The sequence below is a fragment of the Symphalangus syndactylus genome, chromosome 19, assembly GCF_028878055.3.
Source record: "Symphalangus syndactylus isolate Jambi chromosome 19, NHGRI_mSymSyn1-v2.1_pri, whole genome shotgun sequence".
Lineage (NCBI taxonomy): Eukaryota > Metazoa > Chordata > Mammalia > Primates > Hylobatidae > Symphalangus > Symphalangus syndactylus.
In genome coordinates this window covers 16,413,137-16,947,024 of record NC_072434.2, presented here as the reverse complement: position 1 = coordinate 16,947,024, position 533,888 = coordinate 16,413,137, and the positions used below count along the sequence as shown (strand labels likewise).

At 44.6% G+C, this 533,888-nt stretch overlaps 9 protein-coding genes, 2 long non-coding RNA genes and 1 pseudogene across 36 annotated transcripts; 6 read left to right on the top strand and 6 right to left on the bottom strand.

The window, feature by feature from the left end:
* Positions 1-4,474: 4,474 nt before the first annotated feature.
* On the bottom strand, positions 4,475-14,818 carry AVPR1B (arginine vasopressin receptor 1B). Of its 3 annotated transcripts, XR_008649697.2 has the most exons (3): positions 13,383-14,818; positions 6,520-7,896; positions 4,875-4,939 (listed from the first exon to the last, which is right to left on the bottom strand). XR_008649697.2 is itself a non-coding variant. In XM_055234728.2 (2 exons), the coding sequence occupies exons 1-2, from the start codon at positions 14,320-14,322 to the stop codon at positions 4,818-4,820; spliced, it is 1,062 nt and encodes a 353-aa protein (XP_055090703.1). In that variant the 5' UTR covers positions 14,323-14,818; the 3' UTR covers positions 4,475-4,817. The 3 variants fall into 3 exon arrangements, 2 of the variants coding, with proteins under 2 accessions (XP_055090703.1, XP_055090702.1); XM_055234728.2 differs by lacking the exon at positions 6,520-7,896 and having other exon boundaries at positions 4,475-4,935; positions 13,379-14,818; XM_055234727.2 differs by having other exon boundaries at positions 4,817-7,896.
* A 446-nt stretch (positions 14,819-15,264) lies between these two features.
* Positions 15,265-24,703, top strand: LOC134731928 (uncharacterized). Its single transcript, XR_010114655.1, has 3 exons — positions 15,265-15,307; positions 15,555-15,825; positions 24,387-24,703. It is a non-coding gene; the product is annotated as an uncharacterized lncRNA (long non-coding RNA).
* Positions 24,704-51,682: 26,979 nt separating this feature from the next.
* On the bottom strand, positions 51,683-52,067 carry LOC129458665 (large ribosomal subunit protein eL22-like; annotated as a pseudogene).
* Positions 52,068-77,308: 25,241 nt separating this feature from the next.
* FAM72A (family with sequence similarity 72 member A) lies at positions 77,309-95,167 on the bottom strand. The gene is given in 5 exon segments (XM_055234732.2): positions 77,309-78,428; positions 86,797-86,921; positions 90,930-91,007; positions 94,951-95,020; positions 95,023-95,167. Coding segments are annotated over 5 exon segments (447 nt in total). The 5' UTR covers positions 95,102-95,167; the 3' UTR covers positions 77,309-78,333.
* SRGAP2 (SLIT-ROBO Rho GTPase activating protein 2) lies at positions 94,519-348,288 on the top strand. Of its 9 annotated transcripts, none has more exons than XM_055234718.2 (23): positions 94,519-94,757; positions 96,541-97,149; positions 198,370-198,562; positions 230,485-230,647; positions 268,639-268,701; positions 277,592-277,807; positions 278,446-278,574; positions 286,328-286,552; positions 290,151-290,252; positions 291,279-291,476; positions 299,803-299,887; positions 303,283-303,310; positions 305,156-305,180; positions 314,156-314,216; positions 320,944-321,021; positions 321,942-322,076; positions 323,951-324,056; positions 330,041-330,265; positions 334,308-334,387; positions 337,101-337,281; positions 338,750-338,896; positions 342,482-342,806; positions 344,893-348,288. In XM_055234718.2, exons 2-23 carry the CDS (start codon positions 97,083-97,085, stop codon positions 345,274-345,276), a joined length of 3,216 nt encoding a protein of 1,071 aa, XP_055090693.1. In that variant the 5' UTR covers positions 94,519-94,757; positions 96,541-97,082; the 3' UTR covers positions 345,277-348,288. The 9 variants fall into 9 exon arrangements, with proteins under 9 accessions (XP_055090693.1, XP_055090698.1, XP_055090700.1 ...); XM_055234719.2 differs by having other exon boundaries at positions 94,604-94,757; positions 286,331-286,552; XM_063613643.1 differs by lacking the exon at positions 94,519-94,757 and adding an exon at positions 95,159-95,790.
* Positions 348,289-354,216: 5,928 nt separating this feature from the next.
* On the top strand, positions 354,217-379,827 carry IKBKE (inhibitor of nuclear factor kappa B kinase subunit epsilon). 3 transcript variants are annotated; one of them, XM_063613639.1, is made up of 23 exons: positions 354,305-354,870; positions 355,328-355,417; positions 357,378-357,496; positions 358,507-358,647; positions 359,043-359,172; positions 360,349-360,530; positions 360,850-361,010; positions 361,924-362,034; positions 362,341-362,520; positions 363,124-363,314; positions 364,052-364,116; positions 364,204-364,295; positions 364,600-364,686; positions 368,763-368,838; positions 368,960-369,055; positions 369,262-369,340; positions 371,379-371,492; positions 373,777-373,816; positions 374,608-374,709; positions 375,975-376,071; positions 376,218-376,330; positions 376,863-376,934; positions 379,051-379,827. In XM_063613639.1, the coding sequence occupies exons 3-23, from the start codon at positions 357,410-357,412 to the stop codon at positions 379,082-379,084; spliced, it is 2,250 nt and encodes a 749-aa protein (XP_063469709.1). In that variant the 5' UTR covers positions 354,305-354,870; positions 355,328-355,417; positions 357,378-357,409; the 3' UTR covers positions 379,085-379,827. The 3 variants fall into 3 exon arrangements, with proteins under 3 accessions (XP_055090048.1, XP_063469709.1, XP_055090050.1); XM_055234073.2 differs by lacking the exon at positions 369,262-369,340 and having other exon boundaries at positions 354,217-354,870; positions 368,960-369,072; positions 371,416-371,492; XM_055234075.2 differs by lacking the exon at positions 369,262-369,340 and having other exon boundaries at positions 354,319-354,870; positions 357,382-357,496; positions 368,960-369,072; positions 371,416-371,492.
* A 6,448-nt stretch (positions 379,828-386,275) lies between these two features.
* Positions 386,276-390,458, bottom strand: LOC129458817 (uncharacterized). Its single transcript, XM_055235096.2, has 3 exons — positions 390,448-390,458; positions 389,719-390,342; positions 386,276-388,012 (listed from the first exon to the last, which is right to left on the bottom strand). The coding sequence occupies exons 1-3, from the start codon at positions 390,456-390,458 to the stop codon at positions 387,799-387,801; spliced, it is 849 nt and encodes a 282-aa protein (XP_055091071.1). The 3' UTR covers positions 386,276-387,798.
* On the top strand, positions 390,384-485,548 carry RASSF5 (Ras association domain family member 5). 7 transcript variants are annotated; one of them, XR_010114700.1, is made up of 8 exons: positions 390,389-390,916; positions 420,749-420,870; positions 466,532-466,642; positions 467,651-467,948; positions 468,461-468,576; positions 472,803-472,908; positions 485,123-485,217; positions 485,412-485,548. XR_010114700.1 is itself a non-coding variant. In XM_063613640.1 (7 exons), the coding sequence occupies exons 1-6, from the start codon at positions 390,457-390,459 to the stop codon at positions 472,875-472,877; spliced, it is 1,182 nt and encodes a 393-aa protein (XP_063469710.1). In that variant the 5' UTR covers positions 390,389-390,456; the 3' UTR covers positions 472,878-472,908; positions 485,123-485,548. The 7 variants fall into 7 exon arrangements, 6 of the variants coding, with proteins under 6 accessions (XP_055089617.1, XP_055089618.1, XP_063469710.1 ...); XM_063613640.1 differs by having other exon boundaries at positions 485,123-485,548; XM_063613642.1 differs by lacking the exons at positions 485,123-485,217; positions 485,412-485,548 and adding an exon at positions 474,334-477,274.
* On the top strand, positions 408,727-412,305 carry LOC129458088 (large ribosomal subunit protein eL8). Its single transcript, XM_063613579.1, has one exon. It carries the CDS (start codon positions 411,203-411,205, stop codon positions 411,986-411,988), a length of 786 nt encoding a protein of 261 aa, XP_063469649.1. The 5' UTR covers positions 408,727-411,202; the 3' UTR covers positions 411,989-412,305.
* Positions 474,930-495,939, bottom strand: EIF2D (eukaryotic translation initiation factor 2D). 3 transcript variants are annotated; one of them, XM_055233637.2, is made up of 15 exons: positions 495,667-495,939; positions 494,567-494,757; positions 492,769-492,852; positions 491,700-491,790; positions 488,864-488,971; positions 486,129-486,382; positions 485,518-485,635; positions 483,462-483,507; positions 482,932-483,035; positions 482,662-482,811; positions 482,202-482,291; positions 480,290-480,385; positions 478,906-479,026; positions 476,876-477,050; positions 474,930-475,133 (listed from the first exon to the last, which is right to left on the bottom strand). In XM_055233637.2, the coding sequence occupies exons 1-15, from the start codon at positions 495,720-495,722 to the stop codon at positions 475,063-475,065; spliced, it is 1,755 nt and encodes a 584-aa protein (XP_055089612.1). In that variant the 5' UTR covers positions 495,723-495,939; the 3' UTR covers positions 474,930-475,062. The 3 variants fall into 3 exon arrangements, with proteins under 3 accessions (XP_055089612.1, XP_055089614.1, XP_055089615.1); XM_055233639.2 differs by lacking the exon at positions 482,662-482,811 and having other exon boundaries at positions 495,667-495,926; XM_055233640.2 differs by lacking the exons at positions 485,518-485,635; positions 486,129-486,382 and having other exon boundaries at positions 495,667-495,926.
* A 16,360-nt stretch (positions 495,940-512,299) lies between these two features.
* Positions 512,300-513,808, bottom strand: LOC129458371 (uncharacterized). Its single transcript, XR_008649602.1, has 3 exons — positions 513,716-513,808; positions 513,207-513,241; positions 512,300-513,094 (listed from the first exon to the last, which is right to left on the bottom strand). It is a non-coding gene; the product is annotated as an uncharacterized lncRNA (long non-coding RNA).
* Positions 513,596-527,456, top strand: DYRK3 (dual specificity tyrosine phosphorylation regulated kinase 3). 6 transcript variants are annotated; one of them, XM_055234136.2, is made up of 4 exons: positions 513,647-514,176; positions 514,990-515,083; positions 515,762-515,873; positions 525,651-527,456. In XM_055234136.2, exons 2-4 carry the CDS (start codon positions 515,067-515,069, stop codon positions 527,226-527,228), a joined length of 1,707 nt encoding a protein of 568 aa, XP_055090111.1. In that variant the 5' UTR covers positions 513,647-514,176; positions 514,990-515,066; the 3' UTR covers positions 527,229-527,456. The 6 variants fall into 6 exon arrangements, with proteins under 6 accessions (XP_055090109.1, XP_055090111.1, XP_063469707.1 ...); XM_063613637.1 differs by having other exon boundaries at positions 513,657-513,753; XM_055234135.2 differs by having other exon boundaries at positions 513,771-513,897.
* Positions 527,457-533,888: the final 6,432 nt, after the last annotated feature.

Genomic DNA, 533,888 nt, shown 5'->3' with positions numbered 1-533,888 from the left:
GTGGTGCAATGCCTGTAATCTCAGCACTTTGGGAGGCTGAAGCAGGTGGATCACTTGAGGTTAGGAGTTTGAGACCAAACTGGCCAACGTGGTGAAACCCCGTCTCTACTAAAAATACAAAAATGTGCTGGGCGTGCTGGTGGGCACCTGTAATCCCAGCTACTTGGGAGGCTGAGGCAGGAGAATCACCTGAACCCGGGATTTGGAGGCTGAGTGAGCCAAGATCGTGGCACCGCACTCCAGCCTGGGTGACAGAGCAAGACTCTGTCTCAAAAAAAAAAAAAAAAAAAAAAAAATAGAAATGAGGAATAATTTGTCAACCTTTTCAGATATCCTAGCCCTAGAAAACCAGAGAATTAAAATGCTTTAAAATTGATAACATGAGTAACCAGTGACTAGAGAAATATTTTTCTCCAACAGCTAATTTAAGACATGAAGTAAAAACAAATTTTGCTCATAATAGCTAAACAAACATGCCCCCAAAATTGAAACCCTAGGTTTACTCCTAGCCAAATTCAAACCCAAGATCAGTGGCATTCAGGTCTTAGACACCTGAGATTTATTAACTGTGCTCCATTTGCTGGCTGTGGATGACCCTCCCAGCCCTGGTGCTGAGAGCAGCAGGTAGGCTTTCCTCCTCCTGAGTTCTTCTTCCCCAAGATGATCTAAGGGGATGATTCTGGTTTGGGTTTCTGGGGTTGGAAAATGTTGCTGGTTTGTTTGTCTCTTCACCTTTTAGCTACCATTGTCATTCCTCTCCTTACAAATCTTTTCCTAATGGGGCACAACAGAGTCTACTATTAGACAGGCAGAATGAGGAATAAATACCAAAAATAATAACAGCAACATTGTCCCATCAAGAAGTGAAACTCTACTTCTTATTGATTTCTTCTATTTATTATTTATCTAATTATTTACTTTTAGAGACAGGGTCTCTGTCACTCAAACGGGAGTGCAGGAGTATGATCATTACTCAGTGTAACCTCAGATTCCTGGGCTCAAGTGATCCTCCTGCCAAAGCCTCTCAAGTAGCTGGGACTACAGGTGCATGCCATGATGCCCAGTTAATTTTAAAAATTGTTTTGTAGAGAGGGTTTCACTATGTTGCCCAGGCTGCTCTTGAACTCCTGACCTCAAGAGATCCTCCTACCTCGGCATCCCAAAGCACTGGGATTACAGGCATGAACCACTGCACCCAGCCTGTTCTCTTAAAAAAAGGGGAAAAAAAATGCCAGGTGCAGTGGCTCATGCCTATAATTCCAGTACTTTGGGAGGCCAAGGAGGTTGGATCATTTCAGGTCAGGAGTTCGAGACCAGCCCCTGACCAGCATGATGAAACCCCGTCTCTACTAAAAATACAAAAATTAGCTGGTTGTGGTGGTGCACGCCTGTAATCCCAGCTACTCGGGAGACTGAGGCAGGAGAACGGCTTAAACCGGGCTGCAGAGGTTGCAGTGAGCCGAGACGTGCCATTGTACTCCTGCCTGGGCGACAGAGCAAGACTCCATCTCAAAAAAAAAAAAAAAGAAAAGAAAAGAAAAAGAAAATGCAAGCGTGTACTGAAGAGATTCAGACAAGTTACACTGCACCCAAGAGACACTGCAGGGACACTGCTGAGACAGTTCCCACCAGGATAGGGGATGAGAGTAAACAGACCGCCTGCTTTCCGCAGAATTCTGGGACAGGCCTTGGGTGTTGAGAGGAGAGATCAACAAAAAGAAGATTGGGTGGGGTCAAGGCATCTATGACCTAATTGTGGGGACAGGAAAGAGCCAGAGAACATGTACAAAACAACATGTAACAAACAATGAACACAGAGCAATGAAACCAGAGCCTATCAGTATTTACACAGATCCGGGGAATAGGATGTTAGAATCAGCCAGGTTTAATCAGAAAAAACATCCCAGAAAGAGGTGATTTCTGACCTCGGTTTAGAAAAAAAGGGTGGAGGCTGGGCGTGGTGGCTCACGCCTGTAATCCCAGCACTTTGGGAGGCCGAGGTGGGCGGATCACAAGGTCAGGATATCAAGACCATCCTGGCTAACATGGTGAAACCCCGTCGCTACTAAAAATAAAAAAAAATTAGCCAGGCGTGGTGGCGGACACCTGTAGTCCCAGCTACTTGGGAGGCTGAGGCAGGAGAATGGTGTGAACCCGGGAGGCGGAGCTTGTAGTGAGCCGAGATCGTGCCACTGCACTCCAGCCTGGGGACAGAGTGAGACTCCATCTCAAAAAAAAAGAGAAAAAAGAAAAAAACGGTGGAAAATCAACTGATGGGAGAAAAGGCAGAAGGAAAAGGAACAGATCTGACCTGCTGCAGGCTCTCAATAAATGCCTGAGGGGCGGCCCTGAGTGGCACTGTCTGGAGAACTGTCTGTGTCTGGGCTCAGAGGCTGCTGTGATACTCTGGCGCAGGGAGTTGACGTCAGGGGAACCGGAGACCAGAGGCTGTAGAATGATTGTAGACCATCTGATTAAGCTCTGTAATAAACTCTGCTTCAGAAATATGGCATTCAATAGTGAATATATCATTGGAAGTTAACATTAGAACCCTCCCTGATTGCTTATAAAGTGAAGGCATTCTTGGAGACTGCTGTTAGATTTAACAGTTAGATTTAACAGTAGATTTAAACGTGTGACTCTACCAAGTGACTTACAGAGCTTAGAACTTCAATAGTGCACATGATTGTTCAGATGCCCTCATAAGTACAGAGAAAGGCTGATGTCACCTCCTGAGGAGTTTGAGCCAATAAGCTAATGATTAGGGCCAGCTAACAAATTGAGCTAATCCTCAAAGTCATTGCAAGCCACATAGAAATAGAATGGCCTTTTGTTTGTCATATTTCCATGAGCTTCAAGTGTGAGCTGTCTAAATCAGTACAAATAGTCACCTGTATCAGTAACCACCCTTTGAGGAGCATAGCTTCCAGTTCAGTGAAGTCACATTCTCCCACGTTATATGTCATTGGTACCTCCCAGGAACAATCGTACTGTTTCACACTGGGTTTCTCCATGGACGTGGACTGAACAAAGATTTTTCCAAAATTATCTGATAATAAGACACAGAAAAACTGATTTGCTATTGGCAACCAGTAGATGGTGGATTACATGCCAACAATGACCTAGGAATATAAACCACAGTAGACCATAATAAATATGACCTGTTTTCAATGAATTCTTATTCTAAAGGAGCAAGCATCCAAATGCTCACCATGGGAACTGCAGCAAAATTCCACGAGCATCTTATTAGCCACCAACACGTGCTAGGGTGAGGAGGTATTTTATGCTCAACATCAGTGGGTTTCTTTGCTTCTGGAATTGGGACAGATTGCTGGGCTCCGAGGCACTCTCAAAGAAGCCTCCTAACCCATGCCCCCAGATTCTAAACCAGAACCCGTAAAGTAACTATAGCTCATGTGGCTTTTTGAGGTCCTACTAGGGCCCTCAAACACTGACTCATGTGTCTTGCTGCCTTTTGGGCAGGAATTCCTATACTCATTTCCTCACCTTGCAGTAGAAACCTCTTGTTCTTTGCCTTGCCAAATCTCTGTGGGTTTAGAGAGAATCCAGTGTGTGTCCAGATATCTCAGGAGAACCGGGTCAAGTGAGGGACCAAGACTCTTTGGAACTTGAGGACTCACAAGCTAAGAGGCTGGGTGACTTTCCTAGCCTTCCCTGTGAGTCATTACTGCTTCATATCCTCCAGTAGAGTTAAAGAATGTGTACTGGATCTCAGCAATATTTGGTTAGAGAAAGGGCCTTACCCTGATTCTTAGGCAGGAGCTGCCAAGTCAAGCCCAGCGGAAGCCAGGCCCACTTTTGGCTCCACACTGCCACCTTGTGGCCCTGTGGCAAACTCAAAGACACTCTGCTTTTCCCACTTAAACTGGACGCAGGGTGGCGGCCCCTTTCCCCAACAACCTCACCCCTTCATTCAAGACAAACTTTAATTTTATCTTGCACATCCAATTATCATTGCCCCTAGAAAACTAAAGATGCACAGGAATTTCCTGGATATTAAATCTTTTTATTGGTGAATTTCAACCTGGGTTTCTGACCCAGGAATGAACTGCTACAGCCTGGGCTGAATCTATAGCCCTGTAGTAGATAAAAGATCTATTTACATACAAAACACAGACACATTATATGGGAAAGTACTGGCCTGTACCAAACAACATAAGAAACGCGCGGTGGCTCACGCTTGTAATCCCAGCACTTTGGGAGGCCGAGGCGGGCGGATCACGAGGTCAGGAGATCGAGACCACGGTGAAACCCCGTCTCTACTAAAAATACAAAAAAATTAGCCGGGCGTAGTGGCGGGCGCCTGTAGTCCCAGCTACTCGGAGAGGCTGAGGCAGGAGAATGGCGTGAACCCGGGAGGCGGAGCTTGCAGTGAGCCGAGAGGGCGCCACTGCACTCCAGCCTGGGCGACAGAGCGAGACTCCGTCTCAAAAAAAAAAAAAAAAAAAAAAAAAAAAAGAAACGATTCTGAGAAATCCCCGTAGTCAACCGATGAACCCCTCCTGCCCTCCTCTCTGTCCCGTGTGCCCCTCATGTCTTGCTTGTACATAGGTTTTAAGGGACTAAAGTACTGTCATTCACAGTCACAGGGTGGCATAAACAATTTACACAAGTGCCCAGCCAGAGACGGCATTGTTCAGTTTCTCCTGGGGTTAGCCGTCAGAAATGGGATTCACCCCAGAGAGCACAGGACCTCCTTCTTGCTTCCACAGGGCCCCTCCTCCTTGAACCCTGTCCAAGGCTCTTGCACTGGCCCAGACTGTCCAGGAGAGCCTCCTACAGGTCCTTCAGAACTTTCACTCATAGATCCGATGAGAACCACCATTTCCTTCAGGAGCTTCCTGGAATGGGTTCCCGAGGCCCTCAGCCAGTGTGCAGTCGCTCCTCACTGGCCATATCACGGGACAGAACCAGCTTTCTGGAAAAGATCAAGTGTAGCCTTTCCATGGGAGGAACAACGAGGGCTCCAAAGCCACCACCCCAAGTAAATTATTCTTGTGCAATGAAAAACAGAAAATACCACAGCGGTAAGAGGGGATCTATAGAAGGCAAAGGGTAGACAAGAAAGGTGCTTTAGTCAGCCTTGATCTCAGGTCTGTCTCCTCTTTTCCTCTCTGAACTGTAGACTCTCCTGGGTCAGGACCCTGGAGGCCATCTACCAGATGCAATCTGGAGCCAGGCCATTGTTCCCCTCTCTAACATCTGTTGAGTGCTCTATCTCTAGTCTACAGACTTACAAATCCCTCCCAACAAAGTGGACATTGCTATTTCTATTTAATAAATGAAGAAAGCATTGCTCAGGGAGATTGGATAACTTGCTTAAGTTGATACAGGTAGAAAAGGGGTGAGACCAAGATGCAAACCCAGGTCTTTGGGGCACACAGCTGGTGTTCCTTCTACCTCCCAGTCATCATGAAGAACAAAGATTTACCAACTCTGGGCATTAGGTTCAGAAACTGTGGTCTAAAGATGGGGCAAGGGGGTGGGGAGGCCACTTATGCAAGCAGGGGAAGGAGCAGATTCAACAGCTCTGGCTGGCATGGGAGGCTTCTAAGCCCACTTCACCAGGGCAGATAGACAGGGAAGTATTGGATGTCAGGGGCTGACATGGGCAACAGAACTCAGTGAGAGGGAGACTGTAGGTCCTCCTATCTGCCTGAGCCTTGGTCCTATTAGGGTCTCACTCTCCAGTTCTCTAGCACTGAAGGAATGGGACTCTTTGTTCACTCACAACATTCAGCAAGGCTCTTTTCTTTTTAGAAAGCCTCAGGAGGCTTCTTAGAGCTGAGTGGCCTCTTAAAGAAGTACATCCGCAAAGCCACAGTCATTCCTCAAAGTTTCCCTGGGAGTCGGGGTAGAGACTGAAAGTGTTCCCTAGAGCTTCCCTCAGGAGCTCTTAATTAGATTAGTAATTCCTTACATTAGTATAGAGCTCATGACTTTACAAATGACTTTTATATCCACAGTCCTATTTGATTCTCAGAACCAAGCTAGCAAGGACTGGCCAGCCTTTTATTGATGTGTGTCATTAGTGGTGGCAGAACCAGGATGCAGCTCTCCTGATGTTTCAGCTGATGTCTTTTCTACCAGCAAGGCTCTCTCTTCAATTGGAATCAGAATTGAGGTGGGGAAGCTACGCCATAACAAAAGTCCCCTGGAGATAATGAGCATGTGCCATGCTTTTCCTCTACCTCGGTCTACCTTGGCCTGCAGCCTCTCCCAGCCTTGGAGGAGGATTCAGCATCCCGGATGAGGACAAAAGTGGACAGTATGGCCATGGTGGGACCCACCGTCACCAGAATTGAGTCAAAGAGTATATCAATGTCATTGTCATTAAAATCCAACAATTCTTCTAGACCCTGTTGGTTACAATATCCTTTGTGTTTCTCTGTAACACCCTTTCCAGTATTGCAGAGTCATGGAAGGTTGGAGCTTAGAGATCATCTCACCTATTATACAGGTGAAGAGACTGGGTCCTGGAAAGGGATGGTGACTCACCCAAGGTCACAGAGATACTGAAGGCAGAGCTGAGATTCAAACCCGGGCTCCTAACTGGATCACAGCATCCATATGGTTCATGGTGGAAGCTCTGAAGAGCCTGGAGGGTGTCCAGAGCCATGACGATGTCACCTTTTCTCAAAGGAGGTCTCTTCTGTGTAGCCCCCCCGGGAAAGAGCAGGCTGGATTCCCGGGGGGGTGGGTTGGGGAAAGGAGGGAGGGCCACAAGTCCCTGCTGCCCTTGAGGCTTATTCTTGCTGTTAATTTTGTGATGACCATTTTCATCTTCTCCTTCTCTCCCTCTTTCTTCCCACCCACACTCACAGTGGACCAGACCACAGAGAATATACAACACTTTCCCCTGTCATCCACGCTGTTATGGGGGGTGGCATGAGGAGAAGAGGAACTGGCATTTGCAGAGTTCCTGCTAGGGACCAGGTACTGTATCGAATCCTGCATCTCCATCAGACCATCTCCCTTCAACAGACAGCTGAGCACAGCAGGGTAATCCCTACATACCCATTCACTTTTCTTCATGAAACAATTTTCTCTCTAACAACAACAACAACAAAAGAAATCCAGGATCCAAATAGAGTCCTCCTCACAGTTTTTCACTTCTCCCCTCTCCTGATTAGGCTGAGATATGCCAGTCAGGTTCGAATGGAGACAGGTAGCCACGGCACAAGGCCAGCCTCTGAATTCCTGCCACCCATGGACCCCTAGACAGCACCATCCTAGGCCTGCCTAGATCTGGGACACCATGTGTGCATGGACACCCTGTGAATATGGCAGGACCAGGGAGGCAGGCAGTTTGATTCTCCCTAACTGCCAGTGTCTGAGACTGGGAGCTCATGAGGCAGCCCTCACAGTAGGGGCAGCTGTGACACCAGGGTAGAGGGCCCATTCTGGCCTTTTCACTCCGCTTTAGACAGGGCTCCTCTAACTCCCACCCTTACCCTCCCAGCTCTCATGTCCAGTGCCCGAGGTGGGCAGAGAACCTCCACTAGTCCTGGGGGCAGTACCAGACCCCAGAGAGTCTTTCCTAAAAGATGATGGTCTCAGCAGTGCCTTCCCCATCCGCCAGCTCCAACTCCCTTGGTGACTCTTCAGGCCTGGGCCTCCCACTGAGGGTTAGGCTGAGGCTGAGGCGGATGGTGGCCGGGCAGCTGGAGCGGGTGAGCAGCGTGGTGTGGCGGCTCGAGAGGCTGCCGTCGGAGAGCCGCCGGCGCATCCTGGGCTGGGGACCCCCACAGCAGGCAAGGTGACGCAGGGGCCGCGGTAACAGGTGGCTGTTGAAGCCCATGTAGATCCAGGGGTTGCAGCAGCTGTTGAGGTTGCCCAAAAGCATAGAGATGGTGAAAGCCACATTGGTGGAATCTACCAAGAGAGAAGCATGAGAAGCCTCAGAATGGCAGCTTGAAGGGACCCGGGAGAGCATCCAGGCCCCACAGATGAGGAACAGATGAGGAAACTGAGTCCTAGAGAGGAGAAAGGAGTCACTCAGGTCCTATAATTAGAGAGACACACACAGCTGAGACTTGAACCTGGGACTCCTGGCTCCAGCGTCTTACCATGCTGATTTTGTTTGTTTGTTTTTGTTGTGTAACTGCAGGGTGAAGGTAGGAGCTGAGGTTTGCTTCAAGTTAAATTGAGAAGAAGGAATGTTGTCAGGGATAGGATCAGCCCAGATAGGAGAAACTGACTTTGTTCCAAAACCTAGACCTTGAGCCCCCTAATGGATGTAGATCTAGAATGAGACAACTTCTGTAAAACAGGCAGGGAAAATAACCAAGCTCAGGCCCTGTCCGTCTCTATCCCCACTTACATTATAGATCATGGATTCACATGGCTTCCTGGACTCTGTCCTCTTCTATCCCTCAGGGGCAGGCCCACTCATTCTACATTCAGTCATTGAGTGTGTGACCATCAACTCTGCCTGACCCTATGCTGGGGACCTGATGGGGCAATCAATGGAGCCTGACTGCCCTATTGACACCTATGCCATCATTGCCCCCTACAGCCGAGGGGGCAGCTTTTACGTACTGGGCCTCCCAGCATCCCTCTCCAGACCAGAACTTGTTCTGTGTTCTTAGATTGTGCCTAGGAAATGCACCTTTCTGCAGGGAAAAACTAGTTTCTCTCTTGGGCAGTCAAAATATGAGGATGCCAAGGCTATAAGATTCCTTCCAGACAAAATCTTCTTTGTAAAGACTAAGTGAAACCCTCATGGCAACAGGAAAGCTGCTAGGATGAGCTTTGGCCTCCTGCTGGATCTGTCATGGTTATAGCCATGGCATAGGTGGCATACTGAGTCACCTCACTCTTCAGTGGAGGTTGTAGAATCATTGAAAGCAATTTCAGAACTGGAAGGAACCTTAGAAGTAAGCTTTCTAGTTTTTATAGCGCAGTTAGTAAGAGCTGCAACTCGAAGTCTTTCAGCTGTAAGGTAGAGATGCTATACTCCACCAGAACTTCAACGAGTAAAATAAAAGGCAAAGCTCAAGTGCCCACTCTGCAAAGCACTGTGAAAGCTTCAGATGCACAGGCTCTTTGTGCATGTGTCCCAGGGGCATGCTCATGGATGTGGCAACTCATGGCTCAAGAGAAGGGAAGACATAGGCCGAGAACATTTGATAGAGGACATAAGTCATAGGAGCAGGAAGCTGAAGCTATCTGGGCCTGGATGGACTGGTTCAGGGGAGAGAAGTGAAAGTAGAGTGGCAAGCACCTGGAAGTGGAAGAGGGATGATATGGTTTGGATGTCGGCTGGGCACAGTGGCTCATGCCTGTAATCCCAACACTTTGGGAGGTCGAGGCAGATGGATCACCTGAGGTCAGGAGTTCAAGACCAGCCTGGCCAATATGGTGAAACCCCGTCTCTACTAAAAATACAGAAAATTAGCCAGGTGTGGTGATGCACACCTGTAGTCCCAGCTACTTGGGAGGCTGAGGCAGGAGAATCGCTTGAACCCAAGAGGCAGAGATTGCAGTGAGCTGAGATCGCGCCATTGCACTCCGGCCTGGGCAACATGAGCAAGACTCTGTCTTAAGAAAAAAAAAGAGAGAGAGAGAGAGAGTTTGGATGTTTGTGCCCTCCAAATCTCATGTTGAAATGTAGCCCCCAGTGTTGGACATGGGCCTGATGGGAGGTGATTGGATCACAGGGGTGGATCCCTCATAGATGGCTTAATGCCATTCCCTTGGTAACAGTGAGTTCTCGCTCAGTTAGTTCACATGAGATCTGGTTGTTTGAAAGAGTCTGGGACCTCTCCCTTCTCTCTCTTGTTCTTTCTCACCATGTGATACGCTGGCTTCCCCCTTCACCTTCTGCCATGATTGGAAGCTTCCTGAGGCCCTTGCTAGAAGCGGATGCTGGCACTATGCTTCTTTTTAATTTTCTTTTTGAGACAGGGTCTCACTCTGACCCTCAGGCTGGAGTGCAGTGTGTGATTATGGCTCACTGCAGCCCTGACCTCCTGTGCTCAAGCAATCCTTCTACCTCAGCCTCCTCAGTAGATGGGACCACAGGGGTGAACCAGTGTGCCACCATGCCTGGCTAATTCTTTTTATATTTAGTAGAGATGAGGTCTCACTGTTTCCCAGGCTGGTTTTGAACTCCTGGAATCAGTTGATCCCCCTGCCTCAGCTTCGCAAAGTGCTGGGATTACAGGCATGAGCCACCACACCCAGCCTGGCACCATGCTACTTGTACAGCCTGCAGAACTGTAAGCCAAAATAAACCTCTTTTCTTTATAAATTTCTCAGTTTCAGATACTCCTTTATAACAATGCAAATGGACTAACGCAAGGGACAAGCCTCAAAAACAAACTCAGCCTTCCTTCCGTTTTGCCTGGGTTCTGGCCTGCTCCCTAGTTAATGTGTAACTACAGGTTGCGGAAGATTTGGGAAATGGCTTTGGCTGAGGGGACAGTATTCATCCTGTCTGCTCTATCGATGCACATTTAGTGTCCAGATTAAGCCAGGGACAAAGGAGTTCCACAGGTTCCTTCATTTAGGAAGTGCCTGTTTGGTTTGGCTCACCTGAGCCAGGCCTTGGTAGGGGCTGGAGATGTGCCACAGAGGAGGTGCTGCAGAGCAGGTGCCAGAGGCAGTGGAGACTGCACTTCCCAGCCCTTGAGGATAATCTACCACACCCAGTCCTGGCCTCCGTTGCCGCCTGCCAGAAACTCAGTTGATGGTTGGGGACAGGGGCAAGGAGAAGGAAACAAGCAGGCTCTGACCAAAGACTTGGGGCCAGGGGGCCAACAGGCCAGCTCGCAGTGGAGGGGAACTGCATGTACTGGAAAGCAAGTTTAAAGTAATGAATTTCTCCCTCAAGGGCTTTCATTTTTCTGGGAGCACATTGAATGTCTGTAAGATAACCCTTTGGGACAAGCCACTGTCCCATGCATTCCTTGACCAGAGAGGTCCTTGATAAGTGGTGAATCACTCTACACAAGTGAGGGCTGAGGTGTTGAGGGACAGGCTGATGATGATGGTTGATACAACAGGCAAGCAGGAAAGTCTGCACTGGCTGAGTGGCAGGAGCACCATCTTCTCCTCAATAAAGAGGCAGATGACCATCTCACCCCGGTGCCACTGGCTAAGCCAAAATGTTGGGAGTAAAGCCATGACCTGGATAAATCTTGGCCCATAAAGACCTCAATTCAAGCCCAAGCTCTATCTCTCACTAGCAGTGGCATTTTGGACCAGTTATTTTACCTTGATGAGTCTCAAGTGACTCAAATTTAAAATACAGAAGGCCACTCCTCAGTAGCACAAGGGCTGAATGTGCCTGTGCCTAGGAAACCCTCCTTCCTTCTATTCTGTGCTTGGCTAGAGCAGGGAGGTCCCTACAGCTGGCTAGAATTAATTAGAATTGCCCATTGCTTAAAGGATAATCTGCAAATAGTCTCTTGCCCAGACGATGTCAAAAGGGCGATTAAGAAGGGATATTGTATTAAGAAGGGATATTGTATTAAGAAGGAAGTTTGGTATTACTTTTGCAAGTCTCTTGCATGGTTGTGTTAAATTCATGAATGGCTCTCCTCTATTTCATCTTTCCAGAAAAGCAAAGCATTTGGCTTGAGCATGTCCTGGGATAAGCAAAATGAGATCAGAAACAACAATACAAAGGAAGGGGAATTGGTGGCCTGAGACTGCTGCTTAGTGAACTCTCAGGAAGCTTCCAGAGGAACCTGTGCGCAGGACCTGCCTAGGACACTTGCAGGCGGTACCCACTATACGTCCTGAGCTGTGCACACTATGAGATGCACTGCAGGGCACAATCACCCCTCTTCATAGCCACCCAGACAGGTCAGCATGCACTTGTTCCCATGACTCACTCCTGCTTAGGGGAGCAGGAGCAGCTGTTCTGAATACTGCTCTCCAACACATAGGCTGCCTAGACACAGCTCCTGCCTTCCTGAGAACAAGTTCATCTCTGGGCAGCCAGACCATCAGGCACTGTCTAAAGCTCAGGAGGACGCTGTCTACCACACCCCAGAAAAATGATGAGGGCCAGGCCTCTCATGTGCCAACTGGAGCACAGTCCTCTTAGAGGTTCCCATTTTGTTTTTCACACAGGAGAAAGGTCTCCCTCCTTTTAGAACCACTTTTAAAATCAGAGTTATTAATGGGGTTGAGGAAAAAGACAAGGAGACAGAAGACCTGGGCTTTATTCTTCACTTTGTCACTCCCTAGCTGTGAGGTCCGGGGCAAGTCATGGTTCTGAGGTAGGAAAACAGCATAGGGAATTAGAGGTTGGATAAAAAGCAGAATGAGTAGGAGCAGAAGCAGGATAAAGAGGAGGGTGAGCAAGAGGCAAGATAAGAAGCAGAAGCTGAGCCAAAACAAAAGTTATATGAAGTGAGTCAAGAGCCCCCATGGTTGGCTAGATCCAGACCAACCCAGTAAGGGGCAGCTCCTCAGAGATGGGCATGTGTATTAAAGAGAAAAAGTATCCCTAAAATGACCCCATTTGAGAATTGGCCCATTAAAGCTCATGCGTAGGTACTGCACAGCATGCATGCACTTAAAATTATGAGATGAAGGTCACGTGCAAGTGCACAAGGGCCAAAGTAACTAAGCAACCCACCTATCAATCAAAAGGCAGATGCTGGTTAACGATTAGGCAGCTCGGGGAAGAGAAAAAAAAAACATATAAAAAGGCCCAAAGTACACCAAACTGACACCGATCTCATTTCACAGAGGTCAGCCTGCTCTCCGCTCTCTGAGAGTGTTACTGTGCTTAATAAACTTTTGCTACTTTGCTATTTGTGTGTGTCACATCCAATACTTTGTTCGTGGCACCAAGAACCTGGGACTTCACTACATCAGCTGGTAACAGTTCCTCTCTGAGCCTCTGTTTCCTCATTAGTAACATGAAGAGGTTGAACCAGAAATTTCAGGGTTTTCATGTGCCAACCCTAATTAACTGGAAGTGTCTGTTGAGAAGGAGCTCAAAGGCATGTCCAGGTGCAGGAGGGATGAGGCTGAGAAAGCAAGTTCATAGGCCACAAATTGCTATCATTCTATGATTTTAAAGCCCATCTAGTAAACTGGTAGTTGGTGGCCAAATGTGCTAATGGTCATATTTCATTAGTACCACATAGCATTTTAAAATTGTTAGTTACCAAAATTTTTAAAACTAGAACTTTCACGTAAAAGATACTGACATGGCATCTGTAGGCTGAACGGAAATCATAACTGCCCCTTTTCACTTGGAGCAGGCACCATCTTCCTTCATTGCCCCACTAGTTTGTCACCTGCCTGGCCCTGGGAGGCATTGTAACCCTGACCTAATCCCCCATCCTCTCTTCCTGTCTCTCCCACCTCACTGCCCCCACATAGACCCCACTTGCCTTCATCAGGGGCATTCTCGTCCCACACCGACCACATCTGGACACTGAAGAAGGGAGCCCAGCAAGCGATGTAGGCCAGCACAATGACAAAGGTCATCTTCACTGTTCGGATCTTGGCCCGTGAAATGGTGTTGATGCTGCTGACCCGAGATGGCAGCCCCCAAGTGGTGGCAGCTGAGGCGGAAGGTGAGGACCTGTCCCAAGTCCTCCAGCTCCCTCCTCCCACCCGCCAGGCCTGTGTCTTGACTTTTAGGTTTTTACAGATCTCATGGCAGATGAGGCTATAGCAGGCAGTGAGCATGGTCACCGGCAGGACGAAGATAGCCAGGGTGGTCCAGGTGAGGTAGGCCCGTGGCCCCCAAGGGAAGCGGAAGTCTGCCCAGCAGTCCAGCACCCCTGAGCCCTGGATCACCTCCCGTAGGGAAAAAATGAAGACTTGAGGGAGGCTGAAGATGGCGGCCAGCAGCCAGGGAACAGCGATGAGCAGGTAGGTGGACTGGCCGGGCTGCTGGAGGCTGCGCAGGGGGTGACAGACAGCCAGGTAGCGGTCCAGCGTCATGGCCAGCAGCATGTAGGTGGAGGCGAACATGCTGAGCACCTGCAGGTACTTGACGGCCCTGCACAGGAGGTCGGGGCCCTGGAAACGGTAGGTGACGTCCCACAGCAGCTGGGGCAGCACCTGGAAGAGCGCCACTGCCAGGTCTGTCAGGGCTAAGTGTAGCACGAACAGGTGCATGCGGGAGCGCTTGCGGCCCAGCTGGCCCAGGGTCAGCAGCACAGCCAGGTTGCCCCCAGTGGCCAGCACCAGGACAGTGGCCAGGACTCCGATCTCCACCTTGGCCAGCTCCTCATCCCGGCCCAGCCAGGGTGTTGTGGCATTGGGGGCAGAGAGGGTGCCCCCAGGAGTGGGGTTGGCATCCCACAGAGGCCCAGAATCCATGAGCAAGGTTTGCTGGGAGGGAAGGATGGAGGGAGGGTGTGGATGCAAGTGGAGAGGTTTAATGGATAAAATGGAGTGGCAAGAGAGGTGGAGAGAAAGGAGAAGCCTGAAGGTGGAGAGAAATGGGAAGCGTGAGAATGACAGGAAGAAGGCTTGCAAATAGGTGGAAATCGTTCAGTGGACAGGGATAGAGAGGAGGAGGGAGGATGAGATTCAGAAGGAGAAAATGTGACTGGGATTGCTGATCCCAGTGAGGAGAGGGGACCCAGGAGAGGGAGAAGGAGGGGTCAGGAAGACGGGGAATCAGGACGGGAAGAATTGGGGAGGCTGTGCAGAGGGAGGCTTCTGGAAGGGAAAGAAGGCTGGGGAGGGGCTACCACCCTCCAATCCACCTCAAATTCACTTTCTCCAAACTTTTCTGGAAGCCAAGAGCGGAAGCCCTTCAGCCTGCTTGGAGGCGCCGTCCGGGGCTGTCGGCGTCGCTCTCAGGGCTGGAAGCCCCAGCCAAGCCCGCTCGCTCTGCCTGGTGAGCAGCGGCGGGAGCGCAGCGGCGCGGCCCGGGCGGGTTTTATGGGCTCCCAGGTCCAGCCCGGCAGCCTGCGGCTCGCCAGTTGGCTCCTGCAGAGGAGGGCGGAGTGAGGCTCGCAGGCACCCACCCGGCGGGAGGACCGAGAGGCCGGCTGCTGGAGGGAGGGGGGCCAGAGGGGGTAGCGGACGAGGGACAGGGAGCGAGACAAGCAGGCGACGCAGGCCAGCGCCCAGCAGCCGGCAGGACCCACCGACCCGCAGGCAGGCAGATAAGCGCCTCTGCGCACTCACACTGGAACTCTCTAGGGCCGTCTCTCCACAGGTGCATCCCCGGGGGATGGTGAGAGGCAGTCACTCCTCCCACCTACGCGGGGGCACTTCGGCTGGCGGCTCTGTTGGTGCGCCCCCTGCCAGCCGGCTAGCCGGCGCAGGATCCACAGTCTTCAAGGGTGGCCAGGTGGGCGAGGCGGCATCCCTGATTGCCAGTCACCTGGGAGTGACGTCTGACCGCAGACCCTGTTGAGGGACTGCGAGACATAGGGAGAGGAAGAAAAAGTGAGGATATTTGTGGAGGTGGCGGGTGGAAGGAGCTAGACCTGAGAGCCCTGGTGCGCTTGATGGACGGGGACAGCGGGAGAAATTCCCGGTATTTTCGTCCCCAAGGGACGTCTTAACTTCTGGCCTATGTGCTTTTCCTGCGTTAGGTGCTTCCAATATCCTAAACGCAGTTAACCACTCTGCAAGGTAGAAAATAGGCCCAGAGAAGTTCAAGAACTTGCTCTAGAAGACTACTGAACGAGTAAGCAGCAGAGGCCGGTCTAGAACCAGCCCCGTGTGCCATTCTGATAGCGCAGCAGCAGCACTTAACACCTAACCGGCTTGGCTAAATTCTATGTGAGAGGCACTGGTGCTGAGGGTAAAAATAAAAACAAAACACCATCCAGTCCAGAGGCAGCTTACAGCCCAGTAGAGAAGGTATTGTGTGGTGTTGGCTGTGAAATTCACTTAATCTTCAGTATGCAAGATGGACTATTGGGACTCTCCCTAGAGCAGATTAGAAGTTAGGAGTGACAGAATGGGCGCGATGGCTCACGTCTGTAATCCCAGCACTTTGGGAGGCCGAGGCCGGCGGATCACGAGGTCAGGAAATCGAGACCATCCTGGCTAACAGGGTGAAACCCCGTCTCTACTAAAAATACAAAAAATTAGCCGGGCGTAGTGGCGGGCGCCTGTAGTCCCAGCTACTCGGGATGCTGAGGCAGGAGAACGGCGTGAACCCGGGAGGCGGAGCTTGCAGTGAGCCGAGAACGCGCCACTGCACTCCAGCCTGGGCGACAGAGTGAAACTCTGTCTCAAAAAAAAAAAAAAAAGTTAGCAGTGACAATAGTACGGGTCCCAGACTCTCAGACAGGGCAGAGTCTGTGACGGGAGGGAGGTCCTTTTGTCTTGCCTTTTTTTTTTTTTTTTTTTTTGAGACAGAGTCTCGCTCTGTCGCCAGGCTGGAGCGCAGTGGCACAATCTCGGCTCACTGCAACCTCTGCCTCCCAGGCTCAAGCGATTCTCCCTCCTTAGCCTCCCAAATAGCTGGGATCACAGGCACCCGAACCACGCCCAGCTAATTTTGTATTTTTAGTAGACGGGGTTTCGCCATGTTGGCCAGGCTGGTCTCGAGCTCCTGATGATCAGGTGATCCACCTGTCTTGGCCTCCCAAAGTGCTGGGATTACAGGCGTGAGCCACCGCATCCGGCCTTTGTCCTGCCTTTTCACCAGACTCCCCTTTATAATGTCACCAGACATCCAATTAGCATTACTTCTTGAAGGTTCTACCTCCGCAACAGCCTACAAATTCAGCGCCTTCATTCCATCCCATGACCACTTACCATTTAGCTGCCTAAAATATAGTAGCATTCTCCTTTTGTGCTTTGGAGCCCAAGCTTCCACCTTCCCAAGGATTTTGCCCTTTATGAGTAATTTTCAGTCTGTCATTCCCACCCATTTGCAAACAAGCTGTAGTAATATTTATTTTAAAAAAAATTATAACTCTCCTCAGCCACTATACTCCCACTTCCAGCTGTTACAATTCCTACCATTTCACAGCAGAACTTCTCAAAACAGCTGTCTATGCTTGCCCCCATTCTCTTACTCTCAATAAATGATACCTTGTACTATTCTGGAAATTGCTTTTTAAACTCTACACTATGGTGGGGCATGGTGGCTCACGCCTGTAATCCCAGCACTTTGGGAGGCTAAGATGGGTGGATCACCTGAGGTCAGGAGTTCGAGACCAGCCTGGCCAATATGGTGAAAGCCCATCTCTACTAAAAATACAAAAATTAGCTGGGCTTGGTGGCAGGCACCTGTTATCCCAGTTGCTCGGGAGGCTGAGGCAGGAGAATCACTTGAACCCAAGAGGAGGAGGTTGCAGTGAGCTGAGATCACGCCATTGCACTCCAGCCTGGACAACAAGAACGAAGCTTTGTCTCCAAAAATAAATAAATAAATAAATTCTACATTATTTTTGACATCTGTCTATGCTGATACGTAGGCTAGATCTAGTTCATTCATTTTTAACTACTGCATAGTATTTAAGCATATGGATATAGCGCATTTTGTTCACCAGAAATTTATCCAACTTTTCTAATTTATTTCCAGCTTTTCCCCCTATTTATTTTTATTTTAAAATGCTACAGTGAATGTTCTCATATGCCTCTTTGTGTTCATGTGTCAGAATTTCTCCCAGGTGTATATCTAGAAGTATATGCTGAGTATAAGTATTGTTGTATCATATAATGTATGAGTTTTCAACTAAATAGGACCATATCCTGAATTTTATCTCTAAATTAGTTGTACTAAATTAGTTGTCCAACCAGCTGCATTTTAGTTTCCCAACATCTTCACATTCAGACTTTTTAATTTTTATCAATCTGGTAGGTGTAAAAATAGCATCTCACTTTGCTTTTTTATTTCTCTGATTACTGAGTATTTTGATCTTCCCTTGTATTTATTTGTTGTTTGGATTTTCTCTTCTGTAAATCGTTCATATCTTCTGCTCAACTTTTTATTAGGTTGTTTTTCTTATCAAATTGTAGGACCTCTATATATTCTGATATGTTGAAAATATCTTCTCTAATCTGTCACTATCTTTCTGCTTTGGATGGGGTCTTTTGTTACACAGAAAATTTAAATTATGATGCAATCAATTCCTCCTTTTATTATTTTGGCTTTTTGTGTCTTGTGTTCTGCACCTTGAGAGTAGAAATATTTCCCCCTGTATGTTCTTCTAACAAATTTAACTTTTGTTTTTCATATTTATTTTTTTTTTTTTGAGGCGGAGCCTCGCTCTGTCGCCCAGGCTGGAGTGCAGTGGCGCGATCTTGGCTCACTGCAAGCTCTGCCTCCCGGGTTCACGCCATTCTCCTGCCTCAGCCTCTCCGAGTAGCTGGGACTACAGGCGCCCACCACCACGCCCGGCTAATTTTTTGTATTTTTTAGTAGAGACGGGGTTTCACCGTGGTCTCGATCTCCTGACCTCGTGATCCGCCTGCCTCGTCCTCCCAAAGTGCTGGGATTACAAGCGTGAGCCACCGCGCCCGGCCTTGTTTTTCATATTTAGAGCTTTAATCCAACTGGAATTTATTTTTGTGTTATGTGTGGAGTAAGAATCTAACTTCATTTTTTCCCTAGCAGGGCAAACCAGTTACTCCATTTATTGAATTGTCCATAATTTCTCAACTATCATCTGTATAATATATTATTTCAAATTCTATATGAGGCTATTTCTGGAATCTCTGGCCTATTCTATTAATTTATTTTTCTATCCCTGTCCCAATATTTCACTATTTTAGGTACAACAGCTTTCTTTCTTTTTTTTTTTTTTTTTTTTTTAAGAATCTTGGTTTAAACACTGCTCTCCAAGTTCTTTTTTTTTTTAATTTTTTTTATTATTATACTTTAGGTTTTAGGGTACACGTGCACAATGTGCAGGTTTGTTACATATGTATCCATGTGCCATGGGTACAACAGCTTTCTAATGAGCCTTAATACTTGGTAAAAACAAGCCTCCCTTTGTTCTTATTTTTAAAATATTTCTCACAATTTTGAAATGGTGAAATTTGGTATCAGTTTATTGAGTTCCAAAAAAGTTCTGTTGTTGAGTTTTTGATTTGAGGCATTGACTTTAGAGATTAAGTTGGGAGATAATTTATACATTTATGATTTCATTCAGGTCTATTCTTATGTCCTTCAATAATGTTTTATAATTTTCTTCAAAAATGTCTTCCCACCTTTTGATAGATTTATTTCTATGTACCTTACAGTTTCTGTTGCCATTGTGTATATAATTCTGTTATACCACATTTTCTAGTTACTATTGGTTATTGCCAGTATATGGGAACAATGTTGATTTTTGTGTCTTGCTCTTATATCCAGCAGTTTTCCTGCAGTTTATAAATAATTTTGGATTATCTATACATACAGTATTGTCTGCAAACAACAATAATTTTTTTCTCCCATTCTATTTAGCTCTTCTTTTTCTTGTCTTATTGCGAAGGCTAAGTCTCCAGTACAATGTCAAAGAGCAGGCATTGTTGATGTTTCTACCTTTAATGAGAATGCATCTAAAGTTTCACCATTACATATTATATTTATGGTAGGTCCTCTTCACTTTTTAATTTTTAAAAGATACTTATTTTTACACACACATATTATAAAGAGTCAAATGATTCTATAGTAGCTGTTATGAGAAAAAGTAATTCCCCCATACTACTAATATTTTTCAATTTCCTATTTTTCATTTTCTTCCATTTTTTACTAAAGAAAACTTTATCCGTATACAAAAGCAGAGAGAATAGTATGAGGAAACCCCATGCTTCCATCACCCAGCTTTAACAATTACCAACAGATAGCCATTCTGTTTCATCTAAATCTTTAACCATTTCCTTCCATCCTAAGATTATTTTGAAGCAAATGTCAGACATCATATCATTTTATCTGTAAGTATTTCATATATTTATTTCTAAAGGATGAGGACTCTTAAATATAACTACAACACCTTACCATCCCTGTATTAGTCAGGGTTCTCCAGAGAAATAGAGCCAATAGGAGACTGTGTGTGTGTGTGTGTGTGTGTGTGTGTGTGTGTATAGAGAGAGAGAGAGAGATTTGTTATAAGACATTAGGTACGTAATTTATAGAGGCTGAGACATCCCAAAATCTACAGTTGGCAAGCTGGAGACCAAGGAGAGGCAAAACATAGTTCCAGTCTGAGTCTGAAAGCTTGAGAACCAGGAGAGCTAATGGTGTCAGTTCCTGTCTGAAAGCCAGCAGGCTTGAGATGACCGAAGGAGAGCAGATTTTCCAACTGGGGCTTCAAGGTGGGAAAACAACAATTTCCCAGTGTAAGCAGTAAGGCACAAAGAGTTCCCTTTTATTCGAGGGAGGATCTGCCTGTTTGTTCTATTCAGGCCTTTACTGATGGGATGAGGCCCACCCGCATCAAAGAAGAGCAATCTGCCTTATTCAGCTTATTGATTTAACTGTTAACCTCATCCAAAAACACACCCAGAATAATGTTTAACAAACATACTCGTTTGACCAAATATTTGGACCCCCATGGCCCAGTCAAGTTGATACATAAAATTAACCATCACAATCTCTAAAACTATTAATAATTCATTAACATTGTCACATATTTTGTCAGGGTTCATAATTTCTTAATTGTCTAAAAACAATGTTTTATTGTCTTTAAATTTTTAGTGGTTTATTTGTTTGAATCCAGATTCAAATAAGGTTCACGCATTGGCATTGGTTAATGTGTCTCTTAGGTCTGTGATTTGTAGATTACACTGCCATCCCTTTGTATGCTTTGTTCTTGCAGTGTTGTTGCTGAAGAAACCAGATTGTTTTGTAGAATTTCCCACGATGTATGTTTTTAAAATTGCATCCCTGTTAAGTTGTTTAACAAGTTTTTTTGTTTGCTGATGCCTGATCAGATTCTGGTTAGATTTGTTTAGTTTAGTATTTTAGCAAGAGTGTTTCATAGGTGTTATTGGGTGCATCCATCAGGGATATGTAATGTGTGATTGTCTCTCTTTTTGTGATGTTATCAGCCATTGTTAATTATTGCACAGATCCAATAATTCATCAGCATTGCAAAATGATCATATTCTATTATTCCTTCATTGATTATTACTTTAAATAATTCTGTAAAGAGAATCTTCTCTCATCAACTATTTGGTTATCCTTAGGCATAGTTTGTACAGAAAAGACAGAATAAATGCTTCTTTTTCTATTATTAATAGTTTTCAAGATAATAAATTTGTTTTCTGGAATTCTTCAAATCATGGATTTTTTTTTTTTTTTTTTTGAGGCAGAGTCTTGCTCTGTCACCCAGGCTGGAGTGCAGTGGCACGATCTTGGCTCACTGCAACCTCCGTCCTTCCAGGTTTAAGCAATTCTCTGCCTCAGCCTCTGGAGTAGCTAGGATTACAGGCGCATGCCACCATGCCCGGCTAATTTTTTTTGTATTTTTAGTAGAGATGGGGTTTCACCATCTTGGCCAGGCTGGTCTTGAACTCTTGACCTCGTGATCCACCCGCCTCAGCCTCCCAAAGTGCTAGGATTACAGACATGTGCCACCACTCCTGGCCAAATCATGGATTTAAACATATTTTATACATTTGAGTCACTTATAGTTATTACTTTGATGCTCAAATTGTCCTGACTTTGGCAAATGGAGCTGATTTATGTTGGTACCTTAGTCCTTTTGTGTTGTTGTTTATCGATGAATATTTACTTTAAAAATTTAATGTATATATCTTTTTATTTTTTTTTTTGAGACATTTTTGCTCTGTTGCCCAGGCTGGAGTTCACCTGCACGATCTCGGTTCACTGCAACCTCAACCTCCCGGGTTCAAGCGATTCTTCTGCCTCAGCCTCCTGAGTCTGAGATTACAGGTGCCCACCACCATGCCCCCGCTAATTTTTGTATTTTTAGTAGAGATGGGATTTCACCGTATTGGCCAGGCTGGTCTCGAACTCCTGATCTCAAGTTGTCTTCCTGCCTCAGCCCCCCAGAGTGCTGGGATTACAGGCATGAGCCACCACGCCCAGCCCTAAAGTATATACCTTTTTAATTGAGAAACAATTCAATATACCATAAAAGTCACCCTTTTAAAAAGTACAGTTCAATGGTTTTTTTTTTTTTTTGTGGTGGGGAGTCTGGTTCTGTCACCCAGGCTGGAGTGCAGTGGCACGATCTCGGCTCACTGCCAGCTCCGCCTCCCGGGTTCACGCCATTCTCCTGCCTCAGTCTCCTGAGTAGCTGGGACTACAGGCGCCTGCCAACACGCCCGGCTAATTTTTTGTATTTTTAGTAGAGACGGGGTTTCACTGTGTTAGCCAGGATGGTCTCAATCTCCTGACCTTGTGATCCGCCCACCTCGGCCTCCCAAAGTGCTGGGATTACAGGCGTGAGCCACCGTGCCCGGCCAATGGTTTTTAGTATATTCAAAAAGTTGTGCAACTGTCACCACCATCTAATTTCAGGATAATTGCCTTACCCGAAGAAGAAATCACATACCCATTAGCAGTCACTACCCATTCCCCCTCCCACTCCCAGCTCCTGACAACCACCAATCTACTTTCTGTCTCTACAGATTTTCCTGTTCTGGGTGTTTCATGCAAATGGAATCATACAATATGTGGCCTCTTGTGACTGGCTTCTTTCACTTAGCAGAGTGTTTTCAAGGTTCATCCATATTTTAACATGTAGCAGTACTTCCTTTCTATGGATAAATAATATTCCCTTGTATGGATATACCACATTTTATCTTTTATCAATCAATAGACATTTGGGTTGTTTCCACCTTGGGCAGGTTACAAATAATGCTGCTAATGAACATTCATGTACAAGTTTTCATGTGGACATATGTTGTTAATTTTGGGGGTATACACCTAGGAATGGAATTGCTGGGTTATGTGGTAACTCTGTTCACGTTTTTGAGGAACTGCCAAACTTTTTCAAAATTGGCTGTACCATTTTATCCTGAGTCCTTTTTATAAAGTCTTAGTATTCTTTGATAGCTCTATTGCTTTCTGGCATGGCAAGGCATTTTTGATGTAAGTGGCATACTGTATATTTTTTGTAATCCTTTTTTTCATTTAACATATCCTGCAGACCACTTCATGGGAGAATTCAGAGATGTTTCTCTTTCCTTTTTGCAGTTTTTAAATACTCCAGTGTATGGAAGTACCATACTTTATTCATCCAGTCACTTTTGACAGGCATTCTGATTGTATCCAGTCTTGCTGTTACAAATAGTGCTATAATAAATTGCCTCTTTCTATAGATAGATAGATAGATCTATGTATAAAGATATATATGTATATATGTTTGTGTGTGTGTGTGTGTGTATCTTTTCATATTTCACTAGTATAGTCTTTGTGATAGGCGCCTAGAAGTGAGATTCCTGGGTTAAGTGTACATGCATAAACAATTCTGCTATATATTGCCAAATTATCCTCTGTAGGGATTGAACCTATTTGCATTATGACTAGGAATGCATAAGAGTGTCTGTTTTCCCAGTCTTGCCAACAGTGTATTCTTAAATTTTGGATTTTTGCCAATTTGATAAGTCAAAAATAATATCTCAGTTTAGCTTTGATTTGAATGCCTTTTAAGTGAGGTTGAACATCTTTTCATAATGTTAAAGGCCATTTGCATTTCTTTTTCTAATAATTATTGATATCTCTAGCTGATTCTTCTATGATTGTTGACCTTTTTAATTATCCTTTTTGAGAAACTTTATATACCATGGAAATTAACCTTTGTCTGACATTTAAGTTGCAAATATTTTTTCCCATTTTGTCACTGATCTTTTCACTTGACTTATGGTATTTCTTGACGTAGATCACCATTTTAAACTCAATTTAGTAGATTTATTTGCTATTAACCTTGATATTTTTAAATAACAAATATATAATGCCACTTCTTGATTTTTTAGTTTTAGGAATTTTCTACTCACCTTCCCTTTGGTAGATGAGCAGATAGTACCCTTCTAGCAAAGACTCACCACTCACAGTGCATATTTTCGGAACCCCACCCTCCCAATATAGTAATGGGAAGAGTGACTTGTGCATCCTCATCTGAAACTGATGTCATAAGAACCAAAAGTTGGATCTTAAGGGAATAATAAAGAGTTTGTGAAGCTCCCTCCCAAAAATATAGTTAAAAATAAAAAAACAAGGCACAATTGATCCTCAGATAATTTAATCAAATCTTTTAAAAAAGGATTTGCTTCCCTGGATTTGAATGTTGGTTTCTACATTATCAAGTAGTAGACATAAGAGGCAGAGAAATCTAAATCCAAATTGTTAGGTGTCACTTCCATTGAAGAAGAAAGAAGTTCTGTTTTTGTACGTTCAACTTGAACACCACGTTTTCAGGAACAGACCTATCATGAAAAATAAAATGTGTTTCTCAGAATACATATTTATCAATGTATCTTTATTGAACAATCTTCCATTTTAGCCAAAGGGTGAGTTCAAAATTCTTCTGGCATTATTATTTGCCAAAGAAGAGTGAGGACATGTGTCCTTCTTCTGCCATACTGTGACCTGGACAGAAGAAAGTGAATAAGGACATTTTTCTCCCTGAAGCCTTTGGGAGCTTGGCCCTGCAGAAGCCTCTTCTTGGTTAGGACTCACAACCCTCTCAGAACATTGTGACCTGCCAGAGCTGGCATTGCACAGAGACCTTCCTGGGCAACCCTTGATTCACCATCCCATAAATGTCCAGATGGAGGAAGTGGTCTGGGGAACATGGACCATTACGAAGATTAGTGCACCTTTTATAGCTAGGAGCAGCCTTTGGTGTTGCCATTGCCTTCTGTTAGGTTGGTTTAACACTGAGTTTCATGGCCAGTAAACAGGTAAAAGGAACTGAATGAAGGACAGGAGGGTTAGCCTGGCCAGTTTTGACTTCAGGGACTCCCAGAAAGTCTCCATTTGGCTCTTCTAATCATAAGATAACTTGTACAATCACAAAATGTTGCAGTTGAAAGAGACTCATCTTTTGGTTCTGGCCAAGAGGCTGAGGACTATGGAAAGGACCTCGAAGATCATCAAGTCCCATTCTCTCATTTTCCAGAAGTCCAAACTGAAAGCCAAAGAGACAAGTGGAGTTCTTTTTTTTTTTTTTTTAGACAGAGTTTCGCTCTTGTCTCCCAGGCTGGAGTGCAATGGTAGGATCTCAGCTCACCGCAACCTCCGCCTCCCGGGTTCAAGCGATTCTTCTGCCTCAGCCTCCCGAGTAGCTGGGATCACAGGCATGCACCACCACACCCAGCTAATTTTTGTATTTTTAGTAGAGACTGGGTTTCTCCATGTTGGTCAGGCTGGTCTCGAACTCCCAACCTCAGGTGATCTGCCTGCCTCGGCCTCCCAAAGTGCTGGGATTACAAGCTTGAGACACCACGCCCAGCCTACAAATGGCGTTCTTAACATGGCGCAGAGATGGTCTAGCCTGGAGCAGGGGAGGGCCGAGACCTAAGTCTCTTTTTTCCCCTTCTGTGCACCGCTCCGTGAGGGCAGCAGTTCCCCACCCTGGTTACACATTCAAATCTCCCGGACAAATTCTAAAATGCCTAAGCCTCACCCACAGTCATTCTGATTCACTGTTTTAGGGCAAAACATTCAGCCCTGGAGCCAATAAAGCCAACTAAACTTCTACGATGGGCTGTGTAATAATTTGTATAGTATATGATTTGTGTTTTTATAGGGGCTTTTTAGAGAGTAGAGAAATGACTTGAATAGTGGTAAGAATTTCAGTCACCCCATTGGATCAGGAGTATATGTGTGTACAGTGGTTTTGGGAAGCTCTCAGGCCTGTGAGGGGATCCAGTGCCTAGGCATCCTGGCAGCCAGAAACACAGCGAAATTCTATAAAGGGCTTTCCCTCTCTAGTGCCTAGGCATCCTGGAATCTAGAGAGGGGTAGCCCTTTATAGAATAGGAACACTCTCCCTGGAAGCCCCCCGGCAGACCTCAGCTCCAAGTGGGGAGAGGCAGAGTTAGTATAAGATAGTTTCATTGGCAATGGGGCTGGAGTCTCCAGGGGTACGTACTTAGCTCTCTGACATGACTTCTTAGAAGAGGAGGCGATCTTACTATGCTCAAGTAACACCACCCTTGACTCCTTTGGGAGAACAGTTGAAACTTTCAACTAGTTATTATCAGTTCATGAAAAAGTTTTAGTTTTTCTCTTAAGCTCCTTGTAGCTATCAGATCTCCAATAAGTTTCCTTAATGACCTGAGGGCAGTGATTCACAGAGGATAGATGCATAGCATAGCTTTCTAGTTTCTGGGAAAGCTGGCCCCCAGCCAACTTGTGAGCTTGACTGTTTGAGGCTGGGAGCCCTGTGGAGAGAGGGGCCCAGGGTGCAGGAGCAGGGAGGTGCACAGCTGCTGAGCCCAAGAGGTGGGAGGCTGGGGACGGCTGCTGAGTCCAGCTTCCTCCTATTCTTGTATTCAGTGCCAGAGCTTCCTTGATCCTCTAGAGAAGTAGAGTCTTAAGCAAGACTCATCATTAAGCTGGCTCAAGTACACGCCTGGTTCCTCTCCTTCAGCTACAACAGGAGGAGGGAAGTTTGGCCTCAGTGTCTTCCTAAGCCTGCTTTCAGAGACTTGTGCTTCTTTTTTCCTTCTACTTCCTGCCCTACAACTGCTCCTCCGCAAACACACTCCTGCCATGTTCCCAATATTCTCATGTGCATTCCGCCATAGTAAGTGTTACTGCTCAGGTTGGGTTGGTGGATGGGTAAGTGACAGCCTGTGTTAGAGACATCCTTCTTCATTTATCTTCCCATCAACACTTACCGATTCTGTGCCCACTGATGGTGGCAGAGGGCAGGGGAGTTCATTAATCCATGTAGCCAATGTGCATTGGCAGGCAGCATGAAGGCCAAGTTGTCTATTAGGCACCTCTGTATCCCCAGCTCTCACCATAATTCCTGGCACATAATGGGTTCTCAATAGCCCTTTATTGGAATGAGGGATGGATGGCAGATATGGGGGAAAAAACACTGGACCTGAAATGGGGAAACCTGAGTTCTCCTCTCGGTACTGCCAATGATTCAGTATACCCTTGATAAAGTCACTTCATCACTCTGGCCTCAGTTTTCTCTTATATAAAACAAGGTAGTTAGATTGGTTGATCACTAAGGTCCTTGCAGTACCTCTTTTAGGGTCCTATGATGGTACAATTCCACAATATCCTGACCCATGCTGAGCTGTTAGGGCTACGTGCTGAGGAATATATGCTGAGCTGTTACTCTTCTCAGGTGATACCGGTGTTTAAAACAGGCCTTCTGAAAAATAACACCCAACCTAAGGAGGGACTCTAATTCTGAAAATTCAGAGCTAAAGGGGGAAGTCGTGGGCCAGATTTGTGGGCACAGATTCCAAGTCAGAGTTCCACTCAACAACCAGGATTGGCAACTGCCCGGACAGAGGATGTCTGAATGTTGTACAGCAGGCCAGGCTTCAGGGCGGTGGGATCGTAGGTGAGCAATCTCATTCAGAAAGATAATGTCCCTCTCTGAGATGCCTCCCATACTGGTCCATGCCATGTTCCCTTCCTGTGATCTGGCTTAGATTCAAGTCTGGTCTTTAACATACTTCTACCTTCAGAATCTGGTGTCCTGATCCCCTCAATGAAAAAAAAAAAGTCATTGTATAGCCAAAACCATATTTTTAAAGGACCAGTCTAAAATGGAATTGCTGGTACATTTCCATAGTGAACTTTTGATGAAATAAAGATATTCCTGACAAAATATTGCATAGGAGGGCAGATTTAAGTGAACCAGTACGTTGGAGAGAAGCACAGACTAGATTTTGTTTGCTTTTTAGTATCTATCTGGTGCCAGCTCTATCAAGGCATGATTCCAGATTCTTGCTATAAGCCTGGAAAATAAACCCTGTATTATTTTCCTTTTTTCCCCCACAATGGTGAGTAAATTGAGATGATTCAGAGAGGTTGAGTGACTTACCCAATGCTCTTACAGTCAGTAAGTGGGGGATTACAATTCCAAGTCTTTTCCAGATAAGACTCCAAAATTCAGTCTTTCTTGCTGCTCCTGGGTACTTAGAGAAGGTGACATACAGCTGCAGCATATCCATTATCTCCTTAATAGAACCAATAATACTAATAACAACTAATATTTACATAACCCTTCAGAATTGAAAAATTACTTTGATCTTACATTATCTCATTTAATTCTCACCGTAGTCCTTCCTAGTGGATATTTCAGTCCTAATTTTAAGAAAGACATTGAGGTTCAGAGGAGCTAATTACTACACCAAGATCACACAGCATATAAAGACTGATATAAGGGACAAGAACAAAAATCCTTTGGGGTTCTCCTAGGGAGTATAAAGGGATTCTGAGTGTAAAAATCTTGAGAATCACCATTCCAAGCCAAGCGTTCTTCTCAGCTTTGCATTTCTGCCTGCTTTTTTCAGTCACACAGACTTGAAATCCAGGAATCATAGACTCATAGAGCTTGAAACATGGAAAGGCTCTCAAAAATGATCTAGCCTGGCTGGGCACAGTGGCTTATGCCTGTAATCCCAGCACTTTGGGAAGCTAAGGTGGGAGGATCACTTTAACTCAGGACCAGTCTGTTGTCAAGACCAGCCTGGACAACATAGTGAAACCCATTTCTACCAAAAAAAAAATTAGCTGGAGATAGTGGTGCACACCTATAGTCCAGCTACTTGGGAGGCTGAGGCCAGAGGATCACTTGAGCCCTGGGGATCACTTGAGCCTGGGAGATTGAGGCTGCAGTTAGCCTTGGATGTGCCACTGCACTCCAGCCTAGGTGACAGAGCAAGCCCCTTGTCTCAAAAAAAAGTAAAAAGTAATCTAGCCCATCAGTTTTCAAAGTGGAACCCAAGCGTTCCCCAAAGGTGCTCCAGGGGCTCCCTTGGGGGCAAAGGCTAGGCCAAGTGGGTGAGGTTCCTAGAAAAATTGCTATTCATGAAACTAACACTAGGATCTCTCTTAGAAAAGAATTGCCTTTGCTTAGGAAAAGACCTAATAAGCTCCAGGGAGATAGAGGTAAGGCCCTAGTGGTATGGTCTGGAAGGCAGCAAGGAAGAGATGGTTAAACCAGTAACATGAATAATTAACAGGATTTGGAAAGTGAGGAGGACTTAGAGAGAGGAGGAGGGAGAGAGGGCCGGCACTGTGGCTGAACGCCAGAGCGGAGTCAGCAGGAATGGTACCTGTGCTTTTTAAGAACTGGGAAGTTTAATTTTAGCTGTGTGCTCTAATGGCCCTGTGATGTACACATGCCATCCCTGGCTCCCCTCCACACATAGATGCCTCATGTAGACACGTTTGAGAAGACGGGGAGGGGATTGAGAAAAAGTCATGTCCTATATTTCTGCCAATGTTGAGGCAGAGAGGAAGAAGAAATTGCAAAATGCAGAATGTGGCAGAGCTACACATTGGAGCCAAGGTGACAGGGAGTAAGCAAGCGCATATGGATTCACAGAGTGTATGGGGTGGGGGTTCCAGAGGGTCTTCTCCAGATCCTGAGGAGCAGGCGACCTAGTGATATCAAGACTAGCACAGGCCTGGTGCAGTGGCTCATGGCTATAATCCCAGCACTTTGGGAGGCCTAGGTGGGTGGATCACCTGAGTGCAGGAGTTCAAGACCAGCCTGGACAACATGGCGAAAATCTGTCTCTACTAAAAATACAAAAATTATCCAGGCATGGTGGCACACACCTTTAGTCCCAGCTACTCGGGAGGCTGAGGCAGGAGAATCGCTTGAACCCAGGAGGCGGAGGTTGCAGTGAGCCAAGATCGCACCACTGTACTCCAGCCTGGGGGACAGAGTGAGACTCTGTCTCAAAAAAAAAAAAAAAAAAAGCAATACTGAAAGCTCATATGCATACTGAAATTTTACAAGCTTCTCTCTAGATATTCTAGTTGCAGTATTCTGGATAAATTTACTAAAGCTGCTCTTTTCTATTTTTTTGTATTCCTCTCCTTTGCTGAGCCCTAAATATGGACCTAGTCTTCCTATAGAGTAGTCAGGACTAGCTAGGGAGGCATAGTGGGTGAAATAAGTCAGGAGATCCTTTGGGAGGGGTTGTTGGTGGTGAGCTTTTAGCCGGATTTCACATGGGATGTTGAATACGGAATGAAAGTAAGAAGGGGGAAGACACTGACAGGAGATGAGGCTGACAGGGGCAGAGGGCCTGCCACTTCTGGGTAAAGTTGAACTCAGCCCAGACTGTTCTAGAATCTAGAAAAGTGAGCTGCACAAAAGAAAATGTGAATATCCCTCCAGAGCTGGGGCAGTTTGCTTCCGCTCCTGTGTTCCTCTGCAGTCAGCATCAGGTGTGCAGGGCTGAGTCCTCAGAGAATGCATCCCTTGACTTAGAGGAAAGGGCCAGAAAACGTCATTGGCTGACACAAAGCCAAAGGATCACCTGGAAATGGCTGCACGTGGCAGTCTTTAGATACTGACCTGAGGAGATGCTGTGACTGAGTGAAGCCAATGAGACTGAATTGGAGCTTCAAACACACACCGCTCTCTGAAAGGCCCTCAGAATGTCTATGATTAAAAAACAACAAAAATCTGTCCATATTTTTCTATTTTTTTTTTTGAAATCAGCATTTCCTAAAACATTTAATCACGGGGTCCTTTTATATATAAGGCAGAAGTTGCATGCTGAATCTGGCCTGGATATGTTTTGTTTTCTTTAATGAAGTTTTTTTTGGCTTTGTATCTGTTTTTTGTTTTTTGAGATGGCATCTCGCTCTGTCACCCAGGCTGGAGTACATCGTGTGATCTTGGCTCACTGCAACCTCCGCTTCCCAGGTACAAGTGATTCTCCTGCCTCAGGCTCCCGAGTAGCTGGAACTATTGGCACGAACCATCATGCCTGGCTAATTTTTGTATTTTTAGTAGAGACGGGGTTTTGCCATGTTGACCAGGCTGGTCTCAAACTCCTGACTTCCGGTGATCCGCCCACTTCAATCTCCCAAAGTGCTGGGATTACAGGTGTGAGCCACCATGCCCAGCATCATGAAGCATTTTTAAAATTAGTTTGAGTTGACTGCCAACATTTAAAAATCAAGTGATTTCACCTAAAAATCCAGTTTACCAACTTCTCTTGAAAAAAAAATTAGACCTGGTAACTTCAGGGCCTCGTTCTCACCTGGCCACAGTCTGCTGGAGTTGAGCAGTAGTCATCTTGCAAAGGGTCGTGCCTGCCCCAGCTTACCAGAGTCCCCAGAACTCACCACCGCCCACTCACCCCACTGAGCATTCATTGCCATTATCTTCATGTCTGTATTATTTTTTTCTTGTAGTAAAGAGCATGAAAGTCTGGGCATGGTGGCTCATGCCTATAATCCCAGCACGTTGGGAGGCCGAGGCGGGTGGATCACTTGAGGTCAGGAGTTCAAGACCAGCCTGGCCAACATGGTGAAACTCCATCTCTACTAAAAAATACAAAAAATTAGCTAAGCATGATGGCACGTGCCTGTAATCCCAGCTACTCAGGAGACTGAGGCAGGAGAATTGCTTGAACCCGGGAGGCAGAGGTTGCAGCGAGCCGAGATCATGCCACTGCACTCCTGCCTGGGTGACAGAGTGAGATGCTATCTCAAAAAAAAAAAAAAAAAAAAAAGAAAGAAAAGAAAAGAAAAAGAGCACAAAGAAGCATATTTATATTCAAGTTTCTATTGAGATTGTTTTATTCAGCTTGTTTCCTTTATGCTACGTACCTGGACCCCATTGCATTTACATTTATGAGCCCTGTTATAACAGCTGTCAACATCACATAGATCTAGAAAAAGGGAAGAGTTGCCAAACTGTCTCCTCTGCCCCCACTCCCACCCCTATACATCTGTATACAAATACCAGAACTAGTACTGAAGAAAGCCCTGGGCTATGGTGCTGTCCAGGATACAGTCACCTACCCACCCCCAGAGTAACAAGGAGACCTCAGGAAAACACAATGAGAAATATAGCTGATATGAAGAAAGTTGTAACCTTTTGAGATGGTGTTATGTGGCTATCAGAAAAGGCATATCAAGGAAAAGAGTCCACTCAAGGGAAACCCCGTTTATGGAAACAGGTATTCTGTTGTAAAGTCCAAGGGTAGCTCTCTCTCAGCTTCTTCCACAGCCCTCCCCGCCCTTTGAGCTAATTTCATGCTCACCAAGCAACCTCCTAGTTATAAATTCCATACCAGGAAATGTGTGTCTTGGAAAGCAAACATGAATATTCTGGTTGCTGGACAGCTGTGCTTGTTCATGACTCATTTGTAAATTGGCCTCTTAGCATGCATGTTTCTTTTTTTCTTTTCTTTTCTTTTTTTTTTTTTGAGACAGAGTCTCGCTATGTTGCCCAGGCTGGAATGCAGTGGCACGATCTCAGCTCACTGCAACCTCCGCCTCCCGGGTTCAAGTGATTCTCCTGCCTCAGCCTCCCGAGTAGCTAGGACTACAGTCGTGAGCCACCACGCCTGGCTAATTTTTTGTATTTTTAGTAGAGATGGGGTTTCACCATGTTAGCCAGGATGGTCTCAATCTCCTGACCTCGATCCGCCCGCCTCAGTCTCCCAAAGTGCTGAGATTACAGGTGTGAGCCACCGCGCCTGGCCAGCATGCATGTTTCTTATGAGGTTAGGTTATCACAGGTCTATAACCCCCAGGACCATTAATAAAACTGAGCTCCTGGTATTATAAAACTGAGGAGCTAATCAGGCAAAACTCAAACAGTGGCATCCTTACCAAGGGATAGATTCATCTGCCAGCCAGCCACCTTTTTGCTACTAGAGAGAGATTGGCCTGCCCGGAGTTTTGGGTGCTGTGGCTTCCAGCCCCCGCTGCGGAGGTCTGCAGTAGGAGACTGGTGGGTCCTGGTGCAGTTTGCTACTGAGCTCTCACTGTCCCTGGGCTCTGACCCTGATTAGTGCCTTCCTCTGTGCCTGACCCAGAGGAGTACTATGTAAATGTTTGTGGAAACAATCTCCAATGGAAACATTTCAGCAGGGACCAGGTGACCGCCCATCAGAGATGCCTGCAGGGATCCTCGCTCTGTTTGGGAGGCTGCACTTCTTGATTTCATAAGTCTCTTCCCTCTCTGATGCTACATCTCAGCTTCCTGGGCTGGCTGGTGGCAGAGGGCAGAGCAAGGAGATGTGAGAACAGTGCTGGCGTTCGGCCACTGAGCAGTCTCGGGTGGATCTCTGAAATGAGAAAACAGTACTATTGCCCAGTACGCATCTAGCAGCTTCCTAGTAACCAGAGGTGCTCTCCTCAGATCCTTGAATGCCCAGGAGAGGGAGATGAGGTACGGGAGGGGAGAAGGAACACTTTTATTAGCTCAGTATTTCTTTGAGGCAGCAGGTGCTAGCTTAGGGGAGGGCATATAGGGAATGGCGGCGTGCTGGGTAGGGAGAGGGGATTTTGCCCACTCAAACAAGACAGGCAGGAGGCGCCAGACAGCTGCAGGGGGTGGGGATGGATGTGCATGGAGTTAGCCCTGCTGCTAATGTTAAAAAATGTTACACATCCTTTAATTAGGTTGAGTAAAGAGTTACACTGGGGGAGAGTTTTAGGGTATAGTTTGATGCCCTGCCAGCACCCATGGGTGGTGAGTGAGCAGATGAATGTAGCTGACCCCTGTATTCCCTCTGTGCCCTGCTCTAGACTGGCACCCAAAGTCGCAAAGGAAAACTGTGCCAATAAACCTATCCCTCCTAGGATGCCTATGACTACCAGCTTGAAGCATTGCTTTTACATTTTTCAGAGAGAAGATTATAATGAGCCTATAACCCACCACCTCAACTTAACATTATTTTCATTTTGCCATATTCACTTCATTTTCGTTTTTTTCTTTTGTTCTGTTTTGGAGACGAAGTCTCGCTCTGTCGCCCAGGCTGGAGGGCAGTGGTGTGATCTCGGTTCACTGCAACCTCTGCTTCCCAGGTTCAAGCGATTCTCTTGCCTCAGCCTCACAAGTAGCTGGGATCACAAGCGTGCACCACCACACCTGGCTAATTTTTGTATTTTTACTAGAGACGGGGTTTCACCGTGTTGGCCAGGCTAGTCTCAAACTCCTGATCTCAACTGATCCACCCACCTCGGCCTCCAAAACTATTGGGATTATAGGCATGAGCCACTGTGCCCAGCGCATATGCACTTCATTTTTTTGCAGATCTCAAGTATCATGAAATAAGAAGCTTTAAAAAAATCAGGATGTTGTCTCACATAACCATTATAGCATTATCACATCTGACAAAATGAGCAATAATTCCTAAACATCCTCTAACACCCAGTCAATACTCAAATTTCCCCAACTGTCCCAATAATGAGTTTGTATGGTTGGTTGGTTTGCAGCAAAGCTTTTGAAACAGCTTTCCTGGAAGCCTCTGGCTTCCATCCAAGTGTCTCAAGGGCCAGCAAGGGTGAGGCTAAGGGGGAAGGCCCAGGCCCCTGCCCCTGCTTCGGCCAGAGCAGTTTTTATTATTAGGGACAAAAAGGGAGTTTTCTGTTAAAAGAAAAAAACAGAAAATCATTTCCATAAGGCACTATTTCTCTTATATTTTTCAAAGAGAATGCCTGGTGCTATAAATATCTTAAACCTGAGGGATAACTTCCTAGTGGTGGGACAGTGGGATCCCTTGGCAGTGCAGAGTGGGGATGGAATGAAAGGATTTGGGAGAGAGTTGGACAGCTATAAAAGGAAGAATTTTATTCCCGCTGGGAATGACTCTGGATTCACAAACCAGACTTTCCCAGTACAAACAGAATACTTTGGATTTGCTTGGTAGTTTCTCCCTGACTGCTAATACATCTAATGCTTCACCTTTGCCCTTTCTAGCTACCTAGATCCCATTCTATAGAATCCCACCTAGTTCTTGCTCATTCATAGGGCAGAGTTGTACAATCCGAGTCCAGTGAATTTTGAAACCCTCCCCTGCTCTGTTTATACTTTCCACTTTCCCAGGTATACTCCAGAGAACCTGACCTCAGGGAAATGGTCTTCCAAAATTCTAATCATTACCGTTTGATATTAACAAAACAAATAGTAACACAGAGTATCCATAACACAAACCTATCAGTAGCAAAGCAAGGGTTATTCTTCCAAGAAGCAACAAATCAGCAATCTGACCCGGCAAGGGGCTACAGCTACTGTTATACCAGCCTAAAAAAGAAAAGCATGGATAACAAGAAAAATGAGCAATTCTAGGAAATTCTGACCTTTTCAGGGAAACTTAATAATCACAGCTTTCAATAATAGTTAAAGGCCAGGTGCGGTGCCTCACGCCTGTAATCCCAGCACTTTGGGAAGCCGAGGCAGGCGGATCATCTGAGGTCAGAAGTTTTGAGACCAGCCTAGCCAACATGGTGAAACCCTGTCTCTATTAAAATACAAAAATTAGCCGGGCATGGTGGCAGGCACCTGTAATCCTAGCTACTCAGGAGCTGAAGCACGAGAATTGCTTGAACCCGGCTGGCAGAGGTTGCAGTGAGCCAAGATCTCACCACCGCACTCCAGCCTGGGCAACAGAGTGAGACTTTGTCTCAAAAAAAAAAAAATAATAATAATAATAATAATAGCTAGAGACCTTTCTCCTCCTTCGGGGAATGTGCCCAGATTAACCTGGCAAAATACTCAATATGCTTTCGAGACTCTTGAGGTCATCAACTGAAGTTATCATCAACTAATAATGCTTGGCTGTATTGTCTGTCTTATTCAACTGCAGAATTGTAAGCTCCATAAACATGGTGACAATGTCTATGTTATATACACACACATGTGCCCTGTAGATAATCAGTTAACACATGTTTTTCCACTAATATGCAGATTATACACAAATAAGCTCAGCTTGGGCAGACAAAAAACTTGGGAACATTTCACATGAGTCTCATCCTTTCCCATCACCAATATTTGTGTAGCTTTTCAGTAAGGATGGATAAGACTCTAGATTGCCCTTGAATCTAACTGACATGTATGATCATTTACTAAGTGCCTAGTTCTCTTTGTGTGTTAGTCCATTTTGTGTTGCTATAAAGGAATACCTGAGGCTGGGTAATTTATTTTTAAAAGATGTTTCTTTGGCTCATGGTTCCACAGGCTGGACAAGCATGGCACCAGCATCCACTCAGCTTCTGGTGAGGCCTCAGGAAGCTTTTAGTCATGGCGGAAGGGAAGAGGAGCTGGCCTGTCTTGTGGCAAAAGAGGGAGCAAGAGAGAGAGGAGGAGGTGCCAGCCTCCTTGAAACAGCCAACTCTTGCATGAACTAACAGATCAAGAACTCACTCATTGCCATGGGGAGGGGACCAAGTCATTCATGAGGGATCCGCCCCTATTATCCAACATCTCCTGCTAGGCTCCACCTCCAACATTGAGAATCACATTTCAACACGTGATGTGGAGGGGACACACATCCACACCATATCAATTTGGCTATAAACGATGCATAAAATATGGTCCATGTAAGGTAGTTGGTGACACCAACCTGCATGCAAAAAACATGAAGGAAGGCAAGATAGTGTATGCTTTTCCCTCTTTATCCAAACATGACCCTGCCTTTCAGGTCCAAATCAAATCTTCCCCACTCACTAAGCATTTATCATTCATTCCTATACTTGGTCAGACTTTAATGAGGACTTACTGAATCCCAGGAATAATACTCAGGATTCAGAGTATTAACAATACTCAGGAATCAGAGACAGGGCAATACTGTCTCTGATATACAGGGCAATAACAATACTCAGGAATCAGAGACAGGGCAGTGAACAAGATAGCCACAGTTCCTATTCAAGGACTTAACAAACCAACGATCTTGAAAAGTTATGTAACTGTTACAGATGTAGGTATGCTGACAACAAAACTGTAAGCTCCTGAAAGGTCATGATCATATCTTACATTCTTTTGCCATCTCCATACCAGCTAACATTTTTCCATAGAACTTATTGAATAAAGTTTGAAGGGCTGGGTTGGGTGGAATTTTTAGTAAATGTGAAAAGCTATAAATTGATAGTAAAATCTCAACACAGAGAAATCTTAAAACACTAAGAACTCTTTCCCACTCCTCAAAACTCAAAACTCAAATGTCACTTCCTCCATGATGCCTTCCCTTAACTATTCAGGCAGGGTTCGACCCTTTCTTCTCTGAGTCCACACCATTGGGTGAAGACCATGGATAAAACTTAGCACAGTTATTGTAATTACTAGTTTACTTGCTTCCCCTCAGATAAGTAGTGGGGTGTTTGGAGGAAAGGGGAGAGGGTCCCCAAGCCCTCCCAGGGAGACAGCTCCTCTCTGTTTCTTGAATGGAGAGAGAGTAGAAAATGCACGTGCCCAGCAGCCTTTTTCCTGATAGAATGACAGACATACAAATGAACATTCACAAAATTACCACTCCATGTAAACATATGAATGATGGTCCTCCCAACCCCTTTCCTGAGAAGTTAAGGATAAAGTGTTCAACTGTACATTTTAAGATAACTTAAAGAGTGTAATTGGATTGTAACTCAAAGGATAATGGTTGAGGGAAAGAATACCCTATTCCCCACGATGTGCTTATTTCACATTGCATGCCTGTATCAAAACATCTCATGTACCCCATAAATATGTACACCTACTATGTACCCACAAAAATTTTTTAAATTTTAAAAATATATAAATAAATAAATAAATCTAGCTCAAGAAGAACTAGAAAAAAAAAAAAAAAGAATAAATTGCTCTAGACCTTTGTGAAAGGGAAATGGCATAATTGGAGACCACAGACCGGGAGGTTGAGTACCCCCATCAGAGTGGGGTAAGGAGACTTGGGGCTGTCCTCATTCCGCGTTATGAGAAATAAGGAAGATGGTAGTAGTAGATAGTACTGGCTGTTTGGTAAAGGGGGATACATCTCAAAAGAAACCACTAGTAGCGGGTAGGGAAAAATTTTAACTGAGAAGGTAGAAATTTTACCCAAAGGAGAGAATTCTGGCAGCCATAGATAGTGAGTGGTTTAGCTAACAGGCCCCTTAGTGAAGGAGAGGTTGTGGTCATGAGCTGAGGGCAGCAGGGATCTAATCAGAGTCAGAGACGAGAATGTCCTGAAGGGATGGGAGAAACCAAGCAGGTCCAGAATTCCAGGAACTTCAGTACCAGACAAATAACCCAGGCAGGAATTCAACCTTGAGAAAAAGAGAGGAGATTCAGGCATGGCATTTGGTTAGGAGGGCACTATATGATAGCTATTTTAGAGCTCAGTCTTCACAGCCAAATGGACCAAGGCTCAAACCTCAGCTTGATCAGGCAAGTTACTTAACCTCTCTAAGTCTCAGTCCACATCCCTATGAAATGAGGCTGTTGAGAGGAATAAATGAGATTACGTGTGAATAGGGTTTAGGACTATGCCTGGTTCATAGTAAATACTAAAATAGTCATTGCAAATGTCATGGTAATGGGGGAGGAATTAACAAGAGTAGAGGTAATAGTAAGAGTGGTGATGGTGGTAGTAACAAGGAAATATTCCAGAATCTGATTGCTGGAATTAAGATAGCTGTCAGTTGGCACTGAACTGGAAGTCAGGACATCAGATTCCAATCCTACTTTTGCTGAATGCTAGATATGTGATCTTGTTCAAGTCAAAGAACTTCTTTGAGCCTCGGTTTTCTCACCTGTCAAGTGGAGGTGTTCACACTGGTTGTGCACTCCTCCCAGAATTCCTGTGAGAATTTCATCAGATGCAGCATCTGCAACCACCAACACAGACACTTGATGAATGTTGACCCACTCCAATGGTCAGGATTCGCCAACAAGACTGACCTGAAACTGAATCAAATGTTCTCACCTTTCCTTTTCTGAAGCAGGGTAAGGCCCAGAGTTTGGACCAGGTTGAACTTGCCAATGTGTTTGTGATATAGACAGGAGACAGGGAAATACTGGGTAGAAGAGGATAGTTCCCTGGCAAAGGCCCCACCCTCAAGCCTGGAAATCCATGGCCCTAAATGGAAACAGGCATTCCTGTTTTCATGCTCCAAAGTTGATAAACCCCAGGCTTCAGAGGGAGATGAGGAGACAAACAGAAAAGCAGAAGAAGGGCAGAACCATGCGGCAGAGGGAAGGAAAGGAATGTCTGAATATCAAGAGGAATTCAGCTGGGGGCATTCGGAGAGGAGATCAGCCACTGGACATTCAAATTCCAGAGGAAGATCATCTTCCCACTCCATCCCCCTTCAAACTCCCCATCCATCCCACTGAGAGCTACCTCCACCACTCAATAAAACCCCTGCATTCATCCTTCAAGTCTGTGTGTGACCTGATTCTTCCTGGACACCGGACAATGACCTGGGTACCAAGAATGTCTACTGAGCTGTCTAACACTTAAGCCATCCCTGGACAGCAAGGCTAAAAGAGAACACTGTAACACGTGCCCACTTGGGCTTTGGGAGTCGCAGACACCCACCCATAGACACAACCATGGGCTAGAGCCCAAAAAGCGCTCACCCTGACTCCTGCACCTGACTGTCTGCATGCTCCGCTTCCTGTAAGCGGTTTGAGCACCCAGCGGCTGAACATATGAGCCACCCCGATCACACATCCTGCGAGGGGGCGTCAGAGAACTCTCTCATTTCATCTGTTTGAGTGGTCTCAGCTGAGAGACTGGTTTTCTGGAGGGCAGAGAATTAGGCAGGTCATCATTTTCTCCCTTGGTCATAAACCACCTCCAAATAATCTTAGCTGTCACCATCAGAAAGCTTAAATTCACCTTGAATCCAGCCTTTGAGTTAAAAGAACTTGGAATTCTTTCTTTGCTCCCTTGGGCATTTAGGTTTTAAATTCATTTGTAAACATCGGTTTGGAGAGAAGTCAGGTAGATCCAGGTTTGCAATTTTAATCTGAAGCCACGTTTCTGGGCTTCCCTGTAGCATACCCAGCTAACTGGAAAATCTAAAAGTAAATACATTTTGAAGAGAGAGGGAGAAAAAAAAAAAATAAGTTCCTGCTGCTCTCAGATGAGGCCTTTGCAACCTGTGAACAATGTCATCATTTTGTTGCCTGTACAAGAAATAGACAGCTCTATTTTCACTTTATTCTAAGTCATTTATGTGACTACAAAGGTGGCAGTGGGAGTCTCTAAGAATTGTTTTATAATGCTGTGGTGCCCTCCTTTGAAAAACAAAACCAAATTATCCACGTATAGCACTAAGTGAGGTGGTCCTAAGCAAGGGATAGCAATGTTTGCTTTCTGCAGACATCTGAAGTGGGAGCCATGGTGACCAAGCATACCTGATGGCCACACAGCTATCCCCCAGCACTCAGAGGAGCCATCACAGGGATATTAGATCACATTAACATTTTAAAACCTACTACTGCACTTATCACACTTTACTCAACTTGCCCGGTGGATCTGGTATTTCAATCAAAAGAGTTCTAAATAGTAGGGGGACCAACTGTCTTGGTTGCTGGGGAATGAGGGATTTCCTGGGATGTGAAACTTTCAGTAAAACAGGGACAGTCCCCCACAAACTGGGACAGTGGTCATCCTGCTAAAGAATGTCCCATTTTCCTATTGTTGATGCCAAAAAATGTGACCAGGCGAAGAGTAGAGACAGTACGAGCCCTTCTTTAAAGCAGTGGTTATCAAACTTTAGCCTGCCGCAGAATCCCCTGGAGGGCTCAGGAAAGTGGCTTGACTAGAGTTTCTGACTCAGTAGATCTGGGTAGGACCTAAGAATGTGCATATCTAATGAGTCCCCACATGAGGCTGATACTGCTATTCCAGGACTACATGTAAGAAGCACTGCTGTAAACACTGGGTTCTTAGCTGCACATTGGAATCACCTGAAGACTTTTTAAAAAATGGGTGCTTTGGTCTCACCCCTTAGAGGTTGTGATTTAATGGCTATGGAGGTATTTTTAAACCTCTCCAGGTGACTCTAATGTGCAACAAAGTCTGAGACCACTGCCCTAAAAGGCACTGAATTCAGGAAATGACTGATATTTGTTTCCTGACATTTGTTCATTTGACATTCAACACATACTTGTTAAGCAACTACTACGTGCCATGCACTATGCCAGAGGCTGTGTGGTTAGATTATATATGATCCTTTCCTCAAGGAGCTTACTGTTTCAGGGAAAACACAAGATCAACAAGTCAACAAAAAATAATATACAATTAAAAATTGAGATAAGAGCCCTGGAAAAAAAAAGAGCAGGGAGCTAGGGATCTGGGGGAATAAGGGTGTGGGGAGAACTATTCTGGACAGAGATGTCATTGAGGATGTCTCCAAGATGGCATTTAAGCCAAAACCAGAAAAATGAAGGCCAGCCATCCTGCATATGGAGAGAAAAGCACTCCAAGGAAGAGAAAAAGTTCTCAGAACTGCCGGGAGGGGAGTGCTCCTGGAGGACGGAGAGCTGGGCAGGGCGACCTGAGACAAAGTCATGGGTGGGGTGGACAGGGCCACATCCCTGCTAGACCATGGGAACCAGCTGGAGTCATATTCTAATTGCACTGGCAAGCACTGAGGGAGAACATTTCTGTTTTCATTTTATATTTGAAAGTATATACATTTTTAAGGCTGCCGTGTGGAAAAGAGATTGGAAGCCTCTGAACTCAGGTTCTTCACCAGAGACAGATGAGAGGGAGGGATTCAGATGGTGACGAGTCATGAGAATGTCTCCCGAGGGTTGCTGAGAAGGGCTGCATGGGGTACACTGTGTGCAGCTGTAGCTTTCGGGAGGAGAAGAACTGTGAGTGCCAGTCACATACGGTGGCTGAGTGCGCGTCTCTTGTGCACTGCGTGGGTGAATTCACCAGATATTAAGTTACAGGCATCAGTTTAGCACCTCCACCTCTTTTCAGTGTGGACTTGGGCTGCAGGCTGTTCTAATGAGGGGCTGGCTTTACAGTTCCCTGTTAGATGAACTGGAGGTTCCAAGGCTGTCAGCCAAGCAGGGAAGTCCAACGCCAGGTCCTGCGGCCCAGGGATTCGGGACTCCCAGGTGCACGGCCATCTGTAGTGGCCCTTTGCATTGTGGGGGATTTTTAATCTGTTGGCCAGATGGAGGGTCGGAATAAATGGTTCTGGCAGTAACCAGACACCTGAGGTGGGAGGACAGCAGGGAGGACAGTCTGTGGAAAAGCCTGTCCTGAGTAAGCAGGTGCAAACTCCCTCAGGGCAAGAGAAGGGAGCTGTCTCGCAACACATACACGACCTCTTTGTCACTGTGAAATCCTTGCAGAATGCATTTGAGCTGAAACAAAATCCTTCTAAAGAGTACATTAATAGTCCTCATGAGGCCTTTCACAGCTAAGAACCTCCACCTGGTCCTAAACTGCATGCAGGGGAAGGAGAGAAGGGCAGGCCTTGCTTCAGAGTTTTACAGCCAGGGAAACAGAAATGGGGAGGAAGCGCAGGGCTGCCAGGGAAACAGAGACTTGGAGGAGGGCTGGGACTGCCTTAGGCTTAGAGAATGAGGACATCAGAGCAGATGCCTAGTTCCCTGTTCTCAATGGTATCCTAGGACCCATACATTGCCTCCCTTGGGGATAGGAAGGATTTTGTGCCAGAGGATGCAGCTCAAGAAACCTTATCTGGGGCTGGAAGTGGGGCAGGATTGCATGCCATGCAATAATAGGGCTACGGCAGAAGAGAACCTGAAACCTGCACTGAGCACCTCTGAGATTAAATCACTGTGCCATGGGTTTAAATAGGGATGACACCAGGATCATCCCTATTTAAGCAACATTCGGGGGAGATGAGTGAAGATGGGCCTGAAAAATGGGTCCAATAATGTTCTCAACAATAAATATTTACTAAGGGCCACCCATGTGCTAAGTACTGGGCTAGGTACCAGGAACAAGAGAGATCCTGACCCAGGTGAGGGAAAGAGACAGGGTAGCTACTTGGGCACAAACGCTATATTTTATTTATCTCTGTATTATTCATGCATGGCACTCAGCATATGGTTATTGAAAGCAATGACTTAATGACTTCATAAATTAACTGAAGCAGGTCTGGCTATCAGTGGGCACTCCATGTCTATTTTTAAACAAATGAATGTGTTCCTTCTACAAAGGACTCTGTGTACAAGATCTCTGGGAAGAAAGGTGGCAGATAAAATAGGTGAGATGATGGAGGTTTGGAGAGAAGAGAATGCGGCAAGGATCAAGGCAAATAGTATGAGGAAAAAGAAAGAAATGTTGAAATTAGGGGCAGAGAAAAGCTAGAGAGGAAAAGAAATGTAATCATGGCATAGTGCATACTTATTCTGGGGTCAACAGTAGTTCAGGGTCATAAAAGCCTAGATATTATATTAGGAAGATGGAAGAGAAGAGCTGAGAAGCATCAGTGTGTGAAAGAGTTACCTACCATTGCGGAAAATAAATAGATAACGTCCAAAATTGATAAGTGAAGAAAAAGCACTAGAAGTTTATGTTTCGGGCATATGAAGGACAAAGAGTTAAAACGCGGTGGCTCTCGCCTGTAATCCCAGTACTTTGGGAGGCCGAGGCGGACAGATCACGAGGTCAGGAGATCGAGAGCATCCTGGCTAACACGGTGAAACTCCGTCACTACTAAAAATATAAAAAATTAGCTGGGCGTGGTGGCGGGCACCTGTAGTCTCGCTACTCGGGAGGCTGAGGCAGGAGAATGGCGTGAACCCGGGAGGTGGAGCTTGCAGTGAGCCAAGATCGTGCCACTGCACTCTAGCCTGGGGGACAGAGAGACTCCATCTGGGGGTGGGGGGCAGGGCGGGAGGGGAGTGGTTACCCTCAGGCAAAAGGACAGGAGATGCCCTAACAACTCCCCCAACTCTTTGGTTAGTCTGATTCCCTCCCCTGGCCCTAATAGCCTCCCCTGCTTAGATCCAAGTGGCAATAGGACCTGAGTCCCTTAGGCAGTCAACCCCACCCAAGCAGAAAGAAGAGTCCAGGACATGAGCTGTAAAATGGAAAACAAGAACAGGCCTTTGAATAGAGAGGGATCGTGTGGCACCCCAGGCAGCTATGAGGCTAACTCCAAAGTCAGGATCTTTTAAAATGCTATTGGATTTTCTGGGTTGAATGGGACACTTCAACCAAATACAAAAATCTCTTCCATGGCCAACAGCTGAAATAATGGAGGAAACCACAGGAGGGAGGAGGGTGTCAGGGCAGGATCAAAGCTAATCTCCTTGTTGCTCCTTGCTTAGATGGCTCGATATGCCCCAGACCAATTCAGTCTCACGCTGCTCAAAGACAAGAAGAGGCTCTTAATAAAGAGAAGCATAACATAGAGGCAGAGAACAGAATGCCAGGGCTGGAACTGGTCTCAGCAACCATCTTGTCTGACTCCCCCTTTGCGTGAAAAGGGGGGTGGTAAAGTTCAATGGGATTGGGCCATCTGTCTAAGGGCAACAGAGGCAGACAGGACAGACAGGGCAATGCTGTCAACAGACTTTGCATGTTCTGACTCCTGTCCACCTGTCTAGTTCTCTTTTCCCTCGCTACACCATTCTCAAGAAAGATAAGCAGAACAACCATCTCTATAGTGAGCACTGGCTGAGAATCAGGAGACCTGGATTCCATCCCCAGCTCCACAGAAAATCAATTGTTTAACCTTGGAAAAGTCACTTAACCTTACCCTGAATTTTTTTACTTGTGGGCTAGATGGCACTTCAGGAGGTTCTGGTTCCACCCTCACAAGGCAGGTTCTAAGTTTGGAGAGAGAGATTTCATACTCATGTTATGCTCGAAAGGTCTAATTCAATAACTGTATCACCAAGGCATACATATAGAAGCCCAGATTCCACAACTAAAGAATCAGGTTTTATACCTAGAGAGGCAGGATTCACATCAGGAGCTACTTTCCAACCCTGGAAAGTCAGGTTTCATAATTGGAAACCCAATTTCCATGTTTATAGAGCCAGGTTTTATGTGGAAAAGCAGATTATATATGCATAAAAAGGCAGGATTTACACCTAGGAGAGCTAAATATATCTCTGAAAGTCCATGTTTCATAAATGGAGTATAGGTTCCATGTTTATATGGTCAGGTTCAATGGCTGGGGATTGATATTCCACACACAGAGTTCCAGATTCCATATCTGGGAGACCAGGTTCCATGCATGTAGAGCTGGCTTCTGTGACTCAAATGCCAGGTTCCATGCCTGGAATTTTAGCTAGAGTGACAGATTCCACAGTTGTAAGGGCATGTTCCATATTTGGAGATTGAGAATTCATATACAGAGTGCCAGTTTCCATGTTTGTAGGGGTGGGGCTTATATGGAGATCCCAATTAATGAAATGCTTGCAAGTCTAGGTTTCATACATGGAGTGCAAGATTCCATGATGGTAAGGCCAGCTTTCATGGATGGAGTTTTGAGATTCTATACATATAATGCTAAGTTACCTGCTTTTAGGGCCAGGTCCCGTGCTTGAGTATTGAGGTTCTTATATAGTAAGTACCAATTGCAGCATTAGTAGTTCAAGTTTCACACTCAGAGATTAAGAATTCATTCATGCATTGCCAGGTTCCACGCCTGGGGAAATAGGTTTTTAAGTCTTGGAGAGCCAAATTCTATGACTAAAACCCAAGGTTTCATGCCTGGAATACCAGATTCCACATTTATAAGGCCATGTTATACTAGAAGATTGAGATTCCACACATGGGGTGCCATGTCGAATGCTCATAGGGCCAAGTTTCACGCTTTAAGTATATAGATTCTATGCTTGGAGATTGAAATTCCATAAATGCAGTACCAGATTCCATGAATGGACCGCAAGGTTAGATGATTATTGAAATCCATACATGGGGTGCCAGATTTTATGCTTGTAGGGCCAAATTCCATACCTAGATATTGAAGTATCATACATGGATTCCTGGGTTCCATAGTATGACCATGTTCCATATTAGAGTAGAGATTCCAAACAGCTGGTGCCAGGTTCATTGTTTGGGGGCCAAGCTTCATGTTTTAGTGAGCAAACTTCTACAACTGAAACTCTAGGTTTCATGTCTGGGGTGACAGGTCATACACTTGTGAAGCCATGTTCCATGCTTAGAGTTAGAGATTTAATACATTGAGTCCCAGTTCTGTGCTACTAGGGCCAGGTTCAATTTTTGGAGATTGAGTTTCTGTACACGGACTGCCAGTTTCCCTGTATGGGAAATTAGGTTCCTGATCTTGGAAAGCCAAGATCTATAATAAATATGCCAAGTGCCATGACTGGAGCACCAGATTCCACACTTTTAAGGTCATGTTCCATGCTCGACACTGAGATTCCAAATATGAAGTGTTAGGTTTTATGCTTGTGGGGCTGTTCCATGTTGAAGATTGAGATTCCACACATAGAGTGCCATGTCGCATGCTTGCAGGGCCAGATTTTATGCATGGATATTGTGATTCCATATGGAGTCCCTGGTTCTATGCCTGGCATAACAGATTCCATGCAAGGAAATCCAATTTCTGTGAATGGCACACAAGTTCTGTGTGTGTAATTTCAGGTTTCAGCCTATTATGATTATTTTCCATGCTTTGAGATTTTGACTCTGAATATGGATTGCTAGGTTCCATGCTTGTATAGTCAGGATCCATCCTTGGAGGTTGAGATTACAGTCATGGTGTGCCAGGTTCTATACCTGGAGGTAGAGTTTTACAAATGGAGGATGAAGTAATAGCTTGGAAGTTTACATTTCCACACTCTGCAAGACAGGTTTTACCTATAGATGGTAAAGTTCTTGCAATAGTTAATTTTATGTGTCAACTTGACTGAGCTAAGGAATGCCCAGACAGCTGGTAAAACATTATTTCTGGGTGTATCTGTGTGAGGGTATTTCTGGAAGAGGTTAACATTTAAATTGATAGACTGAGTAAAGAAGACCATTGTCATCAATGTGGGTGGGCATCATCCAATCCACAACAGCCCAATAGAACACAAAGGTTAAGAAAAGACAAAGTTCTCTCTCTTATGGAGCTGGAACATCCATTTTCTCCTGCCCTTAGACACCGGAGCTTCTGCTTCTCTGGCCTTTGGACTCTGGGACGTAAATATATATCCTATTGGTTCTGTTTCTCTGGGGAATTCTAACTAACACAAATCCCAACATGAAGCGTAAGATTCCACTTCTGTAGATCAGGATTCATTACTTTCTTGGCCATATTTCATGCCTAGAAATACAGATTCCATACTTGGAATGTCAAATTCTAGGCCTAATGCCCACCACATTGTATAATTGGAGGTCCAGGTGATTGCCTTATGATTCGGGTTCTATAGAACAGGTTTCATGATGGCTAATCCTTGTTTCATACTTGGAAGTCTGGATTCTATATTTGGAGAGTAAGATTCCAGGCCTGGATGGTGAGATTCAATACCTGGTAGGCCAGATGACATTAAGGTTATACACGAATTCCACAGAAGTCCAGGCCAGGTTACAAACTGAAAGAGAGAAATTTCACACAGTTTACAATGCATGCCATGCTTAAAGCCTAATTTCATATCTACATGGCCTGAATCCACACATAAAAGCACTGGTTCCACACCTACTGTGCAGATTACATGCTGGTAAACCAGTTGCCATGCTTGGAGAACCAAATTCTGTGACAGAAGTGCCACACTCCATATCTGAAGCTCCAGTCTCTTTGTGTGTATGGTCATGTTCCATGCTTGAACATTAAGATTCAGGTTCATACTTGGAAGGCCAGTCTCCATGCTTAGAGATTGAGATTCTACACATGGAGTGCTAAGTTCCAGTTTTATTAGTGGGTCTCAAATTACTTTCATATTTACCTTTCTGCTCACAGAAAATCAGATTTTTTTCCCATTTTAGGCCAAGTTCCTTACTTGGAGAACCAGATTCCTCTTCTACAGATCAGTTCTCATGAATACAACGTCTTGTTTCCTACTTAAAATTCCAAGTTCCATACTTGGAAGGTGAGATTTTGTACCAAGTTAGCTAGGTTTCATACCTGGTGGGCCAGGTGACATGCCACGAGATTCGGGTTCCAACCTAGAAGGTCAGGTTCCAAGCCTGGAGAGAGGGATTTCTCACAGGCTCCCACGGCATGCCTGGAAGTCCTAATTCCATGCCTAAAAGGTCAAGTTCCATATCTAAAAGTAAAGGTTTCAATCCTAGAGTGTTATATTTAATGCCTGGGGAAGATCACAAGTGGGGAGACTCTTCATGTCTAGACATTCAGAATCCATGTGGGAAGGCCAGGTTCCACGTTTTAAGGGCCACATTCTACACAGAAGGAGCAAGTATTTATGTTTAGATGTCTAGATGTCATGCCTAGAGGTTCAAGTTCCATGCCTGTAGGGTTGGGGCTCATGGATTTCTACATTATATACTTGGAAAGGTAGACTTCACATCTAAAACATGTAAATCAGTTCCAGATTTCACACATGAAATGCCATATTACATGCTTTTGGGGCCAGATTCCATGCTCAGAGGTTGAGATTTCTTTCATGGAATGCCAAGTTCCATGATTGTTGCATGTTTCCATTCTTGGATATTCTTAGATTCTATACATGAAGTGCCATCTTCCATGCATGTGGAGCACCAGGTTTCATGTCTTGGGTGACCAACTTCTATGACTGAGACACAAGCTTAATGTCTGGAGTGCCAAGCAACATACTTATTAAGCCATGTTCCATATGGGGAGATTGAGATTCCACACATTGTGGTCCATTCCATTCCTGAAAGTTTAAATTTCATGCTTGGAGATAGAGATCCTTACATGGGGTGCCAGGTTCCATGCTTTTAGGGTCAAAATCCATTCTGGAAATTGGGATTCCACACATGGAGTGCCAGATTTCATGTTTGTAGGGCCAGCTTCCATGTTTGGATATTGGGATTCCACACACAGAGTAGCAGATTCCATGCCTGGAGGCATGGTTTTATAAATGGAGGGTCAATTCAGTGCCTGGAAAGCTACATTTCTACTCAGAAATTCAGGTTTTACCCATAGGTAAAACACCCTAGGGACTTCTGCCTCTCCTCACCCTTTAGCAATATAAGTGGGCAAGGAGAAAGTCCCCAAATACAGTGATGCACCACTTAAAAATGCATTCTGAGAGATGCATTGATAGGTGATTTTGTCATTGTGTGAACCTTATAGCATGTGCTTACACAAACGTAGATGATGGAGCCTACTACACACCTAGCCTGTATGGCGTTGCTTATTGCTCCCAGGTGGCAAACACGTATAGCAGGCTACTGTACTGAATACTGTAGGCAATTGTAATACAATGGTAAGTATTTGCATATCCAAACATATCTAAACATAGAAAAGGTACAGTAAAAATATGGTATATGTGATATTTTGGTATACATATTGGCTTTCGTCCACAGTTCCTGACTCATAACTCCCATAGCCCTTGTTATATAATGTTGGGGTGCTTTAGGCCTCAGAAAACAGAATATTTGTCTCTCTGGCCTTCTGACCACCTCCTGCCCTCCTTTTTCTCCCTAAGGCAGGACTATTCTCTCAACTCTCTTGGAGGTGACCATAAAGAAATTCTCTTACCTACCCTATCTGATTGTAGGTCATAAGAACCCCCAATTCGGAAGGAGTCCTGCCCACACCCAGGAGGAACGAATGCTGCACAGAGATGCCAAGAAGAATCTGAACAGACAGGCCTTGCTGAGTTTCTCCACTCAGTCTAGTAGTATTAGACCATACCCTTCTTGCCCATTCCTGCATGGTTGTCAATCATGACTACCCAATGAAGTCTCCATAAAGGCACAAGAGGACTGGGTACAGGGTATTTCCAGGTAGCTGAGCACATGGAGGTTTCTGGAGAGTGGCACACCCAAGCAGGGCATGGAAGCTCCGAGCCCCTTCCCCATACCTCGCCCTGTGCATCTCTGCATCTGCATCCTTTGTGGTATTCTTTATAATATATAACTTTTTATATATTATAAAGAATATACAAATGTGTTTCCCTGAGTGCTGTGAACAGCACTGGCAGATTAATTGAGCCTAAGGAGGAGGATGTAGGAATCTCAACTTAAAGCCAGTTGGTCAGAAGTTCCAGAGGTCCAGACTTGTGACAGGTATCTGAAGTAGGGGCAGTCTTGGGGACTGTGTGATCTGACACTATCTCCAGGTAGAGAGCATCAGAATGAATTGAACTGGAGGACACCAAGCTAGCACGTCTGTAGAATCGACTGCTTGCTTGGTGGTGGCGAGAAACCGCCATACATTTGGTCTCAGGAATCTTTTGTGGTTGTGATGTGAGAGGAGAGTAAAAACAGTTTTTGTTTTTTCCACTCAGTATAAAAGATAAAAACGTATACTCCTGTATAGGGCACTTACCATAAATAGAGTTTGCAGGACTCAACGCTGTTCTGGGTGAGTCAGTGAGTCAGTGGTGAGTGAATGTGAAGGGCTAGGACATTACTATACACTACTGTGGACTTTATAAACACTCTATACTTAGGCTACACTAAATTTATTTTAACACATTTTTTCTTTAATGATAAATTAACCTTAGCTTACTGTAAATTTTTTACTTTATAAACTTTTTAATTTTTTAAACTTTTTGACTCTTTTGTAATAACACTTAGCATAACACAAACACATTGTACAGCTGTACAAAAATACTTTCTTTGTTTATATCTTTATTCTATAATCTTTATTCTATTATCTTAAATTTTTAATTTTTTCTTATTTTTTCAACTTTTTTTTTGTTAAAAACTAGGACACAAAGACACACATTAGCCTAGGCCTACACAGGGTCAGGATCATCAATATCACTGTCTTCCACCTCCACATCTTGTCCCACTCTGAGGTCTTTAGGGACAATACCATGCATGGAGCTGTCATCTCCTATGATTACAATGCCTTCTTCTGGAATACTTCCTGAAGGACATCCCAGAGGCTGTTTAACAGTTACCTTTTTTTTTTTTTTAATAAGTAGGAATACACTCTAAAACAACAAAATATGTAGTAAATACATAAACCAGTAACATGGTCATTTGTTATCATTCCCAAGTATTATGTACTGTACATAACTGTATGTGCTAGACTCTTATATGACTGGCAGCAAGTGGGTCTGTTTATACTGGCATCACCATAGGTGATGCATTGTGCTAGGACTTTATGACAGCTACAGGGTTATTAGGCTACAGGAATTTTTCAGCTCCATGATAATCTTTTGGGACCCCATGATATATGTGGTCCATTTGACCGAAATGTCATTATGCAGTGCTTGACTATAATCCTGCTTACAGTATTTTGTACCCCAGCCATACCCTCAGGTTGATATGCCTGGAGAAATTCCAGTTACACCTGGCCATACCACCCACAGTCTTGGTTCATGTTCTCATCATCACAGTTGCATTAGATGCCTTAATGATCACCCTCCTCTATTTGGGCCATGGAGCCCTTTGAGAATCCAACAATATCTCTGAACCTCTCCACGGAAGAATCACATGGTCACATAAGCACAAAATTTTACATATAACAGACAACCCTTAAAAGCTAATCTACAGACCCTAGCTCTCATCTTAATCCTTTCTAAATTTTTCTCGATAGTGCTGCCAGGGTGAACTTGAAAAATAAATTTTATTGCATTGTTGGATTTTTATTACCTTCAGGGAAGACTTCAAGCTCCCTAATAAAGTACATGAGACACCTCCCACATACTGCTCACATTCATTACCTACCTTTTTACTCCACCACTGCTGCAGCAATGAGCTGATGTGACCCATTTCTTTGTAGAAATGTCTGCTCAGATCCTTTGCCCATGTTTTTTGGTTCCCAAGTTTTATTCAAGAATTCATTCAAAATATTCCAGATAAATAAAATTTAATCCTCATCTTTCTCTTCTTCTTTGTCCTGGTTAATTTGGAAATAACGTAATTCATAACTCTCTTTACTGTTAGCAACTATGCACAACCAATCACATAGATTATTGTTCTTCAAATATTTTTTGGTGAGATATTTCAAATACCTTCTGGAAAAAGGCACTTCCAGTGTTACGGTGAGCTTGCTCTTGCTCCTTTCAATGGTCACCACTCCTTCACCAAGATTCACAGCTTTTCCGTTCACTTTGATCCTCTCTTGCAAAAACTGCTCAAAACTGATAGCATCCATGATTCCATCTTCCATGGGGTGGATGCAACCAAGAGTGAACTTCAGAACCTGCTTCTTTTTTGGCCCCTTTCACCACAAGCTTTTTCACAGGCGCCATGGTGGCAATGGAGGCAGAAAAGCCCTTTGCCCATTTTTAAAATTGGGTTATTTGTTCTTCTGCTATTGAGTTGTAAGAGTTCCTTATCTATCTTCGATATTAATTCCTTATCAGATATGTGGTTTGCAATTATATTTTCCTAGTCCATAGGTTGCTTTTTAAGTTTGTTGATTGTTTCCTCTGCTGTGCAGAATTTTTTAGTTTGATGTAGTCCCCTTTATTTATTTTTGTTTTTGTAGCCTGAGCTTCTGATGTGATATTAAAAAAAAGAAAAATCAGGCCGGGCGCATTGGCTCACATCTGTAATCTCAGCACTTTGGGAGGCCAAGGTGGGTGGATCATTTGAGGTCTGTAGTTCGAGACCAGCCTGGCCAACATGGTGAAACCCCATCTCTACTAAAAATACAAAAATTAGCCAGGCATGGTGGCACACGCCTGAAGTCCCAGCTACTCGGGAGGCTGAGGCAGGAGAATTGCTTGAACCCGGGAGGCAGAAGTTGCAGTGAACCAAGATTACACCACTGCACTCCAGCCTGGGTGACAGAACGAGAGACTCCGTTTCAAGAAACAATCATTGTCGAGGCAAATGTTGAGAGGTTTTTCACCTGTGTTCTCTTCTAGGCGTTTTATGGTTTCAGGTCCACAGTACACTGTTAGTGGGAACGTAGATTGGTACGGTCATTATAGGAAACAGTATGGAGGTTCCTAAAGAAATTAAAAATGGAACTACCATATGATGCAGCAATCCCTCTCCTGAGTATATGCCCAAAGGAGATGAAATCATCACCTTGTAAACATGTCTGCACTCCCCTGTTCATTGTCATGTTATTCACAATAGCCAAGATAAGGAAACAAACTAAGCGCCCATTGACATTTAGGGTGGATAAAGAAAATGAGTATTGTGGTGTACATACAAGGTATTTTCAAAAAGTTCATGGAAAGTCTGTATTATTAAAAAAAACAAAACAAAACAAAAAAAACGATGTGGCCAGGCGCAGTGGCTCAGGCCTGTAATCTCAGCACTTTAGGAGGCCGAGGCGGGCGGATCATGAGGTCAGGAGATCGAGACTATCCTGGCTAACACGGTGAAACAATGTCTCTACTAAAAAATACAAAAAAAATTAGCCAAGCGTGATGGCGAGTGCCTGTAGTCCCAGCTACTCCGGAGGCTGAGGCAGGACAATGGCGTGAACCCGGGAGGCGGAGCTTGCAGTGAGCCGAGATCGCGCCACTGCACTCCAGCCTGGGCGACAGAGCGAGACTCCGTCTCAAAAAAAAAAAACAAAAAAACTATGTATGGATTTCAAAATTGTTCACAACAAAATAAACTAGTACCAACTTGTTTATAACATGTCTGGTCAGGATCTAGTTAGAGACACTAAGGATAACACATCAGTTTGAAAAGAGTCCCTGTCTGAGCAACATGAATTCTGCTAAAATTGAAGCAAGAACAAGCATCAAATGTATGGTGAAGCTTGTGTGAAAGAATGATCAAATCACTGATTCTTTACAAAAAGTTTATGGAAACAATCCCCAAAGAAATCAGCAGTTTACAAATGGATAACTTGTTTTAAAAACAGATGAGGCAATGTTGAAGATGAAGCCCATAGTGACAGACCATCCACATCAATTTTCAAGGAAAAAATTAATCTTGTTCATGCCCTAATTGAAGAGAATTGATGACTAACAGCAAAAACAATAGCCAACACCAGAGACATCTCAACTGGTTCCACTTACGTAAATCTGACCAAAGAATTCAAGTTGAATAAACTTTCCACTCAATGGGTGCCAAAACCGTTGCACCCAGATCAGCTGCAGGCAAGAGCAGAGCTTTCAATCCAAATTTTAAAGAAGTGACATCAAGCTCCTAAAGCAAAACAATTGTAATGGGAGATGAAACATGGCTTTACAGGTACGATCTTGAAGACAAAGCCCAAAGCAATGGCCACCAAGAGGTGGAAATGGTCGCGTCAAAGCAAAAGTGGATTGGTCAAAAGAAAAGGTGATGACGACAGTTTTGTGGGATGCTCAAGGCATTTTGCTTGTTGGCATTCTGGAGGGCCAAAGAACAATAACATCTGCGTATTATGAGAGTGTTTTGAGAAAGTTAGCCAAAGCTTTAGCAGAAAAATCCCTGGGAAAGCTTCACCAAAGAGTCCTTCTCCACCATGGCAATGTCCCTGCTCATTTCTCTCATCAAACAAGGACAATCTTTTTAGAGTTTCATTGGGAAATCATTAGGCATCCACCTTACAGTCCTGATTTGGCTTCTTCTGACATTTTTTGGTTTCCTACTCTTAAAAAAACCCTATAAGGTACACCCATTTTTCTTCAGTTAATAATGTAAAAAGGACTGCATTGATGTGGTTAAATTCCCAAGACCCTCAGTTCTTCAGAGATGGACTAAATGGCTGGTATCATTGCTTTCAAAAGCATCTTGAACTTGATAGAGATTATGTTGAGAAATAGTTTATATTTTCAATTTTTATCTTTTTTCCATGAACCTTTTGAAGCTCCCCCCATACAACGGAACATTATGCAGTCAAAAAAAGGAGACCCTGTCACTTGCCACAACACGGGTGGACTTGGAGGACATTAGGCTAAGTGAAATAACCCAGATACAGAGAGAAAAACATTGCATGATCTCACTCATACATGGCATTTTAAAAAGAGCTCAAATACACAGACAGAAGGAAACAGTGGTTACCATGATTGGGTGGTGGGGAGAGGAAATGAGGCACTGTAGGTCAAAGGATACAAAATATGAAAAGTCTCCACATCTAAGGTCCAAAATGAAGACTAAAGTTAAAAAAATTGCATCATACTGGGAATTCGTGTTAAATAAGTAGATTTTAGCTGCCCTTGTCACAAAAAAGTAACTATTTGAGATGATAGAAACATTAATCTGCTTCATAAATGTAATCATATTACTATTTATATGTATCCCACAGCATTGCGCTATAAACCTCAAATATACACAATTTAAAATTTTTTTTGGCTGCGCACAGTGGTTCACGCCTGTAATCCCAGCACTTTGGGAGGCCGAGGTGGGCAGATCACGTGAGGTCAGGAGTTCAAGACCAACCTGATCAACGTGGTGAAACCCTGTCTCTACTAAAAATACAAAAATTAGCTGGGCATGGTGGTGCGTGCCTGTAATCCCAGCTATTCAGAGGCTGAGGCAGGAGAATCGTTTGAACCCTGGAGGTGGAGGTTGCAGTGAGCTACGATTGTGCCATTGCACCCCAGCCTAGGCAACAAGAGTGAAACTCCATCTCAAAAAAAAAAAAAAAAAAAAAAAAGATTTTTTTTAAAATGACCTCTCCCCAATTTTCATTACTTGACCTTCCTCTAGGATCTCATGGTCTTGGGCTCCCCTCTTCATAGCACTTACTGCTGTGCTGTAAATATCCATTTACCTGTTGCCTCCCTCACTGGACTGTAAAATTCTTGAGGCAGAACCAGTAGGTTTTATCTATTTATCCTTCTCAAGCCTAGGACAGTGCCTGAGACCCCAAATTGAAACTCGTGATTGTTGGTTGACAGGTTGAATGAGTGATGTATGAGATTTCTGAATCAAGCCTGGGACAGGTAATTTTGGGGTCTTGATAACATCTGTATCTGAATGAATCTGGGGGAAAGTCTAATTGAGCTGGATTCCCCTGTGACCTGCAGAGGCAGGAGTCCCAGCTTTACTGGTAAAGTGGGTGGGGAAGGCCTCTTCTACAGCACAGCCACAAAAAATCTGGAATTGTGACATTTTCCCCTAATGGGCCTCCTGGGACTTTACATGTCCTGTTGTGGGGAGTTGATTTTAACACAGAATCTGTCAATGCTCTATCCTTTTCAGGTCCAGCTTCATAAAAATATTCAAGGAATCATTTCTTCTGATTTTGCTTTATGATCCTTCTTGGGAGCCATATTTGAAAGGTTACAGTTTGCATTTTCGACATTAAAGTTCACTTTTTAATTTAAAAAAAAGTTACAAAGATGTAGGACATTTGGCTTCTTCAATACTTCTTTGCTAGAAGTCTTTGGGCAAGTTACCTAAACTCTCTGGGCTTCAATGTCCCCCCGTACATGTAAGCTAAATGTTTCAGGGCCACCCATGCCCATGGGTAACAGTGAGGCCAGCACAATAATATGCTGACCACTTGATTCCTGGCTGCATAACCACAGAATCTCCTCTGTTATTTCTATGTGCCTAGAGGAGGTCTCTCATAGATGCCCACGTTCTCTTGACAAGCTATTTGGGAAGGACCCCTGGCTACTGCCACCACTGCCATGCCTGCCAGGAGGGGGCACCTTTCTGACACTTCACTGCTGCTGCTCAGCAGGCCTGCCAGGTGGTTCTGCTGTGTTCTAGGAGAAACAGGAAAAATGCCTCTCCTTTCACTTTGCACTGTGCTTTTGTCACCTGGGCCCTGAAACACCATTGCCTGCCCCTGATGCCCCCACAGCTCCCTCTACCAAACCGAGGCTAGGCTGGGAGACTAGGCACCATACCATTCCATGCTCCCTTCCCTTCTTCCATTCTCCCTTCCCTCCCTCTCTTCTTCCCACTGCCTCCAAGACACCTGTTCTGGAACTTTCTCCATTCTTACACTCTCACACACACACACACATGCACATGCATATGTGCACACAGAAAAGTCTCTTGTCCATCAGATCATACAACTATATGCTTGGGACAGGGGTGATCACATGTCCCACATGCCCAGTGGACATTTAGGCTCAGATAGGACAATTCTGCTACAGGGATGACAAAATCTACCTTCCGTGGTTGCTGTGAGAACAAGAAATTGTACATACAGTGCGCATTCTGCAGCAAACCTAACAATGAATTAAAATCCACAATAGGCTGCACGCGATGGCTCACGCCTGTAATCCCAGTACTTTGGTGGGCCAAGACAGGCAGATCACGAGGTCAGGAGATCAAGACCATCCTGGCTAACATGGTGAAACCCCGTCTCTATTAAAAATATAAAAAATTAGCCGGGCGTGGTGGCAGGCGCCTGTAGTCCCAGCTACTTGGGAGGCTGAGGCGGGAGAATGGCGTGAACCCAGGATGCGAAGCTTGCAGTGAGCCAAGATCATGCCACTGCACTCCAGCCTGGGCGACAGAGCAAGACTCCATCTCAAAAAAAAAAAAAAAAGAAAAATTCCAGAATATATAGAGAGCACCTAAGAGTCAATAAGAAAAAAAGACAAAGCAATATACAAAAAGTGAGCAAAAGATATCAACAATTAATGGAAAATACAAATAACCAATAAACATATGAAAATATATTCTTAATCTTATTAAGTAAGCAGGGAAAGACAAATTAAAACAATGAAATACCAATTTTTATTCATCAGATTGGCCGAAACTAAAGCCTGAAAATATAAAGTGTCCATCTTGCTGTGTGTAAATGGGAAATCTGAATCCGATGGTGGAGGCGTAAATTGGGCAGCTTTTTGAAAAGGATGATTTAGCAGTATCTATTACAATGAAAAACATAGATACCTTTGCCTCAGTAAGTTTACCTCCAGGTGTGTATCCTAAAGAAATACTCAGAAATGTACCTCCAAGAGACATGTACAAGGAAGTTCCCTTACACATTGTTTGTAAAAGTAAAACAGTGATGATCTCAATGCCCACTAATAGGAGAAAGGTTTAATTCACCATGATTCATAAATACAGTGAAATTCTATATTAAGTGGAATAGATTTGTGTGGCATGGAAGGATCGCCAAAAAGTATTTTAAGATTAAAAAAAAACAAGTAAAAAATATGTGCAGAATTATGCCTTCTTTTCATAGAAAAAAGTCTAGGGGATTCACTGCTCAGCAGGCCATCCTGGCTATCTGGGCATAACCACCACACAGAGTGTAATTTCTTCAAAGGCAATCACCCAAGTCTTTCACATTTTATACCTTCACAGCTCTCACAAAAACTGCTACATAATAAACACTAAACAAATGCCTATGAAAGGCAAGAAGGACATAAGAGAGGGAAAGAAGCAAAGAAATGAACAATCGTAGCACCTGAGGCCTGATTAAAGAAAGGAAAAAAGCTTGTATGGGTCTTTTCATATTCACAAAGCTTTAGTGGAACACTCTTTTGGTGGGTTTTCAAGGGATCAGAACTTTTAGGCAGAAAACAGAAAAATACAGACATAAAGAAGAGACCTAAATATATAAGCATAGCGTTGGGAAAAAGCCTTTTCAGAACTGCAACTCATGCCTTATTCGAACATGTTCTGAACAAGGTCTCTTATCCAAAATTGTTTCTGGCTTCAGACAGCAGGTGGCAGCAGAATCAAGCTTTCTGGTTGCAGAAACTTGAGCCAGCCAGCTGTATAACGTTTCAAATGGTTTTCGGAGGAGAAGCAGCTTTTGAGTAAAAACCTTTAATCTAAAAATCTAAACTCGACACAAAACAAAAACAAAACAGAGTGAGGAACTGGTGCCATTGGCCCCTGCCACGACAGATCCCGATGTCATTCCCTTCCTGCCATCTACAGAGCCACACCTTGTCCTTTGAAGAAATTCTGGGATTTCTACTGGCAGCGGCCAGGAAAGGAACCCAAGGTTGGTCTGTCCTGTTCTGACGTTGTCCTTGTCACATGTGGAAGCTGGTTCGCCAGGAAACAGGCTCTGGTCAAGGTTGGGCTCACTGGAGAGGTCAGCCCAAATTCAAAACACATTTATGAATAAAGGAAGGGTTTTTTAAAGGAGACTTTGCAGGCAATAAAAAGAAATATAGTATTGATATATGCCACAATGTGGATGAACCTCAAAAACATCATGTTAAGTCAAAGAAGCCAGTCACAAAAATACCACATTAACGCATGAAACCATTTATAGGAAATCTTCAGAATAAGCAAATCTAAACACAGAAAATAGATTAGTGGTTGTCTAGGGCTCAGGAGGTGGTGATTGGGGAATGACTGCTAATGAGTACACAATTTCTTTGGGGAGTGATGAAAATATTCTAAAATTAGATTATGGTGATGATGCACAATTCTTTAAATAAAAACCATTGAGTTGTATGTTTTAAACAGGTGAACTTTATGGTATGTAAGTTATCTCAATAAAGCTGTTTAAAAAAGGGCCCAGCACTTTGGGAGGCTGAGGCTGGAGGATTGCTTGAAACCAGGATTTCAAGACCAGCCTGGACAACATAGTGAGACCCCCATCTCTAGAAAAAATAAAAACTAGCCAGGCATGGTGGCAAGTGCTTGTATTCCTGGCTACTCTGGAGGCTGAGACTAGAGGACTGCTTGAGCCCAGGAGTTCGAAGACACGGTGAACTATGATTGTGCCACTGCACTTCAGTCTGGGATAAGCATTCAATGCTGGGGGGCGAAGAGAGAGAGAGAGAAAGAAAGTCTGTGCAGTTGCTACAGAAAAGAATTGGAGATTAGTTAGAGATATGACTGGTACATTGATGAATTTTACTTTTTGATCAGATTGTGATATGATGGTAGCATAATTCGCTTCCTGATTTGGACACATACACTTCCTATCCCTAAGAACTGCAAATACTTACCTGAAAGAGTGGATGATGTGTGTTGCCATCTCACTTTTTTAGGGGATTGTGCTCTCCCTGGAAAGAAGGCAATAACAGGCCAGTGAAATAGCAGACATCTGAAGTCACACAGACCTGGTTTCAAATTCCGGTTCTTCCTCTTATTAGCTATGAGCCCTCAGTTTCTTTTCCATACCCACATCTCAAGGTTAAGTAAGAATTCTATAACATAAAATATAAAAGTGCCCAGCCCAGAGTAAACTTGAAATTTATTTGATATTCTTGGAATGTCCATCCTGAGCAGTAAGATGACATTTTATCTCAAAACACAGCTGTGTCATGTTTTGCTATTGGTGCACCTCTAAAGATCTCTGCCCCCACCCCAAGTCCATGTGCCATCAATAACCTCACTTATTATCACTTTTTACAACGATGAGAAGCCTCTGAGAATGGAAAAATAAGTCAATGGTAATATTGTGTTAGGAAGGATCTGAATAGGAGGGAACCCGTCCCCTGGCTACCAGAAACACAGGACTAGAACCAGTAATAAACACCTAGAATATAAGCCTGGATAACAACAGTGCAGGGGAAACACTGTCCTCACCAGGACAGCTTTTATATGCAAGAATTTAGGTATTATAATCAGAAGCATTTCTAGAAACTATGAAATATTAGGGGAAAAAGCCAACACATTAGCCAACATTGTACTTTACATTTATGCAAATTTTAAACTCCATAGGCACCTCCTAGTAGCTTTGGGGGAAAATAATACTCTGTGCATCGTGTAATGGATGAGAAAATGAGTTAAAGGGCCGGGTGCGGTGGCTCACGCTGTAATCCCAGCACTTTGGAAGGCCGAGGCAGGTGGATCACCTGAGGTCAGGCGTTCGAGACCAACCTGATCGACATGGTGAAAACCCGCCGCTACTAAAAACACAAAATTAGCTGGGGGTGGTGGTGCATGCCTGTAATCCCAGCTACTCAGGAGGCTGAGGCAGGAGAATTGCTTGAACCTGAGAGGCGGAGGTTGCAGTGAGCTGAGATCGCACCCTTGCACTCCAGCCTGGGCAACGACAGCAAAAACTCCACCTCAAAAAAAAAAAAAAAAAAAGAAAAGAAAATGAGCTAAGGAGCTAGGCTGCCTTATTTCACAACCTTGGCTCTGTCTCCTATGAAACCAGGGCAACTATTTAACCCCTCCATGTCTGAGTTTTCTCATGTATAAATAAATGAAGGGAGTAATAGTACCTAGCTTATAGGGCCATTACAAGGATTTTAAGTTAATCTAAAGTGCTTAGGACAGTGTATGGCATAGAGCAAGCACTCAGTAAATCCATTCATTCAATAAATGTTTATTGAATATAGGTGTGGCTGCTGTTTTAGCTGCTAAGTGTACTAAAGTCAATGAAACAGACAAAATCTGTGGAGCTTTCTTCCTTGGGGGAGGAAGCCAAAAACAACAACGAATACATACAGAGGAAGAGCAATGGAATGAATTGTGTTCCCTCTCCTCCCAAATTCATACATTGAAGCCCTAACTGCCAACATGATGGTATCTGGAGATGGGGCATTTGGGAAATAATTAGATTTAGAAGAGATCATGAAGGTGGGGGACTCGTGATGGGATTAGTGCCCTTTTAAGAAGAGAAAGAGCCAGGTGCAGTGGCTCTTGCCTGTAATCTCAGCACTTCGGGAGGCCAAAGCAGGAGGATCGCTTGAGCCCAGAGTTTGAGACCAGCCTGGGCAACGTGGTGAGATGCCATCTCTATAAAAATAAAAAAAAAAATTAGCCCAGTGTGATGGCACGCACCTGTAGTCTCAGCTGCTTGGGAGGCTGAGGCGGGAGGTTGAGGCTGCAGTGAGCTATGGTTCTCACCAGTGCACTCCAGCATGGGTGACAGAGCAAGACTGTCTCAAAATGAAAGAAAAAACAAGAGAGAGAGAGAGATACACCAGGGCTCTCTCTATGTCCTATGAGGACACAGCAAGAAGGCAGCTGACTGCAAGCCAGGAAGAGAGCCCTTACCAGGAACTGAAGCTGTCAGCACCTTTATCTTGGACTTCCCAACCTACAGAACTGGGAGAACTAAATGTCTGTTGTTTCACAGACATTTTGTCTGTGGCATTTTGTTTGTTGTTGGTATTTGTTGATATTTTGGTATTGGTGTGTTGTTTGTTGGTATTTTGCTATCAGCAACCTCGCAGACTAATACAGATTTATATGTAAACATATCTTTGAATAGGAACCTTGCAGAAGCCACATAGCTGGTTTTACTGATGCAAAGAGCCCTATGCTACAGTATGATGAGGTGAAGAGCTTACATTTCCCTTTCAGCAGTGGTATCCACTCTCCACAGTTTAGCCTTGGAGAAGCCACTTGACTCTCATCTTAGATTCCTGCATCTGTAAAATGATGAACTAGATTATACCCAAAATTTTAGATTCTACCCATCTTATGGTTGGGATAACAGCCCACCTTCTAGGTCAATTACACACACAGGTGTGCTGATGCTTAGGGTGGCAGAGAGGGTGTCCCGCAAATAGATACTGATTATCCTAACTGTAACTTTCAAATGGAAAATTAATTAAATCTCTAAATTTGGATTTGGCTTCTTAGTGAGCACTGTTTCCTTCCTGGAAAAGAAATAGTATGTGTCAGACAGAACAGCCCCTTCTGATCAGTTTCTTCCTTGCATTATTGTTAGCTCTGACTGTGCAGTTCTCCTGGTGTCTCTTCCTTTCTAGACAACAGCCTAGAAAAGGGAGCTTATGGTTTCCCTGAGGTTCTTTTGATAAATGGCTGACATTTGATTGAACCATTCTCATTTCACTTATTTTTCACTTTCACAGAAAAACTGTAGTAGGTATAACAGCACAAGGTAATCATTTTTAAATTATTCAGACATTTAAAAAAATTCTATTCTGCTTCTCTCACCTTTGAAAGCTGTTACTGGAGTGTCTTGGTTGCAAAGATTCATTCAAGTTCTTTTGCTTTTGGATTCTCCGTATTCTCTGAGGAAGTGACTGCATCTAAGAATGTGTCCAAGGAAGCATCTTATCACTTTCATCCTTTGATCCTTGGGCGCCTTTCACTACCAGATATACTAAAGGAAACAAAAATCTTCTCTTAGCTCCCTGGTGCAGTGGAATTGAGGGATAACCACAAAGAATTCAGAGTACATCACATAATGGAACTGTCAGGAAGCTTGTGATGGCAGAAACATATTTTCTTGGTGATGAGATTAGAAGGATCTTCATATAACCATCAGATATGTTATTGTCACTTCTGAACAATGCTTTTTATAGCAGTTTGTTTCTCATAAAGGAAATAGAAATGGGATTTTAAAATATGAAAAATATGTTCAATCTCATTATTAAGATAAATGCAAATATGAATTATAAGAGGACTTAACAGATTGGCAAACATTAGAAAAGTGAACAACCTCCTCCGTTGGCATTCTTTTTTTTTTTTTTTGAGACGGAGTTTCACTCTTGTTGCCCAGGCTAGAGTGCAGTGGTATGATCTCAGCTCACTGCAGCCTCCACCTTCCAGTTTCAAGCAATTCTCCTGACTCAGCCTCCCGAGTAGCTGGGATTACAGGCTCCTGCCATCACGCCCAGCTAATTTTTGCATTTTCAGTAAAGATGGGGTTTCACCATGTTGGCCAGGCTTGTCTCAAACTCCTGACCTCGTGATCTGCCCGCCTTGGCCTCGGGAGTATAATTTGCTGTATGGAGGGCAATTTGACAGTATCTATCAGATTTTATAATGTACAGAGCCTTGAATTCAGTAATTCTATGTTTAGGAACTTATCCCACAGATATTCCAGACATGCTCTAAGATGTAGGTACAAAGATTTTATTGCAGTATTATTTGTAAGAGTAAAAAACCAGTCCATGAGGAAGACTAGTTCAATAAGTTAATAATCTAGAATATATCCATATAATGGAATACTATCAAAAAACAATTTTCACAATGTATTGTTAAGGGGGGGAAAGGTGCAGAAACATATGTAAGGAGTTTCATTTGTTTAATATACAATTAGTGACACAGGTTGCATCTGGGGAGGAAAATTAGGGAACAATTTTTTGTTGTACACCTTTATCTTTCATTGTATCTCTTTTAAAACCTTTTGTACCATTTGTGTGTACTGTGTATTTTAAAAATTAATTTAAATTTCAACAACCGTTATAGTGATGCAAAAAACCCTATAGAAATAATAGTTTACATTCATTTAATTTTGCTATATGTCAGGTACTGATTTTTCAACCACAACCTTGTAAGATACGTACTATTATCATCCCCACTTCACGGGGGGAAACCTGTGGTAGAGAGAGGCTGAATAACTTGTACAAGGATTCATACCTAATCAGTAGCAGAGCTCAGATTTGAACCCAGGCAGCCTGTTTCCAGAGACCATACTTTACCCACCATTCTATACTGCTCTGAGATCACAGACCTCCATGATGAACTCTTAATTAGAGTGCAGCAATAGGAAACTCAGATAAACTCAGATGTGCAAGAAATATCTCACTTCTTCATTTGCTTTTCACCTACTTAACTCTGACTCTGAGTCCCCATCCAGCTTGATTGGCAGAAATTGTAATCTCAGTCATTATTTGGACTCCCCACTGCAAGGGTTTTGCAAGGTCCTGGAATCTTATATGGCACCAAAGCCTGGCAGAGATCCTGCCAGTTGTCAATACATACTGGTTACCACTGACATGTCCATTGCAGTCCAGTACTCTCCTGTGGCCATGTGTAGTCCTACTCACCCTCACCCATAGACTGAAAACTTCTTTATATTCTTGGGAAATTTCCTCCTTTCCTTCTCCTGCTGCCTTCAAAGACGTTGATAATACTATCTTCATTGAGTTCAGGTTTTATCTGCAGACAGCTAGATCATTCTGCAAAATATCTCTAAGGTAAGAAATTACTAAGGGCCTACCTAACTCACTTAGATCAAAGGGGTAGAGAAAGTATGGAAAGTAGACAAAGAAATTAATATCTCAATAGATTATCCTGCCAGAGTCATAGCCACGAAAAACAGAATAACTTTGGATTTGGACTTTACCTCCTATGTCAAGTTTCCCTCTGCAAGTGTTTGGACTTGCGTGTTATGGAATGATGATTGTAATAAACCATGCCTTCTATTGGTAGCAGATTTTGACTGAGATATAGGACAGTTAACAACTGCAGTTTGAATGCAAAGGCAGACAGAGTACACTTTGCACAAGGGACAAAGAACTGATAGGGAAACAAGGACAGTCTCCCTTTACACCTTAAAAATCCTCAAATAAGAAACTGGCTTCTGCTCAGCTAACCAACACATAAGTGCAGAGAAAAAGACAAGATTGGAATCCAAGGAAGGAAATGTTAGAATCCAAGGGCCTGGAATCAAAGAGAATATATTTAAATAGAAACCAGGTTGATACCAGAACTTTGGGGTGCCTAGAGTAGGCGGGAAAAAGATGTATGATCTAAGCATAGGATATTTCGAATACAGGAGCTTGGATAAGAGGTCTGTCCCAAATTCCATCTGCCACCAATGAAAGCAGAAAGGAAATATGTAATGAGAGCCAAGCCATGGGGAAATAGTCCAAGATGGGTGTGCCTCCTGTGTATTTAGTAATCATGTCCAGCTCAGCAAATCTGAGTTTCTTTATTCCTTGAGCTACTGTCCATTTTAATGAACAGGGAACATTTGATCTCAAGCAGCTTCAGAAACTCTATTTTCCCCCAGCCTTTGTCTAGGTTTTATAGAGGAAAAGGTATAGCTGCAGTACTGGTTGATATTTGCTTGTGAGAGCTCTTGGGCAGCTAATTCCTGATCCTTTGCTCCACCTAGTGGATTTCCAGGCTAGAGAGACTCTGGAAAAGAGATCAGTGATCAGAAGGGTGTACATTTGCTGATAAATGAGACTTACCAGTCAGTTTCTGGATTATCGTCCGTTTCTTTACTAACGATGCCCTATTCCATCCCAACGTGTCCTTGTTTGAATTGATTGAAATCTTTCATTTATTTCCATTAATGCCAGATGTGTAGCTGTGAGTCATCAAAATCTAATGCATTCCTTTTCTTTCTTCTTAATATATAAATAATATTATATAATCAGGAGATCCATATCAGCACAGGAAAGCATATTCCACTTATAATTATATCCTCTGAGGGCCAAGCTCAATCAAATCTCAACAGGGTCATTTAATTAAACAATGACCTACCTACTTAACACTTTGGGGACTCCTTTGAACAATAATTGGTTAAAGAGTCATAGGACCCTTTCTCAAGAAGTTTCACATCCAATTATAAAAACAGATGAAATAACATTGGAAAGCAGGGCAACGCTGAAAAATTTCAGGTAGAAGAGAATTCAGAGCTGACTCTTACACAATATCCATATGTGGAGATAAAATTAGTGTTAATGTAGGTTTAAGCCATTAGAGTTACAACATAAATTTGACAATCTATGCTTACTTGCTGGCTGACCATGTCCCTGTCCGTTACCAGCCTTAAAGGCCACCAAAGCATTATTCTTTATTCCTTACCTATATTTAATACTTACTTTTTGTTATGGGTTGAATTGTGTCCCCCAAGTATTCATATGTTAAAGTGCTAACCCTCAGTCCCTCAGAATGTGACCTTATTTGGAGATAGGGTCTTTATAGAGGTAATCAAGTTAAAATGAGGTCGTTAGGGCATCTCTTCTCCAATATGACTGCTATCCGTATAAAAAGGGGAAATTTGGACACAGATGCACACAAAGGAAGAACACCATATGAAGATGAAGATGGCCCTCTACAGGCCAAGGAGAGCAGCCTGAAATGGATTCCTTCCTCACTTCCCTCAGAAAGAACCAACTCTGCTAATACCTTGATCTTAGGTTCCCAGCCTCCAGAACGGTGAGAAGATAAATTTCTGTTGCTTATGTCACCCAGTTTGAAGAAATTTGAGTGGCAGCCCTAGTGAATTAGTTCAATTGCCTCCGGCAAATGAATAAGAAGCTCACTGCAAAAATGAAATTAATCCACCGAGTGCTAGAGTTGGACGGGATCTCAGAAAATGTATTGCTCAATCCCCTTGTTTTGAAATAAATGCCCAAGGTCACACAGCAAGTTGGTGACTTAGTCACTCTTTTAGCTCAACTTTCAGTCCATCAATGTTCTATCGCCGTCTGCCAACTATTTCAAAGATGGTGGCAAAATCAGCCAATGATGGTGATTAGATCCAAAACTTTGTTGCAAATAATTTTTCGGGGAACTATATGCAAGCATAGGTCCTTCCTAAATATTTGCTAATGGAAGCATGTGCTAAATAGGATGCCTGCCAGAAGACTGATACCCAGCAGAATAGCTAGACAGGTAATTTGACCTCTGGCTGGGCCCGTAGGATTCATCATCCCTCCAGACAAGCACTTGGTTGTGGTAAAGATCTGGCTGTGGTTGGAAGGCTGCCCCATCCCAGTGAGGGTGATTCACCAGAGCAACTTAATCATCTATGGGTCAGAAGCTCAGGTTCATGTGAGCAGGGTGGGGGTTAAGGGAAAGAGAGTCTGAGTAATGCTTCACAGTGGGTGTGGGGACTTGTTATAATAGTAGGCACGCTGTTGATTAAAGTACATGACAGAAGTAATTGCCAGAGATCCCAAACCAGCCATCACCTAGCATTACAGAGATGTATCTAATATCAGACAGAAAGCCTAGTTTCAGCTCTGCAGCAGAGGCCTTTGAAAAGTCTCCAGAAGTAATTGGCACTTAATCAATGCAATCATTATTACAGCACATGGCTACTGCAGCTTCAGGCCCTCTTGCAACCACTGAACTGCAAAAGAGGAGACTATGTCTGTATAATTTTACCACCAACACAACATTTGATTCACAGTCTCAGACTAGATAGGAGTGAACATATTTTCATATTTATATATTTTAGAAATACAGGTTCACTGTCAATAAGAATTCAGCCTTGTATCAATGATGGCATGAACAGGGAGGTGCATTTTCCTTTTATAGAGGCTTAATCAGCATTAATTTTGAGAGATAGGAAAGTAAAATCTACAGCAGGCTGTTAAGCATTTGTTTTTCATCCAATCTTCTCAACCCTCCATTCAATATTTGGGGGAGTATGACTGTTTATCACTTGCTGAGATATGCAAGGTGCACATGCTGCTTATAATTAAGGAACAAAGAAATGTTGACTTTGCTCTTGGTCTTGCTTCGTAAAGTGTTACCACTGGGCATCAAATTGGGTGTTTAAAGGAGAATATACCTCTCTTAGAGAGTAGACACAATTTTTAGGCCTAGGTCGTCTCTTCTTTTCCCAGCAGGAGTTCGTAGTTAACTTTCCATCACTCTGTAAAAGGCAATTAGAAAAAAGATAAAGGCCAAGTTCCCCTCTTGGCATCTTGCAGAAGTCTTTCGTGCATAATGGATGAGAGGAAATGGGGAGAAAGAAAAGAAACATCCTGAAATTTAAGGACCCGTAAATGTTTTCATAGATGATGGTAGTGTATTTCAGTGTTTTTCAAAGGATATTCCCAGATTACCCACTTCAGGATAACCTGCATTATTGACTATGCAGTTTGCCAGGCCTCAATAGTAGACCTGAATCAGAATTTATGGGACCAGGACCCTGGAATCTACATTGTTAGCAAGTGTCTCCAGGGATTCCTGTATACACTGAAATGGAGCCTACTCATCTACCTTCCATACATCTAAACATTGCTGTGCTCAGTATCTCCCTCCCTACACCTCTCCGTTGTTAATCAAATCAAGTCTCTCATATTTAAATGTCTTTTTGTATGCAGATGGCTCTCAAATTTATATCTACAGCCCAAACCTCTTCCCTAAAACTCCAGAATCCTATACCCTACTGCCTGATTGACATTTAATAGGCATATTCAAAAACAAACTCTTGAATTTTCTCTCCAAACTTGTCCTTCCTCATCTCCATAAATAGCACCATGATTACCATAAAACCTTGAAGTCACTGTTGACTCCATCCTTGGCATCTTCCTCACTTTCTGTCATATTCACTTCCAATCCATCAGAGTACTGTCAGCTCTACTTTCGAAATATGCCCCAAATCTTCCTCTATCTCGAAGACCAGATAGGAGGCTGCTATCAAAACATGATATTTTGATTATATTATATATATTATAGACTTGATATATTATATTGTATACTCACATCTACACATTTGGCATTAGTGGAAATAAATGAAAGATTTCAATCAATTCAAACAAGGACACGTTGGGATGGAATAGGTTATCGTCAGCAAAGAAACTGACAATAATCCAGAAACAGGCTGGTAGGTCTCATTTATCAGCTAATGTACACACTTCTGATAGCAGCCTCTTATCTGGTCTCACTGCATGCTTTCTGTATTAGCCAGAGTTCATTTGCAGATAACAGAAGCCATTCTAGCTATTTGAAGCAGAAAGGGATTCAAAACAGTTGTGGTAGATTGATGTTACAAAAATCCTTCCTGTTTCACACACCTTTTTGCAATTGCCACAACTCCCATAAAGAGATGAAGTCTATTTTTCTCTCCTTGTAAATCTGGGCTAGCCCTCGGTTTAATTCTGACCAATGGAATGAGGGAGAAGTGATGCTGTGTCACTTCCAGACGTAGCCTTAAGAGGCTTTGCGGCTCCCACTCTCACCCTCTTAGAAGAAGGCAGCCATCCTGTAAGGAAGCTCAGGCTAGATTACTGAAAGATGAGAGACCACAGGAGAGAGAGGGCTCAGGCTTTCAAGGCATCCTTGCCAAAATCCTAGACATGCAAGTGAGACAAAGTAGGGCCACTGACAGCTGAATACACCCACATATGTGGGGCCAGGCAGGATCAGCAGAATTGCCCAGCCAAACTAAGTTTTTGGGGTGCTTATTACACAGCAAGAGATAACTAAAATGTCACTAAATTTAGGGATTGCAAAACCATTGGAGGGTTGGTGGGGCAGGCTGTAAATGTGGCCTCCAGGAATGACTCACAGAATAACACTGCAGAACTGGCCTGTTAGAAGAATTGCCGCTCCTACCACAGTCTAGAAGCTAAGGATCAAGAAGCCATCAACCACTTTCTAGCTTCAGAAACACACTATCTTAGTCATGCTCTGGACATCAGGAAGTCTCCACAAGTCTGTTGCCTTCAGAATCATACCACACATCAATTTTAGATAGCAAAATGGATAAAGTGTTGTGACCACTTTTCCCCACTGAAGTTTGTTCTGGAATCAAGACTTATGCAAATGCATATAACTAGGAAAAAGTAAATTATATAAACCCCTAGCTGCAAGAGAATCTTTTTAGCTTTTTTATTTTTTATGTTTATTTTTTGTGGCAGGGTCTTGCTCTGCTGCCTAGGCTGGAATGCATTGGTGCAAACATGGCTCACTGCAGCCTTGAGCTTCTGGGCTCAGATCTTCCTCCCACCTCAGTCTCCCATGTAGTTGGGACCACAAGTGCATGTCACCATGCCCCACTAATTTCTTGATTTTTTGTAGAGACTGGGGTCTCACTTTGTGGCCCTGAATGGTCTCGAACTCCTGGGCTCAAGCAGTCCTCCTGTCTTGGACTCCCAAATTGTGGGATTAACAGGTATGAGCTACAGCACCCAGCCCACTTTTAGCTTTTTGGCCTAGGCAGTGTGGGAAGGCACAGAAGAAAGAATTTTTTAAAAAATGCTTTGTTCACTATGTAACACTCACAACAGTGTTCACACAAAAGGGATGCTCATTAAATATTTGTTAAATGATTGAACTAAAGTTTGATAAAGCAAAGGCATAATTTAGAAATGACTGTCTCGGCCGGGTGCGGTGGCTCACGCTTGTAATCCCAGCACTTTGGGAGGCCGAGGCGGGCAGATCACGAGGTCAGGAGATCGAGACCACGGTGAAACCCCGTATCTACTAAAATACAAAAAATTAGCCGGGCGTGGTGGTGGGCGCCTCTAGTCCCAGCTACTCGGAGAAGCTGAGGCAGGAGAATGGCGTGAACCCGGGAGGCAGAGCTTGCAGTGAGCCGAGATCGCGCCACTGCACTCGAGCCTGGGTGAAAAAGCGAGACTCCGTCTCAAAAAAAAAAAAAAAAAAAAAGAAATGACTGTCTCTAGTTAGCCCAAAGTATGAAATTCTGTATGCCTAAAACTCTCTTTCTGTAATTCTCTTTTATGAATATATTCTGGAATATCAAGAAAGATCTAGGATTCAGGATTTTTTTCAGCCCAGTATTTACCATCTTTACTATAAGTGTACAACCATCCCAAGTCAGACATGCTGAGTCTATTTGTTTTTTTTTTTTTTTTTGGTAATAAATTTTAATTGGAAAAGATGAATTTGGGAGAATGGGAAGAAGGTTTCGAAGGGCAAGCCCTTCAATCTTTTCTGCTTCCTATGGCTTTGGCCACCATCTCCCTTTGAGGGCTTGTTCTTCAGGATACTGACAGCTTGATTTCTCTGGGTAATGTCACACAAAGGAAATTAGCTCAGTATGCCTTCTACTGAATTCCATCTGTAGCTCAATGTTTGAAGGTATTTGTGAACATGACTACAGAGCAATTTTGATAAGACAAGGCAATGTTCCAGTCTCTGAGAATATTTTCCCCAAAGAACCATTTTTTAAAATACCATTGAACAGCCTGAAAACCCACCCACACATGAGCAATCTCCTGCAATATACAGAAAGCTTTTCAGGTGTCACAGCCATAATAGCAGGTGGTTCCTCTGGGTAGAAAAATTATGGCAAGAATATAGCGACAGAAAGCAAACTGTTTTGATATTCTGGGTACAACTTTCCCCAAGTGAATCATTCCCATATGCCTACTTTTACCACGGGCGCCTTTCCAGAGGAAGTGATTTGTGTGAACGGAGGTGTAGAGATGCATTCTGGTGGGCACACTTCATTGGTGCCCATATTTAGCAGATCCAATTAATCGTCAGCTATTTGTCAATGCATTCCTCTGTAAGTCTCAAAATTCGAATATGAATTTGATACCTATTTTTGCTTTCCACATAACAAATACATAATCTTGTTATGAAGATTCAGTAGTGCTCATTTAAGGCAAGGCTGCTTCTGAAATTCCATATAAATAGATTTTTAAATACAAGCTTATAAAGAAGGCTGAGATTAGAGCAATTTGCAAAAGGCAGTCATTTAATTCACTTTTTATTATGAAATATTTGAGACATACAAATAGCTTAAAGAGCTTATTTACTCTGCTGTAAACTTTTGTTGCTTGTAAGATAAAAATCTGGACTAGTAAAAAAGACTTTGTTTCTAGATAGAACAGCAAAGTTGTAAAGTAAGAGTTTTGCATAATTTTTTTCTTTCTCTATAGTGTATAAGACTAACATTTTTATTGTTTACAGATAAACCAAATCTCCCTTACTGAAAAAGGAGATGTTGTTGTCCCCATCTCAATTTAAAACAAAAATCAACTAAGGTCTAATAGGAAAAGATGTGTACAGGAAGATTGCTAATGGAAAACTTTTATTTTTACATTTTATTTGTATTTAATTTTTAAATTTTTATTTGTTTGTTTTATTTGAATAGAAGACGAAAAATAAAAAGAGCTGGGTGCGGTGGCTCATGCCTGTAATCCCAGCACTTTGGGAGGCCGAGGTGGGTGGATCACTTGAGGTCAGGAGTTCAAGACCAGCTGAGCCAACATGGTGAAACCCTGTCTCTACTAAAAATACAAAAAAATTAGCCGGGCATTGTGGCATGTGCCTGTAATCCCTGCTACTCAGGAGGCTAAGGCAGGAGAATTGCTTGAACTCAGGAGGTGGAGGTTGCAGTGAGCTGAGATCATGCCACTGCACTCTAGCCTGGGCAGCAGAGCAAGACTCCATCTCAAAAAAAAAAAAATAAAAATAAAAATAAAAGAAAAGAAAAAAAGAAAAAGAAAGCAGTTATTAAGCTACTTAATTCTGGGCTTTCCAAATCTTAGAGTGGTGTCATTTGCTAGCTGGGTGACCACGAACAATCTCTCTGTGCCTCAGTTTCCTGATATTTAGGGGGAGGATAGGATCCATCAGTTAGGGGTTACATGTGAAGCACTTGGAACAATGCCTGGCACACAGTAAGCCCTCTATCAATGGTAACTCATTTTCTTCTTTACCCTCAACTAGAAAGTCAGATCCACATGAGAGCAGCGATTCTGTCTTACTTAGTTCTGTATCCCCAGCATCTATTTTGCCCATAGTAGGCACTGAATAAATATTCGTTGAACTAATTGATTAATGAAAAATAACTGGGCTTTGAGGTTGAAAGTCAAAGGAAATTTCTCCTAAGTTTTATAGCTAGTGAGGGAAGAATGGACAGCAGTTTAGAGTCAGGGAGGTAGAAGAAAACCCTAAACTAAGATGAGAAGCCTGATTAAAGTTCAGATTCTACCAACTCTCTGGGTATTGCAACCAGGATTTTATTTCTTAATTTTCTCATTTATTTATTTACTTATTATTATTATTTTTTGAGACAGGGTCTCATTTTGTCACCCAGGCTGGAATGCAGTGGCACAATCACAGCTCACTGCAGCCTTGATGTCCCGGCTCAAGTGATCCTTCCACCTCTGCCTCCCGAGTAGCTGGACTACAGGCACGCACCACCACACCTGGCTAATTTTTAAAATTTTTGTAGACACTAGGCCTCACTTTGTTGCCCAGGCTGGTCTCAAACTCCTGGCCTCAGGTGATCCTCTGGCCTCAGCCTCTTAAAGTGTTGGGATTACAGACGTGAGCTACCATGCCTGGCCTCTGTCTTAATTTGTAAAATGAGAATGATAGCTCCCAAGGTTATTCTGAGGAGTAAATGACACTGTATGTGAAAGCTCTTAATAAACTGTAAAGGAATATACAAAAGCATGATATTGTTAATTTCTATCTCAGTAGGTTTTTCCATTGGATGACAAGGGATTCTTTGAGAGTGTTGGAAAAAGGAATCTTTAGCTAAAGATTTTGGTACTAAAAATATTCAACCCCAGAGGTACCACAGACATAGACTAATTTTTTCCATCTGTGCAGTTTAGGGTAGATTTGGCATACACTCAATACCAGGCAAGAAAGAAACTATGGTTTAGGCTGCTTTTAAAGTTAAAAAAAAAAAAAAAGGCAGAAAAGGAAACTATTTCCTTTTATAAGCAGGAATGTTAAAATAGGGAAAGCTTTCATCAAGCAATTCACTACTGAATCAAGACTATTTGATCCATATTCTCACCTACCTCCTCTCACTCCCTATTTGCGTTGTGGTTAGTTGTTTTCTAGATCATGGTTTATATATCATGGTCACTTCCTCACTAAAGTTAAACAATATAGATTATTCTTAACAAGCCACATGTGACTCAGAGGTCATAAAAGCATTCTTTTTGGGTAATCTCTCTAAATTACTAATATTTAAGGACCTGTTTTTCAGAGCCATTGATTATTTAAAATGTATGTCTTTAAGATTAGGCTGCACCCAAGATGCCTCCTCAGAGGCTAAGTTTGAGGTTGAGAAACTAGCTTAAGGAGAAAGATAAAGTAGCAAAAATGTCATGGCGGGTGAGCTGATGACTCACTGCCCCTTCCTTGAACTGCAGGAATGACAAAATGGAAAAGGGGGAAAAAAAAGGCAATGCCCTACTGCAGACTAGAGGCTCCATGAAACCCAAGAAATTCCGAGAACTTAAAGAACTACGTGGGTTCTTAGGGTAAAGGCAGTAAGTTTAATTTCCATGGTCAAGTTGTTAAGTGCATCAAAGAAAGGACATTAGGAAAGCTAAACTTGATTATACTTTACCATCAGAGCCATCATCCTCAATCTGATCATTTTATTCTCCTGCTTAAAAACTTCAATAACTCCACATTGCTACTGGACCAAGTCTAAACTTACAATCATATAGAATATTCTTCATAACATATAACTTTCCTTGTTAACTTCACCTTGTAATTAATTCTTTTTTTAAAAAAAAATTATTTATTTATTTTTTAACTTTTGAGACAGGGTCTCACTCTGTCACCCAGGCTGGAGTGGAGTGGTCCAATCATGGCTCACTGCAGCCTCAGCCTCCTGGGTTCAAGTGATCCTCCCACCCCAACCTCCCAAGTACCTGGGACTACAAGCCTGTGCCATTACCCTGGGCTTATTTTTGTATTTTTTGGTAGAGATGTGTTCCCACTATCTTGCCCAGGCTGGTCTCAAACTCCTGGCCTCAAGCAATCCTTCCTCCTCAGCCTCCCAAAGTGCTGGTATTATAGGCGTGGGTCACCATGCCTGGCTGAATTAATTCTTACTACATGTCTTGGAAGGTATGGGGGACAACTTAGAACTTCCCAAATAAGCAAGATACTTTTAAATTCCCATCAATTTGTTTACACTATTCCCTCTGCTCAAAACTCTCATCCCAGCTGGCAACTCCTAACTGCTTCAAAGCCTGCCTCAAGTATCATTTCTTCTTAGTAGCTTTCTCAATTCCTACACTCTCTTGCTCAACTCCCACTCTCTCCTGCTACTCAGAATGATTGCTCTTTCATCTCTGGAGTCATAGCACTTTAAGCATGCCTTTGTTAAATCACTTAACCCAATGAAATAGATGGACTCATAGAGTTCTATCCTTTCCTCAACTTACTGTGTACTCCCTGAAGGCAAGTGTGAGCATGTCATTGTACAATTCTTGCCACACTCTTGGAGAATAATACAGGTATGTTGAATTGAATCAAATATTAAAAGAGGACCAAAGAATAGATGGATCTTCTAGGCCTAGGAATTATACTAGGAGTAGAAGGTGTATCCTAAATCCACATATGTGATTTTGCTTTTGTCTTACCAGAGTGAATGTAATTTGCTTTTATTTAAAAACAGTGTTGAAAGGCCGGGCACGGTGGCTCGTGCCTGTAATCCCAGCACTTTGGGAGGCCAATGCGGGAGGATCACCTGAGATTAGGAGTTCGAGACCAGCCTAACCAACATGGAGAAACTCCATCTGTACTAAAAATACAAAATGAGCTGGGCATGATGGTGCATGCCTGTAATCCCAGCTACTTGGGAGGCTGAGGCTGGAGAATCGCTTGAACCTGGGAGGCGGAGGTTGCAGTGAGCCGAGATCATGCCATTGCGCTCCAGCCTGGGCAACGAGTGTGAAACTGTGCCTAAAAAAAAAAAAAAAAAAAAAAAAAAAAATCCCAAAAACAGTGTTGGATTCACACTCATGCGTGTAATCCCAATACTTTGGGAGGCTGAGGCGGGTGGATCACTTAAGGCCAAGAGTTCAAGACCAGGCTGGCCAACATGGCAAAACTCCTTCTACTAAAACTACAAAAATTAGCCAGGCATGGTGGTGCATGCCTGTAGTCCCAGCTACTCGGGGGTGCTGAGGCATGAGAATCACTTGAACCCTGGAGGCGGAAGTTGCAGTGAGCTGAGATCACATCACTGCACTCCAGTCTGGGTAACAGAGCCAGACCCTCTCTTAAAAACAAAAACAAAACAAACAAACAAAAAAACCGCACAAACCAGTGTCATTTAGCCAGGTGTGGTGCATGCCTGTGGTCCTAGCTACAGGGGAGGCTAAGGCAGGAGGATCGCTTGAGTCCAGGACTTCAAGGCTGTAGTGAGCTATGATCACACCACTGCACTCCAGCCTGGGCAACAAAGCGAGACCCTGTCTCTAAAGAAAACAACAACAACAACAAAAAACCCTTGAACCACACTAGTGTCATGAATATATTTCTTTAGATAAAATTTTATTAATCAGCTTTCTGTTTAGAACTGGCTTTCCCATAATCCAGTTAACCAAAGGTAGTTGAGTAATTTGAAATATTCCGCAGCTGGAGTAGAATCACATTTGGGGCTTGCTTCAATCAGTGCACCTCTATCTTGCTTTTGCTCTTCAAAGAGACCCTAGGTCAACCAGAGCCTTTGAAGGCATGAGCTGAACGGAAACCAGATGAACTCTATTGAATTTTAAACTTGCCACATTTCCTAGTCTAGTATTAGACTTTTCTTCTCTAGTTGAGCAAGTTAACCAAAGAAGTATATATATATTTTTCTCTTATAGATTATGCTCACCTAAGAACTTGAGGTTAAAACACACACACACACACACATACCCAAAAAACCAAATTGGGAAACAAATTATTCCACGCTCATTCCGTTGGTTCTTTTGATGGCCTTCTGTTGGTTCTTTTGATGGCCTTCTGTCAGTGTTAATGGTTGGTGTGAAAGATTTTTGGAAAAGTTTTCCAGGTGGGAGTAACAGCATTTCCTGAAGCACCCTTTATCTTGGTTTGTGGCAAATGATTCTTTCAGTGCCCTCAGGTCACTTATACCCTAAGACCCTGCATGAGTTTATTCAACCTTCAAATCAGTCACTTCTGCCCTCATCTAGGGCACATAACAATGTAGTTAGTTACCCAGCAGGTATCCTGGCTAAGTAAGACCATAAATAAATGATATGAGCAGGAGCTTTTGGAGTCAGTCTTCTGTCTGAGCACCTCTAACCGGTTATGCTACCTTAAACAAATTACTTAACTTCTCTCTGTCTCACCTGATTTACCAGTTAAAAAAAAAAAGGAATAATAATGGTACCTACCTCATAGGTTTGTTGTGAGGAGTTAAATGTCTAAAGCACTTAGGACAGTGTCTGGCATATGGTAAGTATTCAATAAACATTAGCCTTATATTCTATACTTTAAGTACTATTTATTTATATTTTTACATATGATATGTGAGTATAACAAAAGATTAAAGGAAGAATGGTCATTTTTAGAAAAAACTTTATTTACAAAACCACAACTCAGTCTGCTTTGGTATTGACAAAATCCCTACAACTGAGATATTAAAGAGATACATTTATTTTAGCTTTACATAAAACCAGAATCCAACACTATCCTACTTTCCTATTCCTTTGTGGCTCTGAGCGCAGCTTTAAAAAAACAAAACAAAGCAAAGCAAAGCAAAACAAAACAAAACAGCTCTTTATAATGTACAATGGCTTAAGCAATCGCTTCTTTAGTTTTTTTTCTATTTAAGATTTAGGACAGACTACTCGTCTAAAATTCGCTATTTACAGAGAAAGTCCTAGGGAACAGGATAACTTATTTAGGTTTAGCTCTCATAATACAATATCCGTAATGGCTTTAGAAGAATGTAAATAAATAACATTGGTAAACAGTGTATACTGATATTTTCTGACAAACTCATTTATCTAACATCATACTGAGCAATCAAGAGGATTCCTCCATATATTTTAAATTTTAATTTATTCTATTTCCTGATTCACAAACTCTTGCTCCATATTAAAGCAGTTATCACCAATAGAACCTATGAGAACCAGTGCCCATGGAAACCTAACAGCTTGTTTTTTTAATCCCCTATTAAAACTCGGTTGAGCTTGATATATGCATGGTGGAAATATGCGTGGGTACTAGGCCTTTATTCAGGAATGTAAAATTAATGGTATCTGGTATCAAGTTGTAAGAAAAACTCCCCCAGATTGGGAGGTAACTGAGCGATATGTGAAAGAATCTTCTCCTGTCTGAATTTAAGAATACACCTACACTGGGCAGAAGAAGGTGGGGGAGAGGAAGTAGAAGTAGAGGAAAAGCACAACTCCACTGGCTTCAATCAAACTGAGGTAATTAATTAGAGACGGAAAATAAATAAATCAACAGATGCCCCATTTTTGTTTTCCAAAAAAGATCACTGGCAAACTAACAAAGTTGATCCGTTAATATATTTTTAAATAGAAAAAAGTTTGTATATCATATATATCATAATTCCATTTATCTAATACACTCCTCTGCTGAGATATTTAACACATCTTCATCTGTACTCTCTTCTATCTCTGGCAAGTTGCCCCAAAGTAGGACGTTTACACCTGAAAATAAAAAGTCATAAAAATTCTTTAATGCTCACTACTGTTATAACTCAGAACACGAATTATGAAACTTCATATGTTAATATTCTTATATAAACCATAGTGTTAGCAGTAAAAAGAGTAGCTATTAAATAATGTACTACAAATAAAATTCTCTAATATTATCCATCTAGGACATAAACTTTATTTATTTATTTTGAGATAAATTCTCTCTCTGTTGCCCAAGCTGGAGTGCCTGGCAGGATCATGGTTCACAATCACAGCTCACTGCAGCCTGAACCTCCAGGGCTCAAGTGATCCTCCTACCTCAGCCTCCCAAGTCACTGGGACTACAGGCGTGTACTACCACACATGGCTAATTTTATTTTGTAGATACAGGTTCCCACTATGTTGCCCAGGCTAGTCTCAAACTCCTGGGCTCAAGCAATCCTCTCTCCTTGACCTCCCAAACTGTTGGGATTACAGGCATGAGCCACCATGCCTGGCAAACACTTTTTTTAAGGGGTAGGACATAAACATTCTTTAAATCCTTTTAAGCAAGGGCTTGAATTCTAGAATTTTACAGCTCAAAGGGCTCTCAGGAGTCCATTTACTCAAACCCTGCCTCCAGCTGCATTATAACATAATCACTGTACACTGATAATTTTCTGATCTATTTTAATGATGTTTAAGAATGGAGATCTCACAAGATGCTTTTAGATTAAGTGCCTCTTTTGAGGGTTCAGGGAGAAGTCCTGAATAAGTCTCCTCATCCCTTCAATAAGCAGAGAAGTAGCTGGTGCCATTTTTCTGATTCAGAAAAAAAGCAAGAGTTCGGAGCCAGTTACAGTATGAACTGCAATCCTTGATACCAGTGGGTTTCAGTCCACAGGCAGAGCTTTAAACTAAACTTTAGGGCCAGGTTGCAGCAGTCACTATAATAAACAAAAGAATAATTAAAAGCTTCACTGAGAAAGAATAGTCAGATTTCATATTGAAGAATGCAGCATGGGTATACAGTAAATGACTAAACATACAGTAGAGGATAATGACAAGTTTATTACTCTGGGTATATTTTACATTATAAGTTAAAAGCACTAAATAGAAAATAACTGACCTCTAGGATAGCCAATTAACTTCACAAGAAAAGCAAATCTTTTTTATTTTTTTGAGTCAGAGTCTCACTCTATTGCCCAGGCTGGAGTCGAGTGGTGTAATCTTGGCTCACTGCAACCTCTGCCTCCCAGGTTCAAGTGATTCTTGTGCCTCAGCCTCCCGAGTAGCTGGGACTACAGGCGAATGCCACCATGCCCAGGTAATTTTTGTATTTTTAGTAGAGATGGGGTTTCACCATGTTGGTCAGGGTGGTCTTGAACTCCTGACCTCAGGTGATCCCCCCCGCCTCGGCCTCCCAAAGTGCTGGGATTACAGATGTGAGCCACCACGCTTGGCCAGAAAAACAAATCTTAAGCTGTCCAGTTATCAGTGTGGACACAAAGAGGACCCAGCAATTCAGGATATCCACTCCATACACAGTGAGATAGCAGCCACATGGTAGAATGGAATGAGCCAGGATTTGGAGATTTGATTTGAATCCAGTGTTCACCACTGCTAGTACACCATGCATGGTTTTACTACAAATGCATGCAACATAAACAATATATATTACTGTTTTGTGTATTTAAATTTTGTATATAATGTTATTACACTACATGTTGTTTTCTAATTTTTTTTTTCACTCATTATGTTTTTGAGGTTAATCTATGTTGACTTGTGTAGATTTTGCTCATTTATTTTTACTTCTGGAGAGTATTCCATTTTGTGAATTTTTAAAAATGTTGCAAATACAGCCCATTGTTCATCCCTTCCTCAGCTGCCCATCTTGCATAGGTGGTTCAAGGAGACATGCACAGGGATGTGTAGTGTGACATTGTTGAAACAGTAGAAATAATCAACTGTTTACCTTGACTGAGGGAGATACTGGAATCTAATCTGGCAAGAAGTTAGCATGTGTTTGATGCTGGTGGGGATACAGATGTGTATCTTATTATCTTCTATAATCTTTTTGTGTTTGAATTGTTTATAATAGAAAACGCTATCCCACCCCCACCCTAAGAATGAATGGTGTTCTGCTCCTGGTAAATGTCACGGAAGAGCTGACAGGAAGAGCTGTAAGGAATTGCGAGGCAAAAATCAAAGTGAAAATTAGAACCCATAAATGTAAATGGAGGGCTGAAGCCATTTTGCCTCTGAGGGCATTTGCCAATTTCAGGAAATTTGAGCTGAGGTTTCCCAAGGCTCCTCCAGAAAGTTCTGGGAAATCAAGTCTCTGAATGAAGACTAGCCTAGAAAACAGACCTCCAGGAGTCCTTTTCAGTTTAAACATTCTAGAATTTATAAAGCTTGTCTATGCATTCCTTTGACACTGCTGGTTCAGGTGATTCAAGGACAGTTGTGACGCCATTAGAAACTTGCTTTGATACCAAGCATCTAGAAAATCTTGCTTGAAATCACAATATTAGGGTTACAAAGCAGAAGCTTGATATTCTTGGAGTCAGTACTCAGAGACATGAAGCAGCTCAGCACAATTGGTTCAAAGGAGGAAAAATAAACTAAGAGATTGGATCTGACAGAAGCAGCACCTTCCTTTCTCTGTTAAGAAGGGAGGAAGGAAATCCTGTGATACATCTGTTTCTTATGGATTAGATTCAGTGCAAATGGAAGAACGTGGGGCTTTTATCTTTGAAAAATTGACCAATATTAAAAAGTAAATCAAACTTGAAAAATCTCCACCCTGTGTTTTGAATTCTGTAAAGCAGGAAAAATACTATCAAAGCAGAAACTTCCTTTAATGGGTCCCATGGGCAACACAAATATAAAACTGGAGGCTTAAATTAGGAGACTGTATCCCACTTAGGGGAGTTCAGATAAGTCCTTACATGAAAATGGCCTTCTTAACATACCAAAGTTTTAAATTAAGACCCCATAAATGATAGATTGAGAGCCACAGTTGAATCCCAGATGATAAAAAAATCAAATCTATAAAAATCTAAGCATAATTGGAGGATTTAAAGACCCTTGACAACCTAGCTTGCAATTCGTGATCTTTTGGTCTGTGAAGGCAAATCATGTATTTAAAAAATACATTTAAGTTCTAAAGAAGACTAAAACATGCATTTAGGAACCTAAGAATGCTAGTGTCAACTTAGATTGTCAAGTTCCTTAAAGTCAGCTGGTGAGGTGTCTCAGGCCTGTAATCCCAGCCCTTTGGAGGCCAAGGTGGACAGATCACTTGAGGACAGGAGTTCGAGACCAGCCTGGGCAAAATGACAAAAACCAGTCTCTACGAAAAATACAAAAAATTAGACAGGGATGGTGGCACACACCTGTGGTCCTACCTATTGAGAAGGCTGAGGTGGGAGAATCGCTTGAGCCTGGGAGGTCGTGGCTGCAGTGAGCCGAGATTGTGCCACTGCACTCCAGCCTGGGTGACAGAGCAAGACCCTGTCTCCAAAAAAAAAAAGTTCCTTATAATCAACTTGATCTATTGTGTAAATAGATGTTAGACATTGAGAACATGTGTCTTAAAACTCAATGGCTTCAGGCAATATAAAAAGTATTATATAAATCCCCTTTAAAAATTGGTACTTTGGCCAGTGCAGTGGCTCACACCTATAATCCCAGCACTTTGGGAGGCTGAGGTGGGTGGATCACCTGAGGTCAGGAGGTCGAGACCAGCCTGGGCAACGTGGCAAAACTCCGTCCCTACTAAAAATACAAAAATTAGCCAGGTGTAGTGGTGTGCACCTATAATCCCAGCCACTCAGAAGGCTGGGGCAGGAGAATCACTTGAACCCGGGAGGTGGAGATTGTGGTGAGCCGAGATCATGCCACTGCTCTCCAGCCTGGGTGACAGAATGACTCCATCTCAAAAAAAAAAGGTACTTCAGGCCAGGCATGGTGACTCATATCTGTAATCCCATGTAATCCCAGCACTTTGGGAGGCTGAGGCGGGCAGATCCCCTAAGGTCAGGTGTTCAAGACCAGCCTGACCAACATGGTAAAACCCTGTCTCTACTAAAAATACAAAAAAATTAGCTGGGCGTATGCCTGTAATCCCAGCTACTCGGGAGGCTGAGGCATGAGAATCGCTTGAATCCAGGAGGCAGAGGCTGCAGTGAGCCAAGATGACACCATTGCACATCAGCCTGGGAAACAAGAGTGAAACTCTGTCTCAAAAAAAAAAAAAAGAATTAGTATTTCAGTGCCTCAGCACCTTAACACGAGGAAAAATAAATTTTTTTTTTTAAAGAATTGGTAGTATACTTTCTTACTAAAATAATTTTTTTTTGTTTTTTTTTGAGACAGGGTCTTACTGTGTTGCCCAGGCTGGAGTGCAGTGGTGCCATCTCGGCTTACTGCAACCTCCACCTCCCAGGCTCAAGGCGGGGGTTTCATCATATTGGCCAGGCTGGTCTCGAACCCCTGACCTCAAGTGATCATCTGTCTTGGCCTCCCAAAGTGTGGGATTACAGGTGTGAGCCACCATGCCTGGCCTTGCTAAAATAATTAGTATAGGCATACCTCAATTGTGCTTTAGTTTATTGCACACCATAGATATTGGGCTTTATATAAAGGGAAGGTTTTGGCAATCCTGCATTGAGTAAGTCTAACAGCATATGCTTACCTTGTGTCTGTTACATTTTGATAATTCTCTCAATATTTCAACCTTTTTCATTATTATTATATCTATTATGGTGATCTGTGATCTTTGATGTTACTGTTATAATTGTTTCAGGGTGCTATGAACCACACCCACTTAAGACCACACCCACTTAAGACTGCAAACTTAATCGATAAATATTTTGTGTGTTCTGACTGCTCCTCCACTGATCAGCTGTTCTCTCTCTCTTTCCTGGGGCCTCTCTATTTCCTAAGATACAACAATATTGAAATTGGGCCAGTTAATATCCCTACAATGACCTCTAAGTGTTCAAGTGAAAGAGAGAGGCATGTCTCTCACTTTAAATCAAAAGCTAGAAATGATTAAGCATAGTGAGGAAGACATACTGAAAGCTGAGACAGGCTGAAAGTTGGGCCTTTTATGCCCAATTGTTAGCCAACTTGTGACTGCAAAGAAAAGTTCTTAAAGGACATAAGAAGTGCTACTCCAGTGAAAACATGAATAAGAAAGTGAAACAGCCTTATTGATGATACAGAGAAAGTTTTAGTGACCTAGATAGAAGATTAAACCAGCCATGATATTCTCTTAAGCGAAAACCTAATCCAGAGCTAGGTCTTAACTCTCTGCAATTTTATGAAGAGCAAGAAAGTTGAGGAAACTGTAGAAGAAAGTTTGAAGCTAGCAGAGGTTGGTTTATAAAGTTTAAGTAAAGAAGCCATTTCTACAACATACAAGTGCAGGTGAAGCAAAAAGTGCTGATGTAGAAGCTGCAGCATGTTATCCAGAAGATCTAGCTAAGATCATTGATGAAGGTGGCTACACTAAACAACAGATTTTTCTTTTCTTTTTGTTTTTTTTTTTTGAGACGGAGTTTCACTTTTGTTGCCCAGGCTGGAGTGCAATGGCGTGATCTTGGCTCACCGCAACCGCTGCCTCCCAGGTTCAAGCCATTCTCCTGCCTCAGCCTCCCAAGTAGCTGGGATTACAGGCATGCGCCACCATGCCCAGCTAATTTTGTATTTTTAGTAGAGACAGGGTTTCTCCATGTTGGTCAGGCTGGTCTCGAACTCTCAACATCAGGTGATCTGCCCGCCTTGGCCTCCCAAAGTGCTGGGATTACAGGCATGAGCCACCACACCTGGCCTCTTACTACCTTTTTTTTTTGAGATGGAGTTTCACTCTTGGTGCAATGGTGCGATCTCGGCTCACTTCAAACTCCGCCTCCTGGGTTCAAATGATTCTTCTGCCTCAGTCCCCCAAGTAGCTGGGCATGTACCACCATGCCCAGCTAATTTTTTATTTTTAGTAGAGACAGAGTTCTACTATATTGGTCAGGCTGGTCTTAAGCTCCTGACCTCAGGTGATCCATCCACCTCGGCCTCCCAAAGTCCTGGGATTATAGGCGTGAACCACTGCGTCCGGCAGAGATTTTTAATATACACAAAACAGCCTTCTATTGGAAGTAGATGCCATCTAGGACTTTCATAGCTAGAGAGGAGAAGTAATACTTGGCTTCAAAGCTTCAAAGTACAGGCTGAATCTCTTGTTAGAGGATAATGCAGCTGATGACTTTAAGTTGAATCCAATGCTCATTTACCATTCTGAAATTTCTAGGGTTCTTAGGAATTATGCTAAATATACTTTGTCTGTGTGCTGTCAATGAAACAGCAAAGCCTGGATGACAGCAAATCTGTTTACAGCATGTTTTACTAAATATTTTAAGCCCATTGTTAAGACCTACTGCTCAGAAAAATCCCTTTGAAAATATTATTGTTCATTGACAATGCACCTAGTCACCCAGGAGCTCTGATGGCATTGTACAAGGAGATAAATGTTGCTTTAATGCCTTAACATAACATCTATTTGGCAGCCCGTGGATCAAGAAGTAATTTAATCTTTCAAGTCTTATTATTTAAGAGATAGATTTCATAAGGCTATAGCTGCCATAGATAGTAATTCTTCTGATGGATGTGGGCAAAGTACATTGAAAACCTGGAAAAGCACATTCCTGATTCATGGGAGGAAGTCAAAATATCAACCTTAACAGGAGTTTGAAAGAAGTTGATTCCAACCCTCATGGGTAACTTTGAGAGCTTTTAAACTTCAGTGGAGGAAGTAACTGCAGATGTGGTAGAAATAGCAAGAAAACTTCACTTAGAAATGGAGCCTGAAGACGTGACTGCATTGCTGCAATCTCATGATGAAACTTTAATGGATGAGGAGTTGCTTTTTAAGAAAGAGCAAAGAAAATGGTTTCTTGAGGTGAAATCTACTCTTGATGAAGATGCTGTAAATATTGTTGAAATGAAAACAAAGGATTTAGAATATTACATAAACATAGTTGGTAAAGTAGTAGAATTTGAGAGGATTGACTCCAATTTTGAAAGAGGTTCTACTATGTGTAAAATTCTATCAAATGGCATCACATGCTACAGAGAAATCTTTTGTGAAAGGAAGGGTCAATCCATATGGCAAACCTCATTGTTGTCTTATTTTAAGAAATTGCCACAGCCATCCTAACCTCCAGCAACCACCACCCTGATCAGTTTGTAGTCATCAACATCAAGGCAAGACCCTCCACCAGCAGAAAGATTATGACTTGCTGAAGGTTCAGACGATCATTAGCAGTTTTTAGCAATAAAGCATTTTTTTTCTTTTTTGAGACAGGGTCTCATATTGTTGCCCAGGCTGAAATGCGGTGGCATGATCATTACAGCTCACTGCAGCCTCTACCTCCCAAATTCAAGTGATCCTCCCACCTCAGCCTCTTGGGTAGCTGGGACGACAGTATGCACCACAATGCCTGGATAATTTTTGTATTTTTTTGTAGAGATGAGGTCTCAGCATGCTGCCCAGGCTGGTCTCAAACTCCTGGGCTCAAGTCATCCTCCCGCCTTGGACTGCCAAAGTGCTGGGATTACAGGCATGAGCCACTGCTCTCAGCCGAATAAGTATTTTTTGATTAAGGTATGCACATTGTTTTTTAAATGTCCTGCTATTGCACACTTAATAGACTAAAATATATTGTAAACATAACTTTTATATACACTGGGAAATCAAAAAATTCTGTGACTTGCTTTAATTGTGATATTTGCTTGCTTTATTATGGTGGTCTGGAATTGAACCCACAATATCTCCAATTGTGCCTGTACAACATACTCTATACTTTGGTGTTAAATATTTCCCTTGACTAAAATTCTGTCATAACGTATTAACATAGATGTCGAAATGCCTGTTTTTATTCTGAAGCATCACCAAATACAGAGGTTACTTAGTCCTCCTCCTCTCAATTCCCACTGCCCTAGGACTGGCCTCTCCCTTTCTTACACACACACAGACACACAAATACACACACACACACACACACACACACACATTAGACTATCAAATCTAAAATCTTCAAAAATTCTCTGGAGTCAGAATATGTATCAAGGCAGCAGTTGAGAGCAATTATAATATTCATTTTAAAAGACCAAGAAATTCAGCCAAGTTTGAGGCCTTAAGTACAAGGGTGAACATAGAAATGACAATGAATTTTGCCTAATAGTTTTCATAAGTGAATGTCTGGGAAAAAAGAATTGAAGTTTCACTCTAGCTGATCCAGCTAAGAAGATCTAAAAGGAATCCTGAAATGCTCTGTTGGGAATTTTACTCAGGTATTGATAGAGAAATGTTACAGGAATGTCCAAGTCAATTGTTTCTTACCTGTGGAGTCTAGTCTGTTAATATCATAAACTGCCTGGCTGTGAAACATCCAGAAGTGTCCGTTGTTGCAGGAAAGAAGACAGGAACTACATGGAACAATCACATGATAACCTACAATGTTCCCACTAGAAAAGAAAGTAAATGTTACCAGATACCGTGTAATAACTGGCTAGATAAGTCTTTTCATGTGCTTATATAAATAGACCATATAATTTAGACCTCATTTCCTCCTAACAACTTTCATTGCTGAGATCTTTGGGATGGGATGGGGGTGCAGTTCTACCATCAAGTGGGAAAGCAGTCTTTAAGTGAATAATAGTAACATATTCTCACATTTCTTTGCTAGTATTATTATTATTATTATTATTATTATTATTGAGACCGAGTTTTGCTCCTGTCACCCAGGCTGGAGTGTAATGGCGCCAATCTCAGCTCACTGCAACTTCCGCCTCCCAGGTTCAAGTGATTCTCCTGCCTCAGCCTCCAGAATAGCTGGGATTACAGGTGTGTGCCACCATGCCCAGCTAATTTTTGTGTTATTAGTAGAGATGGGGTTTTACCATGTTGGCCAGGCTGGTCTCAAACACCTGACCTCAGGCGATCCACCTGCCTTGGCCTCCCAAAGTGCTGGGATTACAGGCGTGAGCCACCACGCTTGTCCTGCTAGTATTATTTTATGCATTCTCCCTTCAGAAGTTAGCTTCTAGATGCCATAATGTTGTGATTTGTTTTATAAACCACCCAAACTGATGTGCTGTACAGACAAAATAAATTAAATAAACTCATTTCTGTGGGTAAAGGTTTTTGCTATCCCAGGACTGTGGCAAGTTGGGTTCTTACATGTTCTAGTTTCATGCCAGCACCTAAAAACTGTTTCAACAGATGGAGAGGTAGGAAGACAGCATGAGTCCCTGTAAACCAAATACAATCTGGCTGCTCTAATTTTAGTCTCAGTGTTTTTGAAGGAATTCAGAAATAAAGCAATCTACAGCCTCCAGAGAAAGTTGCAAAAGTTTTTACAGTTTTCAGAATTATCCAGCTGATTATAAGTACCTCAGTCTTTCACAATTTTTTTTTTTAACTAGCTAGTCACATATTAAATAGAGTGAACCTACAGGGAACGTTTTCGCTAGTACTTTAAAAAAAATAGCAACATGAACTGTTTATACCTTGAGTTGTAAAAATTCTTATTGAAGCTTAGTCTTACTCTGTGAGATTTGTGAGTCAGTCATTTTTATGAGACCCAATAAAGATTACTATAAAAGGTACCATTCCACCTAAAATATGTCTTCTAATTATAACTTGCTTGAAAGGCAAACAAATGAAAACAAAAGTTGTTTTTGAACTAGGAGTGCCAGTTATTTGTAAGACTATATTGAAAGAGTAAATTCCATGACTTTAATTACCGCCTATATTCATTCATTCATCCATTGATGCATCACTTAACTAACATTTATTGAGTATCTACTATCTTTCAGGCACTGCTCTAGGTGCTAGGAATACGGCGGTAAACAAAACAAAGCCCTTGTTCTCACGGAGCTAACATTCTAGTGGGGCTACATCAGATCATTCTGCTCCCTGGTTAAAACCCCTTCAATAGCCAAAAATGAAAATAAAAACCTCTCCATACCAAGGTCCAGATCTATGCTGTCAAGAATAATAGCCACTAGCCACATATGGCTGTTGTACACTTGAAGTGGGGCTGGCCTGAATTGAGATGTGCTGTTAAGTGTAAAATGTACACCAGATTTCAAAGAGTAAGAACAAAAAATGGAATATAAAATATTACATTAGTAGTTTATGTTGGTTACATGTTGAAATAATATTTTGGATACATTGGGTTAGACAAAATATATGATTAAAATTAACTTCCCTGTTTTGGTTTTCTTTTGAAAATGTTGTTCGGGTGCGGTGGCTCATGCCTGTAGTCCCAGCACTTTGGGAGGCTGAGGTGGGTGGATCACTTGAGGTCAGGAGTTCGAGACCAGCCTGGCCAACATGGCGAAACCCCGCCTCTACTAAAAATACGAAAATTAACTGGGCGTGGTGGCACGTGCCTGTAGTCCCAGCTACTCGGGAGGCAGAGGTGAGAGAATCACTTGAACCCAGAAGACGGAGGTTCCAGTGAGCCAAGATCATGCCATTGCACTCCAGCCTGGGCAACAGAGCAAGACTCCATCTCAAAACAAAACAAAAAAATGTTGTTGCCCAGGTGCGGTGGCTCACACCTACAATCCCACACTTTGGGAGGCCAAGGCATGTGATCACTTGAGGTCAGGAGTTTGAGACCAGCCTGGCTAACATGGCGAAATCCTGTCTCTACTAAAAATACAAAAATTAGCCAGGTGGGCTCGGTGCGGTGGCTCACGCCTGTAATCCTAGCACTTAGGGAGGCCAAGGTGGGCGGACTGCCTGAGCTCAGGAGTTCGAGACCAGCCTGGGCAACACGGTGAAACCCTGTCTCTACTAAAATACAAAAAATTAGCTGGGCATGGTAGTGCGTGCCTGTAGTCTCAGCTACTCAGGAGGCTGAGGCAGGAGAATCGCTTGAACCTGGGAGGTGGAGGTTGCAGTGAGCTGAGATCACGCCACTGCACTCTAGCCTGGGTGACAGAGCAAGATTCTGTCTCAAAAAAAAAGAAAGAAAGAAAGAAAGAAAGAAAGAAAGAAAGAAAGAAAGAAAGAAAGAAAGAAAGAAAGAAAATAATGTCCAAAGGCCAGTGACTTCATCTAGTTTTTGTTGTATTTCCAGCCCTTGTAACCCTTGTAACAAAGACTACCACATACTAGCTCCTCAATACAAGTATAGCTTAAATAAAGGAATGAAATCAAATAGCACATAAGAAGAGTTTGCCAATTTAAATTATTAGGATTGTTATTTATAATACAAACCCCTTCTAAATACAAACCCCATCTAAATGAGAAAATTTCAACTTTTATCCTCCTAAAATGAAAATAATAACACGTCTACTTCTCAAAAGATTATAGTAATAGCTCTCAGCTGTGTTGTAATTTATAGTTTATTGAGACTTTTAACATTCATATTTGATCTTTATAATAACTTGATAAGGTAAACACAGAAGATTATTAAATTTCTATCTTAATAAGACAGAATGGCCAGGTGCAGTGGCTCACTAATCCCGGCACTTTGGCAGGCCGAGGCAGGCAGATCACAACAGCAGCCTGACCAACATGGAGAAATCCTGTCTCTACTAAAAATACAAAAAAAAAAAAAAAAAAAAAAAAAAAAAAAAAATTAGCTGGGCACGGTGGTGCACGCCTGTAATCCCAGCTACTCAGGAGGCTGAGGCAGGAGAATCGCTTGAACCTGGGAGATGGAGGTTGTGGTGAGCTTAGATCACGCCATTGCACTCCAGCCTTGGCAACAAGAGCAAAAACTCCTTCTCAAACAAAAAAAAGAAAGAAAGAAATTAAGGTAGGATGCAGTGGCTCACACCTGTAATCCCAGCCTTTTGGGAAGCTGAGGGGGGAGGATCACTTGAGGCCAGGAGTTTGAGATCAGCCTGGGCAACATAGCAAGACCCTATTGCTACAAAAAATAAAAAACTTAGCCAGGCATGGTGGTGCCTGCCTGTAGTCCCAGCTACTCAGGAGGCTGAGGTAGGAGAATCACTTGAGCCCTGGAGTTCAAGGCTATAGTGAGCTATGATCATGCCACTGCACTCCAGCCTGAGCAACAGTATTGAGACCCCTCTAAAAACAAAGAAAGAAAGAGTAATAACCTAGAAATTAAATAAGAACACAGAGGTTCAGCAGTTTAGAGGCTTAAGGAGTTCACTCAAGATCACATAGAGAGTAAGGGTAGGGTCAGACCTCAAACATGATTTTTACTATTGTAAATCCAAGTGTTTTTCCCCCCTAACCTCCATTGCCTTGTTCTGAAAATTGAAGCGGATACTGTGAATACACTTTGAAAATTGTAAAATTATATACTAATGTGAAGCATCACAAAACCCTTTTAAAAAATAGCTCTAAGTAATAAATTATTTTTCAATGGCTCATTGCATGCTTTATACCAGTCCTTGTTGCAGCCCACTGAACCTTTCTCTATGCTTTGGTGTCAATATCCATCTTCCAAACCCAGGGCTATCCAGAATAGTGCCACAAATTACCATTTCAAACATGCGATGTCCTTCAGTTTACATTTGCAGATTTTGGTGAAATAGCATCTTCCAGTGAAGTCCACTGCGCTGGAGAGAGAAAGGTATAAAAAGACAGTCAGATGTACTTTACAAAAAATTTAATTGTGGCAAAAAATTAACAAAATTTACCAACATAACAAGTTTTATGTGTGCAGAGCAGATGTGTTAAATATAATCACATTGCTGTGTAATGAATCTCCTGGGTTCAAGTGACCCTCCTACCAGAGTTTCCTGAGTAAGTGGAACTATAGGCGCCCTATACCACATTTTGTTTATCTGTTCATCTGTAGAGTCAATGGACATTTGGATTGCTTCCACCTCTTGGCTATTGTGAATAATGCTGTTAGTGAACATGGGTGTGCAAATATCTCTTCCAAGATCCAGTTTTGAGTTCTTTTGGATATGTACCCAGAAATACTGGATCAGATAGTAATTCTATGCTTGATTTAGCACAAATTTTGTCAATCCAAAGAGCTGAAAGCTAACATAGAACTATAGTATATTTTTAAAGAGGCAGTTCATATTTGTGAGCTCAACATAAACATCTGACAAATTTTCCATTAAAAAAATTTTTATGTGTTCATTGATTCACACACATCTTAGCATCCTAATTCATTACTATTTTAACCCCTACAAAGAAGAGTAGAAAATAGGAAAAACCTGATTGTATTCTAGACTTGGGTCTAACCTGTAACAATTCACCGCCTTCCTTATGACTGCCTTCTTACTTACCATAGCTATTGCAAAGATGAATGGGTTAATATTTTAAGTTTGTGTATGAGCTACTAAAAAGAAAAAGCAGTGGACAATGAATCACAGAACTTTGTAGCAGTAGGTTCTATGATTTATTTTCTAATGTTTTTCCTTTTTTGAAATACATATATGATGTACACACACACAAATGTAAAATATTAACTTAGAATTTAAAAAAATTATAAAGATTTTAAAATAACCCATTTATCTCTGCAATAAATGAGAGCCTTTGGCTTTGCTGTTAGGCATGATTACACTTAGACCAATTCAGAAAACATTTCAAGAAAGGAAGAGTACACAGCTTTACCTGGGTAAATTAAAAAACTTGTAAAGTTTCTATCATTATCATGAAATTCATTTAAAATGAATTGTGGTTATTAACCTGCTTCCTCTGGCTCTATATCCAAAGGCTTAGAGAATAACTGTCCACTGATATTTTGGATAATTACTTTCCTTTTAATAATAAAATTTCAATAAAGAACTAAATTTTGAAGATTCATGTAGGGCATATATATGTTGACTATGGAAAGGGAAAGTACTATTTAGAGCTAGAAAAAGGTTTATTTGAGTCATAATGGCTATTTTACCAAATAGGAAGCAAATTCTTAAGGACTCAAAGCAGTTAGTGGCTGAAAACAAACAGATTTTAAAAGGGTTCAATTATGGGAACAAATGTGTAATGTCCAAAATAGGCTTTATTGGAGATAAAGATTAAGGCTAAGTCTCTATTTTTCATCCCATAAAAATCTATTTACATCTCTTTCAGAGAAAGAGTTTTGAGGAAAGAAAACTGAATTTGATGAACAACCGATCTGATTTAGGATGCCAATTGCAAATAATGATAGAAAATGGATTTTGTTTTTTTTGGTTCAAAATTTCACGGATAAAAATGAAAAACTTAAATGACCTCTCCTCTCCAACAGTACAGAAAATTTTGCCTGAATTTACCTAAAGTCTACGCCATGGACTTGATTCAGTGAAATAGGATGGTTGGGCAGGGCACTGAACCAGGGATCAAACTTAAGAGATGTGTGGTCGCATGACTGTAATTGAACTAGAAGCATTACATCAGGACTGACCACCTTGGCTAAACTACAGACTTTGTCCAGACAGTCTGCCCACTTAGATATATTCCAAGAGGATCATCAAACTGGTGGGAGTGGCTGGAACACCGAAATGATAACCTCCTTGTTGACTCCCACAGATCCAAGCCATAAGTGTTCCCATTTAGTTAAAAGCTACCGTTGCCCGCCACTAGCACGACTTACTTGGTAGGAGGGATGTCTGTAGAGAAAAGGTCTATTTCAGTATCAGCCAGCAAAACAGCCTTCATTCCCCTAGAGCTGAGCACTTGTTTACAGAATTTACAACACAGGATGGACACGCACCTGTCCTTGAAACTACAAATGTTGGTAGACATGGCGTCGCAGGAAAGATGAGGTGTGGAATTTTGAAAAAGGAAACAAGAGTAATGCTCCTACTACTTTGATTCCCCTAGGCTAAAATTCAAATTGCGAGACCTAGAGCTTTTCTAAGTCCTAATATTGGGAAGGAAATTAGTTTTTTTTTTTTCCTGTTTTCCCGGTGGCGGAGTAGAAGTATTTATTGAGTAGGAACAGGGGAGCGCGGCAAACTTGGCTTTCCTTTTAACTTTTGGAGAAGGGAGTGGAGTTTGAATTGGAGAAGAGGCAGGTGGAGTTTGAAGGGAACTTCTCAACAGCTTTCCCTTTCTGCTGTCTAAAGGAGTCCTCTACTCTTCAGCTCCCGCCCCTTCATAGCAATTCCCGCAGCCTTCTCCGATAGTCTAATTTAAAGCTTCTCCTCTTTTAAGACATCCCTTCCCTAGCATTAAGCCCCTCCCCCGGAGCGGTCCCGTTCCCTGCTGTCGGATCTCGGGCTAAGCGTCCCTACCCACGCCTCCTCTTCCCAGGATTCAGAAACTCCCTTCTCTTTTTCTGCCAGGCGATCCCGGATTCTCCTCCGTCAAGCCCCTCTCTCCCGGACCTTTCTCCGCTCTGCGGGTCCGCGGGCCCCTCTCCTGGCAACCCCCGGCCCTCAGCGTGCTCGCGCTGTGTCTCTCGCGTCTTCCCTTCCCTCAGCTGTCCCTCGTGCCCCCCGCAGTCCCCTCAGGTCTCTTCCCGGAGCGGCTGTTCCCGGGCGCGCGGTGGTGTTGGTGGGGCAGGGCTGAAGTCGCTTTAGGGGCTCAGTCGGCGCTGGGGTCTGTCACCGAACACGTTGGTTTTCGCTCCCTCTTCCGCTTTTCCTGCGTCTCCAACCCGGTGTCAGTTTGAATTGCCAGCGCCGCGCACCGATTGGAAGAACTAGAGTTCGCCCCAGTCCCTCATTGGAAGGCTCCGGGGCCTCCCCTGACGAGAGCTTAGTGGCTTGAAGACCGTAGGCACCGCCCCAGTAACGGTGCTGAGATCAGTTCGGCTTTCTGGTTGGCTGAGTTTGGCTCCGCCTCCGATCTCATTGGCCGGCTTCGGGAGGTTTCGGCAAACCCTGCCTTCGCCCTAGTGGAAGTGGCACGGCACGCCCTTCCCGCTTCTTATTGGAAGAGGGTCTACAGTCTCCACCGGTCTCTACTCTTTATTGGCTAAAAATCTCCGCAACACCCCTCCTCTCTACCCCGGCCCAATTGGCCGTGCCTTAGCTCAAGAGTTTGTGTTTGGTCGTCGGTTCCATCTTAATCCTGCCCATCAGTTCTACTTAGGGGTTCAACAACCCGGGGTGGAGCTTAATCTGTGACCACGCCTCGGCAGTGCTAGTCACACCTCCAAGTTTTGCCAGCTCCTCCCCCTCATTCCGGGCCTCTCGGGATCAGCTCTTCCTATTGGCTATGGGCCCCATCGGTCGATAGAAAACGGGCGGTGATTGGTAAAGGGGTGGGCTCTACTTCCCGGCGGGGTCCTGCGGAGTTGGCGGAGGCTCCTCCAGGGACTGGGGCACCGATCTGCGTAGAAACGGGTGGCGGGGAAGAGAGGGGAGGAGAGCTCTGAGTGGGAAGCGGAGCCGGGGGCCTGGGACCCGTCGCGTCAGAGCCAGGTAAAGGCTCCTTCCCTCTTCCTTTTCTTCCTCCCGGCCGCCGGGCTGGAGCCCTGACTGAACAAACCCGGGCTGGGGCGGGAAGGAGAGGGCGCGGATGCTGCTCGCGGCATCGCCTTAGCGGTGCCGCCCGGAATCCCTCAGACCGCCCCCCCTCCACCCTCTCCAAATCTCCCAGTACAGCCCATAATACTTCTCAGGACTGCGAGTCTCTCCGCCCATCACTGTACAGCCTGGGACTCCGTCCTGGCTCACGGACCGCGGGCAGCCCGCACCCAGCCGCCTCTCCCGTTCCTCCGCGAACGGGCAGCCGCGGTCCACCGTGGGGCAGTCGTCGTTGGCATCGCGCGTAACCATCGGCCGGCCTCCTCCAGTGTCTCCCAGCCCTGGCGGACAGCCCGGGTCCCAGCCTAGGATCCAAGAGGATGGGTGTTCCGCGCAGCTTCCGGGGCTCTCCCCCAGTCCCACCCCCCCGGCCCGCCCCGATGGACTTCTCTTCGCCCACTCCCATTCCTAGACCACATCTCGGTCCCCACAGTTCCTGACATCCTTGCGCTTCACGCAACATCGCGGCCCATGATCATGCCCCAATTCCCCTCACCTCTAAGGCAGCCTTCTCCTTGCCCCCTCCCGCCTTCCGAGCGTGTGCAACTCCAGTTGTCCCCGGGCTCCCTTCCAGCCTCAGGACCCCATCTCACACCCGCTTCTCGCTTCCCGCTTCCCGCCCGCCTGAACCCCGCCGCCTCTGCTGCCTGTCTTGCTCCCTCAGCGTGGCCCCTTCCTCCAGCCGAGGGAAGTGGGAGACGCTAGCGGGAGCTTCCTCCTCCCGGCGCTCGGAGGAAAAGGAACGACCAAGTAGGAAGGGTCGCCGCTGCGGCACGCGGGGGAGCTAGACGCCGGGATCCGCGCTCCCGCTTGCGTCCCTCCAGCCCCCTGGGCCTCGTCCGGGGCAGGATCTTCTCGGGCACCGCCTGGTGCGAGGAGTCAGGACTGCGACCTCACCGACCTCCTCCCATCCCCAGCCTGGGATTGGGTGCGATATCTGGGATCTCTGGGCTTGGGTGGCAAAAAAATATTGGGGGTGGCATTTATAGTCATTATCGTCCCTAGCTTGGGGGAGGCGACGGCTGCCTTCCACTCGCCGCCCCCCGGTTTTCCCGGCTCCGACCCTATCCTCTAACCCGTTTCCTGCTTCCGCTGACCACATTGTTTTCCTGGATGTGTCCCGTGCCGAGCAGGCTTTTTCCTGCAGATTTGCCCCCCCCCACCCCCCCACCAACATTTTGCTGCCAAGAGAAGCTAGTAACCAAAAACAAAACAACTGGGAGGAGGGGCGGGAGGGGAAGAAAAGTTGTGCCCGGGTGGTTTGTCCCTCCCCGGCTTAGATCCCCTTTGATGTATAGGGAGGTGCCCCGGCCGGGGGTCTGGGGCCACGTCGGGGGCTGGGTCGGGAGGGCGCCCTCGGGCTGGCCGCTGCCCAGCGCTGGCGGGGCTCAGGAGGCCGCCGAGGTGCCGCAGTCCCCGCCCGGTGCCCCGCGTTCCTGCAGTCCCAGCCCGGAGCCCGCGCAGGCGGCTGCTCCAAAGTGTTTTCTTTCAGCCTTAAAATCCGGAGGGAGCTTCCTTCCTCCCCACCTCGCAGCGCCGGCTCTGCGGGCCGGGAGGCGTTAAGCGGACAGGAATGGGCCCAGGGCGGGCTCGGAACGACGTCCCCTACCCCACCCCCGCCGCGATTAGGATCTGCGCTCTGGCTGATCGCCCCCTCCCCCTTTTCCTGCATTTACAGGCAAGTGAACCAGAGCAAACGACTTCCGATCCAGTCTGCGCTGCTGCGGCTCCCGTTTGGGATTTGATTTGCAGCATCTTTGAGTCTCTACGACAAAAAACCGCGAAGCACGCCGAGCCCTCCCCCGGCACCCCGAAAAGCACCCACTCCCTCCCGGGGACACAGCTGGGCGCGTCCACACCCCCGCAGCCCCACACCATGTTGTGCGGAAGGACTTCCACTCCCCGCCTGTGTCGTTGATGTCAGACCCCAGGCCAGCCTCCGGGCGCTGCAGTTCTCCCGGCTAATGCTGAGGCTGCGGCTCCGGCTCTAGCACAGGCACCAGCCGCCGCCGCACCTGGCCCCAGCGCCCACCGTCTGCATGTGCCCGCCGTAGCCGTCTGCCCAGCCCGCAGCCCGCGCTCCACGGAGCGCTGGAGACCACCGTGGGGGGCCCCTTCTGCCCTCGAGAGAAGCGGTCTTGGAGGTATTGATTTAGGTGGTTGGATTTTTTCCGTGGATCTATCAATTCACAATTCGAATTTGGAAGAAAGAAGGAAAACATGACGTCTCCAGCCAAATTCAAAAAGGATAAGGAGATCATAGCAGAGTACGATACTCAGGTCAAAGGTAAGGGCTTTGAAAAACAGCACACTGCAAATGCTCTGTGGACTGGTGAGGCGTGTATTTCCACCGTGATTTGCAGGTTGTTCATTTCTTTGGGTGGAGCAGATGGGGGCAGGCTGACCCCAGAGGTGGTTTCATAGATAGGTCTGAACCTCCAAAGGATGGGCAGTGCCAGGGGTCCACTGACACTGGAAAGGAATTTTTGCAGTGGACTGTAGGAGTATCTTTGTGTGACTGACCATGATTTTGGCAGCCCTTTCCCCCAAGCCAGACAGGGTGGGGGGAGGGGCAGGAGACTCTTAGAGAAAGGCACAGTTTGCCTCTGGTTCTCTGGGTCAGGTTTCCTTGAAAGACAACTGAAATCTGACAGGTGTTTGGACATTTGTTTCAGAGATTGAAGAGGAGTCCAGACAGAAAGGCAACCTTGAGAAGGTGTACCATTTGGAGAGCCTTGGGAAAGGCGGGGTTTTTCGAATGCACTATATTAAAACATGAGATTTGCTATGGCATTGGCACCAAAAGTCCATTGCCACCTTGGGTGTACCTTGTACCTGCCTGGTCTCTGGTCGGCCTGCATACAATCAGAGATCAGAGAATAAGGCCACCCACGCCCGGTCTCCGCCCTCACCTAAATCTGAATAGAGTTGGGAGGATGTTAGGGTAGCCGGTTGGTGCTGATTCTGGAAAATGGGAAGACATAATTGTTTAACCCTTCTGTGCTGTGGCCCTCTGCTCCGGAAGACATGCTTTTAAAGCCCCATTTCCCTCTCCTGAAAAATGTGAAGGGTAAAGCAAAATGTGGACTAGGAGAAACCAAGTGACCTGTCTTCTCATCTAGTCGACTGTCTGACTTGACTCATGAATAAGAGCCCTTACTCAGATAGCGTTTTTTAAACCAGCAATTCCCATAGGAAGGGTTCCTGCCTGTTAAAGAGCTGCAGCATGTGTTTGTGCAAGGCACTGTCCCTTCCTGGTCAGTCACTGGAAAAAGCCATGTGGCTCCAGCCCATTGAGACCTTAGCTGGGGAGTGGAAGAGGTGGGTGGCCTTGAATGTTACACCACATGGTTGGAGCTCTGGGTTTTCCTTTGTTTCAGAGTACAGAGGGAGGGGCCCCTCCTTTCCCTGCACCAGTGCAAGGAGACCTTTTCCTATCTGAGAGGACTTGGGAAGGGCCATGTCTCCCCTCTAATGATTGCTGGGGGGTGGGGGCAGGCGTAGAGTGTGAAATGGGCAGCTCCCTTATCTCTTGGAAGGTTGGAAGGTAGTCTGAAGTCCTCATTGTACCTACAGGATCTTTTCCATGTCATTAGTTTGGTCAGTGCTGGAGGTGCCCTAAGGGGCCTTCTATCCACTTGGCTGCAAATATTGGTAGGTTTATTACAGAGATGGGGGAGTTGACTGATTGATAGCTTCAGTTGAACTGGGATTGAGAGAGGTGTGGTTGTGAGTTATAATTGAGGTCTTGGCCTCTTGTCACTGTTCATAATCCAGGCCTGTTTTTGTAAACAATAGGCCACTGGCCTCCGTGTCCTGTCCAGATGCATTGCATTTGCTCTTGGAATCCCCCCTGCAGTTTTAACCAGATATGTCTTTTTTTTTTTTTTTTTTTAACACATCCTATTCTTAAACTGTTGCCATCGGAGTGTTAATAACTTTGATCTTCCCAGATTTCTCTCCAGAAGCACACTATTTGACTAAGGTGCAAAGTGATTTTAAATGTTTATTTTTTGGAAGGTTCAAGGCTGATAGGTATTAATAGAACCATATCTGCCAATTTCTTATTGGCAAAGGATTTCTCAAGAGTGTCTCAAAATTAAACACTTTGGATATTTACAAACATTGCTCATTGAGATGATGTAATGCAGTCGGCTATTTGGGTTTTCTCTTCAACCTTGCCACAAGCAGACTATTTTGCTTTGCTCTGATATTTTCCCATTGATACTATTCAGGATCATAGAATTTTATAGGTGGCTGCACATGATGTCTTACTCAGATAAGGTGCCTGATGAATGCTTATGGAACTGATTTGAATAGTTTAGTCCTTCATTTTACAGCTGAGGAGAATACAGAGAACTGAAGAGGCTTGTCCAAGGTCACACAGCTAGATGGTGGCAGATCTGAAACTAGAAGCAGATTTACCAACTCTCAATTCTCTATTCTGTATCTTTACTATGAAACATCATCTGACCAGGGTGGGAAAAAATAAAAAATTCTTAAGGAGCCCAAATCTGTCAATGAATAATAGTAGTAATAATGATAATGATAATAGTAGATTACATTTTGGTTGCTCATTATGTTCCAGTCTGTCCCAAGTGCTTTAAATGAATGGTCTGGTTTAATCCTCACCTCAACCCAGGAAATGGGTATTATTGTCACCTTCCATTCACCATATAAGGAAACTGAGGCTTAGAGAGGATGAGAAGCCCTTCCAAGGTCACACAGCCAAACCATGGCAGCTTGACTTCATTCCTTTATTCATTAACTATTTATTGAGTGCTTGCTGTGTGTTCTGGGGATTGGCCATACAGCTGTGAAGAAGAAAAAGTCTCCACCCTCGTGGAGCTTATATTCTGGAAGCTGGGCTCTCTGTGGAACAGCACAGAACTTGGAGACAAAGGGCCTGCGATCTGGTTTGGCTCTGCCCTCCACTAGCTAGAAGCCCTGGGTCAGAATTATTATGAGTGTCAGCTTTTTATGTGTTATATGGGACTCATGGTGCTGCCAGACTTACTTCTCCTACAGATGCCAAGGTAAAAAGAAAACTGCTGTAACAGCTATGCAGTTTGGTTTGGTGGTTAAGTGCAATTTTTAGAGTCAAAGCGATTCAGGTTTAAATCTTGGTTCTGCCACTAGCTAGCCTTTCACTTCGGGCAAGTTACATGACTTGTCTGAGGCTCAGTTTCCTTATTTGGAAAATAGGTAAAATAAAATAGATTTCCTAAGATAGTACTGAGTTGTTGATGAGATATATAAATTGTTTAGAACAGTATCTGGCACTTGTAAGTGCTCAATAATGGTACGGTCTACTTCTCTGTGAGCCTTTCTTTTGCTGAATTGGGCTGACTATTGAGGCTGCATTGCATATTCACTCCCAAAGTGCCAGCTATTAAATGATAGGAAATAAGTAAGGAATGAAACTGAGTTCTAGCTTAAGTTCATTTAGTCGTAACAAAAGATCTTGGGTCAGTCACTTAAACCCTGTGGACATCAGTTTCTTTTTCTGTCAGTGAACAAGTAAACTAATTATTGGCCACTGTGGTTCTGCCTGTCTTTGACCAGAGTCCCAGGTCCTGTTTTTTCAATCAGAATTGTTTGAGTCAAATGGACTCTAAATGGGACCCTCATCTCATGGGACTCTTTCTGGGACCCTCTCTATCCCTTGATTTTTGCCTCCCTATAAACCACCTGCTTGCATATGCCCTGAGGAACTCCTCAGGCTTCAGCCCCAACCCTACCCCAGAGTGGTTTTATGAGGGGTGTGCCTCCTTAGTCGGCCTGCCTTGTAGTGTCTTCTTAAAAACCATTATTGTTTCTGGTTTGTGGGTGCCCAGATTCCTTTGAAAGTTCATGCCTCTCAATGTCTGACTTGAAAGCAATAATATTCTTAGTCTTTTTACATAGCTCTTTCCAATTTACAATGTGCTTTCATATGTAGTTGTCCCTCAGTATCCTCAGGGGATTGGTTTAAGGACTGCCCCCACTTCCCCCAGGATACCAAAATCTGCAGATGCTCAAGTCCCTGATAAATAATGGTGTAGTATTTGCGTATAACCTATGTACACACATCCTTCTGTATACTTTAAATCATCTCTAGATTACTTATAATACCTAATACAGTGTAAATGCTATGTAAATAGTTGTTATACTGCTTTTAAAATTTGTATTATTTTAAATTGTTGTATTGGTATTTTTATTGTTTTTTTTTTCCTGAATATTTTCCATTCCCATTTGGTTGAATCTGCGGATATGGAACCTGCAGGTATGGAGGGCTGATGTACATTAATCTCTGGAAATTCATTACAACCCTGGTCAGATTCATGGTCATAACCTGAAGCCTTTGGCCTCTCTAGCCTGTTAGCTTGTTGCTGGGATTGGAGCAGCGAAGGTGGTAAGGTGCTAACCTGGTAATGGTTACCAGGGTTGTGAATCTAGGTGATATTTGGGTGAATACACATGATTGTATACAGTCCCAGCTATTGATCTTTCCTTATTTAAGGCCCGTTTCCTTTATCCTCTCTATACCTTGAGTTTTTACAGTCTCCCAGAAAGCTTGAGATTGACAGTTCATGCAAATATTCCAGAAGAAATAGTTTGAAACAGAGTGGCACTGTATGCTGAGCAGTCACATTTTCTTTCTTGAGAACATTAGGGGTCTTGTCTTTTTTTTTTTTTTTTTTTTTTTTTTTAATGTCTTAGGAGAACAGTGTGTGTGCACCACAGAGCTGGAAGTGAAATTTTGTAATTTCCATCTGGAGCATTTTGATAGAAAAAGTGCAGGCCTTTGCCTGGAACAGTTTAACCCTTTCAAGACCCTTCAAGAGCAGGAGATGAAATTTAAAACTGGAGTCATATTGTGTATGTATATATACTTGGGAATGTTGATGGCTGGTGTATAAACAAGCTCTTTCCCTTGGGAGGTCTGAGCAATTTTTCATTCATGCCAACAAAGGTCTTCTCCAAAGCTTCTTTCCTCACAGCTCCCATTCCCCAAGGGAGCTTTAAATAGAATCAGTTAATCAGTTTTAAATATAATCAGTTTGAAAAGCTGCAGTAAAACATTTAGTTGGAATCCTCAAGCAGATGCTATCATTTTCCTGCAAGATGATGGAGGGCTCCTGTCCCTTGCTCAGGGGAAAAAACAACAACAAAAAAAGCTACTCTGCAGCAGTAAGGTGAACTCCTGGAAGAAAATGAAACTCTTGGAAACATTCAAGTACCATACTCTACATCTTGCAATTGAAAGACCCTAGAGGAAGGTGGTGGGCAAGGAGTCAAGGGATGCAGTGTACTGTGCAAAGAAGCAGTAGTTGGAAACAGTGTTCATGAGGGGTCCTTAGCTTTTTCAATTTCAGGTGTTCTTGGGGAATGAGAACAGAAATTTCCTTTGAAGAAGCCTATCTGGTAATTATGGCCATATCTGTTATGTATCATGCAGGTTGAAAGCTTAGACAGGCTCTGATCATTTCTCTGCTATGAGGTGTCCAGAGATGGACCCGGCTGCAGTATGTAGGCGCCCTCACTATTAAAATCAGCAGGTGCCCAGACCCTGACTCTCATTATTCACTCCAGATAAACTGGGCTACCCAGTGGCACCTGTAGAGTTGTCCTTCCAGAAGTGAGAATGCTTCATGGGAATTGTGCTTACCTTATACCCTTGACCTCTGACATCTACGTTAGGAAAATATGTCATATTGCAGGGAAAAAGCAGTTGATATGTAGATTTCTGGTAGTAATAAAATTCAGATGAACAGTTTTAACCTGGTGTCAGCTCCAGAATTGACTTTTTGGGGAATCTGGGAAAGTCTTGGAAGTTGTTTGGTTTAAAAATAAGTAATAGCAGCACTTAAAAGCATTTTAAAAAATTACAAAATTAACACCCTTACTGATTTTACAATAATATGTAGGAACTCTCATATCTCCCTTACTCTCTGTAATTGTGGTAGAATACACAGGAGATTGACCATCTTAACCATTCTAGAGTACAGTTCAGTAGCATTAAGTGCATTCACATTGTTGTGCAGCCATCACTACCATCCATCTAAATGACTCTTTTCATCTTGCAAAACTGAAACTTTATACCCATTAAACAACAGCTCCCTATTCCCTCCTGCCCCTGTCTCTGGCAAGCACCATTGTACTTTGTCTCTATGTGATAACTCCAGATACTGCAGGTAAGTGGAATCATATTGTATTTATTTTTTGTTACTGGCTTATTTCGCTTCCTATAATCTCCTCAAAGTTCATCCATGTTGTAGCGTATGTCCAAAGTTCTTTTTTAAGGTTGAATAATATGTAATTGTATGTATATACCCCATTTTGTTTACCCATTCATTCACTGATGAACACTTGGGTTGTTTCTACCTTTTGCCTATTTTGAATAATGCTGCTGTGAACATAGGTGTAACATAGGTGTGTTGTTTTTTCTTTATTTTCAGATGGGGTCTCACTCTGTCACCCAGGCTGGATTGCAGTGGCTTGATCACGGCTCACTGCAGCCTTGACCTCCTGGGCTCAAGTGATCCTCCCACCTCAGCCTCCCAAGTAGCTGGGGCTATAGGCACATGCTACCACACCCAGCTAGTTTTAAAATTTTTTGTAGAGATGAAGTCTCCCTACATTGCCCAGGCTGGTTATTTTTTTCAAAAGGTACACTATACCAAAGTTTTACAAGCCTGTATATACATTTGTATATAATCACTTGTCCTGAGAAATTTTTTAAACTTAAGGTTTTAATATGTGTATTAGCTTGTATATTAGTATATTATTAATTATAAAGTTGTACACCTTTTAATAATTACATGAATTACTAAACTTTTACCATATTTTTAATAGCTTTATTGAGATTTAATTGACATTTGATAAATTGCACATATTTAAGATATACAGTTTGATAGGCTTTGACATATATAATACCCATGAAACCAACACAATCAAGATAGTGAATCTAATCATTACCCCCAAAGTTTCTTCATTATAATGTATTAATAGACCAGTACTATTGGCCAGGCACAGTGGCTCATATCTGTAATCCCAGCACTTTGGGAGGCCAAGGTGGGAGGATTGCTTGAGCCCAGGAGTTCAAGACCAAGCTGGGAAACATAGTGGGATCCCATCTTTGCAAAAAAAAAAAAAACCTGGCTGGGCACGGTGGCTTACACCTGTAATCCCAGGATTTTGGGAGGCTAAGGTGGGCAGAGCACCTGAGGTCAGGAGTTCAAGACCAGCCTGGCCAATATGGTGAAACTCCGTCTCTATTAAAAATAAAAAAATTAGCCGGGTGTGGTGGCAGGCACCTGTAATCCCAGCTACACGGGAGGCTGAGGCACGAGAATCACTTGAACCCGGAAGGCAGAGGTTGCAATGAGCCGAGATCTCGCCATCGCACTGCAGCCTGGGCAACAAGAGCGAGACTCCATTTCAAAAAAAAAAAAAAAATTATCTGGGTGTGATGGCACATACCTGTAGTCCTAGGCTCTCTTAGGAGGATGAAGCAGGAGGATTGCTTGAATCCAGGAGTTCGAGATTGCAGGGAGCCATGATTGATTGCACCATTGCACTATAGCCTAGGTGATAGAGCTAATAATTATGTTATAGAAGAGGCATTAGCTTCAAGATAACTAAGTGAAAGCCTGGTATTAACAAATTTTAAAAAGTAACAAATAAATAATGATCTAAGCTACCCAGATTAGTTTCTGGAAAATTTGTTTAACCAAGACAATATCCAAGGGAAGTCAGGCTAATAATTGTGTCTCAGCCATTACTCTGCTTTTAGGAGGGAAGGTACAGGAATGGAGCGAGAAAGAAAAGAAAAAAAATCATGGGCATGTTAGGAGTGGACAAATGACAGTGTCTGTTTTCATATAGAGCTGGCTTGGCTGGGCGTGGTAGCTTACACCTGTAATCCCAGCACTTTGGGAGGCCGAGGCAGACAGATCACCTGAGGTCAGGAGTTCGAGACCAGCCTGGCCAACATGGTAAAACCTCATCTCTACAAAAATACAAAAATTAGCTGGGCATGGTGGTGGGTGCCTGTAATCCCAGCTACTCGGGAGGCTGAGGGAGGAGAATCTCTTGAACCCGGGAGGCGGAGGTTGCAGTGAGCCAAGATCGTGCCGCTGCACTCCAGCCTGGGTGACAGAGCAAGCCTCTGTCTCAAAAACAAAAAACAAACAAACGAAAAAGTAGATCTGGCTTGAACTAGTCCTAGGGCCTCATGCCTTTTTAGAAGGGGTCACAAATGAGCCAGATGTCAAGGAGAGGGGCTAGGGGCTCCCACTGGAGATCTACTCAAAATGTTCTTAATATGGCTTCTTTCTTCTAGTGATTGACTCCCTATTGCCTGCTAAATACAGACCAACTTTCTAAGGTAGACATGAACTTCATTCTCAATCTGACTGCAACCTCTTGTTTCAACCACATTTCTTACTTTGCTTTAAGAGGACTGGAAGCCTAACTTGACTGCTTACCATTCTTTAAACACATAGACTACTAGCTAACATTTGCTGTTTGTTGGATGTTTACCACTTACTAAGCATTATGCTAAATACTTTATATAGATTATTCGATAATCCTTACTCCAATTTTAGGAAAAAGATGTTACTAGTATCCCATTTTACTGATGAAGAAAGTGAGGTGTAGGACATTCAGTTATTCCCCCAGGGTCTGCAGCTGGTGAATGATGGAATAGGAACCTTGGTTGTCGCCAGAGTCTAAGTTCTGCGTGTTGTTCATGGAATGCCCCTTTTTTGCTGCCCAGTCCCGTATCTTCACCTATTGAAATCTCACCCTTCTGCCGGGGGCGGTGGATCACCTGAGGTCGGGAGTTCAAGACCAGCCTAACCAACATGGTGAAACCCTGTCTCTACTTACAATATAAAATTAGCTGAGGGTGGTGGCACTTGCCTGTAATCCCAGCTACTTGGGAGGCTGAGGCAGGAGAATGGCTGGAAGCCAGGAGTTGGAGGTTGCTGTGAGCCAAGATCGCACCATTGCACTCCAGCGTGGGCAACAAGAGTGAAACTCTATCTCAAAAATAAATAAATAAATAAAAGAAAGAAAGAAATCTCACCTTTCTTTTAAGGTAAAACATTGGGTAAAGCCCAACGTTTCTGGGATTCCTTCCTTAATTGCTCTGACCAGAAATAACCCTTCTCTCTGTTTCACCCACACAGTGCTTCTCTTAATAGATCTCATATGGCATTGATCTCATACTGCCTTATGTTTGGAATATTTGTATTTCATTCTTTTTTCTTCTACCAGACTTCTGAATGTAGGAATGTTTTGAAGTTGTGTAGTGCAATGCAAAGAATACAGGCTCTGGAACCAGCCCTCAGTTGGAGTCTTGTCAACATCACCTCCTTGCTGTGTGACCTTGCTGAAGTCACTTAACTTCTCTTCCAAGCCTCCTTTTCTGTGACATGAAGATGATGAGACCTGCCTTGCTATTAATTGCAGTTGTGTTAAGAGTACTGGCTCAGTGTATGGCAAATATTAAATGCTAAATAAATAGCTTATTATAAGGTCCCTTCAGATAGGAAACGTGTCTGGAAGACTATTGTAGCTCAAATGGTGGCTCTCAGTAAACACTTATTGTCTGTAGTACTGAATGAATAAATGGATGATCTAACTACTAAAAATAATCTTTTAGAAATAGTTTAATTGTATCTTGACACTGTATCTTGCACAATGTCACCAGAGTGATTTTTAAAAACTCATTTTTTTTGCTAACATCATAGCATAAAAGACTTAATGTTAATCACTTCCCACTTACCCTGCTTACATTTTATACTGCCTTACAGCTGAACTGCCTCTAGTTTCCTTTCTTTATCATGTTGTGTCATGGTTTGTGCTTTATCCATGCAGTGCCCTCTCTTTGGAATGGGTCCTCTTCCTTGAACCTGTAAAACTTATTCATCCTTTAAAGCAGCTCAGATGCCACCCTTCCAGGAAGCCTTCCCTGCTCCCCTGTGCAGGATCCCAAGCAGGATTCCTCAGCATCTCCCCTTGCCTTCTGCACAGAGTTCATCAGTGCGCTCTCAGCATCTCCTCTGCAGTGTCTGTACACTCTTGTATTATTGCACTCGTCATATTACATTGCAGTTTCTTCATTTACATCTCTTTGTTGACAACTCACTGAGAACCTTCAGGAAAGAACGGTCTTTTATTCATTTCTGCATGTCCAGCTCCTGACACATAGTAAGCACTACAATGTTTATAAGTTGAATTGAACTTCTGAGTTGAGTTTGGATGTGATAGTGCCATGATGGCACGCTTCTGCATTTCTCCCCCACTCCAGTAAGAAACGCATGCCCTATGTTAATATTATTTGAAATTTGATATAGATTAAACATTGTGAATATATTTGCATTATACAAGGACAAGTACAAACTACATAGCCTTATGGATCCTCCCCCACGGGGGTGTGTTTCTCCTTAAATTTACTGCTGGCACGGCCCTCTTTAGAATCACTGCCCTCTTTAGAGTGACTGACCTAGAGCTATACTTGAGTTGACCAAATTTCTTCAGTCACATCTCTTACCTTGGAAACCAAGAAAAATGTTAACACTGAAATTCCCGAGAGTTTAAAACAAACATAAGGCTTTCTGTAATTGAAGCAAAAACACATTCTACATTTGTCCAGGATTTATTCACCATTTTAATCAGGCACTAAAAGTCTAAGTTTGAGAAAGTTTGTCTGTCTTGACCTGGAGTTAAAACTGGGTTGACCTGAAAAAGGAACTGTTTTGTTACTTTTTCAAAGCACGGTGTGGCGAGAGCTACTGCCTGGTTAGAAGCAGCTGTGAGATCTTTGGTAAATGGTGAAGGAGAGGTCCTAAGGAACAAGCAGGAAAATGGTCCCTTATGGTTTTTCAAGTCATTTGGTATGAAATAGCCTTGACCTTATTTATACGTTGTGAATGAATGGTTCTGAACTTGAAATATGTATTCGTGAGGAAGGAAAAACAGTTGGGACATGTTCCTCCATTTTGGTGTATATTTTAGGATATCATCCTTTAGGGAGAAGGCATATTCTCTTTGTTTTTTGTTTTTTGTTTTGTTTTGTTTTTTTCTTAACCATATCTTCTAAATGCATTAATCAGTGGAGAGGTGACCCAGAAATCACTGTGAAAGTTGGGACCTTATCTTTGCTGTTTGAGCCCAGATCTTGCGTTTAGAATCATGGCATGGTGGGCAGGATCTGAATACTCTCCCTGGAGAAGATGACCCTGGCAGCCATGGGTGGCTGGGTGGCCAGGGCTCCACAGGAGGACAAAGCACAGAAAACAAAGGGACTCAAGAGCATGAGCTGGCCATGACAAGCCATGCCATAAGCTTTATGAAATATGTCTTGTTTCTGAAGAGTTGGCTGTTGCCAACTCTTCTGCAAACATTGAAATCCCTTAGAAACCTGCTTCCTTTTCCTATTAGATTTTGTGTGTGCATGTGTTTATTACTTTGGTAGGCAGTGGAGATACTGCACCAGAGCTTGTCAGATGAGTAAGCTGCTCTTTGGGAAGACATCTTGACTGAGGTACCTATTCTGGAGCAACATTTCTTTTGGGCCAATACAGTACTTTGTTACATGTTGAGCTACAGGATTCTACACAGGCAGAATGATGCTAACGGAAAGAGTGCTGGATTGGGAGGCAGAGAGCTTGGGTTCTAGTTTAGCTTTGTCACTGACTACTGTGATTTTGGAGATAACTCACCTAAGGTCTCAAAATCCCTAGTTTCCCTATAAAATCCCTATAAGATGGGAACAACAATTCTTGGCCCTTACAATAATGATGATGATGATGGCTAGCGTTTATCAAGTGCCTCTTATGTCTTAGCTCTGTTTTAGGTGCTTTACATATATGAACTCATGAATTTCTCAACAGCCCTGTGAGGTAGCTGCTATTATTATCCCCATTTTACAGATGACGCACAATGAGGTTAAATAACTTGCTCTGAAGCACATGGCTAGTAAGTGATGAGGACAGATTATGAACCCAAGCTGACTTAACACTGGTGTGAAGCTGAAATGAAAGAATTCAGTTGAAACTATGAGATGCTGTACATACTCAGTTGATTGTCCTCATTTCCTCGTAACTTGGTACAATAAAGAATGAATGGAGTGTTTTAAATGTCTTTCTGTTACATACCTACTGTGTACCTCCCTACGCCTTGGTATTCTCATCTAAGATACTAGGGGTTAACATTAGAAACTTTATAAAGTCCTTCCAGCTTTCAAGGTTCATGATTTTTGCTTATTAATATGTTGAAGATTGGCCGAGGTGGGTGGCTCAATCCTGTAATCCCAGCACTTTGGGAGGCCGAGGTGGGCGGATCACCTAAGGTCAGGAGTTCAAGACCAGCCTGGCCAACATGGTGAAACCCCATCTCTACTAAAAATACAAAAATTAGCTGGGCATGGTGGCGGGTGCCTGTAATTAATCTCAGCTACTTGGGAGCCTGAGGCAGGAGAATCGCTTGAACCTGGGACGCGGGGGTTGCAGTGAGCCCAGATCGCACCATTGCACTCCAGCCTAGGTGACAGAGCAAGACTCCGTCTCGAAAACAAACAAACAACAAAAAAGATGTTGAAGATGATGATTTGTCCCTTTTAAGTAGACACACTTTGAAGTACAAAAACCATTATATTCTCTGAATGACATTCCACCCCCAGAACTTGCCATGCCTGCATGGCTGCAGCACACTTACGGAGGGTAGGCCCCAGGTGGTAGGTAGTACCAGAGTGGCAGCTGGCCTGGAAAGCAGTTGAAGTGATACTTGTTGAAGTATCACGATCTAATAGGAAGATGTGCCTCACAGCTGGAGAAAAATCGAGGGGAGAGAGAGTTACTTGGTGGGCCTGCAGGTGAACTTGTGACTGGATTACTTTAATCAGGACGCTTTAATCAGGATAACTGTTAAACTTTGGACTTCCAGTAAGCTCAGAGACTTCTAGAGTTAGAAAATTCCCTGCTGTAACTGGTTTGTATGGTTTTCCCCATCCATGTTGGTGGGCCAGAAATGGAATTTGTGTAACTCTTAGTATTATAGATATTTATGTTGTTGTGTGCAGTACTTAAATTTAAAAGAAAAAGGAAGTTGATTGATTGTCCTTAATGAAAATTAAAGAAATAAGGAAGTGGGAGGCTCTTAATCTCTGCCATCTGGTCTGGGACAAACCTGGGGGAGGCAGTGTGGTTATGGAACTGGTATAGGGTTGATCTAGACATCTGGGTTGTTCGGGAAGTGACTTCAGGCCGTTTTAGGATGTGGAGTGGCCTCTTGCCTCTTACATTGCTCTTTATATATTAGGCCTTTTGTCAACTAAGGATTTCTTTGAGGATTGTGATGAAGCATGCTGTAATGCGGAATTGAAATGTTTTCATGTTTATGTTTGTTTTCCTTTCGCCTAATGAATAGGCTAGTAACAGTCTGTTGTTTTAAATGAGTACTATTAATAATAATGACAGCTCATATTTTTATCATTACAGCATTTAAAAAATATCGTTCATAGGGAGGAAGAAATGTAGGGTAATGGAGGACCAGCTATGTAATGTTGAAGGTGTCATTCCACCTTTGGGATTCTCAGCTTCTCAGCTGGAAAGTGGAAAGATGGATTACTAGTTCCTTGCTTCATGATTTTTAGGACATATGAACAAAAAATGGTTATTGTTGGGTGAGTTGTCACATAGAGTCTAGATGTTGATTATTGTCCTGAGGGAAGGATAGAAACCAGAGAATAGATAGCACAGGTTCTTCCTACTCCCCTCTCCTACTTCTGGTTTAAGGTTTCATCTTTTTTTTTCTTTGTTTTCTTCTTAAAGTTTTCATCTTTAAATGACATTAATTAGGCTTTGTGTTTTTAGCCATTTTTAGAGTCCGTTGTGCTGTATCTCTTGATCTCTCTTATTTATTCAGTGATTTGTGGTTATGTATCTCCGTTCTTTGCTGTCAGCAATTTTAAATCAAACATTGAAGCATTTTGGGTGGATGACGTGTTACTTTGATTAATGAGGTTCTTGATCTGGATATTTTAAGGCTAGTAACAACACAATGTGGAAACACCTAATTCTTAAAACTACAATAGTGTTCTCACTGTCAAAGCTGAAACCGATTTGTGCCAGTTACTTCTTTCTAAGGGTGAATGTGTGTGTATGAGCTTTCTTTTGCTGTTTTGGAGCAGGACTACCAGTCCGGAAAGGCCAGCTCTTCTGGATTCAGTAGCAAAAGAGTTAATCATTAAGCAGAAACAGAAACCTCCCAAGTTTCTAACCTTCTCTTGCATTAAATCTCCATACTCTTATTAGAAGAAAAGGCATATGCACACTTACGCATGCGTGTGCGCATACACACACACAAACACTGTACACACAAATACTCTAACAAAACTTAATGTAAAATGATCTCATGTTTATGAGAGCTGGAATTACTTGGGAGAGATACTTGTGTTCTCCAGGCTTAGTGGGCATGATCTGAAAGCAAGGCTATGTGGCCTGTGGAGATTGAAGATAAGAGCGTGATATGTAATTGAGTAAGAATTTGAAAAATTATCCGATAACGTTAGGAGCAGCAAAGCAACTGCTTGTACTTTTTTATGCTTGAAACTATTTGGGGTAGGAGTGAGGAGTTAGCATTGTTTTCAGGGCATGGGAACCCCCTCCCCACCTCACTAGCCAAATATGTTTGCCTAGGCCGAGAGTGTCAAGTCTCTGAGAGATCTTGACAGAGTATTTAAATACATTCTGCCCTCGGACAATTCTTCAGTCTTAATCATTTCAGGAAAAGTGTTGTCAGCTAACCTTTAAAATCCTTTCTAGAATAGTATACCACAGCCCACCTTCCCATCTCGTTCCAGTGACCCAATCTATAAATGGTCAGTTCCTTCATTTGCAGAACTTGAAATAGTTTAAAGAAGAGACTTGATGAATTGAACTCATGTTTTTGCTGCTGTGGCCACACCTTCTGTACAGACCTTTGCTTCATTTGGGTTCTCAGCAACTTGGGAAGGAGGAAGCTATTGATGAAACTTTCAAGGCGTTGGCTTATAGCTACTGGAGTGTTCTTCTTTCCTGTCCCCTCCCCTCCTCGCTTCCTGCAGTGTTGGGACACTTTGTATTGAACAAGAAGATCATGAGCTAATTTCAACCTGGCAGCCATTTATTTAGCACCTACTGTATGTTTTCTTTTTTTTTTTTTTGAGGCGGAGTCTTGCTCTGTCACTCAGGCTGGAGTGCAGTGATGTGATCTTGGCTCACTGCAACCTGCGACTCCCAGGTTCAAGCGATTCTCTGCCTCAGTCTCCTGAGTAGCTGGGATTACAGGCATGTGCCACCATGCCCGGCTAATTTTTTAATTTTTAGTAGAGACAGGGTTTCACCATGTTGTTCAGGCTGGTCTCGAACTCCTGACCTCATGATCCGTCTGCCTCAGCCTCCCAAAGTGCTGGGATTATAGGTGTGAGCCACCGCGCCTGGCCTGTATGTTTTATACTATGCTAAGCTGTGGGCATAGAGAGATACAGAGAAAAGTTTCTGCCTTCAAGGAGCTGCAGTCTATTAGAAATGTCTTAGTCCGTTTTCTGTTGATTATAACACAATCCTGAAACTGGGTAATTTGCAAAGAAACAGTTTTGTTTTTTTTTTTTCTGGTTCTGGAGGCTGGGAAGTCCAAGATTGAGGGCCGAATCTGGTGAGGGCCTTCTTGCTGATGGGAACTCTCCACAGAGTCCCAAGGTGGCATAGGATATCACATAGAGAGGGAGCTGAGTGTATAAACTTGCCAGCTCAGGTCCCTCTTCCTCTTCTTAAAAAGCCACTAGTTTCACTGCCAAGATAACCCATTAATCTATTAATCCATTCATGATGACATGCCTTCATGAGCCAGTCACCTCTTGAAGGCCCCACCATGGGGATTAATTTCAACATGAGTTTTGGAGGGGACATTCAAACAATAGCAAGAGGGGTGATTGGATTACACAAGTACAATGATAGGGTCACAGCAGAGTGATATTGAAGGTTCTGTGGATAAGGAATAGTCTAACAGTGAGTAATGCTAATGAGACTGGTTGATAGAGGAAGATGATGATGTTACCTAGTATTTACAGGGCACAAGGCAGTCTATGAAGTGCCTTGCCATACTTCATCTCATTTAACCTCAGAATTGTACAACACAGGGCAGGATGATATCCGGCCTTTTTTTTTTTTTAAATATTTTATTTTGAGATAATTATGCATTCACATGCAGTTGTAAGAAATAATGCAGAGAGATTGCACATACCTGTTACTTAGATTCCTCTGATGGTTAACATCTTGCAAAACTATAACACAGTATCATAATCAGGACCTTGACATTGATACAGTCAAAATTTTAAACAGTTCCATCACTGCAAGGATCACTCATGTTGTCCTTTTCTAGTCCTGCCCCTCCCAGTTCACTCCTTCATCTCACCCCACTTTAGTCCTTAGTCCTTAACTGCTGGCAACCACTAATCTGTTGTCCATGCTTATAATATTGTCGTTTCAAGAATATTATAAAAATGGAACCATTTGCATGTAGCTTTTTAGGATTGGCCTTTTTTTTTCACTCAGCACAAGTCTCTGAAGACTCATTCAGGTTGTTGTGCATATCAATAGTGCATTCCTTTTTATTGCTGAGCAGTATTCTATGGTATGAATGTATGATGGTTTGGACATATGGGTTGTTTCCTATTTTAGGCTGTTATGAATGAAGCTGCTCTGAACATTCATGTGTAGATTTTTGTGTAAACAGGTATTTTTTAGAAAATAGAGGTAAGCCAGGCATGGTGATGTGTACCTATAGTCCCAGCTACTCTGGAGGCTGAGGCAGGAGAATCTCTTGAGCCCAGGGGTTCAAGATGAGCCTGGGCAACATAGTGAGATCCTGTCTCCAAAAAAAAAGATGGAGGTAGTTTTTTGTAATGGCAAGATTGTACATTAGAAGATAGAAAAGTAGGTTTTGCATCTTACTAGGGAAGGTACATGTATATTTCTCTCCCTTTGGACTGATCATTTAAGTTGTCTCAATTTCCTTATCAAGAAACTGGCATAATATATGTTCTGCCTATATCCCAGGGTGGTTGTATAGATAAACTGAGATAATATATGGCCTCCTCCCAAGTAACTGGGATTACAGGTGCATGCCACCACGCTGGGCTAATTTTTGTATTTTTAGTAGAGACGGGGTTTCACTGTGTTGGCCAGGCTGGTCTTGAACTCCTGACCTCAAGTGATCCTCCCACCTTGGGCTCCCAAAGTGCTGGGATTACAGGTGTGAGCCACCGTGCCTGGCCCCAGAGTAGTTCTTAAATTGCAATCTAGAGACAACTGTTTTAGGCCATCTTGCTTTTTCTAATAATTGATGTGTAGATGTTCCTTATATATTCTAGTTACTCATTGTTGATGATTATAGGTTGCAATATGTGCTCCCAGATTTAGTTTATCATCTTACTTTTAATTGAATTATTTGATATATAAGAAATTCCAAGTCCATGCATGGTGGCTAACACCTGCAATCCCAGCACTTTGGGAGGCCATGGTGGGAGGATCACCTGAGTCCAGGAGTTTGAGACCAGCCTAGGCAACATATTAAGACTCTGTCTCTACCAAAAATACAAATAAGTTAGCTGGGCATGGTGATGTGCTCCTATAATCCCAGCTACTCAGGAGGCTGAGGTGGGAGGATCACTTGAGCTCTAAAGGCCAAGGCTGCAGTGAGCCGTGATCATGCCACTGCACCCCAGTCTGGGTGACAGAAGGAGACCCTGTCTAAAAAAAAAAAAAATTCCAAATTTTAATATAGTCAAATTTACTTTTTGTTAAAGAAATTAACTTTTTCTTTCCCGTTTTGATTTATTTAAAAGACAATCACACACAATCAGAAGGATATTCTTCTATATTTTCACCTACAAGTTTTGCCTTTCACATAATGTCTTGAATAAACAAGGAGTAAATTTTCGTGAACAGTGTGAGGTAGGGATCTAACTTTATTTTATATTCCATGTGGCTATATTTATTAAAGGGTTCATCTTTCCCCCCATTGATTTGTAATGTCTCATTTGTACATACATTAAGTTTATTATACATCTTTTTGGGCAAGATGAGTTCTCCATCATGCTGTAGTGGTGCTGCCCTGGGATGTGCATCAGGGGTTGCTGATGAGGGAGTCGAATGTTTTCCCCTTTGAGGTAGCGGCACTAGGCTGTCCCCACAGCTCCAACCAGAATAGCTCTGCTTTTATGTTCATGATATTGGGTGTCCCGCTAAGATTTTATTTGAATAGCTTTTTAGATGGAACAATTTTAAAAGTTAAAAACTACCATTTTTAAACAAATTACATTTTGGATAGTTTTTTGAGATAGCAAGGGTTTCGTCTCTCATCTTGGGTTGGATGAAAAGTGTAAGACACGCAGAACTCAGGACCTAGCAGCGAGGGAAGTGCATGTTTTTCAAAGGGAAAGGAATGTGTTATTTTGCAGTTGTCAGTAGTTCCAAATATATCAACTATTCCACAAATAATGAGTATGTAGTTTCCATGAGAGACTTAGAACTGTCTAGAGCCTAGTCCTTATCGTCTGTGATCATAGAAACCATGGAGAAAAAAAGCCTACCTATACGAAAGTAATTAAAAAAAAATTAACCCACAGCAATACAAGAAATGACATCAGCCAGCGGATGACTGAAAATGAGTGGTGTTGATAAGAACTTGAGGAATTTTGAGATGGGAGAGGTGTGGGCCAGAATGAATAAGACCTTGATTTATGGACTAGGATTTGGCTAAGTCGAGAGTAGGAGGAAAGAACAGAGGCAGTGTGTCTTCCCTCAGTGGAGTTCCCACAGCCCCCACCGTGCTTACCACTCCTGCATCACTTCCTACACCCTAATACAATGATGGTTTTATACACCCTCACCCCCACGCTCCTTCCCCCAGACCACACTCACTACCAGAAAGCTTGTGAGTTCTTTGAGGGTGGGCAGTGGGCAGCCTGTCATTTCAACATTCCCAGCCTCCTGCACCATGTTTGCATGTGGTAGGCACCCAATAAATGTGTGCTGAGTGAGTGAGTAGACTCTTGGGCTGGAGCAGAGGAGTTATAGACAGAGGAGTAAGATCGAACTGGATAGTTTTTGATGACCTTGAAGATCAGCCAGAGTCTGGCTTCATACTGGTGCAACAAAGAACAGTGGGGGCACTCTGAGTTGAGGAGTGATGAAGTGTGATGAAGTCGTTTCAGAGGGACTCCCTGGTTGCTCTGAGTTGCCTGGCTGGGGGCAAGAGGCTTGTTCCTGCCCACACAACATACCAGGCCTTGTGGTGGGTGCTGCAAACATGCTGTTAAATGTGATCAATTACTAGAGTCACCTATGAGGGAATTGCGAGTCCCCATTTACTGAACAAGAAAGTTGAGTCAGGCAGATGATCCGAGGTGATGGTGACCCATGATGGAATGGGGACTGCAGCTCAGGTCTGTCCAACTCTAAAGCCTGCTGGTTCTTTTATCTTGGATATTATGTTTGACCACACTGTAACCAAGAGATACCACTAATATGGAAAGATGAGCTGCCGAGATGGGTGTGGGGCCTAGGGGTGAAGTAAGAGTCAGGAATGCCTGAGGTTTTTAGTTTGGGAGACAGGGAGAACGATGGTGGCAATGGCAGAAATAGACATATGGAAGCCAGGAAGAGGTGCAGCAGTTGGTGAGAGAATGAGCATTATTTTAGACACCCTGAGTTTGAGATGACAGTTCCATTCAAGCAGGAATTTCATTAGGCAAGTGACAATGCCACCCCCATCCGCCTTTCATTAAATCTGTCATTTTCTTTTCTTCTAAGTTGGGAATGTTGCAGAGAAACTGTGAAATAGATGACACCCCCTGTATGTGCCAAATACCTGACCTCCTTTTGCAGCTTCTTACCTTTCACTTTGAGAAATATTCTCCCTTGAAGGGGCTTCGTGTTTGTGTGCAGGAATTAATAGCATTTTCTTTCCCTGTGCCCTGTAGGGAAAGAGCACAGCTAAACAAGGAGAAAACTGGAGTTCTGAGCTGCCTTGCTTTGAGTTTGGTTGGAGGCCCCTTATGAGGGTCAGCTGGGAATGAAAGAAAAGTCAAGTCAAGCCCTGCCAGCACCCTCCACCACCTGACCTCCCATGGGTGACTGAAGAACCCGCTAATGAACAAGTTCCTTTAAAGGCAGCCTGGGGAGTGTGGGAGAGGCTGAGTTCAGCAAAACATGACTGGGTGGTGCTGGTGCTGTTTCGGGGTGTGGAGGCGGGAGTGGTTAATCTCCTTAATTTGAATAACTTCGGGATGGTGAGATGGCTCTTTGATAGAGGATTTGATTGGAGATTTTGATTGTAGGATATGTTGAAAGAGGGGATCAGGCTAAAGCCATTTATAGGAAATTATATTTCAGATATTGGCAGTTGAACTTAATGTATTCCATTCTCACTTCTAAAGGCTTTGAATTTTTAGTGTTATTTCTATTTTGAGGAGAGTGGCCTGTGAGTACTTCTCATCCAATGTGTTCAATCCAAGGAGACTATAGGAGTTATTACTCTCCTCCTTTTTAAATTCTTTCTGTGTAACAGAGATTACCCATAGTTGGCTTGAGAGTTTTACGCCACAGTTTGGTAGAAAAAAGACCACTCAGCTGGAGGTCAGAGGCTTGGGTACCGGTGGTAGCTCTGACCCTTGCCATCAACTATGTGGCCCTGGGTAAGTCTCTAACCTCTCCTGCCTCAGCCTCTTCAGATATAGGATGAACATATAATTCCTACATCTAGGAGTTGCTGTGTTGACTAAATGAAGTAATGCTTGTATATCGGCTTTGCAAATTATATACCCCAAACAAATTAAGATTTTATTTGCTGCAACAGAAGAAAGTGGACCATCTCTTGGTGTTTGTTTTGAGGAGACTTGACCTATATAACATTGGCTCAAGTATGTTTGTTAAAGTGAATCACCTGTTGCTTTCCAGGCCATACTTGAAATGACGTGCCATGTTACAGTGAACCCCTTTTGCACCGCCCCAAGTTCAGGTTGCCCTTACACAATTTGGGCGAGATAGATGAACACACACCTTCCTCCTTCTTAGAAACAAAACAGTGACTTGGGTAGGGTAGACATTAGGAAAGTGACTTAGCTGGTAAATATGTGATTAATAATGGAGATTTGGCCTAAGTATGAGTGCGAGCCTCTGAATACGGATGGGTAAATGATAAATAGCAAGTCTGCCAAGTTGAGCACGTTGGGGAACCTCTTGGGCTCTGTTCATGCTTGAAGTATGACTGTGCCAATACTGTACTTGCTATTTAACAAAATGAGGTCATACCAATCACACTATTTTGCACGTATTTGTTTACACATCTCTCGTCTGCTAAGCTATGAGCTCTTTGAGAGCAGGGACTGTTTCTGTTTATCTTTGTTTTCTAGCATCTAGCAGAGTGCTTAGCATATAATAAATGTGTATTGGATGAATGAATGAATGAATGAAATTCTTTGCATTTTTATTCAGTTAGAGAGATTTTTTGAAAGGCATATATGTGGGATTATTTTCGCTGTCATCTGCTAATTTCACAGATGCCTTCTCAACTGTAGACCTTCATATAAGGGAAAGACCTATTTATGCATAGTTGGGTTGTAGCTGCTGCTGCCCTGGCCTGATGGCACAGTGGTGAGGGCTATCTCAACATCTGTCCCATGTCTCTTTCATAGAATAATACCCTCCCTCAGCCCCTTTTCCCTGTACCTTCCTTTCAAGGGTTGCTGTGTGGTTAACTCTGCTTCAGGCAATTTATCTTATCTGTACTTTTGTCTTCCTCATTCCTCTTCTCTTTTCCACTGCTTATCCAGTAACCTCAAGGAAATCTGTTCCAACCCTTCTTTGCTGTTGGTGTATTCCTATTCATGAGTTAAATCCCAAACAAAACATACTCTAATCAGGGCAGTTGAACTTGAAAAGAGTCAGTGAGAAATCTGAAAGGAGGAAAAGCCTGGCCACAAGGCTCCAAGTGAAATGAAAGCCGTAAACACCAGCTTCGTCAACCTTGAAAGCTTCTAAAAGTGCCCCTAAGCCTCCTTTTGAATCACTAAAAGTTTTCACTTACCTCCCTGTCTTTCTCAGATAAAATTTCCTCTTTCTCAGCCACCAGTCTTAAAAAACAAAGCAAAATAAAACACTTCACACCTCCTTCTTATTCAGTTTTACACTAGTGGAAGGAGAACGAGATTTAGAGTTGGAAGGCCAACGTGAGCGTCCTGCTGCCACTTAGTAGCTGTGTGACTCTGGATAAGCTTCTAGGCTTTCTGTGCCTCATTTAATTCAAGTTGACAATATGACTGTGTATCATCAAATAATACACTATGATTTGAAGTTTATGTATATGAAGAACTCTTTCAAGCTCACAAAGCACCAGATACATGTCAGATATTTCTAATGTTACACCAGTTTTTAATATCGTGTTTCATTTCACATACAGTACTTGATATCTCAATTATATTAGAGGCTAAGACAGTTTTCTACCAGCATGAGAACTGAAACACGATAGCATGCCTTTTATGGCGAAATGTGTTTGAACTTCAAACAACAAATTTATAAAACTTATGCAATACACCCTATCAGTAAATTAATTGAAGGCTGCCTCTAGATTGTTAGGTGTGGATGACAGGAACTTTATTTCATACTTCTTTTGTACGTGCCATTGGTGTTTAACAGTGTTGGGTTCATAACAGGTGATTAGACAGCCTTGTTGATAGTTTGGAGAACCATCTTAATCATGACCTAGAATCATTCTTATTTCACAGCAACCTAAGTGTCTTGACTAATGTTAAACTGACTAATTTGTTTTGAAGCTGAGAATGAGAAATTGGAGGTCGTTCTCATAGATCTGAGATTCCTTTTTATTCCCAAGTTGGATAAAATAGGGTAAACAAAATCAAATACTTGTAAAAATACTGTACAAAGGAATGACATATGTATGCTGGTTCCCTAGCAGGGTAATTCTATCTATTTAAAAAAAAAAAAAAAAGATTACATTCCTTCTCAACCAGCCAAGGGAGCCATTTTCCAATCTCTTATCTTGTTGGGGTGTGTTAGAAAAATATACCAAGTGCAAGAACCTGTAAGCCTGGGGTTCATTAACCTGCTTAAAACCAGTTTTACTTCAAATAGGTAATCTTTAATGTCAACCATTGTACTTTTGTCTGCAGGGAGCAACTCAAGTTTCGTCCTGTCCTCAGTAAGCAGATGAGAGGTAGGGTTGACATTAGAAGCCAAGCTTTTGTGGAACAATAAGGTAAAATTATGAAGGAAGCCTATTGAATTCCAGGAGAGTTTAAAGAAAAGGGTAGAATACTTTCTTAGCAAGGATATGAGTGGGCTTCTGAGTGGAGGCAGCAGGCTAGACCTTGGGATGTTCCAGTCCAAATTCTGTTTCGGAAGCTCCCTAAATGTATGCAGAGGTTGTGTAATTGTATTCATCACTGTTGAATGTATTATTGGTTTGGTTTCACTGCTCCTAAGTTCCTTTTGTCTTATCTTGCAAGCATATCACTGTGAGTACTTAAATCATTAACAACTCATTAAAACTCTTGACCATTTTCATTTTCTACCAAGCTGAAGCCTGGGTGTGGTGGAAACTTGTGCAGGCCTGCTTGGCTGTGCCGCACCTGAGCAGCTCCTAGCAGTTTGGCTGTCAAAAGGCCACTGAATAAACAAATTGATAGGAATGGCAGACATAATCTCTGCAGTTCCATGAAAAGAAGGAAGGGGCTGCAGGATACAGGATAGTCAAGGATCCTTCTCTTCAACCTGAAGGACTCTTCAGCAGTTAACACCTTGACTCTCTTTTTATGCAACACTTTTTTTTTTGTCCTGTCAGAGACTATTTGTACTTGTTCTTGTCTTCTTTCAGGATTTCTATAGCTTCTTTTAGAGACTCAAAATGCTTCCAGTTTTGTTACCTCATTTATTCTCTAGGGGCAGGAATTAAGGTCTTGATGGAGATGAAGTGGTACATCACTTACTGGGCTGTGGAGGCAGTCTACCACAGGCAGTTGCAGCAGTTCTTCTGGTTACGTGTTGAGAGAGAGATATATATGTACACATACACACACACACACACACACACACATACATCTTACCTTATTTAGGATCTCCCAGAAGAGAATTTTAAGTATTTGTAATTTGTATATATTTTAAATAGCTTATTTATGCCTCATAAGTAAAGAAAAAAGGTTTCTCAGCTTTTGACTTGAATTGTTGAACTATTTGTCCCTTGGTAAACTGATCAATTGCCGTGCAGATTGAGAGGAAGCCATTCAATCAATCAAAATGTTTCTACTACATTGGCATGCTTTGTAATGGAAATGAAAATGACAGCCTATTTTTGTCAGTTTAAATGAATAGGTTTCCTTTAGATCGATGCTGAAGTTGGTATTATAGGTATCTAGCCTATGAATGCTAATAATTAATTATGGAAATGCCTCATGGAAGCACTTGAACTTACCCCTGCATCTTACAGATATATCTGCCTGTTGGTGAAGTGTATGCCAGTGTTGACATTTGTTGTGAGTGCTGGCATGACCCATGACACAGCCTCTGTGGTACCAGAGGGCCCTACACTGTCTTCAGAGACATTCAGTTCAGTGCATTTTAAAAAATTCATTCATTCAATCACTAATTCATTCATGTACTCAACACATGATTATGTATGGCTACTATGTACCAGGCTCTGGTCTGGTGCTAGAGATAGAGTTATTAACAAGACAGAGGAAGTCCCTGCTTTCGTGGAGCTGTATTTTTTTTTTTTTTTTGAGACAGAATCTCGCTCTGTTGCCCAGGCTAGAGTGCAGTGGTGCGATGTCTGCTCACTGCAACCTCCACCTCCCGAGTTCAAGCGATTCTCCTTCCTCAGCCTCCCAAGTAGCTGGGACTACAGGCGCCCGCCACCACACTTGGCTAATTTTTGTATTTTTTAGTAGAGATGGGGTTTCACCATATTGGCCAGGCTGGTCTCAAACACCTGACCTCATGATCCGCTTGCCTTAGCCTCTCAGAGTGCTGGGATTACAGGCGTGAGCCACCATACCCAGCCCAGAATGGTATTCTTAACGTATGGACTTAAAAGGAGCATTTGCAAGGAAGAGTGGCAGTGGCAGCATTGTATGGGGAGCTCTGATTCTCATTTATGCAAGATGTGTAATGCCTTTCTAAAGAATAGTGTTGCTACTTACAGCTCGGGCTTGGAGATAAGACCCACCACTCTGCAGGTCCACTTGAACTTCTTTGTAAGCCCACTTGAACTAATCTGGAAGAGTTTCAAGCTTTGGTACCCCATTTGCCGACAGCTGGGTACAAAACCACCTATTGGGTATGATTTTAGGGCTATTGTCACGGTCCCCTGAAGGTGGATAGACTGAAGACATCTCTTCTACTGGTAGCTTTATCTCTTTAAAACATTCTTTTATTGTATCTCACTCAAAAGACTAGCTGTTTATTTATACTTTAGTATGAGATTCCATTTGTTTCTTTACAAGGTTTTGATAAGGGTCTAAGACTACTAGTGCCAGTTTAGTGAGGGAGGGCACTCTGGGGGAAGTAAGCAGGTATATGGGGCTAAAATCAAAAGGTTGAAGCACCTCCAGTTGGACCTACTTAACAATTTTGCTTAGCCTTGAACTCTTGGCCTCTCTGATAATTAGTTTTCTCATTTTTTTTTTTTTTTTTTTTTTTTTGAGACAGAGTCTTGTTCTGTTGCCCAGGCTGGAGTGCAATGGCATGATCTCAGCTCACTGCAACCTCTGCCTCCCAGGTTCAAATGAATTTTGTGCCTCAGCCACCCCAGTAGCTGGGATTACAAGCGTGTGTCACCATGCTCTTGTAATCTTTGTATTTTTAGTAGAGACAGAGCTTCGCCATGTTGGGCAGGCTGGTCTTGAACTCCCGGCCTTGAGCAATCCACCCGCCTCCACCTTCCAAAGTGCTGGGAGTACAGATGTAAGCCATCATGCCCGGCCTCGTTCCTAATTTTAAAAATGAAATTGTTGGAGTAGATCATCATAGTCCCTTTTAGTTAAGTCTGCTCACTGGGTAGATTTGTACCTAACTGCCCAGCTGCCCAGGCTTTGGTGTTTTTCTCCATTCTGTGCTTTGGTGAGGAGATCCTGCATTTTCTTTCCGTTTCCTTTGCCAGAAAGAGCTCTCTGTGGCAACATAGAAAATATCAACTCACTGATTTCCCCAGAAAGGGAAGAGTCCACAGCTTCAGAATGGTATCTGCCCTGGTGTCTGCATTCTGGTCAGGCGGCTGTGTTCAGCGTCTGTGCTCCCAGGCTGAGGTGCTTATCTGTAGTAGCCAGACAGGCCTGGGTGCCCACAGTAAGTTACGTTTACATAGTGGAGAGGTGAGCAAGCAGATAGTCTGAAGCAAGTAGGAAGAACACTCCGGTCAAGGTTTTCCAGAGGAAAGATTTTGAACCATCATCAATTAAATAGAACAGAATCTTCTCAAGATCACCAGAAAATACATAGCCAGGGAGATCCCAAGTATCGTGGAACCAACCTAATTATAGTTACCTCCTATTTGCTTAGCATTTTGTGCTTTTAAAAATGGGTCTCATTTCATATCTCATCTGATCTTAAATATCCTGTGAGGTAAGCAGGTCAGAAATTATCATTATTATTATTTTTTGAGACGGAGTCTCACTCTGTTGCCCAGGCTGGAGTACAGTGGCGTGATCTTGGCTTACTGCAACCTCCACCTCCTGGGTTCAAGCGATTCTTCTTCCTCAGCCTCCCAAGTAGCTGGGATTACAGGTGTGTGCCACCACGCCCAGCTAATTTTTGTGTTTTTACTAGAGATGGGGTTTTACCATGTTACCCAGGCTGGTCTCGAACTGATCTCAGGTAATCCACTAGCCTCAGCCTCCCAAAGTGCTGGGATTACAGGCATGAGCCATCTCGCCTGGCCAGCAGGTCAGAAATTAGTAATCCCATTTAAAATATGAGAAAACTGAAGCATTAGGTAGGCTAAGTGACATGGCCAAGGTCACACAGTTAATACGGCAGGATCAGAATTTAGAATGCATGTTTTTTCTTTTAAAAACAACTTTATTCAGGTATAATTTATGTGCAATAAAATTCACTATTTGAAACTTATAGTTCAATGAGTTTTGACAAATGGTATATAGTTGTGTAGCCACAATTATAATCAATAGGTTGAACATTTCTGTCACCCCAAAAAGTCCTTTCATGGTCCTTGGCTTTAATCTTCCTCTTTCCTTCCCCAATTCCCGCTGTCTTTTGATGTCTAATGCAATGCTCTTTTGACTGACCCACACTCGGACTTGACAGCCCTTCAGCCGTATCCTTCTGGAGAGAGTCCTGGCTGGCAGCCAGCCCGCCTCATCATGTTGAGTTATGAGAGTGAATGGGAAGTTAGTGGGTTGCTTACTCCATTGTTAGTTCCTTCCTTCCCTTCTTTTACCAGCTCCAGGCTATAGAAAAATTATGTGGGTTCTCCTTCCCAGGAGAGCTTGAAAAACAGGACACCAGCTCACCTGTCTGCTCTTGCTTCCTGGTAGCCTGCTGCTCGGGAGGGGTGTGAGTGAGCAGGAGTTGGTGGGGTGGTGGACTAGGCGACCTCTAGAGGATGCTCTACTTCTGTATCGTCTGCTCAGTCTCCTCCTTAGAAACCAGCTAGCTCTCTGCTGCCTAGTTGCAGTTCCCCAAGGCTTTAAGCAGTCTGAATTCCATATCTGATGAATGAATCCCAAAGGTGTTGAAGATCCCAGTTCTGAAAAATGAGCAAACCCCAAGTTTTATAATAGAAACTTTCATAGCAGATCAGGTCCTAGACAGATCCCTCCCTCTGTAACTGAGTTAGGTTTTGAGGGAAGATATTCCCCATTATACTGTTCCTAAATCCTAGATTTCGACTGTAGTGTTCGGGACATTCCGGAGAGTCACATTGTTTGCCCAGGTGCTGGACCAGAGTTGCTCCCTGGCGTTGCTCTGTGGCATCCAGCAAAGGCAGGTTGGGAGCCTGCTCCTTTTCATAGCCAGCTTTGCCTCCATACCAGCAAGATGGAAGATAGGTGCCTTCACTAAGCCCCTCAGGTGGCCACAGGATATGATCCAGAATGGCGGTCTCTACTTTTCTATTTGCTCCTATTTAGCCACCCAGTTTGGGAGTAGCCCTGTGTATTATGATTATCTCTTTCATTCATTTTGGGCTATTTGAGTTTTTAGGGCCCTTTCCTATCCATTATCTCCTGTTTTCAATAAGTCTGGTATCTTCTGTTAGAGTAAAAGTTCCATCTCCTCTGATCCAAGACAGCTGCAAGGACAGGACAGACTCAGATTTCTTCTCTGCAAAGGCTCATCTTAAATCTTGGGCCCTATGGTATTGATTTTCTTCTAGTTATCTCTACAAATTTTTCTGGCTTTGCTGAAGCGGGAAGAAATCACCAGACTGCATGCTTGAGCTTCAGGTTTCTCCTTAGCTGGCAGCCTCAACCAGAAAAAAATTCTATTTGAGAGCACTGAGCCTCAGGCACTGGTTTTGCCCTGTACTCCCCAGTGTCTAACTCTTAACAGCTGGTGGCCATCCCTGGCCTCCATCTTTACTTTGCTGCATACCTCAGCTTGATGAGTCCTTGATGTTGCCTCCTTGACCTTTCTGTCATCTTCTTTCCCCTGCAGGGGCCTCTTGAACTATGGGGAGCTTAGAAAACAGTGGGCTTCCTGTGTTTTGTCTGCCAGCAAAGCTGGGTACCTGAATCCCCATGTGACAGTCCGGCATGGCTTACTCCAGTATTCTTCAGGAGACACAGGAGCAGGAACAAAGACTTAGTTGAAAGCCCCAAGTGTGTATATCTGAAGTGTTTGTACAGAGATGGGGGCAGAGAGCTGCTCATGTCTGCAAAGAGGGACAGTCCCACTTTTGCAGAGGTGACAGTCCATAGCAATGCTGTCTCTTCCATTTCTCATTGGGGTTAGGTTTCCAAAGGTCCATGAAGGTTTTATTCGTTTTCATGCCCCAAGAGAGCTTTCCATAGTAATGAAAGAAATGGTAAGAACTTCAGGAAATGGGTAAGATTATAGATGGCCAAAGAAAGTGGCAAGGAACAAAAAAAGACTATGTATTTTTAAGGAAAACTTTTTGGAGCTATTTCATGGATGCTGCTGGTCACCTGGGGAAATCTTGGATTTATTTGACAGTTCCCATTTTCCACTTAGGCTTCATGTACACATGGGTTTGGGAGCTAGGAAGGGGAATAATACCCTCCCCAAGGAGCTGTGGCTGAGCTCCCAGTCCCCAGGACCAAATTGAGCTGCTGCAGCTGGGAAGCAGATTGGCGCAGCCCTCCCCAAAGAGCTCACAGCCCTGTGGTTATTTCCTGTCTTTTTCCCCTTGTAGATTCCTCTTTGCAGCTTGTATCTTCCCTTTCTACAGGAAATCTCAGCCGCCTAGCCCATGAACCTGGTTGGGCTGCTATCTCCTTCCTTTATTCTTCATAGCCCTTAATCACTTCTCATTAATGGACTCCCTGGGAGGGAGGGAAGAAGGGTTTTGTTCTGATGCCGGCCTCCTGGAAGGGCTGTATCCCACCAAGACAGATGGCTGCCTAGCCTATTTTTAACTGTCTCTGGGGAAGAAGATTCCACAACCTATTTTGAAACCTGTTTCATTGATTGACAGCTTTCAAATTAGGAATTTCTTGCTGATACCTGACTTAAAATTTGACAGCTATAGTTGAAACTCATTTCCTTTTGTTTCTTTGAAATCATACTTTGAGAAAGAGAGGGATTTTAGAAGTCATCTAGGCCTACCCCTAATTAAGAAAATAAGTTGAAGTTGAAACTGAAAATGCCTCCTCATCCTCTCATTGAGGATCCCATCAGTTTTGGGATCTGCCTTTGAAATCACACATTTGGGTACCATTCTGCGTAAGAACCAATTTAATTTTCGGGGACAAAAAAAAGTGATTCTGGAGTTGGAAGTTTAGAGTGCAAGGCATTAACGACTTACTCTATTTTGTTTCTAGTGAGAAAGTTAAATGATGCTTATAGAATTACCTTGCCTCTATTGGCAGAGAATAAAAATAAACTGAGCTCTCAATATACAAAGCTTCCCCAGTTCTTTTCCTTTCGCTCATATCAATGCCTGTCTTTAAAGAAAAAAAAGGGTTATTTTTCTTTCCTCCATCAGTGGGATTCTCTGTATTTTAAATATCTTTTTTAAGACTAATGTCAGGTGACTCAAATTCCACTGAAGTCTCCCTTTTTACTTGTCTTTCTGCTGCTGCAGACTTCTCTTGACATGAGACTCTGTGCTGCTTCTCTTGACAGACTGCATCTCAAAGGCAGAACACTGGTGAGAAGCTAATGATGTTGGTTCCGTTTCAGTGTGTGGAATCTTGTTATGTGGTATAGAAGTCCAGCATTCTAGGCGAATAAACTGAAAGGTATTAGACTGACTATAAAGGGGTCTTGGGAAGGGATCTTACTCTTCTTTGATAGTTGGTACTTGTACCTTTTCTCAACATCTGCGACATTTTCTTTTTCCAGAGATAGCATCGCATGTCAAGGTGGAACATCAGATGCTTGGATCAACCAATGAGTTGCATCCAGACCTGTGACCAAAACTGAGGTGGCATTTGGGATATCCTTCACCTTTTGGTCTGTGCTTCAGGCCATGAGTAGTTAGTGTATAGCGCATGTTCACAGGCATTAGCATCTCCGTCTTTTGAAATATGGCTAAAATTTAGTATTCCACCTGCACTTGGTCTACTTGAGAAGTATTTAACAGGTCTATTTTATAAAATCCCAGGGCAGCCTTTTCTGCTACCTGGTTGGATTGGGCTACATGAATATAAACTCATTTTGCTATCAGCCTGAGAAATAGGCAGGTATACTGGAAACACCTTCTTATCTGGGGCAATTGGACTAGTAATTGGTCAGTTAATTCCAAAAGTCAATTAAAACAGAGAGTCTTTAAAAACGAAGACAAAACAGTTCTCAAGCATTTTATTTATTTTAATTTTTTTGAGACAAGGTCTCTCTATTATTGCCTCCGCTGGTCTCTAACTCCTGGGCTCAAGCCATCCTACAGTCTCAGCCTCCTGAGTAGCTGGGATTACAGGCACATGTCATCATGCAGCTGGCATTTTATTTTAACTTAAAAATACGTAAGTGCCAGCCTGGCCGACATGGTGAAACCCCGTCTCTACTAAAAAAAAAAAAAAAAAATACAAAAATTAGCCAGGTGGGTGGCGGGTGCCCGTAATCCCAGCTACTCGGGAGGCTGAGGCACGAGAATGGCTTGAACCCGGGAGGTGAAGGTTGCAGTGAGCTGAGATCACACCACTGCAGTCCAGTCTGGGCGACAGACTGAGACCCTGTCTCAGGGAAAACCAAAAAAAAAGAGAATGTACATGTATTCACAAATCTTTTTATGTGGGCCAGGGCTTTTTCTTAAAGTGTGGATCCTTCAAGTAGAGTTCGGTTGACTTTCTTTCATAAATTATACACTTAACAATTTGATCTGTGATTTCCAGTTTCAGTTTAAGTGAACCAAGTTCTTAAATACATTTGAGAAATGAAGGGCAGAATTCTTCCAGATTTTAAAGCTCCACCACTACAACCTTTTACTGTTGTCTCGCCCGTATCTAATTCAGCAGCAATTTTTTTTCGCAACTTGCCTTCAAATTCCTTCCAAGCATTCAACCTCTTTTTCATAGAAATACCTTTTTTTATACTCATAATTCACTGGTTTGTATTATATAATAATTTAATATGTAATTAAAATGACAAGTATACCTAGTGTGAACTAACTACTGACCCTGAAGCAGCCATCCTGGCTGGTGGGAGTAGATGTGAGTAATACACAACCAGCCTCCAGTGTGCTATGCAACTCAGCCAGTTTATTTTGAAGCGTAGTTGGTATGTCACGTAAGTTGGCAAGTCAGTTAAGAAAGTATCACCTGTATGTTTCTCTCCTTTTTGCATCTACTGATTGCTATGGGAATTTTATCTTAGCACCGGTTATCATAATTCCTCTATTAGACTATAAGCTTTTGGACGGCAGGGCCCTTGTCTTACTTATGTGTGTATCTCCAGTGTCTCCTGATACAGTGTCTGGCCTATAGTAGGTGCTCAGAAGTACTAACTAGATATATATATATATCTTAGTTCAGTGCTATATATTTGTTGGTGCCAAACAGCTCTTTATTGAATAGATGGATATATGTATGTATTACTGCACATAATGTACTCAAAATCCAAATGAGAACCTATAGAGTATCTATTTTTTAGGATTTTTGCCATACTGGTTCCTTGTGTTTGCATGAAAAACTGAAAATTGACTGTGGAGCCTTTAGGCTTGGGTTGGAACAATATGTCTTTTAGAAAGATTACTCTCTTAATAATAACTACAACTCATTCTTAGAATAATAAAAATCATATCAGTACTAAGTAACATTTATCGACCGCTTACTGTGTGCCAGGCAGTATGCTAAGTGTGTGTTATCTTAGTTCATATCCACAGCCCTGAAAGAAGACACAACAAGGCATGTTGTGTTATTATTTCCATTTATAGATGAGGACTCTTTGGGAGCCAGCAAGGAGGTGGTACAAGGTCTAATCTTTGAACAGTTGAGAAACGGGTAGTTTGTTTTCATAGTGCTGCTTCTTGTTTTCAAGGTTGAGGGCCCTTCTAGGCAGGGTGAAAGGAACCCTTAAATCTAGAGACTGCCTAGAGGGAGAAACTGACACTTGCTTTTGGCTTTCTGGGAATCAGGGTGGGTCATCTCTTGATTGAAGAGAGTTAATAGGATCCTGTGGCTGGGCATTGGGCAGAGTGTTTGAATATCTTCTGGCCATGGTAGGTAAAGCCAAAGTGGCAGTGAAAACAAGCTACTGTGGGACATTAGACCCTGCCTGTCACTTTTCTTCCCAGGCCACTCCCTTGTTGGAGGGCCCTTCTGAAACTCCTCTTGCTCTGTAGTCTGGATGCTTGTGAACAAGCTGCTTGCAGGTGCCAAAACAAACAGCAGTGTGGGTCTCAGGGCCTGGGCTTGGAAGCTGGGCAGAGGGTGGAAGGGCTCCATCTGGGAGCAGTGTTGATGGAAGTAATTTTTCTAGCTGAGGTGTGAGGTTGGTTCTGAGCTGAATTTAAGAGAAGGCTATGGTCTTTTGTCCTTCCACACTTTTGGGACCCAGCAGATACTACAAATGCAATCCTTACAAATCCACTCACTGCCAGAAATAAATCTAAAAAAGTGCTAGTCTGTGGGCCTCTTGGTCAGGAAGGTGACAGCAGTGGCAACAGCAGAAAAACCAATCAAACAAACAAAATGCCTGTGGGCTGGCAAACAGAATTTCTTTGCAAGGTTAATTCTGAATGTCAGACTGTTTCCTTTTTTGTAGGTTGGAAGGAGGCAGCAGCAAAGGGAAAGAGACAGCAGTTGGAGGCCACCTTCTTTAGTCCCCCTTCCCCAAAGAAGAGCAGTAGCAGTATTGTGGTTGGCATTAAATTGATATAAAGACACCCTGCCCTGGAAGTTAAATGAAAAGATTTTTTTTCTTTCTTTTTTGAGACAGAGTCTTGCTCTGTCGCCCAGGCTGGAATGCAGTGGCATGATCTTGGCTCACTGCAACCTCCGCCTCCTGGGTTCAAGCAGTTCTTGTGCCTCAGCCTCCTGAGTAGCTGGGACTACAGGCATGCACCACCATGCCCGGCTGATTTTTTTATTTTTAGTAGAGACGGAGTTTCACCATGTTGGCCAGGCTGGTCTTCAACTCTCAACCTTAGGTGATCTGACTGCCTCAGCCTCCCGAAGTGCTGGGAATTATAGGCGTAAGCCATTGCTCTCAGCCAAATGAAAAGATTTTTGATGTACTTTTTAGCCAGAGGGAGTTTATGCTGCTGTGTGGCCAGTTTTTCCACATGTCTGCAGCAGGTACAATTTTTGACAGATATCTTGAGAAGAGTATAGATTTTGATAGAGGGAGTAACTTTATTAGCAAGACTGATTTCATGTTAGAATGAATTCTCTGGGTCTTTTTTGGGTTACTTTATGTTCCTTAAAAAGAAAGACATTGGGCCGGGCACGGTGGCTTACACCTGTAATCCCAGCACTTTGGGAGGCCAAGGCGGGCGGATAACGAGATCAGGAGTTCGAGACCAGCCTGACTAACATAGTGAAACCTCGTCTCTACTAAAAATATAAAAAAATTAGCTGGGCGTGGTGGCGGGCGCCTGTAGTCCCAGCTACTCAGGAGGCTGAGGCAGGAGAGCTGCTTGAACCCGGGAGGCAGAGGTTGCAATGAGCTGAGGTCGCACCATTGCACTCCAGCCTGGGCAACAAAGTGAGACAATGTCTCAAAAAAAAAAAAAAAAAAAAAAAGACATTGACTGGTCTTGGCAGTCTTTGGATTTTATTCTGAACTGTGTAGAGTTGGCCAACTCAGGAATTCTAGAATAGGGAGAGAATTTTGCAGTGCTTTTGAGCATGTCTGTGGAAATGTGCTGTACTCATCACTGTGGAATGGTTCTCCAGTTTGGCTGTAAACTCATGGAGCTGGTTTCTTGAAATGCTAGCATCCTAGCCATGCATGCATGCAAGCAAGCAAGCAGAATTTGTTCACGCCTAGGCCATATGTGGATGTCACTCTTCTTCAGTTTCATATCCAGTTTCTGCTTGCCTGAGCTAGAAATGAAGTCATCCAGCACTCACAAAACCTCTGGCCTTAGAGGCTTAAAAACAAAAACAAAACAAACACAGCAACTATCCCATACCAACTTAGTGAGGTGGATATTATTGTCCTCTTTTCAGAAGTGAGGAAACTAAGGCTCAGAAATTAAGATACGTGCTCATGGTCACACAGGTCCTAAGAACTGGGATCCAGGATCCCAAAGTCTGCCTCTAAAGCCTATGCTTTTCCCATAGGGCTGCTGAACCTGACATTTGCACTTTGCCATTTATGTCACTTCTTCCATTACTTGGAAGTAAATTGAAATGGGTTTGGGTTGGCGCTGTGGCTCATACCTGTAATCCCACCACTTTGGGAGGGTGAGGTGGGTGGATTGCTTGAGCCCAGGAGTTCAAGACCAGCCTGGGCAACATAAGGAGACCCCATCTCTACAGATAATTTAAAAATTAGCTGGACTTGGTGGCGCCAGTCTACTTGGGAGGCTGAGGCAGGAGGATCACCTAAGCCCGGGAGGTCGAGGCTATGGTGAGCTGTGATCATGCCTCTACACTCTGGCCTGGGTGAAAGAGCAAGACCCTGTCTCAAAAACAAGCTAACAAAAAACCCCCTAAAAAACAAAAGAAATGGGTTTGAGAGAGAAGAAGAGAGAGAAACTTAATTGTGGGTATTTGTAGTTAGGTACTCGTGGAGGACCCCCTACCATCAGACGGGAGTGGCTAGCCCTTGTTTTCATTTATGCAGACAGACTTCCTTTTCTACCTCTGCTGGTTGTACCAGGTACAAATAGGGATGCTGCAGTAGAGCAGAGGAGCTAAACGTGGCTTCCTCTGACTTACATAATAAAATAAGAATCTCCCCAATGGCCCTTTCCTGTCTGCTGGTCACTGTGATGAAGTGGGCCACCCTAGGGACAGCTTCACTTAAGGGCCTCCCCAGGGTTATCAGGTCCACAAAGGGTCTTGGGATCAAATGTGCAGCTAAATTGATAAGATCAATTCATTAAGATAAAGACTTCTACTTCCAAAGCAGTATGGTGCTTGGGTCAGTGTCTCTTTAGAAATTAATGTATAGATAAAATATTTCATATTAGGGAGAGCTCTGTGCTGCCTTTTCCCAAAGCTTTGGTTATTTGATGGGAGGGAAAGACTTCTTGAACCTATGTCAGAATATTCAGCTTTGAAAGATGAGGGTTTTTCTTGAGGCTAGTTTTGTACCTGCTGTTTCTTTTAGAAATGATTGCTGTATGGGTTTAAAAGGTGACCCAAATGACTTTTTTATTATCATTATTTTTTAACTTTGGGAGGAGTTTGCATGTGTGCGTGTGTGTGTGTGTGTGTGTGTGTGTATGTGTATTTTATCTCCTTCAACTCTGACCACCTAGCAGTCAGCCTAATCTCTGCCCTTGTGTTGATCTTTAATTCAACATTTAATTACCTATCTTGGTATCCATATGAATTTGATTGTTTTTTTGGCTTTTTTTGAACTCACAAAAGGTATCCCAGTTCCTAGAGGATATAGTGTGCATCTCCTCCCATCCACCAGTGGACACTCCTTTCCAAAAGACACATGGCAAGTACCCCTCACACCTGAGCTGTGGTGGTTTGGGTTTGTCCCCTTTGCTTTTGTTTGCAGAACACCTTTTACTCCTTTTGCACTTGATGGTTCTGTTGTACTTGTAAGGAAAATCGGTTGAAATAAAAAGATATTAAATTGAGAGACAAAAAGATGCTGCCACACTCCCAGTTAGAGGCAGACTTTAGTCTATATTTTCAGATTTATTTTGATTATAAAGTGTAGTCTCCCTCCGCCACCCCCTGTCTGCTTTTCTTTGTAGTTCTGTAATCAGGAGTCTGTTATTCTCTTTCCAGTGCTATAATTAATAGTCTGGTCTAAAATATAAAAACCTGAAAGTTACTAATGGAAATGTCACTACTCACCTCATTTTTACAGAGGCCACTTGGCCTCTAAGTCATTGAGTCTTTGGACAAACATCATTTAGCATTGACTATGTGCAAGAACTGTGCTGTATGCTGGGGATTTAAAGACAAAGAAATACAGTTCCTGCCTCTGATCATGCATCATTTCACTGGTGAGGCTCACATACAAACAACCAGGCAGAATTCAGTGTAATTGAGAAATGTTGTAATTGAGTTATATATAGGGTTATTATTTTGCACTTCTCTGTAGAGTAGTAGTTTCCATACTGTGTGGTATTTGCCTGTTCACTTGCTTGTTCCTTTGTGAGCTCTTGAGGGCCAGGAACAAATATGGATATAAACATGGAACCATGAGCGAATAGATGTTTCTTATCAATGCTAGGCCTGTCTTACAAGGTGTTCCGTAGTGGAACCACCTGGGAAACAATTGATTTTGCCTTCTTGTTAGCTAAATGCCTGATTTGCTTTTTAGGATTCTGTTAGGTTAAATCATATGAAATTACCATTTTGTTGATAATTTCACATGGTTCCATGTAATAAAAAAAGATCAGTTTTACAGACTTCTGGTTTTAGGTCATGCACAGAGGTGAAGTTCTGCACAGGTACTGGGCATCCTATATGTATTCCCACTAGGTTACTATTTCCGAGTGTGAGTCTCTATTTGGAACTTCAGAGAGGGAGCCTGTGGCCCAGCTATTCCTGTGTCACTCAGCTCTGGAGTGGAATTCTTCTAGGTAGTGCCTGTTTGTAGACTGGACAGGGAATAAAACCACTACTCTGTGCCTATTTATAAATATTTACATTTACCTTGGAGAATGTACAAGACCCGGGCTTCATGCGTGTGTGAGAGAAAATAGCAAGTGAAAAGGATGTGTACACAGCAGCATGAATGGGGTGCTATTCTTAGCTGGGTCTCTAACCTAGAGAACAGGAAACAAGATGCTTCTGAATGTGGACTACGGCTGCCCTATGCTAGAGCCAAGAGGCTTCGAGTCATAGGGAAACTCATGACAGTTGCTAGTGTCCTTCAGACCTTCCTCTTTTGTAGAAAGTTTCATTCTTTGTGTGTCTCAGACTGAGGTGGAGGAGGGGATGGCTCTCTTTTCTAAGGGATCTAGAGAGAAAGGGCAGATGTAGTCTTGAGCAGTGGGCTTCTCAGCTGTGCTGCTTCTTCCATAGAGACAATCTATTGGTTGATGGAGCAGCTCCTCTCATTCTGAGTGGGTTTAGCATTTGAGAAATAGAGGGGCACCTTGGCTGACTGGACTAAACCTTCTTTGGCAATTTATAATAAATGCTCTCTGATTTATTGTTTATTCTTTCACATTGAGGTTGAACTTGATTTGCCTTTGAAAGTTAAGAGCAGGACTAGGACTAGAAATGCCTGATGTATACTGTAGCACACAGTGGAGTGTTGTCCACTTTTTAATCACTTGGTGACTACTGATTAATTGATTTGAATATATAAATGTCTGGCAATTGGACCAATTACTCAGCTTCCCAATCTGATGGTGTGGTTGATAGATATGTTTCCTGGTGGCATTTTCCCACAGGATTAGGATGGTGGTGGCATTAGCCAGGATCTCTTTTGTCACTGCCACTGTTACTGAATGATCTGTATTTTGAACTTTCTTGACTTAGTATAGTATTATACATCCAGCCCTTACCCTAAATGCTTATTATTTAATATTGACAACTTACAGGTTAATGTTTTAAATCTTTTTTTTTTTTTTTAAGGCGGAGTCATGCTCCGTCACCCAGGCTGGAGTGTGATCTCAGCTCACTGCAACCTCTGCCTCCCAGGTTCAAGTGATTCTCCTGCCTCAGCCTCCCGAGTAACTGGGATTACAGGCACCTGCCACCACGCCCAGCTAATTTTTGTATTTTTAGTAGGGACGGGTTTTCACCAGGTTGGCCAGGCTGGTCTCAAACTTCTGACCTCAGGTGATCCACCTGCCTTGGCCTCCCAAAGTGCTGGGATTACAGGTGTGAGCCACCACACCTGGCAAAACAGCATATCTTTAATTAGAACCCAACATGAAATGGTATTTCTTCAAAGAGGGCCTGAAATTGTGGTGTTACCTCCAAGCGAACTTTATGAAAGGGATCGGGTCTGTATATAAACCATTTAATTTCTCCATTTCTCTAAATGGGAAAAAAAATTTGTTTTTGTTTCTTTTTTACTCAGAACACCAAGCCCATTCAGCCACCTCAAAAGAGGTTATAGCCAGGGCGCCCCTCTTAGAAGAAAAGACATTTTTTTTTCCTTAAGATTGGTGCATGGAAGCTTAGAGCCTCATTTCACCATCTCTCCTGATTTGATATAGATTTTTGAGAAATGAGTACAGGGAAAATACTGGCTGTAGACTTGACAACTGTTAACTTGGTGAACAGCATATTCTTGTTTATGTTAACTGTGTGCTTTGACTATTCAAGATCCCCATTACTTTTCACTTGTCATGCCACATCATTGCTACAAGTTAGCCTCCTTAGATAAGATACATGGCAGTTAGCTATCTTCACCTGATGGGGAGGAATAGGGTAGAGAAAAGAATGTGACCAGCTGTTGTCAGCTTCTCTGTGGAAGTGGTAACCATGTCAGAGCCAGGCCCTGGAGACCTGGCTTGGAAAAGCATGAAGTTTTCCTACCAGGAACTTCTGTAGAGCCCTAGACCTTTCCATTTTAGTGCCGAGTTAAATGAGTCACGTAGCCTTCAGGTAAAGTCATTTCCAAGGGATTGTGAGAATGTGCCCAGGTTGGTTTGGACTGTGTCACACTTACTTGAACTGGCTTATCTTTGCTAATTTTTTTTTGTGTGTGTGTTATTGTTCTTCTAACTATTGTTGATGGTTTGAGTGATGCTAAAGATTTTGATGATGGTAACTTTCTACAAGAGATGTAGAAGCAAGAGGCCCAGAGAATTGATCTTGCCCTTCATCTGACACATTGTGACCAGTTTGTTGAACATGGTAAGGCCTGGAATTGTCACTTCGAATGTGTTCTTAATCTGGGAAATTTGAAGAGGTCTGCAAGAGGGAGGCTGGTCAGGGAAGTAGCTTTGCAAAATAAAATCTTCATACTGATGCAATCCCAGAGAACTTGCCTTTGGGTTTGTGATTGCAAAGTGTTGAATCAGTCTTTGGTGTGGATACAGAATATTTGAAGCTAGTTGAAGTGTAGGGGTGTCGGGACAGGAGAAATGATGAGATGAAGTCTTATCAGAGGCTGAAGGTCACCTGATTTTTTCCTAGTAAAAGTTCCTTTGATGTGGAATTTATCCGTTTAGCCCACCTAATTGGAGTTATCTGGTTTCTGTCCCCAAAGACTCTGCTGTTGGCCCTGGACTACTTAATTCTGTTTGCTCACCAAATCGATGACATAAGTTACAAGTTATGAGATTTAATGTTTAGAGTATGGTTTTGGATTATAGGTTCCTTGCATTCTTAAGTTAGCAGAAAGAAACCAAGAGAAGCAGCATGGTACAAACAAAACCCCAAACAAGTGCTAATGTCAGAGAGACCTGGGTTCAAATCCTAGCTGTGCCACGTATAAGTTTTATCATGAGAGTAAATTGCGTAATCTCCCAGAACCTCAGTGTTCTTGTTGCTAAATGTGCACAAAATAACTGGCTATCTTATACAGACGTTGTGAAGTTAGAGCGAGTGAAGGTGACATGCCTAGTAAGGACCTGGCACATAGAAGCACACAATCAGCTTTAGCTGTTTCTGTTATTAGCAGTGGACTTAGCACTGTATAAATCTGTCCCTCCATGCTTCCCACTTGCCCATTTGTCAAACGGACTTGACATTCCTTGCTCAATGGTTGACAGGGAGCCAAGTGAGATATGTGAGCTGTTGAGGATGGATGTGTATCTCAAGATCCTGGCATCCAAACTGGGGCTCTACAAGTTGCAGTATATTTGCAAGTTGTAGCAGAACTATATTAAAAACATGCCCTGCCTGTTTCTCCTCGTTGGTCCTCCCATTCAGAGAGGGGCTTTCTGGCCTTGTGCTTTAAATAGTCCTCAGATGGTAATGTGGATAGTAGATGAACACAATTCTTGTGAATCCATTTGCCTTGTGCTTGGGAGTTCTATTCTTAGACCACAATCACCGGAATAGAAAGCCTCCGACCCCACATCCGAACTGAAGCCATGTGGGCCTGGCTAATGGATTTCTTTGGGAAGCTGGGACAAAGGACTGGGTCTGCTTCTATCATTGACTAGGCCAGGTATGGAGCAGTCCATTAGAAACCAGTCTCCTCCCAATTGTCTGGAGTTTATGAGCCTGGCTTACCTGGGATCATTTTCATGTTATGGTCCTAATTAAAGTTCAGCCTGTTTACTCTGCTCCAGTCGAGGAGTTACAGGGGAATCAAGGCAGATAAGATGTTTATGGGTGAACTCTGTTTCATTTTCCTCGGATCCACAATTAAAGAATTAACAGCACTTGTTATTTATTGAGCAGAACCGTGGGAGGGAGGAGGGCTTTAGTGCTTGTTTTGCTTCTTCTGTGAGCCCAGGGCTGCGCCAGCAGCATTTCACTTTTAATCCTTAGTATTGTTAGCCCTATACTTCCACCTACAGAAGTGGCAATTGAGGATCTTAACTTGCCCAGGGGTTCATGATCACGAAGCTTCTACTACTTCATTCCTTGAACACCATCTCTTCTAATAGATGGGCCACAGTATGGTCATTTCTGTGAAGATACTGGTGACTCTAAAGCATTACTAAATGTTTATTAAACACTTGAATATAGTTACTATATATGTGAGAATGGACTCACATCTAGGGCTCCTGACAGTATCTGTCAAGATGCTGGCCCCAAACCCTGAGTTTGTCATGTTATGTGGGCATATTTGGTTGCCCAACTGTGAAGCCAAATGATGCCAGGGAGAGGGAGCCTCCATACTGTGGGGGTGTTTCTAAGAGCAGCCTGATCCTTAATTATCCTGTGAAAGACAGTGTCCTCTGTGATCTCAGCCTCATAACATCCCTGTTAAGATAGCAGAGGGCTGAAATCATTTGTTCTCCTTCACATTGAGGGGAGACTCAGGCACAGATGAGAGACAGAGGCACAGAAGTTAAATAATTAGTCCAAGGTCACATCAAATGATTTCCAACTCAGCTGATGAATCTGTCTAGGTCTCGGTCTCCCAAATATTGCAGCTTCCCTTACAATGTAATTTGATCTCAAACACTTTACATGTCTTATTTTTCTTCCTCCTTTTTCTATTTTGGTAAATAAGATGTTTTTTACACCTACTGCCTGATTAATGTTGGGTTTTAATTTAGCCCTTCAAGATGATCAATGACTTAACCGAGAAAACTGCTGCCAGAATGTAGTTTATAATGTGCCTTTTTTCCTATGCTTGGTTTTCTGCTTCTATATTTTGTACATTGTCAGTCTCTGTGGGTTAAGAACTTTGGGACTCTCAAGGATCATCTTGACAGAGGAGCTTCTGCAGTTGGGAATTGTCACCTTTCTCAGAGCAGTGCTATTGGGAAAAAAAAATCTAGACATTTTTGTTCTTAGCTTCACAGAGGAAGTGGAGCACATTCAAGGGTAGCCCATTGGCTTCTCGTATAGGAATAGTATAGATTTGGCTTATTTTATTCCTTGCTTATTATAATATTATTATTCATAAGCATACCTTTTTAGTTACCCTCATGATTTACTATCTATAAGAACATGAGCTTACTGTTTGTGTAATATTTGTCCCTGTATTTTAGATGGGAGTTGCTGAGGTGATATAAGGTTTGGTGACTACGTCTGGCCTCTCAGGGAAATGGCCAAGTTGTTCAGATTCTTAGCTGTATTATGTGAAGTTGTTTGTCAGCGTCATTGCTTACTACTGTGAAATAAGTTATAAAGAGGAACTTTTAATAAAAATAGATTCACTCAGGGGAGGGGTATTCGTTGTTGGTGAAATATGTCTAGTACCAGATGCTTTTTGGTCTCCCAATGACTTATCAAACTGCAGATCTTTTGGCTTTGTAATATATTCAGTTCCACATTTATTCATTCAAGATTTTTTGTATCCTCATTATGTGCCAAGTACTGGATTGGACACTGGGTGACAGAGATGAACAAATCCCTAATCATAGGATTTCACAGTGGATGTTGGAATTTAGTGCCGTTTAGCTTCATTAGGTTCTGCAGTAGTCCCAAGATTTTCCAAGACCATCCTGTCCTCCAGTGTTCTATTGATTCAACTTCAGAATATATCCCAGACTCTGTCCCTCTTTACTCCTCACTGCTGTTGCCCTGGGTCCATCTGCCATCATCTCTCACCTGGATTATCTCAGTAGTTTCCCAACTGGTTTCCTTGTTTCCATTCTTGCCTCCTTCAGTCTACTCTCAGTATAACAGCTAGAACAATCCTTTTACAATGGAGTTCAGATCACATTTACCCCTCTGTTCAAATTATCCAGTGACTTTCCATTTTTTACATGATCTGGCTCCTACTACCTGTCTCACTGTGTTTCCTACTACTCTCCTGCTCTTTCTCCTCTTAATAAACACTGGGCTTATGGTGTTTCCTCTCATGCCAGGCATGCTTGACCCTGTCCTGTGTCAGGGCCTTGCTGTTCCCTCTGCCTGGAGCATTCTTCCCATAGTATCTGCATGGCTAACTCTCTCACTGCTTTGGATTGCTGCTCAAAAGTCACCTTATCAAAGGCCTTTCTCAAAGGTTTAAAAATCATTCTACTGTAAAGACACATGCATACGTATGTTTATGGCAGCACTATTCACAATAGCAAAGACTTGGAACCAACCCAAATGCACATCAATGATAGACTGGATAAAGAAAATAAGGCACGTAAACACCATGGAATACTATGCAGCCATAAAAAAATGAGTTCATGTCCTTTGCAGGGACATGGATGAAGCTGGAAACCATTATTCTCAGCAAACTAACACAGGAACAGAAAACCAAACACTGCATGTTCTCACTCATAAGTGGGAGTTGAACAATGAGAACATATGGGCACAGGGAGGGGAACATCACACACCGGGGCCTGTCGGGGGGTGGGAGGCAAGGGAAGGTATAGCATTAGGAGAAATACCTAATGTAGATAATGGGTTGATGGGGGCAGCAAACCACCACGGCGCATGTGTACCTATGTAACAAACCTGCACATTCTGCACATATATTCCAGAACTTTAAGTATAATTAAAGAAAAAGAAAAAAAAAAGTCACCTTATCAAGACCCTCTAGGCTACTCTGCATAAAATATACCCCACTTCATATTTCCTATTTGATGTCTGACTCCCCCTCCTCCTTCACTAAAATGTAAGCTCCATAAGGGAAGGGATTTTGTCTGTTTTGTTCTGTTGTATCCCTAAATACCTAGAAGGTGCTCAGTAAATATTTGTTGGTTGAATGAATAAATCAGCCTATTGTTTAATCAGTCAATGTCCTCTGTAAAAAGGACTTCTCATACCAGTGGCACATATCTGTATGATGGTCGGTATAGGGAGGGACATGGTCAGAATGGCTCTGTCTGTGTAGAATAGTTTTTCTTAGTATAATCCCAGAAGACTCCTATTGGGGTTAAGCCACAGATTTAGCCTTATTAGTACCACTCTTTAATCATAAAGTCAGAGGATGTTATGATTGGAAGGGATCTGGGGGACTGTTTGGTCCACTTTTCTCGTTATTGATGTGAGAATAACAGCCTAGAGAAAGTAAGTGAATTGCTCACAGTCATAAAGCTGTAGGGGTCAATCTGAAATTAGGCTTCTGACATCCGATTCTGTAGTCTTTCCTACATGTGTTCCCTCTGACTGAGACAGTTCGTGGGCTTTCAGACTTGACAATTTTCTCTCCAGTCTCTAAAGAGGAGCTTTTATCTGGACATTCTAGGTTAGCATAGATGGACAATGATCCTGTAATGTGTGGAAAATCCCAAAGGGTGAGCACTGTGAATGGGAACTACCCCAGATGTGTCAGGAGCACCACAGGCATGCTCACTCTTCCATTGGCAGGAGATGTGTAGGGTGGAAAGGAAACCAAAATCAAGACCCTTTGTTGCTCCAGTTCTTTTATTACATGTCACAGTCGAATGTCTCTCCATTTAAATTCAGATTTTTTGATGAATGGCCAGACCAGCTGCAGGCCCTTTGGGCCAGAAGCCTTGATCTCGCCAACTGTTCATTTTCTTGATGGACTTCCTTATTTCAGGCATTTGTGTATAGCTGGTCTATTGTGGAGTTGTCAGAGGGGTGTAGAGCCCCCTCTTTGGGACAGTCAGTCCTCCCTGTGCAGCATGTCCTGAAGCTGGCCTGCCTCCATCCTCTTTCTAAGTGTGTGAGGTCTTTTGTTAAACAGGAAAAAGTGAAAGAGGACTCCTAAAGAGAGAAAAACTCCTCCAGCATTTGCTGGAACATGTTTGTGAACTGACCAAGATGTAATTGGGATGGCATAAAAAAAGACTTACATTTACTTAATTTCTTGCTGTCTGGTTTGTGATATATGGTGCCCCAAATTGAGTTTAGAAGGAGCTTTGATCATATGTCAAGAAGGTGTCATATTTAATTCTACTCCCTGTGGCCTCTCTTACAATACCAGTCATGCATAAAGCCCGTGGTTTTGCTGCATCTAGTTTTACTGAAGCAAAGGCTCTGGACTTTCATAGTTTACACTGACATATTTCTAGTTTGCATCTGAAATGTACTCTGAGGATGCTGACTGCTAGATAGCCATTTTTGGGTTAAGGGAAGTTCAAATCTCCTGAGTATAGTAGCCACAGCACCTGGAGAGCTTCATTTTGGTTTGGTGACAAAATTTATTTTAGCTTAGTTTTCTTACATTAGGTGGGCAAAATAAGAAAGGCCAGAAAAGTTTAGGGCAGTTTTCTGAGACACTCAGCAAAACTATGAGGCCTAGAATTGAGAACTGGGTATTACTCTGCAGATGATGTCTTTTCAAGCTGGGCTAGTGGAGTTTCTGAGCAGCAGCTACATTCTCCTTGTACATCTTCAGGTTTTGTAAGATTACCTTTAGCCCTCTAAGTGATCAGATCTGCCTCACCGTCACTCATGGGAGCCCTTGATCTGGACAAGGTGGACCTTGAGTAGCTGAGTTCAAACAACTGAGGTGGCAAGAGGGATCTCCCGCTTGGTTCTTTTTTTTTTTTTTGAGACAGAGTCTTGCTCTATTGCCCAGTCTGGGGTGCAGTGGCACGATCTTGGCTCATTGCAGCCTCCGCCTCCCGGGTTCAAGTGTTTCTCCTGCCTCAGCCTCCTAAGTAGCTGAGATTACAGGCGCCCACCACCATGGCTGGCTAATTTTTTTATTTGTAGTAGAGATGGGGTTTCGCCATGTGGGCCAGGCTGTTCTCGAACTCCTGACCTCAGGTGATCCACCCGCCTCAGTCTTCCGAAGTGCTGGGATTACAGACATGAGCCACCGTGCCCAGCCCTTATATATTTTATTAATTGAAGAACTAGAGGAGTAATCTCAAGGTCAGGGCAACTCACCCTGAGGTTCTTCTCACTTGTCAGGGATTGTGCTGGATTCTGACTTAGGTTCTGCCATCAAACACAGAATGCCCTGATCCTTAGAGGCAGAGGCACCTCTTCAGCCTACAGGGTAAATAACCGGGAATGGAATTCTCACCAATTCTTATTTTCTATGCTAAAAGTTTTACTTTAAGATTTGGGCCTGCTTTTTTCTTTCTCTCTCTCTCTCTTTTTTTCCCCCAGTAACAGTTTAAAATTGGTGCCTTAGACACAAGCAAAAGGATATTAGCCCAGCTTTAGAAATAAGTGTGAGTCCACATGTAATTTTTTAGTTTCTCCTCTCCCTTCACTTTTTGCTTTCTTGGTAGTATGCTAATTGTATTCTTTTTCTGCATCTTTTTTCCCCATTCTTTGGCAGATATTATTACTTGTCTTGAAAGAGTAGGTGAAGAGCTGCTTTTAGGACTCTTTGAAAGGGTACAGTATGGATGACAGTCTTGGCTAAATGTAATCAGATCCAGGAAGCTGGAGTCAGTGTGAGCTGGAATCACTTCAAATTAGCAAAGCACTGGCGCTCAGTGGCAGGAATACAAGTGACCACAAAGTGTTAAACACATCTGGAAAGGGATTCTGACATCATCCTGAGAATCTTTGGGGAATACATATAACCTGTAGACCCATTCCTCTTTGACCCTATAAAGATTCTTTAAAGAGTAATACCCTGAGTGGTTTTCTGGCCAGCTCGCCTGCTCATTTATCTTTGAGGAGATGGAAGGAGACAATATGCCTCGTGGAGATCCACAGGCCCCAGAGGTGTATGGATTGTGCGTTTGGAAGTGCTGACGCTGAGAGACTGGGTCTCTTGGTGGACCCCAAGAGATCTGCTTTTCCTCTACTCATTGTCCCTACACAACTTTTCCTGGCAGCCGGCATTTCTGTTTAGATGGGTTGTTCTTTGCTGTTTAAGTTGTTTGGCAGTGGTGTGTCAGGATGCGGGTTTTCTGAATACTTTCCCAGCTGGTTACTTGAGTGGTGGTTAGGGAGGGGCTGTTCTGGGGCTGCTCTGGAGCTGTCGAGGTCGGGTGTCTGTCTGGATACTCACAGCTGGTCTGTAGAGGAGAATGCTGTTCTCATTCTGCTGCCTTTGGTGGTGCTGTGTGTGGCTCTTTAGCTGTGGGTGGAGATGAGTTGGGGGAGTTAATGAGATCTTTTTTTAGCTGCTTTTGATAAAGTAGTCTGCACTACAGGATTCATTGTGACTTTTTCCCTTAACCTGTGCATACTTCTCTGCTAGCCTTTGTGAAGAAGAGTTCAGCCCCTCTTGCCCTTTTGCTCTTTCGCTCTCTCTTGCCCTTCTGCCTTCTGCCATGGGATGATACAGCAAGAAGACCCTCACCAGAGGCAGCTTCCTTGACCTTGGACTTCCTAGCCTCCAGAACTGTAAGAAATTCTTTTCTCTTTTCTTTCCTTCCTCCCTCCTTCCCTCCCTTCCTTCTCTCTCTCTTTCTCTCTTTCTTTCTTTCTTTCTTTTCTTTCTTTCTTTTCTTTCTCTCTTTTTTTTTTTTTTAATTATGCAATCTGTGGCATTCTGTTATAACAGCATGAAATGGACAAAGGCTCCATTTTCAAGAGCAAGCCGTTTTGTAGTTTCTGAGCTAATTAGTTTCTGAGCTAATTTCTGAGCAAAGGAAGTTCTATAGGTAGCCTCAGATCTACCACCTGGAGTAAATCTGCTACTAACCAGACCTAGAATCTAGGATTCTAGATCAAGTGCTGGGCAACATGATACCTCTGCAACTTGGCACCTCCCTATATCCCTCCAGTTGGTTTGGCCCATCAGGGCTAACATTACCCCTTGTATCCTAGTCTCTCTTGTAGGCAGAAGCCTTGCCTAAACCCTAAGCTGCTTAGCTCACATTCTGTCTTGCTTTTTTTTTTGGGGGGGGGAGGGGGTTCAAATATAAAATATACAGGAAAGAAATATAATGAACCTCCATGTACCCAACACCCGGATTAAACAGTTATCTCAATTTTGCCAGATTTGTTTCATCTACTTCAATCTCCCTAAACATTTATGTTTGTACAGGAAAAACTGGATAAATACCTAATTCTCCACTCTATCTCCCATTTTAAGTCATTTTTCAGAATAATGAGTTAGTGACAAGTAACCTCCACTGTAGTGACCAATAGTTTTTTTTCCTGAATATCGTTATGAACTCATAGATTATTGTTTGCATTTGATGTGTTTCGGCCCATTGTAGTCACTATTAATTGTTTTAGATGCTCATATTGTCTCATCTTAGGTTAATAAGTATCTCTTCAAGTTGACTCCCATGGCCTTTTGACATGATCCTGTTGGACTTTGATGGCTTCCTTGCTTTCTGGTAAAAAAAAAAAAAAAAAAGATGTTCCAGGATCTATATCCTGTACCATACGTGGAGTCAGCCATTTCTCTAGGGGGTCTTGATTCCTTTTACTAGAGAATACAGTTTGGGCTCTAGGACTGAATTACTTTTGTGAACCTCCTCTCCTGCGATTATAGCCTGCACCCCTGCTTATAGCCAGTAGAAGCTCTTGTTGGGCATCAACAGATCGAAAACCACCATGTAGTTCTGCCTCACTCTTACGAAGATTCATCTCTTGAGAATTTTGTGCTCTACCCCCGTTGTAGTCTTTATGGTTCTGAAACTTTTGCTTTAATCACCCTGAATTTTGCCAGCCATATGCATGCCATACCTTGGATTGCCAAACTGCCCCCACTGGAGCCAATTTCTCTGGTTGGAATAGTTGTCCCAACTCATGCTTAATACTCTAGTAAGCAAGGTTCCACCTGGGCTCAGGTTAACTTTTCTCCTTTGGGCCCTGTGTTCTACCAGCATTCCATTTATCTGAAACCCGCCCTCACCTCATCAAGATCTTATCTGGTCTTTAATGATTTACTCTGCTGCTTCCTGGGTTCTAAAGAACCCAGTTCAGGAGTTCCTGTTTCAGTTCGAGATCTTACTGGCCTGTCTCGTCAGGTTGGTGTCAGCCCAACTAGCATTAAGCAGAGTGGGGTAGGGGGTTGTAGTGCACTTTTGGCACAGCGTGTACCTGGCTGACTGCTTCTCTGTCTTTTCTTTCCTATTGCAATTCATGAGTCTCAGCATCTTCTGAATGGTATTTAGTAGGTCATCATGTTGATTTCCTGCTCTAGGGAGTAGCATACACTGGCTCTTTATCATTGGCAAAGGGATTTAAGGTTAGATGATAGGCTGCAGTTTTGTTAAATGGAACAATATGAAGAGATGGCATTATAAAGAAGCTTGGCAGCAGGGCCCATTTGGATGGTTGGTTCTTGGTTCCCATGTTGATATAGGCAGATCCTTGACAGGAATTTTGAATGGCCCCAAATGTGGTAAATCGCTGGTACATCAAGTCGTCCTCAAAGATGTCTGTGTAACTGTCTTGAATGCAGTTTTGTGAATCTCTGGAGATTGTCTGTGTAGGTCTTAATCGTTTAGTTATTTTAGTTAAGCCTGTTTAGCTTCTTCAAAAGAAGATAAGAAATGTGAAAGAGATGCAGACAGTAGGGGAAAAGCTAGGAGCTTTGCTCCCCCATCCTCTACTTGGGTTCTGGAACTGGACTCATAGGTGAGTAGTGAGGAGCTGGGCTCAAGCGAATTAATCCCGGATCTAGCTCTGCTTTGTGCTCGCTCCAGTCCTCGTGTCAAAGTTCACTTTGAGCCACTCAGAGTGGCATGTAGAGTGGTCATTCAGTACTCTGCTGACTTACACCTCATTGTATCAAATGGGAGACCCAGTAATTTATAGTCTATTATTTCTGGAGTCTGGAGATGACTGTGTATAAGCTTTGCTGAAGCAGATTTTATTACATTAAAAGAGAACCTAGCTGGCTGCAGCCAACACCAGAAGCTTTTAGATGCTAAGTAAAGAGGTCATAGTAAAGGTAACAGAATGACTCTGGAACCCATTACCCCACCCAAGAAGGAGAGTAATGAATTCCGGGTTGCCCTCTTTTCATTTCCCTTTGATTTTGCGTAATAAATTCCCTCCTTACTTCCCAGCTGAACAATTTGGGAGTCTGTATTCCCTAGAAAGAGTCTGTTCACATACCCATCAGACTAAATTAGGTGAAAAGTCTTTGGCCTTAATGAATGTTGAAGGATTTTAAAGGGCTAATGGAAATTCTTCTGGAAGTAACAATTCCCATTCTATTGGTGAGGCAGTTCTGAAGAAATTCCCTAAACCTCTTAGGTTATTTTATACAGCAAAAGAACCAGCATTGGGTTTTCTTTGCTAATAGATGATAGGGAGAATGTAGACACTTGGAATCCATGGAGAATCCCTAAGTTGCATTTTAGCCTTCGTGTTATGTCTCCTTTCCTAACGTTTTTACCAGAGCTGATCACAGGAAACAGCATGATAGATTTGCATGACTTATCTCCCTGCCTTCTCCTGCCATTCTTTTAGAAAGTGGTGAGTGGCTGCCTGCCAGGTAAAATCTGGGTGACAAAATCCAAAGTTAGATTCAGAGTTATAAGCATAGCCCCCAGCCAAGCTGCTTCCAAAGAAAAGGAAGGAAGAGTGTTGTGCAAAATCTTGCTTCCTTGCCTTTAAATTGGGTACTTATCGAGTTACCACATTAGAATCATGCATTGTGCTAGTTGTTGTACTCCTGTTGATTGATTAATTTCATTCTACATTCATGGAACACCAACAATGTGCTGGTACTATGCTGAGTACCTGAGATAAAAAGATAAACAGGAGTTGGTCCTTACCACTTAGAGCTCACAGTCTACTACTGGGAGAGTGTGGGAAGGTGTGATAAGAGCTATAGTGATCTTGCCACATAATTTGCATTTGTATCTTAAAGCCAGTGGGGAACCATGAAAATATTTTAAGCAGGAGAATGACATGATTCATTTGCATTTTACTTTTTTTTTTTTTTATGAGACAGAGTCTTGCTGTGTCGCCCAGGCTTGAGTGCAGTAGTGTGATCATAGCTCACTGTAACCTCAGACTCCTGGGCTCAAGTGATCCTCTTGCCTCAGCCTGTTAAGTAGCAGGGACTATAGTTATGCACCACTACACGCTGCTATTGTTTTTTTTTTTTTTTTTTTGAGACGGGGTCTCACTCTTGTTTCCCAGGATGGAGTGCAGTGGCGTGATCATGGCTCGCTGCAGCCTCACCTACCTGGGTTCAAGTGATCCTACTGCCTCAGCCTCCCAAGGTGCTGTGATTACAGGCGTGAGCCACTATATTTGGTCCCGTTTGTATTTTTGAAAGATCACTGGTGGCAGTGAAGATACCAGTGGGTTGGAGGGAGGGAGACTAGAGGCAATAACAGTTTAGATAACAGATATTTATTGAGCCCCTGCAAAGTGCCAGGCACCGATCCAGGTGCTGGGAACCTAGGGGGTGAGTGAATAAGACAGTCTCTGCCCTCATGGAGCTTACATTCTAGTAGTGGTGGAGTAGTGTGGTGGTAGGAAAGCAGACTATATACATGCAACAAATGATATTTTTTCAGATGGTGATAAGTAATTTGAAAAAATAAATAAATAGAGCTATGGGAGTTAGAGTGTTTGGGCATTGGGATGGGTACTGATGGGGGTGGGCAGTGAAGGCCTCTCTGAGGAGGTGATATTTGAGCTGAGGCAGCTATGAGAAGACCTAGGCAAGAGTGGTCCTGATGGGTAGAACGGCAAGTGCAGGGACCTAAGATGTGAACAGGCTTGGCACAGTGTGTAAGCACCATAAAGATGATCAGAGTGGCTGGAGCATGGTAGAGCCCAGAGGAGCAAGTAATAGTCAGATGAGGATGGAGCACATTCTAAGCCATGGGAAGGAATCTGGATTAATTCCAGTGGAGTAAGAAGCACTGTGATTAATTAAATCAGGGGTCAGCAAACTACAGCCCATGGGTCAAATCTGTCCTGCTGCCTATTTTTATGAATAAGCCATGTTGGAACACAGTCACACCCATGGGTTTGCATATCGTCCATGGCTATTTTTAATGTTACAAGAGCAGAGTTGAGTAGTTTCAACAGAGAACATATGGCCCAGAAGCCTAAGATATTTACTGTCTGGCCCTTATAGAAAAAGTTTACTATCCCTGAATTAAATGATCTAATTTAAGTTTTGAGGAGACACTCTGGCTACTGTTGAGAGAATTAATGGTAGGAGACAAGAGTATATCTGAATAGTTCAGATAAGAAATAACTAGATGTTGAGCCACCAGAAAGCAAAGATCACACCATGTTTGTTCTGTTTAAAAACACCTAGCTACGCTTTATACTCATTAAATATTGTTGAATGAATGATGAGGTGCTGAATAAGGAAGTATCAGTGAATATGAAGGGGAAGTGAGGTTTTGAGAAATATTTAGGAGGTAAAAAATCAGTGCAGCTTATTGTTGACAAGGTGAATAGAAGTAGGAGTAGGACAGAAGGAGGACTGTAGATGACCTTCAGGCTTCTGGTTCAGGGATCTTGGTGCATGGTTGGTGTTCCATGAACGTAGAATGAAATTGATCAATCAACAGGCTATTAACTGAGACAGGAGAAGTGGAGATACAAAGAGCATATACTGCCAGGAAGAAGGAGTTAATCTTTGGACATGAGACTCCCGGGACATCCAGGTAGAGATGTCCAAAAGGTAGTTGGAAAGACAGAGCTCAGTGGCATGATGCCTAGACTTATGGTAACCAGAATTCCAGAGTCGTCAGCTAGTGTGGGCTTTCCTAAGAAGGGTGTGTGATGAGGAGGGCAGGGATAGGTTTCATAAGGCATTCATTTCCATTACATTTTGGATCCAGAGAGGAGGCAAAGGTAAACTAGCTGTGTGGACAGTATGCATCAGTCAGTCAGGTCATCCCATGACCATGGAATATTTTTTTCTGCAGAAGCTGATAGGCTCAGATGAAGCCTTGCCTTATCTGTTCCTCTGGCCGCCAACCTCTTTCTCTTAGTTGGGTTGACTGGGGCAGCTGTGGAGGTTTCTTCCCAGACTCCCTGCTAACGTTGGAACATTTGTGGCCTTTTAATTCTGTAGGTGATTCATATTTGCATTTATCCTTTTTTTTTTTTTTTTTTTAAAGAGACAGGGTCTCATCCTGTCACCCAGGCTGGAGTGTGATGGCATGATCATAGCTCACTGCAGCCTCGACCTTCCAGGCTCGAGCGATTCTCCCACCCCAGCCTCCCAAGTAACTGGGACCACAGGTGCATGCCACCAAGCCCAGCTAATTTTTTATTTTTTGTAGAGACAGGGTCTCCCTATGTTCCCCAGGCTGATCTCAAACTCCTGGGCTCAAGTGTTCCTCTCACTTTGGCTTTCCAAAGTGCTGGGATTACAGGAGTGAGCCAACATGTTTGCATTTATCTAGTTGAGGCTATGGGTAGGTAGAAGTGTCTAGTTGTTCTTGGTGTTTTGTTAGAGCAAGAATTCTCTGACACAAGCATTAGGGAAGTGGCTAAATTTTGTTAAACATTGTTAAATATTAATAAATTTATTAAATATTATTAAATTTATTAAATATTGTGGATCCTTTTAACCCACAAAGCTAGATAAACCCCTTACATGTCCTGAACAATAGCTTCCCCTTTCCTTTTTGTCTGGGGAAGGGGAACCACAGAAATACTTAATAAAAAAGCACTTGTGCTGAAAGTGGTCTGAAAACTGGATGCAAATCTCTGCTTTACAAAAGTCCATTATGAAAACCCAAGGATGAAATCAACATTGTAAAGGGAGTAGGGAAGGAGGATCACTCTCTATCCTGCTCTTCTACTCCCCTTATATTTTTTTCAGCATACTGTCACACCTCTGTTGTTTGTACATTTTTAGAAGACATTTTTTGAACACATTTTAACCCAGTCTTATATATAATATTCAAATTTTAGGGTCCCATATGTTTTATGAGTTTCTCCTTTTCTAAGGAAACAGTTGAGTAATAGTTTTGTTACTCCTCTAACCTAAATTATTCCTGTCATGAGGTTAGTGACTTCTGACAGGCAGAGGTAAGTAGTCTAAAGCCTGATTACCTAGTCCCAAAGTGGAGGAAATGGAGCCTTGAACCAAATAAATAGGTAGTAAAGGTAAATTTAAAATACGGAAAAAAATTTTTTTGAAAGGCGTATGTTGACGAGTATTATTTCTACCCCTGTCTGGTCCACCCTGTAGAACCCCTGCTACTTATTGTGGGTGTCACTCTTAATAGTTCCTTATATATCTGTGCAGTGTTTCTTTATGTAAATAAAAGGAGATATGAACATATGTTCTTACCCCTCTCACATTCTTTTACATGAAAGGTAACTCATTGTATAACCTGTTCTGTACTATTTTGTCCTTAACAGTATGTCTTGGGGATCTTTCCTTGTTGGTACAGAGAAAGCTTTCTCATTCATATATCAGAGCTGCATAGTATTCCATTGTGTGGATGGCTGCCTCCTACTTTACTGAATCAGTTCCTTACAAATGTGCACTTGAGTTGTTTCCAGTATTTGCTATTACAAGCAATACTTCAGTGAACAAAGGCAGCTTTTTAAAGGGTTGCACAGCACTGCCTATGCTACTTAAAATGAGATTATTATTCTTCATTCTTAGAATGCCAGTTGGTTTTGTTGGTTGATAAATTCCCAATTACCCGTATTCACGAGTGCAACATTGATGATGAATGTGACATCCCTTCATAACTTAAGAATCATTAGTATGACTGCCCCATGGAGGCATACTGTTCTATCTCAGGTTTATTTCAATAATAAAACCTTTGGAAATTTTAATAATGAAACCTACTTAAGGCCCTTTGCTTAAGAAGTCTGAATCACTGATCACTGCAATTACTGCCATGGCAGCTGTAGAGCAATTTAACAGGATAATAGTGAATAAGATAAATTACACTTCAGATTCTTAATGGATTGATGTGCAGAAGTATGCAAGGGAAGACGGGGGTGGGAGAGGAGCGCCTTTAAAATTTCAGCACACAGTAATAAAATAGGGAACTGGGCCATTGTAGCCATTACTACTAGGAGTTAGTCATCTCGTACAAACCTCTAGGGCTCTGTGGTGGGTAGAACGTCCTGTTTATTATAGACAACAAATTGGGTTAATTCTCTGGTTTGTGTGCCTCTGTGGAGTGGGTGGAAATTCTAGGTGACTTGCTAATTGTCTTATTTGGAATACTCCCATTTCTACTAAAGAATTAGTATCTTTGGTATAAAAATAGGGAGGCAGACCAGTTTTACAAATAGCTGCTGGCCAGGAGAATAACAGTTTCTGCCAGGTGAGTGGTTAAAAAAAAAGGCAGACTGGAAAAATAACTGTGGAATGGTGTTTCTTATTTACAAGGCTAACATAAAGTCCCCCTGTGTGTTGGGATGGGGGAGGGAATGGATTGGTTAAGAAGTAAGCACAGTGCTTGCTTTGTATGTCCCTCGATTTGTGTTTAGGGGAGAATAGTGAGGATGTGGTCATATGGGTAGGCGTGGGGCCCAAGGAAGGGGCCCAAGGAAGCAAATCCAGGAGACTTGGCTGCAGTTCTACCCTTATGGACATTCCTTGGCACCTGGTCAAATTGTGGACACCTCAATATCTGCTGGGTATTGATCTTGTATACCTTCATTCTCAGTAAAATCACTTAGCACCTATTATCTCATTCTTCCCCACCAAAGCCCTTGGAGATGAAGAGCAGGAGAATGAAGTCTTTTCTCTCTTAATGTTTAATCAGCATTAACACACCTTTAAGTGCCATTGGATTTAGAGCGGTGTTGTGTTGATATTAAAGCAAATTAAATTGTCTTGAAGTGTAGAAAGCACTTTTAGAAAAAGGAGCAAGGTTAGGCTGAGAGAACAAGACAGATGAGGTTACTCCTCTAAGCTGGAAAAGATCTTGTGTCAAAGGAGGAAGCCTCAGAGATAATCTGGGCCAGAAGATTCTGTGTTTAAATCCTGGTTCTGCCTCTGGGTTAAGTTATATAACCTCTGATTTATAATTATTTTAACCTGTAAAATAAAGAGAGTGATATCTACCATGCAGTGTTTTTTTTTTTTTTTTGAAATGATTAAATAAGATAATAGAAATAAAGTTGGCCCTCAGTAGGTGGTAGCTGATACTATTAATATTATTAACAGAGAGTCTTCTAAAGAATCTCATTATAGTTTTGGAGCAAAGGAAGGCACTCTCTTTTACATGAGGAGATTGGTACTTCTGGCAGTAAATCAGGAGGGCTGCCTTTAGGGTTGGGAAGCATATTGACAGTATTGGAGGAAGGTGTTAGTTGCCATGGCAACTTGGGAATTCATTTGGAGGGAGAGTTGTGACTGGAGGTTATCTCACTGTAAGAGACTGACTGCTGGAGATAAAAAAAAAAAAAAAAAAGCTTGTCTGGCAGGAATGAAATCTTGCTTGCTGTATATCTGCAGGAAATACCAAGAGATGTGCTCTAGAGAAAGTTCCAAACATGAGTCAGAATGATGTGCAGGCCTTCTTCGGTAATGAGTGGTTGTGTCTTAGTGGGCCTAAATGCTGCCACCAGTTGATTGCTTTTGTTCACATGTATTGCTTTGGTAAAAAATAAATGTATGAATGGGATTTCAGTGAACTGGGTTTTTTCGTGGGTTTTTTTTTTTTTTTTTTTTTTTTTTTTGTCTTCTGAAAACATGACATCAAATTGTTGCATATTTTCCTACAGATGGTTTAGTCCCCAAGAAGGTTTTAGTAAAAGAGCATGAATACAGAGCGTACCTGAATCATTAACCTTGTTCCTAAGGTAAATGACATAACGAATACAAGTATTTCCTTTCGATTGGGCAATTAAGACTTTTTTTCCTGTAAATGTTCTTCTGATAGTGCCACTTGATTACTGATTTTGAAAAGCCTCTTGGTATGATGTACATAATGTCCATTGTTAGTTTGTCTGCTTGTTTAGTACATCTGCTGTTATCTGTTACCTTCTGATTGCAGCCTTGCCTGGAAACAGGGCTGGACCAAATGAACCCCTTACAATGGCAAGATTCTGGAGTCGCTATTTAATTTTTTACAGGCTTCCAGTGCTTAATCACATCTATTTCCTTCCTTCTCTTTCAAGTTAGAGGTAGCCATTTGACTTGCATTGGCTGGCAAAATGTGGCCGTACATGGCAATTCTGGGCAGAAGCAGTTGCCAGTATGGGACAGTTCAGTGCTCTCTTTTCTTGCCTTGGTGATTGTGAAAGTTTGTGAGCAGGTGGAACCTCTGTCAATCTGAGCTCTTGAACTGCAATGATGGACAGATTGCCCCTCCCTGACCCTTGTTGGACACACAGCATAAAAAATAAATGAGCTTTTGTGAGGTTAAGCCACTGAGATATTGGGGGTTACTTGTTTATGCAGCAGAACCCAGCCCATTCTTACTGCCTTAATAGTCATTTAATACATATGTATTGAGTATTTAACTTTGTGCTTGGCACTGTTAGGTTGGGGATATAACAGTGAACAACACAGAAGTCTCTTCTGTAATGGAGATTACATCTATGAGGGAGACATAATAAATAAACAAAGATAATTAAATATTGAGATAAGTGCTATAAAAGAAAATAAACAAGATCATGTGATAGAAAAATCTCCAAAGAACAAAGAGGCTATGAGAAGGAAATGGGAATCCCCCAGGACTCTTATTAATGACTTTTAATATTTCCCTATATGTCTTAAGACTCTGGATACTTCTAGAGTAGTTTCTTATGCCTTGGAAAGGGGATAACACTGAAGGCAAGAAAGCAATGTGTTGTATTACTTGGTAGCATGTGACAAAATTAAACAACTAGTGTACTCCAAAATAAATGACAGCCAAGAATGATATTAGTTTGCTCTGCATCTTTAGAAACTCATTAGTGTCCCACTGGGTTTAGTGGAAGATGAAATCTGAGCTTTGTTTATGTGCTGTGTTAAGCCCCTCCCCGAGGGCATCCATCTTCAGCATTCAGACTTTCCAGAGATCTAGTTGCTTAGTAGGTACTGGTCCAATTTAATTGTATTAACCAGACTCTTACACTGGGGAGAAGTGAATGTAAATTGATGCATAATGCTTATATCTTGCATAATATAATTTTGGAAGGAAATAGAATGATGACATATTTCCTTAAATCTTAAATGCTCTCTGGTGAAAACTTTGAGAATGGTTATAACTTTTCTGGAAGAAACACAGGGATAGAGCTCAGGTCTGATCATTGAGGAACATTAGGTTCAGTGCCAGTTGGAAATGATGATTTACTTTATGTGATTGTAAGAAATCTCTTGGTACGAGGGTGGGCAGCACCTATTCTGCCTTGACAGGAAGAAATGAGAAAAGTGTTACTTGGGAGTTGTAATGGGGAAAGGAGAGCTTTATCTGCTTTTCTTTTCTTCCTTTTCTTCGGGGCAAACCAAAGCAACAAACATAGGAGAAGGTCAGGAGAGGAGGCATGTCTAAATGACAGTTATAAGGAAGAATCAATTCATTCAAAAACTTTGGGCACTGGAAGAGTATGGGCTGTTTAATTCTATGTCCAAACTCAGAAACATGCTTTTTGCAACTGCAATGAAGGGAATTCAGAGTGATGTGCATGGTGACATTTGCCCCTCATCCGTCAAGCCAGTCTTATGATCATCCCTGGAGGAAGATTGAGAATCTCTAAACTGGGGCTCAGATTTTTCTTTCTGTCTCGAATATTTTAGTCATCTCATGTTGGCACATACTCTAAAAATCTGATCTGGATGAAACTCCAGGGAAGTAGGAAAAATTGATCAAAGTAAGAACAGCACTGAAGACACATGCATCCTTGCAAATATATGGGTTTATTGATATAGTGTAAAGTTCCGTGCCAGGACACATGCCAACAGTTTAATGATGTGTATATAGCAAAGTCCCTTGTTAGCCACATTCAGAAACTCTAAAATGAGTTGCAAGGCTGAAAGTATTGAAGCCGAAGGCCAAAAACAATGATCATGTTACCTAGGATCTCATGAATAATTCAGCTGAGTTTAATGCTTTTTCCATGGTGAAAATAAAAAGCTGAAATATTTGGCATAATGTAGACAAATTGTACCCCCCTTCCTTTTGGGAGGATGGTTGGTCATGAGGAATGTAAGGAAGGGTGGAGAAAAATAAGGAATCTTTTCATATTTCTTTTAACCAAATATATGGAATCTCTCAACATTCCACCTCTAAAGAAGTAAAAATATAAAAATTCAAGTTGGGGATTTAAAGATGTTCTCTTTGAATGTTCATTAATAGCTGAAGATTTGGGCTTGGGAGGCGCTTAGAAAATTGCTCCTAAAGTCATAGAAAGATGGTCACAGAAATACCAAGAGAGAAGGAATGCTTGATATTCTTGGTGATAGGAATCACCAAGAATGGCGTATTGGTCTGTTTCAGAAAAATAATAGTAATTAGACATGAACAAAAGAGCACGTGGATATTATTGAAAGTTGTGTGCAAATTGAATTATGTAAATCTAAGCATAATTTAAAGGCATTAGAAAAGCATTATCACAAAACCTGCCAGAAGATTTGAATTATTTTTCATAAAGTGAATGTGTTTCCTTCTCTCCAGTTCAATTTTTAAACCTAGGTTTTGGTATATTGATTTAACTTAACTTGAGACCTCTGCCATTCAGGGGATAAACCTCTGGACATTCTACATCCTTAGACTTCAGTTCTTGCCTCTTAAATAGGTAAACTCTCCTATCTATTTCTTTCTACTTTTCTCCTAAAAATAATGAGAAGATAAGCAAGTTAATAGAATCTAAGAATGTTTTTGAGCTGGAAGGTGCTTAGAGATCATCTAGTGCAGGTCACTCATTTGACTGAAACTAAGACCTAAAGAGGTTATGTGACTCTTCAGAGTCTCCAGTAATAAAAGAGAAGGCAAATTATTTTTTTTTGCTTGTTTGTTTTTATCTTTGTTTTTTTATTAATATTATTATACTTTAGGTTTTAGGGTACATGTGCACAATGTGCAGGTTTGTTACATATGTATCCATGTGCCATGTTATTTTGCTGCACCCATTAACTGGTCATTTAGCATTAGGTGTATCTCCTAATGCTGTCCCTCCCCCCTCCCCCCACCCCACAACAGTCCCCGGAGTGTGATGTTCCCCTTCCTGTGTCCGTGAGTTCTCATCGTTCAATTCCCACCTATGAGTGAGAACATGCGGTGTTTGGTTTTTTGTCCTTGCGATAGTTTACTGAGAATGATGTTTTCCAGTTTCATCCATGTCCCTACAAAGGACATGAACTCATCATTTTTTATGGCTGCATAGTATTCCATGGTGTATATGTGCCACATTTTCTTAATCCAGTCTATCATTGTTGGACATTTGGGTTGGTTCCAAGTCTTTGCTATTGTGAATAGTGCCGCAATAAACATACGTGTGCATGTGTCTTTATAGCAGCATGATTTATAGTCCTTTGGGTATATACCCAGTAATGGGATGGCTGGGTCAAATGGTATTTCTAGTTCTAGATCCCTGAGGAATCGCCACACTGACTTCCACAATGGTTGAACTAGTTTACAGTCCCACCAACAGTGTAAAAGTGTTCCTATTTCTCTACATCCTCTCCAGCACCTGTTGTTTCCTGACTTTTTAATGATGGCCATTTTAACTGGTGTGAGATAGTATCTCACTGTGGTTTTGATTTGCGTTTCTCTGATGGCCAGGGATGATGAGCATTTTTTCATGTGTTTTTTGGCTGCATAAATGTCTTCTTTTGAGAAGTGTCTGTTCATGTCCTTCGCCCACTTTTTGATGGGGTTTTTTCTTGTAAATTTGTTTGAGTTCATTGTAGATTCTGGATATTAGCCCTTTGTCAGATGAGTAGGTTGCAAAAATTTTCTCCCATTCTGTAGGTTGCCTGTTCACTCTGATGGTAGTTTCTTTTGCTGTGCAGAAGCTCTTTAGTTTAATTAGATCCCATTTGTCAATTTTGGCTTTTGTTGCCATTGCTTTTGCTGTTTTAGACATGAAGTCCTTGCCCACGCCTATGTCCTGAATGGTACTGCCTAGGTTTTCTTGTAGGATTTTAATGGTTTTAGGTCTAACATTTAAGTCTTTAATCCATCTTGAATTAATTTTTGTATAAGGTGTAAGGAAGGGATCCAGTTTCAGCTTTCTACATATGGCTAGCCAGTTTTCCCAGCACCATTTATTAAATAGGGAATCCTTTCCCCATTTCTTGTTTTTGTCAGGTTTATCAAAGATCAGATAGTTGTAGATATGTGGCATCATTTCTGAGGACTCTGTTCTGTTCCATTGATCTATGTCTCTGTTGTGGTACCAGTACCATGCTGTTTTGGTTACTGTAGCCTTGTAGTATAGTTTGAAGTCAGGTATCGTGATGCCTCCAGCTTTGTTCTTCTGGCTTAGGATTGACTTGGCGGTGCGGGCTCTTTTTTGGTTCCATATGAACTTTAAAGTAGTTTTTTCCAATTCTGTGAAGAAAGTCATTGGTAGCTTGATGGGGATGGCATTGAATCTATAAATTACCTTGGGCAGTATGTCCATTTTCACGATACTGATTCTTCCAACCCATGAGCATGGAATGTTCTTCCATTTGTTTGTATCCTCTTTTATTTCATTGAGCAGTGGTTTGTAGTTCTCCTTGAAGAGGTCCTTCACATCCCTTGTAAGTTGGATTCCTAGGTATTTTATTCTCTTTGAAGCAATTGTGAATGGGAGTTCACTCATGATTTGGCTCTCTGTTTGTCTGTGATTGGTGTACAGGAATGCTTGTGATTTTTGTACATTGATTTTGTATCCTGAGACTTTGCTGAAGTTGCTAATCAGCTTACGGAGATTTTGGGCTGAGACAATGGGGTTTTCTAGATATACAATCATGTCATCTGCAAACAGGGACAATTTGACTTCCTCTTTTCCTAATTGAATACCCTTTATTTCCTTCTCCTGCCTGATTGCCCTGGCCAGAACTTCCAGCACTATGTTGAATAGGAGTGGTGAGAGAGGGCATCCCTGTCTTGTGCCAGTTTTCAAAGGGAATGCTTCCAGTGTTTGTCCATTCAGTATGATATTGGCTGTGGGTTTGTCATAGATAGCTCTTATTATTTTGAGATACGTCCCATCAATACCTAATTTATTGAGAGTTTTTAGCATGAAGGGTTGTTGAATTTTGTCAAAGGCCTTTTCTGTATCTATTGAGATAATCATGTGGTTTTTGTCTTTGGTTCTGTTTATATGCTGGATTACATTTATTGATTTGCATATGTTGAACCAGCCTTGCATCCCAGGGATGAAGCCCACTTGATCATGGTGGATAAGCTTTTTGATGTGCTGCTGGATTCAGTTTGCCAGTATTTTATTGAGGATTTTTGCATCAATGTTAATCAAGGATATTGGTCTGAAATTCTCTTTTTTGGTTATGTCCCTGCCAGGCTTTGGTATCAGGATGATGCTGGCCTCATAAAATGTGTTAGGGAGGATTCCCTCTTTTTCTATCGATTGGAATAGTTTCAGAAGGAATGGTACCAGTTCCTCCTTGTACCTCTGGTAGAATTCGGCTGTGAATCCATCAGGTCCTGGACTCTTTTTGGTTGGTAAGCTATTGATTATTGCCACAATTTCACAGCCTGTTATTGGTCTATTCAGAGATTCAACTTCTTCCTGGTTTAGTCTTGGGAGGGTGTATTTGTCGAGGAATTTATCCATTTCTTCTAGATTTTCTAGTTTATTTGCATAGAGGTGTTTGTAGTATTCTCTGATGGTAGATTGTATTTCTGTGGGATCGGTGGTGATATCCCCTTTTTTGTTTTTTATTGCATCTATTTGATTCTTCTCTCTTTTCTTCTTTATTAGTCTTGCTAGCGGTCTATCAATTTTGTTGATCTTTTCAAAAAACCAGCTCCTGGATTCATTAACTTTTTGAAGGGTTTTTTTGTGTCTCTATTTCCTTCAGTTCTGCTCTGATTTTAGTTATTTCTTGCCTTCTGCTAGCTTTTGAATGTGTTTGCTCTTGCTTTTCTAGTTCTTTTAATTGTGATGTTAGGGTGTCAATTTTGGATCTTTCCTGCTTTCTCTTTTGGGCATTTAGTGCTATAAATTTCCCTCTACACACTGCTTTGAATGTGTCCCAGAGATTCTGGTATGTTGTGTCTTTGTTCTCGTTGGTTTCAAAGAACATCTTTATTTCTGCCTTCATTTCATTATGTACCCAATAGTCATTCAGGAGCAGGTTGTTCAGTTTCCATGTAGTTGAGCAGTTTTGAGTGAGTTTCTTAATCCTGAGTTCTAGTTTGATTGCACTGTGGTCTGAGAGACAGTTTGTTATAATTTCTGTTCTTTTCCATTTGCTGAGGAGAGCTTTACTTCCAACTATGTGGTCAATTTTGGAATAGGTGTGGTGTGGTGCTGAAAAAAATGTATATTCTGTTGATTTGGGGTGGAGAGTTCTGTAGATGTCTATTAGGTCCACTTTGTGCAGAGCTGAGTTCAATTCCTAGATATCCTTGTTAACTTTCTGTCTCGTTGATCTGTCTAATGTTGACAGTGGGGTGTTAAAATCTCCCATTATTATTGTGTGGGAGTTTAAGTCCCTTTGTAGGTCACTCAGGACTTGCTTTATGAATCTGGGTGCTCCTGTGTTGGGTGCATATATATTTAGGATAGTTAGCTCTTCTTGTTGAATTGATCCCTTTACCATTATGTAATGGCCTTCTTTGTCTCTTTTGATCTTTGTTGGTTTAAAGCCTATTTTATCAGAGACTAGGATTGCAACCCCTGCCTTTTTTTGTTTTCCATTTGCTTGATAGATCTTCCTCCATCCCTTTATTTTGAGTCTATGTGTGTCTCTGCACATGAGATGGGTTTCCTGAATACAGCACACTGATGGGTCTTGACTCCTTATCCAGTTTGCCAGTCTGTGTCTTTTAATTGGAGCATTTAGCCCATTTACATTTAAAGTTAATATTGTTATGTGTGAATCTGATCCTGTCATTATGATGTTAGTTGGTTATTTTGCTCGTTAATTGATGCAGTTTCTTCCTAGCCTCGATGGTCTTTACAATTTGGCATGTTTTTGCAGGGGTTGATACCGGTTGTTCCTTTCCATGTTTAGTGCTTCCTTCAGGAGCTCTTTTAGGGCAGGCCTGGTGGTGACAAAATCACTCAGCGTTTGCTTGTCTGTAAAGTATTTTATTTCTTGAGAAGGCAAATTATTATGAATAGGGCAAACATAACTCAAAGAAGGCATTCTTTTTGTTAAAAAATATGGGAAAGGAAACAGACCTGGCTGGCATGGCCCATTTTTTTCATTCTGTATGTTTTTTTTTTTTTTTTTTTTGTGAGATGGAGTCTTGCTCTTGTTGCCCAGGCTGGAGTGCAATGGTGCGATCTTGGCTCACTGCACCCTCTGCCTCCCGGTTTCAAGGGATTCTCTTGCCTCATCCTCTCGAGTAGCTAGGATTATAGGCATGTGCCACCACGCCCAGCTAATTTTTAGTAGAGACAGAGTTTCTCCATGTTGGTCAGGCTGGTCTTGGACTCCTGACCTCAGGTGATCCTCCTGCCTCAGCCTCCCAAAGTGCTGGGATTACAGGCGTGAGCCACCGCGCCTGACCTTCTATATTTTTTATTGCTTAAAATATGATGAGTTGCCTGGACATTCAGCTGCCATCTTGTGATGTAAAGTGCTGTGTTAACTCACTGAAGAAAAATAGATGGAGCCCTGCATCCTTAATGACAATCATCAAGCTGCCTTACCAGCTATGCTTGTCCCTCCTCCAGGTTTCTTCATTGGAGTACCTTCATGGACAAGGTAATTCCATAAGGAGCAACCCAAAATTGGGACAAAATTTTGGTAATCTGTTTGAAGTCAGTGGAGAGCTAACAAAGCAGCAGGATATTATGGAGCCAAGATCTTGGAGAACAAGGAAATTTGAGAGTGGCATTGGGACAAACTTTCCCCTAGAGGCATATCTTCTGATTCTTAAAGAGGCAGCTGAGAGGCTAGAAATCTTTCCAGCAAAACTTTCAAACATTCATGGCACTAGAGGCTCAAAATTTAGGACCTGCCAAGGAGAGTGGGCCGTGGCAAGTATCTTTGGCTTTGGGTTGATATTCTGAGGTGCTGAACTTTAGGATCGAGTATGAACGGAAAATTGACTAGCCCTCATAGAGACTGAGGCCCGTCTTCATACCTTCTCATTCCCTGACTGGGTTAAGGATCTTGATTGGATGGCCAGTTTTCTTAGCTCCATCTCAGAAGCAAAGGACAATCCTCTTTGGGGAAGTCTTAAATTATTTCTCTAATTTCTATATTTTTTCCATATAAAATGTCCAGTATGCAGTTAAAAACAGCCAGGCATATGAGGTAACATAACAATATAATTTGAAACTAAGAGATGTAATAAATAATAGAAACAGATCCACAGATTATCCAGATAATGGAGTCATCAGATATGGATTTAAAAATAACTTTTCAAAATATGTTTAAGGGTAAGATAAAAACAAGATATATTATTTTGGCAGAGAACTGGAAATTCAAAACTGGATAAAGTGACAAGTATAACACTAAAAATATAATAAATGAAAGTAAGAATTTAGTGGATGGGTTTTATGCAGAGTGAATAGAAAAGAGTGATGGATGAATTCTCAATAGAAAAAAAAGGAATCCAGAAAAAAATGGCTTTGTATCTTCAAAATAAAGAAAATAACATATAAATAAAATTCTATACAGTGTGAAAATATCCTTTAAAATGAAGGTGACAAGTTCTTCCATGCAAATATGATGTGGGAAAATTTTAACAAAAGGGCTAATATGAACATGGAATATATATATATATATTTTTAATTATACTTTAAGTTCTAGAGTACATATGCACAATGTGCAGGTTTGTTACATATGTATACATGTGCCATGTTGGTGTGCTGCACCCACTAACTCTTCATTTACAATAAGTATATCTCCTAATGCTATCCCTCCCACCTCCCCACACCCCACGACAGGCCCCGGTGTGTGATATTCCCCATCCTGTGTCCAAGTGTTCTCATTGTTCAGTTCCCACCTATGAGTGAGAACATGCGGTGTTTGGTTTTCTGTCCTTGCGATAGTTTGCTCAGAATGATGGTTTCCGGCTTCATCCATGTCCCTACAAAGGACATGAACTCATCCTTTTTTATGGCTGTATAGTATTCGAACATGGAATATATTTTAAGATAGATATAAGACTAAAGCAAAGGTAAGGAAAGGGTGGAAGAATAATGTATGTAAATGATATATGTTCTGAAAAATAGAAATAAAGCCAATAAAAATGGGAGCAGAATGGAGGAAGGCAGGTAAAAAGGGGAGATTAGAATCAGACTGTCACAAAGTTAATAAATAATTGGGAGTGAAAGGATTCATTATTGAAAACTGACAAACCAGATAGTAGGAGAGTAAGAACAAAAGGGGGCTAAGGACATTATAAAAAGTGTTAGTATAAAGATAACCACTAGAACAAAAATGCGGACTCCCCTAAATAGAAAAACAGGCAAAGAAAACAAATCACAGAGTGAATTTAACATAATAGAAACAGTAAAAATAATATAAAATAATATGACAGGCTTGAGACTAAATATATCAGTAATATAAATATATAAATGAGCTGAAAATCACCTAATAAAAGGAAAATATTTTCAGATTGACTTTCAAGCAAAACCAATTCATTGCTCTGTACAAGAGACATACCTAAAACAAAAGAATTCAGAAAGGATAAAACTAGTAGGATGACTTAAAGACATACAAAGATGCTCTTAGCAGTGTTAATTATAAGACCCAAATAACTACCAAAATGCTCTTCAGAAGCAGAATGAATAAACAAAGTGTGGTGTATTCATACAGTGGAATGCTACTGTATATAATGAGAGTATGAATATGAATTTTATAAAACAACATGGATGAATCTCATAATTAGGAGTGAAAGAGGCATGAAACAAGAGTGCATCCTATATGATTCCATTTATATGAAATTTTAAAAGAGGCAGGACCAATCAATCTATGGTGATAGTAATCTGTATCATGGTCACCCTTATGGAAGTGTAATGACTGGAAGGGAACCCAAAGGGGCTTTCAGAGCACTAGCGATGCGCTATTTTTTATCTGGGTGCTGGTTGCATGATTTTGTTAGTTTTGTGAAAATTCTTTAAGCTGGATAATTAAGAGTTGTGTACCTTTCTGTATCTACGTTACATTTTAATAAAAGGTTTACATTTAAAAATATAAACTATTTACAAGCAGAAGATGAGGCTTGGGGTAAAGTCCCATGGAATAGTTGGACTTAAAGTCATCAGAGAGAACGATTTTCAATTCCGATTTCTATGAACACTGCCTCTAGGCTCTAAAGGCCATTTTCTTTTCTTTATGACACCGCAAGGTTGCTCCCTAGATCTGTTTTTGCCATCTCCAAATTAAAAATAGAGTCTAGAAAAACAGGATAGAGAATGCAGAAGTACAGCTGAATACACAAAGGCATTTGGCATAGAGTAAACCATGGTAGTTCAAATTGGTGGGATAGGTGAGAGGAATGGATTTTTCAATAACCGGTTTTGAGACAACTGGGTAGCCATTTGGGAAAAAATTAAGTTGGATCCTTGTCTTTCTCCTTATATGGAAGTAAATTTTATATTGATTAAAATATACATGTACAAAATGAAACCATAAAAATATTAAAAGAAAATATAGAGGTATATATTTTTAAACCATGGAATATAATGTAAGCCTGACTGAAAATTCAGGAGCTATGTAAGAAAAGATTGACAAATTTTCAAAGTTCTACATGGTTAAAAATAATATCATAAAACCAAAAGATGAACTGGGAAAAATACTTGCAACACATGAGAAGGGGCTAATTTCCTTTATAAAGTGTTCACACAGTCAACAAAAAGTCAGAAAAGATCAGTAATCCAAAGAAAAAATGAGTAGAGAACATGAACTGTTGTTTCAAACAGACTAACTAAATAACTAACACCCACAAAGACTTATTGCAACGTGGAAACCTATGAACATAGGAAATGAATGATGCCAGGTCTTCTTCATAATAGAGGAATACAAATTAAATTGCAAGTACAGTATGTAGTCATTTTTCACATATTAGATAAAAAAACATTTGCTCATACATTGCATTCTAAGTACAGAGTAGCAAGAAGTCTCCTATATTGTTGGATGGGCAGTATTAGAAATAATTAAAAACGTATATACCCTTTGACTTACTGGTTTCCTTCTATCACTTTGTTCTGTAGATACACCCACATCTACATTCATTACAGCATTGTTTATGGCAGCAAAAAATTGGAAACAATGGCAGGTACCACCAAAAAGGGACTGGTTGAATAAATAAAAGCATAGCTATGCAGTGGAATGCTATGTAGCTGGTAGAAAGAAGGGACAGACTGATATGTATTAATACAAAAAATCTCCAAGACACACTGTTAAATGAAAAAAATGTGGCACATGTGCCACGTTTTAAAAAGGGAAGGGGCATATACACAGATGCTTGTATACACAGATAATATTTCTTGAAGGATATATAAGAAAATGGTTTCCTCAGAGGTATAGAGCTTTGGGGGAGGGTAGGGATGAGAGGGAAACTTGTCATTGTTTACTGTTTTGTATTGAGAATGTTTCCCCCAGGTGAATGAATGTTATACCCATTTAGGAAAACAGACAAAACCAATCAAACCAAACCATTTCTATACAGTGATTATTAGCAGAGATGCCATTGGCATTTTAGATGCATTTTGGGACTGTTCCACACATTTAGGACATTACATTCCTCTCCCTTTGCACTCAATGCCAGTAGCACTTCCCTAGACACTGACAAACAAAAAGTGCCCCTGTAGATTTCTGAAAAGGCCAGGGTGTGGATTGGGGTGGTGGTGGTGTTTGAGTCTAAAAGAATGTAACTTCTCTTCAGGGTTTCCCAGTTTCCAGGTTATGTTGGCCTGGCAGGGTCTTGACTGACACAGATGGTTATGGACCTTTACTTAGCGAAAAACTGGAATGAACTTCCTTTCTGGAACTCATGGTTTTCATTCAGTGACACTGGACTTTGCTCTGGAGCAGTGACTGGTCAGGAAGCTGTATCTAAGTGGGAGTTGCACCTGTGTGGGCAAAAGTGTGGCACTCAGATTTTCGTAACAATGGGCAAGATTTCAGGAAGCAGGATTTTGGTTCCCTTACTTTAAAAAGCATGGAGAATGGCTGGGTGTGGTGGCTCACACCTGTAATCCTAGCACTTTGGGAGGCTGAGGTGGGCAGATCACCTGAGGCCAGGAGTTCGAGACCAGCCTGGCCAACCTGGCAAAACTCCGTCTCTACGAAAAATACAAAGCCTAGCATGGTGGAACATGCCTGTAGTCCCAGCTACTCGGGAGGCTGCGGCACGAGAATCACTTGAGCCCAGGAGGCAGGAGTTGCAGCAAGCCGGGATCACACCACTGCACTCCAGCCTGGAAAACAGACCGAGACTCCATCTCAAAAAAAAAAAAAAATTAAAAAAACCATAGAGGATTGGTTGTATCCTAATAGCACTGGTCCATTTTTCTGTGGTGTGCATTTTAGCTTTTTTCCTAACAAAAAAATCTTACCACATGATTCTCTGCCAACAGATTTTCCTGAGCTGGAAGGAACAGATGTTTCTGTTGGTAATGGGCATCTGTTTCTCCCCTCACTGTGGCGTGTGCTTCCTATGAGCCCAGGCCCATGTAACAGTGAATTATCATTAGAAGGCTCTCTCGTAAGACTCATGGGGAAGAACCTATAAGACCCTAGTCTTCCAGGAGGCCAGAAGGAGAGTAGAATGGAGGGTGAGCTTCAGAGCACTGAGGACTGCAAGGGGGAACAGAGCTGCTGTCCTGTCTGCTTGGCAGTGACCAGCAGCTGCTTCTGGCCCTCCTGAAATAGGAGGCGAGTTACTGAGACAGTAGAGAAACCCTGAGTCTTTTTTTTTTTTTTTTTTGAGACGGAGTCTCGCTCTGTCGCCTAGGCTGGAGTGCAGTGGCGCAATCTCGGCTCACTGCAAGCTCCGCCTCCCGGGTTCACGCCATTCTCCTGCCTCAGCCTCTCCGAGCAGCTGGGACTACAGGCGCCCGCCACCACGCCCGGCTAATTTTTTTGTATTTTTAGTAGAGACAGGGTTTCACCGTGGTCTCGATCTCCTGACCTCGTGATCCGCTCGCCTCGGCCTCCCAAAGCCTGAGTCTTTAGAACTGTATTATCTACCTGGGCCTTACAACCTCGACATGCCCAGGGGTAAAATATATCCAAGTAGAAATCTTCCTTCTCAGAACATACCCAGAAATAATGATTCTCTATTTTGAGTACTTTCTTGTGCAGTATACTAACCAGGTGCCTACTGCTATAAATTAATTTTTTTCTTTTTTGTTTTTCTCTTTTTCGATGGAGTCTCGCTCTGTCACCCAGGCTGGAGTGCAGTGGCACGATCTCGGCTCTTTGCAGTTTCAACCTCCTGGGTTCAAGCAATTCTCCTGCCTCAGCTTCCTGAGTAGCTGGGACTGCAGGCATGTGCCACCATGCCCAGCTAATTTTTGCATTTTTGGTAGAGATGGGGTTTCACCGTGTTTGCCAGGCTGGTCTTGAACTCCTGAGCTCAGGTCCTCCACTCACCTCAGCCTCCCAAAGAGCTGGGATTGCAGGCGTGAGCCACTGTGCCCAGCAATTTTTTTCTTTAGTCTAAGTGTGCACATTAATGCATAGGAAATCCCCACCTTTCCCCAACCCCCTAGTTTTTCTTTTCCTTTTTTTAAAAACTGGATGTTCTTTCATTCTTTCTCTTTCCGCCTCCCATCCCCTGCCCTCCCCAAGGGGTATTGTAGGTACCCCCAGACCATTGCCTTAAAGCATTCAGGATAGTGCTCTGCTGATTTTAAAAAAACATTTAAAATAACATTTCCTGCTTTTTCTAATTAGAAAAGCAACCTGTTTATCATAGACAGTTTGGAAAATACAGAAAAGCAAAGTGAAGAAAATAATTATCAAGGAAAACGATATGCTTTTCTTTTAAGCCATCATTTTCTCTCCATCTTTGCAGCCACAAACTCCTTTGTTCCACTTTTTACGTCTTAGAGTAGCTGGGGGTTGGCACACAGATGGTTAGAAGTCCTTGGATCTCACTGTGTTGTGAGAGTACGGAAATACAGCAGGCAGCTCTTTGGCTTTGTTTTGAAGCCCTGCAGAATGGGAGAATGCTCTGCATCACTGGAGAACATTTGACTGCATTCATCTCCCAAGAAGAGTGGTTGCTGGGAGGAATGAGCAGAAGGAGTGGCGTGTACCAGACTGTACAGGAGTCTTTCCTCCCTAGGCCTGGTCAGCTTTTGCCCTTGGACAGGGGAAGAGGATATCTGGGGATTTATATTTTCTACCAGAATTTGAGCCTTGTCACCTTGGCTGTCCCCCTGTGTCCTTGGGTTTTTAAAATGGAACCTCTTTGTTGTAAAATATTAGTTGTACAGTTGAATTTTTCAGAGTAGAATTGGGATCCAGAGTGAGAAACTTTCTCCCTGAAGGGACTCCCTGGACTTTTGCTCTTGGTGAGTTGCTGGCAGATACTGACACTAGAAATAAGTGTCAGAGAGGTCTGATATCACTTCAGTTTCAGACTGACCCCGGAGCACCCCTTGAGGACAGCAGTGTGTAATCTCAAAAGAGATTGTTCTAATTTTGATGACCCTCAGAGTTAAGGCTTCTAGGGGAACTCTTCATTTTTGTAAAAACACGTCTGTGGGTGGTCACTGTGTTGAGAGATGACAATTTATGGATTGAAGTTGTTTTTATGATATCAGAATAAGTGCTTCTACAACGGGATATTGGGCTTGGGAGTGTAGACGTTGTGGGACCAGGAGCTTTGCAGACTTCCCTTGTTCCCAATTTCTTGGATTTTTTTTTTCTATCCCTTTATTTAGTTGATTCTGATGCCCTAGTATTTTTTCCTAGATCCCAGATCAAGAGATACTTTTATTCCTAATTCTCCCTCTGAAAATTCTATGTCTTTCAGAACAAGATAGGGGAAAAGAGAAATGAGCTTATTAAAAACTATGATATCACAAGGTCAGGAGTTCAAGACCAGCCTAACTAACATGGTGAAACCCCGTCTCTACTAAAAATACAAAAATTATCTGGGCGTGGTGTCATGTGCCTGTAATCCCAGCTACTCAGGAGGCTAAGGCAGGAGAATCGCTTGAACCCGGGAGGCATAGGTTGCAGTGAGCCAAGATTGTATCACTGCACTCCAGCCTGGGTGACAAAGCAACACTCAGTCTCAAAAACAAAAACAAACTACTATGGGCTGGGCATGGTGGCTCACGCCTGTAATCCCAGCACTTTGGGAGGCCAAGGCAGGAGGATCACTTGAGCCTAGGAGTTGAAGACCAACCTGGACAATGTAGTGAGACCTTATCTCTACTAAAAATAAAAAATAAAAAATTCACCGGGTGTGATGGTGTGTGCCTGTAGTCCCTGCTAATCCCGGAGGCTGGAGTGGGATGATTGCCTTACCCCAGGAGTTCAAGCTTGTAGTGAGCTATGATCATGCCACTGCACTCCAGCCTGGGTGACACAGCAAGATCCTGACTAAAACAAACAAACAAAAAACTAGGGTGGTTTAAAAAAAATCTTGGTGAACAACCTCTCTTGTGGATTGTAATTTCTCAAAGAAAAATATGATGTAAAGATTCTTTCTCTTACTCTCCCTTCTGGGTGTCTCATCAAAAAGCGTATATTCCTGAGCTTTGCTGGCAACCGTATGATTTTTTCTCTTTGCCTCAGTTCCTGTAACTTTCCTCTTTGTTCATTCTGGAGTTGTGGGGGTGATAAATGGGTCCAAAAATGCTGTTAAGAGTGATCTTTAGGTGGGCACAGGTTCTTTATGATATATCCCTAATCAAGAGCCTTTACAGGTTCTCCCCAAAGTCTCTTTGTGCAGGAATAGGAGCCTGCTGTGTTTTAGACTGGATGGGGCTCTGACCAATTATTTTTTGTCTTTCCCCACAGGGCATAGTAGTAGGTGCTCAGTGAAGATTTGTTGGATTGAAGTGGTTTGAATTAAATATGATTTGTATGTAATTTTATATTCAAATAAAGTCTGTTCCTGGTCTGAGTTACTTTTCAAATTATATATTGTTATTCTGAAGATTGTCATTTCCTGAATTTTATTTTCTTTGTTCCTTTTCACCCACTTGCTTCCATTGTTCCAAATTTAGTCGTGTTGGAAATGAGACTAGGTAGGTGTGGAAATAACTGTCGAATTAAATTGTTCAGTCAGGGGAAGGTGGTGGGGGGTAGTTGGCTAAAGACATCAGAATCTTTTGTCTGGGTTTTAGGGTCAGAAAATGGAAACTGGTAGAGCAAAAAGGTCAAAAAGTATCAGGAATACCCTGCTTTGCTTTAAATCTCTATTTGCCTTAGAGCAGTCATCTGTAGTGTGGTGACCACGGGCTTTCTAATGTCTATGGGTTTAACCCCCTAGAGAGCAATTCCTTTGGGGTGAGGAGAGTGGGGGGGATCTTCTTCCCATTGCCTTCTTTTTAATTTTTTAATTTTTTTAATTAAAAAAAAATTTTTTTTTTGAGACGGAGTCTGGCTCTGTCACCAGGCTGGAGTGCAGTGGCGCGATCTCAGCTCACTGCAACCTCCGCCTCCTGGGTTCAAGTGATTCTCCTGCCTCAGCCTCCCAAGTAGCTGAGACTACAGGCACGCATCACCATGCCAAGCTAATTTTTGTATTTTTAGTAGAGATGGGGCTTCACCACATTTGCCAGGATGATCTTGATCTCTTGACCTCATGATCCATCCACCCGGGCCTCCCAAAGCGCTGGGATTACAAGTGTGAGCCACCACACCAGGCCCCATTGCCTTCTAATAGCCCTTTTGTCTTCCCCTTTAGCTCTTGGCACTTGACTTCCTATGTCTATTCCCAACACCCCTACTCCATGAAAGTGAGGTGAAAATGCCATCATCTTTCTGCCTGTCCTGCTTTTAATCATCTTCCAAGGCAGCAGCAAGTGCAATTCTAGTCCCTTTCAACCCCTTCCATGTGGGTGTTAGACTGAATGTTTAGCTTCTTTATGAAAATGCACATTAGCCATTCAGAAACTTAATCTCCTAATGATTTGTGTGTATTGGTAAAAAAGAAAAGCCATCATCTCTGACTGGTATACTCAGATGTTCCCTTTGGTACACTGATGGCAGGATTTCAGAAGCAAAGGACCATTTAATTTAATTTTGCAGATGGCAGGAGGTAAGCAGGAAAGCTTGGTCACAATATGCCCCCTCCTGGGAGAGTGGCTTCAGTAAATTCAGGTTGCCGAGAGCCTAAGGTGTGAGAAATTTAACCCTCTGCTTTCTTTCCACTTCCCTTCCCTTATATAAAACTTGGTTGTTGTTTTGTGTGTGTGTGTGTGTGGGGGGTGGGGTAGAGGGTGGAGTTGAGGAAGGGTGGGAAGGTGGAGTGAAGAAAATTGCCTGGATTGAAAAGCCAGTGACTGATGTGAGATTACCTTGCAGTGATGCTGCTTTGGGCATATGGATTATGACCAGATACAGATTAACCCGTTCCTCTATAATTGTTTTATGGCCTCATCCTTCTGAAATTGCCTCCTTGTGGCCTGAAATCCTTTCTGGGGTTTTCCTTAGGCTGGGAACTCTGCTTGCAGATGAGAAATAAACCTACCTCTCTCCAGGGCATGAGTTCCACAGTGAAACTGAGGAGTAGATGGATGAGGAATCTTCTTTTATTTTTAGAGTGGTGCCCTTCCCACAGGGAAGCAAGCTCAGGATTCTGAATTTGTTAATGCACAGCAGCTGGGTATTTGTTGCCTAGTCCTGTTGAAGTTCCAGGATTGGATATCCAAGCTGTTGGCTTTTAGGATACATCCCCAAGTGGCTTTTAGGATACATCTCCAAATGGTCATCTATCACTCTTTTTTTTTGAGACGGAGTTTTGCTCCTGTTGCCCAGGCTGGAGTGCAATGGCGTGACCTCAGCTCACGGCAACCTCTGCCTCCTGGGTTCAAGAAATTCTCCTGCCTCAGCCTCCCGAGTAGCTGGGATTACAGGCATGTGCCACCACACCCGGCTAATTTTTGTATTTTTAGTAGAGACGAGATGTCTCCATGTTGGTCAGGCCATCTATCACTCTTTATGGCCAGTAGTCACACCCAAAATTTTGGTGACTTTCACAGTCTGGCTATTGGATAAATTTGGTTTCAGATCTTGCCAAAATGAGGCAAAATCGTTTTTCTTCGTGCTTCAGAGCCATGCTGCTCTATAAGGAAGTCTATATTAAACAGGTAAAGACATATTTCTTAATAAATCATTCTAGATGATGGTATTCAGAAGCTTGACAAAATTATCTTCCTAAAACTTGTTTGTTCCTGCTTCGCTAAAGGTTAATAGAAATAACTCATGGATAAGTAGTAAACTTTTTAAAGTTTCTGTTTTTTTCTTAAATCCCTCCTGTCTTTGCTCTTTTCCCTTCCTTTGTGGTGGCTGCCAGTCCTACCTTGCAGATAACTTCTCCCTCATGAAAACAGAGGAGGATCTGATACTATTAATTTATCCTGGTAGTTTGACCATTGTAATGCTGTCAGTGAACATTTGCATTTCAGTTGTTTATCTGTGAGTAGAAGGCCCTCTGGCTGGGAGTGGTGGCTCTTGCCTGTAATCCCAGCACTTTGGGACGCTGAGGTAGACAGATCACTTGAGGTCAGGAGTTCTAGACCAACCTGGACAACTTGGTGAAAAATACTAAAAATGCAAAAATAAAAAAATAAAAAAAATTAGCCGGGCATGGTGGTGCACGCTTGTAATCCCAGCTACTTGGGAAGCTGAGGCATGAGAATTGCTTGAACCGGAGAGTCAGGGTTTGCAGTGAGCCGAGATCATGCCACTGCACTCCAGCCTGGGTGACAGAGTGAGACTGTCTCAAAAAAAAAGAGAAGAAAATAGAGTAGAAGACCCTCTTTTTCTTTTAGCCACTACCAAGTAGGTAAAGAGATACTTACATGTTTTACAATTATTCATTCATTTATTCATTCACTCATCTGTGCAACAGGTATTTTTTGATGATCATGTATCAGACACTACTCTAGATGCTTTATTTCAGTCAATACAATAAAGATCTCTGTGAGTTAACATTTCAGTTGGGGAAGAGGGAGACAAACAATAAACATGATGAATATATAAATTGCTAGTATTTAGAAGGTAATAAGTACAGTAAGGAGCATCAAGAATGCTGGGTAGTTGTGAGGGGAGTTGCTTTTGTAAATTTCTTCTTCTTTCTTCTTCTTCTTTTTTTTAAAGAGACAAGGTCTCTCTCTCTTGCCCAGGCTGGCGTGCAGTGGCACCATGATAGCTCATTGCAGCCTCCAACTCCTGGGCTCAAGGGATCCTCCTGCCTCAGCCTCCTGAAGTACTTGGGACCACAGTCACATACCACTATGCCTGGCTAATTTTTTAATTTTTAATTTTTATTTTGTAGAGACAGGGTCTCATTTTGTTGCCCAGGCTGGTCTCAAACTCCTGGCTTCAAGCAATCCTCCCACCTCAGCTTCCTAAAGTACTGGGATTACAGGTGTGAGCTACCTGTGCCCGGCCCAGGTTGCATTTTAAAATAAGGGGTAGGGAGCTTTTAGATGAGGCCTCATGGAATAGGTCACATTTGTGCAAAAATTTAAAGGAGGTAAGAGTGTAAGCTGTGTGGATATTGGGGAAGGGCATTTCAGGCAGTGGGAACTGCCAGTTTAAAGGCCTTAAGGTGGAGCCCTAAGGCTCAAGTGTGCTTGGTGTATTTGAGGAATGGCAAGAAGGCCACTGTGGCTGAAGCAGAGTGGTCTGGTGGGAATGAGGTGGAAGTACTAGGAGATGAGGTCAGAGAGGAGAGGGTGAGAGGTTTTTAGGAGGAAGGGAGGAGATGCCTGATCACATCATACCATGTTAGGCTGTTGGCTTTTATTCTGTAAATATCTATATCTACATCAATTATATCTCTATCATGGTTTCAGGACTTACAACTTTCCATCTTTATCGTCTTCCGGACTCCATACAATCTTTCTAAGAATTGAGGGGAAAGTTGATTATAAGGGAGAATATACAAAACCTTGCATCGAAGGCTTACGAGAGACCTGGAACCTACTCTTTTTGGGACTTGGTAAATTGATGAGATTCCATGCACCCCCACCCCCCATTCTCTGGCATACAGAACAGGAATACTTATATAGCTTACTCTCAACCCAACCGTTCCCTTCATCTGCTTCAAGAATCTCAAATACTTATGATTTTTGGCATATTTGACATTATTTTAGTTAATTTCTGAACGTGTTTTCCCACTGTTAACCCTCTTACCCCAGACAGCATTTTGAAACACTTTTTTCTTTTTTTGGCCGGGTCTCTCTCTGTCACCTAGGCTGGAGTGCAGTGGTGTGATCATGGCTTACTACAGCCTTGACCTGGGCTCAGGCAATCCTCCCACCTCAGCCTCCCGAGTAGCTGGGACCACAGACATGCACCACCACACCTGGCTATTATTTTTTTTTTTTTGTAGAGACAAGGTCTCCTTATGTTGCCCAGGCTGGTCTCGAACCCCTGGACTCAAGCAATGCTCCTGCCTCAGCTTCCCAAAAGTGCTGGGATTATAGGCATAAGCCACCGTGCTCGGCCCTGAAACACTTTTCTGTACCATCTAATACTTTCCAGTTCTGGAAATGAACTTTCTGACAGCATCTGATTAACTGAAATAATAGAAGTGAAAGCGCTTTGAAACTCAGAAAGTCCAGGAAGAAATCAGCAGGCTGTCTCCACTCTCTTCATTACCCACCTGCATGCTAGAGGATGTACATAGCCAGAGGATCACTTTGGAGGCATTTCATTTCATTGGCAGGGTCGGGGGGCAGTTCTTTTGGCCTAGTTGAATATTGGGCATTTCTGGATCTAGTCTAGCCCCGACCTCCTTACAAGTCCCTGGATTTCTTTGTGCTACAAAGTCCAGCACTGGTGTAGTTTTTCAAAGAAGAATATAGAATGGTTTATTTTGGATGAGAATTTCATTTTGTGTACCTGATTTTGTATTTTTTTTCTTCTTCTTAAGACAAGGTTTTTATGTTGTCCCAGCTGGTCGCCGGCTCCAAGGCTCAAGCGGTTCTCCCCTGTCAGCCTCCTGAATAGCTGGGATTACAGGAACGTACCATTGCGCCCAGCCCTTGTTTTGTTTTTGAAAGCTGTCGTGTTACTGCTTAAAGTCTCCAAACTGTTATTGAGAACACTGACCAGAGCCCTGTCCATAGACCTGTGTTTTTCCAAGTGCAGATTGCAACTCCTTTGCAGAGTAGGTTGTGGAGCCATTTTAGCTGACTACTCACCAGCTTTCTTCAAAATGTAAATGGAATAGGATAGAAAAAGAATGAAAAATTGTAAAGTGAATTGGATGCAAAAAGGGTATTGTTGTGTCAAACTTTTTTTGGTGGGTGTGCATGTGTTCACATACTGGGTCACATTATAACATGTATTGCTCATTATGGGCTGTGGTCAGAAAAAATTCCGAAAACACAGTCTCAGACTGTCCCAAAGTTGTATTTGCTTATTATGGGACTGATGAGGATAGAAGACGAGTGGCTCAGAGGGTTGTATCTTGGTGAGATAAAAGAAGACATCAAATGACAGTTTTAGTTAGAAAAATAATCCCGCCGGGCGCGGTGGCTCAAGCCTGTAATCCAGCACTTTGGAAGGCCGAGGCGGGCGGATCACGAGGTCAGGAGATCGAGACCATCCTGGTTAACACGGTGAAACCCCGTCTCTACTAAAAATACAAAAAATTAGCCGGGCGTGTTGGCGGGCGCCTGTAGTCCCAGCTACTCGGGAGGCTGAGGCAGGAGAATGGCGTGAACCCGGGGGGCGGAGCTTGCAGTGAGCTGAGATCGCGCCACTGCACTCCAGCCTGGGGGGCAGAGAAAGACTCTGTCTCAAAAAAAAAAAAAAAAAAAAAGAAAGAAAAATAATCCCAATTGAGTTTTGTTACTCTTCTATGAAGGTGGAAGATCCTGTGCCAGAACATTATGCTCTTCAGGTCAACAGGAACTAAGCTTGTTGTTTCTCTCTGCACAAAGAATTGTGCAATTTCCAGCGGGAACTCCCCTCTGGATGTGGAAAGGGAAGGGGAAGGAAGAGTGGAGATAGAGGCAATTAGGCAGAAATCTTTATTGTGAGTCTTAGCTGACCCAGGATCTGCATACAGTTAACTCTGAGGCTTTGTTGGAATCCGCCAAAGATTCATTGTTAAAGACAGGGAAAGCGCAACTCATTTCCATTTATTTTAGTTCAACATTTATGTCAGCTCTGCGCTAGGTGCTGGGATGTAACAATGAATAAGACATGGTCTTGGACTTAATGGTGCCCCTAACCTGGCAGGGAAGACAGATGTAAATTGCTAATTATTGTACATTGTGCTGAGTGTCATAATACAGTGTAAAATGCTCCAGTTTATGAATTAGAGGAACTGTGCTTTCAGCCTTTTATTCTGAGAAATGTGCCATTTAATAATAAAGAACTGGGATACGGGTTTTTTTTCTAAAATTTGGGGAAGACTGCTTTGTTGAAAAGGAAAATGAAATTTCCAAGGGAATCAGGTTCATCCAGTCAAGCTATTGTGTTGTTTTGTGTCTTTTCCTCTAAAAGTATTCTAATTTCAAAAATTTTTTTAAATCAACTTGACATAATACACACCTGCCCAGGGAACCTGGAGACCTGTAAAATAATTTAAAACAATTTTTTTTATCATATCCTTAAAAAATACTGGCAAACATAGTAATAAGAACTTGAGACTGGGTGCGGTGGCTCATGCCTGTAATCCCAGCACTTTGGGAGGCTGAGTTGGGCAGATCACTTGAGGTCAGGAGTTTGAGACCAGCCTGGCTAACATAGCGAAATCCTATCTCTACTAAAATACTTATAATCCTAGCTACTCCAGAGGCTGAGGCATGGGAATCGCTTGAGCCCAGGAGGTGGAGGTTGCAGCCAGCTGAGATCACACCACTGCACTCTAGCCTGGGTGACAAAGCAAGACTCTGTCTCAAAAAACAAACAAACAAACAAAAAACTTGAACCCGGGAGGCGGAGCTTGCGGTGAGCAGAGATCGCACCACTGCACTCCAGCCTGGGCGACAGAGTGAGACTCCATCTCAAAAACAAACAAACAAACAAAAAAAAACTTGAGTGCTTTTCTTTGATGGAACCTGTAACACTTTGCTTTTACGTTCTCATTGATCTTTAAAATTACTAATAACTTTTTGAGACATGTAAAATCATGACAAATTCTACAGAAGTTCTATCAAAGCAAGTCATGTAGTGTGTTCAGGGTCCAGAACCTGAGTTCACCAGCTCCAGGCTGATTCACTTTTGTCAGCTGCATCCAACCTAAGCCTGGAACCAGATTGAATCAAATGCTAAGTTTTAATGTCTTTCATTTGGTTCTTTTATTTAGTTCAGTGTTTCTTACTGCTAGCTGACTTGGCTGTGAATTTTGTTCCTGCCTCAAGCAAATTCTGAATATGCCCATCTATGGATTTGAACAGTAGGATGTTTTTTCAGAGGTGTGAAATGATCAGGCAGCTTGATAACTTTAGACATACTGTACGTTATGAAGCATTTGCTTGCTTCTTGTTGTCTTTTTCTGGTGGATTGAGTCAATGCAGTTGGTAGAATCTTTTCCACTTATGTTATTGAGGCATGTGGTTGAAAAGTGGCCTTTAAATGGGTGAGGTGGGTAGGCAGGGGATAAATTCTTACCACAGTTTCTCGGATGAGGAAAGTGAAACTCAGAGGCCCAAATCTTCTGACTCACACAGTGATTCTGGGGCTGTCTCTAATATGTAAACGATGAGACTGATCTACTTGCAAGGTCAGGGCATGTGGTCATTTTCTTGCTAGCCTTTGGATCACCAGGCTGTCAGCATTTTGAGGGGGAGTATTTGCATTTTGCTTTATTTGGAAGATTCAGCTTGAGGGAGTCATTATTAGAAGATTCTTAGAACCCTCGAGCCCTCAGAAAATGAAAAGTCTCGCCTTTCCCTTCTACTTTGGCTCTCTGTTGGAGGGGAACATTTATGTCATTAAAAACATTGTACTTTGCTTATCTAATTCCCACTCTGTGTTCACATTAATAGCTTCCCATTGCTCTTAGGAACAATTCCATACTTCTTCAGACTATTTGCAATACTCACCAGAGCTTGACCCCTGCCTCTTTCAACAGTCTCATCTTTTTTTCATCTTCTCATTTAAATTCTATGCTCCAGTTACCCTGAGTTTCTTCGATTATTTCAGTTCCTTGCATGCAGCTTCTTTTCTCTTGCCTCTGGGCCTTTGAACTTGCTGTTGGCTGGAGTACTTTTCCTGCCTTCTTCCCATAGGTAATTCCAATCCTTTAAGTCTAGCTCCTCTGGGAGCCCCTTGCTGAGCCCTAGACCAATTTCTATATATTCCTACAGCATCGTCTTTTTCCCTGATAATGAGCTTTTTACATTGCAATTACTTCTTATGGTAGTCTGTCTTCTCTGGTAGACTAGATTCCTTTGGAAGGCAGGCCCAAGAAGCTGGTTTAAATTACTGGAGTCTGATTAAAAAGACTTTTATATTAGACTGGTATTTCTCAACATTTAAAAATTTATGAACTTGGGCCAGGCATGGTGGCTCATGCCGGTAATCTCAGCACTTCGGGAGGCCGAGGCAGCTGGATCACTTGAGACCAGAAGTTCAAGACCAACCTGGCCAACATGGTGTAACCCCATCTCTACTAAAAATACAAAAATTAGCCGGGCATGGTGGCACACCATTGTAATTCCAGTTACTCGGGAGGCTGAGGCGCACTAGAATCGCTTGAACCCAGGAGGCAGAGGCCGCAGTGAGCCACTGCACTCCAGCCTGGGCAACCAAGTGGGACTCTGTTTCCAAAAAAAAAAAAATGAACTTCTTTCAGAGTAATATAATTTTGTGAACCCTCTCAGGAATTTAAAAAATAATGTCATTACTTTTATAAACTATTATAAAGCAAATTTATGTAAAATATTTTCTTTTACATCAACATTATTAAATTATTATACAGCTTATTTTAATACACACTTTAAAATTTAATAGCGTCCCTTTTATATAAAGATGTTTTCTCATTTAATAGGTGATATACATTATTTAATTTATTTAAATGAATTATGTAAGAGTGTGATTTGTTTACAATTTATAATAAAATATAGTGCTTACTTTGAGACCAAATATACATTAAAAATATAGTTGGAAATTTAATTACTTGCTAACACACTTTTTAAAAATAAGAGAAACCTGCATTCTTGACCTAATGTTTGGAATTTTTGCATTTCACACTCTAAAATGACTGCTTCTTACATGTAATTTTTAAGTTTTGTTTCTACATGGTAGGGGTTACCACAGAGAGATTCAACTGCGTATCTACAAGGGAGTAACACCTTGCAGCTATGGAATGCCTTTCCTCTAACAGTTACAAAGCCAATTTGGATATGATTATCTCTATATCTTATGTCTTTAATATTGGATTTTGAAATACTAAAGATTTAATCAGATAAACGTAACAGTGATCGGGTGAAAATCATCTAGATGTGAACTGGATGGCTTGGTACTGTTTTTATGCTTCTAGCTGACAATTGGGTTTTATCAATGTCTTAGACTTCTTGTTGTTGGTTTTTTTGTTTGTTTGTTGTTGTTTTTGAGATGGAGTCTCACTCTGTCGCCCAGGCTGGATGCAATGGTGCAATCTCTGCTCACTGCAACCTTTGCCTCCTGGGTTCAAGCAATTGTCATGCCTCAGACTCCCAAGTAGCTGGAATTACAGGTGCCTACCACCACACCTGGCTAATTTTTGTATTGTTTTGTAGAGATGGGGTTTCGCCATGTTGGCCAGGCTGGTCTGGAACTCCTGACTTCAAGTGGTCCTCCCGCCTCGGCCTCCCAAAGCGCTGGGATTATAGGCTTGAGCCACCATGCCCAGCCAACTTCTTGTTTTTAATCCACAGTCCACTATGATTGTACATTTTATGATATATGACAAAGAATAAGAGCAGTGAAAAACTGTAGAATGCTCATACCATCTTGGCCTAAGTGGTGGTTGCAAAACCACCATGGCCTAGTTAATGATGTTTATTAGCTCATCGCCCCAATCGTTGTGCACACTCACTTGATATATCTGAGGCTCTAAACTGCCCAATTATAAAGGGATAATTGGGAAAACAATAAGGTTGTTGATTTTTTAAAAAAGGAAACGAAGGAGTTGCCATGATTAGGGTTAGCAGTGTGAAGACCCTAGAAGACCTGCTTGAACTTCTGGGGTATTCACAGTCTATTGCTTGGTCAGGAGCCTTAGAAAACTTAGACATATGTGTTAGGAGAACAGGTTTTGAAACCTGCTCAGGGTTGCATAAACTTCTACATTAAGTTCCATGATGCCAGATTAGTAGTCCACATTTGCATAGTAGACATGCTGTTGCTGTTCCTTTTCTTATCACGAAAAGAGCAGAAGATGCAGATTATACCTGAGACAGAAAGATATAGGGGAAACACTGAGCTTGTCGCCTACCTTTGGGCGCCTCTCATGCCTTGTATTTCACATTGAGCCTCACTTATCAGTGACACAGGGAATGGTCCTTTTGCTCTCCACCTTCCCCGTGGCTGCCTGGAAGTGGGGGAGGCAGATTGTGCCACTTGCTGACATTGTGTTGCTGTGGATTAGTTGGAGGGACAGGGACAGGAAATGTTCCTGGTGGTGCATGTGTCACTGGGGCTCACACGGGTACTTTTAAATCTTCTCACTGGCCTCTGTGATTCTGTGACCCTCGTTATTACATGTTCAAAAAATGTCAGCTTATTTGAAAGGGATATTCTTATTTTGTATTTAAACATTACAAAAGACCATCACACTTTAAAAAAAAATTTTTTTTTTTTTTTTTTTAATTTTTTTGGAGACAGAGTGTTGCTCTGTCACCCAGGCTGGAGTGCAGTGGCGTGATCTTGGCTCACTGCAATCTTTGCCTTGTGGGCTCAAGCAGTTCTCATGGCTTGGCTTCCTGAGTAGCTAGGATTACAGGTGTGCACCACCATGCCTGGCTACTTTTTGTATTTTTAGTAGAGATGGGGTTCTGCCATGTTGGCCAGGCTGGTCTTGAACTCCTGGCCTGAAGTGATCTGCCTGCCTCAGCCTCCTAAAGTACTGGGATTACACGTGTGAGCCACCATGAATGGCCTATCACGCTTTTTGGGTTTCAGGATGCCAACAAATCCTGGATTCTGGCATCTGGATTATGGTAGCAATATTGAAAAAAATATTATAGTGGGGAGTAAAATTTAGGAAAACCTTGCAAATTTTTATTCTTACTTAGGAGCTTTGTCTTCATACTCCATGGTCAGCCCTGGGCAATTAAAACTTTTGTTCCAGTAAAGGTTTCATTCTAAAGAGGTTTCATTAATTATGAAAAATTCCCTGTGGGCATTACATTGTGAATCCTTTTGTAGCTATCATAAATAATGAAGGAAAAACACTTGTCAAAATATAGCAGAGCTGACTAGATAATGCATCTCTCTTTTGACTTTTGATTGGTTTCCTTTTTTAATTTTTAAAGGAATAACTCTTGCTTATTTTTTAAAAAAGTAAATACTCGTTATAAAAAATTCAAACAAAACTGAAAAGTAAAAAGAAGCCAGCAATAAATTGCTCCAAATCCCATCACACAAAAACAGCTCTTGATTCTTTCATTCAATGTGGCTTCATTGAGTGCTTACTCTGTGTTAGGTACTGTGGCATTGGGGATCAGCAGGGAACAAAGCGAAGTCCCTACCGTCATGGAACTTACACTCTAGTGGGAGGAGAAAATGATAAACACCTAAGTAGATTTACAAGTGGCATGAATAAAAATAAAAATGAGGTAAAGGCATAGAGAGTGTCAGGGGCACTTTCAGATGGAGTGGCCGCAAAGGCTGCTGTGAGCAGAGAGCTGAATGAAGTGAGGGAGCTAACCATGTGACTGTGGGGAAGTGTGCTTCCAGCCAAGGGAAGCATATGCAAAGGCCCTGAGGTGGGTGTTTGCTTGCCATGTTCTATGACCAGAGAGGCCAGTGTAGCTGGGGGCCAGTGAGTAAGGGTGAACTGGGCCATATAAGGTTTTGGAAAGCCGTTAAGTTTTCTCCACTGGGAAGCCATTGAAAGATGATGAGCAGGGCTGCAATGCGGAGAGTAGACTGCAGGGAAGCAAGGGAGGAGGCAGCAAGACCAGTTAGAAGCTGCCACAGCAATTCAGAACAAAATGAGGCTGAGTTGCAATGTTCGAAAGGTGGAAGGGATAGGAAGGGTTGAATTCTAGACTCATTTTGAAGGTAGAGCTGATAGGATTTGCTCATGAATTTGGATTGGGAATTTGTAAGAGAAGAGTCAATAATAACTCTGGTTTGTGGCCTGGCAGGTGAATGGTGGTACTGTTACTGGGGTAGGGAACATGCCGGGGGTGGGGTCAGGATGGGGTGTCAAGAGTTCAGGTTCAGGCATGTTAAGTTCAGATACCTGTTAGATGGCTATGAGGAAATGGTAAGTCAGTTGGAGGCTGGAGTTGAGTGAGAGATCTAGACTGTAGATACACATTTGGGAATCACCAGACATAGAATGGAATGGGATCTGATAGGAAACAAGGAGACATAGAAAACAGATCCTACGACTGAGTCATGCATGGGGCATTTCAGCATTTAGATGTTGGAAAAGGAGAGGGCCCAACAAAGGAGGCAGAATGTGTGTCTGTAGCATATCAAGAGAGGGTGGTGTTCTGAGGCCAGTGGTGGTGGTGGTGGTGGTGGAGTCTCAAGAGTTGGCAGTATTTAGCCATGTGCAGGTCATTGCCACCCACCACAAGAGTGGTAGAAGCGAGGGCCTGGTTACAGTGGCCTAAAGAGAAAAAGGGAAGAAAAAAGGTGGAGGCAGGGAGTATGGACACCATTTTGAGTCTTAATGTAAAGAGAAGCCACGATGAAAAGGTAGGTGGGTTGGGAGAAGGGAAGAGATCAAGGAAAATATATGTGTTTGTTTGTTTAATAAGATGGGAGAAAATACAGCATGTTTGATTGCTGATGGTAATGGGCCAGTAGAGATGGAAAATGATGATAAGGAAAATAAGAGTGTATAATTTTAGGAGCAAAGGGCTTGAGTAAGCAAGAAAGGGTGGGTTCTGGTTTGCAGGCAGAAAGATAAACCTAGAGTAGGGGCTGAGACAGGGCAGGCAGGTAGGAGGGGAAGGCTCTGGATTTGGTAATGGCGCATATGGACTTTCTCTTCCAGTGTTAACATTTGGTACACATAAACAGAAGGGTGGCTGGTGAGGGTGAAATAATTCTATAAGAATGGCATTATACCGTATGTACTATAAAAATAAAAATAACTGAATTTCTTTTTACTTGAATTTAACAGAAGAAAAGAAAACTGAAATGAAAGTGAAAAAGCTGCTGTACTTAATTTTTCTCCACCACAGATAATAGTTCCTAAAAGTTTTCTCTAAGGTTAAAAAAACGATTATGAAAACCATTAGGAGGGTAAAGTCATAATTAATATTTTTAAAGACATTTTTAGTTATATCTTCACTTTAGATGATTGTCTGGAAGAATTTGGTAATTCATGTTTTTAAAATTCCTTGCACTTCTCTTCCGTATCTCTCAATTTTCATAGCTTATCTTTTTTTTATTGTTTCTTTTTTTGCCTTGGCAATTTTCTAACATTTACATTCCAACTTGCATTCTCCCATTTTTTGGTCTTGGTGCCATATGTAGCCACTTGTTCTTTGATCATGGCTTTCCTGTTCCTGTGGTTTTTGTTTTGATTGATCTACTGGGTGCAAGATTTCTGTTTCTCAAGACGAGTTCGTGGGTGCTACATAGGCTGAGATCTTTCAAGTTGCAGAGGAAGAGAGATGTCTGAACCTTTTTTACACTTGAGTGATGACTCAGCTTCTCCTAATATTCTTGGATCACAGTTGCTTTCTATCAGGATTTTTTTAGACATGGCTACATTATCTTCAGGCCTTGAATATTGCTATGGAGAAGTCTGAGACCAGTCTGGGTTTCTCCTGTATTTTGTTAGCAATCCATTGATTCTTTTTTTTTTTTTTTTTTTTTTTGAGACGGAGTCTCGCTCTGTCGCCCAGGCTGGAGTGCAGTGGTGCAATCTCGGCTCACTGCAAGCTCCGCCTCCCGGGTTCACGCCATTCTCCTGCCTCAGCCTCTCCGAGTAGCTGGGACTACAGGCGCCCGCCACCATGCCCGGCTAATTTTTTTGTATTTTTAATAGAGACAGGGTTTCACTGTGGTCTCGATCTCCTGACCTCGTGATCCGCCCGCCTCGGCCTCCCAAAGTGCTGGGATTACAAGTGTGAGCCACTGCACCCGGCCTCCATTGATTCTTAAATAACTCTTTCTTTATCCTTGAAGGGCAAAAATTTAAACATTATAAGTCTTTGTTGATTTTTTTGTGTTCATTTCATGATGTATTATGGCCCTTTTCTATTCACAGATTTAGTTCTCTGGATATTTTTTTCTGTTTTATTTATCGTCTTCCTCTGCATTTATTGTGAGTCTCTTAAGCCTTTTTTTTACACACCATTAATTAGATTTTACAAAACTTTTTATTATAAAAAATTTCAAACATATACAGTAGAGAGACTAGTGTTATGGATTCTCATGTATCCATCATGCTACTTTGATAATCATCAGCTCGTGGCCAATTTTGTTTTATCTGTATCCCTCACTCATTCCCACTCTCCTCCATTACTTTGAAACAATAGCAGATATAATTTATCTTTGAATATTTCAATATTTATCTCTAAGAGATAAGAAGGTTTTTTTTTTTTTGAGATGGAGTCTCGCTCTGTCGCCCAGGCTGGAGTGCAGTGGTGCCATCTCAGCTCACTGCAAGCTCCACCTCCCAGATTCACGCCATTCTCCTGCCTCAGCCTCCTGAGTAGCTGGGACTACAGGCACCCGCCACCATGCCTGGCTACTTTTTTTGTATTTTTTTTTTTAGTAGAGACGGGGTTTCACCGTGTTAGCCAGGATGGTCTCAATCTCCTGACCTCGTGATCCGCCTGCCTTGGCCTCCCAAAGTGCTGAGATTATAGGCGTGAGCCACTGCACCCAGCTGGACTGTTTTTGTTTTGTTTTGTTTTTTAAACTTAACCACTAATAAGTTTTGTCTAGTCTGTTTATAATCTTTTTACTAAATATATAACAACATTGCCTTGTGGTGTTTAGATCAGCAACTTCTTTGCTCCAAAGGTACAGTGAATGATGACGGTTGCTGGACCTCAAAATAAGGAAGACAAAACTAAGAGAACAGGCCACAGGACTCTCCCTGATGTTGAATGGCAGCACCTTAGATTGGGCAACAGTAACATGAGTTGCATACATAGGAAGTGCCCACTGGTTCCTGGGTGTTCTCTGAATTTCTAGTGCTCACGTGAACTGTGGAGGGCAAAGGAGGAGGATACGGAATGTACAGTTTCTTTTACAGCAAGAAGTGAAACTTAGGCCCTTTCTGATTTAATAATAACCCATGAAGAAGGAGCTGAGTGGTTTGAAAACTGTTGTAGTTCTGCCTTTGGTGGCCATGTGGTTTATTTCACAGCTTTTCAAACTGCAGGTTGAGACCTTTTACTAAATCATGAAAGCAAATTAGTGAGCCACAACCAGTATTTAAAAAGATATAGAAAATATCAGAGTTCATGACTAAGGATAAATGTTGTTTCATGACACTTTTCAGTTGTGTGTGTATGTGTGTGTGCATGTGTGTTGGATTGCCAAAGTTTGAAGCCACTAATTTTGTTGAATTCCTATCACTTTCTGTACCTTCTTTATCGAAAAGTTAAAGGATCAAAGAACCTATGGGATAGATTTTATGTATTATCATTAATGTATATAAGTCGGGCACGGTGGCTCATGCCTGTAATCCCAGCACTTTGGGAGGCCAAGGCAGGTAGATCACCAGAGGTCAGGAGTTCGAGACCAGCCTGACCAACATGGTGAAACCTTGTCTCTATACAAAAAAATTGGCCGGGCATGGTGGCAGGCACCTGTAATCCCAGCTACTTGGAAGGCTGAGGCAGGAGAATTGCTTGAGGCTGGGAGGCAGAGGTTGCAGTGGGCCGAGATTGCTCTATTGCACTCCAGCCTGGGCAACAGAGCGAGACTCCGTCTCAAAAAAAAAAAAAAAAAAGAAGAAGAAGAAATGTATATAGTGCTTACAATGTAATGTACCAGGAATTGTTCTAATAACTTTACAAATATTAACTCATAAAAACTCTGTGAGGTAGATACTGTTATTATCAAAATTTTACAGAATGGGGACATTCTGGCATAGAGAGATAAGTAATTTGCCCAAGGTCACACATAGCTAGTAGGTGGTGGAGCTGGCATTTTGAGCCCAGGCAGTCCGGTTCCAGGGTCAGACTTTCCTCTGTGGCCTCTCCAGTTGATAGCATCTCTAGATGATGGCATGGACTTTTTCCTGCTATTGCCTTCAAGAAGAAATGATAAAAAGGTGTTTCCCCCTCTTTCCCAACACGTACACTTAAACATTCAGAGTTAAGACAGCGAGAATGGGATTCTTATTTGGTGAAGTTGAAGGAATTCAGGGATTCTTTTTGTTAACCAATCAACATTGCCAGCCTAGCACTAAAAGATTCCACTATGACAGACAACCACATGAGGCCATATCTCAGCATTAGAAACAAATGGATGGGGGAGAGTGGTTAAGAGCACTGATTTTAAGAATTAAACACATCTAGGTTCAAATCCTGTTGTGATCTGTTACTATCTGAGTGACCTTAGGTGGTTAACTCATCTCCATGAACCTCAGTGGTCCCTCGTTGTGAAATGGGAGGAATTGTGGTTGCCTTTTAATGGAGACTTACTAGGCATCAGGCATGTAGCAAGCACTTTATATTCTCCATCTCTTTTATTCTTCATAACAATCCAGTGGAGTGGCTGCTATTACAAACTCCATTTTGTAGATAATGAATACGACTTAGAGAGATTAAGTGTCTTGTTCAGGGAGACACAGGTACCAGGTGGCAGAACTAGAATTAAAATCCAAGTTTTTCTGAATGCAGTCAATCCTTTTAATCACTCGGCTTTGCTGCAAACTTATCTCCCTGGGGTGTTTTGAGGATTAAGTGAGATACCTTTATACTTGAATAGTGACTCAGTAGGAGCCTACTTGGCACATAATAAGCACTTAATAAATGGGATATGTGATTACTAGTAAATATATAAGATGTGTCTGCCTATAACTTTTGTGGGGACAGTTTACCTTTCCATAAAAAATAAACTGTGGTCAACTAAATCAGTTCTTATAACCAACCAGCCACTTAACATGTATATTGAGTTGTTGAAAATAAATGGTTATCTATTCTGAAGGATCTGCTGGGCAGATTCTTTCACTGGAATAAGTTTTATCAAGGACAGGACTGTCTACCCAACATCCAGAACAGTACCTGTCACAAGGTAGGTGTCTTAGTCTAGTCCTTGAAAATATAAAATAGAGGGAGAGGCAAAAGCGTACACTTCATTTGCAAGAGTCATCCCAGGGAAGCAGGAGTGAGGAGAAAGGGAAGGAGGGAGAACAAAACAAGAGATTGCTTGTAAGTTGACTATAGCTTCATGAGAGGCTGATTGCTTGCTCTTGTGGGACATCTTCCCATAGCTATGTGAAGCTACTTCATCTCCGAACAGTCCACTGGGGCAAGGAGGGAAAATATTTCATTCATCAATTTCCATCTCCTGTAGGTCAAAGTTTGATTCTTGGAGCCTCCACTTCTCTGTACTTGTTGTAGACATGACTGCTGATTGAATAGGTCTCTCCAAGTCTCATGCTTCAGTGGCAATAGAGAAAGCCGGGGTGGGATTGAGAGTCACGCAGCAGGGTACAAGGCAATGCACTGTCAGGCTGGTCCAGCAACAACATATGAAGGCCCAGGAACAGCCATTGCAACGGGAACTGGGCAGACTGTTTCAGCCAGCAGCAAGGTAGTTGTGTTCATCTGGGGTGATGCATAAACTGAATCTGGCAGAGCAGGCCCTCAATAATGATAGACTTCTCATTGCCAAAGTTAATGAGCTCTTTGCCTTGCTGTCTTATGTAAATACTCCGTAGTTATTGACACTTTTGTACATCTCTCTTCATTCTTAATCTACTTTCCTATCTCTCCTTTCTTTGCTTTTCACCTAAATGGGGATGTCCTGAGCCTACATCTTTTTTATTCTACATGCTCTCTATGGACAGCTGCATTCACTTTCCTGGTTAACTTCCGAACTGCCATCTATAATACTTGCTGATGACTCCCAAGTGTCTATTTCTAGACTTGACCTCTCCTGAGAACAGAAGGAGAATACAACTGCGTTTTCCAGTAGGATGCTTCGTAGGCATTTCATGGGTCAACTGAACTTCTTGGTCTTCCTTAATCATTTTTGTTTGTCCTTCTCCCTAGTAACGAATAGGTGCTTGGTCCCTGCTTGTTGAACTAAACTTGAAACAATGTGCCAGTACTGTATGCTAAGCTGGGTCCTGCACAAAATGAAGTAAACTCTCCAGAGCCAGCTCTACAGGAACTTAGGGTCTGGATTTTAATATTGATCTGGTTTGTTTTCAGCTCGATTGTGTTGGAGCCTTGAGCACATACAGTGTGCCATTGTCCTCTAAGAGAGTGGACATGTTTGAACTGACATTTGGTCTTTTCAGGAATTGTTTGGTAGGAAATTTCTTGGATTTTGATTCTCCTTGAGCTTTGACTCTTCTTGGGCTGTCCTGCTTTTCAAGACTGTCATTTTGCTTTGTCCAGAGTTTACAGAGCCCTTTAGAACTGTGTTTGTATCTGTTCTGCTCATCAGGCAGACAGGGCCCTCTCTGCTGGCCCTGGCCTGCTTATCTGCCCCTTCTCTTCATACTCTTCTGTGTGAACCTTCAAGTCACAAGGCTTCTCACAGCCTCCTGAGCTTCATCTGCCCATTTTAGCCTCTTTGACTTTGCTTTGCTAACTACAACCCTTCATCTGTCATCCCCCTTGCTTCTGTTTAAATCCTTCCCTATCCAAGGTCTCAAGAGGTCCATGCTAGATTTTACTGATTTCTTCCTCTCTTAATGTAGTCTGGGACCATAATTTTGTCACTTAGGATGCCAGTCTTATACTCTTAAATATTTTTGCATTTAGTCCTCCTTTTCTCCAATTCAATTGTAAGCTCCTTGAAAGTAAGAGACTGTCTTACATTTTCTTGTGTAAATATCTTACATTTTCATGTATGTTCCAATGATTCATCACCCAGATCTTCCCACAGAGTTGGTGTTAGATAAATATTTGCTGGGTTTGTTGGTTGATTATCATGGTCCTTGGGAACTGACTTGCAGCTTGTCACTAGCAATGAATCAGGAGCATCAGACTAGGTGACATTTCCCAGAGGAGCTGCTGGTCTTCATATCCTGTGTCTTTAGTTTGTGGTACAAGTTAATTCTAAATTTTGGACCTTGAAAATTCTGTTTCTTAAACATCTCAGGCAAGACCTAGGAGCTAAAATTACTACTTTGGCATTTGATTTGGCAGCTTTTTCATTTGGGAGCCTTTTGTCTTTAACTTGTTTTTGAGTCACTTGAAAGAACTAAGGCGGCCTGCCAGAGCAGTCGCGATGATTAAAGTTCATTGAGATATCCCTCTCATTGGCTTTATGAGATTGCCTTCTGTGCATTCACTTGGCTGGAAAGTTAATGATGACTGAACGTCCTTTGGAAACTTGTAGGGCCATTTTTCTTCTTCTCTTTCCTACTGGCTGGTTTCTCTTTGTTACCAAAGGTGCATGCATTGTTTTTAGGTAGTGTGGAGTTAATGTAAGGGGAGGAGTGGTTCTTTCTTTCATAGCTTTGGAATAATCTACCACACAGGGCAGACAATTTTGAAGATGGCCATGTTTAAAGTCCATCAGAGAAAACTACAGTCAAAAGGAAAGCCAGGGAGGCCAGGGTTCCAGTCACAACTGCCCCCACTACCCCCTTCCTCCCACCAAGATTACTGTCTTACCTTTGAACCCAAGCATGTCTCCTATGGCTCCAGTTTGCTGACTACTGTGAAGGGAAGGATGGTTTGGAATCACACTATAGAGTCATGGGCTCTAAAGTATGTGTTATTGCTAATGATTGGTGTTGGTATGTGCAGGGATTTTCCACTCATGGAATTCTCCTACTCATTTTGACCTCTCTACCATTCAGCTTGTATTGCTCATTAATGTTCACGCCATTTCTTCGTGTAGACAGCATAGGACTCCATCCAGCAGACTTCCTTCACTGTGCTCTTTCTTCAACTCCATTTATTACATTCATCATGACACAAACTTTTACCAGCTCCATTTCTGGCTGCTTGAGATCCAAAGTACTCTATTGGCCTTTGGAGCTATTCCTCCCCTTTCACCTTTATCTTTGACCAAGCCTCAGTGCCACCTTTTGTTCCAGTAAGGACGTCCTCCTCCCTACCCCACAGAGAGGCCACACTCAAACATTCCCATCTCTTGGTGTACGTTTTCTATTACTCTGGAATATCCTGTCCTCACCCTTCATTTACTGAAATCCTACCCTTCCTCAGAATACTACTTCAGATTTCTGTTTCCTCCCCTTTCTCTCTCTCTCTTTCTCCTCTCCTGCCTTCCTTCCACAAACTTGGAGGCCTACTATAATGCTAGGTGTTGTTCTGGGTCCCACAAGTACATTAGTCAACTGAACAGACAAATTTATTCTTCTTTTTTTATTTTATTTTTTTGAGACGGAGTCTCTCCCTGTCGCCCATGCTGGAGTGCAATGGTGTGATCTCAGCTCACTGTAACCTCTGCCTCCTGGGTTCAAGCGATTCTCCTGCCTCATCCTCCCAAGTAGCTAGGATTACAGGTGTGCACCGCCATCCCTGGCTAATTTTTTGTATCTTTAGTAGTGACGGGATTTCACCATGTTGGCCAGGCTGGTCTCAAACTCCTGACCTCGTGATCTGCCTGCCTCAGCCTCACGAAGTGCTGGGATTACAGGTGTGAGCCACCATGCTCGACCAAATTTCTTCTCTTCAAGAAGTTTAGACTACCTCCAGAAGCCTGACTTTAGTAACGGGATTCCCCACCGATCTTCCTGAGCTTTCAACACTTTCATTGTAGTATTTATTCTTAATTTCATGTCCTTATAGTATACAATAACATGATTTCTATACTATATAGTTATATATCTTGTGCAATTATGTAATATGAATTGTTAAGTAAAATTTTGAAATGTATATTTGGATCATGTTTTCACAATTAGATTGTAAGTTCTTGAGAACAGGGACCTTCATACTTCAGAAATCCTCACTTTATCCATTACAGCCCCTTTGCAAGGGACCAAAAATCCAAGGCAAAGTGGTTTTTTTGTTTCTTTTTTATATATTTTTTATTTATTTTATTTTTTTGAGATGAGGTCTCGCTATGTTAACCAGGCTGGTCTCAGACTTCCGGCTTCAAGCAGTCCTCCCGTCTGGGCCTCCCAAAGTGCTAGGATTACGGGTGTGAGCCACTGTGCCTGGCCTAAGGCAAAGTGTTTTAAGCGAAAATTGAATGAATTGACTTGTGTGACTGAAAGGTCCAGGGATAGGGCTGGCTTCTCATCGTGACTTCATTCAGAAACTCGTGTTTCCTTCTCCCCATCTCTCAGCTCTGCTTCTCTGGGCCAACTCCATTCTCAAATGGGCTTTCCACTCACTGTAGCAAGATGGCAGTGGCAGTGTCACACTCTCTTTGTCCCCAGGTCTTCCATCTCCCAGCCAAGGCCTGGATTTCAGAAAGCACACTATCTTTGGAGAGGGCAGGGGTGGAATCGTTTTACTGAAAGCATGTGGACCAAGAGTGGGGAAAACATGGATATAAGGAATGAAAAACAATTATTTCAGAAACAATAGCTATTTGTTGGTTGGTTGTGCTTATTTATTTATTTTTTTGACAGGGTTTTGCTCTGTCACCCAGGCTGGAGTATAGTGGCACAATCACGGCTCACTGTGGCCTTGACCTCCTGGGCTCAAGCAATCCTCCCACCTCAGCCTCCCAAGTAGCTGGGACTAAAGGCATGCACCACCACTCTCAGCTAACTTTAAACAATTTTTTATAGAGATGGGATTTTGCCATGTTGCCCACGCTGGTCTCGAACTCCTGAGCTCTAGTGATCGGACCACCTCAGCCTCCCAAAGTCCCGGGATTACAGGCGTGAGCCACTGTGCCTGGCCTGGTTTGTGCCTTGCTTAATAGAGTAAAGTAATGCGGAAAAAGACTATCAGTCACACTCTTTGAGGAAGAATATTTGCTGTTTCCTAGTTTACTGAAAGTATCTTGATGGCCTTTTCTTGGAAACTGACTACTCATAGATAAGTAATGTCAGTCACTGAAGATGTATTATAGCACATATAACACATTGAGGGTGGTGCTGTGTCTCTCTCTCTGCTCTGTGCGCATACTCATTTGTTTATTATTATTTAACCTTGTTTGTTACCATTTTTTCTTCTTTCTTCTCCACTACCCTGCTAACTTTGAGGAAGTACTTTTTGTCTGTATTCCCAGAGCACCTGGAAGGCACTCAAATAGATGTTTGCAATAAAAGTAAGTAAAAGTAAGAAAGGACATTGGGAACTCAGCGACTTGGATTTCAGTCTTGGATCTGCAACTAAATAGCTGTGTGATCTTGGTCAATCCCCTTTGCTGCTCTGAGCTTTGGTTCTCACATCTGTCCAGCAAGGAGTTTTGAGTCCTCCCTTTACTAAGTTCATAGAAAGGCAAACTAGCAGAGTAGAGAGCAAGACTTGGCAGGGCATTCTGGTATTTTGTTTCCTGAGGAACAGTTTTGAGAGGGGCTGATTACTGTTGCGATAAGAAGTCTTGGTAAGAGATACGGAGGGTAGAGCCTGAAAGCCTCAATTGTATTCTTATGTAACATTCTCTGGAAAGGTACTAGGAATTAATATTCCTGAGATGGCTGAGGTGACATCATGTGTTTGTGAAGGGGCTAAAAGCAGGTGAGGCAGATTGGGTGGAAAAAGACCGGCAGTCAGACCAGGTTCCCAGTGGGGAGTGCGGGCTGATCTTCTGCTCCGCGTGCTGGCAACAGAGCCTGTGGGAGATGCAGCTCCTGCCCCCTGGGTGCTGGCACATCAAGGAGAAAGGAAGGACATGACTGTGTGACGCTCCTGAAAGATTACATCTGTCTCCTGGCCTGCCCTTCCTCCCCCATTTTCTCCTTAGAAATGTGGTATTCATGACTTAATCAGAGAAAATTCCTGAAGAAGATGAATTTTGAAAGGAGGAAAGAAAGGGATCTCTGGATTGAAAGCAATAGGCTGAACACCCCCACTCCCTCACCCCCTGTACTCTGCTGACTGATGAATTCCCTGGATGTTCTCTGAAGTGAGGGCAGTTTTCAGAGGACTGTGTCATCTGCATTGGCAGGTGTTGTAATTTGGAGTCTACATGATTGTCAGTGTGGCAGGGCCCTGCCTGTTTTTGTTAAATGATCAGTATCCTATTAGGGCTGGTTTTTCTTCCAGTTGCATGCTTATTGAGACCCTTCAGCATCTTTCTAAAAAGGAGATAAGCCTCTTTCTAAATACTAGGACGAGTGTAGTTAGTGTCTCAGCTGTGGCCAAGCATGGACAAGGAGGCAGCATTTCCCAGGGGAAGCTTCATGGGTGTGTCTGGTGATCCTGGATTTGAATTCACATATAAAAACACTCCCTGGCAGGTCTTTATCTGACATCCTTTGGAAATGGTGATCTGCCAGTGGAGTTCAATGTCATGGCCAAGCCTACGGCCCAGAGGGGCAGCTTCCAAGATTTGCTTTAGGAATAGTCAATGCAGAATTCGTCTAATTCATACACACGGGGAAATGGAAACCAAGAATCCGTTCCTCCTTTTGGTTCCTGTTTGTTGGGTTATTTTCCCCTTCACTGGCAGATGGTGCTCAACAGAATATGCTATGTGGTGGGGTTAAATTTTTTAATCTGTGTTTTTCAGTGAGATATAATTCACATACTGTAAAATTCACTCTTTTAAAGTGTACAATTCAATTTTTTAAACATATTCACAAGGTTGAGCAACAATCATCACTATCTTAATTTCAAAACAGGGAGGTTTAAATTTGTCTTGAATCTTTGCATGAAATATCAACCAGAGGTCAACTCTGATTCTCAGGAACCTTTTAAAAAAATTGGGTTCCTCTTGCAAGGGAAGCTGCAATTTTTATTCAAGTGTCATTTTTAAAAAACATAATAAGAAAAAATGTTAGAGGACATTGGATTTTTCTTAGCCCTGTTATGTGATTTCTTTCCACTATTGATGGTTTTTAAATCTTAGATCTTCAGGTTGGGGCTTATTACCACAGCTTTGTTATAATAAAGAATATTTAAAGCAGAAACAATAGGACTTTTGTGTTCTCTTGTCGTTTCTCTTCTTTGTCAAGCCATGCCTCTTTAGACAGGGCTTAGACCTGTCTTTTCCTCCTTTGTCACCATCACCTAGCACAGTGCCTCCATACAGGAGAGGCTCAGTAAGATTTGCTGAATAAATGGGCTCTACTGGGCGCTCAGGGGAGGCCACTCCAGGTGGCTCATGGCGACCTTAGTACTTTGGCTTTGTGAATAGCCAGGGAATTCTTTTGTACCCCTAAGATATAGCTGCTTCTAGAAAGTGAGAGCTTGGCTTCTTCCCATGTATTTCTAGGGAAGGAACTGGCAAGGACCCCACCATCTCCATAGCTCCCAAGAATTCTCATCCAACTGTAAACCAGATGTGTAAAGCCTTCTTGAGTTGGTATCGTGAAGCATGGTGTAAGTGGTATGAGTGGTGTGAGTCTTTGAGTGTGCACACATAGTGTGCACACATAATGTGCACATGCATGATCGCCTAAACACACGAGGGAACTGTGAAGAGTTCCTCTATGTGTTTAAATTGCCTCTTTCTTCTTTCTGCCCTTTTGTTTGTTGATAGGCCAGGGTTCAGAGGGGCCTCCAGCTTGGGCACATGGCCCAGGAGTGCTGGTATTCAGTGACCCATTGTTTCCTGCCCCTTGTGTGCATGAACGGGGACTGGGGCCAGCATAGCTGCCTTCTTGGGGACCATTGTTTGTCTTTGTAGGAGCAGCAGCAGCAGCAGCGCCTAAGGCAGCACATTTTGCCCTGGATAGAACAATTGTTCTGTCTTGGAGCTGTACGCCTAAGAGTGAGAGTAGTTAGAATTTCCCTTAATGCCTGTATGGATGCTTTGAAGATGGTAACAAGGGAGGCATCTTCTTCTTTCTTCTTTCTTCTATTTCCTTCTTCCTTCTTCATTCTCTTTCTTCTTTTTCTTTCTCCTCCTTTTCCTTCTCCTTCTCCACCTCCTTTTCTTCCTTCCTTCTCCTCCTTCTTCTTCTTCCTCTTCTTCTTTTTGGCCAGTAGTGAGGGAGGGGAGATGCTCGTGGTGTCATATCACAAATAAACCACACTGGCAGGTGGTATCTATTAACAGAGCCTCTTTTTTTTCCTGGATCAGGGGTGGGGATATTGCTTTCTCACTGTCTCTGTCCTCTGGGCTTCCTGGTAAACCTCAGGCTGTACTCAAAGGACAAGAAAACACTTCCCCCTAAGCTGTCCTGTAGAGTAGATCTAGGAAGTGGGGAAGGGATCCAGTCTGGTTGTGGACAGATTGACACATAGCTAGCTGATCAGTCGGTGGGCAAGTCCAAACCTGTCTTAGGGGCCTGAATCAACTCTCAGCTGGAAAGTGGAAAAGGCGATGTTCCAGGAGTAAGAGTCATGGTCACTGTGATTTACCCAGAGATACTTTCAGAGACTCCAAACTGGTGTTCTATTTCTCTTGTTTTTGTTTCTCTGACCTACTATTAACCTCTTTGACAAGTCAGACAAATCTTAATTTAGCTCCAGCTTCATTCACTTGCATAGTTGTGGACCCTTTGGTAAATTACTTAAAGAGTCTTACTTCAGTTTTCTCCTTAGTGTAATCAGGATAATTGTGGATACCTTACAGACTACCTGTGAGAATTAAATGAGATGGCCTCCTATTAAGTACTCGTTCCTTGGACAGGCTAACTCTGGAGTGGCCTACTTCTGGAACTTCATGGGATTTTGCCTTGTCCTCTCTTTTTTTGGCAGAGAGTGGGTGTCATCCAACTAACTGTTCCTTTCTATTCCCCTGGTGAGTGAGATTACTGAGGTAAATTCTTAAGTGCATTACAGGGGACTCAGAGGGACCTGACAGCCTTACTGCCCATCCATATCCCCTGTACATCTGTTACTGATTCAGTACCTGGAAAGCCTTTCCACCCTAAATAGGTCTTGGTTCTTACTTAATGGATGAAATTTAAGTAATATTAGTAAGCATTCTGAATGCCTTCTCAATGTACAGTCTGCCCACCCAATGACTATTACTATCAGCTTTTCACTAATATATTGAAGGGGCACAGATGCCTACAGGAATAGTCTCAACAAGGGCTGTTCCCTTTAAGAGACCCAGAAATCCCTGGCAAGAACCAGATGCCTGACATAACCTCTGCAGATCTTTACCCCCAGTACCCTTGTAATCAGACTCTGTAAAACACAGAACAAGAGAGCTTTGATGAGTGATTAGGTAGGCAGCTTTTCTGCACAGCCTTCTGTCCGCTTGAAACAATCCTCCGGAGCTCAGTTTCAGTTCAGGTGAGGTTACTGCAGGGCTGGTTGGCATTGGTGGTTGACAGGGAGAGAGATGAGGATGAAGAGGGTGAGAATTGCGCTTACAGATCACCTGAGATCATCTGCAAAGGACATTGATATTTGTAAAAACAGAAACAAAAATGTAGATGGGGACAGATTGTGGAGCCTCAACTACTTTAAGGCAAAGCTAAATGCACCATTTACCCATCCTCATTGCTTCAAGAACATTTCAGCATCACAGTTCTGATCCTGATTTGCCTCTGATTTATCTGCAGCTCACGTGAACACTCTAGACCCCCTCTCCCCATAATGATGCATTACATAGCATTACATAGCATAGACAGAAAGCACTGTTACAACTGTACTATTTGGGAATGAATTTGGGGCACGCATAAGGAAAGGCATAGTATAGGTGCTCCTTTTCTGTGGGATTGGAGTCACTGTCACATCCTAATGCGTTTGGAGCTGAGCAGGCTTGCAGAGGGAAAGGATGAAAGAAATGGCTCCATTCTGACTCAGATGGGGATTGGGACATAACTTCAGCAGGATACACACTGCAAGCCTTCTCTGAGCTGAAAATCAGTCTGGCTTTGGCAGACTGCTTCCTGTGAGTGCCAGGTCTCTTGTCAGTAACAAACGCAGTGCTGCATTTGAGGCAGATCTGGTCGCATCTGTAGCTGCCTTTGCAGCAATTCCAGAGAGAGTGTTTGCTAGCTCCATATAAGGACCCTGACCAGCCAGAAATCTGCATGCTAGAGCTTAACCAGAAGTATTTCTAGCTGTGACACTATAGAGGCACTTCAGCATCTATGAAGATTAATCAACACAGATATGAGTGATATTTGTTAGTGAAAAAAATCTCTTTCCAAGTCTTCTTAAAAAATGATGTTCATTCTGTGATACTGGAAACTGTGAACTCTGATTGACAGTGAATGGTTTGCTTGCCCAGAGGTTATTGTGCTTGTTTTGTTTTGATTGCTACCATTTGACCTTGGGAGATTTTCTTTCTATCTCCATTAAAATATCCTGACCTTCATCCTACTTCATGAAGATGCTAAACAACATTTTGAAATGATGGGGAAAAATGCAAAAAGTAGGAGCATGGGCTCTAAAGTCAGTCTCTTGGGGTTTGAATCCCAGCTTCACCACTTAAAAGTTTGACTTCTTTGAAACTCCATTTTTTCATTTTTAAAATGGGGATGAGGTAGTACCTCCCTCATAGGATGGTTGGGGTGATAATTCATTTGGGCCCTCTGCCAGAAGACAACCCAGATTCTGGCTCTGTGCCACTAGAAACATAGTAATATAAATGGTAGGTAGGAATGTTATTATTTCTAATAAGCAGCTTCTCCTAAGTGATTCAGCAGATTCCTGGTTCACAATGTTCTTTAATGGTGTAAAAAGGGTTGGCATTTTTGGAGGTGCCTCACATTGTATGGCCAGTTTAGACTTTAGGCTTTTTTGTTCAGGGCTTTCAATTTCCCAGGGCACGGGGAATAAATAAATAGAAGGTGGGTGAATATTGGCATGCATGGTGGTTTATTTAGGGCTGTCTTTCTGACTGTCTTCTCTTGTTTTTTTTTTTTGTAGAGATCCGTGCTCAGCTCACAGAGCAGATGAAATGCCTGGACCAGCAGTGTGAGCTTCGGGTGCAACTGTTGCAGGACCTCCAGGACTTCTTCCGAAAGAAGGCAGAGATTGAGATGGACTACTCCCGCAACCTGGAGAAGCTGGCAGAACGCTTCCTGGCCAAGACACGCAGCACCAAGGACCAGCAATTCAAGTAGGGGCTCTGTGGCTGTTACTCTCTGAGACCTTGGAATGGGGTCCAGGGTGGAAGGGGGCAGGGTACCCCACTTAGACCCAGCTGGATTCAGGAGCCCCTGGCTTCAGATTGGTTGAAAGCCCTCAAGGACTTCTCGTTTTCCAGATCAGTCTTATGTGCAATTCAACATTTCGTAGAGATGAGAGTAGATGATGAACCATGCTAATAATAACAGCAAACCTGTTTATAGCTCTGTTGCCAGGCATGCTACTAAGGGCTTTACATATATGTTAGCTTGCTTAATCCCAGCAACAACTCCATATGACGGTTGTTATTATCCCCAATTTATAGATGAGGAAACTGAGGCATAAAAAGGTTAAGGGGCTTAACTCAGGGTCTATCTTAATATCTCTCTCTCTCTCTCTCACACACACACACACACACTCACATACCCCTAGTAAATAGTAGAGCTGGAATTCAAACCCAGGCAGTCTGGCTCCAGGGTCTATATTTTTAACCATTTCACCAAACTGTCTTTAATTAGAAGAAATAAATGATGCTGAGGCCATTATATCTAAATCCCTGTCTAGGCAGTTGCTAAGGTCTATTTCGTCTACATTTACTTTATTTTATACAGCTGGCCCCTTCACTTGGTTCCCAGAGCCATTGCCCTAGTTTAGATCATCATCTTTTTTGCCTGAATGATTGCAGTATTTACCATATCTTCTATAGCAGAGATTTTCAACCCTGGCTGCATATTAGAATTCCCTGGAGAACTTTAAAAAAAATACAGAAATCTGGGCCACACTCCAGACCAATTAAATGAGAATCTCTGGGAGTGAGGCCTGGGTAACAGGGTGGTGTAAAAGCTTCCCAGGTGATTCTAATGAACAGCCAGCATTGAGGATAACAGTCCACAGCAGGGGTATCCAATCTTTTGGTCTCCCTGGGCCACATTGGAAGAAGAAGAATTGTCTTGGGCCACCCATAAAATATGCTAATGCAATAGCTGATGAGCTTAAAAAAATTGCAAAAAAACCCTCATAATATTTTAAGAAAGTTTACAAATTTCTATTGGGCTGCATTCAAAGCCATCCTGGCCCCCATGCAGCCCACAGTCCGTGGGTTGGACAAGCTTGGTCTACAGTTTCTCTCCATTCCAATCTGTCTGCTCCATTGTGATCGGAGTTAATCTTCCTGGAACACACTGGCGATCAGAGAGTTTCTTTCTGCAAAACTTTCAATGTCTCTCCATTGTCTATGTTCTTTTTATTATGATTATTATTATTTTTAGAGATAAGGTCTTGCTCTGTCACCCAGGCTGAAGTACAATAGCATGATCTTGGCTCACTGCAGCCTCAAACTCTTGGGCTCTAGTGATCCTCCTGCCTCAGCCTACCTCCTGAGTAGCTGGGACTGCAGGTGTGCACCATCATACCCAGCTATTTTTATTTTATTTTAATTTTTGTAGAGACAGGGTTTCGCTATGTTGCCCAGTTTGGTCTCGAACTCCTGGCCTTAAGTGATCCTCCCACCTCATCCTTCCAAAGTGCTGGAATTACAGGTGTGAGCCACCACACCCAGCCCATCTATGTTTTTGATATCAAATTGTAGTTTCTCAGCGTCAGCATCATCTGTACCGTTAGAAATGCAGAATCTCATGTCCTACTCCAGTCCTACTATAACAAGATCCCACAACATAGCGTGTGATTTGTGTGCACATTGACATTTGGGAAATGCTGTTCCATTCACAAAGGTGCATGCTTTTTGGCTTGGTCTTTAAGCCCCTCTACATCTGGAAAGCCTCAAACAGCTTTCCAACCTTATTTCTTGTTTCTGTTCCACTATACCCAAGCCAAACAGAACATTCATTCCAGTGGGTCACTGGCATCCTGTTATTTGAGGTTATGTGGTCAGTCTTTCCATCTTTGCATGTCTAAGCCATGCCCATGTCTTAAGACCCATCTCAGGTGCTCCCTGTTCCAGGAAATTTTCCTGATTCTCCCAGAAGGAAGAAAGTTCTCCATCTTCTGAATTCTTACATCATTTTATTTGTTCTTCTCTTAGGGCATTCAGCACTATCTACCTTCTGTTATCTTCTCTTAGTGGACTGTGTAAGTTTGTTTGATCTTCTAGTGTCCCACAGTGCCTATTGTAATATGTGGTGTATAGTAGATGCTCACTAAATATTGTGGAATAAATAAATGAATGAATGGGCCGGGCGCGGTGGCTCACGCTTGTAATCCCAGCACTTTGGGAGGCCGAGGCGGGCGGATCACGAGGTCAGGAGATCGAGACCACAGTGAAACCCCGTCTCTACTAAAAAAGACAAAAAATTAGCCGGGCGTGGTGGCGGGCGCCTGTAGTCCCAGCTACTCGGAGAGGCTGAGGCAGGAGAATGGCGTGAACCCGGGAGGCGGAGCTTGCAGTGAGCCGAGATTGCGCCACTGCACTCCAGCCTGGGCGACAGAGCGAGACTCCGTCTCAAAAAATAAATAAATAAATAAATAAATAAATAAATAAATAAATGAATTTAAGAATTAGTGCCAAGTGTATCTTATTTTCCCCATTTTCTGTTTCTGTTTATTGTCTTAATAATACAGGACACAAATTATCCTTTAAAAGCCAGCTCTGTGCAATGAAGATGGGGTTAAGGTTGAGGAGAACATGACATCTCAAAATAAGCCAGAATGAGAATTTCCTCCAGATGTTTTTTTCCTCAGAGTTTCTTATCTTTCCCAAGTCTTATTCTCTTTATGATAAGAGAATCATCTGATAATAAAATGTTATTTTAGTATGTGATAAATGAAGACTTAGGGGAGGAATCATTTGCTTTAGAAAATGATTCAAAGTTGGATTTATTCTGTTGGTAATCTCATCCTAAATTTAAAATAGCATTTGATTTTTAGTACTATATCATATTCTCAGCTTATGGACGTATTTGTTACAAATTAAGGTTCAGATGTGTTAATCTCCAAGTCATCTGAATTGTTCTAATTAAGATCACATACTAGGAATAGGGTGATTTCTCCAAGTTTAGAAGAATTGATTTATTTTCTGATAAAGATGGTACTTGGCAACATTTTTTTCCTCAAATAACCAGTGAGTATTTATTGACTGACCAGTTCTGTGCTTGTACAAGGCATTGGAAAATACAAGAGAAGTTTAGGGAGTCATTATGTGGTTGGAGAGAAGATTTAGAATACAGGAAGCAATTAGAGCATAAAGCAGTAATGATCTCATTAAGAGATCATTGGTGTTGTGTACAACATAGATCTGATGAGAGATCAGAGATGGTTAAAGTTCTGGAATAGTCTGCAAAGTTGTCATGAAGCAGGTGGGACCTAGGCTTGAGAGGTAGATTTGTGTAGCAGAGGAGAGAACAGTAGGTGCAGGTGAGAGGAAGCAGGAATATTTGGTGATGAGAGGGTGTAGGGGCTAGTGTGGGATCCAGCTTTATTAAAGGGAAGATTCCTAACACATTCATCTAACTGATTTCCATTGCACATTCCTTGAACTCCTTTGTGCCTTGGAGTGTAGCAGGGAACAAACTGCCTCTTCCACTTAGCACTTAGATGAAGAAATGAGCATTTAACAAATCACACAATTAGATATGTAATTTAAAGTCGGGTAAGTGTTGTGGAAGGAAAGTATTTAATACAAGGTGGCACACGAACCTGGAAGAGGGCAACTTTTCCACTTTATAGCTCGTTTACTCCAGTAGCTTCTTGCCTGATCATATTCTGAGTAACAATCAGTCTACTTATTCAACAAATTCCTTTTAAATACCTACTGAGTACTGTGCTCTGTGTTGATTCCTATAGGAACTAACATAAACTTAGGAATTCCTGTTTAAGCGGAGCATGGTGACTTATGCCTGTAATCCCAGCACTTTGAGAGGGTAAGATGGGAGGATCTCCTGAGGCCAGGAGTTTGAGACCAGCCTAGGCAACATAGCAAGAACCCATCTCTACAAAAAATAAAAAATTAGCCCAGCATGATGATGCACGCCTGTAGTCCTAGATTCTCGGGAGGTGGGAAGATCGCTTCACCCCAGGAGTTGGAGGCTACAGTGAGCTACGACTGCACCACTGCACACCAGCCTGGGTGACAGAGTGAGACCCTGTGTCTAAAAAAAAAAACAGAAATCCCTGGTTAACAGGGAAAAGAGCTATGTAAATAGTATAATGTGAAAAGAGCTTCAGTAGAGCTATGAGAACGCAGCTGTTTTCAAGAGCAGTGGAAAATAAGGTTAAATAAGTAGAGTAGACCCCAAATGATAGCTCTTTGATAGCAAGCAGAGAAGTTCAGATTGGGTGTGGCAGCATTTTATTGGGTCCTCTGGGTTCTTAGGTGGGGAGAGAGACATGAGGAAAAGAGAAGGCCGGGAGGAAGGTTTCGGGGTAATCTACACACAAAGTAAGAGCAAAAAAAAAAAAAAAGTAGGGGGAGTGGAAAGGAAGTAGGAATATATTCAGAAGGTATTCAAGAAAGTAAATAGGACTGGATAACTGACTGGATAAAGCATAGAACCATAATAGTCAGAGGTTACCCAGTGTCTCTACCCTGGTGACCTAGAAGAATTGTAGCATTCACGATAGAAGTGGGGGTGTTGAGGGAAGATCTATCTTGAATGGTGATCCTACTTTGAACATTTTGGGTGTGGAGCAGTACGAGGCCATCAGGTATCCAGGTGGAGATGGCATACTGCTGAGGTAAGAGGTTATGACTGGGGATAGCTAGCAGAATCTTCAGGATAGAAGTGATTGTGGAAGAGATGAAAGTATATGAATTCCGGGAAGAGAAAGAGGAGAACAAAGAGCTAAATCCGGGACCCCAGGCTTAGAGAATAAAAGTTATGCATTGGTAGTAAAAGTTACTATGAGGAGAAGCAAAAGCTACCTGAAGAGAGAGAGAGAGAATTGTTTTGTTTTTTAAGGCAAAGGATAGAAGGTAAGGTGGGAAAGTGGTGTCCGATGGAACTAGAAGTGTTTTAAGTAGAAGATCTGTAAGAGCAATTTCTTACTGATACTCTCTCATGTATAAGGTATTGTGAGAGATGCAAAGATGACTAAAACGAGCCCCAAACCCAAATATTTTCAATCTCTTAGGGTGAAACATATGAAATTGCTGGGTTTTTTTGTAAGGCAAAATGGCAATTTCATATGGTACAGCCTGGTAGAAGAGGAGATAGAACATATGTACGAATGCATTTTATACATGCAAGGTGGTGAGAAACTCAATAAGAGAGGCTCAGGCAACATCCTACTTTCATGCATAATTTATTCCTAAAAGTGTATACAGAAGTCAAATGGTTGAATGTCTAACTACAGTTTTATGTGGGGTAGGTAGGTTCTATTATTATAAATAAGTGTGTATGTGAAATTCCGAATTATCCCTCACCTGATATATTTTTAGCATTGTATACCTTGTCTTTAGTTCTGTTTGTTTTTCCACAATTAAACTCATGGCCTGCCTGCTCAAGTTCAGTGAATACCTAAAGAGTCCACGTAGCTGATGAGTTCTGCCCTTATCTTAGTACAATGATGAGACCTCTACTTCTCAATGCAACATTACTAACAGCACTTTTGTTTTTCCATTTCCACTCATTTTTGTGTTGCAAAAGATAACCAAGTGTTAAAATATGTGCACAGCACAAGCATTGCTGTGCAGAGACAACTATCCTGCTGAAACAGAATTGGTACCTGGCAGTCAGCATCACTAAGACAAGCTTGAAACATTTGCTGGCAACTGAAAATTTGACATTTTGGCATAGGAAAGGCATCTTAGGCATGTCTGATTTGGTAAAGATATAAGTTTGGCTGATGTAATAGACCCCAAGTAATAATGGCATACACAAGATAGAGGTTGATTTCTCTCTGATGTCGTAGTCTAGGTGTTAGCCGTCCAGGGCTGTCAGGCTTCTTATTCCATCCCGAGAGTGTTATCCTTTTCTGTATGACCCAAGATGGCTCACTGCCACCATGTTCTCATTCCAGCCAGTAGGAAAAGGCAACAGGACAAGGGGCAGGTATGGCCTTAATTTTTAAAGGTGCACTCTGGAAGTGGCACACACACCTCTTCAACTCATATCTGACTGGCCAGAACTTAGTCACATGGTTATGCTGAACTGCAAGGGAGGCTGGGAAGTGTAGTTATTGTTCTGGGTGACTATAGAGTTTCTATTAATATAGAAGAAGGGGAAATATTGGGGGACAATCAGCAGCATCTCTCATGGTGTATGAAAGGACAAGTGTAGGAAAGACCATGGCCACCCATCCATACAGAGTGCCACAGGTGCACAAAGAAGAGAGATTTCTTCTGATTGGGGGACTGGAGAGGGCTTTAGGGAGGTCAAGTTCAATGGATGGGAGATGAAAAAATTAAAGTGCCAATGCTAGGCATTGATCCTTTAAGCTTAATACAGTTGAGACAATGGAGAAGTTGTAGAAAGAAGGTGAAAAGATGGGAAAGGAAGCATTTTAGATAGAGCAGTATTAGAAAAGGCTAACAGAAGTGAGAACAAAGGCTGGTGGATAACTCATCTGTTTTGCTGAAGAACAGGAATTATAAATGTGATAGTGAAATAAACCTGGAAAAGTTAGGGGCCAGAAGATTAAAGAGGTCTATGAATGCCAGGCGACAGGGTTTGGACTTTATTCTGTAAGCATGGGAGACCATTGATAGTTTTTGAGCAAGGAACATAATTATAGCTGTGCTTTCGAAGGGTAACTATGGCAACGATGCATATGATCAATTGGAGCAGAGAGATTGGAAGGAGGAGGACCTGTTAAGAAAGGAGTCCAGTGGTGAGGTTAATGTGGGCTGAAACTGAGGTCATACCCTTGGAAATAGACAAGATGGGGCCAAGTGTGAGGGCAAGAATCAATGGAATTCAAAGAAGCTGGGACAGAGAAAGTGCTCTTGGTTTCCCAGGTCTCTGGAGTGACAATAGTACTGTATTTTCATTCAGTCAGTGAACTGTAGCCTTGATTTTGCTGACTCTAGGACTGGTCCCAGAATAGTTCATTCTCTGCCCAGAACATCTCAGCGGGCACTCATCACCTCCCCCGGAGCTGTAGCAGCTGTTGGGCTAGCAATGCCATGAATTTGTCTTCCTGTACTGCCAGGAGAGCAGCTGCCAGCAGCAACTCTGGACAGACCCATCTCAGGGACGTGGAAAGTATTCAACTTGGGATGCAGCAGGTTGGCCAGGGCTGAATTTGGTCCACATGGATTCATCTCACCCTTTTCCAGGCCACTTTCTTACCCTGGCTAGGTTTCAGCCACTCATACTGGGATAGGTTGGTTATTTTCTTACAGTTCTAAGTGATTGCATTTAGGGATGGACGCTGCTGAACTGCTTTCTTCGTCTTTTGGACACCTCCTCCCCTGGAAGCCATTACGCTGTCACCCTTTGGCTTTGCTTCCTACTCTGCTCTGCTCCTGCCCACCTTTTGTCCTCTCCCACATTGTGCTCAGTGCAGACATCCTCATTAAAGCCTGCACAGTTCTGACTCCATTGCAGTCTGACCCTCTGGTTCCATCCCTCTCCTTCCCCCAGAGAATGAGAGATGCCGCAGATAGAACTGTAGCGATTATTTGACCCTACGTTATTCTGCTTTGTTTAAGACAGGTAACATGGCTTCCCCCATCCCTGTGAATTGTGGGAAGACCCTGCTAATGTCTGAAATTCTGTCAGCCTGGTTTGATTAAGAGCAGTGATAAAGTGTTATGCGAGGGTAGGAAGCCTTTCTAGGGAAGATGTTCTTGCATTTTCTTTGGCTCCTTGAAGAGCATAAATATATTCCTATTTGTTGCTGAGCCTTTGATTGTCTCCTTTAAGTGGAATCTGTGTTAATATGGCCCAGCAGGACTCTAATTGATAATGCGTTGGCTGTTTTTTTTTTTTTTAAATAGATTTGTTGTAAATTACCTTTCAGTCATAGCTCACTTGGTTTTGATCTCCTGCTTTTAATAGCTCATTTTTTTAGGTAGCTTTTTTTTCTGTTGAGTTTTTAGAGCAATACTTCTACATTTCTGTCCTGCTGTGTTCCTTGCAGAGACCTTCTGCTATTTTATAACCCACTGTCAATATCTTTTCAGCGTTTCTCCCAGCTTCTTTCTCTCCTCAACACATATTTGTTGACTATTTTAGAGGTTTTGTTCTAAACTCTTAGAGGACAGAGATCCAAAGAAATAAAAGGAGTAGTTATTTCCCATATGAAATTATAATCTAGTCAGGGAGAAATTAAATTCAAATACAAGAATACAAATCTTCAACATAAGGCTATATGTAGTAAGTACTAAGTATATGCTGCAGAAGAGATGAGGCTCAGTAAGGAAATGAGAAACTTCAGTAAGGAAATGAGATTTGAACAAAGCTTTAAAGAAAATGGCTCTTGAGAGGGAGGGGAAGATATTCTAGGAAAAAGGGGCACAGCTAGAAGAAAGAACAAAGCACTTTTGAGGTACAGTGAGTAGACTGGTTTAGCTGGGAGAATAAGTGGATATGGAAGAAGTGGACAAAGGTAGATAGGTTTGTATTGTGGAGGGCCTTGACTCTTGATTAGAGATTTGGCTCTATGCAATAGACACTGGAAACCACTGATGGTTTAAATAGGTATGAACTCTGATTAAGGAAGATTAACCTAGTGGTAGTTTGCTAAATGACAAGAAACATGAGACCAAGGAAACCAGTTGCTGCAGTAGATCATAAGGATCTAAATTAGTTTGGGATGGTAGGAATGAAAAGAAGAGGAATTTATCCTTCTGTCCATTTAGCAAATATATATCTTCTTACCATGTGCCAGACACATGCCAGATACCCACCCCTGTACTCCTAGAGCTTACAGTCTAGAGACAGATGGAAAGCACCTGGTGCAGGAAGAATCTACAGGAATTGCTGACTGATGGGATTCAGGTTTCAAGTGAGCTTGGAAGCATAAAAGAAAGAGGTCTGTAAAGTGTCTTTTTGACTTGGGTGATTGATAAATTAATGGTATCTTTAAAAGAAATAGAGGGGCTTTTTTGGGTTTTGTTGTTGTTGTTGTTGTTGTTGTTGTTGTTTGGTTTTTTTTTTTAGACGGAGTTTCGCTCTTGTTGCCCAGGCTGGAGTGCAATGGCACAATCTCAGCTCACCGCAACCTCTGCCTCCCAGGTTCAAGCTATTCTCCTGCCTCAGCCTCCTGAGTAGTTGGGATTACAGGCATGCGCCACCACGCCAGGCTAATTTTGTATTTTTTGTAGAAACGGGGCTTCTCCACGTTGGTCAGGTTGATCTCGAACTCCTGACCTCAGGTGATCCGCACACCTTGGCCTCCCAAAGTGCGGGGATTACAGGCATAAGCCACTGTGCCCAGCTGAAATCTAGAAGTTTTTTTAACAGAAGTTAGGAGAAGGAATTGTTTTTAAAGGGGTAAAATATGAGAAATTTGGTTTTGGATTTTAAGTTTCAGGTGTTGGAAGAGTATTGAAGCGGAAATTTCTAGTAGCTGACAAAATGAATGGCTGTATGCAGAGCTACAAAGATTTTGTGGCTGTTGGTAGAGATTTGCACATGTGCACAGAGAGGGGATGGTTGAAACTGTGGAAATATTTGTGATTTCCAATAGTAAGGGTTTAGAAGAACAAAGGGGAAACTTCCTTTGTGTCATCTGTGATACTCAGATTACAGAGAGTATAAAGGAATTTAAATGATATATTTATTTGTGTATCATTGAGTATACATTTTGGGAACCTAATTATGTATCAGGAATTGGGTTTAGTACTGGACATAGAGAAGAGTAAGAAATCTCCTATTTTCACTAATATTAAATTAGCAGAATATCAAGGAGGTAGACATAGAAAGTACACTTTCTTGTTTGGCTGGTTATCAGTTGTGTCACTATTGGAAGCGATGTGAGGGAGCAGGGCCTAAGTATCTTAAGAATTTGGTAGACATTCAGCCTGCAATACTCCTTTCAGTGGGAGGTTAGTCACACAATTAATTAAAGAAAAATTATTGTAGAGCCTGTGTTCTCGGCTTCAGGCCCATTATTTGAATGTGCACCATCTCTGTAGTTACATGACTACCGCGGATGGGTTCCTCCCCTGGAGTTGAGTTCAAAGTCATTCACCAGTCTCACAGGATAACATTGGGTTGAAAAGCATAGAGTCAGTTGGCCATGGAAAATGTTATAGTTGTGGTTGCAAATCAGAAAAGGGTGGAAGGCCAGAAAGTTCCTCATTGACTTATGGAGTGACCTTGAGAAGGAAAGTACCAGGAAACATGAAGCTCCCGGGAGGGAGAACCCCTGACTTCCTGGGACCAGTGCGTCACTTACTCATTTTGGACATATTTGGGAGCTGTTTGTTCCCTCAGGAAAGATTTTGCCCAGATGTAGCATCTGGTGTTGCAAGGGTTGGCTTCCCTTCTCCATGGCTCAAGATGCCTTTGTTCAGAAATTAACAGAAGGTTCTTTGGTGTGTTTTGCATGGGCCCAGTTCATGTAGAACCTTAGATCATGGTTGAGTCCTTTTTGGAGGAAGAGTTGGGAGGACTTCTCACACATGGGTAAAGCAGAATGGAAGAGACGCAAGAAGGCCATTTGGGAGTCAGCAAGACAGGGTGATCCAGTCTTTGGAAGAGAGAAAGAATTCAGTTAAAAGTTCTTTGGGAAGCTTTGTGACTTTGTGTGGAAAAAACTAGAGCTTTGAGCTAGAAAAACTTGGGTCTGAATCTTGTCTCTTCTACTGCTAGCTTGTGACTTTAAGCAAGTCACTTAACCCCTGTTAGACTCAGTTTCTTACCTGTGAAATGTTGACAGTAATACTTACCTTGAAGGGTTCTTCTAAGAATATATATAATGTATATACAGCACTAGCTAATGTCTGTGACTTAATGGATGCTCAATAAATGGTGGCTGATATAATTATCAGGAAGAGTCAACCCTGATAGTTAAGATCAGCCGCAGAAGAGTCAACCCTGATAGTTAAGATCACAAGTTCTGGGAACCAGATTTCCTGGGTTCACAATCCTGGATTTCCCCCACTCACTTGCTGTGTGATTTTAGATGAAAGGTTTTAATCAACTCAGTATCCTCGTTTGCAAAATGAAGATAATATTCATAACTACCTTATGGAGTTGTTATGCTGGTTAAGTGAATCAATAATATGTGAAACACTTAGGACAGTGCTTGGCACATAGTAAATGTAAATAGTAGCAACTATTATCCCTATCCTCAGGATTTGGGCCTGAGCACAGCTGTACTGGGTAAAACACTGGTATATTAGATGCACTAGTCATTCCTTGTGCAGGGTTAAGTATTCCTAAGCCTGGCTGGGTAATATGTCAGTTTCTATTTTCTTCAGACCCCTGTGGGCCCTCATGAACGATAAATTCGTCCCCTACCCTGATTTTTATGGTACAGCTACACTGGACAGGACATAGGCAATTATGTGACTCTGTGTAATTGCATGGTCAGTCCCTATAAAAACTCAGCAATTTTATGTTTTGTTCTGTAAGGTGTCATATAGTTCAACCTGGGTGGGTTACTTTTAGATCCAGGCTCATAATCATGAAGAGGAGGACATTTGTCATACAACCACTCTCTGATTTTCTCGTCCTCTTGGAGTTAATAGTTAGCCCTATTGCCAAATTGCTGAGTTTCTATAAAGATATACTGTTGAGGCCCACAGGTCCCAATTTTGACTTGGGCAAATAAAAGAAGGCCAGTCCTATTCAGCCTCCTGCAGTATCTACCATCAAGGGCCAGTGCAGTACAAACCTTAGTCATGAACATAACAGTATGTGGTTTACTGGGTTGTTTGTTTCATGAGGCCAAACAGAAGCTCCCAAGCTTCTGCATAAATGGCTTTATATCTTCCTTTTAGGGTAGGGAATGATAAGAGGGCAGGTCAGAAGCAAAATATGCTTTTATGAGCAATTGGGAGGATGCTGGAGACTCCCGAGAGTTTCCTGTGTCTCCTAGGATCTGCCACTGGAATGTCAGCAGGCCACACCTCAGGCTTTCAGCTCCATGGAGCAAAGACAGTAGTGATCACGTTCCTTGACAACAGTGCTAGTGTGCAGGGAGCTTTTAGTTTTCCTTTTCTTTGCTCCTGTAAACCCCATAATAATTCTGTAGCAGACACAGGAAGCAATGTGTCTAACTACTAGTAGGCAATGTGTTCTTGGGATTTTTAATTCTCAGGAATTCGCAGCCAATTAAATGAATTTACTTTGATCCAGTTCTCTTTTCAAGGCAAAAGCTGTGTCATCTTATTGGGAGCTGACTGTGTTAAGAGGGAGGGTTTACAAGATAAGAAGAAAAGACAGTCTCTGCCATACATGCTTTTATAATTGAAATGGGGAAAATCGGGCAGGCTGAGAGAGAATAATAAGAACACATGTGCACAGGAATTTAAAAATAGCACCCCATTTAAAGCAGGTTCCAGTAGTCACCAGGAAAAGAAGAAAGGTGGAATACTCAGGAGGGACTTGTACTTGGTTCAGTCAGGGAAAGGTAAAAGATAGTATAGTTATGTTCTCAATTAGATTTGCTCCCTGGTTAATTGACGTAAAGACTTTAATATCTAATTCCTACGCTGCACAGAAGTATCACACGTTGAAAAGAAACAGTGTGACATGGGAAGGACTCATTGTTAATGAAAGATTTAGAGAGAATGAGAAAAAAGTAGGGTTTGGGTTTTTCAGAGTTGAAATAGGTTCATCTTTTCTGCTAGCTCCTCCTTTTATACATCTCCACTGTCATTGCTCCTTGGGTTTTAAATTCAGGGAGAATCAATGAGCACAGTTCTGCTTCTTAATATATTTAGGGTGCAGCTGGTTAAAGAGCCAGGATTAGAAAAAGAATCGAACAAACTAGGATTATCTTCAACAGTAGGATGCTGAGCTGTGTTTGCTGATTCCTGCTTAAGCAGTCGGGACAGGGCATCCTTGCATGAAATTCAGACATCCCTCCCTGGCAGCCTCTGTGTTAAAGTAGAGGTTGCAGAACAAGTCTGGCAGCTCTCAGCCCGAACCCTTGTAAACAACAGATGTTCATAACTAAGTTCTAGGGTGGGGGTAGGGGTTATTGTTGATGCTTGAAATTTTTTGAATTTATAGGCAGCATCTCAGGGATTTAGCAAAAGGAGGAAGTTGTACAGAATTGATTTCTGCAGTGTGCAGGTAGAAATGATGCCTCAGATGGATTTCCTTGAAGACAAAGCACAGGCTATTGAGTGGACTCTAAAACAGAGCAAGGTAAACCCAGGAAGGCAGGCACAGTTAAGAAAGGGTTGGCTTCTTAGGTGTATTGACTTCCTCCCCTCCTTCTCCTCCCTCACTCCTTTTTATACATTGACTGGATTTGTCAGTCTCCTTCTTGCTCCTGTTTTCTCTGGTAATGGGTGGAAATGTGTGCCCTTTCTTACCACAGAGTCCTAGATACACGTGCATACAAATACACAGTGTATTAGGCCGTTTTTTGCGATGCTGTAAATAAATACCCGAGGCTGGGTAATTTCTAAAGAAAAAAGATTTGATTGGCTCATGGTTCTGCAGGCCGTACAGGAGGCATGGTGCTGGTATCTGCTTCTGGTGAGGCCTCAGGAAGCTTACAATCATGGCAGAAGGCACCGGGGAGCCAGCATGCCACATGGTGAGAGTGGGAGTGAGAGTCAGGGGAGGTCCCAGACTTTTGAACAACCAGATCTCTTGTGAACTAAATGAGCATGAACTCACTTATCACCATGGAGATGGTGCTAAACCATTCATGAAGGATCTACCCCCATGACCCAGTCACCTCCCACCAGGCCCTACTTCCAACATTTGGAATCACATTTCAACATGAGATTTGGCGGGGACAGACATCCAAACCATATCACATAGGAGGAAAAACACACAGGAAGCGCACACAGGTGCACCTCCCTTAGTACCTTCTGAAGGACGCAACTCAGGTTTTTATGATATACTGATTAATGGGTTATTGTTATGGGCTTTGTCTTGGATTTTAACCTGATACTTTCTCAGTGTTGGTTTTGCTAGATATTCATTACTTCATTAAACAGAGGTGCCAGGTGTGGTGGCTCACACCTGTAATCCAGCACTTTGGGAGGCCAAGGCGGGCGGATCACAAGGTCAGGAGATCGAGACCATCCTGGCTAACACAGTGAAACCCCATCTCTACTAAAAATACAAAAGATGAGCTGGTTGTGGTGGCGGGTGCCTGTAGTCCCACCTACTCGGGAGGCTGAGGCAGGAGAATGGTGTGAACCCGGGAGGCGGAGCTTTCAGTGAGCCGAGGTGGCGCCACTGCACTCCAGCCTGGGCGACAGAGTGAGACTCCATCTCAAAAAAAAAAACAACAAAAAACAGAAGTGAGTGATGAGAATATGGCTTATGAAGACTTCAATGCTGCCTCTTCTTTATCCCCATCCCCTAGTCCCCAAGCACACATACCGAGTTTCCAGCCAGATGATGAGCACTTAGGAAACCTTCTACTTTACAGCATAGTTCAGGGAAGCCATAGTGGAAAAAATATAATACATCTTTGGTAGGCTTCCTTGGTACCAAATTAAAGAAGACTTTAGAAAGGTTCTTATTGTACATCAGATGAAAAAAAGCAATTTACCAGATCTGGGAATGTTTTTGAGCCACTCTAGCAAGAAACAACTGGCTTGAAAATCTTTGATAAAATTGCTTATTCTTTTGGAAGCTAAGAACATCTTTGAACAATTTTTTTTGTTGTTGTCTTTTGTTTTTTGAGATGGAGTCTCTCACTCTGTTGCCCAGGCTGGAGTGCAGTGATGCCATCTCGGCTCACTGCAACCTTGGCCTCCCAGGTTCAAGCGATTCTCGTGCCTCAGCCTCCCAAGTACCTGGGATTACAGGTGTGCACCACCATGCCTGGCTACTTTTTATATTTTTAGTAGAGATGGGGCTTTTCCATGTTGGCCAGGCTGGTCTCAAACTCCCGACCTCAGGTGATCTGCCCACCTCGGCCTCCCAAACTGCTGGGATTACAGGTGTGAGCCACTGCACCCGGCCCATCTTTGTACTATTATTTCTTCTGGAAAAGAAGTCCACTTCTGGCTGTTTTGTCCATTTGTACGAATTTGGTGAACACCAATCCTGGTATGTGAGGCTCCCTTAATCTTTCAGCAAACATTTATTGAACACTTATTCTGTGCCAAGAGTTGTACAAGGAATTAAATATACATAGAAGAATAAGCTACCATTCTAGCTCATGGGAGTTATTATTTAATGTGAAATATTTTAAGTTTGTTTATATATATTTGTATGTGCTCTGATAAGGCATAGACTTCCAGGTTGAGGAGACAGAATTGTTGGGTTATGAGTCACCCTGTTAGTCACCTTTATTATATGTGAATCAGTAATAAACATTTGACTTCATTCTCATTGCTAATGACCAATAGGTTCTCTGCAGGTTTGGGGTCACTAAGAGGTAGAGGATCCTGTTCTTTCCCTCAGGAAGCTCATGGTGTCATGTGGAAGACAGAGAGTTTATGTGAAAAAGATAGCACAAAATAATATACACTTACTGCCAAAGGAGAGATGGGAGAAATGATTTCATTTTTCTCCAGAATGCAATCTTTAAACAGTTTTAAAATTTTGCCATAATGTTAGACTTACAGAAAAATTGCAGGAATAGCACAAAGAATTTTCGTATACTACCATTTTATCCAAATTGCCCCAAAATGTTAACATATTACTACATTTGATTTATACTTCACCCTTTTTATACCCAATTCTCACACACATATTTTGTTTTTCTGAAATACTTGAGAGTAAATTGCAGACATGATGACCTTTTATCCATACATACTTTAGGGTGTATTTACTAAAAATAAGGATGTTCTTTTGCATAATTATAGTGCAGTCATCGAAATCAGGACATACAGATTGATACAATACTATTATCTAATCAATAGACATTCAGATTTTACCACTTGTTCTAAAAATGGCCTTTTTTGGCAAAAGAAAGTCCAAGATTATGCAATTCATTCAATTGTCTTATCTCTTTAGTTTCCTTTAATGTGGGATGATTTCCAGGTCTTTCTTTATATTTCAAGACATTGACATTGGCCCTGTTATTTTGTAGAATGTCCCTTAATTTGATATTTCTGGCAATTTCTGATAATTTCCTTATTATTAGATTCAAGTCACACACTTTTGGCAGGAATACCATAAAATGTAATGTCACGTTCTTCTCAGTGCATCTTGCTGATGATTTGTGCCATTACTGATGATGTTAAATTTGACCATTTGGTTACAGTTGTGTCTTCTAGGTTTCTCCACCATGAAGTTGTTCTATAAGCTTTGTAATTAATGCATATATTGTGGAGAGATACTTTGAGACCATGTAAATATCAGCTTACCCTTCACCTTTTATACTCACTAGTTTTAGCATCCATTATAATTCTTGCTTGAATCAATTTTTATTATGATGGTTACCAAATAGTCATTTTTCCAGTTTTCATCATTCCTTTTTCATTTATCAGTTGCAATTCTACTGTAAGGAAGAGTTTTTCCATCACCCCCACTTTTTGGTCTGGTTTGTTGGTTTATATCAGTGTGGACTTGTGGCTTATTATTTTATTCAACAGGTTATAGTCCTTTAACATCTTTATTTTAATGTTCATATTGTTCTAGATTTGGCCAATGGAGTCCCTTCAAGCTGGCTTCTGTGTCTTATTGATATGTCCCCATCATTCTTTGAGCACTTCCTTACTTGATGGCACAACAAGATGTTCCAGGCTTAACTTGTACTTTCCTTGCCTTTACTGTGGAGTTGACAATTTTTTCAGAGAGCCTTGGTTGCTTTTAGTGGGAAATGGTATTTAGAAACCATGGATGCTAAATATGCTCTTTGTAACTGAAGTACCATTATTTATAGTCCCTTTCAGCAGACAGAGGTAGTAGATATATGTATGTACACATAGACACACACACACACACACACACACAGACACACACCCATGTACTTCTACAAGTAGCTATTTCTTTATCTGTCTGTATATTTATATATATTAAAGCTGATGAGTTCATATCACTATCTTTCATTCCAATCCAATACCACATGTTTTAATTTTCTCCCCTTTCCTGTTCTCTGAACAGTGAGAAACCTAGTTCCTATTATCCATAACACACATGTTCACTTAATTGCTCAGTCCTAGAGTGTACAGAAAGTTGTTTCAGAATTACTAACCCATGCCTCTGAAAAAGAAGACTACTGACTAGATTTTAATACTGGTTTAGAGTTCTTTTTGTTATTAGCCTTGAGGGCCAAGACACAGTGTTCAAAAGTTAGCTGACTAGTTTTTTCTTTCCTATCTTAGTCTGTTTTGTGTCACCATAACAGAATACCTGAGTCCAGGTAATTTATAAAGAAAAGAAGCTTATTTGGCTCACAACTGTAGTAGCTTGAGAGTATAAGAACGTGGCATCAGCATCTGCTCAGCTCCTGGTGGGGGCCATGTGCTGCCTGACAACATGGCGGAGAAGCTAAAAGGCTAGGGAATGAGTGAAAAGAAAGCAAACACTAGGAAGGAGCTTACTTTACAACAACTCACTCTCTCAGGAACTAATCCAGTCCCACAAGAGTGAGAACTCATTTCCATGAGAATATTAATCTTATTAATGAAGGATTCTTCCCATGACCCAGACAACCCCCAGTGGCCCCGCCTCTCAATACCACTTGCAATTGCAATCAGATTTCAACATGAGTTTTGGAGGGAATGAACCAGATTCAAACCATAGCATCCCTCAACCTCCAGACCTTCAATGTAGTTATATTATTTGTTTGAAATATAATTTGGTTTATTTATTTGTTTGTATTTAATGTTTTCCTCTCCAGAATGGGGTCTTGACATTTCTCACTGCCAAACCTTGACTAAAGATGGAGCAGATTCAGGAAAAGTGAGAGACTCATGTATCCATAGATTAAGTCAGGGCTTTAGCAGAAGTCAGTGATGGGGACATAGGCCAGACATGCACTGAGAATAAACCAACCATTTTCCCCTGCTTCTGGACCAGCCCTGTCTCTAAGCCAGCCATCTTATGGATTGAGACCCTTGCCAATTTCTCCTAAGCCTACTCCTAGGTTCTCCTTGCCATTCTCCCTGATCACCTCTTTTGCATTTAGCGAACCAAGAATCTAGCATCAGCATCAGCATCTGCTCAGCTGTAGGCCATGATTGTGTGAACTGTTTACCAGCAGCCCATGTAATATGCTTGATGTAAGACCTTAGGATGATGTTGATCTGGCCTCTCAGACGTGAAGCCCTGGGGCACTGCACATTGACACCCAAACTCGCAAACTTTTACGTCCTTTTGTGAGACTGTTTGCTAGTGCCCTGTTCTGAAATCCTTGAAATTTCTCCTCCTGGACTTTCTTCAGTTACATGCTTTGGCCTCTCTAATAGCTCTTTTGCATCATTTCTGATGGCCTGACCATTTTCTCCTGTCTGTCTGGGAATGGCTTCCAGAATCCCCTTCCTCTGCCCCATTTAACCCTCTTCCTCCATCTCCCACACACTCATTTTATTTCTCTTGACTCCAGACACATATAACCTGGTCAGTGCTGCTGATTCCAGCTGTTCTGAATCTTGTCTGTAGCTTAAGTTCAAAAACAGATGGGCCCAAAGTATCCTAGATGCTGTGCCAATTTCCACCGCATGAAAACAGATTACTGAAAAGCATCAGGAAATTTTAGAATAGTTTTGGGGTTTGATTCTCTGTCTTCTCAATGGTCCTTCCTCCCCAACTCTTCCATTTCTCTTCACCGTCCCCGCCCCCCATTGTACCTTGCCACTTTCCATCTCCTCTTCATATTCCTCACTTAGCAAAGGCTGGTTTTTAAAACCTTTATCCTCATTTTTACTTTCTATGTACTGATAGGTTTAACCATCAGGATGGGACTGTGTTGATAATCAAGCTAGGGCTGTTGGTTGTTTTTCTAAATGTTTATACCCTTTTAAAATCTTCCATCTAGGACTAGGGACCTTATGTCCTTATGTCCTTTTCATATGGAGAAGGTGAGGCTGGGGCCTCTGTGTCTGTGGGTACATTTGTAGGTCAGATAATTCACCAACTTGCAAATAAAGTAGATATTATTCTATTGACTTTATCACTAGGGGTGCACAATTGTGCCAGTGCCACTGTCTGCCCTTGTCGGGAGTGAGTAGACACTCCCTGTAGACAGGGAGCATGTTCCTTGGAAAGCAGTGACATTGGACCCACACCATTGCTTTCAGAATCCTTATTCTGGGAATATGCCAACTGCTTTCTCCCAGTGTTCTGTAGAACATTGTTTAGCTTTGGCATTCCTAGTCACCCTAAAAATAAGAGGAAAACAATCATCATAGTGCGACCACTTATCTTACAGGTATATAAGGAAGACACTGGGGTCATTTACAGAGCATGGGGAGAAAGCTGCTGGCATGGTACAGTGGTTGTTGGGTGCCCACTGTGACCAGACATTGTAGGAACTGTCCTCAAGAGAAGTCCTTGAGGGATAGGCTTCTAGAAGTTCAGGTACACGCTGGATTTATCTATGCAAATTATAATGTTTCTCCGCTTCCCTCCCTCCCTCCCTCCCTCCTTCCCTTCTTTAGAAGAAAATACTTAGAATCCTCAGATTCTCAAAAAGTATCAAGCAGAGTCCTATGGATGGTAACTGAAAAAAAAAAAGCAAAAAAAAAAAAAAAAACGATTCTCAAAAGGATCTGGGATACGTAATTATCTCCCATAATTTAAGACCATTACTCTGGAGCAGTGACTTTAAAACGTTTTGATCATGAATCTCTATATTTTATACTACAGGCTGGAATATACATATATACACATAAATAGCTGAGAACAATACTTTCACAAAACAATACTTATCTTTGCTTTGTGTGATGTACTCTGAGATTTTCTACTTTGTTCTGTTATTCTTTTTTTTGTTGAGATGGGGTCTCACTCTTTCACCCAGGCTGGAGTGCAATGGCGCCATCTTGGCTCACTGCAACCTCTGTCTCCTGAGCTCAAGCGATCCTCCCACCTCAGCCTCCCGAGTAGCTAGGACCACAAGTGCACACCACCACGCCCAGCTAATTTTTTGTATTTTTGGTAGAGACAATGTTTTGCCATGTTGCCCAGGCTGGTCTCAAACTCCTGACCTCAAGTGATCTGCCTACCTCAGCCTCCCAAAGTCCTGGGAATGCAGGTGTGAGGCACTGCTTCCAGGCTACTTTTTTCTGTTATTCTATTCTGTTGTCTACTTAATTTTTTGAGAAATGCTAGTTGGTGACCTATAAGTTGATTTTTTAAAACCTCACTAATGGGTTGAATCCCACAGTTTGTAAAACATTGCTTTAAGAGCATTGGTTTTTAAATTTTTGGTGTGCATAAAATTACCTGTCATGCTGATTTGAAAGGCAGATTCCTGGGCATCAGTCCACCCCTAGTAAGTTGTAATCTCTGGCAGACGAGCATAAGAATCCACATTTTAAACAAGCATTCCAGGTAATTCTGATGCAAGGTGATTTGGGGTCTTAAAGCCTCACACTTACAGAAACTGCTCTCTTTTGCATTTATGAACCTGGCTGTTGAAGGCTTCAGATCACATGCTTGCTTGGGGATGGTAGATACTAGTGGGGATCATCTGACTCCAGACTGAGAATCTTCTCGTTACAGGATGACCCCAATCACTTAGGTTTACTTCTGGATCTTGATAATTCCTTGATAGTCCTCTTTTACTGATGTCTCTTATGGCCCTTAAGAAGGCAGAGAAGGGGTTAACTGAGGCCACAGAATAGAGAGAGTGAAGGAACTGAAGGGTCATTTTACAGAGTGACTGGGGTGTGGCCCAGTCCTCCAGTAGGTGCCCAGAGCCAGTCCAAAATTAGAATGGGGTGGGATTCAAAACTGCTTTTCCTATTCACTTGCCTTTCATGTGTAACCACATGCAGTGTGTCAACATGCTTTCAGGAGCCGTTAGGCAGCAGCAGTTTTGCTCCCTCTGGGTTCATGGACCCTTGGTATTCCTGTTATGTGTTGTCTTAGAATAGCTCTGCGCTCTGGGGCTCTGAGCATTGTCCATTAACTCTTTCAGCACCAGCTCTTTGAGATGCTAAGGGCTTTTTGAATGAAATGTAATAACCACCACAATGAAATAAGAAAAGGGTTACTAGTCAGGAGACCTGGATTCTTGCCCTGCTCCATCACTATCTGTGTGACCTCAGGCTCCCTGAGCCTCAGTTTCCTCACTCAGAAAATGACAGGCTTGGTCTAGACTCTAGACCATCTTGACAGTCCCTTCTAGCTCTGAAATTCCATGATTCTATTTTTGTACACTCTGGCCTTTTCTCTTTGCACATGATTCTTTCGTTTAAAGTCTCAGCTAGGATAGGCACAGAAGATTCACTGAGTTTGGGAATTTCCAGAGAATCAGATGATAAATTAATAGCAACAAAATGTATTCCTGGCTAGGTGAGGTGGCTCACACTTGTGAGCCTGGCACTTTGGGAGGCTAAGGCGGGAGGATTGCTTGAGCCCAGGAGTTTGAGGCTACAGTGAACCATGGTCATGCCCCTGTACTCCAACCTGGGCAACAGAGCAAGACCTCATCTCTCAAAAAAAAAAAAAGAGAAAGTGTGGGCCAGGTGCAGTGGCTCACGCCTATAATCCCAGCACTTTGGGAGGCCAAGGTGGACAGATCACCTGAGGTCGGGAGTTCGAGACCAGCCTGACCTACATGGAGAAACCCTGTCTCTACTAAAAAAACACAAAATTAGCCGGGCGTGGTGGCACATGCCTGTAATCCCAGCTACTCAGGAGGCTGAGGCAGGAGAATCGCTTGAACCCAGGAGGCGGAGGTTGCGGTGAGCCGAGATCGCGCCATTGCACTCTAGCCTGGACAACAAGAGCGAAACTCCGTCTCAAAAAAAAAAAAAAGGAAGTATTCCTATTTAGTATACTAATGAAGTAGGGAATTTATGAAACAAGTTTATTATAAAAGGAATTTTGAGATGTATTTGTCTTTTCAGACATGATTCTAGTCGCTTTGTTTTGTGGGTATGAATTCATTGTGTGGGCTGTTGAGTAATAATAGTTGTTACAATTATAAGAAAAGATGTTGATACTGATATATAGTTGTAGAACACTTTCATGTTTATGAAGTTAGTTTATGGGCATCACCTTGTTTGATTGGATCTTCACAAAAGTCATGTGTCTTAGGCAGGGCAGGTCTGCTGTCCCTGCTTATCCCATTTTTTAATTTTTTTTAAGAGACAGATCCTACTATGTTGCCCAGGCTGGTCATTTACAGGCACAATCATTGTGCACCATGGCCTCAAGCTCCTGGGCTCAAGCGATCTTCCCACCTCAGCTTCCCGAGTAGCCAAGAGTACAGGCACGTGCCACCACACCTGGCTTCCATTTACTTTTTAAAACAGGTGAAGAGATTTTGAGACCCAGAATGCATTTGTGACTTGCCCAAAGTTACCTGGCTAGTAAGTGGCAGAGCTAAGCCTAGACTCTGGGTCTTAAGCATAGTTCAAGGTACTTTCCACAGAGTATAGATGGAGTTTCACATTGTTCATCCAGATTCCTTAAGGACCTGAACTCGATAATTTGATCTACTAACCTGGAAATTGACTAGGGCTTCTCTTATAGCACTCAACCCTTTAAAGTTCTGCCAGTAAAGTATCAACATGGTTAATAATATGCTGTAATTTAGAGCACACAAGCCAATGGACATACGAATTTGGTCATTCAGTAGCCACCCAGAGAGTGAGCACAGATACACGCTGGAGCAGCTGATTTGGCAAGATTGGTGGAGGCTGAAGATATTAACTAGTCATTAAATGAATCATGGTCTTTCTGTCCTCAACATTTACAGGATTGCTTTGGCTCTGGCATCTGTTGTTAGTCAATACTGATTAAGGACCCACCTATTCTTGGTGATAGGTGTTCATTAAACATCCTAAATATACCCTGTCCTCAAGAGAATTCCTTACTGGGCCTGGGGGTTATTCCTCCTGCACCCCCACACAAAAAGAGACTTCCTTCTAATAAAGGTAAGATAAATATCCAAATAACACATGAGAACTGATAATGACACATGCAGCCAATCTGATGACTGTGTAGACTTCATTCCATTTAGATCTATAGTTTCACAGAATCAAGAATTTTATTTTTTTTTCCTCCTTTTCATTGTTGTTAGGAGCCATGTAGGGAGACTCATTGTCCCAGGGACAGGTATTTGGGAGGGGGAGATCTTTATGGATACCGTTTCTTCTCAGTGGCTTATTGCTATTTGGCATACTAAAGTACAGTTTGCTAGCCAGGAGGAGTTTCTGGCTGTAGATCAAGCTTCTCCACTCATGCCTGGTGCCAGGGAGATGCTTGCTCTTAAGGGGGTGGTTACTGCTTTGATAATAAGTGTGTGGATTTCTGAGTGACATCATTCCACTTTGGCACAGACAGGTATTTATTTCTCTAGAATGAACTACCAGAGGTGAGCCAGACTGTCTGCCTCAGTCATCTCCCAAGGTTTCATTTATTTTAAAAATCTGCTAACACATCTGCGTGTATTTTTTTTTCTCTGTATGTTTGTCATGTGCTATAATTACTTATGCGGCTTCTGGTGACATCTTAATTAACTAGAGAAGAAAAAATCGAAGATATAATTGTAGAGTTGTTCACAGGTTTTTCTGTGGACTTTGTGGATCCACCTGTCAACATGATATCGATGGTTACAAATTCTTTTTAAGCTGAGAAACGTATAAATTTTATGTTCCTTGGTCATTGATCACACCTTTGTTCTGTCTTTTACCCTTGCTATGGTGTTTTAGTTTAATTGAATGAATGAGTCAGCTCAGGCCTTTGATGTGATCACAGCCTATTTTGGGGGGCTTTCAGGGAGCATATTTAATACCTAAGTGAATTTCTAGGCCCTTAGTTCTGTGGATTATATTGAGGTGGCATTGTAGCATGTAGATTGTACCAAGAGGATTTAAAAGCCTCTTTATTCATTCCTCCCTATAGTTCTGGGAATGCTAGTGCTAACACATGGGATGTAAACAAAGGGAAGGTCCCGGGTCTACAGAAGCTGTAGAGAGAGCTGGTGGGCAGGCAGATTTTCTAAGTCAGCCAAATCAGGGTTTCGCAGTGGGTTCATCCAAGCCAATGTACACACAAGCCACAAGACCAGGATAAGATGTGGGTTGTGGCTGATGCACAGTTTAGGAGCAGGAAAGCCATGTCTTGGATCCAGGAAGTCTGCAAACATGGGAGAAGCAGGTCAGAAAAAAGAATGTTGATCCTTTTATTCCTAGAATAGTGGCTAGCCCATAATAGGATGCTCAATTAATATTTGTTAAATGAATGAATGAAATAAGAAGACATCAGGGACTCAGAGAAGGAGCCTGGACAATAAGATATCAGAAACTAGGCAAGAAATGTGGATGGCAGAGATTCAAATCTTGTATAGACCCCCATGTCTGGTCTTATGGGATCCATCCATAGATGTATCTTAAGAGATATGAAGACCTTCCAGCTGCCTCCTTTCTGCTGTGAGCACCGTGCCATAGGGGTGGTTGAAAGGAAGGCAAAATCTCTCACTTAACATAAATTGATGGAGACATTTCCACTTAGTGTTTACAATAGCTTATATTTGGGGGCCATTCCTAGTTCTCTGACCCAACCCACAAGAACCTTGGTCCTATACTCAATCAGGAAATCGTGATTAAGCACTTAATAGATGTCAGACACGGTGCTAGTCCAGTTCTCTACTTCAAAGCAGATTCCTAAGGTCCGGCTCTTGGGCATGCTGTTCTCTCAAGGGTGTGGTTCTGCTCCATGGAACTAATCCAGAGCCACAAGAGTCCTATTTTCATACAGTCCTTCCCCCAAACCTGATTATAGGGGACAATTTAGGCTATTTTGAGAAGGTGGGTCTACCACTGTTGGAATCCTTTCTAATCATCTGTCTAGGCTACCGAAGACAATTTGTGGTACTCACTTGTCCCTGAAAATTTGAAAGCTCATTTCTCCATATGTAGACTATATTATTTTTGCCTTTGGCACTTTTCTCTGTTTCTGAACTCTCCTCCTCTGATCTCATTGCTGGCAAAGCTGAAGCCAAAGCTGTGATAAGCCCAGAGAAGTGTGCCCACCCCCTGCCTGCCTGCCTGTCTTTGAAAGATACCTTCAGGCTGCCACTGTACTACTGGGTCACAAAACCAGCATCCACCATTACAGGCAGAATCGTTTGCAAGTCAGTTCCTACCTTGGTGATTTTTACCCCCTCCTTCTTTTAACACCTTCCCCAGCAAATCCAATCCATCCTCTGGCTTATCTGGGTCAGCAAGGGTCTGATTTTATGCATGGCACTGTCAGACCATAAATCCGCTGCAGCTTTGCCTCTCTATCCAGCCTGCCTACTTCTGTCAGCATCAGCAGAATGCATAATAGAGAAAATAAGCCAGAAAGGCTAATAACACTCATCTGAATAAAATAATCTCTTTGGCTGCCTCAGTTCATTTCATTTTAATCAAGGTGCCAGGAGGGAATTTAGTTTAAAAAATCCCACCTCCTTCTTGTCACTAGTTCCCTGTCCAACCATCACTTAAATTATTCCTTTTATCATGCATATACCTTTTTTTTATTCACCACATACTTGTATGTTCAATAACATATATTGAATGATGTATTTAACTCTTTAAGTTTTGTCTATCATCACAGATAGGTCTGTTTTTAAAAGTGAGAAATTATATTCTGCTTAGATTTATTGATAGTTGCCATCTCTCTATGCAGATTGGCAGGTTTCATAGGAATTCTGAGACAGGAGATGGGAGCTTAGTATAAGTTGCTGAAGCATCTAGGGTTCTGGCAATCTGTGCTCTCTTTGGATTCCTTTCTGTCAACCTCAGCACACAGTTCCCAGTGTGGAATGCAGGACTGATTGTTCTACCTTGTCCCTTAGGGAAAGGACAGTGGGAGATTAAAATCTGCTCTCCCGTCGGTATCTCTCTCACGTCTTCCCAGAGCCTTACAGCTGCTTTGTTAATTGCCTGTTGCTGCTGTCTTACTCCAACCATTATTTGCTGAAGGCTGTGCATTTTCAGCAGGCAGCAATCTTGGCCCTGGCCCAGAGCCGGGTGAGAAGCATGTTGGAAATTGATGAAAGCTGAGTCCTAGTTTGTTTGGAAATAAAAGTAATAATATTTCTTCACATTTGTATAGTGCTGAACTGTTGGCATAGTTCTTTTGCATACATCATTTCATTTGATCCACACAACAGCCCTGAGAGGTGAGCAACTTAAAGACTATTGGCCCAAAAGGAAACACACCTCATTATAGCAATGCAGAAGCTCAAGCTATATTCCAGCAATGCCAGCCTCATGCCATGCATTCCATCTGCATAGCCATGAATGTAGCAATTATTAATTAAATGGCACCTTAGGTCAGGAGAGCTTCCAGGATTTTACAGCCATACTTTGAAGATCTTTGAGGAGTGAGATGTATACCAACAGGGCACGTGTCCGTTTTACAGATGAGAGGATCAAAACCAAACAGAGGTGATATGGAAAAGAAACATAATAGAGAGGCCAACTTGGACCTTTATGGACTTGGCTCTTAACCATGGATATTTTAGAGAAATCCCTTTAAACGCTCATTGCTAAGTTTGTTGAACGCCCATAAATAGTCCAAGCTGAGGGAGAAAAGCTGGGCTAATATCTTCGAAGCTAATGATTCAGCTATGCAGGTTTATCTCTTTCAGTGCATTTACAGTGATAATGTCTTCTGCAGATGTACAGGCAGCATGTGACTTTCCGGGTCTCCTTTCTTTTGACTCCAGAGTCATTCCCTCTCAAGTACAGTATGATGTTTTCTTGATCTTCCTCCTGAAAAAAATTTTAAGTAAGAAAAATACTCCTAGATATTTTGTCTGCTTTTTAGGGATTAGTGTTTGAGGAGGTTTGCAGCTGTTCAGCACATTCCTAAGGGATGCAGACCCTTTCCTTTAAAGGCCCAAGTATTATACAACCTAAGGCTCTGGGGGTGGGGAAAGTAAAGAGACTATGCAAACAAATGATAGATGGAAAAGATACAAAGACAAATTTCAATCTCCTAACCAAACGAAGTTCCCTTGGCTCCAGCGGTCCCAAATAAAATGAGGTTGCAAAGCTTCTGGAGCAGGAAACCACTCTAGCAGAGCCTTAATATGCTCCCTATGAAATCACGTCTCGTTGCCTTGCTTATTTTCCAGCCTGAAGTGTGTTTCATCTTTGTTCGTGTTGGCTGGGAAAATTGTCTGTATATTTGTGATCCCCTCCTCCCACTTTCTCTCTACCTTACTTGCCCTACCACTACCCAAAAATAAATAAATGAATTAATTAAAACACCTCAGTTGAAAGGAAGAATATGTCTGAGAAAGCTTACAGACTCAAAGGACCAGAAATACTGTGTGAAAAGCTGCATTAATAGTAGGAGAGGCTGAGAACTCCTAGAAGAAACAGACAACAGGATCTAGTGCTGGTTTTTTAAGCATAGACTCCTTTTTTAAAATAAAAATCTTGCATAGAGCCTCAATATATGAAACAGATCAAAGCAGTATTTTTATTGGTATAAATCTGCTTTTAAGGTGCAAATTTATAGAGTACTTATTATACCATCAGTCAATGAGAACAATGAGGCTGTTTTCATGAACTAAAAATATTGAGATCAGGATTATGAATCAGTTATAGTTTTATATTCATTTCAGCATCTGGTTTTGGTTTAGGTAGTCCAATATCAAGAAAATTCTGATTAGCATAGATAAGTTATTGTAATCTTGAGCTTTAAATTGATTTAGATGGAAAAAAGAAGATATTTTTGTTTTAAAGTTGAGTCACTATCATCACCTAGCAGCTATTCCCCTTCATAAATATTAATTGGATAAGCCCCAACATGTATAATAGGCATTGCAACAAATGATAATGGGGTGGTATGATATTAAGCATGGTGATTTTCGCTACCCAACCACGGTCTAACATGAACTCAGCCTAGGCCCTTGAGCCTCCTATGGCATGTGATTGAACCTTACTGCTGTGTGTCAAGTTATAGGCTCACCTGTTCAGCTTTATTGGAGGAGGCACACACAGGCTTGAATGAAAAAATAAGCCTATGCAAAGCTACATGTATTCTAATCAATAGCATATTGTTCAGAAGTTCCAAGGCATACAGTGATTCTTTCTTCCAGGGTTTACATAAAACAATGCTAGCAGCCTGCGAGACATTGCGGTGGTATCTAATGCAGGGAAACTGGGTCCTGGGTCTCTTGCTCATGTCAGTGGGGGTTGCTTATTTGAATGGATGTGTCACCGTTTTTTAAATTGAAATGTGATTTTCTGCTAATTCCAGAGTATCTCAGAACACAGTTTAAAAGCTCCTGCTCTTTGAAACCAATACTGATACTGTAACTATGGCACAAAATGCTGTAAGGATGGAAATAAATACATGTGGTAAAAGTACTTATAGCACCTTGCAAGTTCTTTTTTCTTTTTTTTCTTTTGTTTTGAGATGGAGTCTTGCTCTCACCCAGGCTGGAGTGCAGTGGCATGATCTCAGCTCATTGCAACCTCTGCCTCCGGGGTTCAAGCGATTCTCCTGCCTCAGCCTCCCAAGTAGCTGGGATGACAGGTGTGCACCATCCACACCGAGGTAATTTTGTATTTTTAGTAGAGATGGGGTTTTGCCATGTTAGCCAGGCTAGTCTTGAACTCTTGGTCTCAAGTGATCCACCTGCCTTGGCCTCCCAAAGTGCTGGGATTGCAGGCGTGACCACACCTTACAAGTTCTTAGTAAAACTTATTAGCATTAAGTGAAAAGGCATTTTATTTTAAAAGATTTCTACTTCCAGCCACCGTGTTTATTGACCCATCTTTGTTCACTCATCCTTTCTTTTGAGGACACCCTGGGGATATGTGCTCTGCATCCTTTCCCATGGTGTTAGGTTGGTTTTGCCTCTTCTGCTTCCTCTTTTGATCTGTGGTCTGCCTTTCTGAGCTAGCTGGCCTTTTGTTTGTACCGCCATTAAAGTTCTACTTTGCTATAGGTCTTTCTTTGTCTCCCTTACTATATTGCAGCATTTGCACTTTTATAACCACTAAAGCACCTAACACCATGCCTTGTTCATTTAAGATACAAATGTGTGTACATTTGTGGAACTGAATTGTTTCATCATTTGTGTGTATGTAAAGTGCTATAGGGAAAGAACCAGTATAGACCCCCCCAATCCATGTTGTCCCTTAAGAAATAGATTGACAGCCAGGCGCGGTGGCTCACGCCTGTAATCCCAGCACTTTGGGAGGCCGAGGTGGGCGGATCACGAAGTCAGGAGATCAAGACCATCCTGGCTAACACGGTGAAACCCCCATCTGTACTAAAAATACGAAAAATTAGCCGGGCGTGGTGGCAGACACCTGTGGTCCCAGCTACTCATAGGCTGAGGCAGGAGAATGGCGTGAACCCAGGAGGTGGAGCTTGCAGTGAGCCGAGATCAAGCCACTGCACTCCAGGCTAGGGTACAGTGCAAGACTCCATCTCAAAAAAAAAAAAAAAAAAAAAAAAGAAAGAAAGAAATAGATTGAAACCAATTGTCAATGTAAAGTCTCATGAGATCTGCCCCTTTAAAAAGCATGCTTACTGAGGACATGGTATCTTGCCGAGAGACACCACTTGATTAAAATGTAAATTAGGTTATTTAGAATTTTGTAACTGAAATCTAATTGGAATCATTTTGAAAGTTTTCTTGCAATGGAAACATCAGATGCTATGGAATGCATGTGTTCAAATATCTTACCATTTTGAATTTAGATTGTTTCCTGTTCACTTTTTTTTCCCCAGATACTAAACATTTTGAAAGGAGTAAATTAATTATGTGTCTCTCTTCCTCTCAGCTAGTATATTTTTGATTTCCACAGCAATCTTTCAGTTTCCCTAAAAAGGTAAGTGTTGTCACAGTGATCGGCACTCTTAAGAGTTAGTGATTTTGGCTACAGAAGAGTGATGCCTGGGGCAGGGGGTGGGTACCTGGTTACAGGTTTAGAACAGTTTCAATTTGGACTCTAATATTAATTGGTTTGAAGTAACTTCTTGGTTTGGGTTAGACAGATACTTGATTTGTCTGATGTGTTCTGAAGTCCAAGTAAGTATGGCATGATTATTTGTTAATAGTTATTACTATAGAATTGGAAAAGCCTTCTAAGTTGAACTTCACACTTTACAAATCACAAGTGCCTGGCCTTTAGTGCTGAATGGAGGCAGTACTGACTTAATAACCAAGCTACTCTCAACTCACTTTCTTTGTAGTAGGAGTCTGACTGGAGGGAGGAAGAGGGGAAAGGGGGAAATAAACAGATCGTTATTATTTGCAGTGAATGAGAGTACTCGCTTTGCAGTTATAGCCTTGGTTTGAATTCTGGAATTGCCACTTTTTAGCTATATGACCCTGGGCAAAGTGTTTAAAAATTTTTAGTCTACTTTTCCTCATCTGCCAAATGTGGTTAATAACACCCACCTCATCAGGTGGTTGTGGGGTTTAAGTCAAACAACATGTGTAAAGGGCCCAGATATGTGTACAGTATCCCTTGATAAATAGTACTGCAAATTATTCCTACTTTTGTTTCTCTCCTTAAAGAAATCCAACTTCCAAATGTAGAACTTTCTGTTGCTTAAGTTAATGCTGAGTTGGTAATCAATAATTCTTTTGGATCACAATGTTTTCATTAGAAATGAGCATCTAGGGCCGGGCTCGGTGGTTCATTCCTATAATCCCAGCACTTTGGGAGGCTGAGGTGGGTGGATCACTTGAGGTCGGGAGTTCAAGATCAGCCTGGTCAACATGGTGAAAACCCATCTCTACTAAAAATACAAAAGTTAGCTGGGCATGGTGGCAGGTGCCTATAATCCCAGCTACTAGGGAGGCTGAGGCAGGAGAATCTCTTGAACCCGGGATGTGGAGGTTGCAGTGAGCCAAGATTGTGCCACTGTACTCCAGCCTGGGCGACAGAGTGAGACTTTGTCTCAAAAAAAAAAAAAAAAAAAAAAAAAAAAGGAATGAGCACCTTGGTTTAGCACTTTACTGCTCCACTCAAGCTGTAGATATGTAGGAACATATGTAGGAACACATATGTTCAGGTATGGTTTGTGTTCTTGATTGTATGGGACATGAGATCGTGGCTCAATAAATGAAATCAAAACTTCCTTAGATGTGTTCTGTAGAACTCCAGAGTTTTCAGTAACGTTTTAATGGCATACTTCTCCAAACTTGCCTTTATTAAATCCTACAATGGATAAATTTGTGGGGATTTTGTAGTGCTGTAGTGATTTTTGTCTCTAGACAAAATCAGAAAACTTTGGTTTCTAATCCTAGAGACAAACCAAGTGACTTAGTGGCTAAAATGATGGACTTCAGAATCACCGTAGACCTGAAGGTGATTAGACCTGCATGGTCTAGCCAGACAATGCAGAACTGTTGCTCTAGTCCCTGGTGCTCTCTTACTTGTTGTGTTAGTCTTACTCGCTGTAGACAAGTGACAACCTCTCTGAGCTTCAGTTTTCTAATCAGTAGAAGGGGGATAATGGTAGTTCTTTCCTTAAAATGAAATGATAGAGCTTAGATGAGATAATACGTATAAAGCATTCACCAAGTTCCTAGAACATAGATAATCCTCTTTCTCTTTGTACATCTTCCCTCCTTCTCTTTCTTGTCTTTATTTTCTCCTTTTTTCTCCACTGAGTTTTTAGAAAAGGAGAAAACCAGAGAGGTGAGCTTCAGGAAAAATATCTTTATTTCTGGATTGGCTTTGATTGCTGTGATTTTAGGACACGGACTATAGTTGTAGATGTTGCCCTGGCTGCATATCAACAATGACTTCTTTTCCTTGATGTTTCTCCACAGGAAGGATCAGAATGTTCTCTCTCCAGTCAACTGCTGGAATCTCCTCTTAAACCAGGTGAAGCGGGAAAGCAGGGACCATACCACCCTGAGTGACATCTACCTGAATAATATCATTCCTCGATTTGTCCAAGTCAGCGAGGACTCAGGAAGACTCTTTAAAAAGGTACAGAGATATTTCTAGTCACAGAGGTTCTTGGGTGAAGCAATGACACAATTTTTAAAATCCTATTAGGTATTATGTTGATTACCTGGGTGACAAAATTATCTGTACACCAAACTCCCGTGACATGCAATTTAACCATGTAACAAACTTGCACATATACCCCTTGAACCTAAAATAAAAGTTGGAAAGAAAAAATGAAAGAAAGAATATCTTATTGGCCCACTTCATAGGCTTTCCACTAGTCATTCCCTATCACATACTTGTGGAGAAAAAAAATATTTGAATTGGCATTCCTTTCTTCCTTTCTGAGCTGAATTAATAGTAGCCTTGGGAAAGGAACCATTTGCAAGGTATAAACCCAGGACTGGTACTGTAATTCATAAGCTGCATCTATTAACAAAAACTGTGTTTTGGGGAGTTTTCTTAAAATGATTTGTGAAGCCGTTGAGCTTAAGGGGCCAATACTGTCATTTTATGTTTTCCTATTCTAGTTCATTTAGCAAACTCACATACGTTTATGTTTTTAGTTTAGTTTTCTTCCCAGGGTCTTATCTTGGCCAAGGTAGACTCAAAAGTGTGGTTATTCTTATCGTGATATGTCTTTGTCTTTGGATCTCTGAATGCTTTTGGAACTCAATTGTTATCACACTTCCTTGGGTATAGGTTGAACAATTTGACTAAGGAAAACTCAAAATAATCATGATAATCTTAAGGAGCCAATTCACCTTACCTGTCGATGGAACTAGCCTCTTGAAAATCCAGGAAGCTAGGCCAGGCGCGGTGGCTCACGCTTGTAATCCCAGCACTTTGGGAGGCCGAGGCGGGCGGATCACGAGGTCAGGAGATCAAGACCACGGTGAAACCCCATCTCTACTACAAATTACAAAAAAATTAGCCGGGCGTAGTGGCGGGCACCTGTAGTCCCAGCTACTCGGGAGGCTGAGGCAGGAGAATGGCGTGAACCCGGGAGGCGGAGCCTGCAGTGAGCCGAGATCGCGCCACTGCACTCCGGCCTGGGCAACAGAGCGAGACTCCATCTCAAAAAAAAAAAAAAATCCAGGAAGGTCTTTTCTAAGCTGTCTCAGCTTGAGCTCAAAGTGGAATCATTTATTCATGAGGTTTGATTACAAACAGTGGCGAAGGCCCCAGCCATTGTATATGGTATGCCATGTCTACCATTCAAGCGTTGACATCCCCGGAAGATTTTTCAGAAGGCAAATAATCTTCCTGTAAGTTATAGATAGAAAAAGATTATAGAGTGCTATTTAGAATTCATCAGTTTCCAGGTGACAAAATCCATTATTAAAATTTGAAAGTATGGGAGAAAAGACTGGTAAACAGGACTGTAGTCGATACAGTCAAAGCTCTTGATCAGCTTTCCAGTTCTCAGGAAGTTTTCCAGATTTCACTAGATCTGGAATTAATACCCCATTTTTTTCTGTAATTACCAGCCTGATCAAATAACTGATTTGGAATCTTCCATCTACCTAATTGCATTCGTAAAGGTGCTTTCCCTGTGTCTTAGAGACAGAATATTGAGGGTACAATCATCTGACGAAGAAAAGAAGGCAGAGAAAGATAACTCCTCCCAGAGTTCACTGGCTACTATTAGTAGCCCGGCTATGCTGTGGTTGGGGCCACACCTCATTTCGGGGTGAGGGTACTTCTCACCATCAACTCCATGGTTTCCAGCATCAGCTTCAGCTTGGTTGTCATTAATTTGAATTATTCTGCAATACTTGGTGATGCGTATGTGTGACTAAAGTTAAAACCTATTTAGGTGAAATTTTGACAGCTCGTCTCTATGACCTTGACAGCCACTTAGACTATCTCAAGAAGGAAAGGGCTTGACTGATAGTTTCCTCCTCCGTTTTCTTTGTTCATCTGAGAAAACAACTTTTATAAGATCTGTTCACCTAGCTAGACTTCACCCAGTCTCTCAGCTCCCTTTTTTCCCAACCTTAGGTTAGAGAAAAACCAAGCTGAGAGAATTTAATAGCCTCTCCAGATCTCAGAGATGCTTATACTGAAGGCAGCCAGATAGCAAAGCCACGAGTGTTCCTGGCTCTTCAAGTGCCCCATGCATATTTCACCAAAGGCCTAGGTACATGGCACGTATACAAGGTGTGGGGCCGATGACCTCCATGAAGAAGATTCATCTGTGAATGATATTCCTAGCCATGGGCTCAGGGTTGACTTCCTTAAGCTGTGTATTACTATGCTAGAGTGTGAGGAAGAACTTATTTCTCGCAGGACTGTTTATATATTACATTTCACTGAAGAAAAAAGTATGCCTATCATAATTTAATAGCTATATGCATTTTCACAAACTGAATTCACACCTGTGTAACCAGCACCCAGATCAAGAAACAGAATATTTCTGTACTCTAGAAGCCCCCTCATATTCCCTCTAGTCATCTCCCCACCCTAAATCCCCAAGGATAACAACTGTCTTGACTTTTAACAGCAGAGATTAGCTTTGCTTGGTTTCATACTTTATATAAGTAGAATTGCACAGTATGTACTCTTTTTTGTCTGGTTTCTGTCAGTATTATGTTTGTGAGATTTATTCATACTGTCATGTATAGTTGTAGATCATAGGAATTTCTCTTGATCTTTGTAACTTTGGATCAATTAAATTGTAGTTGGTTAGAGACATGCCTAGGGTTGCTGAATGGCCAATGATTACTATCCCACAGGGTGAGTAATCTCTTTTCTCCCTCCCTTGGGGCATTCCCATGTAGGCAGAAAACTCTTAAGTTAGGAGCTGGTTGGCGGATCATAAAAATAGATTCAGCCAAGCACCATAGATCATTCCTGTAATCCCAACAACTCAGGAGGTCAAGGTGGGAAAATGCTTGAGGCCAGAAGTTCAAGAACAACCTGGGCAACATAACAAGACCTTGTCCCTAAAAAAATTTTTAAAGTTAGCTGGGCATGGTGGCCTGTGCCTGTAGCCACAGCTACTTGGGATGCTGAGGCGGGAGTATTGCATGAGCCCAGGTGTTTGAGGATGCAGTGAACTGTGATCATGCCACTGCACTCCAGCCTGGGCAACAGAGCGAGACCCTGATAGTTTGAGGATGCAGTGAGCTGTAATCATGCCACTGTACTCCAGCCTGGGCAACAGAGAGAGACCCTGACTCTTAAAAGAAAAAATTTGATTCATTCTATTTTGGCTGGGTAAAGAGTCTCTCTGCTTTCTACTAATGGGCAAAGAAACATTCTTCATACCCCACCCCAGTTTTTTTTTGAGACGGAGTCTTGCTCTGTCACCCAGGCTGGAGTGCAGTGGTGCAATCTCGGCTCACTGCAAGCTCCGCCTCCCGGGTTCACGCCATTCTCCTGCCTCAGCCTCTCTGAGTAGCTGGAGCTACAGGCGCCCGCCACCACGCCCGGCTAATTTTTTTTGTATTTTTAGTAGAGACGAGGTTTCACCGTGGTCTTGATCTCCTGACCTCGTGATCCGCCCGCCTTGGCCTCCCAAAGTGCTGGGATTACAAGCGTGAGCCACCCCAGTTTTTTAACCTCTTCTGTTTAGAGTGTTGTTGCACGTGAAGAATTAGAATACTACTGGTTAAGATATAGTATCACATAAGAGTCCTGAGGAATGTCCTCAGCCATTCTGTAGTTATATGAATCTTCCCCGGGATTTGCTTTGTGCTATCAGAGGACACACCTTTTCCAAGTGACCCTTTCTCTTGGGCCTAGCTCTGCTATTAACTCTGAGACCTTGGACAATGACTTCGTTCTGTGCCTCAGTTGCCTAAACTTTAAAAAAAGAGTGTGGTCTATATGATCTCCATGGTGCCTTCCAAATTCAGGATACCACAGTTCCGTGACGATAAGGGGATCCTACAATGGGGTCTTCCTTCTGGTTGTTAGGTTACCTTTGTTAAATTGTGATAGGTAAATTGTAGTCCCACAGATAAGGACAAACAAAAGTGGATATGGGTGTGGAGAGGGCTAGCTTAAGCAAATGAAGACCAAATTTCTTGAAGAATGAAGCATTATTTCAGGTGCTGATATCTACAGTGTCAGCAACCAAGAAATACCAAATTGGGATCCAAATATATAAAATAGGTATGTTTTACCAATCAATATGGTTCCAGTGGCAAAAAGGAGCCATTTCTCTGGGGACATAGGCTTAGAAAAGATACCTTAATTTGTGGTATGGCTGTGCACACCTGTGCTTTATGTGATTTGAGTCTGTTTGTCACTAGCAAAAGTAAATATTTTTTAAAATCTTTTTTTAATCTATAAAATTTAATGATTCACTGCAAAAATTATGGTAACAGAAGTCATTATATTTTGAACCTGTATGTGCCAGGTATTGTGTTAAGCACTTTATATGTATTATCTCCTTTAATCCTTACCATAATTTTATAAAGTAGTTACTATTGTTATCATCGCTGTTTTATGAAGGAAGAAACTATGGCTTAAAGAGATTAAGCAGGCCAGGCACAGTGGCTCAAGCCTGTAATTCCAGCCCTTTGGGAGGTTGAGGTGGGAGGATCGCTTGAAGCAAGGAGTTCAAGACCAGCCTGGGCAACATAGCAAGACTCTGTCTCTACCTCCCTACCCCCCTAAATAAAAATTAGCTCGGCATGATAGTACACACCTGAAGGCCTAGCTACCCAGGAGGCTGAAGCAGGAAAGATCACTTGAGCCCATAAGTTTGAGGCTGCAGTGATCTATAATCATGCCACTGTACTCTAGCCTGAGTAACAGAGCGAGACCCTGTCTCTTTAAGACAATACCAAACAAAACAAAACAGAGGGCTGGGTGCGGTGGCTCATGCCTGTAATCCCAGCGCTTTGGGAGGCCAAGGTGGGCAGATCACCTGAGGTCAGGAGTTCAAGACCAGCTTGGCCAACATGGTGAAACCCCGTCTCTACAAAAACACAAAAATTAGCCAGGGAAGATGGCCAGTGCCTGTAATCCCAGCTACTCGAGAGACTGAGGCAGGAGAATCTCTTGAACCCAGGAAGCGGAGGTTGCAGTGAGCAGAGATCGTGCCATTGCACTTCAGCCTAGGCAACAGAGTGAGACTTTGTCTCAAAAAAAAAAAAAAAAAGAAGAGAGAGAGATTAAGAAAAATGAAATGAAGCTAGTGTTTAACTCCAGTCACCTGGCTCTAGAATCCAGCGTTTTCATCTACATACTGTATTAGGATTCTCTAAGTATGTTGTGCAGAAAAGAGAAAATCCTGGATTTTCTCTTTTTCGTTGAATTCAGATATTTCACTTAGTTATAGAATTAGCCTAATTTTTCTTTTGCACATAAACCTTCAAAGGGTATGGAGATGTTGAACATCAACATTGGATTGTTTTTCCTACCTGGGGTTGGGGCAAGCAGCTGGAAGTTGGGAATGAAATAGGGCAGCATGTTTACATTCCCCAGGGGCAAAATATCTCTGCCCCCTGTAAGAGAGAAACAAGGACTCATTAAATGTGAGAATTGGCCCCAAATCTGGCTCACAGCTAATTTAGCTAATTTAGGGATGTCAGGGTGGCTGCACAATTGGCCCCTCTATGCTATTGAACCCCCTTAAGGGAGGCTGCTTGCTAGCCCTCTGGTTTGTGGTAATGTCTGCTGGGACATATTTTACATTTTGCATGAAGCCATGTTGGAGATTCCTTTAGCTAAATATAACATCTGGAGAAAGTAGCCTCCTGTTCACAGCTTAAAAACAGACTGACTTTGTCTAGGACGAGAGGGAAAATTGAGCCCGTTTGGTGCTCCTGACATCTCCTTTCATGTAATGAAAGCTCAGTCTGTCTAACCTCTGTTGGAACAAGGGTTTGGGCAAATATTATTGCTGCCACCTTCATTTGTTTAATGCGGTGGCTTCAAAAACCATGGCCAAAAACTGCCAAGTTTGACTCCCATCTCCCTGTGGTCTCCGTGAGGGGCATGTTCTAAAGAAGCCCACCAAGAACAGAAATAATTTTTCCCACTTGCTCAGTTTAAACTGAAATAAACTTGGGTGTGCTTTTTCCTACAGGAGAGAGGATAATCCTGTTTTCTCTTTTTACTTAGCTGGAACACACTAAAAGTACCTCTGATTTTGCTTTCTCAAATCACTGTTTCTAGCCCTTCACAGCTGCTCACACTTAAGCTTGGAAGCTGGTCAGTTCAGACAGTGCTAAGGCTCAGTTGCATCCTTGTTTTTAGAGCACTGCAGTGAACTGTACTCCTGTTTTGCTGTTAGGACTCTTAAGTTTCTATGGCAGAAATTTAGGTTAAATTGAAAAAGCCAAGTCAGATTCCCTATAGACCAGTAGCTTTCAACTTTGCCTGGGCATGAAAGTTACTTGGGGAGTTTTAAAAAAATCTTTGTGACCTTGAATAAACAAAGGTTTCTTAGGATATAAAAAGCATGAACCATAAAATTTTATAAAGGATAAGTCAGACTTCATCAAGTCTTGGACTTTTGTTCCTGGAAAGACTTTATTTACAAAATGAAAGACAAGACACAGACTGGGAGAAAATATTTGTAATATATATCTGTGACATGGACTTATATCAGAATATAGAATAAAGATCTCTGAGAACTCAGTAATAAGACAAACTACCCAAATTTTAAAAATTGGAAACAGGTTTTAATAAACATTTCACTAATAAAAATATATAAATGGCTAATCAACACATGAAAGTATGCTCAGTATCATCACTCATGATGGAAATGCAAGTTAAAACTGTAAGAAGATATACCATATGTTCACTAGGATGGTTAAAATTAAAACATCTGGCAATACCAAGTGTTAAGGAAGTTGGCCAGAACCCTCATATGTTGCTGGTGAGAGTGTGAAAGTGGTACAACCACTTTGGAAAATAGTGGCAGTTTATTATGATATTAAATTTGTACTTGTCATGTGACCCAGTAATTCCAGGTATTTATAGGCATCTACCTAAAAGAAATAAAAGCATATGTCTAAACAAAGACTTGCAGCTGAATATTCATAAAGCTTTTGTGATAGGCTGAGTAATGCCCCCCTCAAAAAAAAAAAAAGGTCCATATTCTAACCTCTGGAACCTGTGAATGTTACCTTATGCGTGTAATACTTTGCAGATATGACTAATTTGAGGATCTTGTGATGGAGATATTATGCTTAATTAGCCGGGTGGGCTGTAAATGCAATCACAAGTGTCCTCATAAGAAGGAGATTACAGATAAAAGAGAGGAAGGTCATGTGATAGAAGCAGAGGGAAGCAGAGTCATAGAGAGAGGATGCTATGCCACTGGCTTTGAATACAGAGGAAGTGGCCATGAGCCAATGAATACAGCTCTAGATGCTGGAAAAGGCAAGGATTCTTCCTGAGAGCCTCCGGAGCAGAAGCAGCCCTGCTGACACACTGGTTTCAGCCCAGTGAAATTGGTTTTGGAGTTCTGACCTCCAGAACTCTAAGACAACAAATGTATGTTGTTTTAAGCCACCATGTTTGCAGTAATTTGTTACAGCTGCCTTAGGTACTTTATTCATAATAGCCCAAACTGGAAACAACCCAAATATCCATCAACAGATGAATGGAAAAACATATTGTAGTGTATCCATATATTAATACTACTCAGCAATAAGAAGGGAAATGCTGATACAATATAAATGAGCTCAAAAAACATTATGTTGATAAAAAGAAGCCAAGCACAATGAGTACATTCTGTATGATTCCATTTCTATAAAATTTTAGAAAAAAAAAATCTGATCTACAGTGATAGAGAATAGATCATTGATTGCCTTGGGACCAGGATGGGGATGAAGGATTGACTGCTAAGGGACACAAGGGAATTTGTAGGGTTTTTATAGCCTACATTATATAACATTTTAAATGATGCTTTATAACGTTTTTATAATGTTACATAATCTTGACCGTGGTGGTACATTAGACAGAATTTATCATATTGTACACTTAAAATGTGTACATTTTATTATGTAAATTATGCCTCAATAAAGTTGATCTAATTTAAAAAATACCCATGCCAAGTCCCTACCCCAGCACAATTGAGTCAGAATCTCTGGAGTAGGGCCTGGGTGATTGTTGCCTGCAGCCAGGGCTGAGAATCACTGCTGCACTGTTTTCCACCTTGGGGAAACTGCAGAGCACAGAGAATATCTGATGCCCTAAGATCCTGTCTATCTGTATGTGAGCCATGTTTGCCTCCGCAACAGACAGTGTTAAAGCATCTAGGCTAGTTTCTCTAGGCAACCCATTGTAGTTCCCTACTTTATTCTTGGAGGGTGATGAAGGGTGAAGTTAGCTTCAGATAAATAAATCTGGTGACAAAGGGTGAATCTGGCTTCCTTCACACTGCAGGAAGTGGGGAATGCAAGAAGAGTGCTGAGGAAGGAATATAAGAGGCTCAGTTAATACTTTTCTCCAGGGCCTCGGAGATGTTAAACGTGTCCTTTTGCCATTAGTCAATCAGTCACAAGAGAATTGCCACAACGGTCAGATTTCTTTTGGAACTAAGGAAATGAATCTGGTAGTTAAAAAGGATAAAGGAGATTTAAAACTAAAAGCAGTGCATGTTACCTATCTGTTTGATATCCCTTTGGACTGGGATAGGATTTCCTATGGCGTGTTTTGAGTCCAGCTGTTTGGCATGTGGGCGGAGAGTGGATGATGATACTGTGAGAAGGCATGTTGGGTGGTGTGATGGTCATAAATAAGAAGAGGAGAAGAAGTGACCCACAATGCAGGTATAGTTGGATGTCCCTGGTAGGTGCTGTTGATTGAATGAATGGAGGAAAAGAATGGTTTTCCAAAGGTTGTGTCCCTGTGCTCTGCCCCCTTAAGAAAGGGTTTAACTCTTTGGGAGAAGGAGTAGATGAGTGATTTAACCCTCCCTCCCTTCCCCGTCTACCATATCCCTCCTGCTCATCTGAACTCAGTATCTGTTATTGGACTGAATTTCCTCCACATTATAGCATGGTCACTAACAGTGTTTGCACAGTGCTTTACAGACAGCTGTTCCAGTTGCCCAATATATCTTGTTGGTAGCAAAAATCTGTTCTAATTAATTGAGCTTTATTCTCTCATATCTGATGAAAAGATCCTCTTTGGAGAAAAGAATAGGATGTGAAGCTGAGCTTATTTGAGTAGGGGATGGAAGGCTGCCAGCTACTTCAAAGGTATCTCTGCTGATAAGGGGCGTCAGGTTTGCTGCCAAAGCCAACACCGAGGGGAGCTTTGCAGCTCGTGCTGTTGGGGGTGTTTTAGCTTTGGTTTCTGTGACACTGGGTCAGCAGCATCTGCGTGCTCTCCCTTGAGGCTGCTCTCTGGGTGGTCCAGGCTTTTATTTAGACTTAGGAAGGTGCAGCTCAAAGGGAATGTGTGCATCAAAGATGTCTGTGGTCTTTTGCTTAGGTTAGTTTGTGTGTTTGCCTTTTTGGTGTTTTAGTTCTTAGGTATCTGCCTTTTCTAAAAGAGCTCAAGGTGCTGTATTTAGAACTTTCAAAAGTATAATAGTACTTCGATTTGTATAAATCAAAGGATTATTAAGGGAATCTGAAGACAAGGAATGGAATATGGGAAATGGAATATGGGAAAGAGAGGTGCAGTAGACAAAAAATAAAAGTGTCCATATGCAACCTTGTATTGGAATACTACCCTAAATGAGGAGATTATACAGTAAGTAAGTATTTTAGTGAATACTGTATACACAGCATTATGCTGCTAGGTGCTTAAAGGAGCTTGAAAATCAAATTGGGGAGTAAGATTTGCCTCCCTCATGGGAGCTTGGGGTTTTTGGTTTATTTAGGTCTCTCAAAACTTTCTGTGGGATGATAATGATGACAAAGTAATAATAGTAACCTTTCGTAAAATTTGCACGGTGAATACCTCCCACTGTAGTAGGCCCTAGATGTGTATTTTCTCTGAACCTTTCATTTATTTTTGCAAAGTTTTTTCCCTAAACTATTTATGAAAGTATAAAATACTTAGAGAAAGTACACATATTATAAAGTGTACAGCTCAATGAATTTTTACAAACTGAATACAGCTATGTAATCAGCACCCAGATGAAGAAAGAATGTTACTAGTATCCCATGAACCCTCCTTCTCTCCACTTCAAGTCATTACTTTCTGAAGGGTAACCATTATCTTGACTTCTAACACAATGTAAGTATTTGCCCATTTAAAAATTTTTTTATGTAAATGGAATCAGATAATTTTTTTCCACAATTTGAATATGTAATATGTAATTCGTTTGTCTTCTGGCCTCCATTATTTCTGATGAGAAATCAGCTGTGGTTCTTAGGGTCTTATTATTGCTTACTTGTATGTAATATGTCATCTTTTTGTTTGTTTGTTTGTTTGTTTTAAAGAGATGGAGTCTCTGTTCCCCAGGCTGGAGTCCTGTGGCATGATTACAGCTCACTGTAGACTCAAACTTCTGTGCTCAAGCAATCCCAGTCCTTCCCCCTTGGCCTCCCAAAGTGGTGGGATTATAGGCGTGAGCTGCCATGCCCAGCCCTTCTTTATTTGGCTTCTTCTAATATTTATTCATTATCTTTGGTTTTTAGTACTTTGATTATCATAAGAGTGTAAGCGTCGTTTTCATTGTATTCATTTGGCTTGGTTAAATCTAATATCCAATCCCTGATCTGTCAAATATCTAATTTGTAGAAATTGTAGGAAAAATATCAAATTTTTCCTCAATTTGAGAAAAATTTTTGGCAAATATTTTGTTCTGTCCCATCTCTCCTTCCTGTTTTGCTTTGATATCAGTTGTATGTATGTTAGACTACTTGATTCAGTCCCACAGCTTGTTGATGTTCTGTCCATTTTTTTCAAATTTTTGTTTTCTGTATGCTTTAGATGATTTCTAAAGTTTACCAATTTGGCTGGGCGTGGTGGCTCACACCTGTAATCCCAGCACTTTGGGAGGCCAAGGTGGGTGGATCACTTGAGGTCAAGAGTTTGAGACCAGCCTGGCCAACATGGTGAAACCCCGTCTCTACTAAAAATACAAAAATTAGCTGGGCATGGTGGTGTGTACCTGTATTCCCAGCTACTCAAGAGGCTGAGGCAGGAGAATCACATGAACCCGGAAGGTGGAGTTTGCAATGAGCTGATTGTGCCACTGCACTCCAGCCTGGGAGACGGAGCAAGACTCCATCTCAAAAAATAAATAAATAAAAATAAAACAACCAATTCTTTATTTTGTTCACCTAAGATGCTATAAATGCCATCCAATACATTTTTTTATTTCAGATTTTTTTTTTTTTTTTTTTTTTGAGATGGAGACTCACTTTGTCACCCAGGTTGGAGTACAGTGGTGTGATCATAGCTCACTGTACCCTCAGACTCCTGGGCTCAAGCGATCCTCCCACCTCTGCTTCTCATGTGTCTGAGACTACAGGTGTGTACCATCATGCTTGGCTAATTTTTTTAGAGATGGGGTCTCGCTGTGGTGCCCAGGCTAGACTTGAACTCTGGGGCTCAAGTGATCCTTCCCCTTCAGCCTCCCAATTATTGTATGGATATTTTTAAAACGTAGTTGGCAATTACTTAAAAATTCTTGTCTTCTATTTTTAACATTGACATTATCTGTGGGTCTGTTTATTGATTTTCCTCTTGACTTTTTTTACATGACTACTAATCTTTTGTTGCATATTGGACATCATAGATAATATGTCATAGAAACTCTAGGTGTACTTATCTTCCTCTGAAAAGTATGAAGTTTTATTCTAGGAGGCTATTAAATTACTGGTTGATCACCTTGAACTTGTGGGGGCTTGGCTTTATACTTCGTACAGTGGGTATATTTTGGTTTTGCTCTTCGTCTTAGGATATACCATATACTAAGGCATGGCCTTTCTGGGGTTTCCATGGGAAGCCCAAGATGTTTATCAAGCCCCTCTAACTTGGCAGGCTTTGAATGCCAAATTCTATCTACCTTACAGTGGGCAGCGCCTAAGACGACCAACTATCCTGTTTGCCTTGGGCTGAGGGTGTTCCTAGGACATGAGACTTTTAGTTTTATCTGTTCAACTGTTGATGGCATTTGGGTAGTTTTCAGTTTGAGGCTATTATGTATGTTATAAATAATGCTGCTATGAACATTATATTGGGAAGTTATTCTTTCCAATGTATGGTTGAACCTGGTCACAAGCCAGGCTTTAAGAATAGTGAATTCAAAACCTTTTCTCTCTCTTTCTCTCTCTCTCTCTCTTTCTCTCCCTCCTCTGTCTGTCTCCCTCCCCCCGTTCCTTCTCCCCTTCTGCCTTCTCTTTCCTCTCCTCTCTCTCTCCTTTTTCTCTTTCCTTCTCCCTCTCCTTGTTTCCTCCCTCCTTTCCTTTTCTTTATTCTTTTGAATAGTCTTTTAAATTTTATAGTAGATGTATGTTATAGAAAATTTAAAAATACAGGAAGCAAAAATATGATATAAAAACAGATTTATTGTACATACTATTTTGTAATCTACTGTTTTAGTCAAGACCTTCTCCTTTACATTTCAATAAACTTTTGTCTCATCTAATACCCAGGTCATGTAAAGATTTAATTAATTACTCAAGAAATCTCTTTGACAACTAGTTTGTCCAAGCCAGTATCTAATGCACACAGTTTTATGTCTCTTAAGTGTACTTTAATCTAGTATTATTTTCTTTCCATGAAACTGATTTGTTGAGAGACCAAGCCAGATGTCCTGCAAAATCTCCCATCTTCTAGATTTGTCTGGTTGTTTACTTGTGTTGTTAAGCTTCTGCCTGTATCCCATATTTCCTGTAAATCGGAAGTTGGTTCTAAAGGTCCAAGTGGATTCAAGTGACTAAGAATGCATAATAAGTGATGTTAGTACTTCATGTAGCATCAGAGCAGGAAATACATAACATCTAGTTAGTCTACCAATAGTGATGCTAATATTGGTACCCTCTAGAATAGGGTTGTAATAGTCTGATCCTTCCATTTTCTAGTTAATTTTTTTAAATCACATGATAGAAACCTGATTGTAAGGTGTTATTCATGGTGCCAGCCTACAAATATTGAGTGCCAGTTCAGTCATTCGTCTGATAATTTTAATATCAGTTGATAATTTTAGACAAGTTCCTTTTTGTCATCTCTGTACCTCTCTTACTTGACTTTAAGATGCCTCTCTGAGGCTAGGCACAGTGGCTTATGCCTGTAATCCCAGCACTTTGGGAGGCAGAGGCAGGTGGATCACCTGAGGTCAGGAGTTCGAGACCAGCCTGACCAACATGGTGAAACCCTGTATCTACTAAAAATACAGAAATTAGCCAGGCGTCATGGTGTATTCCTGTATCTCAGCTACTCAGGAGGCTGAGGCAGGAGAATCGCTTGAACCTGGGAGGCAGAGGTTGCGGTGAGCCAAGATTGTGCCATTGCACTCCAGCCTGGGTGACAGAGCAAAACTCCGACTCAAAAAATAAATAAATAAAATAAAAATGCCTCTCTGAGAAACGGAGAGGATTGATACAGCTCATCAGGCACCATGCAAATAGTAGTTTGTAAAAACATGTTAGTCTTGGGAGAAACCACACACACGAATAATGTGCAAGCTGACTAGGTATCAATTTGTTATTATTAAGAATCAGAGCAATAATTTTTTTAAAAAAAGCATAATTCTAAATGAGTGCTAACCATGCCTAGGGACTGTGCTAGGTGTTTTACATGTATTAACCTATTTAATCTCATCACAACAACACTTTGAGATGAGTACTGGTTTTATCATCCCCATTTGTAGATAAGAGCATGGGCAGGGGGTTTAAGCAATTTGCTCAAGATTATACAGCTGGTTGATGGGAGAAATGGGATTCAAGCCTAGGCAGTTGGCTTCCCCTGATCTCTTCACATCATCATGCTCTGCTGCCTTGCATGTAGGAAGGTGGCAGTCATATTGGTAAGCTAAAGAACCAGTGCTTGTGCAGGGAATTAATGGCTCATGCATTCTGCAGTCATATGTTGCTGTGCTTCTGTCAGGTCAGAATTTCCATTGTGCTGTTCTGATTCTGCTTCTTGCCCAGCTTGTCCAGAGAGAGTAGCACCTTTGATTTTAGCCTCCCTTGTTGCAGGACAGGCTTCTGTTGACTCTCCTATTTATCTTTGTCAAGACTTTTCCTTTGAATTCCTCCCTGCCTGTCTGAGTATGATTTTTATTTAAAGTGAGGACAAAATTTAAATTTTCCTTCTTTTGACGCAGCATCTTCAGTTTTTTTCATTTTTATCTTCTTTCCTTACAATACTGGACTTTCTCTGGTCTCTTAGTTTTTCTACTGGATCCTACCTTTCTTTGCTTTTAAGCCCAGCCCTTGGGGTTTTTTGTTTTGTTTTCTTTTTTTTTCCCTTTTTCTCTGTTCCCTACAAATCATTTGGGTCTACATCCAGCTTTTCCCAGCATTTACTCAATATGAAAGTTCCAGTTATAGATTAATTTGAATTCTTTGCACTAATTATTTAAAAGACCATAGGAACCTCAGAGCATCCCTCTTCATGGTCTCAAGAGCTCCCAGAATCATCCTCTTGGTAAGCTAAGTAGTTATTAGTAAGGCCCAGGGACTGGACTGAGAAGTAACATCTTCTATTTTTATTTTAGTTTTCCTCTTAATTTGGAAGCAAACAAACAAAAAACCCTTCAGCTTAGGGTTTTTTCAATTGTTAAAGTAATACTGAGCTTCAGTTAAGACTATGAAAGAAAAGAAAAAATTATAAAAAGTAGTAACATGTTTTTTTTCAAGATATTGTTGGTAAAAACATACTAAAAAGAAAATAATAATTTCTTGGAATTATTATTTTGATTGTATTTTGATTATTTTGATGTATTTCCTTCCAATCTTTTTTGTACACATTTTTTTAAAAATGAGAGTTACATTGTATATTAAGCTTGGTGTAATTTTTTTCATTTAATATTTGGAGTAAGCATTTTTATCATGTCATTGCATCTTCTTTTAAATGTTGCCTATATGATCATACAGTAGTCTGTAGTCTGACTGTCCCATAGCTTTTTCGTATATTCCTTATGGTTCTTTGGCTATGTTGTCTTTTTTTTTTTTGAGCCAGAGTTTCGCTTTTTCAGGCTGGAGTACAGTGGCACAATCTTGGCTCACTGCAACCTCCGCCTCCCAGGTTCAAGTGATTCTCGTGCCTCAGCCTCCTGAGTAGCTGGGATTACAGGCATGGGCTACCACATCCAGCTAAGTTTTTTGTGTTTTTTTAGTAGAGGTGGGGTTTCACCATGTTGCCCAAACTGGTCTTGAACTCCTGAACTCAAGTGATCTGCCTGCCTTGGCCTCCCAAAGTGCTGGGATTTCAGGCGTGAGCCACCACGACCAGCTGGCTGTTGTCTTGACTCTCCCCTGGACTATGTTCTTGTACATCTAGAAGCAATTTAAAAATCTCATTGTTGTCTTTTTGGAAATCACTTGTTTTTAGGATGACTAGGTAGCCAATGCTTTCCTTGGAAATACTCTACTTCCATTTAATATAAGGTGAGGAGAGAGGGTTTTTCCACCTGCTGCTTTCCCTTTTTCTTCCTCTTCTTTCTTGCTCATCGTCTTAGAGCTTAGCTGAGAATCTGGGCCTCAGCGCTATGCCTGAGCCTGGGCCCTGGCTGGCTCAGTGGAGTTCTTTCACCATGCTGAGTTTCAGTTTCCTCATCTTTACACTAATGAAATTACTCATACCCTCACTGTTCCTTCTCAGAATGCTATAGGCATCAGTAAAACCTGGGAACAAAGTGCTCTGCAAAGTTATGTTATGGTCAGAAGGTGTCTGGTTGTGTTCATGTAGAAGAGCATGTGTCTTGTGCCTTCGCCCAGCTAGGGTGGTCTTTGCAATCTCTAAGCTAATCTTTTTTTAGTGGTATGCTATCATATAGGCTAGAAAGGAAATACAGAAAACAAACTGGGCGATCCAGTCTCCAACTTTAATCATCTCTTCTCCAAAGCCAAGATAATCCAAGCCTTCTGCCCACATAAGCATTGCATCCCTTCCTGCTTTGCCTCTTCCCATGACCTTGTTTTTCTTTTGATGTTCATTTTCAGGGTGGAGAGTAGAAAAAGCATTCTCTTTTTGCTGCTCTCAGAGTCAGTGGTCTTTCTGGACCTTTGAGTTCTCAGGCAAGGAAAACCACATAGTCTACCTGACCTTTCAAGGACTGAAGGAAAAAAAAAAGTATTGCTTTACTCAAATTCAGGACCACAAATAACCACTATCAACCCATTCAGTTCAATTTAATAATATTATTTTATTGTCTGTAATTGCTCAGTATTCAAGTTGGCAGTGTAAAAGGCCTGCAGATCAAGCTTAAAACATGGTTCAAGATCTTAGATTTCTTACATCTCAGCTGAAAGACAGACCATAGACTCCCAAAGCAGGTTACAATGTAGACAGCAATGTAATGAGTGGTGCAGACAATTTGTTGTCTATAGGATCTTGCAAAAAAAATAGATTCATGAAAAGTGAGTCAGGAGAGTTTCATAAAGGGGAAAGAATGGGGCCGATGTTCTTTTAATTACCTGCTGCCAGGGTTCTCAATTAGCCATCTGTTTCTTATCTTACAGAAATATCTTTTGAAGATTTCCATATTATCTGATTCCAAGTTCCTTTCCTGCCTCTTTGTCCCCATTAGAGATGTCACTCATGAGGACAGTCCGAGAGCAGAGACTTCCTTTTGACCAGCAATGGGAGAAATATGTGGAAATAGCCTGAAGCCTGAGTGTAGAAGGCTTTGAATGCCAGTCCAAGGAGTTCAAACTACAGGTCAAAGAGAGCCATTGACAATTTTAGGCAGGGCAATGAAATCTTGAAAACCATGATTTCCAGTGGCATTGGCAGCAGTACTCAGTGTGGTTTAGCATGGAAGAAACTATATAGGAGCCTGCTACAATAATTCAGAGGGATAATAGAAACTTGGATAATGGCAATGGGAACTAAAAGAATTAGATTGACCAGAAGACAGAGGAAAGACATTATAGACAGGACTGAGTGGCCTGACATGAGGTGGGAGGAGGTCATTCAACTTAGTCATTCAGCAGATATTTACAGTGTGCCTCCCATGTTCCAGGCACTGTGCTAGGCACTGGAATAGAGCAGATAACAAAAAGTTCTTGCCTTCATGGAGCTTATATTCTAATAGTTGAAGCAGATAATACATAAAAAAGTAAATATATATCAGATGATGATAAAATAGGGCGAAGAGGATAGGGGTACAAGGGATATTGCTCTTTTATATAGGGTGGTCAGAAACGGCTTCACTGATAAACTGGCATTGGAACTGATTCTTGGAGGAAATGAGGGATTTTGCTGTTTAGCTCTTTGAGGAAGGTATTTCAGGCAGAAATAATAGTGCATGTCTAAGGCCATGAGATGGGAATGCACTTATCTGGTTAGAGAAACAGTAAGGAGACCTTGTACAGAGTAGGCAAGAGGAAGGGTGGTGGGAGATGTGGTCGGGGGCAGGGAGCAGGTCTCATCAGGAAGGGCCTTGGAGGCTACTGGAGGACTGGAGAGGCATGATACAGTCTGACTTCTGTTTAAATAGGATTATTCCGGCTTCTATGTGACGAGAGGGCTTTAGGAGGAGTAGGGTGGAAGCAGCAAGGGAAGACCAATTAAGGGAGCTTCTATAAATAATTAGTGCAGGAGATCATAGTGGATTGAAACAGGGTGGAGCTGTGGAGATGGTGAGAAGTGGTCAAATTCTGGGATATATTTTGAAGATGGAGCCAATAGGATTTGCTGCTTGATTGATATGGTGTATGAAAAAAATAGCAGTCGAAGATGACCCCAAGCATTCTGGCCTGAACGATTCAAAGTTGGAATTGCCATTTATTGAGGGAAGTGTGTGGAAGAGCCACTGATTCTAGTCAAGCCCTGTAATTTATGAAGAATCTGAGAGCCAATGAGAAGCAACTTGCCTTAGTTTACCCAGTTAGGTAGTAGTTGAGATGTGACTGAAACTACCAGGTCTTCTAAATTCTACTCACTGCTCTGTCCAGTACATACCATATTTCTGACTTCAGCTTTAGACATGGTAAAGGGAAGGTTTAGTGAGGGCAAGAGCTACAAGAAGACTTGAAAATTAACCACACAAAACTGACAGTTGAGGTCATGAAAGAGTATTCAGAGTAAAGGGTAGTTGAAGCCTAGAAAGAAGACTTTGAAGAGCTAGCAAAGAAGAGAGAAGAACAAATTAAAATGGGCAAAAGGAAAATGAGAGTAATATGGCTCAAAGGACTTAAGAGAGAAGAAGACTCGATGAGTTCTATGAAGGGGTCAGGAAGAATGGGAACTGAACAAATGTCATTAGATTTGGGTTTTAGAATCTTGGGAAACTGTGATGCCTACAACTTAACCTCCTCTAAAATTTTAAGCACTTTTCTTGCCGTTTCAGCTAATAAGGAGAAGGAATATAACAGGGTAAGCCTGAGACAGAGAATTAAAAACAAATTTACTTCCAACTCCTGCATTACCTTCTTGTGAATCCTACACAAGAATTTGACCTTCCCAGACTCCCATGTGCCCATCTATAAACTGAACAAGAAGCATACTTCTTGCCTACTTTGCCTCCTGGAGATCCTGTGAGGATAACAAAGACAAAGGATAGGAAACTGCTTTGGAAGAGAAATGTTACATAAATCAAGATATCCTTTTCTAGTTGACTTTATGTTTTTAATTTAAGAAAAATTCTTGAAAGAGTCACAAAAAACTTTACTTTAGAGATACACTCAATGCAGGACATGTTGACCGATAAAATAGATATTCTTCTTTGAAACAATGGAAAATACTTCAGTATCATTTTGATTAAATCTTGCTTAATAACTGTTCATTAGACTCATATCAAATCCTGTCTTGGCTTTGTTATTTAATTTAATTTAATTTTGTAGTCATTGTTACCCAACCATAAAAGAATTACCCCTGTGCTTAAGACCACACAGATCTTTCAAACATTGATAGATCAGTATTGGTCCTTCTGATGAAACCCAGGATGAGGTTTTCCCTGCTGAGTGTCAGGCAGTCTGTCTGTCTCAAGCTGCAGGCTGAAGCCGCAGTGGAATCTAATTCCATCCTTCCAGTCCCCTTCATACGAAGAGTGGGAAATAGTGGGAATGGAAATTAATTGTACCTGCTGGCATTATTAAAGTTATCAGTGCGTATCCCCTCTTGGGCCAGGAAGATTAAAAAGGCTGTTGTAATCAGAGCAGATGATTTCTGACACACTGGATGGGCTTCCTCCCCAGGTTAGATGTAAGGAAGTGATCTGAGCTTGTTGCCTCTGGCCTGACACCACATAGCTCGGGGCTATGCAGTGTCTGCCTCATCCTCCCATCAGCCCTGGAGGAAAGCCAGGATCCTGCTCTCTGAATCAGAGATCTCTTAGTTGGAAAATCAGGCCTTCTCACTTAAGACTAGTGTATTCTGGCTGCGCATTCCTCACAAGATGTAGTCAGGTTAGGTTAGACCTTAGAGTCACACCTTGTTCAGGTTCAACCTGAGTGAAATAAGGAATTGAGGTGCTGCTCCCTGGTGATTCAGCTCGTTTTAGCAAGTGTTTATTAAATGCTTTCCCCAAGCACCACACCAGGCCCAGACAATTCTGCCTGTACACATCCTGTGGTATTTGTTGGTTGGAGGAAAGAGGCTTTTGTAGTTTATGAATTAAAGAAAAAAAATTCCTGATCTGGGAGTGAGAATCTTATCCTACCTTTCACACTGACTCACAGCCTAACTTTGACTGTGAACACCGCCTAACTTTGTAACCTGTCTAGGACTTAGTTTTCTGATCTGTAAAGTAGTGGTTTGGACTAATCTTTCTAAGATTTATCTCTGAAATTCTGTAATTAAGTGAGGGAATTTCTATGAAAGTGCTTGGCAAACCATTGCGCTGTTATGATAGTTCTAAGTGGAAACAGTATGTTTACTCAATACACAGTGAATTGAGTTCTGACTCTCTGGGGCAGATTGAGTTCTGACTCTCTGGGCCATGTGTTGAGAATATGAAGATGACTGACGTGGCCCCTGATGTTGAGTACAGTGTCTAATGGGAGAAATAGACATGCACATAAGCTATGATGATACAGTGTAATAATGGGTTCTTGGGTGGAGGAAAATATGAGGTGAGGTTTGCCTTATGATGTCCTTTGTGTCTTAGGAAGAATGGGAGCATAGGAGAGGGGAGCATAGGGGATTTCTGGGAGATGAAACTGTTTATGCAGAAAGCAAGGAAGTATAATAGGTGAAAAGCGTTCCGGAACTACAGGTGGTGTGGGTGAGAATGGCTACACACAGGTCCCTTGTAGGGGAGTGGCAAGCAATGAGGCTGAGGAGGTAGGCAGGGCCTTGCCTGCCACACGAAAGGGCTTATACCCTGAAGCCAGTGAAGCAGAAGCCCCTGTAATGTTGTTACTGTTTTAACTTCTTATTTTGAGATAATTTCAGACTTAAAGAAAGATTGCAAAGTAGTCCAGAAATTCCTCTGTACCCTTAACCCAAATTCCCCAAATGCTAAAATCCCATCTTTCCAATATTTGGGGACAAGATTTTTTAAAAATCTCGTATAATCACAGTACAATGATCAAAATCAGGAAATTAACATGGAGGTAATACTATAATCTCTCAATCTTACTGAAATTTCACTCGTTGCCTTGCTAATGTCCAATTCAAATTTCTGGTTCAGGGTTCAGTTTAGGATCACACATGATGTCGAGGTGAACTGTCATCTTAGTCTCCTCTAATCTCTGACAGTCCTCTGTCTTGCTTTGTCTTTCATGGTTTTAAAGAGTTCTGGTCAGTTATTTTGTAGAATGTTCCTCAATTTTGGTTTATTTGGTTTCCTCATGATTAGATTCAGTGTAAGCAATTTTGGCAAGAACACCATAGAAGCGATGTCATATTTTTCTTAGTGCATTATATCAGGAGGCACTTGCCGTTGATTTGTCCCCATTACTGATGGTGATAATTTTGATTACTTGGTGAGGATGGGTGTCCCCTTTGCACTGTAATAAGTGTCTTGTGAAGATACTATGTAAATATCCTGTTTCTCCTCATCCTTTGCACTAATTTTTAGCATGCTTGCTAACTGAAACAATTCTACTAGTGGATTTTACCAAGAGAGTGCCATGGACAGATTTGCCTTTTAGAAAGATTACTCTGAAATGTTTGGTTGTGAGAGAGATGTGAGAACAGGGAAAAAGTTACTACAGTAGTTCATTTAAGAGAGGGGCCCTGATCTAAGGCAGTGAGAGGAGGAGTATAGAAGACAGAAGAGCCATTTGGGCTATGTTTGGAATCAATAAGCAGGGTTTACATTTTGTGCTATAGATTTAAATGCTGGAAAAATTCTGAAATGGGGGGAAATACCACATTTTTTATAGATTAACAGGCATCTATATAACCTCTGGGTTGCTCTTTTTTTTTTTTTTTTTTGAGTTGGAGTTTTGCTCTTGTTGCCCAGGCTGGAGTGCAATGCACAATCTTGACTCACTGTAACCTCCGCCTCCCAGGTTCAAGTGATTCTCTTGCCTCAGCCTCCCGAGTAGCTGGGATTATAGTATGTGCCACCACGCCTGGCTAATTTTTGTATATTTAGTAGAGATAGGGTTTCCCTATGTTGGCCAGGCTAGTCTCGAACTTCTGACCTCAGGTGATCCACCTGCCTCGGCCTCCCAAACTGCTGAGATTACAGGCATAAGCCACTGCACCCAGCCCTGGGTTGCTCTTCTCAGAATAGCTGACTTTATTAAACATATTGTAGGTTTCATTAAATGATGTTTCACAAGGTGTTGCTTCTCCTGGACCAAATTCCTGTTGTTCAGCCTATAGCTATTTCTAATCTCCAGTGTGGATGTTCTCATCATTTGGTTATAGGATGTGAGCAAATGAGATGGTGTTCTGCATAGCCCAGAGGCTGCTTCCATTAGCCCTTTCCCCAAACTTTTGCCACCTTCTGGCTTAGCAGTATCCTCTCTTGGGTTCAGAATGCCTGCTCTTTCCCCTAATACAAAACCTAGAGCTGTAGGCCATGTTCTTATGATTTGACAGTATCAGGGAAGCATTTCTTATTGGCTTTTCCAGAGAAAGAGAGAAAATAAGCAAGCCAGCAAAAAGACAGAGGGGAAAAGGGAAGTGGCTCAGTTCTTACTTTAAGAAATAACATGGAGGATATGTTTGTTGATTTGAGGGTGGTGAATTTTTGCAGTATAGCTTTGTGAGGGAGCTGGAAAGAGCCTTTCAGTTTTTCATGACTGGGAGTTTAATTTGGTTTATAAAATTACTTAAAGATAACTTCGAAATTGGACTAAGAACTTAGGGTTGTTCCTGACCCCAGGTCAATGGCCTACTTGACCTAGGCGAGAGGAGAAAGAGTTAGGGATAGGGAGTTGAGCTTTTTGCTCCAAAATCTATAGGGGGTACACCCCTCTTATATTCTGGAGTCTTACTGGGTTTCTGAAAATGCCCTTGTGGGTCATGAAACAATAGCCCTTTGAATATATTTCTGCCGCTGCTGATGTGAGCCGATTAAACTGGCAGGCAGATGATGGAAGGAATGGTTACATGTCCCAGGCGGGAGGTCATGACAGTTAGATCTGTGGTTGACAGAGGAATTTCAACACACATTCAAATCAGCTCCTAAGATAGATTGTCTGAGTTCCCTGGGCCTGCCTCATGCCCTCCTCAAATGCATTTGACTCCTTCTGGCCCATAATACTCACGCTTCAGATGTTTGGCTTGGCGTCCACAAATCAACTCAGGGCCGGGGTGGGGGTACTGATGAGCAGTGATGCCCTCTTTGGGAGCTACCACAGCATAGGAAATGAACATTAGACCAGGAATCAGGTAACCTGGTTGGGGACCCAGGGCTCTAGACGGTTTATTTTTTTGTTTTTCTTATTGGCTAAATTCCCTACCGCAGTTTTGACATTCTCTTCTGGATATTGACTGTGGTCTAGAGAAACAGCTAAGGAAGGCAAATCTGAATTAAAATCTGGTTCTTGGGAAAGAACTGAAGTTTTCAGATTTTGCAAAATTATGGAGAGTGCAGACTAGGAGAAAAAGGACAGGCATAGTTGTGACAAGGAGCTCTCTTTTCTAGTTCTGCATTCTAGAAACAGTACTGATGAGCCCAAAAATATAGAGATAAAATTTTGTCTTTTTTCTTGCTTTAAAAAAAAACGCTTCTAAATGTCTACATACTTGCCTAAGAAAATATTTCTCAACTCCTCCAGAGTATTTAGGGTTAACTAAAAATTATAAAAACATACCACAGACCTAGTACACTCTTTATGCCTAGGGTTTACCCAAAAGGTCCGCATGCTCTGGCTTGGAGACCCTGACCCCATCTCAACTTGCTGGTTTCAACTCTACATATTTGGCTGCAAAGCCCTAATGCCAGGAGGAATGCGGAACTGACGAGTCCACCCCATCTACAAGCTAGAAGGACATCTTGATTAAATTAGTGTCAAGGGGGGTGGAGAGAAAGGCACAATGACACAAAGGGTGTTTTGAGGAGCCCTGTAGCGCCTGTGGAGAATGAATGTTCTCGTTAAATATGGCCATGACCTGCAGCTCCACACATGCCAGAGACACAGCTCAATTGTCCCCAGGATTTGGGGGGTGGGGACGATCATGGGGAGAGGACAGCCTGGCATGGAAAGGCAGAAATGCAGGAAGGCCTGTTGTTGCTTTCTTTTTGCGGTAACTACAGCAAGCCATTCTTTGATCATGGTCCTTGTGTTTGGAAGGGATCAAGAAGCGGTTTCCTTTCCCCTGGGTGTTTGAACCTTTGCTCTGCTCCTTGCTTCTCTGGGTATTAAGGGGACTCCTGAAAGCACCCATTGTCTTCAGCCTCTTTCCACCCCCTTCCTTGGGGCTCCCCAAGAAGATCGTTGCCTGAACTCTGTAGGGCAAGAATGAGAAGCAGCGCCCCCAAGACAGTGCCTACCCTTGTCATTTACCCACCGTCCTCATCTCATTTATCCTTAAGTCCCAAGACAAAAGCAAAGAACACATGGGCTGTTGAAGGCTTCCACAGGACTGCCCTGGTCAGTGGGAAAGCAGTAATGCTTTCTAGCTGGGTAACCCCTTGGCTGAGTTCCATCTGCACTGTGGCCAGGGTGCTTGGTGAGACATGCTTTTGCCATTTGCCCTTTGAACTGCCAACAATCCCAATGTAGCAAATGAATTTAAAAGCTGATTAAGTTTTAGATTTCTTTCCTTTAACCAGATATTCTAGCAGCTTATTTTTATAGTTCTGCTTATATGATTCTCTTTTTAACAGATGGAATCACAACCTTTTCAGCAGTATATATCTGACGAATTTAAAAACTGATACATCAAGAATATTCTTTTGTATTATGTCTTTCTTGCTGTGAACATTTATGGCCTTTCTTTCTTTCCCCTATCTTCGCTCAATAATTATTAGGTGCTTACTATATGCAAGGCATTGTATAAGATTAGGAGAATACAGATAAGACAAAATCGCATTGAAGGAGTTTATGAGTTCAATTCCAACTTCACCAATTAATAGTTGTTCTCATGGACAAATTGCTTGACCTCTCTAAGCTTTAGCATCTATAAGTACTAAGTGCTTTTTGTGCAGAGAGATGTAGAGAGGTGAAATTTGAGCTGGGTTTTTAGTGAATGAAAATGATTTCAGTAATTAAAGATGAAAAAGTACAGAGTTTGTGAGCATAGAGGGGGAGCTGGAGTCAAAGGATATTCCATATGGAAGAACAGGCTTCAGGATGAAGGAGAGCACAGGAATGTGTGAGGACTCTTCAGAGGGTGGTGAGTAAAAATAGTTTGGCTAAATCAGAGTGTTAATGAGGAGAGCAGCTGAAACAAAGCCGAAAAGAGCCTCGAATGCCAAACTTGGAGTTTGAACTTCATTCTGAGAGCGCTAGGGAACGACGGAAGATCTACTCATAGGGAAATGATAAAATATTGCTGCTATTTCCAAAAGACAGGGCCTCTAATTCCAGGACAGGGTAATAAGAGCCTGAGATGTGGTAGCAGTGACAGGGGGAATGAAAAGAAGGAGACAGATGCCAGACATATCATGAAGGAGAAATGAACAGCGTATGGCCACTTATTGGAAAGAGAATTTGAAGTCAGTGATTACTTCTTTCAAATTTTTTATGCTAGTGCCACTTAGGAAAAGCCAGTGTGCTGTTACAGAATTTGAGGTGGCTGGTGAAGCTGACATTTTCACATATGTCTCAGGAACTAGATGCCCAAATCTTTCTCAGACCCCAGATGGCCCCATATAGAGCTTTTATATGTGCCAATTTTTAGAATTTCTTGTAGAGTTCCTCCATTTGGTGGTCACCAGAGGATCTCTGAGATTAGTATCTGGATTCTTAATCATTCAGCTAATTTCAGAGATGTCCTTTATTTGAGGTAGATTTAGCCTCCTTTTTCTGTTTGATGGAGTGTGGTTTTTGAAAAGTCCCTAAGGAAGTAATGTGAAACCATACTTAAAACCTCAGGCTTGCTTCTCTCTTGTTTTACCAGAATGCTTTGGTTACCACGTCCTGGGAAATGAACAACTTAAAACGTAAGTGTGGCAAGCCTTCACTATCACCAATATCTGTTCATTGTATCAAACAAAGCATATTTCCATTCTTATTAGGTTTCCAGAGTTGCACTGGGCCTGGTGAGGGCTACAAATAAACATAAAGTAATCTGTTCTCAAAATTTAAACTTGGAGTTTTCCTTCTAGAAATGGAAGCTTTTCTAGAAGAAAATTCAGACCAATCCTTTTGCTTCATGGGAGCTGCTTTCCTTGAAGAGGCTTCTGCCATTTTAGAAAATATTACTGAGTGTCAAAAAGCTGAGCAGAGTGTTTAATAGATTTGTAGGGCTAGCAGGACAAATATGGGAATTTAAGGCCCAGGAGGGGTAGCCTTGGTAAAATTCCCCAGGCTTTGAGACACCAAAGGGATACAATTAAGAAGTAAGGATAAGCTGGAAATAGACTAAGGCAGTTTCATAGAGACTAAAGCCTGGCTTCAAATTATCTTAACCTCTAATTGGATTAAGGTGATTTAGGATAGGCTAGACACAAATTTAAATCCTCTCTAGAGGAAGATACTATGGAAGATACTATCATCCTAGACCTAATATATCTCTCATCATTTTTCATTATGATGTTTGGCACTCAGTTATAAATAATTAGGCCTATGAGGAAATAAGAACTGTGACCAAAAGCTAAGAGAAACAGCTAGACCCACAGGAGATCCTAGTAATGGTGTTAACAGATGTAAACTTTAAATTAACTGTTTAATATGTTTATGAAATTAAATGATAAAAAAAACCTGGAAATAATAAAAAAAATTAACTCAAAATGGGTCAAAGACATAAATGAAAGAGCCAAAACTATAAAAGTCTTAGAAGAAAATATAGGTGTAAGTCTTCGTGACCTTGGATTAGGCAATGATTTCTTACATATGACACCAAAGCACAAGCAACAAAAGAAAAAATAAATAAATTGAACTTCTTCAAAGTCAAAAACTTCTGTGCTTCAGAGGACACTGTCAAGAAAATGAAAAGACAGCTATAGAATGAGAAAAGTTATTTTCAAATCATATATCTCATCAAGGTCTAATTTTCAGAATATATAAAGAATTCTTACAACTCAGCAACAAAAAGATGACCAGTCCAGTTTAAAAATGGGCAAAAGACTTGAATAGGCATTTCTCCACAGAAGATACACAAATGGCCAACAAGCACATTTTTGACACTGTTATTTATTGAGGTACTGCAAATCAAAACCACAATGAAACACCACTTCACACCCACTAGGATAGCTTCATGGGAAACTATAATTTTAAAAAGGAAGAAAGAAAAGGAAAGAAGAGTTTTGGAGAGGGTGTGGAGGAATCAGAACCCAGGCTGGAGGGCAGTAGTGCAATCTCAGCTCACTGCAACCTCTGCCTCCCAGGTTCAAGCAGTTCTCCCGCCTCAGCCTCCCAAATCCCTGGGATTACAGGCATGCACCACCATGCCCAGCTAATTTTTGTATTTTTAGTAGAGACAGTGTTTCACCATGTCAGCCAGGCTGGTCTCAAACTCCTGACCTCAAGTGATCTGCCCACCTGGGTCTCAAAAGATGCTAGGATTACAAGCCTGAGCCACCGTGCCCAGGCAGTCCAGGTAGATTTCAATGCAAAAAGTATTTTTAGTTATAAAGAGAGACATTTCCAGGCTGGGCATGGTGGCTCACTCCTGTAATCCCAGGCAGATCACTTGAGGTCGGGAGTTCGAGATCATCCCGGCCAAAATGGTGAAACTCTGTCTTTACTAAAATCCAAAAAATTATCCAGGCATGGTGGTGCACACCTGTAGTCCCAGCTACTTGGGAGGCTGAGGCAGGGGAATCACTTGAACCCGGGAGTCGGAGGTTGCAGTGAGCTGAGATGGCGCCACTGCACTCCAGCCTGGTGATAGAGCGAGACTCCATCTCAAAAAAAAAAAAAAGAGAGAGAGACATTTCCTAGTAAACACTAAGTTTCCAGGAAGAAATATATACTTAATAACATAGCCTTAAAATATGTAAATCAAATGGGACAGAATTAAAATGGGTACTAGATAAATCATCAACCCCAATGAGAGATTTAACACATCTGTCTCAGTGAATGATTAAACAACTAGACCAAAAAAGTCAGTAAAAATACAGAACAGTTGAAAAACAACAAACTTGACCTAAATGACATATATGGATACTGTGCCTGACAACTGCGGGTAGATACACGTTCTTTTCAAGTGTACGTGGAACATTTATAAAGTTTAAACCTGAAATGGGGAGGAAAAATCGAAGAGCTTAGGGGAGAAATTAGAGCTGGAGATTGGAAATCTCCCGTTCCAAAGTCTACCTGCTTTTTCTCACAATTCAGTGATTTTTCAGTGGGAGTGGGGTATTGGCCAAGAGGGAAGGTATCCTCCCCCAAGAATATTGATTTTTCTTTTTTCAACTGTATGTAGGCCATGACTAATGGGAATGGCTACCCATGTGTTTACTGTGGACAAAGACAAGAGGCTGCAAACCACCACTGTAGCTGAAGAAAGCTGATACAGGCTCAAATCTTCATCCCAGTCCCTAGGCAATGCATTCTAATTTCTGTCAGTAAAGAGCTCTACTCATTCTCCCAAAGTTGGACCTCTTAGGTCCAACCCTGGCACCTGAGGTGTCAAGAAAATGCTGTCTTCATAACCCTCTGGAGCCTCTGACTCTCTTGATTCTAAAGGCTACTCCCAAGTGTTCTAAAACTACACAGATCTCTCGATGAATTGGCTTTGCTGCTGGGTTCCTCTTTCTTAAAAGTATTTAATCAGCGATTTTCCCAGTGCCCCAGTCATTTCCTGTACGAGTGCTGCTGACTGTTTTACTTCCTACCAGGCTGCCCTCCTCCTCTTGGCATTCACACTTCCGACTTTCAGATGAGCTCTATTAACTCCTGTTCTTCCAGCCTCCTCCTGGCTCAGCCATCTGGGAGGCACATAGGCATTCTTCCCATCCCCCAGCTCATAGATTTCCTTATTGTAGAAGGGCATATGTTTTCAAGTACCTTATCATTCTGGCTCTTTCCCCCGCTTCTCTCCCAGTTCTAAGCCATTGATTGCTTTTCCTCCTTAGTTCATTTTATAGCTGCTGAGAGATTTGTGCTCTCTTGTTGCCTGTTTGCTTTTGTGTCTTTTGTCCCTTATGTCCCAGTCTACTCAAGGATACCCACAGTCACCTAGATACCATTTCTACTCTGTGCTTTTAGTGTCCTGCTTGGGAAATTGGGTGATCACTCATCTTCAGAATGACCTCAAGAAATGCTTTGGCATGAGAGATCAGGGCCTGAAGACATTACGCCCCCACCCAAATCATTATCCAAAAGGGGTGAAAGATGGAAATTTGCCAAGACAAAGATCACAGTGGTAGTTTAAGAAATGAAAGCTTAGATTTGATTGTCTGTTTTATTTTAAGGGATGTTGTTTTGAGTTTATTTTCTTAGTATTAGGATAGGTCATTCAAAGAGATTGGAACAACCATGGAAGAACATTCAGATTGTTATAGGACTATGTTTCAGACTGGGAGAGCAGAGGGCCGTTAGACTCTTCCTGACCCCACCCTGAACTCCCCTGAACTCCCACCCTTGTCCTGAGTATGCCTGTCCCTAACAAGAGACTTTGGTCAGGGACCAAAGTGAGCTTTGTTAGTGAGCATTCACAGAGGGTAGGAGCTGAGTCCACGGAGTTCACATCATGCCAAGGAATGGATTTTCTCCCAGGGCCACTAGCATTACTTGTGGGTTATCAAGTGTTACTGCTCACACATTCCAGAGCTTCTGGAAAAGCCTTAAGGAAATGGCTTTCAGAAAGCCATTTCTGTCCTAGAGGAGAGAGGTCCTGGATTTCACTGAACCAGAACTCGATGGGTGGTTTTGGTATTCTGTGACCTAGGTAGTGGGGAGCTCCTTCCTTTGGATGTTTCCTTTATGCCCACAGTCAAACCATATCCTAGGTGTACAGCCGAGAAGGATCTTTTCTGTTTAATCTATCTGGAGGAATAGAAGGTAACTGTATCCTCCTTATTTTCATTCTGCCACCCCTACCTTCATCATTTCTTCCTTTCTGCTAAGCACTTTTTATCATCTTTCTTTGTTTCGTTTGGGAGTTTTGTTTTTTTGTTTTCTTTCCTCAGGAAAGCTGAATTATTTCTTACAGAGTCATTTAGTGCTTACTGAAACTGGGGAAGAAAAAGATTATGCAACCGCAGGCATAAGGAAAAACAGAGAACGTTCTTCCCTTTGGGCCCACAGAGCCCATTGGAGGGATTCAGCTACAAACCTGCCTGGGAAGTAGTTTCCAGGACCTTTGCAATTCCACATAGCATCTTTAACATGTTTGAGAGTACGTAAGGAGGCAGCATAGTGCGGCGGAAAGAACACTCAAGTGAGTGTTGAGGGGGCTGGATTCGAATATTAATATTAGCCAACATTTATTGAACAGGCTAGGTGCTAGATTCTGTTTAAAGCACTTTATGTGGATTATCTCACTATTCTTATTATCATATTTTACAGATGTGGAAGCTGAAGCATAGAGTGTTTAAATATAATTTACCCAAGGTCATCAATTGGGGAGTATAAGTAGGATTCAATTCCTGCTCCACAGCCTGCATGTTCAGCTCTCTTTTGATACTGCATGTGGTCCTTGATAGGCTACTGACCCTGGAAAAGTCATTTCAATTTTTAGGGCTCATTGGTGAACCATAACCAAAGGGAGCTCATTGTGGCTAACCTCTGATGGAGTTTCCACTTTTAATAATTTATATGATGAAATGCAGCTATATTGTTTAGTTCTTGTCATTATGTGAAAGCATAGTATTTAAACTTTGACCTCATTGATTCAGCAACTGATTATTTTATGGCCACTGTGCACAAAGCAATGGGCTGGGTACCACAGAGGATTCAGAAAAATGCTTAAAAAGTTAAAACCATCTCTTCCATTAGCTTTAGATGGTTTTATATTGTAGTTGCTTTGAGATTTTTTTTTTTTTTTTTTTTTTTTTGAGACAGAGTCTGGTTCTGTCCACCAGGCTGGAGTGCAGTGGCACCATCTCGGCTCACTGCAAGCTCCGCCTCCTGGGTTCACGCCATCCTTTTGCCTCAGCCTCCCGAGTAGCTGGGACTACAGGCGCCCGCCACCACGCCCTGCTAATTTATTTGTATTTTTAGTAGAGACAGGGTTTCGCTATGTTGGCCAGGATGGTCCCGAACTCCTGACCTCGTGATCCGCCCACCTTGGCCTCCCAAAGTGCTAGGATTACAGGCTTGAGCCACCGCGCCTGGTCGAGATTTTTTTAGACTAAGTTTTTTAGGTAATTAAACAGGAATCAAATTCAAAAACCATTCATATTCCAGAAGAGGAATCCTGAAACAGGTATTGGGCCTTAGACTAGTCAAGTTTCTGACATTTTCTTTTAAAATATAACTTTTGTCACTAGGATAGTTTATATCCATTAACTCCTGAGTGAAGGAGCTTCTGGTGAAATTGTTTTTTATGGTGCTTACAAGCTCAAGGGATTCTTTAAAAATGGAATGTGACTGCTTTGGGAGTCGCTAATACTGAAGCTGGATCGTTATAACCTGAAATATCCATTAGTAACTTAGAAAGGCAAACTCAAAGAAAAAGAATTTACTATGTAATAGCTGGATTTTTTGAAATCAGATTTTTTTTTTTTTCTGGCAAGCTAGATTCAATATCTAACTTGCTGTGGAGTTAGGTTATGGTGTGGAAACCTCTTGGCTGGGACAGGAAAAAAAATTGATCTTAAACTAAAAAACTAACTGAAGATATTCCATTTCTAGTAATACCTTTGAGATTGGAAGAATTGCATTCTGATGGGCCCATTCGTTAGGTTAATGTCCATCTTTCTCAACAGATTGTAAACTTATAAACTTTCTGTTTTGCATTCAGACCACAAGTGCCTGACACTTAATAGATGTTCTATAAATATTTGCTGATGGACTCTTTATTGCTCACTCCCTAAAATCCAGCCATTCCTCCCTTGCCAGCATTCAATAATTGAACCTGCTTTGAAACATCTGATCAGCCACTTCAAGAGAGCAAGTTATTTTAGCTCTTGTCTAAATAAGTTAGTGGGCTCCAGTCCTTAAACCACTATTTTCTTTATTAATTCCTCAAGTACAGACTTTTGTATGTAACTGGTCTTTTTAAACCTGTGTATAATGACTCATTAATGAGTTGTAAAATAAATTTAGTGAGTTATGACCAATATAAAAAAATAGAAAAGCCAGGCACAGTTGCTCGAGAATATAATCCCAGCTACTCTAAGAGGCTGAGGTGGGGGATCTTTAGGCCAGGAGTTTGAGACTAGCTTGGGGAAACATCACGAGACTCCATCTCTAAAAACAATTTTTTAAAAATTAGCCAAGCATGCCTGTTACCAGCTACTTGGGAAGCTGAGGCAGGAGGATTATTTGAATCCAGGAGTTTGAGACGAGCCTGAGCAAACTCAGTGAGATCCCATCTCTACAAAAATTAAAAAAATTAACCAGCGTGTTGGTACACATCTGTTGTCCCAGCTACATGGGAAGCTGAGAGAGGAGGATCATGTGACAGTTGAGCCCAAGAGTTCAAGGCTGCAGTGAGCTATGATCATGTCACTGCATTCTAGCCTGGGCAATAGAGCAAGACCTTGTATCTAAAAAGAAAGAAAAGAAAAAAAGAAGATAAAAGAATAGGAAATATCATAATGGACAGCACATAAGTAGAGGTGAAGCCAGCTGGACTTCCTCAGTCGAGTGGGGACTTGGAGAACTTTTCTGTCTAGCTAGAGGATTGTAAATGCACCAATCAGCACTCTGTAAAAATGCACCAATCAGCGCTCTGTGTCTAGCTAAAGGATTGTAAATGCACCAATCAGTGCTCTGTGTCTAGCTAAAGGATTGTAAATGCACCAGTCAGCACTCTTAAGAGCTGTAACACTCACTGCGAAGGTCCATGGCTTCATTCTCGAAGTCAGTGAGACCAAGAACCCACCGGAAGGAACCAACTCCGGACACATAAGTACTTTTATTACAGACACATATTTTGCTGTATTGCAATAAAAAAATGTATTTTTTGAACATCCTAGTCTACCTATCTTCAGAAGGCAGAAGCACCTCTGGTGTCCCTGTTGTGGCATCTCCTAGCCTACCTCTCTATAAAAGTTTTGCAATTAAGTATATTTGTGTTTTATACATCCTTGGGCTTCTCATAGTTTAAGGTCCTAACTGGAGTTCAGTCTTTCTCAGAGCCATCTCATGGTATCCTAACCGATGAATGAATGCTGAATAGAAAGAGCCCTGCTTGCATATATGCAGGTAGTATGGTGGAGGGGAAATCTAGAAGTCATTTCTGAGCTCTGACCTGCTGGATCATCACCCCCTGAACCCCCAGAGCCTCGGCATACAGCCTCACACTATACCACCTATTTTGGTGGCCCAAGTTAGGTGAGGGAGAGGACCAGACACAGTGCCCACTATCACCTAGCACTGGCCCTGCTACCAAACAGTCATTCCTTTTAGCCCTCTCCTCCCCACCAAAAGCATTTCAGGCAAAGCGCCAGCTCCTGAAATGTGGCCTCTTTGAAGTGGTTAGTGAATGCCCCTGAAACCACCACCTTATGTATGGTGGTGCTTCTGCTGCCAGAGCTTAATACAGGGTCATGTTCCTTTCCTCTGAAATCTGTAACATAAATTCAGTTTTAAACTGGATTTTTTTTTTAACAGTTGGTCTCTGAACAATCTTTAGGGTGGGGAGGGGATACTAGTGGTTGTGGGGAGATGTGTGTCCTTGAAAACTGGATTCTTTTTTGGAAAACTGCTGACACAGGCTAAATGGCAGAGAACTAAATGGCCCTACTGTTCCTACCTGCTGACAGGCTCAGCCTTGGGATGGGGCTGAAATGAGCTCTCGCCACATGGCAGAGACATGCCTTCCTCTTTTTCTTCTTCTTTCTTACAAATAGGGGGTAATTTTGTGCCTGTCAAAAAATACAGCTTTGAAATGTAGATAACCAATTAACAACAGTCCCACCCCCAACTTGGAAAGCACATGAGTGCTGATCTAAATAACTAGAGAATCGTAACAAGTAACCTCCCTATTGAGAACAAGTCTGAAACCTCTTTCATAATTGGTGTTCTTTGGGAAATGCTAATAGACAAACCCATCCAAGCTCAGGAAATGTACTGATTTAAAGAGGTCTAAGGAAGAGGGACCAGCCTAGTGGCCAGGCATCCCGGATGCCTAGGATCCTTATGTTTCCGTGCATATCTGCTGTTACATCCTTTCTGTGAGCAAGGAGGCTTTGGAAAATTACAGTCTTGTCTTGGGGAGATGAGATGACACTGTGCATTTCAGTTCTGTTTCCAATGCTGTTATCTGTTGGAAAAGGAAGCCTTCCTACCCATTTTGTCAGCATACAACTGGTAGGAGCTGTTGCAATCTCATTGTCTTCTGATCAGCCCCTCGGCAGCAGTCAGAGTGGAGGCCGGTGAAACACTCTCTGGCCAAACGGTTGTGGTGAGTTTCAAAATAAGAGATCCCAGCCTGAGCGCACCGTCACACTTCCCATCCGATAGAACCAGCATTGCTAACTGTGCCACATCTCTATTCTAAATTTAGGCATCTTTTGTTTTCCAGGCAAAGATTACTATGCAAACATTTAAGAGAAAAACTTTGTCCAAAGTAATTTTTTCCCCCAACTTCTATTTGGTTTCCTGCAATGTTGAGATGACTCATTCTCTTCCAAGAAATTTTAAAGAAAAGAGATGCAGGCTGTATGTTAGTACACAAAGACTGCTCTGTAAATTCTCTTTTTCTTCCCTGTCTAGAAACCCCTTGCCTTTTTATAGAGAACGGAAAAGCTCTACAGTCTTCATTGTCATGTACTCGGCCTCATCAGGTTTTGTTGTTCCCAGGAATAAATGTCCCCCTTGTCTTTGGGTGGGGCCCCCTTGTGGCTTACCAGCTCTGTCAACCCCACTGCAGTGGCCAGCACGGAAGCCCATTCTGGGGCCACGCTTTCCCCCAAAGGCACACAGTTAAGGTTTCTGAAACAGAGAACGAATGGCCTTTTGTCATCTGTGAAAGGAGAGACACTGGCAATTTCCTGCCTCTGGCCTAGTGTCAGAATTTCTCCTGATTGCTAGAGGCTGTATTGTACGTTTTAAGTGGGCTTGCTACACATGTATTCCCAGCCCAACCCTCAGCCAGAGGGAGCAGTAAGTCAGATCACTTCAGCAGCCTGTTCAAATAAACAGGGATAATAGTTGAGTGGTCCTCCCAACTAATCAGTACATGAAAGGAAACATCTGCCTGGGCTTAATTGCTGTTTTTTTTTTTGGTTACACTTTTCCCTCCTCTTTTTCTCCCATCCCCCACTCTGGGGCTAGGTTATTTAAGTCATGGGTAAGCAACAGGGTAGAGGAATAGGAGCTTTCTCCTTTAACCTCTGCCATTCAAACATAAGGAGGAGTTAAGAAACGATAGGCTGGCAGGGGGAGATGGCCCAGGGGCAGGAGGGCAGGGCTGTGGGAAGTGATACTCATGGTCACTTCCTGACCCTGTTGCTGACTCTGGGGCTCAGAGTGAGTCATGTTGCCTCACTTCACCTCCTCGGGCCTCTGTTGCTTCAGTGGAGCTCAGCTTTCCTCTCGATGGAAAGGAGAGGCTGGTATGTGAGGTCACAGATGAAAGGCATTCCCTCTTGTGGCTTCTTCCAGCAGTTGAGGTCATTGGATGAGAGACCCTGGAATGGTAAATTTAAGACTGGCAAGATCCCCTGAACCTGTCCATTTTGTAGAGCATCTGGGTCCCCGAGGAGAACTTGCTCATTATCTTCTAGCCAACCAGCCATACACTAAAGGGAGGGATGTTTGAAGCTAATATGGACTCTAGAAGCCAGGCAGAAGATCATGTAGAATTGTAGAATGGCAGAGGTTGGAAAAGACCTTAGAAATGTTTTAGCTGAAGTTTTTCATTTTATAGAAGGGAAAACAGAGGGCCAGAGAGGTTAACCAGGTTGTCCAGAGTTACTTCTTTTTTTTTTTTTTTTTTTTTTGAGACGGAGTCTTGCTCTATCACCCAGGCTGGAGTGCAGTGGCCCGATCTCGGCTCACTGCAAGCTCCGCCTCCCGGGTTCACGCCATTCTCCTGCCTCAGCCTCTCCGAGTAGCTGGGACTACAGGCGCCCGCCACCACGCCCGGCTAATTTTTTTTGTATTTTTAGTAGAGACGGGGTTTCACTGTGGTCTCGATCTCCTGACCTCGTGATCCACCCGCCTCGGCCTCCCAAAGTGCTGGGATTACAAGCGTGAGCCACCGCGCCCGGCCCAGAGTTACTTCTTTGGTAATGCAGGAGCCAGGAATAGAAAGAGAATCTTGTGATTGCTAATTTAGGGCTCTTTCCACCCCTTTCCCCACTATCAGATGTAAAAATTCATGCTTACTCATGACAGAGGCCACACATAGGTTATATTCCATAATCAATACCTTAATAGAAAAATGGGCAGAGAACACCTTAATAAGAAAATGGCAGATTATAAAAGAAAAATGAAAATGACTGATAAACATTTTTTAAAATGTTCAGGCTCACTAGAATCAAAGGACTGCAAATTACAATAGGATACCACATCAAATTGTCAAGACAAAAAGATGTGAAATAGACATTCATATATGCTATTGGTGGTATTTTAAATTGGTACCGTTTTTCTCAAAGGCATTTTAGTGGTATAAATGGTAGTCTTTGACCCAGCAATGTTATTTCTAGGAGAAAATAATGAAAGGTGTGTGCATTAGATCATATACAAAGTAATGTGATATGGCATTTTTTATTACAAAAATTTAGATGTGAAGTAAATGTCCAAGAATGGGAGCTACATCAATGTAACGTATTATAATGCTATAGAAGAATAATACATGTGGAAATGTTTACAACATATGTTTAAGTGAATAAGTTACAAAACAGGATTTATAATGCAATCCAAATTTTGTAAAAATAGAGAAGATTAGAAAAATACATAATAACACTTAGAGTGGTGATTTCTTAGTGGTAGGAATTTAAGAGTTACTTTTGTTTTCTTTTTTGAGGTTTTCTAGTTTCCTTATTATAATAAACATGCATTACTTTTGTAATCAGAAAAAAAGTATTTTTTTAAGTAGAGAGGTATATATCTTGAAAAAAAGCAAGATCTTAAATGATTGTGTATCTGACATGAAAGTCCTTCCTTTTTTTGCCTGGGAGCTAGCAGCTATGGTGGGAGGGATGGGAGACAGTATTATAACTTCTGTTAGGATGGCATTTTGATACCCGAATTTCTGGTAAGAAAGATCTAGAAGGAGCTGGCAAAAGATAAAACAAGGGGTTTCCCTCTCAATGACCCATGCTGCCAATCAGTTTTAGCTCTCTTAGGTTTGGCATATAACACTTAGTATAGAAGGTGTGACAGTTTCCTTCCTGCTTCCTCCTTTCTTTTCTTTTCTTTTCTTTTTTTTTTTTTTTTTTTGAGACGGAGTCTCACTCTTGTCACCCAGGCTGGAGTGCAATGGCACAATCTCGGCTCCTTGCCACCTCCATCTCCTGGGTTCAAGCGATTCTCTTGCCTCAGCTTCCTGAATAGTTGGGACTACAGGCGTGTGCCATTACGCCCGGCTAATTTTTGTATTTTTAGTAGAGACAGGGTTTCACTATGTTGGCCAGGCTGGTCTCGAATTCCTGACCTCAGGTGATCCACCCACCTCGGCCTCTCAAAGTGCTGGGATTACAGGTGTGAGCCACTGTGCCCAGCCCTCATTCTTTATTTCTACTGCTCTATGTAGTTAGATGTTAGCCCTGGGTGGCAGCAGCAAAGAACCCAGGAGCCATCACTGCTGAAGATTAACTAGTTGGAGACCCCTTAACATATATTTTCAGCATCTAGTAACAGCTAATCTCGCAGGCAGTCAATATTGAGATACCGCTGCCTTGTGAGTTTTGGGTAGAAATAAAGCAAGTAAGAAATATAGTTCCATCCTGCTTGGAGTTTTCTATTTAGTTAGGGACTTTGAAGTCCCTGGATGTTTATATACTTTTTCCTATTTCATCCCATTACACATCTTACTTTCCTTTGAAATCTTCTGGAATGCTTGACTGCAAGTATCTGAGAAACCGTGTTCCACCTAACAACAGTTGCTAGGTAGGATGTGGCTTTCAGGCCTGCTCTTTGAGGACCAATAGAAAAACCAAAGGCTACCACGCTTTTTCCCTCCACGCAATTGCCTTTGCTAGGCTATAGAAAGGGCACATTTCATTTTATTAAAACTCTTTGAGTAATCTGACCATAATTGGGTCTGATTGGAGTGGTTATCTGATTTGCTGGGTTAAATAATGGGCCTTACTTGAGTCTGGGTTATTTGTAGAGTCAGTGCGGCTTTTGCCTTCGTTGCTCCTTCCTCTCTCTTCTGTTTCCCAATTAACCTTTATTCCTCTTTCTTTGCAGAGTAAAGAAGTCGGCCAGCAGCTCCAAGATGATTTGATGAAGGTCCTGAACGAGCTCTACTCGGTAAATCAGATGGGTTACTTGGCTCTTTAACAAGCAGAGGGAAGCAGCATTTGGCAGCTTGCAGCTGTAGTACATCAGCAACAGAATGGAACTGAGGTTGAGGACAAGTGCATGGTCCCCACTGGGGTTGACCCCACCCATCTCTTTTTTCACACTCGCCTTTTCAAAACGGAATGAGTCAAAAAATACTTCCTCAAAATAAGTTTTCTCCTCAGCTGTGCAAGCTCACCCTGGCTTTATTTGGGGCATAATTACTAGAGACCAGCCAAAGTCTAGGTCATTGGCACCGTGGACCCCATTAGCAGCAAACAAGGGACCCTGAACCTAATGGCAAGGAATGTAGCCTGCATTGCACTATTAATATGTGCCTGTCGGAAAGGCTTTATTGTTCTATGTTTTGCGTCAGATCTTGGATTGATCTATGGCTTTGAGACTAGAACAAATGCTCTAGAGGGCAGCACAGAGTCCTAAATGCCCTCAATAAGAGGGACCAGTTTGAGCAGAGAGAGCTTTGCACTGGCTTCCTGGAGTTTTATAAAGCCAAACCTCAGTGACGAGGCAGGCTGCGGGCTTGGAGAAGAGAACACAATCTGTTCTGAGATGACTGGCGCTTCAGGCACATGATGCCTGTGGCTGGTGCGTGTTAATTCATGCACAGAGAGGTGGTGGTGGTGGGTGTTCCCCAGCCATGTTTTTCTAATTATAATGAAAACAAACACACACTCACACACATACACACCAAAGAAATTCCTGTTGTTATAAAGGGAATGCCTTTCAGGGGCCCCTTCTCCAGCTTGGATGTGCCAGCCTACTGTGTCATTCTCCAGGGTTTCTCCATCCTGTTTGAAGGTGATACTGATTTCTGATGTTTACTTGCTTATTTGCTGCATGTTTTTTCTTTTCTTTTCTTCCTTTCCTTTTTTTTTTTTAATTCACAGAACAGGCAGTGGTGACATGCATGACAGGCATTTGGGATCAGACGTTGCTGATCCAGAAGCCTAGGTGTGGCCATTTTGTCATGGCAACTGTTAAGCAAGTAAATAGGGTAGAGTAGTCATCTGACTTATCTCCAGTGATGTTCAGTTTGTTTTGAATTTCTACTCTGTGACTCTTCTGCTCTGAAGCCAAACATAGATAGATGGTACCTTTGGTTCAGCTCCCAAGTTTTCATTTCTCTCAAATGAAGTCAAGAGTTTTTAAAAATAGAAACACATCAATGTGAACCATTTTCAGACTGGATGGGTTTCCTGAACCTTGTCTTTTTAATGCTTTACTTCTGCTCTTTTAGATCATTTTCTAAGCACCAAGAAGAGCTATTACTCCTTTCTCCTGGCAGAGAATTCCCTAAGATAGAAAATGATACATGTAGTCATTATATAAATTCTTTTATTTTCCTGTAAGCATCTTGACCCTCTACTATTTGCAGCTGTTTCTGGGGAGGAGTAGTTTGGATAACGAACAAACCTTGCCACTTCTTCAGTGGGACTCAAGGCAGCAGAAGAAGACTAGTGTCTAAGGATCTGTTAGCTTTTACCCAGGGTCCTATGTCTCTTCATATGCTGTGCTTTAAAAAATAATAATAATAATAAGTGAAAGGGTGTAAGCTGTGTTCGAGTGAGGAAGAAAACCTTGGAACTTATTTCTCTGGTCTGCAGAGGGCCAAGGTGCTACCTCTGACTGCAGACTTAAGACAGCCCAATATTGGCCAACTACTTTACTGGCCATTGTGAGGCCACGGTCAACATAGAGCATAACATCTTCCCATTGATGTTCAAACTGAGAATTGCCTGAGTGTGGTATCCCCTGCCATAAGGTGAGCTGGAATACACCTTCAAAATCTGTCAAAGGCCAAAATTAAAATGTGATGTTTTCCTCTAGTAGGCAATGGAAAGAGGGAAAAAAGAGTAGAGGCACTAGGAAGTTTCAGAGAAGTCAAAACATTCTGGTCCAAATGGAGTTTTAAGCAGAGGGAGTTTTACCCCAAGAGGACATTTGGCAATGTCTGAAGACATTTTTGATTGTCACAGCTGGAGGAGTAGGAGGTGCTACTGGCATCTAATGATCTAGAGGCCAGGGATGCTGCTAAAATCCTACAGTGCACAGGGCAGCCCCCACAACAAAGAATTATCTGACCCACAATGTCAATATACCAAGATTGAGAAACGCTGGTCTAATGACTAGAGTCTCCTGAATTAGGCAACCTAGATTCTACCCTGTCTTGACTACTAGCTGTATGAACTGAAGGGATACCCCAAACCTTTATGACCTTGGTGTCTGCATATACTCCATGCACTGGTATTTCTATATCCTAGGGGGTGGAGTAGTTGGGTGAGTTATGCATCTTGAAATATTAGATGAGAGCTAAGGATCAAATAGGTTTTCAGATTCTGTAGGCCATTAGAAAGTTCAGTGAGCCAGGCTCATGCCTGTAATCCCAGCACTTTGGGAGGCTGAGGCAGGCAGATCATGAGGTCAGGAGATCGAGACCGTCCTGGCTAATACGGTGAAACCCTGTCTCTACTAAAAATACCAAAAAAATTAGCCAGGCATGGTGGTGGGCGCCTGTAGTCTCAGCTACTGGGGAGGCTGAGGCAGGAGAATGGTGTGAACCCGGGAGGCAGAGCTTGCAGTGAGCCGAGATCGCGCACTGCACTCCAGCCTGGGCAACAGAGCGAGACTCTGTCTCAAAAAAAAAAAAAAGAAAAAAGAAAAAAATGAAAGTTCAGAGAATAGCCGGTCACAGTGGCTCACGCCTGTAATCCCAGCACTTTGGGAGGCCGAGGCAGGCAGATCACCTGAGGTCAGGAGTTCAAGACCAGCTTGGCCACCATGGCGAAACCCAGTATCTACTAAAAATGCAAAAATTAGCTGGGCATGGTGGCGGGCACCTGTAATCCCAGCTACTTGGGAGGCTGAGGCAGGAGAATCACTTGAACCTGGGAGACGGAAGTTGCAGTGAGCCGAGATCTCACCACTGTACTCCAGCCTGGGCGACAGGGTGAGACTCTATCTCAAAAAAGAAAAAAAGAGGCCTGGTGCAGTGGCTCATGCCTGTAATCCCAGCACTTTGGGAGGCTGAGGTGGGCGGATCATGAGGTCAGGAGATCGAGACCATCCTGGCTAACATGGTGAAAACCCGTCTCTACTAAAAATACAAAAAAAATTAGCCGGGCATGGTGGTGGGCGCCTATAGTCCCAGCTACTCAGGAGACTGAGGCAGGAGAATGGCATGAACCTGGGAGGCAGAGCGTGCAGTGAGCCAAGATCGTGCCACTGCACTCCAGCCTGGGGGACAGAGCAAGACTGTGTCTCAAAAAAAAAAAAAAAAAAAAAAAAAAAGAAAAGGAAAAGAAAAAGAAAAAAGAAAGTTCAGAGAATAGAATTATTTCTTCTGGAGATTAAGACAGGTTTAGGACTGGTCTGAATAAGGTACCATGGGATTACGGTGACTAACTGTCCCTCTTTGCTTAGTACTGAAGAGTTTCCTGGGACATGAAATTGTCAGTGCTGAAACTGGAAAAGTTCTAGGTTAAAAAGTGTTAATTGGTCACCTTGCATGGGAGAGTGGTTTTATCAGGTGGGAAGCTGGGACTGTTACATGCTAGCTTTGGGAAGCTGCTTGCTGTATGCACACTCTTGGGGAGTCAAGAAGACAACAAGGGAGAGTTTCTTAGAAGGAGCTTTCCCATTATTTGCTTGTCAGGAAGGCAGGGAAGGGCCTCTCGTTTCAATGACGTTGTAGGCAATAGAAGTTATTTGGGGTCACTGGAAAAAGGAAACCAAGGATATAAGAAACCCACCCAGTTTTTTCGGTGCCCTTCTTCACATCTGCCCCTAATGCCCATGAATACCTTTTTTTAGGGGACTAGTTATCCAAGGGTTGGTAATTTTAGTACCTTTGAACCTTGATGATCCAAGGAGCAGGACCCAGGTGTTCCCAAATAAAGATGCCTTTGGGCACGGGGCCCAGAATGCCACCATAAGTGGCCAGCTGCCCCTCTGCACCTTCCTCTTTTCTGCCTGAAGGGCCTTTGATTTCCGTGACTTGGCATTCTGTGCCGGGGCCTGCTTCCCACAGCTGCTATTCAGAGAGCAATCCTAGCGAGCATTCTTCTCCACGTGTTTTCCCCCCATAATGAGCTGGCTTGTATGTAAGCCATGGCATAAGTGGCTTTCATTTTCTGACTGATGCACCGGGAATGCCTTTGAAGTCAGAACACACTGCTTCCCAAAGAACTCTGGGATTCTTTGCCTCAGTTGTACTCAGAGGTCGTGTCTGGAAAAACCCAGCAAACCCCCACAGGAAGGAGTGTACATGGAGGCACTGAAGCCAGTGTGGATTGGCTGAGTATGAAGAGTCAAGGAAGCTCTAGAATTGAGAAAGAAGAGGCTTTGGGACACTTTGGGGCTGTTGTTATTCCTGAGGCCTTATGCTTCTGTACTCCCCCTAAATATACATCCCCTTGGCTTGGAGCAGCAGCTGTGTGCTGGCAGAGCTACTTCAGACTGGTATTTAGCACCTGTTCTGTTGAAATAGTGGCACTTAATAGTCCCTCAACTCTGCTTGCCTATTTGACCCTGGCACTAGGCACTAGGGAGACAAGAACAAATAAGAGATGTTTCTGACCTCAAGGCATTTAGTTTTAATATGGAGAGACAGAAAAGTAAAGCATCAAGTGAAAAATGAAGTGACAAGAACTCATTTACATGTCTGCACAGAGGACAAGGATGAAGTCAGGCTCCTTGAAGAGATACTTGAATTGAATCTTAATTGCCAAGAACTCTTTTCTTGTTCTCTACATGTTCCCTTTTTTGTTGCATCCAATTTTTGTTTCATGATGCAATATCATTTTATTTCTCATTTATCTCTCCAGGGCTATTATGGATATATTGTTTTCAAACTTTTCTTCTTGTTGTATAATATTTCTTCTAAATTGCTAGTTTTGGTCTTGGTCTTTCATATTAGACATTTCCTTTAAATGCCTGGTCATCCTTAGCTGCCTGTTCACACTTTAAAGTGAGGCACTAAAAGATTCTATGTCAGCTGTGGCCTTCACAGTAGGGTGTTCTAACTGGGCTGTGTCCTTGAGGAAGCCCCAACTTTAGTATTTCTAGGTCTCTTATCTTGGATGGTCAGATTGCCAAGAGATCACACTTTTGATCTCCCACTCACGTCTGGGGTCTGGGTTGTGAAGAGGCCTGGACCATCTCAAAATTTAATGTAGACTTCATCTAATCCTCCTGTTGAAGTTCAGTATACCCCTATCCTCAGCTGAACCTTGTATCCCCTAGTCCATGGACCCTCTCTAACAGAATAAACCTCTCATCTAGTCTTCCACTACAATGGGAGAGGGGATCTTGGGGTCTCACTGTTCTCAGACTTTTTTTTTTTTTTTTTTTTGAGACGGAGTCTCACTCTGTCGCCCAGGCTGCAGTGCAGTAGCGCGATCTCGGCTCACTGCGAGCTCCACCTCCCAGGTTCACTCCATTCTCCTGCCTCAGCCTCCCCAGTAGCTGGGACCACAGGCGCCCGCCACCACGCCTGGCTAATTTCTTTTTGTATTTTTAGTAGAGATGGGGTTTCATCAAGTTAGCCAGGATGGTCTCGATCTCCTGACCTCGTGATCTGCCCGCCTCAGCCTCCCAAAGTGCTGGGATTACAGGCATGAGCCACCACGCCCAGCCTGTTTTCAGACTTTCAATAGCTTATTTTGTGTTTAGCTCTACCTTCATCCCACTGCTACTTATTTCTCTTCAGGCTTCTGTGATATGAATCTGGCTGCTTCCTGGCTCATTCTAGTTTTGGTTTAGGACCCAAGTAGATCAGTTACTGCTTGCCTGCCTGCTTTTTGGCTTCTGCTTCCATTCTTTTTGTTTTTCTCAATTTATACCTAAATGATAATAATCTTAGAACCTTTTTTTTCCTATTATTTTAGTGTGGCTGTCAGAGGGAGCAGAGCTAAATATATGACTTCAGTGTTTAGTTTTTCAAAGTAAAGTAGAATGTTCTTCGCAGAACTGAGAATTTAGACTTTTCAATTCTTCCCCATAGTTTGTATTTGCCTCACTATCTATATATAGATAGAAGTATGTATATATATATGTATACATATCTATATATACATATATGTGTAGCTATATGTCTAAGACATAGATATATAGATGTACATATATTTCCATATGTATATGTACCTAGATATATATATCTAAGTCCTATCTTGGCTTTCTCTAAGTCCTATCTTGACTATAAATATATATTTAACATGTATATCTATATCTATATACATTTCTAAGTCCTGTCTTGACTTTCCTCTTTTTTCAATTGTTTTGGCATCACTTATTTAAGCTTCAGCTTCTAGGTACCTCAGTTTTCTCTTGAGCTGGAAGGCACTAATAAAGCTTCTCCAGTATTTACCCAGAAGAGAGATTCACTGTCATTCAGTCATTTGGGCAACCACTTTGTAAAACTACCATTGTGTATATGACATATTTCTCCACTGTGAGAAGAAAACACAAAAGAAGTAGATCTTAGCTTGAAGAATGTATAGTTTCTTAGGCAAAGTAGCGTTTTACTCTCTTGTAACAAGAAAGTTCTTTAAGTTTTTTAGGGGTAAGGAATAACGTAAATTGTTGATTTTTGTTACTTCATTTGTTGACTTGGTAGCACTATTCTTTGACCTCTTTTTTATCTCGTGTTTATCTATAACGTTTTCTCTTTATCATGCACCTTCATGAAATAGGAAATGACTTTAAAAAAGAAAAAAAGCACTCACTTTTGTAACTGCTCACTAAGCTTTTGAATCGTATGGTCAGATTCAGGTGAAAAAAGAGAAAAAAAAAAGGAGCCTCCTATCTACACTTCTTCAGCCGGGATAACAGATGCCTCTTTTCTACTTCTTAGTTAACCTGGAAAGCTGGGGCTCTGTTTGAATTACTTAGAAAGGCTTTTAAATGCCATTGGTTGTTAAGTATTGTTTCTTCTGTATAGAAAATATGAAGAGTATCATCCTGGTAAAATTTACGGGAAGTAGTGTTAGGTTCAGAATAAGGTGAAGCTAATGTAAAACATTCTGCATTCAAAATGAGACATAATTTAGACTCTAATGTACTTTGATTTTGTCAGCGTCCCAGTATTCTTTATTCCTTCGTCTGCCTCCAGCTGATCGTAGGGGCTAGATTAGTATACCCACAAAGTCTTTCTAAGCTAGATTTTCTCAACGTCAGCACCACTGACATTTGGGCCAGATAATTAGTTGTTGTGGGGGGCTGTCCTGTGCATGGGATGTTCAGCAGCATCCCTGACTTCTAACTACTAGATGCCAGTAGCAATCCCCAAGTTGTGACAATCAAAAATATTAACAGACACTGCCACATTTCCCCTGGGGGCCAAAATAGCCCCAGGTTGAGACACTTCTCTAACTCAGGTTCATAAATGGAACCAGTTTCTCTTTTCAGGAATATCCTGACCATACTTAACCTTTCCTCCCAACCAGTTCAGCTCCAGTCCTATCCAGAGGAGAGTCGGTGTTGCTTAGTGGCTAAGAATGTGGTCTTTGGAGTCTGACAGACCTGGGTTTGAATCCTGATTCCACCATTTCCTCATTGTATGACCTTGGGTATGATAGTTAATCTCTCTGAGCCTTATTTCCTTATCTTTAGAAATAGAAATAATAACAGTGTCTTTCACAGAGTTATTGTAAGGATTAAATGAGGTAACGTACATAAAGCCCATGGTACACAATGTTTATTACGTGGTAGATACTAATAATAATATTGTACCTTTGCACTCCTCTGTTACACACACACATGTGCGCCCACACACACACACACACATCCACCCAACTTCTACTCTCTAATTCTCCCTCTCAAAGAAATCTTATGGCATCACACTTTCAGCACTCTTGAACTCCCTGTGTGGAAACAAAGTTCCCACAGAGTAGAGCAGGCACTAGGTGGCTGGAAGTAGTACGTTTAGTAGGATTGGAAACAAGCTTGAGTTCTAGGCTTCCTGGCTTCCCTGTTAAGAGCAAGGATTGGACTCCTAGATGGTTGCTTTGATGGAAAATCATCTTTCACCTTTTATACTACTTCCCTCCTGTGGCAATTCCAGTTATACTTGATATGGATTTTATTCCTTCCCAGACTCTTACCTGAATTGTTATGAAGGCTTACAGTCTTCATAGGGTTATTGTCTAGATTGTGGAATTGGCCTAAGGATGAAATGAGAAAATATGTGTGTGTGGTACTTGGCATAAAGCCAGGAATATACTAAGTGCTCAGTAAATGATAACTGGCATTGCAATTGCTGCTGCTGCTTTAGTTGCTGTGAGAGGGTGTTTGATCTGGATAAAGCAGAACAGACAGATCCCCAGAATGCCAGGCTAGTAGAAAGAGCTTTTGGAAGCTTTTCCTCTTCCCTGTTTTATATCTGAAAGGTAACAGAAAGCATAGGCTAATCCATAGGCTGCACTGCCCTCTTCGGGGTTCCTGACCAGCCCAGAAAGGCTCTGCCCTTGCGGCCTGAGAGTGGTGGTGTTGTTTCCCATCTACTCAGTATTATGAGGTGACTAAGTGATAGAAATCACCTGGCCAATATTAACGAGAAATGATTACAAATGATAATGAATAGAAGTAAATAATACATGATGGATAGTCATGAAGTTATTTCAATAAGAGGAAATGTTGGCTCAGTTCACATATTGCTTTCCTGTGCTTTAGAGTGGTCTTTAATCTGTGTTTGCTGAACCAAACGCTTCTGGATTTTTCCCTTAGGGGTGTGAGGATATTGCTTCATAGGGGAGAGCTCCAGCTGAGTCTTGTTAGTCTGCAAAGCAGAGAAATGACCCCCTTGGCTTGACCTCTGGGGGTGGGGGTGGGCGATGTCTTGCAGGTCATGAAGACATATCACATGTACAATGCCGACAGCATCAGTGCTCAGAGCAAACTAAAGGAGGCGGAGAAGCAGGAGGAGAAGCAAATTGGTAAATCGGTAAAGCAGGAGGACCGGCAGACCCCACGCTCCCCTGACTCCACGGCCAACGTTCGCATTGAGGAGAAACATGTCCGAAGGAGCTCAGTGAAGAAGATTGAGAAGATGAAGGAGAAGGTGCGTATGCTCCCACAGCTGTAGTTGCTGGGAAGCAACATTCGGTAAGGCATTGCTGATAGGAATTTCCCAATAGTCACTGGGAAGAGCAGACAAGGAAGCTCTGGGTTCTTTTAGTGCCTAATGACTAAAAATGAGGCCTTGCTCTGTGCCCTGGCAGGAATACTAGGTATTGGAAGAACTGGGCACGTGGGATTCAAGTTTTTAGCCTCTAGCAGAAAACCAAAAAACAGTAGTCACCTTTCCCAATCCATTTTCCAAATAGAGCTCAATATCCTATTGCTTTGGAGGGGTTGGGGGTGACTGTAAACCCAGGGTTTGGTTTCGGGTATCAGGTGTTCAGGGGCAAGAGTAGTGGTACCTCCTTCAGAGTGGCATTGCAAGAATGAAGAATGATATTTGAAGATAGAATCAAAGTGGGGCACGCATCTTAAGTAGGGAGCCTCATTAACCTTTCCTGAATTGATCTACATTGTGCCCTTGAATCTCATTAAACAGAATTAGAACCCAATTTAAGGCAGATGCGCATAGGGAGTAGCAGCACAATTGTAGTTCTTGAATACACTGTACTTTTATCTTTTAGAGAACAATCCCCCCTTAAAAAAAAAAGTAAAAGTGAACTTCTGTTTCCTTTTCAGCGCCAAGCCAAGTACACGGAGAATAAGCTGAAAGCCATCAAAGCCCGGAATGAGTACTTACTGGCTTTGGAGGCAACCAATGCATCTGTCTTCAAGTACTACATCCATGACCTATCTGACCTTATTGATGTAAGTGCTTAAAGCCAAGGGCCTGAGGGCACCTCTTTTCTGGTTTCAGAATCCTCGTCAGACATTCGCTGATACTATTGTTCAGGAATCTGGTGCATTTTGAGAACAATTAGGAAGATAGCAGCCATGATCCATCAGGGTGCTTGCCAAGCACCAAGTGAAACGCTTCACACTTATTCAATCCTAACTGAAATTCTGGGAGGAAGGCATTATTATCTGTATCTTTACAGATTAACAGAGAGTTTAGATGACTTACTCAGAGTCAGTTAACAAATGACAGAGGCAAAATTTGCACCTAGGCCTGATGACTCCACCCAGGCTCATAACCACTACAGTCGTCTATCTGCCAGGAAATACTTTCTTTTTTTATTTTTTGAGATAGAGTCTTGCTCTGTCCCCCAGGCTGGAGTGCAGTGGCGCAATCTTGGCTCACTGCAACCTCCATCTCCCAGGTTCAAGCAATTCTCCTACCTCAGCCTCAGCCTCCCCAGTAACTGGGACTATAGGCATGCACCACCATGCCCAGCTAATTTTTGTATTTTTAGTAGAGATGGGGTTTCACCATGTTAGTGAAGCTGATCTGGAACTCCTCACCTCAGGTGACTTGACCTCAGCTGCCTCGACTTCCCAAAGTGCTGGGATTACAGGTGTGAGCCACTGTGCCCGACCTAGGAAATACTTTCTTACATCAGCTTCTCTTGCACAGGAGTGAGTGGCAAGAACTTAACTAAAGAGTTAGAATGCCATACCTTACATTTGTATAGCATTTAAGGTTTCTCAGTGTTAACTCATTTGACTCTCACATCACCATTATGGGTAAGCATTGCTGTCTCCAGTTGCTACATAAGGAAGCTCAAGGTCCAGAGGACCACGAGACTCACTTGTCCAAGGTTATGCTGCAAATTAGGGTCTTGTCAGGAAGGTATCCAGCTCCCCCTGACATCTGGCCCATTTTTTAAAATATGTGATGCAAAGGGGATTGAGGAAAGCAGTTAATAGGCACATGTGTTTTGCAAGGGGCAAGCACAGGGATAAGCTTTTTGTTTTTTTGCCAGTGAGTTATTCTTGGCCTTGTTTTTCCTGCTGCTTCTCCTTACAGTTGGGTCTTATAAGCCCTCTCACCTACAGACGCCAATCTGGCCCAGGTCCTGAGCCACACTTAAGTGAAGCTATGTAATTATACCCTTTCTCACCTCTCCTTCCAGTCATCAAAGTGAGGCATCTGGAGCCAGCCAATTTAGCATCCCAGTCTCTGGGGCTTCAAGTGTATCTCGTCTCTGAGGCCTGCCATTTGTTTCAGGGTCTTGTTGGCAGCAGTTGGACTTTGCAAAACTCTGGCCAGACCACTCATGCTTTCCTGCCTTGGTTTCTCCACAAGCAAACCTGCCCCACCTCACAACATCATATGGGATTTGGGTCCGAGTCTTGCTGTTATATCACCACCTGGGTCATCTAGGCTTGTCACTGAATTGTTCTGGAACCCAGCTTTGTTTCTCACCCACTCCCAAGCTCCTCTAGCTAACTGAAGAACTGGGCTAATTCCCTGGTATTGAAATCTGGCCTCACGTAAGAGTTGCTTGGGGAACTTCTCTGAAATACAGATTCCTGTCTCGCTTTAGCCGAGGATTTTTGATTCAGTAGATTTCAGCCACTTAATGCCCTAGGTGTCATTGTCTCACTGGGTTAGTGGAGCCTTGCTCCCTGTTCTGGTACCTCTTTGTTCTCTCTGCTTGTTGATGACAATCTGAACACTGTCCTTCAATGGAGATCAAAGCCCTAAACAAGATCCTTTCTCCTCCTCAGGGGAAGAGCTCCTCATTGTTGGGAGAGAGGCCTGTTCTCAGCATGAGGAAGAGAATCCATTCTTTCTTATGCACAATTTCTGCTATTTATCTTGCATTTGGTAAAAATTCAGACTGTGCTGTCTGCCACATCTCTACTATTGGTTAGCCTTCTTCTCTTTTTTTTGTACTCAAGGCAACTTCCCTACCTTTTTCACCAATATATTGATCTCAGGGGAAGGGAGGGGCTACTGCTGTATCAGCCACAACCTTTGCAATCCATAGATTCTCCATCAGGTATAACCAAGTGTTTTAAAATCAGTCCAAGAAGCAAGGTATTTTATACCTTATTTTCATCATTTTAAAAAAAATGTCTGCTAAGAGCCTAATTTCACAGGATGTGGTGTGACATGCCATTGAAAAAGGGGCTGCATTAGTACTTGGCAGGGTGTGGGTCTAGATCACTGGGATCAAAAAAAGGCTACATAGGTAGTAATAAAGTTTCTCATGTTTCTTTTTTTTTTTTTGAGAAAGAGTCTCGCTCTGTCGCCCAGGCCGGAGTGCAGTGGTGCGATCTCGGCTCACTGCAAGCTCCGCCTCCCAGGTTCACGCCATTCTCCTGCCTCAGGCTCCCGAGCAGCTGGGACTATAGGTGCCCGCCACCACACCCGGCTAATTTTTTGTATTTTTTTAGTAGAGACGGGTTTTCACCATGTTAGCCAGGATGGTCTCAATCTCCTGACCTTGTGATCCGCCCACCTCAGCCTCATTTCTTTGCTGCTGTTTTGGTTGTGTCTTGTTTTATTTTGTTGGTTGGTTGGGTTTTTGTTGTTTTTCCTGGGATATGGACACATTCATTATTTTTTTAAAGTTGTATTATTCTGCTCTATAAATGTTCAGTAAATATTTATTTAGGAAGAAGCCACGTGCTCAGTATCGGGGCAAAAATGGATTATAGTAGTTCTTGCCCTAGAGGTATTCATAGGCTGTAAGACAACATTTTTCAAACCATCAGTCAGATCCCTTAAGGAAGTCAGGAAATCACTTTTATTGGTTTAACCTGTGTTTTCAAATGAATAGCTGAGACTAGAATAAGAAAGAAAATATTAGAGTACATCACATTGGTAAGATTATGTGAAACTTTTATGTTAGATGTGTATGTACACACTTGCACATCCTATGGGGGACTGTGTGACAATAGAAGATGTGTTTCTTATTGTGAGGTGGGAGTCAAAAAAGTGTTTGTGAGCCATTGTACTATGAACAGAGGAAGATCTCAGTCTCATCTGTTAAGTTCTCTGAGAGCAGGAACCAAGAGTTTTCTTTACCGTAGTAGCCTCCAGTGCTTAATATATAGCTGAGCACATAGTGTGTTTACTGAAGAATGAAAGGAATAGAAAGAGGAGGAAGATGATCATCTAAGCTAAGATCGGTTTTTCTTTTTGTACCTTTCAATATTGTTTTGAAGTATAATTTACATACAGTAACTAAACTTAAGTGTTACAGTTTCAAGAGTTTTGACAAATTTTTACATCTTTGTAACCTATGTCAAGATATAGAATAAATATTTTGATAAGAGATATTTTTCCATTGCCTCAGGTTTCTCTTGTCTCTTCCCAGCCAATCCCCCACCCCAAGGCAACCACTGTTATGATTTCTTTCACCATAAATTAGTTTTGCCCGTTGTAGAACTTCACAAAGATGCGATTATCCTTTTTTGTGTCTGGCATCTTTTGCCAGCATGATGTCTTTGAATTTTATCCATGTTGTTTGCATGTATCGGTAGTTTCTTTCTTTTTCTTGCTGATCTATGCGATAAAAAGGGCCAAAAGGATGCAGTTAGAGCAGGACTAAGTGAGGAGCCTGGGATATTGGCATCCTGATCTTAACATTATCCATTACTTGCTTTAAGACATGGGATGAATCCTGTTTCAGTCCATTGCCATCTGTGTCATGTATACCCTTCTGCCTCCTTCCTAGTGGGTCTGAAGCCAAATGTGTGCATAAGGCATTGAGGATAAGTGAAAAGAAGTTATTTTTCTCGATGCCATTACATTGACCAAGGACTAGCCTCCGATTTCTTTTTGTAGTATAGTGTAAGATTTAAACTTCAGACTGTAGGAATCCACGTGAGGCATCTGCCACACTGGGGAAACCTTGACTTCAGGCCAAAAAGACGTTCTGAGCTCATTTGATAGCATCTAAGAACGGTAGGCTCACTGGAATGTAATTTTCCTCCCCCGTACTCTTCTGGCTCTCTCAACCCAGGAGCAGATGGATGAATGAAGAACAGGGCATTGTCCTCATGCATAGCTGGAGTGTGTAAGTGTCGTGTACGTGTATGGAAGGTCTGTGACACCATGTGCACCCAAGTCAGATATGAGGGAACTTGGCTGTTTCAGTAAGAAATGTCATTAAGGGCAGTTATTTTTCTCTTTTGTGTGAACTTGAAGTGGGTGTTGTGAAACACCCGTTTTTCCTTTCCAGGCCTTCTGGAGTCTCTGGGTGAGGATATCAGCTGGGAAAGGGTTAATGAGCTATCAACTCAAGTCATCATACATCTAGATGGGCTGTCATTAACTTCTTACAAAAATTTGATTTCCCCTGAGAGATTTTTCATCAAACATTTATATAACCCAGAAATGGCCAGGGGAGCCCAGCGTGGCCACAGAACTCATCAGAAGCCATGGAAAGCCTGCTTTGTCCCCACTGTGAGCAAAATAATGTGCTTCCTTTACTTACTGGGATTCTCCTTGGAACAGGATAAAATATTCAAATCTCATTTACCTAACCTTGCCAGATATTGCTTATTCGCTAAAGGCTCGATTTCTGGCTGTTTCCCCTACAGGTATGTAGATAGCCAAGACTCTGGAGAACCTCTTCTGAATCTGCCTGGTCGGCTAGAGGTGTAGAGGAGCCAGGGGCACATTGTGACTCAGACCCTCACTCATTGGCACAAAGAAGCTACAGAATAGTTATATAAATAGAGACAGTGCGCCAGCCTGGGAAAACTCCCAGCCTCCCTTTGGCCATAGAGTGAGCAAAACAAAAGGCTTCACTGGCCCCATCTACCCACTTGACTTAGGTCAGTATTCATCGTAAGTGTTTTATTTCCTGAGAGGCTGGAATCTGTATTTGTGGTATCAGTCAGTCAACTGAAATTTATTAAATGCCTACTGTGAGCAAGGCCTAATGCTGAGGGATGTAAAGAAGAGTGAGAAGCTAGTCTGGTTAGGGTGATATGACATGGCAAGTCATAGAATGAAGAAGTGTATTCCTTGTCATATGAAAGTTGCAGATTAATGTGGTTCTAAGTAGAGGCCAGGGTCATTGGAGTCTAGGATTGCAGGGTTGGCTGGCTTCCCAGAGGCCGAGAATTTAATTTGGATCTTGAAGATCTGGTCCAATTCCAACAGGTGAGAGGCATAGGAAACATTTAACGAAAAGGACATTCTGGGAGCTAAAGGGCAGAGGTCAATGGATTTGGAGCTATATTAGTATTTTTTTAAGTGTTTACATGGTACCAAATATCTGTAAATATATTGCCTGTTAGGCTACAACAACCTGTGTGGCTGGTGTTATCCTCATTTGAGGCCCAGAAGGATTAAGTAGCTTGCTTATGGCCATGTAGCTGATTTGAAGCCTAATACTCTACCCTAAACAGGGAGTATTTCATTGGATTAGAGCAGATGAATCTGAAGAAGAAAATAAAGGGAGTTGATGTTGGATGGGTACATTGAAGACAGATTACAGTTTGTTCTGGCTATTGAACCTTGCTCAAATTATTTAACTTCACTGAGCCTCAGCTTTTGAGCCTGGAAAATTAAGATAATACCAACCTCAATGGGGTTATTATGAGGCTTAAAATGTAGAATGTATGTAAAGCACTTAGCATATGGACTACATATAGTAAGCATACTTAGTGAAATAGAAGCATTTTTTAAATTTCAAAACTGAGGAAGGTGGATTTTACCTTGGGGAAAAAAAATGAGAGGTATTTTAGGTTCTTCAACAGGAAAGTGCCATAATTAAAGTCACATTTTAGGACAGTGAAACAGACAGCACTGGTGTAAGATAATAAGGGTATGAATAGGGGTAGAGGTAGTAAGAATGGAGAGGAAAGGGAAATTACCAAAAATAGGTAAAAGTTTTTTGAAGGGTAACTTTTTTCTCCCAGATTCTACCCCCTGCCCACACCCCCTCCACCCACACACATACACTCTGTGGGCCGTGTTACTTCTGTTCATTAGACTTATAGGCATAGAGCTCATCAACAGGGTCTACATAGGGCTAGTCAGGAAGGTTTACAGGTTCAAGGGCAGCCTGGTGAGACCAGCAGCGTCTCCCGGAGAGCCCATGCACGTGCAGCGTCCTAATCAGCCGCTTTTGTCTAGCTTCCATTTGCTCTTCCCTCCCAACTGAATTTAATGTCTTTCCATCCTCTGCCTCTAGTTAAGTTGTAACTGCTGTTATTCCACTGCAGCCAGGCAGCTGCCAGGGCCTGTTGGCACTGAACCCAGAGCCTAGCTCAACTGATGTTCTCACTGAGCTTCTTGTCAGATGCCAGGAAAGAGGAGGCACATCATATGCCTTTTCTTCCCCAATAGTAGCTGCTTCCAATGTGATCATTATGAGAGGAAAAGGCTGTGGGGAGAGTTAATTTGATGCTTGCTTGTGCAATGAAATGGCAGTCAGGCAGATGGCCTTACTCTATGCATGGATTCTTCTTTGAGGTTTCTTCTCAGGACCTGGACCTCAAAGCTGCTTAAGCAATAGAGAGGATGATGGATGGCCAAGGAATTGGGATCTCTGGGTCCTTTGGGAGGGATAGGGAATATTATCACAGAGTTACAGAATGCCATTGCTGAAGAGGGCCTTAGGGATTACATTTAGTCCAAGGATTTTCAGACTTTTCTCTAACAGAATAATTCTTTCTTCAAACCAAACCTTACATAGAATCCCTAAATATTAAATAGAAAAAAGAGGAGAGTTGGCTTGGTTGAAGGAGGAATAGAAGACTCCATGTCCTAGTAGTTGGGTTGTCCTTTTACCCACTTCTCAAGGGCAGCTTCAGTGCCGGCTCTGGTCTACTGCTTGAAAGCCACTAGTCTGGCCAAATCTGTTCATTTTACTGTGGAAGAAACAGGTCTAGAGAAGGGGAGTGGCTTTTCCAAGGTTGCTTGATTCTGCGCCAGTGCTTTTTTTATACAGTTGCCTCTTTCATACCATTTTCTTTTTGCATTTTGTTGTAAAAAAATCAGAATCCTTTACATGGCATGCATTTTTCCAGTAACACTTATGCGTAGAGCTTTTTAGTCTTATAAATGCTATTTCTGTAGTGCAGGGGCATCTGTTGTCAGATGCCAACAAGGAGGAGGCATGTCAGAAACCCTAGTCTGCAGCTAAGGCCTATCCTAGGATGTTGGGAGTTGGTGGGGATGATGACCCACAGAGTCAGCTCCCCATTCTCTCCTTCTCCCATCTAGAGTTGAGCTTGCATACATTAGCTGCTGTTGCAATACTCCTGCTTTCAGAACCCTGAAATGGCCTGGCTTGGTGCTATATAGTGATTTAACCACAGTAACCCTCAGTGAGTGGCAGATTGTATTTTTATTGTTGAATTTTGTTATAATGACAACGCCAGATAAACCTGAAAATGAAAGAGGATTCTCTTTAACTCTCAATTCTTCTCATGTTTATGAAATAGCACTTAATTAAATAATGTCATTTTATCCTTATGAATCTTCTTCCTCTTAACCACCTCACAGCCCTCTAGGGTGTGTTTAACTGTCGAATTGGGAGTCAAGAACTGAGAACTCTCACCCAGACCTTGGAAGTCAGAATGTCAGCCTTCTTCCTACTGCACAGCCAAGCCTATTGATGTGGTCAGATCCGCCCTCTGGACCACCCTCCCTTTCTGCCAAGCCTTGGGGCTGTCCATGGTGTGCTCATGTGCCTTCTCCTTCCCACAGCAGTGTTGTGACTTAGGCTACCATGCAAGTCTGAACCGGGCTCTACGCACCTTCCTCTCTGCTGAGTTAAACCTGGAACAGTCGAAGCATGAGGGTCTGGATGCCATCGAGAATGCAGTAGAAAACCTGGATGCCACCAGTGACAAGCAGCGCCTCATGGAGATGTACAACAACGTCTTCTGCCCCCCTATGAAGTTTGAGTTTCAACCCCACATGGGGGATATGGTGAGGCCCTTTCCCTATACCCCCACTCTCAAGGGGCTTGAGTGGACTTGTCTAGATTAATTACACAGAAGCCACATTATTCTGGGGTGGGAGAGGCCTGGGCCCGGCTTCTTGTCACGTGGGTGAGGCACATTCCACCTATTGAGCAAACAGTGCCTGCTGTCAGACACTGGGGCTTGGCTGCAGACATGGGGGATTAAAGCCCTCGGGGAGCTTACAGTCTGGGGAATAAGGTCGCTAAGGCTTGGGGAGAGTTTGAACTATGCATAGAGAGGGGTATCTGAAGGGGCCCAGCAGGATCAAAGAAGGTGAAAAACAGCAGGTATATTCTAAAAACTACCAACAGTTCAGGATGGTGAAAGGAAAGTGAGGGAGGGGGGCGCTCCCAATGGTGAGGCTAGAAGAAATGAGAGCTGAGGTGGGGCCACATCCTAGAGGCTTTGATGGGGAAGCAAGGGCTAGGCAGGGAATGCTGTGATCTTTTGGCATTTGGCAGAGTTCTAAATAATCTTATTCTCCTGAAGTTAGAAGACTGTGATGAAGTGTATAGTTTTGTTTGGGTATTGAATAAAAAAGAATGGGTACCTGCAGGAAGGAAAGGAGCTAAGATGCCATCCCAAAGGCCTGATGCTGGTTTCCCAGACAGCGGAGCATGAACATGGGGGCCTTGTTTTGGACTCTTAGCCTCCAGTGACTAGAATAAAAAGGGCCTAAAAAAGCTGAAGTGAGAGGCAAGAGAAGCTCCTGGGTTTTCATTGTTCTGAATCTTTTGGTTCCACTTGTGTGGTTGTGTGTGTGAGTCAGAGTGAACCTCATTCTTGTGGGTAAGAGCCACCATTTCTCCTATTGGTGAAATTAGAAGGAGGTTGTATAGGGCTTATGCGATAGAAAAGATCAAGATGGGCCTTTGGATATAGTTGGCTTTAGGAGGAGGAATTGTTACCAAGACACTGTTTTGCTGTCTCTGCACTACTTCCTGTGTGTTAACTCCATTCAGACAGGCCATTCTCCCATGGAGGCAAGGTGACTGCATTTCCAGCCTTCCCTGGTAGGTTGAAATCTAGTGGAAAGAGTCTCTGCCTCCCTCCTCAAAGCCCCCACAAAGTTTGTGTGTCTTGTTGGTTTTGATTGGGTAAAGTGCTTATGCCTGGGTCCATGCAAAGCGCATGGCCTGAGTTGCGGAGTGGGAGGTTCCCCTCGCTGGGGGCAGTCAGACCAAGGCTACCAAAAGAAGGAGGAGTAGACGCCAAGGACCAAAAAACAGCAACATGTGCACTCCTCAGGAATGATGCTTCCCTTGAGATTAGCATCCAGACTCTAGAAATCCCCGCTCCAGAATGACAACTGTGGCAGTGGAACCAGAGGATTTGCTATCATCAGTCGGCCTCTATGGAGAGTGAGACGCTGTCCTGGAGTTAGAAATGTGGAGTTGGTTTCCTTTCTTTCCTTCTTGGGGAAAATCAAACCATTTACAGTTCATTTCCATTGCTGTGGCTTAGGAAATGTCAGTGTCTGAACAGATGGAGAAGTGAGATGGCAGCATGTGCAATTAGAATTGGGGGAAGGGGTGTCACCAAGCCTCAGGAAGCCCCATTCCTCACCTGCCCTGGCTTCTGGTCAAACTTGCCTTCCAAGCACCTTCTCCAGCTGTCACTGAGGTTCCTTCCCAGGGATCAGTGGAACTTGGGGACCAGCTGAGTGGAATGATACATTTTCTGGTGTTAGTGACTGAGTTGCCTTCTGAGCCAAACAGCTTGTCTCCATAAAGGAGGAATCCAGATGCTGGGTGCTCAAGCCCCCTCCTCCCCCTGTCAGAGCCTTATTGCCATACTCCAGAGCACAGCTGAAGCGTATTACCTTGCACCCTGGTAGCGGACCACTGCCAAAGCATGCATCATCATCAGCTCTGCTACTTCTTAAAGGAACAGGCTTGGAGGTGGTTTTTCCCTCCATGATTCCTCTCTGCTAGGTCTAGGTTACTTTAAAAATCAATAGCTCACTCTTCTGCCAGTGCCCTCCCTTTATGTAATATAGCTGATCAGTGGCTGAGCCAGGCAGGAGCCAGGACCAGTCCTGGAGCTTGTGAAGGTTCTGCATTCTAGCCTAGCCTTTATGTGAGTGAAAATAAAAAGAGATGAGAGGGTGGGTCATTCTTGGCCTCTGCAGCCAGTCTATCCCCATCAGTGTGGGTTGTCTGCAGATTGTGGAGGCAACAGGAGGGAGCTGCCTGGAAGTTGTTGAACTAGGGCCAAAGATTGGGTGGCGTTTTGACCGGAAGCCTTAAAATTGGCCAAGGTCCCACACTAACTGGTGTTCTGGGGTGCACAGCACATGAATTGATGCCAAGTGCTCTCAGATGTACTAGGAGGAGGTGCTTGGCTCCATTTTTGGCGCCCTCAGAGGCTGTGGGACTCTGGATGCCTGACTGGTGACATCAGGCAGCCAGAGAATTTCACTCTTGGCGCTAACTGGTTCTGGCCACTGAGCTTTCTCCGTTGTGTCTGCTTATCCAAGAGTTAGAGTGAAGTCAGCTCTCTTCGGATCTGAGAGTTGGCTCAGGCCAGCCTGTCAGCTGGGGGAGGAGGTCAAGTCAGTTGGCAGCTTAAAAGCCAATGGAAGAAAAGGTCAAGTCCCAGCCCCCTCCATTTGAAGAGAGGTTTTGTCTTTTCAAGCAAGGGAATGGTCCATGGGCATGTGAATGTGCCCACTCATTGCTGAGGAGGAAGGAGGCCATTTCTATCCAGATGTCTCCTGCAGACAAGAGGCTAAAGGATGAACGGTAACAAGGTGACAGGAGCTGTCTCCACATGGGTCCTGCCTCCCAACTCTCTCAGCCTTCTGCTCCTCATCTGTCATCCAGGGGACTGTGGATGACCTCATCCCTTAACCACATCTCCGACAGGAGACAATGGGGCAGCCATTCCTTCACACAGGGGAAAGCTAATTGGCAATAATCCTTGCGGGAAGATCAGACTCCTCTCTTACAGATCTAGGGAAGGCCTGGGGTAAAATGATGGCTCTTTGGAAAATGCCAAGCTCCTTCAGATTCCATACCCTCTCAGGCCCTCTAGCATAGGCGACGAACTTGTTCCTGGCTTCACGCTTTCTCATTGAATCAGAGCTCTCATGCATGGCCTGGATTTGTAAACACATGCTGGCTGCCAGCAGTGGCAAGTTAGCCTCCTGACCCACTTCTCTCCTGCTTTCACTCTGGTGTATGAAGCGGGATGAGGGAGGGGCCACAGAGGTGGCCACTTGGACTTTCGGCAGGAAATCTTCACTGTGCCAAAGCATTGTGTTTCTGGAGCCGAGGCTGCCTAGGGCACTCTTCTCCAGCCTCTTCAGCCTTCCATGGAGCTGCAGACCCTACATAGACCTACCCCTGCCGGGCTCCAAACAGATCCCCCTACCCATTCCTTTCATGTACTGTTTGGTCCTGGAAGAGGCTCACGCAAGTTGGCTTTGGGTTTTGCTTCAACATAGAAACCACGAGCCTTATACCTTGAATATGGGTAGTTTCATTGCCAGTAATGGGAACCCTGGAACTGCCAAAGGGACTGTATCCTCTTTCTGACCTGGTGTTGCTTTCTTTTGTTAGGCTTCCCAGCTCTGTGCCCAGCAGCCTGTCCAGAGTGAGCTGGTACAGAGATGCCAACAACTGCAGTCTCGCTTATCCACTCTAAAGATTGAAAACGAAGAGGTGAGTTTCTTCCTTAGGAGGCTCAAAGCCACACTCTTAGTTTCCCTGTTGAAACTTTTGCTGCTGCCCATCTGGGAGCAGGTGGAAGGAGCATGCAGAGAATGTCCGGGCGGCCGCAAACATTTCCTAGCCAAATGTAGGCTTGGACTTTCCCCCTCTGCTACATCCTGCCCTTGAACTCCAGGAAGTTGCTCTTGCATTGCCAAAGGTTGTGCTCTATTTTGAGCTTTTGTGAAATGCTTTTTTTCCCCTCTACACATTTAATCAAAATGGCACTTGGCAGCTACGTGAACAGTATTGTGTCTCTGAAACCACCTCCTCATGCCTAGCTTTTTCCAGCATGTTCAAACAAACAGAGGCCTTTGACTTTGACCCTTCAAACATCTCCATCCTCTTAGGAAAGGGTGAGTTTCTTCTGGGCTCAGTGTATTTGCTTTCAAAAAGCGGTTCAAAAGGTCAGGTGATCCAGCTTTCTGTTGAGCTCAGATGGCTTCTTACCTTGTGTCTCAGTAAGTCTTACTTTCCGCAGGAAGATCAGGAAGAAGTAGGGATAGGTCACTTAGTTTGCAAATGAACAAACAAGTTCATCAGTTCGTTGAAGGTCATGAAACAGAACCTGGGGCTTTGCAGTACTAGGCCCATCACACATTTTAATTAGCTGTTTGTATGAGGGGGTTGGTTTAGATTTATTTTATTCTCTTTCCCTTAACACTTCTATTATAATATTGTTATATAATATTATAATAATACTAATATTAAATTTTAAAAGTAAACATTAAAAGATCTGGGTCAAGTACATAGCATGAAGGGTTGTAGTGGCTTTTAGGTTTTCACTGTAGAGAGTAGCATGCTGTAGCAGAGTCCACGTGATGTTTACCTCTCACTTAGCACTGTCCAGTGGGAAACAGAGCTGCACACTCTGATGGCATCCTCTGGCCTTCCCCAGCCCACTCTCTTCAAGCTTCTCTATCACCTGCTGCTTTACAACCTACCCTTCATGCATCCTGTTGGCCCTTGTCGTGGCAGGTAAAGAAGACAATGGAGGCCACCCTGCAAACCATCCAGGACATTGTGACTGTCGAGGACTTTGATGTGTCTGACTGCTTCCAGTACAGCAACTCCATGGAGTCCGTCAAGTCCACGGTCTCCGAAACCTTCATGAGCAAGCCCAGCATTGCTAAGAGGAGAGCCAACCAGCAAGAGACAGAGCAGTTTTATTTCACAGTAAGGGAGTGCTAGGCTTTTAAAGAGCGTCAGCATGCACTGCAGCACTCAAGGGAGATCTGGAACTCAGAGTCCTTATTAAGTGTCTGAAGGACAGGCGTTGAATATCTTAGATACGAATGTGGGCATACTCAGAGACCATCCCTACACTTAAAGGTGCAAACATTTATAAGTTGTATATGTCTAACAGGGATCCCCCCAAGAGAAAGGATGCTCCCAAGTATACTACTAAGAAGATTTTCTTTTTTAAGAAATTTTTAACTAGCTAATAGGCTTTCACTGGAAAGTTTCCTTCTCAGGCACAGGGGATCCTGAAAGGGGAACTTCATCTTTTAGTTCCTGGAAAGAACATACAAATATTCATGATAATGCATATTTTGTTTATAAAAATCTATAATCTCTTCTAGGTGGTATGATGACATTATTTTATAACTTTTATTGTTGGGAAAGTATTTTTTCTAGTTATTGCTAAAACTTAAAGGATGGGTAATATGCAGCATTACTATTTTGCACATAATTCCAAAACATCATATTTTCTTATTCATGTATCTCTAGTCTTCTTTTAGACAGTTGGGCCCTTTTTTCTTTTCTTTCTTTCTTTTTTTTTTTTTTAAGTATTGTTAACAATCCTTTGGAAGTCGCTACTGGTCTTTGTGTGCTGCTTTTTAGTAATTGAGTTATTTTGAGCTTGCCAAGTAGGATCTATTGCCTAGACTAAAATTTATTTCCTAATCTTCTGATGACCAAGAAAAGAAAAATTAAGTTTGCAGATGTGAGATGAAATATAGCCAGTGAATATGCATACTGATTCTGAATGAAAGGAATTAACTTTTCAGTCAAGAAACAGTCTGCATGCAGCAAATTGAATTTTTCCTGCAACTGGAACGATTCGTTTAATTCTTCTTTGAACATTGCCCTTTCTCCATTAAGAACACTAATGATTTGCTAACATTTTTTAAAGAAATCTGTTTTTTTAATTAGTTAGGCCCAGACTTCCTCATATTTTTTATCCTAGAGAAAACTGCTAAAAGGGAATGATATATCAGTACTATTCTTCTAAAACAACTTTTTAAAAATGATTATACAAAGCTGGCCAGGCGCGGTGGCTCACGCTTGTAATCCCAGCACTTTGGGAGGCCGAGGTGGGCGGATCACAAGGTCAGGAGATCGAGACCACGGTGAAACCCCGTCTCTACTAAAAATACAAAAAATTAGCCGGGCGTGGTGGCGGGCGCCTGTAGTCCCAGCTACTCGGAGAGGCCGAGGCAGGAGAATGGCGTGAACCCGGGAGGCGGAGCTTGCAGTGAGCCGCGATTGCGCCACTGCACTCCAACCTGGGCGACAGAGCAAGACTCCGTCTCAAAAAAAAAACAACAAAAAAAACAAAGCCAAATATGCTCATTATATAAAATTTGGAAGCAAAAAGAAGGAAATAAAAATTGTCCATAATTCTACCATCTAGAGATAATGGTGTTAGAAGACATTCCTTTCTACTCTGTTTTCTGTGCACGCACAAACACATATGTGAGCACATATTTATAATTTTATTCTAAAAAATAGGATACTGCTATACATATTGTTTTACAATCTAAGTCATATAATTATAATATCTTTAAGCATATTTATGAGTAAAATATTAAAACCTATACAAAAAAATAGAATGACATTTTAGCTCATTCATTGATTTTTGTAAAATATTTAACACACTCCCTGGTTTGTAATTAGCATTCAATAAATGCTAAAAATTTATCTTACCATCATCATTAATTTATTTATTAATCATTATTAAATTATTCATTGATCATTTTTGAGGATTTACTATTGCCAGACACTGTGCTACAAGCTGGGAATGCTGAGAGTATAAGATAAAGAGAGAAATGATGGGGGATGGGTCATGTAAAGGGAGAACTTTCATTTTTACTTCATATATATCTAAACAGTTATGATAGGTTGATTTTTGTAATTTAAAAAATGTAAAAATGCATACATGCACTAGTGCGTGAATGGCAGCCAGGATGAGTGGAGTTGGGGAAGCATCACACACAAAGTGACTTTTATGTTTGATCTTGAAGAATGAGCGAACCAGGCAGGGAGTCAGGGAGGAGAATCGCATTCCTTGAGGAAAGAGCAGCATGTGGGAAAACATAAATGAACGCAATAACCTGGCTCACACGTTAAGAGAACTTTGTGACTATAATGAGGGATGTGTCGCTGCCCCAAGCTTCATTATCTAAGGAGCTTGTTGAACACTCTCTAGAGGCTTTTAATAATAGGATTGTTTAGCCGGTCTGTCTGGACTGCTTAGATATAACACTATTTAAATGACCCAATCTCATTACATTGTGAAGATTTCAATTTTTTAGGTTAAGTAAGAAATTTTGGGCCTAAAAATCTTGCATTTTAAGACAGTCTTTGTCAGAATTGCTTTTTGGCTTTAAATGAATTCTGTAACATTTGTATTCTAAATTGACCTTTAGTAAAAGCAGGAATGGCCATATTCAAACTGGTGACCTCGCAAATCCTGCCCACCCTGTCACTTTCTGTCTCAATACATTGATGTCCTCTAACCCATTTTCTGTCTTATGTGGCTCTAGTGCCACTTATCAAAATTGTGTGCAAATTTCCTTGGCTAACAGTAACAGTTTTTGTCTGGACTTGTCTAGCAGTGGAATTCTGTATGAGTTCATCATTTTTGTGACTGGTACTTGAAGTGCATCAGATGATTAATTTCATGATAAAGGGGCTTTTTGGGGTGGTGAAATAGACATTTATGGAAAATGGGATACCCACATTAAGCAGGGTGACTACCTGTTTACCATAAAACCCACACAAAGCCAATACAAGTACAGATGTGCTTTCTTTAGTCTGTTGCCTCTACAAACATTGCCCGTGTGTTTCTCTATGCCCTTCAAAAACATCAGAGCAGCACATCCTGGAAGATCCTATCTTTTGGAAGGTTAGGAAGCAGTCTCTTGTCACAGCTTGACTCCTAGGTAGTGTGCCTAGTGACCAAGAGGGCTGCTAAGAAAGCTTTCTGACCACTTGTGGCTCTCATTGGACTGATTTGCCCAGATGACATCAATTGGGAATTTGAGGCATGACCTATAAAGATCAGTTGCTTGCAAGAGTCTCAGGAAAATAATTGTGGAGTTAAGAAACTTGAAACGATTTTAAAAAACTACCTAACCCAACCTTCGCATTTGAAAAATTAAAAAATAAAGAGGCCAGGCTTGGTGGCTCATGCCAGTAATCCCAGCACTGTGGGAGCCTGAGGCGGGTGGTTCTCTTGAGGCCTGGAGTTCAAGACCAGCCTGGACAACATGGTGAAACCCTGTCTCCACTAAAAATACAAAAATTAGCTGGGTGTGGTGGCAGGCGCCTGTCATCCCAGCTACTCAGGAGGCTAAGGTGGGAGGATTACTTGAACCTGGGAGGCAGAGGTTGCAGTGAGCCAAGATCGTGTCACTGCACTCCAGCCTGGGTGACAGAGTAAGACTGCCTAAAATAAAAAAAGAAAGAAAGATTTAAAAATAAATAAATCTGCCAGGCGTGGTGGCTCACACCTGTAATCCCAGCACTTTGGGAGGCCGAGGCGGGCGGATCACCTGAGGTGGGGAGTTTGAGACCAGCCTGATCAACATGGAGAAACCTCGTCTCTACTAAAAATACAAAAAAATTAGCTGGGCGTGGTGGCACATGCCAGTAATCCTAGCTACTCAGGAGGCTGAGGCAAGAGAATTGCTTGAACCCGGGAAGCAGAGGTTGCAGTGAGCCAAGATCATGCCATTGCACTCCAGCCTGGGGCAACAAGAGTGAAACTCCATCTCAATCGATCAATCAATCAATCAATCAGTAAATCCAGAGAGGATGGGTAGCTCACAAAAGCTGGACCCACCACTCTGGTTGCAGGGTCTCTGGACACAGGCTGCTTCTCTACACCCTGTGGAAGAAGCAGAGGTGAAGGGAAGGGCTCAGGAACAGCTCAGCAACTTTCGCCTCTTGTTTGCCCTCAGTGGTGACATGTTTCCTGATCTTCTTGGCTTTGTGTTTGTCGCTTATCTTTTATGACACATAGTTCAGCAATGTCTACTTTTTACCCGTTGCCTTTTTTATTGTGATTGTTAAAAATCGATATTTTTAAAGGATGCAAAGATTTCAAAAGGGTATACAGGAAAATGTACTATAAAGTTTCTTTTCATTCCTGACTCCTCTTTCCCCTCCCCTCTGCTGGTGATTGAAACCAGTTTCTTCTGTGTCCTTCCAGAGATACTCCATGCATGGACAACAACTGACGTATCTGTAAATAGCCTTTAATATGATAAATTACATTAGAAATGTAATGAAAGAAAATGGAAGTAGATATAGAAGTATTCCACTTATACAGTTCTTCACTTTTTTAACGTTATTTATCTTGAATCTTATTTTTATGTTAGTCCAAAAAGATCTGCGTCCTTTTTAAATGGCTGGATAGAATTCCACTGTATGAATGTGCCATCATTTGTTTAACAAATTCCCTCCTCATAGGCAGTGATGCTCGCTGTTTAGCCAAGGTTTACCAAAGCTTTATAAGGCTGGCATTTTCCTAAGTATTTCCTTTGTTTTTTGGAGACCGAGCCGCGGCTCTTGTTGCCTAGGCTGGAATGCAATGGTGCAATCTGGGCTCACTGCAACCTCCACCTCTCAGGTTCAAGCAATTCTCCTGCCTTAGCCTCCCAAGTAGCTGGGATTGCAGGCACCCGCCACCACGCCCGGCTAATTTTTTGTATTTTTAGTAGAGATGGGCTTTCACTATGTTGGCCAGGCTGGTCTCGAACTCCTGACCTCGTGATCCACCCGCCTCGGCCTCCCAAAGTGCTGGGATTACAGGCGTGAGTCACCGTGCCCGGCCTAAGTATTTCCTTTTATAGGGAGTTGGAGAATTAAGTTCTTTTATGGGGGATAGAGTAGTGAAGGGGTTAAGGATCGTGGCTGATAAGTAACAAAGCTCAACAGTCTGAATTCTTAGGGACAGGTTTGGGGAAGGTAATAGAAGAGGAGGCAATGCCTTGGCCACTGGGGCACTGAGTGACACTAGACTTGGAACTTGTGGTCTGAGATCTTTTTATCCTGGTATTCTCTTGCGGGCCCTTGGTAAACGTGTGCTAGTGAGTACAAATGAGTGAATGCCCCTGTGCTGTCAATTAAACTGGGGAGACATGCTCCATTTAAAGTTTCCTCTATTATGTATTCTATCTGACAGCTGTTTCCTATTTTAAAAATTGACAGGGAGGAGGGGAAATGTCAGCATGCCTGCATGGTGGGGAAACAGCCACTTTAGTGACATCTGTGTATCTCTGAGCATGGGCTGGGTAGGTGTACTCACTCCTCCTGCCTTGCTGCAGTGGATACTTAGGGTCTTGGGTTCACGCAGATTAAATCCAAGGCATAAGCAACATCCAGTGAGTTTTATACCCCCATGGTAAGAGTGTATTTAAAGGGAAGAGGTTTTTAAAAATGAAATTTGAAAAGCATTCTAGTGCCTCTTACTACTTTTTTAAGGCCCAAAACCTTCTGCTTTCATTCTGCTTTTATTTTAGCACAAAGCAAAGACGCTTAGGGAAGGGATGCTTTTAGGTTCACTGAGGAGGTGATTCAGGTATAAGGAACACCTTTTTGAGTGCCTGCTCTGTGCCAGGCCCTGTGCTATTAACAGTAATGCTTATTATCCAATTTCATTCTCACCAACCTGGCTTACCTGGATGGAAAACTCCCAACTGTGGTTTCCACGCCAGTATTAGGGATGCAGTTCATACCTTGACACAGTTATGATTCTTCAGGGTTTAATGGAACCCAAAGAGGTAATCCATCATACATCTTTACCAGATTGTTATTTATTTTAACGGTTCATCAAGTGACAGCCAGAGTTAACTAATGAATTGTGAACATGAATTTAAAAAATGATGTCCGGAATCACAAGTAGTGAGAGGAAGGAATTTGCATCCATCTCCTTGGAGAACTGTGGCCGTTTTCTGAGCCAGTCTGGTCTTGTTTTAAAGGTTACAGCTTCTTGGTGAATTTTCCTCATTAGGAAACCTTTAGAGTCTCCTGGGATAACCTTCCAAAGAGAGAGGCTTTTGAGGCTTGCGTTGTTGGCAATGGATATTTCCTGAAGGCTTTCCACCTCTGGGCCCTAAAGCACTGTTCCAAACCCACAGTTAGGCATTGGTTGGGGATTTGGATATTACCCCGGGAAGAATGACAGCAGGTGAGCTGGCATCTGGAGCAGATGGAAAAGGGAAGGTGACAACAGAGCCTCTTTCCTTGCAGATGTTCTTGTGCAAAAGCATAAAGGGACAGAGGGAATAGATCATGAATAAGGCAGTAGAAATGATTTGGTGTAAGATTTGGTTTTGGCTTGTTTTATTTTTAATTTAGAGAGTACAGGCACACTAGGGGCTTGGTTTGTAACTGCTGAGGAAGGGTCTACCCAGAGGAGAGTAAGACTGCTCATTCATTTATTCATCATGCATTTATTGAGTATCTGCTATCTGCTAGGCGTGGTACTATCAGGGATGCAAAAGATAATGAATGACATGGTTTCTGACCATAGGGAGGAGGCAGTCTGGAGAAAAAGACACATGAGTAATAAACCCTCTGACAGGGCTGTGTGAGAAGTGCTGTCATGGAGATTTGTGTGGTACACACAGGACCATCTGGGTGAACACGGGAGGGCTAGGGACTGCATCCCAGAGAAAGCAGATTTTTCTTTTGTTTTTAAACAAGAGAGAGAATCAGATGCAAGCTCTTAGTTAAAAGTTCACACTGTACAGAAAAGTATAGAGTAAAAGTAACTCACATTTGTTCACTTTTCTTTTCTTTTTCTTTTTCTTTTTTTTTTTTTTTTTTTGAGACGGAGTCTTGCTCTTGCTCAGGCTGGAGTTCAGTGGTGCGATCTTGGCTCACTGCAAGCTCCGCCTCCCAGGTTCAAGCAATTCTCCCGCAGGAGGTGATCAAGGCAAACTAAGACCCCAAGAAAGGCTGTGGAGGAGAGTGGAAAAGATACTGTGTTAAAAGTCCAAAGGCCTTGGGTTGGGCCTGACACTACCACTTGCTAGCTTGCAACGATCAGCAATTTATTTGATACCTTCCCTCCCCTGAGATCATCTTATCTATAATCCCCTCCCCTGAGATCATCTTATCTGTAATCCCCTCCCCTGAGATCATCTTATCTGTAATAAGGAAATAATATCTTCCCTATGTGCCATACAGTTACTTATTGTTAGAGTCAAATGAGAGAATACGCGGTGAAGTGCTCTAAAACCTGCTATGTTGCTGCATGCATAGAGCATTAACGCTACGAAGTTTAGTTCTGCTTCTCTCCTTCTCCTGCTCTGTACCATGATGGATGGGGCTTTTTGTCATAATGGTTAAGAGCATATGCTGTATTGTCAAACTGTCTGTATTTGGATACTAACTTTACCACTCACTAACTGTTTGACCTTGAGCAACTTAATTAAACTCTCGAAACCTCAGTGCTCTCATGTGTAAAATGGAAATGATGACGATGATGATGATAGTTCCTAGGGTTGTTTTGAAGATTCAATGAATTGTCTGGGGACATACGGTCTCTCACTGGGCAGACGAGGGTTGAGAGAGAACAAATCTGAAAGTGCAGCACAGCAATCATATTTTGACTGTGAGAGCAGGTGGGATCACATTTCCAAAACTTCATCTTGTGTTTGGACCTGGATGTGTGTATGCAAGTGGGGGATGTCAGCCCCTTCCGCTGAGTGCTCAGAAACCTGAAGCTTTCCATAAAGACTCCATGCAGAATAGAGAAGGAAGCTGTTGAGGATATGGCTCAAAGATGCTCCACATCCTGGGCTTGCAGCTGAGGCAGGGACTGAGCCTGCCATTGGCACTGCTGCTGGTGTGATGGAATGTCCCCCCCTCCTCCCGCCGAGGGGCCAGGGCGGGACAGGATGTCAGTGGAGGTGACAGATAGCAGGTGTATGTCCTCACACCAAGAAGACCAGGGCTCAATAAGTTCATCTACCCTCCCTGCTCTTCCTCAGTGAAACTGCAGGAGAAGGGCTCTAGGAAACAGTTTCTTTATACTGGCCATCATAGAACTCCCAGAAAAAACCTGGAGAAGGATATTAATCCACCTTGAAAATCAACAGCTGCCCATATGATCAGTGCCTTAAAGAAATTAAAAAATTGACTGGTGGAAATTGGGTCAGAAACCAAATGACCTCTATAAAGGGGAATTGTCCAGCTGAGCATCTGTGATGTTTTTTTCTTCTTCCGGAGTCTGATTGCTCTTTTTCCTCCTCCTCTCTTACAGAAAATGAAAGAGTACCTGGAGGGCAGGAACCTCATCACCAAGTTACAAGCCAAGCATGACCTTCTGCAGAAAACCCTGGGAGAAAGTGAGTGTGGGAACCCTCTGCTGGAGGCTTGACAGTGAGGCCAGCTGGAGCTTTCTTGCTGAGCACACGCCTCCATCCTCAGCCAAGTGGACCCGATCTTGTTATATGAATGCCTTTCTTTTCCTGGCTTGTTTGATGTGGAAGCACACACCCCAAATGACTGCTTGAGTAATGGGGAAAGGCCAATGCTTAATGAAGCACTAACGTGTATCATCTAGTTGTTTAAATGGAGCGTGCCTGCTCTCCACCCAGTCCCTCCACCTTCGCCTCCTCTGCCACAACTAGGGTAGAGAGGCTGAGGGGTTATTTATTCTCCAGACACTGTTAAAACTCCTAGCTCCTCTGTGGCAGCACTGAGACCGGAGCAAGAAGGTAGGGAGCTGTGAGATGAGATATGCAGCTGCTCTGAGAGGAGAGAATCCTCAAATGCAGGAGGGATGGACAGACTGCTGCTTTCTATAGCTTCCAGAAAGAACATCAGTTTCCCTCTGCTTTGAAAGCTCCTAATGCTGTTTAAGTGGCAGCCCGCTCTCCTGTGGCTGTGCTGAGGCCATGGTGCTGAATGGACTGTCTTGTCTCATAGAATGATTTTAACCAGACCCTGGAAAGTAGCAAGGCAGAGAACTGGACTGGCACTCTGGACTTTCTCTCCTCAACTGTCAAACAGAAGGTGGAGGTTGAAAGAGAAGCTTCCCCAGGGTTTTTTTGGCACCCTGCCCAGATTTCCTGCCCAACTCTCAGCATCCTATGATTAATGGGATTCCCAGGTTGGGGATGCCTCTGAATGCCCCACCCCTCCTCCCTGCCCCACTAATCTCCTCACTTAAAGATAGGAGGGAGAGGAAGGGAGAAGCTGCAGGGAATATGTGCTAACATCAGTTACAGGTAAGCCTGTACTTACACAGAGATCTGACATTTTAAAATAAATTCTTGAGCACTCTTTAGACAAACTGCAAAGTTTAGGAAAGTGTGCAATACTCCTTGGCTCATTGGCCCCAGGAACTGGAGCCTCACTTCTTATTATACCAGAGCCTCCTACCCACCTTTTTTGCCCAGTCCTTTTCCTGCCTTGGATGATTTTCCAGATGATTAATTTTTTTCTCTAATCTTTTATCTAATGACTTTTTTTTTTTTTTTGAGATGGAGTCTTGCTATGTCACCCAGGCTGGAGTGGAGTGGTGCCATCACGGCTCACTGCCACCTCCACCTCCTAGATTAAAGGGATTCTCCCACCTCAGCCTCCCCAGTAACTGGGATTACAGGCACGTGCCACCACGCCTGGGTAAGTTTTGTATTTTCAGTAGAGACGGGGTTTTGCCGTGTTGGCCAGGCTGGTGTCAATCTCCTGACCTCAGGTGATCCACCCACCTCAGCCTCCCAAAGTGCTGGGATTACAAGTGTGAGCCACCACGCCTAGTTGATCTTATGACTTTTTTTTTTTTTTTTTTTTTGAGATGGAGTCTTGCTCTGTCGCCCAGGCTGAAGTGCAATGGTGTGACCTTGGCTCACTGCAAATTCCACCTCCCAGGTTCAAGCGATTCTCCCGCCTCAGCCCCCCGAATAGCTGGGATTACAGGTGCCCACCACCACGCCTGGCTAATTTGTTTGTATTCTTAGTAGAGACGGGGTTTCACCATGTTGGCCGGGCTGGTGCCAAACTCCTGACCTCAGGTGATCTGCCGGCCTCGGCCTCCCAAAGTGCTGGGATTACAGGCATGAGCCACCAGGCCCAGCCCAATCTTATGACTTTTAAGGCATTTTCTTTTATGTGAAGAAAGCCTGTTAGATAATTTCTATTCTTTCTTCCTCACCACCAAAAGGACTCAGACTAAGCAAGTTTGGGCATGGAGGGCCAAACTTTGCTTATAGAAAATCTTTACTGTTGGGTTATCAGATCGCTCCATGGAGAATCAAGACAGTCTAAGCATAGTCCGTAAGTAAGACAGAGCAGGGCCTTGGGGTCATACAAATGCATTCATATGCGCTCACGTTTGTGTGTGAGTGAATGGTTTTACTCACACATTTATGCACCAAATGTGCTACTATGGAGGGACGAAGGCTGACCATTCGTTAGTGCTGCAAATTGCCTTAATCTAAAGATGACTAAAGATGACAAGTTCTAGCAATAAAGAAAAAAAAAAACTATAAATCTTTCTGTGTGCAAGTCATCACGTCCCTGCCTTCTGAATGTATTTGTCACCAAGATGCAGGAGCCCCTTGTTCTTGCCATAGAGGGATAATTGATGTGTATGAATATTCCAGAATGGAAATGGAACAGATGTTGAAAATAATGGCTCAGAATAATATTTTTGCACATAAGAGCTGAGCCTTTGGTAATGAGAGACAGTTAGGGGTGGGGGATGGCGTTGCTCAAGATGAGCTGAACTGTAAGCAACAATTACCAACCTTTAAAGGCAAGGAAATGCCCTGCCCTCCCTCCCCCAGCCCTTGGAGTTGCCTTTGCAGGAGCTTGGATAGGGAGGAGTGTGGGAGCTGATTTTTACTTCCCCCAGCTCAGCACCTGCTAGGGTTTGCCTGTGGTTTAAATAATGCAGATCTAAAACAGATCAAGCTTCATTAACTGTGGACCAAAGAAAGCAATATATATTACATTATTTCCCATGTAGACATGCATGTATATTTTTTTAAAACATGAGAATACTTCTCATGAACTTGAAGATTTTCAGTTTCATATTTTTTAAAAGGTAGTAATGACCCGCATTAAACTCCTAAGGCCCACTGTTGGATTGAGAACCATGATTTGCTAGCAGTATCAACATTGTATCTCCCATCTCCCTTGCCACCTCAGTCAAACCTAACAGGAGAATTTACTATGAATCTAAAGCTAGAATATCCATATCTTCTCTGTTCTCTCCCGCAAACAACTCCTCTTGTTCTCGCAGCCTCCAACTCTGTGTGTGTGTGTGTGTGTGTGTGTGTGCGCGTGTGTGTGTGTGTGTTCATATACTCAGGAGCAAGTAAACTTGGCCTTCCACCCCACCGCACACGCATCCAACGTAAGAGAAGCTGAATTTCATCTCTGGGGGGGCTTCTAATAATTTATTAAGTATGATCTGTGCTGCTATTGTTCCACTACCTCCATCTCTATGTTCCCATTGGGAAGCAGAACTGGCCCTAAGGTTTAGGGGGACTGACCTGGACTGGGAATCAGCATCAGAAACAGTTCTTGCCCAGGAAGAGGGTCTTGGTGCTTTCTCTTCTTTCTCTCTGTCTCTGTCTCTGTCTCTCTCTCTCTCTCTCCCTCTCCTCTCTTTTGCCACACACTGTTATACTGTGGCTGTCTAGGGCAGATAGGCGTGGTAGTTACTAGGAGTGGGTCTCCCTCCACCCCTTCTCCTTTAACATAATGCTTTTTGCCTTTGTGTTTCCAACAGGTCAGCGGACAGATTGCAGTCTAGCCAGGTGAGTGTGGCCTGGGACAGGTCTGGGAAGTGATAGAGGCCTGGGAGGTAGAGCAATCTTAGTCTGGGAGAGAGCCAAGGAGTTGAGTTGTAAAGGCATTGAATGACTTTACAAAGCAATGGCCTGGGGCGGGGTTTGTTTACTTCCCTTTGCCTTACTGACCCCATCTGATCTCAGATAGAAATGGGGTTTTCTGGGACTTGGAGAAGGAGCTAAGCAGAACTGAGTGAAAGGGGTTATCATTTGCTGAAATTGTCCCGGAGACCCCCAAATGCCACTGAATTGCAAGTAACGTAAACATTCAACTGTAGAGGATTCTGGTAACCTAACCTTAGCTGCTAGATTTCAACATAGGGGCTTTGGGGGGTCTCTGACCCAGAGAAAGAAGATCAGGAGATGGCATTTGATTTTTTTTTTTTTATGCCCAGAAAAGAAGGCAGCCCCTAATTAGTAGTGACTATTGCTGGATAATGAAATATTACATTGCATTGGCTTGCCAAAGAGTATTGGTAGAAATATTTGCCTGATGTACAAGTATGCACCCCTCCCAATCTTTCCCCACCTTCCCCTTCCTCCTCCACCCCAGCCAAATATTTTCCCTCTCAGTCACGGTGCTGCTATGAGAAAATTTGTGAGCTGTCGGAGAGCAAGGTATTCATTCATCCAACCATTCTTAGATGCCTAGAAATGTGCTGATTTAACTAGAGAAGGGGCTTTAATGGGTTGGACTCCTTAGAGACCCTGGGTCAACCCATTATATCAACCACTTATATCTGCCAAAACGCATAATAATCATGAGGCCATTTAGAATTATAGGCTCATTATTTGGAGATAGCTTCATTTGGCTTTCATTGTTTTGTCATTGTGAATTACAGTAAAGATCCCATTAATATACCAGTCTTGATGACTGGAGGGAACCAGGATAATGGTATTCTCTGGAACATATCTTTTTGGTGTTAGAGTCTTACTGTAAGTTCACCTGAGCTCCTGAGTCTGTGGAAGTCTCTGTAGGACTGAAAAGAGCTGAGTTGGATTTCCCGGTGCTGAGTTATTTTGCTGTGAGACCTTGGGCCACTATTTTCCCCTCTCTGAACTCTGGTTTCCTCTTCTATAAGACCAGAGCACTACACTAGATTCAAAGAGCTCTAGGATTCCAAAGGGGTTCCTCAGGAGTGGCCTGGTGGCAGGGGCAGAGCGATGACCAGCAACCAGGCTCTGGTCTCCTCCTTCACTCAGAGCAGGACAGCCCTGGCCTCCTTGGTTTGGGTGTTGTGCCTCTGAGTCAGATTCCCTTTGAGAAGGGGCTTCTGAGGCTAAACACAGATTGGAAAACATTGACCAAGAGGATTCTCAAGGTTCTTTCCAAACTAGATGTTCTACACTCTAAATCCAGAAAAATTGTTCCCTGTAAAGATAGCGATCTTTAAGGATTTCCTAGAGAAACAAAACAAAAAGCATCCCTTGGTGTTTCCCAGTGTCTCCTAGCACACAAAAAAATCTTCTTATTGTCTAACCCAAATATATTTTACTGCAAATTGAACCAGTCCTCTCCTATTCTAATTTTGAGTAGTGGTAGACATTAAAAGCAGGGACGTCTGTGCTTTTGTGAAAAAAAGAGCTTTAGTAGGCTTTATTGTGGAAGTAATTTATCAAGTCTCTTAGCCATTTCTGGGACTGAACTGAGTAATGTCACATGTTTCATTAGCCACCACACAGATTGTTTTTAATTATTAAAAACTTTACTTCTGGGTTTAAGAGTGATTGTTTATCTCATTCGTCCCAATTTTCTCTTTTTCTTCCTTGTTGCTGGATTGGTCCACTCTGATTCGGCGGGATTGGTCACAGGCGCAGCTCAACTGTGAGGAAACAGGTAAGGGCCCAACCAGGGCCAGGCTGGTCTGGCCTGAAAATATAGTCCATCCCACAGGCATTTACTGAGTGCCACTGTGTGCCGGACAGACACCTCTGACTTCATGCGTGCATTTGGAATGTATCATTTAGTCATAGTATACTTAATGTTGTGGCAATGTCATTGATGTAACTAGTTGGAGTGGCCACAGTCTTTTTGACTTGTCCCTCTCCTTTCTAGTCATTTATCCTCTTGCATACTAAGGGTTTGGTTTCATTGGTGCAGATTGTTCCAGAACTGCCCATGGCATCCTTTTCCAAGACCACAAAAGAGGCCTGACACTTCCTACGTATGTGCTAACATATCAGTAACTCACAGCACCTAATTAGCTAGACCAGACAATCTCGCTTTAAGTTGGCAGATTTTGTTTGATTGTTTCTGGTGGCGTAGTCATTCTAGATGGATTCCTAAGACATGCTAACAATGCGAAGATTAAGTCTGGTCTAGGAACGATAGGCAAGAGCCGTTCAACTCTGCAATTTGGTGCATGATCTTCAGTGTTGTATTAAAATCTGCCACTGGGCAGCCAGCTCTCATTACCCATATTAGGAGGGATCTTAGAGAGCAGTGGCATGGATAATCCACATCAATGGATAATCTAAACAGCACTTGTGCTTGTTTAAAAAAAATTAATTGAAGTATTTTTGCAGTAGCAAAATTGACTTCCTAATTATACTTTATGGCAAAAACTGAAATGATTTTATGTCCCCTAAGCTCATAACAGCTATGCAGTAGACAGCAGGGAGGGCGAGTGGAGAGAGCTGAGAAATATCTTTGTGTCTGCTCAGGGGAAAGCTAATCCAGGCTTTAAAAAATCATTTTGGGTAATTCTCAGTGGCTCTAGCCACAGGGAGATAATCGAATAAAGAGGACGCATGGTTTCTATGGTGTCGGCAGCCCCGGCATTTCTTCAGCTCATCTGACTGCTCTGACGGGGTGGACCATTAAGCTGGGGAACTTGGATGATACAGGCCTCGCTTGTCTCAGCTTTGCTGTCACTATTTTCCCCTTCTCTACTTTGAATCTCATCTTAATAAGTATGCCATCAGATGCAATTACACATTTTTTAAATTATAAAAATTTAATTGCAAGTCTCCTCCCTCTTTTTCCTCTATTTCTTTCTTCTTCCTCTTTCTTCCATAATTTCATTTAGAACTAGAGAGGAATGGAGTGACTCCTAGAGATAATTTAGTGCATTTAAAATTAATAGGTGCATATCTTGCAGAGGGAGCAAGCCATTTTCCCTTTAACACTAAGAGAAGAAATGAACTTGAAGTTTGTTCTTTTCAGTTACTGGGCTGAAACCAGGCATCTTGCTTATAGCTGGAGCATGTTTACAAGGGGTTTGCAGCCTCCACTGTGGCTGCAGGAGTGCCAGAGACATCAGTTTGGCAGGTGATAATGTGCCCTTGGTTGGGCTCACCGTTGGAGGGGAACAGCACCCATCTGGTTTGCATCCTGCTGCACCTAAGCAGTTGCAGGCAAAGTGTGTTTGTCTGGTGCTAGATTTGCATAGGAGTTACAGGATATACCAAAATCCCCAATCAAATAAAGACCTTATTTTCATTCTGCTGCCCCAGTTTCTCTCTAGCAGTTCATATCTACTAGTGGATCAGCAAGAAGTTTTCCTAAGATGGTCAGGAAGATAAAATAGATAGTAAGTTACTTGGAAGGTGAGTAATCTTGTATAAGTAACAAGGAAATAATTGTTTGTTTATGGCAAATCAGGCAAACAAGAGGAAGAAGCTAGTAGTTTTTGTTTTTGAGGGTCCTTAATGGGTTCCAGTCATTTTTGACCCTGTGGAAGACTAGATTTAAACCATCCCAGACCTTTTTTAAAAAAGAGACAGTCCCACTGCTGCTTCCAGACCTTCCCTGCTTCCTGTAACCTCAGCATTATTTCTCTCCTGGCCATGACTTCGTATCTTCTTTGTTGGTCTTTCTCCATTCCTCTAAATTGAGGCATTTCTCCAGGGCTCTGTCCTCTCACGTTGTCTCTCTATATTCTTTCCCTTGTCTCTCTTGTTCCCTTAGATGAATCTTTCTCTTCTTCCCTAAGCATTCTTTTGTTCTATAATGCTGTCCTTTTGAGTCCAATGAGTAGCTCCTCAGTGCTTGAAAGTTGTGATAGCACCTTCTACCTTCAGCATCAATCTCACCGTCCCCCATCACATTTTGATTTGCGTAGCCCCTCCCCTTACTTCTCTGTTTGTGTTCAGGGAGACTCCATTCTTCACAGTCTCTGAGGCCCCAAATCTTACCTTTGATGCTTTTTTCATCATTACTCACATATAATCTGTTGTCAAGATTTGTATTTTCTCCCTTGGTAAAAATGAAAATTAACAAATGTAGTACAAATAAGTACCTAAGAAAAACTCTAACCCTCTTACCCATGTGAAATTATACCAGATAATGCATATTCACAGATTTTCTGGCCACCTTTCCAATTTTTTTGTTTTGTTTTGTTTTGTTTTGTTTTGAGACAGGGTCTGGCTCTGTCACCCAGGCTGGAGTGCAGTGGCACGATCTCGGCTCCCTGCAGCCTCCACCTCCTGGGATCAAGCAGCGTACCCACCACAGCCTCCTGAGTAGCTGGGACTATAGGTGCACACCACCACGCCTGGCTAACTTATGTATTTTTTTTTTTATAGAAACCGGGTTTCACCGTGTTGCCCAGGCTGGTCTCGAATTCCTAAGCTCAAGTGATCCACCTGCCTCGGCCTCCCAAAGTGTTGGGATTACAGGCGTGAGCCGCCGCGCCCGGCCCTTTCTGATTGTTTTCTCCTGCAAATCACTGGACCACTGCTTTACTAGGTTTTCCAACTTAGGCCCTACCTTTCTCCCTCTACTTTTGGTTTGAAGTTCCCTTAATCTGATTGGATGAGAATTTTGCCTCATTCCTTAAAGGCCCCTTCTAACCCTAGGATTTCATTACCAAAAAAAAAAAAAAAGTGTATGAGGGAATTAAACTGACAAGGATTTTTAACGTTGGAGGAGGGAAGAAGAGAAAGAGAAAGGAAGAGACGAATAGTACATAAAAACGTAGACACTGCTCAGTCAGGGCTCACGCCTATAATCCCAGCACTTTGGGAGGCCGAGATGGGCGGATCACCTGAGGTCAGGAGTTTGAGACCGGCCTGGCCAACATGGTAAAACCCCGTCTCTACCAAAAATAGAAAAATTAGCCAGCCGTGGTGATGGGCTAATCCCAGCTACTTGTGAGTCTGAGGCAGGAGAATCACTTGAACCTGGGAAGCAGAGGTTGCAGTGAGCCGAGATCGTGCCACTGCACTCCAGCCTGGGTGACAAGAGAGAGACTCTGTCTCAAAATAAAATAAGATAAAATAAAATAAACTCAGTCAACTCTTTGCAAAGGCAGTGGTGAAGTGCAGGTCTTCATGGCACCACAGGAGTGCACAGGCACATCCCAGGGAAATTAATTTACTCATTGCTCAGAAACATTACAAGGAGAGAGGAGGATGGCAGGAGCATTCAAAGCCTTTGTGACTTTGTCCATTTTGTGCTCCTGCTGGACTCGTAGACTCCACTGGAGCAGTGGGGACTAGAAAAATGCTTGTGCAGTAGGACAGGTCATCTGTAGCCCACCCTTGCCTGCCACAGATTATCCACTGGGGGCTGCATGTGAGTGCTGCTGGTAACCACGGACATGCAGGTTAATATTTTTCTTGCCCTGTTTCCTGCCAACCCTTCGTACTTACCTTTAACTACCACTGATACTCCATTTCCTGCAGGCCAAATTTTGTACTCACACAATTTGTTGAAGCCAGTAGCCTGTAAGCTTTCCAGCTTTCCTCTCTCTAGGTCATAATATATAAACCTAGGACCAACAAAACTATGCAAACACTCATATCACTATCTTCATTATCACTGCTGCTACTATTTTTAATAATTTATATTAATACACAATAATTGTACATACTTATGGGGTACATGTAATATTTTGATACATGCATACAATTTGTAATAACCAAATCAGGGTAATACATATCACCTCACATATGTATCATTTTTTGGTGTGTGTGTATTGGGAACATTCCAAATCTTCTATCTGTTTTGAAATGTCCAGTAAATTATTGTTAACTATTATCATCCTACTGTGCTATCAAACATTAGAACTTATTTCTTCTATCTAACTATATTTTTATACCCATTAACTAACCTCACTTTTTGTTTTGTTTTGTTTTTGAGACAAGGTCTCATTCTGTTGCCCAGGCTGGACTGCAGTGGTGCGATCTCAGCTCACTGCAACCTCTGCCTCCCCGATTCAAGCGATTCTCGTGCCTTGACCTCCCAAGTAGCTGGGATTACAGGCGTGCACCAGAATGCCTGGCTTATTTTTGTATTTTTAGTAGAGACAGGGTTTCGCCATGTTGGCCAGGCTGGTCTCAAACTCCTGACCTCAGGTGATCTGCCTGCCTCAGCCTCCCAAAGTGCTGGGATTACAGGCGTGAGCCACTGCGCCCTGCCCAACCTCACTTCTTTTTTGTTGTTGTTGTTGTTTTGTTTTTTTGAGATGGAGTTTCACTCTTCTCACCCAGGCTGGGGTGCAATGGTGCAATATTGGCTCACTGCAACCTCCACCTCCTGGGTTGAAGCAATTCTCCTGCCTCAGCCTCCCGAGTAGCTGGGATTACAGGCACCTACTGCCATACCCAGCTAATTTTTGTATTTTTAGTAGAGACAAGGTTTTACCATGTTGGCCAGGCTAGTCTTGAACTCCTGACCTCAGGTGATCCGCCGGCCTCAGCCTCCCAAAGTGCTGGGTTTACAGGCATGAGCCACCTCACCCGGCCCAACCTCACTTCTTAACCCCTCACTCCCCACTACCCTTCCCAGTCTCTGGAAACCATCATTCTACTCTCTACCTTCATGCGATCAAATTTTTTAGCCTACGCATACAAGTGAGAATATGCTGTATTTATCTTTCTGTGCCTGGCTAATTTTACTTAACACAATGTCCTCCAGTTCCATCTATGTTGCTGCAAGTGACAGAATTTTATTCTTTTTTATGGCTGAATAATATTTCATTGTGTATATATACCACATTTTACCCATTCATCCATTGATGGACGCTTAGGTTGCTTCCATATCTCAGCTATTGTGAATAATGCAGCAATAAACGTGAGAGTGCACTTATACTGATACTTCAATATACTGATTTCTTTTCTTTTGGATCTATAGCCAGCAGTGGGCCTGCTGGATCATATGGTAGATCTATTTTCAGTTTCTCGAGGAGCTTCCATACTGTTTTTTTGTGGTGGCTGTACTAATTTACATTCCTGCCAGCAGTATACAAGCATTCCCCTTTCTCTGCATCCTTGCCAGCATTTGTTATTTTTTGGCTTTTTGATAATTGCCATTTTAATTGGGGAGAGATTATTTAAAAATTTGCGTTTCTCATGATTAGTGACATTGAGCATTTTTTCACATACCTGTTGGCCATTTGTGTGTCTTCTTTTGAGAATGCCTATTCAAATCATTTGCCCATTTTTTAATCAGATAGTTTCGTTTTTTGCTATTGAGTTGTTTGAGTTCCTTATATATTCTGGTTATTAATCCCTTACCAGATTGATAGTTTGCAAATATTTTCTCCCATTCTTTAGGTTGTCTCTTCACTCTGTTGATCGTTTCCTTTGCTCTGCAAAAGCTTTATAGCTTGAGATAATCCCATTTGTCTGTTTTTGCTTTTGTTGCCTATATTTTTGAGGTCTTACTCAAAAAATCTTTGCCCAGACCAGTATCCCTGAAGCATTGCCCCATTGGTTTTTTTTTTTTTTTAGTCATTTCATAGTTCAAGTCTTACATTTAAGTCTTTAATCCATTTTGATTTGTTTTTCTATATGGTGAGAGATAAGGCTCTAGTTTCATTCTTCTGCTGCTATTATTTATGAGAAATGTAATAACAGAAGTCTGTAAACATAAAAAGACTTCCCCCAAATTGAGCTTTTTTGGCATTTTTATAGTGGAACCCAGTTTCTTCCTTAGAATAAGGAAGAGAAGACAAAGATTCTTCCCCTGAGATCACCCTAGCCTAACTGGCCAGTCAGTGATGCCGACAAGAGGGCAGACACTGGCTTCTGTAGCTGGAAAGCTGGAGGAAGCAGATGGGTTTGGGGGTCATGAAGATGAGCATTTGGGTCGCTGCAACCATCCTGACACCAGCTTCACCTTGGCACATACAGTACTCCCTTTGGCATCGTCCCTGGTTCCCAGAGAGCTTGAGAGGTAGAGGCTAAGCCAGCTTTTCTCTCAGCCTGACTTTTTTGTGACACCCAGCTGCTTGCCTAATAGTGGCCAAACCCTATGGCTACAGTGGCAAATTCAGAGCCAGGGGAGGGATCCACGCAGACCTGTCAAACAGGCAGAAGCTACACAGACCCATCGCACTTGACAGTCCAGTCTCTGTCCTGAACATCTAAAGCCCTTTCTAGTTAAGTTCGGTCCCCTCTCCCTGATCTCTTTCTTCTACACAGCTGAATTATTGTACATTCAGCTGCATTATAAAACCCTACTGGTTTAGGCCAGGCACGATGGTTCATACCTGTAATCCCAGCGCTTTGGCAGGCTAAGGCAGGAGGATTACTTGAGGGTAGGAGTTTGAGACCAGCCTGGGCAACATAGCGAGACCCTCTATGAAAAAATAAAAATGTGCTGGGTGTGGTGTGGGTACCTGTAGTTCCAGCTACTCAGGAGGCTGAGGCAGGAAGATCACTTGAGACTATTTGCGCAAGGTTGCATTGAGCTATGATTGCACCGCTGCACTCCAGCCTAGGCTACAGAGGGAAACCCTATCTCTAAAAGCAATAAATTAATTTAAAATATAAAATAGGCGGGGCGTGGTGGCTCACGCCTGTAATCCCAGCACTTCGGGAGGCCAAGACGGGTGGATCACGAGGTCAGGAGATTGAGACCATCCTGGCTAACACAGTGAAACCCCGTCTCTACTAAAAATACAAAAAAATTAGCCAGGCATAGTGGCGGGCGCCTGTAGTCCCAGCTACTCGGGAAGCTGAGGCAGGAGAAAGGCGTGAACCCGGGAGGCGGAGCTTGCAGTGACCTGAGATCGCGCCACAGCACTCTAGCCTGGGCAACTGATCGAGACTCCGTCTCCAAAAAAAAAAAATTGTATGTATAAAATAAAACCCTACTAGTTTTGAGTAATACTTGGTATGCACACCTGGCAATGTTTGCTGAACGCCTAGGTTACAGTATGGGTAGTGGCAAAGTGTTAGGTCTCCGAGGGAAATTGCCTGGGTTTGAATCCTGGTTTTGCCACTTGCCAGCTATGTGACCATAGCAGCTACTTAACCTCACTGAGCCTTCATTTCTTCATTTTTCTTTTCTTTTTCTTTTTCGAGACAGGGTCCCGCTCCATCACCCAGGCTGGAGTGCAGTGGCTTGATCTTGGCTCAGTGCAACCTCTGTCCTCTGGGCTCAAGCAGTCCTTCCACCTCAGCCTCTCAAGTAGCTGGGACCACAGGTGTGCAACACCATACCAGGCTATTTTTAGTAGAGACAGAGTCTGTTGCCCAGGGTGGTCTCACACTCTTGATCTCAAGTGATCTGCTGGCCTCGGCCTCCCAAAGTGCTGGGATTACAGGTGTGAGCCACCATACCTGGCCTCACTTTTTCATTTAATGAGTATAATAATAATAATAATATATACTCCATAGGATTGTTACCAGCACCAGTCCATCTAAAAGACTTAGTACATGGCCTCACACTTCTTTAAATTCCTCTATAAATGGTAGGCACTAATGTTCATGTGTTAATAGGAAATATTACTCTCCTTGCCTCCAGTTCCCTCCCCAGTCTGTAGAAGGCAAATTGAGGCCCAAAAAAGTTCAGTGACATGAGCCAGATTGTGAAGCAAAACAACAGAGCAAAGATTGACATCTGGGAGGCCTGCTTCTTTGCTTAGTACCTGTTAGTCCCCACTATTTAGAGTTAGTTTTTCTTTTCTATCTTACCTTTATACCAAACAAACCCTCTTTCTGAAGCTCCCATTGGTTCATTCTGCTACCTTCAACTGAGAATAATTGAGCACCTCTTATGTGAGAGCATCATGGCCAACCCTGGACACCACCCAGGAATTGACATAGGATCTGTCTTGTGAAGTTTGAGTGGTAGTAGTAGTAGTAGTAGTAGTAGTAGAAGTAGTAGTAGTAGCAGTAGTAGTAGAAGTAGTAGTAGTAGTAGAAGTAGTGGTGACAAGTGCCAACAAATATTCACATCCACACATTGGAGTCACAATCAGGGTTGAGGAGAACATACCCCCAGCAGGAGCAGCTCATGCAAAGCCACGAGGCAAAGGAGGACTTTGCAGAACAGAAACGTGGCCAGCATAGCTGTAGCAGAAGCTAGGGGAAAGAACAGCCAGTGGAACTGGAGGCATAGGCAGGATTCCTGGCGTGCAAGGCTATGTAAGAAAGTAATGAGAGGTCTTTGAAGGAGTTTAAATAATGAAATGTGCCGGTTTAAAGATTACCTAATCACTATGTGAAGGAAGAGAAATGCGGTCAGAGGATGGCAAGGATGGGAATTGAGGTATTGGTGGATTGAACTAGGTTGGTGGCAGTTGAGATAGAGAGAAGCGAATGGATTTGAGAGATATTTAGGAGGCAGACATGACAGAATATTGATTAATTAGGTGGTGGAGAAGGTGGTGAGAAACTGGTTTGGGACAGAAGATGATCAGTTTTATTTAGGACATGCTGACTTTAAGGCATCTGTGTAGCATTCCATGTGGGTGGTTGTATTTTTGTGCTCTGGAACTTTGAGGACAGGCCAGGTGCTTCTTTGTAGACCGGCCAGTGATCCGCTAAGACAGTTCTGCATGGTTTGGCCGGTTTTCTCTGACCCTGGGCTATCCCTGTTTGAATATTCTAATGTTGTGTTTCCCTTTGGCTTTTCAGGACTCCAGCCAGGCAATTCCTCTGGTGGTGGAAAGCTGTATCCGGTTTATCAGCAGACATGGTAAGCAGGATGACAGCCTTGTCCATATTTGTGCAAAGATTGGGAAGAACTTCCAGGAATTCTCTGTAGAGTAAGAATAGAGATTGACTTCCCAGCCTGACATTCTCAGAAAAGGAATAAATTCTTACTTGTCCACATAACTTTTGCTACCTCAAAATAGCCACACCTAGACATTGAAAGAAACGCATCATATATTTTGACACAAAATGCCTCAGCCACTTATCACACAGCATTTTTTTAGCTTGAGAGTAAGTTTGAAATTGCAGCTGTTATGTAAATACAGCTGCTATTAAGTGGTAACAGTAGTTTCACCATTACTCACAGTCTTTGCAAGTGTGGGTATCTCCCACTGTACAGCCTGACCATTTTGTCACTTTCTGTACCAGACTAGTTTGAAAACAACTCCTTTCCCAATGTTGCAGTGATTCCTAATAATCAGTTTTGTTCTGGTTTGGTCTCGCTGGATACAGTATGGCCAAGAGCTGAGTTAGTAGCTGGTCTTAAAGTTGTATCCAACTTTTGAGAATCTGCAGAGGCAGGCTGCTTCTCAACCTAGGTGAAATCATACTCTCTTCTACTTGGATGAAGCTGAGTCTTATAAACACCATTCCTCACCAGCTACTGGTCTCATTGGACAGAATTTAGCAATCAAAATAATTGCCAGAGAATTGATTTCCCAGGGATTAGAGTGTTTAGAAAGGACAGAACTAGTGCTATGAAAATTTCTAAAAACTGGGCATCAGAAATTGTTTTTAGATGCTGTTCTTTCTGTGATAGGAAAAGGGGCAGAGTGACCTTTCTGGAGCTAAGGAGGTAGATAAAATATTGCTTGTCTAAATTCAGAGGCAGCTATTCTCTCTCCCTCTCCTTGCGTTTTTCTCTCCCTGTAAACTGGGACATTGCTCAGGTTCATTTTTGGAATAGTAATTATTATAGCATGGTTACAATCGATCTCATTCTAATCAGCTATAATTTTTAAATCTTATCCTTATTCATTTAAAGTAACAGCATTGTATATCAGTATTGAACAGTCAACAAATTTATCAAGTCCCTGATCAATGCTGGGTGCCATGCATTGCCATGTAGGAAAACAGAAACAGGAATAATATACTGTTCCTATCTTTAAGTGGTTTTATGATGCAGTTAGGAGAAATAAGTAAGCAAGTGATGAGTTAAATAAAAAGAGATAAGCTGTGGTAATTCAGAATAGAGTGTAAGAAATTTCACAAGTTAGTAATGATTAACAGTCAAACAGTTTGCAAAGATAAGTCCAAACTGAGTTCAGGGGAGGATGAATTATTTGTGCCTAAGAGACGATAGGAAGAAGAAAGTCTGAGCCACTGTTCATTCAGCATACATTTCATTCATTCAACAGATACATATTGGTTGCTTATTATTTCCCAACAAAAAGTTTCTGCCTTCATGAACCTTACATTCCACTGAAAGGTGGATAAGCAAATGACCAATTGATCCGCCAGTGAATACAATATGTCAGATATTGGTGAATGTCATGAAGAAAAGTAAAGCAAGGTGAGGGGATGGAGAAGGAAGAGGGGACACTGTTTGAAGCTGGTTCAGGGAAAAGGCTTCTCCTAAAGTGACATTAGGGCAGAGTTGTGAGGGAGTAAGCCTTGTGGATATCTGGGGAAGAGTATCCTGGGGAGCGGGAACAAGTGCAGAGACCCTTGCCATATGCAGGAAGCCAGCGTAGCTGGAGCAGAGCGAGTGAAGAAGAAAGCGGTAGGAGATGAAGCTGGAAGCCAGACTCTTAGGGCCTCATGTGCTAGGACTGGATTTTATTCTGAAGGAGTTGGGAAGCCACTGGAGAATTTTGAACAAAGAGTCATCTTTTTAAAGGATCCCTGGTGCTCTATGGAGCTAAGACTGTAAGAAGGAGACAGGAAGCAACTGCAGTAGCCCGAGGAAGACAATGATGGTGGCCTAGACCAGGGCGTTAGCTGTGGTATTTGCTGAAAAGTGGACAGGTTCCAGATATTGTGGCATGAATGTACCTGTTTCTGCCCCTTACAGCCACAGTGCATGAGTGCTTCACCATTACTGTGGTGAAGCTCTGGGGAAACAGGCACATTTATATGTTACTGATGGGAATGCAAACTGATACAACTCTTTGGAAGGGAATTTGGCAGTATCTAACAAAACTTCATATGCACTTACTATCCAGCAGATTCTAGGAATTCTAGAAATTTGCCATGAAGTTACATCTCCAACAATACAAAAATGCATGCGCACAAGGTTATTTGTGACAGCATTGTTTGTTTTGCAAAATATTAGAAACAACCTAAATGCCCATACATACAGGAGTGGTTGAAGAAACTGTGGGACATTCATTCAATGGAGTACTATACAAGAATGAGGAAGATTTCCATGAACTGATATGGAGAGATTCCCAGGATATGTTGTTAAGTGAAAAAAACAAAATGTGAAAGAGTCTGTATCGTGTAGAATACTACAGATGCTCCTCGGCCTCTGATGGGGTTACGTACAGATAAACCCATAATAAGTTGAAAATGTACTCAATATACCTAGCCTAGGGAATATCAGAGCTTAGCCTAGCCTGCCTTAAATGTGCTCAGAACATGTACATTGGCCTACAGTTGTGCAAAATCATCTGGCAACACTATATACTGTAGAGTATGTGTTGTTTACCCTGGTAATCACGTGGCTGACTGGGCGCTGTGTCTCTTTGTTGCTGCCAAGCATCATAAGAGAATATCGTACTATATTTTGCTAGCCCAAGAAAAGATCAACATTGGAAGTATTTCTCCTGAATGCATATCATTTTTGTACCATCGTAAAGTCAAAAAATCATAAGTCAAACTATTGTAAGTCAGGGACTATATATATAGATATTCTTTTGCATTTCATTACCTTTTATGTAAGAGAGAAGAAGATATAAGAATATATGTGTATCTTCTCATTTCTGCAAAAAGAAGTGCAGGAAGGATGAATCTAGGAACTAATATTTAATTGGTTACCTATCGGGGATGGATGGAAAAAATGTGAAAAGAATGGGGCAATGGGAAATGGTAAGGAGTGGCGTTTCTCTTACCTTAGTGTAGTTTTGACTTTTAGAACAACGTTAGTGTTTCCTGTACTCAAAAGATAAATAAACAAGCCGAGCACGGTGGCTCACGCCTGTAATCCAAGCACTTTGGGAGGCTGAGGTGGGCAGATCACTTGAGGCCAGGAGTTCAAGACCAGCCTGGCCAACATGGTGAAACCCTGTCTCTACTAAAAATACAAAAAAATTAGCTGAGTGTGGTGTTGGGCACCTGTAATCCCATCTACTCGGGAGGCTGAGGCACAAGAATCACTCAAACCCAGGAGATGGAGGTTATGATGAGACCACGCCACTGCACTCCAGCCTGAGTGATAGGGTGAGACCCTGTCTCAAAAAAAAAAAAAAAAAAGATAAATAAATAAAGGCAGAGTGTGGGTACAACCCAAAATGGAATGCAGACAGTGACATATAAACCTAACTGTATTACAAGTGAATAACATAACCACAATGAAGAGAATGAGGAAGAAAATAACCTAAGTAATTTGTCTTGACTGTAATATAAATCTGAAGATAAAAAGATCTCTAAACAAATATTTTACAGTAATTAGTAATTTTTTTATCACACAGATATGGATTAGATATTCTAAAAGTATTTTATATATATTCTAGGATCAAGCAAATAAATATATTGTGGATTTTTAAAAAATTGAGCACATAGTGGCTGCTCAAAAAACATCTGTTCCACTAAATTGATTTTTCCCAAATAGGGGCTTAAGGTATTCATGAACTCCCTAAAACACCGTGGTAAAAATTTTTGTGTATAGGCATTTAATGAGGATAGAGCTCATAACCTGTGTCAGTCTTGAAAGAGTCTGTGGCCTACTGAATGCTGGGGATTTTCACATCCTAACTATCCTCAAATCCCTTGGGAGGTAGACATTATAGTCCCCATTATATAGATGAGAAAGCTCAGTGGTGGGTGAGGGTGATTCAGGAAGGCTTAAAGGAAGAGAAGGGATTTGAGGAACAATTGAAACTGAATCCTGATGGAAAAAAACAAAAAAACAAACCACCATTTTCATGAGGAAGGGAGCAACATAACGTGAACATGAGATGGCTGCTGTAGAAATCATTTCAAGAATTCTCCAGGAGAACAACTTTGGGCAATGGTTGGATCCCGTGCACAATGGAAGGTTTTGTGCCATTTCCAAACAACAGTCCAAGTCTGATGAGTTTTATACTTTCATGTGCGTGTGAACTGAGAAAAAATTTAAAAGATCATGGATGTGTCACTTTGGTTATGCAAGGATTTGCCTGCATTATAATAAAAAGCCAACTGGTTTTTCCCTTTACTTTCTGGAAACCAGCTACTTATTAATGTTTCTGCTTCTAGAATCTAGAGATTCTGTCTGTTGAGCAAGAACACATAGTAGTCCCTCCAAAACCTAAGTTCTCAAGAGGAAACAGAGACCAGACCTAAAGAGAGCTCTGTGTGTTCCAGGCCTGCTGCCTGATTTCCAGTGGGCTCTCCTCTCATTTCTTCTTGTCCTGGACCCCCAGGCCAAGGCTGCTTTTCCTTGGTGTCCTAACCTACCAAAAAGTATCGAGATGATGACGCTCTTTCAGGAATTTGTGCAATGGCTTCACCAACTAGAACATAGTGAGTAGCCTGGTTTCCGAGATGACATTTGCTTATACCATGTTGTGACATGTGGCTGTTTCTCTCAAAGCACTTGTTGTTTACATACTATATTTAAACAACATTATCTGGCTTTTACATCCCATTTGTAACTAGTATTATAGTCCTATTACGCTGGTACTAATGAGGTCTTAACATTGCCTGCCACTCTGTGAGGAATATTCTGGAGATTCCTTTACAGGAGCAGACAACTTAAGGCCTATTACAAGCCAGGTAACTACATTTCCTCTGCTTACTTCTTAATGTTGTTTCAGTTGGATTCAAAATCTCAGTCCCGGCCTATTTGGTTTACCTCCAAAGGTCTAGCTGATAGAATTCATCTGCCCCCTCACTGAGAAACCCTCAAACAGTGGGCAAAGTGTAGCATTAGTCTATTTTGTTTTCCTAAAATAAAATTTGAGATTTCTCCAGCATGTCAAGGTTTTTGAAGGATTGTGCCATAACAGAGGGATTTTGACAAAATGCTTAAGATTGAGACCCAGGGATCTTGAGAAAAGCTGAGCAGTCCTGATGCAATCAGAGATGCTAGTCCAGTCCAACCCCTGGGGCTGGCACTGATGACGCACTTGCTGGATTTCTCACCCATTTTGCAGTTGCGTGTGTGGTGCTGTCTGTAAGCCATGTGCATGCTCAGACTGACCAATGTGGTTCCAGCCTCTGCACTTGCACTCCAATAGGCTCCACGAGCCTGGTTGAGGACTGAGTATGATTGCAGCCACAAGGCCTGAGTTTGAGTCATGGCCCTGGTTCGTTCTTCCTGTATAACTTAAGGCTGGCTATCGCTCATCAATCCCCTCATCCAGAGAATGAGATTGTTGCCAGCCTTTACCTTGTTGTGACATTATTACTTGTGAGGACCAAGTAATTTATTTCTGTGAAAGCATTGATTAGCAGCAGTCACTATGCCAGCATTTTTTTCATGATTTTTTTCTCAAACAAAACCAAGAAATTCTTGTGCACATTATCGTAGTGTAACATTCATGCATGTTTGTCTTTAGAATAAAGCTGTAGTCAGGAACGAGTGCCTAGCACAATGTTGACTGATCACTTAATAGCAAGCTTGTTCAACCCGTGGCCCATGGGCTGCAGCACAAATTTGTAAATTTTCTTACAATATTATGGGATTTTGGGGGGATTTTTTTTTTATCATCAGCTATCACTAGAATATTTTATGTGTGGCCCAAGACAATTTTTCTTCCAATGTGGTCCAGGGAAGCCAAAAGATTGGACGCTCCTGACTTATAGTTTCATGTCCTCTCTTTTTCATAAGTATTGAAAGCATTGCTCCCTTGAACAATCAAACCGTGTTAAAACAGCTAAAGCAATATTATAATCTCAGACCTTATGAAACTCCTCTGATGAGAGCTAATGCCTTGACCTATTTCCCATTCTTTTTTTTTTTTTCTTTGTGATAGAGTCCACTCTGTCACCCAGGCTGGAGGGCAGTGGTGTGATCATAGCTCATTGTAGCCTCTAACTTCCAGGTTCAAGTGAACCTCCTACCTCAGCCTCCTGAGTAGCTGGGACTACAGGCATGCTACAAGCACTGTGCCTGGCTACTTTAAAACATTTTTTAGAGACAGGGTCTCATTATGTTCCCCAGGACTGGTCACAAACTCCTGGCCTCAAGCAGTCCTACTGCCTCAGCTTCCTGAGTACATTTTTCTATTCTTGACCCTAGATGATTTTAAAAAGTACCAGTGGATCACTTCCTTGCTTTACAGATGGGAAAAGAGAGGCAAAAACAAGGGAAGGAATCTGCCTTATAGTTGCCCTTGGAGTCAGAGGAGTCTCTAACTTGGTGCTTTCTAATGAAAATGAGTGCCTCGAAATTATTCCAGTGACTTTTCCAACATCCTTGTACATGTTTTTCTCCTTTGGCCTAAAGAAGAGAGACAGTGTGCTTAAATACACACTGGCTGGGGGAGATAGGTGTTCAGCTAAGCTTGGCACTATGCTTGTAAATTTGCTTTTTCTTCTTCTTGATCACTTCTGTGTATTTCCAGGACTACAGCATGAAGGAATTTTCCGGGTGTCAGGATCCCAGGTGGAAGTGAATGACATCAAAAATGCCTTTGAGAGAGGTAAGGAAACAGTCTTGAAGATGAAACCAAGTATTTGCCAGCCCCCTGGGGTATTGGCTCCACCCTTTCTTCCCTAAGAGGTCCCCAGAGGTCAGGAAGCCAACTTACCTGTCTCTTCAGGGGGTACCTGCTGTCTTGTACACATTCCCCTGTAGATATGCAGAGAAATACCAGGGCACATCCCAGTTTCCTTCTTCCTTCGTAGCCCTACCATCCTGCCTCTTTCATGCCGATGATCTGCCAAAACCCAAGAAGTTAACTATGATATCTGGGCGGTTTATGGCTTCATCCGGAACCCTTGGTGGCAGTTAATATCAAGGCTAATGCGCTTGTTCATTGTAGCCCATTTGTTATTTTGTGGGCTATTAAGGTAATGGGCAAGCTTTGGCAATTTCCGTCACTGTAATGGATATATATAGTTTCAATTTGAGGTTGGCCCTATCATTAAATCTAATTACATCTGATATGAAATTTTCCATAGGGAGCTCTGGCATGATTGTTCTGTAAGTAGGTGTTCTTGGTTGCAGGCCAGGAGACGTGAGAGCCAGTCTCAGGAGGTGGCCTCCTTGGCCTCATTTTTCTCCCCGCAGGGGCTCAGTCCCAGCCTGGTTTCATGATTCTTGTGAGAGACAGTTGCTGTGTCCCATCCTCAGCCCATAGGGAATGTCCCTGAGCCAGGCTGGCACAAGAGAGTTTATATTGGTGGACTCATCTGCCGTGCTTTGGTCCTGGAGCCCCTGAAATGGAGCACTCTTTGCTTTATCTGTTCTCTGGTCTGTCCCACTCATGGCCACCATGCTGGGCAGAAAGCTGATGGATTGGGACCAGGACATACATGCTTCACCCCCTCCCCACGTTCGTCCTGTGTGTTTTTGCCTCTCTCACTCTCTTCTCTTTTCGCGGGGGTTGCTCATCCTCAGGAGAGGACCCCCTGGCTGGGGACCAGAACGACCATGACATGGATTCCATAGCTGGTGTCCTGAAGCTTTACTTCCGGGGGCTGGAACACCCTCTCTTCCCCAAGGACATCTTTCATGACCTGATGGCCTGCGTCAGTAAGTACCATTCTGGCTTCAGATTGGTTTCTGGGCTACAGCACCGGTAGCAAGAGATAAAAAGTTTCCATAGGGTCTGTGTGTTCTCATAGGCTTTTCAATAAAGTTTTTCTTTTCCCCAGTGAAATTTCTCCTCAGCCTCACTCCTTCATCCCCTGGTGGGAGGGGAGGAGGAAAGACTTTTCAGTAAGAATCTAGGAAACCCCAAGTCAGGACTCCTGGCTTTTTTTTTTTTCTTCTGATTCATCTCTGGGCTTTATCTTCTTTTAGTAAAATACCTTTATTTTCAATTATGTATTTGAAGCTTATACATTAGTGCTTGTGCTTTTCATGGTACAAGGGGGAAAAGCATAAGTGTTGCAAATATTTCATGCTGGTTGCATTAAACAAGACATGGCTTACCTGCTAAATGTATTAATATGTGTTCTAGGAACAAAAACCCTCTGCACATTTAAAAGCAGTAATAGGATATTTTCCCAAAGAGAAAGATATATTCTCTGCTTTATCCTCTTAGGAGTTCTCTGCCTCTTACTCTAAAATTTGGGTCTTGGAAAGCTATTCCTAGCCATTTGGTTTAGCTTATGGTACTGGAACACCCTCTCATTTGTTTGCCAGGGAAAACAATCAATGGAAACTTGGATTAATACAGGTCAGCCTGGAAGCAGGCCCTGTCTGACTGATGGCTCCAGAGGCTGGTGGGAGTGGTACCTTTGAACGGAGAAAAGATCCTTATTCCTAGGTTGACCAGATCTTCATACCTGCTGAGTTTCCAGTTTTACTCAGTATCTGCCCTGAGTACTTGTCCCTCTCTGTTATCTTGAGAAATGCCCAGGGCATTTGGGAAGCTGACTCTCTAGTTTGTTTTGTTGACTTCTGTTTGTGGGAGTCTAGTGGAAGTGAGTTATGTGGGTGATTAAGAATGTGATTCCCTTGGGTCATGTCTTTGTCTTTTTCCAGGACTGGGCCTAGGTGAAGTATCTTAAGCTGAACTGGGGTTGCCAAGACAGTTCAATATCCCTTGGCTGCCCAGTTCTTCCCTAGAGATACACTCTTCTTCCTAATCCAGTACCCATCTCTTTTTCATATAAAGGCACTCATAGAAAATGGCAGTGTTTACATGGCACACTGTGGAAGTGAGAGGCTGCCTGTGATGGAGGACCTGTAATTGACCTATAATTAACCTCTCCACAGCACAAGAAAACCTTTCAGGTCTCCTTCCCAATATCACTGTATACCCAGAGGCCTGCTACCTCTTGCCTCAGGCCACGTTTTGCTCATTCGTAGTGCAGATAAGGGAGGGAGAAGATAAGCCACGCTTGTCCAGAGGATGAGATGGCACGTGTGGAGTGAGCAGGACAGGCCTCTTGCACAGCCTCTCTTCCCACCGAGATGTAGGCCCTCTGAGGCTTTGTGTTGAGCAATTATAGCAGGTTGGCGGCAGCTCCCTGTCCGTGGTTGTTTGAATAAGAGGGTTGTAGATGCTGTGGGGAACATTTCTAACCCCATTCCCTGTGCCCAAATCCAAATCCAAACTTGTTATTAATAACAACAAGATTACAACAACCCTAGTTCAGTTTAATATTAATAATGTGTAATAACGAGTTTGGATTTGGATTTGGCACAGTTCCCTGTGCCCAAGAAGTATACACCTTACATCCGGCAATGGTAAATGTCTGGAGCCCAGCAGGTGCCCTCTTCTAACAGCCCTACTCCAAGGAGCAACAGGGATGACACTCCTGTCACTGCACCAGTGCTGTGTGTGGGCTTGATCTGATGCTGTCCGTGTTGCCCCTGCTGGTAGTAGGGACTTCTGATCATTACTGCCTGGGATCCCAGTCATAGTGGAGGATAACACATGGCTTTCTTCTTTTCAGCAATGGACAACCTGCAGGAGAGAGCTCTGCACATCCGGAAAGTCCTCCTGGTCCTGCCCAAAACCACTCTGATTATCATGAGATACCTCTTTGCCTTCCTCAATCAGTGAGTAGCCTTCCCAGTGAACAGCTGGATCAGGCTCTGGCTTGGGCTACTGGAAATTCCTCTATGGACCTATGCCTGTTCATCCATCCCAACAAAATATTTATTGAACACCTACTGTGTGCTAGCCACAGTGCTAGACTTATTTAATACATTGTTAAATAAAAGATGAAAGCCTTGATATCATTTAGCTCCTGTTCCAGGGAAGGAAACAGCCAATAACAGATATATCAGGTGGAATAAGTGCTTAGAAGAAAAATAAAAAAGAATAAAGAAAGGGGAAAGAGTACAGGAGTCTGAATGAAAGGAGGGAGAAGCACTGTAGTTGGGGTGGACAACAGAGGCCAGTCTGAGAAGACAGTGTACAAGCAGCAGCCCAGAGGAGGAGAAAACGGTGCCACGGGGCCATTTAAAACCCCAGGGTCACGGTAATAGTGAGCTTAGATTTGGATTTGGGAAGCGATTAGAATTTTTTTTTTTTTTTTTTGAGACAGAGTCTCGCTGTCTCCAGGCTGGAGTACAGTGGAGCGATCTTGGCTCACTGCAACCTCTGCCTCCCGGGTTCTCCTGCCTCAGCCTCCCAAGTAGCTGGGAACACAGGCGCGTGCCACCACACCCAGCTAATTTTTGTATTTTTAGTAGACATGGGGTTTCACCACGTTGGCCAGGATGGTCTTGATCTCTTGACCTCTTGATGCGCCCACCTCAGCCTCCCAAAGTGCTGGGATTACAGGTGTGAGCCACCATGCCCGGCATGTTATTATCTGATTTGTGTATTTTATTTTGTTAAACCTGCCAACTGCTTTGTGGAGAAGTTACTGAAAAGGGTCATGAAGAGAAATAGGGAGACCCTATCCCAAGGTTACTGTCTTGTCTGGCCAGAGGTGTTAGTGGCTTAGTCTGGAGAGCTGTGAGGAGGGGTCAGGTTTGTGATACATTTTGAACATAGCATTAACAGGATTTGCCCATGGATTATACACAGAATATGAAGAGAGAAATCCTAAATTGTTGGCATGAGCAACAGGGACATAGGGAGGTCGTTTATGGAGTTGGAGAAGACGAGGTGTGGCGAAAGGAATCAAGACAATGTGTTGATGTGGTCGTGGTCATTTCAGGCACTTGCGAGTGTCCAAGTGGAGATTCTGAACAATTGGACCTGGGAATCCAACCCTTAAGGGAGAAACCAGGAATGGAGCTGCCAGTGCAGGAGTCGCCCGTGTACTGGTGGTATTTAGCTAATCACCCAGGGAACGGATGTGTCTACAACAAAGGTCTGAGGAGCAGAGGGGCCGCGGGCATGGATGGGGCATATCTGCTCGTCCAAGCAGCATGTCCTTGTGTGGAGCAAGCTTTGGAGTCCCCACATGACAGTAAAGGCACCAAGCAAGAACATGTGATTCTTCGCCTCTGAGGCACCTCTGTCTTTTCACTTTGCTTTTGCTGCAGTTTTGCACTCAACAGCCTAGACCAAAGGTTATAAATGGGCACCCTGAAAGCCAGATAAAGCCAAAGTTGTGTTCCCTTCAGGTGTCTATTGTGTCTTGAAAACAATGAAATCATACTTACATTTGGGGAAATTTCACTTTTTAAAAACCTAGATTTCTAGCTTCTTTTGAAAAATTATTAGATCTGGTGATACTGACTCTGCAGTCCCTGGTGGCAGCAATTCCCTGTGGAGTAAGGGCTGTGCCCCCTAGATGGGGCAGGCACTCCCCAATTCACCACAGTCCCCAGCCCTCCCCGTTGTCCCCCAATCCCGAGGCTGACTTCAGTTGCTATTTATCATCACTCTTGCGTTGTGGTTTTCATAGAGAACAAAAATGTTTCTCTGGATCCATGAATCTATCAGAGTGGGGGAAACAAAAGGTAAACCAAGGGGCCAAGGTGTTTTTGCATATATTTCTTTGTGAAAATGAAATGCCTTCTACAAGGTTAGTCTCTGCTTAAAAGGAATACAACTTTAGAGACCATTTCATAAGTGTCAGCTTGCTTCCAAGTTTGTGGTCAACCTGGCCTTACAGGTATCTGGGTTAGTGGCCCCAGCTTGAGACCTTTTCTGGGGCACCCATACTATCATGTAGCCCCCTTGCTGGCCCTGCAGAGCTACAGAGGGTCCTTGTTCCCCATCTTGTCTCTTCCACATGGTTGTGTCTGCTCTATTCATTGGCCAAGCCCTGACTCAGCACCACCACTGCCTTTGGGTTGAACACCCCAGTGAGTCACACAGCATGTTCACATGCAGCCTGGAAACTCTGCTAATTACTCTTGAGTTAGTCCCTTCAGGGCTACCAGTCATTGTCTCCCCTCAGAGACCAATACCTGCCCTCAACTTGAGCCTAGTCTGTGCCCCCAGAGCTAGGAGCATGACAGTGGTGAGCAAATGGGGATGAAGGGAAAACAGGGAGGGCTGGGGGACTATATGTGAAAGTACAGTGGGGAGAAACAATAGACTAAGCATCCATGCAGAGTTGCTGCTTGCAGAGATGGCAGCCACTATTGAAGACAGCATAGGAATTGCACCAATTCAAATTATTCATTTTGTTTTGCTTTTATTGGGTTTTTTTTTCTGATTGAAAAGAGATCAATTTGCTCATCAAAATGTTAACATTAAAAAAATGCAGCATTAATAATGAAAGTGTTTTCTAAAATAATAAATAGAATGCAGGACACAAATGATAAAGCAGACCACCTCCACAGGAAGACAGCAGCTGACAGGCGTGCACTTCCGGACAGGGGTAGCAATAGTTGGCAGGTAGCTCCCGATGCAGACTCTGCCTGGGCCCAGACCATCAGGACCCTTTTTCTTCATTGCTGTGAGTCCTGGATGTATGTGTTCTTTATTTCTGGCTACAGTCTGTTCTTGGATTGGATACACTGTCAATCTCAAGGAACCAAAAAAGCTAATATCTCAGTTTCTGTGGGTCTGGAATCCAAGTACAGCTTAGCAGGGGCCCTCTGGAGAGGTAATTGCATATCATAAAAAAGTTAAAAATCCAGAAAAGTGCATGCTAAAAAGTAAGTTTCCCACACCAATCCTGGCACCCCCAAAAAGCCTCTGTTCCTAACCACAATGCTGAACCTTTTTATGAAGCACAAAAGATGAGTTCAAATCAGTTAGGAGAATTCACTAATAATATGAACTGAAACTGTAGAAATACAGTAGAACTCTTTGAGGACATGGCATGAGTGAATATAAGTCTACACCAAAAATTTTAAAGCAGAGAGTTGTTACTAATGTTATCCATTTTAGATATTTCTTTGTTTTTTGTTGTTGTTTGTTTGTTTTTGTTTGTTTGTTTTTGAGATAGAGTTTTGCTCTTGTCCCCCAAGCTGGAGTGCAATGGCACAATCTCTGCTCACGGCAACCTCTGCCTCCCGGTTCAAGCGATTCTCCTGCCTCAGTCTCCCAAGTAGCTGGGATTACAGGCGCACACCTCCACGCTAGACTAATTTTTTTTGTATTTGTAGTAGAGACAGGGTTTCACCATGTTGGCCAAGCTGGTCTCAAACTCCTGACCTCAGGTGATCCACCCACCTCGGCCTCCCAAAGTGCTAGGATTACAGGTGTGAGCCTGTAATTACACCGTGCCTGGCCTAGATATTTCTTTAAAAATAAAAATCCAGTTTTTTATACTCTTACACTAGACACAGCCTTCAGGGACTTCAAAGATTATTAACACCATGACATTTTACACAAAACTGTGTGCATTTATATGCGCACACATGTGAATTTTTCTGGGGAGAGAATCCCTGGTTTTTATAAAATTATTGAAGGAACTTGTGTCCCCTAAATAGTTAAGAACCACTGCTTTAGGCCGGGCACAGTAGCTCACACCTATAATCCCAGCACGTTGGGAGGCCAGGGCGGGTGGATCACCTGAGGTCAGGAGTTTGAGACCAGCCTGGCCAACGTGGCGAAACCCTCTCTGTACTAAAAATACAAAATTAGCCAGGCGTGGTGGTGCATGCCTGTGGTCCCAGCTACTTGGGAGGCTGAGGCAGGAGAATCACTTGAACCCAGGAGGCAGAGGCTGCAGTGAGCCGAGATCATGCCATTGCACTCCAGACAGGCGACTCCATCTCAAAAAAAAAAAAAAAAAGAACCACTGCTTCAGCCCCTAAACTTAGATGTTCCCACTGTATATTGAAAAAGAAAAATGGATTTTAGTCTGTATTTTGATGGGAGTAAGAAAATAGACCTAGATTCACGAGACCACAGTCCACGAAGATGTGTCCTCTTCAAGCTCCTGGTCATTGTAGCCACCTATGAATTGAACAGTCCTTACCTTAGCAGGCTTCCCAACATTTTTCATCTTTCACAGAGCTTTGACTCAGGACTCTCAGGACTAGAGTTTGTTTCCCTTTGACCATCAGGCTTCCCAGACACTACTGGTTTTCTTTTATGTTACCAAAACATTGTCAGATCACTCTAAAGTATCAAGGCCTTCCTCCTCTTTGTCCCTTCATGACACCAGGAACTGGCCAGCCTTGGATTAGCTACAGCTTAAGCCTGTGGCACCTCATGCCTCAGTTGTTCACACTGAGGTTACCAAGGTAATTATCGCTCCTGTCTCTCCCCAGTTTTTTTAATTTGACTAGGAAGTAGACTTAGAAACTTCCCCTAGTCTTTTCTAAATCTCTGCCCTCTTTGAACTCAGGATCCAGGAAAGGATTATATACACTTTTAAGAACTCCTGTGAAGCAGTCCAATGAGATTCGTAACCTCCCCCATTGCTGGCCTCTCCTGCATTTGATTCTAGGCTCTAGAGAACAGTGATTCTCAACTCTTTTTTCCCATCACGTCCATAATACCACTCTTCAAGTCCTGCAGTGATTCGCAAACGGACAGGGGGTACATCTCCAGGAGGGGAGAGAACCACTGAGTCAGAGGGAAATGGGCTTTGTAATGTGAAACTGGATGAGGGGTACACTACAGAAACAAACTCTGCAATCAGTTCTGAAGAACAGCTACTCAGATGGAGACAGCTGAGTCTCAGGCCTCGTTTCCCAACAGAGGACCTTTGGTTCCTTCTCAGAATCAAATCCTGCCCATGCCTATAAGGGAGACTCCTCAGCAGAGCTCACAGCTCTGCAGGCTGTGTTGGGGAGGTATCCAGAGCTGGCCCAGCCCTCAATGCCTGGACAGGCAAAGCCCAACGGGACTCATCAGGTGCAGTGGCTCATTGAAGGCCTTGGGTCCTTGGCCAAGGTTGGAGGTGTGGCTGGAACAGCTGCTGGCTGAGAAGGGGAGAGTTCCCAGAATAAATAAATACCCGAGAATGAAGTCAGCCCGCATCCAGAGGAAGCCCAAGCAGAAGCCAAATGGCATGCTGACCTTTTCCTGAATAAATCCTGAATGTAATAATATAGAAGGAGATTATGAACACGAAAACAATTGCATTCGCTGTTCTAGGAAGAAATTCACTGGCTTGATGGAATACAAAAGCTAATCAGTTGGCTATTTTTTAATAAGTCTAGAGGCTAGAAAGGAATATCCCTAATAATTTGATTATTTTGTTATGCAAGAAGGTACACAATGCACAGTGCCTGTGCCTCTGACCATATCTTTACCAGGGCAGCCTGAGGGTCCCCGTCTGCCCTGGCAGCTTAGTGTGTTGGTGTGTAGCAGCCGTATTCAGCTCTGCAGAGTGACATGTTCTCAAGGTCATGTGGCCTTTGATAGATAAGATCCGGGGGTAGGGATGAGGATGGGGTGGTAAGTAGAATTTGAAATGGGAGCTGGAAAGAGAGAAGGAGTCAGAGCTGCAAGCAAGCGCCTCTAGTTTGCTTTTCCTGAGCTCCTGAATGACCATTCTGGTGGTCAGTCTTCTCCCCAGCTTACTTTCTGGAAAGACTCTGACACCCAGAAAGGCAGGTGGCAATTCGTGGACCTTCTGCTTTTGCTCTTGGCAGCACCTCCTGTGATTGTGTTTTCTGGGCATTCATGCGAGAGCTTTCCAGCTTGCCCCCTTTCCCTTCTCCTCCAGTTTATCACAGTTCAGTGAAGAGAACATGATGGACCCCTACAACCTCGCCATCTGCTTCGGGCCCTCGCTGATGTCAGTGCCAGAGGGCCACGACCAGGTGTCCTGCCAAGCCCACGTGAATGAGCTGATCAAAACCATCATCATCCAGCATGAGAACATCTTCCCAAGCCCCAGGGAGCTGGAGGGCCCTGTCTATAGCAGAGGAGGAAGCATGGAGGATTACTGGTAGGAGGGCTTGGGATGGGAGGAGGGGAGGGATTCACTAGCACACACTGGCATGGGAGCCAGATGGCCACACGAAAACCAAAGGGAAACACCCAGATCCTCCCAACTCCTCACTCCCAGGCTGCTAGGGTCTGGGGATGGTATAGGCAGCCCCCACCTCGGCCCCACCCACAGACTAAATGCCACTTCTTGCCATCTCCCTTTTTGATGAGTTCTGAGTGGCAAGGGACTATTCTGAAAGATATTGACATTAATTGTGATACTAATCTCTAAGAAAGGACTTTTTGTAAAGTTGCATCTAGAAGTGATCTTTATTCATCAACAGTGTCTCTCGGGCTTCTACTCTGTGCTCTGTATTCTGAGAAAAACCATCCTGGGTCCCAGGGAATTCCCTTCCTTTTGGGAAGAGTTTAGATAAAAGGCATAATTTCCTGACTGAGTTTGTAATCTGGCACTTCAGAATGACTTTAGAAATTTGTGAAGAGAAAGAAGGGTAAGCCTTGTTTTTGGCAGGTTAAGGATGGTCCTCCCCTGAAGCAGCATTCCGTTCTGTGGGGCCAGGTTTTCCATGACCTAGCTTCGGAACAGAGATCTAAAAGGAATCCCTGGGATATATCTTTGCTAGACCCCTCTGTTTGACAAAGAACAAATCACTATTTCCATTTTATGGATGAAGTAGCTGCAACCCAGAAAGGCCAGTAACAGTATTTTAGGCCACTCTAGTGATGGGAATTTAACCCCAATCTCATCTCTTTGTACAGGGTACAGTCCGTTACCCCATGCCACCCGCCATGGTACCATTTACAGTGTTGTTTTTTCACTAAACACAAAGACAACTGCCTCTCTCTTTTAATCCCTAACATCCCTTACCTCCCCCTCCTCCTCCCCCTCCCTTCTTCCCCTAAATAGTGTTTCAGCCTGAGCTGAAAGCACAAGCCAGCCCAAATCGGATTCCGTCTGAATTCAACATCTGGAACCAATTCGGCCAGTCCCATTGCTATCGACTGAGGTAGGGGAGGACAGGGGAGGTTGTTTACTTAATTAGAGGCCAATCGGTCCACGCTTCTCCCTGATCCCCACAGAATAGCCTCTTGCCCAAGGAGTGAAGAAAGTGGCATTTGTGTTGTGTGAACATAGTAATATCAGTGACATCCCTGGGTTCATCCCTGTCTGCTGTACTGCAGATTTCAGTGTCTGGGTCCAAGCTGGAGGAACCTATGCTGGCCAGCTGGGAGAGAAAGCTTTTTGTCACCGACAGATGGTTGGTGGTGACTGGGGAGGTTGTTGGTCACTTTAGGTCTCAGCCTACTGGATGATGAGCTCCAGGGAGCTGTCCTTGTGCATGTGACTTAGAGCTTTGGTTTTCCCCCTTGCATGAGTGGTGAAAAGCTGTAGAATAGCATTCCCTTCCTTCTAAAGTCAGGCAGAACCTCCGCCCTCACTTCTCAAACATCAAACCACTGCAGGCTCTGGTCTGGTGCCCAGGGCACAGAGACCCCTACAGCCCTGGCCCCTGAGTCCCAGCCCAGTGGGGCAGAGTCCTGGAGGGGTGAGGCTCACAGGGGCAGGTGCCTTCCTCCAGTTTCCTCCAAGGTAGTCTCCCAACCTACCCACCTGTTTCTTGTGCACTCGACATTTATTAGCAGGCTCTGGAAAAAACCACAAGATTAGTCAGGGAACATTACTACCACAGACTGTGTGAGAGGCTAGAAGCACCTGAGGAATGAGAGTCAGCAACCTTGGGTTGAGAGGGACCTTCTAACTGCTAGATTCACACCCACCTGGAAGGCTCATGGCCTCTCCTCTCCCTTGGAAGCGAGAGAAGTGCCAGCCCCGGGAGCTAAGGCAGTAAGGAGGTGAGTGAGGGTGGTAGAAGGGGAGATAGAGCACTAAGAAGAGAATGGAGAATGGTCAGGAGACCCAAACAGCCATGGAAAGGAGAGCACCAGGCCACATGTCCTCCCCACAGCTGTGGAGAGGAGAGACAAATCCATTTCACCACACTTTCCAGTCCTGAAACTGGAACCAGTTTTCTAGGACTACCTGCTGGGTGGCATGGTGGACTGCTCCTGAGGCCTCAGGTATTTTTGGGTCTGGTGGGTGCACAGGGCAAAGGCTGGGGATGGGGTGTGTTTCGAGAGAAGCATAGGATTTTAGGGCTAGAAGAGACCTCAGAAAGCATCCTCTTGCCTTTCTCGTAAAGCAGTGGTTTTCAAAGTGAGGTCCCTGGACCAACAGCATCTGTGTCACAAAGGACTGGTTAGAAATGCGCATTATTTGGCTCCACCCAGACCCAGTGACACAGAAACTCTGAGGATGGGGCAGTGTTTTTTAACAAGCCCTCCATAGCTCAATGAAGTTTAGAACTGTTGCCTTACTGGCTGGCTGTGTAAATAAACTTGAAGCCCTGAGGGAAAGTTTGCCTTTGAACCTCTCCCCCGCCACCCCCACCATCTCAAAGGTTTCCAGAACATTACAAAATGCATCAGATTCATCAGATGGTTTTTAGCCCTAGAAGACAGTGAAAAATTGTGCCTATGTTTTTTGACAAAGAGGAATCTCCATGTATATTCTTCTAGAATGTTCTCTGGAGCCTGGGAAACCTCCTTGGAAGTGACTTGCTCTACATAGGACGAGTTCTGACCTGGTCACCCAGTCTTTGAGGAACTTTCCAGGAGTGTAGGATCCATCCCATGGGGAAAGAGGCTGGAGGGTTCCAAGGTGGAAACTGTGCGACCAGGCTGCCAGGCTGAGTGGGTGATGGTGCTTTCACACAACTGCCTGGAAAGCCTCACCTGTTACTGCCTACTACCAGAGGAAGAACTTTAGAAATGAACATTTTCTCTACTTTTCAGGAAGTAAGAACTTCCTGGTGCCCATCCTCACGAATTCTGAAGTCCATGAGCCAGGAGATCAGGAATAGAAATGACTTTCCTAGTAACCTCCCTATCCTTTCTCGATTCCTTACACTGGAGGATTTTTTTTTTTTTTTTAGACAGGATCTTCCTCTGTCACCCAGGCCAGAGTGCAGTGGCATGATCATGGCTCACTGCAGCCTCGACCTCCCAGGCTTAAGCAGTCCTCCCACCTCAGCCTCCAGAGTAGCTAGAACCACAGCATGCACACTGGCTTTTTTTTTTTTTTTCTTTTTTTGTAGAGACAGGGTCTCACTAAGTTGCCCAGGCTGGTCCCAAACTCCTAGACTCAAATGATCCTCCCAAAGTGCTGGGATTACAGGTGTGAGCCATTGTGCCTGACCTACCCTGAATGATTTTAAATTTCATGAATTATTTCAAGAACTTGACCCAGCTTCTCTCCCCTGCCCTCTAGCCCATAGCAGATTATTCCTCCCCTATTTTTGTTTCCCACCCACTCCTATGACTCAACTTCCACTGTTTCACCAGTTCACAGTCTGAACTGCAAAGCAACCTAGAGGCATCAAGCAAAATGAGAAAGAAGGAAAGCAAGTACTATTTATTAAACACCCGCTCTGTGCCAAACTTGTGACTAAATTACTTTATTAAATCCTCACACAGCTGAGGATATAGATCTTTATCTTCAGTTTATAGATGAGGCAGCTGAGGCTTAAGGAGATTAAATAACTTGCCCAGGATCACACAGCTACCAAGTATCAGAGCTGGTTTTCGAATCCAGTTTTATCTGATGCCAAAACCCAGTGTTTCCCTTCCACCCTGCTTCCCCCTTGAAAACCAGGAATGAATTCACGTAGAGAATCAGACCTTGAGGAGTTGAGTTGTTCTCTATTTTCTAAAGAATTTAGTTTATACCTTCAAAAGGGCTTCCCTTTGTCTTGAGATATTCTAAGTTCCAAGTAGTCTCAAGTGGTTTTGTAGCAGGAGCTAGACTGGAAAAACTCTAGAGCTTTGTATTTCATTATAAGCATTTGTCTATTGTGTGCAGTTAGGATATAGAGAGCATAAGATGGATTCAGTGCCCTCACACTAGGGAGGCTGTATGAAGGGGAAGACAAAAATTTTATAAGCACATGTTAATGTCCCTGTCACTCTTGCTTCTGTTGCAGTGATAGCCCTCATGGAGAGACTACCTCGGTTGAAGACTCAACCCAGGATGTGACTGCAGAGCACCACACAAGCGATGACGGTACGAGGCCCTGCTTCCTGGTCAGTGGGGACACCAGGGGTGAGGCAGAAGGAAGTGATTATATATCCTGTGCATCTGATGAACCTGTCTGCCCAGTGGTCCCCTGAGGACAGGCAGAGAGCTCCCTGTCTCAATTTCATTCCCTTCCTTCCTTGGATAGGTAGCCCACCTTCTCAGATAGAATTGCTCTGTATTAAACCAGAGGTGAAGAACTAGGCCTTTCATAGTCCTTCAGCCTTCTTGCGCCACCTCCCAGCTCCTTGTCTGTCCTGAGTGCAGCATGATGTTGGTCCCTTATCATAGCCTAGACTCCTGCCAGACAGCTGGAGAACAAAGTGAAGGAAAGTTCATTTGAAAAACGGTGAGCAATCGGATGCGGTGGCTCACGCCTGTAAGCCCAGCAGTGGGAGGCCCAGGTGGGAGGATCACTTGAGTTCAAGAATTCAAGACCAGCCTAGACAACATAGCCAGACCCTGTCTCTTAAAAAAAAAAAAAAAAAAATAGCCTGGCATGGTGGTGTGCAGCATCCCTGTAGTGCCAGCTACTTGGGAGGCTGAGGTAGGAAGATCCCTTAAGCCCAGGAGTTCAAGGCTGCAACAAGCTATGATTGTGTTACTGTACTCCAGCCTGGGTGAGAGAGTGAGACCCTGTCTAAAAAAATAAAAAATAAAAATAAAAAAAAGTAAGCCTGGGGTGGGAAATAGCAGAGCTGGGTGCCCAGAACCCAATAGAAGCAAGCCAGAGGGAGTGGGAATGAGGATGCAGAAACCACATGCTTTCACGCCTACCGACTGGAAAAACTGACCCTTTCCAAAGTACAGACATGCGAGTGCCGAGCAGCCTGGTGGGCGTGCATCAAGGGGAGGAATGCTCAGCTGTCATCCTTAGGCCCCTCAGCAGTGCCCATGCTTTATGAGGGTCTGTCCAGCCAGCACATCTCCCCTGCTTCCAAAAGCTCCATACCTCCTCTGGATCACATGGGCTCTGGAGGTCTCAGCAGCTGACAAGGGGCCTCAGAATTTTCTGGGCACAAGAATGAAATGGCAACAGTCTGTGGAGCTTTCCCTGTTCCCTGCCTTGCTGGGAATTCTGCAATTCTAGGCCAGCTTTTAAAGGAGAAAAAAAAAATAGGACTGCTTATTTAGATCCTGATGTCATAAGGATCCATATGATCATTTGCTACATTCGAGGAGGGGAGTAGGTGAACTAGGAAAATGAGTAGTGGGTTAGAGCCTACCTGGTGGCCAGTGCTGCTAGAGGCTTTATATATGTTATCTCTTAACCTCTAGTGAAAAATATATGGCCACTATTTTACAGTTGAGAAAATGCAGGTCAGGGAGGTTGAGTAATGCACCCGAGGCTATAGAGAACTGAGATGGGTATATTTAGACAGGCCTTCTCTGACCAGCCTCCTATGGTGAAATCTCCAACCCCTCCTGTGCAGAAGCAGACCCACCAGCTAGGGCCGTCTAGGCATGGCCTTATTTTTAAGCAGCCTTTCCCTCTGCTTCCCAGAATAGCTGACTTTCATCTCAGGTTCCAGCTTTCTGGGAGCCTTCTCTTTGCTCTTTGATCTCTACCTGCAGCCTAGCACAGATGAAGATAATGATAACAATAAGTCATGCACACATACCACTTACTATGGGCCGGACACTGTTCTAAGCACTTTTACAAATTGTAATTCATTGACTCTTCATAACAACGTCATGAGAAAGACACTATTATTATCTCCATGTTACAGATGAGGAGACAGAAGCCCACACAAAAATAAAGATACATTGCATTTGTAAACCCCTTTTACTTTTTCAGATTACTTTCATGTGCATGTTTTTCATAGGTTGGTCACAAAATATATTTTCATATTTTGCTCCTTGAAGAGTTGGTTGGGCAAGTTATTTTCTCTTTATAGAGAGACAGAAAGCTCACATTCTACTTACTAAGGGGAATGGATAACGTAAAATATTTAGAATACAGTTTGATACATTTTCCAAAATTATTGGAATTGTTATATAATTAGAAAAGAAATAATGCTTAAAAATAGAGTATGGCAAGTTTGATGATAGACGTCAAAGCATGAAGATCTTTGGAAACACCAAAGAAGTTACTGTAGAAAGCAGGGGATGCGGCCAGGCGCGTGGCTCACGCCTGTAATCCCAGCACTTTGGGAGGCCGAGGCAGGCAGATCACGAGGTTAGGAGATCAAGACCATCCTGGCTAACATGGTGAAACCCCGTCTATTAATAATACAAAAAATTAGCTGGGCGTGGTGGCACACGTCTGTAGTCCCGGCTACTCAGGAGGCTGAGGCAGGAGAATCGCATAAACCCGGGAGGCAGAGGTTGCAGTGAGCCAAGATCGAGCCACTGCACTCCAGCCTGAGCGACAGAGTAAGACTCCGCCTCACAAAAAAAAAAAAAAAAAAAAAAAAGCTTGAGTTGTGTTTTGGTGTGTTTCATCAGGCAGATAAGAGAGAAGAAGATTCCTGGTGGAGGGAACAGTGTGAGCAAAGGCAGGTAAAAGGTGATACCAGTGCTTTCAGGATAATGGTACAGTCTGCATGAGAATTACTTGCTTTATAGATCATCCATGGCTTCGTTTTCTCCCTAAGTTATTTCCCACCACTGTAAGCTCAGCTAATTCAGCCTTTCCACCCAGTTTCCTGAGTCTGCAGGTCCCAAGAATCTGTGTTTACTTCTTTTCCACCCTTCTCAGAATGTGAGCCCATCGAGGCCATTGCCAAGTTTGACTACGTGGGCCGGACAGCCCGAGAGCTGTCCTTTAAGAAGGGAGCATCCCTGCTGCTTTACCAGCGGGCTTCCGACGACTGGTGGGAAGGCCGGCACAATGGCATCGACGGACTCATCCCCCATCAGTACATCGTGGTCCAAGACACGTACGTTGGGCCCATGGCATCTTTGGGGGTGGTCCCCAGCTGCTCAATGGGAGTGAGACTTCGTTTCTGGAGCCATAGGACTATGAGGGAGGCCAACCCCTGGGGGGTCCAGTGCAGTCTGAGGCTCACACAGTTCCTTGAAGAGCCCCCCCGCCCCACTCCCTGCACTCAGTGGAGAATTTTTTTAAAATCTCTCCACTATCTGCACCCCCTGCAAATCACCCCCTAATCCAGTCATTTCAGAAACCTGCCAGCCAGCCAGCACTCATCCATATTTATACCTGATGAGTGATAACAAGGGGTTTTTATTTGACCACCTATATTTCTTTTCTCGAAAGATCAGGCTGGGAAAACATTTTTGCTTCTCTCTTTTTTTTTTAAACAACTATGCTCACCCCAACTTGTTGAGCCACTCTTCCACTTGCAAATTAAAATGACTGGTTTTCTAGGAGAAATCCGGCTTAAGCAGCCTTATGGAAGTGACCTAGTTCATTTAACCGAGATGAGGTTGATTTGGGGTAAGATGGGGGAAGGAGGGAAAAGGATGTCAAGGAACAAAGGAAACCTGAACTGATCCCAGAGAGATCTCGTCTGAAAGGCTGTTGGTTGATTCTCACACTTTGAAGCAGTTGTCCCGTGGGCCCACCCAAGCCTGCCCCCTGTCCCCAGCTCCCCTCCCTTGGATACGATGCTGTCAGTGTTTTTAGTCCTTCCCTTAATATTATTTTTTAAAGGTTGATATCCTGAGTGAGTCTGCACCCTCCCAGCCTCTTCCCGGCTCGTTCTGCAGGGAAATCCTCCCTCTGTTGATAGCATCGCAAACCTGGTGGCAATCTGTGCGTGGACAGGACCCTCCCAAATTTAGCATTATGACTTCACCACAGGATCAAGAGAAGATGAATTGTGGGGGAGAAGGGGCTTTCTTTGTCATCAGTAGCCAGAGGGGCCAGGAGAGCAGTGGAGAGACCTGGGACCGGCTTGGATGCTCTGAGCGGGGCTAGAGGTGCTACGACAGTGTGTGGCGGTGTCCTGCCACGACGCCGCCGTCTCCAGAGCCACCACACAGTTGACTGTCCTTACCCGGCAGTGCTCAGGACCTCAGCCGATAAACCACAACCTGGACTTGCCGCCTCCTTCTCCAGGAGGCCGCCCCAGCACGGCCTCCCCAGGAAGCAGCATGGGGTAGAAGGCAGATGCCTCGAATCCAGGTGTCCCCTAGCCACGCTTTCCCGAGGAGCTGAGGAGCCCGCAGAACTCAGCGGATTATTTATTTTTATTTAAACGACCCTTCAAAGGCCCTTAGGTTTCCTTGCCTCTGCTCACAGAACTAGCCCAGCCAGGTGTCGCTGCTGCCTCAGAGCTGTGTGGGGTCGCGTGTGTGTCGGGGGGCCATCTTGCCGATTTAACACTGCTTTTTGTGTTGTTGTTGTTTTCCCTCCTCCCTGCCTGCCTGCCCCTTCTCCCCCAGCGAGGACGGTGTCGTGGAGAGGTCCAGCCCCAAGTCTGAGATTGAGGTCATTTCTGAGCCACCTGAAGAAAAGGTGACAGCCAGAGCGGGGGCCAGCTGTCCCAGTGGGGGTCATGTAGCCGATATTTATCTTGCAAACATCAACAAGTAAGCTCTGCTTTTCATTTTCTGCTCCCCTGAATGACTTGCAACACCCAGCCTCACCCTCTGGCCTAACCCCCATCTCCATTCCTGTGCTGCACGTAGGGCTCCCAGCTCCCCCAGCCTAACAGTTTGCATGTGGTCATTGCTGCTGCAAGGCGGACAGGGCTGAGGACGCTGCTACAAGCCTCGGGGCAGGTCCAGGTCTCCAGCTAGCTGCCCTCGTGCTGTGGAAGGGTGCTTTACTGTGTGTTCCCGCAGTGTCTGTCCACCCAGACCTTTGTGGCAGTCTTACAGCTAAAACTTTGACCAAAGCTTTGGTCACTTTATGCAACCTGGTTTTGTACTGTTTCTCAGAGGTGCCTTCTTTTTTCCAATCCATACTCAAATAATAGTCTTTGATGTCTGTCTTCCTTGACCCATGTTCGTGCAAAGATTCAGAGTCTGTGTGTGGCTTCTACTAGGCTGATGTTACACCAGGTGGGTTTATTGAGATATCATGTGTCTGTTCCTCCCCCTGTCCTGCATTCACTCCTGTGGAGGAAAGGAGGCCACGATGTCCCTAAGGAAAGCTTTGTCCTGAGCTCTTCATTCATTGGCTAACCCCTAGCTCCCTTTTCTTCTGCCCTTTCACACCAGGAGAAATAATTTTCCATTTTGTTCCCATTGCTTTGGCCTTTTGTATTATTCCACCCCCTTAGTCCCTTTGCAGATCCCCACTCCTGCTCAGCAGGCTCTTACCTCTGACCCCCAGCTTTCATTGTGGCTGTTAGCAACATCCTGGGGTTTAAACTCCACCCACGCCCGATCTGGCTGCCCAGAGGGATTCTACGCCTGCGTGCTGCCGCCTCCCCAAGAGGCATTCAGGTTATTGGAGAACTAATCTCATCTCAAGGGGCCAGACACCAAGTCCCAAAGCCTACAGACCTCTTTCCGCCAGACCCTGAAACCTGGCCCCGTGCCAGCAGGATGACAAGCCCCAGGGCGCTCCTGATGAATATGGATTGGAGATGATGTACAGTTTTTATTCCCCTCTGGCTTTTGAGGAATGAAATGATTTGCACTTTGAAAACCTGTTAACCGTAGCCTCTGGACACTGAGACTGGAAGGAGAATAAAGGATGCTTGTTGTTTTTAAACTATACCAGGTTTCCCAGATCTCTTGGCTTTTTTCCACCCAGACGGTAGCAGGGGGAGTGGTTGGGGCACGTGGCTCTTTTCCATCTCTTTCACCCTCAAGTTAGTAAAGTCGTTTATTCAGATCACTTACTTAGTGTAGTTATAATTTAATTCAGACCAGTTAAAAAAAAATTGAGGAGTTTCTGTTTCCCTCCAGCACGCTGCCCTGCTGGGCGGGCAAGCTAATATCAAGGAACTATGGGCTAATCACATTTTTTTCCTTAGTTACAATTCTATGTTAAATTATAACCCTACAGTCAAAAGGTCGTGATCCTATAATTAACTCAGAAACCAAGGCGGGGTTGGGGGAGGAAGACTTAGATAATTAGTTAAGTACATATTTTTAAGCCATCATATATTTGATGCCATTTGTGCATAGAAATTGTAGAGAGTAATAACTGAAATGGTGAAAAAAAAAAAGAGTATCTGGTAGAAAGTTAAGGTGGTTCCCTTGAACTCCTTGCTTGCTGGTGTCAGGAGTCTTGGGATGGGGTTCTTGGAGGACAAGCCTCATCACCTGGTGGGTGGGTGAGCGGCGGCCCCTGGGCGTGTCTGGCCCTTAGGAGTGAGTCGGCCTTTCAGTCTTACCTCCTGCCCCCCACACCACTCCTCCTCCCAAATTTCTTCAGTTTCCTGAGTGCCCAGGTTCTCTCTCACCCCTGGGCCCTCACGCCTGCTGTCTACTCACCTGGTCACCTCCTCCTGTCCCTTCAAGACTCAGTCCAAAGACTTAGCTCTTTGGGGAAGCCATTCTGACATCCCTGAGTTCCCCAGGCTAAGTGAGGTGCCCTTATGCTGTATTCCAAAGGCACTTTGAGTACCTTTTGGTACTCACGCTGCACTCAGATCCCCCACCAGATTGAGCTCCTTGAACCTAGGAACTATATCTTCCTTTTCTTTACATCCCCAGGGCCTAGCCCGGGACATGGCACACCACAGCCACCCCATAAATCTGTCTTCTCAGCAGTTTCAGCCCATGAGTCAGCCATCCTCAAGCAGAAAAAGGAAATCAGCAAAGAGCTATTAGGGTGTGGCACTTCCATTTAATTGTACACATTTATTAAGTATCTACTGTTGTGCCAAGCACTGCTGGTGGTTATTCAGAGATAAAAAAGACGAGGTCCCTGATCTCAGAGCTCACAGTCTGGCAAGGTAAAGACCCTATAGATGGGTAACTGACAGGTAGCATCAGATGCTCTGAAGGTACAGAGGAGGGAGGGGTCCATTCTTCCTGCAACTGGAGTTAGTGGTGCAGTGATGCCAGTGCAGTTGGAGTTAGTGGTGCCAGGGAAATCCTTGCAGAGAGGGGGTTCATTTCAGCAGGGCCTTAGAAGACTCAGAACATCCTTTTTCCACTCGAGAGCGGCTGACTCACAAGCCTAAAACTGCCAAGTGGACAGATTCACGGAGTGGCTGATACATGCCAGGTCGTGGGCCAGGCCCTGCAGGCAGAAAGATGAGGAAGACCTCAGCAGTGAACAGGACTGGGACTGGCTTAGAGCACTGTTCCCACCTCACAAACCAGCTCCTTGTCTTCAGAGTCTGACCCCTTCCCTCCTTCCACCTCAACTCCTGCCTCAGCCCCCATCTCTCTTAGATTCAAGATCAGAGCTGTTCAGCAGCCATCCAAATCAGAAGTTTCATTGCCTCTTAGATTAGACCTTTTCAGATCTGATTCCAAGACAAAATGAAATTATCCAGCAGCAGGCAACACCCATGTAATTAGGATTCTGCCAAGCCGTTTTGTCTGAGAGCCCGAAGTGGTCTGAAACAAATTCGCCCAGATCCAGGGTTCAGCCCAGTGCTCGGTGACTTGGGAGTCATGTAGAAGTATTTCCACACTAAGAAAACGCACAAACTGGGCCCCAACTCTGCAGTATTGCTGCCTCTTGAAAACTATTCTGCTCCATGCCTACAGAATAAGCAACAACGGCCTCTTGCCAGAGCCCAAAACAGTTACAGTCTTTTTGGAAAAAGAGACATGCTAAAATTTAGAAAAGTTAACTATCCTCTTACCAGCAATCCTGACCTCTTTGGTGATGGTGAGACTTCTCCTACCTGGGGCCTTAGGTTTCTGTTCATGGCAGGTCACAGAAGGGGCCTTTCCATGAATCTCTTTCCCATTAGAAACTTTCGCTTAATCAGACATTTTTTCTGACAGCAACTTACATCTTGACAACACAAAGCCCGTGACCACCAAGTAAGTATCCACTTCTCCTTCACCCAGCTTGGGGGTGGCAAGGGAATGAAGACATGGAGAATGCAAGAGAAGATGAAGCCGAGGAGAGAACGAGTTCTGTGTCCCTCTCCTTCTGAAGTCCCTGGGTGCCAACATGTGCCCCCTCCCACTTGTCCTAGCTTCCTTGGAGCCAGGGCTCCCTGATCACACTGCCCTTTCTGTTTGTGATTGAAGGCAAAGGAAGCGTCCAGAATCTGGGAGCATCCGGAAAACTTTTCGGAGTGACAGCCATGGGCTGAGCAGTTCCCTGACTGACTCCTCCTCCCCAGGGGTGGGGGCTAGCTGCCGCCCATCCTCCCAGCCCATCATGAGCCAGAGTCTCCCCAAAGAAGGGCCAGATAAGTGTTCCATCAGTGGGCACGGGAGCCTCAACTCCATCAGCCGCCACTCATCCCTGAAGAATCGGCTGGATAGTCCACAGATCCGGAAGACTGCCACAGCAGGAAGGTCAAAAAGCTTCAATAACCATCGGCCCATGGACCCTGAGGTCATTGCTCAGGTAACTGTGGGCTCCTGGACAGACAGCCTGAGTCTACATTCATCACTACCACTTAGTGCCACCCACCTAATTATGACAGGACTTGAAACAGAATGATTATTTTGTATGTGATATACTGAGTATATGTCCACTCTGGACATGTGGACCCGATAAGACAGCTTAATAAGAAGTCTGCCTGTCCCTCTCTCCCCAGGAAGAACCTAAAGACAGAATAAAAGAAACCTAGCTTCTTGCTCATACACTGGCTATTAGGAAGGCTGTTGTAATTTTTAAGCCAGTATTAAGAGTATTTTGATAGCCCAAGTTTTGAGTCTAAAGACCTTGGTAGACTTTAGTGAAACTGCCCGACTGTTGAGGCTCAGGTGTAATCCTGGTCACATTTTTATATTGCTGTGCCCATCACCATCATCCCGATTCCTAAGGCTAGTCTCTGGTACCAAGTGGGTAGATGATCAATTAAGAACCTGCACCTGGTCTTAAAGACCTAAAAAAATACTCTGGCTGCAGAGAGCTCTGTTAACCAAAAGGATTTGCAGCCCAAGCCTCCAGAGGCTATAGAGATGAGCTCCCTGGTTGCAGGGTCTTCCTTCTGTGTATGCACCACACTGATGACTCTCTGTTTTCCATGAAATATTAGAGATCCAACCCCACCTCTAAAAATCCGACTACCGGGGCCACTCCAAGCAGTTCACTCAGACGTCTCTCCCAACTATATAATTTTCATTAGACCAGGTAGGAACTAAGGGCTCATTGTTGCCTTCTTATCTCAGCTGAGTTGAGATTCTCCTTACCCCATCTTCCAGGGGGTGATAGAGGCTGGGCATGGTCTCTCTTGGCTTAATTGTGGTTCTCTGCTTACGGAGATGGACCTGGCAAGCCCAGTATTGAGCTACAGGCCTGAGATGTCTTGCTTTGCTAGCCTTCTATTCTGTGCCTCTATTTAAGCTCTTGGCTGCAATCTGCCTTGCACTACGGGAATCCTCCCAGCTCCCTCCCTAGCCAGGTGTTAATAGGAATGTCAGGAAAGATAGACAGCTGGGACAGACTAGCTGTAGAGTGCAACGGAGGAGGGAGATGGAGTTCTTCCTGAGCATTTTAAAGGTTTGAGAATGTCATAGGGATGAGTGAAATTGAATCACTGTGAACAGAAAGCATGCATCACTCTGTAGGACAAAGAAACCTTAACCAGAGACCTTCGCTTAGAATGTGTAAAATCTTTCCATGTGAACCTAATCCCAAGAAGAAATCCTGTGGTAGTTTGGGGGTGCCAGACACAGGTTTATGGGGAGGGAGCGGAGAGCTGGGAAGTCTCGCTGGAAGGCAGCTGGCTTGCATACAAAGGTTCTTTGGTTCTGCCTTGAGTCCCTGGGCTAGGACTGCTGTTGGCTAAAGATCTAGAGGGTTCCATTGATTTGCAGGCAATTGATTCACCTACGTGGGCTTTGGCTCCCCCTCCTGGTCACTCTTTGGTCCCCTCAGTGGTGATGGCTGGAAGGAAATGGTTTCAAATTGGACACTGCCCTGAGTTGGGGAGGAGGGGCGGGGGGAGGTGTCTTGGGCTCCTGCAACTTTCCTCAGCCCCTGAGGAGGAAGGACTAACCCTCTTCACCTTTGGCCTTGAAGTCCAAGAGAATAAAGATCATATATCATCTCTACCACTTTTTAAAAAAGTGTTTATTATGTACAATTTCAAACCTACCCAAAAGCAGAGAGAACTGGATAACAAATCCCCATGTACTCATGACCAAACTCCTGGCCATTCTTACTTTGTCCATGTTTCTCTTCCCCACTAGATTATATGTCACTTCATCGATAAGTATTTCAATATCTATCTCTAAAATCTAGGGTCTCTAAAAAAAATCAATTACTTTTTCTAAAGGAAAAAAAAATCTCATGACAATGAAAATCTCTCCGTCCCCCTTTCCCCACTTTCTGAGCATTCATATGTTCAAGGATTTGGGCCAAGTACAATAATCTGGACATCTTACGGTCGCTTTCTTCATGCCTTGGCCTGTGTTGTTGAAACCGGCTCCTTGGAGAATTCTCCCCTCATTTGCCTCACCTCCTCCTTTTTCCTGTTTTGCAGGATATTGAGGCAACAATGAACTCGGCCCTGAATGAGCTACGGGAGCTAGAACGGCAGAGCAGTGTCAAGCACACCCCTGACGTGGTTCTGGACACCTTGGAGCCCCTCAAAACCTCCCCAGTGGTGGCCCCCACGTCGGAGCCCTCCAGCCCTCTGCACACCCAGCTCCTCAAGGACCCCGAGCCCGCCTTCCAGCGCAGCGCCAGTACTGCTGGGGACATCGCCTGCGCCTTCCGGCCTGTCAAGTCTGTCAAGATGGCTGCCCCAGTCAAACCACCAGCCACACGGCCCAAGCCCACTGTCTTCCCCAAAACAAATGCCACTAGCCCTGGTGTCAACTCCTCAACTTCCCCACAGTCTACTGACAAGTCTTGTACTGTCTGAGGGATAATAATTTAATTGTTCTAGACAAGGGGACTGTAGGGACTGACTGTTATTAAAATCTTCCTATTTAACTAGCTTGGGGACTTCAGTTGAAAATTAGGTTCTAAGTTGTTCTTGCAGGAATTAGCCTCCCCGTGTCTCCCAAAACCTTGAGAATGAAACCCTTGGTATCGCCTCTCCCTTCCCACTGCCCTCTGCTTCCCCCAGTCGTCATAATTCAACCAGCTGCAGTCCATACCGTTCTTAGGTTAGCCAGAGACAGGTTTTCATTATCAGGTCACTGTGAAATCTGGTAAGGCAGTCCTGAGGACATGGGCTCAAGTCTCAGTCCGTTCACACCACGGGGATGCCTTGACCAGATGGTTGGCTACTACCATCCAGCTTTCAGTGGCATCTTGCTTTGGGAACTGATTATAGAGAATCATGTATAGTCCAGTCTTCATTTTACACACACACACATATTTTACACACACACACACACATTACATACACACACACACACACACACACACGTTTTTCTAGTCTCTGGCATGTGTAGCCTCTCCTGGTCATAGACCCGTCTCTTTGTAAGTTATTGTGGCAGTTCACACAGTAGCCACCAGGGGTCTCTGTTTCCGTTACAAACTTTGTTCTGTCTGGGCCAGAGAACCTAGCCTTTGAAATCTCTCCATCATATGAAACAACAGGATGGGACAATCCCGTAACCTGTTTGGGGTTGGGGGCTTTCTCTCTGTGTTCTTTCCATTGATGTGAATTGGTCATTGGTGTTTGCTCTTGCTCTCCTCCATCCCCTAGAAGTACACCCCAGTCTTATTAAGGAGCTTTTAAAGTTTTTCTGAATGTATAGACATTTCTCGGGTTCCTACCTTTGTCTCTGATGGACCATTTTCCATTTAAGACATTTTCCTGTATAAGACAGTTTTATAGCTGGTTCCTTTTAGGGTAAAGAGTCTTCAGAGAGTTTTATTGTGTCTATGGCAGGTTTGGAAAAGGTAAGAAATGGGTCCCTTTTCCTCCTAATGTTTTTGGCGCATAAAACATAAAATTCATTATCCTATTAAAAAATTAAATTCAGCTTTGCTAATCCAGAAATTGTTCCCAAATGAAAACTTGTTTTAAGTCCACCCCTTAGTTTGGTTATTTTACAAGTTCTCTCTTCAGGGACCAACAGGGGCTTAGAGGGCCTTAGTTAGATTAAAGGGACACCCTACCTCTTAAAACCAGTTTTCATTTATCCAAACAAGGACAACTAAGGGAACTCTGACCGCACAGGCTCTCAAGTCTTCCCAAGGCCAGAATCTAAAGAAAATTAAAATTTGAATGCTGAATATTTTGGCTCTACTCTGGCCTTTTTTCTGGTTGCCTTCCAAGATGCACAAATCATACCTTTGTCTGCTCCAATTAAGTCTCCAAACCTGGTGCCCGTGGTCCTGGCCCCCCCTAGCATCATGCTATCCCAGGAGTACCAGGATCAGACACATCCACAGCCAGGCTCATGGGTCGCAGACAGCAACTTGAGTTAAAGCTGAAACTCATCCTTCTTCTCTGTGTTTTCTGGTTTCAAAGCTGCACTTATATTTTAGCCTTATTATTTTCTGTAGTTCCAGAGAGATGGTGGGTTGCCATTCAGGTAGGAAAATCTGAGTTTTCTTATCTTTGACCTAGAAGAGATTCTTTTTGGACCAACATGCAAAATTGGTAGTTAGATCTATGGAAAGTGGTAGGATTTTTTTTTTTAATCCTGTGCAAAGGAAAAGAGGTGCTTTGTGGGAAATCACTAATAAGAAGGCTAACCTGCAGCACCAGAGAAACATTTCCAAGTGCTAGGCAGGAGAACTGAAGAACTGCTTCAGTGAAGGGAGTCAGCCTGGAAGAGGCAACCCACAGTCTTGGTTTTTGTTGCTGTTTGCTGACCTGTTCTTGCCTGTCACCTGGGCCTACACAGGTCCTGAGCCAACAGGGGGCTTTCATACCCAAGGATCTGTTTCCTTGCTGAAAATGAAACCCCATCTTTCACTTTACATTCCTTTCAATCCAACTGATCAAAACTGGTGCCCACACTTGCCCTTTCTCCCTCTCTCCAGCACACTCCCCTCTAAGAAAGTAAAAGCAAAGCTTTCTTAATGGCAACGCTTTGGGCCTGTTCTGTTGCTCCTGCCTTATTTCTCTTTCAACCCTGTACACGACTCGTATTCACCATCCCCTTGATCAGTGTCCATCCGCGCTAATTTGCATCATAAACTGAACAGTGTGTGAGTGATCACCTACTAAACCCAACTCTGGGGACAGAGCTGTCTTCCCCATCTCTGGTGCTCCTGACACCTGTGAGATGGTCCTGTCGAGAGCACTAGGAACCGGTAGGAGGAGAGTCCTTCTCGGCAGAGCTCACTGCAAACAACTGGAATTGAGGTTGCACACTGTGATTTTTACACCGAAAAGCCAAAAGGAGCTGGCCATCCAGGGCCTAGGGAGACCAGCCTTCCTCAGCTATGCTTGCCGAAACCAGCATGATGCTTCAAAGAGCCCTGCTCCACCCCTCATGGCATGGATCCTTTTCCTGGTGTGGACTCTGAAGGGTCAGTCTTTGGGGAAGAGAGGTGGGGTGGGGCTACTAGCATCCCATTTTAGAAAGTAGAGGAGTTTGTAGCCAGCAGCCTGTAAACTGGAAACACTGGTCTCAGCCAACCTCCTCAGGGCGCCCTGGCTTCTCCCCAAGGAGATGAGGAGCGGTGATGCCAGCACCAGGATGCGCAGAGCACTGGAAGGGCTGGTGCAGATCTACTTCCTGTGCAGAAGAGAAGTCACATCTTCCAGGGAATCGCAATGTTGTGGCGTCTGACTTGTATGTCACATTTGTGTAAAATGGTATATTCTTTAAAATAGTGTTGATAACTGGAATATTGTATGTATGCTTGGAGATGCTTTGTGTGAACCTAAGACTGTCACTCAACAGATGTTGGATTGGGGAAAATCCAAAGCACAACTTCAAAATAAAATACATTTTTAGGTTTCGATGCTGCAGTTCATATCCCTTCTCTCCTCTCTGAAATCTCTGATTCAGCACTCCAGCTGCCCAGGAGGGATTTTGATTCGTCTGTGCTAACAGAGCCCTGCCTGGCAACAGAGAGAGCAACGAGATGACCTTACAGCCAGCCACCTTCTCCCTCCCCATCAAGGCACAGCACACTTGCATTTAGAATGGGAGGTTTTTTCCCCAGCATTTCCATTTAGCCTGTGTGTGGATTCTCATAGGATTTGTGGAGAGTCTTCCAGCTCACCATTGGACTGCCTGTTGCCATGAGAACCATTTCCTTCACAGAATCCACCTTCTTCATTTTCAATAAGGACTGTTCTCATTTCTATCTCTAGTCAGATTTCCTCACTTCAGGGAGTGGGGCCTAAGAAGTTGCTTAGAAACTTGACAAGCTACAACCAAGTGTGACTAGAGATTCTGTTTCTCCCACAACCAAAGCCCTGAGTCATTCTGCCTTTGACAGCCCCCTGCCTCTGGGAGAAAAGCTGACCAATATGCTTGTGCTGTTGGTGGGAGTGGGGGATACAGGTGATGTTTTCTCTCCTACAGATTGTGAGTCTAGCAGAGCTTAAGTTCAAGGGTGAAGTTATTTCAAGGTAACAACTTCAAACAAATCCTAGAGCCCCTAGGGCTGACACTTACTTTTAGCAGGCTTGTTCTAATACCAGATGCCCCTGGGGATGGATCACATCTTTCCAAGTGGGTACCCTGTGTTGAGTGATAATGCAAGGAGTCCTACCCCCAGCTCTAGACAGGACACTTTACAACCCCTTCTTAGGTTTATCATCCCTATCCATTACTCGTGTATCTTTTATTCAGCTCTGCTATGCCCTTCCAGCCTACTGTCTCTTCCCTTCCCCTGTTTTCATGGAACCGCTACATCTTGAGCTTCTCTTGCTGGGCCCTTGGCCTCGGGCAAGTCAAGGCCAAGGCTGCTGTGCCACTCTGTGGTAGGAATGAATTCTCCCTGAGTGCAGGGAGAATAGGGATGGCCAGGAGCACCCCGTAATAGCTGTGACATGGAGCCAGTTTGTAGACTGTGAGCAGGGGACCAAAGAGCCCCTTTTCAGAGGGTCCTGAGGCAAAGGCAGGCTATGCTTTTTAGGTCCTCTTTATCCATATATGGTTCTTTTTATCTCATATGTCCTGATGGGGGCTGGATGGAAACTAGTGGCAATGAACACTGTCAAAACACAAGCCCATTCCATCCAGATAGAAACCAAAAATAGAGACCAGATGTATGTGAATTTAGGAAACAGTCTTTTAAGACTATCTAACCTAAATGTTTATATCAATCAAACTTGTCCAGCCCGCAGCCCAGGATGGCTTTGAATGTGGCCCAACACAAATTCATAAACTTTCTTAAAACATTGAGATTCTTTTTGCAGTTTTTTTAGTTCATCCGCCATCATTAGTGTTAGTGTATTTTATGTGTGGCCCAAGACAATTCTTCCAATGTGGCCCAGAGAAGCCAAAAGATTGGAATCCCCTGATTTATATTCATAGGTATATGACGTTTCCTTTTACTCAGCAGTTAGCAACCTTGGCATATTACATATACTAAAGACAGTCATTTAGTCAATCAACATTAAGCTTCTCTCTGTGCAAGCACTGTCATATGGTACTGAACAGAAAAAAAAAACAGGTAATGGAGCTTTCTAATGAGAAAGGACAGATAAAGAAGCAAAATGAGTATTACTCTGAAAATGAAACTGTAATAAGATAGAAGTTGTTCAGGAAATGAAGTATTCTGCTTGATCTGGCAAGGCTGACATGACCGGTAGACATCTAAGTGGAAATATCAGGTAGACCCTTGGATGTATGAATTTGGAGTTTTGGGGGTAGATAATACCTGAAAACGTATTAGAAGCTATTACATTATAGATGTGTTCAAACAGAGATTCCCAGGAAGAACATGGAGATGGAAAAAAGAGAAGGTCCCGATCATTAGAAATGCAGCAGAGGGGCAGGGCGCAGTGGCTCACACCTGTAATCCAGCACTTTGGGAGGCCAAGGCGGTGGATCACCTGAGGTCTAGAATTCGGGACCAGCCTGACCAACATGGAGAAACCCCGCCTCTACTAAAAATACCAAAAAAAAAGTAGCTGGGCGTGGTGGTACATGCGTGTAATCCCAGCTACTCAGGAGGTTGAGGCAGGAGAATCGCTTGAACCCGGGAGGTGGAGGTTGCAGTGAGCCGAGATCACGCCATTGCACCCCAGCCTGGGCAACAAGAGTGAAACTCTGTCTCAAAAAATAAAAAAAGAAAGAAAAGAAAAGAAAAAAGAAGAGAAAAAAAGAAATGCAGCAGAGGAAGGGGGCCAGCAAAGAAGGCGGAATGAGCAAGTGGCAAAGAGGTAGGTGGCTGGGAAAGCAGAGAGTCACAGACAGCAGGAGAGGACAATGCTTCAACAAAGCGGGGAATCTGCTGTTGAATGCCAATGGGGTAAAGTGAGGCTGGCGTAGAAAGGGAATCATTGGTGACCTGGACAAGAGCATTTTCAGCAGAGGGGGAATGAGTACAACTGGAGTGGGTTAGGTGGCAAATGGGAAGGGAAAAAGCAGTAACTTGACAACTCGTTGAATGGGGAGGGGAGCATCAAGAGACAAGGGTAAGATGGGCAGTGCAGAGGTGCATTTGTTTGGTGGGGTGGGCAGGACGCAGTAGAACGGGAAGAATGAATGTGCAGGAGAGGAGAGGGTGAGCTGCAGGGCACAAGCGGGAGGGTTGGCCATGGCCACTAGAAGAGGCTCAAGAAGAGGCACTTCCTGCTGTCGCGTGGGAGGGAAGGCAGGTGAGTACAGACACAGGGCAGGCAGTGGATGTGGGGGAGGAAATGAGGGAGCTCCCTTCTGATTGCTTCTTTTATCTAAGCGAAATTTAAGGCAAGGTCCTTAGCTGACAGTATAGGAGGGAACAGTGCAGAGGAGGTTTGAAGAGTGAAGACAATGAGAGAAACACTTGCTTTTCCTCGAAGAGAGATGATGCTGGCACCGGTGCCAATTTCCTTCAGTGGCCTGGATGCTGCCTCACAGCTTGTCCCACTGCTTGGGGCCATAGCAGCAAGCCTGCCTGCAGTGTTTGTCCCTCCTTCCGCACCCAAAGCTCCTGGCCAGAGCTGACCCCTGAAGGTGACTAGGAGCCGGGCTCTGAGACCTCGTCGCTCAGCCCTTCGCCCTTGTGACTGAGCATAGCAAATACGTGTGGCCTGGCAATGCCCCCCAGCCTCTTCCATATGCATCCCCACCAGCACCCAAGTCCTTTCCCCTCCCCTTTAAGGCACTGGGCAGGCGAGTCAGCTGTGAAAAACTGGCTCAAGCCCCTTGGGGCGGAAAAAGAAATTAATATCTTTTCAGAGCGGATCAGGTGCCAGGAGCTTCATCTCATTTTACTTTCAAACCAGCCCTATGAGAAACGTTAAGTGACGCGCTAGGGTCATCCACAGTAGGTGGTAAAATCTGAACTCAAACCTCCATGGCAATGGAGCTAGCCCCTGCCCTTCCCACTATATTTTTGGCCTCTTTGTAGAAGTCACATGAGATTTGCTTTCTGACAGCTGCTGTCAAGGGCCACCCTCTTCCGCCTCTGGTCCTTGCACTACCCTTGAATTGCCACTTCTATTTCTAGGACCCCTCAGAGCCACTTGGGAACACATGGTGGGGACTCTTACAGACTTCCTCTTCCCTTCTGGAGCCTGCCAGCCCCCTGCACCTTCTCGGATGCAACCGGCTGTGCTATCGGCTGGGGCACAGGCAAGACATTGCTTCACAGTGTCCACACAGAGGATGTGACCTCACAGAGGATGCCCAAGGAAACTTGATCTGTCACGGCACATGGCTCCAGGCCACCTCTACCTCTCCCCCTTTTCTCAGCCTCAGTCCAGCTCTTCTCATGCTTCTGTGCCTCTGCACATGTGCCCACAGCCTGGAATTCCATTCCCCTAGCCCCCTCTCCTCTGCCTAACTCCCCTCTTCCTAAAGTCTGGCCAAGCAACCCTTCTGGAAAGCCCTTCTTGATCACCTTCCTCCCCGCTGCCCGTCTGCCACTCATAGCATCTGCCATGCCATCCTGGACCTCCAGGCTCCTGATGGGATGCCCAGCCTTTATGTGCCTGCCTCATAGTAGGTGCTAGACACATGGTAGTTGCCTTTGAATGTGCTAAATATGCTGGGAAAGAGATTGATGGAGAGAGGAAAGGAAGAGTGCTGGTGAGGACCCAGCAGGTTCATCAGGGAAAAAAGTGGGTAAACATTACGGATCGTCTAAGTTATGTAGCAAACCTCGGTGCCCTAAAGCAACAAAGGCTGATTTCTCACCAAAGCCAATGTCCCTTGTGGACCAGCAGGGGAACTCAGCTCAGGACAGTCACTCAAGGACCCAGACTAACAGAATCACACTGCCAGAAAGTAGAGCTCTGGGAGGGTCTTGCATCAGGAAATAAATGCTTTGGTGGGGAACTCACATGCTCCCCCCATCATGAAGTAACTAGGATGTGCGGTTCTCCCATGTGCCAGGCAGGCAGAAACCTGGGAAGACTAGGCTGGGTGCAGTGGCTCACACCTGTAATCCCAGCACTTTGGGAGGCCGAGGCACGTGGATCAGGAGGTTGGGAGATCGAGACCAACCTATTCAATCCACCTCACCAACCACACAGTGAAACCCCATCTCTACTAAAAATACAAAAAATTAGCCAGTGGCTCACGCCTGTAATCCCAGCACTTTGGGAGGCCGAGGCAGGTGGATCAGGAGGTTGGGAGATCGAGACCAACCTATTCAATCCACCTCACCGACCACACAGTGAAACTCCATCTCTACTAAAAATATAAAAAATTAGCCAGTGGCTCACGCCTGTAATCCCAGCACTTTGGGAGGCCGAGGCAGGTGGATCAGGAGGTTGGGAGATCGAGACCAACCTATTCAATCCACCTCACCGACCACACAGTGAAACTCCATCTCTACTAAAAATATAAAAAATTAGCCAGTGGCTCACGCCTGTAATCCCAGCACTTTGGGAGGCCGAGGCAGGTGGATCAGGAGGTTGGGAGATCGAGACCAACCTATTCAATCCACCTCACCAACCACACAATGAAACTCCATCTCTACTAAAAATACAAAAAGTTAGCCGAGCGTGGTGGTGCGTGCCTGTAGTTCCAGCTACTTGGGAGGCTGAGGCAGAACAATCACTTGAACCCAGGAGGCAGAGGTTGCAGTGAGCCGAGATCATGCCACTGCACTCCAGCCTGGGTGACAGAGCGAGACTCCATCTCAGAAAAAAAAAAAAAAGCAAGCTGGGAAGACTGGGTGGAACATGAGGATCTCAGGCACTCAGGCACATTCCTCCTGGTCCTGACATGAGAAGCTGCAGCAACTCCTCCAGCTGGAGGTGTTATGGGGAGTTCTCTTTATCCAAGCACCAGGCAGTTCTCAGCTCTGCTCCTGTTCTAGTGTCACTGTGGGAGGGGTGGGGCTGGCTGAGGAAACCACCAGGTGTGGCCATGGGAAAGTCCCTCCAACATTCTATAGAAACATGGAATTTCCTGGTTTTAACCATTTCACATCCAACTGCCATCTCAGAGCTGACCAGAGCAGCACAGACCCTTCCAGCCTCCTAGGACATTTGATGCAGGGCATCGAGTCCTGGCTGGGAAGTTGGCACCTGGGTGCCAGCCCCAGCAGTCTCTGAAGAGCATGGGTAAATTACTGAAGTGTGTGGGCCTCCATGCCTTCAATGCCTTTCTGTAAAACGCTTTCCAAGCTCCCAAACAATTCCAAATATATCCATGTCATCCAATCAACCCACGGAGTAGCTGTTACTCTGCGGCTGAGTGAGCTGGCTGGGAGGGGCTGCAGGCTGTGTGCTCAGGTCACACTGGAAGGCATCAGCTGGGTCCCCGCACTTGCTCTCAGACCTCTGCAGGCCTCCTGGGAAGGTGACTCAGATCCAACTTCTAGGACTGGGTCGGCATAGCTCCCACACTTCCTTGGGGCTCCTGGGTGTGGGAGCGTGGACTTCTCAGGCAGCTTTCCACTTAGTTAACTTGCCCAACCTGCTCTGTTGACTCTGGGAAGTGCCCCGAACTTCCCTGCTCCAGTGAACTGAGGGAGATGCCAAAACAGCACCCAGCTGCCCATCACGATTACCAGAAGGGCCTCAGTTCCTGGCTTCTCTGTGCCTCAGACTCTGGTCCTATTGCCTACCCTTGGGAACTCAGAGCATCCTCTTTCTCTTTTCTGCTGAGCTGGTGGTTGCACCGAGTTGCCTCTGTCTCTTTAAGAGAGAAAGAGAGAGCGAGAGACGGAAATCAGGAAGTGTGAGAGAGCTGAGAGCCAGGACTCAGTGCTGAGCTTGGTGTCCCACCGCTACAAGGAGGCAGGGAAGAAACCCACTAGTCCCAGCTCCTGGGGTGGCACAGACATTGCAACTGGCCCTGCCTGTGGGTCCTAGGGCCCCTTGGCCACCAAGAGGCTAAGAACACTGCTCATGAATGACAGCAAGCCCTGAAAGCTCTGGGGGTGCCACCCAGTTCCAAAAGCCTGCATCCCCTGCAGTGGAGATGGGGTGAGTGTGCAGCATGTGGAGGGGGGTGGAGGTGGAATAAGGGACCAGGCAAGGGGCAGCTGCAGGGCAGCTCAGCCGGGTGCAGGGGTGTGGGCTTGTCGGCAGTGGTGCTCTCACATACAGCGTTGTGTGTGGCATGGAGGTGAGCCACCATGGGCCAACCACAAGCCCTCCCTGGGCTCTGCTTACCAACACCCGAAGCCAGCGATCAGCTCCCAGCGCCTGCCCTCACCTTTCCCGGGGTCTTTCTCCCTGGCCGGAGTCTCAGGAGTAGGAGACGCTGGGAAAGTCTCCCTGAACAGTTGGGGAATAGAGCTGGAAACCCCCAGCCCAGCCCTGTGGGGGAAGGTGACAAACAGGAAAGGGTTAAAGGGCTAGGGCCGGTGGCCTTTGATGGAGGCTGAGAAGCAACTGCACTGAGGGGCGCCTCTCATCCGCCCTCCTCTTTCCGGTGTAGCTCAGCTCCTGGACGTGCCACAGACAGAAAGCATAACAAACGCTTGCCAGGAAGAGCCTTTGCCTGACTCAGGGCAGCTCAGAGTGTGGGGTAAGTGCGCTTGGCCACAGCAGAGCCCTGAGGAGGGAGGGGAGGGGAGAGGTGGGTGGATGGCGGCTCACATGCTTCACTGTCCACTGCTCATTCATCCAACCACTGGCTGAGGGCCGCTGAGCCCTTCTATGCACCAGGTGCTTGGGGTGGTGGGGGGAGGATCTGCAGAGCGTGCAGAGTTAAGCCAGATGTGCCACAACCAGCACTCCCGGGCACAGAACCCAGGGGCACACCCCCTGTCTGGGGCTCTGCGCTTTCCACCTCACTGCCTATTATCCCAGAGTCTTCAGCTGTTCCTTGCCCCAGTATCACAGCCCTTGGCCTTGATTTCAGCCTGCTCTGCTCCAGCCCCAGCCCCAGCCCCCAGACCTGCTGGCTGGCTCCAGCCTCAGCGGGGAAAACCAGACCCACTCATTCATGCTGAGCTACTGTTTTGTCTTCAGGAAGCCTCTCAGTACCTCATTTGCTTCTGTGTAATGTCCACTCCTACCTGATCTAAAACTAGGAGTTGACCACCGATCTCTTCAAGGGGCCTCTGGCTGGATGAACTGACATTATCAAGGATTTGCATTTTTAAAAAAGATTTACACAGAGAAAAAGTTCAGAGCGAAGGAACATGAGATTCCAGGCGTGGCAACCCTCAGTTTGACAACCTGTAAGATGTTAGAACACGAAGATGCCTTTACTAGTCTAGCGTTATTTAAAAGTATTTAAGTGGCCAGGCATGGTGGCTCACACCTGTAATCCCAGCGCTTTTTTGGGGAAGCCCATGTGGGCAGATTGCTTGAGCTCAGGAGTTCAAGACCAGCCTGGGCAACATGGCAAAAACCCATCTCTACTAAAAATACAAAAGACAGCCAGGTGTGGTGGTGCAGACCTATGGTCCTAAGCTCCTCAGGAGGCTGAGTTGGGAGGACTGCTTGAGCCCAGGGGGTGGAGGTTGCAATGAGTCATGATTGTACCACTGCACCCCAGCCTGGGTGACAGAGTGAGACCTTATGTCAAAATAAAAGAAAAGAAAAAGAAAAAAGAAAGTATTTAAAGGATGGTGGCCCTTCTAATGCTTCTGTCCCCAGGTATCCCAAAAAGGCCAGCCCTGGCCTTATTTTTCAAAGATAAATTGAGTTTAACTTCTGAGGATACACTTTCTGGTACTAATTGCTTTAGGAGAACCAGGCTTTGGAGAAAAGATGAGGACAAAGATGGGAAACAGAATTGTAGGGGGTTTCAGATTCTCCCAATGGCTGAATGATGAATTTTGCCTCCCCTATACCCTGCTTACACACACACACCCACACCCTTCTCCCCAACCCCCTACACACATACACACACACACACACACACTCACACACACACTCTCTCTCACACACACACTCTGAAGCAGCCCCATCTCTCTTGGAGCAATACTGGCCCGGCTGTCAGCTCACAGCAGCAGGAAGTGGTGGGCCTGGCAGGCGGGCCAGCGGGGGCTGGGGGAGTGGCTCTGGACTCATGTTGCAATCTTGGAGATTTGTGGTGGTGTGGGAGATGCTGCCTGACCCCGGGCCCTTCCTCCTATACTGTTTCTGCTTCCTGGGACAATCTCAAGCCTGGATGCCAAAACCCCAGAATCTTCAGTGCTGGGGAGAGGTGATAGAGACAAGTGGTTTGTCTGTGCAGAATGACCTGCCTGGGGAGGGGCTTCAAGGGGACTTGGGGAGCCAGGACAGGCAGCAGGTGGAACAGGTGCTGGCTGTGGGCTGAGGGCTCAATGGGGACCCTCTTGTTGTGCTGTGCATCCTTTTCGGGAAGTTACTTAACTTTTCTGTGCTTCAGACTCCCCCTGCTCCCTTGCTTGTGGAATGGCCGCATGGAGCCCTTCTTAGGGTAGCCTTGGGGCACAGTTACAGGTCAGGCCACCAGTGGCCACCCCATGCCAGGAATGGAATCCTGGGCCCCCAGCATACTCTTTCTCTAGGCAGAAGGTGACCAGCCAGCTCAGGGCAGGAGATGCAGAGCACAGCCAATTACCTGTGGCACACAGACGACCTGCTGGGGCAGGGGGCCACTGCCAGTGTGTACAAGGCCCGCAACAAGGTAGGAAGCAACCCTGGCCAGGCCCTGTCCAGCACAGCCTTGGCCCCCTCACACCTCAGAGGCTGGCCCAGTCAGCCCCCAGTGGGCATTGAGGGCGGTGGGACGGGGACCTCTGGATGTTGTGCAGCACTCACACTGTGGGTTTGAGCAGAGGGATAGGGAGCTGAAAACGGCTCCTTGAGAGGATGCCTCTGCTGGGCACGAGTTGGGGCAAGAGAACTGTGAAGTAACAAGGCAAACATCCAAGGAAGGTAACAGCAAATGGGATCTAGGAATAGCAGAGCGGGGAATTAGGCCTTGTTTGGATTTATCCTGCGAGAATATGTGAGATGATATCCACTCTGTCTTACTCAACAGTGGTAGCTGGCCGGGCACAGTGGCTCACGCCTGTAATCCCAGCACTTTGGGAGGCCGAGGTGGGTGGATCACGAGGTCAGGAGATCCAGACCATCCTGGTCAAGATGGTGAAACCCTGTCTCTACTAAAAATACAAAAATTAGCCAGGCATGGTGGCGTGCACCTGTAATCCCAGCTACTAGGGAGGCTGAGGCAGAGAATCGCTTGAACCCGGGAGGCAGAGGTTGCAGTGAGCTGAGATCTTGACACTGCACTCCAGCCTGGGTAACAGAGTGAGACTCTGTCTCAAAAAAAAAAAAAAAAAAAAGAATTGGAACCAGATAGACCAGGTTCCAATCCCTTCCCTGCTGCTAACCCAAGGGAGTGTTAACTGCCCTGTGATGATTGTCAATCGCAATTGTAATAATGACAACAAGCCATCCCCTGCAGGAGATCAGAGTGTCAGGATCTTGTCACCTCCCAGTGCTGGACTATCTACCCCTTGAGAGGGAAAGGAGGTGCGGATGGGAGCCCCCATCCAACCAGGCTCATCTCTGGGGTTGGGCTGGCCAGAGAGGCTGAATGGAGGCCCAGCAGAGGGTGGCTGCTCCTCTGTGGGAGTGGGACATGTGCTAATCCCACGCTGCCTCCCACTGCTCCCTCCCCAATGGCAGAAATCCGGGGAGCTGGTTGCTGTGAAGGTCTTCAACACCACCAGCTACCTGCGGCCCCGCGAGGTGCAGGTGAGGGAGTTTGAGGTCCTGCGGAAGCTGAACCACCAGAACATCATCAAGCTCTTTGCGGTGGAGGAGACGGTGGGTCCGGTGCTTGGTCAGAGGATGGTCTTGTCCTTGACCCTTATGGTCTGGGGAGAATCAGGCCACACGATAACAGAGATTTGGTCCCATGCTTATCAGCAGGTCAGAGAGAGCAGGTAAATTGCAGAAGGGAGCAAAGGGTGCAAGGGGGTGGGGGCGGTGCACAGGAAAGGAACGACGGACAGAATCAGCACCTAAGCACTGAGGGCTTCCTGGAATAAGTGACTTTGGATTCCAGTGTGTGGGATCAGTGTGGGGCCAAGGAGGGAAAGCCAGGCCGGAAGCTGGGACCTGGAGGATGAGGGCTCTGGGCTCCAGGCTGAGCCACTTCTTCCTGGTGGGTGGGGAGGAGAAGTGCCATCCTCCTGAGTCCCTCTCTGTCCCACCCGTAGGGGGGAAGCCGGCAGAAGGTACTGGTGATGGAGTACTGCTCCAGTGGGAGCCTGCTGAGCGTGCTGGAGAGCCCCGAGAACGCCTTTGGGCTGCCTGAGGATGAGTTCCTGGTGGTGCTGCGCTGTGTGGGTGAGCCCCTCCCTTCCCTGCCTCCACCCTCAGACCAGCAGCAGGCCTGAGACAGATGCTGACAGGACTCAGGTGTCTGACTCCTGCTAATCATTCCATTTAAAATTCCAACTTAAAAATTAAACCTAAAAAAGATTGTACACCAATGTTCATAGCAGCATTATTTACAATAGCCAAAAGGTGGAAACATCCTAACTGTGAAAACAAAATGTGGGAGGTACCTAAAATAGAATATTATTCAGTCTTAAAAGGAAAGAAATTCTGACACCTGCTACAACATGGATGGACCTTGATGACATTATGCTAAGTGAAAAAAGCCAGACACAGAAGGACAAATCCTGTATGATTCCACTCCTACATTCATAGAGACAGAAAGTACCAGGGTGGTTTCCAGGGGCTGGTGGCAGAGGAGAATGGGGAGTTGTTTAATAAGCACAGTTTCGATTTTGAAGAATGAGGCCGGGTGCAGTGGCTCATGCCTGTAATCCCAGCACTTTGGGAGGCCCAGGTGGGAGGATCATTTGAGGTTGGGGGTTTGAGACCAGTCTGGCGAACACAGTGAAACCCTGTCTCTACTAAAAAAATACAAAAATTAGCTGGGCGTGGTGGCTCACGCCTGTAGTTCCAGCTACTTGGGAGGCGGAGGCATGAGAATTGATTGAACCTGGAAGGCAGAGCTTGCAGTGAGCTGAGATTGCACCACTGTACTCCAGCCTAGGTGTCAGAGTGAGACTCTGTCTCAAAAAAAAAAAAAAAAAAATTGGAGAATGAGAAAAGTTCTAAGATGGTGGCACAGCGGCGTGGGTGTGCTTAGTGCCAATGAAGTGTACACTTAAAATTGGTTAAAATGGGAAATTTTGTTATGCATATTTTACCACAATTGAACACCTAATCAAAAGAAGTCACACAAAGAGGGGCGCTGCCCTTGAGGAGACAGAGCCACCACCCCTCTTGGTTTCCTAGAGAATCCAGATGGCACCTCCATACCCTAGTGTCCTTGAGACGCCCTCCTAAGCCCCATGCGCGTCTCTGCCCTTCTGCCTGTCCCATGGCTCTGTCAGTCCACGGGAACTCCTGTCTCTCTGGACGCAAGGACAGCCTTCCCACCAAGATGAGCCTCAGACACTAGACTGTCCCCGGCCAGAGCCAGCTAGTGGCCTCCCCGTCTGTCCCCAGTGGCTGGCATGAACCACCTGCGAGAGAACGGCATCGTGCATCGCGACATCAAGCCCGGGAACATCATGCGCCTCATCGGGGAGGAGGGGCAGAGCATCTACAAGCTGACAGACTTCGGGGCTGCCCGGGAGCTGGACGATGATGAGAAGTTCGTCTCAGTCTACGGGACTGAGGAGTACCTGGTGAGTGAGCTGCTGGAGACCCGCTGCCCCACGCTGAGGGCTCGCCTTGCCTTGTGAGCCCCTCAGAGCCCCCATGAGGGGGTGTGGCCCACCTCCTGCTTCCGACAGGAGTTATGTCTCTCCCCTGTACCCCATCCAGAAGAATGCATTCTGTTCTCTAGGACAGAAAAGGTGAGGCTGACACTCATTTTTAAGATGACAAAGGAGAAGGATTTGAACAGTTCTGTTTTCACCTGCAGGTGGTGGAAGGGAGTCTGACAGGTCTCAGGCCCTTGCCAGCCCTCCCGCCCCATGGCCGCGTTCTGGTTCTCTCCGGCAGCATCCCGACATGTATGAGCGGGCGGTGCTTCGAAAGCCCCAGCAAAAAGCGTTCGGGGTGACTGTGGATCTCTGGAGCATTGGAGTGACCTTGTACCATGCAGCCACCGGCAGCCTGCCCTTCATCCCCTTTGGTGGGCCACGGCGGAACAAGGAGATCATGTACAGTGGGCCACAGGGCAGGGAATGGGGCGGACTGGCAGTCCCCTGGCCCTTCCCCCGCCGGTCCCTGCTGTGTCTCCTGGTCCCCTCACACTCCACGGCCCTCCTCTGGTCCACCCCCTCCCGCCCAGGCTCTTTATAGATCTCTTTTTGTTAATCGGATCAAACAAGCAGCTGAGCTCTGCCCAGGGCTGATGGGAGTCTGTGAATATGCCCTATGTTAGTTCAGTGCTTCACTCTAGCCTTCCGCTCCCTTACTGCTCTCCTTGTCTCAACCGAAGCTCAAAGAGTGACTTGCCCAAGGTGGCAGAGCTCTCCAGGGGCAAAGGTGGCAGCTTCCTGTTCCCAGGTCCAAGGTCTTCCCACGGTTTGGTGCCATCGGACAGGGAAGTAGCAAGTGGCTGGAGACAGTAGCGGCTCCCTCTGAGCGCACAGCCCGGAGCAGAGGAGATGTCAGCTGGCTTAGTGGGAAGGTTGCTGCACCCACCTCAGCCCTGGGGTCCAGCTGTGTGGAACCTATATCAGGCCCGCAAAAGGGGCAGGAGACCAGCATGGACGGGGGTTGTCAGGGAAGGCTGGACTCTGAAGGGAGAGAAAGAGGAGAGGATACTGGGGCCATGCATAGCATGGGCAAAGGTGTGGAGGAGGCTGGCCAGGCTGAGGGAAGTGTAGCCGGGAGGAGAGGCAGTGGACAGGGCAAAGGTGTCTCTACCTGAAGCAAAGGGCTCCAGGAGGAGTGCTGAGGCAAAGTGCTCTCACAGCTGAGAGCCAGGTCTCTCACACTCCATCTCTCAGGCTACTTTGGGGTGGCTGGGTGACTTGAACCTGTGCTCCGAGCCCTTTGTGCTGAGTGTGTCGTTGCCCGGCAATGTGATGGCTGGGGATCCCGCTGACCCGGCCTTGCTCCCCCCAGGTACCGAATCACCACAGAGAAGCCGGCTGGGGCCATTGCAGGTGCCCAGAAGCGGGAGAACGGGCCCCTGGAGTGGAGCTACACCCTCCCCATCACCTGCCAGCTGTCACTGTGAGTGGGACCCTGCTGGGGGTGGGGGGTAATGCTGGAGTCTGAGCTGGGTATCACTTCTCTCTGTTGAGTCAAGACTTCTGAGGCCCGTTCCATCAGGTTCCGGGCATGCTGCAGGCTTGGGCACACCACTTTCCCATCTGGATGCTGGAACGAGTTCTTCCAGCTCTTCCTCCCCAACCCACCCTGCCCCACCATCTTGGTCCTAGCTCTTCAGGACATTCTCTTAGAATGCTCCTATTGCCTGCTTAAGGAGGATAGGTCTGGGCCCCCGCCCCTGACAGTCTCCATGTCCTGGGAGGGCAGGGGGCTGCAGAGCCAGCTGGTGCCCATCCTGGCCAACATCCTGGAGGTGGAGCAGGCCAAGTGCTGGGGCTTCGACCAGTTCTTTGCGGAGACGAGTGACATCCTGCAGCGAGTTGTCGTCCATGTCTTCTCCCTGTCCCAGGCCGTCCTGCACCACATCTACATCCATGCTCACAACACGTAAGTGGGGGCGAGGGAGGGAAGCAGTGAGAACCTTCTCTACCCAAGCAGCAGTGCATGTCCAAAGCAGCATCTCCCACAGTACGTTCTGAGGAGTGTGTACATAGGAACGCTTCTGGGTCCAAACATAGTTGGAAAAAGACTAGTTCTACAAAGTTAAAGCTAAACAGGTTTTCTTGCACGTACTTCGGAGAGTCAGTACCTTTTCTAATGCTAATATGCATTATACATCTGAGAAGTGTGTGCGTGGTGTATGTTGGTTGTACATTTCCTAAAGGTACTGCTCATAGAACCCTTGACTCCTCAATAATTTTATGGAACTAGGTAAATTTTAATGGCAGTGTGACAGGAAGAGGTGCAGAGGCAGAGGCTGGGTACTGGGACTCCTGGGACCTGTTCCCACTCTGTCTCCATCACTATAAGATGTGAACTCTCCCCTTGGTCTCTCCATCCTTGATGACAGAGAAAACCACCCCCGTCCCTCCCTCTGTAAAACAGAGCCCTGTCTATGGGCAACACTTAGCTGGGGCTTAGGCCACCTTGGCCCCCTGCCCTGCCCACTGACACCCCCTGCCCTCTGCTCCCCACCACGGCTGTGTCTAGGATAGCCATTTTCCAGGAGGCCGTGCATAAGCAGACCAGTGTGGCCCCCCGGCACCAGGAGTACCTCTTTGAGGGTCACCTCTGTGTCCTCGAGCCCAGCGTCTCAGCACAGCACATCGCCCACACGACAGCAAGCAGCCCCCTGACCCTCTTCAGCACAGCCATCCCCAAGGGGCTGGCCTTCAGGGACCGTGAGTAGAGCCACCTGGGCTGGATCTTTCTCCTCCCCACATTTTCCTCTGAGACAGGAGTTTGCAATCCAGGCCATTGGTTATTTTTCTCTGTGGGCATTCCTTTGGGGCCATAGGGAGCAGGAGGCAGATGTGGGTTCTAATTGTGCAGACGCCTTTGAGATGCCACATGACGTGGGCTGGTGGCTTGACCTCCCTGGGGCTTCCCAGCATCCTCAGAGCTGTGGAAAGAGCTCCAGTGGAAACAGGGAGATCTGGATTTAATGCACTTTCCATAATCTCTGATTTGTGGGGAAGCTTCAGGCAGTTTGCGTTGGAAGAAGCCCAAGTCTGAGCTCCTGGAAAGAAGGGAAGGGGGTCAGGGGTCCAGAGCTTGGGCCTTTCTCCAAACTCCAGCAAAAATGTCCTTTCTCCTCACTTGAATAATGCCAGCTTTATCCTCTTTCTCTGAGGCTAGGAAGGGGTATTCACCCCAAAACCTGTGGACAAGAGGGTGACTTAGTCCATTTTCGGCTCTTGGGCATGAGGAGGTAGTTCTCAAAAGTGGCCACAAGGTGGCAGTGAGGGATCACAACTTTAAGTGCGGCTAAGGCTGGCAAGGTGGGAGGCTCAGCGTGAGTTGCGAAGCCTGAGGTGGGAGATTGGCAGTGAGGGGTGAGTGTAAGCTGGAAATAATGAAAGATGAGCCGACCCAGCACCATATAGGCAGGCCCCTCAGACAGGGTCTTTGTCTGCAGCTGCTCTGGACGTCCCCAAGTTCGTCCCCAAAGTGGATCTGCAGGCGGATTACAACACGGCCAAGGTGAGGGGCAAACTCCAGGTGGCAGCGAGGGGCATGACCCAAGGGTAGGAGATGTGGGACCTGGCCCTGCGCACCTCTGTGTTTCAGGGCGTGTTGGGCGCCGGCTACCAGGCCCTGCGGCTGGCGCGGGCTCTGCTGGATGGGCAGGAGCTAATGTTGCGGGAGCTGCACTGGGTCATGTGAGTAGTCATGAGGGCTGGGCACAGAGGGGGAGGCGGGCAGGAGGGGGAGGCGGGCGGGAGGGGGAGTGGGCAGAGAAGGGGAGGCGGGCGGGAGGGGGAGGCGGGCGGGAGGAGGAGTGGGCAGAGAGGGGAGGCGGGCCGGAGGGGGAGGCGGGCCGGAGGGGGAGGCAGGCCGGAGAGGGAGGCAGGCCGGAGGGGGAGGCCGGCAGGAGGCGGAGGCCAGTATGCTGGGATGCTGTCTGCATGCACGGTGCTGAGTCCCCCGATCAAGGCAGCTCTGACCCAGTCTCCCCTTGGACAGGGAGGTGCTCCAGGCCACATGCAGACGGACTCTGGAAGTGGCAAGGACATCCCTCCTCTACCTCAGCAGCAGCCTGGGAACCGAGAGGTGGGTGTTCGCCCCAGGCCAGCTGGGACCTCTCAGCCCTGCCCTGTCTGCTCCTCACCCTCACTTCCAACAATGCACCTCTCCTCCCCAACCCAGGGCTCCTGCCTTCCCTACCCTCCTAGAATAGAGGGCACCCGCACCCTATCCCTTATCCCCACCTCACCAAATAACTGCAATGGCTCCCCCAAAACCCAGTCCCTCAGCTGCAGGGGAAGGGGCCCATGGGGGCACAGACTCTCCAGGTACCAAGGTGGCCTCCTTATCCCAAGAAGGGGCTTGTGTCCTGCCAAGTCCTTCTCTGAATGATTTAGAATGCTCACCCTATGCCAAGTGCCAGCAGAACTCTAGGGGGAGGACTCACACCCACGCACAGTCCCTGGATGTGACCAGGGATGGAGATCCAGGTGGTCTTGTTCTCCATGCCTCATCTCCTGCTTTCTCTGAGTCTTCAACTTATCCTTGCCTTCCTTGGGTTCCCTGCCCCAATCTTTGGAACCCCACTCCCTCTACTCCCTTGTCTTGGGCTAATTAGGGGGGATGGGTTGGAAAAAGAGAGAGACCAGGCAGGAGGAAGCCAAGTGGAAGGGTCTGGAGATGGGGAATGTGGGAAGACTTCATTGACCAGAGCACGATTGAGAAGTAGGCACAGCACCCCAAATCCTGGAAGGCACGAGGCCATGGTACGGGTGAGGGTGGGAGCTCTGCTGCCTAGGGATGCCACTGGTGGCGGGAGTCTTTGGGGACGGAAGATCAGAGACTGCCCATATGCCTGAAGGCCCCCTCCTCCTGCCACCCCCCAGCCCTTGTCCTCAGGGAGCTCCGGGGAGTTTCTCAGCTGTGCGCTGACTCATGCAGCCCTGCGTGCCTCCTGCTTCGCAGCAGCAACGCAGTTGATGGGGCAGCTGGGAAGTGGAGGAGCAGGGAGGAGGAAGAGGAGCATCTCCAGATAACAGGGATGGAGTCTCCATCCAGACTGAGCCCCTCTCAAATGGTGACAGAGAGTGGGGTTCAGTCAGCAAAACTGCAAGTGAATCTCCTTTGAGCTGAGCTCTGTCCAAGGCACAGAGGGGGCTCCAGGGGTAGGTGTGGCATCCTGTCATTCAGAGAGGCCCGTGCTTCCTCTGGAGCAGCTAGCCCTTCCTGGACATGTGAGGGTTGATGGGATTGTTGGGTAAGAGGAGACTTGAGATGGGTAGAGGCAACCACGGAGGCCTTCCTGAAAGATGAGGCTTTTAAGGCCAGAAGGAAGAAGAATACCTCAGGCAGGAAGGTCTGTGCAGAGGCAAAGAAAAGGGCCCTGTTCGGGGGAAAGGAGGGGATGCTGGGAGGCTTACTGAAGCCACAGTTATGATGGCAGATGGCCCAGAGCGAAGCCAGAGGTGGACAGAGGTGGAGGTGAGGAGGAGAGGAAAGAATGCATAGAGGCCCTGAAGGGATCCAACTAGAGGGAGGTTGGACCGCAATAAAACCACCAGTAGGGAGCCATTGTAGATTCTTGACCTGGAAAGATGTGTTTGGGAAAGCTTTTTGGGTGTCTGTCTGCCCACTTGCCCTGGATGGACAGGCATGGTGGGCCGTGGCATGCTGGCCTGGGTCGGGCCTCCTGGCATCCTGGTGTCCACTGGCTGCTGTTCCCCTGTTCTGGCTCTGCAGCCTCCTCCAAGGTGGCCTCCGTGGTGTGTCTAGGGAGCTGGGGTCAGGCGAGTGCCTGCTTTGAAGCCTATTTCAGCCTCCCATCAAGGAGGAGGATGGTGAGCAACAAACAGTTGTGAGCAGGCAGCCAGAGGGCCAGGTGCAGCCTCTTCTCTTAGTCTGGGTGTGGCTCCAGCCCACTGTCACCTTCCCCTACCTGGGCCTCTGTGTCCTCATTTTCAAAGTGAGAGGGTTGGATGATCTCTGCGGCCTCCCAGCTCCCACATGTTGCAAGCCCATTCTTGCCTGAACATCCCCACCTGTAGATTCTTCTAAGGTCTAAGGCACTAGCTCCACCCACAGTGGAGCCAGGTATTTTCATGAGCTGAATGTCACACTGGAGGCACCCAGCACCTCATGCCAAGTGGCCCACCTTTGCCCAGCCGTGTGCGTCTCCTGCCTCAGGTTCCCCAGGACAGCTCCTTTGGCAGAGCAACCTTGCCTTTGTCCCAAAGCTCTCTGGCCCTCCTGGGCAGCTGCTGCCATCCAGAGGCACTGCTCAGGCAGCCAGGACGGGCTTTGGGAATCCCAGGGCTTCCCCCAGCCCCACCACCAGGCAAGACTTCATCTCCGAGGTCCCTTTTGATCCCTATGAACACCTTATTATGTCGCAGGAAGGAAATTTATCTCCTCGTTTTATAGATGAAGAGCCTGAGGCCTGGAGAGCTAAAGGACTAACCCAAGGTCATGCAGAGAGCAAATGTGACTGCCAGGACTAGGACTCAAACCCATGTCTCCTGACTCCCTGTGGAGATGGATTGGGTCCAGCCTCACCCTCTTCTGCTGTCAAATATCCCATGCCTTAAAATCCATTTGTGCACTCAGTAATGCCTTCAGCATCCATGCACTGACGAACTACTGTGTGCTGAACACGTTGCTAGGCACTGGAGACATACGAGGAGCAAAGCAACCGCACCCCTGTCTTCAAGGAGCCTGCAATTCATTCCTGATTCTCTCTTTGCTCAGCTCCCCTTTCCTTCCCTGCTCCTCCATTCCCAAGCCAAAATACACAGCATACTTTTTAAAAATCATGATTGTTACTAAAATGTATATACTGATGGTAGAAAGTTAGAAAACAGAGATAAGCAAAAATAAGAAAATTAAAATCTCATAACCTACTATCTAGAGATAGGTTATCATACCTTAGGAGTACACATCCTTCTAGATATTTTTCTACTATGAGTAAACATTAACCAACATGAAATGATAGTGTATTTGCTGTTTTGTAACCTGTTTTTGGGATCGCGTCTGCTGTCCTACCTTCTGGACCCATCTAGAGCTTCCCCTTAAAGTTGTTTGTCTTGTTCTTCTTTCTCAGCATTTCCTGTAAACTGGGAAGTTTTAAAAAATTTTTTTAGTATTTTATTTTATATCTTTTCTTTTTTTTCAAGGCAGGGTCTCACTGTGTTGGCCAGGCTGGTCTCGAACTCCTGACCTCAAGCAATTCTCCCACCTTGGCCTCCCAAAGTGCTGGGATTACTGGTGTGAGCCACCATGTCTGGCTTTTATTTTGTATTTTATTTTATTTTATTTTATTTATTTTATTTTATTATTATTTTTGTAGAGACAGGGTCTCACTATGTTTCCCAGGCTGATCTCAAACTCCTGGCCTCAAGCAATCCTCCCACTTTTGCCTCCCAAAGTGCTGGGATTACAGGCATGAACCACTGTGCCAGGCCTAAACTGGGAGTGCACAAGGCTAGATGGATTCCGGTTGAACATTTTTTGCTAGAATACATTATTGATGATGCCAGGTATTGTATGTTGACATACCATTGGCTGGTGACGGCCTGATTCCTCTACTGTACCATTACATTGTCCCTGTAGAAGAAAGAAGCAGAGTGGTGTGACCTTGTCACCGTGCAAATGCCCACCCCTTTATCATCCATCATTGCTTGTAAGGCTATGCCCCAGAGAACAAGTTCACTGGGCAGCAAGATGATAATGTTCTAACTTCTGCTACATCATTGCCTAGTAGTCTACAAAATATAGCTTTTTCCCTCATCAGAAAGCTATTGGTTATCAAGAAATACAGTTTCTACTGGACAGGAACTTAATTCTTTCCCTTTAGTTACAAAGTTTCCTAGTAAGGAGATCATTAATAGCAGCCTTGCATCATGGGCCCGTGAATTTTCATACACTCAAGGTGTTACAATCTGTCTCAACCTTTATTCTTTGCAATACTCAACAATGTCACAACTTGGGTGAGCAGGGCCCTCTTCAGGATGGTGCCTCTGTCCCAAACACAAAACTCTCCAGACCCGGAGAGCCACCAAGGCTTTCCCACAGATGCTATGCCCAGCATGTGCCCACAGAGCTCTCTGCCTCCCACCTTGGCTGCTCCTAAGCCCCCAAATGTCACCTTTCTCCTTGCTTCCCTCAAGGCTCAGCAGCGTGGCTGGAACGCCTGAGATCCAGGAACTGAAGGTGGCTGCAGCACTGAGGTCCAGGCTGCGGACTGTAAGTGAGGCTGGAGGGCAAGGGCTTAGCAGGATCAGAGCTGGGGGCCCGTGTTCCAGCCAGCCTGCCCACCAGTACCCAGGCTGAAGACCCCACGGGGGTCTGCCTTTTTGCCCCACAGCTAGCTGAGGTCCTCTCCAGATGCTCCCAAAATATCATGGAGACCCAGGAGAGCCTGAGCAGCCTGAGCCGGGAGCTGGTGAAGAACCGGGATCAGGTACATGAGGACAGAAGGTCTGTGGGATTTTCCTTCTCTGTGGGGTGGGAGTGGGGGAGTGGGCAGCTCCAAAGGTCCAGTAGCCTTTAGCCTTTATAGATGTCAGCTTGCATTCCCCTTTCTCTTGGCAAGAGTGCTAGGGCATGGGGGGGTGGAGGGAGATCCAGCAATAAACAAGACCCCCCCTCCCCCACCGACTGCCGCAGACACCAGCCAGGAGGAGAAAAGGATCTGGGGTCCTGCACCCATCTCGGAGTTTGAGGAATGCCTTGGGAATCTTAGCAGGTGCTATAATTGTGAATAAAAGAAGACTTAGTTCCCTTTCTCTGTATCAGGCCCTTGGGTAGGTCCTCTCACGTGCAGCATCTCGTTGAATCCTGAAAACAATAATGATGCTATGATAATGCCCTTTTTAAAGAACCTCAGTCAGTGAGGTTAACTTACCCTGAGTCACAGCCAGTAAATGACAAATGACAGAGGTGGCTTCAGGTCGGCTCTGTCCACCTCCAAAGCCTATGTTCTTGGCCTATGCCAGGCAGGGGTTTACAATCTTTAAGGCACCACTCTCCCTTTTAACAGACATAAAAATACCCCCCTCCCCCAGGCCCCAGCTGACTGTGTGGAGCCTCTGACCAGGGGATGGGTGGTGCCCAGTGCAGACCTCCTCCCCATTCTCTGGTGCCTACTGTAATCTGGGCCTATCCCCATCCATCATCCCATGCCCTCAATTCTAAATTCAAACAGCTCTGAACACCACAGGAGTTTTTCTTAACTATTTTGGCCATAAAACCTGACCTAAACCAAATGAGGCTCTTTATAGAATTTATCCCACTTAGGGTGAATGTTCTTGTGGTTCTTTGGAGATGTGAATGTGTTTGATTAGGAGTTGATGCCCTGCTCGGGCCATTCCACAGTACACTGTGTGGGTACCAAATTGCCTTTCTGATATCAGAAGACGATTCTCAATTCAGAGCACATTTGGCCCCGAGCCTTTTGGATGAAGGCTGCGGATCCCAGGCCCTGTCTTTTGGATGAAGGCTTAGGATCGAGGCCCCGTCCTTTTGGATGAAGGCTGTGGATCCCAGGCCCTGTCTTTTGGATGAAGGCTGTGGATCCCAGGTCTTGTCTTTTGGATGAAGGCTGCGGATCCCAGGCCCTGTCTTTTGGATGAAGGCTGCAGATCTGAGGCCCTGTCCTTTTGGATGAAGGCTGAGGATCGAGGCCCTGTCTTTTGGATGAAGGCTGTGGATCCCAGGCCCTGTCTTTTGGATGAAGGCTGTGGATCCCAGGTCTTGTCTTTGGGATGAAGGCTGCGGATCCCAAGCCCTGTCTTTTGGATGAAGGCTGTGGATCTGAGCCCTGTCCTTTTGGATGAAGGCTGTGGATCCCAGGTCTTGTCTTTTGGATGAAGGCTGTGGATCTGAGCCCTGTCCTCTTGGATGAAGGCTGTGGATCCCAGGTCTTGTCTTTTGGATGAAGTCTGCGGATCTGAGGCCTGTCCCAGCTACTTCATCTTTCACCCACATGTTCCTGGCGGGGCAGGCTCCTTCGGCTGGCAGAGCCCTGGAACAAGCTTGTGCTCTGTTCAGAGTCAAGCTCCAGAAATAGCAGAGATGGGGTCACTTGGAGGTGCTGCAGGGAGGAAGTGGAGCTACATAGGCCTGAGGGTGAGGAAGAACTTTCCCCACACACTCCCGACTTCTCAAACAAAGTGTTTGTATCCAGCCTGAAAAGGGGAAGGAAGAAATAATAATGACCTTCAACCCCAGAACGAGAAGGTCCTTGGGAGATCATCTCCCCAGTTCCTCCACCTCCGGGCAGGACCGAGGCCTGTTGATTCATTCTTGTTTTCAACAAGGATTATTGATTCATTATTTATGTTAAATTTCTGCTGTGTGCCACACATTGGGTAAAACAAGAAGCTATACTCTTCTGCTTTTTCCAGTTGACCAGAGAGAGATTTCAGCTCCCCTCCATCCCCAGCTGTCACTGCCAGACATGCTCTTAGGTTTCAGGGGCCTAGGCTCCTTCCCAGGGCCCAGTCTCACAACTTCTCATGTAGTGAAGGCCACATTCCTGTTACCTGTCCTGCTTGGCTTCCTGTCTCTCTTTAACTCATGCTGTGAGTGCATGTGTGTGAGAGAGGAAGAATAAGCCATGAGAACGAGAGATGGCTGGCTGACTGTACGGGGTCTCAAATAAGCCTAGAGGCGGGACAGTCATCTCCACTCCCAGATTGATCCCCCAAAACTGTGGCGGTGAGGCTCCTCCCCTATTGCACTGCCACCCTTCCCCTCCCTCCCTCTTTCCTCTGTGCTATTAGATTCTTCCAACACCTGGTCCCTGTCTCCTGTCCACAGCATCCAGCAGATTCAGTGCTGTTTGGACAAGATGAACTTCATCTACAAACAGTTCAAGAAGTCTAGGATGAGGCCAGGTGAGCCCGCCCGGGGAGGGCAGATGCCCCTTCTCTCTCCTCTGTCTCCCTTCTTTCTTCTGTCTTCCTTTTCACTGGTGCTACCAGTGGCCACTAACCTCCAGCTGGTGGTTCTTGGAGGCCCACTAAGTGGATGGTTCTGTGCAGCTGCTCTAGGGGCAGGGCCCCTGTCTGCAAGCTGCCTGCAGGCCAGTGGGGGATGTGAAACCTTTACATGCCTGCCTGTTGCCACATAAGAGACTTGAATCACGTGGTTGGGGGATCCAGTGGGCTGGGGCCTGGGTGCTCTAGGAGAGGTGGTCCTGGAAAGAGATCTCTCACCTTGGCAGAGCGCTTTAAAGTATAGAATGTCACTATCCATTGTGCCCTTGGGGCACTGAGATAGTCAGGTTTTCCAGAAAAGGGAGGATCAGGAGAAGTCCCATTTTGAGTCACTGGGTCAGGCATTTTGGCTGCATGATCCATTAGTCCTCACAAGGATGCTGTGGCAGGGGCAGCCCATTCACAGGCTCAGGGGTGGGAAGCTGCTTGTCCAAAGTGACTGCCATTGTGGGGTGGTGCAAGGGTGGGACCCAGGGAGGGCTGGTGAGGGGGTTGGAGGGAGCCTGTGGAGACTCCAGGAGTACAATGGCATGATCACTGCTCACTGTCACCTCAACCTCCTGGGCTCAAGCCATCCTCCCACCTCAGTCTCCTGACTAGCTGGGACTACAGGATGCTTTCCCATCGCTTTACTGTTTTATATTTCACCAATATATATGTAACATTTATAACACATCTCTATTGGGAAACTAAATTTTATATATGTGTGTGTATATATATATGTGTGTGTGTGTGTGTATATATATATACACACACACACACATACACACACATACATGGAGCTGGGTGCAGTGGCTCATGCCTATAATCTCAGCACTTTGGAAAGCTGAAGCGGGAGGATCACTTGGGCCCAGGAGTTCAAGACCAGCCTGGGCAACATAGCAAGACCCCGTCTCTACAAAAAATAAACAAAACTAGCTGGATGTGGGCATGCGCCTGTAGTCCTAACTACTTGGGAGGCTGAGGTGGGAGGATCACCTGAGCCTGGGAGCTAGGAGTTCGAGACTGCAATGAGCTGAGATCACACCACTGCAGCACTCCAGCCAGGGCGAGAGCGAGACCCTGTCTGAAACAACAGCAATAACAAAACCTCTAGGCATCGTTACCCTCCCCATTTTATAGATGAGAAAACCAAGACACAGAAAGGTTAAGTAGCCCAAGTAATCTAGGTCCAGCTGCTTTTAACCATCCCATTTTACAGCCTCAAAGGAGTTTTACTTCTATTGGTCTTTAAGAGTCCTTTATTAAAATTAAAAATGAACCCCTAACTGTTAAAACCCAGCGTGTTGAAAGATACCATTTTTTAAAATGCCCGGTGGTCTTCGGGGCACTCTCTCGCATGAGCTTCACGGTACTCCCATGTGGCACCTCTGATGGATGAGGAGACAGGCTCAGCGAAGTGAAATCACTCGCCCAGCGCCGCCTGCCAACAGGAGGAAAGGCTGAGGTTTGTCCCAGGTCTCTCGGACTGCACACACGCTCTCAGCTGGCCGAGTGCAGGGCCCAGGACGGGGACTCTGCTACGAGAGGAGTGGGATTGGGAGGCCCTCAAAGTGAACCTCCATCATCATTTCATCTTGTGGCTGCTGCCACCCTGGAGGCCCATTCCTGCGAAGACCAGGAGGGGGCAGCATCTCCCTAGTACATGAGCCTTAGGGCCCTTCAGGAGGCAGCCAAGGCCATGAAAGCTTCAGCCTTTCTGGCAAAAGTGGCTGGACAGAGCGGGGAGGTAGAAGATGGTGGCCTGGTTTCTCTAGCTCGTTGCAGGTAGAGGCCGTGAACATTCAGGGATGGGACCACCCAGCTGCAGGCATCAGTCACTCTGGGAGGGTGCTGGATAAGGGGCTATGGTTGACCGAGCCTCCTTCCAAGCCCACTTCGTCCACCACCTCCCACCTGAAGCATCCCGCACGTCCCCACCCCGGCCCCGCACTGCGGGCTGCCTTCCCCTGGGGCCCTCACACAATTTCCCCATGGCTTCTTGAGGCCCCGGCTTTGTCCTAATTTGGGTGCTGGCTTCACTCCTCTGCGCCCCCACCCGGCCACTCCCCTGGGCCGTGAGTTCCCATGAAGCAGCGCGGGCTGGGCCGTCTTCATCTTTGTAACTGTCTCTCGACCCTTGCTGCACTCTGTTTCGTTGACTGATTGAATAGGTGACATCTGTTCTGTCTGTTTCCTCCAGGGCTTGGCTACAACGAGGAGCAGATTCACAAGCTGGATAAGTGAGTGGCCTGTCCGCTGGCAGGCGCGTGGGCAGGAGGGTGGGTGTCCGCAGGGCAGAGTGATCCTCAACGCCAGAGGAGAGGCGGTGAAGGGCCCCGTCCCGGGCTGCAGCTGAGCAAAGTCGGGGATAACAGGTTATCTGGGGCCAGGGGAGGGAGTGTGCATAGCTTAGTTGGAGGGAGACTTCTCAGATGCAATCTTGATGTAACTGGATTTACTTTTGGTATGGACAGGACTGTTTGCAGGCTTTTTTTCCCCTCTGGTTGTCCTCACTGATGCACCACTTACCACTTCCTGCTTCTGCCCTCTGCCTGAACCTTCCTTGCGTCCCCCAGCTCCTCTGTCTCCCATGTTTCCCGGACACACTCACGTCCAGGAGGCCCTCCCTGATTTAATGGTTATCTGGGAACTCACTCCCCCAGTTCTACAAGCACCCCCACCCCTTTCTGTCTCACACACACACGCACTCACACACCTTCTTTCCACAGCTGCCTCGCTTTCCCTTCCCTTTCCTGAGGACTAAGCTTGAGCGCATGTGTGTTCCCCGAGGACCCGTTGTGCGTCTCCCACATCTCCGTGTTGATGTGGGCTTTGCTGGCCACTGCAGCCTTCACAATCCAAGTGTGTGACCCTCCTTTCCTCCTTTCCCAGAGATATAGCCCTGCTGTGGACGCAGGGCTTGGGCACTTACGACAAGGTGGTGACGGAGACTGATGGAGACTGAGGGATGGTGGGCTTGTGCACAGTGGTTCTGGCAGCCCATCTGCACCTTGGTTCCCTGTTGTTCTAGGGTGAATTTCAGTCATTTAGCCAAAAGGCTGCTGCAGCTGTTCCAGGAGGAGTGCGTGCAGAAGTATCAAGCGTCCTTAGTCATGCATGGCAAGAGGATGAGGTAACAGCCCCTCCTGAGCTCTTGGAGCCCAGGGCCTGGCCTGGCCCTTTTAGGCTTCAGAGGACCCAGGACTTTGTGGAGCCCTGAGGCAGAGGGAGGAGAGAGTGAAGGGGTGTGAGCAGATGAGTGGTTTTCTGTCCCTGGGTGGACCAGGCAGTTGGCTGGGAGATTTCTATAGCTTAAGCTTATTTACTCCTACAACACCCGCCCTATACAGTAGATATCATCACCCTATTTCCTGGATGAGGAAACAGGCTCTGAGAACAGGTCTCCTCTGCACATCACATGGCTAGTAAGTGGCAGACCCAAGACTCGTATGTGGCTCTGCCTGTCTCTACAATCTGGATTCTTCAGGGCTTTTGAGGGTAAAATCAAATGAAATCTGGATTCTTTCTACCGTTCCACCTGGTTGTATTGAAAAATCTCCTTTAGGAGAACGCTAGGTGCCCCTGGGATAAGGACAGTGGCAGTGGCCCTTAAGTAGAACCCTCTGTCACTCTGTCCCCTTCAGGAGTTTTGGGTTCCGCCTTCTCAGATCAGGCCCACTCCCCGTCCCCTGCCTGTGTGAACATTGGCCCCTCCTGAGAAGAGAGGACAATTTCCTGCGCGCTACCACATTCTGAGGCCTGTAGGACCTCACCTTGTTATGGGGCTGAGATCTGGGCACTCACCCTTCCTCATATCAGAATACCAATGCCTGCTTCTCCAACTCACCACACATTCTGGTGTAATTGCTCTCTAGCAGGGCTTGGATCTCAGTGTAGTACAGCTTCTCCAGGTGATTCTAATGTGTGGCCAGGGCTGAGCACCAACCCCTGATTTAACGGCTCTGGGCCTTGGGGAAAATGTCCCTGCTCCTTCCCCCCACTTAGAGATAGAAGAGAATTCACACTGGAAATGAGAGCGTGGGCAGTTCCCCACACTGAGAGCCCTGGTGTGGGCTATCCTCTGCCTCTCTGCAGCCTAACTGGGGCCACACTCACCATACCTGGCATGCGTCACCCAGCCCCAGCCACACGCATGTTGTTGATGCTCCACACTGCGGCTCTGAAGGGGCCCTCCCAGCCTCAGCGAGCTGTGTGCTTCTGCATTATTGCAGTGGGGCGGGCAAGCGTGGAGGGCACAGCTGGCAGGGCAGAGGCAGCAAGGGAGGCAAATACCCGGGACCCACCTGTGTCCACGTGCAGATCCGATGGCAGCTAGTCGAGCCCTGGGGAGTGGGCTGAGTCCTGCTCTAATTCTAAGTCTCTGTGTGTTCTCTTGAGGGTGGTGCATGAGACCAGGAACCACCTGCGCCTGGTCAGCTGTTCTGTGGCTGCCTGTAACACAGAAGCCCAGGGGGTCCAGGAGAGTCTCAGCAAGGTGGGCATAGCAGAAGAATTCTAGGTGCTCTGGGGATGCAGACTGGGGCGCTTGTTACCTATGTCTTCCCCTCCTCAAGCACTCCCCCTACCCAGCCACACATCAGCTGGCTACTAATTGCTGACCAAAGTATGGCTTCCCTGCAGATCCTGGAAGAGCTATCTCACCAGCTCCTTCAGGACCGAGCAAAGGGGGCTCAGGCCTCCCCGCCTCCCATAGCTCCTTACCCCAGCCCTACACCAAAGGAACTGCTTCTCCAGTAAGTGCTGGGGAGAAAGCGGGTATCTGTGTGGAAGGGGGTTGCGGGGAGCATGCTGAGGTTAGAGCCTGAGGGGTTTGGCCTCATGCCAGGCCTAGGAGGCAAGATTAAAGAGACTAGCTGGGCGTGGTGGCTCACGCCTGTAATCCCAGCACTTTGAGAGGCCAAGGTGAGTGGATCAATTTGAGGCCAAAAGTTCGAGACCAACCCGGCAAACACGGTGAAACCCCATCTCTGGTAAAAATACAAAATTTAGCCAGATGTGGTGGCAGGCACCTGTAATCTCAGCTACTCGGGAGGCTGAGGCACAAGAATTGCTTGAATCCAGGAGGCAGAGGTTGCAGTGAGCCAAGATTGTGCCACTGCACTCCAGCCTGGGCAAGGGAGCAAGACTCCATCTCAAATAAGCAAACAAAAAAGAATAAACAGGCTTCTTTGGTGGGGCTGAGGAGGAGGGTGGGCCTCCCAGGAAAGGGGTCTGGGCAGGGCAACTTCCAGCCTCAGCCGCCCCTCCTGCCTCTGCCTTGGGCAGCATGCAAGAGCTCTGCGAGGGGATGAAGCTGCTGGCGTCTGACCTCCTGGACAACAACCGCATCATCGAACGGTAAGGAGCTTTCACCTTGTGTGGGTCAGGGCTGGGTCTTCAAGCTACCCTTGCCTGGGGCGGGGGCGGGTGAAGAGTCTCCAAGCCTGCCCATGCAGGTTTGATGACACGTGTCCATTTTCCGAGAAGCCCTGTTGAAGCTTAGGCGTTTTCCACAAATGAGTTGACATCCTCAGGAGGTGTAGGGTTCACTTACAGCCTTTAAAATGTGAGCCTCCATGCTGTCAGGGAGATGGGGGCCTGGAGACATGGGGTTTGTGCCCGTGTCCAGCTCTGCACTCCATATGCAGTCTGTGCCCAAGCTGCCCCAGATGCCTCCTTGAATCACAGCCATCCTCAGGATAGGTGCTGTTTTCATCCCCATGTGCAACCCCAGGAAGCCACAGCATAGACAGCTTGGATACGATGCCCAAGGCCGGTGTTTCTCTGGCCTTGTGGGGCTCCCGTCCCTCCTGCCAATGCTCATGGGCCAGCTCGGGGCTGCAGGATCATCTCCTGATTCGACTCCCCTCCTCGGGGTGCTGAGGGGTCGTGAGAGGTTGGTGTGGGAATGCAACAGGGCTCCGACTCTGAGACTGAGATTTTGCGTACCAGTAAAAGTTCTTTCTTTCTTTTTTTTTTTTTTTTTTTGAGACGGAGTCTCACTGTGTCACCCAGGCTGGAGTGCAGTGGTACTGTGTCGGCTCACTGCAACCTCCATCTCCTGGGTTCAAGCAATTCTCCTACCTCAGCCTCCTGAGTAGCTGGGATTACAGGTGCCCACCACCACACCCAGTTAATTTTTATATTTTTAGTAGAGACAGGGTTTCACCATCTTGGCCAGGCTGGTCTCGAACTCCTGGTCTCAGGTGATCTGCCTGCCTTGGCCTCCCAAAGTGCTGGGATTACAGACATGAGCCACTGTGCCCAGCTACGTACCAGTAAAGTTCTAAAAGAAAACTCGAGAACAACAGAGTTACCAGCTGCTCACATAACCAAGTAAGCACATTTGAAGTAAAAAAAAAAAAAAAAGCCCTGCCGTCTAGTAACCCCACTTTATAAAACACATTTTACCACCAAAGAGAGATAACCTCAGGATAAAGGGTGGTCCTTGCTTGCCCTGAAGGCCAGCAGCCCTGTTTAGATACATGTACACATGTGCACACATCTCCCACTCCTGCCTGTCATCCTCATGTCTGTCATTTTCCTGTCTGAGAACCTATGGCAGGGTAGAGTCAGCAGAGATTCCTACAGGATTTCAATCCTGACCCTGCTTCTTACCAACTGCGTGACCCTGGGAGGTGTGTTCAGCTTTGAGCTTCAGTTCCCTCCCCTGTGAGACAGGAGTAATAATTTCTACCTCATGGTGTTGACATAGGGATTAAAAAAAATGAGATATTCAAGGTGCTTGAGGGTAGGGGGGTGTGGAGGGAAGGGCTCACTACCTGTTACTTCTTCCCCAGAGGCCACTCCAGTCTCACACTAGAATTGGGGCCAGGAGGTAGGGAAACCAGGAGCAGAGCTTGTGGTTTGTCCCCAGAGTTTCAGAGGGTACTTGGGTAAGGGAGGAATCTCCTCCCTGTCCTGTTCCAGCAAGAGAACTCATCCTCTTAAACACCCACAAAGAGGACATTTGACAGCTTCTTGGAAGGATTTTCCAAAACAGCCCTCTTGGTCAGGAAGTTCTAATTTTAGTGCCAACAAAAATTGCTCTTGCTGTGATATGTCGTCTATTTGCAGATAGCTCAAAACTTTATTTTAGTGAATTTTCACTTCCTTATTCAGAGTTGTAGCCAAAGAGCCAAATGAATCAATTTAAACTTCTTTCCCCTCCTAAACCTTGGCTGCATATTGGAATTACCAGGGGAGCTTTTAAAAGTACAGACGCCGGGGTCTTGCCCCAGAGACGCTGGGTTCAGCTTGTGGTTAGGATCTGCGTGAGCTTTCCAAGTGATTCCAACATATAGTCAGAGGTGAGGGCCAGTGGGTTCTTGTCAGGGAGTGAGGGTGCTACAAGGGGAGAACTGAGGACTTGAATGGCTCAGTGTTCTTGAAAGCTAATTGTGCTGGGTCCTGGAGTGTGGTCTGCAGCCCTCTCCAACAGGTGGGCACTGCTAGCCTGTACCTTTTCTTGTAGGCTAAATAGAGTCCCAGCAGCTCCGGATGTCTGAGCTCCATGGGGCGCGTGAGGCATCCTGAAGCATTAGAATGATTCCAACACTGCTCTCCTGCACTGTGAGACCAACCCAGGGCAAGATCCCGTCCCATCACATCAGCCTACCTCCCTCCTGGCTGCTGGCCGGGATGTCGCCAGCATTACCTTCCACTGCCTTTCTCCCTGGGAAGCAGCACAGCTGAGACTGGGCACCAGGCCACCTCTGTGGGGACCCACAGGAAAGAGTGTGGCAGCCACTGCCTGGCTGACCTTTCTATCTTCTCCAGGCTCAGGTATTGCTCCTCCGTGCCCATGGCTGGGCCGTGGGGAGAAGAGGCTGTCATATGCCCTCCCACTCCCTCTGGTTTATGGGACTTCACTCCCTAGCCAACAGGAGAGGAAGCCTCCTGGGGTTTCCCCGGGGCACTGGGTCAAACAGCCTCATCACATCTTCCTTCCTCTTCAAGCGTTTCACGTTGAACACAGCTCTCTCCGTTCCCCTGTGATTTCTGAGGGTCACCACTCCCAGCCACAGGCAACACAGAGAGCCTCCTGTTCTTTCTATGCTTGGTCTGACTGAGCCTAAATTTGAGAAAATGGGTGGCCAAGGCCAAAGCCAGTGTCTTGGGGCCCCTTGGCCTCTCCCTCGCTCTCTGAGGCTCCAGCTGGTCCTGGGATATGCAGCCAGGCCTGTGAGTCTGGGCAGGTCCAAGGCCTGCACCTTCAAGAAGTGGAATAAATGTGGCCTTCGCTTCTGTTTCTGGTGGCTCTCCCTGGGCTGTGTCTGCGAGGCAGGGAAGGCTCTCAGCTGGATGTGCTTGGCAACCAAGTGGCGTCTGGGTGGGGATCTGTGAGAAGTGCTGGGAAATGGGGGTGGGAATTGGTCATGTCCTGATTTCTGCCTTTCCCCTAAATGGGCCCTAATTTCAAGGAAGAACCCAAGGGGTGCCTTCCCATTCCTTCCGTTCTCTTGCCCCGGCATCATTTGGAAAGCTGTGCGAGGGGCCTGGAACTTAGGGAGAAAGGCATTCTTCTTTTTTTTTTTTCCTTCAAACCCACCATCTAAGTGGCTACTGCTTTTTTCCCATCTCCACCACTATTCAAAACCTAGGCTATGTCCTAAACAGTGGGTTTGAATAGTATTATGGGTTATTTTAAGCATTCCTTCGTTTTGTCTAGAATCTAGAGTGGTGCCTGGGCAAGGCATTCTGACTTTTGAAAACTGCTTGCAAATTTATCTCCAGCCTTCCCATAAACCAGAGCTGGACTACCCACCTACCTGGCTGGGTGAAGGAAGGGGAAGGGGAAACGCAGTAAGGTAGCTCCAGTAGGAGAGAGAGATGAGTGGGAAGCCCCACTGTGTGCTTCGAAGCATGAAGACAGCATTATGTTTGACTGGAAATAACCCCAGAGATCCTTCTTGCCCATCTTCATGGGAGCCCCCACATCCTGAGGCCACTCTACTGACCTAGCGGGGCCAGAAATGGGGAAGGGTGAGTCCTGGAGGCTTCTGTCCTCTGTGGTGCTTCTCTGTGGAAAGACCAGCACTCTAAAGGCCTGGGGGAAGGTGGCTGGAGGTTGTTTCCTTACATCAGGCCCAAGTGGCTTTGTGTTTGTTATTTGGGCCTCAAGCCCATGGAGTCACTTAAGCCCAGGGGTTCAAGTCCTGGGGCCTCAGAGACCAGCTGCTGCCTTGATGTTCCTGGGTACTAGACCACCTCTCGTCCACTCTGCTGGCCTGAGTTTCTGGCCAGCACTTCCGGCCCATGAGTGGCCCTTCAGGGAAGTCCCACAATGGGTTTTCCCTGGCAGCAGCAGCTGCTCTGGACCCCATGTGCTTGGTGGAGCTCAGCGAGGGAGCCAGGGGATCCCTGAATGCCAAATGCAGATTTTTGGGAGATGACATGATCCAGGCTCTATGATCCCATGAGCAAAGCCCATGAGATGTGGCGGACAAACTCACTCAAAGGCTTCAGTTCAGTTTTGTTTTTTTAATTTTCTTTTTTTTTTTTTAGGCAGGGTTTTGCTCTGTTGCCCAGGTTGCAGTGGAATGGTATAATCTTGGCTCACTACAGCCTCAACTCACTGTAGTGATCAAGCGATCACCACTACTACTCACTGTAGGACCAAGCAATCCTCTTGCCTCAGCCTCCCAAGTAGCTGGGACTACAGGCATGCACCACCATACCCAGCTAATTTCATATTTTTTGTAGAGATGAGGTCTCACTATGTTGCACAAGCTGGTCTTGAACTCCTGAGCTCAAGCAACCCTCCTTCCTTGGCCTCCCAAAGTGTTAGGATTACCGGCGTGAGCCACCGTGCCCAGTGGCTTCAGTTCATTTCTATGCAAGGCAGAGTTGCTGATATCAGTGCCTCCCTGGATCTGAGGTTCTGCAGGGCTGCTGATTCCATCTCAGTAGAAAATGAGGAACTGGACCAAGACCCAGAACAACCCATAATATCCTCAGGTGTCTGAAGACCTCTTTAATGTACCTCTCCATTCTCTGCAGTGATTCCTAACATAACACAATGAAAAGAGCCCATTCAGTTCACCAGACATGAACTGAGCCCTTACAGTGTGCCAGGCCCATGGGATGCTGGAACTACAGAGGTGACTAAGCCACCTTTCTGGCTCATGGGGAGCTCACCTCTATGGAGGAAGACAGACATGCCACAGATAGCTTCCCATCACGGAGGAGGTGCTATGCTAGGAATGCAAACCTCCAGTGTGGTCCTGAGTCACCATCCTCACAGGGGAGGGTGCTTAGGTCAGGCTGGGAACCTTCCTAAGTGTCAGGGAATGACTTTGAGGGCAGGTGACTCCAAAGTGGTCTTAGCAGGTGAGCAGATGATGCCTAGCAAAGAAGGTGTGGGAGGCATTCCTGGCCGTGGGAGCAGCAGCGGCACAGGCATGGGAAGAGCTACTAGTATTTCTATATGACTGGAGAGTAGGTTAAAGTAGGAAGCTGGTATTGTGGAAAGGGAGGAGCCAGTCTAAAAGGTCCTTGCAGGCCACACTGAGGAACTTGGGCTTTACCCCAGAGGACCACAGACAGGTTTTAGGTCAAGTCCAACTGGTATTTTAAAGATACTACTCTTCAGTGCCTGTGTGGTGAGTGGAAAGTTATGGGTAGGAATAGATCAGCTATGTGCATAAAGTGCCTAAAACACAATATGATTATTATTATTATTGTTATTTGAGACGGAGTTTTGCTCTTGTTGCCTAGGCTGGAGTGCAATGGCACTATCTCGGCTCACCGCAACCTCCACCTCCTGGATTCAAGCGATTCTCCTGCCTCAGCCTCCTGAGTAGCTGGGATTACAGGCCCATGCCACCACGCCCGGCTGATTTTGTATTTTTAGTAGAGGCGGGGTTTCTTTGTGTTGGTCAGGCTGGTCTCGAACTCCTGACCTCAGATGATCCACCCACCTCGGCCTCCCAAAGGGCTGGGATTACAGGCATGAGCCACCGCACTGGCCCCAAACACAATATTATTAACACAATATTTCTCTGCATACTCTGCTCACCTTCCCCATCCCCTCCCCACCTCATTCAGCAATGAGTCCCTGCACAGGGTAGGTAGAGGAAATAGAAGTTCTTGTCTCAGATGGGCTGAACCAGGGGCTCAGATCAGTCGCAGATATCTGGTAAGATTCCATGTGGCATTCAGATTCATGGCTAGCAGCCTCTTAAAACAGGCCGATCCAAGCTAAAGGGGGGGGCCTAACTGGAAGGATGAGGGGGCCTGTCCCAGGAACCCAGGCTGGAAGTACAGTCAGCTCTGGAGGGCACGGCGCTACAGGGCTATATCTCTCTTTCTCTCCCAGAATCCACACAGTTTCCTCTCTTGAGACTGCTGTCCTGGTTTCAAAACACGTATTCTGGGACCCCACTCAGCCCCTGAATCCAATCCATAAGGGTATGGCCCAGGAATCTGTATTATTGATGAGCTTCCCTGGTGATTCTCACACCAGCTCAGGTTTGAGAACACTGAGGCAGAGTTTACAAAGATCCCGCAGAGGGCATGTGAATGGCCCAACAGAGGCCAATTGGCAGTGCGTGGTACACTGGACCAGGCACCCCACCCCACACCCACCCTGAGAGCTGAGGCCAGGGCAGCCAGTTTAAGGACAGGATGGATCTCAACCATGGCCAGACCACCCTCTTACTGGAACCACCGTTTGCTTTCATGGAGCCACATTGCTTTAGTATCCTCAAAGGATTGCTGCAACTGGTCATTTTGGGTTCACTTCCAAACTGCTTCAAAGATTTTTATTTATGTTTATATATTTGTTTTTTTAAAGACAGAGTCTCACTCTGTCGCCCATCTGGAGTGCAGTGGTGCCATCTTGGCTCACTGCAATCTCCGACTCCCTGGTTCAAGTAATTCTCCTGCCTCAGCCTCCCAAGTAGCTGGTACTACAGGTATGCGCCACCACGCCCAGCTAATTTTTGTATTTTTAGTAGAGACAGGGTTTCACCACGTTGGCCAGGATGGTCTCGATCTCCCGATCTCGTGATCCGCCCACCTCAGCCTCCGAAAGTGCTGGGATTACAGGTGTAAGCCACCGCACCCGGCCTATATTTTTATTTATTTATTTATTTATTTATTTATTTATTTATTTATTATTTATTTGAGACAGAGTGTCACTCTGTCCCCCAGGCTGGAGTTCAGTGGCATGATCTCAGCTGACTGTAATCACCTCCCAGGTTCAAGCCATTCTCCTGCCTCAGCCTCCCGAGTAGCTGGGTCTACAGGTGCCCACTACCATGCCTGGCTAATTTTTGTATTTTTAGTAGAGATGGGGTTTTCACCATGTTTGGCCAGGCTGGTCTCAAACTTCTGACCTCAGGTGATCTCCCTGCCTTGGCCTCCCCAAGTGCTGGGATTACAGGCATGAGTCACCGCGCCCAGCCATGCTTCAATGATTTTTTCAAGGGTGGAATTCTGGCTTCTTTTCCCCCATCCCACAAAGGATCCTTAATCCGGCAACCCCAATGGGAAGTGTTAAGGAATGAGCCAGGCTGACCTGAAGTAGCTTCAGTTTCTGTTCCTTGGAAGCTCAGAATGACTGCGGCTGGAGCAGTGTGGCTCCCTTCCCTTCATTCTTCATCAGAGACAGAGGAGGAAGGGTGAGATAAGAGGTGGGAGTGAGAAAGGAGAGAGGGAGGGGGAGATGAAGGGGGATGGAGAGGGAGAGAGAGGATGAGCAGGGCATGGGGAGAGGAAGCAGAAAGGAGAGGCAAGACAGGGAGACACAGAGCACAGAGGAGGAGACAGGTGGGGGCTGGGGTGGGGCAGGGAGAGCCTGTGAGGTCACCCAGGCCACCCTGCTCTCGCTAGTCTGTTGTAACCCAGTCTATGGCTTCCTGCCACCGCAGTGGGCCCAGGGCTGGCTTAGTGCTGGAATGCAAGTGGCTGTGGCTTGGAGCCTCCCCTCTGGCTGAGGGAAAAAAAATTGCTGACAAATCTGACTGGAATATCTGAGTTTTTCCAACGCGGAAAAAAGAAACACACACACACACACACACACACACATGCCAGTCTTATCATAAGCCTGGCAGAGCAGCTCAGGATGGAAAAATTTCATAAATGAGATGGATGAAGGAGGTGCCACTAAAACTGGTGGAAAACAATCTCCACCTGCCCCCACTGTACGTGATGACACCTTTCCAGGAGCCCTCGGATCCCTCCCTGCTTTTGTCCCCACCTTGATCTGCCCTTCTTGTCCCCAAGTACTGGCAAGGACCTAGGAGATCCCCTTGGGAGCACTGGAGTTTGGTGACACACAGAAAGCCCATTCCACCAAGAGTGGAGATGGTGCCCCAGCAGCCCTCAGCCCTGGACAGCTACAAACATTTGGAGGCAGGAAATTCACCCAGTGACCAGCATCTTGGAGGAGGTACATGAGTCTTAAATGGAGCTCCCAATACTACTCCAACTTCTACCCAGCCCCAGCAGGTCCTCGGGGACCTTCCTTGCTCCCCAAACCAAACGATTCCTCCATCTCCCCATCTCTGGGTGCAGGGGGCGTGGCTTGAAGAGACATTAAGAAAAAAAGTCCTGGAATAGGTACAGGTTAATGGGCATCTCCAGTTAGCCCTTCACAGTGGGATCAGAAAGACCACTAAGACCCAAGCAAGGGAGGCAAACATGTACAAACTGAGCTGCAACTCATGTTAGGATAATCCGAACTTCAGAGGCACAATGGGCTTCTTGTGAGATCCCAGGGAAAGAGTCATGAGTGAGGTCTGGGTGACTCTGTGAAGGCTCCGGAGGACCTGGCATTTGGACTAGACCTTGGGAGTGGAGTGGGGTTTCCACAGGGAGAGGAAACTGGGGAAAGATTTTGCTGATCCTTCAAGCTGCACCTACAAAGTGAGATCAGAGATTCTGAGCCCTGCCCTTTCTGCCACACCAGCTGGGCAGGACAAACGCAAGTTCATGGATCTGAGTGGATATGAGTCCAGACTGTGATACCTGTTTGGGCCAGTCACATAACTTCTCTGAGCCTTGATTTTCTCACCTGTAAAACAGGAATGCCAGCCATTTCACGGAGTTGCCATGACGATGAAATCATTCAAGCCAGAAGTGCCTGCCGCATAATAGATGCTCAATGTATGTTTCTTGAGCAGATACGTGTAACATATGGCACTTTACAAGGGATTTCTTTCACAAACACAATTTGATCCTCCAACAACATTTTGTCATGGTCCCTGCTCTCAGTCTAGTAATGTAAAATATTACTGACCCCCATCACACATTGCAAGCAGCATTCACTTCTTTGGAAAGCTGAACTCTGTATGCAACACGCTGCCCAAGAAGGAAAGGAAGCAGCACTGGAGACCTGTGTTTCGTAGTTAACCAAGATAAGGGCATTTTTTTCCAAATGTCTGTGGAGGGGGTCACACCATTTTAACTATTTACTGCTGTAACGCCATTTTTAAAGTGTAGTCTGTGAGCCATATGAATCAAAGCCTCTTGCAAATTCCAGGCCAAAATCCAGACATACTGAATCACAGGGTCAGGTCCCAGAATAGGCATTTTGAACAAACTCAGGTTCATAAAGATTGAAAAGTTTTTGAGGCTGTTGTGCCTGTTTTTCTCTTAGTCTGGGACACTCTTGCCCAGATAGACAAAGGGCTTGCTTCGTTCAGGTCTGTTTAAATGACTGCTCCTCAGAAAGTTCTTTCCTGACTACTCAATCTAATAAAGTAGCCTCTATCACCTTCATCCCCTTAATGTGCTTGATTTTTCATCAAAGTGCTTACAACCTGACATCATATTACTCTTTTATCTGTTTATTATCTGGCTCTCACTAAAGGCAAGCTTCATGAACATATCCATTTCACGGTTGTACTTTTAGTGCCTAGAACAGTGCTTGATACATAGTGGATATCAGAGAATTACTCATTAAATGAATGAATAACTGCTCTATGCCCTTGAAGACTGCACTGGCCATTAGTGCTGATTGCTAAATATTTCCAGCTCTTTCCCCTTCTGAGCACAAGGTAGAATTGTACATCTGCTCCTGTTTGTAGAGTGGGGTCATATGACTAGTTCTGGCCAATAAGCTGTGAGCGAAAGTGACTGGAGCTTTTAAATGCTGATGTGGGATCCTCCAGGCTCTCTCAATTTCCCATTGGCATAGTGACTGGCAATATTAGACATGCCAACCTGCAAAAGGCATGTAATGTGAGCGAGAAAGGAGTCTGTTATTTCAGGGCACTGAGCTGTGGAGCTTATTACTACAGCATAACCTAACTTGTCCTGACTCTTACAGTGATTCCATGTAGACAGTTGTGCAACTGTCAGAATCCCTGGGGGTTCCCTGAAAGCTTCGGAGATTTCAGGCGACTTCAAACGCCTCAAAGCAAAACAAAACCAAAAACGTCCCCTTCAGGAAGTCAGGCCATGTTCTGTCCTTCCGTTTTCCTTCTTACTAGGGGACTTGGGGAGGGAGGCTGGGTGGCGGCAGTCAAACAACTCACCCAATGGGAAAACCAGCACGCTCTGGGACCACCTCTGAAGTGACCTCACACTCTGACCACACACTCTGAATTCACTGTCATAATCCTTCCCCTTGGTCAAAAATAAAAGCAGCACACCCACTCTGCTGGGAATGAGTCACAAACAGAAAAAAGTCGATGGGTCTGAGTCAAGAGGATCTACTAACAAGGGGAAAGATCTCCCAGTGGAGGTGTTTCAGCAGATGCCGCGGTCTTACCCTTGTAGCCTGGATGATCAGACAGATCCAAAAAATGTTAAAGTCCAGGCATCCGACACTACCCCAGCAATGTCCCAACCTTATAATGAGACTAGAGTTTCTTTAGCACTTCTTCCCTGGGGAAGAAGGAATACGCTGCTATTCATGTGGGGTGTGTGTGTGTGTGTGTGTGCATGGGAGCAAGAAAGAAGTCTATGTGTGTGTGTTGTGGGTTGGTGGGGGAATGCTATTTCAGGGAAGAAGGGGACTGGGCTGGGAAAACTGGCATCAGAGGAGACATGCCCCAGCCAGGGAGCCTCACGTTGAGGTTGAGGAGGGCAACTACCCACCCCAACTCTAATTTCTTGGCTCAGGGAGATGAAATTTAAGATAAACTTTATGATAAATTTTTTGATTGGTTACATGGAGTTATATGATTAATATCTCCATTTTCATCTCTGTTCCCACCCCAGAAGCCAAATGTAGGGCTCTGGCCCTGCATGACCTCCTCCCGCATTCATGCTAAGAGCAGCCACTGCCACTCCACCAAATCAGAGCTGCAGGAGGAAAAAAAAAACTAGAGCATTTTTCCGTACAGCCCAGACAACTGGGGAAGAGTTTTATGCCTGATGGTTTCAGATAGTCCTCAGTTTCCCGTGGCCAGAGACGACGCTCCTCCTCATGAGTCTCTCTATCCAGGAAATCTGGGCTGGGCTGCCCAAACCATGCTTTGAGGCTGCAGGGAAGGACAGAGATGGAGACTGTTAGCAATTATTTCACAAATGGCTTTTCAAAGCCTATCTTCCAGGGATGCACTTGTTGTCAGATCCCTGCTGCTTCTTGCCCCACCAGGCTGTCACTCAGAGCTCAAGCTGGTTCCATGCCCAGGAACTCACCTACCCACTGCACTCCTGGAAGGGGATGAGTCTCAAGTGTGTGGAGATGGGTAACAGAGTGTGGATACAGCAAATATTTATATGGAATACAGATTTCTGCAACAACCCCAAGAGAACTGCTTGCAGAAACAGTGGGAGATGAAAATAAGAGACCACAAGGGCAAATTGTATTTTCCCTTTTACATCTTCAGCAGCAAGTATTCAGGAATAGCCCTCATTGGGCTTTTATCTGTCAGGTCCACTGAAGTACACTTGTCCTGGGGAGAAGGAACAGAGAAGCCCATTCTCAGAATCACCACCTCAGACCTAGAACAATGGTTTTCCAAGTTGGGTCCCTGGATCAATAGCGTCAACACCTGGGAACTTGCTAAAAATGAGCCATCTCAAACCCCAGCCCCAGACCTATAGATTCTGAAACTTTGGGGAATAAGCCCAATAATCTTAACGAGCCCTCCAGGTGACTGTGATGCATACCAAGGTTTGAAAACCACTGATGTAGCAAAAGCAAGGTTAGCAGAGGGAAGAGGAAAGGGGTGGGGTGGACGGGGTGGCCTGTGGCTCACACCGCTCCTCGGAGCTCCTCTGTTTGGTAGCATTGTGGGGTTGACTGTCTCATGGGTCATTCCTCAGAAACCACCTCACAGGGTGAGCTCCCGCCTCTGGTGAGCCCCAGATCCCCAGGAACCTCTCCTCTGCTACAGATTTGGGAGACAGAGGACTATGATTACCATGAGGGAGAAGCCGTGGAGCAAAGCTGGCTGGGAATTCCCTGGCCACTGGACTCTGGAAATCTTAGGAATTACATAAAAATTATCTCCAAGGGAAAATCAAAATGCAAAAGTGAAGATTCCCCTACGAAGCACTAGGGGGAGACCCATCTCTGGCCTGGGAAGAGAAGGGAGAGACCAGGTCCAGAAGAATTCAGACTATTCTTCCAAAAAATGACCACCGCTAGACGGACCAAACCGAACCTGTGTTTTAAGAGGAAAGCTGTGATCACTGAGTCATAATGACGGAGCTAGAGAGTGCCACGTTAGCACCCACCTGTCTCCCCACCCCCAGCCCAGTGTACTATCCATACTGGGGCTAGAGAGGGCCCAGGCCCAGGTTCAGAGATTCAGGAGTCCTCCTTATCCATGAGATGGGCCTGTTTACATGGGCAAAGGTGCCTGTCAGGAACAACTACATAATTTGTGGGAACCAGTGCAAAAAGAAAATGCCTGGCCCTTTGTTCAAAAGATGGCGACCGCAGAGCGTTAGACCAGACAGGAGTCCATGAAGCAAGCCTTCATGGGGGAAAGTGTCGGGAGAAAGGAGATCTCTCTTTGGGTCCCACGAGTGAACCATCCATACCAGGTTCCACGTAGGGCATTTAGGGGAACTGGTATCTCCACAGTAATTACTCCAGCAGCTCTGGGGAACGGAGGGTTGGCTAAGGAAGAGAAGCTCCCCCAACCCTTGGGGCGAGGGAGCGTTCTCTAAATCGAGCCCCCCCCCAACTCCCCACCACCCCCCACCAGTCTTCCAGGAAAGAGAAATACCCTACCCGGCAGGGCTGCAAAGGGAGGGGAAATCCAACCAGAGCGAAAGTCGCACGCGGACAGCTCTGCCAGCCCTTGGAGGCATCCGGCGGTCAGCCACCGGACAAGGAGCGGCTGCGGGAGCGCGCGCGGGGCATTCCCGACCCGCGTCGAGCTCGGCTCTAGAGGGGGCGGCGGGCGGCGACAAGCCGGAGAGAGGAAGGGCCAAGGAGCACTGCCCTCCTGTCTGCACGATCAGCGGGAGAGTGGCGGACGGACGCCCAGACGGAGGGGCCCTACTCAGACCCCATCGAGCCAGTTCCCAAGCCTTTCCCTCCGACCTGTTCCCTCCCGGGGCGCGTGAGGGTGCGGGTCGTGGGGTGAACCTGGTGTTGGGGGAAGTGATTGGCAAGGGAAAGAGGCAGGGCTGAAGGCCGAGGGCCCCCCGCAGAAATGCGCCCTCTGAGCTGTACTGTACAGAGGCGCTCCTCTGCGGAATCCTGCAGCTGCTCCAGGTGAAGACGCCCCCAAATCCACACTTGCGCAGACGTCGCCCCGCACCGACCCTACCCGCTTCGGTCCGTCGGTGGTTCCCCTGGGTCGTCCTTCCTGCCACTCCGACTCTCCCCGCCCCCGCCCCGCCCAGCAGGCTGCGGTTCCTTTAAAGGCGCGCTCGTGTGGGGCCGCCCCTTCTCTCGGGGCTGGCTCGGGAGTAGCGCAGTCGCCAAAGCCGCCGCTGCCAAAGCTGCCGCCACTAGCCGGGCATGGCCATGGCGTCCCCGGCCATCGGGCAGCGCCCGTACCCGCTACTCTTGGACCCCGAGCCACCGCGCTATCTACAGAGCCTGAGCGGCTCCGAGCCGCCGCCGCCACCCCCCGACCGGTCCTCGCGCCTCTGTGTCCCGGCGCCCCTCTCCACTGCGCCCGGGGCGCGCGAGGGGCGCAGCGCCCGGAGGGCTGCCCGGGGGAACCTGGAGCCCCCGCCCCGGGCCTCCCGACCCGCTCGCCCGCTCCGGCCTGGTCTGCAGCAGAGACTGCGGCGGCGGCGGCCTGGAGCGCCCCGACCCCGCGACGTGCGGAGCATCTTCGAGCAGCCGCAGGATCCCAGAGTCCCAGCGGAGCGAGGCGAGGGGCACTGCTTCGCCGAGTTGGTGCTGCCGGGCGGCCCCGGCTGGTGTGACCTGTGCGGACGAGAGGTGCTGCGGCAGGCGCTGCGCTGCGCTAGTAAGTGTGAAGGCAGGGGAGGGGCGCGCGGGGAGACCGCAGTCTGGGGGCGAAGGACTGGGAGGGCCCTGGGGCAGGGAGAGAGGGGCCATTACACTCTCTGGCTCCAGTGGAGCCCCGAACATAAGGAGGTAACAACCCCTGGGGACAGTCCGCTCCTTAGTTCCCTGCCCGGTATCCTTTAGTGCCTGCCCCACTACCTAGGTATGGTTATGCAGTAGTTAACAGATACTTGTCTCCTGACAGGTGCGTGCCTTGGCCCTACACACACACACACACACACACACACACTCGCACGCAGGTTGTGGGGGGTGGGTGGGTGATGGCCTTGGCGGCAAGGTCATTCTGTCATCTCCCTGCGCACCCTCATGGTTTTGTTGTGAGTTCTTGGGGGTGGGTTGTGAGACTGCTGCTGAGATGACCGTCTGACCCTTGCTTATTAGGGTTACCGACAAAACGCTTGTTTGTCCGCCCATGGTGCAGGCTCAGACCTCTCCTCTAGGGGGACCTATTGGGACAGGGAGGAGAACTTGTTAGACTTTGGATAAAGGCAGGCTGTGAGGCTGAAGAGAGCCTGAAGTCACCCTGAACCCGTGCCCCCTCCTGCCTTTCGCCTCTGGCCCCTCAAACCTTTGGACTCTGCTCCAATGTTTGGCTGTGCCCTGCCTCCTCCCCTTCCTCCTCCTGGGTTCCTGCCCTAGTCGTCATGCTCTAACATTACTCAACTCTTGACAGGGTCCCTTCCTCTCCACAGCTCTCAGGCCCCTCCAGTCACCTCCTGAGCCAGGCTCTTCTCAAAGCCAGAAAACACTGCGCCCCCAGTGTATGGATTTTCTGAGCTAATCTTCAGTCTTCTTGGGGGTTTATTATTTTTCTCCTCCTACAGTTAGGGGTGTGTATGCCTTTAATAGATGTCCACCCTCCACCCCCACCCCGGCATTTGCTCTTGCGTGTTTAGCAGAGGATATCCACAGCCATGTGTTCATGTGTTTACATGGATATTTCAAATATCTGAAGCCCAAAGCACAGACAATGGCACAGCCTCTAACAAGCATCTCTGGAAATGGATTGTGGTTTGCATCTTTCAGCAAAGGCCCTTGCCCCATGACAGCAGCCTCACATCTCCCATCCAACTGCAGCGTTGGACAGCAGCAGTGATTTCCACATGAGGAAAACCCTACCTTTTTTCTGCCTGCAGTCTGCAGCGGAGGCTGTTCAGTGTGCTGCCCGCTGCAGCTGGCTGCAGGGAAACAGAGCTCAGACTCTAAGCCTGGGAAAGATTGGAAGGGCAAGTGGGTGCTGCTCTTTCCTCCACCAGAACCCCCAGTTCAGGTGCTAATTAAGAAGGAAGGAGCAACACGTAGAGGTACGTGTTGTGGGTAGAGGGGCTGCTGTCCCTTGGTAAATGCCTTTGACTGCAGTAGAGTCAAATGCAACTTACCCTTGGATGTGTCGGCAGCTTTTGCACTTTCAAGATTCCCTTACTGCATCCAACAACCCTACACACAGGAAGAGAGGCAGGAGCCTCACTGAAATGGGTTTTATCATAGCTGGAATCCCAGGAAATCTGCTTCATTGGCATTCTAGTTTGTAGTTAGACTTTGGGGGACGGCATCACTTGTTGAAGATTTTGCATATAGTTTTGTGATTTTCTTTTTTTTTTTGGTTTGGTGATAATGGTGCCTTTGTGTGTATTTGCATGTGCCTGTGATGATACTCCATGACTAAATGAATTGATCCTCATGCCACATCAGAATTGTCGATCTCCTTTGATTAAGTCACACATCGTTTCTAGTGGCAGGAAGATCTAGGCCCCCGGGCAGTACCTCTTTGTGTGTGACTTGGTGAGGCCTTTTTACTCTCCTGGGCTCTCATGGCCTCCCACATAGTTGGTTTAACACTAAAGATGTCTGAACACCGGAGAGAAAGCAAAACTGGAATCAAGGGGCTACAGAAAGGAGTCTCTGTTTGTCATTATTAATATTTAACTAATTGTGAACCTATGGCTGGATGGCAAAAGTTGAGAAATGTTCTGATGTGCAGATGAGGGCTGGCAGGTGGAGACACAGCAGGCCAAACTCGCTGAGCATCCTTCTTTAAGTTGAAGGTCTGTTTCGATGGTGGGGTTGCTTTGTTTTATCTTCATTTTGCAAAGCAAGTGTCAGAAATAGGACTTTTAAAAAATCATACTATGCAGTAGTTAAGAGTACAGACTGGAGCCAGAGGCCTGGGTTTGAATCCTGACTCTACCACTTAGTCCCCGTGTAAGCCCTAGACATCTCTGTGTTCTGCTTCCTTGTTTAAAAAAAAAATGGGGATAATGGTATTACCTACTTCATCATGTTAATGTGAGAATTGAATGGATTAATATACATAAGGCACTCAGAACAGGGCCTAGCAAAATGCAATACGAATGTTTAATTCGATATGATTGTTATTGTCCCCTCCCATCTAACAGCTGTAACAACTAGTCTGGGCTCGTGACACTTCCTAGGATTACCTTAGCAGTGAGTACAATTTGCAAACTCTGCCTGGTTGCTGAGCTAAGTGGGGAAGTGACTGCCATAGGCATCCCAGAAAATTTGGGTATTAGGTGTCCTCTAGAAATGCCACTCCTACCTGATGTCCTGCTGTGGCTGAGGAGACCCTTCTGTGCCTGGCATAGGGGCCACGAAGCCATTGGCTCCTTGTCTTTGTGTTACTTGCACCCAGCAGAGTGCCAGGCACAGAGCAGGGTCTCACTACGTGGTGAGTGATGAAAGTGATGGCTTGTTTGTGCTATTAAATATCCCAGCCCTTGGAAACAAGCAGGAGAGCAGTGGGTATGTGAGTGACATCTGTCTGCCCAGGAGACTGACACTGGGTGGGAACCATGTTGGCAGAAGGGGATTTTAGTAAGGAAAGCATTTTGGAAAACACTCTTCCCACTGTCTGTCTGCCTTTTTAGCAAACGTTCATCTAACCTAAGCTTACCCCACTTCAAGGTCTGTAACCGAGCTCTGGTTAATGCTGGATTTGTGAACAGGGAAGTTCAGAGTTTCTAGGATTAAAGAACTCATAGTTGTGAGATAGAGAAGGAAATCCAGTGGGGATCTGTGGAAAGGCAGAGAGAGAACGAAAGGTCGTGTGAGCGCATGTGTGTGTTTTGGGGTAGGGGTGGTGGTGATGGTGAGAATGCATTTCTAGCATTCTAGGAGGGAATGGTCAACAGTAAATAACCAGAGAAACTCACTGGCTGCCCTTTGGCTTTGTTCTCAGGGACTTCCCCTTACGGATGATGTCCCTTAGTGTTCCTTCTGTAGAAGGTGCATGGAGGTGGCCTTTTACCTTTCATCTCATTTTGGTGGCTGCGTAAGCCACCCTGGACCAGGGGATGGTCTGGCACTTGGAGAAACCTAAGCCTGACTCAAACCCTCCTGGAGATGCTTAGACATACCTTGGCCATTGTCAGTGAATGCCACTTGTCTGCTCCTGGAGTCAGAGTCTCTCTCCAGAGGGGGCGTTATTCAGAGCTGTGAAGTGTTAAGTGATTGGAATTACATGGTTGAAAGGGAGGCCCTCTAACCTTCCCACTCTGTGATAGATTTTAATGATGTTGTGAGTACAAGGCCCTGCCATGCAGCCCTTGGGGAAGGGCACCAGAACTATTCTTATTAAGAATGGCTGATATCTCCCTGAGCCTCTAGTCTGGTCTCTCTAGTCTTGCTGCTGCGCTATTGGCTGGGTTCAACTCCACTTTCTGCACTTTCTGCACAGCTGGAACCACCTGCGTGACAGCCCCCTGATCCTGCAGACCCATCCCCCGCTTGTGAGTTGTTTGTGAAAAAGGCTCCTGGGACATTGGCATTGATTCTTCCTGTAGCAGAGAAAGGTCTTCATTTCAGGCCTCTCAGAAATCATCCTGTGTTGTTCTGGCGGCTTCTGTATTTATTTACCTTGGGCACTTGGAAGGTATTTGTGCACCCAGCAGCACTGAGTGTGTAGTGTGTGTTTTCCTTGATTTAGCCCCGTGTTTGGTTTTAGAGTTTAAGAAAATGAGGCACAGAAATGGATATTTTGTTGTTAAAGATTGTGAGAATCCCCCACTCCCAAGCCCTCTCCTACCCCTGGCTCTAACCGGGGTCTTCTTCTTGGGCAAGGTCCCGTTGGAGGATGTGTGTGTTAGGGGCCAAGGAAAGGACTTGGAATGCTTTCAAAGAGGCCTTCTGAGCTCCATACGCTGCAGCCCATTTTTCCTCTCCTCCCTGCTTCCTGTCTTATCAAAAGATGAAAGTGAAAGGATTAAATGTGCGCTTAATTTTCCCCACTATTCATCAGAGCATGAAATTTTCTGATTATGGAGTGTGGGGGGCTTGAATCCCAGGTACAGTCAAAAATGATTAATGCCACTTGTCTGCCAGCCTAATTAGACTTGGTAATGAACGTGTGTGTTTGCCTGCTGATCCTGCGGAGTTATTAGGTGGAAGTGAATTGACATCTCCCCGCAGCATTGAGGATTTGGTCTGGTATCCTCTCTCTTCTCCCCAGTTCTACTGGCGAGCCAGCCTGTGCCAAGCCTGGCAGGTAGTCCCTGAGTGACAAAGAAAAGACAGTCCCCAGCCCAGTCCCAAGGGCCCTGCCTGGGTGGGAGAGTGAATTTATCCTGTCAGGGAGCTACCTCCTGTGAAATGTGAGCAGGTCAGGGGCCAGAGGCTCAGGGGAAGCTGCCGCAAGGCCGAACCCAGGTCTGAGAATGGGCATAAGAAGTATTCTTTGCATGTCAGTAGTGCCTTTTCTCTGAAGAACCCAAAGTGTTTTCATGCCTGCTGCTACATTCATGCTCAAAACAGCTTCATGAGGTCAGAATACAGGGATACAGGGATGCTTAGCTCAGCTGAAAGGGAGTTACCTGGCCAGGAGTCACCTGCTGGCTTTGCCAGGGACAGTGGTAAAGTTAGAACCTCTCGGGCGGGCCTCATTCTGACAGGTCTTCAAGGCTTTGGTGCCGTCTCAGGCCCTCAAGCCATTTCCCCCGCTTTGGGCTTCAGATCCAGTACCTCTGTGTGAGAGGCAGCTACCTGAGATGGGATGGCCATGGGTGGGTCCCAGCTCCTGCACCCCAGTGTTCTCCCACAGGGCTCTCTCTGGCTCCCACACCCACCCCTCATTCCTCAGTTTCCCCATGGAGGGCAGCTGCTGGCATTCTTGCTCTGCCCAGGCTTACTATGAAGGCTGCTGAGGAACCTGTAAACACATCTCTGGCCTCACCAGAGGCCCTTCCTGTTCGCATTCCTCAGATGGCAAGGTGAGTATTCTTGGGTGGGTGAGTATTTATGGGTGTGCAAAGCATGCAAGCTCCCCACCCCCAGCCCTTCTGAGGGAACCATGTTCCTGGGGCTCAGTCAGCACCAGCTGGTACGATCTCCTTCTCACAAGCTTACAGACCTGGGTCTGTGCTGGTGGCAGGATGCTTTCTGCCTCCCTGCAGGGTCTCGCTCTGTCTCTGCTGACTCTGGGCACCTGCCCCTCCCACAGGGCTCTGTTCTGACTCTCCATGGCTGGGTGGGGAAGGGCTGGCGGCAGCTGGGAAGGCCGGGCCTGACTGGGGAGATGGTTTTGCATTTAGTCATTTTCAGTTTTTTTCCAAGAGTTTTGGCAAGCCTTTCTCCACATGTTCCGGGCTGGATCTCAGGGTCGGAAGGGGAACAGAGCCAGTTTTGGGGCTTAGGGGAAACAGCAAGGAGGCTGAGGTGATGATGTTAGACCAGGCAGAAGGCTGGGTTCCCTGGGGGCACTGATTCAAGTGGAATGAGGTTGGGGCTTCGGAGCAGTCATGGGTTGCCCCACCCCAAGGTCAAGACTATCTTGACTCATACCTGGGGAAGTGACTTTTGAGTTTTTTTCTGAAGCACTCAGAACCATGCTGAGGAGCCTCGGGCAGAGCCTGGTAGACCCCAAGAACTCTCTATGGTGTGGTCTTTAGCTGAAGTGGCCCACAAGGCCATGCCGGGCCTGTTCTAGCATGCCCGTGGTTCCTAGAGTACACAGAGGTTTGTGAGAGATGTACCCATTGGGAAATCTTTGAGGTTTGATTCCCTTTTTTTGCCCTTTTTGGAGAGGAAGGAGGAAGAGCAGTGGGGTCCCTCCTGGCATCGTAGCATGTGTCCAGCCTCCCAGGAGAGAATGCCCCACCAGGCTGAGGAGTCTGGTGACCCCTGGGAATTGTAGCAGGTCCCAGATTTTCTTATGGATTTTCCTACCTATAACTTCTGCCCTGGCCCCATTTGAGGGCATGGGGCAGAGGGTTGGGGGGGTGGGAAGGCAAGATGTGCATGCTGAGGGTCTATAAGAGGGGTGGTGTTGGAAAGAGCAGTCTGTTCATTTTTGTGTGGCACTGAGCAGGTGAGTGGATGGCTGAGTATGACATTTACCTGTGACAGGTTTATCCTTCAGTGGAGGGCCTGTGTGCCACCTTCTGCTCCCCTTTCCTCTTTTTGGAACAAACATATTTCTAAGGTGGGACAGGTCTTATTTAGACATCTGCAATGGCCATTGGCTGGGGCTGCTAGAAAATTAAAACTTGGCTTACATAGACCTTTAAGAAATAAAACTCCAGCTTCCTGAAAGTCAGGCCAAAAAGAAGAGCAATGTTCTTATTTTTTTTTAATCCTTTTATGTTTTGTTTCTACTGGACACTAGAGCTGGAAAAGAATTATCATTGTGTTTGCTGAAGATACAAGCTGGCATTCTGCAAACCTGCTAGGATGAGAATATTCACATGGAATAGGTAGAGTTGAGAATGGCAAAGAAATTATGGGAGCAGAAATAACTTTTGTTGCACTTGGCTGTCACTAAGGCCATTTGATGTGCACTGCCTCTGTCAGGATTGCAGTTCTCTTGTTTCGTCAGTAGAGCTGATGTAATCAGGGCCATCTCATAGATGAGGAAACACAGCATTCAGGGAAGTCAAATGACCTCACTAAGATAACCCAGATCATTAGTAGCAAAACCAGCACCAGAACCCAGCATGACATTTTGCCTTAGGCTAACATCATTGATCACACAAGTTAGTTGAGTTTACTTATTCATCTGCTGCCCTTCTGCCCATGAATGCTGAAATGTCCAAAAAAGGAGGTACAGGAAAAAAAGGAAGGTGAGCCATATACAAGCCAGAGAATCGGCCAGGGCCAGGTAATTGAGAGTTGGCTCCACTCAAGCCAATTTTCAACAATCAGTTTCTAAATTGATCGTCACCGTGTGTAAATCATGAGATCTTTAGACAAAGGGTGAAGTTTTTTCCAAATCCTAAGATGAAAGAAACAAGTGTGTTCAGGGTGTGTAGGGGGTGGGCCTGGAAATGCAGGTGCAGGATCTTTTTCTGTTGCACTCCTCCTTCTTGCCATGGCCCAGCTGTCAGAGTTCATGACACAGGACTAGTCAGGAACCAAAGTGATATTAACAGACTGGATCCTAGAGGGGACAGCTAGGGTGAAGAAGAGATGGATAGGGACTGGACAATAATCTGAGGTTGCCCAGTGGATCTCTGGCTCTAATCTCAGGCAGTGATGTGACCCCATGAGAAAAAATATATCCGGGGGAGCCAATTCCCCTGGGTAATGAGAACAGTTTTTACCCCAGGCCAGAACACACCATTGCTGGGGACGTGTTCTTGCTGGTCAGAGCTCTGTCCTGCTGGCTTCTCAACATAGACACAGTAACAGTCTGATCTCTCCTTCTTTTCCCCACACCAAGGCAGCTCTGACTCTGTATATTTCTCCAGGTCCATCTCTCATTTGGGAACAGGTACCACTGCTTACTTGCTGATTTGCAGGAGGCTGTTTTTTCTATCCAAATTGAATGGAAGTTGGAGACTTGGTGGTTTCTGCTGAAAGAATTATGTGGATTACTTTTTGCATCTGAAGAAAGTATTAACCTCTCCCTCTCAAAAAAAACCTCAGAGATGCCTTATTATTCAACTGGAACAACAGATTCCAGCTGTAACATGAGAGTTTTGAGAGAAAGCGTTGAGCATATTGTCCATGAATGTCTACCCTAGTGATAAGTGCTTTTTAAAAGCCATCCGGAGGTACCTTTATATAAAATAGGGTGATAATATATTGTACCCCAGTAAGTAAGATGGTGAAGGTTGTTGCTTCAAATTATGCTGGGCCGTGGCTGAACTTGCCTCCAGCATGGAAGTCATTGAGTCATTGCTTAGATGTCAGAGACAGCAAGAGGTCATTGCAGGCATTTCCCTGCCTCTAGGTAGTGCTCCTCCCAGACCATCATTACAGTAGAAAAATCTATCTAGTTTTCCAAAGGTCAGGAATGAAGATCCTAGAGCTTCTGAAAGCCCCATCTCCAGACTCTGCCAGTTCTTTCCTGTTGTCTTTCCCAATGGCTTAACCTGTCAAAGCACAGCTCAGTGATGAGGAGAAAAGAGAAGTGAGGTCAGCATATTCTGCAGCCCAAACGGGGCATTCGGAAGGGATTTCCCCGCATTACACATGACTTTTTTTTTTTTTTTTTTTTGAGATGGAGTCTCATTCTGTCGCCCAGACTGGAGTGCAGTGGTGCAATCTCGGCTCACCGCAACCTCTGCCTCCTGGGTTCAAGTGATTCTCCTGCCTCAGCCTCCTGAGTAGCTGGGACTACAGGTGCATGCCACCACACCTGGCGAATTTTTTTGTATTTTTAGTAGAGATGGGGATTCACCGTGTTAGCCAGGATGGTCTCAATCTCCTGACCTTGTGATCCACCTGCCTCGGCCTCCCAAAGCACTGGGATTACGGGCATCAGCCACCACGTCTGGCCGTGACTCATATTTTAAAGCTCCCCCAGCAGCCCTGTGTTCTCTTCTTTGAGGGCGGAGATGGGACTGAGCCCTTGCCTGTGCTCAGCCAGGCAGGACTTCCTAGGCCCTCTTGGAGATCTTGGGTGCAAGGACTAGCGGGGCAAGGAACTTGGCCCCCACATCTTGCTTGATGGTCCCAAGTGTCACCTCAGGACCTGGACTTGCTTATGCCCTTCTTCTGGTACAGAGGTTGCTTGGTAAACTAGAGAGGGCCACAACGAAGGCCACAGGCAGCTCCCTTCTCCCTGAGGAAGCATTAGGGAGAAAGAATCAGTCCACAGCTGAGGAAGGGTGGCATCTGAGCACAGACGTGTAAGTGCATCTTCCACCAGAGATTCTGCAAGTGTGTGAATCCTCTGAGGTGGATTTCCTCCGGTTAAGGGATAGGTGTCCCTGCTGGGCATGGAGGCTTCACAAATCCCAGCACTTTGGGAGACTGAGGCAGGATGATCTCTTGAGTCCAGGAATTCAAGATCAGCATGGGGAACATGGTGAGACCCCCATCTCTACAAAAAATGTAAAAATTAGCTGGGTGTGGTGGTGCCCGCTTGTAGTCCCAGCTACATGCTGGGGGGTGGGAGAATCACTTGAGCCCAGGAGGTCGAGGCTGCAGTGAGCCATGATTGAACCATTGCACTCCAACCTGGACAACAGAGCACGATCCTGCCTCAAAAAAACAAAAAGAAAAAAGAACAAGCGTCCCTCCTTCATGTTAAACTGGTCCCCGCTGGTGGTTGGCAGGTGAGTCCTGTCATCTCTGGTCAGCCTGGGAGGGGCACCCCTCTCTAGTGGCTTTTCTGGAAGGCTCTGCTGCCTGTCTGGTGCCAGTCTTCTGTCTTGGACTGGGCAACAGGGCCTCCCAGAACTTTTCTACTAGGGCTTGGCAGCTTCTGGGAGTCAGAGTGAGAGAATACCTGTGAGTACTGTTTTGGGGCAAGAGAACAACATTTCTGCCCTTTTGTGACAGACTGATCTTTTCTCACCACCCCACACCCATAGGGTGGCATCCTCTTCTGCTCAGGTATCCAGTCTCAGATAAATGAATGGCCTGACCCTCTTAAAGCAACACCACCTCCTTATGGGCCCTTCCCCCACCCTGGGCTTAGCATGGGAGGATGTGAATTAGCCCCAGTTTGTCCCTTAGGAGCCCGTATAGCTCGTGAAGCATTAGTAATCCACCATCCCCAAAGAAATCCATTAACAAGCTCCCGGGCTGGGCACGTGGTGTGAGGTAACCGATCACTTCTGTCGTCTGAAACTTTGGAGACATTGATTTTCAGACTCACAGGCGCAACTGAGAAGTGAGGCTCGGGGCAGGCTCTTCCCTGCAGCCTGTTTGGTGGGGGCATTTTTATCTTATCAAGCTAAAAGCCCCAGGAATAGAAAGTTTTCCATTGGGGGAGGTGGAGGGGAAAGGACCTCAGTGCGGAGAGAGAAGGCATCGTCAGTCGGTGAGGGTACCAGAGCCTGAGGGCCCAGGTGACTGTCCGGGTCATGCGAGGCCCAGGGCCCTCCCCGGAGCCCTCCCCCACCTGGCACTCCACCCCTGACTCCAAGCCTAGAGAAAAGCTATTGATCTCCTGCGCTGAGATGACCGAGGGCCAGGAGGAGAAGGCAACCGCTGCCTGCTTTGGGACGGTCACTGCTCAGCTCCAGCAGCTCTTCTGCAGGCTCCCGAAGTGCCGCTCGGTCTCCAAAAAGCACCAGATCCTGCAGAGGTTCCGCAACGGGGCCCGGAGGGCTCGGGGTAGGTCCAAGCCAATCTGGTTGGGGGAGCTTGGGTTCTGAGGCCTCTGCTACTGGCCTCTCCCATGGAAAAGGAGTACAGGATCTTTCTGGCAGTCTGCTATTTAGTGCTGAGCTCAGCACCACTCCTTGGCCCTCCTGACTCCACAGGGACAAAGGCTCAGGTGCTGTCACCTTGCCTGGTGTGAGTTGAACAGCCAGATCCAAAGGACATGGTCTGCCTGTTTTGGAGGCCTTGAGTTGGTAGTGGATTTTAACAACTTTTTATTGGCTGAGAATTCGGGCCAAGCAGTTGTCTTAATCAGGGTCCCTGGGCTGGCAGAATATGGGTATCTCGGATGGCCACTGTTTTCCATTCTGCCTATCCTGTAGCCCTTCAGACCCTGCCGAGCTGCTGAGTCAGCCTTCTGAGGACCTGGGAACAGTGATGTTTCCCAGGCAAAGGCTTCTCACCTGCAGAGTTAGTGAAGGTGCAGGCTGCATGGGGCTGGAGGCTGCTGGGCGGAGCACAGCTGGGCAGGAGCCCCGGCCTCGGGAAGTGGCCAGACCACTGATTCCTCTCCTGAGCACTAATTAGGGCGAGAGCAGTCCTCGCCTGAAAAAGGATAACTGGACAGCATAGCGGTGAGTGAAAGACAAGAGGCAGAGACAACAGCAAGCCAAATCATCATAGGATCTTAGGTCATCCCATGCCCCTTTTCCAACGAAAGGAAGCTGGGACCAACAAAAGGCCCTGCTGGCGGCAGTGCCAGGACCAGGAACCCTGAGCACCTGCCTTCCAGCCTTGGATTCCTTCCGCCGCCTCATGCTGTCTACAGCATCTTACATTTCTGTAGCACTCTCTGCTAAAGACTCAGAGCATTTACGTTTGTTTGCTTTTAATATCATTTATTCCCTCCAGATCCTGGTGTGGTGGGAATGGGAAGGGGATTATTCTGTTTCACAGATGAGATAGCTCAGACCAGTAAGGCCCCTTGTTAAAGGTCATTGCCATCTGGCTGGGTCTGGAACCTGCTTCTCTTTAACGGTTGGCAGTCTTTGGAGCATACATTCTTTTCTTCGGGCCCCCTGTCCTCATTTTTCTCTATACTTCTCTCGTATACTTTCAGGAATCAGTGGGGATCTAGGCAGGTCACCACACTAAGTCATAGGGATGAGACTAAAATGAAGTGCCATCTCTGGACTAAGTTTTGGAAGCAGATTTTTAAAAATAGGATCTTGACTATGAAAAATACAATTTTTCTGATTAAGGCTTTACCTCTTGAGAAGTGGGAGTTTTAATTGAACTAGATCTGATCCCCATTTGGAGACAAATATTTCTTAGCCAGCCTGAATAATTTATCCTCATCAATATCCTAATACATACTGTGACCTTCACTGAGAAGAGAATTGGACACCGAGTTGCTCAATTTAAATGCTCATGAGCATGCTGGTATTCATCCTCTCTTTCCCCCTCCCTTACTCTCTCTTTAAGAATTATTCAACAGATCATTTCCTTGCTCCTTTGCTATTCAGCCCAAGGAGTTATAGATTTAAGTAAAATCAATCAGGCTTGAAGTGGCAGCATTAAGGTCAGGGCACATACTGCATTGTGGCTATGATGGGCTTGCTTAACTTGTGTTAGCATTTGGGCTTAATTGCCAAAAGAGGAGGGGAGAAGACAGGATGCTCAAGATGATGGAAAAGGTGGACTGCAGACTGTGGACATCTGGAATATCCTCATCTCACTCACAAGACTCCATGAGCAGCCTGGAGTGTGGCATTTAAGAAAATGGGTTTGGTGGCCGGGTGCGGTGGCTCACGCCTGTAATCCCAGCACTTTGGGAGGCCAAGGCAGGCAGATTACCTGAGGTCAGGAGTTCAAGACCAGCCTGGCTAACATGGCGAAACCCCGTCTCTACTAAAAATAGAAAAATTAGCTGGGCATGGAGACGGGCACCTGTAATCCCAGCTAGTCGGTAGGCTGAGGCAGGAGAATTGCTTAAATCCAGGAGGCAGAGGTTGCAGTGAGCTGAAATCGTGCCACTGCACTCCAGTCCAGTTGATAAAGTGAGACTCCATCTCAAAAAAAAAAAAAAAAAAAGAGAGAGAAAAGAAAAGAAAACAGGCTTGGAGCCAGGCTGCCTTGAGTCAGGATCCTGGAGTTACCACTTTCTGGCTGTGGCTCCTCCTACAGATTAACCTCTCTGAGACTCATTTTTCCAAGTGTAGGATAGGGCAGAAAATCTCAACCTCAGACTGGTGTGGGGCGGATTAAATGTCAAACAGTTGAAACTATGTTTGGTGCATAGAAAGCCCTGCACTGGGAGCTGCTGTTGCTGAGTGCTCCCAGGAAGACTTTTCATAATTGCTCCCCGTGGGTCACTGGGACAAGCCTGGAGCACGGTCGTCTGCTCCTCCATTGTACCTGGACCAGGGTGGACTGCCTGCATCTCAGTAGGAGAGATAGGATTTGAAGGTTGCCCAGGCAAAAGTAGAGGAGAGGCATAAACTCACAAACACATTCCCTGGAAAAATTCCTATCATTGAGTTTACCACATCACCTAATTAACAGGCAGAGCTAGATTAGCCCACCGGGTATCTTTAGGAGTTAAGCAAGCATGTCACCAAGGAGCAAGTCGTATGTCATTTTAAAAGGCTGCTAGGGGGTTCTGTGGGAAATAGGCCTGGGTCTCTCCAGAAGTCTCTGGTGGTCCTGGCTGCAGCAGTGCAGCTGTAAAGAAGCCTTTGTGTGTCTCCAGCAGAGAGGTCCTCTGACATAATCTATTTACTTTCCTTCCCACTGCAAAAAGAGCCTGCTTTCGCCCAGTTGATGATTGGCACTTTGAATGGCTGCAAGTGACATCAAAGCAGGTGTGGAAAAACCAGTTGGATGTAGTAGCCTGGTTGTCCCATGACGGACTGAACCTGCCTGCTCCTGGCCTCCTGTGATCTCCTGGCACTAGAACTGGGCATACCTGCGGTGCATTCATATCTGTATTTCTGCATGAGCTTCGTCTGCCATCTTGCAGTTTGCATATGCCCAGCCAGGTCTCCTTGCAATCCTATTTGGCTGTCCTTATCTTTGGGGTCTGTGGCATATGACCACAAATATACTTCAGGCTAACAAGAGGCTAGCCTGCCCTTTGCCCCTCCTCAGAGATGATTGTCTGCCTTAAAAACAGAAACACAAGCAAACAAAAACAACCCTCCCCTCCTCTTTCCATATGTGCCCCTCACTTCTAGAGCCCAAATCCTTTGTCAGCTACCCAGGGTCCTCCGTCTGTCTTCTCAGGGGCCCAGGGATGGGTAAGAGGGCCCAGAGCCGAGGGCTGGGAGACCTCTGCTGCTTTGTCTCTCTTACACCCAGAGCAGAGTGACACATGCCTAGAGGAGGGGCCCCTCCTGAGCACGCCTGGGGCCGAGAGGGTATCTGGCAGCTCCACACTGGCTTTGGATACCACAGGCTTGTTGCTATTTGTTGAGTTCCTTTAAACCCAACTGCCTACGGTGTTTTAAATTATTTTTTACTTTCTTAAGGTGCCTGGCAATAAGATTTCTTTTTTCCTGTGGTGATGATCAAACCAGTATATATCTTTACTGAGCTCTCTCTCTCTCGAATCCTTTCATACACATCTTCCTGTCACACGCAGTCTTGGTTGTGACTGCCTGTACTTTGTAACAGTGAGCTATGGGAGGCCCTCAGTCAGCACATGGTGAGTGAATGCAGGCCACGCATGCACAAATGAACAACTGGTTAGGAGCTGGGTGGATGTGGAAAGAGGGGAGACGGAACCGTAGAAAAAGCTTTAGTTCTCTCCCTGTGTATGTATCTCTGAGTACATGTGTCCTGATGGTCACACATAATTTAATTGCACTGTTCAAAAACTATGCTGTGTCTTTGCACTTCTCTCTGCATGGCCATACCCTAAATGCAGCATGAGCGTTTTCTGATGTGGTGTCGGAGGGTCCAGGTGACAAATCTCTCACATTCACTTGCACGTGAGGAATGAGGTCCGTTTGGCTCGCTTGCCCCAGCACCTTCCCCCAAACCATTTACGTTTACACTTTCTCCCAAAATAGATTGCCTCTTACCATTCTTGGCCAAGCGGGGATTCTCAGGGCTGCTATGTGATGTGCACTGAGGACCTGCAGACTTTCCCACCTCTTTCTGCTCCCTCCACATTTTCTCCTGGCCATCACTGTCATGAACAAGCTGTACTGCATGAGGCCACAGTGCCATGGTATAAGAAGGTCAGTCAAATAGAGAGAGGTGCATCTCTTAAAGGGACATACAGCATCATCAGGAAACATAATGTACATAAAAATTACAAAGAACCCCCTAAAATGTAGTCAAGCCAAAAATGAATTAAAATTTAAAAAATTTAAAATGGTTTAGCTATTGTAAGATGACTAGATTAATTTAAAAGTAAAGCTAATTTTAGACAACAGTGGGCTATGGTTAGAACAATAGAAATGTTATAAACATTGGATGTATAAAAAAATATATGCCAGGCGTGGTGGCTCATACCTGTAATCCCAGCATTTTGGGAGACTGAGGTGGGCAGACCACCTGAGGTCAGGAGTTCAAGACTAGCCTGGCCAACATGGTGAAACCATACCCTACTAAAAATACAAAAATTAGCCAGGCATGGTAGCAGGCACCTGCAGTCCCAGCTACTCGGGAGGCTGAGGCAGGAGAATTGCTTGAAACCGGGAGGTGGAGCTTGCGGTGAGCCGAGATTGTGCCACTGCACTCCAGCCTAAGTGACAGAGCAAGACTCTGTCTCAAAAAAAAAACCCATATATAATATATATTATATATTCAGGTGCCTGGCAATAAGATTTCTTTCTTCCTGTAATAATATATATATTATATAATATGTTATATATTATGTATTATATATTATATTATATATTATGTATTATATATTATATTATATATTATGTATTATATATTATATATTATATAATATATTATGTATTATATATTATATATTATATAATATATTATGTATTATATATAATATATTATATATATTATATAATATATTATATATTATGTATTACATATTATTTATATATGATATATAATATATATTATATGATATATTTATCGTATATATTATATATGATATATTTATATATGATAAATATATCATATATTATATTTATCATATAGGATAAATATATTAATTATATTTATCATATAGGATAAATATATTAATTATATTTATCATATAGGATAAATATATTAATTATATTTATCCTATAGGATAAATATATTATTTATATTTATCATATAGGATAAATAAATATTTATATAGATAAATATATTATTTATATTTATCATATATTATATATGATATATATTATTATATAATCTATAAAATATATTTATATATATTTTATATATATATATAAAAATAGGAGATGGGGCAGAAGAGATGGGAAGGAGAGCCCTCACATTGTCCTAGCAGGGAGACAGTTAATACAGTCTATAGTTGAAGCACGGATTGCTAAAAATGACTCAACACCATTACATTTGTTTATAATACACACACACACATACACACACACACACACACACACGCACAGGGCAGAGTGGGGACATGCTTCAGGCTGCAGCACCCCCAAAGAACAAAGTGATGGGAACAGGCCATGTGGAGAAGGGGCCAGGGGTCAGGCCTGTCTCGCTTGTCCTGGGTGCCTGGCAGGCACTCCTCTTACTTCCTGCATCATTTGTCTGAACTTGTTGTGAACTATCCTGCCCTCTCTTCCTCTGCCCACTCCTCCCAAGACACCCCCACCTCAACACACCCAGCCTGGCCTGGCCACAGTACCTTCCTTTTGTTGGTGTTTTCAGCCTAGGGATGTGTGGTTGTGTTGGAGATGGATGATTAATGTGCCTGCCCGAGAGGCACACCCACCCACACCCACCCACGTGAGACAGGATGGTGCCCCTGCGGGCCAGCTGGGGTGCCCAACTTCTGCCAGGCAGGCTGGGTGTGTTTGGGAGGAGGGCACAGGGGACACATCCAGCCTGCCTGGGAATGTGGCTTTGAGAATAAATCACTGATACATTAGATCCAGGGACCCAGGTTCCAGAAAGAATTTTTTATTTATTTATTTATTTATTTATTTATTTATTTATTTATTTATTTATTTATTTTTAGAGATAGGGTCTTACTCTGTCTCCCAGGCTGGAGTACAATGGACTGATCATTGCTCATTACAAGCTTGAACTCCTGGGCTGGAGCCATCCTCTCACCTCACCCACCTGAGTAGCTGGGCCCACAGGCACACACCATCCCCCACCCCACTAAGGTTTTAATTGTTTTGGAGAGCTGTTTTACAATAAAAACAAAATAAAGAATTGTTTTAATTGTTTTGTTATGTTGCCCAGGCTGGTCCCAAATTCCTGGCCTCAAGCAATCCTCCTGCCTCAGCCTCCCACAGTGCTGGGATTACAAGCATGAGCTACCTTGAGGGCCCCAGAGAGAATTTTAGTATCTGCTTTGGTGTCTGAGCAACAACTGAGCAGATCTTATGCCTTTCCCAACTGAGCAGATCTTATGCCTTTCCCTTTAGTACAAAATGGTCGCTCAAAAGTGTATGTCAATCCTACCCAGCCCTGCCACACAGAAAACTGATACAGTCATTTTGGAAGAGAGTAAAGACCAGGATCTTGGGGTGGTCTTTGGCTCTCTTCCCTGTGCCTCAGTTCAGCAGAGGCTCCCAGCTTCACCCCACCTCTCCGGCACTTTCCCCTCTCGCCAGCCTTGGAAGAGCCTGCTTCCATAAAGCCCTCCACCCCAACCCACTCTTTTACATGGGAACTCAGCATCTGAGCCAAACTGGAGCATGCTCAGGCGCATCCCCTCTTGGCTCTTCTCACAGAGACGACAGCTCCTGCGTGTCAGCTGCCCATCTTGCCTGTCCATGCAAGTGGCTGGCCATCTCTGACCTTAGAGTTCCAGGTCACTCGTCTTACCATTACATTGACCTTTCCTGTTTGCTTCCTGGCTTGCTTTCTGGCAGTGTGTGTGTGTGTGTGTGTGTGTGTGTGTCTCTCTCTCTCTGTGTGTGTGTGTGTGTGTGTGTGTTGGAGTTGGGGCTGGGGTTGTGTGGAGGGAGGGAGCAGTTGTGTGCCTCCAGGCCCTCCTGGCTGGGCTGCCGGATGCTGAATGCCCCCAGGGTGGTCTGTCCTCTAAATCAAGGAACTATAGTAAGTGGTCTCAAGAGGGCTGGGGTTCGCCTCCTTCCTGGAAACATAAGGATGCAGATGTCCTGAGCTGGCTGCCTGACCCTTGGAGTGGGGAGTTTCCATTCCCTTGCTGCCAGCCTCACTAGGAGTTTAGCCAGGAGTTTGAAAAACTTATAGATCGTGTTGATTTTGGCAATGGCTGCAGACCTCCAGGCTTGACTATCACAGTCTCTCCGCCTTCCCATTCACCAACATAACCTATCCTTCCAGCCCCACTGCCTTACTCCTGTGGACCCATTAAAGGCAGAAGTTGGAGGGAAGTGGGAGCAGGTGGGAGGAACTCAGATGAGCAGGAAAGTTGCACAATTCTTCTTACCCTAATACGTTAGAAGAGGACCTGAAAATTGGAGGGTTTTTGGCTGGCATCACATGCTGAGTCAACAGGAAGCTGGGTGGACTCAGGCGTCTCATAGCGTTGAAAATGATAGCTGCCATTTATTGAGCACCTACCACATGCCAGGTGCTGTTGGATGCTTTGCATACATACTCTCTAATTTTGGCAACAAATTTGCTGGCAAGAAAGATATTACCACCGCCATTTGCAGTTGAGGAAATTGAGGCTATCTAAATTCCATAGTTAACTGAGGTTAATTGTCCGGGTGTCTCATACCCAATTAGAGCAAGGGCTCAGGCTCAAACCCTGATTCACGTGACTCCAGGGTCCAGATTCATTCCATGCCCCAGCACCCGACTGAGTGTTCCATCTTTTCCACCCATTCTCCAAGACCTCTATCACACATGTTAAGCAGTGTGTTTCAAGGGATCACATCATCTGGGTAAGGATTTCTGATGTATGGCTGATAAGTGGGTGCGCTCTGGTGCCGATCTGTGAGGCAGTTGATGCTGGAAACTTGGTGTCCATTTTGGTGTCGTAGGGAGCGGGTTTGCAGAGGCTGGGCCTCTTTGAGTGGGGAAGGCTGAGAGCCTGCTGTCTTGTGGAGCCTGAACTTGGCTGAAGAGCTTGCTTTTCTGGTGAAATTGTCCTGAGAGCTCAGGACAAGAACCTTTGGCTGCTGCCTGGGTGGTTTCAAGCCTCCCAGATATGGTGTTCCAGAGACAAAGGGGTCATGGATGGAGGACCAATTCAGAGCAGGCAGACGGTATGGGTGGCTTCAGAAACTCCCAGGATGCTGGCAGCCTCCAAGGCTGAGTGGCTTGGTTGAGCTTGGAGGAGAGCTGTGAAGTGGCACATCCCAGGCCCTCCAAAGACAGGGCAGAAGCCTCAGGTGGGGCACTCTCCCTGCTGCCTGCTAGGACAGAGGAAAAAGCACTCCTTGCCCAAATCCCTTCAACCCAGACTCTTTCTGGCCTTGGGCCACCCTGACTCCCATCCCCAGTGAAGCCCATCCCTGGCCTCAAGCAGTGCAGAGCAGGGACCAGGAGCAAGTGGAGGGGACGGTTCTGAGGAATGGGCTGTTGAGGAGCAGCCAGGCGTGATGCATCTTCACTCTCCACCCTGCTGCTCGCCAGCTACGAGGCTGCCAAAGGTCATTTATCTCTTTAAGTCTCAATTTCCCCGTCTCTAAAATAGGAGTAGACCCAATGAGTTAAAAACTTATGTCCACAAAATAACCTGAATAAAGTTGTTTATAGCAACTTTATTCAGAGTTGCCAAAATTTGGAAGCAACCAAGATGTCCTTCGGTAAGTGAAGAGATGAATAAACTATGGTCATCCAGATAACGGAATATTATTCACCAATAAGAAGAAATGAATTGTCAAGCCACGAAAAGACAAGGAGCCTCATAAATATATATACACCTACTATGTACCCACAGTTTTTTTAATTAAAAAAAAAGACAGGGAGATAATAGTAAGTGAAGGCATAGTACTAAGTGAAAGAGCCAATCTGAAAATTGGCTACGTATCTTATGATTCCAACTATATGATATTCTGGAAAAGATAAATCTATGGAAACAGTTAAAAGATCAGGGGTTGCCGGGGTTAGAGAGGAAGAAGGGATAAATAGGCAGAGCACAGTGGGTTTTTAGGGCAGCGAAACTACTCTGCCTGATGCTATAATGGTGGGTGTATGTCATTACACATGCGTCCACAGCCATAGAACGTAGAGCACCAAGAGTGAACCCTAATGTAGACTATAGGACTCTGGAGATCATGATAAATCAGTGTAGGTTCATCAGTTGTGACAAATGTACCACTCTGGTGGGGAATGCTGATGATAGGGGAAGCTGTGCAGCATATGTAGGGGCAGGGGGTATAAAGGAACTTTCTGTATTTCCTGCTCAATTTTACTGTGAACCAACATTGTTCCAAAAAAGTCTATTTAAAAAAAAAATAGTGGTAGCCAGGAACAGTGGCTCACACCTGTAATCCTAGCACTTTGGGAGGCTGAGGCAGGCAGATCACTTGAGGCCAGGAGTTTGAGACCAGCCTGGGCAACATGATGAAACCTCGTCTCTACAGAAAATCAAAAAATTAGCTGTCTCCTCCCGCTGCCCAAGATGCTGAAAGGAAAGAAGGCCAAGGGGAAGAAGGTGGCTCCTGTCATGAAGAAGCAGGAGGCCAAGGAAGTGGTGAATCCCCTGTTTGAGAAAAGGCCTAAGAATTTTGGCATCGTACAGGACATCCAGCCCAAAAGAGACCTCACCTGCTTTGTGAAATGGCCCTCCTATATCAGGTTGCAGCAGCAGAGAGCCATCCTCTATAAGCGGCTGAAAGTGCCTCCTGCGATTAACCAGTTCACCCAGGACCGCCAAACAGCTACTCAGCTGCTTAAGCTGGCCCACAAGTACAGACCAGAAACAAAGCAAGAGAAGAAGCAGAGGCCATTGGCCCAGGCCGAGAAGAAAGCTGCTGGCAAAGGGGACGTCCCCACTAAGAGACCACCTGTCCTTCGAGCAGGAGTTAACACCGTCACCACTTTGGTGGAGAACAAGAAAGCTCAGCTGGTGGTGGTTGCACATGACGTGGATCCCATTGAGCTGGTCATGTTCTTGCCTGCCCTGTGTCATAAAATGGGGGTCCCTTACTGCGTTATCAAGGGGAAGGCAAGACTGGGCCATCTAGTCCACAGGAAGACCTGCACCACTGTCACCTTCACACAGGTTAACTCGGAAGACAAGGGCGCTTTGGCTAAGCTGGTGGAAGCTATCAGGACCGATTACAATGACAGATACGATGAGATCCACTCTCACTGGGGCGGCGATGTCCTGGGTCCCAAGTCTGTGGCTCACATCGTCAAGTTCAAAAAGGCAAAGGCTAAAGAACTTGCCACTAAACCGGGTTAAATATACACTGTTGAGTTTTCTGTACATAAAAATAATTAAAATAATACAAATTTTCCTTCAAAAATAATTAACCAGGTGTGGTGGTGTGTGCCTGTGATCCCAGCTATTCAGTGGGAGGATTGCTTGAGCCTGTGAGGTCAAGGCTGCAGCAACCCGTGTTCACGTCACTGCACTTCAGCCTGGGTGACACAGTGAGACCCTGCCTCAAAAAAAAAATACAATAAAATAAAAATTAAAAATTGGGATAGAAACACATATTGCCCAGTCATAGAATGGATTATATGAAATAATGCATGTAGAATACCTGGTGTATGGTGGGTACTGAGTAATGGTACCTGACGTCATCACAGTGTGGGTACGTGATTTTTCTTTGTTCCCTTTTTGTGGCATTTTTCCATTAGTAAAGAATATATTTTCATTATAAAAATTTAAACAATTTAGAAACTATAAAGGTAGGAAAAGCACTTGAAATCCCATCACTCAAAGCAAACATGTGACCTGCCTTCCAGACAGCTCTCTGCATAATGTATAAGTATGTATAGATTTTATATCATTGAAGTCATAAAACACAACATTTTTCCTTTTTTAGATGTATGTTGTGGACATATTTTCATGTTGACCAATATCAATATGCATCATCTTATATAATGGCTACATAGTATTCCATTTCAAAATATAATTATAACTAGTCTTTTGTAGATGGATGTGGGGGTATTTCTAGCATTTTGTTGTCATAAATAACTACGTGATGAACATTTTAGTGACGATATATTTAGATATGAGTAAATACACACTCAGAATAAATTCCTGCAGGAAATTGATACCATCAATAAGGTGGTACCTTCTCATTTCCTCACATCCCCTTTAATACTGGAAGTTATTACCTTTGGTTAACAATTTTCTTTTCTGAAACTAGAGTGAGATTTTAGAAGTTCAAATGTTGGAGGAGGGGTGAATAGAAAAGCAGGGAGGAGGGATGTTCCAGGGGGCTGGCAGAGGCTTCTCTGCCAAGTGGGGCAGCGTTACCCATTACAGCCTCCAAGCAAGTACACCCAGCCCTTCCCCGCTGCAGGGAGCTGAGCCCTGGGGCCTCCCTTGCTCATAGGGGAGCTGTGGAAGGTCTGAGGATGATCAAGACCTTTTCCTTAGGACCGTGATGCACCTCCAGGTGAAGGTCTGGAGGAAGGTCAGTGGGCACTGATGGGGTGTACACAGACAGGCTTTCGAGACGAGGATGTCTGATGCTATGGCCACTGGCCAGACAGACTTGGATGTTAGTGAGGTAAAAAGAAGAGCTAATATTACTGAACTCCTAGTATGTAGCAAGTGTTGTGTTGTTATTTACATAACTTTCTCATTTAATTCTCAACAACCGTACTGCTATCATCTCCATTTAACAGATGAGGAAACCAAGGCCAGTAGAGGTTAGGACACCGGCCTGGGGTCGGATCAGCACTCGCACTCCGGTCTCTCCACTTCAGCAAAAGGCAGAGAACCATTCCTTCCTTTAGTCACTCAACCAATTTGTAGTAGTCCCTTTCTGAATGCTTGCTAGTGAATGGGCTTCCCCAACTCGGAGCAGGGCCTAGAGCAAAGGGCTGCAGAAAGGGTCGCATTCAGGAACTATGGCCGAGGAGATCCGGAGCAGGCGGTGAGGTTGCAGAGGGAACGTCTGTGTCTATCGTGTGAGAGCCTGAGTCTGAAGGGACGTCTTGGGGCCAGGTTGAGAGGCGGTATCCTAGCTGGGGGAGCTGGCAGGGTAGAGGCTGCAGGGTGAGGATGCAGAGGGCTGGAGGTGGTGGAGCTACCCTGGGATGGTCTGTGCGCAGAGGGCGCTGGAGACCCTCTCTGGGTGTTCTTGGAGCTGCCATAGCTGGTCCAGCCCAGAGGCTCCAGTGGGGCAACACCCAGTGGAAAAATGGGGGATTCTTAAAGGAGAATCCTGTTGAAAAGGGAGTGAAGACAGGCACCATGAGATGGCAACAGTCCCCACTGACTTATTCAAGAGGATCAGGACAAGCTTTACACCTGCCTTTTTAAAACTTTGGTAAATTGAGCCGGGCACGGTGGCTCACGCCTGTAATCCCAGCACTTTGGGAGCCCAAGGCAGGCAGATCACAAGGTCAGGAGATAGAGAGCATCCTGGCTAACACGGCGAAGCCCCGTCTCTACTAAAAAATAAATAAATAAATACAAAAATTAGCCGGGCGTGGTGGCGGGTGCCTGTAGTCCCAGCTACTCGGGAGCCTGAGGCAGGAGAATGGTGTGAACCCAGGAGGCGGAGCTTGCAGTGAGCCAAGTTCACACCACTGCACTCCAGCCTGGACAACAGAGCGAGACTCTGTCTCAAAAAAAAAAAAAAAAAACCCTTTGGTAAATTGTAATTTTCCAATGCATATTATTTTTTCAGATTTCCCTGTAGTGCCTAAGAACAAAATTATCTTAAAACTAAAAGTGATTTGTGTGCTTGTTTTGGAAATACCTATAGGAGTAAAGTTGGTGAGACTCAGGAATCCACACAGCAGAGCAGTGGAAGGAGAGGGTAGGGGATGGATCATTGACTCTTAACTTGGAGCCTCCACCTTCCAGGGCTTCTATATAGTTCTTGACATCAGGAACCCCATTTAATCCTCATGGCAGCCCTAGGAATTGGCAACTATGATTCCTGTTTTAGGGTAGAGAAAATTAATGCTCAGAAAAGTTCATAACTTACCCAGAGTCACAGAGCTAATTGAGCGGGGCCTGGAGGGCATGCCTTCTTCAAAGTCCATTCTCTTTCCATGACATCATAGCATAGGCCAGGCTGCTGGTCCTCAGGGAGACAGGGAAGGGGGTGTTAAGGTTTGCTGTAAGATTGGCTTTCTTCAAAAAGGCGTAGGGGTGTTCAGAGAATGCGCATAGGTTCCCGGATTCAGAAGTTGTCCTGCTTTCCCTGAGGCATCAGAAGTTGCTTTGTCCATGCAGAGTGAGAAGCTGCTGTTCACTGACCTGGGATTGACCACAAGGGAGGCTGGTAGCTCTGCTGTCATCCGGGCTCGGTCGCCTTGGTGCCTGCCTGGCCCTTACCCACACCTTGGCCTGGGCTGGAGGAGGGGAGAGTTAAATGGAGAGTTCTATGTTGTCTCTGTATCTTGCATGCAACTCTGGGGTGAATGGGCCTTAAGGGTTTCTTATCAACAGAATAAGTTCTTATCAACATACCCATTTTCTGGTTCAGAAAAACAGCCACTCAGGCTGTGCAGCCACACGGCAGAGGGTGCATGTGTGTGCCTCTGTGTGTGTGTGCATTTGGCAACTGGGGTGGGGCAAAAACTAACATTGGCAGCCCTGGGGATTAAGGGGAGGTTTGTAGCTTCTGAATTTTGGAAAAAGAGCCTCCTAGCTTTGGAACTCCTATGTAGTTCCACCTGCTGGCTTTACTTCTTCAGGGCTAAAGTGAAAGAAGTAATGCCATCTCCAAGCATAGGCCACCATGGCCTGTGGGCCATGTTTGAGGTGGTGACCTTGGCGGTAACCTTCAGGGACTGTGAAGCCCAGGAGCAGCCCTGGTAGAAGTAGGCAGGCCGTCTTGGCCTCAGTTTACCACTCCCTAGCCTCCCTGTCCTGTCCTGCCGGCCCACTGTGATCTCTGGAGGAGGTTTCCACTAGAAACCACCATCTGTTTGGGCCTAAGGGCTCTGTGCTCCTAATATGGCCCAGGGAGGATCCGTGTTGTGGATTGAACTGGGCTTTCCCCAAAAATGATATACTTAAGTCCTAAAGCCCAGGCTGGGCACAGTGAATCATGCCTATAACCCCAGCACTTTGGGAGACTGAAGTGGGAGGATCACTTGAGGCCGAGAGTTTGATACCAGCCTGGGCAACATAGAGAGACCCTGTTTCAACAGCAACAAAAAAATCAACTGGGCATGGTGGCACACACTTGTAGTCCTAGCTACTCAGGACACTGAGGTAGGAGGATGGCTTGAGCCTAGGAGTTTGAGGTTACAGTGAGCTATGGTCACACCACTGTACTCCAACCTGGGTGAGAGAGTGAGACCCTGTCTCAAAAAAGAAAAGTTCTAATCCCCAGTAGCTCAGAATGGAACTTTATTCGGAAATATGGTAGTTGCAGGTGTCACTAAGATGAGGTCGCACTGGAGTAGGATGGCCTCCTAATTCAATATGACTGGTATTCTTATAAGAAGACAGAAGCACAAGGAGAATGCCACGTGATGATGGGCGCAGAGGCTGGAGTCATGCAGCTGCACACCGAGGAATCCAGCAAATCATCAGAAGCCAGGAAGAGGCAACACAGGACTCTCCTGCATATTTCACAGCAGGCCTGGCCCAGCCAATGCTTGATTTCACTCTAGCCTCCAGAACTGCGAGACAGTAATTTTCTGTTTAAGTCACCTGGTTCATGGTACTTGGTTCCAGTGGTCCTGGGTGCTGAGTCCTCGGCCCTCCATCCCAGCTCCTGGTTGTGGCTCCCTCCTGGGGAGAGGGGCTCCTACTGTGCTTTGTCTCCTTCATTTCCCTTTACAGTTGTCTCCTTCTATATATTTTCATAGGCCCCTCTTCCAAATCCTGGAAGCACATTTACTTTCCTCAAAGCGTCCCCTAGGAATAGGGATAGGGGCTATCATTGGAAGGAAAGGCTAGAAAGGGGAAAGGATCATTTGATTTTACAGATGGCAATGTCAATATCAAGAAATGCCTATTCTCTCAGAGAAACTACAGCTAGAACCTACAGATATTGCTCCTTAATCTGTTGCTGCCTCTTGTTGGCGAGATCCTTGTCCTCTTTAGTGATGACAGAATCCCCTGCCTCCTCTTGTCCCCTGTGATAAGGTCACAGGGGTTACCTGGAGTCTCATCTCCTCTGGAAGCTCCCTAGAGCTGCCTGCACCCTGAAGCCCTCCCTGCCTGCTCTGGTTGGCAACCATCTCTAGTTGAGCAAGCTTCCTAGGTCTGTGCCACAGCTAGGCCCCTGCTTTGGGCTGTTTCTATTGTTAGTTATCTTTTCACATGTGCGGCCCGTCTGCCCAGTGAGCCTGGGTTTCCCAGGTTTCTTGTCTAATTCATCCTCACCCTCGGACTAGCGCAGAGCACGAGGAAGCCCCCATGCTCCAGACATTGATGCTGTTGCCAGAGGAGATGGCACTAGCTGTCCAGGGAGGGCTGAACCCTTCCTTCCTGGAAGCCATGCTCCACCCAGAGTTTCACTTTTCCCTCCCTCCTTCCTCATCCAAACTGAGCACCTGGCCGGGTGCGGTGGCTCACACCTGTAATCCCAGCAATTTGGGAGGCAGAGGTGGGCAAATCGCTTGAGCCCAGGAGTTCGAGACCAGCCTGGGCAAAATGGTGAAACCCTTTTTAATTAGCCAGGTGCAGTGGTTAGCGCCTGCAGTCCCAGCTACTCAGAAGACTGAGGTGGGAGGATTACTTGAGTCCAGGAGGTGGAGGTTGCAGAGAGCCATGATAGCACCACTGCACTGCAGCCTGGGGGGCAGAGTGAAACCTTGCCTCAAAAAGAAAAAACAAGGCCGCATGCGGTGGCTCACGCCTCTAATCCCAGCACTTCGGGAGGCCGAGGCGGGCAGATCACGAGGTCAGGAGATCGAGACCATCCTGGCTAACATGGTGAAACCCCGTCTCTACTAAAAATACAAAAAATTAGCCGGGCGTGGTGGTGGGTGCCTGTAATCCCAGCTACTTGGGAGGCTGAGGCAGGAGAATGGCATGAACCTGGGAGGCGGAGCTTGCAGTGAGCCAGGACAGCGCCACTGCAGTCTGGCCTGGGTGAAAGAGTGAGACTCCGTCTCAAAAAAAGGAAAAAAGAAAAAACAAAACATAAAATTGAGCACCAGCTGAAGGCTGTGGAGGACAGTGGAATACCAAGGGCAGGGGTTGGTTTGGTTTGGCAGCAGCTGGTAATGAGCTGCCTTAAGGGAACTGTGGTCTGTGGAGAATTAACCACTGGGTCTAGTGGAACGTGGCTCTGTCTTTGGAATCTTATGGGTCTCCCCAGTCCCTGAACACGTCAGGCCTGCAGGCTGTTGCTTTTGGGTTTGGAGAAAGGCATGGGGGCTCTGACTTCATCTTTGCTGGCCTAAAAGCCCTGGGCTTGGCATTTCCAGGACCAGGAAGTATGAAGATGTGCTTCAGAGGTTTTGCTGCAGCCTGTGATTACATGGTCCGATGGAACAAAGTCTTTGGTGCTCAAACACGCTTCTTATAATATCCCAGAACACTTCTCAGAGTCTTCTGCTACTTAGTGTTGCCCAGCTCAGCATGGTGATGTTTTCAGGGTGTGTGTGTGTGTGTGTGTGTGTGTGTGTGAGAGAGAGAGAGAGAGAGAGAGAGAGAGATGGAAATTGAGAGATTCAGATGCACAGATGGACATAGACTGCCTGTGCCAATAGGACAAGGAGCTAAAAGAGGAGGAGAGAGAACTTCCACCTCTCCCAGGTGCCTTCCCATTTGTGAGTTATGGCAGCTCTCATCACTGTGGAGTTGGGCGAACTTTCAGTCTTTCCTCCTTTTCCTTGTTGCCATTTCTTGGCATCCTCAGAGCATTCTTCATCGCTCAGAGCTCTACCAGAGCCACACAGGTGTGCCCCAGGGCCTGCACCAGGAACAATGCTGCCCATTGTGGGTTCTGGCCTCAGTGCTCCCTTATCAAAGCCCTGGTATTTCTGGGCACTGCAGGCAGAAGTTTGGCCTGCGCTTCCCTTTGTACCCTTCACCTTACTAAAGGGGAGGCTGTTTTTGTGCTGAGCAAGAGGTCTCCCACGGAGGACCCAGAAATGCATGTGGGTGCCTGCAGGTGGATGGGTGCATGCCCCAGGGAATTGACTTCATTCATTTCTGTCTTCAAGTGAGAGGAGGAGGGAGGCCTAGAGAAGCGTGGGATCTGAAGGAGAGGATATTGGTGGGCTTCACTTTCGAGCACAAGGGAGATGAACAATGAAGCTTCCAGACGCTGTTGCAGAAAGGTGGTCAGGCCATGGGTAGGAAGGTCGTGCGGTTCTGGGATCTCTGTGTGTCCCCACATTTGTCAGGGTGCTCCCCTGCAGACACTAGTGGCAAAACCCATGCAAGAAACATGGCCCAGGTGCTTATCTTTGGGGGAGTAAGGGAAGGGGCAGCTGGGGAGAGGGGGGTGTCATTCCAAAGCTCCCCAAAAGTGGGGAGAAAAGGAGCCATCATCCCTCTGCCAAGATAGAGTGTGCTGTGGTGGCTTTTAAAAACTGACACCAAATGTACTGAATTTTTGGAGCTTGTTAGAAGGAAGGAAAAGCATTTCAAGGTGCCTGAGCCCTTATCAACCAAAAGTGGCCCCCTAATCCCCAGGTATGCAATCAAGTCCAGGCTGTCACGACCCCTGCCACAAAACCCGCCCACCCTAGCCCATCCTCATGACCTGCCTTCACAGTCCAGAAGGAAAATTTATGAGATTCCAGCACCTAGAAGGCTGGGCCTTCCGGCCGAGCTGAGGCACCTCCGGAACAGGTGACTCCAGCTGACCCAGCAGCTATCTGTGGGGACCACACCTCTGATCTGAGCATTTTGCCTGCGGATGGACTTGTGTTACTTTCTTCTGCTGCCACCTCTTCTTCACTACCCCCCACCCCCGCTCCCCTGCCCTCCCCTCCCCTTGCTGAGTCTCCTGCTGCCTTTGACTTCATCTCCCTTCTGCCAGGAGGCTCCAAAGAGAGCCCTTGAGAAAGCTGGAAAACACTAGCAGCCTTGGTGCTGCCATCAATGAGCTGTGTGTCATTGGGCACCTCACTTTTTCTCTCTGGCCTCAGTTTCCCCATCTCTAAGGTAGTCCCCAAGGCTCTTTTCAACTCTGGTCACTAAGTCTCTGGTTCCATGGAAGTGAACCTTGTCGATGGAATGTGCTTCCCCCGCTGAATCCCTGGATCTGGGATGTGGTCTGTGGGCTATTTCAGCTGCATTCAGAGTAGCATTCCCACATTCTAGCCTGGGCCAGGTCAGAGAGAGGTAACAGCACTCCTGCTGATGATAATGCCTTTGTCTCTGGAAGCACTTTTAATTCTTCAAGATATGTGCTCCTTTATAACTAGAAGCAGGCAGGGCAGCTATGACCCATACAGGCTGAGTATCCTTTATCTGAAATGCTTGAGACCGGAAGTGTTTCTGATTTTGGACTTTTTTCAGATTTGGGAATACGTATACCAGTCAAGCATCCCAAATTTGAAAATCAAAAATCCGAATTGCTCCAGCGAGCACTTCCTTAGAGTGTCATGTCGATGCTCAAAGAGTTTCAGATTTTGGAGCATCTTGGAGATCTGATTTTCAGCTTGGGGATGCTTAACCTGTATTTTACAGATTGGCAACATAAGGCCCAGAAAAGTCAAGTCCTTCCCCAGGGATTTATGGCCGCTGGTGATTAATGTAAAGTGGTAGAAAGAGCACCAGTCTGGGAGGCAGAAGATCTGACCTCGAGAAAGTCACTCAGTCTCTAGGCCCCGATTTTCTATCTGTAAAATGGAAATAATAATGATTGCAGAGTCACACAAAGTAATGCAGGTGAAAGCAGTTTGCAAACGCGTAGAGCACTTAACTTGCATCCTTCCTGGGGGCTCCGTGAGCAGGGCAGCATTCTCACGCTGTCTCCCGCCCCACCACTTCTCTCCTGCACTGCTCTTCCCACTGGGAACTAATGCAATCTCCCAGGTTATTTCTCTGGGTGAAAGTGGGGAGGAATCCTGCCTGTCCTCTAATCTCCCTTTTGTTCTTTACCTTCAGACTGTAAATTCACCTGTCACCCAGAATGCCGCAGCCTGATCCAGTTGGACTGCAGTCAGCAGGAGGGTTTATCCCGGGACAGACTCTCTCCAGAAAGCACCCTCACCCTGACCTTCAGCCAGGTAGGTAGCAAAGCTCGCGTACCAAGCTGGGAACAGCCTCTGCAGGTGCTCCGGGCTCCACTTTCTCTCCCAGGAGCTCTGGTGAGCAGGAGGTGGCATGAGGCCTCAGATTCCACATGCACTGGATGGAGTTCACAGACACCCTGTTCCAAGGGGACGAGGGAATGTGACACAGAGAACTCTGAAGATACTCAGAAGTCCCCTGTAGTTCTCCCCAAGTACAGAGCCTATTGTGGCTTAGGGCTCTGAGCCAGAGATGTGGGTATGGGTGAGCAATGAGGTGGCTTCCAGAGAAGCCTTCGGACAGTCCCTAAAGGCCTCATAGCCCTGGGACAGTGGGGATGCTGGGGCTGAGGCATCTCAAGCACATTGTCCAGCCAGGCCAGCCCAACCTTCAGAGAGGCTGGGCAAATGTTCTCTCCCCGTGTTAAAGAACCAGAAAATTGATGTCCAAAGCAGCTTTTGGTTCTGGGTTTTGTAAAGACACTTGAACTGCGATGTATCTGAACTTTGATTTCTAGGATTTAGAATGGAGACAGAGGAATGTGTTTATTGCTTCCTGCATTGAACAAGCATTTATTGAGTATCTACTGTGTACCAAGCATGGGTGAGAGTTGGGGTAATAAATGATACATCACAATTCTTGTCCTCAGATAGCTTACATTCTGGCAGGAGAGGCAGAATACCAACAAATAGCATACACTGTAATGCATGTTGCAATAAAAGTATGAACCAAGTGTTTGGATATATAGTGCAATTGTTTCTGCTTGAAGAAATCAGGGAAGGCTTCCCAGAGGAGGTGATGTTTGATTTAAGCCTTAATGTGTGAGTTGAAGGTTGCGAGTCAGGGAAGTAAGAATATTGTCCTTTAATTCATTTAACAAATAAGTTTCGAGTGTTCACCATGTGCCAGGCCCAGGAATGCTGAGGACTTAATGATGAAAATAACAGACATGGTTTCTACACATCCAGTGCTTACAGTAGGGTAAGGGAGAGAGACTTTAAACAAATATATCCTGTGTCTCTGACGGGAAATCTCAAGGTGCTCTGAGAAACTATATTGGGGGACCCAGGTGCTGGATGGGGGACTCACGAGCAGCCCCCGCCCTCCAGAGTAGCCATCACATGCTTTTTCTGGAATACAATCAACAATGTTCAAATGCCTAATTCACCATGGGTGTTACCAGCCTCGCAGCTGTTCCCTCATGCCTTTCTCTCTCCCTGGAAAAAGAATTATTAGAAAGCAAGAATGATATATGTTTTTATAAGGGTGATGCTGGATTGGTTCTAAAATGTATATTTTAAAACTCTGCACATCTCTCCACAGACGTTGGAATAGTAGCTATTTCTGGTGTAGCCTGAATGTAACCAGGCCTCTTGGAAGGGCCTTGCCCTTGGCAGGAACCTGTCCATCCAGGATGGGGCACAGGGAAAGGAGGGGAGGCACATCTTGCCCCCAAAAGCGCTGATGGGCAATGCAGATGTTTCCTGAAGGTTTTCCTCAGAAGATAGAGGGAGGAGGTTACATAGTACACCATATAGCAACATTTCCTAAAAATCTTATTGAAACAACCTTTTCTGGTCTCAATTTGCTTTTCTCTTTGGGAGCTTCCAAGTGTCTCTTCTTTCTGATCTCCTCAGCCCTGCCCATACCCCCCACCCTGGAGCCCAGCTGCCCCCATTATTTCCTGGGTCTCCTCTTTGGGTCTGTTTCTATTCCTTCCTCTAGAGCAGCAGGTCTCAAAAGGCGGCAACTTTACTAACCCCCTAGGACATTTGTCTGGAGACATTTTTGGTTGTCACAACTTAGGGGATGCTACTGACTTCTAGAAGAGGCCAGGAATGCTGCTAGCCAGCCTGTATTGCATAGAACAGCCCCCCACAACAAAGAATTATCTGACCTCAAATGTCAATTGGGCCAAGACTGAGAAACCCTGCCCTAGAGTGGGCTAGCCAGCTCCCAAGTGTGGCAAGCAAAAAGGCCCAGGGAAGGCCTGGAGTTGGCTGGATTCATTGTCTCATCCTCTAAATGTCAGCAGTGAAGAGATGCTTTCAAGTCTGAGTTTTTGGAAACAGAGTGACCCCCTTTCCTCTGTTGGAGAGAGGAGTCAACCTTGGAACCCTCTGGCAAGTGAAATCAGGGCTTGTCTAGAGCAGGAACACCACTGAAACATTGCAGAGGAAGGAGCCAAGAACCCTGCGTGGGAGCTGAACAGCCCCCAGTGGGCAAACAGCCTGGCATGGGGTTTGCTCCTGGGCTGGCCAGATCAGGCTGCTGCTGTGTTTGCCTTGGACAGGCCTGACTGCATGCTTCAGCAGAACTGGGGCAGGACCCAGCCCTCTATCAATAAAACCTGGGCCCTGCTCCAGGCCCACTTGCCTCTTCTAAAAAGCCTGTTTGTGCTCATTTCCGCCTTGGCTTGATTTTCTGTTACATCTCAAGATGGAGCTTTCTTTCACCTTGACATCATCACCTGGGCTGAGCTAACTTCATGTGCTAGTGCTGTTTTCTTGGGGGATTTAAGGGAGGAGAGGCTCAGATCTGAGCTCAGCTACTCCGGGTATATATGGCTTAGGGGGTCTCATCTCGGTGGCATTTCTCCTCTCTGATCTTTTTTTTTTTTTTTTTTTCCTGAGACAGAGTCTCACTCTGTTGCCTAGGCTGGAGTGCAGTGGCATGATCTCAGCTCACTGCAACCTCCACCTCCTGGATTCAAGCAATTCTGCCTCACTCAGCCTTCTGAGTAGCTGAGATTACAAGTGTGCTCCACCATGCCCGGCTAATTTTTGTGTTTTCAGTAGAGATGGGGTTTCACCATGTTGGCCAGGCTGGTCTCAAACTCCTGACCTCAAATGATCCACCCGCCTTGGCCTCTCAAAGTGCTGGGATTACAGGTGTGAGCCACCACACCCAGCCCTCTCTGCTCTTTAAGGAAAAGAAAATCATTTATTTTCCTCCATCCAGAGAGAACCATTCTTTATTAACATTTTTATATGTTCTTCCTGAACATTCATACATTTTTCAAAACATGATTGAGATCACCCTGTAGATAAGTATTTGGCCTCAACATTTTAAAAGCAACAATCCCAAGATTCTAACTGTCTTGTCTCTGCCATGCCACAGGGAGGCAGCTGGGGAGGAAGGAGGGACAGGTGTGGAAGCAGGCAGGGATGAGCTCAGAATCCCCAAAGGTAAACTCAATAGGCCATCGGAAACAGGCATCAGAAACAGAGAAAGACCACTGGGAGCTGCCCGTGCTTTTGTCAACCACAGAAACGAGGGTTTCAGAGTCTCTCCTTAAAGATCTCTGAGGTCTCTGATGTCTGACTTTTCCTTGGGCACCCATGCCTGACCAAGCAAATCTCCTTCAAGTCTACCCTAGACCCCTTTTTCAGTTTAAGCCTCATTTGCTAAGGAACATCATCGCTATTGGCTAAAGACCACAATCAGTTACCCAAACAGCTGCAGTTCTTTTATTTAGGATTACATCCCAAAGAATTTATACTTCTGGTGGTCTTAAAGGTGCTCTTATCATGTCACCCCTGGGAGGAGAAAAGCCCTCTGTGGCTCCTGGTGCCCTCACGATGAAGTGAGGCCTCTAATGGCTTGGTTCAGTCCTTTCGCTGCCTATGGAGAAGCTGGCCCCAAGAGAAGAAGTGTTTGTCCTTGCCCACCACTGGATTCTCATTATCACCCGCTGTAGCCCAGGGCAACCCCGGAAGCTCTGTCCCTTTGGCCTTGGGTGCCACTTTTCTTGGTACATGGAATGCACAGATTGCAAGAGAGCATCATGAGCACTACCCCTTCCACTCCAATCCCTTGCAGCCAGTGCTCAAATCTTACGCCAGCAGGCCCAGAGTCCTACCCCTTCCCCTTGACCCTCCAGAGTCCCTGGTATGGTTTGGATGTGTGGCCCCTCCAAATCTCATGTTGAAATGTGGCCTCCAATGTTGGAGGTGGGACTGGTGGGAGGTGTTTGGGTCATGGGGGTGGATCTCTCATGAATGGCTTGGTGCTGTCCTTGCAATAATGAATGAGCTCTCACTCTATTTGTTCACACAAGAGCTGGTTGTTTAAGACAACCCTAGCATCTCTCTCTTGCTGTCTCTCTCGAATGTGACACGCCTGCTCCCCCTTCCCCTTCTACCGTGAGTGAAAGCTTCCTGAGGCCTCCCCAGAAGCCAAGCAGATGCTGGTGTAATGCTTGTACAGCCTGAAGAACCCCTAGCCAAATAAAACTTTTTTCTTTATAAATTACCCAGCCTCAGGTATTCCTATAGAGCAACACAAAATGGACTAAGAAAGTCCCTGGGCAGCAACCTCGGAAACCAGGCTCCCAGGCCCTCAGCTGCAAAGGCCAGCCCCTCCCGTGGCCATTCCCAGACCACACTCAGGCACTTTCCCCACTCAGGACTCAGGCCCTGCTCGTGTTCCACCTGTCTACTATTTACTTAACATTTCTCTTTAAATAGACTTATTTTATTAAATTTAAATAAACTCATGTTAAAGGAAATTTTAAAATATCCTTGAATCACTGGTTTGATGTACTTAGGAATTTTTTCTCAGCACACATTAAATGAATACTTATAATTTCTTTTAATACGTGTCTAAGGACTGCCTCAGATTTACTCCACAAATACTTATTAAGCCAGGCACTAGCCAGGCACAGTGGCTCACACCTTTAATGTCAGCACTTTGTGAGGCCAAGGCAGGAGGATTGCTTGAGCCCAGGAGTTTGAGACCAGCTTGGGCAACATAGCAAGGCCTTGTCTCTACTAAAAATTAAAAACATTGGCCAGCTGTGGTGGTGTGCACCTGTAGTGCTACCTACTTGGGAGGCTGAGGTAGGAGGACAGCTTGAACTAGGGAGAAGGAGGCTACAGTGAGCTATGATCATGCCACTATACTCCCATCTGGGCGGCAGAGTGAGACCTTGACTAAAAAAAAAAAAAAAAAAAAAAATCCAGGCACTGTTCTAAAGTCCTTTCAGGTGTCATTTTTGGGAGATGCTGCCCTATAGAGGCCACTCTCTTTGGCCATCTGATGCCTGGACTACCAGGTCACTGGGTCCAGGGAGTGCCTAAGGGGCAGCGTGAGCAGTGGAGAGAGCTCCTGGGATGCTGAGAAGGAATTGCCAGCTGTTCTTTACCAATACCAAGGTGCTCTTCCAAAGGAGACTTGGATCTGTATATACTGGTACAGAATTGTGCAACATGAACGCAGATCCCTCCACAGTACACACAGGACTAGGCCATTTGTATTTTGCATGTATATAAACGTGTGTGTGTGTGTGTGTGTGTGTGTGTAAATGCAGAACGAGGGCCTGGTAGTGCTCAGCTAACTACTGAAAGAGATTTCACCCTGGGAGGGGGTGGATGTTGAAAGGGGTAGAGTGAGGCTCTCACCTTTTGCCCTTTGTTTCTGTGTTGTTTGAATAGCCAAATGCTTTTCATATGTTCCTAATGTCATTTTTTATTTTTTTTGATGTGGAGTCCTGCTCTGTTGCTAGGCTGGAGTACAGTGGTGCAATCTCTGCTCACTGCAACCTCCGTCTCCTGGGTTAAAGCAATTCTACTGCCTCGGCCTGCTGAGTAGCTGGGATTACAGGCACACACCACCATGCCAGGCTAATTTTTGTATTTTAAGTAGAAACACGGTTTCACCATGTTGGCCAGGCTGGTATCGATCTCCTGACCTCGTGATCCACCTGGCTCAGCCTCCCATAGTGCTGGGATTACAGGTGTGAGCCACCGCACCTGGCCCTAATGTCATATTTTTAAAAGGCAGTAAATGTTTTCTTAAAACACAGACCCTTGGCCTGGGTGACTGAATAGCTAGGTTCTAATCCAGATTGTGTAGACAAAATACTTATGTATAAGCCAGGACAAGCCTCTTAGTTTCTTTGAGTCTCAGGTTTCTCCTCTGAGAAATGGGACCCTGAGGAGGTTCCAGCGAGAAGAGGTGTGTGAAAGCATGAGTGGACAAAAGCATGAGTATTCTAGGTGACAGTCCTGGGCCATCTCTGGTACCTCTAAGAGTCTTAGTAGATTTTTTAACTTTGTTACTCCTGTGATGAAAACCCTCAGTGGCTTCCCATTGCCCTCAAAATGAGTCTAAAACTGGCTTAGCACACACAACCTTTATGGTCTGGCTCTGCCCACTCTCCAAAACACCAGAAAGTAGGGTTATTGTCCTGGATATAAAACCAGGACTCTCTGGCTTTGTGGTTTGGGTGGACATTTTTTGCTATAAGGTTTATGACTATCGTTGAGGTCCCAAGTCACTGTTCCACCCTGTGGATGAGTCCCTGTCCCCACTCACCAAAGGGGCAGATGGCTTCCAGGGCTCCAGGATAGATCAGCCCGGCCAGCCAGCATTTCAGCCCTGCAGGTCCCTGCTGCCTTTCTGCCTACACCCCCTACCCCAAACACTGTCAAGCCTTAGCAGGGCCCCTGCTGCAGTCACCCCTCAGCCCCTGCAGCAGAGTAGTGACTCCGCTGGCTTGGAGTTCTGTGTTTCCTGGCTCCCAGTCCTTTGCTCCCTCCTGCAGACATGCCACTGTCTGCATTAACCCGGTCTCTACCTTTCCAGACCCTTGAGAAAAAAAATGCTCCTGTGGCCAGTCCTGCCTTGTCCCTCAGCCCAACAGCCACGTGTTGAGCCCAGGATGACCACATGGGGGAGCCAGAGAGCAAGAAGAAATGCGCCTAAAAGGGCAGGTGCCGGGGGTGGGGGGATGTGTCCTTGCCTGAGGCCCCGGGCTCCCTACACACTTGATAGACCTACCTGCACACCTCTCAGGAGGTGCAGGGTCTTGGGTCTCTTCTGAAAGCTTCAACACATGTTAATTGAACTGTGACTGATAACAACAGTAGCTGACATTTGTTGAGGCATACCTGTGTTCTGTCTACTCATTTCATTTATTATTGAAAGAAGTGTTGAAATCTCCAACTATAATTGTGGATTTGTCTATTTCTCTTTACGTTAATATGCCTGTATTTTGAAGCTCCATTATTAGGTGCATAAACTTTTAGGAATTTCTTGTATTTTTTTTTTTTTTTTTTTAACAGACAGGGTCTCACTCTTTCACCCAGGCTGGAGTGTAGTGGTGCTCATTATAACCTTGAACTCCTGGGCTCAAGTGATCCTCCAGCCTCAGCCTCCCAAGTAGCTGGTACTACAGGTGTGTGCCACCATGGCCGAATATTTTTTGAATTTTTTGTAGAGATGGGGTCTTGCTCTGTTGCCCAGGCTGGTCTTGAACCCCTGGCCTCAAGTGATCCTCCTACCTTGGCCTCCTAGTGCTAGGATCACAGGCATGAGCCACCACATGGGATATTTTTAGGATTATTATGTCTTCTTAGTTAACTGACTTGTGTATCATTATGAAATGACCTTCTTTATCCCTGTTAACATTCTCTACTATGAAACCTACCTTGTCTGATATTAACATAGTTACTGCAGCTTTCTTTTAATTACCATTAGCATGGCATGCCCTAATCCACCCTTTCATTTTTAGGCTATGTGTCTCTTTATAATTAAAGATCATTTCTTTAAACGATCTTTAAAGTAATGATCTTGGCAGCAAATAGTTGGATCTTGTTTTTTTTTTTTAAACCAATCTGCTCATCTCTACCCTTTGAGTATTTAGATCATTTGCATTTACTGTGATTATTGATACAGCTAGATTTTTTTTTTTTTTTTTTGGATACAGTCTTGCTGTGTTGCCCAGGCTGGAGTACAGTGGCGTGATCTTGGCTCACGATATAGCTAGATTTTAAGTCTATCTTCTTACTACTTTTTTCTTTTCTTTCTTTTTCTATTTTTTTTGAGACAGGATCTCATTCGGTCGCCTAGGATGGAGTGCAGTGACACAATCATGGCTCACTGCAGCTTCAACCTCCCCAGGCTCAGGTGATCCCCCACCTCAGCCTCCAAAAGTGATGGGATTATGGGCATGAGCTACCACACCCAGCTGGCTATTGGTTTTCTATGAGTATTCTATCTGTTCTTGGTTCGCTTTTTCTTTTTTTTTTCTTGCCTTCTTTTTTTTTTTTTTTTTTTGAGACGGAGTCTCGCTCTGTCGCCCAGGCTGGAGTGCAGTGGCGCGATCTCGGCTCACTGCAAGCTCCGCCTCCCGGGTTCACGCCATTCTCCTGCCTCAGCCTCTCCGAGTAGCTGGGACTACAGGCGCCCGCCACCACGCCCGGCTAATTTTTTTGTATTTTTAGTAGAGACGGGGTTTCACCGTGGTCTCGATCTCCTGACCTCGTGATCCGCCCGCCTCGGCCTCCCAAAGTGCTGGGATTACAAGTGTGAGCCACCGTGCCCGGCCTTTTCTTGCCTTCTTTTGGATTAATTGAATATACTTTATGATTGCATTTTCTCCCATTTGTTGCCTACAAGCTTTAACCCTTTGTTTTGTCATTTTAGTGGTTGTCTTAGCGTTTACAGTATATAAATGATCCTTAATTTATGGGATTACATCCCAATAAACACACTGAAAGTTGAAAATATCTTAAGTAGAAATGCATTTAATACACCTAACCTACCAAACATCATGGCTTACCCTAGCCTATCTTAAATGTGATCAGAACACTTACATTAGCCTACAATTGGGCAAAATCGTCTAACACCAAACCTATTTTCTTACAACATTTTGAATACCTCGTGTAATTTATTGGACGCTGAACTGAATTATGGTTTCTATCAAATGTGCATCTCTTTAGCACCATCTTAAAGTTGAAAAATCATAAGTAGGACCACTATACGGAGGGAACCATCTGACATCTTTAGCTTATCACAGTCTACCTGTCAAATGATACTATGGCCCTTCATGTATAGTATAAAACCCTGGCCAGGCACAGTGGCTCACACCTGTAATCCTAGCAATTTGGGAGGCCGAGGCAGGAGGATCATTTGAGCCCAGGAGTTCAAGACCAGCCTGGGCAACATAGTGAGACCCTGTCTCTATTTTATATTTAAAAAAAATTTTTAAAAAGAAAAGAAAAAAACAAAAATAGTAGTATCCTTCCATTTCTCATCTACAGACCTTTGTACCATTCTTGTCCTGTATTTTATTTTCACATATACTACAAGCCAGGGGTCCCAGCCCCCAGGGTCACACATGTGGCCTTTTAGGAACCAGATTGCACAGCAGGAGGTGAACAGTTGGAGAGCAAGCCAAGCTTCATCTGTATTTACAGCCACTCCCCATGGCTTACTTTATAGCCTGAGCTCTGCCTCCTTTCAGATCAGCAGCAGCATTAGATTCTTGGAGAAGCCTGAATCCTATTGTGAATTGCGCATGTGAGGGATCTAGGTTGCGCGCTCCTTATGAGAATCTAATGGCCGATGATCTGTCACTGTCTCCCATCACCCCCAGATGGGACCATCTAGTTGCAGGAAAACAAGCTCAGGCCTCCCACTGATTCTACATGATGGTGAGTTGTATAATTATTTCATTATATATTGCAATGTAATAATAATAGAAATAAAGTGCACCATAAATGTAATGCACCTGAGTCATCCCCAAACCACCAGCCCCACCCTGGTCCATGGAAAAATTGTCTTCCACAAAACCAGTCCCTAGTGCCAAAAGGGCTGGGGACCGCTGCTATAAGCCCCTTACAATATTGTTACTATTTTATTTAAATGGCCAATTATATTTTAAAGAGATTTAAATGACAAGAAATTGTTTATTCACTTGGTTACCATTTCTGGTACTTTTTTTTTTCTTCTGGTAGATCCAGGTTTCCATCTGATATCATTTTCTTTCTGTCTGAAGGACTTTCTTTAACATTTCTTGTATTTATGGGTGTGCTGATGATGAGTTTTTTCAACTTTCCATGTCTGAAAAAGTTCTAATTTCACCTTCCTTTTTGAGAGATTTTTACAGGATAGAAATTTCTAGGTTGGCACTTTTTTTCTTTCATTATTTTAAAGATGTTGCTGCACTACCTCGTCACTTGCATTATTTCTAACAATAAATTTACTGGTATCTTTATCTCTGCTCCTCTGTATATAACATATTCTTTTTTATTTTTATCGCTATGTATTAGTCTGTTTTGTGTTACTATGAAGGTATACCTGAGACTGGGCAATGTATAAAGAACAGAGTTTATTTGACCCATGGTTCTGCAGACTGTACAAGCATGGCACCAACATCTGTTTGGCTTCTGATCAGGACCTCAGGAAGCCTTTACTCATGGCGGAAGGTGAAGGGAGAGCAGGCATGTCACATGGTGAGAGAGGGAGCCAGAGAGAGAGGAGGAGGTGCCAAGCTCCTTTGAACAACCAGCTCTCACATGAAGGAACAATGCGAGATGCTCATTACCGTGGGGAGGGCACCAAGACATTCATAAGGGATCTGCCCCCTCGACCTAGACACCTCCCACCAGGGCCCACCTCTAACATGAGGGGTCAGATTTCAACATGCGATTTGGAGGGGACAGATATCCAAACTGTATCACACTGTTTTTGAGCAATTGATTACAATGTGCCTTTTGTACTTGTCTCTATGTTTCTTGTACTGGGTGTTCATTGAGTTTGTTGGATCTGTGGATTTATAGTTTTCATGAAAATTGGAAAAATTGGGGGCATTATTTCTTCAAATATTTTTACACCCCCCTACTCTGAGGATACCACTTACATGTATATTAGACTGCTTGAATTTGTTCCACAGCTTACTTCTCTGTTCATTTAAAAAATTCTCTTTTCTTTCTGTGGTTCATTTTGTTTTGTTTTGTTTTGTTTTGTTTTGAGACAGAGTCTCGCTCTGTTGCCCAGGCTGGAGTGCAATGGCGCGTTCTCGGCTCACTGCAACCTCTGTCTCCTGGGTCCAAGCGATTCTCCTGCCTTGGCCTCCCAAGTAGCTGGGATTACAGGTGCCTGCCAACACTCCCAGCTAATTTTTGTATTTTTAGTAGAGACGGGGTTTCACCATGTTGGCCAGGCTGGTCTCGAACTCCTGACCTCAGGTGATCCACCCACCTCGGCCTCTCAAAGTGCTGGGATTACAGATGTGAGCCACCGTGCCTGGCCTGTGCTTTATTTTGAATCATTGCTATTGCTGTGTCTTCAAGTTTGCTAATCTTTTCTTCTGCAAAGTCTAATCTGCCATTAATTCCCATCTAGTATATTTCCCATCAAAGGCATTGTAAATTTCAACTCTAGTAGTTTGATGTGGATTTTTTTTATATTTTCCATTTCTCCTACTTAACTTTTTGAATAAATAGCATATACTTATTCAGACATTTCTCTGGGCTCCTCACAGCCTATCCCCTTCTACCCTAGAAGCAATGGGCTGCCTGAGACACCAGAATTAGTGTCTTTGAACAACGCTAATATCTGTGTCAGTCGTGGTTAGTAGTCGAGACAGTCTCACTAAGTTGCCCAGGCTGGTCTCGAACTCCTGGCCTCAAGTGATCCTCCCACCTTAGGCTCCCAAAGTCCTGAGATTACAAGCATTAGCCACTGCACCCAGCCCTGTGGAAATATTCCTGAGTTTTGTTCTAGGACCCAGTTAAATTACTTAGAAGCGGTTCGATCCTTTTTAAGATTTTAAGATCCTCTTTAAGATTCGTCAGGATTGGAACAGTCCTCAGTCTAGGGCTAATTATTTCCCACCGCTAAGGTAAGACTCTCTGCGTACTCTACCCAGTGCCTAATAAATCATGAGGTTTTCTGGTATGGCTTGTAGGAACAGGCACTATTCCTGCCCTGTATGAGGGCAGACACTGTTACCTGTACTCCTTTTGGGTGGTTCTTTCTCTAGCCTTGGGTCATTTCTTCCCATGCACACACTGATCAGTAAGCACGCAGGTGAATACTATAGGGGCCTTTCTGCAGTTCTCTCTCTGTGCAGCTGTCTCCATTCAGTTACTCTGTCCTGTGAGTTTGAGCTGCCTTTGTCCCCCTAGACTCTGAGCAGCATCTCCTCAGCTTCAGGGGATTTTCCAGGCTCCACCTTAGTACCTGCTCTGCACCACATCTGGGAGTAAACTGGGAGTAAATCTAGGGATCAACTCATTTGTTTCCTGTGTCTCAGGGATTGCTATTCCTCGTTACCTTATAGCCAGTATTTTAAAAACCACTGTTTCATTAGTTGTATCAATTTTTTTGGTTGTTTTAATCAGGAGGATATATCTGAATCCTATTCTCTCATCTTTGCCAGAAGCAGAACGCCCCCAGGCACTGTTCTAATCCTAATTTGTATTAGTTCATTTAATACCCAGCCTTACGCATTGGGTAAATGCCTTGAGGGCGGGGATCCTATCTTTTGCCATTTAGTCTTCCTCATAATGCACTGGGCCTTGCACATAGTAGGTGCTCAAGAAGTCCTTCATTTTATTAGATTTTGAACTTGGATTCGTGGAGGTTTTTTGCATTCAGAATGCTGGTTCTCCCACTTACTGTGACACTAGGAAAGTACATAACCTCTCTTAGCCATTACATGGGGACACCAGTGTGGTTGTTGTGGCAACGGTATAAAAGCACTTGTAAACTCCATGGAGCATGAACCTTGTTTGTTTACCAGTGTGTTCCCAGCACCTACCACAAGGAATATATATAATAGGACTGGCAAATAACATAGTTCCCCTTGCCCCCATGGTGTTTGAGAGCCTTCAGCCCAGCAGGCTGCCTGCCCTCTGTAGACACATTATCCTCAAGATAGCTATGGGTGTGAACAATGCTGCTCTCATCATCTTAAAATATGGTAACGCTCCAAAATGGGAATTTTATGTTGTGCCCTGAGCACAGTCACAAATCTATGTGCCCGCCCTGGTACCCAGTCCTAAGGCTGCCGACAGCCCCTTTCTGCCATCTTGGAGCAAGTTTAGCGCTCCCAGCTCTAAAATCTGGCTTTCTATAGCTTAATAACTTTATGATCTCGCAATCAATTGATATTGACAGCGTCTTTTGTTATTCCGTGGCCACCAGAAATGAGAGGAGACTCACCACCTTTAGTTGACATGGCAGGAATGTCAGAAAAGTCAGAAACTAGGGTCCCACATCTAATCTTTCCTGGTAGATGTGAGGGTGCAGAGCAGAATACATTAGACCCCACCTAGTCCCTCAATCAGTATTTCCTTAGCTTCCAAACCCCAAATTTGGCACTGATTTCTTCTATTCTGACTCCTTCCCTTGATAAGAAACTAATGGCTGCTCCCAGGGGATTCTAGAGGTGCCAGATGCACACCAGCCCACCTATATCTGCCAAGAGAAGGAGCCAGTCCCCCGCTCCCTCCACGTTACCCTGAGCAGGACATCCTTCATCCTTACCCTGACTAGGTCATCCCATCTGGGACAGCCTTCTCCATGACTCCTGCCACACTTTAGAAGCCAGAAGTGCTGGCCAAAGCTGTCAGTGATTCATCTGCACTGGACAGCCGCCCTCACGGGAGCCTCTCCAAGGCCTATCTGACCAGCCCCAGATGGGCCAGCCCACGCCGATGTATTTCTGATTAGGCAGAATGGAAATGCTTTCCAAAAAGGAGGCACCTGAAGTCCTGGCCATGAGGAGGGACACAGCTCTGGTGCATATTTCTCTAGAAATCCTTAAACCCTGGAGATATTTCTCTGGGCTCCTCACAGCCTATCCCCTTTTACCCTAGAAGCAGTGGGCTTCCTGAGATGACCCCCAGCTGGGCTAGGCTAGCCCTGAGGCGAGAGGCAGCAAGACCCTCCTTGCTAGATGTAGCAGTGCAATAGTTGTTCACATCTCACCCTGGTGACCATGCTGCCCGTGATGTTGGAGGACTGGCCCTGCCCAGAGAGGGGCACATCAGGGAGACAGCTGTTGATCAGAAACATCTTTTGTCACTCTCTATTCTCACTAGGGAGGAAAATTAGAAGACAGAGCCCCTGGGCCTGACTCAGACCCTGACATGAGTTCTTGAGGGTGTGGACAACTGGGGTAACTCAGCTATCTTCAGTAGGTTCAGTGTCAAGGCCTATCGAAGCTGTTAGCCTGGCAGCCAATCGGAAGTGTGGTGTGAGTTAGCACTGCTGAGAAAGTGACTGTAGGGTGAGTCTAACCTAAATGGTGTGCCGCCACTCACCTCTTACAACAGGAAGTCATCTGGTGAGACACCGAGCTGTCTGCTGTACACAGCCATTGAACGCTGAAAATTGCTACCCTAGGGATGGCTGGCAGCATCTTAAGATTCAACCCAGATAGGACATCTGGTTAAGGATGCTTCTCAGAGTCAGATGGAAGGTGTGGGAGGTATGGATGATATTGGGGAATATGTGTCAGGAAGTGGGGAGGACACAGGAGGAGGATTTTGACATCAGAGGAGAGAATAGCAAGAGCTAAGCCACAAAAGGGAAGGGTGGCTTCTGGGAATGTGAATCGAATTTTGTGCAGCTGTAACGAGGGTTGCTTGATTGCACCTGGAGATGGGTGTGAACTGTTGGCCGGGCGTGCACCGTGAAGGGTCTTGAAGGACCTGCTCAAGAGTTTGGAATAGGCGGCGGGAGTCGGTGGAGAAAGGACAATTGTAATGGAAAGTTACAGGGGCTCTGGGTTTGAATCTGATTCTACCATTTACTTGCTTGGGCAAGTTTACTCTGAACCTCAGTTCATTCATCTGCAAAATACCTTCTTGCAGGGTTCTGAGGATTAAGTGAGATAATGAAATGTGTAACTTTCATTCAGTAACTTTAGTAGACCGTTTTATTCAATGTTATTCTCACTAGACTGTATATTATTAGAAGGTAAGGACTATGTCTTATTCATGCCCGAACTCAAACACCCAGTCTAGTGATTGCCTGAAGAAAGTGCTCAGTAAGGCCAGGCACAGTGGCTCAAGCCTGTAATCCCAGCACTTTGGGAGGCCGAGGCCGGCATATCACAAAGTCAGGAGATCGAGACCATCCTGGATAACACGGTGAAACCCCATCTCTACTAAAATACAAAAAATTAGCCAGGCATGGTGGCGGGCGCCTGTAGTCCCAGCTACTCAGGAGGCAGAGGCAGGAGAATGGCGTGAACCCGGGAGGCGGAGCTTGCAGTGAGGCGAGATCACGCCACTGCACTCCAGCCTGGGTGACAGAGCGAGACACTGTCAAAAAACAAAAAAAAAGGGCTCAGTAAATATTTGCTAAATGAATGAAAGAATAAGTAGAACCTGATACATAGTAATTATTCAATAATTTTTTGTTGAAATCTGAATGGAAGTTGTTATGGTACCACGATCAGATTTTCATCTCAGAAGGGTAACTGTGGCAATAAAAAGGTAGGGGGTTTGGAGGAGGCAGAGATAGGAACACAGGGAACTCTTGGAAGGCTTTGCACTAATCTCTGTTAATGGCACTCATCGAGATAGGAACTACTAAGGGAGGAAAAGAAGGAGCAGGTGGTGGACAAGGCAGGGAATAACAAACTCAATCTTGACTCCGTTGAGAGTGAAACTCCAGTAGGAAGGGCTGGGTACTCAGCCCACCTGGAGATACCTGGGAGAGAAAGAATTATGAGACCTTAGTCTGTTAGGTGTGGTTGATACCACTGGCATAGGTGAGATTTAACCCCCAAGGAGAGCAGGGGTACATAAAGGGAGAAGAGAAGACCCCAGGAAGCTGAAAGGAAGACGGGGGCATAGGCAGATGGAGAAAGTGGTTCCTAACTTGTTTGTAATGGACTATAATTTCAGGCATGTGGTTATTATGAGAGTAATCACAGAGGTAAACCATGAGGCCGCAGAGTATAGAGTTCAAGGACTTGGGTTCTAAAGTCAGACTCAGCGGGATTGATATTTGGCTCGTTAACTAGCAGTGTGGATATGTGCAAGTTACTTAACTTGCCTTAACCTCCTTTTGCTTTCTGTAAAATATAGATAACAACTGTAGCTTCCTCATAGGTTTGTTGTAGGGCTTAAATGAAATTATGAACAAATTATTAGTACAATGCCTGCACATACTAGCTAACGGTGATTTCAAAATATGTCTCAGGGGTGGGGTGGCACCTTGCCCTGATTTTCAGCCTCTCTATATGCCACTATATCTGAGCATAAGGTCATAAGGCCCTAAATCTGATCTCCACCGCTGCTACCCTTCAGTTGGATAGTTGAGGAAACCTGATGTCCATGGTTGCTCGAGATACCACATCAAGCTGGTGTTGGAGCTGGGACTAGAATACAAGCTCCTGACTTCCAGGCCTGTATCACAGCTTTTCTGGTACATGCAGAACTACAGGGTGGATCTTACAGGAGGATCTGGCCACATGACAGTATTGCATTTGAGAAAGGAGAAAAAGCTTAAAATAATGTCTTTCATCATCTGACGCTTTGAGTTAGGAAAGTGGCCCATTCATCATTTCAATGGGGCTTTCTGAACCCCAGCACGGTGCCATGGATTTAGGGCTCTGGCTGCTACAGCTTTAGATCCAGCCTCCTCTTCCTAAGTCCAGGGACAAGAACAGCCAGTTCCCATCCTTTGTACGATTGCATCTCAGAGCCTTAAAGGCTCTTGCTCAGACTCTTCCATGCCCCCTCCCTGTTACCCTGGCCAAGCTATCACTATTATTGATTATTCACAGGGAAGAGGTTCAGAGGTTCAGACAGGGCCATTAGATGCTGCAGGGAGTCCTGTCTTCCTTCCTTTGAGACCCTGGGGCTTCAGTCTGGATTTTTCCTCCTGGAAGCTGGCCAACTTTGGTATATTATATATGATCTTTGTATATTTCTTCTAGTCCTAAAGTCCCTGCCAGCACAGTCTGTTTTGCTGACTTCTTACACATGGCTTTCTTCCAAACCTAGATTCACTGACAGCTGGGACAGAGTAGGGAAAGAGACATTAACTAGAAGTCAAGAGGCTTTGAAAGTAATGAGCTGTGATGGAACAAGTTACTTCCCTCAGTTTCTTTATCTATAAAATGGGCATAGTACCTGCTCTTAGGATAAAAGAGTAGCCTGGGTGAAATAATGGATGTTAAAAGGGTTTGAAAGGCCCTATTCAGATGTCAGATTTTCATAATGTTTGGAATGGCAGGGAGCAGTACCCTAAAAGAACACAGTGTCCCTGAGAACTTTCCTAACCAGGTCTGGCATCTGGTGTGTTGCTTCTAAGGAGAGATTCATGCTGACTCCTGGGGTACCTTGGCTTGGTGTTTGAATAGGTTGTTATTAGCTGTATGTGAAGGTTGCACATTTTGAACATGCAGCATTGCTGTTGCATTGCAGAGCTTCTCCGCGTGAATCCAAGGACACAGTGTGGCTACAGAGAATCTGGGGCCTGTTTTTTTTTTCTTAAGTATTAGATTCACACTGGGCAAGGAGGTTATTTTTATGAAGAAAAGCATGTTTCTTAGCTGGGTGGACAAAGCAGGTGAGCTGTTATTGATGGCCCAAGGATCACAGGAAACCACCTCTCTGGGGAAAACCCCCCAAACAGCCTCTAAAATACCCATTTGAAAAAAGATTGCTCCAGACAAAGCCAGAACCTACTTTCACCCCCATTAATGTGAGATCTTCCCCTGCAAACACCCAGTAGCTCACCCCAGCCCCTGGTGCTGACCGTCTCCCTCCTCTTATCTGCCTGCCAGAGAAGACAGCTACTGGTATTGACAGCTCTCCTGCACCGAGGGCATCCAGCCGGCTGGGGTGCTGACTCTCAGCTCTCTTGTGTTTGTGCCTGCCAGGCACTCACAGGCTTCTGGGAAGAAGACTGTGTGGGAGGATGAAGCCAAATTGGGCTGCAGTTTGAAACCTTCCTGAGCACTGACAGATTTGGCTTAGGTGGGAGAGGGAGAGGGTTTCTCACACAGGTAGCCAGAGCTTAAGATGGAGTTGGCAACTTGGTGTCCAGGGGGCTGAGTCTAGTCTTCCACCCAGTTTATGTTTCCCCAGGACTGGATTGTTTCAGAACTGTAGGAAAAGCTACACAGATTTGGAGAGAGACCTGATAACCCCTCTCAGACACCGTCCAGGGCGCTCCGGGGTCCATGAGCCATCAGACTCCATGAACATGGTAGCAAAGCCAGGCTTCTGAAGGCTGTTTCCCCGCCCGGACTCCAGCCCCCACTGTATTTAAAGATGGCAAAGTGCCCACCCAAATAGCCTCATCACTGCTGAGGGTCTGTACATGACAGTGACTAGGGGCGTAGGCAGCCGCACACACCAGGGCTGAGTCCCAGCACACATGTTCTACCTGTGTGACTCCGAGCCTTAGTTTTCTCATCTGTACACAGTCTCTGTCTCAAGGCTATCGGAAAGAGTCAATGATAGAGTGCATATAAATCACCTGCACAGAGAGTTGTTCGAACAATGGTAGCTAGAACTCCTATTGATCTATTGTGGGGTAATTGTCTTAACTGCTTTGAAGGATTCAGCCCTCTGTGTTCCTTTGTCCAGTCAGATGGGAAAATATAAATGAGCCCTCCTCAATGTTAGGAATGACAAGATCTGGCCAAGACCTCTCTTTCTCAGACTATCAGCAAGATACACAGATCACCTGGATGGTGTCTGCAGGCTCCTGTGTACCCTGAGGCTTCCTGAGGGCCAAGTTCTATGGGTGGGAAGGCAGCTTGCTCTCTAGGTTGCCATAACTCTGCATCTGATTTGCATGTGTTTGTGGTGACCCTGCAGTTTCTTCTGGCATTTCCAACTTAAAATATTGCTGTTTCCCCAGGCAGGGCAGGTATTGATTTTTTTCTTCTCTAACCACTCCGATTGACCCGGCTCCCCCACCCAGCGAATGGGGGAGGGAGTGGGTGGGGGTGAGGAAGTGGATGGGGGAGAAGGGAGGAGGGATGGTGTTGCCCTTATAGCTAGCACCTTCTACTCCGTGGAACCTAAGTCACCGGGGCTGGTGAGACTGGGCTCTTTCCAGAAGCAAGTGCATGATGAAGAAAGAACAGAGGGAATGTTCCCCCTCAGGTCCATCCTGGTCCCTTCCTTCCCTGCATCCCTTATATGACCTGCGGTTCCCTGAGTCCACTTGCCACCGGGGGCGGGTGGCACCCAGGCGGCAGGGAGGCGGGGGAGGGGCGCAGTGACAGCCGAGCCGGCTTTGAGGAACCTTGCAGAGGAAGTGGCTTCAGAACTGCTTTACGCGAGGGGCAGGAAAGGCGCGGGAGGCGGGGGAGGTGCGGAGATGGCGCTCTGCACAGCAGCGGAGGGAGGGCGCTGGCGCCGGGGACACGAAACCGCAGAGCCCGGACGAGTCAGGGAGTGAGGCGCGAGCCGGGCGCCCGGGGCTCTGCAGGCGCAGGCGGCGCGGGGACAGGAGCAGGTTACCCGGCCGCCCGGGCGCTCGCACTCCGCTGAAGGAAACGCAGGCGGCCCGCCGGCTCTGCCTGGCCCGCTGCCCGACTAGCTCCCGGCTTGGGGCTCAGAGCTAGGGGCTCACGCCAAGCGGAGCCCAGGGAGGGGTGCCCACCTCCCTCCGCCGCATCCCAAACCCGGCCCCCTCTGATGCGCTGGCGGCCTCGGCCGGGAACTCCGGGCTAGATGACCGTGGACAGCAGCATGAGCAGTGGGTACTGCAGCCTGGACGAGGAACTGGAAGACTGCTTCTTCACTGCTAAGACCACCTTTTTCAGAAATGCGCAGAGCAAACATCTTTCAAAGGTAAACATAATAATGGAATGCAGGAGCCTTTCGTGGGGGGAAATAACCTCTGTGGTCAATCTAGAAGGGAAACCTTGCTCCCAGCAAAGGGACAAAGCCACATGTCAGGAAAGCGGCCAGGCAGTTGTCCTGAGGGCTGAGCATCGTATCTGGAGCCCTTCAGGGACCTGCACTATTCAGTTGGTCAGCCCTCCTCACAGCGGTTCCATCCCCAGATCTCTTCAAAATGGCTCTCTAGAACGTGGGGGCTGCCCCTGGCTGGTAGATTGGCTGCAGGTTCACCTGTGCCTGAGTGCAGGGTCTCATAACCGCACCCCCTACCCAAATCCTAGCTTAGAAGTTCTAGATGGAAACTGAATGCCACCCAATCCCTCAGTAAGATAAACATTCATCAGTTGATAAACATTCATAAACACACATTCATCGGTTGAGACTTCCGTATTTGAAGTGGCCAGAAACCACCTTAAGTCGTAATCCAGCAACTTTGCAGAAGTCCAGGGTGTTTTTAGAAGCAGATGAAAACTTCTGGCCTAGGCTGCTGTCATGCTACCACTTTAACTTCCTGGGTCGGTTTGGGTAACCTGAAGGGGCTTGCGTGTGTTTCCTGATGGCATGATTTGTGTTTCCTAAAGGTGTCCGCCTCTAGACACCCCCAGCAAGCCTGGGTGCCCTGGCCAGTCTCCTAGTTGGCTGCAGGCCTCGTGTCTGTCAGTATCTTGGTGGGAGTGGAGGTAAAGCTGAGTTTGTTTGTTTGTTTTGCTACTTAGATGAGAGGGCTCCAAGCCAGGTCCTTAGAGAGGTTACCTAGAAGGGGCTGTTTATAGACAGAAGTGAGCTGTTATATTTCACAGGTGTGTGGCAGGCTCATCATTAATTCAGCAGTGCTACACCAATTCAAATTAACCAAAAACTTCCCCAGGCCTGACTCTGGGGCCTCTTTTGTTAATAATTCATCTTGCCTGTAGGCCCTGCCTTCCCTGGGCTCTGAAGTCAGGCAAATGCACTGTACCTTCCAATTGTGAGAAGAGGCCCAACAACCAAAGAAGAGATTGTGATTTTATGTTTGAAGGAGTTAACTAAAATAGGCCCCTGTAACTAGCACCTGTTTTCCAGGGCACCACTCATGAAGCTGGAGAGCAGGGGATGTTCTGGAGGGTGAGGGGCAAAGGGACAGGCGTCCCTTTCCCTGGCTGTAGGTGGGGCTCCTGCAGAACACCGTGGCTGCAGAGGGGAGGTGTCCCACCCTCCCGTGGGGTTCTTGCCGCATGGTATAAGTCCCCCCATACCCCCACAGATACTCCAGCTAGCTAGGCATTTAGACCAGTGGTTATCAATCTTAGCTACACACTGGATTCACAGGAAGCTTTAGAAAATACTGGTGATACCTGGTTCCCATGCCCAGAGCATCTGATTTAAATGGCCTGGGGTATAGTCTGGGCATCAGGATTTTGAAAAGCTCTCCAGATAATTCTGATATACAGCTGAGGTTTTGAACTATTTCTGTAGAGTGTTTTGTTGCTGCCTGGGAAGGAAATGGTTCCTGTTTTTAAACCAAAGTTTAGGTGCTGTGCCTGCCTCTCACTGCCAGCTAGGCTGCAAGCCCTCAGTTTCAAAGGGTGAGATTTTTGCATAATTAGGTGAGGAAGAGGCACTGCAAAGATGGGGTTTCTTTTACTTGGCAGTGGAAAAGATAGCCATTTCTGATATTTCTTGGGAGAAATAGAAATATCCTATAATACACTGGGATGGGGTTGGTGTGGGGGATGGCTTGCTCCATGGCCTGAACAGCCATCTCTCTCCCTTCTTCCCCCCCAGTTCTCCTTCCTTGCCTGGCTCCAGAAAATACACCTTTGGTTTGGTCCCTGCAGAAACACTTCCTGTACTTTGTGTCTTGAATCCACCTTGTATCTTGAGGCCTCTGTATATCTTCCTGTGACATTTTGCTGGAGTCTGGAAGCCCTCAGAAGACAGGAATCCCTTCTAAGAAACTCCTTTTACTGAACCCCAGAGACGGAGATCAGGGATAAATGCTTCAGGGTGGTGGGCATGGCCCCTCTTATCCTTATGGGAAGCATTTTGACTGGATATGCAGGTCAGGGACACTGTTCCTCAGCACCAGGCTGACCTTCAGCACAGAACTCTCCAGGGAGGGGCAGGGCTGGGTGAGCAGGTACAGGGGTGGACTGAGGAGGGTGAGGCAGGCTGAGCTGGGGAAGCGTCCTCCAAAGGTTTCAGTCTTTCATTCTTCTAGGTGCTTTTTTACCTTCAGTGACACTTTTCCACTCTCTTTTCTCCCTTGGATCACTTCTGGAAAGGGTTTTAAAGAGCTCTGCTCTATTCCGACCCCATTCTGACCCCTTACAGTGCTTTTATTCTTACCCAAAGAGAGATCACTTCTGAGCTCCTAAGAGAATTTCTTTCTCCTGTCTCCAAGGAAAGGAGTTGATGTGTTTCCCGGTCGTTGAGAGACTGAGGCCCTCATTTGGGAAGGGCTGAGCTTGCTTCTATAAATAGCCTCGTCAGAACAACCTGTGTGGTTGCTCAGTCTGTGCCTGGCTGGAACAGAGCTTCAGGGAAGCCTCGCTGCTGTGCGATGCCACCATCTGGGAGCTGCCACTGGTCAGTCCCAGGAGTTCCCAAGACTCCTCTCCAATGCCCTTTGGGAAGAGGTCGGAGGGGTGGGGAAGGCCTCCCCATGTCATAGGAAGGGGGTGCCTAAAGGTCAGGAGACAGCAAGGGAGATGGGGACACCAGGCCCTGGGCCCTAGCTTGGTCTCTCCTTTCAGAAAATGGCAGTTTCCTGGGCCCACGCACCTCCTTTGAGAGGGGCCGGGGACTTGGTTTTGAATCACACCACAGTTTTAGGAGGCTGAGGCAGTACTCTCCTGGTACTTTCCTACTTGGCTAGGCACAATTAGATCGTGTTTCTCTGGGTCAGGCATGTCACAAATGGGGCCTGGGGGAGAGCCAGCCTGTGGGCTCGGGCAGTGCAGACGTAGATGGTCTCAGTAAGACCATCACAGTTACCTCAATCTAAGGTGTTGCCTAGATGGGTAGGGGGACTTATCAGGTCACAGGACAAGGTTTTGATGGACCCAAGGTTAGAACTTACCTCTTTTGCCTCCCAGGCCAGAGAATTTTCTTCCTTAGTCCCACAAAAGACAGGGTTTGGTGATTTGTAGGACTGGTGACCGTGAAGCTAGGCCAGGCCCTCTGTCCATCCCTCATATTTGTTCATTTCTTTCCTATCAGGGATCTGACCCTGGAAGTGGGGCCAGCTTCCATTCTTATCAGTTTCCCAAATGCCTACAGGTGGTGGTCATTTAGGGCTTTGACATCTGAGCAGGAACACGGGCATTCTGAACTCTCTGCATGTTAAACAGGCTCTGGGACCTCAGGACTCTGGCACCGGCCCAGAGCATTGCGGTGAGTGCTCTGAGGACAATACAGCTTTCTGCTTGCAGAATGTCAGAGCACCTCGCTTTATAGATGGAGAAACTGAAGCCCAGAGAGGTGGAAGGACGTCACTAGGCCCCACATCTCTGGGTAAAGCCAGGACTAACATCCCTCCAGGACTCCTTGTCAAGTGCTCTTCTTCTTGGTCTTTTCCTACTCAGTAGATGACCCAGGATAGACTGTAGGTCTTGTCCTCTCAGAACCTTCTACAAAATGGAACACTCAACTTCAGGCTGGGTCAGGTCTTGAAAGGTCTTTCCCATCCCTCCATTCCTTAAGGCATGCTAGCTAAGGGGACATTGACCCTACACTTGATTTTAGCAGGTAGTCCCTGTAATCTTACAACTTTAGTGATTTAAAAGTTCTTGGTGTCTATCCTACAACTGAAATATGTAAATAGATAAACATCTATCTTCCCACTGGAGACTCCTCCTCATGTGTGTTTTTCTCGGTGGATATGAAGAACAGAAGGTTGACTATATCTACAGTTAAATTTTTTTTTTTTTTTTTTTTTTTTTTTTGAGATGGAGTTTTGCTCTTGTTGCCCAGGCTGGAGTACAATGACACGATCTCGGCTCACTGCAACCTCTGCCTCCCAGATTCAAGCAATTCTCCTGCCTCAGCCTCCTGAGTAGCTGAAATTACAGGTGCCCACCACCACACCCAGCTAAGTTTTGTGTTTTTTTTTTTTTTAGTAGAGACGGGGTTTCACCATGTTGGCCAGGCTGGTCTCAAACTCCTGACCTCAGGTGAACCCCTGCCTCGACCTCCCAAAGTGCTGGGATTACAGGAGTGAGCCACTGCGCCCAGCCTATAGTTAAATATTATACTTAAGTACATAGAAAACACACTCCCATGCCCCCATCTGCCTAGGCTTTCTTGGGTCTACAGTGACGCCATTGAATTCTTTTTCTTCAAGGAAGATGCAAGAGGAAGAGGGTCCTGGAGGTCAGATCCTACACTACTCCCTGTTCCCTGCCTGTAATTGTTCCATCTCCTCCTGCCTGGCCAGTCAGCTCCTCCCTGGACAGGGTCCCTGTGGTACTCTAGGGACACTAGCCAACCCCACAGCCCTGGGACAATTGGGGAGGTCCCCATCTCTCTGCTAGCAGCAGGCACACCCAGGCCTCAGGCATGGCACCTGCCCCTCACCACCTTGGCATGACAGAAAAGAAAAGAATACTAAAAATAAGTTAGCTCCAAATTTGAGCAACAAAAATAAAACAAGAATCTTTGGAACCATTGGCCCATTTGACTGTTTTTTGTGTGCTGTCTCAAAGGCTTACATGGCCCAAGACTAGTCCCAGAAGAGATTTCAGACGGCACAGCCTCCAGATAGCCTCATTTAGAGATACCGTCCGAACTGCACACTGGTGGGATTCACTGCCCGCTGCCTCCTCTGGCCCTTCCCAGTATTGTCAGCGCTATAAGATCAGAACTTGCATCTCCTTCAGGTCCAACAACACCAAATACTTGGTTACAAAAGCCAGTATTGGCCGGGCACGGTGGCTCACGCCTGTAATCCCAGCACTTTGGGAAACCGGGGTGGGCGGATCATGAGGTCAGGAGATCAAGACCATCCTGGCTAACATGGTGAAACCCCGTCTCTACTAAAAAATAGAAAAAATTAGCCAGGGGTGGTGGCAGGCGCCTGTAGTCCCAGCTACTTGGGAGGCTGAGGCAGGAGAATAGCGTGAACCCTGGAGACGGAGCTTGCAGTAAGCCGAGATCGTGCCACTGCACTCTAGCCTGGGAGACAGAGTGAGTCTCCGTCTCAAAAAAAAAAAAAAAAAAAAAGCCAGTATTGACCAAATACTGCTTGGGTTGAATTGCTGCATCTTCTCTCTTGCATCCTGTACAATCAGGATGGACTAACTTGAAACAACCCCTGCTTTTCAGTCATTGAATATAATCAGAGGTTTATTTCCCCCTTTACTTAAAGTTAGATTGACAGGTGGGGATCAGGATAACACATGGGAAGCTTGTGGGCGAGACCCGGAAATGGTGGGTGTTTCTTGCACCCACAGGCCATTGGCTGGAACTCAGTCACGTGGCCACACCTAACCACAGGGGAGGTTGGGAAGTGAAGTACAGCTGTGAGCCCTGGTAGAAAAGGAAGCAGGTTGTGGTGAGTGAGCATTTAGCTGTCTCTGCCACGCATGCCTCCTGCCACCGTTTCTGCGCCAGGCACCTGGGAAGCTGCTCATACCTGCTTGGTAAAGGACATGACCTCTGTTTCTTTGACCTTGTACCTCTCTCTCCTCTGTCACTGAGGATATTCTGTTCTTGGGATTGGGTCCTGTCTCCCCCATCTAAACTGGAAATCCGTTGAGGACGGGTGCTTTTCCTCACTCAGCAATTCTCTGGTTTCTCTGTAGCATCTGAAACCTTCAGTGTTGCGTCAAGGTGGCCTCAACCACCTGCACCAGAACTACTCTTTGAGAATGGAGTTTCAGGGGCCCTACTCCAGAGCTACTGGCTCCTGAATCTTTGGAGATGGGACCCTGGACTCTGCTTTTCTAATACTTTTCCCAGGTGATTCTCTTATATACTGCAATCTAGGAACCACCTGTTTAGGAAATATTTGGTAATTGACTGCTTACCCCAATTGGAATGCAAGAAGAGAATGTGTCACAGATTCCTAAGAGGTTCCTAGGCTGGAAACTGAAGTCTAGAGAGGGAAGAGGATTTGCACCCGGTCACACAGCTCAGTAGAGACAGCTTTGAGGAGTCAGGCCCCCTGGGTCCTGCTCAGAGCTTTCTCTGCTAGTCTCATCACAACAAGCTGAACTCTTATTTCAAGGCTGTTTGGGTGACAGCCCTTTGAGATCCTGATGGCACATGATGTAAGGGAAGACACACAGCAATAACTGTAAATGAAGTCCTCCGTTCCCATCCAGCTCAAGCCACTAAGAGGTTATGGCCAAGTCACTTCAATCATCAGACTCAGGTACTTCATCCTGTCCTCAGCAAGCACCGTTGTCATGTGAGTGTCCTTATCTTCCCTGCTGAGAGTCCCTTGCCTCTTTGCATGGGAACAGACCCTTTTTACTAGTTTCTCATGGGTCTAGTAGGGATTCTAGATATTGGCTCCCAAGTTCTCTAAACCATAAGGACTTCCCCTAGGGAGGGGTCAGAGAGACGACCTCCTCCAGGACCACCTGGAACTCACCCAAGACATCCTCATTCACATGCCGCTTAGTCCAGGCCATCCCTCACTCTCTGTTCTGGTTCCTGCTTTCCTGCCCTCCTTCTGTCTTCACAGGTTTAGACAGTTTATCCAGAATCAGCTTTTCCCTATAAAGCAATTTCAGTTAGTTTGGGACACATAATATCCACCCACCCAAGCAGTTTAGGGAGAAAAGAAGAAAGATTTTATGCCAGTATAAAACCCCGAATCCCAGGTCTTGTTGCACACTGTCAGGTCAGGCTCTGGATCCAAATCCCAGCCTAGGAGCTTGAAGGGGTCCTAGCTTGGGGACCTCGATTCTCCTCTGCTCTTAACTTGCCAGGTAACCCACACCTGTGTACCTTCTGGCTTTGGGAGCTCCCTGCGTGGGGAACCCAGACCTGTCCTGCAGGTCCTTGGTTTCTTCTTATTCATGGTTTAGTCTACCTCAAAGAGCATGGGGTGGGGATCCAGACCTAGCCTGGCATATTCTCTAAAGAGGATGAGATAACATACCATGAATCAGGAGCACTTGATTTCAGGGCCAGGAGGAAGAAAAGAGCTGCAGTGACAGACAGTTTCAGGCTTGAATCGCTGAGCCTGTGGCTTCTGTTCACAGAAGGCTTCTGTCCTGGGGGCTCATCTCCTCTCTTCTCCCATAGCATCCTAGCTCTAGCTAATCACTCTCCAGCCTACATCCCACGCCCCACCTCTCTTCCTAGCTCGAGAATGGCATTTTCTACAGCTTCCTGGAGGTCTCAGATACCTTAAATTTAGTATGTCCAGAACCAACTCATAAATCAGAGATAACTGATTTATTTCTCTGTCTCTGCCCCACCCTCCTAGTCCCCCACCTTCAATACCTCAGGGGTCTTCACCTCTTCTATTCACCCCATCTGTCCCCACAGTGCTGCAGAGGTCAGGCCTCTCCTCTCTGTCCCCGCCTCACCCTGTGTTGGCCTTCACCCTGTGCTGGCTGCTTGTAGCCTCTCACTGAGATGCTCCAGTAAGTCAGTTACCCTGCAGTTTCAATCCTGTGTTTTCCTCTCTGTGTATCCTGCCTACAACTGCCAAGGGCTTATTTTTCCCATATCCCAAAGTTTTCCCAGGTTCGCTTTCCTTCCAGAGTGAAGCCCATACTTGGTTCTCCCTCTTTGGTGCAGCATCCAAACTCTGCAGCACCTGGCCTCAGTCAGAATGTTGTGTTTTTAACTTTCCTATAGCACTGAGCACCACAGGTGGGGGACATAAAGATAAATGAGAAGGGGTCTCTGTACTTGAAGGCCTTAGGGCCCCCAGCCACATTGTGTAACAGACCCTAGCTGCTCCCCTTCCCCATCCATGAAGTGTTTGGATGGGGGCCCTTCCATATCCTAGTAGAAGATGCTCTTAGCATCTGCCTTGCAGCTGCATGGCCTTTATTATGACATGGTAGCAGCTCCTGAGACAGGGAGGATGGAGGGGCTGACTCCTAGAATCAAAGGGTTTGAACAGGAATTGCCCACGAGGGGCTGGGAACAGGCTGCCAGCAGACACAGTGACAGAGCTGCACCACCACTGAGGAGGTTGGAGGGGATTTACCTCACCTCTGAAAAGCAGAGCCTCCTGGAGCTGGAGGAGATGGTTAGGGGTTATCACAGCCATTCCTCTGTCCCCATGCAGGACTGCACATAACCCATGACAGGGAGGGGAAGGAAGGTGTGTTCATTACTACCATCCTAAGTTAGTTTACCATCCTAAGCTAAGTTAGTTTACCATCCTAAGCAAGAAAAGCGGGGAGGGAGGCAGCCGAGTGTTCGTGCCTGACAGATGTCGCTGGCAGAATTTCTGCTGCCATCAAGCCAAAAGGTTGACACATTCTATGAGGTAACATGTGAAAAGGGGTGAGCCAAGGGCAAGGTTGCCAGCCCCCACGCTTGTCCAGCTCTAAAGCACATGCTCGTCCCACCACACACACAGCTGAGGGAAGAGTCCAGCTTTGAAAGGCTCCAAATAAGCTCCAGTCACCCCTCTCAAGCTCTGATGTCCTGCCATAGGAAGCTGTTTTTCTCATTCAGTCAATTTCCTGATGCTGAAATTCAGGCCGTTTTTTCCTGTTCTAATCTTGGGAAATCTGGGTTACTGTACTTTGTTATCATGATCATCTCATCAGCCTCCAATTCATGAACCCCTCATTATCCTCATCTCCAGGCTCTCCCCCACGTGGTGAGTGGTGGTCAACTGTTTCCCCCCGCTTTGCTGTGGATGACATGCAGGAACTGGGTCTGCAGGGCCCTCGCTTTGCAGTAGGGAGCAAGAGGCAGGTCTTCTCACCCCAGAACTGAAGCTCCACCCATCCCCTCCGTTGGCTGGAGCACAGTGAAGAGGCACTTGGCACCTATAATGTCGATGCTCACAGTTGGCCGGGAAGGCGTGGGTTCAGGAGGAGAATGTGGGAGCTGGTGAATCCAGAGTGTTAGAGGACATTTCCAGTTGTAACTCAGATGCCCCCTTCTCTGTGCTCCCCAAACACCTGGCCGCTCTTTCTCTCCTATCTTTCCTTTCAATGGGCTCTAATTTTCTGGACCAGGGACCACAGCTTGTTCATCACTGTGTCCCCTGGCACGTGGTAGGTGCTTAATGTGGGTTTGACAGAGGAGGAGTGGATTTGGAGCTTCTTTCTCAGGGGACATGAGCAAATACTTTAGGGCAAGGTTTGTGAAAGTTGATCTCAGGACTATTTTAAAGGGAAGCTTGCTAAGATTCTGGATGTGGAATAAATGGATTTTTCCAGTTACCAAGAAATGAAAAATCCCACTGAGTGAGCAGAAAATGCAAGGACAACTTTTCAAACCTAGAGCAGCCCCCACCACCCCAGCTGTGATTGTTCAGCTGTTTGTGCTGGAGAAAGGGGGTAGGCAGGGCTGGGTCACTAAGCAACCAAGCCCTGGCACCTGCTGGCAGGAGAGTTGGCATGGGTCTTCCTCTAGTGGGGCCTCCGAGGGGGTTGGGCAGAGGGGCCCATGGGAGGGGGTGGGGGAGCCTGCTCTGACAGATTCCCTGTGTCTGCCTTTCAGCTTTGGGGAATGGCAGACTGGGGAGGAAGAAACCAATAAATCTTTTGTTTATTTTACTCTCCCAATTTGATATTGAGTGGGCGAAAGATCCTGGTTTGGCAGTGCCCTTGGTCTGGGCACCCACAGTCAATGGATGGAGCGGGGAGGAGCAGGCTGTGCTGAGGCCCCGTACCTCAAGAGAGCCTGTCCCTGGGCCTGGGAACCCACACCCAGCCTTCGCTCTGTGTGACCTCGGGGAACCACCACTCTAGGCCTCACTTTCTCCCTCTGTAAGACGGGAAGACTTGGCGAACTCTGGGGCTGGGGATGATAAAGGCCATTTTGAGAAACACAGTTGCCAGAGGTAGGGCTCATGACTGGGGTGTGTGGAGGTATAAGGCTGTGTTCACAGACAAGGGCAGGCACAAGGGGCTGCTGGAAAATGGCTGGAATGTGCGATAGTAATGGCTGGTGATTGGGCCTTGATATGTGTCAGGTACTATCTTAGGTGCTTTACTGGTAAACACTCAATCCTCAAAACTACTATACGAGGTAGGTACATTATTGTTGCTACTTAAGAGGAAGCTGAAGCACGGGAAGGGGTCAAATAATGTGCCCAGGGTCACATAATAGTAAGTGGCAGATTCTGAAGTTGGACCCAAGTAGTTTAATGCCAGAACTCCTAACCACTAAACTGTAGCCCTTTCCAGAATTCTCCAAGTAGTTGAAGCTCAGCAGTGAGGTCAAAGGATGCCCACAAATGCAGCCTCATGGCAGCAGTACCATCTTGGAGTCACTGAAGATAGGACCCTTTGCCAGGCCATTTAGGGGACAGAGGAGATCAAATGTCCCTGCCCCTGGGCCTTTATGGCACAGTGAGGGGATACAAGCATTAAAAGACTCAGAAGTAGTTAATAACTAAGTGGATATGTTTCAGTATCACATATTAATCCTTGAGCACCTGGGTACCAAGACTGCCAGCCCGGGGTGGGGTTAACAGGGCAGGCAGCATGTGAGGAGAGGACTCGTGTGGGCTGGTGAAGAGGCGCCCCAGCCCTCAAAGCTGCAGGCGGAGGGAAGCCAAGAGGGGCTGCACTTCCCCAATGGGCAGCGCAGGCTGATGTCCTGGCTGCTGGTGCAAGTCTCAAGCTTCCCCTCCCCTTCTAGCAAGCATGGGCAGTGTGGGTATGGGGGGGTGCTGGGTACTGACTCACCTCCGGAGACCACTCGGCTCCCACACACCACCTCTGAATGATCTGAATCATTTATGGGGCTGAATGCCCCGTCCTCCAGGGAGCTCCAGCTGGAGCTGGAGCCAGCATATGGAGGTGGAGAGAGCTCCTGCAGTCACCCGGGCCCTGTGCAGCCTGCAGGCAGAACCTATAAACTGGACTCCTAAAGCCACTCCTCTCAAGGCCTAGAGATTCTGCTGAGTTTCACTCTTGGCTCTCAGAGCATCTGGAACTCTACATAAAGCTGAGGAACCGTTTGTTTAAAGCATTCTTGTGCAGGGAAGTCCACTATGTGAGGGCAAGGATGTGATTTGGAGGTGGGGATGGATAGCTCCGACGGTGAGCCAATATGTAGCTCCTAGCTCTGGAGCACCAAGAGTGTGCTGTGACTCTATGGCCACATCCATCTCTCTAGACGCATATGAGGCTGGAAAGCCAGATGTTGACTTAACCTTGACCCTGCCATGACAGGGTAGTGGGAGAACATCTGGAGAAGGCTGGGAAGTCCCCACTACCTGAACCTCCTGTAGGGGCCAAGGCAGAGCTTCCCCTTGGCCCTCTGAAGGTTTGCTGAAAATCACTGCCATGAGGCAAATTGATGAGCAGGCAAAAAGGCACATACATTTATTTAACGTGTATTCGTGGGAGCCTTCAGAATGAAGACCCAGCCCCAGTAGGGTACAGAAGCCCATACACATCCTGAGGTTACAGAAAGACTGTGGGCTCACAGCATGGCCCCAAATAGGTTATGGTTGGTGAATCAGGTTTTAGTGGTAACACAGGTTTTGGGAGGGGAAGAAGAGGAGGCTTGGCTAGCCAAGGTGGTCTTGTTATGTAGATGAAACCTCACAGGTAGCAACCCTCAGAGAGAAGACATGGTAAATGTTTCTTTCAGATCTTTAAAGATGTCAGACTCCATTAATCTCTCCTAGATCTGGACAAGGGAAGAAGGCTTGGCTGCATTAAAGGAGATTCTCTACAGATGCAGATTTCCCCCACAAAAGACGGCTTTGCAGGGCCACCTCAGTCTGCTGGCCCTGTGACAGCCATCTCAAATTATGTCAAAGTAATATATTTTGGGGTCACATATTTTTATCTTTTTCACTCCTCATGACTCAGTTTGCTCTAGAATGTGGGTAGGTGGACCAGTTCATCTTGAGGCCCCTTCCTGATCTCTGAGCACAGGCTTCTGTGCCCCTGACCTTTCTGGGCAGTCCCCTAGGAGGTTTTTAGCAGGCATGCCCGGTATGCCTGCAACAGCTCCTTTGAGCTGGGCCAGGCTGTCCAGGTCATTTTTTGTGTTTATTTTGCACCCCAGGAAAGTGGCCTAGTCCTAGGAAAAGAGCCTGGTCTTGGAGGGCTTGGCATGATGGAGGCCCAGTTGCTTAGATGTGGGATTGACTCCTCGCTTGGAATATAGAAAGTAAGGGAAGCTCCCAACTCTATGGGAAACAGATAAAACCAGCCAGTGACATGGCCTCAAGGTGTCCCCTGCCCTTTTTATTTCTTACTGTGGTAAAATGCATTAACATAAAATTTACATTTTTTTTTTTTTTACCCCAAGACAGAGTCTCAAATCTGTCACCCAGGCTGGAGTGTAGTGGTGCGATATTGGCTCACTGTAACCTCTGCCTCCCAGGTTAAAGTGATTCTCCTGCCTCAGCCTCCCGAGTAGCTGGCACTACAGGCATGGGCCACCAGGCTCGGCTAATTTTTTTTGTATTTTTAGTAGAAATGGGGTTTCACCATGTTGGCCAGGATGGTCTCAAATGCTGGGCCTCAAGAGATCCACCTACCTCGGCCTCCCTAAGTTCTGGGATTACAGGTGTGAGCCACTGCACCCAGCCAAAATGTACCATTCTTAAGTGTATAGTGCAGTGACATTAAGTATAACCTCACATTGTTGTGCAACCATCACGACCATCCATTTCCAGAACTTTTGTTTTCCCCAACTGAAACTCCTTACCAATTAAACAGTAACTCCCCATTTTCCCCTCCCCCAACCCCTGGCAACCACCATTCTACTTTCTGTCTGTATTAATTTGACTATTCTAGGAACTTCATATAAGTAGAATCACACAGTATTAATCGTTTTGTGACTGGCTTATTTCACTTAGCTTAATGTTTTCAAGGTTCATCCATGTGATAGCATGTGCCAGAATTTCCTTCCCTTTCAAGGCTGAATGAGATTCCATTGTATGGATACAACACATTTTTTGTTTATTCATCCATCAGTGGACACTTGAGTTTCATCCATCAATGGACCTTTGGGTTGCTTCCACCTTTTTGGCTATTGTGAATCATGCTGCTGCGAACCTGGGTGTTCAAATACTGGTTTTCTGATATTTGAGTCCTTGCTCTCACATCTTCTGGGTGTACACCCAGAAGTGTAATTGCTGGATCACATGGTAATTCTGTTTAATTTTTGAGGATCACCATACCATTTTCCACAGTGACTGCATTATTTTACAATCCCACCAACAATGCACAGGGTTGCAGTTTCCCCGCATCCATGCCAATGCTTGTTATTTTCTTTATTGTTTTTATTAATAAGCATCCTGACATGTATGAAATGGTATCTCACTGTGGTTTTGATTTGCGTTGCCCTAATGATTAGTGATATTGAGCATTTTTTTTCATGTGTTTGTAGATCATGTATAGATCTTCTTTGGAGAAATGTCTGTTCATGTCCATTGTCTATTTTTTAATCAGGTTTTTTTTGTTGTATTGTGGTAGTTCTTCATATATTCTGCATATCAATCCCTTATGGCATATGTCATTTGCAAAGGAATACTCTCTAAATTGGCCTGAAAGAACTGAGAGAGCTTAGGAGAGAGTTGGCCTGGGATGGGGTATTGGGACCCACTCAGTCACCTACCCACCGTCCATCTTTAATTCACTCTGCAGTACTCTGGTTCAGGGTGGTCTGGGAATACAAAGATGGAAAAGGTACAGTCACTGACTGTGGTGTGCTCATAGTCTAATGAGGGACACAGGCTTGTACCACTAACACTAACGTACAGAGAGTCAAAGCAATGCTGGAATAATTGGGCACATGCTGATGTTGTTGGAAAATCCACTAATTCCAGATAAGAGTGGGTATCCTAAAAGACACTGTCAGTTCCAGGGGCAGGAGGCCAATTCTGTCAGATATAGAGAAGGAAGGACTTTTCAGGCAGAATGGTCAGATGAAGGGCTCAGGGAGACTGAAAGGAGGCTGACCTACGTGAGGCTGGGTGAGGGGACAGGGACCTAGCCAGAAATCCAAGGAGGAAAACACCGAAAGGAAGACCTTCTAGAAACTCTTGAGGGCATAAGAAGATGTCCCAAGGGAAAATTCCTGTGGCCATCTCAGAAGATTGAGTGTCGCCCTATTCTGTCTGGTTCAAACTTTAGACCTCTGAGCTAAAAAGGGGGCTTCATGAAGACCTGGAGCAGGGGAGAATAGAAATGCAAAGGATTTGGGTCATCTATTCTCAGAAGCAGAGGACAGAATTCTCATCTGGTGTTCAGTAGTCTCAGAAGTAAATGGGTCCATGGACCAGCAATCCTACAAGACCTTTATAAAATTCTGGAACCTTTTAATTACCTTACATTTATTTTGGGGTTTAGGGTGCATGCGTGTTACTGCTTCTTTGTGTTTTCTTCAATACATGAAGCAAATGTTTAATGAACCCCTATTGTGTGCCTGACACTGTTCTGGGAGCCGCCTCAACGAACAAGCCAAAGACCCTGCCTTGAGGGAGCTTCTTCTGAGATAGCCCACACAGTTGTGTCCCAGGCCACAGCCTGGCCTTGGAGTGGCTGTGGATATCAGAAAAACCTCCAGAATCGAGTACATGGGCACAACTTTACAGAAGAGCACATGGTGCCCCTGGGATGCAGCAGAGAGGAAGGGAGTCTGTCTAGACCTGGGGCTAGGGTAACCAAATGCACTGGTTCCCCCGGACTGTCCTGGTTTTAGCACTGAAAGCCCTGCATCCCGAGAAAACCCTCAGCCCTAGCACACTGGGACAGTCAGTTGCCCTACCTGGGACTGAACAGCTGGAAAGCATGGTCACTTCTCCATGAGGCACAGCAGGCATCATGCCAGAGGCACACATGACTTTAGAGGTCCACAAAAATGTTTTAATTTCTTTAAAATCATGAGAAAAAAAAATGAACATTTAGGTTGAAGAAAGTGTTTTAATATAGGATATTGATGTATTTGTCTTTATACCAATGCAATCGTAGAACATAATTCTCAGTGGTTTGTTTTTTTTTTAATGGAAGAAGGGGCCCTTGGCCCCAAAGACAAAAGTTCTTAGGACCCATGAACATCATAATGTGGCCTTGGCTGAAGGGCCTATCAGGGATCAAGGTCCCATATTGGGTCCCCACTGACCAAGCTTTGGTCAAATGACTACTGAAGATGATAATGGAAAAATTTGGACAAATGACTACTGAAGATGATGAAGATGATGATGGTGATGATGGTGATGATGATGATTTGGATGATGATGCACTAGCTAACATTTATGGAGTGCTTACAGTGTACTTACATTGTGCTAAGCACTTTCAGGCCTGAGATCTCATTTCATCTTCACAACAAATGTATAAACTGCATTTCACAAAGAAATCAGGCTCTGTGTGGTGGCTCATGCCTGTAATCCCAGCACTTTTGGAGGCCAAGGTGGGCGGACTGCTTGATTTTTTACCTTCACATCAATCCCGTGAGGCAATAAAGGATTGTTATCCCAAATTTATAGATTAAGAAACTGAGGCATAGAGATTTTCTGACTTTCTCCAAATCATGTAGCGAGTAATAGGAGTCAGAAGCCAAATACACACTCATGTTCATCCTGCAGGTATTTACTGAACCTCTGCTATATGTCAAGCTGGCACTGGGATCTGGGACGCCATAGAGGGCAAGACAGGCGTGGGTGCTTCTCTCACAGAACTCAGTATAAATGGAAATTCAAGGCTCACTGCACTGTAATTCCTAGGAGAAATTAAGACCTCAAGAACCACTGAAGCAAGTATTGAGCAAGTATTTCCTATTTGCCTCATGCTCAGAGCCACCAGGCATAGAGAAGTAGTTCCAGTGGATGTAAGTCATTAAAGAGCTTCAGTCTAGTTGGAAGAAGACCCAAGACAGATGGTCTACTTGGAGGTTAATATAAGTAGCCAGCGTAGTGGCTCACGCCTGTAATCCCAGCACTTTGGGAGGCCAAAAGGGGAGGATCACTTGAGGCCAGGAGTTTGAGACCAGCCTGGGCAATATAGTGAGAGCCCCATCTCTTAAAAAAACAAAATAGAAATCGGAGTCTTTGTGAGGTGGACTTGATCAAGTTCACAGAAGACCAAGGGCCTGGCCAACACGGGCCACCTGTGGCCCAGCATGCAAGGCAGCATGGTCTAATGATGAAGAGTAACAGCATCTTTCTTGTTATTTAGGGGATTAAATGAGATCAGGACCTTGAACCCTTCAGGGTAGTGCCTGACTACTGTCGATTTTTAATATTATAATGAGGCCCTGCAGGGGCTTGAACCTAGGTCCCTGTAAGGGAGCTACTGTTCCCTGGTATGACCCACTCTAGTTGAGCTATGCAGAGACTGAGATGGTCACCTCAAAGAGCAGGGGACCCTGTGCCCAGGCTCTGGGGCATGCTGGCAACTCGGGGAGTCTGCTGGAGTGGCCTGATCTGGGCTGCCTGAGGCTTTTTGTCCCAGATCACACTGTACTTGCTCTGGTGTGCCACAGCGCACCCATCTCTGTCTTCCCTTCTCAGGTCACCTGCAGACTCCCAAGGACAGGGTCACACCTCATCTGCGTCATCTCCCAAGGTGCCTTTCATGATCCTCACCCATAGGCAGTTCATTCAGTTACTGCTGGCAGACTGTTGACATTGACCATCTGCTCTACGTTTTTGTCTTTGGGGACTTGAGTCTCTTTCCATTCTCAACCTCCACCCCCCACCTCTTTTTTCCCTCTGCTCTGTTAATACAACCTACCAGAGCTGCTCAAATTCCACATGGAGCAGAAGCTCCATGCTAAAGCCCCTTCCTTGCTCTGCTGCAAATAACCTATTAGGGAACACAGTTAAGGAGTTCTCAACCCTTTTATTTTTGGGACAATGGACAGTGCCATAGAGGGACCTGTGGAAATCAACCCCTTCACTGCCGTGGTGGGTCTGTGGAGTCCATTTCAGAACACAGGCCTTCGAAGACCTGGGAGGGGGCCCTGCAGTAAGGCCCCATAGGGATTCCTCTTTCTGATTTGGTTGAGACCATCACAAAGGGACCAATGACTTTTTTTTTTTTTTTTTTTTTTTTTGAGACGGAGTCCAGTTCTGTCACCCAGGCTGGAGTGCAGTGGCGCAATCTCGGCTCAATGCAACCTCTGCCTCCCAGGTTCAAGCAATTCTCCTGCCTCAGCCTCCCGAGTAGCTGGGATTACAGGCGCATGGCTAATTTTTTTGTTTTTTAGAAGAGACAGGGTGGTCTTGAACTCCTAACCTCACCTTTGAATGTGGTTTGGACATTGAGCAGGGTATTTCAAATCCAGCCCAGATAGATGGGTGTCTGCCCCTTGCCTGCAGAGGTTCCCATCTAGGGCAGGCCCAACAGAAGCACCGGGTGTTTGGGGTCTGGAAGGCAGCTGCAGATGGACATTCTCCTGTAGGAGGGGTCTGAGGCTTTCCTCCCTGACTTAAGCCTGGAGATGGCTTCCTTCCAAGGGGCGAAAGAATTGCTGCTGACAGATTTGCTAAGAGCTGAGAAAGAGGAAATGTGGCAAAGGCTCATGGTGAATGGCTTCCGGGGTATTTTTTGTTTTGTTTTCTTGAGTTGTGTGTGTTAAGAATGCGTAGACCGGCTTGGGGTTGGCTAAGATAGAGTCTTGCTGACAATAGAGAAAAGTGGTGAGCAGTGAAAAAGTAAAGTCGTAATGGTTAGAAATGTTCTTTGTGCTCCTTTTTTTTTTTTTTTTTTTTTTTTTTTTTTTTTTTTTGAGACGGAGTCTCGCTCTGTCTCGCCGGCTGGAGTGCAGTGGCGCGATCTCGGCTCACTGCAAGCTCCACCTCCCGGGTTCACGGCGTTCTCCTGCCTCAGCCTCTCCGAGTAGCTGGGACTACAGGCGCCCGCCACCACGCCCGGCTAATTTTTTGTATTTTTAGTGGAGACGGGGTTTCACCGTGGTCTCGATCTCTTGTGCTCCTTTAGATTGGTTATTCCTGCTGCCATTCAGCCATGCTAGCTAGCCTCCGAGAGGCCCCCATCTCCACACCCAATTCTCTGAAATAGAAGAGGAAGCAATGATGAAAAAAAAAACACCACCCTATCTTATGTATAAAATCTTAGTCCTGCGAAGGGGCTCTTAGAGCTTCTCCAGTATCACTTCATGATTTCACAGATAAGGAAACTGAGGCCCTGAGAGGGGAAGTAGCTCCCCAGACATCACAAGTCATTTGATGGTCTTGCATTTGTTCTCATCAGCCAGCTGCCAAGAGCTGAGCCATAGGGCTAACGCCAAAGTCCAAAGCCTCATGTGTGTTCTTGACATCAGACCCTCAGGGTGCAGCTGAGTGTGAGGTGCTCCTGGACCTAGGGGTCTTGGGGGGGCTCTGGCCTGAGACTCCCCAGGCTGTCTTGCCCTCCCCTGCCACCCAATCAATAGGTATTTATCTGACATCTATTTAAAGTTTGGCCCAGGTTTCAGCCAAGCGGTGTGCCAAAAAGCTTAGGCACCAAACTAATGTCTGTCTCCATCCAGAGAGCATCTCACTGTGGACATAGGATTAACATGTGAAACGATCATTAAACAATAAAAGGCAGCATATAATTAGATGCCAGCTGTAGCCATACAGGCTCTGAAATCACCTCTATAGGCTCTTGCAGTATGGATTTAACATTAGCCAGCAGCTGCAGAGATCTGTGACGATGGTAAGTTGTACTTCTGCTGCAATGGGAATCTGAGGCTTTGAGGCCATGGGGCTGGTGTTTGAGAGTGAGTCACAGAACCAGGGAGTGAGCCCAGCCATCTACCTCCATCCCTACCCCAGCCAGCTTTGTTGTCTCCTCATCGCAGAATGGAGGAAAGTAAGCAAAATCCAGGGAAGTGCCCAAGCCTTTGTCTTCTTGTGAAAAGTGTCCATGAAATGAGAGTGAAGTTAGAAAGGCCCATTAACTGGTGGTGTGAGGAAATACACAGGAAACATAGGAAGTATGATTCAGGAGAAAGAAAGAGACCAGGACAGAACTGTGATTACCTTTCTCCATGTGGGAATCAAAATGCCAGGGATCTGGTATATTAAGAGAGCAGAGGATGGAGAGATGGCCACAGACCGGAGAAACTGCATTGGGAAACCACATAGAGAAGGTGGAACTAGGGCTAATAGTATTCTAGGCAGGAGACTCTGCACAAACAACAGCATAGAACAGACTTCTGCATATGGCCAGGTTCCATAAATAAAGTTTGTTTTGTTTTTGAGACAGGGTCTTGCTCTGTCACCTAGGCTGGAGTGCAGTGGCACAATCACGGCTCACTGCAGCCTTGAACTCCTGGGGGCTCAGGTCATTCTCCCACCTCAGCCTCTTGAGTAGCTGGGACTACAGGTGCACTTCACCGTGCTCAGCTAATTTTTGTATTTTTTTGTAGAGACAGGGTCTCACTGTGTTGCCCAGACTGGTCTCGAACTCCTGGGCTCAAGCGATCATCCTGCCTTGGCCTCTCAAAGTGCTGGGATTATAGGTGTGAGCCACCATGCCAGGCCCATAAATAGTCTGAACTCAGTCACACTCATCCAGTAGCTGCTTTTGTGCCACAATAGTAGAGTTGAATAGTGGCAACAGACTGCATGGCCTGCAAAACCTAATGTATTTACTGTCTGGCCCTTTACAGAAAAAGTTTGCCAACCACTGGTGCAGAGAAAGGAATTAACAAACTCTATGGGCATGTGGCCCATCAGAAGAAGGACTCAAGGAAATTGAAAACTGAAATTGGCTCAGAGGGGCAGAGCTTTGTATTCCTGGGATGATAGTCACCATCTATGGCTTTGCATGGGTTTGGTGATTTTCAAAACACTTTTGTACTCATTATCTCATTTGATTTTTACCTTCATATAAATCCTGTGAGACAGTAAGGGATTTTTATCCCAAATTTATAGACGAAGAAACTGAGGCTTAGAGATTATCTGACTTTCTCAAGATCACGTAGTTAGTCATGGGAGTCAGAAGCCAAACACACACTTGTGTTCATCCTGCAGGTACTTAACCCCTACTATGTGTCAAGCTGGCACTGGGATCTGGGACACCACAGAGGGCAAGACAGGCGTGGGTGCTTCTCTCACAGAACTCAGTCTAAATGGAAATCCAAGGCTCACTGCACTGTAATTCCTAGGAGAAATTGAGACCTGTAGGCAATAAGGGATCATTGAAGGTTCTTGAGCAAGTATTTCCTATTTGCCTCATGCTCAGAGCCACCAGGCACAGAGAACAAATTGAAGTATGCTGTAAGTCATTAAAGAGCTTTAGTCTAGTTGGGAAGGAGACCTGAGATGGATGAGTCTACTTGGAGGTTAATGTAAGTAGCCAGGCGCGGTGGCTCACACCTGTAATCCTGGCACTTTGTGAGGCTGAAGTGAGAGTATTGCTTGAGGCCAGGAGTTTGAGACCAGCCTGGGCAACATAGCAAGGCACCTCATTTCTACAAAAAAATAAAAAAAATTAGCCAGGAGTGTGGTGCATGCTTGTAGTCCCAGCTACATGGGAGGCTGAGGCAGGAGGATTGCTTGAGCCTAGGAGGCCAAGGCTGCAGTGAGTTGTGATTGCACCAGTGCACTCTCGCCTGGGTGACAGAGCGAGACATCTCAAAAAAAAAAGTGTGTGTGTGTGTGTGTGTGTAAGTAGATGCTTACTTAAGTGCCAGATAGTATAGTGTTGCCTTTAGATGTAGGTTAGATTTAACCTTATTGTGGCTCACTTTCCTTGACTGTAAAATGAGCATCATAATAGTATTTTTTGTGATACATTTGCTGTGATGATGAAATGAGCTAATACATGCTAAGTGAGTAGAATAGTGCATGGTACATATTAGCTGTAGTGAATCATCATCATCGTCATCGTCATCATCATTCAGGGCTGGAGTGATCAGGAAGAGCTTGACAAATGAAGCGACTTCTGATGGGCAAACAGGTGTGAGATGATTCAAATCGTGGGCCGGAAGGAGGAAAGACTGACAAATTTAAAAAGAGGGAGAGTGAAATTTTTAGCAAAAATGAGGTTTGTGATTTTGGTCAAGAAAAAGTAGGCACGAATGTATGTAATAGCTGCAGTACTGCGGGTGGGACACACGTCCTCCTCAGCCCACCCTCATCCTGGGGACCGTCTCTCATTGCTGCAGCATTCCTGGGTGCCCCGTGCCCACCTGGGAATACCAGAAGCCACACAACTCACTCAGAGCCTCTCCTTAGGGCATTAGGTCACTCCCCAGTCACCAAAATTAAGATTACATATGTCATTGATTAGAGTGCAGAAGTAGGGTTTTGTTGCTGTTGCTTCAGTGATAAAATAAAGAAAAACAGCTTAGGGCAAATCTGCTCTGAGTCAGGCCCCAGACGACAGGGGTATGGTCCTCCTTATTTTGTTAAGAATATTTAAATGGAAGCATTAGAGAATCACTCAGGGTGGGGGTGTCGCTCTGAACCCCTAGCACCCAGCCTCTTTACTTAGCTGTTCCCCAATCACCTCCAGAGCTAAAAGAGGACATTGCCCTTTTCCACGGCATAGGACATGTGAGCACAAACCTATTTTTCACCAGTGCCCTGGACATGCCAAGTGCATTGGGAACAGCTCAGCCATCTGCTACCAATGCCAGGGGCTTAATCGGAGTAGATGAATTCCATGCCAGATGCACTGAGATGTGTGAGCCCCCCAGGAGAGAGATCTCACATGCCAATGTCTATATTTGTTAAATCATAGCAGAGTTCCCTATTCTGTCTCTGTCTTGGGCCACCCCAAGAGGCAAAACTGTCTGCTTGGTTCCTTGCTTTGTACCCGTGGACAGATCCTTCACTTTGAAGGCTTAAGAATCTGGCAGGTGAATAGAAATCAGAGTCTTTGTCTCATCCTCCGAAGATTGCTATAGTATCGATCTCACTCACATGGCAGATAGCGCCTGTTAGGTAAACCTTTGGGGTGTTTGTGTGTTTCTTGGCACCAAGTGTTAATTCTGCAGCTGGATGAAGACGCTTGAGGTCTGGAATTGTTGTGAGGGGTCTATTTCAGTTCTTTTCAAATGTTGCTGCGAATTAAAATCAACTGGGAGATTTTTTTTTTTTTTTTTTTTTGAGACTGAGTCTCGCTGGGTCGCCCAGGCTGGAGTGCAGTGGCACGATCTCGGCTCACTGCAAGCTCCGCCTCCCGGGTTCACGCCATTCTCCTGCCTCAGCCTCTCCGAGTAGCGCCCGCCACCACGCCCGGCTAATTTTTGGTATTTTTTAGTAGAGACGGGGTTTCACTGTGTTCTCGATCTCCTGACCTCGTGATCTGCCCGCCTCGGCCTCCCAAAGTGCTGGGATTATAAGCGTGAGCCACCGCGCCTGGCCAACTGGGAGATTTTAAAAATTCCCATGCCCAGACTGCACCCCAGACCAATTAAATCAGAATCTCCAGGGATAAAGCCCAGGCAGCTAAGTTTCTAAAGATCCCCCAGATGACTGCACTGTGCAGACAAGTTTAAGAACCACTGGTCTAGATCATACACCATCTCTTAGGTGGAAAAAGGATCTGTGAGATCTAGTGGCTGTGGCTGGCTGGCCTACTTCAGGAGGTGATTCATTTGGTCCATGGTTCACATCTTGTCTGCCAGATATTTTTGTGGGCAGCAGCCATCCCAGACCTGGGTGCTGACATTCAATGGCTGTGACATGCATAGTGTTGGCTACACACGGGGCTCCTGGCACTCCCAGACAGGGCTCCCCATCACCAGCCAGAGGGCCAGGCCTCAGAATGGTGAGGTCAGGGCTGCTGTCTTTTGCGTCAGCCCTGGAAGGCAGAGGTGCCTGTGGCTACTTTTGTCACTTCCCCGTGTCTGTGGTGGGAAAGGGAGAGATAGATGGGTCTATCTGCTGAAGAAAAGGGGAACAGGAAGAAGAAACCCTAGGCTAAGGCAGCTTTGCTTCTCACTGTATTCAAAATCAAGCCTTTGAAAGCCACAGCACAGCTGCCTTTTCTTACGGGGAAATGGCTCTAGCTTGGTTGGAAACTATGAGAGGAGATCTTTCCGGAGCTTCTAGAATTTTCTTTCCATCACTTAATTCTTTTTTATAGACAAGTATGAGAAAGCTATTACCTCCTGAGGAGCAACAGCCTACCTGCATCAGAGACAGAGTGAATGTTTAATAGTGACCGACAACGGGGTCTTTCTAATTGGAAGCTCCCAGTGGAAGGTATAGGGGTAGGCCAGGGTCAGGCACATCTGGTCCCATAGACATGTGCTCAGCTGGCAAGGACTGAGGGTGGGGAGCTCTGGGAGCTACCCAAGGGAAGGGATGAGGAATGAGAGGTTTCACTGTGAGAGTCCCCGGGTTAACGGACTGACAGTGAACGAAGAGAGTCTGTGAGGCCCCCACTACTTGCTACTCACCTCCGGCAAGTGGGAGATGGCCAGGGCTGCTTGCCCTTGGGTGGTCTGCAACAGAATCAAGGTTCAGTTCCAGAGACCTGGGAAGGCACACAGGAGAAGGCTGGGCCCTGCATCCTGGTGGCTGCATCTCACTGGAGTTAGAAGTCCTTCCTTCCCACCTTCACAGGTGACATGGTGCCTCTGGGGCCTGACCCACTGCTTAGACTCATCTTAGATGAACATTTCACAGATCAGGTAACTTACAGGCTTTGGTTTAACAGCTGCTCATCCCAGCCCTGCAGCACGGAGTTTCAGTGATCATTATGGGTGTGGCAGGCTGGCCCCTTCAGCAAAAGATGCCATCCCATAGTGGCTACATGATGAATTGAGAAGAACATGGGCCTTAGATGGATTTGATTCTAGTTCCTACTTAGCCTCTTACTAGCAGGGGACCACAGGCATGTTTCTTAAATTGAGCCTCAGTTTTGTAATCTGTAAAATAAGAATGACATATGTAGTATGTAAGAGAAGGTATATGAACGTACCCAGCACAGGCTGTTATTAATAGGTCAGGACCCTTTGGGGAGAGTACAGCGGGAGCAGACAGGCCAGGGAACGATGCCATGATGGAAAGAGGATGTCAGAAGCTGGGTGCGGTGGCTCAGACCTGTAATGCCAGCACTTTGGGAGGCCAAGGCGGGTGGATCACTTGAGCTCAGGAGTTCCACCCCAGCCTGGCCAATATGGTGAAATCCCGTCTCTACTAAAAAATACAAAAATTAGCTGGGTGTGATGGTGCACACCTGTAATCACAGCTACTCGGGAGGCTGAGGCAGGAGAATTGCTTGAACTTGGGAGGCCGAGGTTGCAGTCAGCCAAGATCATTCCACCACATTCCAGCCTGGATGACAGAGGGAGACAAAAGAAAAGAAAGAAAGAGAGACAGAGAGAGAGTAGGGGGGAGAGAGAGAGAGAAAGAAAGAAAAAGAAGGAAGGAAGGAAAGAAAGAAAGAAAGGAGGATGTCAGCTGTGCTGAGGGGTTGGAGATGGGAGGCTTGAGCCACGCCAGCTCCTCTTGGCAGCCAGGGCCTGACATTGTATCGGTTCTGTAGGATTGGAAAGTGGGAGAAGGAAGTGATGGCAGGTTGTTCAGGGTGGCACGTCTCCCACATGACTTGCTGAGGGGAGGAAGGTAGGGCAAAGCTCTGTCACGGGTGCCCTGTTGTGTTTCGTGGGGTGGTGGTGTGACGTCGCGGCAGCTGTGAAATTCCCCAGCCAAACCCAGACACCCACAGGACAGTGTCAGATGGTGTCAGAGTCATCCCTCGCTGGGCCTCAGTTTCCTCATTTACCAAAGGAGATTCTTGATCCACCCCAAGGCTACTTCTAACATCAGGCAAATTCTGGGTGGGTTCTGACCAACCAGTTCCCCCACTCCCAGCCACTCAGGGACAGTGTGAAGATAAAACCGGGAGGTGGGTAACAGTGAACTTGAGAGAGTTCCAGATAACTGACTGAGAGACAGTGGCTTCGACCCCAGAATTCACCCCTGTATTCTCTCTACAATGTGAGGGCCATTGACCTCAATCTCTTCAATTTCATTCTTCACTTATCCTTCCCAGGGGGTGGGAGGAGGAGGGCATCTGGGAACATATGAGAAGAATGAACACATGGTCTCATAGGAGGAACACAACGGGACAGACCTAGAATTTCTGTTTTGTTCTGTACATACTGACTGTAGGACGTAAGGCAGGTTGCTAAACTTCTTAGTCTCAATAGTCTCACCTGTAAGATGGGGTAATAAACTATCTTGCAGACTTCTGGTTTGTGAGAATCAAATGAGAGAATGTATGCCAAGTACTTGGCACAGAGGAGGTACTAAGTAAATTCTAGGTGTCCCTGTGCCCAGTAGCGGTTTATCTCCTCTGTTATGGTAGGCGGCTACAGCCCCTCATCCCTGCCGGTTCACTCATTCATTTGACAAGTAGATATTTACTTCTTGCTATGTGAAAAGCACTGTGGCAAGTGATGTGGGGCCTGAGCTGGTCTCCATGTGTCCTTGGTCCTTGGTCCTTGGGATCTAAGAGAATTTTTGTCTTCCCCATCAGCAGTATATACTGGCACCACGGGTAGATGCCTGTCCCTCCAGCTGTGTTGTTACTTCCTTGAGGAGACAGACCATGGCTTGCATTTCTTTGCATCTCCCATAGCATCAAAGAAGCATCTTTTCCATAGCAGCTCTCCATAAGCAAATGAGGCTCTGCTCGTTCACCAGATTCATAGTCAGTGCCTGAGTGCCAGACGCTTTCACACTAATCTCAAGACAAGCCTGTGCAGTAGGTATTGTTCCCATTTCACAGATGAGGAGACTGAGGCTTAGAGAAATCTGAATTACTTCCCCAGGAGGGCCGGCTAGACACTGGCACAGCTGCGATTTGACCTCTCATTGTCTCACTGAATCCGTGCAGTTAGTTCCACTCTGCAGGGCTGGGTGCTCACTTCTTGGTTAGAGAGGCTTTGGGGAGGGCGTGGTTGTTCCCTTTCTCACCTGACAGCTACTACACGTCCACCTCCACTTCTGTGTCTCTTCCAGAATGTCTGTAAACCTGTGGAGGAGACACAGCGCCCACCCACACTGCAGGAGATCAAGCAGAAGATCGACAGCTACAACACGCGAGAGAAGAACTGCCTGGGCATGAAACTGGTAAGTGCCCGTCCACCCTCAACCTGGCCCCTGCTCCACCACCCGCTTCGGGTTTGGCGCCTCTGCCCTCACTCTGAATTCTGTGGCTACTCCCTGGCAGGTCCCTCCCTTTCTTCCAGCCTCCAGAGGCCTCAGGGGTCTGGAAGGCTGATAGCTAGAGCCCTCAGTGGCCTCCATGTGCTTTAGGGGAATAGATCCGACCCTTTCATTTTTTGCTTGTGATTTTGGGAAACTCTTTTAACTCCTCTGAGCTTCAGTGTAAACTAAGTGATGAAATGATACATAATGACCAAGGGCCCAGTATTGCTTGGCCCCCAGGGATCCAGGACAATGGGACTTAGCTGCTCCCCTTCCTACCCCTTCGATTGTGAGAGAGGGACATACTCTCTCAGAGAGGGGAGGGCACCCAACTTAGCACCCAGTTGGGAAAGGCTGTCTTCAATAGGGAGGGGAGAACGTAGAAAAACACTGCCCCCTGCTGGTGGCTGGCATCAGCTGGCTCTTTGGGGTTCAGCCGGATGGAGCACCAGAAAATCCAGTCACAAATGAACCTAGGTTTAAGTCTTAAAGACTGTTTCTTAGTAAAGAGATACAGGAGGAAGTCTAGTGGGCTGGTTCTCCAAGGCCTTCATTATAGAGCCTTCCTGCTTCCTGCCTGGTTCAGAGGTACAAACTAGAGTGGCTACCCCACACCCTGCCTCTTACAATGGGGACTCACCAAAGGCAACTTGTTGCAGGAGGTTTGGGGGAGCTGGCCTGAGCCTCCTGGGAGGGAAATCCACTGCAGCCCCACAGGGGTCCTCTTCGTTAGCTGGATCCTGAGGGTCTTCTCCCAGCCCACTACGGGGAAAGGGATCTCTGCTCCTTCCTCCAGCTCTCCCACATCAGCAGAGGCAGGAAAGAACTCAAGGAGACAGGTGGGTGCTGCTGGGGCAATGGCCCCGAGTGGCAGATATGGTCATGCAAGGCGAACGGCCTTGACCCCCTATGGCATGCCCCCACTGGCAGAGTGAAGATGGCACCTACACGGGTTTCATCAAAGTGCATCTGAAACTCCGGCGGCCTGTGACGGTGCCTGCTGGGATCCGGCCCCAGTCCATCTATGATGCCATCAAGGAGGTGAACCTGGCAGCTACCACGGACAAGCGGACATCCTTCTACCTGCCCCTAGATGCCATCAAGCAGCTGCACATCAGCAGCACCACCACCGTCAGTGAGGTCATCCAGGGGCTGCTCAGGAAGTTCATGGTTGTGGACAATCCCCAGAAGTTTGCACTTTTTAAGCGGATACACAAGGACGGACAAGGTAGGAGAAAGAGTGCACCCAACCAGACCGTTCCCTTCCTACCTGTGTCCAAGCCCACCCACTAAAACTCCTGCTGGCCTTGGGTGGGAGCTGTGGGCTTCTCCTGAGCACCGGGGGTCCAGCTGCCCATGTGGTGTTCAGATCTGTGGAATCCGGGCAGGGAGGCAAGAGCAGAGAGCTTGATAGAGCAGCTCACTGTGTCCCTGACTCTGCATGTGACTTCAGGAAAACCGCACCCTAGGCTCCCATTTCCTGATCTGTGCAATGGGAGGAATCTGCCCCACCATTCCTAATCTTTCAGGAGATGATGTGAATGGAATCATGCTTTAAACTCTGAGCAGACACCCAAGATAAAAGGTTATTGCCCTGTTCATTACTGTCATGTTCATTAAAAGGCCCGTGTCTACTTCCAGTTGTACGTACCCCACCTCCTCGTTTCCAATCCTTTCCCCCAAGCCTGGGCCCCGCCCTTCTTTTCTGGGATGAGCTCCCAGCCCCCTCTTGGTTTGCAGTGCTCTTCCAGAAACTCTCCATTGCTGACCGCCCCCTCTACCTGCGCCTACTTGCTGGGCCTGACACGGAGGTCCTCAGCTTTGTGCTAAAGGAGAATGAAACTGGAGAGGTGGAGGTAGGTCTGGACCCCTTGTGCAAACCCCAGCCCTTATGGTACCCTGGGTGGGTGCAGGTGGGCATTGTCCTAACTACCCCCCATAGGTAGGAGCCACGCAGCAGGGGCAGGAAGATGACTGTTGAGAGAGTGAGCAGGGGTGGGTGATGGGCCTCGGGGGTGTTTCAGCCAGGACTCTGGGTAACCTGGGGTAGCATGTTAGGGCCTGTGTGTGGCAAGGCCTGTGGAAAGAAAGGATTTCATGTGCTTTATTTCTGAAAACTCAGGGAGGAGGGGGACCAAGAAACTCCCTGAGCTCAGGCACAGGCTGTTTTTCTTCAAAATGGCCTGAGGGCTACCAACCTCCATCTCTGCGCTCCACTGGGTATAGACGTTTTTGAGCCATTTGTCCTCCCTTTTCTTGACCTCCATCCCCCAAGGGAAGCTAACCAGTGTGCAGTCTTGTGGCATAAACTGGAGTAAAACTAGGCCGGTGCCAACCATGGCCTGAGAATGACTAACGGGGGAAGGTCTCAGTGTTTGTCACACTGTGTTCAGTGGAGGCCTAGAGTTTTAAGGAGCAGTCTTGGGACTCACTGCGGAGATTTAGGGATCAAGGCAGCTCTGGGACTCTGTCCCTTCTTCCCATTTCAGCAAGGGCCGCTCTGCTCCCATCTGCTTTCTTTATTGGCATCTGTGCAGAATATGTTTGGAAAAAGTACTCCACGGACAGTATCTGAATGCTGCTGGCCCTGTGGAAAGCTCAGGCACTTTGAAGTGTGGAGACCTGGGCTCTGGTTCCAGTTCTGCTGCAATAAGCTCTGTGATTGTGATTACGCCACCTTCCCTGTGTGGACTTCAGGTTTCTCACTTATCCATAGCGAGGACCAAACCAGATAAACCTTAGTACTCTATTGTGCTCAAAGAGCTTAGGAGTCTCAATTGTTGGCCCCACAGGGCTTGTGCTCTTGGGTCAGCCTGACGGAAGTCCAACTTGCCTTCTGCCCTCAGAGGCCAGGTCCTTTAGGGGTAGGCCTGAGCCATTCAGGCTCTCATTATCTGCTCTGCCAGTCATGGGAGGTAGATACCCCAATTTCCCAGCAGATAACAGGCTGAGAAGGGTGGAAAGCTGTGCTCGAGGTCACACCACTGGGGAGAAGTGGAGTCAGGCCCAACCCCGGTCTCCTGAGTCCACGTTCCACTCCTCCACCTGCTTTCTGAGGGTCTGCATGTTGGGAGCCTGGGTGGTTCCAGCATCACTGTCAAGATCTCGGCTGCTACACAGAAACTTAAGATTATTGAGTTTCAAAATAAAAACATCGTTCATAGACTGGCAACTCTTGGTCATGAGATGCCAGCATTTGGAATTTTGTTGCTGCTGTGACAGGCATGCAAAGCCCAGGCTTCACTGATTCAGTCTGTTCAGTAGCTGTGTGTGAATCATGGATGTGAACTGGGAAGGAGAAGGCAGCAGGGTCTCTCAGGTCGTGTCAACTTCTAACCTGTCTCCTCTTCTGTTTCTTCCCACAAATCTCCCTCTCGCCTCACAGTGGGATGCCTTCTCCATCCCTGAACTTCAGAACTTCCTAACAATCCTGGAAAAAGAGGAGCAGGACAAAATCCAACAAGTGCAAAAGAAGTATGACAAGTTTAGGCAGAAACTGGAGGAGGCCTTAAGAGAATCCCAGGGCAAACCTGGGTAACCGGTCCTGCTTCCTCTCCTCCCGGTGCACTCAGATTTATTTGTATTATTAATTATTATTTTGCAACAGACACTTTTTCTCAGGACACCTCTGGCAGGTGCATTTGTGCCTGCCCAGCAGTTCCAGCTGTGGCAAAAGTCTCTTCCATGGACAAGTGTTTGCACGGGGGTTCAGCACGGGACAAGTGTTGTGCCCGCCCCCAGGCTGTGCCCCACCACAGATTCTGCCAAGGACCAGAACTCATGTAAAACAAACAGCTGACATCCTCTCTCGATCTGCAAGCCTTTCACCGACCAAATAGTTGCCTCTCTTGTCACCAAACTGGAACCTCACACCAGCCGGCAAAGGAAGGAAGAAAGGTTTTAGAGCTGTGTGTTCTTTCTCTGGCTTTGATTCTTTTTTGAGTTCTCTTACTTGCCACCTACAGTACCTTCATTTATGAGTGAAAAGTTGTGGCACATTCCTTTTGCAGGTCTGAGCTAAGGCCCTGAAAGCAGGATAATGCTCATAAAAGGACTGTTCCCACGGCCCCAAGGTGCCTGTTGTTCACACTTAAGGGAAGTTTATAAAGCTACTGGCCCCAGATGCTCAGGGTAAGGAGCACCAAAGCTGAGGCTGGCTCAGAGATCTCCAGAGAAGCTGCAGCCTGCCCTGGCCCTGGCTCTGGCCCTGGCCCAGGCCCACATTGCACATGGAAACCCAAAGGCATATATCTGCGTATGTGTGGTACTTAGTCACATCTTTGTCAACAAACTGTTTGTTTTTAAGTTACAAATTTGAATTTAATGTTGTCATCATCTTCATGTGTTTTCCCCAAAGGGAAGCCAGCCATTGACCATTTAAAAAGTCTCCTGCTAAGTATGGAAATCAGACAGTAAGAGAAAGCCAAAAAGCGATGCAGAGAAATGTGTCCAAGCTGTCTTCAGCCTTCCCCAGCTAAAGAGCAGAGGAAGGCCTGGGCTGCTTGGGTTCCCCATCGGCCTCCAGCACTGCCTCCCTCCTTCCACTGGGACTCTGGGATCTCCAGGTGCTGCCCAAGGAGTTGCCTTGATTATGGAGAGGGGAGCCTCCAATTTGGCCAACTTGGAGTCCTTTCTGTTTTGAAGCATGGGCCAGCCCCGGCACTGCACTCAGAGAGCCGGTGGGCCTGGCCTCCCCGTAGACCTCAGTGCCTTTTTATTTTCAGAGAGAAATAGGAGCAGGGCGAGTTTGCCTGAAGCTCTGCTTCTGGCTCCTCCTGCCAGGAAGTGAACAATGGCGGCGGTGTGGGAGACAAGGCCAGGAGAGCCCGCGTTGAGTATGGGTTGAGGGTCACAGACCTCCCTCCCATCTGGGTGCCTGAGTTTTGACTCCAATCAGTGATACCAGGCCACGTTGACAGGGAGGATCAAATTCCTGACTCGACATTTGCACTGGCTTCTTGTTTAGGCTGAATCCTAAAATAAATTAGTCAAACAATTCCAACAAGTAGCGAGGACTGCAGAGACACTCCAGTGCAGAGGGAGAAGGACTTGTAATTTTCAAAGCAGGGCTGGTTTTCCAACCCAGCCTCTGAGAAACCATTTCTTTGCTATCCTCTGCCTTCCCAAGTCCCTCTTGGGTCGGTTCAAGCCCAAGCTTCTTCGTGTAGCTTCAGAAGTTCCCTCCCTGACCCAGGCTGAGTCTATACTGCCCCGATCCCAGAAGGAATGCTGACCCCTTGTCGTATGAACTGTGCATAGTCTCCAGAGCTGCAAAGGCAACACAAGCTCGCAACTCTAAGATTTTTTTAAACCACAAAAACCCTGGTTAGCCATCTCATGCTCAGCCTTATCACTTCCCTCCCTTTAGAAACTCTCTCCCTGCTGTATATTAAAGGGAGCAGGTGGAGAGTCATTTTCCTTCGTCCTGCATGTCTCTAACATTAATAGAAGGCATGGCTCCTGCTGCAACCGCTGTGAATGCTGCTGAGAACCTCCCTCTATGGGGATGGCTATTTTATTTTTGAGAAGGAAAAAAAAAAGTCATGTATATATACACATAAAGGCATATAGCTATATATAAAGAGATAAGGGTGTTTATGAAATGAGAAAATTATTGGACAACTCAGACTTTACTAAAGCACAGTTAGACCCAAGGCCTATGCTGAGGTCTAAACCTCTGAAAAAAGTATAGTATCGAGTACCCGTTCCCGCCCAGAGGTGGGAGTAACTGCTGGTAGTGCCTTCTCTGGTTGTGTTGCTCAGTGTGTAAGTGTTTGTTTCCAGGATATTTTCTTTTTAAATGTCTTTCTTATATGGGTTTAAAAAAAAAGTAATAAAAGCCTGTTGCAAAAATGACTCATGTTAGAAATGTCTCCCTTGAACGTCACCATCTTACGGACCTTGGGAGTGGGGGAGAGAGGGTGAGAACGGACATGCTCACATGCTTCCTGGTGGAGTCAGATTTTCTTTTGCCAGTGAGCACAGAAATGAAGGCCACTGTTCAAATAATTTGGAGAAAATTGTCCAAATGCGTAGGCATGAGGGCGCTGCCTGGGTAACCAGCTGTTCCATGTCTCCACAGTGCAGGAGAGTCAACGAGACTGATTGCAGGCGGAGATGCTTATGTGTGGGAAAGAGGAGGGCCTTCTGGAGCTAGGGGTGATTTGACACCAGGACAGGCTACTGAGGTGAGCCACGATTCTTCTACTTCTGGAATTATTTAAAAATAAGGTAGAAAGGAATAGATCTTTAAAAGTTTAAGATCACTTCACCTGGAGGAAGGGGGCTAGATCAAATGACCAAAACAGTCCTTTGAGTTCTCTTTCATTAAAGGAACATCTCAGTAATCATGGAAATAACCACATTAAAGTTATTAAAAAATTCTTGCCTGCCTTCCAGTATTGATCACATAGAATGTAATACATGTGGCCCAAAGAATGAATGAATGTCCAACAAGCATCCTTAAAATTGTCCAAGAATGGGGCACATCTGTAACATTTTTGTTCATCTAGACCTCCGAGAAATGTATCTTTCAATGAATGATTTTGCCAAAGTCTAAAAATGAAGCAGTTTCTGCTTTTCATTGAAATTCATATGGTTACAGCATAGGGTTAATAAATTCAAAGTTGTACGTTTGACATTGATACAGATTATTTGACTTAGCACATAGAAAAAGAACCTGTTACACAGTCTGACTCTACTCTGCCTTTGAACATGTCCCTATGCTGTTCACAGGGAGAGAGGGAAGATGACTCAACGCAAATGTGTCACCATTACTGGAAAAACCACTCAGTGCACAGGTCTGGACAGCACTGTGTCATGGCAGAACTGTGGGTCAAACCACAATTAAGGGTAGATGTTCATTTTAGACCCAGCCCTACCACTTACTGGCTTTGTGTCTTCAGCAGAGATTAACAAGGCAGGACATGACCCTTCTTAGCCTCCACTCCCTCCAAGATCGTGCAAAACAAATCACGTTTGTGAAGGAACTTTGCACAGTGCTATATTTTACTTGTATTCACATAAGGAACCATAGTTCATTACTACTATATAGATCATAATTCCTCAGATCAGACTCTGGCAGGCCAAAGGCTTTAACAGGATCCTGTTTATGCTCAATTTCTGGGAATCCCTTTCCTAGTTTCATATGCTCATGCTGGTAGACATAGGATTAGTGAAATTAAGGAGTTTACTTATGAGTAAAAAGGCCTATTCCAGGCCTGATAACAGACGGTAGGAGGCGCCACACACACATTTTCAAACCCATTCCTTTTTTTCCTTTTCGAGCCTCAAACGGGCAATTTGTGGATATTGTGGGTATTTTTAAGCCTTTCTTATCTCAGTTTGAGAAAAACTGAGAAGAGAAAGAAACAAGTAAACTGAAGTGCAACTGTCTCTTAATGGTAAAACCCAAAAACTCAAGGAATTTAGCCCAGTTCTCCCTCCTATTGCACAAGGAGAGATCCAGTCAGAGAAATGATTCCATAAACTGAGCAGGGACCAGAGCAGTGGTTCTGTACCTTTCTGGCATCAAGTGATCCCTTTGGGAATTTGATGAAAGCATGGTCCGTCTCTCAGGAAAATGATCGTACAAAATCTGTGCACCATTTCAGGGAGTTCATGGATCCTCTGAAGACCTATTAAAGACCCCTTCCATGACCTCCACGTTAAGAAGTTGGGGCTGAAGAGGGCAGGTGTTGGATAAGACTCTACACTGTAACAAAGCTGTCATCTTGGAGTTACATCACAAATTTACCAGTTAGTGGCAGTGTCCTAAAGTTGGGGAAGAATCACTGTCTTATAGAAACCCATGTCCTAATATGCCTGTATACTGTTTCTGATTTCTATCTAGCCTAAATTCTACTGCAATTTAGGGTCAATTCTTTCTTGTTGCTTTGATTGATGACAGAGAACAGCTGGGATCTGTTTTCTATGTGACTAACCCTTTAGAGATGTGAGGAACTATTTTGGGGCTAGGAAGTTAATTAGGCAGTAGGGTATTTGGTAGAAGGTCTTTAAAAAGAGGAAGGCCCCACCTGTCCGAACTCTGAATGGGCTGGCCTGCCTGGAAAGCAGGGAAGGAATGAAACCATTGAAACCATGTGGGCAGAATGGCAGCCACCGTGGCCTCTTCTGTCCATTTAGAATACTTCCAACTTCAAAAATTAGTACATTTTAGCTAAGTGGAGGAAACAAGAGGGAAGTCAGATTTAGATTAGAATAAAAATTTATTTTTGTAAAGAATTATATTTTGTATTTGCAAAAGCTGAAAATGCTCATAAAAATTACCAGCCCAGAGCTTGGATTTCCACCGGATCCACCACGTGAGACAAAAGAGTCTGTCACTTCTTCTTGCCAGGTTTGGGGGCCTTTTCTAGACCTTGGATGTGTTTTCGAGGGAGCTGATAGTCTTCTACAATCCAAAAAGCACACACTCCTCAGCGGAGCATGACCTTGCTCCCTGGCTGGCCCTCCACCAGTCCCCGTTGTCTCACAATGTCATTCCACCCAGTTCAAACTCAACTTCGGGACTGACCACTTACGCCTACACCTCACAGCTGATGTGTATATTTCTGAAATTTTCACACTGAGAGCTACTTTCTGGGTGTATTTCAGGCATTTATTATTTTTTCACAAGAGAGATTGTGTCTGTTCAGTCTGTGCTCCTCTCTCTTCCTCATAACATTTCTTCTCAGTACCTCATATGGGGTTCCTCACATAAAGGGGCTCAACTCTAGAAGTTAACTGTCAGGTACTGCCACAGGCCATGGAATACATTTGCCTAAATGAGCACTTACTATCTGCCAGGCCCTGAGGATGAAAAAGGCAAGGTTTCTGGCTCATGCAGCTCAGTCTGGCAGGAGGTTCAGACATTAGAAAAAAATTAGTCAAGCTGCAGACATTAACTGGAAATATAAACACAATTGGAAAGTGCTACACTAGCAATGTTTAAAATGCTAATTTAGGCTCAGGCCTCCCAGGACCCCTGGGCTGGGCCAGTGAGCCTCTGAGGTCAGGTGGGCTTGGGCATGGGAGGGCATCCTAGGCAAGGGGATAGCCCAGGCGGAAGCACACGTGGGTGAACATGCAAGGACAATCTGGGGAACTGCAAGGAGACCAGGACAGCTGGTGCCTGCAACGTGGGTGTAGGAGCTGCCAGAGAAAGCCTGCAGGGAAGACTGGGGTAAGGCTGGGTTCAGGCTGAGAGGGTCTTATTTATTGAGCTTAGGAGTTAATTCTGAAGGCATTGAAGAGGCATACAAAGTTTTTTTAGAAGGGAGTGATGTGATCATATTTGTTTAAGAAAGCTGACTCAGGCAGAGATGTGAAGGCTGGTTTGAAGAGAGGACAAACGGGAGGCTGGGCTACCCAGAGTTAGTAGAAAGAACTTAGGCTTTAGGCCAGGCGTGGTGGCTCACGCCTGTAATCCTAGCATTTTGGGAGGCCGAGGCAGGCGGATCACCTGAGGTCAGGAGTTCAAGACTGGCCTGGTCAACATAGTGAACCCCATATCTACTAAAAATGCAAAAATTAGTTAGCCATGGTGGCACGTGCCTATAATCCCAGCTACTTGGGAGGCTGAGGCAGGGGAATCACTGGAACCTGGAAGGTGGAGGCTGCAGTGAGTGCAGTGAGCCAAGACTGCGCCACTGCACTCCAGCCTGGGTGACAGAGCGAGATTCCGTTTCAAAAAAAAAAAAGAACTTAGGATCTGGCCTCTAAAAAAGTTCCGGGCCCAGCTGTATCACTCAAGAGTCAGAGGATCTCAGGGCAAGGCACAGAACCTCTCTGGGCCTCAGTTTCCTCATGTGCAAAACAGATAACAGCTCTGCAGCATCATTATGATTAAGAGAGATGCCTGCAAAAACCCCAACAATGGGCCTAGCACAAAAGTTTGGGTGCTCCCCACATGTTTTATAGAAAGGGACCAACCAGGAAGAAAACTACTCTAATAGTGGAAGAGAAAACACTGAATTTGGAAGGAGCCAAAGGATCTGATTCAAACACTGGTTCCCTCTTCTCTAAATAGCTACTAAAAACTAAATGGAGAGAGAGAGAGAGTGTGTGTGTGTGTGTGTATAATGCAAGTTGAGTTGGCAGGAAGGTCTTTGCTGAGCTAGACCAATGCCTCCACTCTTCAGAGGGGATGCTCACCAAGCAATAGCCAGCCGAGGTGGTGGACCTGGTTTCCCTGGATCTGCACCTGAAGGCTGTCCTTGGCCCCAGGGGCAGGAGTGACGGTGGTGCTAGCCTGGCATCGCTGCTGAAGGATGGCAGCCACTGAGTATGGGTCCAGACCATAGGCCTCCAAGTTCCGGACCACGGTCACCTGGGGGGACAGTGGGGACAGAGACTGACGGTGGTGACTGCATTCCCTTCCCTCCAGAGGGCCTTCCGGAGCCTCAGCAGCCTTCTCAGCCCCTGTGTTCTCTGATGGTTCACCATTCCTATAACCCTAGTACTTTTTAAATCCAAATCACTTATTTTTGTGCTTCTAAACTGATTCTCTCTACCCCATCCAATATATGTATTACATATTTCGAGGGACAGATACTCTCTGTATCACATAAAATGTCTACTTCTTTTTTAAGTTTTTTTTATTTGGAGAATTCAAAACATAAATGAAAGCAGAATAGTATATAAACCCACATGTACCTATCACCAGTTTCAACAATAATCAACTCATGGCCAACCTTGATTCATCTATACCCCTGTCTACTCCCCACTCCTCTACTACTTTAAAGCAAACCTCCCCAGTAAACATAAAAACAAAACCATCATCGCACCTAAAAATAAATTAACAAACAATAGTTCCTTAATATCAAGAATCTAGTCAGCAACACATGCATTTTTCTGTTACTCAACTTCACAAATGACAAGTATGTGACTTTGAGATAAAAAGGAAAAATGTTAGTGCTTTTAAAATATCACAATTCTCCCTCTTGTTGCTTTAAAACAAATTCTTTCTCATTCATGACTACAGATAGTAAAGTGTATTACTGTCAGGGGTGTGTGGGGGATGACTGCTATCAATCAAGACTATAAAAGCTCCAACCAGCCTTACACTTGTCGATGGGCTCCAGACCCAGAAAATCTTAGAATCAATAAGACTTTAGAGGATGTATCTCTTCCAATTGCCCACCTGATACATGAACCCCCAACTACATCCTCCCCCAGCAAGTGCTCACCTAATCTTTGCTTGCAGACTCTCCAGAAAAAAATTCACTATTTTATGAAACACCAGTTTCAATTTTGGACAATTCTATTTGTCATTATTAACAGAAAATTAGTGTTTAAATAAACTATATATATGAAAATTATTTAGTTCGGTGTCTGGCACATAATTAAACACTCAATAAATAGTGACTATTACTAATTATTGTAAAGGTTATTACTGGTTCTCAATTATTGAGAACCAGGTATTTATATGCCAAGTACATTCTAAGTGCTTCAGCCATGTATACTCCTTCGTTTGATCCTCACAATTCCTTACCAGGTAGGTATTATCCCCATTTTTCACAGAGTAAAACTCAGACAAAAAGAAATGAAGTAACATGCTCAAGGTCAGGCAGTGAGGCAACGGCTGCATTTGAACCCAGTACTATCCAAAGCCCATGCTCGTAACTGTACACTACTACAAAGTTCTTTATTTTGAACTCAAGTCTGTCTTCTTGGAATTTCCACCCAATAATCCTATTTCTGTCCTTTCAAGGCATATAGAATAAGTGCACTACTTTGCCAGGGGACAGCTTTGCACATATTTGAGGAGAGATGTCATTGGTTCCCCACAATTTTGTGTTGCCAAGCTAAACACACTTAGTTCCTTCAGCAAGTTTTTTACAAGTTATTTTCATTGAGCAAAGCCTAAGAGGTGAAAGAATATGTGGGAGCTGAATGTCCATAACATAGTTCTAAGAAAAAAATAAAAATAAAATCTTGTTTACTTTTGGAACCAGGCTCTAGCAAGTTTCCTAGAACAAAATCCTAGAGAGCAGTGAGTGAGCGGGGTCAGCTTTACCTGTTTCATACAGAGCCCAGCCCAGGCACATAAAAACGGGTGTTTCATAAAAAAATCTTTGATGTGTTTGAGGCCAATCTAAAAACCTCCAATCACATTAGGGAGACCAGAACTTGGCAAGAACATTAAATCACCATCCTTGAACATTGTGTCTTTTTAAAATTACCTTTTTATTAGAAGCTCTTTGTGCTAGGGTGATGTCAATTGGACAGATTCTCCCTTTCTTCACAATGGGCTCTTGTCCGGGAAAGGTCACTTGATAGGCAGGCTGTAATTTTTCCAAACACCTGAAACAGAAGTTATGAGTTACAAACTGATAAAGCTAACAGAAACCATTTCCTCATACCCCACTACCAGCAGGCAGTTAGGTGTAGGCTGAAATCGCAGGTTCACAACCTTGGCTGCACATTAGAATCATTCAAATCCCTAGGGAGCTGCAGCCCAGCTCGATGAAATCTGTATCTCTGACTAGCGCTACGAATTTTTTAAAGCTCCCTAAAGTGCAGCCAAGGTTGACACCCACTGATTCAAAGATGGGAACATCAGTGACTTGGGCCCCTGGAAACGGTCCACTGACCTGGCCTTTTGAGAATCTGCCCAGTCTGCCTTGTGGAGGCTACTACCTGTCTCAAGAATGTGCCTTAAGTGGCCTATTGCCTGCGAGTGCTGCTTCACATTTCTGACATGTTTTATAGACAACTTTTACCACGAGGAGTTTCTACCTTTTATCTAACCAAGTTTTCTCTTGCTATCACATATATCAAGATCAACAACTTTTTCTATAAAGGGCTAGACAGTAAATATTTTTAGTTTTGCCAGTCACCTGGTCTCTTAACAACTACTCAGTTCTGCCATTATAGCACAAAACCAGCGCACAGACAACACATAAATGGATATGGTTGTGTTCCAATCAAAGTTTATTTACAAAAACAGGTGGCAGGCCAGATTTGACCCATGGGCTGTAGTTTGCTGACTCCTGATAATAAACTATTTTCAGTTATGGGGAAAAGAAGAAATATTAAAAATTTTTCCTTTAAAGACTTTAAGACACTTTTCCCCAGCCTTCTTTTGCTTCTGCATCTTACTGAAGTTCTTATTTTATTTTTTCTTATTTTTTTAAATGCCCTCACTTTAACAGAGTAAGTTCTTTTTTTGAGACAGGGTCCCACCTTGTCACCGAGGCTGGGGTGCAGTGACATAAACATGGCTCAATGCAGCCTCCACCTCCTGGGCCCAAGCAATCCTACTGCCTCCGCCTCCCAAAGTGCTGGGACTACAGTCATGCACCACTATGCCTGCCTTAAGTTCCTATTTTTAATGAATGTTCCTTTTTGTTCTTCCTTTCAAGTTCTCCTATGTCATATTGGCTCAAATTGTTCCAAAGACCCCCCACATCAGAGTTCCTCAAGCCTGTGTTTATGTAGACTGACTTGGTATGAACTACAGAAAGAAAATCAAAGGCTAAGATAGTGACGGTATTAAAGTTCAATGTGATCGATACTAAGGGGAGCGGATAGAAAAGTTGGAGAGGGACTGCCAATGCTCGTTACCTGGTCAGAAGACTGTCCCATGGAAGCTTCATGACTGTATGCTGTTCATTTTTCTCTAAGATGCAGTCACATAGGATGGGATCCAATTTCACAAGACTAAAGGGAAAGAAGAAGCAATGAAGAAATCCTAGACTTGTCCCTTCTGACCTGAAGGCTAACTCAGGATTCATCTCTCGTATGGTCTTTATAGACATTCAGGATATGAATCAATTATGGGCCCACAGTCCAAAAGGCAATGTACCTTATGGGTGGGAGATACACATATGCTTTCCTACGAAAAGCAGGAAGTGGAAGGGAAAGTGAGATGGGATAAATTTGAAGATCAGGAGCCTTTGCTACTAACTAAGCATGTGACCACGGCTTTCTAAGCTTAGCATCAAAATTGGCTAGTGAGGAAGAAAGAAAGGAAGTGGGAATCTTTAAAATGAAGGTGTTGGCCAGGTGCGGTGGCTCACGCCTGTAATCCCAGCACTTTGGGAGGCTGAGGCGGGAGGATCACCTGAGGTCAGAAGTTCCAGACCAGCCTGGCCAACATGGTAAAACCCCATCTCTACTAAAAATAGGGCCGGGCGCAGTGGCTCATGCCTGTAATGCCAGCACTTTGGGAGGCTGAGATGGGTGGGTCACTTGAGGTCAGGAGTTCGAGACCAGCCCGGCCAACATGGTGAAACCCCACCTCTACTAAAAATACAAAAATTAGCCGGGCATGGTGGCGCATCCCTGTAATTCCAGCTATTCAGGAGGCTGAGGCAGGAGAATCGCTTGAACCCGGGAGGCAGAGGTTGCAGTGAGCAGAGATTGTACCATTGCACTCCAGCCTGGGCAACAAGAGCAAAACTCTGTCTCAAAAATAAAAATAAAACATAAAATAAAATGAAGGTGTTAGATTAGGCTGTTATGTCTCAGCTTTTTTTTATCATGATGATTTTTTTTTAAAGTGAAAAAAAAAATTTTTTTTGAGATGGGGTTTCACTATGTCACCCAGGCTGCAGTGCAGTGGCATGATCATTGCACACTGCAGCCTCAACTCTTGGGCTCAAGCGATCCTCCCACCTCAACCTCCCAAGTGGCTGAGATTACAGGCATGCCCTACCATGGCCGGCTAATTTTTGTATTTTTTGTAGAGACAGGGTTTCATCATGCTGCTCAGGTGGGTCTCAAACCCCTGGCCTCAAGCAATCCTCCCGCCTCGACCTACAAAAATGTTGGGATTACAGACATGAGCCACAGTGCCCGACCATTAAGGTAAAAAACAATTAATGGAACTCTCTTCATCTGGTAGTTTACCATCTGTATCCCCTTTTAAGAAAATAACACCATAATGGGTACAAATATACAGTTAGATAGAAGAAATAAGTTTAATCTTTGAGAGCAGAGTAAGGTGACTGTAGTTAACAACAATGTATTGTGTATGTCAAAATAGCTAGAAGAGAGGACTTAAAATGTTCCCAACACATAGAAATGGTAAATACGCGAGGTGATGATACCCTAAATACCCTGCCTTGATCATTATACACTCTGTGCATGTAACAAAATACCACGTGCACCCCACAAATATGTACAAATATCTATCAATAAAAATAAATACCAAAAGGTATGATGACTTCGGTAAATTCTTTGTAAGTTTGCATTTTATTCCTGACAATAGCCAATTAAAGATGATTCATGGGTATTTGTGAGAGAATGTTTACTTAGTCTGTAGTCAATGTTGATCGTATACATGGATCTGAACACCCCAGACAATAACTCTGAGTGTCCACAGCCCATGGTTTGGAAACCACCGGTCTTAATTACCTCTAAGATGCTATGGTTTTCTATTCTCCCTCCCAGACATCCTCCCCAAATGTGTCTCTGTCTGATAAAGACAAAGACTTGGCCAATAAGACAGATCTGGTGCTTCTCACGCACTCACTTTTTGTTGTCTGCATCAACTAGGTCATTTTTCTTGGCGTAGTTAATGACGATCGTTCGGACCTCATTGCCCTCCAGAAAGCTCCCCTTCCTAGGTGAGGAGAAGTGACCCAGGGGTTAGTTCATGCTGTGCCATGAGACAAAAATGCAGATGCCCAGACTCACTCCCTGCCGAGCAGGGGACTTTCCTTAGCTTTCGGCCTCTAGTTTCTTCCCTTTTCCTGACTGAAGTGAGCATGACCATGTGAAGAATCATTATAGGCAGAAAAGGGTGAGACCTACTCATTCGTTTAGTCCAGAGGAACTTGCCCAGGGAAGGAGGCTGGAAGCTAGATTTTGGAGAAGGGGAGAACAGGGGCAGAGCAGGTTTTGCCAGTCGCAAAAGAGCACTACTCAGGTTGAGAGGAACTGTAGGCCAGAACACCAAGCAGGCAGAGAAGGGCTGCTCTCCAAAAACTCACTTGTGGCCAGACTCCTGGAAGAGCAGGGTCATGCTGGCTGGGACACAGTAGAGGGGTTTTATATCTGGAGGGTGATAGGGCTGTTCCCTGCTACCCTCCTGGATAGTCTGGGAGGTCGGGGAGGGCTCGGGTATGACGAAAGATGTAATCCTAAAACCCAGCAGAAGGAAAGAAAAAACACATTTTATACTAGCATCTCAGCAATCCCCAGTCTGTGGCCCAGGTGCCCTGGGGCCAGCTGGGCTACAGTGACAGGCCCCCTGCACTCACCTCGGGTGTTTCCAGTCCACAGCCACAATGCTCTCCACCCCTTTGCTCAGCTCCTTCACCTGTATAATCTGCTCCTGCTGCATTTGCTGCAGGAACTTAGAGAGCTAAGGGAGAGAGGGCCAGTGGTAGGGGACTTCATTGATTCCACACACATACTGAGCACCCAGAATGTGCCAGAGTGAGCTAGGCAGGGACTGTGCAGGGATATGAGACAGCCCCTGCCTCCATCAACCAGGAACTGGGAGGCCCCCAACCTGAGAGCCAGGGAGCAAGAAGCTGCTAGAGACTAACCAGTGAGGCCGTTCAGAACTCTAATCAGATATAAAGGGGTCAAAGGAGAAAGGAGAGTGGGTGCCACCAACTGCTTCAGCCCAGGGAGAGTTTCTTTCTTCCCCCTTATACTTGGAGTCAAAAAGCTTAATTCTAGCCTGAGCCCAGTAGACAGCGCTTCCCCAGCCTCCATCTGGCTTATGTCATATGTGCCCCTACACAACTCTCTGCATGGGTCTGCGAAGAAGATCCTTGCTTACCTTTTTGTAGCTTGACTTCTTTATGTCCAGTTGTCGTCCTTCGGGGCTGATGGCAGATGGAAAAGCAAGTTAAGCTAATGAGCAGTCATACTGGGACCTGCCTGACACTAAGAGGAGGGCCTTTTTCCTCAGCCTTCCTCCCCCAGCTTCAGAGAGAGGCCACTGTGCCAGAACTCTCTGCCCCAGGGTGACATCAGAGAGGGGCGCAGACTATGGGACATTCTAAATCAGTGCTGTTCAATAGGACTTTCCATAGACGTGGAATGTTCTCTGTGTTGTCTAGCAGGGCAGCCATTAGCCACATGTGGGTAGTAAGCACTTGAATTGTGACTAATGTGACCAAGGGAATTGAATTTTAAATTTTATTTAAATTAAACTGAAAATAGCGACATGTGGCCAGTGGCTACTGCATTGGATATAGCCTTAGATTCCTCCCAGACCAGACAACCTTCTGTGGCCTCCAAAGTTGCAACAGCAAACTCACACTGTGGGCAGCCAGGCCTGGAGTGGGGCCCAGCAAGCCACATCCTGGGGTCAGGTCTGGCCAACTAATTATCTACTGTCTATGGTCACATTAGTGCTACAATGGCAGCATCCAGTAGTTGCAACAGAGATGGTATGGCCTGCAAAACTGAAAATATTCATATTTACTATCTGGCCCTTTACAGAAAAACATGCTGACCCCTGCACTACAGCAATTAGTTTTGGAGGGGACATTCCTGATACAAGCTTACATCCTCTCTCAAAACATGACATGCAGTAGCAGTGGATTCTCAAGGAGTGCTTCTAGAATCCACCCCAGGATCCTATCCTACAGAATATTCTGGGGCCCCTTTACCATGTATTTGCAACCCAAGAAAGTCAGGACAGATTACCAAGTATCCCTCCACACACTCCAGACACCACATTTGTACAGGATAGCTTAAAGACACCCAAGTATAAATGGGAAGACATTACATTAAGAATCACTTTTGTAAAAAATCACAGCCAGATTCTCAAAAAGAAATAAATTCAGGCCGGCCACAGTGGCTCACGCCTGTAATCCCAGCACTACGGGAGGCCGAGGCAGGCAGATCGCTTGAAGTTAGTTCAAGACCAGCCTGGGCAACATGGTGATACCCCACCTCTACTAAAAATACAAAAATTAGCTGGGCATGGTGGCATGTGCCTGTAATCCCAGCTACTCGGGAAGGCTGAGGCAGGAGAATCTCTTGAACCTGGGAGGCAGGGGTTGCAGTGAGCCGAGATCACGCCACTGCACTCCAGCCTGGGTGACAGAGTGAAACGGTGTCTCAAAACAAAAAATAAATAAATAAATTCAATCTCAGGGTAAAAATCAATAAGCAAACCTCCTGACATGATAGTACTTACTGAATGCTTATTATGGTTCAGGCTATGTAATCTTTACAGCAATCCCATGATTATTAGAAATTAGGACTCAGAGAAGCCCAGTAACAAGCTAAAATGCACCTTGCTGGAACACCCTGGAGACCTAGCAGTTGAGTCCAGACGGCTCTGTCTTCAAAATCCAGGTTCTATCCACACGCAATAATACCTCTCCTGGTGGCTTGTGTTTTGGATGGGGTGGGCCGGGATGGGGGGTGTTCACACCAATTCTTCCTCCTAATAAAACCTAATGTGGCCCCTCATATACTTTCCAGAAGTGTGAGGAGGCTGAATGTTCCAGAAGAAGCTTCCTGACAAAGAGGCTGCCCTGGGACACTTCCTGCACAGGACACGCTGCCCAATTTGTGAGGTTGCCCAGAACCCCCACGGCAGAGGCAGTGTTCATGGAATCTCAGGAATTTTAACTTTCCGGTCCTCAATATCCTTTCATTGGCTAAAATTTAAGATTTTGTTTTAACAGCCCAGCAAGCTAAGAATTAACTTTTTAGAACCCAGGAACTAATGTATTTGTCAGATAAGCCTTCCCCTCCATTCTTTCCACAGCATGTCCCTCAACCAGTCCCTGCATTGGCCCCATCCTGTCCTACTATCAAGGAGCACACGTGTGACCCCGGCCCCGGCCTCCAGCCCACATCAGTGCTTTCCATACCAGCAGGAGAACATGTGGCTGCCAAGGAAAGTGCTGGTGAGTAAAGGGAGGTCAGCCTTTTTGACTCGGCACTTCAGGGCATGTAAGAAGCAATGCTGTAACAGCTCATCCATTTGCTCTGCAGGGAAAAGACAAGAGCCACATCCTTCCTGAGGGATACAGAATACCTGGTACAAGAAAACGACTCCCAGCTTCATCCCTACCTTGCCCGCTTGGCTCTGAAAGGAACCCATTCCCAGGTACCAAAGCTCCCAGACTCTCTTGAGCACTGAGCCTTTAAAGATGTTGACCCCAGAGAAGGAGTCAAGCCACAAAGTCCCACCAAGCTAGGAGTGTTCACCCAGAGAAGTTAAGCCAGAAGAAACCCTGGAGGGCTTTGTAGCTGAAAACAGGCAAATGCCAGGGCAGATTAGCTCCCAGGAAGACGTGACTTACATGGAAAGGACTCAAAAACAAGATGTGAAAGGGCTGCTGCGCCACCCTCACAGAAAATAAGGAGCTTCCCCTCCTCCCCCGGGAGCTTAAGGGCCATGCTAGTCAGCAGTGGAGTGGAGCTTGTCAGGCTCCTAAATTGAGAGGTGGGGAGATGGGCTCTTCTCCTAGAGTTATACCTTGAAGCGTTTTGCTATCTGTGGAGTCTTGGTTCAGGCCCCTGGTGCTGGTGTCTTCTGAGGCTTCTGAGAGAGACTTGTCTTCACATGCCTGGTGAACCTCCCCATTCTCCTCTTCTCCCTCCAGGGTCATGTGCCTCATGTCTCTCTGCAGGGTGGAGTCCACCTGGACAGACCCCTTCTCTTCACTGAGATCTGCTGAATCCAGGGCCAGTGGAGCAATGGAAGGTGGAGAGGACTTGTTTCCAGACCGCCTGGAAAAATCTCATGTCAGAAACATCAAGCAGCAGCTCCAATACTCTCCAGCCCTGGCCACAGAGGAGTCAGCAGTGAGGTCAGAGACAGCGGAGAGCCAACAGGCAGGAGTGGCCAGGAGGGGGCAGAGAGCCTGTGCCCTCATCTCAAGCGTACTTTCAATTCTGGGCCCCCAAAAGTTCCATGCCTCAGTTTCCTCATCTCTGAAATGGGGAGAATAAATCTTGTCTCCTCCCTATCCCAAAAGAATAATACTATTAATAGACACCCCAAGACTGAGAGAGATTAAAGGAGTTTAAGATAAACTCCCAAAAATGTTCCCTTCATCTGAGTTAATAACAAAACCAATTTGAATTAAATATGAACATTAAGATCGTGAATGCATCTGTAATATCTGTTTGGTGAAATGCAAACCCATGGCTCAGCATATGTAATAAAACACAAACACCTGGACTGCTCAAGGACTGCAAAATCAGTGGCTTCTGTGTTACATCAAATGCAGTCTAACGTGGAAAGCAGAGATGGCCATGGTTTTATGCCACTAAGCCTTAGGAAGACAGGAAAAAAGGCAATGCCACATAGCAAAGCCACACAGAGCAGTAAAAAGCTTTATATTAGCCAACATTACGCAAATCAAACTAAGTTTTAACTAATAGCTATGGCAAGGCTTCTCAGTGTTGTTCACAGTAAAGCCAAAGGGTATGTTTAGGCTATTCTGATCAGGTAAATACCATAAATATTTTTTTCAAAGTGCAGGGAGAGAACCAAAGCAGCTGCTGCTAAAACAACTTAGACAACCTGACCTTGATTGCTGTTGCCTGGACTGATAGTTAAACAAGGTGCTAGGAGAATATCAGTCATCAGCCCTCAAATATCTAAAAATAGGCTAAAATGAGCTTGTACCTCCAGCAAAGGAGGGCTTGGCCAGTACTTGTAAAATTAGTAAGTCTGGCCGGGAGTGGTGGCTCACGCCTGTAATCTCAGCACTTTGGGAGGCCAAAATGGGCGGATCACGTGAGGTTAGGAGTTCGAGACTAGCCTGGCCAATGCGGTGAAACCCTGTCTCTACTAAAAACAAAAAAATTAGCCAGGTGTTTCGGGCACATGCCTGTAATCCCAGCTACTCGGGAGGCTGAGGTAGGAGAATCACTTGAACCGAGAGGCAGAGGTTGCAGTGAGCTGAGACTGTGCCACTGCACTCCAGCCTGGGCAACAAGAGGAAAAAAAAAAAAGGCTGGGCACAGTGGCTCACGCCTGTATTCCCAGCACTTTGGGAGGCCGAGGTGGGTGGATCACGAGGTCAAAAGATCGAGACAGGCCGGGCGCGGTGGCTCACACTTATAATCCCAGCACTTTGGGAGGCCGAGGCGGGTGGATCACGAGGTCAGGAGATGGAGACCACGGTGAAACCCCGTCGCTACTAAAAAAATACAAAAAATTAGCCGGGCGTGGTGGCGGGCGCCTGTAGTCCCAGCTACTCGGAGAGGCTGAGGCAGGAGAACGGCGTGAACCCGGGAGGCGGAGCTTGCAGTGAGCCGAGATCGCGCTACTGCACTCCAGCCTGGGCGACAGAGCGAGACTCCGTCTCAAAAAAAAAAAAAAAAAAGATCGAGACCATCCTGGCTAACACAGTGAAACCCCGTCTCTACTAAAAATACAAAAAATTAGCTGGGCATGGTGGCAGGCACCTGCGGTCCCAGCTACTAGGGAGGCTGAGGCAGGAGAACGGTGTGAACCAGGAGGTGGAAGGAGCTTGCAGTGAGTTGAGATCGTGCCACTGCACTCCATCCTGGGCGACAGAGCAAGCCCCCGTCTCAAAAAAAAAAAAAAAATTAATAATTCCAAGACTGGGCTAGAAAATATAAGAATGACTCTATACCAACAGGCCACAATACTTGGCTAAATGTGTTTTTTGAGAAAATCACTGCTTACTGTTTTGCTAAAATGACAAGAAAATAACCAGAAAATGAACAGGTACGCGTCTCAGGAATGCAACCTTTACAGTCAGAATGTGTTACTTTCATGAGGAGGAGGAGTCTGGAATGTGAAATTTGAATAACATAAAAGTAATCAGGTTATAATCCTGGTGTCTAAAGGTCTACCCTGCTGTGATTTGGATTCAGAAGCACTCATCATGGGGTCACATGATGCCTAAAATGTGCATGGCAGCTAGGGCCAGATTGACCAGGGCTATAAAAAAATGAGTATCACTGTACTGAGGAGCAGAGCAGATGATCCCTAAGGTCTTCTTTTGGGTCTAAGATTCTATAATTCACTTACAAAATAAAGTTCTCTCTCATTACTTGTCCAAACAGGGGAAAAAAATATTTTCTTTGTATTTGGTAAGGAAATAAAAGTCTAGGGTTAGCAACTTGCTTAAAGACATGGCTAGGACCAAAACTCTCACTCCTGAATCACAGGCCCCATCCTCTCCCCAGCTGCCCCAGTTCTCTGTAAAACAGAAGAAACTCTGTACCCACCACAAGTGGTCCTGGTAAGTGTGGAGCACAGAGAAGCCCCTTCCCTTCAGGCCTGATGTTAGCATCTCAGCTGTGGACATGGCTGCAACTCCAATGGCTACGGGAGCTCTAAGAAGAAGGAAGCCAGAGACCAGGGTCAGGGAAAGTCTATGGGAAGGGCACATGTTAGGATCATCTTCTGACACATGTGGTAAAAATACCAAGGTTACCAATTTGAAGGTCTTGTATCATAAAACAAAACTCAGTCCACTCTCAGTTTTCTTCAGATTACCTATAAACATTACTTTCAAAAATCCCTTGACCAAACATTAAACTAAACACTAAACTTCTGTATTAGTAACTCCTCTGTTGACTTTATCACTGCCTTTGTTTTATTCCTGCTGTGAATTAAATCCAGGTAGGTCTTGGAAGGATATTTAATGTTCCCTTTCATTAATTTCAAAAACATATATTATCTCCTCTACCTTAAAGAAGTCATAGCCATCCCATAAGAAAGTTTAAAGGGGAGGCAATTCATATATCATAAATTAGGCTGAAGGATGCCATAGGGAAGAGAGAAGAGACACATAGTGGGGCCAACTAGAGAAGTTCCTTCTAAGTTGACTTTATAAGAGGGGTGGCTCAGTGTAACTATATATCTAAGAACTGGATGTTTCCAGGATATCAAAAACAACCACATATATAGTAACTACAGAAACTTCCAAAGCCCAGATGAGAAATCTCTGTCAGCCCAATGTTATTCAAGCATTGATCAATCAGATACTGCCTGTAAGGATGGGTGACTAGCTGGATAACAGTGGGGGAATAATACATAAGCCTGGAAAGGTAACCAGGGTCCAAGTGAGAGTTCCCAATACTTGAACTTACTTTAAACCTGGTAGCTCTGCTAACTGTACCTATAGGTCAGTTCCTGCCACAAAATCGGAATCTGGCTTCTTTCCCAGTTCTTAAAAGAAGGATTTTCTCATCTACTCCTGAAAGGTCAATGGCTTGAGAACTCCAGTCTTGAACATGACTTGAATTTTTAGCAACCCCTCATATCATTACCCCCACCACAAACCATCCACAGCTCCACCCTCATATACACTCTAAAGGCTAAAGTGAACAGGCCAAATATCCATTTACATAGTTTCCTCCTAAATCAGATAGAATACTGGGGGAGAAAAGTGGTAACATCATCATTCTTTTCAACTGTAATTTCTGCTACAGGTAAACAGAAGTTTCTAGGTGCTTGGTTCCAAAGCGTTCTAGGAAAATAGAATAATATGAGTAGCAAAAATAAGATCTTTGAACACTGACCCCTCCCATGCCTACCATCACTCTTTCCTTCTCTCTCGAAGAAATTATCAAAATAATGAGTCCACTTTGGTCATCTCCATGAAAAAAAAAAATAGTACGATGTAATTTTTCACTCACTAGGATAACACAAATGAAGATGACCTATCATATCCAGTATTGGCGAGAGTATAGGGAAATAGGCTCCATATATGCTGCAGGTAGGTGTAAAAACTGATACAGCTTGTTTGTAGGAAAACAGAAAATACACATGATCTTCAGCCTAACAATTCTGCATTTTAGTATCTACTCTGGAAAAATACTGGCAACAGTGTCCCTAGAAGCATCAATAAGATAACATTTGTAATAGAGACAAATTGGAGGCAACCTCAGTGTCCACCAGGAGAGGGCCTCTTCCATCATCACACAACAGGTAAAAAGGTTTGGCAGATCTGTGTGTTCTTATTTAACACACAGTTAAATTTAAATGTGTATTAAGTTAGTATTTAAATGTCCACATAAAAAATAAAAATTAAAATTAAAAAAAGAAAATGTCCACACTATATTAAGTGAAAAAATAACACATACACGGTATAATTTTGCTTGAATTTTTAAACACACATACCCTAAGCCATGTCTTTTTATACGCACATGTATATATGTGTAGAACAACGACAAGAAGGACACACATCAAAATGATAATGGTTATTTCTAGGAAAAAAAGATTGTGGGGTAAGGGGGGCTTTTAATTTTTCAGAGTTGTTCATACAATTACTTCTTATTTTTAAAAAGAAGCAGTGGAGGCTAGATGCAGTGGCTCATGCCTGTGATCCCAACTCTTTGGGAGGCCAACGCAGGAGTATCGCTTGAAGCCAACAGTTTTGAGACCAGCCTGAGCAACAGAGTGAGATCCTGTCTGTATGTAAACTGTATCTCAATAAAGCTATCAAAAATAACTAAAAGATAAGGATAATGATATGGATATAGGGAAAAAGCGCGAAGGTGATGAAAGACAACGAAAAAAACAGAAAAGGTCACAAACAGAAGGAGACTAAGGAGACATGACGACTAAATGCCATTTGGTATTTTACATTGGATACGTGACAAGAAAGAAGACATCAGTGAAAAAACTGGGGAAATATGAATAAAGTCTGTAGTTTAGTTAGCAGTACTTTGCCGATGTTAATTTCTTAGTTGTAATAATCTATATTGTGGTTATATAAGAGGCTACCATTAGAGGAAGCTGGGTAATGAGCATTTCAGAACTCTACTATCTTTGCAACTCTTCTGTAAATCTAAAAAATAAAATAAAATAAAATTAAAATAAAAACGCTAAGTTGAAAGAAAACAGAGCAGCAACAGCAAACAGCAAATATACTCTGCCCAGATGCATGGACTCCCCATAAGTTTGCTGCCATTCCCCTGCTGGCCCACTCTGCTTCTTCCAAAACCGATTTTTGCTTTCACTCTTTTGTTCATATGCTTTATAAGCTGTCATTCCCCTCCAACTCCTCTTTTACACAAGTTTTTCCCCCAAAGGCACAGTTGCCTGGCACAGTACCTGTTCCCCACCAAAGAAATGGCACAGAGGTCGCCCTTCTGTACCTGAGGCAGACCAGCAGGGGGCATCACTAGTCCAGGCAGCATCAAATCTGCAATGAACAAAACAAAAACATCACAACCTGCATTTGGCCTCCATCTAACTGTGTTTTACTTCATCATTTCCTCACTCACTCAACAAAAAATAGTTATTAGGTATCAACTATGTTATCCATAATAAAAATGAAAAATGGCAACTTCAGTATCAGACCTTCTCCCCTTAGGGGGCTAAAGGCCAAACAGAATTTGAGTGTCCTGGCCGGGTGCAGTGACTTATGCCTGTGGCTTACGCCTTTGATGAGCCCTTCATCCATCCAACAGCAGGATATTTATTTTTATTCAAATGGTGGTTTCTAAGCCAGAAGTGGGAACCTTCACTTCCTCTCCAGACTCGGCTCCTAACATTCTTCTGGCATAAAAGAGGTACTTAGCCAGGTGCGGTGGCTCATGCCTGTAATCCCAGCACTCTGGGAGGCCAAGGCGGGCAGTTCACTTGAGGTCAGAAGTTCGAGACCAGCCTGGCCAACATGGTGAAACCCTGTCTCTACTAAAAATACAAAAATTAGCCAGGCGTGGTGGCGCACACCTGTAATCCCAGTTACTTGGGAGGTGAGGCAGGAGAATCGCTTGAACCTGGGAGGCAGACGTTGTAGTGAGCCGAGATCATGCCACTGCACTCCAGCCTGGGCAACAGAGTGAGACTCCATCTCAAAAAAAAAAAAAAAAAAAAGTTTGAGTAGCCTATAACATGATCTGTCTTGTCCTAGTTTCCTAAATTCAGCTTATTGATTTATAGTATAGCACACGGTGGTTCACAAAGTACTTTCACAACACTTATTTAAGCCTTACAACAGGGCCAGAGAGGCCCAGAGATCTTGTGGAACCAGCCAAGTAAGAAATATAAAACACACAGGGGAAAAAATTCCATTTTTCAACCACACAAACACAGGAAATGGGTAAGTTTATTACATCAGTTGGCTTTTGCTAAGTAGGTTTCAGCCAATAGCCAGAATATAGGAAAATCCTCTTACCTGCTCCCCCTACCAGTTTCTCGAGTACCAGAGGCCATGTTGTAAAGGTTGGCAGAAGATCAGGATAGGACCACAGCGTGTACACTGTACAAAAAGAGATCCAGAAAAGCCAATCTTCTAGAGAAATGGAAAAACCTAACACTATGGTCGCTTTAATTAGAATACAGGTAAGAAACTCAACTCAAAGCTAAAGAGAAGGTTGTAAGGGGATGCCCAGAGAGGTTTCATTTTTGAGGAAGGAAAAAACCTAAGAAACTGAGTGTCACTTGAGATTTGGAGGCACCCAGATTGCAGCAGCAGAAAATGGTCACAGTGGACAAAAAAGTGAGGGCAGAGAACCAATGAAGCTTTTATTTATGGCTTCAGAAGCAAGTAGCCTAAGAACAGGAAGCCAGCTGTATAAAATTTGGAAACTTTCCCATGTTTATCATTTTTATCCCCTCTGTTTCCACAGTGATTAGCAGTAAAAACCCCTAGATCAAAAAGTATTGTGGTTGTCTTCAGGTACAGCAAGGAAGTGAGATCAGGGGCAGGAGTGGCCTAAGGATATTGCATTGCACTATTGCAGCCAACCCTGGAGGATGAAAAGCCCCAAGTTACAAAGTAGGTGTCAGCAGCTATGGAAAAGAGAAAAGGAGAATGAGTCCCTGAGATCTGTGACAGAGAAGGCATAGAATCCTAGAGAGCCACTCAGAGCCTAAAAAATCCCTGTGAGACATATGGTTAAAGTACATCATGAAAACAGCTGGATATGTAGCTTATCAATCCAGCTTCATTCCTATCACAGTATCTCTTTTCAGTATTTTAGGAAAATCCTGCTACAGATAGTTTTAAGAAACATTTTTTAGGCTGGGCACCCTGCTCATGCCTGTAATCCCAACACTTTGGGAGACTGAGGCAGGAAAATCACTTGAGCTCAAGAGTTCAAGACCAGCCTGAGCAACATAGTGAGACCTTGTCTCTACCAAAAATTTTAAAAGTAGCCAGACACGGTGGCATATGCCTGTAGTCCCAGCTACACAGGAGGCTGAGGCGGGAGGATCCCTTGAGCACAGGAGGTTGAGGTTACAGTTAGCTATGATCACACTACTGCTCTTCAGCCTGGGTGACAGAGTAAGACCTTGTCTCTAAAAATATATATATATTTTTGGCCAGGCGCGGTGGCTCACGTCTGTAATTACAGCACTTTGGGAGGCCGAGGCGGGTGGATCACAAGGTCAGGAGATCAAGATCACCCTGGCTAACACGCTGAAATCCCGTTTCTACTAAAAAATACAAAAAATTAGTCAGGCGTGGTGGCAGGTGCCTGTAGTTCCAGCTACTCGGGAGGCTGAGGCAGGAGAATGGCGTGAACCCAGAAGGCGGAGCTTGCAGTGAGCCGAGATTGCGCCACTGCACTCCAGCCTGGGCGACAGAGCAAGACTCCGTCTCATGGAGACATGCCCTGAAATTCCATCCTTTTCAAGACCTCTGCTCTATACCTAGTCAACCCACTGTAAACTTCTCAGCCACTGTTCCTTCATCTCAGAACTTCCCTTTGCAACCACCCTTACTTACTATGTCAGCCCTTTTTTAATCCCTCCTATAGTGGTTTTGCATAAGAGAAAACCTTTTGCATCCTAGAACTGAAAGACTCAATTCTAGGAACACTAGGTCCATGAGGATCTTTGGGGATGGTATTGGGAGATTTTGTGCTTGCTTATTTTATGGGAGACAAGTTAATGGAAGAAACAGAGACAAGCAGATGTTAGGCAAGAACTACCTAATGATAATGGCCGTCTTCGTCCTGTTGTCATACCTGTTGGATACAGATTTTTCTCCAGTTCGAAGAGGATGGGGTTACCACCACTCACGTACACAGTCACTGCATCCCCTTTGTGTGCATACAACTTCACAATGTTGAGCTCCTCCTTTCCAGGTACTAACTCAGAGACTTGATCAGTTCCAAGGGTGGGGAAAGCAGTTGTCACATCAGCTCGAAGCTTTCTCCTGTAGAAAGCACACCGGCACTGTGAATGCTGCCTGGACAGACTTTAAATAAATATCAAGAACGACCTCAAAAGTGCTCACTATAAAATCACAAGGGCCAAAGAAAGATTGCCTGGTTTATGATGTCCTAAGTCTCACACACATTCTTCTGAAACATCCTAAACTCTTTTTCATCCATTGTCATCTATTTTCACTCATTCCTGGGGTATGCCTTTCCATTTTATGGGTGGGAAAACAGGCCCAGTGAACAATCCAAGTTAGCCTGACACAAGAAACAGCCTTGCCTTCCTGACTTCATGCCTAGCCCTTGGGGCCACTCCTTGCACATACATGCTTCACATATCTGCCAGTTTATGATTAAATAACTATGCCATGAGACCTATAGACAACTATAAAGCACTGGTTACAAAATTCCAAACACAGTCTCCATTTGTGACCCTGTCTGAACAGATACAGTTCTTCTTACCACATGTGCCTTATTCCCTCCCACCTCAGTTTCCAGCTGTCTCTCCTGCCAGAAGTAATCACTGGTCATTTTTTTTCTTATACTTTTAATTCTTGGTATCCCATCCGATCTCTCCCAAGGGGAATTAAGCTCTTTGGAGGGCAAGAATTCTGTATTCCTTCACTTCAGCATTCTCCACAACATCTTAGTCTGCAGTCAGTAAACGCTGACTCAACTACGTTTTCTTTTAAACTCACTAGACTATCCAAAAGAGAGCCAGGTCCCCCTCCATCCTCACCTCGAAATGTGTCTAACCCACCCCTGCTTCCTGGGGTCCCTTCCCTGGCATACCCCTCGGCCTCCACCCGAGGATGTCGGCCGAGAATAGCAAGGGCTATGGGCCAGCGGGGCCCAAGAGGTGTCTGGTTGTTTTGGTGGCAGAGCAGGCCCATTTCCTCCCTCACCTGTCCGACCCCTTGATGGCCGTGTTGGACTTGACCCGAAAGGCCTTGGCAAACATGTCTGCTGGGGTGGCCTGGGGAAGAGAACACAGAAGCCAGGGAATGTCAAGAAAGCGAGGGCGCAGCAGCTGCCAGGCCCGCAGCCCCGGGGGCAGCCATGCTGGGGCCCGGCCGCGAAAAAGGCCCGGCTGGAAACCAGGGCCGCGCAGCTTCGTGGCCGTTGCCGCTAGGGAGGCCGTGGCCGCCCCCAGTGGCGATGCCTGGAACTAAAGCAGGGCAGGGAGGGGCAGGGCCCAGGGAACGCCAGTCCTCCGCCCACCGTCCCATCACCCCGCGGGCGTGGCTCTGCGCCTGCGCGAGCAGGTCGGGTTTGCCCCACTGCAGCGACTCGGCCACGCAAACAGCGGTTCTGTTTATTTCCTTCCACCCCATCAACCTTAGGAACTGCTTTGAGTAGAAGCTCTCTGCAAGCTCCCATTCCATTCCATTCGGTTCGGTTCAGTTCCCCAAAAATAATTGAACTGATAAACATGAGTTCAGGCTTCGGCCGGGCCCGGTGGCTCAAGCCTGTTATCCCAGACTTTGGGAGGCCGAGGCGGGCGGATCGCTTAAGCCCAGAAGTTCGAGACCAGCCTGAGCAACGTGGTGAAACCCCATCTCCATAAAAATACAAAATTAGCCGGGCATGGTGGAGCATGCCTGTAATCCCAGCTACTCGGGAGGCTGAGGCAGGAGAATTGCTTGAGCCGGGGAGGCGGAGGTTGTGGTGAGCCGAGATTGCACCATTGCACTCCAGCCTGGGCAACAAGAGTGAAAGTCCGTCTCAAAAAAAAAAGAAAAGAAAAAAGAAAAATTCAGCCGGGCGTGGTGGCGCGTGCCTGGGGAGGCTGAGGCGGTAGGATCACTTGAGCCCAGGAGGCAAAGGCTGCCGTGAGCCGAGATCGTGCCATTGCACCCCAGCTTGGGCAACAGAGTAAGACTCCGTATCAAAAAATAAAACAAACGAAAAAACCTTGAGGGCCTTTTGAATATTTTTCTTTATTTTATTTTATTTTGTTTACTTGGAGACAGGGGCTCTCTCTGTCACCCTGGCTGGAGTGCAGTGGCACAATCTCAGCTCAATGCAGCCTCAACCTTCCAGGCTCAAGCGATCTGTCCGCGTCAGCCTCCCGAGTAGCCGGGACTACAGGCGGGCACCATCACACCCGGCTAATTTTTGTATTCTTTGTAGAGACAGGGTCTCACCTTGTTGCCCAGGCTGGTCTCAAACTCCTGAGGTCAAGAGATCTGTCCGCCTCGGCCTCTCAAAGTGCTGGGATTACAGGACAGGTGTGAACCACCAAGTCCGGCCTAAGTGTTTTTCTTAAAGTCATTCTATGAGTAAGGTCTATTCATTGTACTATAAGCTAGAAGCCTCAGCTAGAATTTTCTGTAAGATTTTTCTCATCCCTGATTTTTAGTTTACATGGGTGGTAATAACAGTAATAGAAAATTCACTGTTGTCCTAGATTTGTCCCAAAGTCACACAGGCAGGGAAGAGAAATTAGGTTTTCCTCAAAGGGACAGCTGTGTTCCCTGGAGACAAGGATTTAAACACCCGGAATCGTGGCTCTTGGTAAATTAAGTCTTGCATATTAAAATTACATTAAGTAATATAAGTAATAAAAGTAAATTATATTTTGCATATTAAAACTTCCAAGTGTCCATTCACCCATAAAAAATCCCAGTTGATTCAGTGACACAGTTGCACAAAGGAGAATTCCACACTGGCTTTCCAAACATTAGGCCTTCTGCAATGTTTGCCCATCACCTATAGTGGCCTAGGGACCAGCCCTAACTCCTCCTAAACCTGTGACCCACTAGGCCTTTATTCTGAAGTATCCCAGCCACCAGGCCAATGTCAAAGGAGCCCAGAGGAGGACAGTGCCTACAACAGATCCCTGTACCCACCCTTCACCTCCCACTTGACCGCTCTTCGGATGTGCAATACATTTGGGGTCTTTTGCAGCACAGCTGCTGAGGAAGCCTCTTTCTTAGGGAACAGAGGAAAGCTATTCAGGAAATACTAAATATTTTAAGCTAGGGGAACTTTTGTATACCAGATATCCCTGGATAAGAAAACATCAATTGTAAACCTAAAAATTAATTAGTGGTTGACAAGTAGGAGCCAAGACCCCAGAGGATTCTGCACCATGGCATCCAGCCTCCTCCTTGGTAGAGCAAGAGCCCCCTTCCCCAGTGGACACAATCCCACCTTCTCTGCTTGCATCACAGACCTGCCTGCTCCCTGCTGGCTGACCCTATTGCAGGGAAAGCTGCCTGAACCTTAAGTTCAGCAAGCCCTGATTCCTGAGCCTTCCATCAGCAGCTCCAGAGCCCACCCCACAGGGCTCCCAGACTGTTCCCCACTGGTGGGTCTGAGCTGCCAAGTTGCAGCAAGGCACAGGGCAACTTTACCAAGAAAGCTGCCATTTACTGAGAAAAAGGATCATTTTCACTAATTATACTTGATAGCAACTGGCTGTAAATTGGATTCTTTACAAGAGTACCAAGTATTTGGAAGCAAGGGTAGGCCAGATGAGAGATTCCATTTTCCTTAGCCTTCCTTTTTGTTCTCTTCCCAGTGAGTCCTAATGGAGAAAATTTAGTTTGATTCATTGAAACTTTACTGGAAGCTTTCTAGTCAGGCTCTGTGATTTTTAAGACAAATTCAACACAAGCACTCTGCCCTCAAGGAACTCACAGTCTAACAAATGGTTTTTATGTCCTCTTGAAGTCTATAGGACCACAGGGTACCCAAACTGATAATTCATCCATGGCTATCTACTATTTACTCCTTCACTAGCCTTCTCTTCCCTTCTACTGAAGCCTACACTCAAATCCCCTGAAAATGTGGATCATTGGCATCTATATTTCAAATGTGACCAATGGTTTGAGAATTCTTTGATGGACCTGCATGGCTTTTCATATGAACAAGTTGTGTTCACAGCTTCAGAAAGAGTCATGATATCTTCACCCATATACAGATGATTCAGGGATACGGGATTTTTACTTTTTCAAATGGCTCCATGCCCATTGCCTCATGTTACCTTCATACCAGTGCTGTAGGCAGTTATTGTTAACCCCTTTGCCAGGTGAGAAACCTGGAGTACAGACAGGTTAACTAACTTGTCCAGGCTCACACAGTTACCTTGCATGATTTAGTCTGTGGATGATGCTTTCCAACCACTAGGAAAAAAATGGATGCAATAAATGATGTCAGGACAAATGCCTATCCATTTAGGAGGGAAATTTTACCTCATATTTTCATAAAAAGAAATTCCAGATAAAGATCTAAACGTGAAACAAAACAAAACAAAAACTACCACAAAACTAAGCATGCTTTTACCATATAATCCAGCAATCACTCTCCTTGGTATTTATATAAATGAGTTGAAAATGTATATCCACACAAAAACCTACACATAGTCATTTATAGTAGCTTTATCCAGAATTGACAAGACATGGAAGCAAACAAGATGTTCTTTGGTAGGTGAATGGATAAATAAACTGTGATACATGCAGATGATGAAATATTCTTCACCACTAACAAGAAATGAGCTATCAAGCCATTAAAAGACATGCAGGGTCCAGGCGCAGTGGCTCATGCCTATAATCCCAGCACTTCAGGAGGCCAATGCGGTCAGAGGTCAGGAGTTCGAGACCAGCCTGGCCAACGTGGTGAAACCCCATATCTACTAAAAAATACAAAAATTAGCCATGCGTGGTGATTGGCACCTGTAATTCCAGCTACTTGGGAGGGTGAGGCACGAGAATCGCTTGAGCCCAGAGGTGGAGGTTGCAGTGAGCTGAGATTGTGCCACTGCACTCTAGCCTGGGCGATAGAGTGAGACTCAGTCTGAAAGAAAGGAGAGAGAGAGAGAGAAGAGAGAGAGAACATGGAGGAATCTTAAATGTGTATTATTATTTTTTTTTTGAGACAGAATCTCGCTCTTTTGCCCAGGCCGGAGTGCAGTGGTGCTATCTCGGCTCACTGCAAGCTCCGCCTCCCGGGTTCACGCCATTTTCCTGCCTCAGCCTCCCGAGTAGCTGGGACTACAGGCGCCCGCCACCGCGCCCAGCTAATTTTTTTTTTTTTTTTTTTAGTAGAGACGGGGTTTCACCGTGTTAGCCAGGATGGTCTCGATCTCCTGACCTCATGATCCGCCCGCCTCGGCCTCCCAAAGTGCTGGGATTACAGGCGTGAGCCACCGCGCCCGGCCAATGTGTATTATTATACTAAGTGAAAGAAGCCAATCTGAAAAAGATCATACTGATAGTATGTAAGTGATGGTTCCAACTATATAGCATTCTGGAAAAGGCAAAACTATGGAGATAGTAAAGAGATCCGTGGGAGAGGGAAAGATGAACAGGTAGAGCACATGTTGGGAGAAAAGCTGAGTGTTGGGAGACCAGCTGAGGCAGGGCTTGCATGTCTGCTAGACTTGCTGGCTCCTTGCTTCTAGCACACCCATTATCTCAAGCAGCCATTCACTTGATACACTGTTTCCTTTCAACCCCCACATCTTCACCACCTGTTTGTTTGTTTGAGCACCAATAGCCGTGGGCGCCCAGAGCTCGGGACCTTGGCAGCCTCCACACTCGTGATGGTCCGCCGGTCCCACTTTCTCTCTCAAACTGTCTTTTTCTCATTGCTTTGACTCTGCCGGACTTCGTTGCCCCCACAACCTGGTGGTGGGTCTGATCACCCCAACAACATTCTGGAAAAGGCAAAACTGTGGAGATAGTAAAGAGATCCGTGGGGGAGGGAAAGATGAACAGGTACAGCACAGAGGATTTTAGGGCAGTGAAATGCTTCTGTATGACACTACAGTCGTGGGTAGATGTCATTATACATTTGTCCAGACCCACAGAATGTACAACACCTAATGAACCATAATGTAAACTATGAACTTGCAGTGATAATGATATGTCAATATAGGCTCATTGATTATAATATGCAAATAAATAAGCCTTGATTCATAACTCACAGCCTATTCACATACAAACTCAAAACAGATTGTAGACCTGAATAGAAAACAAACCATAAAACTTCTAAAAGAAAACACATGAGAACACCTTTGTGACCTTGTGTTACACAAAGATTTTTTAGATATGACACAGTAAACATGACCCATTAAAATAAATAATAACAATTTGGACTTCATAAAAATGAATAAATTTTGCTCTTCAAAAGACAGGTTAAGATCTTGAAAATTCCAGCCAGGCACAGTGGCTCACGCCTGTAATCCCAGCACTTTGAGAGGCCAAGGCAGGTGGATCACTTGAGGTCAGTAGTTTGAGACCAGCCTGACCCACACGGTCAAACCCTGTTTCTACTAAAAATACAAAAATTAGCTGGGTGTGGTGGCAAGTGCCTGTAATCCCAGCTACTTGGGAGGCCGAGGCACGAGAATCACCTGAACCCGGGAGACAGAGGTTACAGTGAGCCGAGATGGCTCCACTGCACTGCAACCTGAGCGACAGAGCCAGACTCCATCTCAAAAAAAAAAATCTGGAAAATTGCAAAATGAGTAAATTTTAAGTGTTCTCATCATAAAAAATGTATGTGAAGTAATGCATATGTTAATCAGTTCAATTTAGCCATTTCACAATTTATATGTTTAAAAACAATATGTTGTAGATGATAAATGTATACAGTTTTTATTTGTCAAATAAATAATATTTTGGCGAGGCATGGTGGCTCATGCCTAAAATCCCAGCACTTTAGGAGGCTGAGGTAAGAAGATCACTTGAGGCTGGGAGTTTAAGAACATAGCCAGACCTTGTCTCTACTAAAAATAATTTTTTAAAATTAGTCAAGTGTGGCCGGTCAAGGTGGCTCACACCTGTAATCCCAGCACTTTGGGAGGCCAAGGCAGGTGGATCGCCTGAGGTCAGCAGTTTGAGACCAGCCTGGCCAACATGGTGAAACCCTGTCTCTACTGAAAATACAAAAACTAGCCAGGCGTAGTGGCGGGTGCCTGTAACCCCAGCTACTCAGGAGGCTGAGGCAGGAGAATTGCTTGAACCTGGGAGGTGGAGGTTGCAGTGAGCCGAGATAGCACCACTGCACTCCAGCCTGGGCAACAGAGCGAGACTCCATCTCAAAAAAAAAAAAAAAAAAATTAGTCAATTGCATAGAAACAAGTAGATCCAGGAAAAAAAAAAAAAACAATTAGATGAGTGTGGTGATATGTGCTTGTACAAGTCTTAGCTACATAGGAGGCAGAGGCAGGAAACTTGCTTGAGCCTATATATATAGGCTCAAGCAAGTTTCCTGCCTCTGCCTCCTATGTCATGTCATATATATATATATATATATATATATATATATATATATATATGTGACATGTTAAGAAAATGAAAAGATTACCCATGGACTGGGTAAAAAGATTTATATCTGTAATATATAAAGATCTGTCAAAACTTAATAATAAGGAAACAACCCAATAAAAATTGGATGAAAGATTTGAACAGGAACTTCACCAAAGAAACTAGATGAATGACAATTAGGCACATGAAAAGATTCTCAACATCATTAATCACTAGGAAAATGCAAATTAAACACAATGAAATACCATACACATTTATTAGAATGGTTAAAACAAAACCAAAGGCCAGGCATGGTGGCTCATGCCTATAATCTCAGCACTTTGAGAGGCTGAGGTGGGCAGATCACTTGAGGTCAGGAGTTTGAGACCAGACTGGCCAACATGGGAAACCCTGTCTCTACTAAAAAAAATATATATTTAAAAAAAAAAAAGTGGGGCGTGGTGGCGGGCGCCTGTAATCCCAGCTACTCAGGAGGCTGAGGCAGGAGAATCCCTTGAACTCAGGAGGCGGAGGTTGTAGTGAGCCAAGATCGTGCCATTGCACTCCAGCCTGGGTGACAGTGAGACTCCGTCTCAAAAAAAAAAAAAAAATTGACGATGTTAAGTTGTGGCAAGGATGTGGAGCAACTGGAACTCTTAGGCATTGCCGGTGGAAATACAAAATGATTAATAACTTTGGAAAACACCCAGGCACCATGGCTTGTACCTGTAATCCTAGCATTTTGGGAGGCCAAGGTGAGTGGATCACTTGAACTCAGGAGTTCAAGACCAGCCTGGGCAACATGGTGAAACCCTTTCTCTAAAAAACTAACAAAAAATTAGCCTAGGAAGGGGTAAGGGGGTGGCTGAGGTGGGAGGATTGCTTGAGCTCAGGAGGCAGAGGTTGCAGTGAGCCAAGATCCCACCACTGCACTCCAACCTGGGTGACAGAGTGAGACCTTGTCTCAAAAAAAAAAAAAAAAAAAAAAAAAAAAAAAAGCCAGGCATGGTGGCTCATGCCTGTAATCCTAGCACTTTGGGAGGCCGAGGCAGGCGGATCACGAGGTCAGGAGATCGAGACCGTCCTGGCTAACACGGTGAAACCCCGTCTCTATTAAAAATACAAAAAATTAGATGGGCATGGTGGCGGGCACCTGTAGTCCTAGCTACTTGGGAGGCTGAGGCAGGAGAATGGTGTGAACCCAGGAGGCGGAGCTTGCAGTGAGCCAAGATCTGGCCACCAAGATCTGCACTCCAGCCTGGGTGACAGAGCAAGACTCCATCTCAAAAAAAAGAAAAGAAAGAAAGAAAGAAATACAATTGATCTTTGTGTATTGATCTTGCATCCTACAGCCTTGCTGAACTCATTTATTAGGTCTAATATTTTTCAGTGGATTCCTTAGGATTTTCTACAAGTATAGATACAGTGTGACAGATAGAAGATTATGTCATCTGCAAAAGCAGTGCACTTTAAGAAGTCTTCCAGGTGATTCTTATGCAAGTTAAAGTTTGAGAAACATCACATTAATCTCATTTCTTTCTAAAGTTGCAGTGAAACTAGACTCCCATTGAATCTCTTTCTTGTTTCACTTTGATACTGTAAGCATGTGGGCTTTAGTGTAGAAGCAGTAGAGTGTGGTATGATAGCATAGGAGGGCCAGGAAATATAAATAGCAATATATTGGCAGCTGTGACTTTTCCAACTACTATTCCTTTAATTTTTCAAAACTGCTGCCTTAGTACCATACTTTCACTGTTAGAAGACAAGAGGGCCAAAAAGGTCATAGGTAAAATTTAGGGATATAAGAATTTAAGTAGTATACAAGATGGTTGAACAATTCCAACTCTTAGGTATTTAGCTGTAGTGGGATGAATAGTGTCTCTCCAAAATTCATGTCCACCTAGAATCTCAGAATGTGACCTTATTTGGAAACAGAGTCTTTGCAGACAGCATAGTTAAGCTAAGATTAGGTCAAACTGGATTAGGGTAGGCCCTAAATCCAACGACTATTGTCCTTATAAAAGGAAGAGAGGACACACGGAAACAGCGACAGAAGAATGAAGACCCTGTGATAATGGAGGCAGAGACCAAAGTGATGCATCTGCACGCTAAATAATGTCAAGGATTGCCAGCAGCCACCAGAAGCTGTGAGAGAGGCATGGAAGATTCTCAGAGTCTCCAGAAGGAACCAGCTTTGCCAACACCTTGACTTTAGACTTCTGGCTTATTGAAGGAAAGGCCATGTGAGCTCACATGGAGAAGGCACCCATCCGCAAACCAGAAGTGGGCCCTCACCAGGACCCAACCATGCTGGCACCCTGATCTCAAACTTCTAGCCTCCAGAACTGTGAAAGAATAAACGTCTCTTGTTTAAACCACCCAGTCTATGTTATTTTTGTTGTGGTAGCCTGAACTGACTAATATATACATGCTGTATAATTTCATTTATATGATGTTCAAGAACAAGCAAAACTAATCGATGATGGTTATCTCTGGGATGAGATAATTAACTGGAGAGGGGCACAAGGGAACTCTCTAGAGTTATGCAAATATTCTATATCTTGATTTAGTGTGTGTTGCACAGGGGTACACATTTGCTGAAACTCATCACAATATGCATTTAAGAGCCATGCATTCATATACACTATGGAATACTATGCAGCCATAAAAAAGAATGAGTTCATGTCCTTTGTAGGGACATGGATGAAGCTGGAAACCATCATTCTCAGCAAACTATCGCAAGGACAAAAAACCAAACACCACATGTTCTCTCTCATAGGTAGGAATTGAACAATGAGAACACTCGGACACAGGAATGGGAACATCACACACTGGGGCCTGTCGTGGGGTGGGGGGAAGGGGGAGGGATAGCATTAGGAGATATACCTAATGTAGATGACGAGTTAATGGGTGCAGCACACCAACATGGCACATGTATACATATGTAACAAACCTGCACGTTGTGCACATGTACCCTAGAACTTAAAGTATAATAATAAAAATAAATAAAGTAGCACATTGGCAACCCCCCCGCCAAAAAAAAGAGCTGTGTATTTTGCTGGGTATAAAATTTACCTTAAAAATTAGTCAATAAAAAATTCAAAAATTAAAAAAAAAATTAGGGAATAAGATTATATGCACTTGAGTAGGTATGAGGTTATATAAGTTTGTAAGAGGGAAGGAGGAAAAGTTACTTAGGATGATTTTTCTAAGATTAGGTTACAAGCCTAATTTAAGGAATTACAGCTGAAGATTTTATGCCTTCCATGTAGTATGAAGATTTAACAAATAAAAACATGAAGTGCTCAGTTAAATTTGAATTTCAGATAAACATCAAATCAGTTTTTAGTATATTATATTCCAAATATTACAGGGGACACACTTATACTAAAAATTAAACCTTATTTATCTGAGATGTAAATTCAGCTGGGCATTCTGTATTTTTTCTGGCAACCCAACTACACATATCCTGGTCATACAGTGGAAATATGCTGAGCTTGTGAGGTCCAGCCCAAGAAAGGCAGGTAGAGCCAGAAATGAGAGGACTATTTAGGAAAAGTGGATGGAAGCTGTTAAGTTCCCGTAAAGGGTACAGATTCAATGACTGTGAGCTGAGAACGTGATTCTTTGTGAGTGAAAAACAAAGACGGCAGGAGAAAGACGAGGCCTCCATGGAGATCATGGGGTGGGGATGAGGATCTGGTTCCTTCTGTACACCTAGCAAGGGCCTTGCCTATAAAAGACATTTGTTAAATACAGTCTGTTTGATTTTGGTGCACACATCTGGAGGAAAAGAAGCTGAAACTGTGGTTTTTGGATCACTTCAATGTTGATGGTATTTCTTAAGAAGTTCAGGTAGTCTACAGGTAAAGCTATTTGTTTTCTTTGTTTTGTTTCTTTTATTTCTGAGATGGAGTCTCGCTCTGTCACCCAGGCTGGAGTGCAGTGGCGTGATCTCAGCTCACCACAACCTCTGCCCCCCAGGTTCAAGCAGTTCTCCTGCCTCAGTCTCCCAAGTAGCTGGGATTACAGGTGTGTGCCACCATGCCCAGCCAATTTTTTTTTTTTTTTTTTTTTTTAGTAAAGATGAGGTTTCACTATGTTGGCCAGGCTGGTCTCAAACTCCTGACCTTGTGATCCACCCGCCTCGGCCTCCCAAAGTGCTGGGATTACAGGCATAAGCCACCGTGTCTGGCCCAGCTATTCGTTTAATCAAAGACTGTATGAGTTTAGGCAATGCCTTGCAGTCTCATTGTTCTTTTAGAGGCTGGATTTTAAAAAGTCAAATTTCCTTTCCAGTTCTCTCCAGTTCCTAGGGCTATGACACCTCTGGGGAAAGATGATATGAGGACATATTGCTCTTACTTCAGTGGACCTTTCTTGAACTTCGTTTCAATATTATTAAGGAGCACACACTGGATAAAAATAGAGTTCTTTAAAGGCGTCTCCCTCATTGAAAACCGTGATTTCCTAATTCAGTAGTGCTATCTGTATCTCAGGAGAGCAGTACTGAGACCCTGAAGATGGTGAAAAGGAGCCTGGAACCTGGAGGCCACTGAGTTTTACAGGATTCTGGAAATCCTGATCTCAATCCAAAGCTAGAATACAGAAAGACATCCTCTCAAATCCCTTTACCTTAAAGCATAATTTAAAAAATTGGATTGGTATCAACTATTAAAACGATCACGCACACACAAGAAGAAGAGGGAGAAAGAAGAAGAAGGAGAAGGAGAAAGAAGAAGAAGAAGAAGAAGAAGAAAAGAAGAAGAAGAAGAGGAGGAAGAGGAGGAGGAAAGAAAGAAGAAGAAGAACAAGAAAGAAGAAGAAGAAAGAAGAAAGAAGTAGTCAGAGCATCAGAGGAGAGAGCAGCTCCTGGAGCTCCGGATAATAGAGAAAGCCAAGGAGGGCCTGGGAATCCTGAAGGAAAGAGGCTGGTTTTCAGGGCCCAGTGGAGACATATTTCCTGATCTCTGCAGTTCCTGCAGGGGTCTCAGCCTAGGAAGGCTGTGTGTGTTTCCAGGCTTCCAGGACAAGAGCAGGCTTTTCTCTTAAATAGCAAGCAAGTAAGCAGCAAGCAAACAAACAAAAGTGAAGGCTTTCTCAAGCCAAGGTGACCAGCAAGTAAAATGTTGGGAAAGTAGGACAAATTAAGACAGAGATGTCCATGTATTGGGGAATAATTTCTAAAATTCTGCTGACATCAGCATTCTTTCTGAGAGCCACTAGTGTCTGGCATGGGGAATATGAAGAGTATTAATAAATAATCAAGGAGTGAGACAGACCCATGCATATACCATTCTAATCAATGCCCATGAAAACACCTGAATTTTCCTCCAACCCAGATATTTGCTCATCATTATTAGAGAAGGGGCTGAGCTGGGCAGAGGAAAGGGCAGAGAGGAGGACCTCCAGCTTGAGACTACCCAATCCTGCGGACAACTGGACCTACCCTGCTTTGAGACAGTATAGGGATCATTAGGATTTTTTGGAATTCCTCCTGGGAGCCTTACCCTTATCCTCCAACTGTTCCCACTAGGCGCTCAACCAAGCATTTCTTCCAGGCACATATGATTGTCTCCATGAATGTAATCTAAATAAAAACAATATTCAACTTCTTACATTTCCAGCTTAGTTTTTAACAACCCTCGTGGATTAGCTTCCTAGGAACAAGGTTGACTGGAACACCCCCAATCCAGCTTTTATTAAAGTGCAGACAGGTGAATGAAATTTGAGGACTAGGAACACAGAGGCATGGTGGTAGGGCCCCTAGCTGCTGGGCTGTAATTAGGAATGCATGGAAGTACTTCATGAATTGTTTTATAGAGCTTGGGGGCCATTTTTGAGGCACAGGGGAACCTGTCTTCCATCATTTGGGTGACATGGTGCGATGCATTTCAAAGTCTGATGTCCAGGCTTTTGAGACTTGGGAATTTTAAAGACTTCCAGTAGCCTGGTGACCCTGATGTGGACTTTCAGGACACAGATAAAGCTGATTTCCAACACCTAGGTGTAGTGAATATCTGTTGTGTTTGCTGTACCATATTCACTTATCTCTTTTTTGGGACCCACTATAGCAACTTTCCTCTGAAAGTCACTGTTTTCCTAACTTTCTGTCCAATATGTTTCTACTGCAGTGTCTAGGAGCCTCAGGCCTGACCAGAGTATTATATTTTCCTGGCTGCATATTTGGTTTAAGAATGGGCCCAGTCAAAGCCAGTGAATTACAGTGAGACTGTGGGATGACTGAGATAGCTTTTCTACTGAGTTGAACCTGGAATTGCAGTTGCCATCTTGCTTGCACAAAAGAACCCTGAGAATGAAACTAGCATGTTGGAATATAGAAACAAGAAATGGAGATAGGACAGGCACCCATCATATCCAAATTTAGCTTTATTACTTTTAAAAAAATACTGTAAAAAAGGTATATGGTACATTTTCTTTTCTTTTTTCTTTTTTTTCTTTTCTTTCTTTTTTTTTTTTTTTTTTTTTTTTTTTGAGACATTTTCGCTCTCGTTACCCAGGCTGGAGTACAATGGCGCAATCTCCGGTCACTGCAACCTCCACCTCCTGGGCTCAAGCCATTATCCAGCCTCAGCCTCCCAAGTAGCTGGGATTACAGGTGCCGGCCAACACACCTGGCTAATTTTTGTATTTTTAGTAGAGATGAGGTTTCACCATGTTGGCCAGGCTGGTTTCGAACTCCTGACCTCAGGTGATCCACCTGCCTCAGCCTCCCAAAGTCCTGGGATTACAGGCATGAGCCTCCGCGCCCGGCCAGTACATTTTCTTTTAACAGTTTCAGTTTGATATTTGTAATAGAAAAATCCCTAACCTGTACACTAGGTGATTGAGAGAGAACTAGTTCCTTGGCCCAAATCCTGTGAATAGAACAGGTATATTGGTCTTCGAAGACCTTCCAAGAGCCAGATGACTCAATAGGACTTGGTCGCCAGGGTCTACACTAGTGATTTCCAAACCTGGCTGATGAACAACAGCCACAATAAAAAGATGAGCAGAGATCCTTACCAAGAAACTGTTCATCATTAGATCTGGTGGGATGGAGGGTAGGCATAATTGGTATTTTTCAAAAGTACCCCTATCATTTATTTATTGCCGTACCCCAAAGCTTAGTGGCTTAAAGTAATCATTTTATTTGCTCATAATTCTCAAGGGGCTGTTGATTTGGGTGGGGTGCAGCCAAGAGGTTCTTCTGCTAGCTTTATGTGGAACTCTCATGTGGCTGCTGTCAGCTGGCAACTCAGCCGGGTGGCCTCGTCACTTGTCTGGCAATTGGTATTAGCTGAGGACTACAGAAATCCAGCTCAGACTTGTCCACATGGTGGCAGCATCTAAGAGCAAGAGAGAAGAAGCTGTAAGGGGGGGTCTCCTGAGGCCTAAGCTCCTAAATTCCTCATGTGTTATTGGTCAAATCAAGTCACGTGGCCAGTCAGCTTCAAGAACCAGGAAAATCATTTCCTCCACTCCCTGGGAGCAGCTGCAAAGGATGTGCTATGTTTAATCTATTACAGTACCCAAGGTTCCTAAGCTTTAATGCAACAAATTGCTACAAATTTAGTGGCTTGAAACAAGGAAAATTTATTATCTTACAGTTCTGGAAGTCAGAAGTCCTAAAATTGAGGTGTAAGCAGCGATTCGTTCCTTCTGGAAGCTCTAGAGGAAAATTTGTTTCCCTGCCTTTTCCAGCTTCTAGAGGCCACCTTCATTCCTTAACTCACCGCCCCTTCCTCCATCTTCAAGACCAACAACAGCATCTTCAAATCTGTTTCCCTCTCTGACCTCTGCTTCCATGGTCACATTTCCCTCTCTGACCCTCCTGCTTTCCCCTTCCATCTTTTTTTTTTTTTTTTAGATGGAGTCTTACTCTGTCACCCAGGCTGGAGTGCAGTGGCATGATCTCTGCTCACTGCAACCTCTGCCTCCTGGGTTCAAGTGATTCTCCTGCCTCAGCCTCATGAGTAGCTGGGACTAGAGGCACACACCACCACACCCAGCTAATTTTTGTATTTTTAATAGAGATGGGGTTTCACCATGTTGGCCAGGGTGGTCTCGAACTCCTGACCTCAGGTGATCCGCCCACTTCGGCCTCCTAAAGTGCTGGGATTACAAGCATGAGTTACTGCACCCGGCCCCCCCTTCCATCTTAAAAGGACCTCTGTGATTACAGTGGGCCCACTCAGATAATCTAGGAAAATCACCCCATCTCAAGATCCTTAACTTCATCACATTTGCTAAGTCCCTTTTTGTCAAGTAAAGTGACATATTTACAGATTCTTGGAATTAGGATGCGGACATCTTTGGGGAACTATCATTCTGCTTACCACCTTCAGAATTTTAAATCAAAAGAAACTATGTCGCAGAATTCAAGGGTCCAGTGGTCTAGCCTGGGCTAGCCTGCCAGGCACAGGGAATACAGGTGGAATACAGGAAGTCGAGGGGCTGAGTTTTTCAATCAAAGAGACCTGGGTTTGAATTTCAGTTCATCACTTACTGGCTGGGTGACCTTGGGCAAGTTATTAGACTCTGAGACTGTTTTCTGAAGTGTAGGATGGAGATAATACCTATCTCACAGGACTACTGTGAGTTTTAAATGAGCAAATATGTTAAAGTGCTTCAGATAGTGCTTGGAACATAATAAATACTTAGCAAATGGTAATGATGATTAGAAAGACTCCTGGTTTGGTTTCAAGATTTCAGAAATGAAGCTTCATAGGACCCCTCAGAGCTATAGGTGGAACTGGTCACGCTGACTTAGGAGGAGCAAGCGGAAAATGATGACAAAAGTTTTGGAAAAGAAAAATAGATGAAGAGTTTGGGATAATAAGGACAACCTTCAGGGTTTAGGAGACACAGAACTAAGTGTGTATAGTAGTGGAAGAGGCAGTGCTGTAGTACAGCACTGCGGGCATGGCTTTTGTTTGCTTTGTTAATAAGGGGCATTTTTCAAATCTTGGTGGAGAGGGGAGGGCATAAGAACAGGAGATGCCTGAGGTATAGAAGAGAGACAGTTTTCTGAGGCTCCAGAAAAATAAGCCATAGCTTTAGTGTTCCAGTGAGCTAGATTTCAGTGTTTCTGAAAAAAATAGCAAGTATGTATTTCAGGAACACAGGTCAATTTGAGGTTAATATAGCTTGAGGAAAAAAGTAAGCTTCACTGGTTCTCTCCAAATGATTTTTTAAAAATATTTTCCAATTCTGTGATACACATGTCACAGTAGGCATTATGGCACATTTTGCTGTACAGAAATGTATGCCAATGAAACTTGTCCAAACTTAACATAACCTACCAACAGCTATTTTATCACAAAATTCCAGGTAAATGTGGCCACGGGGATGTTTTCGTAACCTGTGCATTTGAAACTTTGATCACATTGTGAATGTCCCAGTGGGTTTTTAAGATCCTGGAATAGTTGCATCTTTTTATTGCTGTTTATTTCCTTAGTCAATGTATTAGAACTTGCAGTTTTCTTATTTTGCAGATGTCTTGGAATTGGCTTCAGAGGACAGATATGCATCTTATATGACTTTTGGCTAATTAATGGTGGGTAAATCTGCCTTTAACTGCATGGAGAATGATAATGGTGATTTTAAACTACTCTTGAATGAGTCTTTGGAGGGGAAGAAAGGGCATGAATGATGTGGAAGCTGCTTGGGAGCTGGAGGGGACAAGGCAGAGCTCAGCAGGGGTGTGGAGGCTCCTGCCAGATCCCTTATGGGACGTTAACCCCATCATACAGGGGCTCTTTGAAGAAACATTGGGTCACTAAGGTCAGAGATTTATGAAGCTCCAGCACCCTCGAGGAGTCCTCTTTCCCTTGACCATGGGAACAATAGGCTGAAGACAAAGGCGGCCTCTGTATTTCTCACCTTAGGAGCAAGAAAGGGAGCAGGAACGCTTCTACTTGGCTCTGGAAGATGTGTCTTAAACACAGACTGCGGATGCAATCCTCTCACAAGCAGTGATTGAGAATGAGGTAAGAAATCATGTGGGGGCAAGCCTCATTCGACTGTTTAGGGAGGGCAGTAAAGTGGTCTGAGGTGTCTACATAAGTACTGAGAACGGGGATTTTTTAATAGAATTCTGCAATCTTAGAGCTGGAAGGGACTTCAACAGTAACCTCGTTCAATCTTTGCGTTGCCATGGAACTCTTTCTTCAAACAAAAGCTTCGTAAGAGCCCAAATATAAACCCCTGTGAAAGCAGAATTGCTCTGGTTGCAGAGTGGGGGAAGGGGGAGACAAAAAGAAAAAGTTTATTTATAAAATAAGCTTTAAAAAATCATCATGGAAGAAAACTTTTATTTATATGTATATCATAGAAAGGCTAAAGTAACATTGATGACAAAAAATAAAATTCCCCAAACCAATAGATTCTTAGTTTATACAGTGAAGATACTTTGGCTCTTTAGGGACATTTTTACTTGGAGTCATGAGAACAGAGGATATGACTTTCAGTCACACGGAAATGAGCCTTGGATGGGAATTTTTAAGATTTATGGGAACTGTGCTATGCTGATTTGGGACAATGAGCGTTCTGGTCCCACCAGGTGGCGCCCGCGTTCGGCATTCTGAGAACGTGGGTGTCTTCCGGACTCCAGAATCTGGACGGTCCAACCGCCTCGTGCTTGGTGGGTTTACAAACTCTGACTGGTTCTTACCACCCATCTTCCAGGAAATTTTTTTAAAAAAAAAAACAGACAAGCCCATAAAACATCTGACCAGATGGCACACTCAAGAAAACACTTGTGTTCGGGTGTTTTAACCTCCAACGATGGAAATCTGCTTAACATTGGTGTTTCTGAGGTGTCTTAGCATCAGAAAAGGAAAAAGACACATATACACACATTCTAAGGAAAAAGTCAGGAAGGGCCTTGCAGAGTTACTGGTGCGGCAAGAGGACGGTTAGGCGTTAGAAGCTTCTAGTTCAGGCTTTGCTGCTTCATGTTCATGAGGAAGCGCGGCTCCTTTGGCCTGTTTCCTGCGCTGCCTTCCCGTCTGTGGCTGACGGTTGCAGGGGAGTCAGACAAAGGCCCAGCTTCTATTGTGCATCCCAGCTAAGTCTGTAAAAGACGAAAGTCGTCGGGTACCTCGGTTACTGAGATCAAAGGTTCATAAATGGAGGCATCGTGTCAATTAATGGGTTTATTATTATTGCTTTCTTATGTAACTCACCAACGGCCGGAGGGCCGTCCCCGCGGTGGGAAAGCCTAAAACAATACACATATGTTTTCATTAACTTAAAATTCATATTGAAGCGGGAGATTTTAGAACTTCCAGGACGCAACGTGCTACTGAGGGCACCGCGGACCGTGAGGGGCGGGCAGCCCTTCTGAGATCGCGGGCTAACTGCTACTTTCACCCCTCCTCTGGACCCCTCTCTCCGTCCACAGCTCGCGCCAGGGAACCCGAGCAGCCTAGGCCACGAGCTCCTCGCCTCCAGCCTCCCGCCTCCCGCGCTAGTGCTAGCGCCGGCTAGGAGCGCCGCGTGGCCTTTACCGGCCACAGGCCCCGCCCCCGTGCGTCAGCGCGAGCTGCGCCGAGGCGTTTCCCGGGGGCGTGCCGCGGTTGCTAGGCGACCAGACCGCTCCCCCTCCCGCCCCTGCAGCTGCGTCTCCCCACTTCCCAGCCGGGGCCAGTCGGGAGCGAAGGCGCGCTGAGCTGCAGTGTCTGGCCGAGAGTACCCGTGGGAGCGTCGCGCCGCGGAGGCAGCCGTCCAGGTGTAGGTGGTGTGGCCGGCCGGACCCCCCAACTGGCGCCTCTCCCCGCGCGGGGTCCCGAGCTAGGAGATGGGAGGCACAGCTCGCGGGCCTGGGCGGAAAGATGCGGGGCCGCCTGGGGCCGGGCTCCCGCCCCAGCAGCGGAGGTAACGGCGCCACGGGATAACGGGCTGGAGGCGCCACAGGGAGCGGCTGGCGCTGGCAAGCGAAGCTTGGGGGCGGGAAGGAGGTAGAGTGAGCCCTCAGTAGGAGGGACGAGGGCAGGGGTCTGACTGCCTCCCCGGGACCGCCCCCATCTCGTCTCCATCAGGGCCCCCTCCCCCCATCCCTGTCTCACCGGGCGCGGGGGAGGGGCTAGAGCGGAGTTAGAGCAAGAAGAATTTCCACCCCTGGATTACCTCTGAAACCCTAGATCGGGGTATATGGTAAGGAATTACGAAAATCGAGGGCTTTTTGTGGGGCTTTTTATTAAAGGGGGGGAGCCCGGGAGCAGTACCTTGGAAAGAAGCCCTGTTGCTTAGAGCGGATAACCAAGGGCTGAACTCCTGGGGTTTGCTGTGAGGGGTGCGATCTAGCTTCGGATGTACAGGTTATGGGCTGTGCTGGGTACGGCTTTCTCCGGATCCTATTTTGAGAGATTCCCCACCTTGCGTTGTATTTTACACCTAAATGGAAAGAAGAGACCCCGCTCCCTGCTTTATTTGCATGCAGACTCTTGTTAATTTCCTCTGGCTGTTAGTCACTAGGCAATTTTGCACGTTTTCTTTTTCTTTGTGTATGTGAATGCCTATCCTGGTTTGTTTTATCAGGCTTATGGCAAAGGGTCAGTCACATCCAGAATATTTGGTTTCTGTCGGTGAAGCCATTCCCTGTTAAAAATATAAATAATTCTATCAGAATGTGAGCATGTTTTTAAAAAGAGCATTCCAAAAATATTTGTAGTGGTTTTTTCCCTTTGTATTTTTATAACACATCCATAAAGAAAACTCTAGAATGAATTTCACAAAACAGTTTTTAAAGGTGACCAGAATATTCCAGGATATTGTAAAAGACATTAAAAAATTATTCCTCTGCAACATCGTCATTGTTATATTCATAATGTATCATGTAAAATGATACAGTGAAATGCTGATGTGTGTAACTGGGAAATCCGTGTTCTTGGTAGCAGATGAAATACATTATTCAGGGCCATCTTGTGGATTAAATAAATCCTCTCCGTCTTTTGTGTTCCCTTACAGTGGTGGAGCCACAGTGTTAAAGAACAGAGAAGTGATCCTTAATCATTTAGAATTTTGCCTCCACCATCCACCAGAAAATGAAGTGGAAAGAGAAGTAAATTCAATACATTTTATAATTTAGAGCGTCCTTTTAGTATTTGCTGTAGTACTTACTGTATTTTTCTACAAGTTAGGTAGATATAAGTAGGTAAGTAAGTAAATGAATAAAGAGAAGACAGCCTTAAAAAGGCCTTTCATTTCTTGCCTGTAAGACCCAGAAGTGTGTAGACTGGAGCTAGTCTTCCCATTAACATGGGGAAGACAGGCTCAGAGGAGAAGGTGGCACTGGGGAAGACAGGCTCAGAGGAGAAGGTAGCACAGCCAGTGTTAGAGCTGAGATTAGAATCCAAGTCTCTGACTTGAGAAACTATTACATCTTTAGTTTTTTCTGGTCTTTTTTTTTCTCTGAGCTTCAGATTCAAACTAGCCTTTATTTTCAAGTAGTAAGTTATTATGAGATCCTTCTGATAGTCCTTATTGTTTTTAACAACATTCAGAAAGACTTGTTTCAACTATTTTAAAATACAAACCTAGAAATGCTGTCCTTGAAAAACAAAAGTTGGATTTACTCTGTTCCTCTTCCAAATGCCCCAGTTGTTTGTATTCAGTGCCAAAATGTAGTGTAGACATTTATTTCTATTACTGTTCCTTGTAGCAGATATGAAGCAGTTAAGACACAGGATTTTATATTCTTCAGTTACTGACAGATTTTGTCTGTAATCCTTTTAACTAGGTTGGGGGATGGTGTCTATGACACCTTCATGATGATAGATGAAACCAAATGTCCCCCTTGTTCAAATGTACTCTGCAATCCTTCTGAACCACCTCCACCCAGAAGACTAAATGTAAGTAAAAGAAATAATTCTTTGTACATGAATTGTTTTGGAAAGGAGGAAGTGCTACTTAATGCTCAAGGTACACTTATGTATCACTGACAACCAGACTTTTTTTTGTTTCTTTTCGATTTCTCTTGACTTTGGAATAACAATGTCTGTGGTCCAAATTTAGCTTTTCAGAATGATTTAAGTTTGGAGCTCACCTTTTTATTTCAGTTTCCACTGGGATAAATATATAGCACTAGGAAAAAAATAATATGCTACTTTTATTTAGGTAATGCTTATTTTTGTATAGGATGATATACTCCTAGTATTACAAAGGCCCCTTTTAACAAAAATAAGAAACAGAAAACATCTCAGAATTCATAGATCTGCAGGGGTTTTTTTTCACCTGCATGATGGAAATGCAGTCTTTGTTTATTAGTATGCTAAAGAGAACCATTTTATAGATAGATGATAACTAAAGTCTCGCTCTGTCGCCCAGGCTGGAGTGCAGTGGCACAATCTCGGCTCACTGCAAGCTCCGCCTCCCGGGTTCACGCCATTCTCCTGCCTCAGCCTCTCCGAGTAGCTGGGACTACAGGCGCCCGCCACCACACCCGACTAATTTTTTGTATTTTTAGTAGAGACGGGGTTTCACCGTGGTCTCGATCTCCTGACCTCATGATCCGCCCGCCTCGGCCTCCCAAAGTGCTGGGATTACAAGCGTGAGCCACCGCTCCCGGCCTAAAATAGTTCGGTTTTTAATGCATTTAATCATTTTGGGGACTGCAGACACTTAGCTTTTTAAAATTTATTTATTTATTTTTTTTTTTTTTGAGGCGGAGTCTCTGTCCCCCAGGCTGGAGTGCAATGGCATGATCTTGGCTCACTGCAACCTCTGCCTCCCGGGTTGAAGTGATTCTCCTGCCTCAGGCTCCTGAGTAGCTGGGATTACAGGCGCGTGCCACTACGCCCCGCTAATTTTTGTATTTTTAGTAGTCAAGGGTTTCACCATGTTGGTCAGACTGGTCTCGAACTCCTGACCTCGTGATCACCCGCCTCAGCTTCCTAAAGTGCTGGGATTACAGGCGTGAGCCACTGCTCCTGGCAGCTTTTTTTTTTTTAACTTAAGATAAAATTAATTCACATTCCCTCAGCATGCATCGAGTGGTAGGCAGAGCAGGGTTTAGCCAAGTTCCATGACAAGGAGAGGCTATCCTATGACTTTAAAATTTGCTGCATATGTCATCAGATGAACAAACTGAATAATTGAATTGACTCATTTGTAATATTTCTCTTTCACATTTCTGTGTTTAAGACCTGAAATTGTTTCTATATGGAAAAATCACTTGTATTTTTCATTGTCCTTCCTGTTGTCATTAGTTTTTGCTTAAAATCAACCTTTTTCCTTTTTTTTTTTTTTTTCCTGAGACGGATTCTTACTCTGTCGTCCAGGCTGGAGTGCAATGGCATCATGTCGGCTCACTGCAACCTCCGCCTCCCGGGTTCAAGCAATTCTCCTGCCTCAGCCTTCCTGAGTAGCTGGGATTACAGGCGCCTGCCACCACACCCAGCTAATTTTTGTATTTTTAGTAGAGACAGGGTTTCACCATGTTGGTCAGGCTGGTCTAACTCCTGACCTCAAGTGATCCACTTCCCTCGGCCTCCTGAAGTGCTGGGATTACAGGCGTGAGGCACCGCACCCGGCCCTTTTCCCCACTTTCAACACTAGTAGTATATAAAACGTGAGCTAAAAATATTTTGAAGGCTGGTCACCCTATTTTTCGTCCCCTTTTTGGAGTGTAGTGGGGTTTCTTTCTATTCTTTGCAAGTTTGTTTCTTTAATATGTCAAAATGTCTAAGAACTTCAGAACCATATACATCTTGTGTTGCCCATCAGATTGCTTGGTTACTTGCTGCCAATTGGCTCACCTCTATAGGAAACTATTTGCAATTGGGTTGAAGTGTTAACATCTGACTTTAAGTCATTTTAACTGATTTTTTTTTTTTTTTTTTTGAGATGGAGTCTCACTCTGTTGCCTAGGCTGGAGTGCAGTGGCACAATCTTGGCTTACTGCAACCTCTGCCTCCCGGGTTCAAGCGATTCTCCTGCTTCACCCTCCCAAGTAGCTGGGATTATAGGCACCAACCAACATGCCTGGCTAATTTTTGCATTTTTAGTAGAGACGGGGTTTTACCGTATTGGTCATGATGGTTTTGAACTCCTGACCTCCTGATCCGCCCACTTCAGCCTCCCAAAGTGCTGGGATTACAGGTACGAGCCACCGCGCCCAGCCAAGTCATTTTAACTTTGATTCACAGTTAGCCAATGCTATTTACCTTCCAGTAGGTTACTTATACTGTATGTTTCAGGATCAAAAATGAATTTCTTACTGCATGGTGTTAGGCATGACAGTTTTGTTGGGGAGCAAGAAGATTTTAGATGTCTTTACTCACTACTCATTTCTTTCTTTTTTTTTTTTTTTTTTGAGACCGAGTCTTGCTCTCTCGCCCAGGCTGGAGTGCAGTGGCGCAATCTCAGCTTGCTGCAACCTCTACCTCCTGGGTTCAAGCAGTTCTCCCTGCCTCAGCTTCCTGAGTAGCTGGGATTACAGGCATCTGCCACCATGCCTGGCTAATTTTTGTATTTTTAGTAGAGATGGGGTTTCGCCATGTTGGCCAGGCTGGTCCCGAACTCCTGACCGCAGCTGATCCGCCCACCTCAGCCTCCCAAAGTGTGGGGTTTACAGGCGTGAGCCGCCGTGCTTGGCTGTCTTTACTCATTTTGTTGAAAAAATAAAAAATAAAAAATGCCTTTTGACCTCTTGGTGCCACTTATATTTCATTATGCCATGACTCTATCCCGAGATCCTGTTACTCTTTTTACAAAGTTTTCTAGCTTCATTTATTCAAGATGCTCCTACATTCTCATGGTAAACTATAAATCATCTGCCCATAGGCTTTTGTTGGGTTTTGTGTTACAGGGATTTAGGGTTTGGGGGCTGGGGAAAAGGTAGGGTTTTATATCTGGGTGAGAAGGATATTCCTTTATTCCTTTTGAATTTCTCAGCAAGTTTTTTTTTTTTTTGGAGACAGTCTCTCATTCTGTCGCCCAGGCTGGAGTGCAGTGGCGTGATCTCGGCTCAGTGCAAGCTCCACCTCCCGGGTTCACACCATTCTCCTGTCTCAGCCTCCCAAGTAGCTGGGACTACAGGCGGCCGCCACCACACCCGGCTAATTTTTTGTATTTTTAGTAGAGACAGGGTTTCATCCTGTTAGCCAGGATGGTCTCGATCTCTTGACCTCATGATCCTCCCGCCTCGGCCTCCCAAATTGCTGGGATTACAGGTGTGAGCCACCGCGCCCGGCCATACCATAATTTCTTTATCTACTCCTTGATTGATGGGCATTTGGGGAAATATTTAGTGTTTTAAAACAATTATACTTTAATATGTGTGAATACTGTAGATTTTTTTAGAACAATGGAAGGAAGGTTTTATTTGTAGCACATCAGACTTGATATGTAATTGATTCAGGCCAGTATTTGAGTTATTTACAGGAAAGGAAAGAAAGTTAAGAAGAGAACCCCTCCCTGAAAGGATTCCCTATTTAATAAATGGTGCTGGGAAAACTGGCTAGCCCTATGTAGAAAGCTGAAATTGGATCCCTTCCCTACACCTTATGTAAAAATTAATTCAAGATGGATTAAAGACTTAAATGTTAGACCGAAAACCATAAAAACCCTAGAAGAAAACCTAGGCAATAACCATTCAGGCCATAGGCATAGGCACGGACTTCATGACTAAAACACCAAAAGCAATGGCAACAAAAGCCAAAATTGATAAATGGGATCTAATTAAACTAAAGAGCTTCTGCACAGCAAAAGAAACTACCATCAGAGTGAACAGGCAACCTACAGAATGGGAGAAAATTTTTACAATCTATCCATCTGACAAAGGGCTAATATCCAGAATCTACAAAGAACTTAAACAAATTTACAAGAAAAAATCAAACAACCCCATCAAAAAGTGGGCAAAGAATATGAACAGACACTTATCAAAAGAAGACATTTATGCAGCCAACAGACACATGAAAAAATGCTCATCACCACTGGCCATCAGAGAAATGCAAATCAAAACCACAATGAGATACCATCTCACACCAGTTAGAATGGCGATCATTAAAAAGTCAGGAAACAACAGGTGCTGGAGAGGATGTAGAGAAATAGGAATGCTTTTACACTGTTGGTGGGACTGTAAACTAGTTCAACCATTGTGGAAGACAGTGTGGCGATTCCTCAAGGATCTAGAACTAGAAATACCATTTGACCCAGCCATCCCATTACTGGGCATATACCCAAAGGATTATAAATCATGCTGCTATAAAGACACATGCACGTGTATGTTTATTGTGGCACTATTCACAATAGCAAAGACTTGGAACCAACCCACATGTCCATCAGTGATAGACTGGATTAAGAAAATGTGGCAGACAGCTGGGTGCGGTGGCTTACACCTGTAATCCCAGCACTTTGGGAGGTCGAGGCGGGCGGATCACGAGGTCAGGAGATCGAGACCATCCTGGCTAACACGGTGAAACCCCATCTCTACTAAAAAGACAAAAAATTAGCCAGGCGTGGTGGTGGGCACCTGTAGTCTCAGCTACTTGGGAGGCCGAGACAGGAGAATGGTGTGAACCCGGGAGGCGGAGCTTGCAGTGAGCTGAGATTGCGCCACTACACTCCAGTCTGGGCGACAGAGCCAGACTCCATCTCAAAAAAAAAAAAAAAAAAAAGGAATTGCTTGAACCCGGGAGGCAGAGGTTGCAGTGAACCAAGACTGTGCCACTGCACTCCAGCCTGGGCAACAAGAGCAAAACTCCGCCTCAAAAAAAGGAAAATGTGGCACATATACACCATGGAATACTATGCAGCCATAAAAAAGGATGAGTTCATGTCCTTTGTAGGGACGTGGATGAAGCTAGAAGCCATCATTCTGAGCAAACTTGTAAGGACAGAAAACCAAACACCGCATGTTCTCACTCATAGGTGGGAATTGAACAATGAGAACACTTGGACACAGGGTGGGGAACATCACACACTGGGGCCTGTCATGGGGTAGGGGGAGGGGGGAGGGATAGCCTTAGGAGATATACCTAATGTAAATGATGAGTTAATGGGTGCAGCACACCAACATGGCACATGTATACATATGTAACATATGTAACCTGCGTGTGGTGCACATGTACCCTAGAACTTAATAATAAAAATATAATAATAATAATAAAAAATAAGAGAACCCCTCCCTGTGTGGAAAAATTACCTCCCAGAATTCTCCAGATTCACTGGAGAAGATGATATTGATGGTGGACTACACTGAAGTAGCCTGCTTTGTTCTGGAAGGCATGCTTCAAGAGAGACATGAAGTGCAGCCTGTGTTGAGAATGTGAACAGGAGAGTGGGTGAGGTAAGGCAGATGTATCGGGGATGGTGAACCTACAGAATGGTGGAGGCAGGGACAGCACAGCCCCTTTTAGGTATCCAGAGGGCTCCTACTTGAAATTTGGACACTTCTGTGTAGTTACCAAAGGCAAGGTAAGACTTATTTTGCAAGGAGAGAAATTTAGGCTTACTTTAAGGAAAAACCATGAGTCAGGGACTCCAAGTGACATCTTTAATATTATTGTAATAGTTTGGGGAAATTACATTTCTGATATGTATCTGTTCTTATTAATGTTGTGTACCTGAGACCCTCTCATTATCACAAACAGAAATGAAGACCTTCAGAGCCAGTGCAGCCTTACACGTAAGCAGAGTAGGGGAAATTCCCAGGGACAGACCCTGTACCACAAATACCTTTCCTAACAGCTTGTCACTGGTGACTGCAGTTCCTAGAGAGGCATTCCTTTGGGTTAGGGCATTGATCTTCTGTTGAAGTTCAAATATCCATGGAGAGGTAACACAGTACATTGTATAGCGAGTGGAAAGCATGTTTATGTGGGGAGAAAGTGGGTGAGGCAATTCCGTGTATCCTAAGTGAAGGCCTATTGTGGGGGGCCCTCATTGAGCAGAAGACATAGTGCTAGATGCTTGATGGAGGGAGATCAGACTGGAGAAATGGAGGAAGCCACCAGCGAGAGAAGAGAGAAAAGTGGAAGGGGAAGGCTGTATAGGAACTTAAACTTTAATGTACTGAGAATTTTGCTGAATTGTAACCAGTGTCTTTTAAATATTTTATAGTTGGTGAAATTATTATTTTTAATTAGAATTTGATTCACACAACATCATGCAAGTAGATATTATTATCCACATCTTACAGATAAAGAAACTGAGGCTCAGGAAGGCAACAGGGACCTACAGCTTTTTTTTATTATTATTTGAGAAGAAGTCTTGCTCTGTCGCCCAGGATGGAGTGCAGTGATGCAATCTTGGCCCACTGCAACCTCTGCCTCCTAGGTTCAAGCAATTCTCCTTCCTCAGCCTCCCGAGTAGCTGGGATTACAGGCACACACCACCACACCTGGCTAATTTTTGTATTTTTAGTAGAGATGGGGTTTCACCATGTTGGGTCAAGCTCCTCCCCAACTCCCGACCTCAGGTGATCTGCCCACTTTGGCCTCCCAAAGTGCTGGGATTACAGGCATGAGCCACCACACCTGGCTGGACCTACAGCTTTTAAGTAGCATAGCCAGGACCCCAACCCAGGCCTTCTGACTCCCTGTTTCTTTAGGATGTGGTTCAAAGACTTAAGCAGTAAATATTTAGATGCATTAAAGTTAGGTAGTAAAGATTTTAAGGAAAACTAGCCAAGATGCTTGTAGATGTTTGTTTTTGTTATGTAAATCTAATTAAAGCCAAATAATTAAAATTCTTTTCCTAGTGCCACCAAATTTATTCCCTAATAGATTGCAGGCTGGAGTGCGGTGGTGCCATCTGAGCTCACTGCAACCTCCACCTCCCCGGTTCAAGCGATTCTCCTGCCTCAGCCTCCCGAGTAGCTGGGAATGCAGGTGCACGCCACTATGCCTGCTAATTTTTGTATTTTTAGTAGAGACGGTTTCACCATGTTGGCCATGCTGGTCTTGAACTCCTGACCTCAGGTGATCCACCCGCCTCGGCCTTCCAAAGTGCTGGGATTACAGGCGTGAGCCACCGCGGCTGGCCAATATTTAGATTCTATATGCAGGCCTGTTTATTTTCTTGACCAGTGATACTTTTCTATTTTGGTATCACAGAGACTATATGTACTTGGGCAATATCTGGCCCCTTTATTTTAAAACTAAATGCCAAGCTGTGGCTACATTTGAACTGGCTCCTTGACTTTGTTTAAGATCATATAATACATCGTGTAACTGTAAGTGTTCTATAAATATTTAAATTGATTAAATGACTTTTAAAAAGGAGCAAGCAGAACTTTTATAACTGAATTACGGGGGCTGTCTGAGGTATGCCAACACTTAAATTTGTGTCATTTATGTTTTTTAATATTGTTTTTTGTTACTTATTTTTGGTAATTTATAAATACAGTTTTTGTTTTGCTTAGGTTATATTAAAATTTCTAGTTTTTAAAGGTTTGACTACTTTTTAGCTTAACATTTTTAGAGATTATAACCGTAGCCCAGAGCTCCTCTGGAATTAATGTGTTCCTCATACTACAGGCTCTCTGAAATTGCCAAACAGATAAAGGACATAATTCTTCAGGGTCCATTGAGAAAAACAGTTGTTCTTTTAAGTATCCTAGACTTCCTTTTATTTATCTTAGACTTCCTTTTCTTTTTAACAACAGATTTAACATTTTTATCTTTCCAGCCCCTTCTTAATATTTTTCACTTATTTCTTTTTTTATTTTATTTTTTTGAGACAGTCTCTCACTCTGTTGCCAAGGCTGGAATGCAGTAGCGTGATCTTGGCTCACTGTAGCCTCCACTTCCCAGGTTCAAGTGATTCTCCTGCCTCAGCCTCCCAAGTAGCTGGGATTACAGGCATGCATCACCACATCTGGCTTTTTTTTTTTTTTTTTTTTGGTATTTTTAGTAGAGGTGGGGGTTTTGCCATGTTGGCCAGCCTGGTCTCAAACTTCTGGCCTCAAGTGATCTGACCGCCTTGGCCTCCCAAAGTGCTGGGGTTACAGGGATGAACCACCATGCCTGGCCAAAGTTTTTATTTTATTTTTTATTTTATTTATTTTTTCGAGACAGGGTCTCACTCTGTTGCTCAGGCTGGAGTGCAGTGGCATGATTTGGCTCACTGCAACCTCCACCTCCTGGGTTCAAGCAATTCTCCTGCCTCAGCCTCCCAAGTAACTGGGATTACAGGTGTACACCATCATGCCCACCTAATTTTTGTATTTTTAGTAGAGACAGAGTTTCACCATGTTGGCCAAGCTGGTATCGAACTCCTAACCTCAAGTGATCTACCTACCTCGGCCTCCCAGAGTGCTGGGATTACAGGCATGAGACACCACACGTGGCCAAAAAATTTTATTTTTTAAGGTGTACTGTATGATGTTTTGATATACATAGTGAAATGATTACTACAGTCAAGCCAATTAAACGTATCTATCATCTCACATCTCACATTAGACGTATCTCACATCTCACATTAAATATATCTCACATTTCACATTACTTTTTTCTTAATAGTAATTAATTAATATTAATTATTAATTTTACTTAGGTATAAAAATTAATATTAATTAATATTAATTTTACTTAGGTGTTTGGTTGTTTTTGTCCTTCTTTTCCTCCATCTTATTTCAGAAAACCTTGTTTCAGTTCAAAGAATCTTAATTCAGAGGAGTAAGTAGAGCTTTTTTCTGTGGGTCACTATCCCTTCCAGGAGAAGATTGTGGAAAACCTGGTGAAAGGAGTAGTACTCCTTTATCAAGTAGGCTCTTGCTAGGGAAGAGTTTTATAAGAAGCACCCCAGGGACCTTGGACCCTCACTGTTACCAGGTACTTGAAGAATTGGTCCAGATGATCTCAAGAGTTCTCTTTAACTTAGAGCTTTTGTGATTCAATGAATGGAGTTAAAAGGCTGCAGTAATTTATATGGGGACCTGGGAGTAGATGATTGAGCACTTTGTTGATTCCAGGCCATAGTCAACATTCAGCCCTGCTAGTCTACAGGTGCTGGGAGAACCTGGTGCTGAGTTATGTTAATGGGAAGGACCCTTGAATAGAAGCCAGAAGACCTATTCTGGTTCAAATTCTGCTTCTGTCACTTGATAGTACCTTCTTGTTTATACTTCAGTATGCATTATTTTGATCATGCTATATGCCCTTAATATTTGGGAAGATACTTGAAACAATTAGTAAACAATGTAAGATAGTGCATATATTATACATAATCAAGTACCAAATTATGTGGCACAAACTGGAAAAGCTGCAGTTAGGATGTAAGATTAATTAGTATGGGCTTGGCATAGTTCTAAGTGAAAGAGAGAGGAATTGAACTGGGCTTTGAAGGAATGTAGGAGTCGAGGGGATGAGGGGTGGAAAGATTCTCAGTACAAGGACACATCTGTAAGAAGGAACCAGGCATGTGGGGGGCATGATAAGATCATCTTGTCTTGAACAAAGCAAGGCATGTATGGGGGTTAGGGATGTCCGCAATATTCAGGGAGTCTGAAAATTAATATAACACAAATTGCTAGAGACTCTTGCTTTTCTTATCTCCTTTTTGGGTCATTTTAACCTTAAAGTAAACACGACTGGACATGTTTTGTTGTTAATCAGTTGGAGGAGGGAGGATTCTTCCATCTTTCTAATGTTTTTAATGACTTATATTCATTTTCTCTTTCATAGATGACCACTGAGCAGTTTACAAGAGATCATACTCAGCACTTTGTGGATGGAGGTGAGATGAAGGTAGAACAGCTGTTTCAAGAATTTGGCAACAGAAAATCCAATACTATTCAGTCAGATGGCATCAGTGACTCTGACAAATGCTCTCCTACTGTTTCTCAGGGTAAAAGTTCAGATTGCTTGAATACAGTAAAATCCAACCGTTCATCCAAGGCACCCAAAGTGGTGCCTCTGACTCCAGAACAAGCCCTGAAGCAATATAAACACCACCTCACTGCCTATGAGAAACTGGAAATAATTAATTATCCAGAAATTTACTTTGTAGGTCCAAATGCCAAAAAAAGACATGGAGTTATTGGTGGTCCCAATAATGGAGGGTATGATGATGCAGATGGGGCCTATATTCATGTACCTCGAGACCATCTAGCTTATCGATATGAGGTGCTGAAAATTATCGGCAAGGGGAGTTTTGGGCAGGTGGCCAGGGTCTATGATCACAAACTTCGACAGTACGTGGCCCTAAAAATGGTGCGCAATGAGAAGCGCTTTCATCGTCAAGCAGCTGAGGAGATCCGGATTTTGGAGCATCTTAAAAAACAGGATAAAACTGGTAGTATGAATGTTATCCACATGCTGGAAAGTTTCACATTCCGGAACCATGTTTGCATGGCCTTTGAATTGCTGAGCATAGACCTTTATGAGCTGATTAAAAAAAACAAGTTTCAGGGTTTTAGCATCCAGTTGGTACGCAAGTTTGCCCAGTCCATCTTGCAATCTTTGGATGCCCTCCACAAAAATAAGATTATTCACTGCGATCTGAAGCCAGAAAACATTCTCCTGAAACACCACGGGCGCAGTTCAACCAAGGTCATTGACTTTGGGTCCAGCTGTTTCGAGTACCAGAAGCTCTACACATATATCCAGTCTCGGTTCTACAGAGCTCCAGAAATCATCTTAGGAAGCCGCTACAGCACACCAATTGACATATGGAGTTTTGGCTGCATCCTTGCAGAACTTTTAACAGGACAGCCTCTCTTCCCTGGAGAGGATGAAGGAGACCAGTTGGCCTGCATGATGGAGCTTCTAGGGATGCCACCACCAAAACTTCTGGAGCAATCCAAACGTGCCAAGTACTTTATTAATTCCAAGGGCATACCCCGCTACTGCTCTGTGACTACTCAGGCAGATGGGAGGGTTGTGCTTGTGGGGGGTCGCTCACGTAGGGGTAAAAAGCGGGGTCCCCCAGGCAGCAAAGACTGGGGGACAGCACTGAAGGGGTGTGATGACTACTTGTTTATAGAGTTTCTGAAAAGATGTCTTCACTGGGACCCCTCTGCCCGCCTGACCCCAGCTCAAGCATTAAGACACCCTTGGATTAGCAAGTCTGTCCCCAGACCTCTCACTACCATAGACAAGGTGTCAGGGAAACGGGTAGTTAATCCTGCAAGTGCTTTCCAGGGATTGGGTTCTAAGCTGCCTCCAGTTGTTGGCATAGCCAATAAGCTTAAAGCTAACTTAATGTCAGAAACCAATGGTAGTATACCCCTATGCAGTGTATTGCCAAAACTGATAAGCTAGTGGACAGAGATATGCCCAGAGATGCATATGTGTATATTTTTATGATCTTGCAAACCTGCAAATGGAAAAAATGCAAGCCCATTGGTGGATGTTTTTGTTAGACTAGACTTTTTTTAAACAAGACGAAACATTTTTATATGACTATAAAATAATTCTTCAAGGGCTAATTACCTAACCAGCTTGTATTGGCCATCTGGAATATGCATTAAATGACTTTTTATAGGTCAATGCATCTTTGTTATTATCGTCAGATATATTTCAACTGATGTATTATACTATTGGTTTAAATCTCTTTCTCTCAAGAAAGAAGGTGTAGCAAAAGTATCCCAACCACTCCTTGCTTCTAGTGTCCCTCAGCGTCTGTTCTGGAGGGGTAATTTGGGATGCGGTGTTGTGGCTGAGAGCCAATGCTAGGTCCCTTGCCCCAGTAGGCCATTCTCTAGGCTCATTCTAGGTGAAAGAGCTCACAGCAGACTGTGGGGTGGGGGAGCACCAGGAAGCTGTTGGTGACCTGGACAGTTGGTGTCCCTGGTTTTCAATGACTCATTCCTCTTCCCTTCAGTTCCCTGATGTTTGGTGTTACTATTTTATGTTATTATTTTGCCTCTGATTCGTTTCCTAGTCAAAGCATTTTACAGAAGCCTTACCACTTTACCAAATAACCCTGTAAGGTGCTGATTTAAAAACTGAGTCATATGCATCCCTCCTCCTTTCCTCTCCCATGCCCAAGGAAGATGAAACAGCTTCTCTGCCACAATTGACCCAGAGTGGTAAAGATAGAGAATCAGCATGAAAACTGCAGTTCCCCAGCTTTGTGACTCCACAGACCAGCCTCCTTGCTACATTTTCATAGAATCTCTTCCTTATAAAAGTAGTCACTCTCGGGTAAACCTTACTACAGTTTAAAAATGCTTCCCTCTTCTCTTTACAGCTACTTGCCACTTTAATGTGCCACATTTTTTCCCCCCACTTTCACTTTAAGCTTAATGCTATTCCCTAGATCTGAGTGAACTTCAGTTAGAAGAAGAAAACTAAAAATCCAGAAACTGGTGATAATCAAGTTTTCCCTTTTATGTTTCTTAATTTTATTCTCTTCAACAGGTTTTCTTTTTCTCTGCTAAGATTTAAACAGTGAGGGCTGATAATAAAACTAGTTGTTAAGCCGGTGTCCTACTTAGAAGGGTGGAGACGGGACAGAAACTAACTCACTGCTACTGGGTTTTGTTTTTTCTTGTCCTTTCCTCTATTTCTGTCCTCTTCCAGAAACAAAAGTATGCTCAAGTTCTATCCTAAATGTGTGCTCTTGGCTGGGTATAGTGGCTCATGCCTGTAATCCTAGCACTTTGGGAGGCTGAGGTGGGTGGATCCCTTGAGTCCGGGAGTTCAAGACCAGCCTGGGCAACATGGTGAAACCACGCCTCTACAAAAAATACAAAAATTAGCTAGGTGTAGTGGCACATGCCTATAATCCCAGCTACTTGGGAGGCTGAGGTGGGAGGATCACTTGAGCTGAGATCATGCCACTGCACTCCAGACTGGGTAACAGAGTGAGACGCCGTCTAAAAAAAAAAAAAAAAAAAGTGTGTTCTTTAAAGTAGAATATTTGCTTTTTACAATATAGTTCTCAGAATGATCCAGTTCCATTTATTCTTCTGGAATGTGGTACAAACTCGATGAGAATGGAAGAGACTCTTTGTTGGGCAGTGTAGTAACAAGAAAAGAAAAGAAAAATGCCATGAGTACATTATTTAAGGAACTTTTGCTTTATCCAAAAGTAGTCATGATTGCTGTAGCACAGGCTGTGAAAAATGAGAGAGTGCAAATCTCTCTCATTTAAATGTCCACAGTGGCTTTAGTCTTCCCAAGTACAAGGGCCAGATGGCAGAGAATAGCTTAAACTGAGCCTTCAGCCTCATTAATAGGAGGAAGTCTTGGTACTTTTGGTGACTAAGAAACTGGATTATTTAAAACCTTAATTATCTCCTTTACTCCTGGTTTACAGAAGGCAATAAATATACAACTCCTTTAGATCCCTCTAACTCTGCTGAATTTTCTTTCTTTTTTTCTAAGTCTGCATCCTATCTCTTGATTCCATTGCCTGAAGAAGCTGTGTGAAATTAGTCTGGTTGTTGGTTTTCTTGTCAGATAGTGGCATCTTGATCTCTTCACTTGTCGCACTAAATGCTGCTCATAACCCATCCTCTTCTTTACTCATCACTGCTTTCTTCAAGGGAGTTCTTGAAACTGCCTCATCTACCTCATGATCTGCTAGTCGAGATAGTGACTCTTTGAAAGATTGGTAGTCCCTGAATTATCCAACGTCTGCTTCCCTGCATTAACCACATTGCATAGGTTTGGGAATTTTGCAGGTGCTAAATCTTCATGGCCAGGAAGACAAAACACCTTGAGAAATGGGAACATCTCTTCACTGTGTTCTTGAATCAGCCTTCTTTCAACTACCAAGAAATGCATGATTTCTCTGCCAACTCCAGGAAGTAGTACAGCACGATTGAATCCTTCTTCAGTGAATCTTTTTCATCGTAACGTAGGGTGTAAAACCTCATATCTAGTCAAAAAACTCAAATCTACTTTTTCAGTAGATATGAGCTTACATTGACTTATGAATGGTTTTCCTGTAGGCCCAACAGTGTCATGACCCTCCAGTTGAAACAAAGCATGAGTTATTTTTATATTGAATCCTTGAACTGCTAGCCAGGTAGATGTTTCCTTAAAGTCCAGAGCAGGATCCAAGTCAGATGAAGGAGGTGGCACACCTGGCTTAACTGCAGATCAGGGAGCATTGAACCTCTACAATTTGCTGCATTGGATTTCTGCGTGAGTTTCTCACTGAATAGTAAATTAGAGAAAATGCTGCTTTTACTATTTTGCATTTTATATCAACATTAGCAGCCTGTTCCCACTCAGGTGCTGTCCAAGGCACATGTTTCCTTGGGATGTTTGGACAGAACGATCTGGCTTGATGTATTTCTTGGGCTCTGGTACCACATCATAGAGTTGGTTAAATGTAGCCAGCAGCAGTGTCAAGACAGCTGACACTGTCTTCCAAGAGTGAATGCGTTGGCCTTTGGAACTGCTGCTAAAGCCTTGTGTGGGGTGGCGAGCACATCTTTAGGTGGCAGCAAGGCTATACCTGATTGACACAGATCTGCAGTCTCTTAACACCATATTGCTGTTGTACTGAATTTTCTAACTTGGAGAAATTTAAGGATCTCCTGCATTATCTAGGCAGAGCATATGTTGAGGTTGTTTTTGCCAGTTGTTATCAGTGTCGAAGAACTGCTCCCGTAAGCAAACTGTATTAAAAGGCTTGTGTGTGCTCTATTTCTGTGTATCGAATGGACTATAAGGTTACTGAAACTGGGCTAAGTGAAAGTGTATAGACAACTCATTACACTGTAGACAGTTTTTAGAAAGCTACAGGAAGGCAAACGGATGTTTCTGCCTCAATTTGGCAACCGAGAGAGTGATGCAGAGCAGAGTCATTGAAGTTGGCATACCTGTCTTCTGCAGGCCAATTCAAGTTTGAGGAGAGTGGGCTGGTTAAAAACATGGTGCTCATCCACATGGATTTGAGGAAGTTTATGGGTGGGTTTCAAGCTTAGGGACAAGTTGTGGTTTTCAGAGGCAGTAACCCTATGCCACCTTATTGGCCACTGTTAAAAGTTTCACTTGGATCCCTGCCCAGCGATAGCAATGAGTGACTGAATTGGATCAGAGTTAGTACAGAAATTCAGACTGTCTGTTCCTCAGTTACTGGATTGTTCTTTAGCCATTTTTCTTCTAGTCATTTCAGTCAAACTGGTTAGGTTAGGTGACTTACTGAGTTCTAAATTGACAAAATTTAATTTCCAAGTTGTTTCTGACACGGTGAGAATTGGGTTAGAATTTTTATTTCATTCCCCAAGTCATTTTTTTTCTTTTTCTTTAATTTTCTTTTTGAGACAGAGTCTCGCTCTGTCGTCCAGGCTGGAGTGGAGTGGCACAGTGTTGTCTCACTGCAGCCTCAACCTCCCAGGCTCAGGTGATTCTCCCATCTCAACCTCCACAGTAACTGGGACTACAGTCACGTGCTACCATACCTGGCTAATTTTTTGTGTATCTGTAGAGAGGGGGTTTCACCATGTTGCTCGGGCTGGTCTTGAGCTCCTGGGCCCAGGTGATCCATGTGCCTTAGCCTCAAAGTGTTGGGATTATAGGCGTGAGCCACCGTGCCCAGCCTCATTTTTTCTTTAAATATGGAAAATTGGCTAATCCACCTAATACCTGCTCATCTTCTAGTATTCTATCCTACCATCTACCCTCAGAGTTATTGATGTACTCTTTCATCATGTGCTATCATGATTTCTCCTTAGATTAGAAAGTAAGCTGCAAATGGGCAGGCCTATGTCTTCATATTGTTCTGAATTAACAGATTTTGATGCCTGCTGATCATGTGCAGATTATGGAAGCTCATTTCCTTCCATGAACCAGGAGCATGCTCGCCTTTTCTTTTAAGTTGACCCACACAATCTCTGATGTCTTCTTTTTGGAAAAGGGTAATCAGATAAGGATTAAGGGCATTTTCTTCTGGTCCAGTGTTAGATACAGTTACCTTGATAATAATGAAAAAAAAAAAAAAAAAAGAATACCACCAAAACCTAACTATGATGTAAGGATTCTGCTTCTGCCCCACAGGGGCTCCAAAAGAGTCTAGCCTGGATCTTCTTTCCCAGACGAAGTTTGACTTATGACCATATTAGTATGCTTTATTCCTCAGTGTTTAAGGGAGTTGGGGCAGACAGGTTAGCTGGCTAATGTCATTACATTTTAGTTTTTGTGACATTTAATGTGTTAAGAAGGGGGCTTATTGCATAATCAAAAAAAGAACAATAAAAAAATAAAAATTTCTACTGTGAAACTATTTTGATCCGTAGCAGCTGGTCATGTTAAAACACTTTCTGTTTTGCTTAATTCGTAACTAGGCATAATTAAAGTTAAATGCTAAATTTTAGGTAGCAGCTGATAAATGGTTCTAAGCTTTCCTGACAGAATACTCCTACTAATTTGGTGAATCATGGAAAACTCTTTCTCGTTTATTTTTAATTATTTCTTTTCCATCTGTTATTGATGTCATCAACACGGAAGTTGGAAAGGTGACAATGATTATTCTAGACTGCCTCTGTATGCTTTTTCTCCTCTGAGAATTAAAAATACGTACTTATACCTTGAGCCAGGTGGAATTGCCAGAACATGTTTTCTCCGTGTCCCCGGTCTAGATGACCAGTCTGCAGAGCGCTATAACTTACTATGCGTAGAGCAGTGGCAGGCATTCATGCTATGGAAAACCTGGAGTCAGTACAAGTAAGGAGTAAGAAAAGGCCAGGGATTGGCAAATCAAAGAAGAGTTCTCCTCTGCCAGGGATTAGCCCTCTAGTTTTAAATATATTTTTAATATCCCCATTTTAACATATCCCATTTTCACCTTCCTGAAGCCCAAACTTTTAAAGAATTTACTTCCAGACCTGGCCTTCAGCCTAATATGATTAGGGTATTTTTCTGGGTGTCTGTCAAATTATGCTGATTAATTTCAATGAGAAAAGATTTTAGAGTCACAGTGAACTCATCCATAAAAGGACTAAAAGCTCTCTCTGGTCCCTGAGATCCACAACCCCTGAGAGAAGCCAGAACTACAAATGCATCGTCTAGACTTTGAAGAAGCAGGGTATGATTCTTTTTTTTTTTTTTTTTTTTTTTTTTTGAGACGGAGTCTTGCTCTGTCACCCAGGCTGGAGTGCAGTGGCACAATCTCGGCTCACTGCAAACTCCGCCTCCCGGGTTCATGCCATTCTCCTGCCTCAGCCTCTCCGAGTAGCTGGGACTACAGGCGCCCGCCACCACGCCCGGCTAATTTTTTGTATTTTTAGTAGAGACGGGGTTTCACCGTGGTCTCGATCTCCTGACCTCGTGATCCGCCCGCCTCGGCCTCCCAAAGTGCTGGGATTACAAGCGTGAGCCACCGCGCCCGGCCGGGTATGATTCTTAATATAGCTCACCCACCGCTAAGTCAAGCCTAGACTCTAATATTTTTCTGTAACAGGAGAAGCCTCACTGACTGGAGACTAGAGTCTCACATCTTCTGCTACCACATAAATAGACTAAAAAGAAAGGAGAGTCCCACATCAGGTCAAGTGGTGACCTGTGGCTATTTCAGCTCAGAATGTCAGCCTCTGAAGCATCAGGATTGAATGACTTTGGTGTCATGGGATTCTGTCCATTGTCTGTCTGAGTCTGCTGACATGCTTCCTCTGGAAAGTGCAGTTTGGCATGGATGAGTCAGTGGTTTTTTATTTTGGGGTGATTTTTAAAAAATAAAAATGAATTGCTTTGAGAATTTTTTTAGCATCTCCTGATTGTTTCAAAACCAAGGCTGAGAACTGTTGCAGGCAGGAACTTGTGTGCTGTACTCTGAAGGAGGTGAGTACCAGTCACTGGGTAATTAGGGCTGTGAGGCGGGTACAGCCTCTCTCGCTTGATGACAATGATACAGAAAGAAAATTTTGGGAAGGAAAAAGGCTGCCCCGAGAAACAGCCTTACAGAGAGTCCACCAGTATTCCTCTTTTAGTACCCAGAGCTTCTGTTCACAGTCTGGTTTGTAAGCT

Coding starts and splice junctions, on each gene's coding strand:
- SRGAP2 (XM_055234718.2), top strand. CDS start 97,083: ATGACGTCTCCAGCCAAATTCAAAAAGGATAAGGAGATCATAGCAGAG. Junction 198,563..230,484: donor ACCAAGGACCAGCAATTCAA/GTAGGGGCTCTG, acceptor GTTTCTCCACAG/GAAGGATCAGAATGTTCTCT. Junction 278,575..286,327: donor ACCTATCTGACCTTATTGAT/GTAAGTGCTTAA, acceptor TCCTTCCCACAG/CAGTGTTGTGACTTAGGCTA.
- LOC129458817 (XM_055235096.2), bottom strand. Junction 388,013..389,718: donor TCCCTTTGCAGCCCTGCCGG/GTAGGGTATTTC, acceptor CCTTCCCTGCAG/CCTCAAAGCATGGTTTGGGC.
- AVPR1B (XM_055234727.2), bottom strand. CDS start 14,322: ATGGATTCTGGGCCTCTGTGGGATGCCAACCCCACTCCTGGGGGCACC. Junction 7,897..13,382: donor CGAGAATGCCCCTGATGAAG/GCAAGTGGGGTC, acceptor CTCTCTTGGTAG/ATTCCACCAATGTGGCTTTC.
- LOC129458088 (XM_063613579.1), top strand. CDS start 411,203: ATGCTGAAAGGAAAGAAGGCCAAGGGGAAGAAGGTGGCTCCTGTCATG.
- EIF2D (XM_055233637.2), bottom strand. CDS start 495,722: ATGTTTGCCAAGGCCTTTCGGGTCAAGTCCAACACGGCCATCAAGGGG. Junction 488,972..491,699: donor ATTTCTTTGGTGGGGAACAG/GTACTGTGCCAG, acceptor CCTTCTTCTTAG/AGCTCCCGTAGCCATTGGAG. Junction 477,051..478,905: donor AAAGAGCTTCTAATAAAAAG/GTAATTTTAAAA, acceptor CTGTCCCCCCAG/GTGACCGTGGTCCGGAACTT.
- DYRK3 (XM_055234134.2), top strand. CDS start 513,821: ATGGGAGGCACAGCTCGCGGGCCTGGGCGGAAAGATGCGGGGCCGCCT. Junction 513,898..515,761: donor CTCCCGCCCCAGCAGCGGAG/GTAACGGCGCCA, acceptor CCTTTTAACTAG/GTTGGGGGATGGTGTCTATG. Junction 515,874..525,650: donor CTCCACCCAGAAGACTAAAT/GTAAGTAAAAGA, acceptor TCTCTTTCATAG/ATGACCACTGAGCAGTTTAC.
- IKBKE (XM_063613639.1), top strand. CDS start 357,410: ATGCAGAGCACAGCCAATTACCTGTGGCACACAGACGACCTGCTGGGG. Junction 360,531..360,849: donor ACGGGACTGAGGAGTACCTG/GTGAGTGAGCTG, acceptor TCTCTCCGGCAG/CATCCCGACATGTATGAGCG. Junction 373,817..374,607: donor CAGATTCACAAGCTGGATAA/GTGAGTGGCCTG, acceptor CTGTTGTTCTAG/GGTGAATTTCAGTCATTTAG.
- RASSF5 (XM_055233642.2), top strand. CDS start 390,457: ATGGCCATGGCGTCCCCGGCCATCGGGCAGCGCCCGTACCCGCTACTC. Junction 466,643..467,650: donor ACTGCCTGGGCATGAAACTG/GTAAGTGCCCGT, acceptor CCCCACTGGCAG/AGTGAAGATGGCACCTACAC. Junction 468,577..470,105: donor ATGAAACTGGAGAGGTGGAG/GTAGGTCTGGAC, acceptor CTCGCCTCACAG/TGGGATGCCTTCTCCATCCC.